Source organism: Hemitrygon akajei, chromosome 7 (assembly GCF_048418815.1).
Source record: "Hemitrygon akajei chromosome 7, sHemAka1.3, whole genome shotgun sequence".
NCBI classification, from domain to species: Eukaryota; Metazoa; Chordata; class Chondrichthyes; order Myliobatiformes; family Dasyatidae; genus Hemitrygon; species Hemitrygon akajei.
In genome coordinates, this window is record NC_133130.1 from 184,338,371 (window position 1) to 184,848,494 (window position 510,124).

General features: G+C 43.0%; 2 protein-coding genes and 1 non-coding gene across 7 annotated transcripts; 2 read left to right on the top strand and 1 right to left on the bottom strand.

Annotated features, from left to right (window-relative positions):
• The first annotated feature begins 41,101 nt into the window (after nucleotides 1–41,101).
• Nucleotides 41,102–357,428, top strand: gpsm1b (G protein signaling modulator 1b). 5 transcript variants are annotated; one of them, XM_073052866.1, is made up of 15 exons: nucleotides 41,102–41,435; nucleotides 58,230–58,314; nucleotides 179,337–179,558; nucleotides 184,297–184,432; nucleotides 193,485–193,627; nucleotides 201,564–201,687; nucleotides 207,296–207,411; nucleotides 226,442–226,597; nucleotides 238,715–238,823; nucleotides 253,109–253,235; nucleotides 314,166–314,236; nucleotides 315,958–316,152; nucleotides 347,446–347,605; nucleotides 351,645–351,853; nucleotides 355,735–357,428. In XM_073052866.1, exons 1-15 carry the CDS (start codon nucleotides 41,429–41,431, stop codon nucleotides 355,915–355,917), a joined length of 2,043 nt encoding a protein of 680 aa, XP_072908967.1. In that variant the 5' UTR covers nucleotides 41,102–41,428; the 3' UTR covers nucleotides 355,918–357,428. The 5 variants fall into 5 exon arrangements, with proteins under 5 accessions (XP_072908967.1, XP_072908965.1, XP_072908969.1 ...); XM_073052864.1 differs by lacking the exons at nucleotides 41,102–41,435; nucleotides 58,230–58,314 and adding an exon at nucleotides 76,721–76,911; XM_073052868.1 differs by lacking the exons at nucleotides 41,102–41,435; nucleotides 58,230–58,314 and adding an exon at nucleotides 76,898–76,990.
• Nucleotides 357,429–479,410: 121,982 nt separating this feature from the next.
• On the bottom strand, nucleotides 479,411–504,563 carry ptges (prostaglandin E synthase). Its single transcript, XM_073052869.1, has 3 exons — nucleotides 504,352–504,563; nucleotides 498,672–498,754; nucleotides 479,411–479,973 (listed from the first exon to the last, which is right to left on the bottom strand). The coding sequence occupies exons 1-3, from the start codon at nucleotides 504,454–504,456 to the stop codon at nucleotides 479,724–479,726; spliced, it is 438 nt and encodes a 145-aa protein (XP_072908970.1). The 5' UTR covers nucleotides 504,457–504,563; the 3' UTR covers nucleotides 479,411–479,723.
• Nucleotides 504,564–505,888: 1,325 nt separating this feature from the next.
• LOC140731285 (U1 spliceosomal RNA) lies at nucleotides 505,889–506,052 on the top strand. The gene has a single exon (XR_012099765.1). It is a non-coding gene; the product is annotated as a U1 spliceosomal RNA (small nuclear RNA).
• The last annotated feature ends 4,072 nt before the right edge of the window (nucleotides 506,053–510,124 follow it).

The following is a 510,124-nucleotide window of genomic DNA, read 5'->3' on the forward strand; positions in this document are numbered from 1 at the left end:
GGCAGCAGGGTCTTGATATGCCTCATGACGAGCCTCTAGAAACACTTCATGATGATGGACGTGAGTGCAACGGGACGGTAGTCATTTAGGCAGGACACTGAAGACTTCTTCGTCACGGGGACGATGGTGGCGGCCTTGAAGCATGTTGGAATGACAGCGCGGCTCAGAGAGATGTTGAAGATGTCAGTGAGAACATCTGCTAGCTGGTCTGCACATCCTCTGAGCACTCTACCAGGGATGTTGTCTGGTCCAGCAGCCTCCCGTGGGTTGACCCTGCACAGGGTTCTTCTCACATCGGCCATGGTGAGACACAGCATGTGGTCATTTGTGGGGGGGGGGGGGGTGGATCTCCTCGCCGCCACGTCATTTTCCACCTCAAAACGGGCATAGAAGTTATTCAGCACATCTGGGAGGGACGCATCACCCACACAGTCAGGTGATGTTGTCCTGTAATTGGTGATGTCCTGGATCCCTTCCACATGCGCCACGTGTCACCACTGTCCAAGAAGTGGCTGTGGATTCACTGGGCGTGTGCACGCTTTGCCCCTCTGATGGCCCGCGACAGTTTGGCCCTTGCTGTTGTTAGGGCTGCCCTGTCGCCTACTCTGAAGGCGGAGTCACGGGTCCTCAGGTGCAGACTGTGGGAGCTTGAGAAGGTGCCTCCATACTTTCACAGTCAAATTGAGCATTGAGAGCAGAGAAGGCATTGAGCTCATCTGGCAGCAAAGCCCTGTTGTCACCTATGTCACCTGATTTCACTTTGTTGGAGGTATTAGCATTCAAGTCCTGCCACAGGCATCGAGCATCCTTCAGTGATTCAAGATTGGTTCAGAATTGCCACTTTGCCCAAGAGATGGCATTCTAGAGATCATACCTGGACCTCTCGCAACTTACCAGACTTGAATGCCACCGATCTATCTCTCAGCAGATAGCAGATCTCATGGTTCATCCAGGACTTCTGGTTGGGGAAGCCTCTGAATAATATTATGAGGACATACTCAACTGTTATAAAGTCTGTGACAACCATGTGTATTGGCTCAGATTCCCTGATGAGTCCTTGAACCCAGTCCACCGACTCAAAGCAACCCCATACCTGCTCCTCTGCCTTCTGCGACCACCTCCTTGTTGTCCTTATCTCTGGAGTCTTGCTATTTAGCCTCTGCCTGTACACAGTTAGGAGCAGGACAGTCAAGTGATCAGATTCCCCCAAAAGTGGTCTGGGCATGGCATGGTCAGGTGCGTTGGAACCTCGTGTGCTGCAGATTATATGCTGATGGTAACTGGGAAAAGATTTCTTCAAACAAGCCTGATTGAAGTCCCCAACTATGACTTGAAATGCGTCAGGGTGGACTGTTTCTTGTTTGGTGACAGTAACATGCAGTATCTCAAGTGCCTGATTACAGCCGGCCAATGGTGGTGCGTTAACTGCAGTCAGGTTCACAGGAGAACTACCTTGGTAAATAGAACAGAAATCCAACAGATTGGTTAGGTAAGGTTTATCCCAAAGCAAACCATAGAACATTATAGCTCAGAAACAGGCCTTTTGGCCCTTCTTGGCTGTGCCAAACCCTTTTTCTGCCTAGTCCCACTGACCTGCACCTAGACCATATCCCTCCATACACCTCTCATCCATGTACCTGTCCAAGTTTTTCTTAAATGTTAAAAGTGAGCCTGCGTTCACCACTTCATCTGGCAGCTCATTCCACACTCCCACCACTCTCTGTGTGAAGAAGCTTCCCCTAATGTTCCCTTTAAACTTTTTCCTTTTCACCCTTAACCCATGTCCTCTGGATTTTTTTCTCCCCTGGCCTCAGTGGAAAAAGCCTGCTTGCATTCACTCTATCTATACCCATCATAATTTTAGAACATAGAATAGTACAGCACATTACAGGCCCTTCGGCCCACAATGTTGTGCCGACCCTCAAACCCTGCCTCCCATATAACCCCCCACCTTAAATTCCTCCATATACTTGTCTAGTAGTCTCTTAAACTTCACTAGTGTGGCTGCCTCCACCACTGACTCAGGCAGTGCATTCCACGCACCAACCACTCTCTGAGTGAAAAACCTTCCTCTAATATCCCCCTTGAACTTCCCTCCCCTTTATTTAAAGCCATGTCCTCTTGTACTGAGCAGTGGTGCCCTAGGGAAGAGGCGCTGGCTGTCCTCTCTGTCTATTCCTCTTAATATCTTGTACACCTCTATCATGACTCCTCTCATCCTCCTTCTCTCCAAAGAGTAAAGCCCTAACTCCCTTAATCTCTGATAATAATCCATACTCTATAAACCAGGCATCATCCTGGTAAATCTCCTCTGTACCCTTTCCAATGCTTCCACATCCTTCCTATACTGAGGTGACCAGAACTGGACACAATACTCCTAAGTGTGGCCTAACCAGAGTTTTATAGAGCTGCATCATTACCCCGCGACTGTTAAACTCTAGCCCTTGACTTATGAAAGCTAACGCTCCATAAACTTGCTTAACTACCCTATCAACCTGTGAGGCAACTTTCAGGAATCTGTGGACATGTACCCCCAGATCCCTCTGCTCCTCCACACTACCAAGTATCCTGCCATTTACTTTGTACTCTGCCTTGGAGTTTGTCCTTCCAAAGTGTACCACCTCACACTTCTCCGGGTTGAACTCCATCTGCCACTGCTCAGCCAACTTCTGCATCCTATCAATGTCTCTCTGCAATCTTTGACAATCCTCTACACTATCTACACCACCAATCTTTGTGTCGTCTGCAAACTTGCCAACCCACCCTTCGACCCCCACATCCAGGTCATTAATAAAAATCACAAAAAGCAGAGGTCCCAGAACAGATCCTTGTGGGACACCACTAGTCACAACCCTCCAATCTGAATGTACTCCCTCCACCACGACCCTCTGCCTTCTGCAGGCAAGCCAATTCTGAATCCACCTGGCCAAACTTCCCTGGATCCCATGCCTTCTAACTTTCTGAATAAGCCTACTGTGTGGAACCTTGTCAAATGCCTTACTAAAATCCATGTAGATCACATCCACTGCACTACCCTCATCTAAATGCCTGGTCACCTCCTCAAAGAACTCTATCAGGCTTGTTAGGCACGATCTGCCCTTCACAAAGCCATGCTGACTGTCCCTGATCAGACCATGATTCTCTAAATGCCCATAGATCCTATCTCTAAGAATCTTTTCCAACAGCTTTCCCACCACAGACGTAAGGCTCACTGGTCTATAATTACCTGGACTATCCCTACTACCTTTTTTGAACAAGGAGACAACATTCGCCTCCCTCCAATCCTCCGGTACCATTCCTGTGGACAACGAGGACATAAAGATCCTAGCCAGATGCTCAGCAATCTCTTCCCTCGCCTCGTGGAGCAGCCTGGGGAACATTCCGTCAGGCCCCGGGGACTTATCCATCCTAATGTATTTTAACAACTCCAACACCTCCTCTCCCTTAATATCAACATGCTCCAGAACATCAACCGCACTCATATTGTCCTCACCATCATCAACTTCCCTCTCATTGGTGAATACTGAAGAGAAGTATTCACTGAGGACCTCTCTCACTTCCACAGCCTCCAGGCACATCTTCCTACTTTTATCTCTAATCGGTCCTACCTTTACTCCTGTCATCCTTTTTTTCTTCACATAATTGAAGAATGCCTTGGGGTTTTCCTTTACCCTACTCACCAAGGCCTTCTCATGACCCCTTCTTGCTCTTCTCAGCCCCTTCTTAAGCTCCTTTCTTGCTACCCTATATTCCTCAATAGACCCATCTGAGCCTTGCTTCCTAAACCTCATGTATGCTGCCTTCTTCCACCTGACTATTTTATACACCTCTATCAAATCTCCCCTCATTCTTCTATGTTCCAGGGAATAAAGTCCTAACCTATTCAACCTTTCTCTGTAACTCAGTTTCTCAAGTCCTGGCAACATCCTTGTAAACCTTCTCTGCACTTTTTCAACCTTATTAATATCCTTCCTGTAATTAGGTGACCAAAACTAATTGTGGAGCACACAATACTCCAAATTTGGCCTCACCATTGTCTTATACAACCTCACCATAACATTCCAACTCTTACACTCAATACTTTGATTTATACAGGCCACTGTGCCAAAAGCTCTCTTTACGACCCTATCAACTTGTGACGCCACTTTTAGGAAATTATGTATCTGTATTCCCAGATCCCTCTGTTCTACTATACTCCTCAGTGTCCTACCATTTACCTTGTATGTTCTACCTTGGTTTGTCCTTCCAAAGTGCAATACCTCACACTTATCTGCATTAAACTCAATCTGCCATTTGTCAGCCCATTTTTCCAGCTGGTTGAAATCCCTCAGCAAGCTTTGAAAACCTTCCTCACTGTCCACTACACCTCCAATCTTTGTATCATCAGCAAATTTGCTGATCCAACTTACCACATTATCATCCATATCATTGATATAGATGACAAATAACAATGGACCCAGCACTGATCCCTGTGGCACACCACTAGTCACAGTCCTCCACTCAAAGAAGCAATCCTCCACTACCACTCTCTGGCTTCTCCCATTGAGCCAATGTCTAATCCAATTTACTACCTCACCATGTATACCTAGTGACTGAATCTCCTTAACTAACCTCCCATGCGGGACCTTGTCAAAGGCCTTACTGAAGTCCATGTTGACAACATCCACTGCCTTCCCTTCATCCACTTTCCTGGTAACCTCCTCGAAAAACTCTAATAGATTTTTTAAACATGACCTACCATGCACCGTGCTAACTTCAGTCTATTTTATCGTTTGCCTCCAAGTCCCCCAAAACCTCATCCTTAATAATGGACTCCAACTTCTTGCCAGTCACTGGAGTTGGGCTAACTGGCCTGTAATTTCCTCTCTCTACCTGGCTCCCTTCTTAAAGAATGGAGTGACATTTACAATTTTCTACTCCCCCAGAATCTATGGATTCTTGAAATATCATTACTAGTGCCTCCACAATCTCTTCAGCTATCTCTTTCAGAACTCTGGGATGTAGCCCATCTAGTCCAGGTGATTTATCTATTGTCACATTTTTCAGCTTCCCAAGCACTTCTCCTTAGCAATAGCAACCAAACAGTTATGAAAGACATTGTATAAAGTATTACTTTATGCTAAGAAATTCCATAATCACACAACACACTGCAGTAACAGATTCAATACTGATCAATAACATTCTGAAGTAATGCCAGATACTATATCAGTTATTGTTATATTACCAAAAGTTGAGTGTAAACAGATCACTTGAGAAGTAACAATGCATGGATTTGAGTAAGTAATTGGAATAAATTAATATCAAATACCATACTGAGCTCTTACAAGGCAATATCATAAATACACAAACAGAAAATTGGATATATTTCCAGCCAAGAATCTGAACTTTGAGTTTGGAATTACAGTCTGCAATTCATCGTCTAAGATAAAATGATTGCGAAAGGTGAAGATCACAGCAAGGCTCTTCGGAGCTTTATTTACAGACCACTGGCTCCTTTCATTTTCCTGGTGTTTTTACTTAAAAAAAAGCATTCCCCTCCAAAAAGGGGCAACACTCACAGACCTTTTGTTTTTTTTTTTGGGGGGGGGAGCGGAATTGTACTCTGGAAGGAACTTTTAAAACAAAGTTATGATTATATGTAAGTGGCGGATCCGGCTATTACTGGCGCCAATTGAGTGGGCAGACCAGATAGACAGAGACTGCAAGGTACATTCGGAATTCTATTGTAAGTTATGCCTCTGTAATTAGAACTTTAAGAAAAACAAAATGCACACAACCGTTAAATGGCAACACCTGGTGCTAGCGAGTAAAAAGATCTTCCACCCACCGCAAATTCAGGGTAACTCCCTCAGTTGAACCCAAGCATTCAGAAATCATTCGTTCACCATTCAACGTTTCCTTTAAAACAAATACAAACTTTAAACTAGTTTAGTAAGCATTAGAACAGACACTTGGTAAAAACAAATCCTGTAGTATATTGTCCCATTAACTGATGATTAAATAAGTGTCCATCAACCGATTGCTGATTTAATCTGCGATGAAATAAAAGTGGGGTAACCTTTTCACGAGGAAAGTAGAAAACTTGAAAGTCAACATCAAAATAACTCAAGATAACATATGGACTGTCTCCTAGTAAAATAAAAGCACTGTGGACTATCTATCCTATCTATTCCTCTCAGTTCATATTCTTCCATCAGGTTGCCCGCTGTTCATCAGGAAGAAGGTAGAGGAGCCTCAGGACTCACACAACTAGGTTCAGGAACAGTTATTACCCTTCAACCATCAGGATCTTGAAAAAAAACGCGTTATGAAAACGAAGTATAATTCTCACCTGTTAATTTCAGGAAGATGAAAAAGAACAATCTGAAATGCGCTTTCAAGTCTCTCAGGTGGGTTCCAATCCAATCTTGTCTCCCTCTTTGCGTTCAGCGGGCAACGCAATAAATGACTGAAGACTTCGTCTCTTGCGGCTGCGTCTGCGCCCGCGCCCGATGCCCCCGTCACTACACCTGCCTCTCGCACTCTGCCAGGACAAACAACACGAGGAAACGCAGTTCGCTGCTTTGCTCGAGGCGCCACAACTGGCGGCAAACTCAATCAACCCCACGTAGCCAAGGAACGGTACTTGTTGATTCACTTCAACAACTAACGAACACAAGCTTCTCTTGTATTTTCTACGATGACATATTCTGCTCCTCCTACTCCCCACTAAACAAATATAAGTTCGCCAAGCTAATCATTTCAATCTTAACACTTCCAAATTAAAACAAAATAAACACGAATCTGGAAGTCAAATTTAACTTTTTTTTCTCATGCATGAAAATATTTCCAGTTAACCTTTTCAATAAATACAGATCTTCGGGATTCGTGTGAACAGAAATGCAATGAGCGACGCTAAGGATAAATTCAGCAAGCTCCGAATTCTTTTCCCCCCAATATTCCCAGTCCATCACTTATCGTTGCAATTGTGTTTTGATGCTGTCATTTTAAATTCTGTCCCCTTATGCCAATAGATTCATTCCATATCCCTCACAGTCTTTTCATCTCTGAGCAGAATTTCCAACCTCAAAGGATTCCTACTTCCACCTGGATGGCCTTCAGGCCAGGATGTATTTGTGTGCTGCATCTGTGACTGATGCAGCACTCTCTCTGTCCATCATTTTCTGATGTGATTGATGCATTGTTCTCACTTGAGCATAGAACAATAGAGCAGAGGAATAAGTCTTTAGGGCCATCATCTCTGGGACAACTATGACACCAACAGAAACTAATCCCATCTGTCTGCATATGGTCTATATCATTCTATTCCCTGCCTGTTTGTGGCGTTAGACAAGAATGTGTTTTCTCCCCTGCTTTATTTAATGTGTACAGTGAAACAATATTACAAAACATAAGAGACATCTTGTGAATCAAGGTTGGCGGTGAAAACATCAATAATTTCAGATATGCGGATGACACTGTGTTAATTGCAAGTACGGAGGAAGAACTACAAAACTTAATTGATATAGTTGTTGAAGAAAGTGCAAAAATGGGTTTATCTATCAATTGCAGAAAGACAGAATGTATGGTGATATCCAAAAAGAAGGAGAATCCTATCTGCAGGCTGAAAATAAACGGGGGAGACATAAAACAAGTACAGAACGTTTGCTACTTAGGAAGCTGGATGACATCAGATGGCCGGTGCGACATGGACATTAAAAGAAGAATAGGGATGGCAAAAGATACCTTTATGAGAATGAAGAATATACTGACCAACACTAAACTAAGCATGACAACCCACCTCAGAGTACTGAAATATTACGTTTATCCAGTTATGTTATATGGCTCAGAATGTTGGACAATATCTAGAAACATGAGGAAACAAATTGAAGCAGCAGAGATGTGGTTTTTGAGGAGGATGCAAAGAATATCATGGATGAAACAAATATCTAATGAGGATGTCATGAACAGAGCAAACACAAAAAGAGAAATAATATGAGATCATGAAAAAGCAATGTAACTTCATTGGACATGTGATTAGAAAAGAGGAGTTAGAATACACGGTAATTATGGGAAAGATTGAAGGGAAGAAAGCAAGAGACAAATGATGATGGAGACAGCAGCCAGAGAACTGGAAATGAACACCAATGAATTGAGCCACTTGACCCGAAACAGGAGTGTGTGAGCCATGGCAGTCAAAGCTCAAACTGGGTGTGGCACCTGATGATGATGATGTTCATGTCAGTCTGGGTGGCTCTAAAATGTTGCTATCATATCTTCTTCTCTCTCCACCTCTGTAGTTCAGGCACTTACAAGGTTTAAAAAAAAACTTGCCTCCTAAAACTCCTTTAAACTTTCCAGCTCTCAACTTAAACCTTGAGTATTTGGCATTTCCACACTCACTATCTATGTCTCTCATCATTCTAAATCCTTCGATCAGGTCGCCCAACACTTTGGAAAAAAGTGACTCCGACACTTTGGAGAGAAGATTCCAAGTTTGTCCAATCTCTTCTTATAGCTAATACACTTCAGTCTAGCAAACACTCTGGTGACTCTCTTCTGCACCCACTCCAAAGCCTACACATCCTTCCTATAGAGTGCTGCATACAGTACTTCAAATGTGGTGCTTTGTATAGCTGTAACATGATTTTTCAATTGTTATACTCAACACCCTGACCAGTGAAGACAAGGATGCCAATACACATTGTTTATCATATTATCAACTTGTGTTGCCATCTTCAGGGAGCCACGGACATTAATCTCAAGATCCCTTAATGTTCAGAATGGTCTCGCCATTTACTTTTTCCTTTCCTCTAGCATTTGACCACCCAAAATACATTACATGTCATAGTCCGGTCCGTGAAATCCGCATTCTGGTTCATGGTCCAGTCCATGCTCCTTATTCCAGTTTTTCCGGTTTTCCCCAGTTTCTGTTGAGGCAGCTGATTCTCATTTGGGCTGGCTTCATAAATAGCTTCAGGATTCAGCCTTTGGCTGTGGGATTGTTCCTGTATTAACCTCCTGCTTGTATCCCTTCCCATCACCTTCCTCCTGGAGCCTCGCCACCACCGCTGTCAAGTTCAACCACTGGAGCAATGTAAGGAACTGTCTTTTGTTGTTTTGAACTGTCTCTGTGTCCTTGCCTTCGCTAGGTAGGTCTGGCTGTCTGCTGCTACCTTGTGTTGGGAATCGTCTCGTTGTATTCTGCATTCTGTGTAATGAGTCCCAGCCCTATGTCTTGTACCTAAGGAGGGGTCCTGGCTCTATGTTCTGTGTAATGAGTCCTGGCCCTATGTCCTGTTTCCAAGGAGGGGTCACAGCTCTGTGTTCCATGTTCCTGTGTCTTCCTCGACCAAGGCTCTGTGTTCCTGTCTCTCCCTCGACCAAGTCAATGCTTCAGGGTCTCATCCAGTCCTAGCCATGTCCAAGAACCTTGTTCTGTCCAAGCCATGGCTTTGTGTTCTCGTCTTGTCCATGTACCTTGCCCAGCCTGGTGCTGGGATTCCCTCGTCCTGTGCTGGGGTTTCCTTGTCCTGTCCAGGAGTCTCACATCCAGTCCTGTTGCCTCTCCTCGTCCTGTAGCCTCGTCATGTCCTCGCCTAGTTCTGGAGTCTGAGTCAAGACCCAGGTTCTGGGTCCTTGTCCAGTCTCTGGCTCAGAGTCCAAGCCCGGGCTCCTAGTTCCCAGTTCCATGTCCTGGTTCCGCTATCCTAGTCAAGTCCTAGTCCAGGCCCGGAATCCTTGTCTTGTCCGGGGCCTGTGTCATGTCCAGCGTCCTTTCTTCCCCACTTTCCTTGCTTCCTTCTCATGCCTAGTCCTGTTCCTGGTACTTCAGTGTCTGTGTCTTGCATTTGGGTCTGTCCCAATGCCCACTGTATGACATCACATCACATTTATCCAAATTTAAATATACAGAAACATAGAATATTACAGCACAGCACAGTACAGATCCTTTGGCCCACAACATTGCGCCAACTTTGAACCTATTCTAAATCAATCTCACCCTTCCCTCCTACACAGCCTTCCATTCTTCCATCATCCATGTGCCTATCCGAGAGTTTTTTAAATGCTCCAAACGTATCTGTCTCCACCACTATCTCTGTCAGGACATTCTATGCACTCACCATGCTCTGCATTTATAAAAAAAAAACTTGTACTTTCTCCCAATTATCTTAAAATTATGCTCCCTCATATTAGCCATTTTCGTCCTGGGAAAATGTCTCTGGCTGTCCACTTTGATCTTGTCATCTTGTACACCTCTACTAACATCTGCTAATTCTTTACCTACATTTCCTATTAGTCTATACCCTGCTGTATACCCTTTAGTAACCTTCCTCATTATGCACAACTCCATCAATTTGAGATCATCTACAAACATAGCAATCAGACCACCTAAGTTTTCATCAAAATCATCAGTATACTGTACGATGAAAAGAAAAGATTTGCAAATTCTCAGACTTGCAATCAGTCTACCATTACCCTCTGTCTTCTGTGACTAATTTTGAATTTTGAATTCAGTTTACCAACTCACTGAGTATCCCAGCCTAGCATGAGGGAGAAAGAAAGAAACTGCTGGAGGGATTTACTGAGCCAGGCAGCATCTGTGGAGGTGAAAGAATGGCTGGTGTTTTAGGCTGACACTCTGCATCAGGACTGAGAATGTAAAGGGAAGAAGAACAATGGTCAGATGGTGCCAGGTGAATTTAAGGATAGTGTGGAAGTAGATTGGAAGCTGGAAATTTAGATCTGGAAACGCAATGGGTGAGAGGTGCTGGAATCTGACTGAAGGAAGGCAGTAAGACATCTAAACATGGACTGACATTTTCCCTCTATTTTGCTGCCTAACCCATCAGGTTCCTCCAATATCAGTGTAGAATTCTCCATATGTTCTGTCTCAGGTGGTGGTGTAACAGAGGACAGCAGGAGTCCTGGAAATGGAGGAAATGTGAGTGAGTGTTCCATGAACTATGGAAGAAGAGAAGGCAGATTTCTGGAAGTAGGATGACATTTCAAATGTCCTGGAACAGAAAACCTTATCTTCAGAACAGACAAGAAGACGGAGAAACCAGCTGGTAGGGGAGGAGCCTTTACAAGAAACCAGGTGGAAGGAGTGTGGTTGAGTTAGTTCAGGAAGCCAGTGGGTTTATAGTAAAAGTCGGTAGATATTTGTCTCCTGAGTACTGAGAGATTCAGAAAAAGGAGAAGCATGTCACAAAATTAACCAGCTGTCTCTTGTGTCTACCATGAGGGAACTTGATCAATGCATTGATCCAAGGGGACAACATCCACAAGTCTACCCTCATTACGTTCTTAAAAAATCTCAATGAAATTTGTGAGATGGGACTGCCCTCACACAAAGCCAAGGAGCTTTATCCAACTCGATGTTTGTCAAGACATCTAACACCTCCTTCTTCTTAATATTGACATGTCCAGGAACATCAGCATATGCAACCATAATCTCATCACCATTCTCCTTGGCGAATATCGATGTGAAGTAGTCATTAAGGACTTTCTCCACCTCCTCCAATACCATGCATAAATTTCCTCCTTTGTCATTGAATGCATCTACCCTATCCCTTGTTACCCTTTTATTCCCAATATAGATGTAAAATATCTTGGGATCATTCTTAATCCTAATTTTCCAAGGATATTTCATGGCTCCTTTCAATCCTTCTCATTTCTTGCTTAAATTCTTTTCTGCTTTGTTTATATTCCTCAAGGACCTTGTCTGATTAGTTTTGTGAAGCTTAAGTTTTCTTCCTTTTCCTTTTAACTAAACTTACAATATCTCTTGTCACCCAAGGTTCCCTCATCTTTCATCTTCAGATGAATATGCTTGTTCCGAACTCTAATCAACTGGCCTTAAGACCATAACCATATAACATATAACATATATAACAATCACAGCACGGAAACAGGCCATTCCGGCCCTCCTAGTCCGTGCCGAACTCTTAACCTCACCTAGTCCCACCTACCCGCACTCAGCCCATAACCCTCCACTCCTTTCCTATCCATATACCTATCCAATTTTACCTTAAATGACACAACTGAACTGGCCTCTACTACTTCTACAGGAAGCTCATTCCACACAGCTATCACTCTCTGAGTAAAGAAATACCCCCTCGTGTTTCCCTTAAACTTTTGCCCCCTAACTCTCAAATCATGTCCTCTCGTTTGAATCTCCCCTACTCTCAATGGAAACAGCCTATTCACGTCAACTCTATCTATCCCTCTCAACATTTTAAATACCTCGATCAAATCCCCCCTCAACCTTCTACGCTCCAATGAATAGAGACCTAACTTGTTCAACCTTTCTCTGTAACTTAAGTGCTGAAACCCAGGTAACATCCTAGTAAATCGTCTCTGCACTCTCTCTAATTTATTGATATCTTTCCTATAATTCGGTGACCAGAACTGTACACAATATTCCAAATTTGGCCTCACCAATGCCTTGTACAATTTTAACATTACATCCCAACTTCTGTACTCAATGCTCTGATTTATAAAGGCCAGCGTTCCAAAAGCCTTCTTCACCACCCTATCTACATGAGACTCCACCTTCAGGGAACTATGCACTGTTATTCCTAGATCTCTCTGTTCCACTGCATTCCTCAATGCCCTACCATTTACCCTGTATGTTCTATTTGGATTATTCCTGCCAAAATGTAGAACCTCACACTTCTCAGCATTAAACTCCATCTGCCAACGTTCAGCCCATTCTTCTAACCGGCATAAATCTCCCTGCAAGCTTTGAAAACCCACCTCATTATCCACAACACCTCCTACCTTAGTATCATCAGCATACTTACTAATCCAATTTACCACCCCATCATCCAGATCATTTATGTATATTACAAACAACATTGGGCCCAAAACAGATCCCTGAGGCACCCCGCTAGTCACCGGCCTCCATCCCGATAAACAATTATCCACCACTACTCTCTGGCATCTCCCATCTAGCCACTGTTGAATCCATTTTATTACTCCAGCATTAATACCTAACGACTGAACCTTCTTAACTAACCTTCCATGTGGAACTTTGTCAAAGGCCTTGCTGAAGTCCATATAGACTACATCCACTGCCTTACCCTCGTCAACATTCCTCGTAACTACTTCAAAAAATTCAATAAGGTTTGTCAAACATGACCTTCCACGCACAAATCCATGCTGGCTACTCCTAATCAGATCCTGTCTATCCAGATAATTATAAATACTATCTCTAAGAATACTTTCCATTAATTTACCCACCACTGATGTCAAACTGACAGGTCTATAATTGCCAGGCTTACTTCTAGAACCCTTTTTAAACAATATGTCTTAAACAATAAGACATAGGATTTGGTCCTATTTGCTCCACCATTTGATCATGGCTAATTTATTACCACTCTCCATCCCATTCTCCTGGCTTCTTTCCATAACTTTTCATGCCCTTACATGAAAGACTTCCAGATGTGAAATTATCTGAAAACATTCCCTCCCAATCTGCTTTCTCCAGTTCCAGCCTAGTCCTCAGTGCTCCTGACATGGCCTTCTCTGCATCAGCTAGACTAAGTACAGGCAGGGCAATTGCTTTGTCAAGCACCTGCGTCCTGCCATAGCCATCTGGAGTTGCCAGTTGCTCGCTCTTTGAGTTCCCCTCGCATTTTCCACACTGACCTGTCTGTACTTGCCAGAGTGAGGCCAAACATAAAGAAAAAGAACAGCACTTGATATTTCCCTTAGGTAGTCTACATGTTGATGGCATGAAAATGGAGTTCTCTAGTTTCGGGTAATCTGCTCCCCATCTGTCCCTTTTCTTCCCCTTCTGATCTCCCCATGTCCTCCTACACAGAACCATCCCACCCCCCCCAATCCCTAACTCCCAATTTATTCCTCCTTGCCTACCTACACCATCTACCTATCACTCATACACTCCTCCCACTGAGTCACCTTTTCCCACTGTTCCCACTCATCACCCACTTCCCTTACTTGGTCCCATGCTCCACCTTACTTTTGTATCAGATTCCATCATCTGAAGCCCTTTGTTACCTCCCAGCCTCTGCTGCTATTTCCACTCTTCCCTCCTCCATGTGCTGATCACCCCTCCTCAAAACAGGATCCATCTATTTCTTACCAGCTCTTGTCCCACCCCTTCCCTTCACTCTTTACACTGACCTTCTGCTCTCTACTCTTTCAGTCCAAATGAAGTGTCTGGACCCAAAAGGCCAACTGTCTCTACTTCCCTCTACATGTACTGCCTGACTTGTTGAGTTCCTCCAACTGTTTGTTTCATGCTCCATTTCCAGAATCTGCAGACTCTTGGATCTTCTGCCTAATACTGTTGTAATTCAGCTGAGGATTAATCGCATTATACGTAAATTTCTGAAAACTTGATGTTCTCAAAATGTTCCTTTGTAACAACTTCAATCACCTGGCCATGCTCATGTCCCAATATCTAATATGCCCCAGTCTCCTTGTTGAATCAAGAAAACATCCTAATCTCCTCTAATCTCCTGGTACTATGGGATCCCAATCAATACTAGGGAAGTTAAAATCACCTACTGCAATAACCCATAAACACAAAAGATTTGCAGATTCTGGAAACATGGAGCAACACAAACAAGATGTCAGCCAATCAAGCAGTACCTAGTGAAGGGAGTAAGCATTTGCCATTTTTACACCTTACAATGACTCGCCTACAGTTTTGTTCCTCTGGCTCTTGCTGGCTATTGGGAGACCTATATTAAAGCCCATTGGCTCTCTGCTTACTTCCTATCCTCTGTAGTCCATTAAATCCACCCCATCAAATACCCTACTGCTCGTAACCACACCAAGCCACATTCACTCATTGCTTCCCACGAAGCTACATTGACTCCTATTCCAGTGGTGTGCCGCACGTAGCAGCTATGGCTGCGTGTGAATTTCTGCACGCTCTGATCCCTCTGCATCACCATAATTTCCTCTGTCTGCACAATCTCATACCTGACAAATATTCCAGCCCAATGTCTCTATTCACAGCTCCTCTGACTCACAATTGGCTGCTATATCTTCTTCCATTTAACCCCATGCTTCGAAGTTCAAAGTTCAAAATTAATTTATTATCAAAGTACATATGTCACATATATAAGATGCGATTTTCTTGCAGGCATACACAGTAAATCCAAGGAAAACAATAGAATCAATGAAAGACCACACTAAACGGGAAGGACAATCAACCAATGTGCAAAAGACGCATAGCAATTCCCTCCCTAAACCTTCCCTTTATTTTACTGTTTTAGGACATCTTATTTGCCTGAATATTCCATTGTCATAAATTCTGACCCCTCTGATTTGCCTCCATTTTCCTTACCCTACTGTCAATGATCATGAGCTAAGATTTTGGAGGCATTGCATAAGTCAGAGTTGCTGAAGGCAGAGATTTTCACTTGCTTCTGTATGAGGTACAGAGGTTTGCACATCTGTCTTTAAAACGAAACTGATTAACAGTTTTATCCTTGCCCCATAAAGTAGCACAGAGGCAAAGGGGCGGAACCGTAGTGTAGCAGTTCACGCAATGTGTCACAGCGACAGTTGTAAGATTGGGGTTCAATTCCCACCACTGTCTGTAAGGAGTTTGTACATTCTCCCTGTGACCAGGTGGGTTTCCTCTGAGTGTTCCAGTTTCTTCCCACATTACAAAGACGTAGAATTAGGGTTAACGAGTTGTGGGTATACTATGTTGGCACTTAAGCATAGCAAAACCGGCAGGGTGCCCCCAGCACATCCTTGGGCTGTGTTGGCATTTCTCTGAATGTTCCGATGTACATGTGACAAATGAAGCTAATCTTCTGAAATAAAAGTTATTGAAGGCAAAGATTCTCACCTGTGGTTTGTACATCTGTCTTTAAAACATAACTGATTCTTTGGTCAATGGGGAAGAAAGTTGTCCATACTTCGTAAGATGCTTCCTCTAAGGTGACCACAACCTTGTCGTGGTTTGGAGTCTTGCATGCCTCAGCTATCCTGAGAGGTATGCTAACTGGAGTCAGGGCTTTATGGCTTGGCTCTTGGCAGGGTCACCCATTCCAAACAGTTCTAAGGGTAGAGGCCAGACCAGTTGTCCACGGGTCCTCCAGGTTTGGGGGTTCAGCTCAGGGCTAGCAAACCTGACTGGTCAAACAAAATGGTTACAGAAACAGCAATGAAGAATCCTTTTACATCTGTGTGTGATGGTATTCCTGAGCCTGCACAGGGACTTGCGTGATGGACAGTAGTGAAGACTGAGAGGAAGCTACTGACATGATGAAGGAGGCCTGAACACCGACAGAGATGGAGGACCTTCACTGCTGCCCTAAATGTCAGCGGTGTAATGAGCAGTAAGTAAGTAAGTCAAAAGATGCTTAAACTAGCAATGGGTGAGAGCCAGTGCATGTCTTATGTCAGGTCCCCAGCAATATTCTTTTGCACATTAGGTCTAAGGCACTGTATATACATTAGATTTTACACCAGACCAATAGGTAAAGATTTGTACAGAAAGATCTTTCCTCCACTGGCTCCATCACAGCACAGCCAACAAATACATCAGAGATCAAGGATTCTGTAGGAAGGGGGTTTGCTTTGAGAGAAACCTTGTAAGTCTGAGATGGTTTGGGAGCAATACCACTTCAGATGAAGTTCAGTGATCATGATCAGCTTACTAAGGTCATGATCATGATCGGGTTAGGGTCTGAAGGAGGATCCAAAGGACATTAGGACAATAAGTGTCGGAAGGGAGCAACCAGTGGGGACTCTATAGCTACCAGAATAATCCCCTCTAAACTGCTCAGAAGCAAACCGTTACATCAGTTGTTAAGATCTGCCTCTGTATGTGTGGGTCTGTGTTGTTTCCAGATGCACAAAGGAATTTTGCGTGAATTACATCAAAACACACATTGTGTTGTTTGATGACATTATATGAGCACAGCTGTCTTCTTCTTTAGCCTGTCGCATGTACGGGGGCATAGTCTGCCAACAGCATCTCGCTAGAGTCCTCTGTCCTGGGCAAGTCGTTCAAGGTGTAGCCCATTGAAGGTCCTTCCTCTCCCAGGGATAAGGTCATTGGAGTTCCTCTCCTATCAGATTCCTTCCTATAAAGCCCTTTACCTTTCCTACCTGCTTGGCTTCACCTATCACCTTATAGCTATCCTCCTCCAACCCCCCACTAACTCCCCCCCCCCCCCCCCCATCCCTTCCAGTCCTGAAGAAAGATCTTGGCCTGGAATGTCGACTGTTTATTCATTTCCATAGATGCTGCTTGACCTGCTGAGTTCCTCCAGCATTTTGTGTGAGTTTCTGTTAGCATTTCTGTTGCACTGGGTTTTTATGGGATGGGGTTGCTATCCGCACACCCAACTCTCCTCCTTTCACAGCAGGTCTGTGGCGGAGTTAAGTACAGATATAACTGCATGTAATCATAACATATACTTGGAGCATCAGAACAAATTTAATATTCTTTAAGAATTGTGCAGGTAAGTTCCTAAGCTGGATTTTGATTAAGTTCCTTGATGTGGTACGCAAAAACATCACTCTGAAATAATTCAAGGCCAACATTTGTCGATCTGAATTCTCCTAAAGGATAATTCTTTAATAAATGGTGTCTTTCAGTGAATATCTACTATCTTTTATCTTTTATTCTGCCTGAGAGCAATCATTATAAACGGAACCAAAACATCACAAATAGCGCATTCTTGGTTATTGTTTTCATTTTGAAATTTTGCTGTAGTGGCAATCAGATTACCGAGAAAGCACAAACTGCAAAGCACTTTAGCAAATGGAACTTTCTAATTCATTGGTTCAGATTGTCTCATTGATTTCTACAGTGTGCATTGTTACCCCATCAATTTTCCCTCATGGTTATGCTGATGGGATAAGACAAAAAGAGGTGGGAGGCTGCTTGTTTGCAGCATAAATGCCAGCACAGAGTAGTTTGATTGAACGGCCTGTCTCGGTGCAATAAATGTTAAACAATTCAATGCAGGAGGAAAGTGGGCTGCTTCCCATCAGTTCCAAATCCCAACCTCCTCGTGTCCAGTTGACATTCATCTCTCAGAGCCTGAGAATGCAGCCCTAATCTATGACCACTGCAGAAACAATGCAAGCACTTCAGGGTGCAGACCCAACCTCCATTCCGTACAAAGGAAGCCCAATTAAAGGCAGAGGAAATTCAAATTTATTTTCAAAGTGCGCACTTGTTACCATGTACAACCCTGAGGTATATTTCCTTGCAGGCATTTACCAGGAAAGTAAAGAAATACAATGGAATTTATGAAAAGCTACACAAAAACAAAGACTGACAAATAACCAATGTGAAAAAGAAGATAAATTGTAGACATAAGTAACTGAATAATGCTGAGAACACAAGTTGCAGAATCATTGAAGGTGAGTCTGTCGGTGATGGAATCAATTTAGAGTTGATGTGAGAAGTTATTCAAGTTTAAGTTTATCATCATCCACCTGTACGTACACACAACCAATAGAAAGTTTGTTCCTCTGGACAACGGTGCACCCACACATCATGTATCACACACAGCACAGAAATCAAAACATTATCCTATAAACATGCCAATAAAATATAATTCAAAATGCATGTAGTAAATTGCAGTAAGGTAAACAGTAAACAGCTTGCTGTCCTAGTGGTGGAGTCCTCGGTGGTGGCAGAGTATTCATCATTCTCACAGCCTGAGGGAAGAAGCTGTTACCCAGTCTGGCAGTCCTAGTCTTGATGCTGCTGTATGTCCTTCCTGATGGTAGTGGGTCGAAGAGATTGTGGGATGGCTGGTAGGGATCCTCAACAATACTTTAGGCCCTTCATGTGAAACACTCTTAGTAAACCACAGTCTGTGCGGATTGGTGACAGCATATCCTCTTCGCTGATGATCACCACTGGTGCACCTCGGTGTGTGCTTAGCCCACTGCTCTATTCTCTATATGCACATAACTGTGTGGCTAGGCATAGCTCAAACACCATCTACAAATTTGCTGACGATACAACCATTGTTGGTAGAATTTCAGGTGGTGATGAGAGGCCATACAGGAGCGAGATATGCCAACTAGTGGAGTGGTGCCACAGCAACAACCTAGCACTCAACGTCAGTGAGATGAAAGAGTTGATTGTGGACTTCAAGCAGGGTAAGACAAAGGAACACATACCAATCCTCATAGAAGGATCAGAAGTAGAGAGTAGCTTCAAGTTCCTGGGTGTCAAGATCTCTGAGGATCTAACCTGGTCCCAGCATGCTGATATAGTCATAAAGAAGGCAAGACAGCGGCTATACCTTATTAGGAGTTTGAAGCGATTTGGCATGTCAACAAATACACTCAAAAACTTCTATAGTTGCAACGTGGAGAGCATTCTGACAGGCTGCATCACTGTCTGGTATGGAGGGGCTACTGCACAGGACCGAAGGTTGTAAATCTAGTGATCTCCATCTTGGGCACTATCCTCCAAACTATCTAGTGGAAGCGGTGTCTCAGAAAGGCAGTGTCCATTATTAACGACCTCCAGCACCCAGGGCATGCCGTTCACTCACTGTTACCATCAAGTAGGAGGTACAGAAGCCTGAAGGCACACACTCAGCGATTCAGGAACAGCTTCTTAAAATAATCTATTAAATATACCTAATTGATTTACTTGTTTATTTATTATGTTTTATTTTATTTTTTTCTCTTTCTCTCTGCTAGATTATGTATTGCATTGAACTGTTGCTGCTAAGTTAACAAATTTCACGTCACATGCCGGTGATAATAAACCTGATTCTGATTCTGATAAATGTCACAAATGGGGGGAGACCACGATGAGCCTCTCAGCGGTTTTACTGCCCTCGACAGGTTCTTATGGTCCAATGCCATGCAGCTTCTGTTTCACACAATGAGGTAGCCAATCAGGACACTCTTGATGGTGCTCCTGTAGAAAGTGTTCGAATGGGGGGTGGTGTGTAGTTGTTGCTTTGCCTTCTTAAATCGTGAGGAGGGGTTGTGGGTCCAGGTTATTCATGCCAGTTCGGGAGCTGAATGGTCCTAGGTTAATACTGTTCCTGATCCAAGTGGTCTGGGACCTAAGTGGTTCTGTACCTTCTGCCTGATGGTCATAGCGAGAAGAGAGCAGGGCCTGGATGGTGGGGTCCCTGATGATGGATACTGCTTTGTAAGTGTACTCAGTGGTGAAGAGGACTTTGCCTGTGATGGACTGGGCTGCATCCACCACTTTCTGTAGACTTCTCTGCTCCTGGGCATTGGTGTTTCCATACCAGGCTGAGGGGCAACCAGGGAGGATAATCACAACTGTACATCTATAGAAGATCGTCAAAGTTTTTGGTGACTTGTTGAATTTACTAAGAAAGTAATTAAAGCAGACAACTGACATTCATTAAAGTACAAAACCTGTTCAGACTGAAGATTTATTTTATTTAGAGATACAGTCCGAAACTTGCCTTACCAGCCCAACAACCCGTGCAGCTCAGTAACTTACCTATTTAATACTAGCTTAGTCACAGGGAAATTTGCATTGACCAAATTAACCTACTAACCAGTATGTCTATGATTGAGGGAGGAAATCAGAGCACCCAGTGGCTTGAGACCTGTGGCCTCTGCAGCTTCCCTTGAGTGTTGAGCTTCTCGGGTTCTTGAGCACCTGTATTTACTAATCACTATCTTTACTAGAGCCATTAAGCCTCTGTGCTTTCAGTTTAATCTTGTCAAGTTAATTGTGACTGGCATGTGTTTCCTGTGTTCTGTAATTAATGAGGACTCATTCAGTGAGGCCCCATGTGCCACCTGGGCACTAAGGGTTCAGACAACAATGGCTCTCATTTAGTGTCATTGTGTTGGGGAGAATGATTTGCCTCATGGTGTCACTCAGACACTCATCTGTTGGTATTCCTATTTCCAACCTCTTGTTTCCGGCTCTTCATGGGGATTCTGCTCTTCCTCCACCTCTGGGTTGAGTCAATAACAGAGAAAGTCTGCCATTCCCCTGCACTTGGGTCCAGTCCTCCAAGAGCACACTGTGACACCCAGATGAAACCCATGCAGTCACAGGAGAAAGTACAAACTCATTACAGACGGCTCTGGAATTGACCTCCAAACTCTGATGTCCCAAGATGTTGCTCGAACCACAATGCTACCATGGTGCCTGTCTTAAACAACATGCATTTATTGTTCAACCAATGTAATAAAAATTGCCAACATGCTCTGCTGCACTCCAGAATCTGCTAGGTATTATGATTTTGATTTGATAAAAGTTGATTTGTAATCAACTATAATCTGGACGACTGTGGAAATTTCATCTGCTTATGTACACAAGCCGAGAGCCTTGCACTGAGATTTCTCCTGGGTATCGAGAGGAAAGGGTTTGGGTATGAGGACTGCTCACAGGTGCACTCCCACATAGTCAAACCACCCTATGTGTTGGCCAAGGAGCAGATATCCCAATATAACCTAAGCAAGGTGCTTTGTAAAGATGTATTTCATTGAGAGGCAGTGAAGTTATTCATCTAATGGTTTTTACACATGTTTTACAGATGAAGAAGTGCTTTTGGAATCATAGAATGTTTTTACTACAGCACCTGGAAGCCTGCTCCAGCATAGCCTCTGCTCATTTGGTTAGGCTCGGGTTAAATCGGAGGTGCTGAGTGGTGCGTCTCGAAGGGCCTGTTCCGCACTATATTTCAATAAATAAAATAAGTATGACATGAAACTGAGTGCAGGCTTCAGTCTTTATGCATCCATTACTCATCTTTAAGTGCTTATAATGCTGCAGTTCATTTGGTAAATGTGCATCTAAAACATTATTAATTTTATACTTCCAGGATTTAGAACTCCCAATTCTGACAGGACCATGATATACATTTCAAAATCAGCATTGTGTGTGGGACCAGAACAACATCGAACTGATGGTGTTCTCCTTGTAGGTAGAGGTTACAGATAATGGAGGTGCTTCTGCTTTTCTTGAAGTCCCCATGCAACAGTATCTGAAAAGCCAGAGAAAGAAATATTTCAATGTGTCGTATATTCATATTGATCAGATGGACTTGAAATATAATGGCATAAATTGTTTGAGTATTTGGCCTCAGCTTAATGTTGAAGACCCACATATTGTGGTTGAGCCCTAAGCCTCCTGACAAGCCATTCGTTTGTATCAAGCCTGAAACAAGGCAGCTAAAGAAAAGTAACAAATACCAGTCTGATATACACTCATATAGTTGTACCTGCCTGGTATGGAGGGGCTACTGCACAGGACTGAAAGGAGCTGCAGAAGCTTGCAAATCTAGTCAGCTCCATCTTGGGCACTATCCTACAAAGTATTCAGGACATCTTTAGGGAGCGGTGTCTCAGAAAGGCAGCTTCCTTTATTAAAGACCTCCAGCACCCAGGGCATGCCCTTTTCTCACTGTTACCATCAGGCAGGTGATACAGAAGCCTGAAGAGAGACACTCAACGATTCAGGAACATCTTCCCCTCTGCCATCCAATTCCTAAATGGACTTTGAAGCTTTGGACACTATCTCACTTTTTAAATGTATAGCATTTCTGTTTTTGCACGTTTTAAAATAATCTATTCAATATACATAATTGAGTTACTTGTTTATTTATTATTATATTTTTATTTATTATTATTTTTTCTCTCTCTGCAAGATTATGTATTGCATTGAACTGCTGCTGCTAAGTTAACAAATTTCACATCATATGTCAGTGATAATAAACCCGATTCTGATTCTGAAATGCTAACACTGAGGAATTTGAAGTTGTTGAGCCTCTCCACCTTTAATCTTCCATTGAGGACTGACTCATGGATCTCTGGTTTTCTCCTCCTGACGTCAAGAATCAGCTCCTTGGTCTTGCTGACATTGAGTGAGAGATTGTTGTGGCATCACTCAGCCGGATTTTCAATCTCCCTCCTGTATGTTGATTCATCACCATCTTTGATTGGGCTAATGACAGTGGTGTTGTCAGCAAACTTAGTTTTGGCATCAGAGCTGTGCTTACCCTCACAGTCAAAAGTATAAAGTGAGTAGAGCAGGGGGCTAAGCTCACATCCTTGTGGTGTACCTGTGCTGATGGTGATTGTGGAGGAGATGTTGTTCCCAATCTGAACTGGCTGGGTCTGCAAGTGAGGAAATCAAGGATCCAGTTGGACAAGGAAGTATTGAGGCCTAGTTCATATGTTTTTGGTGCAGAAAAAACAGTTCTAACTACTCGGACAGTGATAGGCTTCCTTTAAAATTGAGCATGCTGTGGTTAAGTTACGAGACAAGTAGACATGCAGACATGAATTCAAATCCCACCCTGGCAGCTCAAGAGTTCAAACTGAACTATTAAATAAGTCAGGAATAAAAAGAAGGTTTCAGTAAGCATTTCCACAATACTATTGAATGTTTTAAAAACATATCAGGGAAGGAATATCTGCCTTCTAGTCTACAAGTGAACACCAGAACATTACAGGGACGAATAACAAATAGTGGCTTTTCCAGTCGTGCCCACAATCTGTGAATGAATAAGAAAAAATGCATCAAATTGAACAATCATTGAGTATTTTTGTGTTTTAACAGCAGTAGCTAGAAGAGAAAAAAAACAAACCTTAAAGGAATATTATACTTCAGTAGGCTCTTGCCAATGGTGACACCAAGGTTGGTGGAATTGTGCATAGGGTAGAAGGCTGTCATAGTTACAATGGGCTATGGATAGGATGCAGAGCCGGGCTGAGAAGTTGCAGATGGAGGTCTTTCCAGGAAAGTGTGAAATGATACACTTTGCAAAGTTGAACTTGAAGGAAGAGTACAGGGTTCTTAGCAGCATGGAGGAACTGAGGGATAGCTCTCAGTTCTAAGTTTCAGGGAAGTTGCTATGCAATTGATAATAAGGCAGGTGGCTTTCTTTAGTCTGAGGGAATGTGTTCAGGATGTGTGAGGTAATGTTGCAGCTCTAAAAAAAACTCAAGTTAGTCCACTCCTGGAATATTGCATCCAGTTCTGGTCGTTCCATTATAGGAAGGATGTGAAAGTTTTTAAAGAGAGTGCAGAGGAGGTTTGCCAGGATGCTGCATGGATTAGAGAGCACGTCTTATGAGCAAACTAGGGCTATTCTCTTTGGAGTGAAGGAATATTAGAGTTGACTTGGTAAAGGTGAAAAGATGATAAGAAACATAGATAGTGTAGACAACCAACACTTTTTTCCCCCAGGGTGGATATGGACCATACTAGAGGGAATAAGTTAAGGGTAATTGGAGAGAAGTATAGGGGAGATGTCAAAGGTAGCTTTTTTCACTCAGGGAGTGGTGGGTTTATGGAACATAGTGCCAAGGCTAGTGGTAGAAGCAGTTATATTAGGGACATCTGGGAAGCTCTTAGATAGGCATGTGGATGAAAGAAAAATGGAGGGCTATGAGTGAGAGAAGCGTTAGATTGATCTGGGGATAAGTTAAAAGTTTGGCACAACACTGTAAGCCAAAGTACTTGTAGTGTGCTGTAATGTTCTACGGTCAGTGGGTTTGGGAAGAACAGCAATCTACCAAAAGGTCAAGGAAGTCACAATATAAGATTTAAGATGGAGAATTAGATTCAACTGAAGCCTCACAAAAGCTTGATTACCTTTAGGTTAGTTGCCAGCAGCAATTTCCTGCCCAGAATAACAAAACACTTCAGCATCCTTAATACAGTTGACTGTTGTGATGTGCACTGACATTGTTGGAACGCAGGAAAGACTGACTCTGATGTAGAGATGTTGATGGTTTATTCATAAGAATTCCAACAGAACATCAGTGGCTTGGCTGATCGATACCGTGAGATGTAACATTCTCAAAATTATGACCCCATGATTAGCACTAGTCAGGTGTCCACGTAAGTAACACAAGTAACACAGAATCCCTGAGCCTATAAACGTAAACTTAACAAGTTACAAAGAGTGAATCACTCTAGAAAAGACACAAGGAATTCTAAATGATTGACGACTCTCATTAATCAACAATTAACCAATTCAGGAGCTCTAAAAACTTTGGAACTCAATGCTCTGCAGCTCCCCACACAGGCTCTGAAGAGCTCATTAGAGTTGACTGCATTTAGCCTTGGGATGCGGTGAACTTGTACTTCTAGCACTGTAATGAAGCCAAATAGTTGGCAATGATGAAAAGATTTAATCCTTTCGATGCTCATATAGGAGGAATCTAAACAGTAACATTCTTCCAGAGAGCATAAATAGTGAACTTCCACACTATTTTTCTTTCCACTTTTATCAGAAATTTCTCTGGAATGGTCATTTGATCTTCTAACATTCCACAAGCAGGAAGTGGGGGATATTTATCAGAAAAAGATACAGCACATTATTTTGTAGTTAAAACACATTTTATCACAAAATATTTATTGCACTTAACTCAGCAAGTCCCTGTTGGTTCTCTGGGGTCAACAAAATATAAATAATGACCAGTATCTGTTCCATGCCCTTCACAGAATGAAATACCTTGACATTAAACAAAATTTGTCACTTAAGAAGCACTGCAGTTAAACACATGACCAAAAACATGGCAGAGACAGAGAGCCTTTATTGGAAAGGTTTTACAGAAAGAAAATGAGGTCAAAAATGGATAGATATAGATTAGGAATTCAGAGCTTTGGGCTTTGGCAACTGAAGACATGGCAATTACTGAAGGGCTGATTAAATTTGGAAGAGAGAAGGCTGGAGGACTGAAGATATCCCACAAAATTACTGGGTGAAAGTAGATGTCTAATTTTCTGCCTTTTGTTACAGCAGAAGAGGAAGAAACCTAATTAGAAGGATTTAAGTGAAGTGTTCCTTGAAAAATGGGCAGGATTGCGGAGGAGGCAACACATTAATTTACTTTAATGAGGAAATGGAGGTTGGAAATAAGTGGTAGCTTGCAAGGACTAAGGAGCAAAGGATTAGTTTCTAAAAAAAGACTCAAGAATTACTCACCAGGCTAGGGTGGAAATAAGGTCATCACCTCTCAGAGTATTTCCTACTCTCTATATGAAACCTGAAGACTCCATTTGGTTGGTTCTAGTTTCCCGTGTACCTCTGTTCCATGTGCTCCATCTCCAGCGTCCATGCCTTCACCTGCTTAGAATTTTCTTTCAGAACTTTTTTCCCTCACAACCCCTTCCAGTTGCTTTTAACCCATTTTGAAGCTATTGTTTTTGTGACCAAGCTTCTGATGGATCCTCCCTCTGTTCAGTCTCCAAAATTCTTTTTGTTGGCTCATTGTTTATTGTCTTCCTCAAGCCTCTCTCCAATGATTATTTTTGCTCCATTTTTAAACAAATGTAAGACACTGCTGACCCTTGAGCACCCTCTTGTGGTAGTTTGAAAACAACAAAAGTGAAAGGCTGGGTTGTATTCTTCCTCACCGCACACTACCCTCCTAGATCAGTTGACTAACTTTAAAGGCACCAAGAAATTTGGAAGAAGGAGAAAAAAGTCTTCATTTCCTTGAGTGGTACAGTAGTGCAGTGGTTAGCAAAATGCTTTGCAGTAGAGATGACCGGGGTTCAATTCCCACCATTACTTGTAAAAAGTTTGTACATTCTCTCCGTGACCTGCGGGTGCTCCACAATTGGAAACAGATGATAAACATTTTCTGGCCCACAAGTTCTATAATGAGCATCAATATAACGATCAAGATGAGCATCTTACTGAGCATGTTTGAAGAATGATAGATCATCTCTTTATAATGTAGCAAATAATTTCACAATGTTGAATCTTTCTGGTTTGTAACAAAGCAGTGATAGAAAATTGCTTTCAATGATACTCTTCATGTATTGGAAGCATCTAATTTCTTATTATAGTACACAATCCATTTTTGTTCACTCTTTTTAACTCTGCCAGATTTGGAAACAGATCAAGCTGCAAAAAGTTCAAAGTAAAATTTATTATCAGCACCATATACAACCCTGAAATTCTTTTTTCTGCAAGCATACTTTGCAAATCTATAGAATAGTAACTATAATCAGGATCAATGAACAATAAACTGCAAATGCAAACATAAATAAATAGCAATAAAGAGTAAGAAATAACAAGGTAAAGAGTCCTTAAAGAGAGACCATCGGTTGTGGGAACACCAGAAGTAGAATGAGTGTAGTTATCCACCTTTGTTCAAGAGCCTGATGGTTGAGAGATAGTAACTATTCTTGAACCTGGTGGTGTGAGTCCTAAGGCTCTTGTACCTTCTACCTGATGGCAGCAGCGAGAAAAGAGCATGGTCTGGGTGGTGAGGATCTTTGATGATGGATTCTGTTCATTGCTTGGGAGGGCTTTTCCTGAGAAGTACTGGGCAGGTCCTCTGAGATAGTGACCAGGAATTTAATGTTACTGACTCTCTCCACCTCTGATCCTCTGATGATTACTGCCTCATAGATCTCCTGAAGTCTACAATCAGGTCCTTCATCTTATTGACATTGAGTGAGATGTTGTTGTTATTCCACCACTCAGCCACATTTTCAATCTCCCTCCTGTATGCTTATTCATCACCACCTTTGATGAGGGCCAAATCTCTTTTTTTGCTAGAACGATCTAATAGTGTTTTTCATTTTCATAAATATTCATGGGATGTGGGTGTCAGTGATAGACCACATGTTTATTGCCCTTATATTGTTTTTGAGAAGGTGATAGATACTTCTTTGAACAGGCTGCTTTTGTTTTGGTGAAGGTACTCTCAGAGTGCTGTTGGGCAGGGAAACCCACGATTTGAACCATGTAATGAAGCAATAGTGATGTGGCCTGTGATTTATCCCCTTTAAATGGGTTTCCCACGCAGATGTCAGTAATTTCTAAGAAATAGGATAACCTTCACCTTTAACAGAAGAAAAGCAGGTGTTCAACATCATTGACATGGCTTTCCTAAGCATTTCCACCATTGACAAGGTACAAATCAGGAGTGTGATGGAATGCTCTTCAGTCACAGCTTCATAAAACATTATAGGACAGATACAGGCCCTTCTGCCCATCTAGTCCATGCTGAATGGTCATTCTAATCCCATGAGAATTCCATCCTAGTCCCATGAACTCACAGCTGAACTATAGCCCTCCTTACCCCTCTCATCCATGTACTTATCCAAATTTATCTTAAATGATGAAATCAAACCTACATCCACCACTTCTGCTGCAGCTTATTCTATATTTGTACTAACTCTGAATTAAGAAGATCCACCTGAAATATGTCACCATTCACCTTTAACATTTGAACTCATGCTGATTCAGAAATATACAACCCTTTCTCTATTGTTATCATCATCATCATCATTATGTACTGTGTTGTATTGACCTGGGCAATCATGGGCTGTCCATGACCATGATTGTTTTTGGCAAATTTTCTACAGAAGTGGCTTACCATTCCCTTCTTCTGGGCAGTGTCTTTACAAGATAGACAGTCACAGTCATTATCAATACTCTTCAAAGATTGTCTGTCTGGCGTCTCTGGTCGCATAACCAGAACTTGTGATATGTGCCATCTGCTCATAATACTATCCACCACCTGCTCCCATGGTTTCCCGTGACACTGATTGGAGGTCTAAGCAGGTGCTACACATTGCCCAAGGATAACTTGCAGGCTAGCAGAGGGAGGGAGCTCCTTATACCTCCTTTGGTAGAAATGTATCTCCATCCTGCCACTTGTCTTTATTAACACTGGATCTAAATCATAAACTTCCAGCTCCACAGCACTGTGAGAGTACTGTCACCATAGAACATAGAATAGTACAGCACATTCCAGGCCCTTCAGCCCACAATGTTGTGCTGACCCTCAAACCCTGCCTCCCATATAACCCCCCACCTTAAATTCCTCCATATACCTGTCTGGTAGTCTCTTTAACTTCACTAGTGTATCTGCCTCCACCACTGACTCAGGCAGTGCATTCCATGCACCAACCACTCTCTGAGTGAAAAACCTTCCTCAAATATCCCCCTTGAACTTCCCTCCCCTTACCTTAAAGCCACGTCCTCTTGTACTGAGCAGTGGTGCCCTGGAGAAGAGGCGCTGGCTCTCCTCTCTGTCTATTCCTCTTAATATTTTGTACACCTCTATCATGTCTCCTCTCATCCTCCTTCTCTCCAAAGAGTAAAGCCCTAGCTCCCTTAATCTATTATCATAATCCATACTCTCTAAACCAGGCAGCATCCTGGTAAATCTCCTCTGTACCCTTTCCAATGCTTCCACATCCTTCCTATAGTGAGGCGACCAGAACTGGATACAGTACTCCAAGTGTGGCCTAACTAGAGTTTTATAGAACTGCAGCATTACATCGCGTCTCTTAGACTCTATCCCTCGATTTATGAAAGCTAACGCTCCATAAGCTTTCTTAACTAACCTATCTCCCTGTGAGGCAACTTTCAGGGATCTGTGGACATGTACCCCCAAGATCCCTCTGCTCCTCCACACTACGAAGTATCCTGCCATTTACTTTGTACTTTGCCTTGGAGTTTGTCCTTCCAAAGTGTACCACCTCACACTTCTCCGGGTTGAACAACTCCATCTGCCACTTCTCAGCCCACTTCTGCATCTTATCAATGTCTCTCTGCAATCTTCAACAATCCTCTACACTATCGACAACACCACCAACCTTTGTGTCGTCTGCAAACTTGCCAACCCACCCTTCTACCCCCACATCCAGGTCATTAATAAAAATCACAAAAAGTAGAGGTCCCAGAACAGATCCTTGTGGGACACCACTAGTCACAACCCTCCAATCTGAATGTACTCCCTCCACCACGACCCTCTACCTTCTGCAGGCAAGCCAATTCTGAATCCACCTGGCCAAACTTCCCTGAAGTATCACCTAACCATCACCAAAAGTACTGCAATGGTTTCTGAAGACAGCTCACCATGATTTTTTTTCTACAGAGATAAATGCCAGCCTTACCAACACTGCCATCTCCAACAGCACAAACAAAATGCTGAAGAAACTCATGAGGTCAGGCAGCATCTATGGAAATAAAAAAACAGATGACGTTTTGGGCCAGGACCATTCATCAGTATTAAATAATATTCATGTTAAATCAGTCTCTCAACCTAAACACCCACTCCCTCCATAAACATTTAATTAACTCTTTATATTTACCTACATTTGAGTTCTTGCTTGAATAAAACAGAAGCAAACTATGAACTAACCACCCTTTCAGACTTTAAAAGGACAACTATTTGTACTCCTCTTGAATAATCAAATTAAGGGAGTCATTCATTATTCAGCTCCAGTTAGGATATTGTACTGTAGTTTTGGGCCACAGACTGACTGTCAGACTGGGCCACAATTTTGTAAGACCTCTCATCAAGAGAGATTTCATATAAAAACTTTGTCAGATTCTCTTCCTCAAAGGTTTTTCCTTCAATTTTTGTCTTCAGATTTACTTCTCAGAACATTTACTTTGAGTGAATATGAATAAGATTCCATTACTTTATAAGAATTTTTTTTTTAGTATTTTTAACAAATGCTAGAGACTTTTTAAAAATTCATTGAACAGTTCAGAATTTGCAGGATTAATGTGCCTCATATCAACCCAGTTAGATATCAAATACCCATTGGACTTCAAAAATGTTTCTTGCCACAAACCACGAGTACAATGAAGCATCTGAGTTCCCAGTTAATGAAACCAAGGACTAAGGACAAAATAGTGTGAATTAATGTCAAAAAGAGGTAGAGATGGAAAGAAGGATTAATTTTTAAAAAGTGAAAGGAGAAATAAAAGTAAGAATATGTTTCTGAAGTCCTTTCGGAATAATTTATCATCTGTTCCATTTCTCAGTTTGAATGAGTGCAAGAACATAGATCTTGCTTTGAAGTAGATCCATATATTATTAACCTAACTTTTGAAGGAAGCTGGAAGTTAGTTAGTGGTATTTCTAGGACAAATGCAGAAATTTTATTAATATTAATGGAAAATTGATAATGAGCACAGTGTAACACTGTCACAAAGTGGGGACAAGGGTGCTGAGGGAGGACCCAAATGCAGGACACAAAACACTGTTTTGTGGGGTTAACTAAATAGAGTTTATTACTAGTTACAAGGAGAGCCATGATGCAAGGATAGGACAAGGAGAAATCAAGGAGAGCAAAGTGGAAACGGGAATAGGCGTAATGGACAAGGACTCAGGCCCTGGACTAGGCTGGGACTCAGGGTCTGGGCTAGGACTCAGAGCTTGGACTTGATACTTGAACCTCAGAGCTTAAACTTGATACTCAAACACAGGACACAAAACACCGGGACTCCTCCTTTGACGCAGGATATGGAGCCGGGACTCTTCTTATTCATTGGACAGACTCAGACATGGGGCATAAAACACTGAGCCAGGAATCCTCCTTAGACACAGGACGGAGTCGGGACTCTTCTTGACACAGGGTCAGGACCCTTCTAGGGTAGAGGGCCGGGACCCCTTTTAAACACAGGACATGGATACAGAGACCACACAATGATAGATGGCACTATAACTGGGCTCAAGTTTGCGCCAAGCAGCGGTGAGCTCCTGACTCACCCTGGTAGGTTACCCTTGCCGGACCCGCTCTGGCAAGGGAAGGTGGCTTGCTGGCACTTGCTTCGGGAGGAGACTTGGCTTGCTCTGGCAAGAAACTTAGTTGGCTCCGGCTAGATGACTTTGGCTCGCACTAGCTTCAGTGACTTTGTTAACGCTCCATAATGCTCTCACCCTGAACGGCTGAAGCTGGAGACTTATAAACCGCCGGTTTGGTCGAGAGTAAATTGCCTTTAATCACCAAGCCCAAGGGATACAGGAAAACAGGGAATTAAAGGGAAACAAGGAGTCAACGGTCCGGATCGTAACACCAACAAGGTAAATTTAAAGGGAACCCAATCTAGACCATGACAAACACAGCTTTGGGCAATTTGTGCAGATTCCCAACAAGGGCACTTGCAGCAATTTAAAATGGACCAATTTTTACAAATGTGTATTTTAAATGTGGCTTATGTGTTGAGAGGTTCAGTTTTGTTGTTGCTTGCATTAAAAGTAAATGGAGGTAGAGATCCAGAATCATGTTAACAATTGAGCAATATTCAACTAAGTCATAGCATTTGGTCCAAAAATTTACCGAAATGTACCAAATGCTGCTACTTAGTTGAAAATTACTCAACTCTGAAGGGGTATTCAACTCTAAAGTTATAAAAACACCCTTAAACTGAGATGACCATAGTTCTGGATTGCCAATAGCATAGGTTGAATTCCCATTAACTGTGAGGATTAGGTTCACTCCTGTGGGATATTTGTTGAGGTGAGGTGCAGCATCGTGGTGAGAAGGATTGAAAAAAGTGTCAGGACAATAAGGCTAGCTTCCCTGTTGAACACCGGTCAACACTGACGGTGTCTCTGTGGTGGATGTGGTCTTTAAAACTGTGATTTTTACACAGTTTGTTCTTGGTGATTGTTTTATGATCTTCTGGGCAGCAGAAATAGAGGAGTGTCCCACCTTCCCATTAGTTGGAGGTTTCAAACAAGGTTGACAAAGGACACGTAGAGTGGTTGATCCTCCACTCTGCCCAAGTCATACAGAGAACATCATGTTCAGTATAGCTCAAGGCTGACAGGGAGCATCTCTACTTCAGAAAGGCAGAGGTGTCCAGGATCCCAGTGATGATTTCCCATGTAGCAGACAGGAGGAAATGATTCTACCGAACCTAACCTTGCTGTCTTGAAGATGCTCAAAGTCACTGTGCTCCCCAGTAAATCCTCCTGTTTTCAGATGTGGGTGATAAGATTGTGGATTTTTGACCAAAGTTCTTCATTGCTAAATATTTGAACTTCAGTGAGGACACAGTCTTTCAGGAAGCCTTGTTATTTTTTTAATTGAGATATGCCTTTTTCATCTTTTGTTGGTACAGTGTAGTAACGCTGGACAATATAGATTATTGTGGGATAGAGTTGAGGATGTTTACAGCTGAGATCTTAAAAGCGTTCCCTCCACTCACACAGACCACCTTTCTTTCCTCAATAAGTTCACCGCCATTCTTGGCTTTCAGTGGGTTGGAGCCTTGGGTGTTTGGTCTGCAGTTGGTCTAGACACTGCCGAAGAACCCAAATTTCAAAATTCAAAAGTCCAAAGAAAAAATATTATAAAAATACATTTGTATATGTTATCACGTACTACCTTGTGATTCATTTTCTTGCAGGTGTTTACAGGAAAACAGAAATACAATAAAACTTTATAGAAATTATACATAAACAGACAAGGACTGATAAATACCAATGTGCAAAAGAAAACAAACTCTACAAATAAAAATAAGTTACCTCCATCTTGATGGCAATAGCAAGAAGTGGGCATGGCATGGGTGGTCGGAGTCCTTGATGATGGATGCTACTACCTTGTGGCAGTAATCCATGTACTCAATGGTGGGGAGGACTTTTGCCAATTGGAAAATTGGAATTGTTGGAATTGGCCTTATCTATTCCCTCCTTGTCAATCCCATCTTGCCAGGTGGTTGAAATTTTCTCTCCTGATACTGGAATTAAACCAGAGGATTATTTTATCTCCATCAATTAAGTGGACCAGGGTTTTTTCAAGGTCAGAGTAAATGCCCTCCCTAGTCTCACCTGAAGCTTCTAGGTTTCAAGTGCATGGTCTGATGACCATAGATTTTGGTTTAAATTAGAGGGAGCTGAAGAGTTGTAAGGCACACGCTAATTCTACACTGAGAAGCCTGTGAAGCTCATTCCTGATGCTGGAGGTCACTTCATGAGGTGAGGTACCATATTCTTTAAATGTGCCATTTAGTCTCACATGGAGTAGCAATGTTGGTGCCCAGGTCTATGATAGTATTGTGGGCAATTCTTCCGTTGTACATGTTCAGGCCCAAACTCCAAGCCATCCCAGATTGGATTACATTTTGATGGTGGTTTTTTGGGCCAATTGAGTGATCTGGTGCTTTGTTGTCTCTAAGGGGGTTCAGTGGTGTTTGGCGAGGAGAGTGCTGCCTAGAGGCCTGGAAGCCTTGAGACAGGGCCAAGCCTGTGATTGACTCCATTGCTTCTCTCCAATTGAGGTTGATAAGGATGAGAGCGGAGGACAGGCATGTTTTTGGCGCCATCTGTCTGTGTTTGACCAGTGTTCCTCTCCCTCTTGCTAGCTGCTGCCAGAGGAAACTGCAGCAGTCTTGGGATCCATTTTGCAAGGATTAATCAATGAGGCTGAGGAGTCATTTTGGAGGACTTTGATGTTCAGATTGCATGTATTCCTGGATTCTAGTTACTCTTTTTTTCTGTTTGAGTGGTTTGATCAATGTGGACTGGGGTGCTTTGGTGAAGAATGGCCCTACAGTTTGCTAGTGGCATGGCACTGAACTGAAACAAACTGAATACGACTGGTCTCCTGGTTTGATGTTTGATATTCTATGTGTTGTTCACTCACTTTCTGCCACTTGCGCAATTTGTCCTTTTTTTTCACTTATTGGGTGTTTGAAGTTTTCTTGAATGGGTTCCATAGTCTGTTTTGTGGCTGCCTATTGGAGCATGAATCTCAGTTGTATTCTGTATACATACTTTGATAATAAATGTATATTTGAGTCTTTTTGAATCTTCAACTTGTTCACTGAAGCAGAAGCATTACAATCTACATCAACAAGATAAATGTTCTTCACCACCCTCCCACCAGTCCCACATCCAGACTCTGCCATACAGCAATCGTTACCTGACAATAAACGTTCATGGTGTACCACCTATCAGTGAAGGCAGACATTGATGATAAGATTCACCATCGCTTTCAATGTACTAACTTTGGTCTATTGAGGAAAAGGGTTCTTGAAGATCAAGACCTACTTTCAGACATTTCTAACCTCCCTTGCTTCGGCTGTTGCTCCCTCCTGCTTTCAGAAGACCAATATCATCTCGGTACCAAGAAAAACACGATAATATGACTTAACAGCTACCGCCCACTGCTCCAACATCAACTATCAAGTGCTTCGAGACGGTGATCATTGGCACATATCAGCTTCAGCCTTCCAGTCAACTTCGACCCACTGCAATTTGCCTATTGCTAAAACAGGTCTACACTGGATGCCATCTCCCTGGCCCTACACTCTGGCCAGTAAAGACATCTAAATTTATTGACTACAGCTCCATTTTCAATAGTGTAATTCCAAGCAAACTTATCACCAAGCTACAGATTCTGGGAGTCAATGCCTCCCTCTGCAACAGGATCCTTGACTTCCCGACCAATAGACTACAATCAGTACGGAGAGGCAGCAACACCTTCTTCGACAATGGTGCTCCACAAGGTTGCGTCCCCAGCCTCATACTCTACTCCCTATACACTCATGACTGTGTGGCCAGATTCCACACAAGTTTGTGGCACACATAGTGTGCCATAACTCGATCAGTGATGAGTCAGAGTACAGGAAGGAGTTAGAGAGCTTAGTAACAGGTTGCCATGACAAAATCTTTTCCTCAATGTCAACAAAAGAGCTTGTCATTGGCTTCAGCAAGTGGGTGGGGAGGAGATGGTGCACATGCTCCCATCTGCATAACAATATTGAGGTTGAGAGGGTAGCGAGCTTAGATTTCTTCCAGTGAAGAAACATAAGGTTGTGATAAGAGGTGATTTTTAACTTTCCACATTATTGGCTGGGATTCCAACTGCAGAAGGGCTGGATGGGATAGAGTTTGTCCAGGTAAGTTCCCTTCACCAGTACATAAGAGGTCCCTACTGGAGAGGGTGTGATACTAGATCTCCTATTCGGGAATGAGACAGGGCAGGTGACAGGTGGGAAAACACTTTACATTGATTGATCATAATGCTGTTAGTTTCAAGATAATTATGGAGAAGGATAGGTCTGGTCCTCTCGAGCTGAGGTTCTGAATTGGAGAAAGGCCAATTTTAATGACATCAGAAAGGATCTGGCAAGTGTGGATTGGGACAGGTTATTTTCTAGCAAAGGTGTACTCGGTAACTCAAAGACCTACAAAAGTGAAATTTTGAGAGTACAGAGTTTGTATGCAGCTGTCAGAATAAAAGCCAAGGATAAAATGTTTAGGGAACCTTGGTTTTGAGAGATATTGAGGGAAAAAGGAGATGCATAACAGGTATTGGCAGGTAGGAGCAAATGTGGTACTTGAGGAGTTTTAAGAATGCAAGAGAACACTTAAGAAGGAATCAGGAGGGCTAAATGAAGGCACGAGTTTACTCTAGCAGACAAGGTGAAGGAGAATCTGTGGGTTTCTACAGATATGAAGAGCAAAAGGAAAGCAAGGGGCAAAATTGGTTGGCTGTAAAATCAGAGTGGTAATCTATGCATGGAGCCAAAAGAGATGGGGGCGGGAGACATATGTCAGTCGTCTGACACATGGTGTTCACCTTCCCTTGTCTTGTTGAATCTGTGAGAAGGGATAAACATACCGCATTGTATTGCATGTTTCACACTTGTCTATTCTAAGTTAAAGATTAACTCCTGGTCGTCATTTTGCATCCAAAATAATTTAACTATGTTAATGACAGAAAGAGGAATAGCCGAGAAAAAGTGAAAACAAATAAATTGCTTGAGGAACTCAGCAAGTCAGCATACAATCAAGATTTGAATAGCTCAGACTCAGCAGAAAGCAGCTGATTGGGCATTCGAGGTCAGGTGACCAAGCAGTTTGAAAAGCTCAAACAAATAAATAGAGGGTTACCTCAAGTGAAGTGGCCTGTGGAAAGCGGCTAGTGAAGGAGTGGAGATTTGAGGCTATGACTCGAGAGGCTTCGACAAGAAGAGGCTGAGGATGAGCTTCACTCCAAGTGAGGTAAGGCCAGGTAAGTTCGTTTCAAAGGAGAACGTTTAAAAAGTTGAGGCAAGTATTGGGAAGGACGGCGGCTGAGATCAGCCCCGTGGTTTGTTCATTCTGCAGCATGTGGGAAATCAGGGATACTTCCAGTGTCCCTGACGACTATGTGTGCAGGAAGTGTGTGCAACTGCAGCTTCTGGTAGACCGCATTGAGCATCTGGAACTGCGATTGGATTCATACTGGAGCATCCGCGATGCTGAGAAAGTCGTGAATAGCACGTTCAGTGAGTTGGCCACACCACAGGTAAAGGCTACACAGGCAGAAAGAGAAGGGGTGGCCACTAGACAGCGTAGCAGTAGGCAGGCAGTGCAGGAGTCCCCTGAGGTCATCTCCCTCCTAAATAGATATACTGTTTTGGATACTGTTGGGGGAGATGTCTCATCAGGGGAAGGCAGCAGCAGCTGAGTTCATTGCACCATAGGTGGCTCTGCAGCACAGGAGGGAAGGAAAAGGAGTGGGAGAGCTATAGTGATAGTGGATTCGATTGTAAGGGGAATAGATAGGTGTTTCTGCGGCCGCAAACGAGATTCCAGGATGGTACGTTGCCTCCCTGGTGCAAGGGTCAAGGATGTCTCTGAGCGGCTGCAGGACATTCTGGAGTGGGAGGGTGAACAGCCAGTGGTTGTGGTGCACATAGGTACCAACGATATACGTAAAAAACGGGATGAGGTCCTACAAGGTGAATTTAGGGAGTTAGGAGATAAACTAAAAAGTAGGACCACAAAGGTAATAATCTCTGGATTACTACCAATGCCACGTGCTAGTCAGAGTAGAAATAGGAGGATATTTTAGATGAATACGTGGCTTGAAAAATGGTGCAAGGGGGAGGGATTCAAATTTCTGGGGCATTGGAACCAGTTCTGGGGGAGGTGGGACCGGTATAAACAGGACGGTCTGCACCTGGGCTGGACTGGAACCAATGGCCTGGGGGAGCGTTTTCTACTGCTGTTCAGGAGGCTTTAAACTAATGTGGCAGGGGGATGGGAACAAGTGCAGAGAGACAGAGGGGTGTAAAATGAGGGTAGAAGCAAAAAGTAGTAAGGTGAAAAGTAAAAGTGGCAGGCAGGCAAATCCAGGGCAAAAAGCAAAAAGAGCCACTTTTCAACATAATTGTATAAGGGCTAAGAGTGTTGTAAAAACAAGCCTGAAGGCTTTGTGTGTCAATGCGAGGGGCATTCGTAACAAGATGGATGAATTCTATGTGCAGATAGTTACTAATGAATATGATATAGTTGGGATCAGAGAGACATGGCTCCAGGGTGACCAAGGATGGGAGCTCAACATCCAGGGATATTCAATATTCAGGAGGGATAGACAGGAAAGAAAAGGAGGTGGGGTAGCATTGCTGGTTAGAGAAGAGATTAACGCAATAGAAAGGAAGGAAATTAGCCTGGAGGATGTAGAATCGATATGGGTAGAGCTGCATAACACTAAGGGGCAGAAAATGCTGGTGGGAGTTGTGTACAGGCCACCTAACAGTAGTAGTGAGGTTGGGGATGGCATTAAACAGGAAATTAGAAATGCGTGCAATAAAGGAACAGTAGTTATAATGGGTGACTTCAATCTACATGTAGATTGGGTGAACCAAATTGGTAAGGGTGCTGAGGAAGAGGATTTCTTGGAATGTATGCGGGATGGTTTTCTGAACCAACATGTCGAGGAACCAACTAGAGAGCAGGCCATTCTAGATTGGGTATTGAGCAATGAAGAAGGGTTAGTTAGCAATCTTGTCGTGCGAGGCCCTTTGGGTAAGAGTGACCATAATATGGTGGAATTCTTCATTAAGATGGAGAGTGACATAGTTAATTCAGAAACAAAGGTTCTGAACTTAAAGAAGGGTAACTTTGAAGGTATGAGATGTGTATTAGCTAAGATAGACTGGCAAATGATACTTAAAGGGTTAACGATGAATATGCAATGGCAAGCATTTAAAGATCGCATGAATGAACTACAACAATTGTTCATCCCAGTTTGGCAAAAGAATAAACCAGGGAAGGTCGTGCACCCGTGGCTGACAAGGGAAATTAGGGATAGTATCAAGTCCAAAGAAGAAACACATAACTTAGCAAAAAAAAAAGTGGCACACCTGAGGACTGGGAGAAATTCAGAGACCAGCAGAGGAGGACAAAGGGCTTAATTAGGAAAGGGAAAAAAGATTATGAGAGAAAGCTGGCAGGGAACATAAAAACTGACTGCAAAAGCTTTTATAGATACGTGAAAAGAAAAAGATTGGTCAAGACAAATGTAGGTCCTTTACAGTCAGAAACAGGTGAATTGATCATAGGGAACAAAGACATGGCAGACCAATTGAATAACTACTTTGGTTCTGTCTTCACTAAGGAGGACATAAATAACCTTCTGGAAATAGTAAGGGACCGAGGGTCTAGTGAGATGGAGGAACTGAGGGAAATACATGTTAGTAGGGAAGTGGTGTTAGGTAAATTAAAGGCAGATAAATCCCCAGGGCCAGATGGTCTGCATCCCAGAGTGCTTAAGGAAGTAGCCCAAGAAATAGTGGATGCATTAGTGATAATTTTTCAAAACTCCTTAGATTCTGGATTAGTTCCTGAGGATTGGAGGGTGGCTAATGTAACCCCACTTTTTAAAAATGGAGGGAGAGAGAAACCAGGGAATTATAGACCAGTTAGTCTGACATCGGTGGTGGGAAAAATGCTAGAGTTGGTTATCAAAGATGTGATAACAGCACTTTTGGAAAGAGGTGAAATCATCGGAAAAAGTCAGCATGGATTTGTGAAAGGAAAATCATGTCTGACGAATCTTATAGAATTTTTTGAAGATGTAACTAGTAGAGTGGATAGGGGAGAGCCAGTGGATGTGGTATATTTAGATTTTCAAAAGGCTTTTGGCAAGGTCCCACACAGGAGATTAGTGTGCAAACTTAAAGCACATGGTATTGGGGGGTATGGTATTAATGTGGATAGAGAATTGGTTGGCAGACAGGAAGCAAAGAGTGGGAGTAAACGGGACCTTTTCAGAATGGCAGGCAGTGACTAGTGGGGTACTGCAAGGCTCAGTGCTGGGACCCCAGTTGTTTACAATATATATTAATGATTTAGACGAGGGAATTAAATGCAGCATCTCCAAGTTTGCGGATGACACGAAGCTGGGCGGTGGTGTTAGCTGTGAGAAGGATGCTAAGAGGATGCAGGGTGACTTGGATAGGTTAGGTGAGTGGGCAAATTCATGGCAGATGCAATTTAATGTGGATAAATGTGAGGTTATCCACTTTGGTTGCAAGAACAGGAAAACAGATTATTATCTGAATGGTGGCCGATTAGGAAAAGGGGAGATGCAATGAGACCTGGGTGTCATTGTACACCAGTCATTGAAGATGGGCATGCAGGTACAGCAGGCGGTGAAAAAGGCAAATGGTATGTTGGCATTCGTAACAAAAGGATTTGAGTACAGGAGCAGGGAGGTTCTACTGCAGTTGTACAAGGCCTTGGTGAGACCTCACCTAGAATATTGTGTGCAGTTTTGGTCCCCTAATCTGAGGAAAGATATTCTTGCCATAGAGGGAGTGCAGAGAAGGTTCACCAGATTGATTCCTGGGATGGCAGGACTTTCATATGAAGAAAGACTGGATCGACTAGGCTTATACTCACTGGAATTTAGAAGATTGAGGGGGGATCTTATTGAAATGTATAAAATTCTAAAGGGATTGGACAGGCTAGATGCAGGAAGATTGTTTCCGATGTTGGGGAAGTCCAGAACGAGGGGTCACAGTTTAAGGATAAAGGGGAAGCCTTTTAGGATGGAGATGAAGAAAAACTACTTCACACAGAGAGTGGTGAATCTGTGGAATTCTCTGCCACAGGAAACAGTTGAGGCCGGTTCATTGGCTATATTTAAGAGGAAGTTAGATATGGCCCTTGTGGCTAAAGGGATCGGGGGTATGGAGAGAAGGCAGGTACAGGGTTATGAGTTGGATGATCAGCCATGATCATACTGAATGGCGGTGCAGGCTCGAAGGGCCGAACGGCCTACTCCTGCACCTATTTTCTATGTTTGTGTGTGTGTGTTGCTTGAATTTCCAGCATCTGCAGATTTCCTCGTATTTGCAAGTCAGATAACATCTAAGCGAAGGAATAAACAGTCGAAGGGGGCTCGGCCCGAAATATTGCCCTCTATTGATGTTGCCCGACTTGCTGAGTTCCTCCAGCATTTCGTATATGTTGCTCCAAATTTTGTGTCCAAGAACCAGTGAAATCGTTTAGACACCAGGTGGCACGATTGCTCCAGATTAAAAGTTTAATAAAGCAAACCAGAACGAAGTTTAAAATCGACCACCCTTCAGTAAAGCTGTAAATTAAAACAATAGAGAAATAGTTTTTTTTTAAAAAGTTGGCGAGTTGCGGGGCTGGAGTGATCTCCAAAGCCCCTGCCTCCACTCCGCTGCCCGACGGTGCTGCTGTCAATCAAGCCGGGGTCGGGTCCGGTCCGGTCCGGGAGCGAGGGCAGGCGGAGGCGCTGCTGACGGCTCGGGGCTGGGGTACGATGGATGGAGCTGTCCCCTCGGCCACCTCTGCCCGCTTGCTGGACACCAGGCGGAGGCCAGGCTTCGGAATGTGCCGGGAAAGGAGTACAGTATCGTAGTGATTGCTGGCAGACACTCAGCGGAAGAAAAAGTTTGGGCGGAGGGAGGTTTGGAGCTGGAATTACCTGCGGCCGGCCATGCATTGTAAGTAGCAGAATATATCAGAATCTTCTCCATGGCACTGGAGACCCGTACAGGGAACGGCTTCAGTCTTTGCTTTTGTTCTACTTTCGCTGACTTTATTGTTTCAAGAACTTAAGAAATTTTCTGTTTAAAATCCAACTTCTAGTAAAAAAAAGAAGCCTTGTTGCACGTGTTAGATGCCAACGTTACTTTTAATTGTCTGTTTTATTCAGTACACTGTGTGCGTTCACCTCTCCCCTCCCCACTTCATTTTTGGTGCTGAGGCCTGGGATCAGACCTCGGCCCCCAGTAAGAATGCGGGCGGCAGGAAGGGAAGGCAAGACCGGCTGGTCGTTCCGGATTTGTACCCTTTGGTAATGATTGGCTTACGGGAGGTAACTGAGCATGAAAGCATATACCTTTATTCCCCCTTGCCCTGAAGCTAATGTAAGGAAGAAAATTACTGAGAGTTTTATATTTGATCTGTGTTGCTGCCTCTAACTTTCTGATAGTGGAAACTGAGTAATCCTCCGTTAACCTGGAAAGGGAAGTTTACGTTTGAAAGATATAAATTTGCAACAGTGTACCAACAGCGAGCTCTGTCCTGAGACACAAGTCTTGTACAATACTGCATAAACTGGCAGCAAGTTTAATGTTTACATGAAGATAGGACTCTAGGGAATGATTGTTTAGTTATTTTCTCTTTTGGCTTAATGTCAGCTGATTAATGAGTTAGCATTTATTTATTTTTCACACACTTTAGAAACTGGTTGAGTAGACATAAAGCGAGATTATTCTTCGTCTATCTCTTTATCTTTGTTTTCACAGGCTCACTGACATTTGTGTTCAACCAGCATTTTCAGCTACAGCACTCTGCATTCCCAGATAATCAGTGTGTGTGACCCTGCTATTACATTAATCAACTCCAGATTTGCATGGAGATCAGATTGCACAGCAGCAGGATCAATAAGAGATGTAACTCGGGAAAGAAAGGGGTTCTAGTATGCATGAGTTTTGTGGGGGTTGGGGAAGAAGATTAATAGCTCTTTTTTTTTGGTCCATTCATTGTCTGGTCAAAATTATAGATGAAAGTTGAAGATTAAGCAGAAGGCTGTATTGTGATCCTTCCTTTTGAAAAAGGATGTAGTGCTTTCCTGGCATATATGATGAATAAACTCTTCTCGGGTTTCCAGCTGGGTACCGGTATCGATTATAACCGATGTTTCGATGACACTCTTGCCACCTTCTTCAGGGATGATGCCTGGGCATTTCTAGTGCAGTGGTATTTATACCCCCATGGTTCGTCCCTCTTTATTGGTCAGTCCTCATCCAATCATGCTTCTGCTCTTCCCTACTTGGATCAACTTCCAGTTCTTACTTGGAGTGAGACCTTCATTTTTGTTAAAGTTCTTTTCCTCTAGTTTTATTTCAGTGGTTTCCTTTACCAGGCGGTCGGAAAAGCAGTTGGTGCAGCACAGTAGTTTTACGCCAATCCTCAAATAGAGTCAATCCTATGGCCATTGCGAATGCAGTGTTTTGCTACCACCAGGTTCTCCGGGTAACCCAATGGATACACCTCCCATAATTAGAATGGAGAGTGAAGGAGGGGAGAAAAAGGGAATATCTGAGTGTGGCATGGGATAGCAAGTATATCAATCTTTGCATTCCAGTTCCCTTTTGTAAGTTCGTCCAGGTATTGAATGCATTTCTGTTGGTTTCTGGTGAAGAGTGAGCGGAAGGGCTTGTGCAGAACACTCATATCGTGTCATTTGATGGGCAGGACTTATTCTGTGCTGCAGATCATAAAGCTGTCAAACAGTGCATTTCAGGTAAAATTAAAAATCATGTTTCCATTCTCTGTTCTCTTGTTACTGGTCCTCCATCAGGGGATGTAGCTTCTCTTTATACTGTCAAAATACTTTGATTTTTGAGTACCTGTATAACATTATACTTCCTGGCTGAGGAGGCTTCTCTGGTCTCTCACTTCTCAAAGTATCCTAGAAGTTTTTGCCCACCCTTGCCAATGGTTTGACATGCTTCTTAATGTAAAAGTCCAAGATTGGACACCATATTTAAAGTTAGTCCTCGGTTTAATTGTTTGGTATGAAGCTGCAATATCTGCCAAGTTCCTCTTTTAACTGGGTGGGATTGTTATAATTTTCATAAGAAAATCCAAATTACTTTGTGGTAAAAACATGTCCTGAAAAAATGAAGAGTACTTAATTGTTCCATGATTTAAACTAGTCATTGTTAGATAGGAGAGGAATTTTTTTGGTCCCATTTTAATTTTGTGGGTTCTAAAGTAATTGATAGGTCAGGTAAAGGAACTGCAAATGCTTCAAAGAATGAGACAGGAGATGCCTATCAGGACAGTTTGTGAGGCGGTCAGCTCCTTCTGCCGTTTACACAGGTCTCCTGATGTTTGTTCCAATTCAATTTTCAGCTACTATTTGGAGAGACTGAAACTTGGTGCAAATCCTGATTTATAGATCTTGTTTCAAATCAAATGACTCCATTCAAAGGTATTAAAACAAGCTTAATGGAAGTTCTGAGATTCCAGGCTGCGATGCTTCCATGTGAGTTGGAGCATAGAACACTGAAGCAGAACAAGCTCTGCCATAAAATGTTTGCTTAGTTGGAAGTCATCCCACCAAGCTTTGCTGACTGTCAATAAAGCAAAAGAAACAGGATCCGTTTTAGTATCTCTGGCATATGTCGTAAAATTTAACTTTGTGGCATCAGTACATGATAAACAAAAAATCTGAATTACAGTAACAATATGTAAATTAAATAGTTAAATTAAGATAAGTAGTGCAAAAAACAGAAACTTGAAAAAAAGCAGAGAGGTAGAGTTCAATGGTTCAATGTACATTTAGAAACCGGATGGCATAGGGGAAGAAGCTGTTCCTGAATTGCTGATTGTGTGCTTCTGTACCTCCTTCCTGATGGTAATAATGAAAAGAGGGCATGTCCTGGGTGGAGCGGGTCCTTGATGATGGAAGCAGCTTTTCTGAGGCCACGCTCCTTGAAGATGTCTTGGATACTACAGAGCCTAGTACCCGTGATAGAGCTAGTTTTACAGCTTTCTGCAGCTTAATATGATCCTCAAACTCCTATTGAAATATAGCTGCAGTCGTGCCGCCTTTATAGCTGCATCGATAATGTTGGGTCCAGATTAGGTCCTCGGATATATTGACACGCAGGAACTTGAACTTGAAATTGCTCACTGTCTCCACTTCTGATCCCTCTATGAGGATTGATTTGTGTTCCCTCATCTTGCCCTTTCTGAAGTCCACAATCAGCGTTTTGGTCTCACTGACGTTCTGTGCAAGGTTGTTGCTGTGACACCACTCATCTAGTTGGCAGATCTCACTTTTGTATGCCCTCTCATCACCATATGAAATTCTGGAAACAGTGGTTGTATCATCAGCAAATTTATAGATGGCATTTGAGCCACACAGTCATGGGTATAGAGAGAGTGGAGCTGTGGGATAAGGACACATCCCTGAGGTGTGCCAGTGTTGATGGTCAGCAAGGTGGATGTGTTATTATCAATCTGCACAAATTGTGGTCTTCTGGTTAGGAAGTTGAGGATCCAGTTGCAGAGGGAGGTACAGAGGCCCAGGTTCTGGAGCTTTTTGACCAGACTGGAAATCCTGATCCGATAAGGCATGTATGGAGAGGGAAACAAAGTTAACATTTCTGGGTGATTCCTCTGGTGCTCCCCCCCTTCTTTCTCCTGAGGCCTCCCGTCCCATGATCCTTTCCCTTCTCCAGCTCTGTATCACTTTAGCCCATCACCTTTCCAGCTCTTAGCTTCATCCCACCCCCTCCGGTCTTCTCCTATCATTTTGCATTTCCCCCTCCCCCCCCACTTTCAAATCTCTTACTATCTTTCCTTTCAGTTAGTCCTGACGAAGGGTCTTGGCCTGAAATGTCGACAGTACTTCTCCTATAGATGCTGCCTGGCCTGCTGCGTTCCACCAGCATTTTGTGTGTGTTACTTGAATTTCCAGCATCTGCAGATTTCCTCGTGATTTCTGGGTGATGATCCTTTATTGAACCGAGGTGGAAAAGTAGTGTATTTTCATTTGCAGTACAAGGGGAGGGCTGGGGAGAATTAAAGAAATATTTGTGATAATTTGAAGACCGAGAGACAGCTGTACAGAAGTGGGTGGTGAAGACTTAATCACGCTGAATTTGCCTATACAAGGTGAAAGGAGGGAGGGAGGTGAATGAGGCGAGAGGGGGAAAGCAATGCTGGAGCTTGAACATGCAGAACAAAGCAGTGATTGGAGATTTGAACCCCTCAGGACTCTCACCACTGGGTTCAGGAACAGTTATTACCCCTCAACCATCAGGCTGTTGAACCAGAGGGGATAATTTCACTTGCCCCATCATTGAAATGTTCCCACAACCTAAGGATTCACTTTCAAGGACTCCTCACTTCATGTTATTTGTCTGTCTGTCCATCTATCCATCCATCCCTCTTTCATTTATTCTATTATGTTTCTTGGATTTGCCAACTGTGCCCGCAAGAGAACGAATCTTAGGGTTGTATATGGTGATTAATATGCACTTTGGTAATAAATTTACTTTGAACTTTGAAATAAAGGAAATGCTGGTAATATTCAGCAGGTCAGGTTTGCATCTGTTGAATCATGCAGTGTGGAAATAGCATCTAGCCAGCAGGCACCCTTCCATATTAATCCCATTGCCCCGATGCATAAGATTCAGGTGTAAACCTGGACAATTAAATGCTGTTCACGATCAGCTTGAATCACTCTCTTAGGCAATGCAGTCCAGGTACTTGCCCTCTCTAAATGAAGATTCCCCTCATATCCTTTCTGAATTTCTATATGCTTGCACTCAACCTATGTCCTTTCATTTTGTTTACCTCTGATACAGAAAAATTACCTGCAATGATCTGTACCCTTCTTAATCTTGTATATTTCAATCATGTCCCTTCTTAGCCTGCCCTGCTCTGATGATAAAAGGGCTTGCACCTCCAATCTCTGTTCATAATGGAACTGCTGCATCTTGGGCAACATCGTGGTGAATCCTCTCTGCACCCTCTCCCGTGCGCATACCTTGGTGTCCAAAACTGCGCACGCTATTTCTCGTGAGGTCTGACCAAGGTTTTAGAAAATTGAAGCATAACTTTACATATTCTGTATACCTTTCTAGTTATGTTATTCATCTCCATTGTTACTTTCAAAGATCTCTATCACTTTTTTTAATATATAGCTGCACGGCCAGCAGGAAACTTTTACATGGCCTGAAAACCGTGTAAAATAAAAGAAAATTCCAGCTGCATGGTAACAAAGGCTACATGTGTGGGAGCATTTCAGTTACTGTGCAGCCCAGAGGAAACTGTGCTGTGCACACTGAGTCCCTCTATTCCTCAATACACCCTAAGACTGTAGCACTTTTCCTATACGTCCTAGCCTTGTTTGAGCTTCTGAAATGCAGCAACACACATTAGTCTGAACTCCATCTGCCATTTTTAAGTCCAAGACATTGATATCTGAAGCCCAATACTACCCTCCGCACTATCAGCGACTGCACCGATCATTGTGTCCTTCATAAACTTCATGAATTTTGCCTTTTACTTCCACAACAACAAGGGTCTCAATACTCATCCTTGCAGCCAACCACCATGTCACAGTCATCCATTCACAAAACAACCCTTGACCATCACCCTCTGTCTCCAAAGCTGAGCCAGTTTAGGATCCAGTTTCCTAACTTGCCTCAAGTCCAAAGGGCCCCTAACCTTTGAACCAGTCTTCCATACAGGACCTTGCTAATGTCTTTACTGAAGTCCATGTATCTCATACTACCCTATGCTCTTTTCCACCTCTTCAAATAATTCAGTCAAACTGTAAAGGGAAAAGAAAACTGAATATCACAGGTTAATATTTAAAGTCATTTAAAGTAAAATTGGATAGGTATATGGTTAGGAAAGGAATGCAGGGTTATGGGCTGAGTGCGGGCCAGTGGGACTAGGTGAGTGTAAGCGTTGGCACGGACTAGAAGGGCCGAGATGGCCTGTTTCCGTGCTGTAATAGTTATATGGTTATATAATAAGGATCTTTCTCAGCATACATAACAAATCAGCTCTTTTTGGGCTTCTGCCCAGGTATAGGTATCGATTTTAACCGACATTTCGATGACAAACTCTGCAATCTTCATCAGAAATTATGCCTGGGCATGTCTAGTCTGGTATTATTGAGGCATGTCCAGGCGTCGTCCCTGATGAAGTAGGCAGAGATTGTCGTTGAAATGTTGGATAAAAACAATACCTGTCCCCAGCTAGAAGCCTGAGAAGAGTTCTTTTGTCATAAGTTAATGATCTTTTATTGGGAACAGGCCAGTCTGACATAGTTTGGAAAGGTTAACTCAGGCTTGAGCATGGGCGCTAACAACTTTAGTTGAAGGATGAGATGTTAAGTTGTTGGAATGGTGTAGGAGCCCAAGACTGGTAAGTGTGGGTTGGAGAATTAAAGTGATGGACAACTCAAAGCTCTAGATAATTTTTGATGACTGAATGGAGAAGTTCTGTCACCCGTCACGCAGTCTGAATTTGGTTTCTCCTGATTTTTAGATGAAGTCGAGTTGGATGTTTTCAGATATACTCACAACTGTGAGAAGCACGTAATGAGGGTTAATGGGTTGAATTAAAAAACAAAAAATGAGAAGTCTAGAAATTGCAAGGGTAATAAAGACCTACAAATAATCTCAGGAAAATAGAAGAGGCAATCTGTAAGTAAAATTTCTGATAAACAGAGCACAAGGGTGATTTTATTCACCCTGCATTTTAACTCAGAGTCAAAGTAACTTTAATACTTTGTGTAAAAGGTATAAAAGGCAATGGATTTGTAAATTGCATTCATGCCTTTTTTTAAACTGGTTTGTAAAAGAATTGTACGGGAGGGGTAATGTAATTCTGGGTTAAGTTTTGTAGTAATTAGATGTAGGTAGATAATATTTTTTCCTTTGCCTCAGAATCAGGTTTATTGATCATGTTGTATTTGACATGAAATTTGTTGTTTTGCGACAGTGAAGTCAAACATTATTCCTTTTTTTTGCACTTTGTAATTTATAGTAATGAGGTACTGTTCATGGATGGTTCTGAAATCTAACTGATGGTAGAGGGGAAGAACCTCTTCTGAAATCATCAAGTCTTAACAATGATTTAAGATAATCATTAGTTATGTTGAGCAGAGTTTGGGAAGAGGACAATGGTGAAGTAGAGGTTCTAAATTTGCAGTTCAGGTCAGTAAGAGTGCCGTGAGAAGTGAGTTAGCAGAAATGGACTGAAAGCTGTTATTCAATGGTAAATTATTTTCATACTGGGGAGAAACATTTAAGAATTAAACTTGAGGTAAGCAGTTTCCCACACCTACAAAGACGAAGGATATGATTGCAAAATATACTACAACTGCACTGTCTTTGCTGGCATTTGGGGGCAAAATGCTGCCTGTTACCTCATCTTTGAATGTGGCTGTTCAGTTTGTGTTGGGACAAAAGCTGTAATGGGCGTTTGTAGCCAAGTGGTTCTCAGGAAACGGTGCTGAGTATCGGAATGCAGTCAATGCGTGCCTTTCCCACTTGTTGATACCTTCTGTCATTTTGTTGTCTGAACAGTAATTAGATGGCTTGGATTTCCGTGGAGAGGGTGCCTGAGGTAATTTTCCATATTGTAAATCAGTGCCAGTGTAGTTAAAGTTGGATCAGCTTGACTAGTTCAGCCTTGTTCTGAAGCTTAAGTATTTGGAAGGCGTGTTTGCAATGTGGTCTCAACTTTAGCTGTATCTCTTGAACTTAGATGGAATAAATTGAAATAAATTGAATTAGCTGAAGACTGGCTTTATTAATGATGGAGATAATGGGGGAGTTGGGGTGGGAGGATCTGATAAGTCATCCACATTGTACTCCTGGCTGACTGCGGTTGCAGATACTTCAGCTTTGTAGTGTTTATTGGAGGAGGCCTTTCATCTGCTTTCTGCTCCTCACACGTAACCCCGGCTGTCATCACACCACTGGCACTAGAATAACAATAGCATAATTTCCCACAACAGCCTTTTAAAAAGCTTTTGAAGCAAAAATATCAAATTCAAGTAGAAATTTATGCAAATGAATAAGCTTCATAATGAGGAACATGATGTTTCTACTTGTAGTTAACAGCACAGAGTCCATACCAGACCTTTAAGTTAGTTCAAAGATAAATGTTGTTCATAATAAAACATGTACAAAAGAAGAACACAATGCAATGCTCTTTACGTTCTCAGTGTCACTTGTTCTATACATAGTAGTGTTAGCACATTTTTATCTGTACATAACATTCTTGCCACCCACATGGCCCTGATGTGCTGTGCTCTAAATTTTTTTGAGGGGCATTCTGCTGGACTCAGCCCCTCAGTGTTCACTATGGAAGAACCTGCTTTAGTCTTCCATCTAGAATCTCTCTACATCCCTCAGTACGAACTTTGGCAGCCTGGAATATGCTAGTCAGCAACATTCCCCTGTGGACTGCATGGTAGCGTAGCAGTTACCGTAACACTTCACAGCACCAGCAGTCGGTGATCGTGGCTCATTGCCTGCTTGTAAGGCGTTTGTATGTTCCTCCCATGGGTTTCCTCCAGGTACTCTGGTTTCCTCTCACATTCCAAAGACTACAACCCAGATAAATGTGAAGTGGTTCATTTTGGTAGTCAAATTTGAAGACTGAATATGATATTAATGGTAAGACTCTTGGCAGTGTGGAGGATCAGTGAGATCTTGGTTCCTTGTCCATAGGACACTCAAAGCTGCTTCACAGGTTGATTGTGTTGTTAAGAAGGCGTATGGTGTGATGGCCTTAATCAACCATGGGACTGAGTTCAAGAGCTGTGAGGTAACGTTACAGCTATTAAGACCTTAGTTAGACCCCACTTGGAATACTATGTTCAGTTCTGGTCACCTCATTACAGGAAGGATGTGGCTACGATAGAGAGAGTACAGAGGATGTTGCCTGGATTGGAGTGCATGCCTTATGAGAATAGGTTGAGTGAACTCGGCCTTTTCTCCTTGGAGCGACGGAGGATGAGAAGTGACCTGAGAGAGGTGTATAAGATGATGAGAGGCATTGATCGTGTGGATAGTCATAGGCTTTTTTCCAGGGCTGAAATGGCTAACACGAGAGGGTATAGTTTTAACGTGCTTGAAAGTAAGTACAAGGGGGATGTCAGAAGTAAGTTTTTACACAGAGTGGTGGGTGTGTGGAATGCACCGCCAGTGAAGGTGGTAGAGGTGGATACAATAGGGTCTTTTAAGAGACTTAGATAGGTACATAAAGCTTAGAAAAACAGAAGGCTATGTGGTAGGTTAATTCTAGGCAGCTTCTAGAGTAGGTTACATGGTCAGCACAACATTGTGGGCCAAAGGGCCTGTAATGTGTTGTAGATTTCTATGTTAACGGGTTAGTAAGTTGTGGACATGCTATGTTAGTGTCGGCTGCCCCCAGCATGTATTAGGACTGTGGTCGTTGACACAAATGACATGTTTCAATATACGTGTGGCAAATAAAGCTCCTCTCTATCTTTATCATGTTGGATGCTTCCAAACGAGAATGTATGTGTTTTGTCCTTTGTTTCATAGACTTTTTGTGAGGGAAGGTGAGGGATGTTAGTGAAATAGGCTGCAATCACGTGTTGGTCTTGCAACATGTTCTCGAATATGTAGTGTGTATCGTTCTCATCCCTGTTTTCTATATTAGACTTATTATTGCCACATATGTGATCTCTACAAAAAAAACATTCTGCAACAGCTATTTTTGATGCACATGGCCCTGTACAGAGTACGAATGTAGCAAGAACACAGAGCATCAGCAGGAAGTGGTGCATTTTTATTTTGGAATCCTGTGTCAGAAAGCATAGTGAAAAGACAGCTACTTGCACTTCCTAATAGCGAGTTTATTTTATGTAAAGAATCTCCCAGAGCCACTTTGCAAGAAGCGGTAAATGAAAGTAAGATAAATTTCAAATGCTAAGAATCTGACTTAAAAGGGAATGAATGCATCCAGCAGCATCTGTAGAAAGAGAAACAGTAAATGTTTGAGATTGAAGACCTTTTTGCTAGAAGAATCCTGGCTCTGACATGTTAGATTATTTTTTTATGTAGACATTGTCTGATCTTTTAAGTATTTCCAATATTGTCTAATTTCACTTTGGATGTCCATCATTTGCAGTTTCTTGCTTTTCATTGTTAAAAGCATAACTTTGGAGTTGGAGAGCAGAGAGACACTTGCGTGTTCTGGGTTCCAAAAGCTCGAGTTCAAGATTAGAGTTATTATCAAAGTGTGTGTGTGTGTGTGTGTGTGTATGTATATATATATATGTATGTATGTGTTTGTGTGTGTGTGTGTGTATGTGTATATATATATATGTATGTATGTGTTTGTGTGTGTGTGTGTGTATATATAATATAGGATTCTCAGTACCAGTAATAGTGGTGTTAACTGTTCAGGCTAACAAAATTGCTTCTCTGTACTTTATAATGAGATGGCTTCTCTGTAATGTTGTAATGGGATCCTGTGTCTCGTATGTCTGGGTTATGGGTATTGATAAGGGGAAAACTAACCAGTGGAGAATAGTTATGCTGTCTTGTTTGTGTAAGCGGAGCGGGAGTTCGCGGTCTTTTTCGGGAGGAGAGAGAGGAGGATGGACGTGTGTGGAGTGGGCAGTGGTTCCAGAGCAGTGGATACCGGACGTCGGCAGTTCGGACAGTGGCCGTAGGCTTGGAAGGTCGTTGTGAAAAGGAACCAGAGGTGTGAGCTCCAACCTATTAAAATATGTGCACAGACTGATTATTACTTTGGCGCCTTTGGGTTATCTGTTTCTACTAACCTATCACTAAGAAATCACTATAAAGTTGCAATTATTTGCTCGCTTTTGGGTATTGTCTGGTATTTGTATTGTGAGCGTGTACTGGGGGGACATCACACCGTATTTACACAGAAGTATTGCACTACTTGCGGGGCGACAGCAGTTTACTCTACGCGAATGGGGGGGTCCACTGGGGGCACGGAGGCTACATATATGTTACCATATACAGTACTACTTTTAGACAGTTACAGAAAATGAAGAAATACAATAGAATTAGTGAAAAACTATACATTAACAAAGACTGACACACAACCAACGTGCAAAAGAAGATAAACGATACAAAACAATTTAACATTGAGAACATGAGTTGTGAAGAGCCCTTGAAAATTGTTCAGTGTAGTGGTGATTGAAGTTTTCCGCTCTGGTTTAGGAGCCTGATGGTCGTAGGGTAATAACAGGTTTGGAAGTTGGTGGAGTAGGACCTAAGGCTGCTGTATCTCCTTCCCAATGGTAGTAACGTGAAGAGAGCAAGGCCTGCATGGTGGGGGGTCTTGATGATAGATACTACTTCCTTGCGACAGTGCTCCATGTGAATGTAATCTTCCCTGTTCCCGGGCATCGGTGTTTCCATGCCGGAGAGTTGGAACACTTGGAATATGCACCATTAGTAAAGTGTAGAGAACAAAATGGAACCAAAATTTTAAAAACCTGCATATTTTGTATTTTTTTAAAGAAGTTTGGATGTCCTCAAAGCTCAAAGTAAATTATAAAAGTATGTATACACTCACTGGCCACTTTTTTAGGTATGGGTGGAACCCAGTGTCGTCTGCTGCTATAGCCCATCTACTCCAAGGTTTGACATGTTGTGCATTCAGAGATGCTATTCTGCACATCACTGTTGTAACTTGTGGTTATTTGACTTATTGTCACCTTCCTGTCAGCTTGAACTAGTCTGGTCATTCTCCTTTGACCTCTCTCGTACACAAAGCATTTTTGCCCATAGAACGGCTGCTCGCTGGATGTTAATTGTTTTTTGCACCGTTCTCTGTAAACTCTAGAGACTGTTGTGTGTGAAAATCCCAGGGGAACAGCAGTTTCTGAGATACTCAAACCACCCCATCTGGCACCAACAGTCATTCCACAGAAAAAGTCACTTGGGTAACACTTATTTCCCATTCTGATGTTTGGTCTGGAAAATCAATGGAACCACTTGACCATCTCTGCATACTTTTATGCCACTTGATTGGCTGATTAGATATTTGTATTAATGAGCAGATGTAACTTTAAAAAAGTGGCCACTAGGTGTGTATTAGCTGGCCGGTGGTGTAGTGTCATCTGCGCTGGACTCGAGGTGAATGGTCACAGGTTCGAATCCGACCGGCTCCTTGCGTGCTTTCCATCCATGCTGGGTTGAGTGTCGAGCTAGCAACTCGGCCTTGTCAAAACACAGACAAAATGCAAAAGAAATGGCATGGGCCACAAGGTACTGAGAGGAATAACAATGTGTTATCATATACTGACAATTTATGAGCACTTTATCACCAATCAAAGGTAATCAGTTATAATGCGGCAATCATCATTTACACCCAAACACTGGGATAAATACCCAGCTAATTTGTTTATCAAAGAATAATTGATGGAACTTTGTTCTGTAAGTGAAGCATTCCCTGTGCTGCACTGGCATAGCGGCCTAAATTTTACATCGAAACAATAGAGTGCAGCATAAATTCACAGCGCTTTGATTTGGGTGTGATAATGAGTAAGTGTGAGGCATCATCACAGTGAAATCTGGGATCAACATGAGCGTGTTGGTGCTGAGTAAACATAGTGACACTTGGAAATGATGGGAATGTGTGCAGAAATGATGGATGGGAAGGGAAACAGCTGAAATGTAAGAGAAATGTACCTCCAGGTGGCGAGGATATAGAGTTATAATGATTAGCATTTTTTGTCAATGTTCGAAGTACATTTATTATCAAAGTATGTGTACTCTATACAATCTTGTAACTTGTCTCCTTACAGGCAGTGGCAACAAAGAAACCCAATAGAATCCATTAAAAAAAAATTGTCAAACACCCAATGTGCAGAGAGGAAAAAAACAAATTACGCAAATAATCAAAGTGAGCACATAGCATTGAACTGAAGTTTACGAAAGTGAGTCCACAGACACGAAGCCAGGTGTCACTGCAGCCGATTGAGGAGCAGGCCACAGTTCAGTGTAGAGCTGAGTAAAGGTCACGGAGCAGTGAGCTGAACTGGCCCGTCCCTCACCTCCCACCCCGACACCCTGACCTTTTCAATGATCACGTGCATCGAAACACGCAGTGAAATGTGTCATTTGCCTCACATTCTTGAGGATGTAGCGGGGACAGCCTACAAGTGTCACCACACTTCCGTGCCAACACAGCATGCCTACAACCTTCCAAACCCCAGGCCGTATCTCTGGAATTTGTAGGAACCCAGAGCATTTGGAGGAAACCCACAGTCATGGGGAGAACGTACAAACTCGTTACAGACAGTGGTGATCCTCAGTTGCTGATCGCTGGTGCTGTAAATCTTTACGCCAGCTGCTATGTTACTATGCTTGAGCAGTAGTAGAGTTGAAATTAAGCTGAACAATACTGCAGAGAACAGAGAAGATGGGCTTATGAGTTGTTGAGTGCTTAATAGAAATCTTAAATGATAGTGTGTAATTGACAGAATTTGGAAATGTTTGAAGTATGAAATGATACTGAGCATTGAAACCATTGTCACTTTCCATTTGATGCTAAACATGCTGGAATTAAGGAGATTGAGAAGGGATCTGATTGCAACATATAAGATTATTAAGGGATTGGACAAGATAGAGGCAGGAAATATGTTCCAGATGCTGGGAGAGTCCAGTACCAGAGGGCATGGTTTGAGAATAAGGGGTAGGTCATTTCGGACAGAGTTAAGGAAAAATTTCTTCTCCCAGAGAGTTGTAGGGGTCTGGAATGCACTGCCTCGGAAGGCAGTGGAGGCCAATTCTCTGGATGCTTTCAAGAAGGAGCTAGATAGGTATCTTATGGATAGGGGAATCAAGGGATATGGGGACAAGGCAGGAACCGGGTATTGATAGTAGATGATCAGCCATGATCTCAGAATGGCGGTGCAGGCTTGAAGGGCCGAATGGTCTACTTCTGCACCTATTGTATTGTGGTTCATAGTTGATGTATGTTTCTGGAAGAGAAATCCTGTTTCATACATTGGTGTTTTTGAGACTGAAATGAGCAAAACCGATTGGGCAATGAGGTGGTTATGGTATACTTGGGCTTTCAGAAGGCTTTTGATGAGGTGCCATACCAGATTGTTAAACAAATTAAAGCCCATGAGCAAAACCGATTGGGCAATGAGGTGGTTATGGTATACTTGGGCTTTCAGAAGGCTTTTGATGAGGTGCCATACCAGATTGTTAAACAAATTAAAGCCCATGGTTTTGGGGATAAATATGCTTGCATAGACTAATGACAGAAAAAAACGGTCTAAATATAAACTGAATCAGCATTTCTGTAGATAAAGGAATGGTTTATGTTTTGACTCCAGGTCTTGTATCAGGACTGAGTGTGCCGAGCAGGGTTCCCAACCCCTTGCTTAATGGTATTAGTCCGTGGCATAAAAAAAGTTGAGAACCTCTGGTTTAGAGAAAAGAGAACCAGGATATAGAGTGAAAGGAGAGATAGGCTTATGGGTGATAATAGAACTAGATGAGGAAAGGATAATGGTTAGATGAAGCCAGGTGGGAGGGAGAGAGTTTTGACGTAGTCAACCTTCTCACTCTCTTGTGGCAAGATGGACATTGAAAATTATGCACAAGTCTGATATCTCTAACTCGCTCAGCACTCTCACTGTCCCTCCCTCTTAACATATTACACATGACATTGAATGTGGAGTGACTAAGGGTGGTAGTTTACTGAAGATTGATTATTTGGGACCAGCGAGGAAATGATACTGAAAACAGAGTAAAGGGTGGACTTGGGTAAGGGGGCAGAGGAAAGTGAAAGGGAGAAGAATCTGGGAGTGTATTAGTACAGTTAAAGTTTGCAGTCGTTTATGTCTGAAAGGAATTTGGCTTTTGTCCTATAGCATGGACACACAATTTGAAAATACAGGGTTATTCAATCATTTTGGGATATCCGAAGTTGGGGAAAAACATTCTATAAGTGCAAGTCAATAATTTTGTTTCACATTAACTGCACAACTTCTTCAGCACGACAGAGAATATGGCACATTCTTCTCGCTACTACCATTGGGAAGGAGGTACAGGAGCCTTAGATCCCACACCATCAGGTTCAGAGACAGTTATTACCCTATAATCACCAGGCTTCTGATAAAATGGATCTGAAGGATGTTTATATGTACTTTGATAATAAATTTTACTTTGATTTTGTCTTGGCTTTTATAGTACAGTTCTGTGTGTACTGAAATGACAAATTAAAGCATTGCAGCTTCCTTCCCCTGCAGGGCGGCACAATAAAGTAGTGGTTAGCCTAATGCTTACAGCGCTAGTGATCGGGATTCAATTCCCACTGCGGTCTGTAAGAACTTTGTGCGTTCTGCCCTTGTCTGCGAGGGTTTCTTCCAGGTGCTCCAGTTTCTTCCAACGTTCCAAAGACATATGAGTTTGGGTGAGTAACTTGTGGGCATGCTATGTTGATGCACAAAAGCTGATGCAACTCTTGCTGGCTGCTTTCAGCACATTTTTGGACTCTGTTCGCTGTCACAAACAATTCATTTCACTGTCTGTTTTGTTGTACATTTGACAAATAAAGCTTATCTTTATCTTTAAGGAATTAGAAGGAATGTCCCAAGAGTGGGTTTGAAGATCAATGGGGAAATTTCTCAAATGCAAGTGTAGCAGCTATGAGTTTATTAATGGACACCTTGTGAGACAAGCAATAAGTGGATTGCTGTACTGTTTCTACTTTGAACTGTTGGAGTCTGGATGTTTACACGTGTAAATTATTCACTTAGAGAAAAAGGGAACTTGAGTGTGTTGTAAATTTAGTGCTCCAAAGCCATGAACAATGGAAATACACTGGTAATGTGATTACTGACCTGATTGAGGGAAAGCTAGTAGTTAATTTGCACAAAGCAAACTCTTTCAAATTGCTAATGATATTGAACAGCTTCTAGTGAAATTGCTTGGTGAAGGCATGGCAGGGGGAGGGGAAACTTCACCTTCACAACTTTGAAATCATACAATGAACTATTTTGTGTCAATTTGAAATGGTGCCTTTGTTAAACAACTCTTGTGAAAAATGGCATTGCATTTCTCCCACACAACTATGTACTGAATTGTTGCCCTAGATCCCTGTCTGAATCTGGCATCAATCCACTAAGGAAAGAAATCTGACTGAAGAAATGTTTTTCTTATCAGCTCTCTGCCGTTCTTAATTGTCTAGCTCTCCTCAGGAGCCAAAAAACACCAGCATAGTGACATCACTTTTAGCCAGAATGAAGATGGTGATAAACCATCAAGTACATTCAGGGCTCTGCTGTACAGAAAGGGGATATTTTTTAATTTGGAAGTGGGGAGCATCATTTTTTATATATCACTTTGCTAATCTCCACTCATTGCTTGTTGTGGAAGAAATATCAGCTTTCAGTCCTGATGAAGGGTTTCAGCCCAAATCGTTGACTGTTCATTTCCCTCCGTAGATGCTGCCTGACCTGCTGAATTCCTTCAGCACTTCATGTGTGTATGTTGCTCTTAATTATACTTTCAGCCTGTAATTTTTTTTGTCTTCATAGTGACTTCAGAAAAATAGATGGCTAAATAAACAGACAACTATTAAGGCTAACTGCTTATTATGTGTCTAACTATAAGTGTCAACTGCCGCCAACAAATTGATAGATGCTGCTGTTAAACTAGGCGCTTGAGACATACCTTGAACAGTATTTCTTATGAACTCATTTGTTTCCTATGCAGCACGTGCAAATGGGATGGTGATGAATGGATCAGTCCTGGATGCTGGGCTAGCATGTTGGGAGAGTGGGTGGTCACCTCGCAGTCGGTAAGCTTTGACTTCTTGTTGCATCTTTTGTAGAAAATGCACTATGATCCAAGCTGAGAGGGATGACAATCTTTTGTTCCTCTCTGAATTCAAGATAGATTATTTATCTCCACGTCATTTCTTGACTTGGATGTGCATGTGTACCTGGTTTTCACTCAGTGAGTTGTGGTAATCTATAGGATGCAGACTGAATGAGAAGCAGCAGATTGAGTTATACTTCCGGGGGATATATTTAATGACTATCATCCAGTTGCACTCGCATTCACGGTGATGAATTTCTTTGAGAAGTTGGTTATCCTGCCTTAGCAAGGACCTGGACTCACTGCAATTTGCCTATTGCCACAATACATGTGCAGTGGTTGCAATTCCATTGGCTCTTCATGTGGCCTTTGATCACCCGGACAGTACTAATGGTTATGTAAGAATTCTGTTTATTTAGTGTTTAACACAATCATTTCTACAGTCCTGATCAAAGATCTCCAAGACTTGGACCACTGTGCATGCCTCTGCAACTGGATCCTCGACTTCCTCACTGGAAGAGCAGTCTGTAAGAATCGGAAATAATATCTCCACCTTGCCGATAATCAACAGTGGCACTCTTCAGGAATGTGTGCTAAGCCCACGGCTCTACTCTCTCTACATCCTGACAGTGTGGCTAGGTACTTCTCAAATACCCTGTATAAATTTGCTGATGACATAACTGTTGTTGGCAGATTTTCAGATGGTGATGAGAAGGTGTACAGGCATGAGATAGATCAGCTGATTGAGTGGTATCGCAGCAACAACCTTGCACTCAATGTTGGGAAGACCAAAGAGTTGATTGTAGACTTCAGAAAGGGTAGGAAGAGGGAACACACATCAGTACTCATCGAGGGATCTGAAGTGGAAAGGGTGAGCAACTTAAAGTTCCTGGGTGTCAGCATCTTTGAGGAGATATCCTGGGCCCGACATATCGATGCACTTACAAAGAAGGCATGACAGCAGCTATATTTCATTAGGAGTCACCAAAGATGCTTGCAAATTTCTTCAGACGTGCGGTGGAGAGCATTCTAACTGGCTGCATCATTGTCTGGTATCGGGGGAGGGGACATTGCACAGGATCGAAATAAGCTGCAGATAGTTTTAAACTCACTCAGCTTCTTCATGGGCACTAAGCCTCTGTAGTATCGAGGACATCTTCAAGGAGCAATGCTGCAAAAAGGTGGTGTTCATCATTAAGGACCCCCAACACCTAGGACATTTCCTTTTCTCATCAGGAAAAGGAGGTACAAGATCCTGAAGGCACTCACTCAATGATTCAGGAACAGCTTCTTCCCCTCTGCCATCAGATTTCTGAATGGATATTGATGTCATAGACACGGAACAGCTACTTTTTTTCTCTTTCTGATTCAAGATTCAAAGTATATTTATTATCAAAGTATGTATGCAGTTTTCAGTCCTGAGATTTCTCCTCCTCACAGACAGCCACGAAACAAAGAAAACCATGGAACCCGTTCAAAGCAAAACATTAACACCCACTCCCCCCCAGCGTAAATAAAACAAATTACGCTATTAGCAACAAAAAAAAAAATCAATTTTAAAGAAAGACATAATATGAAGCACAAAATTGAAGCAGTCCAGGCTTATTCAGTTCAGCTCAGGGTTGGTTATCTGCAGACCATCCCAATTCACAATCGCCCAAACATAGCAAAAAAAAGAGTGACCAGAATCATGTCATAATATGCACTATTTATTGAATTTAACTTTTTAAATGTATATACAATGTAATTTATTGTTATTATGTATCACAATGTACTGCTGCTGCAATCTGATTCTGATTTGAAGAGAAAAATACAAACCCCATTTCCAGAAAAGTTGGGATATTTTCCAAAATGCAATAAAAACAAAAATCTGTGATATGTTAATTCACGTGAACCTTTATTTAACTGACAAAAGTACAAAGAACAGATTTTCAATAGTTTTACTGACCAACTTAATTGTATTTTGTAAATATACACAAATTTAGAATTTGATGGCTGCAACACACTCAACAAAAGTTGGGACGGAGTTAAAATAAGATTGAAAAGTGCACAGAATATTCAAGTAACACCAGTTTGGAAGACTGCACATTAAGCAGGCTAATTAGTAGCAGGTGAGGTATCATGACTGGGTATAAAAGTAGCGTCCATCAAAGGCTCAGTCTTTGCAAGCAAGGATGGGTTGTAGTTCACCCCTTTGTGCCAAAATTCGTGAGAGAATTGTTAGTCAGTTCAAAAGGAACATTTCTCAATGCAAGATTGCAGAGAATTTAGGTCTTTTAACATCTACAGTACATAATATTGTGAAAAGATTCAGAGAATTCAGAGACATCTCAGTGCGTAAAGGGCAAGGTCGGAAACCACTGTTGAATGTGTGTGTTCTTTGAGCCCTCAGGCAGCACTGCCTAAGAAACCATCATGCTACTGTGACAATTATAGCCACCTGGGCTCGGGAGTACTTCGGAAAACCATTGTCACTTAACACAGTCCGTCGCTGCATCCAGAAATGCAACTTGAAACTGTATTACACAAGGAGGAAGCCATACATCAACTCTATGCAGAAACGCCGGCGAGTTCTCTGGGCCCAAGCTCATCTCAGGTGGACCGAAAGACTGTGGAACCGTGTGCTGTGGTCAGATGAGTCCACATTTCAGCTAGTTTTTGGAAAAAACGGGCGTCGAGTTCTCCGTGCCAAAGATGAAAATGACCATCCTGATTGTAATCAGCGAAAGGTGCAAAAGCCAGCATCTGTGATAGTATGGGGGTGTATCAGTGCCCACGGCATGGGTGAGTTGCATGTATGTGAAGGTACCATTGGCTCTGAGGTGTATATTAGGATTTTAGAGAGACATATGTTGCCATCAAGGCGACTTCTCTTCCCAGGATGTCCATGCTTATTTCAGCAGGACAATTCCAGACCACATTCTGCACGGGCTACAACAGCGTGGCTTTGTAGACACAGAGTGCGTGTGCTTGACTGGCCTGCTGCCAGTCCAGATCTATCTCCTATTGAAAATGTATGGCGCATCATGAAGAGGAGAATCAGACAACGGAGACCACGGACTGTTGAGCAGCTGAAGTCATATATCAAGCGAGAACGGACAAAATTTCCAATTGCAAATCTACTACAATTAGTATCCTCAGTTCCAAAACAATTAAAGAGTGTTATTAAAAGGAAAGGTGATGTAACACAATGGTAAACATGCCTCTGTCCCAACTTTTGCTGAGTGCGTTGCAGCCATCAAATTCTAAATTTGTGTATATTTACAAAATACAATTAAGTTGGTCAGTAAAACTATTGAAAATCTTTTCTTTGTACTTTTGTCAGTTAAATAAAGGTTCACGTGAATTAACATATCACAGATTTTTGTTTTTATTGCATTTTGGAAAATATCCCAACTTTTCTGGAAATGGGGTTTGTATTTGGCTAAGGAAAATAGCCAAGCCAAGGAGGGCAAATTGGATGGTCTCTTTGAAGAGTGTGTAGGGATAATGGAACATGCTGTATTTTTGATTCTGTAATTGCATATTACTTTTCAAAGTTAATTTTATAGCACATATTACAGTAAAACTCTTTTGCCATCACCTGTGAATAGTCCTTTGTTGGTTTCATTATCAAATGATGCATTGTTTCTGGAAAATGTTTTTTTTTGTTCTTGGGATGCTTGTAAGCAATAAACTAAATAGAAATATTAGCATTTTACCAGCATCTTTAATGGCACTGGGTCATTCCGAACTTCCAAACTGGCATTCAGTTTGTTGCCATTCAAATACATTAAGCTGATTAATTAATAAAAATGCCATCATTAAATATTGAGTGTGGAAACAAATGTTTGACCTTCTGTTCCAGTTTGAGACTATTACTAATTTCCATTGGTTTTCTGCAAAGTGCCTAAAATAGATGAGAAGAAGGATGTACTTCTGTAATTTGGAAAACCAGCTGAGGTACAGTGTTCACAGGTTTGGCAGCATTCCAAACTCTCTACTCTCCCAGTCATTCATAGAGTCACAGAATAGTACAGCACAGAAACAGGCCATTTGGCCCATCTAGTCTGTGCCGAAACAGTTTAAACTGCCCACTCCCATCAACCTGCACTGGGACCATAGCCTTCCATACTCCTACCATCTGTGTACTTACTCGAACTTCTCTTGAGCGTTGAAATTGAGCTCGCGTGCACCGCTTGTGCTGGCAGCTTGTTCCACACTCTCACAACCCTCTGAGTGAAGAAATTTTCCCCTCGTCTTCCCCTTAAGCTTCTCACCTTTCACCCATAACCCATGACCTCTGGCTGTAATTCCACCCAACCTCAGTGGAAAAAGCCTGCTTGCATTTACCCCATTTATACCCCACATAATTTTGTATATCTCTATCAAATCTCATCTCAATCTTTGACATTCTAAGGAAAATAGTCATAACCTATTCAATCTTTCCTTATAACTCAGGTCCTCCAGACCTGGTAACATACTTGTAAATTTTGTCTGTACTCTTTCAACTTTGTTTACAATTTTCCTGTAGGTAGGTGACCAAAACTGCACACAATACTCCAAATTAGACTTCATCAACATCTTATACAACTTCAACATAACATCCCATCTCCTGTACTCGGTACTTAGCTTTTGGCACATTGGCCTTCATAAATCATTCTTTACGACTCTATCTACCTGTGACGCTACTTCTACTAAATTATGGACCTGTATCCCAGATCCCTTTGTTCTACCACACTTCTCCGTGCTCTACCATTCACTGTGTAAGACCTAGCCAGGTTGGTCCTACCGAAGTGCAAAACTTCACACTTGTCTGCATTAAATTCCATCTGCTATTTTTTATCAGCCCATTTTTTTTTCCATCTGATCCAGATCCCTCTGCAAGCCATGATAGCCGCCTTCACTGTCCACTGCACCCCCTATCTTGGTGTCATCCACAGATTTGATGATCCAGTTAACCACATTATCATCCAGATTGTTGATACAAATAACAATGGACCCAGCACCGATCCCTCCGTCACACCACAAGTTACAGGCCTGCAGTCTGAGAGGCAACCACCTATAGTCACTCTGGCTTCTCCCACGAAGCCAATGTCTATTCCAGTTTGCTCCCTCATCTTGAATGCCAAGAAACTGAACCTTCCTGACTCATCTCCCATGTGGAAACTTGGCAAATATCTTGCTGAAGTCCATGTAGACAACCTCCACTTCCTTGCCTTCCTCCACTTTATTGGTAACTTCCTCGAAAAACTCTATAAGGTTAGTTAGACATAACCTACCATGCACAAAGCCATGCTGACTGTCCTTAATTTGTCTGTGTCTATCCAAATACTTGTTTATTCAGTCCCTTAGAATACCCACCTCCTAACTTTTCCACAACTAATGTTAGACTCAACTGGCCTATAATTTTCTGGTTTATGTTTAGAGCCTTTTTTAAACAGTGGAACAAAATTGGCTATCCTCCAATCCTCTGGTACCTCCCCTGTTGCTAAGAGTGGTTTAAATACTGCTAGGGCCATGGCAGTTGCTGCTCGCCTCCTGTACAGTCTGAGGGAACACCCTGTCAGGCCCTGGGGATTTATCTGCCCTGATTTGCCTTGGGACAGTAAATATCTCCTTTGTAATCTGTATAGGTCCCATGAATTTGATGCCACTTTGCCTCACTTCTATAGACTCTGTGTGCATCTCCTGAGTAAATAATGGACAAATGATTACCTTTGAAAAGATAGTATGGAGCATCCTTAGTAAATTGAACCAAAAGCTCTTGCTCTGAAGCAACTCAGTCTTTGAATTCTTAGTGCATCATTCATCTTCAGGATGGAGGGTCTCGGCACGAAATGTCGACAGCGCTTCTCCCTGCAGATGCTGCCTGACCTGCTGCGTTCCATCAGCATTTTGTGTGTGTGTGTGTGTGTTGCTTGAATTTCCAGCATCTGCAGATTTCCTCGTGTCTGTCTTTATGATGCCTGCTGAAGCTTTTTTTTGTCAAATAAAGAAGCGCTTTTGCTCTGAAGCAACTCGGTCTTTGAATTCTTCATGCATTATTTATCTTCGTATGAGGTTTCATAATCTTCATCTGTCACCCATAGCCATGTTGCTATTTTGGGGAGCAGGACATGCACACTTTGTTTCAGCAAACAATTGTGATCATAATGATGACTGGTGGCTTCATAGCTAGGGTTCACTTTCTAATTTCTTTTGTACACATAATATATCTTGTCTCCTCAGTGGGAGGCATGACGGATCTCTGATTTTGGAGCAGTTTGCTTCATGTGAAAGTCTTTCAGTTAAAACTGTCACTGCGTTGAAAATATTTTTTCTCATATAATTTGTGAGTCTTCATCTTGCTGCTTTTAAGGCTGTTATAAGGATTTTGAACAAAATCTTGGAGTGATTTCTCTCCATGGTGTAAAAGATCTTTCAGTATAATTCAGTAACTAGGCCTCCTGAGAAAGGTCCGAAGTAATTACTTGCCTTTTGAGTGAAAAGTTTGGGACTTCAGGTGTAAGATGTCTTCCACATACCAACAATTTTAATATGAGAGTCCTGAATATGCCAGCTCTTGCCGAAGTGAATTGCTTTGGGACGGGTAAGGGATGGCAGTTGAGAAGGGAAGAAAAAATTTTCACAGTCAAGATTTTTGATGATTAGGCATTATTTTATTAATGCCAGCCATTCTGGGAATGTGAAGATTTTCCCTGCCTGTTTGCTTTGTTTCCTATTCCCTCCTAAAGAGCAAATTGCATGGAATTTTATAAAAACAATGGCTATTTGGCTTTGCAGTTTCATTCTGGTATTGATACTCATCACAAGATAGGAAGATGTGATTTTTTTAAACTTAATTGAACATGCTGTACATCTGTGCTTATGGCTTCCATCATTTGTGCAATTGATGAGTACATTGAAGACTGAAGGATCTGGAAAACTGGTATAATAGAAGAGGTGACACCAGCATTCCTCAGCTATGATCATGTTGAAAGGCAAGGAAGAAATATTCCCACAACCTATGGTCTCACTTTCAAGGACTCTTTGCCTCGTATTGTTTATCTATTGCTTTATTTTTTTTTCTGTTTGTGCAGTTTATTGTCTTTTTGCATACTGGTTGAGTGCCCAAGTTAGTGCAGTCTTTCAAAGATTCCATTATGGTTATTATTCTGTTATGGATTTTTTGGTTATGCCTGCAAGTAAATCAATCTCAGGGTTATGTATGGTGACATCGTCATGGCTATCCCTTGAGGTTGAGGATGATTGTCTTCATTCCGTTTCCATAGAGCGAGGACACCTGTGCGTGTATTTGTTTAACGTGTACTTGATGTTGCACTCCAGGAAGCACATGATACTTCACAAATCATCCAACTTATTCCAATGGCATGGAAACCATGACGATTGGAGCTGATGGATTTGTTGCAGCCTTCATCTGCCTTCACAGCCGTTGAGTTCGAAATAACATACCGTAGATTCCGGACTACAGAGCGCACCTGATTAAAAGCCGCTGGCTCTAATTTTAGAAAGAAAATCAATTTTTTACTTGTACAGGCCGCACCGGATTTTAGGCCGCACCGGATTTTCGGCCGCAGGTGTCCCACGTTGTAATATGAGATATTTACACAGAAAGATATTACACGTGAGGATTTTTTAACTTTTAATTAAATCCATATGGTAACATAAACAAATACATATTGCAAATGCTTTTTTTCGAACCATGCCTGTAACGCGGCTACTTTTAAATATACGTTGCGTATACTTTTTTACTGAACAACATTCCAATATCTCCTAACGACTGGTAAAAAATATATATACTGCAGCCTACCAGGAAAAGTTATTGATCGCCTTTAACTTAAAAGCAGCGTTCGCTCAGATCTAATGCCGCTCCCCCCCTCCTTCCCGTTTATCGCAAACCGGTATCCCACAAGACGCGGCAAAACCGGGTGTGACGTCATAGCATCCCGCGATGTAGTACAGAAAACAAATATAGTTAAAACACTTCTAACTTTAACTAACAAATGAATTACTAAGCGAAAATATTATAAACTAAATAACTGCCATAAAGGCAGCACAATGCTTTTCTTCGAGTGTTTTCCATGTTGATGAGGGTGAGTACAAATGACTGATTTACAATAATTTAATTGTGAATGTGCGCTTGATTTATCGTACAATTTCATTGGACCTCTGTGAACTACTCATCAATTTTATTGGTCTACTGTTACGAGGCAAAATGTTTTTGGCGGCATGAAAAAAATAATGCATTAGCCGCACCGTATTAAAGGCCGCAGAGTTCAAAGCTGTTCAAAATGTGGGAAAAAAGTAGCGGCTTATAATCCGACATCTACGGTATATGGTGACATATATGTACTTGGATAATAAATTTACTTTGAATTTTTGAACTTTGAGGGTCTTAATAGCTAAACTGCCATCTAAGCCCTGCATTGAATTAAATCCTATTAGCTTATTGGCCCTGAGATTTGGTTTCCACAAGTGGAGACAGCTTAACTTGAACCTACACTATTGAGTACCTTGATAGTTTGTCTTTTTCATTGTCTTGTCAGACACCTTTGTTTCACCTGAGTATCTTTGCCTGCATAACAGTGGAGAATTGTGAAATGCAGATTGTTGGTGAGCAGTTTGTTTTCAATGAATGATCTCCAGAGAAGTTATGATCAGCTGATGCCTCAAACAGGAATAATTATGGGCCATTTCAACTTGTGTTCTACTGCAAGACTGCATTATATACTGAATGTGCAAAGTATTGCAAGGACCACAGTGTAGCTTGAGCTGAGCCAGTATATTTCCAGTCGTTCCATTTTGTTTGGTGTTTGAGGAGATTACAAATTTCTACAGATGTAGAGTGGTGCTTAAAAGTTTGTGAACCCTGTAGAATTTTCTCTATTTCTGCGTAGATATGACCTAATATGTGATCAGATCTTCACGCAAGTCCTAAAACTAAGTAAAGAGAACTCAATTAAATAAATAACACAAAAGCATACTTGTTGATTTATTTATTGAGAAAAAGATCCAATATTACATGTAAAAAAAAAAGTAGGATTTGTGTGAAGGTCTGATCACAGTTTAGGTTATATTTATGCAGAAATAGAGAAAATTCTACAGGGTTCACAAACTTTCTAGCACCATTGTACTGTGGAGAACATTCTGATTGCATTACAGCTTGGTACGGAGTCTCCAATGCAAAGGACCACAAGAGGCTGCAGAGCGTTGGAGACTTGGCCAGCTTTGCCCCTCTCTGCCACTGAAGAAATCTACAAGAGGCGGTGTCTTAAGAAGGTGGCATCCATCACGAAAGACCCTCACCAGTAGGACCATGCCCTCTTCTCATTACTACCTTCGGGGAGGAGAAACAAGAATTTGGAGATCCGCACTCGGGTTCAGAAACGTCTTTTTCTCCTCTGCCATCACATTTCTGAATGGTCCATGACTTGATGAATTCTTACTGTTTCTTTTATTTTTGTAATTTGTAGTAATTTTTATACCTCTTCACTGTACTGCCGCAAAACAACAAATTTCACTTCATATAAGTCAGTGATAATAAATCTGTTTCTGATTCTAGGATATTGCTTCTTTGGTTGGAGTTCAATGTACATGCTGTGTTCGTATAGCTCTGAACCAATGCTGGTGTCTTCTTTGACAATTAACATATTCATATGGCTGGTTTTATCACTTCTGTTGAAGCTTTGAACATTTTTTTAAAAAGTTGTGTTGATTTCTTGGGGATGACCAGTATTTACTGCCAATGCCAGATTGCTCTTGAGAATGTGGTGTGAGCTTCCTCGGAATGCTGTAGTCCTTCCGGTGAAGGGAACTCCACAGTGCTGTTGGATAGGATGTTCTCAGAACTTAATAATAAAGCATCATCAGACTGATGTGTGATTTGAAGGTGAGCCAGCAGGTAGTTTTGCTCCTATTCAACTGCTATCCTGCCTTGGTGGTGTTCGTGTCTTTGAAAGGTGCTGCTGGAGCAGCGTGGGCTAGTAACTGTAGTGCATTTTGTAGATGTGTATACTGTAGCCTTTGTGTGTCAGTGGTGAGTGGATTGTTCGTCTAGCAGGCTGCCTTGTGTATAGTTTTAAGCCTTTTGAAAGTCATTGGAGCTGCACTCATCTGGGCAAGTGGAAAGTTTATCATAATCCTGACTTGTGCCTTGTTGTGGTGGAAAGGCTTTTTGGTATCGGGAGGTAAATCACATAATCTGCTCTAGTCTGGTTGAGTTTCTGGGCAGTTATCTGTTGGAATTCTTTAAAGAAATAATAAGCAGAATAGACAAAGGAGAATCTGTGTACTTGGATTTTCAGAAGGACTTTGATAAGGTCTTGTGCATGAGGCTGCTTAATAAGCTAAGAGTCCATGGTATGACAGGAAAGATTCTACTTGTGGATAAAGCTGATTGGCAGGAGGCAAAGAGTGGGACTAAAGGGAGCCAATTCTGGTTTGCTGCCGGTGACTAGTGTTCCACAGGGGTCTGTGTTGGAGCTGCTTTTTACGTTATATGTTAATGATTTGGATTACAAAATTGATGGCTTTGCGGCCATGTTTGCACATGATATGAGGGCAAGTAGTTTTAAGGAAGGACTTAGATTAGGAGGATGGGCAAAGAAGTGGCAGAAGGAATACAGTGTCAGGAAGCATATGGTCATGGACTTTGGTAGCAGAAATGAATTGGTAGACTATTTTCTAAATGGAGAGAAAATTCAAACATCTGAGGTGCAGGATTCCCTACAGGTGTATTTGCAGGTTGTGTCATTGGTGAGGAAGGCAAATGTGATGTTAACATTCATTTTGAGAGGACTAGAATATAAAAGCAAGGATGTAATGCTGAGGCTTTATAAAGCACTGGTGAGACCTTACTTGGAGTATTATGAGCAGTTTTTGGCCCCTTATCTGAGAAAGGATGTGCTGACGTTGGAAGGATTCAAAGGAGTTCACAAGCGATTCCTGGATTGGAAGGCTTGTCATATGAGGAGTATTTGATGGCTTTGGGCCTACTCACTGGCATTCAGAAGAATGAGGGGTGATATCATCAAAACCTGTTGAAAGGTCTAAATAGAATGGCTGTGAAGAGGATGGTGAGGGAGTCTAAAGAGTAGAGGACACAGCCTCAGAATAGAGGGACGTCCTTTCAAAATAGAGATGAGGAGGAATTTCTTCAGCCAGAGTGAATCTGTGGAATTTGTTGCCACGGGTGGCTGTGGAGGCCAGGTCATTGGATATATTTAAGGCAAAGGAAGATAGATTCTTGACTAGTCAGGGCATGAAAGGGTACAAGGAGAAGGCAGGAGATTAAGGCTGAGAAGGAAAATGGTTCAGCCATGATGAAGTGGCGGAGCAGACTTGATGGGCTAAATGCTCCTATATCTTATGGACTTATGACCCCCTAGGATGTTGGTGATAAGATGGATATTTCTATTTAACGTCACGTGTAGGTGAAACAGTCTTGCTTGTCACTTCTGCGGTGAGAGTCCCTGAATGTTAGTAAGTTCTTGTTAGATAGGGGTGTGGGCTGCTTCACTTGCTGAGGAGTTGTGACTGGAATTAAGTATTGTGCAATCATTAGGGAACATCCACAGTTCAAAGACCAACCTTCCATCACGCGATCAGATGAAGCAACGAAGGGGGGTTGAGTTTAAGATGCTGCCCAAACTGTAGTGTCCAGATACCGGGATGGTTGACCTCCAATAACTATAGTTTTCTTTCTCTGTGCAGCCATTGATCTCCTTGTTAAGTTAATTTTGAGCAGAGATCTTTGATGCCACACTTGTTAAATGCTGTCCTTAACTCAAGAATGGTTGCTTTTGTCTTTGGAATTCATTTTTTAAAACTCTGGAGCCAGGTGATTCTGGTAAACCCCTAACTTGGCATTGATGAGAAAGTTAATGATGAATGAGTGCTGCTTGATAATGCTGCTGATGACACCTGTCAGATTACTGATTGGATTGGATCTGCCTTGTCTTTCTTTGCAAATGGGTCTTACCAGGGCAATGGTTCACCTTGTTACGTAGATGCCAATGCTGTGATTGTATTGCTAGTGGTGCAAGAAGTTGTGAAATGCAGGTCTTCTGTACTGGAGCTGTATGTTTCATTATAAAGTTGCATGGAATTGCATGGGAAGATGGGAAGATATTGAATAATCTGAGTGAAGGTGAGTTCACACTTGTGGTCAACTATTTCATAAATGAATGTTTTCACTTCGAGTCATTCACAAAAGGAGTGGAGTTAGAACTGTTGAATGTTGATGTGTACTTATCATGTATTTTGCCTATTGAAAGCCCTATCCAGTTGAGTCCCAGAGTGCTTCTCCAGGCAAAATAGTCCTCCTACATGCTGTCAAAATAATTGTTTCTACCCCCTCAGATAGAGCTTTCAGACCAACAACACTCATACAGAGTAGTTACTGCCGTCTCACCTGGTATCTGAATTTGCACTTCAGTAGCATTACCCACCACCACAGAGCCTTGGTGCTATCTTATGCACATAAAATGGGTGCTACATTTATCCACTTGCATCCTCTGAAACAATCATCAAAGCAGTAACATTCCTGTGTGAGTTGTGATTTTGCATATGCTTTCACCAACCTTTCACAATATGTTCTCTATATTGCAGTGACAAAATACATAATGGGTGACTATCTAATATATCAGCTCTGTTTATAGATGTGAGCATTCTGTCTTTTTCACTTCACTGCACTTGAAGTCCTTCAGTATCACTGGCCAAGTACTGGTGTTATGTGCATGAACTGAGGGCACTTAGTTCTTTTACTTCTTATCCCTGCAATCCAGTTTGAACATTGATCTCAGTGACATCACCTAGGTAATTAGTAATAATGATTTTCAAGGTTTAGAACTCCCTCAGTTCCTGTGTCGGAATATCGAGCTGTCTGCTGAGACTTTCCGGTAAAATAGGATGGAGAAACATTTTCCTATGATGAGATGATCAGAACAGAGAGACATATTGGAGCAAGGAAATTGAAGATTAAACTGAGCTCTAACCCACATAGCTGTAGATGCTGGAGGTCAATTCGAGCTGATGAGACTGATGTATGAATTTGGTTGGTTGGAGGCATAGAGTAAACACAAAATATATGTAAAGATGTTAATCATCTATAATCTTACTAGATTATGGAGCAGGCTCATGGGGTAGAATAACCAACACCCATTCTTGTCTTGCCATTGCATTCCTCCATTTCTTCAGTTTGCATGTTCTTAACACTTCATTCATAATTGGATTGATGACACAGTATCTTATTTACTGACTTTTTATTAAAAAATTATTTTCATTTAACAAATGGGAGCAAAGTACTACTTGACACATCTCCCAGACATCTTTCTGATTTTCTTAAAATCTCCTTCTTCAAAATGTTGTTACGGGTTTGTACTTTAATTTTGTGTTTCAACTTGACTGCTCTTCCATTGTTGCACATGAGCCTGGTGCTTCCATGTATGAAGTGGATAGATATGTGTGGGTTTGTGTCTGAAAACTTCATAGTTGAGGAAAACAAGGAAATGCCAGGAGAGAGAGGATTGGAAATCTAAACTGGGGATTAGCTGAATGTGAGCAGGGGAAGCTGGTGTGGAACATTAAATGCTAAAATACCAAATGGCATGGTTCTGTGGAGTCCTTTCGAAGTAATTATGTCGGGAGCTTTTTCAACCATTCAATTAGATGATGGATGTTAAGTTCCTTAATTACACATTCCTGGTTTGAGTCCATAACCTTTTACGTTCAAATCCAGATATGCACATAATGCATCAAACATTATTTGTTAATCTGTAGTAGTACACACAATGCTGGAGGAATTCAGTATGCCAGGCAGCATCTATGGAAAAGATAGATACTTTATTGATTCCAAAGGAAATTACAGTGTCACAGTAGCATTAAAATAGCATAGATATAAAAATATTAGAAGATTAGTAAGAAAGAATTTTTTTAAAAAGTTGCTTCAAACAGTCTAACAGGAGGTGGTCATCACTTCCTCGGCCATAAGTTGACTCACTATAGAGCCTAATGTCCAAGGGTAAGAGTGACCTCATATAGCACTCTTTGGAGTAGCACAATTGTCTTAGTCTGTTACTAAAAGTGCTCCTCTGTTCAGCCAAGGTGGCATGCAGAGAGTGAGAAACATTGCCCAGAATTGTCAGGATTTTCCTTGGGGGTCCTTTGTTCTACCTCAACATCCAATGTGTCCAGTTTGACTCCTATAACACAGCTAGCCTTTCTAATCAGCTTGTTGATGCCATTGCCCTAGCACACCACCACATAAAAGATTGTACTAGCGACAACAGACTGGTAGAACATGTTAAGGGGAAGCCTGCATGCTGCAAAGGACCTCCGTCTCCTCAGGAAGAAGAGACAATTCTAGCCCTTGTACACAGCCTCTGGTGCTCCATTCAAATCTGTCATCCAGGTGCACACACCCAGGTACTTGCAGGTCCTCACCACATCCATGTCCTCGCCATCAACAGTAAAGGGAGCAGTGTAGGCTTAGTCTTCCTAAAGTCCATCACTATCTCCTTTGCCTTACTGATGTTGAGCTGTAGATGATTCAGGTTGCACTATTTGACAAAGTCCTCCACCACGGCCCTGTGTTCATCCTTCCGTCCTCCCTTTATACACCCAACTATTGCTGAGTCATCAGAGAATTTCTGCAGGTGTACCTAATGTCCAAGGTATACAGGGTAAACTGGAAGGGAGCCAGTACAGTCCCCTGTGGACCCCCAGTGCTGCTTATAGCCATGTCTGACACACAGCTCTGAGGCCGTGGCCTGCCAATCAGGTAGTCCATTGACCAGGATGCAATGGAAGTGCCAATCTGCATTGAACGGAGCTTCTTTCCCCCAGCAATGAGGGTTGTATGGTATTGAAGGCACTTGAGAAATCAAAAAACATGATCCTCATGTTCAAATGTGAGTAGGCTCTGTTCAGCAGGTAGATGACAGCGTCATTGACTCCAATGTGCTCCTGGTAGGCAAGGATCGAGGGCTGATCTGACCAGGGGTTGGAGGTGGGCCAGGATCAGCTTCTCTAGGGTCCTGATGATGTGTGAGGTTAAGACCACTGGACTGTAGTCATTCAAGACTTCTGGTTGGCCCTTCTTGGGTACTGGGACCACACATGATGTTTTCTACACAGTCCGGACCCATTCCAGACTGAGACTCAGATTGAAAACGCACTTGAGAACTCCACGCAGCTGTTCAGCACGTTGCTTCAGGGCCTTGGGGTTTAGACCATCCGGTCCCAATACTTTGCTGTGTCTGAGTTTCCTCGGAGCCCTTCTCATCTGCTCAGTAATGAAGGCGAGTCCATGATGACTGGGGAGCTGGTGGAAGGTGGGAGCCTGAGCGGGGGGTGGGTAGATGAAAATCGGGATGATAGCAGTGGGTATGTGGAGGTGTGGATGGTAGGTGCAGGGCAAGGAGGGGATGTAGACAATGGTAGCCTGTGTTGCTCTTCCGTGTATAGAACTGGATGGAGAAGGGGAGACATGGTGCTGAGGGAGCATTGGGTGCCTTGGCACTTGGACTGGTGCGTGGGGGGGGGGGTGGTGGTGGGGTGTGAACAGGAGGGCAAATGTCAAACCTTTTGAAGAATTGGTTTAACTCATTAGCCCATTCACGGCTGTATTCAGAAGCTCTAAAGCTAGGCTGTTTGAAGCTGGTGAGGTTCTTCATGCCTCTCCACACCACTTGTGAGCTACTCTGCCCAAGCTTGCTTTCTCCTGTATTCCTCTTTAGCCACCTTGATCTTCTCCTTTTACCTCTCTCTGCACATGTTTCAACTCCTCCCTTGTCTCTAAAGGCTCTCTTTTTGTGGCTGAAAGTCCACAGCTACCTGACAGTGGCATTGCAAGTAGACTGTGTGCGGCAAAGAAGGTAAAAGCCATGGTTGTCCTACATAAAACTTTGCCTAGGCTACATTTGGAGTATTGTGTGCAGTTCCAGTCACTGGAAGGATGTCGAGGCTTTGGAGAAGGTGCAGATGGTTCACCAAGATGTTTTTTGGATCGGAGTGTATGAGCCATAGAGGTTGGACCAACTTCAATTGTTTTCTCTGGAGCATCGGAGGCTAATGAACCTAATGAAAGTATATACAAAACTGAGAGCCATAGATAGGGTAGATAGAGAATCAAGGTACGGTAGGTGTGGGAATCTGGAGCAAAAATGATCTTCTGCAGAAACTTGGCGTGTTGAGTGTTACCTTCCTGAATTGCATCCGGTATTATTTAGCATCAGTTAGTCAAATGTTTGTCTTCATATATAGTATACTATGCATATAAAACACTTAAGAAACATATGTATTCCAATAATTAAACCACTGCGTTGCTTAGTAATAATTGTAGTTTTCATCGGGGCAGGGTCTTTCACTTGCTCCATTATTCTCACTTTATCCGTTATCCTTTAAAATTGTTCCGATCGTTAACCGACTGTAGCCTAACGCTTTTCCAATGACCGATGGCATTTCACCTCTTTCCAATTGCTTTATTATTTCCACTTTATTTTCAATTGCGATCGCTTCCCATCAATGGAACAGAAACACTGCGGGCGGCGGGTCCTGACCTGCGCTGGCTCCCAAGGTCCGCTGGGTCCTAAGGACCACAGCACTGATGCACCACACTGAGACAGGTTAAATGGGACAAGTGGGGACTGTGCTGGGTTTGGGTATTTGATCCTCCACAATATTCCACATGGGAATTTAAACTGGAGGTATGAGTTTTTTTTTACGAGGTCGAGTTGCGAGCTCGACATCAACCCGGCACGGATGGTACGGGAGTCACTGGATCGACATCGACCCGGCATGGGAGCGGTCTGTCACTAAATCAAACTCGGGAACCTCCGTTCTCTGGCCCGGTGCGATTCTGAATGCGCCACCAGCCGACCAGAATGGTGGGGGGGGGGGGGGGGGGGGGGGAAATCAGGGTGAATCTTACTAAGAAAAATTTAAGCCAAATACAAAGTTAAACACACAACACAGTGACAATGGCAACGACTTAAAATGGCTGACGGCGTCGCGATCCGACTTAACATGGCGGACGGCGTTCTCCTTCCTTGCTTCATAAGTACGAGTCGTCCGTAAGTCAGACGTTCGTAACTCGGGGACTGCCTGTAGTCCATTTGGTCTTGGTTCTCTGATCTTTCTTTATATTCCTGTAAATCCTTTCCTTTCACCCAGCTCACTTTTTTGAATACTTCAGTAGAAGCTGCCTCTATGCTACGTGTGGTGTACTTTCTAGCAAAAAAGATTCATTCACCAATCACTTGCGTCCCCTGTTCACTGATTCTTGAGCCAACTGGAACAGTTTCTTTCAATATGCTTTGTCTGGACCCTTAGTGATTTAAAAAAAAATCTCAGGGTGGAGGAGCAACACCTTGTATTCCATCTGGGTACTTTCCAACCTGATGGCATGAATATTGATTTCTCTTGGTAACAAATTCCCCCCGACCCCACCCCACCTTCCTGTATTCTCCACTCTGACCTTTCACTTCTTCTCACCTTTTCACCTTCCTGTCACTTCTCCCTGGGTCCCCTCCTCCTGCGGTTCACTGTTTTCTCCTATCAGATTCTTTTCTCCTGCCCTGGACCTTTCCCAACCACCTGGCTTCACTTAGCACCTTACAGCTAGCCGCCTTCCCCTACCCCCCCCCCCCCCACCCATCTTTTTTTTCTGGTAATTCCCCCTTCCTCAGTTCTGAAGAAGGGTCTCAGCCCGAAACATCAACTCTTTTCCATAGGTGCTGCCTGACCTGCTGAGTTCCTCCAGTATTCTGTGTTGATTTGAAATAGACGACTGAGTCCCCTTGCAGAGTCCTCTGTTCCAATCTATGCACGTAGCTGAAGTTCTTCATCTCTGCAAGTACTTCAGTAAATCTCCTTTTCTGCACTCCCATGGAAGCCTTTCTGCCCTTACTGAAGTGTCGACCAGAACTTTGCACCAACTTCTAGTTCTGACTTGATCCACTGTCTTATAAAGATTTATCACGACTTGCTTGTTCTACTCCACCCTCTAGCCTCTCCTGAAATTTATCAGTGCTATTCTTCATGGCAACAAGTTTCACTTTCTTGGAATGAGATCCTTTACTCCATTTCATACCTGTTAAATGGATTGCCTGAGAACATAAACTCCTGAAGCATCCTGGTGTAGGGTAATTGACTGGAGAGCCTGCAGCTGTTTTGCGCCGACTGGGTTCTGCTTGTTGCTGCCTTTGTTTATGCAGAATGCACATGTTGAGCAACTGAGACTGATAACTAGCTAATTAATGAATTGCGCTCGGGTAACAGAGCTGTCAGTGTTCAAAAGGCTGTCCGTGGGAGGAAAGATCGAACTCTCATTGATCTTTGAAACCAAGAGGCAGGAGGTTGGAGTTTTGCATGAGTGGTCAGTCTTGCACACTGACCTTTTGGAGGGGTCTTTGGTTAGCATGATGTCAGAAGCAGCAGGGTATAGCTCTCCCTGTTTCTGCACCACGTCTCCTGCTCAGTACACGACTGTACAGCCCAAATGCATAAGCAGACGGGTGTGCTCACAGCTGGGGGGAGTTGCCAGAGCTCATTCTGCTGATTTATTCCTGTCACTGCTACATTTGTGTGGTAAAAGGTAGGCAAGTCGATGACTTCATGGCTTTGTTTCCTAGCAATGAGAATCTGAGATTAATAACAAGGGCAATATCTTCCAGGTAAGATCTGGCATCTATTCTCATTGGGATACATCAACATTGCAATCTTCTTGCATGCTTTGCTGTTGGTTCATTTATCTTTTGCTTAATAAATGTGTTTTTATAACTTCCAAATTTTACATGGTTTGAAATAAGCATTGTGGTGTGTACTTAGATTAAAAAAGGCATTAAATTAACTTAATCAGGTTCTTAAAACAAACACCAGTTGAATCCAAATATTTGCTTAATTAGTACACAATGGTCATTATATATCTTTGTAGTTTAATTTCTGGAACGTATTCTAATAGACATTGTCTCTACTCTCTGTGTACCTTGATTCTGTATGCAGGTCTTTCAGACGTGGATGTGCTCAAGCCATTTTTAAGTTCCATTTCTTCACCTTGCAGTCATTTTGTTAAAGCTTGGTAGATGAGAAATATTAATATTCATCACCACACCTCTGGCTCTTGTGCGTAGTCTTGCTCCTTCCATGTTATTTGTGATCTGTTTGAAATAATACATCTCAAACTGTTGCAGATTGAATAGGGCAAGGCGATTGATGTTAATGCTTGTTGGATATAATTGCATTGATGCTTGGGACAAAACACAAGGGAGTTATATAGTTCCAAGCTTTAATAAAAATATAGCATGTCGCCGGCAGTATTGATTCTTCTTGCGATCAATATCTTCCTGTTTTTGTGTTATTGGTCAAATGTCCTCCACTTGCATGCAAGCACATAAAATTAAATAGTGAGAAATGATTATTGAGCAGGATTTTTCTTTTGTTTTCCCTTTCCTTCCAAGAAACAAAAAAAAACCTCTGTACGGATGTAATAAAAGGAAAGAAATTATTCAATTATGTAGCACAAAAGAAATTTGATTTCTGTGGTGCTTTAATTTTAGGATTGCTTTGAGTGTTTTCATAAAATGATGCAAAAGAGTCTGTGAACAATGATACGAAAAGATCTGTAGTTTAAAATCAAATGCTGAACTGCATGACACAGTTGCCTTGTATGAATCATTTCTGGAGTATAACCTGTGTATTCATGTCTTTTGTCTGCTACTTCATGTTGTTTCTTAAAATGAAAAGCACAAACTTAACTAGTAACCCATGCTCTGTAGTGAAATCTTTTTGGAATCCATGTGAAATTCTTGCTCCAGTCTTTGCAGGGATTTGTTTAGGTCTGTAAACGATTTAGTTCTGGTTTGTAGCACATCAAAATGTCCTGAGGCATTTTCATGCACATAATGGAGAAGCATTTGGTTAGGTAGCCAAAACCAGAGTTTAAGACATGGGTTTTGACAAATGTTTTTAAATAAGGAAAGAGAAGTTTTAAGGAGGAAGTTATCAACTTCAGGTTCTAGTTGACTGAAATATTGTTTTCTCTTAATCTAGTGCTGTAGTAAAGCACAATAGTGAATGTTGAAGGAATAGCCTTTAAAATTTTGTTATAGTTTCTAGTACACAGCTGGGAGCAACCAAGGAGGAAAAAAAAATTTTTAATTGGAGATGATGTGTTATTCCCTTTTTCCTTTGAAATCTTTATTGATTAGTTATATGCAACAATAAGACCATATGATCCCCCTCATATCCCAAAGGTGTGCAGTTTGGAAGGTTAATTGCTCATAAAACCACAATTCAAGCAGCAGAATTAGGCCATTCAGCCCATTGAGTCTGCTTTGCCATTCAATCATGGCTGATTTATTATCTCTCTGTCCCATTCTCCTTCCTTCTCCCCATAACCTTTCACACCCTTACTAATCAAGAACCTATTAACCTCTGCTTTAAATATACTCAATAATATCCTCCACTGTCGCCTGCGGCAACAAATTCCACAGATTCATCGCCCTCTGGCTAAAGAAATTCCTCCTCATCTCCGTTCTAAATGGATGTCCCTCTCTTCTGAGGCTGTGTTCTCTGGTCTTAGAGGACCCAGCCTTGGAATAATTGGTTTAATAAAAGGATAATTTCATGCATTCTTATCTGGGCAGGGACTTTGGCGATGAAAGGTCGTGTGATGATAGAGATGTGCTATTTTCACATGCCCAATCATATTGTAATGAAAACCTTGCAGTTTATTAACATGAATTTATTCCATACAATTACCAATGACACTTACAGATTTGAAAGGAACTGGCTTATGCCTGGTTGTTCATAATTTGTCAAGTATAGTTATTTATGGAAACAATAGTAACCCATTCTTCAGAAAGATGTATTAACTTTGAGCAGGGACTCTGATTAAGGGGAGGGGAGCAAATAAAAATATTTGTATGGAAATACGTATAAGTTTTGAGTTATTTTAATTTAGTTGAGTGATTCAGAATACTGTGTTGCAAGTTTTAAACAAGTTATCAATGAGTATACAATGCAGAAAAAAACATTTTTTCCCAAAATCTCCAGAATAATAATGTTTTTCAAATGAACCTCCTCCATCCCCCATTCACAAAAACAAAAGAAGCGGGTGTAGGCCTTTCAGTTCCTTGTGTCTGCTCCAGTGTTCAACAATACATTTGTGCTGTTGCTTACAGTCTCAATGACCTACCTGGGTTTGATCTTGACCTCCAGGGCTGTCTGCGTGCAGTTTGCATGTTCTCCCTGTGGCTGCAATTAAGTGCGGGCAATGGGATTGATTGAGAGCTGGTGTGGATCTGATGGACTGAATGGCTATCTCCTGTGCTGTAAGAAAATATGATCAGTACTTGAAACATTTTTGTGCACTGAATTCGGATCCTTCAATTCACCTTAAAAAAAAAAATAACCTCTGCCTTGAATATCTTCAAGTTTCAGAATTCTGAAGATTCACTACCCACTATATAAAAAAATTTATTTCATCTGTCCTAAATTGGCAGCCCCTAATTTGAAACTCTGACCCCTGGCTGAAGACATCCTGATAGGGTGGGATGAGACTCAATTTCACATCTAGAGTACACTAAGATTTTTGGATGTTTTTCGTGAGATCACATCTTGCACATTGTTCTGAACTTTAAAGTGCATTTGCCAAGTTTGTTTTATCTCTCCTTGTATAACTGGCTCACTATCCAAGGAGTCAAACTAGTAAATCTTCACTGTGCTCCCACTTTCACAAGTAGATCTTTCATTCTATGGAAGGTCCATGTCTCATTTGCAGTGTCAGCCAGATTGTACATCCCAGCCGTCTCTTAATCCAGTACTCTGATCAACCAAAAAAATGCTGGGGGAGCTCAGTGGATCAGGCATCATCTGATGAGCAAAATGTATGGTTGATGTTTCAGGACAGGAAAGAGTGGAGATGGCCAGTGGATAAAGAGGATAGGGAAGGGCTGGAGTAAGTGGTGCCGTGCTATTAGTGGATCCAAAGCATCGAAGGCACATTTCCATCCGCCTATGCTGCCTGACATGCTGAATCCTGCGGAAGGGTCTCTGCCTGAACATTGACTGTACTCTGTTTCCATAGACAGTTCTGCTGAAGGGTCTCAGCCTGAAATGTGGACTGTACTCTTTTCCATAGCTGCTGCCTGGCCTGCTGAGCTCCTCTAGCATTTTGTGTGCGTTGCTTGGATTTTGAGCATCTGCAGATTTTCTCTTATTTGTGAGTTCCTCCAGCATTTTCTTCGTGGCTCCGGATTGCATCATCTGTAGTCTCTTGACTCCTGTAGACAGATCTTCTGGCAGTTAAAGCCCTCGCCTTGTTTTCCTTCCTAATTGCTTGCGTGTTCATTTGGAATGAATCTTACAATGTAAAGAAAAATGTCTCATCCCCATTCTTTTCAATGTGCTGTACTGTTTTAAGACTTGGCCAGCCTGGAGATGATTTCATAACTCCCCTATCAATCACACAGGACATTGCATGCTCTAAGTAATTGGGACTGGCCATACACACAACTTTGTATGTCCTCAATTAGTTGCATTTTCCGGTGAAATTATTCTGCAGTAATGGGAGGTATCTGCTAAACTTTGGTCAAAACATGGGGAGGGTCCTGGAAATTGAAAGCCCAAGTACGCCCCTACCTCTTCCTCATTGACAGTGGTGCCACCATAGACTCTAATTAGAAATTTAAGTTTCAAATGAGTTACAATGTCTGACACAATGTCCTGGAGGGAGGGGGGCGTGTGTGTTGTTTTGGATTTCCAGCATCTGTAGATTTTCTCATGTCTGACACAAGTTCTGCAAGAGTAGTGTGAAGTTGGTGAAGGGTCAACTCTGAATGGAGAACAATGTTGTAAAATTGAGAAAACAACATGTCCCTTCACTACAAGGCAGTTATTACCAAAGCAGATACGTCGGCTGACTTCTTCATGTAGAGCAGCCAACCCTAAATGGGTGTAGTTCCAACCAACTCTTTGCTGATTGTGTAATATGGAGGACAGTGAAGTTGGTGCAATTATGTCTGAATAGTCACATTTCTTAAAAGAAGTAACCACTTTTCTTAAGGTGTCCAACTGAAAACATTACACTCATGATAGTTAAACAGTGACACACAAAATGCTGGTGGAACACAGCAGGCCAGGCAGCATCTATAAGGAGAAGTGCTGTTGACGTTTCGGGCTGAGACCCTTTGTCAGGACTAACTGAAAGGAAAGATAAGAGATTTGAAAGTAGTGGGGGGAGGGGGAAATGCGAAATGATAGGAGAAGACCGGAGGGGGTGAGATGAAGCTAAGAGCTGGAAAGGTGATTGGCGAAAGTGATACAGAGCTGGAGAAGGGAAAGGATCATGGGACGGGAGGCCTTGGTAGAAAGAAAGGGGGAGGGTGGAGCACCAGAGGGAGATGGAGAACAGGCAGAGTGATGGGCAGAGAGAGAAAAAAAAACAAAACAACTAAATATTGTCAGGGATGGGGTAAGAAGGGGAGGAGGGGCATTAACGGAAGTTAGAGAAGTCAATGTTCATGCCATCAGGTTGGAGGCTACCCAGCCGGTATATAAGGTGTTGTTCCTCCAACCTGAGTGTGGCTTCATCTTGATAGTAGAGGAGGCCATGGATAGACATATCAGAATGGGAATGGGACGTGGAATTAAAATGTGTGGCCACTGGAAGATCCTGCTTTCTCTGGCGGACTGAGCGTAGGTGTTCAGCGAAACGGTCTCCCAGTCTGCGTCGGGTCTCACCAATATATAAAAGGCCACACCGGGAGCACCGGACACAGTATACCACACCAGCCGACTCACAGGTGAAGTGTCACCTCATCTGGAACAACTGTCTGGGGCCCTGAATGGTGGTGAAGGAGGAAGTGTAAGGGCAGGTGTAGCACTTGTTCCGCTTACAAGGATAAGTGCCAGGAGGGAGATCGGTGGGAAGGGATGGGGGGACAAGTGGACAAGGGAGTCGCGTAGGGAGTGATCCCTGCGAAAAGCAGAAAGAGGGGAGGAGGGAAAGATGTGCTTGGTAGTGGGATCCCGTTGGAGGTGGCACAAGTTACAGAGAATTATACGTTGGACCCTGGAGGCTGTTGGGGTGGTAGGTGAGGACAAGGGGAACCCTATCCCAAGTGGGGTGGTGGGCGGATGGGGTGAGGGCAGATGTGCGGGAAATGGGCGAGATGCATTTGAGAGCAGAGTTGATGGTGGAAGAAGGGAAGGCCCTTTGTTTAAAAAAGGAAGACATCTCCTTTGTCCTGGAATGAAAAGCCTCATCCTGAGAGCAGATGCGGCGGAGACGGAGGAATTGTGAGAAGGGGATAGTCTTTTTGCAAGAGACAGGGTGGGAAGAGGAATAGCCCAGGTAGCTGTGAGAGTCTAGACTTATAGTAGATATCAGTAGATAAGCCATCTCCAGAGACGGAGACAGAAAGATCAAGAAAGGGGAGGGAGGTGTCAGAAATGGACCAGGTAAATTTGAGGGCAGGGTGAAAGTTGGAGGCAAAGTTAATGAAGTCAACGAGCTCAGCATGCCTGCAGGAGGCAGCACCAATGCAGTTGTCGATGTAGCGAAGGGAAAGAGGGGGACGGATACCGGTATAGACTTGGAATGGACTGTTCCACAAAGCCAACAAAAAGGCAGGCACCCATGGCTACACCCTTGGTTTGGAGGAAGTGGGAGGAGCCAAAGGAGAAATTATTGAGAGTAAGAACTAATTCCGCTAGATGGAAGAGAGTGGTGGTAGAGGGGAATTGGTTAGGTCTGGAATCCAAAAAGAAGCGAAGAGCTTCGAGACCATCTTGGTGGGGGATGGAGGTATATAGGGACTGGACGTCCATGGTGAAAATAAGGCGGTGGGGGCCAGGGAACTTAAAATCATTGAAAAAATTCAAAGCGTGAGAAGTGTCAAGAACATAGGTGGGAAGAGATTGAGCAAGGGGGGATAAAACAGTGTCAAGGTATGCAGAAATGAGTTTGGTGGGGCAGGAGCAAGCTGAGACAATAGGTCTACCTGGACAGGCAGGTTTCTGGATCTTGGGTAGGAGGTAGAAACGGGAAGTGCGGGGTGTGGGAACTGTGAGGTTGGTGGTAGTGGATGGGAGATCCCCAGAGCTGATAAGGTTGCTGATGGTATAGGAGAGAGTGGCCTGGTGCTCCTTAGTGGGGTAATGATCAAGGGGTAAATAAGAGGAGGTATCAGAGAGTTGTCACTGTACCTTGGCCAGGTAGAGGTCAGTACACCAGACAACAACAGCTCCCCCCTTATCAGTGGGTTTTATAGTGAGGTTGGGATTGGTGCGGAGGGAGCGGAGAGCAGAGCGTTCGGAAAGAGTGAGGTTGGAATTGGAACAGGGTGTGGTGAAGTCGATACGGTTGATGTCCCGTCGGCAATTAGCAATAAAGAGATCCAGAGCAGGCAGAAGACCAGAGCGGGGTGTCCATGAAGAGGAGGAGGGTTGAAGACGGGAGAAGGGGTCATCGGTGGGGGTAGGAGAGTTAAACAGTGAGTTTGAATTGCACTGTGTATAAACTTAGGGTAGACATGAGGAAATTTCATTTCTGATTGTTCTTACTCTTGGTGTGAAAATTAGTATTACTTGTTTAAGACTGCATCTGGTCCTAAAGTTCAGTTGATCTTGTTACTGGACTTGATGGTGCTTCCAGGGCTAAAGTGTGCAGAATTCTCAGTGGTTGATAGTTGGCAGTTTCTGACAGAATCGCAGTGGTTGATTGGGTTAGCTAAGTATAACAACTCTTGTACGTTAATGTATATGGGCTAGTGATGGTCATCTAAGTCTGTGGCACATTTAATGGAGTAAACTGTCTGGGGATATTTGACTAAAGTGGTTGTCAAACAAAATGACCAAATAATAAGCTTCGTCTAGAGGATGAGAGGTAATATTGGCCAAGATGACAGAAAGCTCTGCTTTTTTTCTTTGAAAATCCTCGTGGGATTTTTTTTACAACCATCTGAGAGGCAGTTGTAGGTTAGTTTTAGTGTTTCATGTGAAAGAGAAAATATTGATGGCATCCTTTCAGAAGAATTATTGATTCAAATCAATTGTTAACCATAATTGACTATGAGGGAAGGATGTAATCATTTTGGTAAAGTAAGCTTTGTGAAATAGGATTGTCCATACAGCTTGTTTTTGTTCAGTGTATTTGGCTCAAAAAGGCAGTATCCATCATTAAGGACTCCCATCACCCAGGATGTGCCCTCTTCTCATTGTTACCATTAGGAAGGAGGTACAGAAGCCTGAAGGCACAGCACACTCAACGTTTCAGGAACAGCTTTTCTGCTCTTCCATCCAATTTCTGAATGGACATTGAACCCATGAACATTACCTCACTACTTTTTAATTTTGCACTACTTATTTAATTTAACTATTTAATATATGTTTGCTGTAATTTACATTTTTTCTTTTATGTATTGCATTGTACTTCTGCCACAAAGACAGCATATGGCAGTGATGTTAAACCTGATTCTGACTTGTATATCAACTTCTGCTCTGAATTATAAATTCTTTCTCTAGCAGTTGTTAAACTAGTATGTAAATATATATGAATGCCCTTGTTAATGAAAGCTTGGAAAACCAGTTTGGGAAGTGTTTGAAGATAATCTGAGCAAAGCGTATTGTAATTTAGTTATTTGTGCATTGTATTAAACATAAAGCTCAGAGGTTTTGTTGTGTGAAGCAAATGCTCCTTCAATTACATTCTGCAAATGCAACGCATTAACCTTGTGTTTGTTCTGCAATCACAGTATTCTTCTCTGGTCTGTGTTCAGAGCAAGGTTACCATAGTGATGAGATCAGTAGCTGCTACCCCATTACACTGTCAGAATTGGACAGTCAACACAAAACCAAATATTCCCTGGTGACAAATCCACTCAATGGAGAGCATTAATAGAGTGGGCAAGTTGGCTCTTTCAGGAATGGATACCTTTTATTAAACTAGAAAATGTTACAGTCATGGAAAATGCTGGAAATAATCGGCAGGTCAAACAGCATCAGTAAAAAGCAACACAACATACTGGATGAAATCAGCAGGTCAGGCAGCACCTTTGAAACAAGTTGGGCTGTTGACGTTTATGGTCGAGACCCTTCATTTTGACTGCTGGTGCCTCGACCCGGAACACTGACTGATCATTTTCCTCCATAGATGCTGCCTGACCCACTGAATTGCTCCAGATTCCAGCATCTGCATTCTCTCGTGTGTGCATTTTGATAGAATGTAAAACACAGTTTGAGCCAGTTGGTACAACTACTGTAACTGTATGTACTTGTCATCATTGCAGGCTAGAAACTAAAGAGCCACCAATGTTCAGCTTGCTAGCAAACCTGGTCCCTTACTGTGTTGCTGGGATTCGAATGACTTTGCCTTCAGATTAAAGGCATCTCTTCCAGTGGTTCAGGATCTAGAAGTACACAGTGCATCCAGTGATGACTCAGAATAGGAGGTATTGGTCTCCATCTTGTACCATAAAAGCAGTGCTGCACAATGTAGGAAACTAGTTCTAAAGTATAGTATTAGCAATTTTTATTTGTATAATAACTTGAAGTGGCGATTACTGGCAAGATTTATTAGTGTACATTTAACATTTATGAAGGGTGCTGATCCAAAGCATCAACTGCCCATCTCACTCCGTCGATGCTGTCTGACCCGCTGAGGTCCTCCAGGTGTTTTGGGTGTTGTTCCAGATTCCAGCATCTACAGTCTCCTGAGTGTACATATACCATTGACTTTTGTCCTCAGAATCATTCAAGCCTTAATTATCAAGAGTTGAAATTAAGGAGACAGTTTTAATATCAGTCATTGAGAGCATAAGAAATGAGAGAAAGTCTTTTGTCCCTTTTGAATTTGCTCTGCTGTTCAGCAACAGGTCTAGCTGTTCATGATCTTATCACCATTCTCCTGCCCTGTTCCATATCCCCTGATCCCTCAGACAAAAATCTTTTGATCTCTTTTTAAATGTTCAATGACTGAAACCCCGTTTAAAAGTTGTCAAGGATTGACCAGTCTTTGAGTACAAGTTTCTTCTCAGTCAAAGGAGACTTGCCCTGAGTTTTTAGACTCTGTAGCCAGGAAGAACATCATTGTGGTATTTATCCTGCTGAGACCTCTCAGAATTTTGGAGTCACGTTGCATTCTTCTAAAATAATCATTTTTGTCTGTACTACTAAAGTGGATAACCTCACATTAATCTGCTTTGTTATTTACTGTTGACTTGTCTATATCAGTGTGTCCCTATTCCCACTCCGTTTTGTGTAGTCAGCAAACATTTAAGTGTTCATGGCCTCACAACTCAAGAAAGGTATTCCTGCTCTTGATTATTCTCATTATTAATTCATTCTCAATCCATATTGGTAACTTGCCTCCAGTGCATTGAATCCACTGATTTTTCCCCGTGATTCACTCTTGCAAGATATTTCAATAGATTAGTCAAGCATTATTTCTCTTCCATTAATCTTTATTGACTTTGCTCAGTCACTTCACTGTTTTCCAGTTTCAAAGTTCAAAGTAAGTTTATTGCCTAATTGCATATATCACCATGTACAACCCTGAAATTCATTTTCCTGCGGGCATACTCAGCAGATCTGTAGAATAGATCAACTAGCGTGCAGAAGTCAACAAGCTGTGCAAATGCCAATATAAATTTAAAGCAATAAATAATGAGAACATGAATTAACAAGATAAAGAGTCCTTAAAGTGAGATCGTTGGATGTGGGAACATCTCAACGGAGGTCAAGTGAGCATAGTTAACCCCTCTGTTCAAGAGTCTGATCTTGAATCTAGTGGTGTGAGTCCTGAGGCTCTTGTACTTTCTACCTGATGGCAGCAGTGAGAAAAGAGCATGGCCTGGGTGGTGAGGATCTTTGATGATGGATGTTGCTTTCCTATGACAGCTTTCCATAGTGATGTCCTCTGATTGAGAGAGTTTTACACGTGATGTACTGGTCCAAATCTGCTACCTATCTTGATAGTCGCATCCTTGATTATGGAGTCAGAATAAATACTACCATTAAACTTCAGTTTAAATTTAGAGTTGGGAGAAGATCAAACAATCAAAGAGCGAATGTCAGGTAGCACTACCAAATAATATACTTGCAGGTACAAAGCAAAGCGAGGTTTGAGGAGCATTATTGTGGTGTGTGCTCTGGGATAGTGTGAAGTCCATTTGTAGTTGATTTTGGCATAAAAAGAGTTGAGAGCAAACACCAGACCTGTGGGATGCAGTAATGGGTGAGTTCATTAGGTTCCACAGAGCTGCAACATGGAAGTTGGTCATCAGTCTCTGGGCATGGCATTGGTAGTAAGATAAATAGGAGTGCATTTCATTAATGTTGGTGGTGTAATTGGCGCACTGTCCTCTCACAGCAAGTAGAGCGCAGTTGAGCACCAACTCGGTATGTTTAACGCAGTTAGAAGTTTAGCAGAGTTGCCAAGCAACAGATTATGTAGCAGCACCCACGACTGAGTGAGAGGAGGGCAGCTTTGAATCGGACAATATTACCCATTGTGTGAAACCTGGTGAAAGGTCATGGATCTCTAATGTTAGCTCTTTCTTTCTCCCTGTCTCTCTTTCTCTCTCTCCATAAATGCTCTCTGCTCTGCTGAGTTTTTCCAAAATTTTCTACTTTTATTTCAGATTTGCAGCATCAGTTGTATTTTAGTTAAAGATATTATGACTATTAATTGCCCCTGCCATGCAGATGTATGATGGAATCGCGGTAGCATATCAGTTTGTGTGACACTGTTATTGCTTGGGTCATTGGAGTTCGAAATTCAAGACCGGTGTCCTATGTAAGGAATTTGTCTATCCTCCCTGTGAAATGCGTGGGTTTCATCCAGGTGCTTCGGTTTCCTCCCACAGTCCAAAGGTGGACAGGTTAGTATGTTGACTGGTCGTTGTAAATGAAGTTAGGCTAGGGTTAAATTGTGGAGTGCTGGATGGTGCAGCTGGAAGGGCCTGTTCCTCGTAGAATCTCTAAATAAATAAAAGAAATGAAATCCAGGGTTGAGGAAAACTGATGGGAATATGATTAATGTGAGTGGCTGTTTGATGTTGGGAAGGGACTTGGTGCTATGTGATTCGGACTCTGAGCAGAGAGAAGACAAATTGGATCAGGTAAGGTTGGCAAGATTGCAGAACCCTGGTTGATGAGGGATATTGACGTTCTTGGTCAGGGAAATGAAAGAGGCATATGTCGGCATTTCAAGATGGTGCCAGGCTGCGGGTCTCTGTCGAGGTCACAGCTCAGAGTTGGTTGTTAGTCCATAGGGTTGGTTTTTGAGATAGAGAGGTCAGTTAGGAATTGATTTAGGGTTTAGGGACTTGGATGTCAAGGAATTAAAGGAGCCTCCACTCCGCATTCGAAGTTCAGTGACGGACGTTGTCGATGACGATGTCGGACCGGCAGACCAGTGAGGACATGAGTTGGAGTTGTCAATGTATGCCGAGGTCAGTGTCCCATTTGGTTAGGAGGAACATGATCTTGTGACTGCCTAGCACCGTTCCCTCCAGGCTGTGTGGCTGCACAGCAGCTGAATGCTCCTATACACGTAACCTCTGTTGCCCTGCAGCTGGAATTTTATTTTATGTAATGTTAATGTAACTTTGAAGTTGTTAAAGTAATTTTGAATTGATCTAATATAGTTTTATCTATGTTGATATAATTGTGAAATGCACTGATTAACTATGGTATAATAAATCTTCTAAATAAATGTATCGCAACCTTTACTTTGAAACATCTTAGAGGTTACATTCTCAGTGTTTCAACTTGTAACACTTGTTACCATTTGTAACATAAACACAGAATGGAAGTTGGTAGCTCATTGTTAATAAACCTCTGGCCTGTGAACGCCAGCGCCATCTAGTCGAAACATTTTATTTTTGCCATTGTGCTGTCAGTTGTTTTGACTGCTTGATATCATTTATTTGTGTGGTGAGTTGTAGTTTTGTGTTTGTTTGATAGGCATAATGGTTTCTTAAAATAGGAAAAAATTACTTTCCTCTTGTTAGAAAATTGTTTCTGAGAGACAATTAAATGGTGAGAAGTGCTTAAACTTTCCATTGAAGGAAGGAGAGGAGAAAATAAGATAAAAGGATATTGGTTACAGCTGGGGGTGGTAGTGGGGATAAGCTTCCAATGGCATGTGTCTCAAATAGCCTCTGACAACCAAGTCTAGCTCTTGGCCTTCACGTGTGAGTTAGCTAGTAGGCCTGGCAAGACAGTTTCTGTTGACAGGAGAAGGGGCAAAGGCAAGTTTTGGCACCTTAAAAACAATCGCTTCGGGCAGATGGAGCTCATCAGCCATGGTTGGCAGCCTATCTAGGAAAAGGAAAACTTTGATCTCAAACCTTAGCTGCCTTGCGACTACACCCACTTATGGGGTAGACTAGTGGTCGCCAACCCGTCGATCGTGATCGACTGGTTGACCTTTGAGACTTTCCCAGTAGATCCCGGGGGGAAAAAAAAGAAGAAAAATAAATACACAAATACTGTTGAGAGATTGTGTCCGGGTTGTGAGGTTTCAGTTCCGTTCTTTCTGCCCAGTGCACATGCGTGTAGCTCCCCCGCACTACACAGTGTACTTCAGTGGTTCTCAACCATAATGCGAGGAAACAATATGAGTCAGCTGCACCTTTCCTCATCTCCTGTCACGCCCACTGTTGAACTCGAACCCACGCGAGGTGATCGGTCGCCTAAACGCAGTGACACCCTCGCATGGTCGGCGGGAACCGCCGATGCTGCTGGCCCGGAGCGCGGCCGGCGGGAAGTGCCGTTGGTACTGGCCTGGAGCGCGGACAGATGGGTGCTGCCTCTGAACCTGTTTAGCACACTGAATGTTCGTGGGGAACCCGGTGCTAAAATATTCGCAGATGACCTAATTCGGGCTCAGGGTTTCGTAAGTAGCAGAGCAGCTACCTCGCTGAGATCTGCTGAAACAAACTTGTCGGCTGATAGATCCTACAAGGGGGGTGGACGCGGGCCTGTCGCTCTCCTCGCTCGGTTGTTCTCTCTGGACTGAGACCGCCACGGCCCCGGTACGGGGACCTCCGGCTCTGACCTTGTCCTCTAACCCCACCCACGACCAGCCGCACCTGGCCAGGGCATCTGGCGGCGGGTGGGCAGAGGCTGGAGTTCGGGCCGGGAGGCTGAGGCAATGAAGCCCTCAAAACTGCTTTGGTACCCTAATTCCCAGCACCCTGCACTTAAAGACGAACCTGCTGAGTTTTTTCAGCGGAAAAAACGTGAGCAGCGTGGGACAGCAGCTAAGTGCCAAGAGCCACGAAAATTAAATTGCGGAATAGTCTGGACATAAGGAACCTGCTTTGACGCTGTAGTCCCATCGTGTTTAACACCCCCCCGGTTGGCCGGTCCTCAAGAATATTATCAATATTAAACTGGTCCGCAGTGCAAAAAACAGTGGGTACCCCTGGTGTTATGCATTATTTCTACTTCTGGGTTACAGGGTTTTACTTCCGGTCTGTTCTGCCCCAGTGCGCATGCATGTAACTAATCGATCTGGGGTCGATCTTGCCTTTCACTAAGGCCGAAGTAGGGGATCTTGGGCTTAAAGAGGTTGGTGACTACTAGGGTAGACTATGGGAGTAAATGTCAAGGGAAAAATCTGGAGCTGGAGTCCCAAAGCAGTCCTACATTGAGTTCAGCACTGACTAGTAACTCCCAGTGCCAAACTGATCGGTCTTTGCCATTCCTTTGGATTCATCGGCTGTGTGGAGAGGGGGAGCCTGCTGCACGGGCAATAGCTTGCTCTCCATATCAGATTGCCTTGACTTGAGTATCATGGACACAGCTGGGACGCAACATCCATGGTTGACCCTGACCAACAGAGGGCCTCGAGGTGCATATTACAGAAAGGTGCATTTAAAGTGCCGAGCATTTTTAATGTAAAAAATTTCCCATTCAGAGCAATGGTTGGTCTGCACAGCTGTTTTAAAAGAAAATCTCCAAGGAATGCTGCCCTGAAGATTTGTGATCCGTGAGACATGATTTCAGGCTCTGTCATTAGTCCAGAACTGGAGGCTTGGAGTCCAAGTCCTCATTCTTTGTCATCGGTAAGTCCTGGGTTGGTATTGAAGATTGGGGCCTGAAGGTCAATCGGTGGTGCAGAGGTCAAGGTCCGATGGCTGTAGCCCTGAGTCTGTGAATTTCTGCAGCCCTGCTGGGGAAGCTGAAGACATAATGTATGCAAACCCACAAACTCGCTGACGGCCAAAGATACGGTCTGAACTGAGATGAGAAGATTATGCACGTAAGTAGGGAGGAATGATGCTTGTTTTCCTGTCGTAACTTTGCCATTTGGTATGTTATGTTTTGCTGTGTTCTGTTATTCTGCCAACCATGGTGGGCATGCTATGGTCTGGCAGGAATGTGCAGTGACATTTGTGGCCTGGCCCCGGCACATCCTTGTGTGTGTCGTTGTTTATGCAAATGATGCATTTCACTTTGTTTTGATGATGTAGATGAGATAAGTAAATCTGGATGTGAATTGGGTTGAGGCAGCTGTGATCAAATGAATTCCTGAGTATAATGGATGTAATTGAGGGAATTGGGTGGCGGGGTAGAGATGTGTCTCTACAGAAGGAGATGTAAGGTGCTCCTTCCCTCCTCGAGCCTGCAAGCCACCCTTGGGTTAGATGCAGCACCTCTTTACACCACTGATCAAGGTCACGTGAAGCCATGGAGACAGGTGGTGGATGGTCATAGACAATAGGTGCAGAAGTAGACCATTCGGCCCTTCGAGCCTGCACCGCCATTTTGAGATCATGGCTGATCAATTCCTATCAATACCTGGTTCCTGCCTTGTCCCCATATCCCTTGTTTCCCCTATCCATAAGATACCTATCTAGCTCCTTCTTGAAAGCATCCAGAGAATTGGCCTCCACTACCTTCCGAGGCAGTGCATTCCAGACCCCCACAACTCTCTGGGAGAAGAAGTTTTTCCTTAACTCTGTCCTAAATGACCTACCCCTTATTCTCAAACCATGCCCTCTGGTACTGGACTCTCCCAGCATCTGGAACATATTTCCTGCCTCTATCTTGACCAATCCCTTAATAATCTTATATGTTTCAATCAGATCCCCTCTCAATCTCCTCAATTCCAGCGTGTACAAGCCCAGTCTCTCTAACCTCTCTGCGTAAGACAGTCCAGACATCCCCGGAATTAACCTCGTGAATCTACGCTGCACTTCCTCTACAGCCAGGATGTCCTTCCTTAACCCTGGAGACCAAAACTGTACACAATACTCTAGGTGTGGTCTCACCAGGGCCCTGTACAAATGCAAGAGGATTTCCTTGCTCTTGTACTCAATTCCCTTTGTAATAAAGGCCAGCATTCCATTAACCTTCTTCACTGCCTGCTGCACTTGCTCATTCACCTTCAGTGACTGATGAACAAGGACTCTGAGATCTCTTTGTATTACTCCCTTACCCAACTCTATACCGTTCAGATAATAATCTGCCTTCCTGTTCTTACTCCCAAAGTGGATAACCTCACACTTATTCACATTAAACGCCATCTGCCAAATATCTGCCCACTCACCCAGCCTATCCAAGTCACTCTGAATTCTCCTAACATCCTCATCACATGTCACACTGCCACCCAGCTTAGTATCATCAGCAAATTTGCTGATGTTATTTTCTATGCCTTCATCCAAATCGTTAACGTAAATGGTAAACAGCTGTGGTCCCAATACCGAGCCCTGTGGCACCCCACTAGTCACCACCTGCCATTCCGAGAAACACCCATTCACCGTTACCCTTTGCTTTCTATCTACCAACCAGTTTTCTATCCATGTCAATGCCTTCCCCTCGATGCCCTGAGCTTTGATTTTACCCACCAATCTTCTATGTGGGACCTTATCAAATGCCTTCTGAAAATCGTGGTACACTACATCCACTGGATCTCCCCCGTCTAACTTCCTGGGTACATCCTCGAAAAACTCCAACAGATTAGTCAAGCATGATTTACCCTTGGTAAATCCATGCTGGCTCGGCCCAATCCTATCACTGCTATCTAGATATGCCACTATTTCATCCTTAATAATGGACTCTAGCATCTTTCCCACCACCGATGTCAGGCTGACAGGTCGATAGTTCTCTGTTTTCTCCATCCCTCCTTTCTTAAAAAGTGGGATAACATTAACCATTCTCCAATCCTCAGGAATTGATCCTGAATCTAAGGAACATTGGAAAATGATTACCAATGCATCCGCAATTTCCAGGGCCACCTCCTTTAGTACCCTAGGGTGCAGACCATCTGGACCTGGGGATTTGTCAGCCTTCAGTCCCATCAGTCTACTCATCACCGTTTCCTTCTGAATGTCAATCTGTTTCATTTCCTCTGTTACCCTATGTCCTTGGCCCATCCATACATCTGGGAGATTGCTTGTGTTTTCCTTAGTGAAAACAGATCTAAAGTACTCATTAAATTCTTCTGCCATTTCTCTGTTTCCCATAACAATTTCACCCAATTCATTCTTCAAGGGCCCAACATTGTTCTTAACTATCTTCTTTCTCTTCACATACCTAAAAAAGCTTTTGCTATCTTCCTTTATATTCCTGGCTAGCTTGTGTTCGTACCTCATTTTTTCCTCCCTGTATTGTCTTTTTAGTTAAGTTCTGTTGTTCCTTAAAAACTTCCCAATCATCTGTCCTCCCACTCACCTTAACTCTGTCATATTTAATTTTTTTTAATGTTATGCAGTCTCTGACTTCCTTTGTCAACCACTGAGGCCCCTTTCCCCCCTTTGAATCCTTCCTTCTCTGGGGGATGAACTGATTTTGCACCTTGTGCATTATTCCTAAGAATACCTGCCATTGCTGTTCCACTGTCTTTTCTGCTAGGCTATCCGTCCAGTCAACTTTGGCCAGCTCCTCCCTCATGGCTCCATAGTTTCCCCTGTTCATCTGCAACACTGACACCTCCGAGCTGCCCTTATCCTTCTCAAATTGCAGATAAAAGTTTATCATATTGCGATCACTACCTCCTAATGGCTCCTTTACTGCGAGATCGCTTATCAAATCCTGTTCATTACATAACACTAAATCCAGAATAGTCTTGTCCCTGGTCGGCTCTCGTACAAGCTGTTCCAAGAATGCATCCCGTAGGCACTCTACAAACTCCCTATCCTGTGGTCCAGCACCAACCTGATTCTCCCAGTTCACCTGCATGTTGAAATCTCCCATAACTACTGCGACATTACCTTTGCCACATGCCAATGTTAACTCCCTATTCAACTTGCACCCAATATCCATGCTACTGTTTGGTGGCCTGTAGACAACACCCATTTGGGTCCTTTGGCCCTTACTGTTCCTCAGTTCTATCCACACAGACTCTACTTCTCCTGACCCTATGTCCCCCCCTTGCAAAGGACTGAATCTCATTCCTCACCAACAGGGCCACCCCACCCCCTCTGCCCACATTTCTGTCCCTACGATAGCACGTATACCCTTGTACATTCATTTCCCAGGTCTGATCTCCCTGCAGCCATGTCTCCGTTATCCGAACAAAATCATAGTTACCCATTCGCACCTGGGCTTCAAGCTCATCGGCCTTATTCCTGACACTTCGTGCATTCAGATATAGAATTTTTAACCCATTTCTCCTCTCTCTGTTTGAATCGCTGCCTATTGTGCTTAACCCAGCTCCCCGAACTCCCATCGGGCTATATGCCCCTAGAATTTTGTTGTCCTTCCTACATTTACTTATTCTTTCAACACATTTAACTCCATGTTCCGTCAGACCATCCCTCTGTACATGAGTCCTCCTTATCACTTGTTCCACCCCACCTTCCTCTACTACACACTTAATATTCCGGAACTGTGGAGTCCCCACCTGTCCTTTATTCTTCCTCTCGCTATCCTCTCTCACATTCTGGATCCCCGCCCCCTGCAAATTTAGTTTAAACCCCCCCAAGAAGCTCTAGCAAACTTCCCTGCAAGAATGTTAGTACCGCTCCAGTTCAGGTGTAAACCGTCCCTTCGGAACAGATCCCACCTTCCCTGGAACAAGGCCCAATTATCTACAAACCTGAAGCCCTCCCTCCTGCACCATCCTCTCAGCCATGTATTAATCTTTATAATCCTCCTGTTCCTTACCTCACTTGCACGTGGCACAGGTAGCAATCCTGAGATTGTTACCCTGGAGGACCTGCTCTTCAGCTTCGCACCTAACTCCCTGAACTCCCTACGCAGGACCCCCTCACTCATCCTACCCATGTCATTTGTCCCTACATGGACCACAACATCTGGATTCTTGCCCTCCCTCTCGAGAATAACCTGCACCCGATCTGAGATGTCTCGGACCCTGACACCAGGGAAGCAACATACCATCTGAGACTCCCGATCTTCCCCACAAAATCTCCTATCTGCCCCCCTAACTATAGAATCCCATATCACTACCGCTCTCTTCTCTTCCCTCCTCCCCTTCCTAGTCGCGGGTCCAACCTCAGTGTCAGAGACAGGACCACTGCAGCTTGTTCCTGGTAGGTCATCCCCTCCAACAGTATCCAAAGCTGTATACTTATTTTTGATGGGAATGGCCACAGGGGTGCTCTTCTCTCTCTGTCTGCTCCCCCTGCCTCTCTTGACTGTCATCCATTTGCCTACCTCCTGTCTTTTCGGTGTGACTGCCTCCCGATAACTCTTATCTATCTCTGCCTCTGCCTGCCGAATGATCCGTAGTTCATCCAGCTCCTGCTCCAATTCCCTAACTCGGTCTGATAGGAGCTGCAGCTGGATGCACCTATTGCAGGTGTGGTCATCAGGGACAACTGTGTTGACCATGACCTCCCCCATACTGCATATGAGCAGCTCATATGAGCAGCCGGTGCATATCACAAGTCCTGGTTGTGTGAGTGACCACTGCCGCCAGGCAGACAATCTTTGAAGAGTATTGATAATGGATAGGGTCAACCAATTTGGTAAAGACACTACCCCAAAAAAGAAGGCGATGGCACACCACTTCCAGTGGTGAAATTTGCCAGTAATCATGATCATGCAACCATGATCGCCTGTCATAATGACACGTCACATAATGAATGAATGGAGGGAAATCAGGAGGGCAAATTAGGACACCCGGTTCTCGGACAGACACTAGCAAGCTGGAGAGGGTGCAAAAGAGGTTTACAAGGATGCTGCCTGGATCGAGGGTTTGAGTGGTAGCGAGAGGTTGTCCATGCTGGATCTTTATTCCTTGGAGCACAGCAGACTAAGAGATGCATCACAGAAGCATATAAAATAAGGAAAGGTATGGGTAAGGTGGACAGTCATAGTATTTTCCCAGAGTTGGGAAGACCAAAACTGGAGAGCACAAATACTAGAGGGGAGATATTTAAAAGAGTGTGAACTTTTTAGAGGCCACTAAATATCTGGAATGATCTGCCATTGAAATTGGTTAAAGTGGGTAGAGTCACAATTTTTTAAGAGGCATTTGGTTAGGAACATGGAGAGGAGCGGCATGGAGGGTTATGGGTTGAATGTGGGCTAGCAGGGAAGCTGCTGGGTTTGGCATTGGCTAGTCGGATCGAAAGGCCTGGTTTCTATGTTGTATTACTCCGTGACTATTTCATGTGTCTGTATGCCACAAAAAGGCGCTGTTAATACCCAAGTAAGTAACCATAGCAACCTTTTTTCAATCTGGAGGAAGCAATGGAGCCATTGTTTAGCCAGACGGAGAAGGGCAGAAGTGGACAAGGTTGATTGGCAGTTCTTCATCAAGAAACATCCCTCGGTTATTCCTGGTCACTGCTGGAGCAGTACAGAAACTATTAAGTCCATAATCAATGGTCTAGACTGGACCATATGTTCCCTACTATTGTAAGTATATCAGTTTGGCTGAGCTGATTTGCCCTGTGCCAAGATTGACATAATCAGAGCTTGACATAGATAATGCATGTATTTTTAACTTTTAAAACCACGCATAAATCGTTCTTTTAATTTGTGGCTGTTTGTTAATTAATTCTGTTTGAGCTCTTCTGCGTGTCTGCAATGCGGTGCTGCATCATTCCCAGCATCAATATGGTTATGTACAGGTGTACTTGCTTTCATCTGCGATCCATGCTCACGTTTAATTTGGCATCCAACAATTTATCCTCTCCCATGTTCGCATTGCACCCGTTCCATTGGGTTAAGTGAAAACAGCCCAGTTTAATTCTCATGATGCCACAGGATTTTCTGTAGCTATGAAGAGGCAATATTTGGCATCCATCTGGAAATACAATGAGCCACCCAGTGCTCCATATGTTGTGCTATGATGTTCCTAGCCGTCTTTGGTTCTTTAATAGTGAAGTCGGTTTTTTAAAATGTGACTTCCATATTAAAGCAAAAAGGAAGTGGTCTTTGCCATTGACCTTTGGGTGGCACGGCAGCGTAGTGGCTCTGGCACAACATTTCACAGTACAGGAGACCCCGGTTTGAGTCCCGCTGTTGCTTGTAAGGAGGTTGTATGTTCTCCCCGTGACTGTGTGGGTTTCCTCCCACAGTCCAAAGACATATTGGTTAATAAGTCCTTGTAAATTGTCCTGCGATTGTCAGAATTAATAAAAAATAATAATTGGGGAATTGCTGAGCAACATGACTCTTAAAGGCTGAAAGGGCCTACTCTGTGTTGTACCTCAAGAAATCAAGTCTTCGGACACAGAAGCTTTTGCTTTGAATTGTTTGGGAAAGATGTCGCAATAATCACAATATTTTGGAGACAACAAGTGCTTCATTTCTCTGGATAACACTTAGCATTCGCACATGGAGGCTGTAAGCCTTGAGGCAATGATTAACTGTGATCAACTACTAACTCTATGTTCTGTCCCTTGCCACCACCTCCCTTTGACAGGGAAAATGTGGAAACAGATTAGTGATACTGTGTAGTTGATGAATCAGATGTGCAGCCTCATGGTGGTGATATCTGTGTAGTGTTATGTACCCCGTAACTGGGTCACTTACCAGCAAAGATAGAGAGGTCCGTTGAAGTCTGATGGTACTATTTTTAACAGTATTTATTGATAAAAATACACAAAAATATTATCAATGCAAACATACAGATAATATATGTCGTCAATACTAAATCTAAAAGCGCGGGTATAATAATAATCAATAAGAAATAGCTCTATCGTTGTCTAGGGAATAATGTATTGTCCGATGGAAATATAAAAGTCACTCAAGTTCATTCAGGCGGCAGCTTTTGGTTGGAGAGAGAGACGGAGGTTTAGAACTTGCCCGTTTTTCCTTTTTATGCTGTCGATCCTTCGAAATGGCGTCGGTGGTGATCTTTTCCTTAGCTAAGCCGTCTTCCGTGGTAAGGCCTCAATCCCGGGCAACGGGAAAGGACACACCGGCTGTCGCTATTGAACGCTGTCACGGGATTTCTAGCGTTTCTCCTGGTGCGTCTAAAGGGGTTGTTCCCCAGACCCTCCTTTATCCTTACTCACGGGGTCTCAGATATCAATCAGGTTGGGATGATGCAATCCCTCAACCAGCCCACTCGGCTCATTCCCTGAGGGCTTCAATGAATAGTACAGTACTCAATACACAATTCCGTCTCCAAGAGACAATGGCCGTTTTCCGTGGCTTTGTATCGCTGAGGGGCCAGGACACATTCCAAACGTCTTTCTCTCATTTCCTGGGTCTCCTGACCTGAATTAATAGCGATCTTGCGATTCTCAAAAAGGAGGGGGCTACTTTGTACCCTTCGGCCCCTCAAAGTTGGGGCACAGTCGTAACAGTAGTTTAACATCCACTCCTCGCTGCTTGAGGGAGCTTTGCTGTGGTGATTAGTCACATGCACAGCGACGTGTGCATGTGCACAGACTTGCCACACAGCAAATGTGTAGGCTTCTGTCTGAACTCATTACAGTGAACTATTCCAGCCACCAAATTCTTGTACTCTTTTCCTTTCAGGTCAAACAAAACTGTATGTACCAGTTATGTCAAGCTCCTACTTGGAACAGCCCTTGCTCAATTCATTCATGTTTTGTGTTTCATTAACAATTGCAACAACTTGTATATATGCAATGCCACGAACATAAAAATAACTGCAAGGGTTACTATCAAATAAGAATTTGGCAGAATTTCACCCTCATTGATTATTATGTCAGATTAGCTGTGGTGAGAAACCTGAAAGTTTAACTATGTTTGATACATAATTGAAAAAAAAATCCGTGACAATCCTTGCTATTAGAAAAGGTGTGTTAAAAGGGGAATTAAGGGTTACAGGAAAAAGGCAGGTAGGTGGAGATGAGTCCATGGCCAGATCAGCCACGATCTTATTGAATGACGTAGCAGGCTCAATGGGCCAGATGGCCGACTCCTGCTCCTATTTCTTACGTTCTTATATATGAATTGGGGGAGAATGGTTCAAAAAGTAAGTTTAAGGTCAGGGAAATTGGGGATTAGCTTTCACTTTGATGATCTTGGAATAATCAGTTTAGTAATGGAAAGCAAGTTCAAAGGTTGCTGTGGTAACTGGTTAACAGTGCCATTGTGTGTGAATACATTGAATATGGTTGAACCAAATCTGGCCATGATCTTTGGTACCAGAGCATGAAATAAAGATAGATTATGAACAGTAATGGGAAGTTAGGATTTTATTGGAAGATAAAGGGCTTCTGAGGAATGTGATTAGGCATAAAGACTAATGGGCAAAATGCTTGAAAATTCGCATCTTTGAAGTTACTTCAGGGGAAAATTTGTACCAAAGCCAGACTCGGAAAATTAGAGAATGAGAAATAAGAATGGACAGTGAAAAAAGGAAATGGTCAGAGATTTTCTACAATGCTAACAGTTAGAAAGGGCAGGTGAAATAAAGGGATTAAGGGCGTGACCATAAAACTGGGTGGGAGAGTTTTAGTAATGAAGAATTAAGAAGAAAAAGTGCGCTGAAGTGAGAGGAAGAATGTAAAAAGCTGAAAGTCACCAAGGTGAAGAGCTACTCACGATGTTGAGCAGGAAAAGCAGAAAAAGTAATCCAATCTACAAATGTGGCATGAAACTTTTATGGATAGTAAAGAATGACTTTAAATGAAAAGGAAAGACCTGTATTTTAAAATGTCTGCCACAACTTTTTCAGGATGTCTCAAAGCAATTTTCAGGCAATGAATGCCATTTATGTATAATGACAGTGTAAAATGTGCAGCTAGGTGAATAGCGTGCACTATGTTTAGTTTATGTGTTCCTTGTAAGTGTTCTGTACTTGATGTTATGTGCCTTTTCATACTCTTGTCAGTTTTTCATCGCATATGTGCGATGACAATAAACTCGGCCTTGACTTTGATAGCTAGCTCTCTCAAACAGCAACATGGTGTTGTCCTGGCATTGTCTTCATGTAATGGTGATAGAAAACTATTGTGCTGTTCTTTTAAATACTGCCATGAAATCTTTTAAGCTGATTCTAAGAGGGGAGACAGGACTTATTATCCAAATCCTTTTTTTTTACAATAAGATATTATTCAGTAGAATTGTTCAGATTTCAGCATTTCAAGGGGCTATGTTAACAAAGATTTATTTAATACCACTCTCTTATTATTCATGTAAAAATAAGGATGTTTTTGGACATTTTAATTCTGCTCTTTGTGTAGAAACATGGTATGAGGCAAAAGGAACTGAATTCAATTTGAGTCAACAGCTATCAGGAATTTAACAATAATATATCTGTTGCCTTGGTTGAAGGAAAAGAAGTCTGCTCTGAACTTAATGTTGATTTGAATAGTTTGATTTTGTCTTATGTTTTATTGAAAATGGTGGTTTCTCTTCAGTGGGTGTTTTTACAGTCTAATGGGTTATTTTGGATTCCATTGTTTGATGGCTGCCTGTAAGGGACCGAATCTCAAAGTTGTATATAGTATACATACTTTGACAAATATACTTGGAACTGTTGGGCATTCAGTGCAAAATATAATTAGAATCTAATAAACATAATTTATCCATCTTCTAGAAGCTTTACACTTTAAACTTAATTGTAAATTTGGATTAAAATTACTAAAATCTGAAGATAAAAATACATCATTTTCTCTAGTGTTCACATATGTTGTCTTTCAAAGCCTCGGGGAAGCTTGCTGTCATACTTTGCTATCAGGTGTGGGTAAGGGTGCCCGACGAGGATCGCCAGTGAAATAAAGATAGTTGGTAAGCAGCAACAGCATGTTAGTGCAAGAGGTTTTATTTAGTGCCAGATGAAAAAAAAAGAGCAAAAGCTGCCCAAAAATTGTGAAGAAAGAAAAGAAGTATTTACAATAGAGAAATGAAAGCAAACATATATGTTCAAAAATTTACAAATGTACAGAGCTATGTTCCCTATAAGCTGTGCGCGTGTGTGCGCACACATTTCAACCAGCGCACAAAGGAAATTAATGTGCTCACAAAAGGTTAGTTACCTAAGATAATGTAGTGATTAATAATTATACTTATTGAAAATAATCTTTTAGCTAAATATTTCTGTTAACTAGTTAGTCGGTTTTTCAAATATCACAATGCACGTCACTAATTTACATCACCTCACCTTTCATAAACTGTGCCATGTGTGCATTCAGTGCGCACATACTTTTGTCACAGGAAAAAAATTTGCACAACCTAAGATTTTTGCACACCCTGACTACTAAAAATTAGAGGGAACACCAGTACAGAGGCTTTCTCTACAACGCAGTTTGTCTTTAACTTTCCAATATACCTATTCACCAGCTATCCACTTCAACCTCCACATCTCTCAGTAAAGCCAGACTGAGGGTTTAAATCTGCCTCCACCTGGCCTAGAAGGACCAGGAAATTCTACTGTTGGTCGGGGGGTGGGGGGGGGGTGAGAATCACATGACCAGACCGTAATAATCATTTCAGATGAAAAATTGGAACATTTCTGCTGCCATTCTACTGTCTACAAACTGATGTAATGGTGTGAGTGAAAATAAGTGAAACTTTGGAATGCTTGTGTCTAGAATCCTTATTTTTATAAGTTATAAACCAGTAGAGCATGTTAACTGAGTTGATTTTTTTTTTTGATTAGTCAGGCTAGCAATTGTTTTACTGTTGGGGTGTGTAAATGGTGAACTCCCAAGAACTGCAGAATGGGAGGACAAAGTGTATGAACTACTGGGAAAACTAGACCAGGGACAGAACAAGGAGGAGTGACAAACCAGGAAAAGGGGCAAGGTTAGTGGGAGAATTAGATTTGCCAACCTGTTCTGTCACACTTAACATTCAGCGATTTAATTTAAATAAAACAAGGAAATAAATCCTGGACTTCTGAAATCATATCCTGCCCCAATTTTGCAGCTCATTTATTTCTGCTATGAACAATGTCCTCATTACCTTTCATTAGCCTTGACACTAATTTATTTTTGTACAGTCAATCTTCACTAATCCAACTACCTGTAATCCGGTTCCTTCAATAATCTGGCACTGATTTCAAATTTTCCATGCAACTGTAATTTCAAATTTCTCGGATACCGTACCAATCTGCTGTGCATTGTTTTGGTTGCACTAGATCTGTTCACGTGTTGGCGCACTCTTGTAAGCATAGACAGGCGATTACTGCTTGTTTTCCTGCATTTATTAATATCATTTGCGTGAGGTGCGGCCGCCCAGCTCCCATCCGTCTCACCTACCAGCGACAGGGGATGCCTTCGCGCCCGCCTGCCGGCAGTCACACACTACCCTCCAGCATCGCCCGGCCGGCGCTCCATTCTCTTCTGCCTACGACCTCATTTGGCGACCTGCTGAATTTAAGCATATTACTAAGCGGAGGAAAAGAAACTAGCGAGGATTTCCTCAGTAACTGCAAGTGAAGAGGGAAGAGCCCAGCGCCGAATCCCCAGCCGCCTGACGGTTGCGTGAAATGTGGCATGTAGAAGACCTCCTTTCTCCGACTTCTGCTTCTGCTCACCCAGATGTGCTGCCACCAACATCAACAGTTTTTGAAGGAACTGTTGTGCCAGTTTCAGCACCAGTTCATGGTGCTTCACCTATTTTTCAAGATGAAGATGTTGATCCTGATGACTCCACACTTGCAGACATGTAACTTTTTCTGAAGGTATATTAAACGTCTGACTTTAGAAGCAGAAGTGCTCAACTGTTCTGTATGAGTTAATTCCTGTACACTTACCTGTACCCTTTTATTTTATCTGTGCCTGTACAGTATATTACTTTATTAAAATTTCTCTTGCTACTCATTTAATATTTCTGTTTCATTATTATCTAACTTGTACTGATGTACATGATATTTTAAAGATATGATGAGGCGGTTAGCTATTGCTTAATATGATCCTTCTGTAATTTGGCATTTTCACTAATCCGGCACTCCTCAGCTCCCAATGGTGCCGGATTATAGAAGGGCGACCTGTATTCATCTCTCACCACAAACCATCAAGTATAATTTATTTTCACCTCATGGCCTGACTTTGGTCAGTGTGCATTACTTACGTTCCCTTTTCTCAGTCTGCCATTGGTAATGGTAATCTCAATCAGACCAATCTCACGTTTTCTTTCTCCCTCATCTCCCTCTCTTCGCTTTCAGATCTCTCAGAACTGATTTTTAGGTGAAGAACACACACAAAATGCTGGTGGAACACAGCAGGCCAGGCAGCTTCTCCCTGTAGACGCTGCCTGGCCTGCTGTGTTCCACCAGCATTTTGTGTGTGGTGTTTGAATTTCCAGCATCTGCAGATTTCCTCGTGTTTGCTTTTTAGGTGAAGAATGCTTTTTGTCTTTTATTTCTGCCTCTCTCCTTACTGCTTGAGACCATGACACCTGCTGCCTCCAATTGCCACCTTAAAGTGCAAGATAAAAGTTTTGGTGCCTCCGTGTTAAAGTTGCAGTAGTCTGACTATACAGTACTATGCAAAAGTTTAAGGCATGTACATATATCTGGAGTGCTAAGACTTGCACAGTACTGTATTGTCAGTGTGGAGCGGAGAGCAAGTTCGTAACTCTGGGTGGAGCAAATGATGTTGAGCGTGGTGAGAGTGGAGTGCTGTGGTAGGGGTGAGGGACATTTGGCAGAGGAATGCCAGGGGCATGGTAGGGTGTGAGTGCAGGGACACCCAGACCTGAGACACCAGACTCTGTCATTTGATTCCAAATAATTGGTTTATTGACCATTACAGAATGTTTCTGGTGCTTCCTACTCCCTCCCGTCTCCCCAACCATGATTCTTCTCTCCCCGCCCCCTTTCCATTCTCAGTCCAGTATCAGTATCAGGATTTATCATCACTGTCCCCCCTCTACGCCACCGATGTCGTCCAAGGGAAGGGCAAGTGTCGATACAGCTTGGTACTGGTGTCGTCGCAGAGCAATGTGTGGTTAAGTGCCTTGCTCAAGGACACAACATGCTGCCTTTGCTGAGGCTTGAACTAGTGACCTTCAAATCACCAGACGAATGCCTTAACCACTTGGCCACACGCCAACACATTATACATATATAATATGTCCCTATGACTTTTCTACAGTGCTGTACATAAGTACTCACTTCCTGTTTTGAGTTTTAAAATAAAAGACACTTCTTTTGCCACTACATTTTCAGAATTTCTAATAACCTTTTTATCTTTCCTTTGTCCTTTACAACCTGCTCCTTTAACCTAACCTCATTTCTCCAAGTTTAATATTGACTTTTGTAAACCTGAAGCAACATGTGCACTCTGATGCTGCTGTTTTGTACATTTACAAGGGCATTTTTTTTGGGTGTGCTTACATATATTTACCTATAAATTAGCATAATTGAAATCAGAATATTTGGTCATGTTGACACTGTTGCTTTTAGATCTCGCCGTGCAAAGACCAGCATATTTTAAAATTGAAACAGTGACTTCTTGACCAGAGTATTTTGCTAAGGATGAGCTGAGGGTTTGAAACGGGCCATAAATATGCAAGTCTTTTTAACTTGTACTACGTGTGTTGTGTGTGTTGGTGTGTATATATACACATTTATTTATAGTCTGCTAAATAATATTTATGCTCCTTTCGAATGCCAGAAAGCCACATTTTGCCCATTTCAAAAACATTCTAAGCATAAGTGATAAATTATTACTTGGATCACATGACATAATTTGAAAGCATAAATTTGCCAATCAAATCTCAGTAGTGGTTTCTGTGGAGCTACAGCAATAAGCAAAGCAGTTATTTAAAGCAGCATGATACAGGGGAGACGGTATTCTGACTTCAACGTGTAACAGTAAGCCAACGAGACCAGAGACTCAACCTTCAAACATGGTATGGCTTGGCTAACACCTCACCCAGCAGCGTTGTGGAAGCACTATCTTGGAGAGTCTGATAATGTATACCTTTGCTTTCAAAGAAGGTAGGTGTGGATGAAAATAAATACTTTTAAGCAATAAATTGCCGTCTTCTCAAATCTGAGAACCTGCTGCTATCTTCATGAACTGATATGGACCTTGTAGGTCTTGTTTGCTGCTAGATTTGTGCATATAAGCTTGAAATTAAATAAAAGTGCACACACATGCGGGTGTACCTAGCACAAATAGAAAAATAACATAACTTCTTGGTTTAAAAAAAAGATTGGTCAAGAAGTGAATGCAGTCATTTCTTTTTAAACTTTGAGTCCTAGCTGTCCGGTGTAATTGGGAGAAAGTGTATTACTTCAGGAATAGAATGGGTATATAAAAAGAAACTTTAAATTTTCTACAGTTTTATAAAACCATAATTAAGGGTAGTGTAACAGGGTCAAGATCTCCAGATTTTGCATGTCCACTTCATGGATAATTTATTTAAAAAAATATTGTCAAGATTTTATCCAGAGATTTCATTGCCTGCTGTGTCAATTCAAAAATGAATATAAGCCAAGCATTCTCTGATCATCTTCTCAATGTCTGGCCTGTTTTGGAACTTGGTTTTGATGGCAATTTTAGTTATAATCCTTGATTTTAAATGGTATTATATATTGCTTTGAAAAATTAAAGAAATGTCTTTTTTGGTAAGAGCCATTGATGCAAAGATTGCAATTGCAATCTTTGTCAAAGACAACTTCAGATTCGTACTCATCTTATTTATGACGTGTACATCAAAATGCACAGTGAAATGTGTTGGTTGTAAACCAAAGGTGTGCTGGGGGGGAGCAGCCCACAAGTGTCACCTCACATTCTGTCACCAACATAGCATGCCTACAATGCTTGGCAGAATACAACAAAACACCACAACCGGCAACAATAAAAAACACAACAGTAAATTGAGCTGTGTTCTTACACACACACACACACACACACACAAACAGTCCTCCAACCCCAACATGGGCAATCTTTGGCTTCCAGCCTCCAGTGGATTCACAGATATGCAGACATTGGGCTGTGACGTCTCCAATGGACTTAAAGATTCAGGGCTATGGCCATCATGTCTTGACTTGTGGACTTTCAAAAAAAATCTTCAGAGTTCAATCCTCTGTATTAACCCTGGGACTCACCATTGGCGATTAAGAAATAGCATCATCCTTCTACACACTACTTGATCTTTCATTGATCCTATTACAGTTACAATTCTATAGATTTGCTGAGTATGCCCACAGGAAAAAGAATCTCAGATGACATAGATAGTGGTGCTAGAAAGTTTGTGAACCCTTTAGAATTTTCACTATTTCTGCGTAAATGTGATATACAATGTGAACCAACCGATCTTCACTTGTCCTAAAACTAGATAAAGAGAACCTAATTAAATAAATAACACAAAAATATTATAGTTGCTCATTTAATTATTGAGAAAAATGACCCAATATTACATGTATTTGTTGGAAAAAGTATGTGAATCTCGAGGATTATCAGTTCATTTAAAGGGGGAAATTTGAGTCAGGTGTTTCAATCAATTAGATGACATTCAGGTGTGAGTGTGGGAGGCCCTGCCCTACTTAAATAACAAAAATCTGTGTCTTCACTATCAAAGTCTGATCTTCACTGCACAGGTTTTTGAAAATGTACCATGCATTGATCAAAGGAGATTTCTGAGAACCTCAGAAAAAAAATTTGTTGATGCTCACCAGTCTGGAAAAGGATACAAAACCATTTCTAAAGAGCTTGGGCTCCATCAGTCCACAGTCAGGCAGATGGTGTACAAATGGAAGAAATTCAACACCATTGTTACTCTCCCCAGGAGTGGTCGACCACCAAAAATCATTCCAAGAGCAAGGGGTGTAATATTCCAGGAGGTCACAAAGAACCCCTGGGTAACATCTAAGGAGCTACAGGCCTCTCTTGCATTGGCTAATGTCAGTGTTCATGAGTCTTCCATCAGGCATACCCTGTACAACAATGGTGCACATAGCAGGACTGCAAGGAGAAAGACGCTGCTTTCCAACAAGAACATTGCTGCCCATCAAAAGTTTGCTGGAGACCACATGGATGAGCCAGAAGACTACTTGAAGAATGTTCTGTGGACAAATGAGTCTAAAATAGAATTTTTTGACTTAAGTGGGAAGCGTTATGTTTGATGACAGGAAAACTCTGCATCCCGGCATAAGAACCACTGTGAAACATGGTGGTGGTGATGTCATGGCCTGAGCCCGCTTTGCTGCTTCGGGACTAGCATGAGGGAACAATGGATTCTGAATCATACCAGAAAATTCTACAGGAAAATGTCAGGGTATCCATCTGTGAACTGAAGCTCAAGAGAAAGTGGGTCATGCAGCACAACAACGACCCTAAACACACGTTGGTCTACCAAAGAAAGGTTGAAGCTGAAGAAATTTCACATTTTGGAATGGCCGAGTTAAAGTCCTGACCTTAATCCTATAGAAATGTTGTGGAAGGAGCTTGAGCAAACAGGTCATGCAAGGAAGCCCATGTAAGGAGGAATGACCTAAAATTTCTCCAAGCCGATGTGCAGGAGTGATCGGAAATGTGTAGTTGAAGTTATTGCTGTACAAGGGTGTCACACCAGTTACTGACAAATACATGTAATATTGCATATTTTTTCTCAATAAATAAATAATAAAATATCTTTTTTTGTGTTATTTGTTTAATTGGATTTTCTTCATCTTGTTTTAGGATGTGTGAAGATCTGATCACATTTTAGGTCATATTTATGCAGAAATAGAGAAAATTCTAAAAGCGTTCACAAACTTTCTAGCGCCACTGTATGTACTCTGATAGTAACATTTACTTTGAACAAAGGCCCTGAACTCCAGGCCTCAACTTTGACTCTACGATAACCAAAACCTCAAATGCTGTTCTCTCCAATGACTGAGACCCAGAACACTTGGCCTTGAACTCGGTTCTTCACCGAAGTGCATACCTAGGTAGTCACCGTTTATCTTTTATTAAACTAACCTCCAAACATTTTGAAAGCTGTGATTTTTGACAGCCATTTCAAGCAGTAGGTAGATTCCTGGCACAGACAGATTCAGGTGATTGCAGTTCAGATGTGGAAGATCGGTAGGATATTTTAAATTGTGAGACCATTCTACTGAGTAGGAACGTTTAAACAACATACACAAATGCTGGATGAACTCTGGAGGCCAGGGAGCAACTATGGAAAAAAAGTACAGTCGACATTTTGGGTTGGGGCCCTTTGGCAGGATTGGAGGAAGCCACTACTTTCCAAGAGGAATATTGCTGGCTGTCTAATGTTTGCTAGAGACCATGTGGATGAGCCAGAAGGCTAGTGGAAGAATGTTCTGTGGATGAATGAGTTCAAAATAGAACTTTTTGGCTTAAATGGGAGGCATTATGTTTGATGGAAAGCAAACACAGAGTTCCAGCATGAGAACGTCATCCCATCTGGTGGTGCCAGTGTCATGGTCCTGCCGAAGGGTCTCGGCCTGAAACGTCGACTGTACTCTTTTTTTGATGCTGCCTGGCCTGCTGAGTTTCTCCAGCATTTTGTGTCTGTTGCTTGGATTTCCAGCATCTGCAGATTTTCTCTTATTTGTGGTAGGAAAGTTTAAAGTTCACATTGCAATTCACTCATTCAATTCAGAGCCTTGCTTGGGGATTGCCATTGGACTTCAGTGTATATACTGGGGTGGTGGTCCGCTGCTATTCCTTGACCTGCAGCACCAAAGGAGTGAGAATTGACGAGATTTGCATCCATAGTAATTCAAGTGAAGTCAAGTCATTTCGACTATAACTGCTGGCATAGTACACTGTAAAAACGAGGATGTTTTTCAGGACCATGGTGCTACATGAAACAATACAAAAACGACACTGAACTATGTAAAACAACACAAAAACTACATTACACTACAGACCTACCCAGGACTGCATAAAGTGCACAAAATAGTGCAGGCATTACAATAAATAATAATCAAGACAGTAGGCACAGTAGAGGGCAGTAAGTTGGTGTCAGTCCAGACTCTGGGCATTGAGGAGTCTGATGGCTTGGGGGAAGAAACTGTTACATAGTCTGGTCGTGAGGGCCCAAATGCCTCGGTGCCTTTTCCCAGACGGCAGGAGGGAGAAGAGTTTGTATGAGGGGTGTGTGGGGTCCTTCATAATGCTGTTTGCTTTGCGGATGCAGCGTGTGGTTTAAATGTCTGTAATGGCGGGAAGAGAGACCCCGATGATCTTCTCAGCTGACCTCACTATTTGCTGTAGTGTCTTGCAATCTGAGACGGTGCAATTCCCGAACCAGGCAGTGATGCAGCTGCTCAGGATGCTGTCAATACAACCCCTGTAGAATGTGATGAGGATGCGGGGTGGTAGATGGACTTCCCTCAGCCTTCGCAGAAAGTAGAGACGCTTACTATGATGATGAGGTTGTTAATTTCGAGGCAATTGCTTGGCTGCCAATGTCAATTTATGAATAAAGCAATTGTTGCTTGAGCATCTGATGCAATTTCTATTCCTCTGGCCATCACACTTCAGCGTTCGTTTGACATGGCAGCTGCTCGCCACTGTTTTAGTACCTTTTGGAGTCTGTGTCCTCTAATATATTCGTGCAGACTTCAAAATATTTCATCAGTCATTGTATTTTATAGTTCATTACGGCACAGTAAATCTAAATGACAGGCCCCATCAAAGGCATGGTACATAAACAATACGAGGTGTAGATTTATGAATGTGAACTGATTCATCTAACCACTCCGTTCTTCTTGCTCTGTTGATTGAGACTACGTTCTCTGCAGTGTGAGATGTTAATCATTTGATCAAGGAACATTTCTGTTACTTTTCCACACTAGATGCTGCTAGAATTGCTAGATTGCTCGAAGTCCAGAACAACACACACAAAATGCTTGAGGAACCCGGCAGGTCAGGTCACATCTATGGAGGGGAATCAACTTTCGATGTTTTGGGCTGACACCCTTCATTAGAACTGGCAAGGAAGGGGATAAAGCCAGAGCAAGAAGGTGGGAGGGAGGGGAAGAAGAGTGATAGGTCCACTCTCCTATCAGATTCCTCCTCCTTCAGTCCTTTACCTTTTCTACCTATCACCTTACAGCTTCTCACTTCATCCCTCTCTCCCAACCACCCACCTTCCCGCTCACCTGGTTTTACCTATCACCTGCCAGCTTGTACTCCTTCCCCTCCCTCTCACCTTATTTTAGCTTCTTTCCCCCTTCCTTTCCAGGACTGGTGAAGGGTGTCGGCCCGAAACGTTAACTATTTATTCCTCTCCGTAGATGCTGCCTGAGCTGCATTTTGTTTATGTTAATCCTTTTCCAGGCATCTATTAATAATGATTGAATGATAGGCATCTGGTGGGATCATTAAGTGTTCACCTTTGGTAAGGGATGATTTACATTTGGATCAAGAGATGGGCTTTTGCTTTGCCTTCAGTTGACATCATTGCAGAATATAACTTCTGTTGAGACACCACTTCTTCCAGAGGGAAGAATTCCCGTCACTTTTATTTAAAATATGGATATATTTCTAAAGGTGGCGAGTCATTTTGGAAAGTTTCACAATATTATTGAGAAAGGCACTAGTCAGTTAGATTTATGATATTCCCCTTGTCTACTTGGGGAAAATTGCTGTTCTATGTTCTATAGGTGGGAGGGGGTTTTTGATTTGCTTTTAGCATGTTTGGCATAACATTGTGGGCCGAACAGCCTGTTCCTGTGCTGTACTGTTCAATATTCTAAAACAAACCATATGTTATCTGAGTTTTTCTGTTGAAGTCCAAACAATTTGCCTTTTCTAACTTTGTCTTACATGACAAAAAGACTCATTACATGTCTCATCTCAGTGACATTTCCCCAAGTGTTACTAATTCTCAAAAAAAAATCCAATAACATCTGTTTCAACACATTTGCACAAATTAAAATCCTTATTTAGCTTGCTGGTTTGTACTCCATAGTTTCTGAAAGTCGTCCGTGTGTAATTTCTTTAACCTGGGGCAGCCATTGCACATCAGCTGTCATATTGACTTGATGAAGCAAGGTTGAAGTTCAGAGGCAAGAGGGTCAAATCTGCTGTGTGCTCAAGCATTGTTGGGTGCATTTGGATTACCACTGCAGCCTTGCAGTTACTGACTTGCACATGAACATCAATCTGTGTGCACTCGGACACAGGAACCCATGCTCACTGTTTCTGTATTTGTTTTTTGGCCCCCTCTATAGCCATGGACTCATACACACTCCTGATTACACTCTGTTGTCCATCTCCCAATGTCAGCTATTGACCTAGTGCATGTTCAGAATCAGTGTTAATATCACCGTGAAATTTATTGTTATGCAGCAGCTCATTCTTAGCTACTATGACACACCTATCTACATTACTGGGTCTGATTTACTAATTCTTACTTATTCATTTTATTCACTGTTTTATTTGCTTGTTTAGTCCCAGATTTAGATTCACCTGAGAGGAAAATCTTCCTAGTAAGGCAGCACTTTGCCAATGCAGGACTTCCTTAATGTAAGCCCAGATATTTATGCTAAGGTGGTGGTGTCAGCCATCAACCTAATGCTTGTTAGTCACAGAGCTAAGGTGGGTATAATATGCCTTTACACATTGGAGTCAAATCAAGTTTATTGTCATTTCAACCATAGACTGCTGCTACAGTACACAGTAAAAACGAAACAACGTTCCTCTAGAACCAAGGTGCTACATGAAACAACACAAAACTACACTAGACTATGTGAGACAGCAAAAGGCTACATTAGACTACGTAAAACAACATAAAAACTGCACTAGACTACAGACCTGCACAGGACTACATAAAGTGCACAAAACAGTGCAGGGCAGTACAATAATTAATAAACAATTTGATGAGACTAGTGAAGTGAAGCAAGTACACTATTTAAATTCTTGTTGGCACAGTGGAGCAGTTTGTACAGCTGTGGCCTCACGGTGCCAGAGACTGGGGTTCCATCCTGATCTCTGGTGCTGACTGTGTGAAGGTTGCTCATTCTCCACATTACTTCCCACACTGGGTTAGCGGTTAGCACAACTTTATTACTGCTTGGGGTGTTCTGGGGTTCAGAGTTCAATTTCGGCACAGTTCTGTAAGGAGACTCTGTACATCCTCCCTGTTTAATGTGTGGGTTTTCTCCAGGTCCTCCAGTTTTTCCCACGGTCCAAGAACATACCCAGTAAGTTAATTGGTGATTGTAAATTGTCCTGAGATTAGGTTAGGGGTTTATCGAGTTCCTCGAGGGTTTCTGAAGTGACGTGGCTCAAAGGGCTGGCAGAACCTACTCTGTGTTGTATTGCTAAATAAAATAAAAATAAATAAAATCTAAAATTGCAGGTTAATTGGCCACTGTAGATTTCACCCGAGGATGTAGGTGATTGGTAGAATTTGGGGACGTGATGAGGTTGTGCAGAGATTAAAATGTGATTTGTATTGGAAAGTTTATCTAGGTACTTGATGATTGGTATAGATTCAGATGGTCAAGAGACCATTTCTGTGTTCTATAACTCATACTAAGCTTTCATTCAAATCCAGGCAATTGTATGCACCATAATTTTAGGTTTTTAATTTTTTAAATGATCTAGTAATGCCACACAATTAGATTTGAATTTTAAGTGCCTTTTTTTCCCTAAATGATATAAAACAGGAGTCAGAAAGTGTGAAATATTGATGTCACTTCAAGTGTTATCCTGACTTAGTGATGACATTGTGAACTTTGAGTCCCAAAATGTTCGATCAAGGTTCCAGATTGAAACCCATTTGATTTTATTGATCCTTCAATGTAAAGGTTACTACAGCCCAGCACACTCAAATTTCCAAGATCATGTGCTGAGTGTTGGATCGATGCTGGGTGCAAGTACTACAAGGGCCCTATAATGAAGGGTCAAAATAGAGGGCATGTTCAAGTGCCAATAAAAAATCCTATTGACATTCTTTGGGAGAGCATTGAGGTTCTCAGTGTCCTGACTACTGCTTATGCCTCACCAGATGTTTGAATATACTTCTCTTGATTAGTAAGGGTGTCAAAGGTTATAAGACCATAAGACACAGGAACAGAATTAGGCTATTTGGCTTATCAAGTCCACTCCGCCATTTCATCATGGCTGATCCATTTTCTGTCTCATCCCCAATCTCTTGCCTTCCTTCTTCCTTCATGCCCTGATCAATCAAGTTAAGGTGAAAAAGGGGTTGAGAAGGAATAGTCAGCCATGATTGAGTGACAGAGTTGACTTGACGGGCCGAATGGCCTAATTCTGCCCCTGTCTTAGTGGCTTCATCACATGACCCTCAAGCTTACCTATTCAAACAGCCTTGTTCCTTACCACTACCCTCAACTTTCTCCCTAATCCACTTCCAGTTCTTGTATAACTAACAAAAATGTTCAAAGAAACCTCAAAAAATTTTGCTGCCCACATGGTTTTCCTCCCAGGTTACATTTAGCAGTGTCCTGGGGATTAACACTACTACAATAAAAAGACTCTGTGCATTCATCTATCAATGTCCCTAATGATTTTATATCCCTATTAGGTCATTCATAAGTCTCCTGGGAATAGTCTGCCCAACCTCTTCCTAGAACTCAGGCTGTTGAGTCCTAGCAACATTTGACTAGAGTATGTCTGTAAGATATTGGTGCAGATGTGAAAGTGAGTTATTGCTATGGTGCACAAAAAATACAGTGATTGAAGATTTATTTGTGAGCAAGGGGAAACAGTGCCCTTTTGGAGATCTTTGTAGTTGCTAAAGGGAGAGGAACAGCAATCAGGAAATTACAGGCCAGTTAACTTAACATCTGCTTGGAAAATGTTTGTCTATTATTAAACATACTATAGCAAAACATTTAGGAAAAAAAACTCAAGGCAAGTTGGCAAAGTCAATTTAGCTTTATGGAAGGAAAATGAAGTTTGTGTTATTTTTAGAAGTTGGTAAAAAAAAAAGTGCTGTGGATAAGAGGGAAATGGCGAATTGAGGAATGTTACGATTTATTGCGAGGGGAATTTAATACAAAAACAGGAAATAGGGCATTGGTGAGACCCCCATCTGCAGTACTCTAAATATTGTTTTCCTTATTTTAAGGAAGGATATTAATATATCAGAATAAGATTTATTCTCATTGTATAACATGAATTGTTTTTGCAGTAGCAGTACAGTGCAAAGACATAATCTATAATTAAATTATTAGTGCAATAAAGGAATATCAAGATAATGTTCTGGGTCCATGAACCATTCAGAAATCTGATGGAAGAGGAAAAGCATTGTTGAGGGTTGGAAATGGAGAACATTTACTGTGCTAGTGCTTGGAGTGAATGTGTTCTCTTACAAGTAAAGGTTGAACCAGCTGGGCTTGCATCTGTTGCTTTTAGAACAGAGGTTCCCAGGCTGGGGGTCTGTGGACCCCTTGCTTAATTGTATTGGTCCATCGCATAAAGGTTGGAAACCACTTTAGAAGAACAAGAGGTGGTCTGATTGAATCATGAGATCCTGAGGGATCTTGACAGGGTAGGTGTGGAAGGGGTGTTTCCTTTAGTAGGAGAATGTATAACTAGAGGTCACTGTTCAGAAAAACAAAGTTTTGCCTACTTAACATACATGATGCACACTTTTTTTTTCCTCAGAGGGGCATGGGTCTTTTGGAACACACTTTCTCAAGGGGCAATAGATGTAGAATCTTTGACATTTTTCCCAGTAGAAGTAGACAAATTCTTCATCAACGATAGATCATACAATTCCAAGAATTATTAAAGCAATTTGGGCCCTTGGCCAACTGAGTCTGTGCCAACCGACAAATACCCATTTACTTTTATTCTGCACTAAACGTATTTTTATTTTTCCCACATTCCCAGAAGTCTCACAGTTTATACCACCTGTCTGTATACTACAGGCAATTTACCCTGACCAATTTACTAAAACACAAAGCTTGCTAAATGTTGGTCTTTTAAACTTTTAAACTGGTGAACAGATATTTCAATGGCATCAACAGCTGTTTACAAAGACAATTTCATGCAGTAAAAATGTCTCGAAACACTTCATAAGGGCAGAATAAAGCAAGGGAATAAAGCACATGTTCATGAGGAGGTTTTTAAGAAGTGCTTTAAAGAAGGGGAACACAAGAATGAGAAAGGATTAGTGAGAAAGTTCAAAATGACCTCGGTCTTCTTAAAGATACAAAACATTTCAAAGTTCAAAGTAAATTTATTATCTAAGTATGTATATGTCATTATATTCTACCATGAGATTAATTTTCTTGCAGGGATTTGCAGTGTAGAAAAGAAATACAATAGAGTCAATGAGAAACTGCACACAATCAGACTGACAATTAACCAATGTGCAAAAGAAGACAATCTACAAATACAAAAGAAAACAAATAATAAGAATAAATAAGTACATAATACTGAATTACACAAGTTGTAGAGTCCTCAGAAGTTAGTCCATAGGTTGTGCACTCAGTTCAGATTTGAGGTGAGTGATCCTGAACCTGAACCTGGTGATGTGGCATCTGAGGCTTCTGTATCTCTTTCCACATGGCTGCAGCTAGAAGACAGTACGGCGTTCAAAGGTGAGCAAGAGGCAGGAATTGTCAGTGAAGATATTGTGACGGAAGAAGTGGCAGAGGTTACAAAGGCTAGGAATTGAAGGATTTTAAAATAAGGAAATGCTCCAGCAGGGGTTGTGTTTTCTTGCTGAACTTTCCTTTGGTCTTGATTTTTATTTAACAAAAACATACACATTTTCTCCCAGCCCTAGGTAGTTAATGTAAAACTATTTTTTGTGGGTGGACACCACCCAAGGCAAGGGAGAGAGTGTATTTTTATTTTTAAGTTTTGAAACTTGTCAGCAAAAGATAATCCCTGATTTATTTAGTGTTTTTCCCCCCCCTTTTTTTTCTCTCTGCCCATCACTTTGCCTGTTCTCCATCTCCCTCTGGTGCTCCCCTCCCTCTTTCTTTCTCCCTAGGCCTCCCGTCCCATGATCCTTTCCCTTCTCCAGCTCTGTATCACTTTCGCCAATCACCTTTCCACCTCTTAGCTTCATCCCACCCCCTCCGGTCTTCTATCATTTCGCATTTTCCCCTCCCCCCACAACTTTCAAATCTCTTACTATCTTTCTTTTCAGTTAGTCCTGACGAAGGGTCTTGGCCTGAAACGTCGACAGTGCTTCTCCCTATAGATGCTGCCTGACCTGCTGCGTTCCACCAGCATTTTGTGTATGTTGCTTGAATTTCCAGCATCTGCAGATTTCCTTATGTGAGCAATAGATAATTGACTATTTCTGAATAGTTCAGAAATTTTCTATTTGTACCCAGTGTTTTTATGGCAATGAAATTTTGAATTGTAGAACCATAGAACACTACAGCACAGTACAGGCCCTTCAGCCCTCCATGTTGTGCCAACACATATAATCCTTTTAAAAAAAAACACTAAACCCACACTACCCCATAACCTTCTATTTTTCTTTCATCCATGTGCCTGTTCAAGAGGCTCTTAAATACCCCTAATGTTTTAGCCTCCACCACCATCCCTGGCAAGTCATTCCAGGCACTCACAACCCTCTGTGTTTACATACATACATACATACATACATACATACATACATACATACATACATACATACATACATACATACATACATACATACATACATACATACATACATACATACATACATACATACATACATACATACATACATACATACATACATACATACATACATACATACATACATACATACATACATACATACATACATACATACATACATACATACATACATACATACATACATACATACATACATACATACATACATACATACATACATACATACATACATACATACATACATACATACATACATACATACATACATACATACATACATACATACATACATACATACATACATACATACATACATACATACATACATACATACATACATACATACATACATACATACATACATACATACATACCCCCGATGTCTTCCCTAAACTTCCCTCCTTTAATTTTGTACATCTGCCCTCTGGTGTTTGCGATTTCTGTCCTGGGAAACAGGTATTGACTATCCACCCTATCTATGCCTCTCATAATCTTGTAAACCTCTATCAAGTCCCCTCTCATTCTTCTATGCTCCAAAGAGAAAAGTCCCAGCTCTGCTAATCTTGCTTCATATGACTTGTTCTCCAATCCAGGCAACATCCTGGTAAATCTCCTTTGCACCCTCTCCATAGCTTCCACATCCTTCCTATAATGAGGTGATCAGAACTGAACACAATACAGTCTCAGCAGAGATTTGTAGAGTTGCAACATGACCTCTCTCCTCTTGAACTCGATCCCCCTGTTAATGAAGCCTAGCACCCCATAGGCCTTCTTAACTGCCCTATCAACCTGTGCAGCGACCTTAAGGTATGTATGGATTTGAACCCCAAGGTCCCTTTGTTCATCCACACTCTTAAGTAATTGACCATTAATCCTGTACTCAGTCTTCTGGTTTGTCCTTCCAAAATGCATCACCTCACCCTTGTCCAGATTGAACTCCATCTGCCATTTTTCTGCCCAACTCTGCAGCCTGTCCATATCCTCTTGTAACCTTCAACCACTTACAGCTCCATCCACAACTCTTCCAATCTTCGTGTCATCCACAAACTTATTTCTTGTAAACAATGCAAAATGTATAGAATCCCAAGAGATCTTAACAGAGTGGACATGGAAGGGATGCTTGTCCTTGTGGGGGAACCTGGAGCCTCAGGATCACTTATTTTAGAGAAATTATCTATTTTTTCCTGAGGATCATGAATGTTTGCAACTCAAGCACTCATGGAAGTAGAAATTATTTTTAAGATTTGAGGCAGATTCTCAATAAGAAAGGGAGTGAACGGCTACTGGGGGTTGGGAATTCAGAGTTTAAAGTTAATGATAACAAGATCTTGTTGTAACCTCAACTCTCAACAATAATTCAGGTTTGAGGTGCCAATGAGTGTATTCCTGTGAATTTATGCCATTATAACACCCTGAATTTACAAGGTATCCCAAATACAATAAAAATTCCTGTGGGATCCATAATCAAATTAAACTTTTCAGTGAGCTGTAAAAGCACACTAAAGAAGTAGAAAGCTCCTTAAAGTTTAGACCAAGTTCTAAGAAGCCTCAAAGCAGAAGCAGCTTAGGAATGGACTTCCAAAAGATTGGATCCATGGTAATGATGGATGGATAAATAATCTGCACACACAAAAATCTAAGCATCTGAGGTCTGCAAGATTGCAAAGAAAGTGAGGGTGAAATCATGCAGGAACCTAAAATTGAGAAATTTAAAATATCTTTCTGATACTTTTGCAGCTTATAAAATGAGTTCATTGTATTTCTAAATAATTGGAACAAAAGTGTTCCACTTGGATTTGAAACTGATCCTGCAGCTCTGATTTGCGTTCTCCTTTTGTGTAAGGGCTTGTGAAATCAAACAGTTCACAGTAAAGATACACTAGTATAGCACTGGAACTGGAGGCCTTGATTGATGAGGAGAAAATATATAAGCTGGGGCATTTTTCCTGGAGAGTAGTGGACAATAGGGGGAGGGGTTTATAAAGTCATGAGGAGTGGTCACAATCTTTTTCCTAAAGAGGGCAAGTCTAGAACTAGAGGGCATATTTTAAGGTAAGAGGGGGAAGATGTAAAGGAGATTTGAAGAGCAACTTCTTCCACACAGGAAGATGGTAGGTATATGGAGTGAGCTGCCAGAGCAAGTGGTAGAGCGGGATGCAATCACAATGTTTATAAATTGTTTCGACAGGCAGGTGAATAAGAAAGATTTAGAGGGCATGTGGGGAAAAAAAAGCAGGCAAGTTGGGCTACCTCAGCATCCTGGTCAGCGTGGCAATTAGGATTGTGCTGTGCTGTTTGACTATAACAGTAGTTGTCATCTCCAGTGTTTTGCTCAAATGGCAATCCTTGGGGAATATTATGTTTTATCTTAAATACATTGCCATATGTTGGAATTTGTACAGCAGCCAGAACATTCTCTACCTGTGGTAGGGTTATTTGTTAAGATGTGGCAGGAGCCATGACACTAGTAAACAAGGGGAGCTGAATTAAACAATTTTATTTAACTACCATACTAGTGATTAACCTGGAATTACCCTTGTTTAATGCCAATGGCTGTTTTCTGGCTCTTTATAACGGGGGATTTTGTTTCTCATGTTCCTGGTTACTCATTGGAGGGATTTGAGAAGCAGTAAGATGAGCAGACAAAGAATATAATCTATCTTTTTGATGTTTAGTGGACTGTTCAAGTTCAATGACCTGAATTGTTTTGTGTATTTTGCAGTAAGCTCTGAGGTTTCTTAAGATACCAGGTATGAGAGGATGTGGTTTGCAAAATAATTTTTTTAAAAAAGAGAACCTACTTCATACCGTTAAAATGGGAACACTATATGTTAAGTCACAGAATCAAGATTTTTTGGAGAAAAATAATCTTGACCACAGAGTGAACAATCTGATCTGCAATCTTGAGATATTTAACAGAATGAGAATCAAGAACAGAATTGCCAGCTGAGTAGACTCTAGGACTTAGTAACATAGTTGAGGTGTTTATCAGTGAGGTATTTAATGGACAATTAGAGAAATGCATCAAGAAATGATTATTGCAGTTGTGGGTGGCTTAGAATTTTAAAGTTTTTTCTTCCTTGATTGGGTGAAAATTTTAACAGATCAGGGAAAGAATCCAGCTAAAAAAGCCAAAACAAGGACTGTGATGTCTTTTGAACATCCAAACAAGTCTCAAGTAGTGCCAGCACATGTGAGGTCTGTTGCTGGGATGCTTGAATAGCTCCCTTTCTGTCAATGGCATTTACTCTGTGTGTGATTTGGATCATCTCTGGAATTGTGCGTCTTTATCAGTGCTGCTGAAAGTATTATGGTGTTGCTAGAATGCTGTCGGGATCCTTGAATTCCATAGACCTGTATGAAGAAGTGCAAATAATGAGCACAGAAAGCACTATGATGGAGAAGGCTGCTGCTGGCTAGAATTTTCCCATTTCACTAGATCCTCTCCAGGAGAAGCAGAATTAAGAGATGGAAAGCACCCATTCTAGAATTGTTCTACAATCCTCTTAAGCCAGTCAGAAATAGCAAGATTACTTGGGCCAAGTATTGTCCATTTGCCTCTGTCTCAGCTGAGATGTAGCCCATCTCCTCCTCAACTGCTTTTCTTCTACTCCTATGTCTTATGGTTGTGTTAGTTCCCATCACTATTTGAAATCTAGAAATCTGGATGTTCCAAATACATCACATGGTGTAAACTTGTGTCTCTTGCTCCATTTAAAAAAAATCTGACATAAATGGCTTTTAGTTGGTATGTGATGAAATCTTTGGATGAGAAGGTAATGATTGACTTTATGTATGTAGTATGTAGGCCTCCGTTAGTCTCGATAGACCATGGATTTGCACCTTGGGAAGTTTCCAGGGTGCAAGCCTGGGCAAGGTTTTTTTAATGGAAGACTGGCAGTTGCCCAAGCTGCAAGTCTCCCCTTCTCCATGCCACCGATGTTGTCCAAGGGAAGGGCATTAGGACCCATACAGCTTGGCACCGGTGTCATCGCAGAGCAATGTGTGGTTAAGTGACTTGCTCAGGGACGTACACATAGTCTCAGCCAAGGCTCGAACTAGTGACCTTCAGATCACTAGACGAACGCCTTAACCACTTGGCCACGCACCAACACTGACTGACTTTAATTGCTTTGTTAACAATACTATTCCATTTTTTTGGTTAAATTTGTGGTACAGCAGTCATTTTGGATTTCACTAACTTTGTGAACTTGCATTTTAAAGCATGCTTGAGTCAGTTGACGGTATAAAAAATGATATCCAGTGACTTTGAGGTACCGTGTGGACCTTGCTCTCAGTGGAGTAGCATTGCACTGAAACAGTGTTGTCTGAAGCTGGCATGTATGTAGTATATTGGAAATGCGTTGTGATTGCGTGGGTGTGTGTGTGCTACTGAAGGAAAGAAAGCTGCATCTCTCAGGCATCTGGAGGTTTGAGGAACCTCCTGAAAGCTCTGAGGTTGCAAGATGTAAAGTGTTAATAGCAGACTTTATTTGATATGATCACTCTCTTTGAAACACAACATAGATAGTTTTGCAGTAATACGTGCAATCACCTCATTCTGGCATTGAGCTTGAATAAAATAGTGCAAGTATTTGTTCACCAGTTCTATCAACTGATGTTTATACGTTTAGTGGTCGATTTGTTAGGTACAGGAGTGGAACCTGTCATGTCTTCTGCTGCTGTAGCCCATCCACTTCAAGGTTTGACATGTGCGTTTTGAGATGCTCTTCTGCACACCACTGTTATGACGCGTGTTATTTAAGTAACTGTTGCCTTCCTGTCAGCTTGAACCAGTCTGTCCATTCTCTTCTGGCCTTTCTCATTAACAAGGTATTTTCGCCCACAGAACTGCTTACTGGATGCTTTTTACTTTTTGCACCATTCTCTGTAAACTTACTGACTGTAGTTGTGCACGAAAATCCCAGGAAATTAGTAGTTTCTGAGATACTCAAACCACCCAGTTTGGCACCAACGATGATTCCACAAAGTTACTTAGATCACTTCCCCCCCCCCCCCACCCCCCATACACTGATGTTTGGTCTCAATAACAACTAAATCTCTTGACCATGTCTGCATGCTGTTACGTACTGAGTTCCTGCCACATAATTGGCTGATTAGATATTTGCATTAATGAGCTGATGTACCTAATAAAGTGGCCACTGAGTATACTTTGTGTTCACTTTAACATTCACAACAGCAGTGTTAACAACCATGTTACAGTGCATAGCTCTCTTTATAGAGAACATTATTGTAAGAAAGTTATTGTTTCAAATATCAGTATTCTATGGTACCTTAGAAGATGCTGCTGTCCAGAAGGCATAAGATTCTCTGAATTTTAATATTAAAAAATTAACTTATGTCATTATTAAAGGAAATACTTGGCCCATTCAGCATGTCACTGTGTGAATGACGTAGATTGAAATAGAACCATTGATTAAGCAGACTGTTTAGCAGATGGCTCTTTTGAGGTCCCTGTGATATCAATTAAACCTCTGATCTTTTAGTTACAAATAGCATAACATTTGTAATCAGAAAGTCTGGTTGAAACCGCTTGACCAAGTGAATAAACTGGTGTGGTGTTTCTAGTAATCGTGATGAAGATGTTTGATTTAAAGAGAAGTATTGGCTTTATTTGTCACATCGAAACATAGAAACAGTGAAATACATTGTTAGATTTGCATCAAATCCACGAAGATTGTGTCAGGCAGCCCGCAGATAAAGCCATGCTTCCAGTGCTAACCTAGCATATTAACCCTAACCATACATCTTGGGAATGCAGAAGAAACCAGAGCATCTGGAGGTAATCCACACGGTTATGGGGAGAATGTACTAATTCCTTACGGGCAGCCTCGGGAGTTGAACCCCAATCTTAAAGCGTTGCGCTGATTGCTTCGTGACCGTGCCAACCCTGACTGAAGATTTCTCTCTTGTTCAAAGGCAGTGAGCCACACGCATCTGCGATTGCCTGTGGTAAATAATAGGATTTTGTAGTTAATCAGTCTACCAGTTCCTGCTCATTTTATCTCATTCCGTTCGTGCCTCTCATTTCAGGTGAACTTTATTTGCCCTCACCATCTCCCCACCCACAACCCGCTACAGCCTTCTCCAAATCAGCAATGCAGTGGGGCAGTGTCTGACAATGTGCATAAGTGCAATCTTTGGAAAAGGGCGCTTCTTGGAAAATAATGGGCTGAGAGCAATTGCTTATTTTGTTTCATTTGACCTTTCTGGAAACATTTCGCATTGCTCTCTGTGTTTTGAGCTCCCTAACAGTAACCTGGGGGTTAAAGAATAGAAAGCTGATGCTGGCACTTTTCTGAATTACAGAGGATTTCTTTAGCAGTGTTAGCTGTGCAGTGACAGATGTCATTGTGCTTTCTGTAATTTTGGAGCAGTGAATTCTCTCTGTTGGGAACCTCAGACAGCAGTGCTGTTACTGCACAGCTGTGTTATTCCAGGGGATTGTCTGCCTTGCTGCAAATCTCTCATTCCAAGCTGCAAGGACAATAATGTCAATTCTGTGAAGATTACTCCGGATTCGTATTTCAGTCTTGGGAGCTTGCTATTCATTTTTAAAAAAGCAGTCTCATTTTGGACCTGTGAAAACAAGTAGATAGCTTTGTTATTTTTTTGGCAAGGTCTGGATCTTGTTCCTAAACTGGTCTTTTGAGAAATACTATGCCGATACTACATGTAAAGACACAGCCCCTAGGTTTCAACATGGCTGAGATGGCCGTTTGCAGGCTTATTCATTCTGGGTCGAGGCCCCGTGCTGTCTTGCTGCCAGTAGGCCTGGAGTTGTGGTTTTATGTCCAAAAAATTAAAAGCATGCAAAAGAAAAGGTAAGTTGATTTTTACACAATTTAAAGTAACAAAAAAGAAAAAAAAACATGTGGTGTTCTTTTAACCCTCACTGTCCAAAACTCTGTGGTCAGAAATCTTTGTACACGTTGAGAGCTTGTCCAATACTGTCCATTGCTTCAACAAAATAAAACCCATACTCTATTGACAAAAAAAAAATCTCTGTTTCTTTGCCTCTCACCTTCCCAGAGATACGTTCCATTTCAAAATGTAGACAGGACATGTTATTAGACTGTGCTGCCTGGAATTAGAGCGGCCTTTGAGCAAATATACCTGTGTTATTACACTATCCCCTTTGAAAAGTCAGTTCATTGTTGTGGATGACCAATAGATTTTCCTCTGTTCTACATCTTCAGGAAATAAAATCACCACCAAGTATTTATCCTGCAACAGAGAATGTAACCCATAGTTTGAGCCATGACCATCGGAACCACAATCACATGAAAATCACAGCCTAAGCCACATTCCAAGTTAAATGCTGCCAATCCAGGATGGAATGTTTCAATGTGAGATATAGCTGCTTTCATATTTTAAATGAAGCCATAAACTGGAGTTTTTCGACCGCCTCAGGGGAGCTTGCAAAATCTCATGACATTATTTCACAAAACCAGTGAAGTTCTCCCTGAAGGCAAAATTCAGGCTGCCTTCAATGTCAACAACACATGTCAGTTATCTCTGACTTTGCTGTTAGTGGGAACTAAATTAAATTGATCTGGTAAATTGATTTATTATTGTCACACATACCGAAGTACAGAGAGACTTTTGCCTTGCATATTGTTCAGAGAGCTGTTGCCAGGACTACTGCATATCCTACTTCATTTTCTGTGAGGTAGTGAAAGCTGAAATTGGCTGTACCCTAATGAAGGTTCTTGACCTGAAACGTCAAGTGTTTATTCCTCTCCATAGATGCTGCCTGACCTGCTGAGTTCCTCTGGAACTTTGTGCGTATTTCTCAAGATATGTAGAATCTCTTGTTTATGATTATCTGTAAATGATTATAGAAAATATAAATTCAAAATTTGAATTTCAATCAAAGAAAACAAGAGAAGTTTGACGATTTGCTGGAGATTTATTGTTTTTGGTTTTTTTTTGCTTTCCTGGTGTTGACTCCCTGTTACAAATTGGTTCCCTTTTAAGCTTTGTTCCTCATCCCCAAGTAACAGGTTTGCAAACTATGATGCTGCTTTAAGATGTTGGATTTCCTTTTTAAATTTTGTAGTGAAGTGCAATATGTTGCTAATTTAATTCCCTTGTTAAATGGATAAGCAAAATTTCACTGATAAAGATGTAAGATGACATGTTTGATTGCAGTTAATAAATTGTAGAAGAAATGAAAAGGTTGACTATTTTCGAAGTGGAGAGAAAATACAAACAACTGAGGTGCAAAGGGACTCGGGAGTTCTTGTGCAGGATTTCCTAAAGGTTAATTTGCAGGTTGATCTTGTGGTGAGGAAGACAAATGTGATGTATTCATTTCAAGAGGACTAGAATATAAAAGCAAGGATGTAATGTGGAGACTTAATAAAGCACTGGTGAGGCCTCACTTGGAGTATTGTGAGCAGGTTTGGATCCCTTGTCTTAGAAAGGAAGTGCTGAAACTGGAGAGGGTTCAAAGGAGATTCATGAAAATGATTCCATGATTGAATGACTTGTCATATGAAGAGCAATTAATGGCTCTGGGCCTGTATTCACTAGAATTCAGAAGAATGAGGGATGACCTCATTGAAATCTATTAAATGGTGAATGGCTTGATAGAGTGGATGTGAAGAGGATGTTTCCTATGGTGGGAGAGTCTAAGATCAGAGGCAAAGCCTCAGACAAGAGGGGTGTCATTTTAGAGCAGAGATGAGGAAGCATCTCTGATGAATGATGATGAATCTGTGGAATTCTTTGCCACAGACAGCTGTGGAGGCCAAGTCTTTTTGTTTATTTAAGGCAGAGGGTTGCCTGGATCGCTACCTGTACCACATGCCAGTGAGGGTCGAAACCGGATGATTTGGCAGATAAATGCACAGCTGAGAAGCTGGTGCAGGAAGCTTCAGGTTCTTGGATTTTCTGGGGAAGGTATGACCTGTACAAAAGGGACAGATTGCACCTGAACCTAAGGGGGCCAAAATTCTCGCGGGCAGGTTTGTTAGAGCTGTTGGGGAGGGTTTAAACTAATTTGGCAGGGGGATGGGAACCAGAGTGATGGGATTTGGGTTAGAATAGATGGTTAAAAAAATCAATGATAGCATGCAGTCAGACTGACAGGAAGGGTAGGCAAATGACAGTACAAAATTGCAGCCAGCAGGGTTGAGTATCAGTGCATTAAGGGTAGCAAATACAGTACTCAATATTGTATATTAATGCATGAAGTACAAAAAATACGGTGGATGATCTTGTTGCACTTTTACAGATGGTCGGGTCTGATGTTGTGGGCATCGGTGAAGGATGGTTGAAGTCAGGAGCAGAATGTCCAAAGTTACACGTTGTATCAGAAGGATAGGAAGAGAGGCAGAGGGAGTGGCATGGCTCTGCTGGTAAAGAATGGCATCAAATCATTAGGAAGATGTGACATAGGATTGGAAGATGTTGAATCCTTGTGAGTTGAGTTGAGTTGAGAAACTACAAAGGTAAAAGGACCCTGATGGCATTAATATACTGGCATGCCAACAGTAGCTGGGATGTGAACCACAGATTACAACAGGAAATTGAAAAGGAACGTCAAAAGGGCAATGTTATGGTAGTCATGGGAGATTTTAACATGCAGGTAGATTGAGAAAATCAGGTTGGTAATGGATCTCAAGAGAGTGAGTTTGTTGAATGCCTATGAGTTGGCTTTTTAGAGCAGTTGGTTGTTTGAGTCTACTAGGGGATCAACTATAGTGGATTGGGTTCTATGTAATGAACCAGAGGCAATTAGGGAAGTAAAGGAACCCTTAGGTGGCAGTGATCACTATATGATTGATTTCAACTTGAAATATAACCATATAACAATTACAGCATGGAAACAGGCCATCTCGGTCCTTCTAGTCCGTGCCGAACGCTTACTCTCACCTAGTCCCATCGACCTGCACTCAGCCCATAACCCTCCATTCCTTTCCTGTCCATATACCTATCCAATTTTGCTTTAAATGACAATACCGAACCTGCCTCTACCACTTCTACTGGAAGCTCATTCCACCCAGCTACCACTCTCTGAGTAAAGAAATTCCCCCTCATGTTACCCTTAAACTTTTGCCCCTTAAGTCTCAACTCATGTCCTCTTGTTTGAATCTCCCCTACTCTCAATGGAAAAAGCCTATCCACGTCAACTCTGTCTATCCCCCTCAACCTTCTACGCTCCATAGAATAAAGACCTAACTTGTTCAATCTTTCCCTGTAACTTAGGTGCTGAAACTTGGGTAACATTCTAGTAAATCTTCTCTGTACTCTCTCTATTTTGTTGATATCTTTCCTATTATTCGGTGACCAGAACTGTACACATTACTCCAAATTCAGCCTTACCAATGCCTTGTACAATTTTAACATTACATCCCAACTCCTATACTCAATGCTCTGATTTATAAAGGCCAACGTACCAAAAGCTTTCTTCACCACCCTATCCACATGAGAATCCACCTTCAGGGAACTATGCGCCATTATTCCTAGATCACCCTGTTTTACTGCATTCTTCAATGCCCTACCATTTACCATGTATGTCCTATTTGGATTATTCCTACCAAAATGTAGCACCTCACTTAATCAGCATTAAACTCCATCTGCCATCATTCAGCCCACTCTTCTAACTGGCCTAAATCTCTCTGCAAGCTTTGAAAACCTACTTCATTATTCACAATGCCACCTACCTTAGTATCATCTGCATACTTACTAATCCAATTTACCACCCCATCATCCAGATCATTAATGTATATGACAAACAACATTGGACCCAGTACAGATCCCTGAGGCACACCACTAGTCACTGGCCTCCAACCTGACAAACAGTTATCCACCACTACTCTCTGGCATCTCCCATCCAGCCACTGTTGAATCCATTTTACTACTTCAATATTAATACCTAACGATTGAACCTTCCTAACTAACCTTCCGTGTGGAACCTTGTCAAAGGCCTTACTGAAGTCCATATAGACAACATCCACTGCTTTACCCTTGTCAACTTTCCAAGTAACCTCTTCAAAAAATTCAGTAAGATTTGTCAAGCATGACCTTCCACGCACAAATCCACGTTGACTGTTCCTAATCAGACCCTGTCTATCCAGATAATTATATATACCATCTCTAAGAATACTTTCCACTAATTTACCCACCACTGATGTCAAACTGACAGGCCTATAATTGCTAAGTTTACTCTTAGAACACTTTTTAAACAATGGAACCACATGAGCAATACGCCAATCCTCCGGCACCATCCCCGTTTCTAATGACATTTGAAATATTTCTGTCTGAGCCCCTCCTATTTCTACACTAACCCCCCTGAAGGTCCTAGGGAATATCCTGTCAGGACCCGGAGATTAATCCACTTTTATATTCCTTAAAAGCGCCAGTACTTCCTCCCCTTAATTGTCATAGTTTCCATAACTTCCCTACTTGTTTCCCTTACCTTACACAATTCAATATCCTTCTCCTTAGTGAATACCGAGGAAAAGAAATTGTTCAAAATGTCCCCCATCTCTTTCGGCTCCACACATAGCTGTCCACTCTGATTCTCTAAGGGACCAATTTTATCCCTCATTATCCTTTTGCTATTAATATAACTGTAGAAGCCCTTTGGATTTATTTTCACTTTACTTGCCAAAGCAACCTTGTATCTTCTTTTAGCTTTTCTAATTTTTTCTTTAGACTCTTCTTACATTCTTTATATTCCTCGAGCACTTCATTTACTCCATGCTGCCTATATTTATTGTAGATATCTCTCTTTTTCCTAACTAAGTTTCCAATATCCCTTGAAAACCATGGCTCTGTCAAACTTTTAACCTTTCCTTTCAACCTAACAGGAACATAAAGATTCTGTACCCTCAAAATTTCACCTTTAAATGACCTCCATTTCTTTATTACATCCTTTCCATAAAACAAATTGTCCCAGTCCACTCCTTCTAAATCCTTTTGCATCTCCTCAAAGTTAGCCTTTCTCCAATCAAAAATCTCAACCCTGGGTCCAGTCCTAGCCTTCTCCATAATTATATTGAAACTAATGGCATTGTGACCACTGGACCCGAAGTGCTCCCCAATACATACTTCCATCACTTGACCTATTTCATTCCCTAACAGAAGATCCAACAGTGCCCTTTCTCTGGTCGGTACCTTTATGTATTGCTGCAAAAAACTATCCTGCACACATTTTACAAACTCCAAACCATCCATCCCTTTTACAGTATGGGCTTCCCAGTCTACCTGTGGAAAATTAAAATCGTCCACAATTACGACCCTGTGCTTACTACAAATATCTGCTATCTCCTTGCAAATTTGCTCCTTCAATTCTCGCTCCCCATTAGGTGGTCTATAATACACCTCTATAAGTGTTACTACACCTTTCCCATTCCTCAATTCCACCCAAATAGTCTCCCTAGACAAGCCCTCTAATCTATCCTGCCAGAGCACCGCTGTAATATTTTCTCTGACAAGCAACGCAACACCTCCCACTCTTGTCCCTCCGATTCTATCACACCTGAAGCAACGAAATCCAAGAATATTTAGTTGCCAATCACACCCCTCCTGCAACCATTTTTCACTAATAGCTACAACATCATATTTTCAGGTATCAATCCATGCTCTAAGCTCATCCATCTTTCTCCTAGCATTAAAATAAATGCATTTAAGAAATTCTCCACCTCTTCCTCTGTTTATCTCTAACAGTACAAAGAACTTTACTGTCTTTTTCTTCCTTCTCCCATACATCTGTTCTGACACTCTGGTTCCCATCCCCGCTTTTTGATAGGGCAATTTGATAGGGAAAAAGTAAAGTCTGATGTAGCAGTATTTCAGTAAAGGAAATTACAGTGGTATGAGAGAGGAGTTTTCAAGCAATATATATAAAAAGAGATGAGAGTGGATGTAGGACCATTAGAAAATGAGGCCGGAGAAATAATAATGGGGGACAAGGAGATGGCAGATGAACTAAATGAGTATTTTGCATCAGTCATCACTGTGAAAGACACTAGCAATGAGCCAGGTGTTGAAGGGTGTGAGGGAAGAGAATGAGTGTAATTACCAGTGCAAGGGAGAAGGTGCTCGAAAAGCTGAAAGATCTAAAGGCACATAAGTCACCTGGAGCAGATGAACTGCATCCTTGGGTTCTGAAAGTGTTAGCAGTAGAGATTGTGGAGGCATTAGTAGATAGATAGATAGATACTTTATTCATCCCCATGGGGAAATTCAACTTTTTCCAATGTCCCATACACTTGTTGTAGCAAAACTAATTACATACAATACTTAACTCAGTAAAAAATATGATATGCATCTAAATCACTATCTCAAAAAGCATTAGTAATAGCTTTTAAAAAGTTCTTAAGTCCTGGCGGTAGAATTATAAAGCCTAATGGCATTGGGGAGTATTGACCTCTTCATCCTGTCTGAGGAGCATTGCATCGATAGTAACCTGTCGCTGAAACTGCTTCTCTGTCTCTGGATGGTGCTATGTAGAGGATGTTCAGAGTTATCCATAATTGACCGTAGCCTACTCAGCGCCCTTCGCTCAGCTACCGATGTTAAACTCTCCAGTACTTTGCCCACGACAGAGCCCTCCTTCCTTACCAGCTTATTAAGACGTGAGGCGTCCCTCTTCTTAATGCTTCCTCCCCAACACGCCACCACAAAGAAGAGGACGCTCTCCACAACTGACCTATAGAACATCTTCAGCATCTCACTACAGACATTGAATGACGCCAACCTTCTTAGGAAGTACAGTCGACTCTGTGCCTTCCTGCACAAGGCATCTGTGTTGGCAGTCCAGTCTAGCTTCTCGTCTAACTGTACTCCCAGATACTTGTAGGTCTTAACCTGCTCCACACATTCTCCATTAATGATCACTGGCTCCATATGAGGCCTAGATCTCCTAAAGTAATGATCTTTCAAGAATCATTGGACTCTGGCATGGTTCCGCAGGACTGGAAATTGCAAATGTTATTCCACTCTTTAAGAAAGGATGAAGGCAGTAGCAAGGAAATTATAGACCATTTAGCCTGACCTCAGTCAGACGTTGGAAGACATTGGAGTCAATTGTTAGGGATGAGGTTATGGAGTACTTGGTAACACAGGACAAGATGGGGCATGGTTTCCTTAAGGGAAAATATTGCCTGTTGGAATTCTTTGAGTTGACAAGTAGGATAGATAAAGGAAATGCAGTGGATGTTGTATGTTTGAATTTTCAGAAGACCTTTCACAAGGTGTCACACATGAGACTGCTTACCAAGTTAAGAGCCCATGGTATTACAGGAAAGTTATTGGCATGGTTAGAGCATTGGCTGATTCATAGGAGGCAACGAGTGGGAATAAAAGTATACTTTTCTGGTTGGCTGCCACTGACTACTGGTGTTCTGCGGAGGTTGGTGTTGAGTCTGCTTCTTTTTATGCTGTATATCAGTGATTTAGGTGCTGGAATAGAAAGCTTTGTTGCCAAGTTTGCAGATGATGGATACAAAGATTGGTGGAGGGGCAGGTAGTGTTGAGGAAACAGGTAGGCTGCAGAAGGACTTAAACAGATTAGGAGAATGGGCAAGAAAGTGGCAAAAGAAATATAATGTTGAAAAATGCTTGGTCATGTACTTTGGTAGTAGAAATGAATGTACAGGCTATTTTCTAAATGGGGAGAAAATCTAAAAATCTGAGATGCAAAGGGACTTGGGAGTCCTTGTGCAGAACACCCTAAAGGTTAACTTGCAGATTGAGTCGGTGATGAGGAATGCAAATACAATGTTAGCATTCATTTCAAATGGCCGAATTTTGCTCCTATGGCTTATGGTCTTGTGGTCTAGGTTGACAGATTTTTGATTAGTCGGCATGAAGAGATAGGGGGGGAAGACGGGAGATTGGGGCTGATAGGAAAATTGGATCAGCCATGATGAAATGGCAGAGCATACTCAGGCCAAATGGCCTAATTCTGCTCCTATTTTTTTATGGTATTATGACAGAAGCAATAAGAAAAACTAGAAAGCAACATTAACATTAAATTACATTTGATGGCATTATGAAACAGCTGTCCAAAATTCTACGGAAAACTCATCTACTTCGAAGTAATCCCCTTTTAATTAAATATTTCTGCTTGGGTTCCACTAAGACTCCTATAAACATCTCATTGTGTGGTCTTTTAGGTAGTTAAGTTTCAAGTCAATGAGGCTGTGAACTCAAAACTTAAACACTGTTGAACCGAAAATTAAAAATAAACAGTGCAATGCACTCAATTGGTCAGACAGAACACGTGGAGAGAAGCAAAGTTTAATGTTGCACACCAGCAATTTTTGCCAGAACTGTGGAGTATTAAGGAATATTACAGATTATTTAAAAAAATGCCAAAATAAAATAATAAGTAAAGTCTTTGATAGGGTGTAAGGTAGAACAAAGGTAAAGTCAAGTGCACAAGAACACAAATGCAAAGGTGCACTGAGAAACTAATTGTAGAAGCATCACTGGCACATAGTATCTGCTAAACAACTTCTTTTAAAAAGCAGAAGTAATACCAAATAAAGAATATAATCGGAGCAAAGCAAAATCGAAGTCTGTTTGAGTGCAATGTGGTTAAAGTGTTACCAGACTGAGGTAGTGATTAGCATCGTGCAGGGTACTTCAAGAACTGTGCAGTTGAAGGGAACTTGGTCTTGAACTTGGCCTTGTGGGACTTCAGGTTCTGCACCACCTGCCCAGTGGTGGTTGTGAGAGGATAGCCGTGGCCTGGATAGTGGGGGATTTTGAGAGTTGTTGCAGCTCTCTCTGTTCATACTACTGATGATGGGGAGGAATGCACCAATGTTGTATTAGGCAGAGTCCACTGTCTCTGCAGCCTCTTGTACTCCTGTGCATTGAATTGCTGATGCACCCAGTCAATTGATGCTGATGTTTCGCAGCTTCTGGGATCCTTGCTGGATGGCATGGTCTCATAGTGGTTACCGTAAAGCTTTGCAGTGCCGGCGATCAGGGTTCAATTCCCACTGTTGCCTGTAAGGAGTTTGTACGTTCTCCCATGACCACGTGAGTTTCTTCCAGTTCTCTGGTTTCTTCGCACATTCCAAAGATGTACAGGTTAGCAAATTGTGAGCATACTACAGTACTGTGCAAAAGTTGTAGGCACATGCATGTAGCTAGGGTGGCTAAGACTTTTGCACAGTACAGTATATCTATGCCAGAAGCATGGGGACACTTGCAAGTTGCCCTGGCGTATCCTCGGACTGTGGTGGTTTTTGGTGTAAAAAAAATTATGCACTTCACTTTGTTTCAATGGACATGTGCCAAATAAAGCTGATTTTTAAAACAAATCTTTGATTTGTGGATGTCCTTCTGGAGTTTGCATGTTCCATTGGTGCTCCCGTTTCTTCCCTCAACAAAAAGTGCCTGCTCGGCTAAATGTTAATTGTAAACTACCCTTGATGGAGGTATTTAAAATTATGAGGGGGATAGATAGAGTTGATGTGGATAGGCTTTTTCCACCGAGAGTAGGGGAGATTCAAACAAGAGGACATTACCGGTAGTTAAGGGGCAAAAATTTAGGGGTAATACGAGGGGGGAACTTCTTTACTCAGAGAGTGGTAGCTGTGTGGTTTCTCCTGTGTCATAATAATTAAGCGGAATGGAGTGAACTTGCAAGGCAAAAAGAGAATAGTAGTGAGACAAGAAACAAAAATTGTTTTTTATTCCTTGAAGTCCTCCAGTGCTTAGGTGACAGCCCTTGGGAACAAGCTTTTGGGAGACAGACAGGGTGGATTTTCTTGCTGCAGATGACAGTTCTTCACACTTGCTGAAAAATTTCTGCATAGACTCTTAAGAAGGAATACATTATAGGTGATACATTGATGTTCATTTAGTGAATTTTGTCCAAAGACACTCTTGATGGGACTGGTAGCTGTGATCTTTTTAAAACCATAAATAGCAGTTAATACTCATCAATTTTCATCAGAACAAGATATGCTTGGGCTAAATTTGCTAATATCAGCTTTATTATTCAGAATGGTAAAACAAGGTAGAAACTCATTCCCTGGACTTTCTATTCCTGTGGACACTGCATCCCTGCAAACATATTCTACCATGTGGGAACTCGGTCTGTGGTTGCTTTGCTGACTTGTGAACGAGTCCCGATGAAGGCTCTCAGCCTAAACTGTCAACTGTTTCTTCACCGCCGTAGATGCTGCCTGACTTGCTGAGTTCCTCCATACAAATTTTATTTTGTACATGTTGCTGAAGTGATTCAGCACCTGTAGCAACACCTTGTACTCCATTTTCTGTAGCCTCCAACCTGATGGCATGAACATCGTTTTCTCAAACTTCCAGTAATGCCTCCCTCCCCCACTCCCTCACCATTTCCCATCTCCTTTTCCTTCTCTCATGTTGTCTCCATCGCCTCCCTCTTGTGCTCCACCCCCCTTTTTCTTTCACCAATCAACTTCCTAGCTCTTTGCTTCATCCCTTTCCTTCCAAGTTTCACCCATCGCCTGGCATTTCTCTGTCACCTCCCCCCACCTTTCAAATCTACTCAGCTTTTTCTCCCCGGTCCTGCCAAAGGGTTTCAGTCCGAAACGTCGACTGTGCTTTTTTCTGTAGATGCTGCCTGGCCTGCTGAGTTCCTCCAGCATTTTATGTGTGCTCCTGCAGAATCTCTTTGTGTTTCTGACTTGCGAACTATTTTGGTTGCGAACCCTGCCAGTAACCTGGGGGGAGAGAGAACCCACAAATGGGACAGCAAAACAGCCAAGATCTGCTCACAAAATTTGGAGCAGTAATTATGAACTGAACTATTTTTGAGGTTAAAAATGTAAACTCAGGCTTGGCCTTATTTGCTGAATCGAGTGCAGTCACTTAGAAGAGTATTTAGTACATGGCATGATATTCTTTTGATGAATTTTAACCGTTAATTTTGAACCATTCCTTTGAAGTTATCCCGTCACCAATATGCCTCTTCTAAGCAGATCCTGAGGACTGACTGGTGCATCCATTATTTATTTATCTTGTAGAAAAGTTAAATAAATCTATAATCAGTCTGGAGCCAGGGTTTGCAAGTTGCTATGGTGATGTGAATTTCTGTGTGATCTTTAACAAGGTGTAACTTGACAATTTTAGTTTCGATTCAGTCAATTTTCATCCAGTATTAGTTCTTCCACATAAAATTTGTATATTCCTGTTTTGACAGATACTGTACAAGTTTTCCATATATGATGTAAAAGTAAATTTTTTAATACCGAGGAAAAACTTGGAGATTTTTGTTAATCCCCTTACAGCTAAAATCCACTCTTCACACCTGTTGTGTATTTAATATTTGAGTAATACTGTAAATATATTGTTTGATTAAGCATTCTTGTTTGTTTTCATAATTCATTACGGGTTACATGAATTGCATATGTCTTGACACTACCACATGATACGTGTGCACCTCGCTTAAAGTAAACATGAAGTTAGGCTCACATTTAGGACTCTTGTCGTTTTCTTGCAACTAGTTGTATGTTTTGGAGTTACAAAAATATAACTGTGGCGATGAGGTATTTTAAAAACTAATTGGAATGATTACTTGCCTGTTGAAGCGCAGCGAGACATTCAAGTTTGAAAAAAGCAGAGTGAAACAATCGAGTAGAAATAAAACAGCAGCATGTTTTTCTTTTTCTCGGAGCAGCTCGTTTTCTTCGCAAAAGGAAAGATGATCAAGTAAAACAGGAAAGTAGAAAACAGAAGAACTCACTGGTTCATAATCAGTGAATACCGGGTGATGATAATCATTAAAAAAACTGGCTGACACTACTACAACTCGTTTGGCGATCCATCCATGATTTGCATGCCATATCCCCTGTAATAGTCAACTGAAATCGAATTAAGAAAGGTACTGGATGATGACACAACTGTCTCATGAACCGTTGTCCAAAAGAGCTGCTGGTGCTATCGTTTGTGCCTCTGCTTGGAAAGCATATTGGACCAACAAAAGACCTTGCTGCTAAGATGAAGCGTGGGCCAATTACAACAGTGTTTGTAGGCAACGTTATCTGTTAATCAGGCAGTTTCTTGTTAAATGTCACTTGGTTTTAAGCTGGAAGAGAATTCAAAGAGCTTCAGGAAAGTTGCAAGCATTCAGCTTTTTTGAGTATAAAGAACTAGAACCTATTCTGTGTGCATTAAGGTTAGTGAATGAACTTAAAGTGAAAGATAAAAAGCTGAATGTAAAAGTAGATGCAAAGAACAAAGCTCAGTTAGATGAATGGAAGGCCAAAAAAGAAAGGAGACAATGGAGATACAAAAACAGAGGACTCGTCAGATGATGCAACAGGCACAACATCACGCGCAACAACATTGCCAGATGATGTTGTGGATGAGAAAACCAAGAGGAAAGATCAGATCAGAAAGGGAGCAATGGAAGGATTAATAAAAGAATATTGCAGTGAGCAAGGTGTACCTTTTATTTAATGGTCAAATAGCAAAGAGAAGATTTTAAAACTTAGAGAAAATTTGCAGATGCTGGAAGTCCAAGCAACACACATTTTTCTTTTAACAACTTTACATTCTCTGAACACGTTTAGTACACAAGGCTGCCATTTTCATACCCAATATCCACCTCCTACCTTTTGCACGCATGCCTATAACAGAGAAAGTGAGCATCCCAACTAAATGCCTACGTAGCCCAAATAAACAAAACTCAACACCTCCCAAGATTAAGATGCACAAATTAGAAACAGAAAAAGGTGTCCAGTGCTGTCAGAACCACTTCCTGCAATCTGAGTCAACTCCTACAACCACCACCACAGAGGAGGCACCAGAACCTGAAATTATTTTCAGTTACTAGTCTCAGCTGCTAAGCAGAGTGACCTACCTTGTCAGGAAAGACGTCATCCCACAAGAATAAGGGATCCTCTGCAGCAATTAAATCTTCAGGCCTGAATGGGGCAATTTAAAATTTACTATGTTGCAGATGTCTGTATAGTTGTTTATTATATCGTTTACTGTTGAGGTGCATTCTGTACTGAGTTGAAATTGCTAGCCAAGCAGGGAGGCAAGTGTTTGTATTTATTATTTCTGTTTTATTTGATATTGCAAATGTATTTGATTAATTCGTTCTTGTTTTTTAAATTCATTATGGGTTATATGTAAAAATATGTGAATTGCGCAAGTCATCACACTGCCACATGATACTTGTGCACCTTGCTTAAAGTAAGCATTAAGTTAGACTCACATATTGGACTGCTGTCTTGTTCTTGCAATTAGTTGTATGTTTTGGAGTTAAAAGACATAACACCCAAAACTGTCAAACAAATTATCTTAAGCATGGTAACAACACACACAAAATGCTGGTGGAACACAGTAGGCCAGGCAGCATCTATAGGGAGAAGCGCTGTCGATGTTTCGGGCCGAGACCCTTCGTCAGGACCTGAAGGGTCTCGGCCCGAAACATCAACAGCGCTTCTCCCTATAGATGCTGCCTGGCCTGCTGTGTTCCACCAGTATTTTGTGTGTGTTGTTGTTTGAATTTCCAGCATCTGCAGATTTCCTCGTGTTTGCTCTTAAGCATGGTTATTGGTTTATCTAGTGCTTGATGTATTCCATCTGAGATAATCTGTTTCCTTGTCATGAAAGTATAACACCTACTGTGTCACTGCAGCTCCATGCATTGTTAGAGCAGGAGGAGGAAACATGTTTTATCAAGGGTTGAAGATATAAAACAATCTAGAAGAATTGACTGAAATGAGAAACCAATTATAAATCAGAATCAGGTTTAATATCGCCAGCATGTGCCCTAAAATTTGTTACCCCTATGCCAGCGGTGCAAAGAAATCCATGATAAATATAGAGAAAAAACTGAATTACATTAAGTATATATGTGTCTATTAAATGAAGTAAGATGCAGAAAATTGTAAAATGAGTCAGCTACATGAGGAGCTGTGCCTTAGGAAGGCAGCCTCCATCCTTAAGGACACCCACCACCCAGGACATGCCCTCTTTCCATTGCTACCGTCGGGTAGGAGGTACAGGAGCCTGAAGGCACACACTCAGCAATTCAGGACCAGCTTCTTCCCCTCTGCCATCCAATTCCTAAATGGACATTGAACCCATGAACACCACCTCACATTTATTTCTGTTTTTGCATTATTTTGAGTTTACCTGTTTAGTATACTGATATATATACTTTAATTGGTTTATTTTTTCTCTATATTATTGTACTGCTCTATATTGCATTTGTACTGCTGCCACAAAGTTAACAAATTTCATGACTTATGCCGGTGATATTAAACCTGAATTTGATTCTGATTCTTTATAGCTGCATCAATATGTTGCATCCAGGTTAGGTTCTCAGAGATATTGACACCCAGGAAGTTGAAGTACAGAACTTTTTGTTTCTACAATATGTTTTGTGAACTTGTTATGTACCAAAATACCACAGCAGTTCAGGTAGCAGAAGTGTGCTCAGAGATAGATACTTCATTCATTGCAGAGGAACTTGCAGTGTCACAGTAGCATTACAAAGTGCATAGATACACAAATGTTAGAAGAGAAGTTATAAAAATTATAAAAATAAGTTACTTTAAAAATAACTGGGTCACTTACCAGCAAAGATAGAGAGGTCCGTTGAAGTCTGATGGTACTATTTTTAAACATTTTATTTATAAAGGGGCACAAAAGTAAGGTTAATACAAACATTCAGATAATATACGTCGTCAATACTCAATCTAAAGCGCGGGTATAGTAATAATCAACAATAAGAAGTAGCTCTATCGTTTGTCTAGGGGTAAAAATATTGTCCGATGGAAATATCAAAGTCTCTGGAGTTCATGCAGGCTTTTTGCCTTTTGGGGACCGCTGGGTTTCACGTGTTGGAGAGAGAGAGATTTTTGGGTGAGAAAAATAAACTTGCCAGCCTTTTGGACTCAAATCGTTGAATCGGGAACGTGGGTTCCCCGTTGTCAGTTCGAAGTCCTTTTCGGTGTTATCAGCCACTCGTTCCCCAGGCTAGGGGAAACGAACCACACGTGGCTTCCGAATAGCTTCCCGTTATCACGGGAGCGATGAGCGATGGTGTCTCCTTCTGGTGCGTCGCTAGGGTACTGCCTCCTGCAGTCCCCTTTTTATCTTGACTTGCAGAGTTGTAGATGTCAATCAAGGTGGGGTGATACAATCCCCACCCAACATTGCCCGAGGGTGTCTATGTAGCCCTGATAGCTGGCACGTAGTATAGAGTCGCAATCCACAAGGGTGTCTCCAAGAAACAATGGTCAAAATCCGTTGCATTGTCTCTCTGAGGATTCTCTCTCATTTCCTGGGTCCAAGACCCAAATTAATAGCGATCTTGCGATTCTCAGGAAGGAGGGGGCTGGGATCATAACACTACATAAAAATAGTGATAGAGAATACTGTGGCGACCCACTTCCTAGCGCACTCGAACCGGCTCACAAATAGCCAACGCGCAGGCACAAAGGCCAGGTCCGCAACAAAGGGAAAAGCCTGCGGGGGTTTGTGAGTACGTGTCCCTTAGAGCATCCGCGCCCGGGGAGGGCGGGATGAGGGAGGCTTTAAAGCAAGGCTGTGAAGTTCGAATAAAATCATCTTTAATTGCAGTTTACCGACTCCGTGTTGTTATTTTAGCGCTGCATGTAGCACACCGCTACAATTGGTGACCCCGACGGTCCAAACGATTTTTGGACCGGAGATGACCGACGCCGCATCTGTTCATGCGGTTTCATTGAAACTGCCAAGCTTCTGGACGCTGCGACCTCACCTATGGTTCCAGCAAGCAGAAGCCCAATTCCACGTTCGGCAGATAACCTCAGAGGACACACGTTACTACTATGTGGTGAGCTCCCTCGACCAGGACACAGCGGCCCAGGTTGCGGAGTTCGTACAGTCTCCCCCGGCGGACGGCAAGTACACGGAATTCAAAGCCCTGCTCCTAAGGACTTTCGGACTCTCACGGCGCGAGTGGGCTGCCCGTTTACTGCCCCTGGATGATTTGGGAGACAGACCTCCATCGGCTTTAATGAATGAGATGTTGTCTCTGGCCGGCGGACACAAACCCTGCCTCATGTTTGAGCAGGCATTCCTGGAGCAGCTGCCCAAGGACATACGCCTGCTGCTGTCCGACGCGGATTTCAGCGATCCCCGGAAGGTGGCAACCCGGGCGGACTTGCTGTGGAACGCCAAGAAGGTGAGTGGAGCGTCCATCGCACAGATCAACGGGCCACGCTCCCAGCAGCAAACCAGTCCAGGCCCGGCCGCGGAGCCCACTAGCCCCAGAGGCAGGGGTGGGGAGCCCAACGAACACTGGTGTTTCTACCACCAGCGGTGGGGCGCAGAAGCCCGCCATTGTCGCCCGCCCTGCCAGTTCCCGGGAAACGCCAGGGCCAGCCGCCACTGATGGCTACGGCAGCTGGCCATTGGGTTAGCCTCCTGTATGTGTGGGACAAGAGGTCGGGACGCCGTTTTTTGGTCGACACCGGTGCCAAGATCAGCGTCTTACCTCCGACGAGTTATGACACCCGCAACCGGGCACCGGGTCCCCCCCCTGAGGGCTGTGAACGGCAGCACGGTAAGGACCTACGGCAACCGTATGGTGCAGCTACAGTTCGGCTCCAGCCGGTTCACGTGGGACTTCACACTGGCCGCCGTAGCCCAACCGCTTCTGGGCGCGGATTTTTTGCGGGCTCACGGCCTACTGGTCGACCTGCCGAGGCAGAGGCTGGTCCACACCGAGACCTTTCAGACGTTCTCCCTAGGAGAAGCCCAGTTGCCAGCCCCACACCTCGGCTCCATCACGCTGTCCGACAACGACTTCACCAGAGTCCTGGCGGATTTCCCATCGGTTCTGGCACCGCAGTTCACGGCAGCCATGCCCCGAAACGGCATACAACACCACATCCCGACCCAGGGACCACCCCTCCACGCCCGGCGGCTTCCCCCAGACAAGCTCCGACTGGTGAAGGAGGAGTTCAAGAGGATGGAGGAATTGGGGATCATCCGGCGGTCCGACAGCCCATGGGCCTCCCCCCTGCCCATGGTGCCCAAAGCGACAGGGGGCTGGAGACCGTGCGGCGACTACCGCAGGCTGAATGAGGCTACTACACCGGACTGCTACCCTGTGCCGCACATTCAGGACTTTGCAGCAAACCTGCACGGCGCACGGATCTTCTCCAAGGTAGACCTCGTCTGAGGATACCATCAAATCCCGATGCGTCCGGACGACGTCCTCAAAACGGCTCTCATCACCCCGTTCGGCCTTTTCGAGTTCCTCCGTATGCCGTTCAGCCTGAAGAATGCCGCACAGACGTTCCAGCGGTTGATGGACGCAGTGGGACGTGACCTGGACTTCGCATTCATCTATTTGGACGACATCCTCATAGCCAGCAGCAGTCGTCAGGAGCATCTGTCCCACCTCCATCAACTCTACGCCTGACTGAGTGAATACGGTCTAACAATCAACCTGGCCAAATGCCAGTTCGGGCTCGACACCATTGACTTCCTGGGCCACAGGATTACTAAAGACGGGGCAACCCCTCTGCCCACTAAGGTAGATGCGGTCCGCCATTTCCCCCGACCCACCACACTCAAAGGCCTTCAGGAGTTCGTAGGTATGGTCAATTTCTACCACCGCTTCCTCCCTTCAGCTGCCCGAATCATGCACCCCTGTTCGCCCTGCTGTCGGGTCCGGGCAAGGACATTGCCTGGGACGAGGAGTCTGCCGCCGCTTTCATTCAAACGAAGGATGCCTTGGTGAACACCGCGATGCTAGTGCACCCCAGAATGGACGTCCCTACCGCCCTCACAGTGGACACATTTAACACGGCAGTCGGTGGGGTGCTGGAACAACTCATCGAGGGTCGCTGGCAACCCCTGGCGTTTTTCAGCAAACACCTGCGGCCACCCGAGCTCAAATACAGTGCTTTCGACCGGGAACTGTTGGCGCTATACATGGCAATCCGGCATTTCAGGTACTTCCTAGAAGGTAGGCCCTTCACCGCGTTCACGGACCACAAGCCGCTTACCTTTACGTTCACGAAGGTGTCCGATCCCTGGTCATCCTGCCAGCAGCGCCATCTGTCCTACATCTCTGAATACACGATGGATGTCCGGCACGTCTCGGGTAAGGACAATGTCGTGGCGGACGCGCTCTCTCACCCTAACATTCATGCCCTTTCCCAAGGGGTAGACTTTGAGGCGCTGGCAGAGGCGCAGCTGGCAGACGAGGAGATCCCGAGTTACAGAACCGCAGTCTCCGGCTTGCAGCTCCAGGACCTCCCCGTAGGCCCAGGTGAGAGGACCCTACTCTGTAACGTCGCCACCGGCCAGTCCCGTCCCGTCGTCCCGGCAAACTGGCGGCACTGTGTTTTCGACTCCATTCATAACTTAGCGCACCCCTCCATCAGGACAACTGTCCGGCTGGTAGCCAACCGGTTCGTTTGGCACGGACTCCGCAAGCAGGTCAGTGAATGGGCCAGAACGTGCATGCACTGCCAGACGGCCAAGGTGCAGCGGCACACCAAAGCTCTGCCGCAGCAGTTCCACCCCACCCACCGGCGTTTTGACCACATTCACGTGGATATCGTGGGCCCCCTGCCAGTGTCGCATGGAGCACGGCACCTCTTGACTATCGTGGACCGGTTCACAAGATGGCCAGAGGCGATCCCGCTCACCGACACCACCTCCGAATCTTGTGCCCGGGCACTGATTGCCACCTGGGTGTCCCGCTTTGGTGTACCGGCCCACATTACCTCCGACAGAGGCGCCCAGTTCACCTCCAGCCTGTGGTCAGCTATGGCCAGCCTTTTGGGGACACAGCTGCACCACACCACTGCCTACCACCCACAGTCGAACGAACTAGTGGAGCGTTTCCACCGTCACCTAAAGTCGGCTCTCATGGCCTGCCTGTGAGGAGCTAACTGGGTGGACGAGCTTCCCTGGGTCCTACTCGGCATCCGCACGGCGCCCAAAGACGATCTACACGCTTCGTCGGCCGAGTTGGTGTACGGCGCACTCCTGGTCGTCCCCGGGTAGTTCATACCAGCCCCAAGGGGGCAAGAGGAAGAACCCGCAGCAGTCCTGGGCAGACTACGCGAGAGGCTCGGTGCCCTGGCCTTCATACCCACTTCGCAGCATGGGCAGCACCCGACCTGCGTACCCAAAGACCTGCAGAACTGTAAGTTTGTGTTTGTACGAAGGGGTGGGCATCGGCCACCGCTGCAACGGCCCTACGAGGGGCCATTTACGGTGCTCAGGAACAACGGGTCCACGTTCGTGCTGGACGTTGGGGGGAGAGAGGAGGTTTTCATGGTGGACCGACTCAGACCGGCCCATGTGGACCTGGTGCAACCGGTCGAGTTTCTGGCACCGTGGTGCAGAGGCCGACCTCCCAAACAGGGTCCGGCCCAGACTGTGGACATTGGGAGGTGTATCGCTGGTTCTGGGGGGGGGGGTTATGTGGTGACCCACTTCCTAGCGCACTCGAACCGGCTCACAAGTAGCCAGCGCGCAGGCACAAAGGCCAGGTCCACAACAAAGGGAAAAAGCCTGCGGGGGTTTGTGTGTACGTGTCCCTTAGAGCATCCGCGCCCGGGGAGGGCGGGATGAGGGAGGCTTTAAAGCAAGGCTGTGAAGTTCGAATAAAATCATCTTTAATTGCAGTTTACCGACTTTTAAAAGCTATTATTAATGCTTTTTGAGATAGTGATTTAGATGCATATCATATTTTTTACTGAGTTAAGTATTGTATGTAATTAGTTTTGCTACAACAAGTGTATGGGACATTGGAAAAAAGTTGAATTTCCCCATGGGGATGAATAAAGTATCTATCTATCTATCTATCTATTTTAGCGATGCGTGTAGCACACCGCTACAATACAAAAAATTGTTCTAATGAGGTTAATGCAAAGAGAAAAATGAAATAAACACAAACTGCAGAGACCACAGATTTTTGTGTTCAGTATCACTGATTTCAACGGTAGTATTTAGCAGTGGTGCAAGGGCCCATACCTGTTGTGCTTCTCTGTGAAGCTCTTGAAGTGGCTGCATTCAGTGTGTACCCAGCACTTAGTCCTGTACCCTTTTGTATATTTCAGCTTGCAACTTTGGGTCATGTGCAGCACTTGCTGTGCTGTCCATGCTAGAGAGCTTCCTTCAGCTGTTTGCATCTGTTTTGGTGTATGTCCCTGGGAACAACCCGCACTGTACAGTTCCTGCATTGTTGCCACTTTTCAGGAGGAATTTTAACAAATGCCCCTGCATCTCCTCCTGGACCATTTTGGCAGGGATGTGTTCGAGAAGATGAACAAAGGTCTTATTTCCAGTACATTGTGGAGTGTGCCCAATAATACATTTATATAAGCACTAGCTGACAGGAAGGATCTTTCTCATTACAACCTAATCAAGCTTTGAAAGCTTCCTTTGTGGGTCCTTAATGATGTCATGAGCAGAGCAGTGAATAAAATGTTCAAAGTAAATTTTATTATAAGAGTACATGTATGTCACCATGTACAACACTGACATTCTTTTACCTGTAGGCATATTCAGCAAATCTATAGAATAGTAACTATAACAAGATCGATAAGTTCAAGTAGAGCATAGAAGACAACAAACTGCAAATATAAACAAATAACAATAAATGACAGCATTGAAGTAACAAGATAAAGTCCTTAAAGTGAGATCATTGGTTGTGGGAACATCTCAGTAGAAGAGTGTAGTTATTCCCTTTTATTCAGGACCCTGATGGTTGAGGGATAGTAACTGTTCTTGAAGCTGGTGGTGCGAATCCTGAGGCTCTTGTACCTTCTACTTGATGGTAGCAGTGAGAAAAGAGCATGGCCTGGGTGGTGAGATTCTTGATGGATGCTGCTTTTCTATGGCAATGTTTCACGTAGATATGCTCAAGAGTCGGATGGGCTTTACCTGTGATGTACCAGGCCGTGATGCGGCTATAGACAATAGACAGTAGGTGCAGGAGTAGGCCATTCGGCCCTTCTAGCCTGCACCACCATTCACTGTGATCATGGCTGATCATACACAATCAGTACCCCGTTCCTGCCCTCCCCCCATATCTCTTGACCCCGCTATCTATAAGAGCTCTATCTAACTCTGTCTTGAATGCATCCAGAGACTTGGCCTCCACTGCCTTCTGGGGCAGAGCATTCCACATATCCACCACTCTCTGGGTGAAAAAGTTTTTCCGCATCTCTGTTCTAAATGGCCTTCCCCTTATTCTTAAACTGTGGCCTCTAGTTCTGGACTCACTCATCAGCGGGAACATGCTTCCTGTCTCCAGTGTGTCCAATCCCTTAATAATCTTATATGTTTCAATCGGATCCCCTCTCATCCTTCTAAATTCCGGTGTATACAAGCCCAGTCACTCCAATCTTTCAACATATGACAGTCCCGCCATTCCGGGAATTAACCTTGTGAACCTACGCTGCACTCCCTCAATAGCAAGAATGTCCTTCCTCAAATTTGGAGACCAAAACTGCACACAATACTCCAGGTGGGGTCTCACCAGGGCCCTGTACAGCTGCAGAAGGACCTCTTTACTCCTATACTCAATTCCTCTTGTTATAAAGGCCAGCATGCCATTAGCTTTCTTCACTGCCTGCTGTACCTGCATGTTTGCTTTCATTGACTGATGTACAAGAACACCTAGATCTCGTTGTACTTCCCCTTTTCCTAACTTGACTCCACTTAGATAGTAATCTGCCTTCCTGTTCTTGCCACCAAAGTGGAAAACCTCACATTTTTTGAGGAGGTTACAAGGAAAGTGGATGAAGGGAAGGCAGTGGATGTTGTCTGCATGGACTTCAGTAAGGCCTTTGACAAGGTCCCGCATGGGAGGTTAGTTAGGAAGATTCACTCGCTAGGTATACATGGTGAGGTAGTAAATTGGATTAGACATTGGCTCAATGGGAGGAGTCAGAGAGTGGTAGTGGAGGATTGCTTCTGAGTGGAGGCCTGTAGCGAGTGGTGTGCCACAGGGATCAGTGCTGGGTCCATTGTTATTTGTCATCTATATCAATGATCTGGATGATATTGTGGTAAATTGGATCAGCAAATTTGCTGATGATACAAAGATTGGAGGTATAGTGGACAATGAGGAAGGTTTTCAAAACTTGCAGAGGGATTTAGACCAGCTGGAAAAATGAGCTGAAAAATGGCAGATGGAGTTTAATACAGACAAGTGTGAGGTATTGCACTTTGGAAGGAAAAAACAAGGTAGAACATACAAGGTAAATGGTAGGGCACTGAGGAGTGCAGTAGAGCAGAGGGATCTGGGAGTACAGAAAATGGCGTCACAAGTAGATAGGGTCGTAAAGAGAGCTTTTGGTACATTGGCCTTTATAAATCAAAGTATTGAGTGTAAGAGTTGGAATGTTATGGTGAGGTTGTATAAGGCATTGATGAAGCTGAATTTGGAGTATTGTGTGCAGTTTTGGTCACTGAATTACAGGAAAGTTATTAATAAGGTTGAAAGAGTGCAGAGAAGGTTTACAAGCATGTTGCCCGGACTTGAGAAACTGAGTTACAGAGGAAGGTTGAATAGTTTCGGACTTTATTCCCTGGAGCGTAGAAGAATGAGGGGAGATTTGATAGAGGTATATAAAATTATGATGGGTATAGATAGAGTGAATGCAAGCAGGCTTTTTCCACTGAGGCTAGGGGAGAAAAAAAACAGAGGACATTGGTTAAGGGTGAAGGGGGAAAAGTTTAAAGGGAACATTGGGGGGGCTTCTTCACACAGAGAGTGGTGTGAGTGTGGACTGAGCTGCCAGATGAAGTGGTAAATGTGGGCTCACTTTTAACATTCAAGAAAAACTTGGACAGGTACATGGATGTGAGGGGTATGGAGGGATAAGGTCCAGGTGCAGGTCAGTTGGACTAGGCAGAAAAATGGTTTGGCACAGCCAAGAAGGTAATGTTCTATGGTTCTAAAAGTATTCTGCTGGATGTAATCAATGGGATGCAGACTTGTCCAACTGAGAGGAATATTTTGAAGTAGACTAGCCAGTATCCCTTCTGCTGTTTCTCCACAGTCTACTTGTACAATATGTAGAATCAATTCACCCAAACTGCAGTCTTAGACTTTGAGTTTGATTTTGATAATCTGCTTTATTTCTTTTAATGTGTTCATAACATCTCTGAACTCAAAGGTCAAAGTAAATTTATGATCAAAGTATGTATATGTCACCATATACTACCTTGAGATTCGTTTTCCTGCAGACATTCACAGTAGAACAGGGAAATCCAGTGGAACCAATGAAAAACTACCAATGTGCAAAAGAAAATGAGCTGCAAATAAAAGAATAAATAAGTTAATAAATAATACTGAAAACATGAGTCCTTAGAAGTGAATTCAAAGGCAACACGAGTGAATCTGCAGATGCTGGAAATAAATAAAAACACAAAATGCTGGCAGACCTGAGCAGGCCAGACAGCATCTATGGGAGGAGGTAGTGATGACGTTTCGGGCCGAAACCCTTCATCAGGAGTGAAGTAACGTGGGATGGTTGAGGGGGGATAAGAAGTGAGGGGAGGGATAAAGTAGAGAGCTGGGAAGTGATAGGCTGGAGGGAAATGGGCTAGGGGGAAGGTGGAGAATTATGGGAAATAAAAGAGAGAGAAAGGACTGGGGGGAGATTATAGTGAGGGGGGAAAAAGAGAGAGAAAGAGAACCAGACTAAAATAATAGGGATGGGGGTAAGGGGGGGCAGGGGTATCAATGGAGGTCTGTGAGTTGGATGTTCATGCCGGCAGGTAGGAGGCTACCTAGGCGGGAGATAAGGTATTGCTCCATCGACCTGCGTGTGGCCTCATCTTGATGGTAGAGGAGGCCATGGACAGACATGTCGGAGTGGGAGTGGTCTGTGGAATTGAAGTGTGTGGCCACAGGGAGATTCCGCCACTGCTGGAGGACTGAGCGCCGGTGTTCGGCGAAAAGGTCTCCCAGTCTGCGGCGGGTCTCCCCAATGTATAAATGGCCACATCGGGAGCACCGGATACAGTATATCACCCCAGTTGACTCGCAGGTGAAGTGGTGCTTAGAAGTCCTTAGAAGTGAGTCCAGAGGTTGTAGAATCTGTTCAGAGTTGGGGTGAGTGAAGTTATTCCTACTGGTTCAAGAGCCTGATGGTTGAGGGGGTGCTATGGTAGTGTTGCAGATAATGCAACACTATTTCAGCTTGGGCCATTCCGGTGCCATCTGCAGTGAGTCTGTACATCCTGCCTGTGGGATGTGTGGCATTTCCCCAGGTACTCTGGTTTCCTCCCACAGTCCAAAAGGCGTGCTGGGTATGTTAATTGGTCATTGTAAATTGCCCTATGATCAGGTTAGGGTTAATCTGGTTTGTCAACGGTTTGCTTTGGTGGCATAGCTCGAAGGGCTGGAAGAGCCTCCTCTGTGCTGTATTGCTGAATAAATAACTGCTCTTGAACTTGACGATATGAGACCTGAGGCTCTTGTACTTCCTTCCCAATGGCAGCAGCAAGAAGAGATTGTGGCCTGGATAGATGGATGCCGTTTTCTTGTGACAGTGCTCCTTGTAGATGTGCTTAATGGTGCTGAGGGCTTTGCCTGTGATGCACTGGGTTGTGTCCTTCCCATCCTAGGCCATGATGTAACCAGACAGGATACTCTCAAAATTTTAGATGACATGCCGAATCTGAGCAAACTTATGAAAAGTAGATTTGCTGTTGTGCCTTTGTTGTGATGCCTCTAGCTTGCTGGTCCCAGGATAGATTCCCAGATATGATAATGCCAAGGAATTTCATCTTCTGATCTTCTCTGCAGGATTGATCTCCTTTCAAAATGCAGAAGTAATTAACATTTCTGCCATTTGATTCTTGAAGCTCATGTTTTATTTTACTTCATGTGTAATTTCAAAAAATTATCTTCTGTTGTCTGTTGAATATTTCATCGCTTTGCTTTGTTCCTTGATAGTTTCTTAGTTTTCATTTACATTGCAAATTATTTTCTTGCTTTTCCCTGATCTCTTTGTTTGCATGCCTTTTTACCATAAAGCTGATATTCAGTAAATCAAATGTTGAGAAACCACATTTGCAGGATAAGCCCATAAGCTTGTCCCATGTTTGTTTTTTTAACCTCTTACTTAAATGCTGTTTGAGGTGATGTCTGTTTCATTGTTGTTTTGTTTTCCAATATCTGTTCGTCATTTCCTTTATTTCCGTACCACAATGTTTCAAGTTCAAAGAATTAACTTGAATTTTGCACAGTATAATCACTTCTTATGGCACAACCATTCATTTTGCATTGAGCCACTTTGTCTCACTCCAGCACCCAAAATCCATAGAACCATAGAACACTACAGCACAGTACAGGCCCTTCAGCCCTCCATGTTCTGCTGACCCATATAATCCTTAAAAAAAAAAGTACTAAACCCCAAAACCCTCCATTTTTCTTTCACCCATGTGCCTGACCAAGAGGCTCTTAAATACCCCTGATGTTTTAGCCTCCACCACCATCCCTGGCAAGTCATTTCAGGCACTCACAACCCTCTGTGTGTGTTTTTTAAAAAAAAACAAAAAAAAACACCACAAACTTATGTAACACTTACCCAACAGGCTGGTATATGTCTAGGGGAAAAGGAGATCCAGCCACTCACCAACCCCACCTCCCGTACACGCAGGTGCTGTGAGAATCAAGTTTATGCCGCGTGTACACACACAATATCAAACTCTCACCAAATACCGTTATGGAATACACTTTAAAGGTTTTACTAAAACTAAAAGAGTACAATGCAATACAGTATATATGAAGGAAAAGAAAATAAAGTAAAAGGCGCCAACTTATCAAAGTTCAGTCAGTTTAGTGCACATCGTTGGAGCTCAACCATCGAACCATTCGACCCCTTGTCACTTTCCTCCGACCTCCACGTCCTCGCACCTGGGACCACCCCGGTGGTTGACCGAGCAGTGCAGCGCACGTCCACCTTCCTCGGCGACTCCTTCCCGCCTCCCCTGAAAAGACCGCAAACCCCCCCCCCCCCCAAGCTCCCAGCCTCACAAGACAAAATAACATTCCCCATTGGTTAACAAATGAATACAATCCCCATATCAGCAAGTTCAAAGCTAAACAACTGCGAGAGAAAACACCTATGAAACATAAAAGCATTCCTACTCAAGCAAACCAAAGAAGCCATTTTGATTAACATACACAGTACATTGTACATTCTCCCCCCACCAGCAAATGTCATTCCCCAAGGCTTCTTGCAACACACAAAACCCAACCCAGGTGCAGAAAGCAGCGACATAACTACCCAGAGCAGTAGAAATCACACTCGGTTCTCCTGGCACCACATATGTCAACCGCTCCGGGGGGCGCCTACTCCTCTGAGATCTCCGTACCCCTTCTGCCGACCCTTCCGCCTCACTGAACTCCCCCCTCACCTGAGAACCCTCTGGCTCATGTTTGGGTTCCACCCTCTCTCCCCCCAATGCTGGCTGCCTCTCCATCTGACCATCAACACCTTCCCTCCTCTCACCCAACTCAGTAGGGGAAGGGCCAGGAGCCTCCTCTTCTGGTATTGAAACACCAGTGAATGGGAACAGGGGCCACTCATCTGAGTCGTCATCTTCCGAATCGGTCTCCATTCCCGGGTTAAGGACCCGTCTCGTCTCTTCAGCAGCGGGCTCTTCCCTCGCAGAGTTCTTGTACTAGGCACAACCTCCCACTCTGGCTCCTTGTCCACCCGCACCACTTGACCCAGGGGCAGCAGGTGATTCCGATGGAGTACCTTGATAGGCCCGTTCCCATCCTCAGGTTTCACCCGGTAAACTGGTAGATTCGGCATCTGGCTCTCTATTACATAGGGGCTGGCCGCCCATCGATCTGCCAACTTGTGCTTACCAGGGAGTCCCAAATTCTGTAAAAGGACCCGGTCGCCCGGCAATAATTGGGCAAACTTCACCTTTTGATCATATCTCATCTTATTTCTCTGATTTTGTTTGGTAGCCGCCACCTCGGCCAACTCGTACGCCCTCTGTAACTCCCTCTTCATATCGGACACATACTTTAGATAGGGCTTCCGGGGTAATTCACCCACTTCAGCCCCAAAACAAGTCAATGGGCAACCTCGCTTCCCGCCCGAACATCAGATAATAAGGTGAGTACCCTGTAGCATCATTGCGAGTACAATTGTAACAGTGAACCAATTGTCCAATATGACGACTCCACTTATTTTTCTGCTCAATCTCCAGCGTCCCAAGCATATCCAACAGGGTCCTGTTGAACCTCTCTGGCTGAGGATCTCCCTGTGGGTGATAAGGGGTAGTCCTGGATTTCTCAACCTCAAGCATAGTCAGTAATTCATGGATAAGGCGGCTCTCAAAGTCCCGCTCCTGATCACTATGGATCCGCCTGGGAAGGCCATAATGAACAAAATACTTCTCCCATAACACCTTCGCCACTGTCGTCGCCTTCTGATCCTTAGTGGGAAATGCCTGAGCGTAGCGAGTGTAATGATCGGTGATGACTAAGACATTCGCGGTGTTGCTGGTGTCAGGCTCAATCGACAGGAAATCCATACATACCAGGTCCAGAGGTCCCGCACTCTGCAAGTGCGACAGTGGAGCCGCCGACGCTGGCAGGGTCTTCCTCCGGATGCAACGACTGCATTTCCTACAGTATTCTTCGACCTCTCTCCTCATCCGGGGCCAGTAGAACCGGTCTTTGAGTAAGACATAGGTATTTTCCACCCCCAAGTGTCCGGAATCATCATACAAGGCCTGAAGTACAGTCTGCCGATACTTCTCAGGCATGACCAGCTGCCAACGCCGGGGTTGGTCCAGAGGCGCCGTTACCCGGTACAAGATTTGGTTCTTTAACTTTAACCGAGGCCACTCCTTCAATAACAGAGGCACCGATGGGTGTTTTGCCTTCTCAGCCAATGCCACATCCCCCTACTCTACCACTCTCCACACAGTGCCAAGACCCGGGTCAATTTGCTGAGCAGCTGCCACTTCCCCCGGACTCAGTTCCGGCAACGGTTTAGTCCGCAGTGCGGTCAGGTCACAGTAAGCTAGGGGTATGGCGTCGTCAAAAACCCCCAAATGGTCCACGGCTTGCTCCAGCCTTCCTCTTCCCTCGGCCTTCACGGTGATAGCAAACTGACACATAGCCTTCACTCCAGGGGCAGGGACACTTTCCCACTCCTCGTTCTTCTCCTGTTCCCCCGGCTCCCGACGTGACAAAGCATCCGCATCGACATTCTTGCTTCCTGGGTGGTACCTCAGGCTGAAATCATATACCGACAAGGCCGCCAGCCACCAATGTCCTGTGGCATCCAGCTTAGCCGAAGTCAAAATATAAGTGAGAAGATTGTTATCCGTTCTCTCCTCAAACTTGGCTCCGTACAGGTAATCGTTCAACTTGTCCACCACCGCCCACTTCAGCGCCAGGAACTCCAACTTGTGAGTGGGATAGTTTCTCTCAGATGGCGACAAGCTTCGGCTGACAAATGCTACCGGTCTTAATGCTTTGCCATGCTCCTGGTACAGAACAGCCCCGAGACCCTCTCGACTGGCATCCGTGTGCAGCACATATGGCTTCTGGGGATCGGCAAAAGCTAACACCGGGGCCTGGGTCAGTGCCCTTTTCAAAGATCGGAATGCCTCTTCACATCGATTATCCCATCTCGAGCCAAAAGGTTCCGCCGGGTTCCAGTATCCTCCAGCGTCTTGCCTCCGGTCCCCCTTCCTTTTCTTTCCCACTGGGAGATAGCCACACAACAGCTGAGTCAACGGGTGACACATCCTGGCGTATCCTTTCACGAATCGGCGGTAATACCCACAGAACCCCAAAAATGAGCGCAGAGCGCTCACGTTCTGGAGTCTCGGCCAGGTGGTCACGGCCTCTATCTTGGCTGGATCAGTAACCACTCCCTCTTGCGAAATGATATGGCCAACGTAGCTAACCGACGACTTGCAGAACTGGCATTTGTCCAGGGAAAGCCTCAGCCCTTCCTCCTTAAGCTGGCTTAATACCTTTAACAGCTGCTCTTCATGTTCCTCCAAAGTCGATCGAAACACTATCAAATCGTCTAGGTACACCAGCACCTCCAACAGATTCATATCCCTCACAGTCCTCTCCATGAGCCTCTGGAAGGTGGCTGGGGCCCCCGATATGACTTGGGGCATTCGTTCGAACTGGAAGAACCCCAGCGGGCAGATAAAGGCCGTCTTCTCTTTATCGCCCTCACTCATCGGGATCTGGTAATATCCACTCCTCAAGTCCAGCACACTGAACCACTTCGCTCCACTCAGGCAGGCCAGCGCGTCCTCGACCCTCGGGACAGTATACTGATCAGGGACAGTTCGCTGATTCAAAGTCCTGTAGTCAACACACATGCGCACCCTCCCATTCTTCTTCCGTGCCACCACTATTGGGGACGCATAAGGACTTCGAGACTCAGCTATGATTCCGGCTTCCTTCAACTTGCACAAGTGCTGCTGCACATCCTCAACATCTACTGGGGCCAGCCGCCGGGATCTCTCTCGGAACGGGGTGTCTTCCGTCACCCGGATGGTGTGGCGAGTGCTTTTGGAGCAGCCCACGTCAAACTTGCCCTGAGAAAAAACAGCTTCCATCTTCAGCATCTTCTCCTTCAGCCTGCGTTTCCACTCTGGCGACACAGGGGAATCCCCGAAGTTAAAGGCTTCAGCGGTCAGCTCCCTTCCATGCTCCAGTCCCTCCCCGTTAGGGGTCCTCACTGGTGCGCTAGACATTACCGTCACTGGGAACAGATGTGCCAGCGGCATTCCCCTCTTAAAGGTGATTTCTCTTGCTGTAGTGTTCCTGACACTTACGGCTATACGCCTCGCATGTACCACCCCTGGTCTCTGCACTTCGGGCCTCACCAGTACCCCCGCCGGAAATCGTGTCTCCCCTTCAAGATCGTCCGGGGCGTCTACTAACAGGGCTTCGCCCGTCAGCACTCCTGGGAATCTGGGGGTCCCCATCACGAGTGCTACCTCCCCTGGTCGGATCACCTTGGGCCTTGCCTGCGTACACCACACCGTCCCTCCTTTACACTCCAGGTCCAGCCCTTGGGGGGGGGGGGGGGGGAACCCCTTCTTTGAATACCACTCGAAACACTGGATGCACCGAGAGGGTCTCCAGAAAGTGTTCCCCACCTTTCTCCTTACAAGCTCCCAGGAGCCATCGCACAACGGGGGAGTTAGTCCCCACCAGGAGGGCAGCACCACCGGTTTCCATCGGGTCTGGACATACCAACACCAACGTCTCAATAGCTTCGGACACTCCCACATCGCCCTCCGAGAACTCCAATCTCACCGATAGGTACCCATCATATGGGTAGTCACCCTCGCTCACACCCCAAATCTGCAGGGCGTCAAATGGGGTTACGGGCAAATGCTTTAGATATTTGTTGTAGAAAGACCGATACAATAAGGTCACCTGTGATCCCGTATCAAGAACGGCTTTTGCGTAAACTCCCTCTATCCGTAGATACACACGGGCACGGGGTCCTGCTAGCCCATCCGGAATAGAGGCGTGGGCACCCAGTGGTCCCCTGGCTGATCTCTGGGAATGTGTTCCTCCAGAGGCTCCAGTCCGTTCCCTCACTGAGCCTCTCCTAAGTTTCCCGACACCTCTCCCTTCTTAGTCGCAGGGGGGCTTGCCCTCCGCGGGACTCCTTGTCTCTCACAATCCCACCGCAAATGTCCCTCCTCTCCACAGCTATAGCACACCCTTGGCTGCCAACAGTCCTGCCTGAAATGCCCCTCTTTCCCACAGTTAAAGCACACGCCGCCCACCCTGCCCCTCCTCTCCCAGGACGGTCCCCACTCCCAACCCACTGCACGGGCCGCCCCCGGGACTGAGTACCTTCCCTGTTCTTCCCCTCCGGGGGGGGGGGGGGAGTCCCTACTCCCCTGGGGGTTTTCAGTCCTCCACCCAGCCACTGAGGTGAGGATCGCTCCCGGTGGCCCAAGCCCCTTTTCCGCCCCAACGCTCTCTTCCTCCCGCACCTCTCTGATCAGTTGCCTGAAGGATGGAGGGGGGGGCCTTTCCTATAAGCCTGCCTAATAGTCCACGCCACCTTGTCCTCCTCCAGAGAGCCACTGAATATCTGACTCATCCTCACTCTAGCCACGTCAGGCGCCTTCACTACCCCCCAGTGCCGCAACCCTGTAAGCATCCCCTCCATCCGAAATATGTACTTGGAGAGCTTTTCCCCTCTCCGTTGTTCTAGGCGTTGGAACTCTGCTAAAAGCAGCCAGGGTTCCCCTGATAACCCAAATGCTCCCTCCAAAACTTCTATGCATTCCTCCACTAAAACCCCAGACTTTTCAGCTTTCAACTCCTGGACTGTTTTGGCTGCTAAACCCCTCAAACTTCCCATCAATCGCTGCCTCTCCTCCTTCTCCGAGCCTGGCCACTCCTCTAACATCAAAGATGTATGCTCGATCCAGGCCTCCCCGTCCGGAGTAGGCTTGGCTCCGGAGAACACCCCCAGCTTCAGCCGTGGCCTCTCGGCCACACTATCCACCAGGGAGTTGTGCGGCTGCCAGCTCCGAGGCTTCCACCCTACCTGGGGGGCGGGGCCTAGTCACGTCTCCCTCCTCCGACCTCCCTTTACTAGTGACGGGCACTTCTCTGGGGGCCACCCCTAGCTCTAGCTCCTCCTCCGGTGTCTCGTCATCCTCATCCTCAATGATGTCAGCACTCGTACAAACCAACACCCAACTAGACTCTACCTCTTTACCACACCACCTAGCTACCAATTCTACCTGCCCAATACCTTTTACCAAACTTAACCCCCGCACTAACGCGTCTCCCAAAACTCGAAAATCCACTCCATTCTCTACACAGGTATACTGCACCGGTACGTCTTCCAACTCGCACCAGCTAACAGTCTTATCTCTGTCCATCTCCGCACTGCTGCCTGCGCGATTCCACAGCCCCTGACAATCCAATCCCGGACGAGCCCCCACAAATGTAACACTTACCCAACAGGCTGGTATATGTTTAGGGGAAAAGGAGATCCAGCCACTCACCAATCCCACCTCCCATACACGCAGGTGCTGTGAGAATCAAGTTTATGCCGCACGTACACACACAATATCAAACTCACACCAGATACCGTTATGGAATACACTTTAAAGATTTTACTAAAACTAAAAGAGCACTATGCAATACAATATATATGAAGGAAAAGAAAATAAAGTAAAAGGCGCCAATTTATCAAAGTTCAGTCAGTTTAGTGCACATCGTTGGAGCTTAACCATCGAACCATTTGACCCCTCGTCACTTTCCTCCAACTTCCACGTCCTCGCACCTGGGACCACCCCCAGTGGTCAACCGAGCAGTGCAGTGCATGTCCAACTTCCTCGGTGACTCCTTCCCACCTCCCCTGAAAAGACCGCGAAACCCCCAAGCTCCCAGCCTCACAAGACAAAATAACATTCCCCATTGGTTAAAAAATGAATACAATCCCCATATCAGCAAGTCCAAAGCTAAACAACTGCGAGAGAAAACACTTATGAAACATAAAAGCATTCCTACTCTAGCAAACCAAAGAAGCCATTTTGATTAACATACACAGTACATTGTACACTTAGGATGTCTCCCCTAAACTTCCCTCCCTTAATTTTGTACGTATGCCCTCTGGTGTTTGCTATTGGTGTCCTGGGAAGCAGGTACTGACTATCCACCCTATCTATGCCTCTCATAATCTTGTAGACCTCTATCAAGTCCCCTCTCATTCTTCTACGCTCCAAAGAGAAAAGTCCCAGCTCTGCTAATCTTGCTTCATATGACTTGTTCTCCAAACCAGGCAACATCCTGGTAAATCTCCTCTGCACCCTCTCCATAACTTCCACATCCTTCCTATAATGAGGTGACCAGAATTGAACACAATACTCTAAGTGTGGTCTCACCAGAGATTTGTAGAGTTGCAACATGACCTCTCTACTCTTGAACTCAGTCCCCCTGTTAATGAAGCCTAGCATCCCATAGGCCTTCTTAACTACCCTATCAACCTGTGTAGCGACCTTGAGGGATGTATGGATTTGAACCCCAAGGTCCCTTTGTTCATCCACACTCTTAAGTAATTGACCATTAATCCTGTACTCAGTCTTCTGGTTTGTCCTTCCAAAATGCATCACCTCACACTTGTCCGGATTGAACTCCATCTACCATTTTTCTGCCCAACTCTGCAGCCTGTCCATATCCTCTTGTAAACTTCGTCAACCTACAGCTCCATCCACAACTCCTCCAATCTCCGTGTCATCCGCAAACTTACTCACCTATCCTTCCGCTTCTACATCCAGGTCATTTATAAAAATCACAAATAGCAGGGTTCCCAGAACAGATCCCTGCGGCACTCCACTAGTTACCGACCTCCAGGCAGAATACTTTCATTCCACAACTGCCCTCTGCTTTCTTCCTTTAAGCCACTTTTTTATCCAAACAGCCAAGGTTCCACTTATCCCATGCCTCATGACTTTCTGGATGAGTCTCTCATGAGGGACCTTGCCAACTGCCTTGCTAAAGTCCACGTTGACCACATCCACTGCCCTACCCTCATCAGTTTCTTTTGTTACCTCTTCAAAAAACTCGATCAGGCTCTATCAGGCTCGTGAGGCACGATCTTCCCCTCATAAAGCCATGTTGACTATCCATGAGTAGACTGTACTTCTCCAAATGCTCGTAGATCCTATCCTTAAAAATCCTTTCCAGTAGTTAGCAGACCACCGATGTAAGACCCACTTGTCTATAGTTCCCAGGTTTCTCCCTATTACCGTTTTTAAACAAGGGAACAACATTTGCATTCACCAGTACTCCGGCACTTCCCCTGCAGCCAAAGAGGATTCAAAGATCATAGCTAATGCTCCTGCGATCTTTTCTCTCAATTCCCACAACAACCTGGGGTGTATCATATCCGGCCCTGGGGATTTATCAATCTTAATGTTTTTAAGAAGATCCAGCACTACTCCTTCCTTAATCTCCACATTGTCCAGCACACAGGCCGGCTCTACTTCAACCTCATCCTGATCAAGATCCTTTTCACTTGTGAATACTGAAGCAAAGTATTCATTTAGGACCTCCCCAACCTCCTCTGCTTCCAGGCACATGTTGCCCTCTTTATCCTTTAGCGGTCCCACCTTCGTTCTCGTCATCCTCCTATTCTTCACATACGCATAGAACACCTTGGGGTTCTCCTTAATCCTACATGCCAAGGCTTTCTCATGCCCCCTTCGAGCTCTCCTAAGTCCTTTCTTTAGCTCCTTCCTAGCTACCCTATATTTCTCATGAGCCCCTCCTACTTCCTGCTTCTTATATCTAACATATGCTTCCTTTTTCCTCTTGATGAGTTGCCTCACATGTTTCGTCAGCCACGGTTCCCTTTTCCTACCATTTTTTCCTTGCCTCAGTGGGGCAAACCGATCATGAACCCAGCTCAAGTGGTCCCTAAACTTCTCCCACATTACTTCTGTGCTTTTCCTTTTGAACACCTGTTTCCAATTTACTCTCGCCAGTTCCTGCTTCCACCCTTCAAAGTTAGCCCTTCCCCAGTTAAGCACTTTACTATTTCATCTGATTTTATCCCTTTCCACAGCTATGCTGAAGCTAAGGGAGTTGTGGTCACTTTCACCAAAATGCTCCCCCACCAAGAGGTCTGTCACCTGACCAGGTTCATTACCCAGAACTAGATCCAGTATAGCCTCTCCTCTCGTTGGCTGGTCCTCATAATGTGTCAGGAATCTTTCTTGAACACACCTGACAAATTCAACCCCTTCTATCCCCCTTGCACTCAGGAGGTGCCAGTCAATATGAGGGAAGTTGAAATCATCCATAACTACTACCCTGTATTTCCTGCACCATTCTAAAATCTGCCTGCTTATCTGCTCCTTGGTGTCCCGAGGGCTATTTTGGGGCCTATAGACTACTCCCAGCACAGTGATTGATCCCTTCCTATTTCTGACTTCCACCCAGACCAACTCCGTGGACACTGTCTCTTCAGCGTCCTCCCTTTCTATAGCCGTGATACTATCCCTGACCAGCAATGCCACTCCCCCACCCCCCTTTCTACCTCCTATCCTATTCCTTTTAAAACACCTGAACCCCGGGACCTGCATCGTCCAATCCTGCCCTTCCTCCAACCAAGTTTCAGTAACGGCCACAACATCGTAGTTCCACGTACTAATCCATGCTCTAAATTCATCCTCCTTGTTCCTAATACTCTTAGCATTAAAATAGACACATTTCAACCCCTTTAACTGGCTACAATTGTCCCCTGCATGTCCTTCCTCATCAACTCAGAACTCTTAGCATCATGCCCTTGTCCTTCTACCTTAATCCCTGCACTCACATTCTAATTCCCACCCCCTTGCCAAACTAGTTTAAACCCTCCCCAACAGCTCTATCAAACCTGCCCACCAGGATATTGGTCCCCCTGGGATTCAAGTGCAACCCGTCCTTTTTGTACAGGTCACACCCGCCCCAAAAGAGGTCCCAATGATCCAGAAATCTGAATCCCTGCCCCCTGCTCCATTCCCTCAGCCACACATTTATCCTCCACCTCATTCTATTCCCATTCTCACTGTTGCGTGGCACAGGCAGTAATCCCGAGATTTCTACCTTTGCGGTCCTGCTTTTCAACTTCCTTCCTAACTCCCTGTAGTCTTCTTTCAGGACCTCTTCCCTTTTCCTACCTATGTCATTGGTACCAATATATACCACGACCTCTGGCTGTTCTCCTTCCCACCGCAGGATATCTTGGACGCGATCACGGACCCTGGCACCTGGGAGGCAAACTACCATCAGAGTTTCTTTCCTGCGTCTGCAGAATCTCCTGTCTGACCCCCTGACTATAGAGTCCCCTATCACAACTGCCTTCCTCTTCCTTTCCCTACCCTTCTGAGCCACAGGGCCAGATTCTGTGCCAGAGGCACGGCCACTGTCGCTTCCCCCAGGTAGGCTGTCCCCCCTCAACAGTACTCAAACAGGAGCACTTATTGTCAAGGGGCACAGCCACAGCGGTACTCTCTAGTACCTGACTCTTCCCCTTCCCCCTCCTGACTGTGACCCATTTCTCTGTCCCCCATGGCCCCGGAGTGACCATCTGTCAGTAACTCCTCTCTAACACCTCCTCACTCTCCCTGACCAGACGAAGGTCATTGAGTTGCATCTCCTGTTCCCTAACACAGTCCCTTAGGAGTTGCATCTCGATGCACTGGGTGCAGATGTGGCCGTCCGGGACGCCGGGAGACTCCAGGACCTCCCACATCTGACACCGACCACAGAAAACCGGCCTCACACACATACTACTTCCTTTTGCAATCAACCACTGCATCACCTCGTCCTGTTACCGCCGAAGCCTGTTGAGCCAAAGCCCTTTCACTCTGCTGCCTCTCACTACGCTAACATAACATGTTAGTTATTGTTCAAAATCTACAAACGCTGGACAGGAGTCAAATGCGGGAAATGTAAACTGCAGCTGATGGTGCTGGGAATACTCGGATAATGCAGCACCTGTGAAGAAGTTGAATCAGGTTTAATATCACTAGCATATGTCGTGAAATTTGTTAACAGAATGGCTGCAGTATAATGAAATCCATGATAAATGCAGAGGGAAAAAGACTGATATATATTAAATAGTTAAGTTAAAACAAGTAATGCAAAAAAGCAGAAATAAAAAAAGTAGGTAATGTTCATAGGTTTAGTGTCAATTCAGAAATTGAATAGCAGAGGGGAAGAAGCTGTTCCTGAATCTGAAAATGAAGCTGTTCCTGCCTTCAGGCTCGTGTACTTTAAAGGCTGATTTATACTTGTGCGTCGTGTACCCTGCGCCCTACCTGCACTGTACCCTACATCGTAGGGTGACGTGCACCTCTCCAGAAAAGTTACTCACTCACGCGTTGCGGCGATGCAGACCGCAACAACTGTGATTGGTCCGCTTGGTAGCATCGCATTTCCTCCTACACATTTCCGGTTGCTTCTTCTCTGCCATGTCTGTAGCTGTGCGTACACCAATAGGAAATAGATTAACCAAATCGTAAAATCTATATGCCGACATGTGAAAATGTTTGAAATGCATTTCCTTGTCTATATCTGTCCCAAAGAAACTCAACACAGTGGCATAGAAACCCCACCGCCAACTAGCGTTTGGGCGCACACCAATGCATGCTCGCTACGGCGTAGAGTGACGCAGAAGTGAAAATTAGGGCTGCGGCATAGCCCGTATGCACAACTATAAATCAGCCTTAATAATGAGAAGAGGGCATGTCCTGGGTGGTGGGGATCCTTAATGATGGACGCTGCTGCTCCTTGAAGTCTTGGATATTACAGAGACTAGTACCCACGATGGGGCTGACTAATTTTACAAGTTTCTTCAACTTTCTTTCTCCCCCAGCGCCCCCCCTCCCCAATTACAGAATTGCTCTGCTTTATAGTGGATGAGTTATAGCTGCATCAGAATTGATACTCCTCCATTTCCCCATTTGGTCTTCTATCTTTAGCTGCCAACACTATTCCAATGCAGCCAAAGGTATTGGACTGAAAAGTATTTGTTTTTGCCGCTAATTTCCATCCTGCTTGTTTTGTACATATGATCCATATCTGACTTTCCCCTATGTCTTCACTACTTTCACCTTGACCACATCATTTTCCACCCTGCTTCCATTCTCTGTTGTTCCTATTCTGATGACTGGGACTTTCCATCCCAGTGTGTATTTAGACTTTTTTCCTTTACTCTGGTTTCCTCTCGACCAAAGTTGACAGGGCTCTAATGTGTGTTGGCATATCTGCTCTCAGCCCCTCCTTTGAGCCAGAGCACAGCTGTGTTTCCTTTTTACCCCACTATCCTCATAATCATTGTGCAATTTCCTATAAGTTACACTACTATCAACTGAATTCAACACCAGACTCATCTTCTCCCCTCTCCTCTTTCAAAAGTCTGTTCTCTCCACGACTTCTTGGTTCACTGTTCCCTCTCTATTAATCACTGGCATTCTTGTAGCTTTTCCCATGAAAAGATGGGAGGGAAACACCTATCCTTTTACTGAATCTCTTTCTACCATCCCGAGATTGAGGCAGTTTTTTCAGGTGAGCAATAATTTGCTTGCTTGTCTTTCATTGTCGAAGACTGCAATGAATGTTCATGGTGCAAACTCCTCTCTACAGGAAAAACCAAAAGCTGATTGAGTGACCACTTTGTAAAATACTCTATTTAATCTACAAGAGGGAGCCTGATCTTCCAGCAGCCTGTCACTTCATTTCTCCATCCCTCTCCCACTCTGACCTTACTCTCTGTAATTTCCTCTACTGCTGAACTAAAGCCCAACCTAAGTTTGAGGAACAGTCATCACCTTCCCTCAGCATGTGAATTTATTGATTTCAGCAATTCAAGGTAACCGGTCTTTCCTATTTTTTTTCCTGAACTAGGCAGTTCCCAAGTAACGTTATCCAATGTGAATTTAGTTTTTTTTCTTTCTCAGCAGATTGATCATCTCTCTAGCATAAGACACAGGAGCAGAGTTCAGCCAATTGAATCCACTCCACCATTTCATCATGGCCGATCCTGGATCCCATTCAACTCCATACACCTGCCCTCTTACCATATCCCTTGATGGCCCAACCAATCAGGAATCTATCAACTTATGCTTTAAATATACCCAAGGGCTTGGCTTCCACCGCAGTCTGTGGCAGAGCATTCCACAGATTCACCACTCATTCGATTTTTAAAAAAAAATCCTCCGTACTTCTGTTCTAATAGGTCACCCCACAATTTTGAGGCTGAGCCTTCTAGTTTTGGACACCCCCACCAGAGTGAACATCTTCTCCATGTCCACTTTATCTAGTCCTTTCAACACTTGGTAGGTTTCAGTGAGATCCCCACACATTCTTCTAAATTCCAGTGAGTACATGCCCAAACCTGCTAAACACTGCTCATATGTTCACCCCTTTATTCCCGGAACCATCCTCATGAATCTCCTCTGGACTTCTCCAATGACAACAGATCCTTTCTGTGATAAGAGGCCCAAAACTGTTAACAGTGCTCCAAGTGCGGCCTGACTAGTGTCTTATAAAGGCTCAGCATTATCTCCTTGCTTTTATATTTTATTCCCCTTGAAATAAATGCCAACACCGAATTTGCCTCTTTACCACACTCAACCTGTGAACTAACCTTCTGGGAGTCTTGTACAAGGACTCCTAATTCCCTCTGCACCTCTGATATTTGAATTTTCTCCACATTTAGATAATAGTCTGCACTATTGTTCCTTGTACCAAAATGCATTATCGTACATTTCCCCACACAGATACTGCTGGACCCATTGAGTTCCTGCATCAGTTTATGTTTTGTTCTAGATGACACTATGTACAACCTCTTAGTATTTGTATATTGCTATGTTTACATTGGTAATTTGTTGCACACCTGGATATGCCTCCCAAGTTCAATCCTCCATGATAATTACAGGACACGAGGAACTTCTAACAAGAGTAGATGAATCTAGCAGCAATGCAATCTTAGCATGAAATTCCATTCTGAATGTTCATGATGACATCTTTATATTCACTGATATGATTCACACATATATCTTTACGTAACTATCCCACGGTGTCTATTTCCAAGCCTGTCATCTGACAGTAGACAATAGGTGCAGAAGTAGACCATTTGGCCCTTCCAGCCTGCACCGCCATTCTGAGATCATGGCTGATCATCTACTATCAATACCTGGTTCCTGCCTTGTCCCCATATCCCTTGATTCCCCTATCCATAAGATACCTATCTAGCTCCTTCTTGAAAGCATCCAGAGAATTGGCCTCCACTGCCTTCCGAGGCAGTGCATTCCACACCCCCACAACTCTCTGGGAGAAGAAGTTTTTCCTTAACTCTGTCCTAAATGACCTACACCTTATTCTCAAACCATGCCCTCTGGTACTGGACTCTCCCAGCATCTGGAACATATTTCCTGCCTCTATCTTGTCCAATCCCTTAATAATCTTATATGTTGCAATCAGATCCCTTCTCAGTCTCCTTAATTCCAGCGTGTACAAGCCCAGTCTCTCTACGTAAGACAGTCTGGACATCCCAGGAATTAACCTCGTGAATCTACGCTGCACTTCCTCTACAGCCAGGATGTCCTTCCTTAACCCTGGAGACCAAAACTGTACACAGTACTCCAGGTGTGGTCTCACCAGGGCCCTGTACAAATGCAAAAGGATCTCCTTGCTCTTGTACTCAATTCCCTTTGTAATAAAGGCCAACATTCCATTAGACTTCTTCACTGCCTGCTGCACTTGCTCATTCACCTTCAGTGACTGATGAACAAAGGACTCCTAGATCTCTTTGTATTTCTCCCTTACCTAACTCTACACTGCTCAGATAATAATCTGCCTTCCTGTTCTTACTCCCAAAGTGGATAACCTCACACTTATTCACATTAAACGTCATCTGCCAAGTATCTGCCCACTCACTCAGTCTATCCAAGTCACCCTGAATTCTCCTAACATCCTCATCACATGTCACACTGCCACCCAGCTTAGTATCATCAGCAAACTTGCTGATGTTATTCTCAATGCCTTCATCTAAATCATTGATGTAAATCGTAAACAGCTGTGGTCCTAATACCGAGCCCTGTGGCACCCCACTAGTCACCACCTGCCATTCCGAGAAACACCCATTCACCGTTACCCTTTGCTTTCTATCTGCCAACCAGTTTTCTATCCATGTCAATATCTCCCCCCCCCAATGCCATGAGCTCTGATTTTACCCACCAATCTCCTATGTGGGACTTTATCAAATGCCTTCTGAAAATCGAGGTACACTACATCCACTGGATCTCCCTTGTCTAACTTCCTGGTTACAACCTTGAAAAACTCCAATAGATTAGTCAAGCATGATTTGCCCTTGGTAAATCCATGCTGGCTCGGCCCAATCCTATCACTGCTATCTAGATATGCCACTATTTCATCCTTAATAATGGACTCTAGCATCTTTCCCACCACCGATGTCAGGCTGACAGGTCGATAGTTCTCTGTTTTCTCCCTCCCTCCTTTCTTAAAAAGTGGGATAACATTAGCCATTCTCCAATCCTCAGGAACTGATCCTGAATCTAAGGAACATTGGAAAATGATTACCAATGCATCCGCAATTTCCAGGGCCACCTCCTTTAGTACCCTAGGATGCAGACCATCTGGACCTGGGGATATGTCAGCCTTCAGTCCCATCAGTCTACTCATCACCGTTTCCTTCTGAATGTCAATCTGTTTCATTTCCTCTGTTACCCTATGTCCTTGGCCCATTCATACATCTGGGAGATTGCTTGTGTCTTCCCTAGTGAAGACAGATCTAACATACTTATTAAATTCTTCTGCCATTTCTCTGTTTCCCATAACAATTTCACCCAATTCATTCAAGGGCCCAACATTGTTCTTAACTACCGGTATCTTCTTTCTCTTCACATACCTAAAAAAGCTTTTGCTATCCTCCTTTATATTCCTGGCTAGCTTGCATTCGTACCTCATTTTTTCTCCCCGTATTGCCTTTTTAGTTAAGTTCTGTTGTTCCTTAAAAATTTCCCAATCATCTGTCCTCCCACTCACCTTAGCTCTGTCATACTTCCTTTTTTTTAATGCTGTGCAATCTCTGACTTCCTTTGTCAACCACTGTGGCCCCTTTCCCCCCTTTGAATCCTTCCTTCTCCGGGAGATGAACTGATTTTGCACCTTGTGCATTATTCCCAAGAATACCTGCCATTGCTGTTCCACTGTCTTTTCTGCTAGGATATCCGTCCAGTTAACTTTGGCCAGCTCTTCCCTCATGGCTCCATAGATTCCCCTATTCAACTGCAACACTGACACCTCCGATCTGCCCTTATCCTTCTCAAATTGCAGATAAAAACTTATCATATTATGAAAACTTAAAATTATAAAAACTTATCATATTATCATCTGATGAATAAAGTTCCTACATCGGAAACAAATGCATCTGGATCTGCTTCTGGGCCAGTGAAATAATAATTTTTATATACTTAAGTTAAACTACTTAAATATTTTCTTCTGTTTTGCAATTTATAACTTTCCTGGATCTATCTTACTCTATTTGCAATTTTATGCATTCAGTCTAGCCATTCAATTAGATGTCCAAAGCTCTAGAGTTCCCTCTGAGAACTTCTCCTTTTGTAAATGAGAAAATCTGCAGATGCTGGAAATCCAAGCGACACACAAAATGCTGGAGGAACTCTGCAGGTGGGCAGCATCTGTGGAAAAGAGTAAACAGTCAACATTGGGAGCTGGGGACCCTTCGGGACTGGAGAAAAAAAGGAGGTTAAAGTAAGAAGGTGGGCAGAATGGAGGGGAGGAAGAAGTACAAGGTAGTAGGTGATAGGTGAAACTGGGAAGGGGGTAATGAAAAGAGCAGGAAAGTTGATTGGTGGAAGAGATAAAGGGCTGGAGAAGGGTTGTGTGTGTTCCTCCTATTGTAATACATGCTAATACCCACCTCTTTAATTGAGTGATTGCTTGCCTGTCCTAATATCTCAACAGTGCTTGGTGTGAAGCTGTATTGAAACAGTTTTATGAAAGTCTTGGGACATTTCACATTGTTAAAGTAGTTTTCATTGATGCCTGGGTTGTTGCAACTCTACTTATGGTGTTGAGTGTCTCTCTAAGTTGAGACATGATAAAAAGCCACCACTTCAGACAACTTATTGTGCAAGTGGTATCTGTTACCGACAGTAAGTAACTATTTACATCAAAGTACTGTAGTGTTACTGCTTTTGCAAAGTCATGTATGTTCTTCAGAAGTAACTGTCTAGTCCAGGCATTGTAGAATATTGTCCTGCTTTTGAGCACCAAATGCAAGAGCCAAACATGGGTCAAGGACATACACTCAATGGTCACTTTATTGGGTAGCTCCTGTACCTAATAAAGTGGTTACTGAGTATATGTTGGTAGTCTTCTGCTGTTGTAGCCCATCACTTCAAGATTCTATGTTGTGCTTTCAGAGGTGCACATCTGCACACCACTGTTGTAATGTAATGTGTGGTTAATTGAGTTACTGTCACCTTCCTGTCAAGTTTGACCCAGTCTGGCTATTCTTCTCTGACCTTTCTCATTAATAAGGTGTTTTTGCCCACAGAATTACCACTCTCTGGATTTTTTTTTAATTTTTGTTTTTTGCACCATTCTCTGTAAACTGTAGAGATTGCTTTGTGTGAAAATCCCAGGAGTTTCTGAAATATTCTAACAACCTCGTTTGGTACCAACAACCATTCCACTGTCAACGTTATTTAGATCACATTTCTTCCCCATTCTGACATTTGGTCTGATCAACAACTGAACCTCTTGACCATGTCTGCATGCTTTTAAGCACTGAACTCCTACCACATGATTGGCTGATTAGATATTTGCATTAATGAGCAGGTTGTCGGATGTACTTAATAAAGTGGCCACTGAGTGTATGTCATGCATTGAGAGTTAATCCATTTTTGTGGAGCTTGGTTGTAGTTTTGATGCATTAACAGTTTCATGCAAAGCCGTTAATAGTCACATTTGCTCTGAGAATGCTCTTTTCTATTTTGTGCATATGTATTCTAGCATTATGTAAAGGAAATACAGGTTGAGTGAACGCAGTTTGCAAATTTGGTTTCTCAGTATATTGGGCAAGGTCTGCTTCGCTGGTGTTTTGTGTTCAGTAACAAATACAATAAATCAAACAACAGAAAATCAATATCTGACTCTGCTTTTGATCATCAAACAACCTATGAAATATCTGAGTAATTTTAAAAATAAAACTCCACTATATAAGCAGATGAATTCTTCCATAATGACACTGCGAGATTACTATGGAAACGCATGGTGGTGGTGTGTGGTATGCTTGCATAAGCCTAAGGGTTTTATTTTGGGAGTTTTTTTTCCCAATTCAGTTGTAGATTTAAAGCGCACAAAACCACACTCTGCCTGTGTGAACCCACTGTGCAGTTAAACCGGTTTCAGTGTTCGTGTGAGTACTTGTTACATTTATGATATGTCATTCAGAATAGTTGTGATTTCTTTTGTAAGTAAATGTATATTTCTGAGGGAATATGTGTTGTACCAAATGGTCAGAGGACCAAGGATTGTTAGCGATTTTAGTATCTTCTGGAGGGTGTATTGAACAATAGAGTTGTAGAAATCACAGCCTATTGTTGTGTTCAGTTTATCATGCCTAATCCTACTTTTCAGCTCTTGTTCCATCGGATGCTGTGTTAGAGTGAATGAGCACTTTGTGTTCTTATACCTTTTCTGGCTGAAAGCTCCAACTCATTTTTCACTTTCATCCTCCTATGGACTACTTCAAATCTGTCCTCACTACCTATTGCTTTCTCTGCAATATATGCACTGCAGTAATTGCTGACACTGCAGTTAAATCTCCCTTCAGCTCTTGGGTCCAAAGGCAACAGGCTCAGCTTTGTCCAAATTTTCCCTCCTGAAATTCTCCAGACCTGACAGTGCACCTGTACGTCACCAGTGCACCTTCTCTAATGGTTTTTGTGATGACCAGAGCACTACATGATGATCTAGCTGTGGCCTAAGTAATTTTATCTTTGGAACTTTTATATTCCCTGCCTAAATGAAGGAATGCAACCGTAACTGTCTTGTACTCTCTTGAGGGATTTGGCCTCTCTTGAGGGAGCTGGCCAAAGTTGATTGGAAGGGAAGACTAGCAGAGATGACAACAGAATAGCAATGGCTGGAGTTTTTAGAGGCATTTCAGAAGGCGCTGATTGGATGCATCCCAACGATGAAGTGTTCTAAAGGGAGGATGAGACAACTATGGGTAAACGGGAAGTCAAAGACAACATAAAATTCAAAGAGAGGGTATATAATGCAGCAAAAATTTGTGGGAAGTTAGAACACAGTATTGGGAAGCTTTTAAAAACCAACAGAACCAAAAAAAAACATCTGGAGAGAAGAGTTTAAGTTCAAAGTGAATGTATTATCAAAGTGTATGTATGTCACCTTATACAACCCTGAGTTTCTTTTTCTTGTGGCCATCCTCTATAAATCCATAATAGTATAATAACCACTATAGAATAAATGAAAGACCACACCAACTTGGGTGTTCAACCAGTGTGCAAAAGACAACAAACTGCAAACACAAAAAGAACGACATAATAATAAATAAACAATACAGTGGCATGCAAAAGTTTGGGCACCCCGGTCAAAATTTTACTGTGAATAGCTAAGCGAGTAAAAGATGACCTGATTTCCAAAAGGCATAAAGTTAAAGATGACAGATTTCTTTAATATTTTAAGCAAGATTACTTTTTTAGTTCCATCTTTTACAGTTTCAAAATAACAAAAAAGGAAAAGGGCCTGAAGCAAAAGTTTGGGCACCTTGCATGGTCAGTACTTGGTAACACCCCCTTTGGCAAGTATCACAGGTTAAAAGCACTTAATGTAGCCAGCTAAGAGTCTTTCAGTTCTTGTTTGGGGGATTTTTGCCCATTCTTTGCAAAAGGCTTCTAGTTCTGTAAGATTCTTGGGTCATTTTGCATGCACCTCTTTTGCGGTCTATCCACAGATTTTCGATGATGTTTAGGTCGGGGGTCTGTGAGAGCCATGGCAAAACCTTCAGCTTGCACCTCTTGATGTATTCCATTGTGGATTTTGAGGTGTGTTTAGGATCATTATCCTGTTGTAGAAGCCATCCTCTTTTCATCTTCAGCTTTTTTTTATATAGACGATGTGATGTTTGCTTCCAGAATTTGCTGGTATTTAATTGAATTCCTTCTTACCTCTACCAGTGATATGTTCCCCGTGCCACTGGCTGCAACACAAGCCCAAAGTATAATCGATCTGCTCCCGTGCTTAACAGTTGGAGAGGTGTTCTTTTCATGAAATTCTGCACCCTTTTTTCTCCAAACATACCTTTGCTCATTGTGGCCAAAAAGTTCTATTTTAACTTCTTCAGTCCACAGGACTTGTTTCCAAAATGCATTAGGCTTGTTTAGATGTTCCTTTGCAAACTTCTGATGCTGAATTTTGTGGTGAGGAAGCAGGAAAGATTTTCCTCTGATGATTCTTCCATGAAGGTCATATTTGTGCAGGTGTCACTGCATAGTAGAACAGTGCACCACCACTCTAGAGTCTGATAAATCTTCCTGAAGGTCTTTTGCAGTCAAACGGGGGTTTTGATTTGCCTTTCTAGCAATCCTATGAGCAGTTCTCTCAGAAAGTTTTCTTGGTCTTCCAGACCTCAACTTGACCTCCACCATTCCTGTTAACAGCCATTTCTTAATTACATCACAAACTGAGGAAACAGCTACCTGAAAACACTTTGCTATCTACTTATAGCCTTCTCCTGCTTTGTGGGCATCATTTATTTTATTTTTCAGATTATTACTAGGCAGCTGCTTAGAGGAGCCCATGGCTAATGGTTGTTGAGATAGGTTTGAGGAGTCAGGGTATTTATAAAGCTTTGAAATTTGCATCACCTGGCCTTTCCTAACGATGACTGTGAACAAGCCATCGCCCTAACAAGCTGTTTAAGGTCTGAGACCTTGGTAAAAGTTATCTGAGAGCTCAAATCTCTTGGGGTGCCCGAACTTTGGCATGGTGCTCCTTTCCTTTTTTTCACTCTAAAATTGTACAAAACAAAAATAATACACTAATCTTGCTTAAAATGTTGAAAAGAATGTTTCATCTTTAACTTTGACTTTTTGAGATCAGTTCATCTTCTACTCACTTAAATATTCACAGTAACAGAAATTTTGACCAGGTGTGCCCAATCTTTTGCGTGCCACTGTAAGTATTGAGAACGTGAGATAAAGAATCCTAGAAAGTGAATCAAAGTTGTGGAAATACAACATTTCCTGAACTATGTGGTAGTGTGAGTCATGAGGCTGCTGTACCACCTTCCTGATGGCATCAATGAGAAGTGAGCATATCCTGGCTGGTAGGAGTCTCTGATGATGAATGTTGCTTTCATACAACAGTGTTTCATATAGATGTGCTCATTGGTGGGGAGGCTTTCCCTGTGATGGACTGAGCCATATCTGCTACTTTTTGTAGGATTTTCTGTTCAAAGGCATTGATGTTTCCACGAAATAACACTGAAGATTTTAAAGTTGCTGACCCTGTCCACCTCTGATGCATGGATGAGGCTGGGTTGTGGACCTCTGGTTTCCTCCTCCTGAAGTCAGCTCCTTGGTCTTGCTGACGTTGAGTAAGAGGTTGTTGTTATGGCACTACCTAACCAGATTTTCACTCTCTCTCCTATATGCTGATTTGTCACCACCTTTGATTCTGCCTGTGATTATGGTGCCATCAGCAAGCCTAAATATGGCATTGGAGTTGTGCTTAGACACACAGTCAGACCTGTAAAGGAAATAGAGCAGGGTGCTAAACACACAGCCTTGTGGTGCTCCTGTGCTGATGGAGATCTTGAAGGAGACTTCGTTGCCTATCCGAACTGATTAGGATCTGCAAGTGAGGAAATCAAGGATCCAATTGCGCAAGGAGGTATTGAGGCCAACGTCTTGGAGCTTATTGGTTAATTTTAAGGGGATGATGTAGGCATATAGTTGATAAAGAGCATCCCGATGTAGGCATCTTTGCTGTCCAGATGTACCAGGGTTGAGTGAAGAGCCAATGCGATAGGATCTGCTGTGGGCCTGTTGCTCCGGCAAGCAAATTCAAGCCAGGCAGAAATTGACCTGTTTCATCTCCTGCTTCTCAAAGCACTTCATCACAGTGGAAGTTAAGTCCTACTGTATGATAGTCATTGAGGCAGGTGCCACTTTCTTCTTGGGCACTGGTTTAATTGAAGCCTGCTTGAAGCACGTGGGTACCTCAGATTGGCAAATCGAGAGGTTAAAGATCTCAGTGAACTCTCCAACCGTTGATATGCACAGATTTTTAGTACATGCCCGAATATCCTGACTAGGCTGGATGCTTTTTGTGTACAAGATGAAATATGAAGGTAAGCCAACAGTATGCCAGAAATTCGACTGTCGGGGCAGAAAGTTCAAAGTACCTTTATTATCAAAGTGTGTATACTATATACAACAGGCAGCCAGAAAACACAGAAACACGAAAGAACCCATTTAAAAAAAAGACCATTGAACACCCAGTGTGCAGTTGAACAACCAGAGAAAAAAGTATCTTTCATTGTCCTTGTGACTGAATTCAGCTCAAACTTCTCAGCTTGTAAGAGCACCCTATTGAGACAAGATGTCTTTCTTCATGGAATCTCTGTCTATCACCTCACCAATGTTCTCATCTGTAAATCCGTTGCTTATAACTGCAACATTTAAGCCTGCTGCTTATCCTAGCTTTTCGTGATATATATCAGTACCAAATGCTGAATCAGAGGAGCTGCACTGCAAACAACCTTTCAATCACAAAAGCATAACCATCTGTTTCATGTCTCTTAGCAAAATTTGGATTTGTACATTTGTTTTCATCCCACGTTATTTTTTATTTTTCTGACCAATCTATCTGTTTTGACTTAATCTGGCAAAGGTCCATATAAACAACATGAAATGCAGAGACTTAATGATGTGCATCCTTTTTGGCAGAATGGCTTGATTGGCTTCTGAGAGCATATGCTTTAATTCTGCCCCTATGTCGTATGTTCTTCTGGTCTCTCAAATTACTTCGTAGTGCTTTTGCCTGAATTCCACCTGGCACCTCTTAAGTATGAAGAAACAAATTATATGAACAGCTGAGTACCTGTTCAGATTGTCACCAACCAGTAGCAAGCCAATAAGGATTTGTTTGTTTAAGCTGCAAGGAATTATTATCTAATATAATCTTAACTGTTTGAATGCTTGAAATCGTTTTTAGTGTTTATCAGTTATGGGAATTTGCTAACCGTCTTGATCCATATCTAAATATCATATCATACTTTGGTACTAAAATGACAAGTGCTTTATAAATTAAGTTAAATCTCAGTTATTAAAAGAATTTCAATATACATCTGAATTTTGTTTTCCACATTAATTTCCTTTTTTTTCTTTTGAACTCAAAGATGCTCTTTATCAGCCAAGTTTACAGAATGTTTTCCTGATAGGATGACTCATCATCCTGTAGTACCTGCACCCGACCAGAGATTTGAGTGATGTTAAATTGGTGGGGATAAGATTGGTCAAAAAGGTAAATTCCCAGGGATCCAAGCAAATGTGGAAGTGTGGCCAAGAGACATCAAACAAATTGATTGAAAGGGTTTGAATGGAATTCTAGGAATGGAGCCTGATGGGATTGGATCAGGCAAATACAAAATTACAGAGGTAATCAAGTTGGTTATCTTTCACTCTACAGTCTTATCTCCTCTCATATTTGCCTTTGAAAGCGACCAGACGCTATCATCATTGCTAGATATCTGACAATCATTTATCCTTTAAATTATGGTCAGAAATTGATTGCAACTGCTTAATCTCACCAGTGTATAGAATAGTTGGCATGCATTCTACAATGTGTTGTATTATATATACTTGTGAATTTTTTTGTTAAGAATGTGGAATGAATGAAGGAACTTAAAAATAGGGGCAGAATCTGAAATTAAGAGCCTTTAAGGTAAGGCATTTAAAAGCAATAAGAAACTTCTGTTGGATAGGGCTGTAGAATTGCTATTTTTCCTGTAGTTTAACTTCCCTTTGCTTGATTGTATTTTTATATAATGATCTGTATACATGTAACTGCTCAGTGAATTTTCCAGTAATTGAAATATAGCTGCTTCTGTGATGTTTAGAAACTTCCAAGTTTTTTGTAGCAAGTGTCATACCCCTTGAATCTAGTTATTTTATAGGTTAATTGTTATCACTGGAATGTTATCTTTTTAGTTGGAGTCTTTTTTTGTAGAGGACAACCATTGAGTGTTTTGCTCTTGGCCCTTCTTTGTTCTTGTAGCACTTAATAAAAAGGCCATAAGCAACAAGTTTTATACCTCATTCATGACTTCAGACACATGGTTTGCATAAGTACCAGGATCCACGCTCCCTACCCAAAGAGTGGTTAGTGAGTTAATTGTCCTCTGCAGTGGTGGAGATAATTGATTGAATTGAGAAGGGTGAAGTCTCAGGGTACTTGGAGGCAGATGGTAAAATAGGCTGTCATCAGCATGGTTTCCTCAAGGAAAATCTTGCCTGACAAATCTGTTGGAATTCTTAGAAGAAATAACAAGCAGGATAGACAAAGGAGAATTGGTTGATGTTGTGTGCTTTGATTTTCAAAAGGCCTTTGACATGAGGCTGTTCAGCTAGCTACAAGTCATGGTATTACAGGAAAGATTCTCTCATTGCTAAAGCAGTGGCTGATGGGTAGAGCAAAGATTGGGAATGAATGGAGCTTTTTCTGGTTGGCACCCGTGACTGGTGGTGTTCCACAGGAGTCTGTGTTGGGACAGATTTTTTTTTACATAATATATCAGTGATTTGGATGATGAAATTGATGGTTTTGTTGCAAAATTTACCTATGATATGAAGATAGATGGAGGGGCAGGTAGTTTTGAGGAGTAGAGAGGCTACAGAAGGAATTGAAGACAGATCAGCAGAATGGGCAAAGAAATGGTAGGTGGACCATAGTGTTTAGAAGTGTACAGTCATGCTCTTTGGTGGAAGAAATGGAAGGGTTGACTGTTTTCTAACTGGAAAGAAAATACAAAGAAGAACTGAGGCACAAAGGGTCATCTTGAGTAATTGTGCAGGATTCCCGAAAAATTAATGTGCAGGTTGATTCTATGGTGAGGAAGGCAAATGTGATGTTCGCATTCATTTCAAGAGGACTAGAATAGAAAGCAAGGATGTAATGCTAAGACTTTATAAAGCACTGGTGAGGCCGCACTTGAAGTATTGTGAGCAGTTTTGGGCCCCTTGTCTTAGAAAGGATGTGCTGAAACTGGAGAGGGTTCAAAGAAGGTTCACAAAAATGATTCCAGGGTTGAATGGCTTGTCACATGAAGAGCGTTTGATGGCTCTGGGCCTATAATCAAGAATGAAGTGTGACATCATTGAAACCTATCGAATGGTGAAAGAGTGGATGTGGAGAGGATGTTCCCTATGATTGGAGAGTCTTAAGACCACGGGATGCAGCCTCAGAATAGAGGGTTGTCCTTTTAAAACGGAGATGAGGAGGAATTCCTTTATCCAGAGAGTGGTGAATTTGTGGAATTCGTTGCTACAGACGGCTATGGAGGCCAAGACATATATTTACGACTGAGGTTGATAGATTCTTGATTGGTCAAGGCATGAAGGGACATGGGCAGAAGGCAGGAGATTGGGACTGGGAGGAAAATTGGATCAGCCATGATGAAATTGCTGAGCAAACTTGACATACCAGATGATCTAATTTTGTTCCTTTATCTTATGGTTTTATGAATTGGGAGTTGACAAGAACATGGGGAGAATAAAGTTGAATGAGTGGAAGATTGGTGATGGCACAAGATGGCCAGCACAGACTTGATGGGCTAAAGGGCCTACTTCCATTCTCTGATTAAAGGTGGTGTTATGCTATAAGGAGAAATTAAAGATGCTTTTAAGAGGAAATCTTGGTAAGATCATGATTGAGAAAGGAATAGAAATGTCTCTTGATGTGGTTTTATATGTATGGCAAATGGCTCACAAAGAACATAAACACCAATGAGTGTGTTTAGGCTATGTAGCAGGTTTCTGTGCTCTCAGTTTTATGCAACGAAGTTATCCCATCATTAAAGCATATGCATTATTTTACTTGAGGCTGCAGTATTCCCCTGAAACTACATAACATACCAAGAGCCATTATAAATTTTACCAGTTTTATTTTGATGTGCTAGCCAGATTGATAATCAAGCATACGTGACAAGTAACAGGTGTTAACATAATAGTGTTCAATGATACAGCAAGGGCATAACCTTCAGACTAAGATTACTTAATGATTACTGTGTAGATCTCTGAGAGCAGTGAGAGCCAGCTGCTTCGTGTACCGTAGATTCATGAAAACAGTTGCATTTTGTCTACCAATTCCTAGAAACTAATCAACACACACAAAATGCTGGAGGAACTCAGCAGGCCAGGCAGCTCCTATGGAAAAGAGTGCAGTCGGCATTTTGGGCCAAAACCTTTCTGCAGGACACGAATCATTCTGTTTGTGGTGTGATTTTTCTTCCCCTCTTCCTTGCTGTTTCCATCATCATAGTTTTGGATTCTAACCACAATGTAGAAACTTGACAATGCAGTACACGGTGTCACAAAAGATAGAATTTCTGGACATTTTTGAACTATTGATGAGAGTCATGCCAGTTTGCTGAGCACAAGTTCGTGGGATGTTGGGAAGGAAAGGTGAGAGGTGTGTATAGTCAGCGTATAGATTTCAGCTCTGCTTTCTGATTAAGGCATGTTGTTCCTACCCTGCTCATCATCATCATGTTACAAAATCCATCCACGATTTCTTGAGATTTTTGTCATCTTTCTTATGTAGATATTATGTTAGTTCAGCTGTTGGATGATTTTGCAACAGTTAACACTCATTTAGGAGGTGAAAAGTCCTGAGTTCAATTTTTTTTCATACCCATCTTTAAGTCTTGAGCGTAAGGTTCTAGGATAATGTTTCAGTAGTGGGGGAAGTGTCTCTGCAATCTCGTACAAGTCACTCAGTCATGATCCGTGTGCTGTAAGTGTTGCAAATAAAACGGCAGTTAGCTCTCCTCTTGTCCCACGATGAGGCCACTTGCGGTGGAGGAGCAACACCTTCTATTCCGTCTGGGTAACCTCCAACCCGACGCCGTGAACATTGATTTCTCCTACCCAGAAACAAATTTCCCACCCCCTCTTCTATTCCCCACTCTGACCTTTTACCTCTTCTCACTTGCCTATTACTTCCCCATGGGGTCCCTCCTCCTTTCCTCTCTCCTATGGTCCACCACTCTTCTGTCCTAACAGATTCCTTCTTCTCCAGCCCGTGACCTTTCCCACTCACCTGGATTCACCTATCTCCTACCACCCCCCCACATCTTTTTATTCTGGCATATTATATATTATGTATATATACTAACTCCTCTTCAAAGCTTTCCTTCTTTATGTTGACAGATGTGATTATTTTATCTGTCTTCATGCTGAGATTTAGAAATGCTTCTCTGATGAGTGAATTGAAATGAAAGATTGAGGATTTTTTCTCCGCCCATTTCCTTTGTCATGAAAATAAGGCACTTCAGGAATAGCTTTGGATCCTGCTGAAAAGCTCTCAAATCAAGTTCTCTGATGCCTATTTAAAGTAATTGTGAGTAACAGGGAGGCTCTGTAGTTAAGTGTCATTTTAGGGTCAAGTACAACACCACAATCATGAAAATTTAAATTGGGTTTTGGAACATATTTAAAATGGGACTATTTCTGGTTGGCCAATGTATAATTCTCCGTAACTTCTGCCACCTCCAATGGGATCCCACTACCAAGCATATCTTTCCCTCCCCCCTCCCTTTCTGCTTTCTACAGGGATCGCTCCCTACGCGACTCCCTTGACCATTCTTCCCCCCATCCCTTCCCACTGATCTCCCTCCTGGCACTTATCCTTGCAAGCGGAACAAGTGCTACACCTGCCCTTACACTTCCTCCCTCACCACCATTCAGGGCCCCAGACAGTCCTTCCAGGTGAGGCGACACTTCACCTGTGAGTCGGCTGGTGTGGTATACTGCGTCTGGTGCTCCCAGTGTGGCCTTTAATATATTGGTGAGACCCGACGCAGACTGGGAGACCGTTTCGCTGAACACCTACGCTCTGTCTGCCAGAGAAAGCAGGATCTCCCAGTGGCCACACATTTTAATTCCACGTCCCATTGCCATTCTGATATGTCTCCATGGCCTCCTCTACTGTCAAGATGAAGCCACATTCAGGTTGGAGGAACAACACCTTATATAAACCTGATGGCATGAACATTGACTTCTCTAACTTCAGTTAATGCCCCTCTTCCCCTTCTTACCCCATCCCTGATATATTTAGCTTTTCCCCCCTCCTTTTCTTCCCTCTCTTTCTGCCCATCACTCTGCCTGTCCTCATCTCCCTCCGGTGCTCTCCCCTCCCCCTTTCTTTCTCCCTAGGCCTCCCGTCCCATGATCCTTTCCCTTCTCTAGCTCTGTATCCCTTTTGCCAATCACCTTTCCAGCTCTTAGCTTCATCCCACCCCCTCCAGTCCTCTCTTATCATTTTGCATTTTCCCCTCCCTCTCCTACTTTCAAATCTCTTACTATCTTTCCTTTCAGTTAGTCCTGAGGAAGGGTCTTGGCCCGATACATTGACAACACTTCTCCCTATAGATGCTGTCTGACCTGCTGCGTTCCACCAGCATTTTGTGTGTGTTGCTATTTCTTGTTATTCTTCCTTGGTGACTGAGGATCACCTCCCTAAGCTGCTTCATTTCCTCAAAAACAAGATGTTTGAAGCTTCTGGGCACCTGTTCTAATATCTTGTAATGTGGAATATTGTTCTACAATACTCCTGATTTTTATTTTGTAGTTATCTTGTTACAGGTATTCTATAAATACAAACTATTACTTTGCAATAATGATGTAGGTTACAAAGTAGACAGTGGAGTTTTGAATGAGTTCAAATAGATGGATAAGGAGAACATTGCAACAGATCAGGGGTTCCCAGTCTTCTTTATGCCGTGGACCAATATCATTAAGCAAGGGTTCCGTGGACCCCAATTGGGAACCCCTGCAATAGACAAAGCTGGAAAGGTGTGTGAAAGGCAAACACGAGGAGATCTGCAGATGCTGGAAATTCAAGCAACACACACAAAATGCTGGTGGAACGCAGCAGGCCAGGCAGCATATATAGGGAGAAGCGCTGTCAACGTTTCGGGCCGAGACCCTTCGTCAGGACTAACTGAAAGGAAAAATAGTAAGAGATTTGAAAGTAGGAGGGGGAGGGGAAATGTGAAATGATAGGAGAAAGAGTGTGTGAAAGAGTGTCTGAGCTGAGGCAGGGCTAAGGGTAGGCCATTGTCATAGCAGTGGAAGTGGGTGGCCACATCACAAGAAGTTTCTGTGTTTGGAATGTGTATTAGGATTAGGTGGAACATAACAGCAATGACTAATATGATTAAGCTTTGGATAATGACCTCAGAGAGGAATGATGCAATTACTGTACATTAACAAGGAGAGCAATGATGTATAATTAATTTTACACATCTTTTTGTAATGACAGGATGGAGGCTTCATGCCTTGAGCTTGCCCTGGAAGGGGAACGACTGTGCAAAGCCGGAGATTTCAAGGCTGGAGTGGCCTTCTTTGAAGCTGCTGTGCAGGTCGGAACAGAGGACTTGAAGACTTTGAGCGCCATCTACAGTCAGCTGGGTAATGCCTACTTTTACCTGAAGGAATATTCAAAGGCTCTGGAATACCACAAGCATGATCTAACCCTAGCCAGGTGAGTTGGGTGAAACTAGCACAAATAAAACATAATAAACAACCTGAAGTGCAGAGAATTCATTCACCAGCCTGCTTGGTTAAGGGCGAGATTAAGAGCAATGTAATGTGAGGGGAAATAAACCAAAAGCACCAATGTGCGCCTAATATTTGCTGTAAGCAGAATTTGCCAAACTCATTATGATATATACATGGTGTATACCCAATTATTTGAAAGTCTTTGGTTTCTGTTTATTTAACGGAACACTCCACACCTGTTTACTTACTGCAAGATTTAGGATTGGATTTATCATAGTAACACTACTGATGTTGTGATTAGCGTGTTAGATTAAATGACAGTATTCATATGATAAATATCTCTTGGAATGTTTTTAGCACGGAGAGATGTTAAGACAATTTTGAGAAGATGCAAACAGATTTTTTGTTGTGATATAACTGTATTAACTCATTTAGTAAGAAGCTCCAAGATAAAAACTGACTGTAAAAGCTTTTATAGATATGTGAAAAGAAAAAGATTGGTCAAGACAAATGTAGGTCCTTTACAGTCAGAAACAGGTGAATTGATCATAGGGAACAAAGACATGGCAGACCAATTGAATAACTACTTTGGTTCTGTTTTCACTAAGGAGGACATAAATAACCTTCTGGAAATAGCAAGGGACCGAGGGTCTAGTGAGATGGAGGAACTGAGGGAAATACATGTTAGTAGGGAAGTGGTGTTAGGTAAATTAAAGGCAGATAAATCCCCAGGGCCAGATGGTCTGCATCCCAGAGTGCTTAAGGAAGTAGCCCAAGAAATAGTGGATGCATTAGTGATAATTTTTCAAAACTCCTTAGATTCTGGATTAGTTCCTGAGGATTGGAGGGTGGCTAATGTAACCCCATTTTTTAAAAATGGAGGGAGAGAGAAACCAGAGAATTATAGACTGGTTAGTCTGACATCGGTGGTGGTGAAAATGCTAGAGTTGGTTATCAAAGATGTGATAACAGCACTTTTGGAAAGAGGTGAAATCATCGGACAAAGTCAGCATGGATTTGTGAAAGGAAAATCATGTCTGACGAATCTTATAGAATTTTTTGAAGATGTAACTAGTAGAGTGGATGGGGAGAGCCAGTGGATGTGGTATATTTAGATTTTCAAAAGGCTTTTGACAAGGTCCCACACAGGAGATTAGTGTGCAAACTTAAAGCACACAGTATTGGGGGTATGGTATTGATGTGGATAGAGAATTGGTTGGCAGACAGGAAGCAAAGAGTGGGAGTAAACAGGACCTTTTCAGAATGGCAGGCAGTGACTAGTGGGGTACCGCAAGGCTCAGTGCTGGGACCCCAGTTGTTTACAATATATATTAATGATTTAGACGAGGGAATTAAATGCAGCATCTCCAAGTTTGTGGATGACACGAAGCTGGGCGGCGGTGTTAGCTGTGAGGAGAATGCTAAGAGGATGCAGGGTGACTTGGATAGGTTAGGTGAGTGGGCAAATTCATGGCAGATGCAATTTAATGTGGATAAATGTGAGGTTATCCACTTTGGTTGCAAGAACAGGAAAACAGATTATTATCTGAATAGTGGCTGATTAGGAAAAGGGGAGGTGCAACGAGACCTGGGTGTCATTGTACACCAGTCATTGAAGGTGGGCATACAGGTACAGCAGGCGGTGAAAAAGGCAAATGGTATGTTGGCATTCATAGCAAAAGGATTTGAGTACAGGAGCAGGGAGGTTCTACTGCAGTTGTACAAGGCCTTGGTGAGACCGCACCTAGAGTATTGTGTGCAGTTTTGGTCCCCTAATCTGAGGAAATACATTCTTGCCATAGAGGGAGTGCAGAGAAGGTTCACCAGATTGATTCCTGGGATGGCAGGACTTTCATATGAATAAAGACTGGATCGACTAGGCTTATACTCACTGGAATTTAGAAGATTGAGGGGGGATCTTATTGAAACGTTTAAAATTCTAAAGGGATTGGACAGGCTAGATACAGGAAGATTGTTTCCAATGTTGGGGAAGTCCAGAACGAGGGGTCACAGTTTAAGGACAAAAGGAGAAGCCTTTTAGGACCGAGATGAGGAAAAACTTCTTCACACAGAGAGTGGTGAATCTTTGGAATTCTCTGCCACAGGAAGCAGTTGAGGCTGGTTCATTGGCTATATTTAAGAGGAAGTTAGATATGGTCCTTGTGGCTAAAGGGATCAGGGGGTATGGAGAGAAAGCAGGTACAGGGTTCTGAGTTGGATGATCAGCCATGATCATACTGAATGGCGTTGCAGGCTCGAAGGGCCTAATGGCCTACTCCTGCACCTATTTTCTATGTTTCTATGTTTCTCATCCTCTTGGAAAAATCTGGAAGAATTATATTTCATTGACAGCTCAAATTAACCTGCCCTTGAAAAGCACGAAAGTTACTCCATACTGAACTTGGTAATTATCATGAAACATTTATAAACGATCACTTCAAAAGTAAATTATTGACAGTGGCAAATAGCTTGCATGGTTTAAAGAGACAAGTCAAGGTCACTGAAATTTTGAACAGATTTAAATACATGAAGCTTTCTACTGTTTAAACAGTGGGCCTGCAGAGACTGTACCCTGAGCTTTTCACTTGGCTGGGATCATTCGGGAACCCCTTGTTGTTCACTTCCTCTCTGTTCTCAAATTCCACTGAGGTCAGAGTGCAAAGGCTTGAGTGTGGTGGTGGAATGACCGGTTTTCGTTGAGTGCTTTACTGACCACATGTTCTGTGAAACTTCCATCTCAGAGTTTGAGTGAATTCTACCTAATTCAATGCTGAAAACATAGTCCTGATAGCTTGAGGCAGGGTGACTGAGGAAAATCAATATAAAGTAAATGATACTTATAAACATTATGCAAGAATAGGCATGTGTCCAAATCTGTAAAAGTAACAAGCTGAATGATGTGAAGGCCTGGGGAGGGTACAAGCAAAATTTGGTCAAGTGGTTCCAGTATTGATATTGGAGATAGAGAGATAGAAGCAGGGATTATTGCTGGAGCGGAGAAAGGTAAGAAGAGATTTCAATATCATGAATGGTTTAGATAGAGTAAAGTGAAGTATCTTCCAGTGACCGGTGAGCCATCTGTTTCAGGACAGAAGAATCAGAGGTGAGGTAAAGAAGTATTTTTTTTGGAATTCACAGCCTGAGGAAGTAGTGAAATCCAATTCATTCAGAGCCTTCAACATCAAAATTAGTCTAGTTTGAAGGGAAAAAAAATTGCATGACTGGAATAGGCTGGCTTCCTGTACCTGTACAGAGCTCATTAACTTTATCAACTTTGCCTCCAACTTCCACCCTGCCCTCAAATTTACCTGGTCCATTTCAGATACCTCTCTCTCCTTTCTTGATGTCTCTGTCTCTGGAGACAGCTTATTTACTGATTTATTTTATAAATCCACTAAATATCACAGCTACCTGAGCAGGAACTCTTCCTGCCCTGTTACTTGGAAAAATAACATCCCCTTCTCTCAATTCCTCCATCTCTGTCGCATCTGCTCTCGGGATGAGACTTTTCATTCTAGAACTAAGGAGATATCCTCCTCCGTCAAAGAAAGGGCTTCCCTTCCTGAAGAATCAACGCTGCCCTCGCCTGTATCTCTTCCATTTCTCACACGTCTGCTCTCACCCCATCCTCCCACCACCCTATCAGGGATAGGGTTCCTCTTGTCCTCACCTACCACCTCACCAGCCTCTGTGTCCAGTACATAATTCTCCACAAATTTTGCCATCTGCAATGGGATCCCACCACCACCAAGTACCTTTATCCCTGCTCACCCAGTGGCCACCCATTTTAATTCTGCTTCCCATTCCCATTCTGTCATATCAGGCCGTGGCCTCCTCTACTGTCACGATGAGGCCACACTCGGGTTGTTGGAGCAACACCTTATATTCCATCTGGATAGCCTCCAACCTGAAGGCATGAACATCGATTTCTCGAACTTCCAGTAATGACACCCACCCTTCCCGCCCACTTCACTATTCCCCATTCCCATTTCCCTTTCTCACCATATCTCCTTACCTGCCCAGCACCTCCCTCTGGTGCTCTTCCCCCTTCTCTTTCTTCCATGGCCTTCTGTGCTCTATCAGATTCCCCTTCCCCAGCCCTTTCTCTCTTTCACCAATCGACTTCTCAGCTCTTTACTTCACCCCTCTTCCTCTTCCTGTTTCACCTATCACTTTTCTACCTTGTATTGCTTCTTCCTCTCCCGCTACATTCTTACTCTGACTCCTCTCATCTTATTTTTCTCCAGTCCTGATGAAGGATCTTGATCGGAAGATTGTTTAATCTTTTCCATCCATAGATGCTGCCCGGACTGCTGAGTTCCTCCAGCATTTTGTGTGTGTTGCTTGGCTAAATGGATTGCTTTTTGAAAAGAGTGCATGTGGATGTTTTGGGGACAAGTTGATGAAGCTGTATCTGAGGTGATAGGATCTCCCAATTTATTGAATATTTCAAAACTACATAAAATGATCATTTCAGTAGAATAGAGCTTGCTGTTTCTGTGATTTTCCGGTCTTGCTACAGATTCATAGGAAGCTCTGGCGCAATATTTTTAAGCTGTCATTTTCATGGCACCATGCCCTGGTTCAATAGTCTACTGAGAATCCAGTTGGTAGATCCTTGTATAGAGTACTAATAAGTGGCATTTTGCATTTTTTAAAAAAAGCTCAATTTGTCTGAGTTCCATTTGCACAGTAATGATAAATTGATCTGTCTTTCAAAGAACCATTGGGGATCGGATTGGTGAAGCAAAAGCGAGTGGTAACCTTGGAAATACATTGAAGATTCTTGGCAACTTTGATGAAGCTATTGCTTGTTGTCAGAGGCACTTGGACATCTCGAGAGAACAGAATGATAAGGTAATGTTCTTTTCCTAATCGAGCATTCGATTCATGGGCTGACTGATTTAATTATCAAGACGGTCCTTGATATTTGTCTAATTGTTTACTAAAGCATGGAGTAGCATGTTGCCATGGCTACGTCACTCCCTGTTACATCCACTTAATGTCATTTGTCTGCATCATCAGTATTCCCAAAAATAAAACTAAATTTTGGCCTATTTTTTTTTCCATCCCCAATGGCAGAGTTAACATTTCCCTACTGAAGACGAAGATGCCCCATATTGCATCTTAATATAAGCCTGTTGCTTAAAACATCTCTGCAATGCAATTACTGTACAAAGCAGAAGTGGGTCATTCAATCTTTAAAGCCATTTCCAATCAGGAGGCTGATGTGCATTGTAAATGTACATCGTGTGTAAGAGATGACCAAGTACAATTCTTGTTTTGAATGCATCCAGTACTTTCAGTCTGAACTTTTAAACCCAACTCTGGAGGCCACTACTGTCATAACATTATAAACCTGGCAATGTTGCACTTCCTTGTACCTCAAAATGTTTTGGAATTAGTAACATCCAGTTGGGAGTCTTTATTCCAGCTGGATGCATAAACTGCATATTTGCAAATTTAAACTGGAGCAGGTCTAATTTCTTTTAAAAAAAAAAAAGTTTTCCTCAGCCATTTGATGCGATTTATTCAGAACTGTCAGCAAAAAAAAGTAAAGCAATGAAATGCCTAAACATTTTTCTTTTCAAATAACAGTAAGTCAAAAAGTTAAAGATAACCTTCCCCTACATTTGCACAGTATTAAAAACATATGAACCGTGGCACAATCAAAGGAAGTTAGAGGAAACTAGGGAATAAACGATCAGGACCGTGACAACTCTCGGACAAGAGCCATGACTTCAGGATTGATGGACGTCCATTTAGAACCGCGATGCGGAGAAATTATTTTAGTCAGGGTGGTAATTCTGTGAAATTTGTTGCTACGAGCGGCTATGGAGGCCAATTCATTGGGTGCATTTAAGACAGAGATAGATAGGTTCTTGATTAGCCTGGACATCAAAGGGTATGGGGTGAAAACAGGGGAGTGGGGATGACTGGAAGAATTGGATCAGCCCATGATTGAATGGCAGAGCAGACTCGATGGGCCGAGTGGCCTACTTCTGCTCCTATATCTTATGGTCTTATCTTATAGGTGGATAAAATGGAAGGAGAATCAAGGACAACTAACACTTTTCTTTGAAAAAGACCATGTGAATAATTCGTGTAGCTTCTGTAGAGGATGTCCTGTGTGTAGCTATGGTGATAGTTATTTATTCTCTTCATTATCACCTTCATTATGTTTGGCATTTATAACCTGCTACTGGTATCAAAAGGGTAACTTCAGGCATCGTTGATGAGGGGAGGAGAAAATCCACTGTAGCAATGCAGAACACAACTGATGGCATTTTACTCTTTGCATGATGTGCTGTTGGCTGTGGGGATAGCCTCTGCAGCTTGTTCATCTTTCACATTTACTCTACCAAGACAAATAAAAATACCGAGTACAGGATGAGCACATGGCATTTAATTAAATTCAGTTATTTTATAATAGTCATGCTTTTAAGTAGTTTCAGAGTCATTCCTACATGCACAAGGCCATGCATGCTCTTTCGAACCATCTCTGTAGTCAGTTGCATTCTGTGTTATATTTTTATTATTGATTTTGAGGTACAGTGCAGAATCGGCCTTTCTGGCCCTTCGAGATGCACCATCCAACAATCTCCCAATTTTAATCCTAGCCTAATCACCAGACAATTTACAATGGCCAATTAACCTATCAACCGGTATGTATTTGGACTGTGGGAGGGCAAACCCACGTGGTCATGGGGAGAACGTACAAACTTCTTACAGGCAGTGGCGGGAATTGAACCCAGGTATCTGGCACTGTAAAGCGTTGTGCTAACCGCTACGCCACCATGCCACCCCTAGAATACAAGTGACAAACAACAGCAAAGCAAGTCCAGTTCCTCATTCCCACCCATGCATATACCATCTTCTGACCCTAGGACAGGCGGTCTTCTTCGGCCTCTGTCCAGTGGAGTCTGGCTCACACTGCCTTGACTTCCCCAGCGCACTCAGAGACTTGCACACATGTACAGTACCTATCCAAACTTCTCTTAGATATCACAGTTGAGCTCAAATCTACCATTTCTGCTGGCAGCTCGTTCCACACTTGCACATCCCTCTGAGTGAAGAAGTTTCCCCTCAGATTCCTTTTAAGTATTTCACCTTTCACCCTAAACCTCTGACAACTTGTTTTAGCCTTACTCAACCTGAGGGTAAATATTCACCCTATCTTCTTATTACTTGAAGTTGAGCAGGGAAAGTCATCTGTTTCCTGATCAATATTTAACCTCACCAATCATCACTGAAACTTACTGTCAGACTAATTTAGTGTCAGAGAAATGTATACAATATACATCCTGAAACGCTTTTCCTTCACAAACATCCACATAAACAGAGAAGTGCCCCAAAGAATGAACGGCAGATAAATGTAAGATCCCCAAAGTACCCCCCCAGCTCCCTTCCCTCCCACACATAAGCAGCAGCAAGCAACAATCCCCCCTCCCCCCACTGGCAATAAAAAGCACACGTTGGCACCACCACCAAGCGCTCAGGCGTGAGCAAAGCAATAGCAAAGACACAGACTTGCAGTTACCCCAAAGGCTTCGTGTTACACCCAGTATTTGACATACCACAGGTTTTCTCTCTCTCATGAATAGGGAGAAAAAGGTGTCTCCATTTTCCTAGTGAGTTGGGAGACATAAGCAACTCGCTGGTTTACAATGTTAAAAGTTTGTTACGACACTTTTTTTCGAGCTCTGTGCCTGAAGATTGTCAGGTTCTCGGGTCTTTGGGTCCACAGCAGATATCCCAACTCCCATGACGACAAATGGGTCTCCTGCCGTGACACCGACCCTCGATCCACCTGTCTCCAGAGCCCCAAGATCTTAGGCTTCTGAATTCAAGCTGGACTCTCAGGCCGAACCCTTGGCGTGCCGAACATCGGCCAGCCTTGAAACCCTGAGATCGGGTGTCATTCCCGCAAAGAACCGAAGTCAGCATGTAACTCCAGGTCAGGGTCTTCAAAAGAACCCTGAAAGGGAAAAATAAAAATATTAAAGATGGAAATAGAGCTGTTTCCGAAGATGCAAGCAAAGGAGTCGCCGTTTAGCGCTATCTTAACTTTGCTTTTTAGGGAGGTTGTTGTGATCTCATCTTTCAAAGCAATATTACAACCATGACAATATTGCACAAGCACTGACTTGAATGTAAAGTGACTTAAAACATATTCAAGTTATGAACGGCACTTTAAATTTTATTTTTCTGCAGAATCACGGAGACAACAGTATAAATGTCCTAATTTTTGCTATCTTTCCCATTGCGTGCTAATTTAGAAACTGATATCTACTTGTGTTGTATTTCCATTTAGTGACATTACTGTCTAATTCAATTGGTCTTTATAGTTCCAAGTCCATTATAGTTTGAGAGATTACACAGAATCAGTTGTACAACTCTTAACAATTAAAGGATTGTACAGTCTTATTTTGATTCAGTGGGTGGGAGAGAGACAACCCCTTCTTTGGCGACTTGCAGAAGTGTTCATTCAGAACCTTAGAAACCATATTTGTTATCTCTGTAGGATGAGCACCAGCAGACAGATGATCTCAGAATATTCTGAGTTTAATTTCAATCTGATAAGTTGCCATGTGTAATTATAATTTATTGCATCAGTTAGCAGACCACTGCTAGAAGTCTTTCATTGTTTAAAAAGCAACATTTGCAGTTTTCTGGTCAGAAGAAATAATGGAATTCAGCAATTCAAAAACATTTGAAATAATTTCTAGTTAAATAATGCGTTAGATTTCTCTATAATTATTAATCATTCAAGATAATTCACCACACAGTACCTGATAAGGGAAGATTTGTTTCAAGTGTCATGCTCTTGAAACATTAATTAACAGCATTTTATGATACAGTGAGGAATACATGGATTTCGACAGGTTTGTTCTAAGAAAAGAAGAAAAGTTTTAGGATGAGTTCCAGAAATTAAAGATGAAGCTGTTAAACCTTTGGAGCAGTTTTATAGAGATGTGTAGATGAAGTGGGAGATATGCTGCATTCAAGGCCAATTTTTGGGACTCAACAGTTGGAAGGAAAATAAAACTAAAAGACGTTGATTAAAATAGATACGGAAGCTTTGGAGGCATCAACACTTCGTTACATTGCAAGCAGGAAATGTCAAGGGAGTGAAAGAAGTGTTAGTAATAGACAAGAATTGGCCCAGCCAAGAGAGAATAATCAAAGGTTCGCTTGAGTAAGGTTAAGCAAGTGACAAGGAAAAATGATGACTCAGGTTGTATGTTGGATTAAAAATGGCAGTGGCTTGGGCTTTCCCAGTGGTCATCTAGAGGAAGTGGCTGCTTACTCATTGTTGAGTGGTGTGCAGATTGTAATTAGGTTGCGGGAAGACATGAGGTAGACAAAAATATTAACAAACTAAATTTGGAAGTTAATGATATCCCTTTGGCAAAAAAACAGGAAGGATCAAGATCTGATCGTATATGAAAATATAAGAATCACAGAGCTATAGATCGTGGAGAAAGGCCCTTTGGCTCTATTTGTTCATGCCAATCCAGTTGCCTAACTGAGGTAGTCCCATTTATCTGCATGTGGTCCATATCTTTCTAAACATTTCCCGTGCAAAGCTGTTTTATGTAGATCTTCCTCAGCTGTCTGTTGCGAAGTTCTTACCCAAGCTTTGATTTTTCATCAGACTTTGCTATTACAGCATTAGTCTGGCCTCCAATGTTACAAAGCTCCAAACATTACCCAGTGATGGTATCGGAACTCAGAGCAAGTTCTGTGAATTCTACACTCCTACATTGATTCCCAAAATAACTTCATTTTGAAGTCAATTTGATAATAATTTAATAACTAACTTCTAAATTATTAAATTTTAATGTTAAAATGGTGCACCCCACCTCTGAACATCCTCCATCTGTACTGTCCCGTGAAATTTCTGTGTTCTTCTGGAGCTGGCCTGTGCACGCCTTTGTAGCTTGTCTGTTTTGACAATGCACTTGTCCAAGCCTACCAAGATGGCTATTTAACATAATCCCATCTGCCCACTTTAGGCCCATGTCACTCTAAACCAGGGATTCCAACCTGGGGTCCACAGACCTTTTGCTTAATGGTATTGGTCCTTGGCATAAAACACTTTGGGAAACCCTGCCCTAACCCTTTCTTATCCATGTACATAGTCCTAGTACCTTTTAAATATTGTTAATGTACCTGCCTCAACCACTTCCTTTGGCAGTTCATTCTGTTGACTTGCCACTCAAGAGGTTGTCCCTCAAGTTACTTTTAAAACTTACCCCCTCTCAAACCTGTGCCCTCCATGTTTTGATTCCTTTTCCCTGGAAAAAGGGCAGTGCATTCACTTTATCGATGTCCCTCATGATTTTAAATACTTCAGTAGCACAGACCAAAAATTCTAGAACTGCTTCTCCATGTCTCTGATTTTCACCTTATGAAAGGGTTTCATCTTAAAGCTTTTCAGATCTAATATTTCTATCTAAAACTGTTCAATTAAATTTCCCACAATAGAGGTATGATTTAAATCTAAATGGTTGTGAATTGAGAGTTCTGATGAAGTAGCTCCACGTCATCTCACTCAGATTGTTCTACCTCCTTTATTTTTTGCATCATGAGTAGAATCTATCCTTCTCTGGTCTGTGCTTTACGATGTGTCCTTCTCTGACTAGCTTTTGATCTTGCCTCAAAGATACTATCTGCCTAAGTAACGATAAATAAAAGTTAAACATTTTAAATTTGTAAAATATACTTGGTTTTCACTGTTTAGGCAAGTAAAGTGTTTTGGTTACCCGGAGAGAACCAAGTACATTGATACATGTGTACAGAAAGCAGGAATTCCAGGGATCTCCAGGTGTTTGGAGCATACAAACATGATATGGCACCAGATCCAAACAGAAATCTCAATGTTATCTTCCTGGACCTCGCCAATGCATTCGGCTCAATTCCCCATGCACTCCTCTGGGAAGCATTTGACTTCTTCCAGCTACCAGAGCCCCTCACAACGCTGGCGAAATTGTACTTTCAAGACCTGCAGTTGTGCTTCACAACAGCAGATTTTACCACAATATGGCAGAGACTGAAAGTAGGCATTATGGCAGGTTGCCCTTTGTCGCCCCTGGTCTTCACAGTGGTCATGGAGGTCGTTATGATGACTTCAGGATGGGTGGTAGCCGGTGAAAGAGTAAGTGGGGGATTTTGTCTTCCCCCATTAAGGTGTACATGGGTGATATAACAACACTGACCACCACTGCAGTATGCACCAAGCAACTACTTGGAAAGCTGCAGGAAAACATCACGTGGGCCAGAATGAAAATCAAACCCAGTAAGTCACAAAGCACCTCCATAGTCAAGGGAATGCTGAAAGATATGAAGTTCTTCATCTGTGATGACCCAATTCCAACAGTGTCTGAACAGCCTGTCAAGAGCCTGGTAGATGGTACAATGCCAGCCTCACAGACAAAGAGCAGGTGTGGCAACTAAATAAAGCAACACGTTGCCAATGACCTGGATAACATCAACAAGACCATGCTGCCTGGAAAACAGAAGCTCTGGTGCCTACAGTTTGAACTCCTACCCCAGTGATGTGGCCACTCACTGTCTATGAGGTCCCACTAACAACCGTGAAGAAGCTTGAGTGAACCATCACGTTGTTTGTAAAGAAGTGACTCAGTGTTCCCAGGTGTATCAGTAACATCAGTCTCTATGGTAAAGGAATCCATGAACTACCTTTCACTGGCCTTACACAGGAATTCAAGTGTTCCAAGATGCATCTACAGATGACATTGAAAGACTCTCAGGACAAGACCATCAGTAACACTGCACGGACCTTATCAACTGGGTGGAAATGGACCACAGTTGATGCGGTGCAGCAAGCAGCAGCAGCCCTTAGGCACAGAAACATTATGGGGTAAGTCCAACAGGGCGGCAAGTGGACCCCTGACACAAGGCCACGATTCCAGACCGAAGGAAGATGGTTGTCGAGGAAATGTGGCGACAAGAAGAGTCAGACAGAAGTGCAAAGGCTGTCTCCCTGGCTAAGCAGGGGCACTGCATGCAGTGGGAAAGCATTGAGAGCAGGAAAATCAGCTGGAAAGGTATATGGGAAGACAGACTTGGCTTTCTCATCAGAACTACGTAGGTGTATAAGATGATGGGAGCCATTGATTTGTGGATAGTTAGAGGCTTTTTCCCAGGGTTGAAATGGCTAGCACAAAGAGGGCACAGTTTTAAGGTGCTTGAAAGTGTAAGTTTTCTACTCAGAGAGCGGAGAGTACGTGGAATGGGCTGCCAGCGATGGTGGTGGAGGCGGATACGATAGGGTCTTTTAAGAGTCTCCTGGATAGGTACATGGAGCTTAGAAAAATAGAGGGCTATGGTTAACCCTAGGTAATTTCTAAAGTAAGTACATGTTCAGTGCAGCATTGTGGGCCGAAAGACCTGTATTGTGCTGTAATTTTTCTATGTTTCTATGTCTATGATGTGGTTCCCTCACAAAAAGACCTCCACTAGTGGTTCAGTGAGCACCCAACTTGTTCCCTGTACCTGATTCCCTCAAGCTTATCCTGGCAAGCTGCAAAACCAACCTCACGCAAGGCAAATACACGTGGCGTCACAACCAGGTTTTAAAGAGTCTGGCAGCGGCAATCGAGACCAAGAGAGTAGCAACAAACTGCTTGTCCCCTAGAACGACTAACGCTGTGACACCAACAGCATTCGTCTGGGAAGGAAGGAAAAGACCAACTAATCTCCCTCCTAAGCCTGAAACAGGACAGATGAACATGGCCTGTGACTGGAAAATGCTGATGGATGTCAATAAACAACTTGCCTTTCCACTGGAAATTGCTACCACCAACCTTAGGCCAGACTTGGTTCTCTGGACCAATTCATTACAGATCATCTGCATTGTGAAACTCGCACTCCTGTGGGAGGATTTAGTGGCTGAAGCATTTGAGCACAAGAGGCTACACTATACAGATCTAGCAGCTGAAGCTTAGTGACGAGGCTGGAAAACCAAAGTTTGTCCTAAGTAAGTGTGTTGCAAGGGATTTATAGCCACATCCACCTTCAGATTGCTGAAGGGGAGCCAGGGATCCATGGTCAGACTCTACGGTAAACCATCAGAGGCAGCGGCATGAAGCAGTCACTGAAAAGACCTCTTTTGGGCTTCGAGAGTGGGAAGACACAACAAGGGGTGACTTTGGGACTCCAGAAATCATCATTCGGCCCTCCAGAGATGTAGTGGGCTACCCCTTAAAACATTGCGGAAGGAGGGTGCCCATTTGAAAACCCTTGTGTGTTAACCCTGAGCCACAACCAACGTCAAGGCAGTCTCGAGCAAGTGCTCAGGACCCATTGGCACAAGGGATATTAACATGTCTTTTTTGATTTTTTTTTAATGTCTTGAAGGTGTTCCTGGAAGGTATTTATGACTACCCCTTTGGAAGTAGTTCAGTAATAAAACAAAACATCTCTCTCTCTCGCTCTCTCCCTCTCTCTCTCCCTCCCTCCCCTCCCTCCCTCCCCTCCCTCTCCCCCTCCCTCTCTCTCTCCCTCCCTCCCCTCCCTCTCCCCCTCTCTCTCCCTCCCTCCCCTCCCTCTCCCCCTCCCTCTCCCCCTCCCTCTCCCCCTCCCTCTCCCCCTCCCTCTCCCCCTCCCTCTCCCCCTCCCTCTCCCCCTCCCTCTCCCCCTCCCTCTCTCCCCTCCCTCTCTCCCCTCCCTCTCTCCCCTCCCTCTCTCCCCTCCCTCTCCCCCTCCCTCTCCCCCCTCTTTCTCTCTCTCCCCCTCTCCCTCTCCATTTGACACTACAATCTGTTCTTTTGCCTGCAGCCATAACTGGAAATATGTTTCTTCCTTCTGTAAACTTTTTTTTACTTTTTTTTTAAAGAAAGGGTTCTCAACCAATATTTTCTCTTTTCTCTCCATTTCCCAGGTCAGTGAAGCACGAGCACAGTACAATATTGGAAATATTTTTCACGCCAAAGGGAAGCAGCTGTCCTGGCTCGCTGCCCAGGAATCTGGAGACCTACCCAGTGAAGTGAAGGAAACTTTAGAGAAGGCCACCGAATACTATGAGTGAGTAATGCAATTTGCAAATTAAGTCCTTGAGAAGAATTAGCAGGAATTGAGACTGTTGTCCAAAATGTGTTCTGACTACACATGTAGCATGTGCAGCATTTTACTGCACTCCTCACTTTAAAGGTCCTTCATGGATTGTTGTGCTTTACCCTGTTTATGTAAAAGTATCTTAGTTATATTGGCAATGCAATAAATGCATTCATTGCAGATGTCATTATACATCATCTACCTATGCACAGTTCAGTGAAGTGAGCCCCAACAGTTTGTCACTTCAAGTAAACTGGGTAAAGTAAATTGTCCCAAAAGCATACCAGGATGCTCCTCTCCTCGGAATCCAGCACCAGTTCTCACCCCCTTCACTATCTCAATACATTACAAATCTATGGAATGTCAAACAGAAGAGGTTCTGCAGCTGCTGGAAATCCAGAGGAACACACACAAAATGCTGGGGGAACTCAGTAGGTCAGGCAGTTTCAATGGTGATGAATAAAGAGTTGATGCTCCGGGCCAAGACACTTCATCAGAACTGGAAAGGAAGGGGTAACTTCCCTCTCAGGCTTCACCTACCTTCCTCTTCACCTGGCTTCACCTATCATCTTCCAGCCTGAACACTTCCCCCTTTCTTCACCTTCTTATCTTGGTTTCTTCCCCCTTCCTTTCCAGTCCAGATGAAAGGTCTCAACCCGAAATATTGACTTATTATTTCTCTCAATAGATGCTGCCTGACTTGCTGAGTTCCTCCAGCCCCTTGCATGTATTTCTATGAAATCTATGTTTCCTTTACTATCACTCAGCTATTCCCAAGGTTGACCCAGAATGCATGCAAGTTGACCTAAGAGCCTTTCATGGGGAATTAAGTGGAAAAACATGTTGATTTGAGACACCCACTTCAGCTGGCACACCATAATCCATGTTTCAGGATCCATATTTGCTTCAAGTTCTGATTGCTTGTCATACCTTTACCCACTGAGTTACATCTCTCTCTGTTCAGTGAATTTAAAAATTCTCCTGAGTTTTCAGTTCCACCATAACCACATCCTGCTCCACCTCTTTATTCTTCTCCAGTTGTGGAAGCCCTTTGTCACATCTGTACTCCTGACGTTCTAGCTTCGCCTTTATCCCTATTTTGAATTGCTTCACCTTTGGCAGTGCCTTCAGCCAGCAGTGCCTGCAACTCAGGAATTCTCTCCTCTCTTTGCTACAGGTTTTGGTCGGCTGTTTTGAATGCCTCTTTCAGTAACATGGTGCCAAATTTTCTTGTATATATCTCTCATGAATACTTTGGGAAGCTTCAGTATGTTCAAACATCTTTTCCATAGATGCTGCCTGGCCTGTTGAGTTCCTCCAGCATTTTTTGTTTGTTTGTTTGTGTGTGTGTGTGTGGTTTTTATTTTATTTTAGACTGATGTTTGGAAGCATGTGGAAACAGTCAAAATTTTAGACTTCAATAGAATAATGAGCTATATTTTAGAAAACAGATTATTCAGACAGGCATTTTGTGCAACTGCACTTCAGAAGAATTCACTTAACATCTTGCTGTAATTAGTCATCCCAAGGCTATGGAGGCATTTGAAGGCATTTGCTTTTTCTCATGTCTCTCACAGCTCCAAACTCACTTATTACTCGCATTCATTTTCTTTCACCCTCTTGTTGCTGGGTGATAATTGTCAATTCCGAGAACTGAAGGAATGCCAGAGCATGCCAGTGAATCGGGACATAGAATTTCTTTCTCGCTTTGTCAGGGTTAACACAAAGCTACAAGACAAAAAGTTGCAAGGGAAAACATTAACAGCTAGAGAAAACAATTGGATAAACTGCTGCTCCAAGAACCTATTCAAATATCACCAGGCACATTTAGAAATATATATTTGTGTAAAATTTTACCATAAGGAAAGAAAAATCAGGACCAACTCTACAAGGTGATAACTAAATCGTAGCATTTGAGAATTTACTTCATGAGCTTTTGGCTTTTTCCAATGGCCCTATAGAATTGAGAGAGGAGGCTACACAGGTTGGGGCAAAATATTTAAAAAGTGATGTACATTGGCTTTTGTTTTTATCCAGCGGTCCAGTCAAATTGTGAGTCAATATTAAGGTCAAATAAAAATAAGATAGGGACAAGTGGTGCAGCCATTAAGCGAGTGGACCAGTGTTAGAGTGGGGAGGCTTTGGCTAAACTGACTTGGACGGGAACAGGCTTGGGTGAGGTAAGTGTCTTCTTCATTCTTCATCTGTTACTGCATAATTAGTGCTGTGAGATTAGCTCCAGGGGCTGTGTTGTATTCTTTGTGTGAGATGTGGAAATTCTGAGAGATCTCCAGCCTCCCAGATAACCACATCTGCACCAGATGTACTGACCTGCATCTCCTCTGAGAATGTGTTAAAGAATTGGAGCTGCAGCTTGATGACCCTCACCTCATATGGGAAACTGAGGATGCGATAGATAGGAGCTACTGGGAGGCAGTCGCTCCTAAGTTGCAAGAGACAGGTACCTGGTTGACTGTCAGGAGAGGAAAATAAAAGAAGTCGCCAGTGCAGAGTACCCCTGTGGCCACTCTCCTCAACAATAAGTAGACCGTTTTGGATACTGTTAAGTGGATGACCTACCGGGAGAAGTCACATTGACCGGATCTCCAACACTGATTCTGGCTCTGTGACCCAGAACGGAAAGGGAGAGAAGAGGACTACAGTAGTGCTGGGGGATTCCATGGTTAGAGGAGTGGATACAAGACTCTGTGGATGTGAAAGAAAAACCTGTGTGGTATTTTGTTCTAGGTGCTAGGGTCAGGGATGTCTTGGATTGGGTCCACTGCATTCTCAAGGTGGAGGTTGAGCAGCCAGAAGTCTTGGTACAAATTGGTACCAATGGCGCAGGTAGGAAAATGGAGAAGGTCCTGAAGAGAGAATTTAGGGTGTTGGGTAGAAAGCTGAAAAGCAGGACCTTCAGGGTAGTGATCTCTGGATTGCTGCCTGTGCCACATAACAGTAAGGGTAAGAATGTGGCAGATGAATGCGTTTCTGAGGAACTGGTGCAGGGGGCAGGGCTTGAGATTTCTGGTTCATTGGGATCTCTTCTGGGGAAGGTATGACCTGTACGAAAGGGACCGCTTACACCTGAACCCAAGGGGGACCAATACCCTTGCGGGCACATTTTCTGGAACTGTTGGAGAGTGTTTAAAATAGTTTGGCAGAGGGATGGGAACCAGGGGGATGGGGCAGTTGGTGTACAAGTAGATTCTGTGTGCAATTTTTGGATACCAACTGTCAGGAAGGATAAGTAGATGTTAGGGCAAAATTACAGTCAGTAGGATGAGTTGCAGTGTAACATGGGAACAAAATTTTAAAAAAAAGGTGTTGCATTTGAATGCACACAGTATACAGAATGCGGCAGATGATCTTGTAGTGCAGTTAGATATTCGTAGTTATGGTGGTGTGGGCTGAAAAGTAAGATCATAGTTGGGAGTTTAACACCCAAGGTGTGTCGAAAGCACAGGCAGCTAAGCAGGGGCTGGAGTTGCTGTGTCGGTAAAAAAATGAAATCAATTCCTTAGAAAGAGGTGGTATAGGATCAGAGAATTTCACAGATTCACCACTCTCTGTAGAATCCTTGTGGGTAGAGTTAAGAAACTGCAAGGATGAAAAGACCCTGATGAGAGTCATATACAGGCCTCCAAACAGTAGCCAGGATGCTGGCTACAAATTACAATGGGAGATAAAAAAGGCATGACAAAAGGGCAATGTTATGATAATCCAGTGAATTGGGAAAATCAGATTGGTGCTGAACATAAGAAATAGGAGCAGGAGTAGGCCATCCGGCCCATCGAGCCTGCCCTGCTATTCAATAAGATCATGGCTGATCGGTCCGTAAACTCAGCTCCATCTACCTGCCTTTTCCCCATAACCCTTAATTCTCTTACTATGTAAAAAGCTATCTAACTGTCTCTTAAATATATTTAGTGAGGAAGCCTCAACTGCTTCCCTGGGCAGAGAATTCCACAGATTCACCACTCTCTGGGGAAAAGCAGTTTCTCCTCATCTCCATCTTAAATCTTCTCCCCAGAATCTTGAGGCAGTATCCCCTCATTCTAGTCTCACCCACCAATGGAAACAACTTTCCTGCTTCTATCTTAACTATCCCTTTCAAAATTTTGTATGTTTCTATAATATCCCCTCTCATTCTTCTGAACTGCAGAGAGTACAGTCCCAGGCGACTCAATCTCTCCTCATAGGTTAACCCCTTCATCCCTGGAATCAGCCTGGTGAACCTCCTCTGCACTGCCTCCAAAGCCAGTATATCCTTCCTCAAGTATGGAGACCAGAACTACACACAGTACTCCAGGTGCGGCCTCACCAGTATCCTGTACAGTTACAGCATGTCCTCCCTGCTCTTGAATTCAATCCCTCTAGCAATGAAGGCCAACATTCCGTTTGCCTTCTTAATAACCTGTTGAACCTGCAAGCTAACTTTTTGCAATTCATGAACAAGCACTCCCAAATCCCGCTGCACAACAGCATGCTGCAATCTTTCACCATTTAAAAAATAATCTGCTCTTCTATTATTCCTTCCAAAGTGAATGATCTCACATTTACCAACATTGTATTCCATCTGCCAGACCTTGGCCCACTCACTTAACCTATCTATATCCCTCTGCAGACTCTCCACATCCTCTGTACAATTTACTTTTTCACTAAGTTTAGTGTCATCAGCAAATTTTGCTACGCTACACTCAGTCCCTTCTTCGAAATCATCCCCAGAGAGAGAATTTGTGGAATGCCGATGAGATGGCAGCTTTTCATTGAGCCTGCTAGGTGGGCTATTTGGGATTGGGTGTTATGGAATGAACTGGATTTGATTAGGGAACCCAAGGTAAAGGTGCCTTTAGGAGGCAGTGATTGTAATACGATAGACTTCATTTTCCAATGCGAGAGGGAGAAGTTAAAGTCAGATGTATCAGTATTACAGTAAAGTAAAGTAGAGTAAAGGGAATTACAGAGGCATGAGAGTGGAGCTGGCAAAGTTGATTGGAAGGGTACACTGGCAGGGATGATGGCAGAACAGCAACGGCTGGACTTTCTGGGGGCAACTTGGAAAGTGCAGGATAGATCCCAAAGAAGAAGTATTCTGAGGGAGGGTGAGGCAACTGTGGCCAACAGGGGAAGTCAAAAACAACATAAAAGCAAAGGAGTGGGCATATAATATAGCCAGAACTAGTGAGAAGATAGAGAATTGAGAAGCTTTTAAAAACCAAGAAAAGGCAACTAAAAAGCCTTAAGGAGGAAAAAGATGACACATGAAGGTAGCTTAGCCAAGAATATAAAAAAAGCATACAGAAAGTTTTTTTTCAAATATATGAAGAGTAAAAGAGAGGTGAAAGTGGATATTGGACTGCAATGGTTGCAATGGGGAACAAGGAAATGGCAGACAAACATAATCAATATTTTGCATCTGTCTTCACATCAGTATGCCAGAAGTTCAAGTGTCATGGGGCAGAAGTGAGTGCAATTGTTATTACTAGGGAGAAGCTGCTTGGGAAGCTGAAAGGTCTGAAGGTAGGTAAGTCACCTTGACCATATGGACTGCACCCCAGGGTTCTGAAAGAGGTGACTAGGGAGATTGTGGAGGCATTAGTAATGATCGTTAAAGAATCACTAGATTCTATTATAGTTCCGAAGGACTGGAAAATTGCAAATGTTGCTCTACTCCTCAAGAAGGAAGGGAGGCCGGTTAGCCAGAGCTCAGTGGTTGGAAAGATGTTGGAGTTGATTGTGAAGGATGAGGTCTCAGGGTACTTGGAGGCACATGGTAATATAGGCCAAAGTCAACATGGTTTCCGCAAGGGAAAATCTTGCCTGACAAATCTGTTGAAATTCGTTGAGGAAGTAACAAGCAGTGTAGACAAAGGAGAATTGATGGATTTTCAGAAGGCTTTTGACAAGGTGCCACACATGAGGTTGCTTAATAAGATAAGAGCCCATTGCATTACAGGAAAGATGCTTTTCATGGTATTACATGGATAGAGGATTGGCTGATTGGCTGGAGGCTAAGAGTTGGAATAAAGGGAGCTTTTTGTATTTGGCTGCCAGTGACTAGTGGTGTTTTGCAAGAGTCAGTGTTGGGTCCGCTTCGTTTCATGTTGTACGTCAGTGATTTGGATGCCAGAGTTGATGGCTTTGTAGCCAAGTCTGCAGATTATATGAAAATAGGTTGAAAGGCAAGTAGTGTTGAGGAAGCAGAGGGGCTGCAGAAGGAATTAGATGGATTAGGAGAATGGCAAAAGAGGTGTCAGGAATGCAGTCAGGAAATGTATGATCATGCACTTTGGTAGAAGGAACAAAAGCAGAAACTATTTTACAAATGGACAGAAAATTCAAAAATCTGAGGTGCTAAATGACTTGGAAGTCCTCGTACAGGATTCCCTAAAGGTTAATTTGCAGTTTGAGTCAGTGGTGAGGAAGACAAATACAATGTTTGTATTCATTTCAAGAGGACTAGAAGGTAAGAGCAGGGATGTAATGATGAGGCTTTATAAGGCACTGGTGAGGTCTCACTTGGGGTATTGTGAGCAGTTTTTATCCAAGAAAGGATGTGCAGACATTGGAAATGATTCAGAGAAGGTTCACAAGAATGATTCTTGAGAAAGAAGGGTTATTGCGTGAGGAGCGTTTGATGGCTTTGGGCTTGTACTTGCTGGAATTTAGAGGAATGGTGGGTGGGACCCCAATGAAACTTATTGAATAGTGGAAGGCCTGGATGGAGTGGATGTGGAGAGGATGTTTCCTATAGTGGGGGAGTCTTGAAACCAGAGGGCACAGACTCAGAATAGAGGGATGTCCATTTAGAAGAGAGATGAAGAGGAATTTCTTTCGCCAGAGGGTGGTAAATCTGTTGAATTCATTGTCACAGGTGGCTGTGCAGTCCAAGTAATTGGGCATATCAAAGGCAAAGGTTGATAGGTTCTTGATTACTCAGGTTGTGAAAGGTTACTGGGAGAAGACAGGAGAATGGGGTTGGTCCAGCCATGATGAAAAGGTGGAGCAGAATCATTGGGTTGAATGGCCTAATTCTGCTGCTGTCTCTTATGTTCCATATTTTGATCCGTTACAAAGCGAGGAGGAAGCCAACATGTTGCTTTTTGTAAAGATTGCTTCTTCATTTTTCTTTGTCTCACACTATTTGCTTTTCCCATTTTTTCTTTTTTGTTTCCTTTTTTAGTTTTTTCCCCTCATCTTCTTATCAGTCTCCTCCTTGCACATATCCACTTATGACTCCATTTCCTTTTGATATTTTTAAGAAATTACAGCAGGTGTTGGCCATTCAATAAGTTCCGTTTTTTTTAGATCTTCATTTCCCTTGATTTCCTTGGTGCTGTATTTTATTTCACTTCCTGCTATCCCATCTTTCGCTTACTTTCTTTCCTGGACTCTGGCCATAGGATGTCAGATTGGACCATCACCATCAATGATTGATCATCAAACAAATCACATCAGTAGTTATCTCATCCTAGGTTCTACAGTGATGAAACGAGACGTGTTCACCAAGTACCCATGCAATCTGAGTACTGTTGCCTGCCAATTAATAAAATTCAAAGTTAATTCTCAAAGACGTGTAATCTCTTAATTAAATCAGATTGAACTTTAATTTGATTGGATAGTTTATTTTTGCTGGTGTGGATTTTGTGTAGCCCTAGTCATGAGCCTTAAAGTTATTCAATATAAAACAAAACTAATACCCCTGGAATCAATCCGAAGGCCATAATCTAGATTTGGACAATAATTATTATCCATTTAAGGTTCATATTGGAGTTTTTAAGTCCCAAATGTATTGGTCTTTTTTGACCATGAATGTCATTTTGTGCTCGTTTTGAATAGGAAGGATTCTTCAGTTTCACTTTAGGTTTACAATGTTTTTGATTCTTTTTCTTGTCTCGTTTAGGATGAATCTTAAAATTGTCAAAGAATTAGGTGATCGAGCAGCTCAAGGCCGAGCCTATGGTAACCTCGGCAACACACATTACCTGTTAGGAAATTATCATGATGCCATCAAGTTTCACAAAGAGGTAAAAGACCTATCATCACATTTCACAGTAATGATTTGAAATAAGATACTGATGTGAAATTGTTGAATGTTTAAATTTGCACACCAACTTTAAATCATATTCAAAGGATGATTTCAGTAGCAAGAATTTTTTGTACACCACCATCTAATTATCTAAGCCTAATAGCCACTGTCTTGTGGTGCTCTGTTAGTGTGTCACCCACTGGGGAACCGGAAGGAGCCTAATACTTGTTTTTGTCAGAGTGCCTATCAGCATCTCTGTGCCACTGTTTACTGGTATATGTCAGATAATCAGCTGGAGCAGGGATGAAACTCGGGGAAAACCGTTGAGGCAAAGTATTGATTTAAATGCAAGCAATTACTTTAACGGTGAATAAAATTAATTTATGCAGCAGAATTTAGATAAGCATCATTTTCAACAAGAAGTCTGAATCTATTTTCAAGATGTCTCTAAGAACCGTATGCAGAAAACTTGTTGATGTTTGTAATGACCAGCATCATGGGATTAATAAACTGTCCTAGTTAATAGATAGGTGAAGCTGGTTAGATGGTTGACTTGGCACATGAGATGAATGATGAAGGTTATCAAGTATAATTTTTCCACTGTGCTGAGAACTGACTTGTTCCGTAGACAGCAACTTGAGCCTCTGACCAGCTCAAGAAATGTTTATTGTATAGTCTTAGTAGTTAGAGCCCATGATCACCCACCGTCAGGTGCAGTGGCTGGGGCACATGATAAGGATGCCCCCATGTCGGCTACCCAGCAAGAGTGTTATACGACCAGCTACATCATGGTCGACGGTCAGCTGGAGGGCCGAAGAAACGCTATAAGGATCAGATGAAGAATGCTTTAAGGAAATGCAAGATCAGACCTGAGGACCTGGAGGATGTTGCTGCCGACCGTAACACTTGGCGACAGCTGTGTAGTGACGGGGTTCGTATTCTGGAGATGGAAAGAACAACCAGAAAACAGCAGAAGAGAGCCAGGAGAAATGCAGCCATGGTTGCCACCTCTATCACCACTACCACATATACATGTGCCATCTGCAATAGAGCTTGTGGGTCCAGGATAGGACTGTATAGTCATCAAAGATCTCACTGTTAGAGTGGACGTCGTCATCAGATTCCAATGGACAACCGAAGAAGAAGCAGTAGTTAGAATGCTGCAGATAAAAGAGATGCAATTATGTCTGTATATTTGGATTAGTTTCAGATGGTGAATGCACTACGAGCCATTTATGTCTACAAAGTGCACAAATATTAACACAGACAGACAAGACATACTTTATTGATCCCGAGGGAAATTGGGTTTCGTTACAGCCACGACAACCAAGAATAGTGTAGAAATATAGCAATATAAAACCATAAATAATAATAAGTTAATCATGCCAAGGGAAATAAGTCCAGGACCAGCCTATTGGCTCAGGGTGTCTTGACACTCCGAGGGAGGAGTTGTAAAGTTTGATGGCCACAGGCAGGAATGACTTCCTATGACGCTCAGTGTTACATCTCGGTGGAATGAGTCTCTGGCTGAATATACTCCTGTGCCTAACCAGTACATTATGGAGTGGATGGGAGTCATTGTCCAAGATGGCATGCAACTTGGACAGCATCCTCTTTTCAGACACCACAATCAGAGAGTCCAGTTCCACCCCCACATCACTGGCCTTAACAAATGAGTTTGTTGATTCTGTTGGTGTCTGCTACCCTCAGCCTGTTGCCCCAGCACAAAACAGCAAACATGATAGCACTGGTCACCATAGCCTCGTGGAACATCCTCAGCATCGTCCGGCAGATGTTAAAGGACCTCAGTCTCCTCAGGAAATAGAGACGGCTCTGACCCTTCTTGTAGACAGCCTCAGTGTTCTTTGACCAGTCCAGTTTATTGTCCATTCGTATCCCCAGGTATTTGTAATCCTCCACCATGTCCACACTGATCCCTTGGATGGAAACAGGGGTCACTCGTGCCTTAGCCCTCCTCAGGTCCACCACCAGCTCCTTAGTCTTTTTCACATTAAGCTGCAGAAGATTCTGCTCGCACCATGTGTCAAAAATTTCCCACCGTAGCCCTTTAATAGACTTTAATTATAATTGCCATGTGATTGATTTATTTTGCATCTCTCAGGCGGTTACAGTGGAAATGGAAGCTTAAGCTCAAGAGTAATACACTCCCTTGTGGGGTACCAGTGTTCAGCATAATCATGGTGGAGATGTTGTTGCCTATCCTTACTGACAGCTGTCTGTTCCTCAAGAAGTCAAAGGCCTATTTGCAGAAGAGAGTGTTGAATTCTAGGTCTAGTTGTTTCGAGATTAGTCTGTTTGGACTCGTGGTACTGAAGCTCGAGGTGATGTGAGTAATCGAGTTGATTCAGCAATGAACTGAAATTGGAAATAGAAACAAAAAGACAAAATGCTGGCAGAACTCAGCAGGCCAGACAGCATCTATGGGAGGAGGTAGTGGCGACGTTTGCCGAAACGTCGTCACTACCTCCTCCCATAGATGCTGTCTGGCCTGCTGAGTTCTGCCAGCATTTTGTCTTTTTATTTATTTCCAGCATCTGCAGATTCACTCGTGTTGCCTTGGAAATAGAAACGCTTGGCATCGTAACAGAAAGTCGATTTAAATTTGGTACCTTTAGCTGTGTCCCAGCTGTTGGCTATGAAAGGTGATGTTGATAGTCATATGGGGAAGCTGGAATTGGTTTCCTCAGAACAAGGAGGTATTACATACTATATGAAATTTTGATGGAGCAAATAAAGAAAAAATATTTTATTTGCCATGTGGATTGGAAACATAAAGCTTAAAATAATTAGAAAATGAAGATGATGACCTGGGAAGAATGCTTCTTCAGAGAATTAAAAGGATCTCAGAACGATCATCCAAAAGGGGAGTGTAGTCAATTTTCAAAGAATCTTAAAAATAGGCTATTGCACTCATGCTTGTGACCATCCCGTAGGTATTTGAGAAACCGAAGCGGAAATGGTGGGGTAAAATCAATGAAACTCTTTGAAGTTGGCCAAGTTGTGATGATGAGGATGGTTTTAAGCTACAGGCTGGTATTGATCAGTTAGTTAGATGGGCAGATCATATACTTTGGGAGGCCGAATAATGATAGGACACGAACATTACATGGGATGACTTCACTAGTATTGTGGAATATAAGGACTATGGTGTACAAGCCCAGGAATTCCTGGAGGTGGCAGCACATGTAGTTTAAGTCGTGAAGAAGGCATACAGGATACTTGCCTTGGTGGAACATAGAACAAGGAGGTTATGTGCAACTTTGAGTTGGAGTTCCATGTAAAGTTTGGGTTCCTGTATGATAAAGACATGGAGAAAGTGCAGAGAATATGTACAGTGCATGCTGTTGTCTGAAGTGGAGCTGTTTGGTTGTTAGGCAAGAATGGACAGACTGGGCTTATTTAACATGGAGAAGGCTGAGGGGGAACCTGATAGAACAAGTTAAAGAAGGTCTGCATTTCTAGAAAAGCCACCTGTAACCTGAACTCTTGATAGAAATTGGCACCATTTTCTTCTTTCACATTTCTTATTTATTCAATAATTTTGATGTCAAATTACATAAGAGTGCATTTTTTAAAAAATCTCATTGCGGTTTGTGAATTCCATAAGGGCGAGTTGCTGTTAGTTGAACTGAAATACAGTTATTCTACATACACGGTTATGAGAAATGGTAGATATAAAGAACTCTATCTTTGGAGTGGTGTTTAAAACTGAAAGACTAGGTTTGTGTCCCTCTAGATAATTATCTTTGTTGTCTATTTGGGTGATGCTTCCCAGATTATATAAATTCTTCGAAGAAATCTTCTCAGGTTTTCTGCTTGATCTTTTGCCTTACTTATAAGGTACAGTAGGAGGGTTAGAGGAGATTGGAAAAAGATTTTTTTTTCACCCAAAGGATTAACTGGAATCTGGAATGCACTGTCTGAATAGATGTGGAGTCAGGTACTCAATTGACACTTCCCATATATCTAAAGGTGCGCTTGAATTGCCAGACTTAGAAGGCTGTGGACCAAGTGCTGGAAAACGGGATTTGTATAGGTGAATACTTGATTACAGGTGTGGACATGGTGATTGGTGACCTCTTCTCACTTCTGTTTCCTAGCTGTGAGGAGGTGTTGAGCTGTGCATTTCATATTGGGATTAGAAAATGGTAACCTGCTGTTTTTATTGGCTTACCTCCATTATGTCCTGTCTAAGTTTAGAGAAAATAAGAAGTCGGACATTTGATACATCCTTTAAATTTGAAGAAACTTGGTGACCTTTTATTCAACATTTTCATATGGTTTGATTTATTGCTCTTCCAGTTACTTTCTCGAAACTTTGGATTTGCTCAGAAAGTTTCTCTTTTTTCTTGCTTTTACTCTCAGTGTGGGCTGCCCAGTCCCTTTATTTTTCTCTTTTTCTTTTTTTTTAGTGGATTTTTTAATGTATATAAAAATTATAAAAGTTTCTTTATCTTTTTTCTTCTTTTCATGGAATGATAAGAGGAGAATTGATTATCTTATTTTTTTATTATATACTGTTAGATTAATACTATGTATGATCCTGATAATATTTATTTTACCTTTTATATGAATTGTTATCAATATAGATATTTGAGATAATTCTCCTCTTGTTTATATATATATGTACTTTTTTAATTAATAAAAAGATTGATAAAGAAAGAAGAAAGAAAATAGTGGGAACTTTCTTCGTCCCATCTCTTCACGGCTTTGCTCCATGCACACTTATGTTACAAAACGATTAGATGTATAGATTAAATTGTCAAAATGAAATCTTCCTGCTTTGATGGTGACCACATAATTAATCAAGGGAATATCGAACATTTCATTTGGCAGCAAGATTTGAATGAAAATTGGCTAAATTTGTAACATGCCATTATTTGGGGGAGGTCTTAAAGGCTTCATTAAGATTATACAGTGGCATATCAACATGGGAAGGGACATATAAGAGAACATGTGCCATGTGCTAATAATGACAAGCAAATGCCTAAGATAAATGTTTCCATTTATGTTAAATATTTCCATTTAAGGTAAATGTTTCCATAAGAGACTACAAATGCTGGAATCTGGAGCAAAAGACTCAGTCTATAACAGGGGTTTCCAACCTGGGGTCCAAGGACCCCTTGGTTAATGCTAAGGCTCCATGGCAAATGCTGCTTGGATTTCCAGTGCCTGCAGATTTTCTCATGTTCATACAGCAGTTTGATTTTTGCCTAAAATATATAGCTGTACATTTGTTCATATTTTATTTTTCTCAAGTATTTGTAAAGAGTGTCATATTTCAAAAACCTGTTGAAAGCCACTATTTACAGCAGTGTCTACAGAGGCACTAATTGTCTGAATCTAGTGTGATTGTTGCAAACCATCATCTGTAGGGGGCACTGGTGTCAAATAAGTCAACAAAATTATCTGTTGTTCTTAAAATGTTAGCCACAGATGCAAAGGAGGGCACTGGTTTATGTCCCTCAATAAAAAGAAGCTGAAAAGGATGAAGGTTACTTGTCTACCTGGGAAGCTGTGAATTTTGAAATGATTTTCCCGTGAAGTTCCAGATAATCAGTCAATATGATTCAATTTTATTTCAGCGTCTTTCAATCGCAAAAGAATTTGGAGATAAAGCGGCTGAGAGAAGGGCCTACAGCAACCTGGGAAATGCACATATATTTCTGGGAAGATTTGATGTGGCTGCTGAATATTACAAGTAAGTTTTTGTTCATAAAGAAAGGAGACATTTCTTCAAACCATTTCCACCATTTAGTATCAAAAGATGAGCTTCATTCTCATCTCAGCTTTCCAGCATTATCCCCATGTTCTCAGATTTCCTTAAGAGTCAACAAATCTGTTGTGAACAACTACATCATGTGCAATTTCTCCTGGGAGTGATTGCCAAGGATGGTAACCTTATGCATTGCCTTGATATATTTTAATACAAAATTAAATGAGAGGACTGAATAGTACAGTAATTCTAAAAATTAAAGTGGAAGATTGGTGAATGGATCGTTGACTAAGTAGGTTTCATCATAAGCAAAATGTGTATGTAGTTAGGTTTCTGTACTAATATCTTTCTGCAGGAAAGATGTCAAAAAGATCGAAAGAGTGCAGAATAAATTTACAAAGGACCTGAGTTCAATGGGAAGTTTGAATAGATTTGGACTTTTCCCCCTTCAGCATAGTAGAAGGAGAGGAGATCTGATAGAGGTATACAAACTTATGAGGGGTATAGATAGGGTAAATGCAAGCAGGCGTTTTTCCATTGAGATTGGTGAGACTAGAACTAGAGATCATGGATAATGGCTTCAAGAGGAACATAGGTGGTGAAAGTGTTGATCAAGCTGCCTGTGGAAGTGGTGGATGGGAGTTCAATTTCAACATTTAACTGAAATTTCTATAGGTACATGGATGGGAAAAGTATGGGAAGCTATGTGACTAAACGTAATAGTTGTTTGGCATAGACTAGATGGGACGAAGGTCGTATTTCTGTGCTGTAATGTCCTATGGACTTTATGATAGTGTCATGCAACTGTCATTTGTGTTTATTAATCTTGTGTAATCCAATGAGTTTTCCGGTTGAGAAGCTAGATCTGGCAGCAAATTTGGACTAAATATTGGACTAACATGCTCTCTCATTCTGCCATTCTCGTTTCGTGTTGCGCTGCTAACATTACTTTGTAAGGATATTTCAGACTTTGCTGCTCCCTTTTTTTTTAATAAAATTTTTTAAATTGAATTTTTCAAATGGTTACAGAAGGAAAAAAAGTATTATCAACCCTTCCCCCCTCCCCTTAACCCCTCCCCCCTAACATATCCCTGTAAAAAGAGAAAAAGAAAAGAAAGAAAGAATGCCTGGATATCAGAAGATCCCCACAATGCTCCATGAAGGTCACAATAGCTTTAGTATATATATATATTTCTTTCCCCAAATAACCAATAATTTTATCTTCGGAGCACCTATATATTTAATTCTATCTTTTGTAAATAAGGGCGCCAAATTTTCAGAAATATTTCGTATTTATCTCTTAAATTATAAGTAATTTTTTCAAATGGAATGCAGCTAAAAGCTATATCTATTTTCATTTTCTTAATGTATGTTAAAATTCTTTTTCTTTTCACTGGTCCATTAAGCCCATTAACATTAAAACTTTAAAAATTCAGTAAATTAGTCATTATTTTTAACAGGGTTACTCCAGTCTATAGTAATACCTAACTTTTCAACTTTTGTAGTACCTTGGGGAATCTTTTTAAAATTCTCCATGTTGCTATGTGTGTCTCCCCCCCCCCCCTCCCCCCAATTGTCCAGGCAAAGAAAGAAAGATTAAAGAAAAATAGATTATAAAGAAAAAAAATAACAAAATACCCTCCTACTAATGTTGTGAATAAAGAAAAAACACAACATTACCCCCCCCTCCATTGTGCGGGTCATGGCAATCGCCATGATTACACACGTGAATCCCGTAGCAATCGATCCGAAGTTCCCCCCAGCTCCCCGTAACATAAAAAAGTATATATAAGAGAAGAAAAAATAATATCACTACTCTCAATTAATATTTCTCAAATTTTTACCTTTCTCCCCCTGTATCATATAATTAAGAATATATTTAAATATTCTTCTGTCCTTAAACATCCATCAACTCCATTCACTGTCCCTGTCTTCATCTTTAATCCGTTTTACTTTTCAATCTTTGGCTGTGGTTAGCGAATATTTGGGAGTTCTTGTGCAAATTCTTCCGCATCCCGATAATCAGTAAAAGATCTTTTTCCGTCATCCAAAAAAATTATCAGGGTTGCCGGGTGGTACAATATAAATTTATAACCCTTTTCCCATAAAACTTTTTTCGCTGGGTTAAATTCCTTCTTTCTCTTCAAAAGGTCATAACTTATATCAGGATAAAAAAGAACTGTTTTCCCTTCTATCATCAATGGCCCGTTTCTCTTTCTGGCACGTTGGTCAGCCGCCTTCAGGATCTTTTCTTTATCTTGATATCTTAAGCATTTTATCAAGATTGATCATGGGTTTTGATCAACTTGAGGTCTTGATCTTAAGGCTCTGTGAGCCCTTTCAATTTCAATTAACTGGGTTCTTCTTCCATTTCCAAAATTTCCGGAATCCATTTTTGAAAAAAATGTATTGGATCCTCTCCCTCTATACCTTCTTTAAGTCCAACAATCTTAGTATTATTTCGTCTGTTAAAATTTTCAAGTACATCCACTTTTTCCAACAACCGTTTTCTTTCTGATGTCCAGGCAGAAATATTATCTTCCATTTTATTTACTCTATCAATGGTGTCTCTCGTTATTTCTTCCAGGTTTTAAATTTTCTTGTCCATTTTGTCCTGTCTTTTCATCATTTTATCAAACATAATCTTCATATTTTTAATATCTTTTTTTATTACTTTTAATGCTTTTAGTTCATACATTATTTGCACCAAAGATTTTTTTATGTCTCCAGTATCACCTCCAACCTCTTCCTGTTGCTCTTCTTTGTTTGTCTCTTCATCTTCGTCTGATTTATCCAGAGAATCTGATTCCACCTCATATTCACTTTCACTTTCAGTTCCGATCATAGCTGGGAATTGTAGTTTGGGTTGCTCGTGTTTGCGCATGCCCCTTCCTTCACGCATGCGCAATTCCTGTTGCTCTTTTTTTTGGAAATGGTTGATGTTGCCACAGTTTCCTGTTCTGTATCGCCGGAGGTAAAATGCACTTGAGCCTGAGGCTCTTTCGTGGCTGCCGGCCTTGATTCTTTTCCAACTTGTGTTGTCTTCAAAGTAGTAGTTTTCTTCTGCTTCTGTTTAGGAGACATATCTTAAGACAATCCTGAGTAGTTTATAAGTAATTTTTAAAAAGTATTTACTAACTTTTCTTCACTTAAACATTATTTTACTGGTTTTTTACGGGAGAGCTGGATTTCCACGTCTCGATCCTACGTCATCACGTGACATCCCCGCTGCTCCCTTTAATACAATAAATAATCAAAAGTACATTTGCATTGAATGGGTTGTTTATGTAAGTGTCTCTTTCAATATCTCCCTCCCTTGTGCAGCTTAGAGAACTGGACTGATTTTAGTCATTGAAATAATAAATGGGATGACCAAATTTCTTAAAAATGTTAGTGTCAAGCTATAAAACTGCTCTTTAGCTGAAGGACATAATTTTTCCATTAGACAAAGCAGTTTGGTTGTTAACCTCATGATAATGATAAGTAGGACATTAAATAGGCTCCTGCTTGTGTGCTGTACAAGACTGGGATGGCCATTGTTGGACTCTGAGTCACATCTTAGTTTTGTGCCACAGGCTTAGAATTAAAATTCATACAAATTTTTAGAACTTGGTAGAGAAGGGATTCACCTCTGTCCTCTTCATTTCCATTAAACAAATTCTTTGTATTAACGCATAAATGTGCTCAAAGAAGATAAGTGATACTTTGTCCAGTATGAAACTGAACCAAAATTGCAAGTTTGTGCTTAGCTTATCCAATTAGTTTAGTTCCCCTGCTCCTTCCCCCAAGAAATCCAATCATCTTTTCCCTCTTTTTAAAAACCTATACCCACTTCTATTTCAAAAAGTACTTAACCATCTTCTGCTGACTTTTATAAGGTAGCATTTTCCAGATGTCACCAGTCTCAGCTGTGCAGTTAACTTCAGTCCTTACAAGCAAAGAAGAGGAACATCACTCAGGAGTTTGAATATCCTTTGAGACTGTACATTTCAGCTGCCAGGTGAAGAACAGTACCTACGTCAAGCTGCTGTTTACAGCTCAGCATTTGAAATAATCAAGCCTTCAGTTCTACTCAACAAGCTCCAAAGCCTGAACCTTGGTACTACACATCCTTCTGCAACTAGATCCTTGACTACCTTCTCATCAGGAGACCTCATTCAGTGCAGATTGGAAATAACATCACCTCTTTGCTGACAATCAACACCAGCACGCCTCAAGGATTTGTGCCTAGCCCATTGCTCTACACTACCGTAAACCCATGACTGTGGCTAGGCACTGCTCAAATGGCATGTATAATTTTGCCAATGACACATCCATTTTTGGCCAAATTTCAGATTGGTGATGAGGAGGTGTACAGGAGCGAGATAGATCAGCTGGTTGAGTGGTGTTTTAGCAACAATTTTACACTCAAAGTTAGTAAGACCAAGAAGTTGATTGTAAACTTCTGAAAGGTAAAGTTGAGTGAACACAGAGCCATTCTCATTGAGGGATCAGTAGTGGAAAGGATGAGCAGTTTTAAGTTCTTGGATGTCAGCATCTCTAAAGATCTGTCCTAGGCCTACCATATTGATGCGATTACAATGAAGGTGTGACTGTGGGTGTATTACGTTTGAGGAGAATTGGTATGTCATCAAAGACTCTTGCAAACTTCTGTAGATTTACCGTGGAAAGTATTCTGACTGGTTGTATCACTGTCTGGTATGGAGAGGCCACTGCACAGGATCTAGAAAAGCTTCAGTAAGTTGTAAACTCAGCCAGTTCCATCGTGGGTACTAGCCTCCCCAGAATCAAGGACAGCTTCAAAAGGTGATGCCTCAAGAAAGTGAGATCCATCAGTAAGAACCCCCATCACCCAGGACGTACTTTCTTCTCACTGCTACTATCAAGGAGGTACAGGAACCTGAAGAGAGATGGTCAACATTTCAGGAACAGCTTCCCCTCTGCCATCAGATTTCTAAACAGTCAACCCATGAACACAACCTCACTATTTTACCTCACTTTTTGCAATACTTACTTATTGTAATTTATATATTTTTTAATGTATTGCGAGGTTCTGCTGCCACAAAGCATCAAATTTCACGACATATGCCAGTGATATTAAACCTGATTCTAAGTAGTCTAGGTTTACCACATTCAATGCTTTGTGGTGGAGTAATTCATCCAAAAGCCAGCATTGACGCATAATTAATCAAATGGCTACTTTCTTGCAATGATTCAGCATCGTTTAACGTCCTTTCCAGTACTCGAGTATAATGGAAAATGAAATAGTTGTTGATCCGGATCCAATGCAGTTTGAGAGATTCTTGATGGTTTTGAAGAATGAGAGGGTTGAAAGAAACAACAAAAGAAATGTTAATGTCAAGCTTATTGTCATATGCTCAGGTATATGTTTGCATAGGTGCAATGAAAAATTTACTTGCAGTAGCATCACAAGCACAGCATCATATAAACAACATTCACAAGAAGGAAAAAGCAAATTATGGACAATTTTCACAAGAACAAGCGTAAAAGAACATAAGAAAACAAGTTCATTTTAGTGCAAAGTGTAGGATTCTGAGGGAGTTTTTTCGACATTTTGTGGTTGTTTCATCTGGGAAAGAAATGCCTAAAACTAAAAGGGCATGGCCTTAAAATGAAAGTTCAGCCACTGAAGACAGAGATGAGGAGTGGAGTGTAATTTCTTTACTTCATTGGCTAAATCTTTGGTATCCATTAACACTCAGAGATTCTGAATTAGAGCAACACGTCACCAGCAGATGTAATCTCATTGGCTCTTCACACCAATGTGGAACATCTGGTCAACAAAGATGCATACATCAAAATGCACTTTAAGGATTATAGCTCAGCATTTAATACCATCATCCCCTCAAAACTGATCAGTAAACTTCAAGACCTGTGCCTCAATACCCCCTTGTGTAATAGGATCCTGGATTTCCTCAATTGCAAGCCTTAGTCAATTCAGATTGGCAAAAACATCTCCACAATCACCATCAACACTGGTGCACCACAGGGCTGTGTGCTTAGCCCCTGCTCTACTCACTTTACACCTATGACTGTGTGTGGCTAAGCACCACTGTTGTGATGATGAATCAGCATACAGGATGGAGACTGAAAATCTGGCTGAGTGGTGTCATAACAACAACATCTCGCCCTATGTCAGCAGAACCAAGGAACTGATTGTTGACTTCAGGTGAGGGAAATCAGAGGTTCATGAGCCAATTCTCATTGGAGGATCAGAGGTGGAGAGGGTCAGTAACTAAATTCCTGGGTGTCACTATCTCGGAGGACCTGCCCTGGATCCATCATATAAAAGTAATTGCAAAGAAAGTATGAATGCGCCTCTTCTTCCTTAGAAAGCTGCAAAGATTCGGCATGACATCAAAAACCGTGGCAAACTTCTATGGATGTGTATTGGATATTATCAGTCAAGATGGTGCCTGCGTAAAACTCTCCTTCAAAGGTTTCAAAGGTACAATTTAGTGTCAGAGAAATGTATACAACATACATCCTGAAATGCTTTTTCTTCGCAACCATCCACAAAAACAGAGGAGTGCCCCAAGAGTGAACACCAGTTAAATGTTAGAACCCCAAAGCCTCCCCCCCCCCCCCCCCAACTCCCCACCGGCAAAAATAAAGTGCTTCCACTACCAGCACTCAAGCGTGAGCAAAGCAATAGCAAAGACACAGACTTGCAGTTACCCCAAAGACTACATTGTTCACCCGATAATTCGACATGCTGCAGGCTCTCTCTGTCCTAATAAGGGAGAAAGAGGTGACCATTTTTGAACGAGCAGGGAGACATAAAAAACTCGCTGGTTTACGATGTTAAAAGTCTGTTACGTCACTTTTTCTGAGCTCTGTGCCTGGAGATCGCAAGGATCCCGGGTCCCCAGGCACATAGCAGATGTTTCGACTCCCCCAACGACACATGGGTCTTCTGTGGTGACACCGAGCCTTGATCCATCCGTCTCCAGTTCTTTGAGATCCCAGGCTTCTGAATCCATGCTGAAATCTTAGGCCAAGCATTTGGCATGCCGAAAAGCGGCCGATTGTGGAACCCCGAGAGCGGGTCCCATTCCCACAAAGCACCGTAGTCAGTGTGTAACTCCAGGTCAGGGTCTTCAGAAGAACCCTGAAAGGGAAAAATAGAGATATTAAAGATGGAAATAGAACTGTTTTCGAAGATGCAAGCAAAGGGGTCGCCATTGGGCGCCATAACTACTTAGCTCTGCCTCCTCAACATCTCCTGGATAGAACATGAAACCATATATTTCACTTTGGTTTTAATGTCTTATACATTTGCTTTTTATCTTGGATGTGATTCTGGAACTGTTGGTGTCTATGATTTGATGTTTGAAGATTGGGTGTTCCAACGCTGTGCAGTCTCTAAGAGGACTCAGGAGGAAGAGGCAACACCCATGAAATTCATGGTAAAAAGGCTGCGGGACGAGGAAGCAAGCTGTTAGACTCCATTTTGCCGATTAAAGTAACGAGGGAGATTGAAACATCGAGGCAAATGCAGAAGCTGGGAGATTGTTTGGATGTTTCAGCGCTCTGCAGTCTCCAAGAGGATTCCAGGAGACAGAGACAGCGTGTACTAACTTTATAGCAAGAAGACTGTGGGACAGCTGTGGGGTGCAAGCTGTTGTTAGACTCCATTTTGCCGATTAAAGGCGTGTGTGGAGGGTGAGCGCCGACTGTTTGTATTTTAATCACTCTGCTGCCGGAGATGGGAAAGGTCTGCCACTGGGCCTGGAGAGTGTTCCCCAGGTTTTTCTGCATTTTGGATGTTGACTTGGACTGTAGACTTCTTTTTAGTCTTATAGTTTTTTTATATTCTGTGTTTTTCGCCCAATCTTTTTTTGTGTGTGTGGGGAGGAGGGATTTAGGGATTAATATGCTTATTCCATTTTATTCATTTTTGGTGTGGGAGGAGGAATTTGAGGGTCGATATGCCTATTCTGTTTTTTATTTGCTATTTTTTTGTGTGGATGGTGGGATTTTGGGATTGATGTTTGTGCTGCCTTTCTTTTCTTACTTGGTTTCATGGCTACCCAGAGAAGAAGAATTTCAAGTGTGTGCTCTGATAATAAATGAACCTTTGAACCTTTTGAAAGTGTACTGACTGGCTGCATTATGGCCTGGTACGGGAACACCAATGCCTTTGATAGATAGATAGATAGATACTTTATTCATCCCCATGGGGAAATTCAACTTTTTTCCAATGTCCCATACACTTGTTGTCGCAAAACTAATTACATACAATACTTAACTCAGTAAGAAAATATGATATGCATCTAAATCACTATCTCAAAAAGCATTAATAATAGCTTTAAAAAAGTTCTTAAGTCCTGGCGGTAGAATTGTAAAGCCTAATGGCATTGGGGAGTATTGACCTCTTCATCCTGTCTGAGGAGCATTGCATCGATAGTAACCTGTCGCTGAAACTGCTTCTCTGTCTCTGGATGGTGCTATGTAGAGGATGTTCAGAGTTTTCCATAATTGACCGTAGCCTACTCAGCGCCCTTCGCTCAGCTACCGATGTTAAACTCTCCAGTACTTTGCCCACGACAGAGCCCGCCTTCCTTACCAGCTTATTAAGACGTGAGGCGTCCCTCTTCTTAATGCTTCCTCCCCAACGCGCCACCACAAAGAAGAGGGCGCTCTCCACAACTGACCTATAGAACATCTTCAGCATCTCACTACAGACATTGAATGACGCCAACCTTCTTAGGAAGTACAGTCGACTCTGTGCCTTCCTGCACAAGGCATCTGTGTTGGCAGTCCAGTCTAGCTTCTCGTCTAACTGTACTCCCAGATACTTGTAGGTCTTAACCTGCTCCACACATTCTCCATTAATGATCACTGGCTCCATATGAGGCCTAGATCTCCTAAAGTCCACCACCATCTCCTTGGTCTTGGTGATATTGAGACGCAGGTAGTTTGAGTTGCACCATATCACAAAGTCCTGTATCAGTTTCCTATACTCCTCCTCCTGTCCATTCCTGACACACCCCACTATGGCCGTGTCATCAGCGAACTTCTGCACATGGCAGGACTCTGAGTTATATTGGAAGTCTGATGTGTACAGGGTGAACAGGACCGGAGAGAGTACGGTTCCCTGCGGCGCTCCTGTGCTGCTGACCACCGTGTCAGACCTACAGTCTCCCAACTGCACATACTGAGGTCTATCTGTCAAGTAGTCCACTATCCAATCCACCATGTGAGAGTCTACTCCCATCTCCGTTAGTTTGTGCCTTAAGATCTTGGGCTGGATGGCTGAATGGAAAATCCTACAAAAGGTAATGATTTCGGCCCAATACATCACAGGTAAAGCCCTCCCAATCATTATGAACATCTACATGAAACACTGTCGTAGGAAAGCAGCGTTCATCAGCAAAGATCCTCACTACTCAGGCCACGCTCTTTTCTCGCTGCTGTCATGAGGCAAAAGGTACAAATGTCTCAGAACTCGGACCACCAGGTTCAAGAACAGTTCAAGAACCCCATAATCATCAGGCTCTTGAACAAAGAGGATAATTACACTCACCTATTGAGATGTTCCCACAACCAGTGATCTCACTTTAAGGACTCTTTGTCTTGTTACTTCATGCTCTCATTATTTATTGCTATTTATTTATATTTGCAGTTGCAAGGTTGTTGTCTTCTATGTTCTTGATCCTGTTTACAGTTACTATTCTATAGATTTGCTGAGTATGCCCGCAGGAAAAAGAATCTCAAGATTTTATGTAGTGAAATGTATGTACTCTGTTAATAAATTTTACTTTGAACTTTCGAATCATCAAGTATATTCAAGACCAGGGGTTTCCAACCTTTTTCATGCATTGCATCCATACTATTAACTGAGGGGTCCATGGAGTCCAGGTTGAGAACTCTTGTTAAAGACTGAGATAAATGGTTGGATTGCAGGGGATTTCAAGGTTCTGAGAAATGAGATGGAAAGCTCTTCAGGACAACAATTAGCCCTGTCATGGTTGTAATGAATAGTTGTGTCACAGTTGGCCTAGTTATTGTATTATGTATCTGTCAGTAGAGTACCAACTGTTCTCCCCAGGGGCAAGAAACCTTCAAGCATAATTCTAGGACAGGGGTTCTCAACCTTTTTTATGCCATGGACCAACACCATTAAGCAAGCAGTCCGTGACTCCAGGTTAGGATCCCCTGTTCTGGAATCTTCAAGAATTAAAGGTTTATATTTGTAATTGGTGGCAGATAATGTGATGAAACGTCTCTGAACAAACACGCCAACCCTAATCACACCAGTGTGACTGATTTGTATGTGTTGTTTCAGTGGATGAGTTCGCCAAATAAAAAGTCAAATTAGAAAGGCTCAGGTCAATTTTTTCCTCTGGAAAATCTTTGCATTACTGAAATGAATTGCAGAAGTGCATCTTCATTTAACATTATTCAGCTGGATTGAATATTAAGGGGAATCAATATCGAAATCTAAAAGCAGTGTTGTAAAATTCAGCAGCACTTCGACATTTGGGGTTTTCCCTAATAACTTGCTACACAAAAATAACCAGCTGTCAAATATTGCAGGATATATTGTTAAAGTTGCCCACACGAGGGCCATGTGCTGACTGAAAGAGTTATCCACTTAATCTCATGCATCTACATTTTCCCTGTGAAAATATCTTCCTGGCAAGCATTTAACCAGTTCACTTTTGAAATTTGCTTTTAAATCTGCTTTCACAATCTTTACAAGTGGTACTTTGCAGATAGTAACAACCTCTTTAAAATAGAAATTCTGTTTAATCTCACCTCTGGCTGTTTGGAAGTTGCCAAATGCTGAAGGAAGTTGTATGTTATATATGGAGAATTCCTGGCTATGTAGTGTCTCAGTCACATTACTGTTAATTTTGTTTACAGTTAAATGATGTTAAAAATGCCATACACCTGTTCTCTATCTGCTTTGTATTCTGTGTTGTATTTTATGGAAACTAGTCACGAGTGGGGGCATGATAAAATTGAAGGGAATAAGTAATTATGCAGTTTGTGGCTGGGGACCACCGGATGTCATATCTTTTGTTGACCACTCAATTATGCTGAATTTTGCTTAGTTTCATTGTTTCAGGGTTGTATATTTGCTAACTGCTAATAAATAATCAAATACATATCTTCGACTTTGGAGAAATCATTGGAGCTGAGAGCGTGTCATATAAGTATAACAAATCTGTGGGGCTCCCTAGCAGAGACAATTGGTTTGGTTAGAATTGGCTGCTATAGGTTGGATGATTGAACTTGCAATTCCGAAGGAGCGATGCATGGATTTGTCAGTGAGGATGAACTTGCAATTCTGAAGAAGTACAAATTTGTCAGAGAGGAAATATCCTTGAGAAATGAGCACACAGAAGGACACAGATGCCTTGTGCAGGAAGGCACAGAGTCGACTGTACTTCCTTAGAAGGTTGGCGTCATTCAATGTCTGTAGTGAGATGCTGAAGATGTTCTATAGGTCAGTTGTGGAGAGCGCCCTCTTCTTTGTGGTGGCGTGTTGGGGAGGAAGCATTAAGAAGAGGGACGCCTCACGTCTTAATAAGCTGGTAAGGAAGGCGGGCTCTGTCGTGGGCAAAGTACTGGAGAGTTTAACATCGGTAGCTGAGCGAAGGGCGCTGAGTAGGCTACGGTCAATTATGGAAAACCCTGAACATCCTCTACATAGCACCATCCAGAGACAGAGAAGCAGTTTCAGCGACAGGTTGCTATCGATGCAATGCTCCTCAGACAGGATGAAGAGGTCAATACTCCCCAATGCCATTAGGCTTTACAATTCAACCGCCAGGAGTAAGATATGTTAAAGTGCCGGGGTTGTTTGTATTTAATGTATTTAAGTAAACTACTTAAGAACTTTTTAAAAGCTATTATTAATGCTTTTTGAGAGAGTGATTTAGATGCATATCATATTTTTACTGAGTTAAGTATTGTATGTAATTAGTTTTGCTACAACAAGTGTATGGGACATTGGAAAAAATGTTGAATTTCCCCATGGGGATGAATAAAGTATCTATCTATCTAAACATTTCTATGGTATGTGTCACAACTTCTTGGTGTTATTGCTCATTACCGGCGCTTTGGCACCGGAGATGAGCAGTAACTGTGTAGGAAATGTGACAACTAATTAACACTGGCGTGAGGATGATAAAGACGAAATAATCATTTGTATTGATTGTTGGGAGTGTGGGTGGCACTGACCAAGACCCAGGAAGTACATCCCAGCTCTTCTTTAAAGTTGCCCCAACAGTTCTGTCTTCTTCATCTGGAAGATGGGAAGAAGCCTTGATTTAGCAGGTCCTTGGGAACTGGTACTTGTATCCATCCAACGTTCTTCAGAGGTTTATTAGGAATGCTGGGTTAGATGATCTACTTAAATAGTTCAGTGGATATTGAATCATTAAAGGAAGTCTTAAAGAAGAAATGCAAATCCATGATGTTCTGTCAATGTTAGAAGTGACTGCCTCTCCAGTTTTACAGCAGTGCCATTCTGCTGGATTTGGAGTTTACCTTTAAATTACACAGGAACAGTTTACAGCAGTGAACTAATTTGTAATTATGCAAAACTACATCCTTGGCGAAAAAGCGTTCTTCATTTACACAAGAGATTCTGCAGGTGCTGGAAAAATTGCAGCGTAGCCTTAAAAATACATCTTGAAATTGTGGGCTGCAAAGGAACATTTGACTGGCACTGTAATTTACTAGTTATGAGCAAGCTTGATTTACTGGAAATTACTTTAATGCTTTCCCTAAAAATGAAAGCATGTTTATTAAGGCATATTATCTTCTACTGCTTTTTAAGTTTGAGTGTTTGATTTCTGGACATATAGACCCACCCCCCCCCCCCCCCACCAAGAATCTACCTCTTTAAATCCGAAGATTGCGGAGTTCTCTTTCTAGGTTTTGGTTCCCAATTCTCATCCCAATCCCCATTTCCTAATCCCACTGGTCTAATTTCAGATGTGGCTTGTTCCTACTCATTCTTCATTTGCTGTCAAAGGAGCTGATTCCATGATCTAGATATAAGAATCTTGTCATCTCTCTTTAAATCCAGATCTTTGCAGTTAATATATTTATGAAATTTTATGGAAAGGAACTTTTTGGTTTTGTTTTAACCATAAAATTACACTGTTAACTTTATTTTGAACTCTGGTGCTGTGCATAATTATGAAAGCAGACAGAGTCAATAATTTGCTTATTAAATAAAATTTAAAGAAAATATACTCTGTTAAGGAACAGTAAATAGAGTTTATACTCTCAAGCAGGATAGATGAATCTTGAGTTTTGCTTGAGTAGTGTCAACGTTATGAAAGGATATGATAGTGTAAGTTGTGATGATCATCAGTTAATCAGTTGAAAGCAACTTCATTAGCTCGAGTGTGGAAACGGCATGGAACATGCCCCAAGGAGCAGTTGAATGAGATAACAGAAGCATTCAAGAGGGAAGCTGATGTGCTCATCAGGGAGAAAAGAGCAGAAGGATATAGATATATTAATGCAATTCTGATGCAGACAGAACAAAAGAGTAAACTACTTAAAGCTGGAGAATTTGAGTTAAACCCTGAAGTCTGCAATGTGCCCAGACAATAGACAATAGGTGCAGAAGTAGACCATTCGGCCCTTCGAGCCTGCACCGCCATTCTGAGATCATGGCTAATCATCTACTATCAATACCCGGTTCCTATCTTATCCCCATATCCCTTGATTCCCCTATCCATAAGATACCTATCTAGCTCCTTCTTGAAAGCCAAATGAGATGTTGCTCTTCAGGATTGGGCCTTATCTGCAAGAACCCATGGACAGCTGAAAGTGTCAGTGAGATAGAGAATTAAAGTGCTGGACAATCAGAGGCTCAGGGTCTCTCCTCCTGTAAGAATCCAGATTCTCCAGAGAGCCGTCTCTAATCTACGTTTGATTTTTCTGGTATACGTTGTGAGCACCAAGTGCGGCACCCTAGATTAGAAAAGTGCATGTAAATCGCTGCCTCACTCGGACTGAGTCCCTAGATGATAGTGAGAGAAGAGATGAAAGGACAAGTGTTGCATGTGCCATAAGGGTGGGAATGGTTGGTGGAACAGAAGGATTGACCAGGAGGTTATGAAGGGACCGAGCCCATGAAATGTTGAAGGGGCAGAAGAATATGTGTTGTGTGGTGGAATCTTACTGGAGCAGGTGGATAATCAGTTGAATGCAAACGCTGGCAGAGTTGAAGGTAAGAACCAGGGAACTGTTGGTTTTGGAGAGGGGCTGACCAGAGATTGAGGAAATAGGTAAGTTGCAATCAAGTCTGTGTTTTATGGTAGAGGTTAAGCTATGATTCAGAAGAAGGTCATTTCATCAGAACCTGTACAGCAAGTTTCATTGTCAGAGCAAATACAACAGTAACAGTTGAACTGGGGGAATGGAATGGAGTACTTACAGGAGACGAGGTGGGAGGAATATGGTCAATAGCTGTTTGTGCGATATCTCAGGAGATAAGGCAGAACGACGCAGATGAGTTGGAGATGTACTGTGTGGAGATGAGACATCCACATGAGAGGCAAACGTTAAAGGTGAAGAAATTGATCTACGAACACTTAATAATGTCTGTATTTGAGTTGTAACATAGGAGATCTATTTTAACAAATGCTTAGAGAGAGGGGTCTGAGCAAATTGGTACCTCATCTGAATGTTGTGTGCTGGTATAAAGAATGATATGTCAACACATTATTTCTGTTCAATACCAGTTCCTTCTGCTTAAAACTGCCTTATATTTGTAACCATTGGAAATTCAATACAAACAGTGAATTGTTTTGAGCTCCCAGGAGTAATATGGTTGTGGAACAGATTTAATAAAGTGAGTGAGTGTGCCTGACTGTTTTTTAATTTGAAATTGAATTTCAGTAAATCTACCAAAAAAAACACATTCAGGATTGATTTACCCAGCAACAGTGGATGATGGGATGTTAGGTAATTTGGCTTTTGAATCAGAATCAGGTTTATTATCATTAACATATGGGGTGAAATTTGTTCTTTTGTGGCAGCAGTACCATGCAATGCATAAAAATGGCTATAACTTACAACGTGCAATTAAAATAAATAAATAGTGCAAAAAGAGAGCAAAATAATGAGATAGTGTTCATGCATTGAGATATTGTAAATCGGCTGGTTGAGTGGTGTCACAACAACAACCTTGCACTCAGTATCAGTAAGACCAAAGAATTGATTGTGGGCTTCAGGAAGGGGAAGTCAAGGGAACACACACCAGTCCTCATCAGGGGATCAGCAGTAGAAAGGGGTGACCAGGTTCAAGTTCCTGGATGTCAACTTCTCTGAGTATTTATCTGGGCCCAGCATATTGATGCAGTTACAAAGAAGACATGACATTGGCTATATTTCATTAGGAGTCTGAGGAGAATTGGTATGCCACCAAATGGTATGCTTGCAAATTCTACAGATGTACCATGGAGAGCATTCTAACTGATTGCATCACCATTTGTGGTATGGAGAGGCCACTGCACAGGATCATAAAAAGTTGCAGAAAGCTTGTAAACACAGTCAGCAGCATCATGGGCACTAGCCTCCCCAGGACATGCCCTCTTCTCATCGATGCAATCAAGAGGGAGCCTGAAGACACACTCTCATCATTTCAGGAACAGCTTCTTCCCCTCTGCCTTCAGATTTCTGAATGGACAATGAACCCATGAACACTACCTCAGTATTTTCTCTCTCTTTTTGCACTAGTTCAATTTAATATTTATTTATTTATTTATTTACATAATGTACAGAATAATAAAAAAAGTACTATATGTATTCCTAAAATGCTGAGTGTGTCTTTTCAGAGTCCTGTACCACCTCCCTAACAGTAGCAATGAGAAGATGATGGATGCAGCTTCTTAGGGCACCTCCTTTGGACGATGTCCTTTAATGGAGGGAGGGAGCTGAGTCCGCAGCTTTTTTCTATCTTGTGCATTGGCACCACCATACCAGACAGTGATGCACCCAACCAGAACGCTCGCCACGGTGTATCTGTAGAACTTTGCTTGAGTCTTTGGTGACCTACCAAATCCCCTTAAACTCCTAATGAAGTATAGCTGCTGGCATGCCTCCTTCATGTGTTTGGGCCGAGGATAGATCCTCTGAGATTCTGATACCCAAGAACTTAAAGCTTGATTGAAACATATAAGATTGATAAGATTATTAAGGGATTGGACACGGTAGAGGCAGGAAACATGTTAGCGATGTTGGGGGAGTCCAGAACCAGAGGCCACAATTTAAGAATAAGGGGTAGGCCGTTTAGAACGGAGTTGAGGAAAAACTTTTTCACCCAGAGAGTGGTGGATCTATGGAACGCTCTGCCTAAGAAGGCAGTGGAGGCCAATTCTCTGGATGCTTTAAAGAAAGAGTTAGATAGAACTCTTAAAGATAGCGGAGTCAAGGGATATGGGTAGAAGGCAGGAACGGGGTACTGATTGTGGATGATCAGCCATGATCACATTGAATGGCGGTGCTGGCTCGAAGGGCCGAATGGCCTACTCCTGCTCCTATTGCCTATTGCTCAACTTCTCCACCATTAACCTCTTGATGAAGACTGATGTGTGTTCCTGACTTCCCCTTCTTGAAGTCCATAATCAGTTCCTTGGTGTTACTGATGTTGAGTGTAAGGTTGTTGAAATAGCCAGTAAATCTATCTCACTATATTTTTATTCAGAGATACAATGCTGAATAGGTCCTTCCAGCCCTTTGAGCTCCACTGCCTAGCAACCCTGACAACCATGGTTTAACCCAAATCCAATCACAGGAGAATTTACAATGACCAATGAACCCACTCTTTGGACTGTGAGCACCAGTGAAAACCCATGCATTCTACAGGGAGGACGTACAGAGGACACCAAGATTGAACTCTGACAAAGGGGTGTAAAAACTCTTGTACACATTGTCTAAGATTCTGTCAACAGTAATTGTGTCAGTGCTGAATTTGTAGATAGCGTTTGAACTGTGTCCTGCCACACAGTCACGAGTGTAGAGAGAGTACAACAGTGGGCTAAGCTTGGGCCTTGAGTTGCGCCTGTGCAGGTTGTCAGCAAAGAAGAGATGTTATTATTGATCCAAGCTGTGGTCTCTTGATGAGGAAGTCCAATTCTAGAGCGAGGTACGGAGGCCCAGATTTTGAAGCTTGTTGATTAGTACTGAGGGGGATGATGGTGTTGAACACTGAGCTGTAATCAATAAACAGCAGCCTTGCATAGCTATTGCTATTGTCCAGATGATCCAAGACCGATTGGAGAGCCAGTGAGAGCACATTCACTGTAGACCTATTGTGGCAGGAGCAGGTCTTTGCTCAGGCAGGGGTTAATTCTAGCCATGACCAACCTCTGAAAGCAGTTTAACATAGTACTTGTAAGTGCTGCTGGATAATAATTGTCGAGGCAGCTCGTCCTTCTCTTCTTGGGCGCCAGAATGATTGATGCCCTTTTATAGCAAGTGAGAACCTCCACCTGCAGCAGAGAGTGGTTGAACTTAATTCTTGTGTTTATGTTTTGCCGTCATTCACTGGTTGATCAGAAACTGGTTATTTCTGTGAAGGAGCCTCAGAAATTCTCACAAACCTTAGTTAAGCGCTTTGAATAATTGCTTTTTGGTGGGAAATCTCTGCTCAGTGAAAGGATCGTAAGCTTGATAGTATCGAGACTTATTTCTATATACTTTAAAATATTTGTGTTTTCTGAGGCAGAATAAATTTGTAACCCCAGATTCCTTTGCCTCACAATTGGTACTCTGCTGTTACTTGTTATTTATTGGGATACAGCGCGGAATAAGCCCTAACGGCCCTTTGACCCTCGCCACCCAGCAATCCTGCGATATAATACTAGCCTAATCACTTGACAATCTACAATGACCTATTGACTGTCTTTGAACTTTTGGAGGAAGCTGGAGCACCTGGAGGAAAGCCACGTGGTGATGGGGAGAACGTACAAACTCCTTACAGACAGCAGCGGGAATTGAACCCGGGTCGCCTGTACTGCAAAACCATTATGCAAACCACCATCCTACTGAGTCGTCCAATCTCTTTAGGCTCTGACATGTGATATTCTCCCTCCAAGCCTCTTAACTTCACTGGCTAGAAAAGTGGGGGGAACTCCCTTGGTCCATTTCAAATTTGTGGCAAGAATTCCTTTATACTCATTTGCAAGGACGGACAGACGGTATCTATTTAATTTCATACCCTTGCTGAACTGTCATTTATTTTAAGATGTGTTTGAACTGTCACAGAGGTTTGCCATGGTTAGTGAAAGGCTTAAGTCATATCCAAAATACAAGCCAGCCGGTGGCGTGTATGAAGGCTCATTTACTCTCCTCCTATCCCTGCTCCCTTTCCTCCCCTCCTTTCTCTTCCCCTGTGCACATGTCCCACTCCCAGCCACTTCTTACCTCTTGTTCTTTATTGCACATTATAGAAATCAATTTATTTCAAACTTGCAGAAATCTTCCTGTGGGAGTCAGAACTGCTTATGCTGGATAACATGCCAGTAGTTAGCCAAGCTTGCTGATTCTGCGTACGTGATAGCTTTAAACATTCAGCAGTGAAGAGAAAGAGTAAATGAACCTGGAACGCACTTATAAATGATCAGGCAAAAGCCTGCTCCAGAGCACTGTACAACCATATAAAATTACCAGTGCTGTGAAGCTCATCAAGTAGTTTAGCCACAGCAATCTGCACCTAGCAAAATTGTGGTCGTGGCCAAGTTATCTGCCTTTGGATGTACTGGCAGAGAACAGGGCACAGCATCCTTTCTAATTCAGAAGGTGGGTTACTACATTTTATTCCTTCCACTAAAGATCAATAGAAGTCTAATAAAGTAACATCTGGAGAGTTGTAAACATTTTTATGATCCTGTTAGGGTATCAGATTTTTTAAAAGCTCTTTCAATAATGCTTGCTTTCTGATTTTAGTGCATTTCCTTATAAGGAATCAATTTGATCAAGTTTGTCAAGGGATTTTGTGCTTTTATTTCCACAGAAAAACTCTTCATATTTCGAGGCAGCTAAAGGACCAGGCTGTGGAAGCTCAAGCTTGTTACAGCCTGGGCAACACATATACTCTGCTGGAAGATTATGAGAAAGCTATTGACTACCACCTTAAACATCTTTCCATTGCCCAGGAACTAAATGACAGGTAGAAGCTGCTTTATGTCTTTGTTTCAATTCCTGTATCTGTTAACTGGTGTTAGCATTTACTTGATTTACTGATGGCATTTGTTTAATTTACTCTTGCATTGTTACAGAGATCAGCTCTTACTTTTTGCCTTCCTGTGTTTGACAGCAATAATCTCTTACTGATCATATTAAGTTCATCCGAAGGTCAGCTTCCTGATGATTATATAGGAAGCAACTAACATTGATTTGTTCATCTCTAGTGTGGGCTACAGTACATTAATAATTTGGTACAATGGAAACAGCTAATGTACATGGGTATAACTTTGATCTATAATTTGTTAAAGCTGGCTAGTGGCATAGTGGCATCTGCACCAGACTTCAAAGCAAGCGGTCCTGGGTTTGATTCCGGCCGGCTCCCTGCACACTTTCCATCCATTCTGTGTTGAGCATCGAGCTAGCAATTCAGCCTCATAAAGACAGACAGGTGCTAAAGAAACAGCAAGATTGGTACACCACAAGGTGCAGAGAGGAACAACAACAATAATTCTTTAAGAGCTCCATCAATTTTCCATATTTCATGTCTGAATCTGTTGTCTACCAATTAAAGGTTGAAAGGTCCAATTTAATGTCAGAGAAATGTATACAATATACATCCTGAAATGCTTTTTTTTTCACAAACATCCACGAAAACAGAGAAATGCCCCAAAGAATGAACAACAGTTAAACGTGAGAACCCCAAAGTACCCCCCCAGCTCCCCCCTCCCACGCGTAAGCGGCAGCAAGGCAACAATCCCCCCTCCCCCTCAACAAAAAAAGCACACCCACTACCGAACCCAAGCGTGAGCTGGCGATAGCAAAGACACAACTTGCAGTTACCCCAAAGACTATCACATTTCATCCGCCATTCAACAAGCTACTCGTTCTCTCTCTCCCAAAAAGAGAGAGGGATGTGTCTCCCATTTTCACAGCGAGCGGGAGACATAACAACAATCCATTGGTTTACGGTTAAAAAGTCAGTTTCATCGCTTTTTACGAGCTCTGTGCCTGAAGATGGCATAGATCTTGGGTTCTTGGGCCCACAGCGAAAGATTTTCTGGCCTCCCTGATGACACTCGAGTCTCCTGCCGTGACATCGATCCTCGATCTGCCCGTCTCCAGAGCCCCGAAATTCTCAGGCTTCCAAATACGAGCCGGACTCTCAGGCTGAACCCATGACATGCCGAACAACAACGGCCAGTTCTGAAACCCCGAAAACGGGTCCCATTCCCACAAAGCACCGTAGTCAGCGTGTAACTCCATGTCAAGGTCTTCAAAAGAACCCTGAAAGGGAAAAATAAAGATATTAAAGATGGAAATAGAGCTGTGTCCGAAGATGCAAGCAAAGGAGTCGCCGTTTAGTGCTATCTTAATTAATAGAAATTAATTGTAATATCTTGCCAACTGCTCCTCAGCTGTTGCATTATGTTACCATTCCTATGACAAAACCCAGAGAAAATAATCGTTGGTCAGCTTTTCCATTGATCCTACATATCTAAAGCTTTGGTGACTAAATAAGTTTTCAGAGAGGTAAGCAGAATGTGGATCTGAGACTGTGTTCTTAATGACATTGCTATTGGGGTAATATCATTGTTATTGGTGTTACCAGTAGGAATACAAGTTGTATGCATTTGGATTATACTGTATAAGTTTAACATGTTTCTCTGCTATCTAATCAAAGTTCTATTATAATTTTGGTTGTATTTACTTTGCTCAATATAGAAGAGCAATTCCTTCCAGTGAATGGAGTTCTAAACATATCACTGTTTTGGAGGTAAATCTGGAAGCTTGATTTTCATTCTATGGAATAGTGAAAATTGGGAGTTCTTCCTCAAATTGTTGTAAATAATGAGTTGATCAAAGTTTTTTTGATACGTTGTATCTTTGTTCAGGGAAAATGTAAAGGAATATCAAGCAAAAGTAATTAAAAGCATTTGATGTGCACAATAATTATGTAAACAAATAGTTGAATAGGCAGGAGGAGTTAAGGAATCATCTCCTGTTTGTGAATTCAGGTGGAATGTTTTCCATGGTTCCTTTTGGCATTTGCACATGTTTGTTTCAGGAGAGTTGGATTGGTGCCTGCTGAGATCAAACATAACAGAATAACCTGCAGGAATGACAGCTACCCAGAAGAGGTGTTGAAGAAGCAGACAGTTACTATTTTATCACATGTCAGTGAGAGCCCCCACTTCTATTAAAGGAATGGAGACAGTTCAAACTTCAGTTGGCCTTTTGATGTTATGTAACTGAAATCAACTTAAAATAATCAGAAATTAGTACCTGGTATTAGAAATTTTAAAAGAATATTATTAGAAATTAGTAACATAATGTTGTGACATGTGAGACCATTATATATTAGTCTATACATCACAAAGTTTTATGTTTTAAAATCTTCCCCTTCAATGTATACAGAAGAAACAATGGCTGTAATGTAATATTTTTATTTTAAACTGCAGACATTTAATTATAGATTGAATTAATTGTTAGGAAATGTTAAACTAGAAAATATTAACATGTTAACTGCTTAGGATCTCCTTTCTTACTGAACTGGAGTTATGTTGCAACACAGCCATATTGCATGGTTTGTAAATAACGTTTCAGGATGCAGACACTGATTAGAACTGAATGAAAATGATAATTTAGATAATTAGTATATTCAAAACTTAACTATTGTTCCCTCTTAAGTCTGTTGAAATGAATTTTTCAAATAGCCTGGAAATTACTTCATCCATTCTCTGACTTTCATTCCAATAACATGAGCAATATGCTTTTGCTGTTGTCAAATATTGTAATGGCACATAGCACATCCCTGTTTATTTTGAAGTGCTGACTGTTAATGGAGCCTTGGTTAAGATTTATTCTTAAGCTTTTTCTGTTGTTTATGAGCACTGGAAACTTGTTAGTATGGAACATGTGCCAGTCAATTTAATTTTATCACAGCCAAGTAAATTTACTAGTGCTGCTATGAGACAAAGACCACTATTCCATCAAAGTTCAAAGTAAATTTATATTAAAGTGCATATATGTAACCATATACAACTCTGAAATTCCTTTTCTTTTTATGGGCATACTCAATAAATCCATCAGATGATGACTGTAAATGATCAATAAAAGACCACACTAATTTTGGCATTCAACCGGTGTGCAAAAGATAATAAACTGGACAAATAAAGAAAGAAAAAATTAATAAATTATTTATATATATAAATTTAAAAAACATGAGATGAACAATCTTTGAAAGTGAGTCCATAGATTGTAGGGGCATTTCAATGATGGGGCGAGTGTAGCTATCCCCTTTGATTCAAAAGCCTGATGTTTGAGGGGTAATAACTTGTTGAACTTGGTGGTGTGGGTCCTGAGGCTCCTGTACCACCACCTTGATGGCAGCAGCAGGAAGAGAGCATGGCCTCGGCGGTAGGGGTCCCTGATGGTGGATGCTGTATTGGATTGGAATAAGTTTTATGGCAAGCTACAGGGATTTTTTTTTGTAGGTACAATGGAATTTTATAACTCTTTTAATTCTAAGAACAATGAATTCATCAAACAATTAAAATATAATGAACTGTCATTTGTTATTTTTAAAACCAAGGCAATCACTTACTCCCTGAAGAATTAAACGCAGCCTGCTTTTTTTTTTGCTGCTTGATATGGAGTGTGACGGGTTCTAAGGCTTGTTTTGTTTAGAAATACATAAATGTACAAGGTTAAATTCTCCTAAGTGTATCATATGTGGCAGACAAAAGAGATTTTCAAAGTTTGATACCTTGTCCATGTTGAGGGCTTCGTTGACCATGGTTATTGCTTCCTCACTGTCTGGATTTGCAAGCCAGGGCTGTGCAATATGGAGAGCAAGCTGTTGCTCATGTAGCAAGCACCCCCTCTCCACACAGCTGATAAACCCAAAGGAATGGCAGAGACCGAAACAGTTTGACACCAGCAGTGAGCAGGAGTTGCCAGTCAGCATTGAACTCAATGTGGGACTGCCCTAGGCACTCCAGCTCCAGATTTTTCCCCCGGTGTTTACTCCCAAAGACTTCCCCATGAGTGGGTATAGCCACAAGGCAGCAGAGGTTTGAGGTCAGCGTTTTCCTTCTCCGAGGTGAGTTGCCAATCACGGAAGCAACTAGTTTCCCGCCTTTGCCCTTTTTCCTGTCAGTAGAAACTGTTCTGCTGGGCTCGGTAGCTGAGCCACATGTGAAGGCCAGGAGCTGGACTTAGTTGTCAGAGGCTATTTGAAGCACACAGCATTGGGAACATTTAATAGGTATTGGGAGCTTATCCCCAGCTATCACAACCTTAAGAAACTATATCTTGTCTGTACTCTTCACTTTAGATAAGAGCAGATGTGGCTGTCAGTTGGAGGGAAAAATCTTCCTCTCAACACTGAGTATAGAAGAATAGCATCTGCACTCAGTTTGGACCTTTCTGTAGTGAAGTTTGACCTCTCAAAGTAAACCCAAGCATGTATTCTTCTTTATTCCTGTAACTTGCTTACCTGATTTTTCTGACTTGAAGTTTGGTTGTTCAGAGTTGCTTGTTAACCTTTTCAAGTAACCTTCATCCATTTCTTAATTATTTTTCCTCCTATGGACAGTCTAGCTTATAGTTCTACATGTTTTTACACAATCCAGTAAATTGTGGTACAGGTAGTCTCTAACCATGTTAACTGAAAACTAGATTCAAAGATATAGTGTAGGTTGTTTAATACTCTGAACATTATACTTGGTCCAGTATCATCTGGCATTTGGTTTGTAAGCAAATCATCATGATCTCAATTGAATGATAATTCAGGTAAGGAATGTAGTCTGTTACTGTCAACTGTTTTAGTGAGGTTGAGTTTGAGGAAAAGTAGAAGCTTTTTACAGTTTTTTTTAGTCTTTGTACATTGTTTTTGATAAGCACCCTAAAACGTTGAACGTTGTTGCACTTCATAATTCACAAAGATGTCTAAAGACATCAGCTTGTACAGTGGTCTCTGATCAACTTATCTGTAAATAAAGCTCTTCTGCGAGAGTGAAACTAATATCTGGAGTTCAGTCTCACAGCAAGCAAGTGCACTCTGAAAATATATCAACCTTAAAATGTTTGGATGTTTGGTCAAGCCTCAACACAGTGATGGCCAAAACTAGATGCTGGTGGTTGGCATTAAGCAGGAATAGAGACCTAATGGGGCAGCAAAGTAGTTTTCTTTAATGGAACGGCACATACATATCACTGGGATAAAACTTTCAGTAGTAATTATTAATGAAAGCCTTTCTGACTTTTTATCATCGTTGAATGAGAAAATTTCACTCCTCAGCACATTCTGTTTCAAGTAAATTTTTTGCCCACACTCAAGTTTTCCCTCGAGTGATATCGTCAGACTATTTCAGCCAGCTTTGGCAAGGATAATTGATTCACCTGTCTTAATCCTGCGGAACTAGGTGCACACACTTTGAATAAATATAAAGTAGTGATAAGCATTGGGAAGAAAATCTCTTTAAAAATTCACACTGCCACTTCTTGTTGCCAGGAGGGCTCCGTGATTAATAACGTTGACAAAGAAAATAGTACATATCAGTAATCTTTCTGCAAACTATTGTGGAATATCATTTTCTAGCTAATACAGTGACCATGATACAAACAGATGGGTCTTTACGTAAAGATTTTGCTGGCATTCTTGGAGGAAGATATTACCATACAAGCTAGATGCACCTTTTGTGATTTCAGTTTCATGAGGGTGAATAAAGGTTTCAAATGTACATTTAATGTCAGGAATATATACAATATACATCCTGAACTCGGCCCATTGATTCTGCTCTGCCATTCAATCATGGGCTGATCCAGTTCTTCCAGTCATCCCCACTCCCCTGCCTTCTCTCCATACCCTTTGATGCTCTGGCTAATCAAGAACCTATCTATCTCTGTGTTAAGTGCACCCAATGACTTGGCCTCCACAGCTGCTCGTGGCAACAAATTCCACAGATTTACCACCCTCCAACTAAAGTAACTTCTCTGCATCTCTGTTCCAAATGGACGTCACTCACTCCTGAAGTTGTGCCCACTTGTCCAAGACTCCCCTGTCATGGGAAATAACTTCGCCATATCAAATCTGTTCAAGCCTTTTAATATATGGAATGTTTCTATGAGATCCCCCTCATTCTCCTGAACTACAGGGAAAATAACCCAAGAGCTGCCAGACGTTCCTCATACAATAACCCTTTCATTCCTGGAATCATTCTCGTGAATCTTCTCTGAACCCTCTACAATGTCAGTATATCCTTTCTAAAACAAGGAGCCCAAAACTGCACACAATACTCTTGAGTGTGGTCTCACGAGTGCCTTATAGAGCCTCAACATCACATCCCTTCTCTTATATTCTGTACCTCCAGAAATGAATGCCAACATTGCATTCGCCTTCTTCACTACCAACTCAGCCTGGGGGCTAACCTTTAGGGTATCTTGCTTAAGGACTTCCAAGTCCTTTTGCATCTCTGCATTTTGAATTCTCTCCCCATCTAAATAATAGTCTGCCCTTTTATTTCTTCCACCAAAGTGCATGACTATATACTTTCCAACATTGTAGTTCATTTGCTGCTACTTCGTCTATTCCCCTAAACTACCTCTCTGCAGGCTCTCTGTTTCCTCAACACAACCCAGTCCTCCACCTATCTTTGTATCATCGGCAAATTTAGCCTCAAATCCATTAATCCCATAGTCAAAATCAATGACGTACTTAAAAAGCAGCAGTCCCAACACCAACCCCTATGGAATTTCACTGGTAACCGGCAGCCAGCCAGAATAGGATCCCTTTATTCCCACTCTCTGTTTTCTGCCGATAAGCCAATGCTCCACCCAGGCTAGTAACTAACTCCCTTTTAATTCCATGGGCTCTTATCTTGCTAAGCAGCCTCATGTGTGGCACCTTGTCAAAGGCCTTCTGAAAATCCAAGTACAGCACTTCACTGCATCTCCTTTGTCTACTCTGCTAGTAATTTCCTCAAAAAATTGCAGTATGTTAGTCAGGCAGGATTTTCCTTCCTTTCCTTTCCTGTCATGTGCCTCCAGATATTCTGTAATCTCATCCCTAACAGTCTGTTCCAAAACTTCCCAAACTGATGTCAGGCTAACAGGTCTATAGTTTACTTTCTGCTGCCTCCCACCCTTCTTAAATAGCAGATTAACATTTGCAATTTTCCAGTAATCCTGTACAATGCCAGAATCGATCGATTCTTGAAAGATCATTGTTAATGGCTCCGCAATATCTCCAGCTACTTCCTTCAGAACCTGAGGGTGCATTCCATCAGGTCCAGGAGATTTATCCACATTCAGACTATTAAGCTTCCTGAGAACCTTCTCACTTGTAATTTTCACTGCACATACTTCACTTCCCTGACACTCTTGAATGTCTGGTAAACTGCAGACGTCTTCCACTGTGAAGACTGATGCAAAATACGCATTCAGTTCCTCTGCCATCTCTGCGTTTCTCATTATAATATCTCTAGCGTCATTTTCTATTGGTCCTATATCTACCCTCAACTCTCTTTTACCCTTTATACACTTAAAAGAGCTTTTAGAATCTTCTTTGATATTAGTTGCCAGCTTCCTTTCATAATTCATCTTTTCTTCCTAATGACCTTCTTAGTTTCCTTCTGTAAGTTTTTAAAAGATTCCCAATCCCTTATCTTCCCACTAGCTTTGGCCTTGTATGCCCTCTGTTTTGCTTTTACTTTGGCTCTGACTTCACTTGTCAGCCATGGTAGTGTCCTTCTTCCATTTGAAAATTTCTTTCTATTTGGAATATATCTGTCTTGCACTTCCCTCATTTTCACAGAAGCTCCAGCCATTGCTGCTCTGCTGCCCTTCCTGTTAGTTTCCCTTTCTAGTCAACCTTGGTCAGTTCCCCTCTCATGCCATTGTAATTTCCTTTATTCCACTGAAATACTGACACATTGGAATTTAGTTTCTTCTTCTCAAATTTCAAAGCAAACTCGATCATATTGTGATCACTGTTCCCTATGGGTTCCTAGCCTTGAGCTCTCTTATCACCTCCAGATCATTGCACAGCCAATCCCCTAATGGGCTCAACAACAAGCTGTTCTAAAAAACCATCCTTTCTACATTCTCTCTCTTGAGGTCCAGTACTGGCCTGGTTTTCCCAATCCACTTTCATGTTAAAATCCCCAATGATTATCATGACATTGCCCTTCTGACAGGCCTTTTCTATCTCCTGCTGTAATTTGTAATCCACATCCCATTTTTTCTTTGCAGCCATGCATGAAAGCAGAGGAATGCCCCCAAAGAAGGAATAACAGTTAAATGTTAGAACCCCAAAGTCTCCCTCAGCTCTCCACCCTCCTGCACATAAGCAGCAGCAAACAACGGTCCCCCTTCCCCCACCGGCACCCACCACTGAGCACTCAAATGTACAGCAAGCAACAGTAACGACACAGCCTTGCAGTACACCAAAGACTGCTCATTCATCTGGTGTACAACCTACCACAGGTGCGTGCTCCCTCTCCCCTCCCCCTCCCAACCCCTTTCACCCACTCCTCTCCCCCTTCCCCCTCCCCTCTCTCCCCCTAATAGGGGAGAAAGAAGTGTCTCCATTACACAGCGAGAGGGGAGACATAACAAACAACTCGCTGGTTTATGATGATAAAAGTCCGTTGCATCACTTTTTCTGAGCGATGTGCCCAAAGATCTCAGGTTCCTGGGCACACAGCCTTAGATCTTCCTTGTCCCATGACACACTGGCCTCCTGCCTGGACACCGACCTCTGATACTCCCCGTCTCCAGAGCCACGAAATCTCGAACCTCTGAAGGTGAACAAAGATATTAGGCTGCACCCTTGGCATGCCAAATAACAGCCAGTCATGGAGCCCCAAGAGTGGTTCCCATCCCCACAAAGAACTGTAGTCAGCGTGTAACTCCAGGTCAGGGTCCTCAAAAGAACCCTGAAAGGGAAAAATAAAGATATCGAAGATGGAAATAGAGCTATTTCCGAAGATGCAAGCAAAGGAGTCACCGTTAGGCGCCATTGTCTCCTCCTAAGGTCCTCCTCTAATCTGAAAAAACAATTTTACTTGAACCTTCCTGACACAACAAAAAAGTAGTGGCATTGTTGTCAAAGCAATGTTAACTTAGGAAAAAAACAATTGAAAGTGGGCTGTGTAGGCTATGACCGTTGTTTTTCCATAACCCTCAAGTGGTCTATTCCTGTATGGTTGTCCTCAAATTACATATAACCATATAACAATTACAGCACGGAAACAGGCCATCTCAGCCCTTCTAGTCCGTGCCGAACGCTTAATCTCACCTAATCCCACTGACCCGCACTCAGCCCATAACCCTCCATTCCTTTCCTGTCCATATACCTATCCCATTTTGCTTTAAATGACAAGTTGTAGAAGTTGCCTCTACAACTTCTACTGGAAGCTCATTCCACACAGCTACCACTGTCTGAGTAAAGAAATTCCCCCTCATGTTACCCTTAAACTTTTGCCCCCTAAGTCTCAACTCATGTCCTCTTGTTTGAATCTCCCCTACTCTCAATGGAAAAAGCCTGTCCACGTCAACTCAATCCCCCTCATAATTTTAAGTACCTCTATCAAGTCTCCCCTCAACCTTCTACGCTCCAAAGAATAAAGACCTAACTTGTTCAATCTTTCCCTGTAACTTAGGTGCTAAAACCCAGGTAACATTCTAGTAAGTCATTTCTGTACTCTCTCTATTTTGTTGACATCTTTCCTATAAGTCGGCGACCAGAACTGTACACAATATTCCAAATTCAGCCTTACCAATGCCTTGTACAATTTTAACATTACATCCCAACTCCTATACTCAGTGCTCTGATTTATAAAGGCCAACATACCAAAAGCTTTCTTCACCACCCTATCCACATGAGATTCCACCTTCAGGGAACTATGCACCATTATTCCTAGAACACTGTGTTCTACTGCATTCTTCAGTGCCCTACCATTTACCATGTATGTCCTATTTGGATTATTCCTACCAAAATGTAGAACCTCACACTTATCAGCATTAAACTCCATCTGCCATCGTTCAGCCCACTCTTCTAACTGGCCTAAATCTCTCTGCAAACCTTGAAAACCTACTTCATTATCCACAATGCCCACCTACCTTAGTATCATCTGCATACTTACTAATCCAATTTACCACCCCATCATCCAGATCATTAATGTATATGACAAACAACATTGGACCCAGTACAGATCCCTGAGGCACACCACCAGTCACCGGCCTCCAACCTGACAAACATTTATCCACCACTACTCTCTGGCATCTCCTATCCAGCCACTGTTGAATCCATTCTACTACTTCAATATTAATACCTAACGATTGAATCTTCCTAACTAACCTTCCGTGCGGAACCTTGTCAAAGGCCTTACTGAAGTCCATATAGACTACATCCACTGCTTTACCCTCATCAACTTTCCTCGTGTAACCTCTTCAATAAATTCAATAAGATTTGTCAAACATGACCTTCCACGCACAAATCCATGTTGACTGTTCCTAATCAGACCCTGTCTATCCAGATAATTATATTTACCATCTCTAAGAATACTTTCCATTAATTTACCCACCACTGACATCAAACTGACAGGCCTATAATTGCTACGTTTACGTTTAGAACCCTTTTTAAACAATGGAACCACATGAGCAATATGCCAATCCTCCGGCACCATACCCATTTCTAATGACATTTGAAATATTTCTGTCAGAGCCCCTGCTATTTCTACACTAACCCCCCTGAAGGTCCTAGGGAATATCCTGTCAGGACCCGGAGATTAATCCACTTTTATATTCCTTAAAAGCGCCAGTACTTCCTCCTCTTTAATCGTCATAGTTTCCATAACTTCCCTATTCATTTCCCTTACCTTACACAATTCAATATCCTTCTCCTTAGTGAATACCGAAGAAAAGAAATTGTTCAAAATCTCCCCCATCTCTTTCAGCTCCACACATAGCTGTCCACTCTGATTCTCTAAGGGACCGATTTTATCCCTCACTATCCTTTTGCTATTAATATAACTGTAGAAACCCTTTGGATTTATTTTCACCTTACTTGCCAAAGCAACCTCGTATCTTCTTTTAGCTTTTCTAATTTCTTTCTTAAGATTCTTTTTACATTCTTTATATTCCTCGAGCACCTCATTTACTCCATGCTGCCTATATTTATTGTAGATATCTCTCTTTTTCCTAACCAAGTTTCCAATATCCCTTGAAAACCATGGCTCTCTCAAACTTTTAACCTTTCTTTTCAACCTAACAGGAACATACAGATTCTGTACCCTCAAAATTTCACCTTTAAATGGCCGCCATTTCTCTATTACATCCTTCTACATAACTGAAGAAAGTGTTACAGATTTTCTCTTTGTCACCCATACCTTCCACCTCCTGTTTGCACAGTAAGTCGGACAAAGCTGTAGGATACCGATTCTGCTGTAGCTCAAAAAACTCTAAACAAATGCTGTTACTAGGCTTGACTTTCCTGAGGCTCACACACAATAATCTATGCAACATTTGATGTATTCTTTCATTTTGAACTCTGTCAGATTTTTCTTATGCTCAAGGCCAAACATTAAGGCAAAGCTTGTCATGTGAATCTGGTCTGTAATAAAACGTATCATGGAGCAGTTAAATGGGCCCTATGTTTTTATTTATCTTCTCATATTCACCGGTGGTATAATTTTCTCTGTGCAGAAAAGGATAGAAACCACTTAAACATGAGGAGATCTGCAGACACTGGAAGTTCAAGCAACACACACAAAATGCTGGTGGAACGTAGCAGGCCAGGACTGGCGAAGGGTCTCTGCCTGAAATGTCAACTGTACTTCTTCCTATAGATGCTGCCTGGCCTGCTGCGTTCCACCAGAAACCACTTAAAAAGCTTTGCAATTGCATGTTATGCTAGAAAAGGAATTCTAAAGCCAAACACTTAATATTTCATTATTGTATAGTAAAACTGAGAGATCAGAAATATTTTCTATTGGATTTGAGATTTGATAAGAGAAGTATTCTAATCTCATCCAAAGTTGTACAATAGGGTACAAGAAAATGTGCTATCAGGTGTTCTTTTTGGCTTTTTGAACAGAGTTGGAGAAGGCAGAGCATGCTGGAGTCTAGGAAATGCCTACGTATCCCTTGGGAGCCATGAGCAAGGACTACATTTTGCAACAAGACACCTAGAAATCTCCAGAGAGGTAAGAAACTGTCAGACTCACATCATGAAATCTTACAGAATTGGAGGCTGCTCTTGTGCCCACTTTCCTGCACCTGATCCTTTGTAAGATCTGTCTGATTTAGTCCTTCACTACAACTATTTTCTCGAGTTTTAGCATTCCATTGAAGTGCTTAACCTTGTGATGTGTCCACCATCCCTTCAGGTAATATAATACAGATTGCAGTTATGCATTTTAGAAAAGCTCTGATCATTTCCTCCTGCTCATTTGTTATTTACCTCAAATATTCAGTCCGAATAACTGGCCCTTCTGCTGTTAGATACATTAATGCCTCTGCCTCTCTCTTATACTGAGATATTATTAGCACTATCACCTGATCTGAACTCCATGGGTCAGGCAGCAGCTATGGAAAGGAATAGACTGTCGACGTTTCGAGCTGAGGCCCTTCTTCGGGTCTGAGAAGGCGCCAGAGTATAAAGGTGGGGGTAGGGGCAGGCCAGCAGGAAGGTGAGAGGTGAAGCCAGATGGTTGGTGAAGGTCAAGGGCTGGAGAAAAAGAAATCTGATAGGAGTGGAGAGTGGATCATAGAGAAAAGGGAAGGAGGAGACGACTCGTGAGAGGAGGTAAAATGGTCAGAGTGGGGAATAGAGGAAGGTGGAGGTTGGGGTAGAATTTATTTTCTGGAAGGAGAAATCAATATTTATTTCTTCAGGTTGGAGCTTACCCAGACAGAATACAAGGTGTTGCTCCTCTACCGTGAGGGTGGTCTCATCTTGGTCATGAAGCAACATGTCGGAACAGGAATGGGAATGCAATTAAAATATTTGGCCACCATAAAGTTCCTCTTTTGGCGGATGGTGCGGAGGTACTCGATGAAGCGATCCACCAATTCACGACAGGTCTCCCCAATGTAGAAGAGGCTGCACTGGGAGGACTGGACACAATAGACAACCCCAGCAGATATCCGGGTGAAGTGTTGCCTCACCTGGTAGGACTGTCTTGGGCCCTGAAGGGAGGTGGTATATGGGCAGGTGCAACACTTAGGCTGCTTGCAGGGATAAGCGCCAGGAGCGAGATTAGTGGGGATGATGACAGGAGAGTTGGGAGGGAGGGATCCCTGCAGAAAGCAGAGGGGGAGGTAAAGATATGTACATTTAGTGGTAGGAAATTCAGAAAGCGTGTTAGTTTCTTTTCCAACAAATAACACCTCTGATAAAGCAAAGTTCCCAAATTACTGTACCACAATGTTCTACCAAGTATAATCACACTGAACTGGGGCTTTCTTTTTCTCTTGTGATGGAAAGGCTTCAAGCAGATTAACACTAAAGGTTTAGTTCATTGCAGTGTGGAAATAGATTAAATTAACATGTCACAAGCAACTTCGCTATTGGACACACACCAATATGCTTAAAGTCAGAACCACTCTGCGACAGATGCTAAAGCACCTGGCCCTGACACACCTTACATCAGAATGCTGTTTAAGGACTTCAGTCTGGCGTTCAACACTATTGTCCCACAGATCTTGGTGAACCAACTCCTGTTCCTTGATCTAAATACATCACTGCAAAACTGGGTGTTGGACTTCCTTACCAACAAAACTTGGATTGTCAGGCTACACAACCGCTCCACCTACGAGTCATCCTCAATATCCAGGGCTGTGTGCTGAGCCCATTGCTGAACACTCTGCTCACAAATGACTGCACGGCTAAATTCCCGAGTACTCACGTTGACAACTTCACAATGACTCGACAGTGGTGGGGCTTATTGCCAACAACGATGAGACAGCCTACAGAGAGGAGGTGGAAGAGTTCAAGGCCTGGTGCCAGGCAAATACCTTCTTCCTCACTGTCAACAAGACAGAGCAGGTGTTTACCAACTTTGGGAGAACTCGCATCACTTATACCCCTTTTTACATAACTGGCACAGTAGTGGAAACTGAGCAATTTCAAACATGTAGGAAATTATAGGAAAGATGTCAACAAAATAGAGTGCAGAGAAGATTTACTAGAATGTTACCTGAGTTTCAGCACCTAAGTTACAGGGAAAGATTGAACAAGTTAAGTCTTTATTCTTTGGAGCGTAGAAGGTTGAGGGGGGACTTGATAGAGGTATTTAAAATTATGAGGGGGATAGATAGAGTTGACGTGGACAGGCTTTTTCCATTGAGAGTAGGGGAGATTCAAACAAGAGGCCATGAGTTGAGACTTAGGGGGCAAAAGTTTAAGGGTAACATGAGGGGGAATTTCTTTAGTGGTAGCTGTGTGGAATGAGCTTCCAGTAGAAGTGGTAGAGGCAGGTTCGTTATTGTCATTTAAAGCAAAATTGGATAGGTACATGGACAGGAAAGGAATGGAGGGTTATGGGCTGAGTGCAGGTCAGTGGGATTAGGTGAGAGTAAGCATTTGGCATGGACTAGAATGGCCGAGATGGCCTGTTTCCATGCTATAATTGTTATATGGTTATATGTGGAAATGCACACCTCGCCCAACCTCTCATAGTCCTAGAACACATTCTACATGTTCAGGAAAGCTCATTAATGCCTCTTCTTTCTGAGGAGACTGAAGAGAGCATTATGCACATCTATACAGGTAGTCCCCGAGTTACGAACGTCCGACTTATGGACAACTCGTAGTTACGAACCGAGGAAGGAGAAGGCCGTCCGCCATTTTAAGTCGGATCACGATGCTGTCCACCATTTTAAGTCGTTGCCGTTGACACTGTGTTGAGTGTTTAACTTTGTATTTGGCTTAAATTTTTCTTAGTAAGATTCACCCTGACCCCCCCCTCCCTCCCCCCCCCCGGTTCCAGTCGGCTGGTGGTGCAGTGAGATCAGCGCCGGGCTGGAGATTGGAGTTTCCCGAGTTCGATCCAGTGACAGACCGCTCCCGTGCTGGGTTGATGTTTATCCAGTGACTCCCGTACCATCTGTGCTGGGTTGATGTCGAGCTCACAACTCGACCTCGTAAAAAAAAAACACTGCCACCTCCAGTTTAAATTCCCACGTGGAATATTATGGATGATCAAATACCCAAACTCAGTACAGCCCCCACTTGTCCCATTTAGCCTGTCTCAATCCGGTGCTCCTTAGGACCCAGCGGACCTCGAGAGCCGGCAAAGCTCGGGAGCTGCCGCCCGCAGCGTTTCTGTTCCATTGACGGGAAGTGATCGCGATTCAAAATAAAGTGGAAATAATAAAGTGTTTGGAAAGAGGTGAAACGCCATCAGTCATTGGAAAAGCGTTAGGCTACAGTTGGTCAACAATCGGAACAATTTTAAAGGATAACGGATAAAGTGAGAATAATGGAGCATGTGAAAGGTGCTGCTTCGATTAAAGCTACAATTATTACTAAGCAACGCAGTGGTTTGATTATTGGAATACATATGTTTCTTAAGTGTTTTATATGCATAGAAAGGTAAAATATATACTATATACTAAGACAAACGTTTGACTAACTGATGCTAAATAATACCAGATGTATTTGTTCCAACTTCCGTACAAATCCGACTTAAAAACGGACTCAGGAACGGAACTCGTATGTAACCCAGGGACTGCCTGTACTCAAGTCATTCTACAGATGTGCAGTGGAGAGCATCCTAACAAGATGCAACATTGTACACTATGAAAACTGCACTGTGGCACACAGGAGGCTCTTACAACGGGTAGCTAAAACTCCCCAGCCCATCACCAGCACCGGCCTACCCGCCATCAAGGATATATTTACAGAAAGGTGTTGGAAAAAGGGCCAGCGACATCAGGGAGGAGGCAACGTAGCATCCATGCCAGAATCACCAGACTCAAAATCAGCAACTTTCACCAAGCAGAAAGGATGATCAACATCTTCACCCACTAACCCACCCCTCCACATCCCCAACCACCATTACTTTAACATTTCCTGTCAATCACATTGTGTATAAACACTCCTGTACTGAGTGTCACTTTATGGACATACAATCAATCTTTGAACATAGATAAGCTATTTTACATAATTATTGTGTTTTTTAAATATTATTGTGTCTTTATCTTATTGTGTTAATTTGTGCTGCATCAGATCCAGAGTAACAACTATTTCATTCTCCTTTACGCTTGTGTATTGAAAATGACATTAAACAATCGTGAATCTTGAACAACCTTTGCATTGTGCCATTCAAATCAGCTGCATGCTAACCAAAATAAAATAAATGATTTTAGACAAAGGTGGTAAAGCAGTGGGTATATCTAAAGTTCTGAATATTGTGTATGAGAAACAAAAATAATGGATGAATAGCAAAAGACCTGTCCAATTTGGTTAGCAGATTGTATGTCGATTTGATCAGAACACACTTAAAGTTTCCTGAGATAACCTCAGGGCAGCTTTAGTACTTTCATGAATCTGAGACTGGTGTTAAGCAAGACTGTATTATTGCCCCAAAAGTTTTTCCATAGCTCCAACAAGCCGCCAGCTGTATGCAGTTAGTCCGCAGGGCAGATGGGAACCTGACCATTGTTGCTTCCAGTTAGCACCAAGGTCACTTCAGTTGTAGAAGTCAAGCTGCATTAACACTGCCTGCACGCTTATGGATGCTGAGTTTCAAGTCACCTTTGGCTCGTTTACCAAAGTAAACTGCATTAAAGGAGGGACCTGACACTCAACATCTGCAAAACAGGCATTCTGTACCAACTTGCCCCATTGTATGGCACTGTCTTCTGACAATGATGGCCCACAGTGAGACCCTGGGAAATACTGACCACTTCTCATATTTCGAGAGCCAGCACTCAGTAAAGACAGATGTCAATAATAACATTCTTCCATGTGCTGTCACAGTTTCTCGGTCTCAATGGGGGCAAGTGCGTTTGAAGGTCCAGGCTTCAAACTCAATACAATGCTTATGGTTTACCAAGCAGCACTGGTCAGATTCTGAGTCATGGATTATGCACAGGTATCTCAGCACAAAAGAGAGACCAGCACTGCACAGAATCCTCCAATCTACTGGCAGGACAAGCAAACCAAAGTTGGCATTCTCTCCAAGGCCAATATCCCAAGCATTATTGCTCACAGTCTACCCTGTTGAACAGAACATTAATGTGTTAATTGTCCATGTCCTTCCCATGCCCAATGACAGATGGCTGAATGAAACACCTCATTTCAAGCCCTCTTGTAGTAAGAGGTTACCAGGTAGACAAAGGAAAAGACTGAAGGATGTTCAGAAAGCCTTTTGAAAGAGTGCAGCATCTTCACTGATGCCTGGGAATACCTGGTCCCACATTACATTCAGGTTGGCATTGAGAGCTACAAATGCTTAAAGTGAGAGTACTGTATATCCCTGCGCAAACAGCAGATGGATCGTGGTCGTGTTGAAAAATGTAAGCAGCATTTGTTCTCCATGTAATCAGCATTTCATATGTTTAAATTAGTAACTCAAAACTCGAATCCTGTGGGTTATATAATTGTTCTGCTATTAGCGGTAACATTTTAATTAGTCACGGTAATTACATCTAAATTGCATATGCAGAATTGGGCTAATTAGAAACTGACTAAGTTGTTGAAGAGATGAGTCCTTTGAAATACTGAAGGCCTAATTGTTATAAGCCATAACTAGGCCTCCGTATCTGCGGAGCTTATTTTAGCTGTGTGCTGCAGGTTAATTGCAATTGTGACTTTATCTGTCAAAACAAAAAGTTCTCCTTCAAAAGTTTACAATTCCGGTAGATAAGGTTCTGGGGAGCCACAGTTGCGAATGACAGAACTCACTTTATCAGAAATTGGGCAGTATATATTCTGTTCTCAATCAACTTCTTCAGCAGTCATGCATTCAGATTAGATCACCGTTGTGCTAGAAACTGCTAATGGTTAACATAATTATATTACAAAACAAACTATATTTGTATTCATCTAATACTGATTTATACAGTACATGAACAGCTTTTAGTTTCTGTTGTATCGTTGCGCCCTCCAAAACAATGTTAAAAATCATACTGTACTTGATTTCATCAAAGGTACCTGCATATGGCATCAGTGCATCTTTACTGTATACATGTTCCTAAATCTAAAGGTAGCTTATTGGTGAGAAATGTTGAATTTGTTTACTACTAACTAAAAGAGTTTATCATGAAGTCTGTCCAAATTTCTAACTTCAGAACAGTTTCCAAAGTTATACTTGGCCAAAAATGGTGCTTCACTTGAAGGAGAATGGCGCAGCTTGGTTGCTTAAGCTAATATTCTTTTGAACAACAAGTAAAAAGTGTGGGTTCTTCAGGTGTCAGTATGTCCTTGAAAGATCCTGCGGCAAAGCATCATTACCCATGATTGTGCAGATCATTCTGTTGCAAGTTCTCCGTTTCATTTATGGTATTAATTTAAAACCAAATTAACATCATTTACATAGCATCTGTAATATGTCAAATAAAACCTTACCAAATGTATAGATATTTGATAATATGGTTATTGGAATTGGGTTTGAAAAACCTAAATAATTTCTGAATCCATTGTGTGTTGAACCTTATTCATTTATTTAGCAACACAACATGGTAGTGGGCCCTCCGAGCCTACACCATCCACTTACACCCATGTGACCAATTAACCTACGAACCCGTACATCTTTGGAATGTGGGAGGAAACCATGTGGAGAATGTTCAAACACCTTTCTGACAATGGCTATGCTACTGCGTCATTCTTATTGACTGATGAGGGCTTGTTTTTGAGTGGAGTCAGCAAGTTCATATTAACTTGTAGCTTCTTCTGCTCTAGTTTTGCTAAATAAATGTCCTGGTCATTGTGTTGTTAAAGATGCGTGTTAATGAAAGGAAATCATCATTCTGATTAAATAAGTGCTGGTAAAAAAGTAATATTGTGTTTGTATCACTGTTCTATTAATGGGAGAGGGCTGATAGATTCTGAGCATTTCTGGTAAAGTCCTGCATTGCCCACCCTTAGTTAAAAGTGAAGGTGTTGAAACTAAAATTTAAATCATATCATTTATTTTCTCGTGTGATCTTCCACAAGAAGGCTCACACAATAAAATGTCAGCCTCCCGTTTCCCTTGTGTCTTCTCTCTCCAGCCCTTTTGTCAACTCTAACATTTCCTGACTTTGTACTGCCAAAGAACAAAGAAAAGCTAAAGCAAAACAAGTCATTATTAAGTAATGAGATTTGGTTATGTCTGTATTACACAGCTTGAGTGCAATCCCAAGGGAACAGTGAACTGCAAGGACCATTTGGCTGTATACCTAAGCCTGATGAATCCACTTCAAAAAAAAATGTTATCTTAAACTATAAAATATTTAGTTCTAAGCATTTGTTGTGTACAGAAATACGCTACTTAATCCCTTATTTGATTAAATTAATGCCTCAGTGCAATATATTTGTAATTTTACCAATAGGCCACGTTTATGAATTTGATGAAATAGACAAAATTGAGGACCATTTGCCTTGCCTCTGCAAAGTTCTTGATTACATTATGTTGGGAGATAATCTGCCAAGCAGAGAAAATGATTGAGTTAGTAAATGAGTACTTAAGTTTTTATTAAAGAAGGAAAAAACTACTGCTGGAGACTCAGCAATGGAGGTATGGTTGAAATACTGGATGGCCTAAGAAACGAGGAAGACTAGCTATACTGAAAGAGGAGAGAACTTCAGAGCCCCTGACTGTAATCTTCCAAACACCTATGTTTACAAAGATTAGTTGAGAATTAGTTGTGGTGCTTCCAGCCTGGTCCAGAATTTCCCAAGATGATAGCTAATCATCTACCACAGCTCCATTTTCCTTTGTATATCCCATGTTGCCTGATTTCCCAAGGTGCTACCTAAGGGTGAGCACTGAGGATTCCCTGTTCAAAAATAGAATAGTGCTCAACTCAACGAATGCAAACCAATCAGTACAGCTTGTGATAGACACAGGAGATTCTACATTTTATGGAAATCCTGAGTAACACACAAAATGCTCAATGAATTTTGTGTCTCTATTCCTCATCTTTGGAGAGGGCAAAACAGTCGATGTTCCGGGCTGAGACCATTCATCAGGCCTTTATAAGGGTATAGCATGTGTGCTGGAGAAAGAAACATAAGGACACAATTAATAGACATTTAAACATGGGTGCACTGATTGGGGGGGAAACAGTAAAAACAGAAAAAACAGGGAACAGTTAAAACAGGAAAAAAAAATTACTTAAACACAATTTGCCTTTATTTTAAATGAAATAACAGAACAGGTTGATGTGGAGTTTATGAACTTTCAAAAGGCACTTGATAAAGTATGACATAATTGACTTTTTATCAAAACTGAAGTCCATGGAATGAAAGAGGCTGCATTGAGATGGATAGGAAAATGTCTAAGTGCTAGGAAACAGGAATAGTTAAAGATTGGAGCAAAAATCATCCCAGATGAAGGGTCTTGACCTGAAAGGTCAATTATCCATTTCCCTCCACAGAAGCTGCCTCACTGGCCAAGTTCCTAGGCAGTTCAGTTTTTTGCTCCGGTTCCAGCATCTGCAGTCTCTTGTGTCTGCAGCAGTGAAATTTTGTTTCTGAGTTTCCAGCTAAATGTACTCTGGAGTTCACTGCAAGTCTGCTGTAGGACCTCTGCCTTTAACGTATATTAAGGACAGGATATACTTTCCAAATTTTCAGACGACACAAAACTTTTAAGTTTAGTAAATTGCAGAGGAGCTAGTACTAGACTAAAAGAAGATAAAGGGAGATTTGGTTGCACTTTGTGACAAATGTAATTTGATGAAGAAAAAAAGTGTTCCATTTAGGTTGGAAGAAAGGAGAAGCAGAATTATCTGGAGGATATAATTTTCAAAGCAAAAGTAGAATAAAAACAGCTGGTGATATATGTATAAAGTTCGTTGAAAGTGGCAAGGCAGATGGTGAAAGCAGTTTTAAAAAAAGGTTTGGGATAATGGCCTTTGTAAATGTCATGTTCAACATATATAAATTATTGTGTCAGCCATATCTGAAGTATTGTACCCATCTCTGAGCATCTCACCTCAGTAAAAAGAGACACAAAGGTGCAAAAGGAATTTACTGGAATTATTCCAGGGAAGAAGGGTCGAGGTTGTTGCCTTGGAACAGGAAGTTGACCAGTTATCCAATTAGAAATATTTATATATTTTTTATTCAAAAAGCAGTTAGAATTGGAATGTAGTAGGGGCATTCAACAGTGCTTGAGGACCTTGTTCAGGCTGACTGTGGTGCCTTTGCCATTTGCCTGTGTCCTTCTGCTCTTTTCCTACCCAAGTACTTGTCAAAATACCTTTTTAAAAGTATGCAGACATGGTCGAGAAGTTCAGTTGTTCAGACCGAACATCAGAATAGGGAAGAAAGGTGATCTAAATGACTTTGACGGTGGAATAACTGTTGGTGCCAGATGGGGTGGTTTGAGTATCTCAGAAACTGCTGATCTCTTGGGATTTTCACACACAGCAGTCTCTAGAGTTTACAGAGAATGGTGCAAAAATTTAAAACTAACATCCACTGTGCAGCAGTTCTGTGGGTAAAAATGCCTTGTTAATGAGAGAGATCGGAGGAGGATGGTTCAAGCTGACAGAGAGGCAGTAATAACTCAACTATCCACACGTCACAACAGCGATTTGTAAGATAGCTTCTCTGAATGCACAACATGTCAAACCTTGAAGTGGATAGGTTACAGCAACAGCAGCAAACCACACCGGGTTCTAAGAGGTACCTAATTAAGTGGCCAGTGATTGTATTGTATGTGTCATTGTATAGCAAAGACAGGTGAGGGGTGGAACTTCAAGCGGACTGGAACAAGGATAATTATAGGTGACTCAGTAGGCCAGAAGTACTGTTTTATTGCAGTGTGACTGTGATTCTATAAGAATAGTTCAAAGTAAGATCATGTTCAGCTAGAGAAACAAGGTGGGCTGTGTGGGGGGATGGTTGTGGTTGAGCTTCTGCACAATGGAGAACTGAAGGGCCCTCAATTCATCTTAGTTTGAGGAATAGAGAATTGGTTGCCCTTGGTGAAAATGAGCTGATTGTCACCTGGGAAGTGGAAAATGTGGCAGAAGGAGTCAGCCCATATGGATGTGTGAGGTTAAAGCAGGAAGAGATGCATTCTGTAGGACAGGAACAAGTTAGAAGAATTGGTCCAACAAGAACAGTCTTGCTTGTGGTTGTTGGAGAGGAGGGAGAAGTGGGGTTCCATTGTGAGGTCTGTGGCTCTGGAGTGAAGATCTTGTCAGGAATTTAGATCAGTAATATGTTTATTGTTGGGGTCATGGTGCAATAGAAGGAATGGTGTGGTGTGTGAGACCTTTGGTCTCTGTGAGGTAGGGTCCAGTTTGTCTCACTGCAGTAACAGTTTGTTGAAGATTGTGATGTTGATCGTAGTGGAGTGCTGCAAGTTCAGTGTTGGGAGGTTAGTTAAACTGCAAGGGGAGTGGAAGTATTAAGACAAGTCAGAATTGTGTCACTGGTTAGCACGGAATAAATACAGAGAGGGTAAGCGAGTGCAGTTGGATCAGGAATTACAGAGATTGGAGTCATGGTCCAGATTCTGAGATCAAAGAAAATGGCACCAAGGCAAAGGCAGCAGAAGACTCAATGTTAGGACTGTTGTTTGTCTTTTCCTTCTTACTCTAAGTCATGTCATGAAACCTCAAACTTTCAACTGATTTCCTTCACTCCTTTATGGAAGTGAGGCCTGTATCTTTAGCTGCCTCAAAGAAAAGCTCTGTAATTTTTTCCTCGGACCTTTCTCAAAACAGGCAACCACACTCATCACAGTTGTTCAGCATAATGCAAATTTGCCCTTAGAGAATTCATAAATCAGTACCCATAAAATTCAGACATTGAATAAACGGACATAAAAATACCACATAACAGAGCTTATGTGGAAAAAAATAAACAATTTCTTTTTCAACTCTCATTTCTAGATGCCTGCTCAGATGATGTGACTTCAAGTTATGGAAAATTATGATACAGACTTATTTTCTAGGACTGATCACCCCCTTCCCAAATAAGGCATTGTAACCTGTATTTGAAGAGCAAACACGAAGAAATCTGCAGATGCTGGAAATTCAAACAACAACACACACAAAATGCTGGTAGAATACAGCAGGCCAGGCAGCATCTATAGGGAGAAGCGCTGTCAACGCTCGGCCCGAAACGTCGACAGTGCTTCTCCCTATAGATGCTGCCTGGCCTGCTGCGTTCTACCAGCATTTTGTGTGTGTTGTTGTAACCTGTATTTGTCTTAGTTCCTTTGTAGTAACAGCTACCTCATTCATGGTATTTTCTCCTGCTGCTTAGTATCAAATTTTGTTTGATAAGAGTCCAGTATTATAGGATGCTTTTATAATTGTATAAATTTTAAGCTGTTATTTCTAAGGATCAAGAGCAAAGTTCCGATGCTGTTTGAATACTACAGAATTGTAAAGTATTGGAAGTTAAGTTGGAAATTGGCAGTATTTATTATTCTTCTATATTGGAAGGAAATGGTACATTATTGTGGTAAGGAGTTTCAAAATGTAAATGTCTAGGAATCTAATATATGTAAAACAAACAACAACACACACAAAATGCTGGTGGAACACAGCAGACCAGGCAGCATCTATAGGGGTAAGCGCTGTCGACATTTCGGGCCGAGACCCTTCATCAGGACTAACCGAAAGGAAAGATAGTAAGAGATTTGAAAGTAGTGGGGGTAGGGGGAAATGCAAAATAGTAGGAGAAGACCGGAGGGGGTGGGATGAAGCTAAAAGCTGGAAAGGTGATTGGCAAAAGGGATACAGAGCTAGAGAAGGGAAAGGATCATGGGATGGGAGGCCTCAGGAGAAAGGGGCGGGGGGGAGTACCAGAGAGAGATGGAGAACAGGCAAACAACTAAATATGTCAGGGATGCGGTAAGAAGGGGAGGAGGGGCATTAATGGAAGTTAGAGAAGTCAATGTTCATACCATCAGGTTGGAGGCTATCCAGCCGGTATATAAGGTGTTGTTCCTTCAACCTGAGTTTGGATTCATTTTGACAATAGAGGAGGCCATGGATAGACATATCAGAATGGGAATGGGACGTGAAATTAAAATGTGTGGCCATTGGGAGATTCTGCTTTTTCTGGTGGACCGAGCGTAGGTGTTCAGCGAAACGGTCTCCCAGTCTGCATCGGGTCTCACCAATATATTAAAGGCCACACCGGGAGCACCGGATGCAGTATACCACACCAGCCGACTCACAGGTGAAATGTCGCCTCACCTGGAAGGACTGTCTGGGGCCCTGAATGGTGGTGAGGGAGGAAGTGTAAGGGCAGGTGTCGCACTTGTTCCGTTTACAAGGATAAGTGCCAGGAGGGAGATAGGTGGGAAGGGATGAGGCTTTTCATTCCAGGATGAAGGAGATGTCTTCCTTTTTTAAACAAAGGGGCTTCCCTTCATCCACCATCAACTCTGCTCTTAAACGCATCTCTCTCATTTCCCGCACATCTGCCCTCACCCCATCCACCCCACTCGGGATAGGGTTCCCCTTGTCCTTGCCTACCACCCCACCAGCCTCCAGGTCCAACGTATAATTCTCCGTAACTTCTGCCACCTCCAACGGGATCCCACTACCAAACACATTTTTCCCTCCCCCCCTTTCTGTTTTTCGCAGGGATCGCTCCCTACGCGATTCCCTTGTCCTCTCGTCCCCCCCATCCCTTCCCACCGATCTCCCTCCTGGCAGTTATCCTTGTAAACGGAACAAGTACTACACCTGCCCTTACACTTCCTCCTTCACCACCATTCAGGGCCCCAGACAGTCCTTCCAGATAAGGCGACACTTCACCTGTGAGTCGGCTGGTGTGGTATACTGCATCCGGTGCTCCCGGTGTGGCCTTTTATATATTGGTGAGACCCGATGCAGACTGGGAGACCGTTTCGCTGAACACCGACACTCTGTCCGCCAGAGAAAGCAGGATCTCCCAGTGGCCACACATTTCAATTCCACGTCCCATTCCCATTCTGATATGTCTATCTATGGCCTCCTCTACTGTCAAAATGAATCCAAACTCAGGTTGGAGGAACAACACCTTATATAACGGCTGGGTAGCCTCCAACCTGATGGCATGAACATTGACTTCTCTAACTTCCGTTAATGCCCCTCCGCCCCTTCTTACCCCATCCCTGACATATTTAGTTGTTTGCCTGTTCTCCATCTCCCTCTGGTGCTCCCCCCCCCCTTTCTTTCTCCCGAGGCCTCCCGTCCCATGATCCTTTCCCTTCTCCAGCTCTGTATCACTTTCGCCAATCACCTTTCCAGCTCTTAGCTTCACCCCACCCCCTCCGGTCTTCTCCTATCATTTTGCATTTTCCTCTCCCCCCACAACTTTCAAATCTCTTACTATCTTTCCTTTCGGCTAGTCCTGACGAAGGGTCTCAGCCCGAAACGTCGACAGTGCTTCTCCCTATAAATGCTGCCTGGCCTGCTGTGTTCCACCAGCATTTTGTGTGTGTTGTCATTTGAATTTCCAGCATCTGCAGATTTCCTGGTGTTTGATATGTAAAACAAGTTGTGTTTTTGGTTCAAAACAGCAAAAGAAGACAATAAGTATAAACATGGGCAAAATTGTCATGGGAAAAAGAAACCACAGTGATTATATCTTACAGTTGTAAGTGCTCATCTGAGTATAATTTCTGACTTTTGCTAATCGGTGTTCTTTCACACTTCTCTGTCAATGCTTGAATGAGCATTATGTAAATCCAAACCTTTCCATTTACTATTACTCTTCAGCAGTTTTAGGGTTAATATTTTAAAACCAACAGGATTTTGTGTTCAGGTACCCAAGTAATGTTCAAAAGCAAACAACTTCCCAGAAGCTGAATCTGATGCCAATAACAGCAGCTGCTTTTAAACGCAGTAGTTTAAGGATTTGTGCAAGTCTTTAAATGTTCCATTCTACACAGTATAATATCAACATTTAAATGTTCCTTTAGCATATGAATATATTTCATTAGCAGGACCAGTTTTTGCTTTGGCCTAAGTATAATGTGAAGGAAATGAAGGCTCGTCTGCTATGCAGTCATACGGATTGATGGGCCATTAAACAATAATAAACAGGAGGTGGTCTGGAATGCGCAAAGATAACTCAATTAAACATCAATGTACAGTGCAGCTTCTGAATTTTGACTGTTTTCTGTTGCATCAATTGCATCAGACCGGGCACAAATTTCCTGTTTTCCTTTGCTTTCAACTTGTGAACTCCTGCCCCACCTCATAGTTGCCACCTCTAGACAGCCCCCCATCCCAAAATCCTCAAACTACATGGCAACATAAGCGCGGAGGTAACCTCCTGTGTAGTGTGAGTTTTCAGCCTTGGAATGTCTTCTTGCAGATCGGCGATCGAAGTGGTGAACTTACAGCCAGTTTGAATGTGGCACAACTGCAGTCGGTGCTCGGCATGAGCTCAGCTCAACAGAGTAGGCAGTCGACTCCTTACCTCGCCGATTATGAAGCACAAGGTAGGTGGATCCTTTTTATTCCCCAAAAAATCAAATATAATGTGAAGGATAAACTCATTTTCCTACAAGTCATGTAATTGGTGGAAAGCAGAATAGATTTACAGTGTGTAACGATAACATTCTGTAACTTAATTGCATCCCACACAACATAATTATTTGTGGTCTTAAGTTGTCTTTAAGATCTTTCGCTGTTTGTAAAAAGGTTTTGATTGCCCGAGTTGTGTCCTGTTGACATAAGCTGTTGGTTTTGTGGGTGTGACTCTGGAATTTGTATGTTTCTTTCCATATTTTTAATCCATTTCCTTCTATAATGTATTAGTACAAATTTTGGAAAGGTCAGTAAATAAGTAATAAGCTAAATCCAGGCTGGGTCAGCTGGTGATCACGAAGCAATCTGTTTCCCTCTGTAATTAAATGTGAGTTGCATTTGTGTTCTATTTTGGTTTTTAAATGTGAATTAATTTCTTGTCTTTTTACTGGTATTTAAAGTCATATTTAAAACATTCCAACTTGCATCTTCCATACTGAAGTTATAGACAATAGGTGCAGAAGTAGACCATTCGGCCCTTCGAGCCTGCAACAGTGTTGTAGTTCAGTGTTCGAGTTGTAACAGTGTTGTCAGTCTTGCTGTATTTACTTGTCAGTTTACAGGGCAGCATTCAGGAGCATTTTTATCCAATAAACATAATGAAGACTATGTTACGCAGCAAGTAATCTCATATTTTAATCCTTAAGTGAAATTTAAGAGCTATTTTTACCGTGAGTTGCATTTGAATCTTATCTCACCTTTCCCGGATTACAAATAAATGTGGGTTGCTTCTTGGCTGCATTTAAGAAGACACTAAATAAGTAAATGTGAAGAGTCAAAGGACATTTTAAATATAAACCAAACAATCTGAAAGCACACGCACAGTCAGGCAGCGTTTGTGAAAGAGGTATATTTATTGCAGATTGATCAGATGAATGTGTTGAAAAAGAAATTTAAGTGGGTCTCATGTGGATTATAAACCCAGGAATAGAGCATTTAGCCCAATCGGTCTCTCCAGTGCTAAAGATTCAATGTAAACATTGCAGTTGAGCTCCCAGTCTAGGAGCATGCGCCAGCTTTGTGCCTCTTTGGAATGAGGAGGTAAAGTCTGAGACTCTGCACAAATGTTTTGGTTGACGTTACTGATGCTTGAATTACAGGAAATAAAACTGCACAGAGGGACATTCATCCCTTTGAGTCAGTGCCTGCTCTTTGCAGAGAACACCACACAATCTCTTGCTCTTTCACCACAACGTTACAACTTTTAAAAAAGCTTTAAAATATTTATGCCGTTCCCTTTTAATAACCACAACTAAATCTGCATTTAGCACACTTTTAAACAGTGCATTCAAGATCATAACTACTGCTATTTATTCTTAAAAAGGTTTACACTCCCCAGTCTTTTGTAATAATTTTCAGTCCCTGTCCTGTGGCCCTTTAATTCCTACGCCATCAAAACTGTTTCTCGTTAATGGTAGAGGAGTAGTTAGCACAATGCTTTACAGTACAGGAAACCCAGATTCAACTCCAGCTACTGCCTGTAAAGAGTTTGTACACTCTCCCCGTGACCATGTGCTCCAGTTCCCTTCCACAGTCCAGAGAAGTACCGGCTGGTAGGTTAATTGGTGAATATAATTTGTCCCGTGATTAGGGTAGGGTTAAATCGGGGTTTGCTGGATAGCACAATTCGAAGGGCCTATTGAGTGCTGTGTCTCAATAAGTATTTACCCAAAGGGAACCTGTTGAAGATTTATACCGTACCTCCTCTCAGTCTTATTGATTATATTGCAAGCATTTCAACCATCACTGAGCATGCTGTTGTGAGCATTCCATAATGGGCTTCTGCTAAAATAGTTTAAATTTCACACTCAGGAACTAAGTGGGAGGGAGAGGATTTTGCAAGTCGTGTCGAGTGTCCGGTTTAATAACTGTGCCTGGGAATTGGGTAGAACAAATTTGAGTCGTGTACCTGGAGCTAAATTGGAAACAATTTAGTTTCTGAGCGGAAGGATAATAGGATCATGTTGTTCCCCAGGCACTTGGGCACTTCCCCCATTTCTATACTGGTTTGATGGTATAGCTGTTGACAGAAGAACTGCATTTTGGCTGGGGTTCAGTCAAGTCCTGGTCTGCTGCTAGAAGTGGATCTGAAGGATCGCAGAGGACAGTTCGTAAGGGTGTTAGAAGGGCTGAACATCTTGAGTTATCAGGAGAGACTGGATAGGCTGGGGCTGTTTTTCTTAGAGCATCGGAGGCTGAAGGGTGACCTTATGGTTCAAAAAAAAAACAAGAAGGGGGCAGGTACAGTACTGTGCAAAAGTCTTAGGTGCTTCATATATAGCTAGGGTGCCTGTGACTTTTGCACAGTACTGTATTTGTCAACGTGGAGCAGAGAACATTTTGTATATCTGCTAAGAGCAAAGGATGTTGGGAATAGCAAGAGAGGTGACAGAGAAGGAGTGCGAGGGGCAGGGATGGGTGGTGAGGGTGCAGACACACCCAGCACTGAGACACCAGGCAAAGTCAGTTGATTCCAAACAATTGGTTTATTGATCATTGCAGAATGTCTTACTGGTGCTTCCCACTCCCTCCCTTCTCCCTTTCCTAACCATGATTCCCCTCTGCCTGTCCCCTTCCCATTCTCAGTCCACAATAGAGAACCATATCAGAATCAGGCTTATCATCACTGACATATGGCATGAATTTTGTTAGTTTTGTAGCAGCAGTATTGTGTGATACATAAAATTACTACAGTACTCTGCAAAGGACTTAGGTACCCTAGCTATTTAAATGCCCTTAAGACTTTTGCACAGCACTGTAGATAGATAGATAGATAGATAGATAGATACTTTATTCATCCCCATGGGGAAATTCAACATTTTTTCCAATGTCCCATACACTTGTTGTAGCAAAACTAATTACATACAATACTTAACTCAGTAAAAAATATGATATGCATCTCTCAAAAAGCATTAATAATAGCTTTTAAAAAGATCTTTTAAAAAGATCAGTCTTTTACCCAGGGTAGGGGAGTCTAAAGCTAGAGGGCATAGAAGTTAAAGGTGAGAGGGGGAAGAATTTGAGGGACAACCTTCTTACATGGGGAGGGGGGAGGGTGGATGGTGGCTGCCAGAGGAAGTGGTAGTAGCAGGTAAAAATGCAATTTTTAAAGGATATTTAAACAGGTATGTGGATATAAAAGGTTAGAGGGCTATGGGGCAAAACACAGTCAATTGGCTCTAACTCAGGTAGGCATCTTGAGTCAGGATGGGCAAGTTGTGCTGAAGGCTCTAACACTGATAAAAGTGCAAGGGTGTTTCTCTCAGCTGTCCTTTCAAATATTAATGACTCAGCCAACATGACTGTAAAATGAGCAGACTTGCTGTGGTTCCATTGCTCATTTGTGGCAGCTTGCTCATGCATCCTATCATAAACAAGATAAAAACTACAGATGCAGGAAATCCAAAGCAACACACACAAAATGCTGGAGGATGTCAGCAGGCCAAACAGCATCTATGGAAAAGAGTACAGTCGATGTTTCAGGCCAAGACCCTTTGGCCAAAGGGTATCAGCCCAAAACGGCGAATGTACTCTTTTCCTTAGATGCTGCCTGGCCTGCTGACTTTCTCCAGTGTTTTGTGTGTCATGCATTCTCTAATTTTCATTTCCTGTGAAGTCCTGAGCTCCTGATTGCTCTGCAGCAACTTAGTCGAATAGACTGAGGGAAGGGGTGGGACAGGGCAAGTTAAGTTTTCTGGGTTAAGTGGGGATGGTGGTGGAATTGAGGCCACAAAATTGGCAAGGCACACAATGAGTAGAAATGGTCCATATTCTGTACAGGACTAGAAACCCTCTTATGTCCTACAAAACTCCTTTGACCAGAGTTTTTCTGAGTCCTTTTGGATTTGTTTGCTTAATAAACTTGTAGCATTACATTTGGATGATTTTCTGATTAGTTGGCTTGTTTTCAAATACATACAGTAACAACAATCAAAGACACATGTGAGTGCAGAAGGGTAGTCTTCTCCAAAGGATATTGTAACAACTATTAAATCCAGGGCAGATGTTGCAAGAGCATTACTAGTGTTCCTGTTCGGCTGTTATAAATTTAATTGAAAATTATATCTGCTGCAGTATCTTCAGACTGGATTATTTCATTATTGTGTATCTGCAAGGTTTTCATAATAGACTTTATTTCCACTTTGAAAATTTTGTGAGTTTTGTTTGATATTCAGAGATAACTGCACGAAAGTCACAGTGTTAAATGAAGTGAGAATGGTTCTTGTCACCCTTGGAACAGATAGGAAAATAGTTTTGGGGAAAGAATCTTTTCCCATTTGACAATGTTGTTGTCAGCATCAACAAAGAAGAATATTGTTCCCATTCATGAAGAAGTCTGCAGATTTTCTGTCCACACCAGGAGGACGATGTGCACAGGAGGGGCTAAATTTCTCCATGCCCCTGCCTCCATTGAGGCTCTAGATTTGAAGTTGTCACACTGACACTGACAGAACTTAAGCTGAAAGAAATTTGATAATCCTGTAGAGGTGGGCCCTTGTTTAAAGTAAGGAATGATTGAAATTAACTGGAATTTTATCGCAGGTTGTATGACACGTAAGTTTGAATGAGTAGCTAGTTTCCTTTCTGTTTTGAGGCTTTCCTCTATATAGTAAAATGGAAGGTGGTGTACACACACAGGATGCTAGAATTTATAATTCTCCGATAGCTTTCTTCCTGTTAAGTCCCAGGAAGTGCTATTTTATGACTTCACATGTCTTGGATCTTGAGGAACAGAATGCTTTTTCTCTCCAGCTAAGAAACATCATTACATCTACCTGATACACACAAATAAGGTTTGTAAGGTATTTTCCATCCTTGGTCACTTTTGTCTCCAGCATTCAACCGATTGTCTTAATTCTTCTTGTTTTTTGTGCCAAATTTGCCTCTGTCTTTCAGAACTGTATGTAAAGATTACCAAGTATAAACGTTGAGAATGTGGAGAACAGGAAGATAATTGAAATTCTTTGACAGAAAGCATTAAGTTTATTATTGGTGTATTATAGATGTGAAATAAATCTGTTGTGGTCGATCCTGCAGGCTGTTAGTTGTAACAAGGCCACTCAGATGTTCTTCAATGTTCATAACTTGCTGTTCTCCTTCCAGTGTTATAGATTGGGAAGATGGTAACTGTTTGCTCAGATTTCACAATTAGTCATGACAGCAAGGCTGCTGCTGTTTACCATTACTACTCTGTCGAGCAAAGAGCAGCTTTTGCCCATGTGCAGCTGAATGTTGAAGTCCTAAAGTTGCTGTTAGTGATGAAGCACATATTCACAAGCTGTGTTAGCAGGTTCCTCCATATCAGTGAAGCAGAAGTCAGTGTGAATTGATGTGAGCCTTTATAAGATATCTGGAAAATCTTATCCTGAGCAACATCATTTAAGTTTTAATGATGTATGATCCCAGAATTAGCACTTGCAAACAATTTAGCCTTAAATACTAATTTTTGTATGTGTGTTGTATCTTCCTTCCTGGATCTTGCAGATCTTGTGAATTTTGTAAAGTTTATTTATGATATTTCAACTTTCATTTTAATTTTATTATAATTTTGAAAAATATTATCAAAGGATGTTGGACGTTCTCAAAAATGTGTTCAGCTGGCAAATTCACAGGTTCTGGGCACAAAGGAACCCACAGACCCTGTGACATCAGTAGGCATCAGAAACACCAGGTTCAGGAACAGTTATTATCTTAAACCCATCAGGCTCCTGAACCGGTGTGGATAATTTCAGTTACACTACTCTAAACTACGTAACTCTATGAGCTACAGACTCGCTTTCAGTCGTGTTCCCTGTTTTATTTTTATTTGCACAATTTGTCGACTTTTACGCATTGTTTGTTTGTCAGTCTTTGTTTATGTATAGATTTTTGCAAATTTCCGTTGTATTCTTTTCCTGTAGGTGCTTGCAAGAAAATGAATCTCAAAGTAGTATATGGTGATGTGTGTGTACTTTGGTAATAAAATTATTTTGAATTTTGAACTCACTGCAAATTTGAGCAGTTGACTTCAGCCCCACCTCCGTCTTGGATGCCAGCTGTCAATTCATCACTTTCTCTGAACATTGAGACTATTGACACATTGAAGCCTAATGAACATTGAGTGGTGCTTCCAACTCCACACTCATTTCACAAAGATAGTATGCTTTCACCTCATCAGTCCGCTCCTCTGACTTTGATTCAGCCTGTCTCCTACTAAAATGAGACCATTCATTGTTTTTTGCTAGACATTTCATCAACTTCATTTATAAACCCACTGTAAGTTTCCTAGTTTACATCAAGTTTCATTGCAGGTGATCCGTCTACTTGCTAAGCAACTTCTCCTAGTTTTTACCAGTATTGTTAAAATGTACCGTTTGCCATTATCTCCATATCTCTAAGCTCTAAAGTCCTCCGACTTGAATGGTAACTTGATTTCTGTTTGTAGTTGTTCACCTGTGGACAACATCTAAGAATCAGTTCTCCATCTGTGACATTGGTTTAGCTTGTTTGCTATCTCCCCTTTTACTTTTTGTTTCTTCTGGGAGTGGAAGACTTGCTCAGCCTGACCTGTTGGGCATGTCATCCTACTCTTGCAGTTTTTTGTCTGTTTGTCTGTCTGTTGACAGTACTCCCATTCACTCATTGACCAGATGACCTTGTTTACTGCTTATCTCCATGGTTGACCCAGTTTTATCCTGTTAGAGATATCCCCCCCCCCTTCCCTGCAGAGACTAGCCTCCCAGCAGTTCAACCTGCAACATTTTTCTCCGTTGCAATTCTGGTGAAGGTTCTTTGACTTGAAACTGTCAGTCTGTAAACACAAGAAATCCAGAGTGACACATACGGAATAGCTCAGCAGGTCAGGCAACATCTATGGAAAGGAATAAACATTTGAGATTTTGGGCCGATTCCTGATGAAGGGTCTCAACCCGAACCATTGGCTGTTTATCCCTTTCCTTAGAAATGAGCTCCTCCAGTATTTTGTATGTGTTATCTTAAGTCTGTTCTTCTTCACACAAATGTGGTCTAACAGGAATATTTCTAGCAAGTTTCTGTTTTTGTTAAAGGCTTCCAGCATCTTTCTTTTATTTTGTTCATTCTGTGATCCTCCAACTGACTTTTTATGGAGTCACATAAAAAGAGGATTCACATACAGTGGCTACTGTTCTTTCAGCAATCAAAGCCATAAAATCTGGAAATCTCTCCCCATCCCTCTTTGACTCTGCCTCTTTCTTCTTGAAATCTTCCTCTGATGAAGTATTTGGTCACCTGACCTCTTTAGCTTCATCGAACAACATTGAATGCTGTAGCATCTCAGCCAATATACCACAGCAAATACCTAATACATATAACTGTATAGGGTGAATCCTTCATTTGATAATTGGCTTGATTGAAATTAAGCATTTCTTGTACTATATTTTTTAACATATTATTCAAAAACAATTGAATTCTTATCAAGAAGACTGATCACAGACTTCATTTTTTTTGCTCTATTTTGAAATAAATGTAAAGAATGAAAATACATGTAAGTACAATATAAAGTGATATGCTGGCATTATCAAATAGGTGGTTGTATATTCAATTCTTGAAGTTATTTCCATCGTGGAGCATTTTACATTGTGCTTCACTTTATGCAGATTGTGTTTACCTACTAAATGAGTATTCTGGGGATTTAATAACATACAATGTTCAGGAAATTCCCATAAACAGGATTACTGACAAGAAGGATGTGAACCTAGGTTCATCTTTAATAATTGAGCATTAACCTGATCAATATTATCATCAGCAATAAGAATAACCCTGTTTCAGAACTTCAGGCTATACTGTTATGCACAGTTTATATAGTTTTTTAAAAAAAGGAAGATGTGGACCATCTTAGATGGAACTATGTGATTGTTTTAGCTGATGTAGTAGTTGGACAGCAGATGTATACAGGGGAACCAATTTCTAAGCATTTGGTTAAAAATATTGTCATGATGTCTTAAATTGGAACTATTATGTGTTGTCTCTTAACCCTGCACTGGAAGTGACAATAATCCATCTTTGACATGGAAAATGTTTTACTAAGAATTGACACCAGGCCTCACGAGAAGATATTAGGTGGCACAGAGCTCGGTCATATAGGCCTAAGGAAGTGTTTGGAAGGGGGAGGTTTCTGTCATCACCTGAGTCCCAGCTAACTTGTGACTCCACAGCTGCAATAAGACAACTTTTCGGAAACATGAAAAGTTTCCTGTGAGTTATAAGTAACTACATAAGTAAAGAATGGGCAACGACAGGGAGGGAACTGTGCACTAAATTTCAAACTAAAAATCGAGACACTGCTTGACAATAAACATTGCAATTCAGGGAACATGAAGCTGATGTGTGAGAGTTGAGATACAAGTAGGAAGAATTTTGGATAAACTTATGGAGGCTGAGAGGCCAGACAGGGCTAGGCAATTTTACAGGCACACACACAAAATGTTGGAGGAACTCAGCAGGTCAGACAACTTCTATGGAAAGGAAGAACCAATCAATTTTATTGGGAGCATCGGATACAGTAGAAGACTCCAACAGATTTGCAAGTGAAGTATTGCCTCACCTGGAAGGACTGTTTGGGGCCCTTGAATAGAGGTAAGGGATAGAATAAATGACAAGTGTAGCACGTGTTCTGCATACCAAGGGTAAGTGCAAAGAGGGAGATGAGTGAGGAGGGACAAATGGACAATTGTATCACAGTGGGGGGGGGGGGGGGGGAGTTCCAGCTAAAATTTATTATCTGAGTATATACATGTCACCACATACAACCCCTGAGATTCTTTTTCCTGCAGGCATACTTAACAAATCTATGGAACATTAACTATAAACAGGATCATTGAGCAATAAACTGTATAATTGCAAAACTAAATAAATAGCAATAAATATGGAGTATGAAATAACAAGATACAGTCCTTAAAGTGAGACCATCATTTGTGGGATTACCAGAAATAGAATGAGTATATTTATCCCCTTTTGTTCAAGAGCCTGTTGGTTGAGGGGTAGTAACTGTTCTTGAACCTGGTGGTGCGAGTCCTGAGGCACCTGTACCTTCTACCTGATGGCAGCAGTGAGAAAAGAGCATGGACTGAGTAGTGAGGATCTTTGATGATGGATACTGCTTTTCTGCAACATTTCATATTGATGTGCTCAATGGTTGGGAGGGGTTTATCCGTGATGTACTGGGCCGAATCCACTACCTTTTGCAGGATTTTCCACTCAGAGACATTAACATTCCCATACTAGGCTGTAATGCAGCCAGTTAGCACACTTATATAGTAGTTTGCCAAGATTTTGATGCCATGCTGAATCTCCACAGACATTTGAAGAAGTAGAGGCGTTGTCATGTTTTCTTTGCAATTATATTTATATGATGGGTCCAGGACAGGTCCTCTGAGATAGTGACACCCAGGAATTTAAGGTTACTGACCCTCTCTACCTATGATCCTCCAGAGATCATGGATCTCTGGTTTCCTTCTTCTAAGATCTACAATTAGCTCCTTGGTCATTGATACTGAGTGAGAGGTTGTTATTATTACACCACTCAGCCAAATTTTCAATCTCCCTCCTGTATGCTGGTTCATCACCACCTTGGATATGACCCACAACAGTGGTGTCATCAAACTTGTATATGGTATTGGAGCTTTACTTAGCCACACAGTTATAGGTCCAACATGGGACTAAGCTCACATCCCTGTGGTGCTCCTATGCTGATGGAGATTGTGGAAGAGATGTTTTTGCCAATCCAAACTAACTGGGGTCTGCAAGTGAGGAAATTCAGGATCCAATTGCACAAGGGGGTAAGGAGGCCCAGATCTTGGAGTTTACTGATTAGTTTTGAGGGGATGATGGTATTAATTGTTGAGCTGTAATTGAGAAAAAGCATCCTGATGTATGCATCCTTGCTGTCCAGATGTTCCAGAGTGGTGTGAAGAGCCAATGAGATGGCATCTGCTGTGGGCCTGTTGCTTTGGTAGGCAAATTGGAGCAGATCCAAGTTGCCACTTACACTGGAGCTGATATGCTCTCAAAATACTTAATCATTGTTGATGTAAGTGCCTCTGAGTGATAGACATTGAGACAGGTCACCATGCTGCTTGTGCATGGTATGATTGAAGCCTGCGTGAAGTAGATGGGTATCACACACTGCTGGAGCGAGAGGTTGAAGATATCCGTGAACACACCAGCCAGTTGGTTAGCACAGGTCTTCAGTACTCGCCCAGATACTCTGTCCAAACCGGATGCTTTCCTTGGCCCTTGAAGGCAGCCCATACGTCATCTTCAGAGCTGAGACCTAAATATCATCGGGAGACATGGGGGTGTGCGGTGGTTCCTCCCTGTTCTGATAGTCAAAGTGAGCATAGAAGGCATTGAGCTCATTCGGAAACAAAGCTCTGCTGTCCCCCGTGTTGTAAGATTTAACTTTGTAGGAGGTTATGGCATTCAAACCCTGTCGCAGCCTTCAAGCATCCCTTGTTGATTCCAGTCATAGGCTCTCCTTGTCGTAGTGTAGCAATGGTCAGGTGTGTTGGGACCTCTAGTGCAACAGGTTTTGTGCTGGTAATAATTGATTAAAGGTTAAAATTGGTTAAAGTCACCAATTATAATTTGAAATGTGTTGGGATGGGCTATTTCTTGCTTGTTGACAACATTCGGCAGTGCTGTGAGTGTTGGCTTTTAATCGACTGCTGATGGTGTATGCGGTCAGGATCGTGGATGAGGCACCTGAAGCTGGTCTACGTTTAATCATCAGGGGAACAAGAAGCTGACATAACCCCAATGCCAGTGCGCCAACTAGAATTGACAAAGAACCACATGCTGCCACCTTTTTCCTTACCAGAGTTTGCAGTTCGATCCATTCTGAAAGTCGTAAAACCTTCCTGTCAGATAAATCTGTTGGGTATATTCGCAGTTAACCAAGTTTCAGTGCAACTAACAATTGAGATCTGCCTCGATACAGCAGCCTTGCCCCAAGATTGTCAACCTTGTTTTCCAGCGACTGCACATTTGCCAACAAGATGCTCAGTAGAGGAGGCCTCGTCCCTCTGCACTTCAGCCTGGTTTGAATTCCGCCTCTCTTGCTGTATTTTCCATCTTGACGCTGACTCTTAAAGGCACCGCGCTTAACTGCTCCGAATTTAACCATTGATCATAAGGTCTGAAGATCATTGATGTAATTTTGTAGTCCGCTGTTAAGAGGAAATTTGCATGCTGCAGATTGTGCCGAAAGTATTTTAAAGAAGTATATTTAAGAGGAAAAGTGATACAATTTTCTGCAACCCGCAGAGAGTCACCGATATTCGCCGGGGCCATCTTGAACATCATGGTGGAAGTTGCAGAGAATGATGCTCTGGATGCAGAGGCTCATTTTGTGACGAGGAACTCCATCCCTGTAAAGGCAGCAAGGAGATGTCTAGGAAATGGAGAAGATGTAGATGAGGGCAGCATCAGTGGTGGAAAAAGGGAAACATCTCTGATGTTCTGGAATGGAAAGCCTCATCCTGGGAACAGATGTGGCAGAGATGAAGGAACTGAGAAAAGGGAATGGCATTTTTACAGGTGACGGGAGTATAGTCAAGGTAGCTGTGAGAGTTGGTAGGTTTATAAATGATATTGATAGACAGATTGTCTCCAGAGATGAACACAGAGAAATCAAGAAAAGGGAGAGAGGTGTCAGAAAAGAACCAAGTGATTTTATGGGCAGGGTCGAAGTTGGAGTAAAAGTTGATGAAATTGACAAAGTTTTGTGCTACCTATTTTTCCTTTGCCTAAATGTCCTTTATCAGTTTTTGCAAAAGAGCTTCTGTGCCTCTCAAAGTAGAATCATTAAAGAAATATTGGTAGAATTTCACAAAAACATCCAGTCACAAATGAAGAAGCTAAGACTGAACTTAAGTGTCACTGATTATTCAAATGAGTGTGATTGGTTGAAAATGTCTAAAAATCATTGCAGTTACCTCGTTGACCAGTCCTTCAGCAACGATAAGGAGGGCAAAGTGAGAGGGTATATATTGATCTTCAGAAAGGGTAAATTAATATCTGTGGAATGTTTCTAAATCTTTTATTCATTTTTTATTTTTCCCATTATCCTGACTAGTTAATTTCATAGTTATTTTAGATTGTGCAGAGTCAGACCCAGGAGTAATAATATTGGTCTGTTGAGAGACCTAGACGCAGCAGGAATACAATATGAATTTTAATGTGCTAAATAGGCTAATTGTTATCCCTGAGCAACCCAATCTTAAAATGTATGCTTCTGGTTCTTCAGGGGCTTAGCCTATTTTAGAGAGTGTCCTATGTACCCTCTGATGGAAGCTGAGTTGAAGGTCCAAAGACTTGTCAAAGAGAATGTATTGTCTTTTGAAACTTCTCCGTTTTTTTTACCAGTTAATACTTTCTTCGTGAGTGAGTTAACATGCTGTAAAATTGTTCTTTGTCTGCACCAACATAGCGTATCCACTAAAGACTAATCTTTACGACAAACCTGTGAAATTGGTGTTGTTTTTTAATTAATAGTGCTGGTTTATTAACAGGTACCAAGATACCGTGAAAAGCTTTAGTTTTGCATGCCATCAAGACAGATCTTGTTTCACGTAATTATACTGAGACGGTAAAAAGAAAACAGAATTGAGAATATGGTAAATCCGAGAAAACCTGCAGATGCTGGAAATCCAAATCACCACACACAAAATGCTGGTGGAACTCAGCTGGTCAGGCAGCATCTGTGGAAATAAAAAAACGTTCGATGTTTCAGGCTGAGACCCTTATTCAGGACTCTTGAAGAAGAGTCTCAACCTGAAACATCAACTGTTTATCACTTTCCATTGATGCTGCCCAGCTGGCTGAGTTCCTCCAGCATTTTGTGTGTGCTTCTTGAGAATATGGTGTTAAAGTTACAGAGTGCAACCCAGGAAAGTAAAAAAAAATGCAACGGTCACAATGAGGCAGATTGAGAGATCAAGTTCCTTCCTTGAGAAGTCTGTTCAAGAGTCAGATAACAGCCAATGAAAGAGGGAGAAGAAAGAATGACTAGGGTGGGAGGTGTCCTTGATTATGTTAGCTACTTTGCAGAGCTGGCGGGATGTGGACGGGGTCGGTGAAGGAGTGGTTGCTTTACATGATGACTGTATTCGCAACTCTCCTCAATTTTTCTTGTGATTTTTGGTGGAGTAGTTGCCAGACCAACCTGTGTGCAACTGTAAAACTTAGTAAGAGTAATTGGAGATATGCCAAATTTCCATAGCCTTCTGAGGAAGTAGAGGTGTTGGTGAGCTTTCTTGACCGGATGTCAACATGGTTGGATCATGACAGGCTACAGTGCTAATAAAGTATTCAGCCCCCAACCCTTTGTTCACATAAATGGGTATTACAACCAGGGATTTTGATCAATTTAACTGAGAATTTTTATTTGTAAATCACATGCTCCTTTTTTTCACATTAGAGCCCCCTAAGAACTGGGGAAATTAAAAATGCAAAAACTGAAATGTCAGCAGTTCAGAAGTATTCATCTCCCTTTGCTCGGAACTTAGTTGAACCACCTCTCGTAGCTAGAACTGCCAGTACTCGTTTTGGATAAGTCTCTATTAGCTTTTCACAATGTGATAGAATAAGATTTGCCCGTTTCTCCTTGCAAAATTACTCAAGCTGTGTTATGTTAGTCAGGGAGTGGCAGTGGACAGCAGTCTTGAGGTCTTGCTAGGAATGTTCAATCACGTTAAGGTCAGGACCCTGACTGGGCCACTCAAGGACATCAGTTTTCTTCATTTGAAGCCATACCACGGTTGCTCTGGCAGTGTGCTTTAGGTCATTGTCCTGTTGAAAGATGAATTTACTCCCCAGTTTAAGTTTTATGGTAGAGGCAAGCAGGTTTTTATCCAGGATCTCTCTGTATTTAGCAGCATTCATTTTCCCATCAATCCTGACCAGATTTCCAGATCTTTATGCTGAAAAGAATCCCCATAGTATGATACTACCTCCACCATACTTTACAGTAGGGATGGTGTTACCAGGCTGATTCACAGTTTATTAGATTTACACCAGATGTTCCGCTTAGTGTTGAGGCTAAAATATTCCACTTTACTCTCATCCGACCACAAGACCTTCTTCTGCATCTTTACAGTATCTTCTAAGTGATGCTTTGCAAAGACTTTACAGGCAAGGATAGCTTTTTTTTTTAGCAATAAACGTGGCGTCAATCAATACTGCACATCAGACTTGTTGTACAGTAAAAATCAAGTCAATTTTGTTTCATGAAATCAGCATTATTATTCAGTTGTTTACATGATTTCAGATGCTGGAAGATTCAATCTGTCTTCCTTATGTTATTCATTCTTTGGACAGTATAATTCCTTGGTCGCACCTGCTCAACTTGTTCCTAGGTTTAATGGGTCATAAAATCCTACGTGAGGCACAAGCAGTCAATTTAATCCCAGTTGATTCTTGAACTGGGTGCAAACAGTTAGAATTTTTGAAAGCTGCAGAGAATTGAGAAAATCAAAAGTCTTATCAGTGTCACAGTGGGATTCCTTGTATTCCATCTTCCTAACTTTTTTTTTGTTAAACATAGTATCACCTAGAAGTTTTTCCTTTTGTACTAATGTCAAGATGAGAGTTTGATTCAGATTTCCTGTTGGTAGTTAAAATATTAAATAGAATGAATGTAGAAAATAAATTTAGTTGGACTAAAAGTACTGATTGTCTCAGGCTGTTTTGGATTTTGTCTTTGTTAATGGTTTGGGCTAATTGGCATACAGCAAACACATTGGATATGTCCATTTGATGTGTACCATCAAACGACTTGCATTTTCACTATACCTATAACAGCTTCAGGAAGTTTCAAAGTGTGGCAAGCTGAAAACAAAAACTCATTGAGAATAAGAAGCATTTAAAAATATTGTGCAGAGGATCGTCACAGTTGCAGTGGAAAAAAAAACACAAAAAAAAATTCAGCTTGAAGCAAAATAACCAAAGTTTATTCAAAGTATAGACATTCGATAAATGGATGGGCCAGAGTATAATATATACTATTTCTGACCAGTGTATGATTTGCTTTAATCTCAACTTTCACAACTTTTCACATTATTTAAGTGATTCTAAGACATTGAAGTTATGCGGATGGTACCCGCTCAGCGTTGAAGAGAAACCCTGCAATAGGGAGGCCATATCTGATTAAGTAAGCCTTTAAATCCTTTGGTTGGCAGGTGGTAGCTTTTGTTGTTCATTGTTAGTGCTTTTCTTCCAACGACATTCCTTCATCTTCGGAGTTTCATTGATCAAATTCATTGATTTTTCTCCGTTTTTTATTTTGCATCAGTTTTATTAGATTATTCAGAAAGTCTGACCTCTTTGTTGAAATTAATCACTTGGTTGTTCTTGATTCCTGGGTACAGGCATTAGTTTGGCCATGTTGTGCAATGAAGTAGTTGCTTTGATTTTGGAACAGACTGATATCTGCATCATGCACACAATGCTGGAGGAACTCAGCAGGCTAGGCAGCATCTATGGAAAAGAGTGCAGTCGACGTTTTGGGCCAAGACCCTCCCTCAGCCCGAAACGTCAACTGTACTCTTTCCCATAGATGCTGCCTGGCATGCTGAGTTTCTCCAGCATATTTTGTGTGTATTGCTTGGATTTCTAGCATCTGCAGATTTTCTCTTGTTTGTGATTGTACTGATATCTGCATGTTCACTTCTATCCCTTTTCAATTGGTCTACTTTCCGTTTATTTCCAGCACCCTTACAGGAGCTGTGTGGCAATATGCATGGGAGTTTGTGTCTCTTGTGCATATTGCGTGCGTGCGTGCGTGTGTGTGAGTGAGATCACACAATTGTATTCAGGTCACCGTCGTTCTTAACCTATTTCTACTAACATATTAGAAATGGATATTGTGTGTAGGCTGAAGGCGGAATTTTTTAGCATCTCCTGGCAAAAGGCAACTTACTTCAAAAAGTTGTCATTATTAAGTATAATGTTCCCAGAAGTAAATGAGACACAAGCAGATGTGTTGCTTTAGCTGGGCAGAAGGAAAAAGGCTTTCCTTTGGTGCACTACCCAGGAACTGATGTCATGATGTCAGAAAACAATCACACAAAGTATGTGGAAATCTGGGACTCAAGCTGCTGAGGATCATGATCGTCTTAATATATCAAAACTAAGGCTGTTATTTTTGTATGAGATATTTTTGAAGATTAGGAAACAAACCAGATGTACTGATTTGAGATATAGATCAACCATATCTAATGGACATGGACTGACATAAGGGATATTGAATGCCACTTCCTGTTACTAACAATGATCCAAGAATCACTTACCATGGCAATTTGGCATAAAGATGTTGGAAGCCTTCAAGAAGCGTTTCTGAGTAACTGAGCCGTACGTGGCACAAATTGATCTTGTGACAGTAAGGCCTGTGCTTCGTCACTTATTTGTGGGGGAGAAACTTCGGCTATTGCTCATGCTCAGGAAAAACTCCCTGCTGAAAGTTTGTTTGTTCATTAGTTTAGAGGTGCACTGCTGTACAGGCCATTCTGGCCCAACGAGCCGCACTGCACATCAACCTGCCTATTTAGCCCCAGCCTAATCACAGGCCAACTTACAATGACCAATTAACCTCCTAACCATTACATCTTTGGAATGTGGGAGGAAGCTGGAGTATCGTCACAGAAACATGTTGAGAATAAATTGTGACCATCTCTGGATGGAAAAACCAGAGGTGCAAATATTTAACACTTTCATGATCACAGAACCTTGCAGATTCCGGCGAGCCAATAACGTACTTGGGAGCTAGGGCAGAGACTATGGGCATAGAAATAGAACTACCAGGTTTCCCACCTCCAGAGAATTAAATGCTGAAGTAATACTCAAATGAAGCCACTGCTATGATTGGGAGCCAATTTGATCACTCTGGGTTTCAATAAACAATAAATTGATAGTGGTAAGAGTATTTTATTGATATCCATTGAGAGATAAATATTTGCCAGGACTCTGGGTGAACTCCTCTGCACTTTGTTACATAATGCCTTGGGACCTTCCTCAACTTGAAACGTGGCAAGCTGCTGCAGATCCTTTGGTGTAAAACATATCTTAGCTTTAAATAAATTCAGGAATTTAGCCTGGAAAATAGCAGACAGCAAAGAATTCCGAACAATTCTCAACTAGCTGAATAATTCTTCTTCCTCTCAGTTCTAAATGGTCAGCCTTTTATCATCCTCTAGATTAGACATTTGAGTCCAAGAAAACAGTTCATCAACTTTTACCATGTCAGTCACTCTGAGTGTGTTATATTTCAATGAGTCTATATCTCATCCTTCAGTGTTCCAGTGAGTATAGATACAACCTAATCAATCTTCACTAGATTGATTTCTGAGGTGGGAAGGAATCCCATCTCAGAATTCAATCTCATGAATTTCCACTGTATCATCTCAGATGTGATCTCATGAAAGTCTTGAACAATTGCAACAAAACCTAATTTTGCATTCCACCTTTACCACAATACATGCCAACATATCATTTCCCTATTTGCTTGTTGTAGTTGTATACTCAGTTGGTGTTTTTCATACCAACACCACAAGATCCCTCTGTGCGCCAATAATTATAGATTTCTCAATGTTTAAAATATGTTCTGTTTACCGAATTTTCAAGGGTACGGCTCTCCCTCAGCACTGTTAACCTTATCTGTGTACTCAGATACCTGAAGCAGGAATTGAACCTGTGACCTTCTGACTAACATGTCCATTGGCCTACAACCTACATGGACACTGTTTATCTGCCCTAGCACTTGATGCTGGAATTCATTATTGTGGCTTACATATAATGACTTGAGCTCCATAACAGAGGAAGATGCATTTCTGTCAACATTGTAGCCGGGGGAGGAGGATAAAGAGCCAAGGAAAAGAAGAGATGTTTTGACTCATAACTAGGTCCATAACTTGCATTTTGTACTTGTAAGTTTTTATAGTTTCAGAGAGGTGTGCACACAGGTAGTCTGAAGCCTACATTAATCTGATTCCACAATAATCAGGTATAAATATGTGTTTTTGTTTATGTAAAGAATCAATTGTCAGTTCTTTTAGAGGTACTCTTCTCTAGATTGAATCTGCTTTTATGAAAAGAATATAGCAAGGAAGTCCAAAACAGAAACGATCTATGATGTAGGACTAAATCCATTCTTACTGGCCTGATAAAATATTGATGGCTTTCAAAGGTCATTGGCCTAATAGGTTATCTTTGTAGATCAGGGAGCTGAAGCAGTGTGGCTACATGATTACAGTGGAATGCAACATTGAAGTCAATGCATGCATCAGGGCTATCAGCAGCTTCAGGTTAATACATGAAATTGCTATCGAACCCTTTCATGGTAGTCAACTAATTTATGCTGCTCTTTGTATTTTAATTGAAGCATGTTATTTTGTGCATCTTTAAACGTGTTTTCCAGATCATCTTCGTGGAGGCACTTCAATGCTTAACAGGAATTAACATGGCAATGCACAAGGCAGAGAAAAAAGAAAAACCTTAGATTGTTAGAGAAAAAAGCAAATTCAAATCCCTCTGTACATATAAGTCACAGTTTGCAAGTGTGTAGAACCTTAATTAATTTGTCTCAAGTAATTTCAATAGGCTGTTAACAAACGTGGACAAGCTGTATTGAGAGAGAATGAAAACAGATATAAAAAGCTTTAAGATCTGAAAGTTTAAGAGATGTGGAGAAGTTTAGGGAGTGATTACTAGACTCTACAGACCAGGCATTTGGGGGCATGGCTATTGTCATTGTAATTTTAAATAATAGAAATCTATAGAAGGCCAAATTAATGAAGGAAGGAAGGATCTTTGAAAGGTATAAGGCTGGTGGTAGTTACAGAGGTGTGAAATTATGAGTAGGTTATCTTGCCTCACCTAATAGACAGATTCTAAAAACCTCAACCTCAGCAGTTTTGTAATAGATTGTAACTGTTGTGCCAGAAGTGCTTTGGAAGGTGTGTACTTTTGTTTATTCCTGCTGTCACCTTCTAAATAAAACTTTCCAGGTCCAGCTACTTGCTGGAACCAAACCATATTCACAGATTCATTGACACAAAAGAAGGCCATTCACACTTTGGAAGAGAAATTGTGCATTGTCTCATATTATTGTCTTGTAATAGAGACTCATTCCACCGAGATGTAACACTGAGCATCATGGGAAATAATTCCTACCTGTGGCCATCAAACTTTACAACTCCTCCCTCAGAGTGTTAGACACCCTGAGCCAATAGGCTGGTCCTGGACTTATTTCCACTTGGCATGATTAACTTATTATTAATTATTTATGGTTTTATATTGCTATATTTCTACACTATTCTTGGTTGGCGCGGCTGTAACGAAACCCGATTTCCCTCGGGATCAATAAAGTATGTCTGTCTCTCTGTATCATTTCTGTATATAACTATGCTGTTTCCACACCCTCAAGTATCTGGACCACCTTATTCAAAAAATATGGAATTCATTTCCACTATTCTTCCAGATAGAATATTTCATGTGCCAGATTCTGGGGCGGGGGCAGGGTGGCAGGGGACATCTTTTCATCTTCCCTAGAGTTTTACCAATTATTTTGAACCTCTGGCATCTTGTTTTGCCACACAGGCCAGGGGAAATTATTTGTCTCTATTGACTTTATCATAACCTCTCGCCACCTGAAAATGTTGTATTTTAGAATTGAATTGCCTCAGGATACACAAATGGTGTTTTATGATATCATATTATTTAATTAGATCCTGCACGCTTGAACCAGAGTGAGATGCAAGTTGACAAATGCAGAGGAAATAAGTTTGAAAAAATTTGGGTAGGTTTTTTGTTTTCGGTAAAATTAGTCCAAATTTAGCATCTGTTTCTAATTCTACTGTTAAGTGCATTCCTCATTTCTTTTCAGGCTATTGCAACTTCATCCATAGTAATAGTGTGCTTTGGAATACTGTATTGCTTGAGATTTAAAGCATTTCAGAAATACTTAGCAGATTAATGTCACTCGACATGTCCTCAGTCTGCGGTTGTGCAAATTCCTGTGTCAAATTAACTTTCTCTGCTGCTGTCCATCATCCTGTGCATTTCAAATCTCTTGGAAGTTGTTTTCCAGAAGCCCTTACATGTGCTCACATATTATGAGGATGTTGCAAAATAAAGTTACACAAGTCTAAGTTGGCAAAATGTTAGGCATTTGGCAAAATGTCTTCACCCACAGGGAGGTTTGAGTGTGCGCACTCTGCCACAAGGAACTGCTAAGGTAAAAGACATGGAGTTAGATGTAGGCTGGGAGGAGGTTTGTTTGAAGGTAGTGCTAAGTGACTTGTTCCTGTGATATACCTTCCATGTAATTCCATAAATAAACTGTTCTTATTGAACAGAGTGGTAAAATGTAAAATGTAAAATGTACAATATAACTCAGAGTCCTGCCATGTGCAGAAGTTCGCTGATGACACGGCCATAGTGGGGTGTGTCAGGAATGGACAGGAGGAGGAGTATAGGAAACTGATACAGGACTTTGTGATATGGTGCAACTCAAACTACCTGCGTCTCAATATCACCAAGACCAAGGAGATGGTGGTGGACTTTAGGAGATCTAGGCCCCATATGGAGCCAGTGATCATTAATGGAGAACGTGTGGAGCAGGTTAAGACCTACAAGTATCTGGGAGTACAGTTAGACGAGAAGCTTGACTGGACTGCCAACACAGATGCCTTGTGCAGGAAGGCACAGAGTCGAATGTACTTCCTAAGAAGGTTGGCGTCATTCAATGTCTGTAGTGAGATGCTGAAGATGTTCTATAGGTCAGTTGTGGAGAGCGCCCTCTTCTTTGTGGTGGCGTGTTGGGGAGGAAGCATTAAGAAGAGGGACGCCTCACGTCTTAATAAGCTGGTAAGGAAGGCGGGCTCTGTCGTGGGCAAAGTACTGGAGAGTTTAACATCGGTAGCTGAGCGAAGGGCGCTGAGTAGGCTACGGTCAATTATGGATAACTCTGAACATCCTCTACATAGCACCATCCAGAGACAGAGAAGCAGTTTCAGTGACAGGTTACTATCGATGCAATGCTCCTCAGACAGGATGAAGAGGTCAATACTCCCCAATGCCATTAGGCTTTACAATTCTACCGCCAGGACTTAAGAACTTTTTAAAAGCTATTATTAATGCTTTTTGAGACGGTGATTTAGATGCATATCATATTTTTTTACTGAGTTAAGTATTGTATGTAATTAGTTTTGCTACAACAAGTGTATGGGACATTGGAAAAAAAGTTGAATTTCCCCATGGGGATGAGTAAAGTATCTATCTATCTATCTATCTATCTATCTATCTATCTAATGAAACGAGCAGTGACCCTTCCACTTCTCCCTGTTAAAAATGAGCATATCTGCTGTGAGGAAATGCAACACCTGGTACGTGGGCAGAGCTCTGTGCACTTTTGAATCTTGAGATCACGTGGCATCCTTTCCCTTTGCACCCATAATATTTTTTTTAATAGATACCTTAAGCTGTCAGAGGCTTTGCTGTGGACAGGGAGTTAAATCAAATCTGCCGTCTTGAGCGGATACTAAAATTTCCATTTTGAAGACGGATAAGGGTATTCTTCCTGAAATTACTTCATTGCTGTGGTAACTTGCTGTGTGCAAGCTGGCTGCAATGTTTTCTAAAATAGAACACTTCAGAACTGCTGCTGGTTGTGTTGAGGTCATGAAAGAAATTATACAAATTCAATTCAGTCTCTTTCAGGGGAAGACTTTACAAAATAGAATTGTCAGACTTGTGGGAATTGTTTGTTGCTTGTACTGAAAGAAACAGTAACATGAAGGGAATACAGCTCTCTATGGATTTAATTAATGTAGTGAAATGTAAATCTAACATGGGTAATGTTCAGTGGCAGGAGAGGATTCTGCTGATTAGTCCTGTTGATTTTCAGAGTTCAAAAGTTTGAAGTAAATTTATTATCAAAGTACGTATATGTCACCTGATATTTATTTTCTTGCAGGTATACTCAGTAAGTCCATAATAGAATCAATGAAAGACCATGCCAAATTGGGTGTACAAGTAGTGTGTAAAAGTCAATGAACTGTGCAAATAAAAAAAGAAAGGAATAATAGATAGATAGATAAATAAATAAGCAAGCAAACAATAAATATCAAGAACATGAGATGAAGAACCCATAGGTTGTGGGAACATTTCAATCAGGGGTCAATTGAAGTTGAGTGAAGTTATCCCCTCTAGTTCAAGAGCCTGATGGTTGAAGGGTAATAACTGTTCCAGAATTTGGTGGTGTGAGTCCTGAAGCTCATGTACCATGACCTGGGTGGTAGGGGTCTGTGATGATGGATGCTGCCTTCCTGTAAAAACGATTCGTGTAGATGTTCTCAATGGTGGGGATGAGCTCTGTTCAGCCGCATGTGCAATAAACTTAGATTACTGTGTTTTAACTTACTGATTGGTCTATTATTTTAGACGGTTTAAACTTGAACTTGAAAGTGGTGCTCTGATTTAAGTAATTGATCATTTAGTCACAGTGCTTCAGAAAACAATGTGCAAATCAGTCATTTTCATTTTAGCAAGTTACTGAATAACTTGCCTGAATGTAGACAGCTTACTAAAGTTCACCAAGGTTGATGGTAGAATTGCTGTTTTCACTGATGTCTCTGATGGATTGAAAGGTTCTAGTAAGAATTAGAAAAAAAATAACCCGATGAGTAGGGTGTAGAATGCATCGGTGATTGATCACACTGTGTCAGAATATCAACATGTCTGTTGTACACCTGTCTCCCCACCTGGTAGGTTCCAAGTCAGATTATCAGAGGTCAGTTTTATGTGCGCACTCATGATCACCACTTTAGCTGCCAGCAGTCAACCTGGAGGCAGTCTCTTGATAATGTAAGGACTCCGTTCCTGAGAACTGTCCATAAACCGATTTCCCAGCAAGTCAGTAACATCTGTTTTCTGCAACTACCTATATTGTACAATTCTATATATACTTACTGTAAACCTTACATTTAATTGAAATATCACTCTAATGCCAGCCTTAATTCAAGCAGTGGAATATATACTACATCCTGTCATAAATGAATACCATGAAAAATATTATTATTATCAGCTTGAAAGATGTAGCAAGATCTGCAATATTTTAAAAAGAAGGTGCTCTATAACGTAATACTTTTTCCTAAACAGAAGAAGATTGAAATTAGCATCAGTTTCTGTTCTCTTATGTGTCAATTGAGAAAAGGAACACTCCAAAGTATTTTGTTGTGGGAGTTTATATTCAGAGTAAGTAACAGTTTGCATTTATCTATCTTTATTGACCTTGAAGTATTGTGCAGAAAGATGTAGTAAATAAACTACAAAGAAAATGCTATTTGTAATATCAGGAAGTAAATGGATTAATTTGTGCAGAGTTTTGTGAGACAAGCCACTGCAAATATATTTTGCTGTAAAACACTTTGGGTCATTCTGCAGTCCTGCAATGCGTTTTTTCTCTTTCGATTAAGAAGGTTGTTTTCCTCACCCTATTACAAATTTTGCAAGGGCTTCAGCATAAATGTCCTACAGATTATCAAGGTATTTCTACTCTGCTGTCAGATATCACCTCACACAATGATTGTTCCATGCATTTCACCTTTAATTGAAAATTTCCAACAGGCGCAATAAAAAGCAGGGAACTTGTGTACTTTTGTGTGTAAATGTTGAGCATGTATTGAATGTAACAGCGCATCTGCAGGCATTGCTTAATATACTGGTTTGCCAATATAATTTAAATTCCATTTTGAAGAAAATTGGTTTCAGATACCTTAATGTGGTATACTGACATCTCAGCAGATAAACAGCTTAAATATTTTCCACACCTATCGGTTGTAGTAAATGTAAGTTGAAATGTACAAATTGAAAAAAGTGAAATGCATTTTGATACTTATGAACAACTTCCAGTGTGGTCTCTAACTGGCTGCCAAATCAATTACTTCTTAGAAACATCGCACTAGTCCAGAAGAAAGGGTAACTCTTGAGATAAATCAGTAGAGAGTTTGAATACAAGTTTAGTTTATGACCTTGCAAAGGTTGTATTAAAGTGAGGAACAACTCAAAAGTTATAAGAAAAGAATTGTGTTTACATTAAATTACACTTTTGTAGGTAGCAGACTGACTTAAAGTGTTTTCAAACAATTAAGTTTACCATAAAGAACAGCACCTCATCTTTCACCCAGTTATGTTGCCTTCCAGTCTCAATATTGACTTCTGTAACCTCAGCTGGTTCACATTCCCTGTCTGATTCAGGACGGCCATATCTGTTGACAGCCATATCCATCAGTGGTAAAGGCCCAACTTTTCTCTCTCCATTCGCACATCTCAGCCTGGTGGCCATGTCCTATTTATTGCACTTCTGTGTTCCTTTGTGCTCTTACTGTCTAATTACTCTAATTTCATAGCTTTTTGCTCTTTGCAACTGCTCCCATTAACCGATCAACTTGCTGGCCTCTACAGCTTATCCTCATATTGATCAGAGATAGTCCGTTTGTCCAGTCCATCATTTCCACACCTTCCCTGTAATTTAAACCAATTGCGCCTTTGATTAAAGATCTTCGACCTGCCACGTCAACTATTTCTCCTTCCATAGATACCAATGGGCCTGCTGTTTCAAGCTGCTTCCATTTTTATTTTAGATTTATAATACCTGCATTTTATTTTTCACCGAACAGCATCATTGCATTTCGTAATGTTCAGTGTTTTAAAAATGCTACAGATTTCTACAACAGAAGCCCTAAGTAAACACCTATCCATGAGTCTGCGGTGAAACGTCAGTGAAATCAAAGGCCTACTTTATTTTTAAAACAGGATGTTGTATTTCATTCAGTCCTTTCTGCATTCAAGTCGTATTTCAAGCCAATCTGCTTACCACAAGCAGCGCCTGAATTTTAGTCATCAAGGCAAACTCTCTAGGGCAGTAATATAGGCAGAACAATGATAAGTCTGTCACTGTTAAGATCACTGGAAGTACAAGAGATTTTGAACCTACATAGCTTCGGAATCCTTTTTAATTCAGTACCTTCATTTATTATTGAAGCATTGTTCCTGAGAGAAAGAAATTTGATGCTGTTGCTTTGTTCTTGTTTAAATCACATACCTACCCAGTCACTTTGTTGCGACAAGAACCAGTATTGCCCCGCTGCAGATATAATCTGTAAATCAGATGAAAGGGTGATGTTTAGTTGAGCACTTTAAGTATTGAAAGTGAGATTGATGCAATAAAATCTTGCACTGAAGGTAGCTTGTGTAACAGATGGAATTGCAGCTAAGGCATATTGTGAGATATGTAATGGATCACTGAGTGTAATGTGTAAAACAATCACCCCTTTTCAAAGCCCGATGACCTGAATAATGACAACATCCATGGTGAAAGATGCATGTGTTTTATCACTATTTGTAACATCACTAATGTTGTCATAACTCCTAACACATAAATTGTGGTATCAGTCATTGTTCAGTTGATATCACTGAATTAGAAGGCTTGTTAGTTTAAATTCTGTATAAACTATCAGTCAGTAACTTGGAGGGCTGTATCGTCATTTGGTCACAGTTAAACTGAAGTCTTATTCACCTCATAGGTGGCTTTGGAAGATCCCACAATCCCACTTAAAATGCACCGAAGTTCCTATCCCTCAACCAATATCACTATAACAGATGTCTGGACATTAGCTCATTGCTGCTTTGGGAGATTGTTGTGTGCATACAGGTTGCTTCACTTCCTGTGTTGACTCCAATTTAAAGGTATTTGGCTGTAGATTGATGTGTTACGAACAGAAAAGCTGTCGCAATTGTTCCTTTGCAAATGGACCAACAAAACCAAAAGTTTTGGAATTATCTTAACCAAGTTTTCCAGCGTATCACACCTATCCTATAAGAAGAAAACAGCTCTCGTAATGATGTTTGCATGTCAGGAGAGATTTTAGCCCTGATAACATTATAGAGCTTAATAAGTTTCCTCTTGACTTATACCTATTAATCAAAAACAGCTCATAGTGTTTTTTTTATCTAGTTCTTCGGCCTTACGTTCATTTTGACAAGCATGAACACTTTTAAAAATAAAACTCAGTGTCAAGTGTGATGTTACAAATGTTCAGCAAATCAGCCAACACTTGAGTAAGTGGAAACAGAGCAGAGAGGGTTTTTTTTTAACAGATGCTGTCCGAATATCTGAGTGTTGGCAGCATTTCTGTTTTATCTCAGTACACTGACTGTTGGCTTTATTTCTTGTATTGCTTAATGCTTACTAAAGAGTTTGAGTTTAATTGTATCAGGCATGGTTCACAAAGTCATGGTGTTAACCTGGAGTACCGTAGAGCAGGACTTGAACACATTCCGACCCTCCAGTGTAGTGCTGAGAGAAAGCTGCATTAAAGATTCAGTTAAACCATTTTAAAGAGATGGAAAGTTCTCTTAAAATTTGGGAACACATTTGAAACTATTCTATCTGCTGAACTGGTCAAAGTGTCATGTGAAAGAGGAAGGACGATGACCAAGGGATCATTGTCAACGATGACTGCTCCTTGTCATGAGAATTGTTCTGTAGTTCAGTGTCTTTGAACAGTTGAACCCTTGCTTGAAGTGTGTAAGATGCAGAATTTGAAGTGCTTGTTGGAACACATCCACATTCACAGTATGCATTCCAGACCAGTGATTGTTATGTACATGTTTCCTTTAGTTTGATGTGAATGACATTGTACTGCAATATTAATGAAGTGGTCAAAAGAGGTTTTCAGAACAGCAGGAATTTGGCAAACTGGATTTCATCCACAACACTTTTAACATCTTTCTTCATTTTTGATCAAACCCATTCCCAGAATAAATTCTTTGTGCCATTCTTGCCAATGGCTAAGATGCAAATAAGCGGCGGTTGCTGTTCATCCATCAGAGATTTGGATAAGGTCAGGTTTAATTGCCATTCTACCATACACATATATACAGCTAAACAAAATATCATTACTCCGAGGCCAAAATGCAAAACACGAAACATACAGTCACACACAGCACATAGTTACAATCCAGCACATACAGTCACAAATAATAGCATAATGAAAGTCCCAGGAAGACTGATGGTACATGAGATGTTGTCCTGGAGCCATGTTTCTGTAAGAATAAGCAGGCAGCAGTTCCTCATCTCACAGACAAACACAGTCCAGCTCATCTTCCAGGGCTAAGTGCAGAATGTGCAAATTTATCCAAGGACTGTTTGATACTTCAGTAGTATACCAAACACTCGAGACAGGGCTACCTCTCATGTAAAATAAGCATTCAACCACAGCGGATTCTTTGAATGAATTATGATGCTTTTACAGCCTAGGGAATTAATTAATTCTTGAAACTTAATTTGCTGAGGAAGTTGGCAAATTTTGATTTAAACATCAAGTACTAGAAGTAGATAAAATTGGAAGTTGTCAATGTACATTGTGAAATCCCACATTGCAAAATGTCACATTCCAGTGTAAAAATGCTGTGGGGAAAATAGTATCAAACATCATAGGATTAAGAGAGCATTCCAACTGTAACTTGTGAAATTAATGAATGTCTTTCCTTGAATGGCAAGTGAAGAGAGAGTTCGGAAATAATGTGGCTTTGTAGATTGTATCATTTATTATTAATTATTCAGTTGTATGATAATCCTATCTCACCTTGACCAGAGATATGCATGGAGACCTAACCAGGGCGGCTAGGTGTTCGGAAAATCAGGATAAATCCACTGAGAGATGTGAAGGGAAGTGTAATGCAGGTATTCAAAATTAAACGGTTTTGATATATTTAATAAAGAGAAATGGATTCCACTGGCAAGAGGGTAATTACCAGAAGAAAAGACTTCGGGGCATAAAAGCTAGAGAGATGACATTTTAGATACATTGACTGATGATTCTAAATGCATTGCCTAAAAGGACGGTAGAAATAGATTAATTCATAATTTTAAAACAGAGAATTAGACATTTGCTGCACAGAGTACAAAAAAACTGGGTTTTAATTAGGTAATTATTTTAGGGAGCTGTCACAGCCACAATGAACAGAAGGTCTCTTTTGAAATGTGTGCTCAGGAATTCTTTTTTGATCTGTGCTTTTATCAATGATCATTACAAAGATGGGTGAAAGAGACACAACTTGAAGCCCATTTGCTGTTCATCCACCTTTTAGAGAAACTGCTTTATGTCCCTCATCATGACCACATGGTGCAGACGGAGAGAATGTTTTGATCACTTCAAAACAAAATCAGCTTTCAAAGAGTGGAAGTGAAAATGTTGGGAACACTCATTAGGTCAGGCAATATTTATGAAAGGAGAGAAATTTGTTAAAATGTCAGGGAAAAGTGGGGAAGAAACAAGTTTTAAATTGTAGAGAGATGGATGGGATAACGGGAATAACTCTGACAAGGTGAGGCCAGGATTTCCTTGGTAGTAAGATGTTGATGATTAGTTAATAGGTTAGTGAGGGAGAATATAAACAAAGGAATCAAAAGGCTGTGAAATGCAGAGCTATGGGAAATGTCATCCAGGTTAGGCAGTGCAGGCGGAGAACTAAATATTGAGTCAATATTACAGATAGATGATCAGCAGCAAACAGGGAAAGTAAGTTACCCAAAATAAAAACAGAAGATGTCGGAAACACTGAGAAAGTTGGGCAGCACCCGAGGAAAGAGAAACAAGAGTTAACATTTAGGTTGAAAGCTATTGGTTCTGATGATCAGTCTTGAACCTGAAACATTAACTCTGAAATTCTATCTCGCCGTGTCTGTAAGTGGTGTCTGATAAGCTGTGTGATCCCAGCATTTGAAGTTTTTATTTCAGATTTTCAGTATCAGCAGTTTCTGTTTTTCAAAATGAATTGATGGAGGTTGTTGGGTTTGGTATTTACTTTGAAAGGTTGCGGTATTCTCATATGAAAGAGGTTTTTTTTCCCCCCACAAGCTTATGTTCAAAGACTCAAGTTTGGCATTTGTGTGTTTCAGCATGTTGCCTTTACAATCATGAGGAATATGAGTAAAGCCCTTTTCAATAAAAAAAATTCTGAAGCACAGTTTTAAAAAAACTCTTTTGTTTCCTATCAGCCCTGAGGCATAGTCATACATCAGTTTAACAAAACCAGGAATTAATAGGTTACAGGAATGAGGAATTTTTTTTGGCTATTTTTGCTTAATTTCACAGTATAGCCACGGATATCATTCTCTTGAACTCTATAATTTAATGTTATTATCTTACATTGTAATTTTAAACTGGCAGTTTTGGGCAAAAATCTGTTTTTTCTTCCTTTGCCCTTTCCTGCTTTTGACTCTGATGTTCTTACGAACTCAGGGAAGAAAATGATAGGCCAAAAGTGGCTGAATGATATTGTGAAGTCGAAGTGAAAATGTTACTTGCAGACCTCATCCATTTCAACTGGATAGTGGACTGCAATTGGGAGCAATCAAGCAGTAGGAACTTTTCCAGTCTTGAAAAACTGTTTTGTTTGTTCAGTTGGATCATAGTTGCCTTATTTTCACATCCCTTATTATTTTGCCCAACAGAACCAAAATCCATGGCTTCAGCCTTCATTATGAGGGATGCTCCAGAATTCAAATATGAGATTTTAAAAAACTTGCTGATTTCCTCCCTCAACCACCTCCTCCTAATTTTAAGGTTAAATCTCCTTACAGTGAACTCCCCAGGAGGCTTTGGGTTATACCCCATTTCCCTTGTCAAATCTGTTGATTGTTCTAATAATCAATTAAATCAACTGTTCAATCTAAATTCAGCAGAATACGAGCCTTGTCTTTGTCATGTCTTTGTAATTTATTGTCTTTTTGAGCAGTTAGTTTGGTAAACTTGTAATCCACCTTCTCCAGGAAATAATGTGTTCTTTATCAAGTTACGTTAAGGTATGATGAGTAAGTGTCTGGCAATCAAAAACAAGTCCAAAGTATTCTGCTCTCAGCTTTTGGGGCGTAAATCCCAAATTATTGCTGTCATCCAGGCTGAGATCTTAGTGGAGCAGCAACAGTCTGCTGGAGGGAACCCGGCGTGTTGCACAATTCCTTTCCTTCCCCAGATGTTGCTTGGCCTGCTGAATTCCTCCAGCCGATTGTTTACTACTCTTAATTCTAGTATCTGCAATCTCTTGTGTCCTCTGAGATCTTTGTGGGTCCTCTCATACCTTCATGACTCTGTTACATCAATTCTGATATCCTTTATCACTAAATCTGGTGGTTGTGTGTTAGTATGTTGAACTTTAGCAGATAAAAACAGGTTGCTGTCATACATTATTGCTTGTGGGACTTCAAATTTGGGAAATTTCTCTTTGCAGTCACCCATAAAACAATAACTAGTGGAGATACTGCAGAGAAATTAGTAAAAACAAATAGAAATTTCTCTGTATAAATGACAATTTCATTCACTTGATGCACTGTCATACAGTCTGTCAGGCTGCATAAGTTGTCACCCTATATTTGGTTTTCAGTAATTTGTTTCTGAATTGATTTCCTTGTGTAGCAGTCATTGCAAGCTGTTTTGAACAAATATGTCATGGGGTAGAGAGTGTGTCTGTGCATGTATGATTTACTGAGGGATCACATTAACATGTTATGAACAGGAGGTGGAGCTTTGAGCATTTATGGAAGTTACTGAAAGGTGGTATGGACTTCTTGAGCTCATTTGCTGAAAAGGTGAATATGAAGGATGGACCGCAGTGAATTTCAGAAGGTTATGCGAATCTGTCAACGTTGGTGACTGGAGCAGATTGCTTGTGTTGCCTGTGAAACTGGCTTGGAGCAAATAGGTTTGTGTCTTATTTTTATAAAAGCACTTGTTCACTGCAGTGTTTAAATATCTTTGCATTCATCTTGGGTCATAACTGACCCTCAGATTTGTAATAATTCAATATAGATGGGGACAAAAGGCTGATATTCCTTATTGAAGTTGAGTTTGAACATTCAAGGAGAATAGCAAAAGAAGCTGGATTAGGTCTGCATGTTCTTTCACACTGTTAGGGTGAGGTTTTAATAGAAGCAGAGAGTTCTATGTATGTTCCTGTGCTGATTACCAAGAGGCCGAGCGCAAGTATGAATTTTAATTTGAAGTTACTCTGCATCTTTACAGAGAATGTTATTGTTCTCGGGGCTCTTGATTTAATTGTTTTAACTCCATTTCAAGGTCTGGGTGCATTTTGGTCTGTCAAAACAAACTCTGCATTTGCAGACATTGATGGGCAGCAGTTGGCGTTATGCTATTACAGCAGCAACGACTGGAAGATCGGGCTTTGGTTCTTGCTGCTGTCCGTAAGGAGTTTGTATGCGGGTTTCCTCAGGGTGTTCCGGTTTCCTCCCACTTTCCAAAAAGATGTATGGGTTACAGTAGTAAGTTGTGAGCATGCTATGTTGCCCGTTGGAAGCTCAGCAATGCACGCAGGCTGCCCCTAGCACATTGCAAGCAATGCATTTCACTGTATATCACTGCAGTTCCTGGTTGCTCCTCTTCCTGCTGCTTTCCTGCTATTTTGGGCGACTTTGAATCGATGCGGCCTGCAGATAATGAACCCTAAGCTGAACTGAACATGGACTCTTTAGACTCTGTGTTTTATCTTGTGTTTTCGCTTGTTATTTCTCGTTGCTGTTTGCATGATCTTTTTTGCGCATGGGGGAGTTGATGTTCTTGTTGTCATGCATGATTTGATTTTCTTTGCGTGGGGGAGTTTGATATTCTTGCTGCCATTTGCACAATTTGTTTTTTTGCACATGGTGGGGGTTGATGTGTTTCTTTGAAAGGTTTTTCATGGTGTTTTTGTTTCATGGCTGTCTGTGAAGAAGTCAAATCTCAGGGTTGTATCCTGTATAAATACTGTGATAATAAATGTATTTTGAATCTTTTGAGTATTTTTATGTTTTGATGTACATGTGACAAATTGAGCTTTATTAATATTCAAAGAGAACAAGTTAAAGTTGATATGGTTATAGTTGAATAACAAAATGGCAAAAAGTCACTCATGATGAGGATTCTGTTTCTAAAAGTGACTGCTTGACATATAAAAGGAGGAAGATGCAAAGCCTTTTACTTACAGTATTGTGCAGACATTTATGATGACTTGAGGTGTTTACCTGGATGCTTGTGGTCTGCAGCGGAATATTTGCAGGTGTAAAATGTTGGCATGCAGTAATACGGGAGTAAACTTCTCCTCATGACCTTACAATAAAAGATTAAACTGTTGTACACTGATATGTGTCGTCGTTCAGAGATTTGCTGCCCATGTATGTTTCGCAGGTTGATTTTAAAATTGAATGAAAATTCACAGTTTGCGTAATTTCCTGACTTTCCCATGAACTTGTTCCAGCACACTGCAAACTCCCACTCTTTACCAAAATAAACGGATACAGTGTTTGCTAGAAATATGTTAACTTGGGTCTACAGTTCTTTTAATTATTTATCATAGAAATTTAATCTTTAGAGTAAATAGCCATTGATAGCATACAGAAGGCAAATTTTAAACTTGCTGTGTATATGTGCCTGTTTTTTAAGAGTGTTTAATGTAGTTGCAGTCCTTGGCACTGAACATAAATACTGAACTTTAAAACAGAACCGGAAGAAAATGCTTTCAAGAGTGCATTATCAAATCAATGGCTAATTTTCTTCTTGTACGATGTCACTTAATCAATAGCTTGCCTACATTCAAAGCTATGAAATCATGCAACAGGGGATTTTTTACCCATTATTTTAGCATTGAGACAAAACTTGAACCGTCAGCAGTTGCACTCAGCTTGAGGCTGAATTCTGTTCAGTCTGAATTTAAATGATTCCTGAAAATTCCATGTTTATTCCACCTTTTCACTTTTTACAGGGAAACTACTGATTGAGATCATAGAGGATATCAATTTTAGCAAGAATAGAGGCAAAGTCCCATAAACTGTTATTTTATATTGCATGCTTTGATGCTGATTCAGATCAGTTCTGTCATTTGAATCCTGACATTTTTATGGACTTGAGAATTTTTATGTTAGTTGTCCAAGCAGGAACACTGATTATGTGAAGGAGGGGTGGGGGAATCCACTGTCAATAATGTAAAAATAGATTTTCTTATTGGCATGACAAGGATAAATGGAATCTTCTGAGCTGGGGTGCTGAACCTTGCAGATTGAGGCTGGGTATGTGAATGCCTAAGCTACTCTTATAGAAAGCTAAACTCATTGCTGAAGAGTCTTGGCCTGAAACGTCAACTGTTTATTTATTTCCATTGATGCTGCCTGACCTGCTGAGTTCCTCCAGCATTTTGTGGGCTTTGCTTTGGATTTCCCAGCATCTGCAGACTTTCTTGGGTTTTAACCTGTGTAATGTCCCTTAAAAAAAGACATCTGTGGGGATGTGCAGAGAAATGTCATTGATTCGCCAGCTTCTTGAAAATGCTGCTACCAAATGATGGGCTGAATAGCCTTGCACTAAGTTGCATAATTCTTGAACTCTTATTTACTTAAAATTGTACCACGGGATCTTTTGTATCACTTAGTAAAATAGGCAGGGTGTCAGTTACATAAATGACACTTCTAACAATATGGCACTTCTTGCCTGTCACCATACACTGAAATACAATACAAAACTTCTGTATGAATCTGTGAAATGCAAATTATAGGTATTCACCTTTCTGATAATCACAACATATCAAATCTTTGATGCATGATGGATGGCTTTAACAGATTTGGAGGAAAAGCTGAAACATTTCGACAGGCTGGCCTGCTTGATTATGTAAATCCTTTTGTTCAGATTTGCTTAGGTACAGTTGCTTCTCTGCTTGATATTTGAACCCAGTGACAGCTGCAGCATAGCAGGGAAAGGCCAGAACATAGAGTCATGGAAGACCATGGCACAGAAACAGGCCCTTCAGTTCATCCAGTCCATGCTGAACCATTTAAACTACCTAACCATCGACCTGCACTTAGACCATAGCCCTCCACACCCCTCCTAGCCAAACTTCTCTTAAAAGTTGAAATCGAATTTGCATCCGGCACTTGCCCTGGCACTTCATTCCATACCTGCCGCTCTCTGAGTGAAGAAGCTTTCCCCTCATGTTCCCCTTAAACATCTCACCTTTTACCCTTCACCCATGACCTCTGGGTGTAGTCTCACCAAACCTCAGTTTAAAAAAAAGCTTGCTTGTGGTTACCCTATCCATACCTTTCATAATTTTGTATACCTCTATCAAATCTCCCCTCAATATTCTATTTTCAAGGGAATAAAGTTCTAACCTATTCAATCTTTCCTTATTACTCGGGTCCTCCAGACCCAGCAACATCCTTATAAATTTTCTCTGTTCCCGTTCAATCTTACTTACATTTTTCCTCTAGTTAGGTGATGAAACCTTTGAACCTTTGAAACCTTTGAAGCTCTTCTCACAGAAGGTGGTTTTCACAGCCAATCATGCAAGTTTGAGGGCACGTACCAGATCCAGCACCTCCATCATGATGGAAATGCCAGCACAGCTGATAAGCTCTCTGCAATTGTATACTTGGTCTATACTGAGCATCATTCCAGAGCAACCTTGTTCAAGATTTCTTGTAATCATTGTGGATTTCATTTCATATACTGTGTTTTTTTTTCTTGGAATTAAAGACTCCACATGAAGAAATTGTCAAGCAAATAAAACAGCCTGCTATTTTTTTTAAAGACCAGGGTTTCCCTCCATCAACTATTGACGCTACCCTCACCCTCATCTCCATTTCCTGGACAACCGCACTCACCATATCTTCCCACCACCTTAATAGAGTCCAGGGTGGAGGAGCAACACCTTATATTCTGTCTGGGTAGCTTCCAACCTGATGGCATGAACATCAATTTCTCCTTCCAGTAAACAAATCCAACCCTCCTCCCCCAATTCCCCACTCTGACCTTTTACTTCTTCTCACCTATTACTCCCCCCGTCGACCGTGTCCTTCCCTTTCTCCTATGATACACAATCCTCTCCTATCAGTCTTTCTGCTCCAGCACTTGACCTTTCCCACCCATCAGGCTTCACCTATCAATTCCAGCTAGCCTCCCTCCCCTCTCCCTATCTTTTCATTCTGGCAACTTCCCCCTTCCCTCTCAGTCCTGAAGAAGGGTCTCAGCCCAAAACATCGACTGTTTGTTCTTTTCTGTAGATGCTGCCCGACCTGCTAACTTCCTCCAGCATTTCTAGATCATTTCTTACTGAAGAAAAATATATGATTCATATTTTAGACAAAACTGGTTCTTGCAAGCACCAATAAAAACCTATTGTTGTAGAGTTAATTAGTGTTCGCTGTGGTAGTACTCTTCATCTGCGTGTTGCAAAATCTTTTGTTCATCAATGATAACCATAAGGTCTCAATTTATGACGTTAACTGAAAGGTGATGCTTCTTAGAGTGCAGCACTTAACACTATGGGAAATGCCAGTCTAGCTTATGTGTTCATGCCTTGACTTGAACTCACGGCCATCTGATTTGGAGGCGATTAGTAGAACTCTGTGAAAAGGCATTCAGTTTCCTATGTAAAGACACAGGAGACGGCAGATGTCAGAAATTGCAACCAAAAGCAGGGAGGAACTCAGATTGGTCAAACAGCATCTGTGGAGGGGAAAGAATGGTCAGCATTTCAGGCCAGGACCGAATCAGGATCTGATATAAATTGTGGCCTGAAATAGCAACCGTTCCTTGCCCTCCACAGATACTGCCTGATGAAATGGGTTCTTCCAGCAGCTTGTTTGTGCTGTCTCCTGTGTATCTGCTTTGTAGTGGAGACAGAGATGTTCAAAGGGACAAAACAAGATTTGATCATTAGTAATGGCAAATGTGAAAATACCATTTGAAAGCACTGACTTTATGCATTCTGCTTATAATACAGAGTACAGTTAAGTCATTGTATTTATTATATAGCAAAGCTTTTAATGAAAAGGCCAAATACGGAGCAGTTTTAAATAGCTTTGAAGTAGTTATTTCAGCGTGAGTGCACTGATTTACACTTTTCTCTGTGGGTGAAATTACAGGGTCCATAGAGCGAGGGATATTTGGGATTGAAAGTATTTATCATGCAGTGCCAGTGTGCCCCACAACATCGGGCCCTTGTGTTCTTTCCTTATGGCGTCGAGCTGAATTTCATGAATGCCTAGTGATGCAGTAAGCGTCGCAGTCACGACTTTTGTCAGTCATAGCATTGCTGTGGCAAAACTGCCCATTTGCTTTCAATGAGTTGCACTAAATCCTCTTCTAATCAGTGTTAGCTATCCCTTCCATAAAGAATGGTTCACAATACCAAGTACCCTTCACTAGGGGACTGCTGTGTTCTGCCAAGCAGCACACTTTATCTGCCTTGAAGTTGTTACTTAAATCCAGATTTTTTGCTTTTACTCCTTGCCATTCCACTCCCATGCTCCCTCTTTCAATATTTAAGCTCTTTTTCAATCTTACACTGAAACTTTCAGCCTCCTATTTCTGTCTCGCACTCTTTTGTTCTTTCTGTCTTTGGTTCAGGCTCTCACTCAGACTTGATCATTATCTGGCACTCTTGCTTGGCTTCCTCCCTCACTCCCCGCCTCACCTTCTTTTATGTGCTCTCTCTTTTTTTCCTCTTTTGCACTCCTTCTTAGAACAAGAACTTAGAACACTATAGCAAACTACAGGCCCTTTGGCCCACAATGTTCCCAACCAATATCAACCTACTCTACAATCAATTGACTCCTTCATGGCATGTAACCTTTCATTTTTCATATATCCACCTGCCTTTTAAATGTCCCTGTTCTATTAGCTTCTACTACCATCCCCAGTATTGTGCTCCAGGCACCAACCACTCTGTGTAAAAACCTATATCTGACATCTCCCCAAAGCTCACTCAAGCTTTCCTCATAAAGACCATAAGGCATAGGAGCAGAATTAAGCCATTCGACCCATCGTCTGCTCCACAATCAATCATTGCTGATTTATTATCCTTCTTAAGCCCATTCTCCTGCCTTTTCCTCGTAGACTTTGGTGCCCTTACTAATCAAGCACCTATCAACTTTTCCTTCAAATATACCTAATGACATCCTCTAGGATCATCTGTGGCAATGAATTCCAGAGATTCACCACTCTCTGGATAAAGTAAAATATATTTTCTGATTCTGGTAAATCTCCTCGGCACCCTTTCAAATGCTTCCACGTCCTTCCTATAGTGAGGTGACCAGAATTGAGTACGATACTCTAGGTGTGGACAAAACAGAACTTTAATGAGCTGCAATATTACCACATGGCTCTTGAAGTAAATCTAGTGCTCTCATTTTCCCTCTCTCCCCTCCTGTAGCATTGTCTTTAAATATTCTTTCACTCTGTTACACTCTAACACTCATTCTTGCCCGCTCTCTTTTCCCTGCCCACTTCTGCCAGTCCCAGCACTTGTGCTGTCTGTGTGCAGTGTTATCTGACATCTCTATCATCATACTCTTTAACATGTTGTCCTATACTTCTTTTCCCCATTTGTACTGACTACTTGCATTCTCTACTTTTCTAAGAGCATATTGTGGTGCTGTAGTGGTGAGCTACACGCAGCGCTGCAATAACGACACGGAGTCGGTGAGCTGCAGTTACAAAAGAGGTTTATTCAAACTTTGGGGCCTCGCTTTAAAGCCTTCCTGATCCCACCCTCCCCGGGTGGGAATGCTGTAGGGGGCGCGTATTCACAGTCCCGTCCCGCGCGCAGGCTTCTCCCCTTGCTGGTGAAGCAGACTTGGCACCCTCTTTGGGACCTGCCTCATGCCGGCGCGTGCTGCTTTGTGAGCGGGTTCGGGTGTACTGGGAAGTGGGTCACCACATAACCCCCCCCCCAGAACCGGCGATACACACCCCCCCCTCCCCCCAATGTCCACAATGTCGGACTCTGTTTGGGAGGTCTACCTCTGCGCCGCGGTGCCGGAATCTCGACCGGCTGCACCAAGTCCACATGGGCCGGTTTGAGTCGGTCAACAGTGAAAACCTCCTCTTTCCCCCCAATGTCCAGCACAAATGTGGACCCGTTGTTTCTGATCACCGTAAACGGCCCCTCGTAGGGCCGCTGTAGCGGTGCCAGAACCGATGGGAAATCCACCAGGACTCTGGTGAAGTCGTTGTCGGACAGCATGATGGAGTTTAGGTGTGGGGCCGGCAACTGGGCTTCACCCAGGGAGAATGTTTGAAAGGTCTCGGCGTGGACCAGTCTCTTCCTGGGCAGGTCGACCAGTAGGCTGTGAGCTCGCAAAAAATCCGCTCCTAGGAGCAGTTGGGCTACGGCGGCCAGTGTGAAGTCCCACGTGAACTGCCTGGAGCCGAACTGTAGCCGCACCGTACGGGTGCCGTAGGTCCTTACTGTGCTGCCGTTCGCAGCCCTCGGGGTGGGACCCGGTTCTCTGTTGCGGGTGTTGTAACTCGTCGGAGGTAAGACGCTGATCTCGGCTCCGGTGTCAACCAAAAAGCGTCATCCCGACTGCTTGTCCCAGACATACAGGAGGTTATCCCGATGGCCAGCCGCCACAGCCATCAGCGGCGGCTGGCCCTGGTGTTTCCTGGGAACTTGCAGGGCGGGCTACAGCGCCCCACTGCTGGTGGTAGAAGCACCATTGTTCGTTGGTCTCCTCACCCCTGTCTCTGGGGTTAGTGGGCTCTGCGGCCGGGCCTGGTCTTGTCTGCTGCTGGGAGCGTGGCCTGGTGATCTGTGTTGACGGACGCCCCACTCTCCTTCTTGGCTTTCCACAGCACGTCCACCCGGGCTACCACCTTCCAGGGGTCGCTGAAATCCGCGTCGGACAGCAGCAGGCGTATGTCCTCGGGCAGCCACTCCAGGAATGCCTGCTCAAACATGAGGCAGGGCTTGTGACCTCCGGCCAGGGACAGCATCTCGTTCATCAAAGCCGACGGTGGCCTGTCCCCCAAACCATCCAAGCGCAGTAAGCGGGCAGCTCACTCGCACCGTGAGAGTCCGAAAGTCCTTATGAGCAAGGCTTTGAATTCTGTGTATTTGCCATCCGCTGGGGGCGATTGTATGAACTCCTCAACCTGGGCGGCTGTCTCCTGGTCGAGGGAGCTCACCACGTAGTAGTAACGTGTGGCATCCGAGGTTATCTGCCAAATGTGGAATTGGGCTTCTGTTTGCTGGAACCATAGGTGAGGTCGCAGCATCCAGAAGCTTGGCAGTTTTAACAAAACTGAATGAACAGTTGCAGCATCGTTCATCTCCAGTCCAACTATCATTTGGGCCATCGGGGTCACCAATTGTAGTGGTGTGCTACACGCAGCGCTGCAATAATGACACGGAGTCAGTGAGCTGCAGTTACAAAAGAGGTTTATTCAGACTTCACGGCCTCGCTTTAAAGCCTTCCTGATCCTGCCTTCCCCGGGCGGGAATGCTGTAGGGGGTGTGTATTCACAGTCCCGTCCCACGCACGGGCTTTTCCCCTTGCTGGTGAAGCAGACTTGGCGCCCTGTTTGGGACTGGCCTCAATGCCAGCACGTGCCGCTTTGTGAGCCGGTTCGAGTGCACTGGGAAGTGGGTTGCCACAGTGCCGCCATTATTTGTAAGCTTTCTTTCACTGGAAGTGATTATGTACTCACAAATCCAAAGTCTTTTTCACCTCATTTCAATGTGACATGTTGCTGTGTGGCAGAATTGGTTTCCATCGCACTCTAGTTCTGCTGGAATTTTGATTGCTTATTGTGATGCTCTGAGGACAGGTGGATTCTGTGGAAATTTAGAAGCCTAGACAGTTCACCGCATAAAGCTATCCATCAATTTTGTCCAGCTGGGATTCATAGGGTCTTCAGGCTGCAATCAGACTACTGACAGGCAAGGTAGCATAGCGATTACTGCATCACTTTATAGCGCCAGCATTCAGCAATTGGGGTTTGATTTCCACTGCTGTCTGTAAGGAGTTCACATATTCTACTTGTGTGAGTTTTCTCTGGGTTCTCCAGTTTCCTTCCACGTTCCAAAGCTGTACAGTTAGGATTAGGGTTAGTAAGTTGTGTACATGCTATGTTACTGCTGGAAGCATGGTGCCACCAGCCAGCTGCCCAGCACAATCCTTGGTGATTTGATTTCATGCAAGCATCACATTTCACTGTATGTTTCGATGTATACGTGACTCTCATTCCAAATGGTCTTCACCAGTCTTTGTATTCCCTCAGAACCTCCATGGATGCACAGTAGCATAAGTACTGCTATGTATTGGTAACTTTCCCAGGTACCATCCAAATGTACTCAAAAAACTGGCAACTGTTTTCATCTCTTGCACTTTGTTTTAGACTCCTTGCAGGCAAGCCATTAAAACTGCAACTCATTCTATGGATTATGGAATTATGCCAAAGAGAGATATTCTGATCTGCAGCTTGAAGATGACTGTCTGAGGTTGTGGATGGCCTCTTTGTAGGGATCCCTATTCCAGCAATATAATTCACTCAACCTTTGTTCAGTAGTCTGTTTGAGGTTGGGTCTCAACTACATACGTCCTCATGGGGATTTATAAGCAACACACACAAAATACTGGTGGAACGCAGCAGGCCAGGCAGCACCTACAGGAAGAAGTACAGTCGATGTTTCGGGCTGGGAGCCTTCGTCAGGACTAACTGAAAGAAGAGATAGTAAGAGGTTTGAGAGGGGGAGGGGGAGATCCAAAATGATAGGAGAAGACAGGAGGGGGTGAGATGAAGCTAACAGCTGGAAAGTTGATTGGCAAAAGGGATACAGTGCTGGAGAAGGGAGAGGATCATGGGATGGGAGGCCTAGGGAGAGAGAAAGGGGGATGGGAGCCCCAGAGGAAGATAGAGAGCAGACAAGGAATGATTATGAGAGGGACAGAGAGAGAAAAAAGAGAGGGGAAGGGGGGGGGAATAAATAAATAAGGGATAGGTTAAGAAGAGGAGGAGGGACATTAACGGAAGTTAGAGAAATCAGTGTTTATGCTGTCAGGTTGGAGGCTACCCAGTCGGAATATAAGGTGTTGTTCCTCCAACCTGAGTGTGGCTTCTTGACAGTAGAGGGAGGCCATGGATTGACATATCAGAATGGGACATGGAATTAAAATGTGTGGCCACTGGGAGATCCTGCTTTCTGTGGCGGACAGAGCATAGGTGTACAGCGAAACGGTCTCCCAGTCTGCGTCGGGTCTCACCAATATATATAGAAGGCCACACTGGGAGCACTGGACGTAGTATATCACACCAGCCGACTCACAGGTGAAGTGTCGCCTCACCTGGAAGGACTGTCTGGGGCCCTGAGTGGTGGTGAGGGAGGAAGTGTAAGGGCAAGTATAGCACTTATTCTGCTTACAAGGATAAGTGCCAGGTGGGAGATCGGTGGGAAAGGATGGGGGAGGATGAATGGACAAGGGAGTCGCGTAGGGAGCGATCCCTGCGAAAAGTAACCTGATGGCATGAACATTGATTTCTCTAACTTCCATTAATGCCCCTCCTCCCCTTCTTACCCCATCCCTTATTTATTTATTTATCCCCCCCCCCTCTTTTTTTTCTCTTTCTGTCCCTCTCAGAATCACTCCTTGCCTATTCTCCATCTCTCTCTGGTGCTCCCCTCCCCTTTTCTTTCTCTCTAGGCCTCCCATCCCATGATCCTTTCCCTTCTTCAGCTCTGTATCCCTTTTGCCTATCAACTTTCCAGCTCTTAGCTTCATCCCTCCCCCTCCTGTCTTCTCCTATCATTTCGGATCTCCCCCTCCCCCTCTCACTTTCAAATCTCTTACTATCTCTTCTTTCAGTTAGTCCTGACGAAGGATCTCAGCCCGAAACATCGACAGTACTTCTTCCTAAAAATGCTGCCTGGCCTGCTGCTTTCCACCAGTGTTTTGTGTGTGTTGCTTGAATTTCCAGCATCTCATCTGCAGATTTCCTCATGTTTGGGGATTTATAAACTAGGTTTGCTCAGCACTCCTGCATGGACAGGCTTCCCTCTGGCTCATCTTGTAAATACGTAAGAACTCCATCAACTACCATGTAAAATGCACAATTTCAAGTTATAGGAATCTCTTCATCGTAAACCCACTTTAAAATCCTCTGCACCCAGTTTCCATGAATTATTTTCGTTATAAATTTCTATGTCCATATTTATAATTGAAGTGCTCCAGGAAAGATTGTCACAATGCAATTTCAGCCTCCACCGTCACGGAAGGGTGAAATTCCTGTGTAGCAATCTTACAGAGATTACGCCCAATATTAATGAGGCTGTAAGAAGTAAATGAATGAGCTGAATAAATGTCTAAATTGGGAACTAAATTATGTTTGCATCACTTTGCCCATTTGTTTTTTCTCCTTTCAAGACCTTGTCAGATCTCAACTCCATGTAGTGGCTTTGCAGGGAAGCTGTGTAGGTGCTGGGGAGGAAAATGAGAGAATGTTTTATTTTTTTCTCTTCCCACCAGCATATACATCCACATTCACAGATGTTGTTATTGACTTCCATCTTTTGTAAATTTCAGTAAATCAGAAACTTCTGAAACAGCCCAGTCACCTTCATAGTGCTGCTTATCTAAATGCTCCCCTTCACTGTGCCTACTTTAATTAAGTAATCTTATCCGATGAAGTGACCCTGCTTCATTCATCTGGCAATTTGTCTCTGGTGGGATCTCATGTAAAACATATTATACATTTATTTATTGAGTTAATGTCCTACCATTGAAACCCCCTTTTCATCCTACCCCACTTCAACACTTTTACTTCCTCTTCAAAATTAATTTTTAAAGAAAGGTTCACTGTGAATGCCAAATTATTCAGGATATGCACAATGTTAAGGAGCATTGCAAGAAGTGGTACAGTTGTCTTCCCCCACCCCATACTGATTTTTTTTAATGAAATAGGGAACAGTTCATAGCAGTGAAAATGTTTGAACGTGCAAGGTCTTAGACTTGGATTGTTTTCTCTGGAGCATCGGGGACTGAGGGGAGACCAGAAGGTTTATTAAAATTACCAGAAAGTTTAGGCACCATGGTAGCGTAATGATTAGCGGAAACACTGTTACAGCTTGGGACGTCAGAGTTCGGTTCCGGCGTCATCTGTAAAGAGTCTGTATGTCTCCCCTTGCAATGCATGGGTTTTCCCTAGACGCTTCAGCTTGCTCCCGCAGTCCAAAGATGTACCAGCTAGGTTAATTGGTCATTGTAAATTGCCCTGTGATAGGTTAGCGTTAAGTCAGAGTTGTCGCGGGTTGCTGGGGCAACATGGCTCAAAGGGCAAGAAGGGCCTATTCCACACTGTATTAATAATTTTGAGAGGCACAGAAGAAGTCTCACTCCCAAGGGTGTAAGTGTCAAATATGAGAAAGCATTGGTTTGCAGTAAAAACAGGGAAGTTCGAAAGGCAAACACAAGAAAATCTGCAGATGCTGGGAGGTTTGAAGGGTTTTATTTTCCACAGAAGCTGATGTATTTGAATTCTTGCAAATGCAGCTGAAGTCTGTGCTTTTGACTTTTAAATGAGGGCTAAAGTTAACATTTCAGCATTTCACCCCCCTTCCCCTACACGTGACCAGTCCCTCCCCCTCACCACCACTTACCAAGCCCCCCACTCTCTTCATTGTTGTTGCTCTTTCATTCCTGTCAACAGTGGCTTTATTGGTAGCACACTCACTTCTGTGTCAGAGGTTATAGATTGAAATTTACCCAAGCACTAAAATCCCGGTTGACCTTCCATTGCCGTGTTGAGGGTACAGTGGCCTGAGTCAAGGCCCTGTCTTACCAATAAATTCGACATAACTGATGCTTTGCCATTAGTTTGGTGATGAGCCTGCAAGTTATCCCTTACTAAGAGATGCCCTTTGCTCAATATGATGTCATTATATAGTGATAGACCATGGCTCTTTTGTACACGTACGTAGTGTTCTCAGTGAATTCTGCAAAACAAGTGATTATCTGTATAGTTTCACGTCACTTTTTGTGGGTGGCTGCAATGTGCCAATCAGCTGCCGTGCTGTCTATATTGCAAGTTCAAAAGGTGGCTTCTTACATCTAAGTCACTCTGAAACATCTTGGAAAGGAACCTTTTATAACTTTCTCAGTTGGCTTGCATCTTCAGGTAAAACCCTTTTCTTTATGTTCAATTCTGGACACCTCAGTAGAAATTTACCAGGATGCTGTCATGGATTGGAGCTTAGGAGGATGAGAGGTGACTTGATAGAGGCGTACAAGATCATAGGAGAGGCAAAGGTTGAGTGGGTAGCCAGAGACTTTTTCCTGAGGCGTAATTATATTGAGCTATTGGGCCGTACTGATCAGACCAGAAAGACCCAAACAATTCAAGTGTCCCAGAGATTATATATATATATATATATATATATATATACCCCTCGCTCTGTTTCTCCCTCTCCATTTATTTCTCTATCTCTATCTATATATATAGATATATTTTGATATATATCTGTATCTCTCTCTCTGTCTCTGTCCCTCTCTGTCCCCCTCTATCTATCTATATCTATATAAGTACGGTAAACTCTGAATCTTTATATTCTATTGTGTTCCCACGCTCCATCTGCTCTCATTTCATCGTATTTATTTTGGTTTATTCAGATTTGATCTCAAGAACAGACCCATTAACTGATTGATCAGATAACTCGTTTGCAGTTAATCTCCATGGCAACTCAGGCGTCACCTTATCAGAGATATCCACCTTGACCTATCCAACTCCCTTTACACCTTAAAACTGACTGACTTTCTCTCTTTCCTTGTTCTGAACTCCAGCCTAGGGTCTGAAACAGTAGTTAGCCCTGTTTCCCTTTCCACAAACAATGCAAGCAAGAATACTTCTCCATTAGGAGCAGCGAGGGCAGGGAATTAATTACAGCCTTCGATGTGGAGAATGGTAATTGAGTCATTTTGAAATTTATTAGAGCTACTACTATCTGAGAAATATAAGTTTTTTGAGTTTGACCCTGAAGGAATATAAAAACAAAAACTGTATTCAGCAGGCTCCAGAGGTTTTCCGTTCGCTGGCCTCTACATTGTACCAGCGCCAACGTGCATACACAGAGACGCACAGTGCCTGATATCAGTTCTTCTGCTGTTTACGTGTCAGATTTGTTTGCTGACTGCCGGCACGATTCAGTGACTCAGATTTTGCAGTCTCTGATATGATTGGAAGAGAGCCTGCAAAGGCCAGCTCATACCCATCCGTCCTTGTGTTTGAATTGTTTGAACTGGCAGAATACACTTTTCACAGTTGCCCCAATGACTCTAAGTACACAAACTTGCAAAATTTCCAAATAGCAGTCTCAGTCTCCCATCAAGCATTTGAACTGAATTCTGAGATTTGGTACATCTTTAGTCTTGGATATTCATTTAGAACCAGATGTCAAATATGATATCTCTACAAACCACTCAAGTAAGCTGAAGTTGGGTACTGAAGAAGAGTCTCGGCCCAAAACGTCGACTGTTCACTGATTTCCATAGATGCTGCTTGACCTGCTGAGTTCCTCCTGCATCGTGAGTGTGTGGCTTTGGATTTCTAGCATCTTCAGAGCTTCTCGTGTTTATAAAGTGATTCAGATTTTAAAAACCATTTAACCATATAACAATTACAGCACAGAAACAGGCCATCTCGGCCCTTCTAGTCCGTGCCGAACGCTTACTCTCACCTCGTCCCACTGACCCGCACTCAGCCCATAACCAACCATTCCTTTCCTGTCCATATACCTATCCAATTTTACTTTAAATTACAATACTAAACCTGCCTCTACCACTTCTACTGGAAGCTCGTTCCACACAGCTACCACTCTCTGAGTAAAGAAATTCCCCCTCATGTTACTCTTAAACTTTTGTCCCCTAACTCTCAACTCATGTCCTCTTGTTTGAATCTCCCCTACTCTCAATGGAAAAAGCCTATCCACGTCAACTCTATCTATCCCCCTCATAATTTTAAATACCTCTATCAAGACCCCCCTCAACCTTCTACGCTCCAAAGAATAAAGACCTAACTTGTTCAACCTTTCCCTGTATCTTAGGTGCTGAAACCCAGGTAACATTCTAGCAAATCTTCTCTGTACTCTCTCTATTTTGTTGACATCTTTCCTATAATTTGGTGACCAGAACTGTACACAATACTCCAAATTTGGTCTTGCCAATGCCTTGTACAATTTTAACATTACATCCCAACTCCTATACTCAATGCTCTGATTTATAAAGGCCAACATACCAAAAGCTTTCTTCACCACCCTATCCACATGAGATTCCACCTGCAGAGAACTATGCACCATTATTCCTAGATCACTTTGTTCTACTGCATTCTTCAACGCCCTACCATTTACCATGTATGTCCTATTTGGATTATTCCTACCAAAATGTAGCACCTCACACTTATCAGCATTAAACTCCATCTGCCATTGTTCAGCCCACTCTTCTAACTGGCCTAAATCTCTCTGCAAACTTTGAAAACCTACTTCATTATCCACAACGCCACCTACCTTAGTATCATCTGCATACTTACTAATCCAATTTACCACCCCATCATCCAGATCATTATTGTATATGACAAACAACATTGGACCCAGTACAGATCCCTGAGGCACACCACTAGTCACCGGCCTCCAACCTGACAAACAGTTATCCACCACTACTCTCTGGCATCTCCCATCCAGCCACAATGAATCCATTTTACTACCTCAATATTAATACCTAACGAATGAACCTTCCGTGCGGAACCTGGTCAAAGGCCTTTACTGAAGTCCATATAGACAACATCCACTGTTTTACCCTCGTCAACTTTCCTCGTAACCTCTTCAAAAAATTCAATAAGATTTGTCAAACATGACCTTCCAAGCACAAATCCATGTTGACTGTTCCTAATCAGACCCAGTCTATCCAGATAATTATATATACCATCTCTAAGAATACTTTCCATTAATTTACCCACCACTGACGTCAAACTGACAGGCCTATAATTGCTACGTTTACTCTTAGAACCCTTTTTAAACAATGGAACCACATGAGCAATACGCCAATCCTCCTGCACCATCCCCGTTTCTAATAACATTTGAAATATTTCTGTCAGAGCCCCTGCTATTTCTACACTAACCTCCCTCAAAGTCCTAGGGAATATCCTGTCAGGACCCGGAGATTTATCCACTTTTATTTCCTTAAAAGCACCAGTACTTCCTCCTCTTTAATCGTCATAGTTTCCATAACTTCCCTACTTGTTTCCCTTACCTTACACAATTCAATATCCTTCTCCTTAGTGAATACCGAAGAAAAGAAATTGTTCAAAATCTCCCCCATCCCTTTCGGCTCCACACATAGCTGTCCACTCTGATTCTCTAAGGGACCAATTTTATCCCTCCTTTTGCTATTTGTATAACGGCAGAAACCCTTTGGATTTATTTTCACCTTACTTGCCAAAGCAACCTCATATCATCTTTTAGCTTTTCTAATTTCTTTCTTAAGATTCTTCTTACGTTCTTTATATTCCTCAAGCACCTCATTTACTCCATGCTGCCTATATTTATTTTGGATCTCTCTCTTTTTCCTAACCAAGTTTCCAATGTCCCTTGAAAACCATGGCTCTCTCAAACTTTTAACCTTTCCTTTCAACCTAACAGGAGCATAAAGGTTCTGTACCCTCAAAATTTCACCTTTAAATGACCTCCATTTCTCTATTACATCCTTCCCATAAAACAAATTGTCCCAATCCACTCCTTCTAAATCCTTTCGCATCTCCTCAAAGTTAGCCTTTCTCCAATCAAAAATCTCAACCCTGGGTCCAGTCCTATCCTTCTCCATAATTATATTGAAACTAATGACATTGTGATCACTGGACCCGAAGTGCTCCTGAACACATACCCCTGTCACCTGACCTATTTCATTCCCTAACAGAAGATCCAACACTGCCCCTTCTCTAGTTGGTACCTCTATGTATTGCTACAAAAAACTACCCTGCACACATTTTACAAACTCCAAACCATCCATCCCTTTTACAGTATGGGCTTCCCAGTCTATGTGTGGAAAATTAAAATCTCCCACAATCACAACCCTGTGCTTACTACAAATATCTGCTATCTCCTTGCAAATTTGCTCCTCCAATTCTCGCTCCCCATTAGGTGGTCTATAATACACCCCTATAAGTGTTACTACTGTTACGAACCCCGTAACTGGGTGTCTTACCAGCAAAGATAGAAGTGTCCGTTGGAGTCTGGTGTTACTATTTTCAACAATATTTATTAGCAAAAATATACAAAATAATATCAATGTGAATATACAGAGAATATACGTTAGCAATACTAAGCTTAAAATTGCAGGTATAATAATAATCACTAATGAAACAAGCTCTATCGTTGTCTAGGGGATAATGAATTGTCAGATGGAAATATAAAGTTCAGTTCATGCAGGCTGCGGTAGTTGTTGGTCGCGGTGTTTCAATTGTTGGAGAGAGAGAGAGAACGTGCGAACAGTAATAGCTATTATCTTGCCAACCTTCCTTTACGATTTTGATCCGTCGATGCGTTGTTGTTGTGGCCATTCACGTATGACCCCTCCGTCCTTTAGCTAGACCATTCTTCCGTGGTGGAGTCGTCACCCAGGCAAGGGTGGACACACACACAAGCCCCCACCGGTGTCGCTACAAAACACTGTGAGTTAAAATTTACCGACCCTTCGTTCGGTCTCCGATCTCCCACCCTGTCTCGTGGGGGTTCTGATGCTCACTAGCGTTTCTCCTGGTGCGTCTGAGGGGTGTTACCCCAGACCCCACTTTTATCCCCACTCACGGGGTCTCAGGTGTCATTCAGGTTGGGATGATGTAACCCATCAAACCAGCCCACTCTGGTTGCCCCCTGAGGGGTTTCAATGAATAGAACAGTACCAAGTAAACAATCCTTCTCCAAAAGACAATAGCAGTAAATCAATGGCTTTTGTCAGTAGGAGACATTCCACTTTGTGTATCTCTGAGTTGTCTCTCTCTCATTAACTTTCATGAGCTGTTACCAATAACAACTGCCCTGGCAGCTTTCCTGTGTCTCTCTCACTTCCTTGATAACAGCATCGGAATAGTAGCGAATTGCGATTCTCCAAAAGGGGGGGCATGGGTGACTCTGCACCCTTCTGCCCATCAGAGTTGTTCATCCTTCGTAACACTACACCTTTCCCATTCCTCAATTCCACCCAAATAGTCTCCCTAGAAGAGCCCTCTAATCTATCCTTCCAGAGCACCGCTGTAATATTTTCTCTGACAAGCAACGCAACACCTCCCCCTCTTGTCCCTGCGATTCTATCACACCTGAAGCAACGAAATTCAGGAATATTTAGTTGCCAATCACACTCCTCCTGCAACCATGTTTCACTAATAGCTACAACATCATATTTCCAGATATCAATCCATGCTCTAAGCTCATCCACCTTTCTTACAATGCTCCTAGTATTAAAATAAATGCATTTAAGAAATTCTCCACCTCCTCTCTGTTTATCTCTAACAGTACAAAGAACTTTACTGTCTTCCTTTTCTTCCTTCTCCCATACATCTGTTCCTACACTCTGGTTCCCCTTCCCCCTCATATCTAGTTTAAATCCACTGGAGCCTCTCTAGCAAACCTACCTGCAAGAATACTTGTCCCCCTCCAGTTCAGATGTAAACACAAAGTACACTGCAGATGCTGTGGTCAAATCAAGACGTACAAAAAAGCTGGATGAACTCAGCAGGTCGGGCAGCATCCGTTGAAAGAAGCAGTCAACGTTTCGGGTCGGGACCCTTCGTCAGAACTAAAGAAGGAGGGGGCAGGGGCCCTATAAAGAAGGTGGGGGGAGAGTGGAAAACCAATCAGAGGAAAGATCAAGGGGTGGGGGAGGGGAAACTGGGAGGGGATAGGCAGGGGAGGTGAAGAAGGAATCTAAGGGGAAAGCACTATGGATAGTAGAAGAAGGCAGAGTCATGAGAGGAGCTCAGATGTAAACTGTCCTGCCGGAACAGGTCCCACCTTCCCTGGAAAACTGCCCAATTATCTATAAATCTGAAGCCCTCCGTCTGCACCATGTCTTCAGCCACGTGTTGATCTGCACTATCTTACTATTTCTAAACCCACCTGCATGTGGCACTGGTAGCAATCCTGAGATTGCTACCCTGGAGGTCCTGTCCTTTAATTTGGCACCTAGCTCCCTAAACTCATCTTTTAGGACCTCCTCACTCTTCCTACCCACGTCATTGGTCCCTACATGAACCACGACATCCGGCTGCTCACCCTCCCTCTTGAGAATACTGAGAACTCGATCCGAGATATCGTGGACCCTGGCACCAGGGAGGCAACAGACCATCCGGGATTCTCGATCTCTTCCACAGAACCTCCTATCTGTCCCCCTAACTATCGAATCCCCTATCACTACTGCTCTCCTCTTTTCTCTCCTTCCCTTCTGAGCTTTTCACTCTGCCTCAGTCCACTCCGACAATGGCCGCTGTATATGGCGGTCTTCCTTTTTAAACCTTTGGCGTGCTATGTCATGTACCTGCGCAGTCTAGTCTTTTTGCCGCAATCAGTTAAAAAAAAACAGCTTCTCTCCAAGCTTCTTTTACCTCTTCCCTCTCCGCCTCTTGCTTCGATTTAAAACCTTCCCTTTCTTCCCCTTATTTGACTTAAAGAATGCCATTATGAATGGAATCTCTGATATTGTAACAGGGTAGGTAATATACTTGTTTGCCACATTCATTCCTTCCAACCTGGACCTGAGCCACCATTAACTCAGACAACCTGCTCACTGGCCTTTGCCAGTAGAACTGTGTTGATCTGTCTTCTCAAAATAAAAAATACATCTCTCTCTAGTTTCCCAACTTCTGGGTCAAAGTTCCTTGGTTGCTTCAACTGAACATACAGCAAATGCATGGGTACCCCATCAATGACATATGTCACTCTTTGTTGCATACCCTATCAATGTGGACACTGGATCAATGAGGTAAGATTCTGGAGTAGTTTCATTGCACAGATTGCAGCAGATAAGGAAGACAATAACATATTAACATCTCAGCAGTCGCTAGGAATGTGTAATAAATATAGATTTTGGCAGCAGTGACAACATCCTGAAAATGGGAAAACAAAAAGAAAATCCCATGGTTAAAAAGTATAATGTGAATTGCAGCTTGTAATACATGTTGCAATTGCTCTCCCATTTATCTCTTTCAGCTAAGAGCTCCTGAAAATCTTTCTGCTCCTCCAATTGTGGCATGTTCTGTTCTTCCAGCTGTCCTTCCAATTGCCTTGACCCTGGTCTCTGAAATTTAGTGCCTCTCTTTTCCATCAACGTCGACTCAGGCCTGAGAGGCCAGTGTCAGGCATTTTCATGTGAGCCTGACTGTGTAGCGCACCACTCCTCACACAGACATTTTGCAGTACTTTTCTTTATTTTACGAGGTCGAGTTGCGAGCTCAACACTCAACCCGGCATGGATGGAAATCGTACTCAGGAACAGCCCGACTGGATTCGAACCCAGGGACCTCCGTTCCAGAGTCCAGCGCTGATGTCACTGCACCACCAGCCAACCATTTTACAATGGTGTTTAAAATCTAACCCTTTGCTTTTGGCCACCTTTACTAATATCTCCATTGAGGGCTCAGCTTCACATTTCATTTGCTAACTTCCCCATGAAGCACTTTGCTATGTTCAAGGCACTATTTAGACGCAATGTGTGTACAGATTATGTTTTTTTCTGTTTAGTCTTCGCATTTCCCTTGTATCTGCCTTGATTGTGAATAGTCAGGGCAACTTGGTTCAATTACAGGTGGTCCCCAAGTTACGAACGTCCAACTTACGAACTCATACTTACGAACCGAGGAAGGAGAACGCCGTCCACCATTTTAAGTCGGATCGCGACACCGTCTGCTATTTTAAGTCGGATCACAACGCTGTCCATCATTTTAAGTCGTTGCCGTTGACACTGTGTTGAGTGTTTAACTTTGTATTTGGCTTAAATTTTTCTTAGTAAGAGTCACCCTGAACCCACCTGCTCTCCCCCCCCCCCCCCCCCCCGCCTTGTTCCGGTCGGCTGGTGGCGCAGTGAGATCAGCGCCAGGCTGGAGATTGGAGCTTCCCAAGTTCGATCCAGTGATAGACTGTTCCCGTCCAGGGTTGATGTCGATCTAGTGACTCCGTACCATCCATGCTGGGTTGATGTTGAGCTCGCAACTGGACCTCGTTAAAAAAAACACTGCCACCTCCAGTTTAAATTCCCACGTGGAATATTGTGGATGATCAAATACCCAAACCCAGCACAGCCCCCACTTGTCCCATTTAGCCTGTCTCAATCCGGTGGTCTTTAGGACCCAGCGGACCTCGAGAGCCGGCAAAGCTCGGGAGCCACTGCCGGCAGTGTTTCTGTTCCATTGACGGGAAGCAATCGCGATTGAAAATAAAGTGGAAATAATAAAGCGTTTGGAAAGAGGTGAAACGCCATCGGTCATTGGAAAAGCGTTAGGCTACAGTTGGTCAACAATCAGACCAATTTTAAAGGATAACGGATAAAGTGAGAATAATGGAGCATGTGAAAGGTGCTTTCCCAATGAAAGCTACAATTATTACTGAGCAACGCAGTAGTTTAATTATTGGAATACATATGTTTCTTAAGTGTTTTATATGCATGGAAAGATAAAATATATACTATATACTAAAACAAACGTTTGACTAACTGATGCTAAATAATACCGGATGTACTTGTTCCGACTTCCGTACAAATCCGACTTAAAGACAGACTCAGGAACGGAACTTGTATGTAACCCGGGGACTGCCTGTAGTAAAATTTGAGATGCCTTCCAGAAAACAGATTTGAGTATTTTCAAATGAACTTCAATAAATAGAAAAAGCAAAGAAGCTGGGACCTGTTCAGACGGGACAGGTTGCACCTGACCTGGAGGGGGACTAACATCCTTGTGGGAAGGTTTGCTAGTGTTGCTCCGGGGGGGTTTAAACTAGATTTGCAGGGGGAGGGGAACCAGAGTGTTAGAGCAGATAGTGAGGTGGAGGAGGATAAAGGTCATGCAAGCGCTGCAAGTATAGTGCGTGGAGAAAAGCCAGATCTACCATATAGAGAGGCTTTGAGGTGTTACGTACCCTGTAACTGGGTGTCTTACCAGCAAAGATAGAAGTGTCCGTTGGAGTCTGGTGGTACTATTTTCAACAGTGTTTATTAGTAAAAATATACAAAACAGTATCAATGCAAATATACAGATAATAGACGTTAACAATCCTAAACCTAAAAGTGTGGGTATAATAATAATCAATAATAAACAAGCTCTGTCGTTATCTAGGGGATAATGAATTGTCACATGGAAATATAAAGTTCATTTCAGTTCATGCAGGCTGAGGTAGTTGTTGGTCGATGTGTTGTAATTGTTGGAGAGAGAGAGAGAGAGCGAACGAACAGTTAACAGCTATTGTCTTGCCAACCTTCCTTTACGATCTTGATCCGTCGATGTATGACCCCTCCGTCCTTTAGCTAGACCATTCTTCCGTGGTGGACTCATCACCCAGGCAAAGGTGGACACACACACAAGCCCCCACCGGCCTCGCTATAAACACTGAGTTAAAATTTACCGATCCTTCGTTCGGTCTCCGTTGCCCCACACTTTCTTGTGGGTGTCTGATGCTCACTAGCGTGTCTCCTGGTGCGTCTGAGGGGTGTCACCCCAGACCTCACTTTTATCCCCACTCACGGGGTCTCAAGTGTCAATCAGTTTTGAATGACTTAGCCCATCAAACCAGCCCACTCCGGATGTACACCGAGGAATTTCAATGAACAGAATAGTACCGTAAACAATCCTTCTCCAAAAGACAATAACAGTAAATCAATGGCTCCTCTCCTCTCTTATCAGTAGCAGATGTTCCAACTTGTTTACCTCTTATCTGTGTCTCTCTCATTCTCTCTCATGAGCTGTTATCAGTAACAGCTGTCCTGGCATGTTTTCTTTTGTCTCTCTTACTTCCTTGTTAGCAGCATTGAAATAGTAACGGTTTGCAATTCTCCAAAAGGGGGGGGGGGCATGGGCAACTCTGCACCCTTCTGCCCATCAGAGTTGTTCATCCTTCGTAACAGAGGAAAGAGAAGCAGAATAAAGGGTGTAAAGGTAGTAAGGTAGAAGGGCTAAAGTGTGTGTACTTCAATGCAAGAAGCATCAGGAACAAAGGTGATGAACTGAGAGCTTGGATACATACATGGAATTATGATTGTAACGTTCTCGCTCGGGTGTGAAGTAACGCCGAGGTAAACGTCGAGATAAACCAGAATCAATGCAAACGAGACCGCAGTAAGATTAACCATTTACTGTTCACTCTTCACATTAACGCATGGTGAAAACTGTTGAAAAACAATACAGGATTGGTACAGTGTTTGTTCCCTTCTAAATATCACATTTACATTGTGAATACTTGCAAAGGTAAAACTACAATAACTACATTACATTAAAGTGCAGCATACAGTCAGAATCTAACTGCTCCATTGGCTGCTTTAGATACACTTCAATACAAACTATCCCGACTCTTTAACTGACGAAAAGGTAAACCTTACCGACCGTCGTTACTTTTAACAGAATCGGCGTTAACATTCTAACTCAAAATACCGATTATCTAATGACTTACAGCGTTGCTTTCACTGCGTCTTTGGTGCATAGAGAGACCCTAGTCAGCGTTATGGTGGCACATGTGAGTGACCCCCACCCTTGCGTGAATCTCAAACCGGTAATTCCCCACAAGACGCGGCGAACCCGGATGTGACGTCATCGCAGCCGCGATGTATTACAGACAAATCAATTGATTTAAACAATCCTAACTTTAACTAAAAAAATGCTAACAAATTACTACGCGAAAATATTATAAACTAAATAACTGCCATAAAGGCAGCACAATGATGTACTGGCCATTACGGAGATTTGGCTGGCACCAGGGCAGGAATGGATTCTCAATATTCCTGGATTTCAGTGCTTTAAAAGGGATAGAGAGTGGGGGGAAGGGGAGGAGGGGTGGCATTACTAGTCAGGGATACTATTACAGCTGCAGAAAGGGTGGGTAATGTAGCAGGATCCTCTTCTGAGTCAGTATGGATAGAAGTCAGGAACAGGAAGGGAGCAGTTACTCTATTGGGAGTATTCTATAGGCCCCCTGGTAGGAGCAGAGATACTGAGGAGCAGATTGGGAGGCAGATTTTGGAAAGGTGCAAAAATAACAGGGTTGTTATCATGGGTGACTTTAACTTCCCTAATATCGATTGGCACCTGATTAGTTCCAATGGTTTAGACGGGGCAGAGTTGTTAAGTGTGTCCAGGACAGGTTCCTGTCACAGTATGTTGACAGGCTGACTGGGGGAATGCCATACTAGATCTAGTATTAGACAGGAAAATTTCTAATTGAGGAAGGGCAAATTGTGAGGCTATAAGGCCAGAACTTGCGGGTGTGAATTGGGATGATGTTTTTGCAGGGAAATGTACTATGGACATGTGGTTGATGTTTAGGGATCTCTTGCAGGATGTTAGGGATAAATTTGTCCCAGTGAATAAGATAAAGAATGGTAGGGTGAAGGAGCTATGGGTGGCAAGTGAGGTGGAGAATCTAGGCAGATGGAAGAAGGCAGCATACATGAGGTTTAGGAAGCAAGAATCAGATGAGTCTCTTGAGGAATATAGGGCAGCAAGAAAGGAGCTTAAGAACGGGGCATGAGAAGGCCTTGGCGAGTAAGGTAAAGGAAAACCCCAAGGCATTCTTCAATTATGTGAAGAACAAAAGGATGACAGGAGAGAAGGTAGGACCAATTAGAGATAAAAGTAGGAAGATGTGCCTGGAGACTGTGGAAGTGAGCGAGGTCCTCAATGAATACTCCTCTTTGGTATTCACCAATGAGAGGGAACTTGATGACGGTGAGGACACTATGAGTGAGGTTGATGTTCTGGAGCATGTTAATATTAAGGGAGAGGAGGTGTTGGAGTTGTTAAAATACATTAGGACGGATAAGTCCCCGGTGCCTGACAGAATATTCCTCAGGCTGCTCCACGAGGCGAGGGAAGAGATTGCTGAGCCTCTGGCTAGGATCTTTATGTCCTCGTTGTCCACGGGAATGGTACCAGAGTATTGGAGGGAGGCGAATGTAGTCCCCTTGTTCAAAAAAGGTAGTAGGGATAGTCCGGGTAATTATAGACCAGTGAGCCTTATGTCTATGGTGGGAAAACTGTTGGAAAAGATTCTTAGAGATAGGATCTATGGGCATTTAGAGAATCATGGTCTGATCAGGGACAGTCAGCATGGCTTTGTGAAGGGCAGATCGTGTCTCACAAGCCTGATAGAGTTCTTTGAGGAGGTGACCAGGCATATAGGTGATGGTAGTGCAGTGGATGTGATCTACATGGATTTTAGTAAGGCATTTGACAAGGTTCCACACGGTAGGCTTATTCAGAAAGTCAGAAGGCATGGGATCCAGGAAAGTTTGGCCAGGTGGATTCAGAATTGGCTTGCCTGCAGAAGGCAGAGGGTCGTGGTGGAGGGAGTGCATTCGGATTGGAGGTTGTGAATAGTGTTGTCCCACAAGGATAGGTTCTGGGACCTCTACTTTTCATGATTTTTATTAACGACCTGGGTGTGGATGTAGAAGGGTGGATTGGCAAGTTTGCAGATGACACAAAGGTTGGTGGTGTTGTAGATAGTGTAGAGGATTGTTGAAGATTGCAGAGAGACATTGATAGGATGCAGAAGTGGACTGAGAAGTGGCAGATGGAGTTCAACCCGGAGAAGTGTGAGGTGGTACACTTTGGAAGGACAAACTCCAAGGCAGAGTACAAAGTAAATAGCAGGATACTTGGTAGTGTGGAGGAGCAGAGAGATCTGGGGGTACATGTCCACAGATCCCTGAAAGCTGCCTCACGGGTAGATAGGGTAGTTAAGAAAGCTTATGGGGTGTTAGCTTTCATAAGTCGAGGGATAGAGTTTAAGAGTCACGGGGTAATGATGCAGCTCTATAAAACTCTGGCTAGGCCACACTTGGAGTACTGTGTCCAGTTCTGGTTGCCTCAGTATAGGAAGGATGTGGAAGCATTGGAAAGGGTACAGTGGAGATTTACCAGGATGCTGCCTGGTTTAGAGAGTATGGATTATGATCAGAGATTAAGGGAGCTGGGGCTTTACTCTCTGGAGAGAAGGAGGATGAGAGGAGACATGATAGAGATATACAAGATATTAAAAGGAATAGATAGAGTGGACAGCCAGTACCTCTTCCCCAGGGCACCACTGCTCAGTACAAGAGGACATGGCTTTAAGGTAAGGGTTGGAAAGTTCAAGGGGGATATTTGAGGAAGGTTTTTTACTCATAGTGGTTGGTGCGTGGAATGCACTGCCTGAGTCAGTGGTGGAGGCAGATACACTAGTGAAGTTTAAGAGACTACTAGACAGGTATATGGAGGAATTTAAGGTGGGGGGGGGTTATATAGGAGGCAGGGTTTAAGGGTCGGCACAACATTGTGGGCCGAAGGACCTGTAATGTGCTATATCGTTCTGTAAGTAGATGTGGATGTCAGCCAACTGTGAAGAATGTATTCACCAGTGTGAGAGCAAAGATTGAAGATTAGCTTTAACATCAAAACTTAACACTGAAATATGTCATTTGTGGCAATGAACAACACGATCCAAGGAGGGGCAGCCTGCAAGTGTCGCTGTGCTTCCAGCGGCAAAATAGTGTGCCTCAACCTACTAACCCCTATGTCTCTGCAATGTGGGAGGAAACAGGGGAAGCTGAGGGAACCCATGTGGTCACCTGGAGAATGTACAGACTCCTTACAGACAGCAGGAATTGAACACGATCATTGATGCTGCAACATGTTACACTAGCCACTAGCAAGACATTAAATGTAAAGGAAAGAACAACATATTTAAGAAAATCAGATTAAAATCAGGAACAACAGATTATTTAGCCTGCCATCAGTAGGATGAAAACTGCCTAAATCGTGTTAAGAAAGTGGTATTGCGCAGTAGAAAAATAATATTAGGATCAGGCAGAGTCGGGACACATTCATGTTTGACAATCTGGTATGTTTCGAGGATGTGTTTGACAAGGTTGGTGCAGCAACGGGTGTGGCATGTTTGGGTCTTCAGAAGGCCTTCAATAAGGTGCTGCACAGTGTTTATTGAATAAAATTAGAGCAGATGCATTGCATTTGAAGGCTCATCCTGGCCTGGATTAAGGACAGAGAACAAAGAAGAGGAAAAAAACGAGTTTTTTTTGTTCTGGAAGTTATTATTAGGGTTAGTTGTCCTACGTCATCATGATCTTATCAGTGATTTAGATGAGGGGGATGAAGTATCAGTGTTCACGCTGAAGTTACAAAGCTGGGTGACGGTGTGGGTTGTGCGAAGGAGGCAGGAAAGTATTAGGGATAAGCTGCTAGGCGACAACGAACCCGTATAACGTAAAAAGTGTGAGGCCATTCACATTAGCTAACTTTACAAGTAGCTATCGATAAGCTTCTCAGCAAAGTGTCAAAGTCATGAATGATTGCAGAAATCGGATATTTGTTACTCAGTCATACTTGAGTCTATATTTGCTTTTGGAGGGAATGCATGTTGTGAAAGAAGACTATGTCTAGAATGAAGAGCAGCTGCATATTTTATCAATGTTTATTGAAAAGTGGTCAACAGTGATCTTGCTGAATGGTGGATCAAGCACAGGAGCCTTTTGTTCCTGATCCTATTTGGTCCATTTCTTACCTTCAGCCCACTAAGTCCACACTGACCATCAAGTTCCCATTTACACTCATTCTCCACCAATCCCATTTTATCCCAGTCCCCGTATTCCAATCATCTCCCTCCAGATTCTACCACACAACTACACACTGGGGGCAATATATAGTGGCCAATTACCTAGCAACTCATACAGTCCTGTGCAAAAACCTTAGGCACATATAATACAGGCTGGGATGGTTAAGACTTTTGCACAATACTGTATTTGTCGTTGTGGAACAAAGAGTGAGTTTCTAATCTAGTGGAAACAAAGGATGGTGGGAGTGGTGAGGGTGGAGTGCCATGGGGGTGGGGGCAGGAAGCAGAGGAGGAGTTGCAGGGGTTAGGGGTGGTGAGGGTGCAGACACATCTAGCCCTGAGACACCAGGCAAGGTCACTTGATTCCAAACAATTGATTTATTGATCATTATAGAACGTCTGGTGCTTCCCGCTCCCTCCCTTCTCCCTTACCTTTTTCCTAACCATGATTCCCCTCTCCCTGCCCCCTTCCGACTCTCAATCCACAATAGAGACCTGTATCAGAATCAGGTTTATCACCACTCATATCGTGATTTTTTTTTAACATAAATTTACTACAGTACTGTGAAAATGTTTTAGGCACCCTAGCAATATACGTGTGCCTAAGGCTTTCACACTATACTGTATGTCTTCTGAATATGGGAGACCTAATGGGAATGTCATGGGGAGTACGTGCAAACTCAACACAGGCAGTGGTGGAGATCAGCACTGAATCTGTGAGACACCAGCATAATTGCCATGTGGATATGTTGTAGAGATTATCTGGAGCACCTAGAGATTGAACATTATGTGAAGTTGTGCAGGGCTGCAGCATGTGCTCAGCAGGTTAAGCTATGCTTATGACAAAAACTGATCCAGACGGATAACAGAGTGGAAATGGCCAGTTCAATACATACGGAGAAAGCAAGTTACAGCACACCCCCACGTGTCGGAGGAGTTGTGTTCCTAGAAAACTGTCCTTATTGCAATTTTCCATTACATGAATCCTTGACAAACATTGACAAGATCTGTCATTTCTTTTGCATTATTTTTGTTTATTTAGTTATTTTTTCTCCCATGATTTCTGTAAGAGTGATACTTTAATCCATCACTAAGAACATTTTAGAAGTTTGTGAGTTACGTAATGGTGAATTTCCATTATCCAAACTGCAAAAATGCAGGGATACACTGTACTTGATGTAGATTTCAATATTGAATCCATATTGGTTACAATGTGCCCAGGCGGAAGATGGAGTGCTGTTCCACAAGTTCTCATTGGGTCTCATTAAATGAATACATATTGTGAAAGAGGACAGAAAACTTAAAGTTACAAAAGATATACAATTTCCAAATATGTTATATTTTCCATATCATATAGGCAGGATCTGGACATTGAGTTGGAAACCTTTCTCAAATTTTTGGGCCCATGTTGCCTGGTTTTACAAGTGCCTTTTGTTGGATCCTGGATCAGAAAGTTTACAGATTTCAAGAATTCTGTTCAACTTTTCCCACAGTGCTGCTTTGGAATCTTGATGTGTGCACATTGGCTGCCTGTATTGGATTTCAAAAGTTGTCTGTAAAATTCTCTGTAAAGTCTTAAAGTCATGGGTGCTGATTCATAAGAGCAAGATAATATTTCCTGCCCCCCATTGTTTTTTGAGAAAAACCTAACACAAAATAGATAAGCAACATATATTACACAGACCTACCCGGCAAAAAGAGGGCTATCCCATCCAAGACCCAACATGGGATTCCCTTACTAGATTGAAAGAAGGGGTGACTAAGGAACAGCAACATTGGCATGAGTGCTCACTGTGGAATGATACTGGTAGGTGAAACAAATTTTCTGGTCAATGAATAGTGAATTAAAATCCCAAAGTCCGAGCAGATTGACTGAGAAAGAAGATTTCTGAAAGCCTTTGAGATGTAGGAAGAACCTACTGTTGCCACCAAAGATTGGGAAGATAGTTCAAAGTACAATAAGTGTAGATGAACAAACAAATTGACATTGTCATTTTTATTCGGTGAGCACCGTTGTTCGGTTCTCAGGCATTAGTCAAATATAGTTAATTACACACCAGTTTGATTAGGTTACATTGTAATAGGTTATTGCTTTCAATGACTACGTGTAATTTTAATCCATCTAATATTGGTTTGATGTTTTTATCCTTTAGGAGCAAGGCCAAGGACAGTGGCCCAGTATAGCATGGAGAACGTGAATGTGGCCAAGTTTTCACCAGATAAGGTGAGGTGATTTATTTTAATCAAGAGTCATTAGAAGTATGCTTAGCAAAAGAAATTTCTGATTTTAGTTGACTGTTTATTCCTCTCCATAAGATTCTGCCTGTCCTGCTGAGATCGTCCAGCATTTTGTGTGTTGCTGTGCATCTGAAGAATCTCCTGTGATTCTGATCTTGGTCCCCTTTTGAAGAAAAGACATGAGAGTGAGAACAAGCATTAAGTTGGTGTAAGAGGGAATGTGACCAACGTGGTAGCATGACCAGATGATTTAAAAATGTGTTATGCACAGAGGAAGGAAAATTTTTCATAATCTTTCTTCATAGTAAAGAAAGATGGGTTCTCCCATACATAATATTATGATTTGTGAAGGTGATGGAAGTCATTCTGATTTGAAGAATCACACACAAAATGCTGGAGAAACTCAACAAAGCCAGGCAGCATCTATGAAAAAAAAGTACAGTTGACACTTCAGGCCAAGACCCTTCAGCAGGACTGGAGAGAAAAAGATGAGCAGATTTAAAAGATGGGGGGAGAGGAGGGAAAAACTCAAGGTGATTGGTGAAACTGGGAGGGGGAGGGATGAGCTAAATAACTAGGAAGAGATACAGGGCTGGAGAAGTGGGAGTTTGCTAGATGAGGACAGAAGGCCATGGAAGAAAGAAAAGGGGGGAGACCAGAGAGAGGCGACGGGCAGGCAAGGAGATAGGGTGAGAGAGGGAAGAAGGGGATGGGGACTGGTGAAGAAAGGAGTGGGGGGGCATTACCGGAAGTTCAATAAATCGATGTTGTTGCCATTAGGTTGAAGGCTACCCAGATGGAATATAAGGTGGTGTTCCTCCAACCTAAGTATGGCCAAAGTAGAGGAGGCCATGATTTGGCATATCGGAATGGGAAGTGGAATTAAAATGGGTGGCCACTGAGTGATCCCGTTTCTTCTGGCGGACAGAGCGTAGGTGCTTGGCAAAACAGGCTCCCAGTCTACATCGGGTATTTGAACTCTCCCTGATTTGAAGTATGCTTTGATTGGATATTTGCTGACAAATGGAATATTTTATTACTGCGTTTCAAAGCAAATCACTTCAATTAGACCAAACAAGATTTCAAGGTGTCACGAGAGGCTCAAAATATTATATGTAGGCCTATGCACTGAAGACTGTAAATTGAAATGTCACCAAAAGACAAAATTGGGATCTGTTTGTGGTTAGTCACTGACCTAGTGATCTCCGTTTACAGATTGGGAAGAACTTACACACTTCAGAATATCAGTTGAAAGAATTTTACATGTGCAAAATGCCTTTTTTAATTTCCTGGAACTGCAGTATTGGTCTTTGAGGATCAAATGCCAATGCCATTTCCTGTAGAGGTGTTGAAGTCTAGCTCCACTTGTTCCATATATACCATTTGAAGGAATCAGCAAAACAATGCAAATGCATTGGAAATTTTAAACTCACGCAAGTCAGGCCTGTACTTTCTACAGTCTTTCCCTCTGTTTCAAGATTCTGTTCTGGATCCCATCTTCAAGAACCTATGCCCTTAGTTCAAAATTGTGGGATTTCATTGCTTTTGGAAGGTTCTTTGAGATGAAATATTTACTGACTAATGCAGATCTTTTGGGGGAAATCTCATTATTACACTCCAAGTTATTTTTATTTTTAAACTCCTGCCCCTGTTTATCTCTGTACAGTAGTACATAATCTTCTGTTGATCTGATTTACAATTTTTAAGGACCAAAATGGCGAAATAGCTGGTGAGTACCACTCCATCGACCTCGAGAGCACAGTTAAAACACCCCAGACTGGGCAGCTAAGGAATAGAAGGTACCAGGAGAGTCAATCAAGCACAGAAGGTAAAGCACAAGGAACCAATACGCTGTTGCCTTTGGTGGACACCAGTGATGTCAGAGTTCACGTGGCCCCAATGGTAGGTTTCCAGACATTTGAATTTCTCATGTCAACGTTAATTGTGTATAGTATGTGTGCCTTTTGTGGTAGCAATGTCAAATGTGCATTGTAGATTGTGTTATCACTGCTGCCTTGCTGAACATCTTAAGCATGCTACGTGCATAGAGTAGCATGGCAATGGGCACTTTTATATACTCATCCATTTTACACTATAACTTAGATCAGAAGACATAGAAGCAGAATTAGGCCACTTAGGCCATCGGGTCTACTCCACAGTTTAATCTGATAGCTCAATAAAAGCATGCCCCATGATTAACATTTGAAAATTACAGTACTGTGCAAATATATTTAGCTAGAGTGCCCAAGTCTTTTGCACAGTACTATAGTAATTTTATGCAATGCACCATACTGCTATTGCAAAAAAAAGTTATGGTATATGCGAGTGTTGATAAACCTGATTCTGATATGGGTCTTTATTGTGGACTGAGAGTGGGAAGGGGGCAGGGAGCAGGGAATTATGGTTCGGCAGAGGAGGCAGGAGAGGGGAGGGAGCAGGAAGCACCAAAGAGACATTTTGTAATGACCAATAAGCCAGTTGTTTGGAATCAAATGACCTTGCCTGGTGTCTCAGGGCTGGGTGTGTGACTGCCTCAGTGCCACCTCCTGCCCCCGGCACTCCTTCTCTGCCACCTGTCCCACACCCCTACCACAGTGCTCCACCCTCACCATTCCCGACAGCCTTTGTTCCCAGAGATTTACAAACACTCTGTCTGCACCATGTTAACAAGTACAACTTGTAAAAGTCTTAGGCAGCCTAGCTATATATACCTGCTCTCACTATTACTGCTGACATTTTTACAGTAATTTGATAAAAAAAAGTACAAGTGTAACAACATGAATTTCAGTCATAAAGAGAAGGAAGTATTTCCTTTGATTTTATGATGTCTGAAGGTAATTGAAGTAATAAAAATAAGACTACAAAAAGTGCCAGTTTTAAAATCTGTGAGAAGGATAGATTGCTACAGGGTATACAGGCATGCAGGTCGAGTGGGCAGAGGCAATCTACAATTTACAAATTACAGGGGCAGTTTAGGAACTGCTTCTTTCGCTCTGCCATTAGATTTCTGACTGGACAGTGAAGCGAGCCATGAACATTACCTCACTGTTTTTGCTCTCTTTTTCCACTGCTTAATTAATTTTATATATTTGTCATGGCAGATGAAGTTTTAATGCAGAGAAAAGGATACCTTCTAGCAGGAAAAGTAGGAAATTGCTACAGCATGAAGAATATTGTTCAAAATGTAGCAAAAGCTAGAGGCCTTTAGGAGCACATGCACACAAATCATTGAAAACTGCAGGGAATGTTGAGAAGGCAGTTACTGAGGCATTCATCAGTGTTAAGGTCCTGCCTCAACAGTTCACTTCTATTGCCACATTAGAGAAAGAATGTTAGAAAGGCCCCCTGAAAAGACTGAGGTGAATAGTTAGGATGTATAAAATGGGGCGGTCTGGACAAAAGGTCATAGTTATAAAACAGAGAATGTGCAGCTTCTGGTTTCTGGAATGCACTGCCTGCAGACGTGATGGAGGAGGGTCTGTTGTTATATTCAGGAGGAAACTGAATAAATCTCTACTGAATAAAAGTTTACAGATCACTGAAGATAGGAGCAGAGAGGGTAGAACCGATGACTTAGTTGGTTAGGTGCTGGTGTGGGGTGAATGACAATTTCCTGTGCTCTAACCATTTATGAGAGCAGCTTTTTTCTCCTCCGCATTCAAATTTCTGAACAGTCCATGAACACTACTTCATTATTCCTTTTATTCTGCACTATATATGTTGTAATTCATAGTTTTTATATCTATTACTGTACTAGTGCCACAAAACAACAAATTTCACATCATAGAAGTGAATGGTAATAAACCTGATTCTCATTCAATAAAAGTTGTTTTGAAGACATATAAATCTGGATAACAAATATAACGAGATTGAAATTTAATAGTGGAAGCCTATGCAACCATTAAGTTATTTAAAAGCTCTGTACAGATTTTATACAAGATTTTTTTTAATGATTTGGCCCTACTTGTCCATTAGATTCTATTTTGAGCTATCTTTTATTGATTAAACTTTGTTGATCACTAAACAAGTCTCTGAAAAGAGTATTTTACCGAGAACACGTGAAATGAAAGAAGTCAGCTGCATTAAATTTCATCTCTATCCTGTCCCTTAATGACTTGGTGCATTAATGATTGAAGGAGTGAGATTCTGTAAAGTTTCCAAGTTTGGCAATGATATGAAGGAGGTGGGAAGGACATTTGTGATGAGGACATCATGATTCTGTAAAGGGATATAGATAGTGTGATTGGGCAAAAACCTGAAAAATGATGTTTAACATGGAGAAATGTGTCATCACACTCTTTAGTAAGGAGATTCAAGAGGTAGTTTATTAACTGAATGGAGAGAGATTGAAATTCAGAAGAATCTAGGTGTTCATGAATCGCAAAAAGTTAGTAGACTTGTCCAAGGAGACACGTAACATATTGGCCTTTATTGTGGTAGGGTTGGAATTTGATAATGGGAGGTTTAATCACAGTTGTCTAGGTATTGGTGAGGTTACACCTGAATACGATCCACAGTTTTGATTCCCTTACCTGAAGCAAAAGCTGCAGTGACATTGGAGGCAATACAAAGGAGATTCACCAGGCTGTCTTGGGATGAGAAGGCTGTCCTTTCAGAAGAGTTCAAAATTCAAGATACATTTATTATCAAAGTATGCATACTATATACAACCTTGAGATTTGTCTCCTTACAGGCAGCCACAAAACAAAGAAACCCAATAGAACCCATTAAAAAAAGATCCAATGTGCAGAAAAGAAAGCAAAGCGTGCAAACGATAAAAGTAAATAAATAATATTCAGAACTGAGCTACAGAATAAAGGATCAGTTGCTTACAGTTGAGGAGTCTAAAATTTTCTTTCGGTGTAGAGAATCTCAGGAATTCTCTGTTCTCAAGGGTAATGGAGGCCTGATTGCTAGATACGTTTAAGGAGGAAATAGATTTGAAAGAGCGAGGAATTGAGGATGATTGGGAACTGGCAGAGAAGAAGAGTGAAAACTAACATCGATCAGCCTTGATCTCATATTGAATGGCAGGTTCAGGAGGTCTGCCTCTACACCTGTTTTTTTTTCCTTCTTGTGTCCTTATATACTCCCATTGACCTCCCCCTTACTCCACCTCCATTATTATTATCCACCCATTGAGCTTCAGTCACCAGCCCTCACTCTTCCCGCAGCCTCTCCTATCCTCTCCCTCTCTAAATTCATCCCCTTTTCTCCCCTTGACATACCTTCCTCCTCCTCCTCCTGCTTTCCTCCTCTTCGACCCCATCTTCCACCACCACTGCCTTCCACCATTCTTTTACTCTAGCTCTACGCTGTCACCTTTCCTTGCTCACTCTGCCTGCACTGTGTCCTCCACCATTGCGAAATTCCCCTTCTCCGACCTCATAATCCAAGATTCCGCCCCCTCACTGACATAATTCTGCAACAAGCTGACACAAATGGAGAGAGGGAGCAATTTCAAATTCCTGGGTGTCAAGATCTCTGAGTATCTAACTTGTGGCTATAAAGAAGGCAAGACAGTGGCTATATTTCATTCGGCATTTGAGGAGATTTGGTTTGTAACACTTGAAGACTTCTACAGTTGTACCGTAGAGAGCATTCTGACAGGCTGCATTACTATCTGGTATGGGGGTGGTGGGCTACTGCATAGGATCAAAAGAAGCTACAGAGAATTGTAAAATTAGTCAGCTCCATCTTGGGTACTAGCCTCCGTAGTATCTGGGACATCTTCAAGGAGCAGTGCCTCAGAAGGTGGCGCCCATCACCCAGGGCATGCCCTCTTCTCAGAAGGAGGTACAGGAGCCTGAAGGCACACATTCAGTGATTCAAGAACAGCTTCCTCCTCTCTGCCATCCGATTCCTAAATGGACATTCAACCCATGAACACTACCTTACTTTTTAATATTATTTATATTTTTTCACTTTTTTTAGCTATTTATTATATAAATATATATTTACTGTAACTGATTTGCTTTTTTTTCCCATGTTATCATGCATTGTACATCTGCTACTAAGTTAACAAATTTCACAACATATGCCGGTGATATTAAACCTGATTCTGATTACACCAGTGAGAGTTTTACATGATTTGACAATGATAATGATACCAAAATATGGTAGCTGGATTTTCTGAGTTAACTCATCATTGCATTAATCCCTAGTAAGTTAAGTGTCCAAAATGGATGGGACAAAGATACTTAGACAAATACTTCATAATTTTACAAAAAGACACATGGAGGATGTTCATTTTATGTAAACAGTGGGACTTTTATCCAGCAAGATATATCCCCTTTCGTATAAAACCATCTGAGTGACTAAGAGCAATGTGATTGACGGGAAAACTGGTTGAAAAATGGTCATTACCCTTTTAGAACCCTGCAATGAAAGATGGAATGGGTATGACTACAGTGTTTGTGAATCTACTGCCTGGGAGGTTGCTGGAAGCGGGTTTATTAAGAACTCTTGAAAGGAAATTAGTTAAATACTTGGACAATGTCAAAGCAATGGGGAAAGAGCAAGGAGCATGGAACTATTAAAGGTAGCTTTTACAAAGTGCTGGCACGGTCACAATTATGCCTTAATGCCTATATCCAATATGTTAAATAAGTAATTAACATTTTAGTTAGAAATGTTAATTGTTCATTGTCTGGAATATTACATTAATTGACTAACATTTTTAATGCCCATGCATTTCAAAATACCTTGTTCCGTTTTGCTTGTCTACCTTAGAGACCCTTCTTTCATCATCATCTTCCTCCTGCAGGCACTAACTCCCTAGAGCTGTAACATTATCGAGCTATTCAGCAAATATTTAGCATCTCGCCAAGATAAATGCTGGAGGCTAAGGCTTAGCACATTCGGAAATAACTGCTTGCACCAGGCAACAGCCGTTGGCCACGTATGGCAGAAACAAATATTTGTACTGTAGACCTAGAAGCTTGGATATAAATTTGAAGCAATCTTGATGTTTTGGGGCATTTCTTGTACACGATAATTCAGTTAAATTCTGAGGTCAGTAATAGTGAGGGTGCTCAGATTGACATGTCAATACAAAGGGGTGGATTTAAAGAACTATTAGAGAAGTAAACTTAATTCAGCTATTTGAAATGTTTTTTTTAAATGCAACCCAAAAGGTGATGTGGAAATTCAAACAACTAGAAAATCAGACATGATGCTTCAAATTGCAGTCTGCTCAAATGGTTTCCTAACTTGACATCTATTTAGCGGGTTTCACATCTATTCCTTATTTACAGAACAACTATGAACAAATACAATTCCACAATCAATCCAGTAGATGGAAAAAATATTTTCAGGACTTTTCACTGAATTGACATTTGTGTAAAGTGGCCAGAGAGAGTTGAGTGGTAAAACTCCATCGGAAGTTGTAAAAATGTTTGAGATTCCAGCTTGAAATAGTCTGAGCTCTGTTTTGGACTCTTTGTGGTCCCTCATGGTTCAAGAAAGTGATAGGTTGTGAAATGTTTGTTGTTTTCACCAGCCAACACTAATTTGACAAGCAATACTGATTCTTAGGTTAACAAAGCCAGGCCCAATTTTAACTGCTGCCATTTCAGTAAAAATCCTATTTCAATGAAGATCAGTATACTACTGAGCTTTTAAACAAATCTACAAGTGATGTGTCCCAGGTTTCTTCTGTGTACAAAAATGAAAAAGAAACATTATTAGTCCAGGCATTAATTCAAAGGTGTTATTCAGAGTACACACATTCTCTTCATGATCTCGTGTGGATAAATCAGTATATTAAAATGCACTGGGGAAACTTAGACAGGGAGCATTTAAGTCAGTTCATTAGAGGTCAATACATCTGCAGGAAAGGAAAATGTTTAGTTTTCTGCTATATAGGTTTAATTCAGGGGCAATCATTAATGTAAATGAGGAGGGAAGCTCACTTTACAAAGCAAGCAGCATGAATTTACACACTAGGGCAGTCTGATGCAATTTCCCTTGTCCTGTCTGAAGTGACAATGATGTTGAAAGTGACGTGTTCAATTTTACAGTATATTGTACTGTAGGTGCTGGTAAGAGAGGCTGACATTATTCTTTGCATTCTGTATTGTGTAGCTTTATTTGTAAATAGTGAACTCTGAATTGTGTAGGATCTAATTCCATTAGTGAGCACATGGTACACATCAGTCCTGTTTGTAGAGCAGCTGGCTTTTTGCCTTTGCTAGTCATTATTGTCTCTTTCTTAGGCAGCCCCTCAGGATCACAGATGATGTTCGTCCACTTGGAACCAGTGTGTCCTGAGGTTAACAGTGATGTTAAACACGACGTAGGAAACACAAACTCGTCCACCCCTCATGTACTCAGTAATGTCCCAAGTACTCCTTCACTTTGAGTAGTCATGCCCCAGAAATTCCTAAAAGTCTGTGAGGATATTTGTTCAAAGAGATATTGAGCACATCCTTGGATCATTTCCTCTGTTAATTGGGTAATAAAGTTGTATCATAGGCTTTCTGAAAGTCTAAGTTAAAAAGTTTGACAAACTTGTTAGACCTTTTATAAATCCATGTTGGATTTTGCACAGTTCTATTAGTGTTTGCTGCTATTACTTTCTGAATAATAGATTCTAATAGGCTCTATAGTACTGATTACAAACCAGCTGGTTTGTAGATACCTGTTCTCACTCTGTCTTTTTTAAATGCATCTATTTCTTACATTTGCTATCTTCCAGTCTGTGAAAACCATTCAAGGATCTGTGGAAGCCAGACAATGACAACCAGTGCATCCACTATCTCCATTGCCACTTCCTTTAAAATCTGAAGATGTAGAGACTTATGCAAACAGCTTAGTACATTACGAAAACCAGCCTCCTCTCCATGGACTCTGTCATAAGGTGCAAAGATTTATGCAAACAGCTTAGCACATTATGAAAACCAGCCTCCACACCATGGACTCTGTCCTAAAATGCAGGTGATTAGGTCATGGGGATTTCAGGCCCATTAATTTCTCTGTACGAGTTTAGATTCACAACATGTTTCTGGAACAGAAGGAACCTTATTTTGTTTCTGGTCATGCACTGTCTAGGAATACTTGATGCAAACACTTCATATCAAAAGACAGAACATTCTCACACTGACCAGTGATACTTTCAATCACTGTGAAGCACTTTGAAATCTCCAAGGTTTTGAAAAGCTTAGGTTGTTTGCTAAGGGATGCAGTAAAAGCTTTTAGACTCTGATCACCGGGACGGAAACAAGCTAATGCATGGTTAGGGTTGGGGTTACACAAGCTGTACTTTTTGTCATAGGTTTTCCGTAGAATGAATTATACAGGAATCTAAAAGCTTTGTCTGTAGTGAGTTATTTTCATTTTGCCTTATGGGAAAGGAGAGTAAAACAAAAATGTGTGTATCGATTGCAGGTGAGATTATCTTGTCTTCATAAATCTAGTTCAATGTGTTTGTGTTCTGCAGCTTAACACTCTAGCATGAGAACAAATTTGTCCTTCAATTATTTCAGGGTGACTTTGTAGGAAGGATCATAGAACACCTATAACATATTCATTCATTGTGTGCTGTGCTGTGTGACGTAGGCAATTGTGGTCTTTAACCATGAATGCTCTTGGCAAACTTTTGTACAGCAAATGTTTAACGCTAGGAATTGATTACACACGGTAACTATGAATGAAATGTTTCAGTGTTGGAGGGAAGTGAACCTTGTCAATTGCAATGTAATAGGTATCTGTAAGGTTGTTAGAGAGGACAGGTTAACAATAGATATCTGGCAACCATTACCTGGCAGAGGATGATTGTCAAACTGGTCATGAGATATACGTTCAAACTGATCCCACAGAGGAAAAGATAATGTGTTTATTCAATTAATCACTATTAATAATAAACCATAAATTATTGCACAGAGTTACAGTGTGAGCAATCCATGCTGAAACATCTCAGTTCGAACGATGCGGACCTGTCTGAGCTCAGAAAGGAGAAATTTTATTTTTCCGGAGCTCAGCTTTCTCCCACTCGTGGGAACTATGATGGCTTGGGAGAAGTTTATACTTTGAGGACTATTTGCAGAAAACTGAAATATTGTGAATATTTTCACAAGTCAGGATTTTGGGGTGCTTAATCATGGATGCCTATTACGATAATGAAGATGGATAATTTGAAAAGGATTTAGACAGAATTTTAAAAGGAATATAAATAGGGTATGAGGAAGCAAAGTGAAATTAGGATTAGAGTCTGTACTTTCAGTTCCTGAGCTGGAATTTTGTTGAATGGCCTTCAACTATGTGGCCTTTTATCATGATTCTATGAATTAAAAACCTCATGATTGGATTGGCATCATATCTTGCTCTTTAGAACATAATCACACCTAAGAGCTTGTTCATTCCTCACTTTAGGCTCATTCCATTTACGTTTTTGTGAAGATAGCATTAACTTAGCAAAACTCAACTGTTTAACTGGATTATTTTAAATCCCTATGATTTAGATAGTCCAAACAGATATAAATTTGTCTAGCATCTGCCTAAGGGAGAATCATTGCACTTTGTTGGAGCGGTACCTGAACATTGGGGAATTCAAGAAGTGCGCTCATGTATAGATTATTGCATTCTCTAGAATTAATTATTTCAGTTACTGGTGCCTTGAACTCATTAAATTATTGACAACTGAGGTTGTGTCCAGATATGTATTTTAGTAAGTGCAGTACTTTTGTTGTGTAGTTTAGTATTGCTGGTGCCAGCACTTTGATTAGGCAGTGTACCAGGACACATTCAATGACAGCAATAAAAATCTCATCCTCTCAAACAGAATCTAGAGCAGCAGTTTGCAACCTAGGGCCCATGGACCCCTCGGTTAATGGTACTGGGTCCAAGTCATGAAAGAGGTTAGATAGATAGATAGATACTTTATTCATCCCCATGGGGAAATTCAAGGGTTGCGAACCCTTGATCTAGAATAAAGGATGCCTTTGTTATCTGTGGAAGTCTCAATCTTGCAAATTGCTCAGAAATATATAAAGTTGAAAGTTGAAGAGTCATGGTATTATGTATTAATCCATGGTGGAAATTTTCCACACTGTTAATTTTTGATTGGTGCTATAGAAATACTTTTAACTCATGCATTTTTTCTGTAACAGAAACAAAGTTCCTGAATGGTTATTATCTGCTCCATTAATTTGATACAAATCTCCCTTTTTATGTTGAGAAATGTTGCTTTATTTTTCTGTAATACCGGAATGGCTTTGGCCAAAAGAGCCAAAAGCACTTACACTCCCCATGTGCATGCAAGAGCAGGCACATTAGCCATTGTGAAAATTCATGCTTTTGTTCCACAGTATGTTGGACTCAACCAGATTATATTCTGAACTAATTATGGTAAACTACTGAAAATTCTCACTTTCCTGTCTCGCTGTCCTGACAAAGGGTCTTGGCCCAAAACGTCAACAGTGCTTCTTCCTATAGATGCTGCCTGGCTTGCTGCGTTCCACCAGCATTTTGTGTGTGTTGCTTGAATTTCCAGCATCTGCAGATTTCCTTGTGTTTACTGAAGATTCTAGTGGAGCCTGTAGCCTTCTTAGGAAATTCAGTTTCTTTAATTTGTAGCTTACCCAGAACTAAAAAGAAACTGCTGCAGAAATTATTAATATGGAATTGGTCAACAATTATGTTGTAAGTCCTGTTGGGTTTCAGCAGCGTTACTGTCCAGTTCTCCCCTAAACCTACAGTACTCTAGAACTTGTCTCTTGGTTCATTTGACGTTCTACTCCAGGAGTCATTAAGAGCGCTATAAAGTTTGATGGGTAGGAGGGTTTTGCTGTCCATATCATCTTTCCCAATTGAAAGGATTAAGGCTGATTTACACTTGTGTGTACGGGCTATGCCGTAGTCCTGATTTTCCCTGCTGTGTTGGCTCTACGCTGTAGCGAGCATGTATTGGTATGCGCCAAAACGCTAGTTTCTATGCCACTGTGTTGAGTTTCTTCGTGAGAGACATGGACGAGGAAATGCATTTCAAACATTTTCGCATGTCGGCAGGTAGATTTGACGATTTGGTTCATCTATTTCGTATTGGTGTACAGACATGGGCGAGAAGAAGCAACCGGAAATGCGATGCTAACAAGCAGACCAATCACAGTTGTTGCGGTCTGTGTTGCCGCAACACGTGAGTTACTTTTTTTGGGGAGGTGCATGTCACCCTACGGTGCAGGGTACGGTGTAGGGTATGCAGTACCTACGGCATAGATGCGACATACAAGTATAAATCAGCCTTTAGTGAGCCTTTGTTTGGATCCATTGAGGTAAAGATCCTCAGATTGTTGTTTGATTCTGGAATTTCATAATATCTTCCAATGTCAGACTCCGGGACAGCAATGTTATTCCTGAGTTAATTTTGTCCTGATGATATAGCAAGTTAAGAGTATCCTTGATAGGTTGCTGCTCTTTGAATCAGCTTCATGAACCAGAATCGCTGAGTGTTTTGGTCATGACCCAGTGAGAAGATGACAGGTGCTGTTTGCTGTTAGGCGGATTTGAGAAAGGACAGTGTTGCACATGACCTGTACACGTTCACCTCACCTCTCTTGCCTGGATCCCATCGACACTGAAACTTAAGCTACCAGAAACCGTATCTCCAAAAGTCAGCAATGTCAAGAGATCAAGGAGAAGAAACGCAAGGGAGCAATTTGGAGACCTTATTAATACCTAATGAAAAAGTTGGCCCTACCTATCTGGATTATCCTAATAACCAACCCCCCCCCCAACCAACTTATAATAAATATAATTTAAAAGGGCTCTTTAGTTTGCTACATAGAACTCTTTTAAAATTCACAATTGAATTTGAGCTAATTTTGTACCTCATTTGCTCACCTCACTGTTCTCTGCTTTCCAAAATCAGTCACTCATTAAAGATATTTGTTTAATTTATATTTTAATTATAGCCTTGTCAAATAACCTCTAATAGTTCATCATCAAAAGAACCATTTTTTTTGTCATTTGCATCTATCTACTCTTGTATCCAAATTGTATTTCAGGCAGCTGCCATTGAACTTCAAAGTAAATTTATTATCAAAGACATATGTCTTTATATATACAGCCTTGCGATTCATTTACTTGGGGCATTCATAATAAATACAAAGAAACACAATAGAATCATTGAAAAACTGCACACAACAAAGATGGACAACCAATGTGCATCTGAATAATAAATATTCAGAACATGAGTTGTAGAGTCCTTGAAAGTGAGTCCATAGGTTGTGGGATCAGTTCAGTGATGGGATGAGTGAAGTTATCCACACTGGTTCAAGATCCTGATGGTTGTAGGTTAAAAACTGTTCCTGAACCTGTTGGTGTGGGACTTGAGGCTCCTATAGTACCTCCTTTGTGATGACAGCAGTGAAAAGAGAGCATGGCCTGGATACTGTGGGGTGTTTGATGATGGATGCTGCTTTCTTGCGACAGCACTCCTTGTAAATTGGCTTAATGGTGGGGAGGGCATTACCTGTGAAGAACTCGGCTGTATTCATCTTTTGTAGCTTTTCTGGTCAAGGGCATTAGTGTTTCCATATCGGGCTGTGATGCAACCAATCAGTATACTCTCCACTACATATCCATAGAAATTTCTCAAAGTTTTATGTGACATGCAGAATTTTTGCGAACTTGTAAGTAGAGGCACTGCCATGCATTTTTCGAAATGGCACTTATATGCTGGATCCAGGACAGACCCTTTGAAGTGATAACACTAAGCAATTCAAAGTTGCTGACCCTCTCCACCTCTAATTCCCCTGATGAGGGCGGGCTCATGGACCTCTAGTTTCATCCTCCTGAAGTCAATAATCAGTTCCTTGGTCTTGCTGACATTGAGTGAGAGGTTGTTGTAGCATCTTTTAGCCAGATTTTCAATCTCCCTCCTATGTGGCGATTCATCACCACCTTTGATTTGGCCAACAAGAGTACTATCATCAGAAAACTTAAATATAGCATTGGAGCTATACTTAGCCACACAGTCATAAGTATAAAGTTAGTAGAACAGGAGGCTTGTGGTGCACCTGTGATGATGGTTATTGTGGAGATGCTGTTGTCAATCCAAACTGACTAGGGTCTGCAAGTGAGGAAATAGAGGATGTATTGAGGCCTAAGGCTTGAGCTGATTGATTAGTTTTGAGGGGATGATAGTGTTGAATGCAGAGCATCCTGATTTATGCATCTTTGCTGTCCAAATATTCCAGGGTTGAGGGAAGAGCCATTGAAGTGACTTGTTGTGACAGTAGGTAAATTGGAGCTGGTTCCATTCACTCATCAGCAGGAGATGATATGTGTTGTCACCAACCTCTCAAAGCACTTGATGACAGTGGATGCAAGTGCTACTGTCTGATAGTAATTGAGGCAGGTTACCAAGTTGTTCTTGGGTAGTAGTATAATTGAAGCCTAATTGAAGCATTGAGTACCTCAGACTGCGGTCACAAGAGGTTAAAGATCTCAGTGAACACTCCAGCCAGTTGATCAGCACAGTTCCACCGAACTCAGCCAGGTACCCCATCTAGGGCAAATGCTTTCCATGGGTTCACCCTCCTGAAGGATGTTTTCACACCTGCCTCAGAGACTGAAATCACAGGGTCATTGGGGCCCATGAGATATTGTGAAAGTGCCTTCATGTTTTGTCGGTCAAGCAAGCAGTGAAGGCATTGAGCTCATATAGATAGATAGATAGATACTTTATTCATCCCCATGGGGAAATTCAACTTTTTTTCCAATGTCCCATACACTTGTTGTAGCAAAACTAATTACATACAATACTTAACTCAGTAAAAAATATGATATGCATCTAAATCACTATCTCAAAAAGCATTAATAATAGCTTTTAAAAAGTTCTTAAGTCCTGGCGGTAGAATTGTAAAGCCTAATGGCATTGGGGAGTATTGACCTCTTCATCCTGTCTGAGGAGCATTGCATCGATAGTAACCTGTCGCTGAAACTGCTTCTCTGTCTCTGGATGGTGCTATGTAGAGGATGTTCAGAGTTATCCATAATTGACCGTAGCCTACTCAGCGCCCTTCGCTCAGCTACCAATTTTAAACCCTCCAGTACTTTGCCCACGACAGAGCCCGCCTTCCTTACCAGCTTATTAAGACGTGAGGCGTCCCTCTTCTTAATGCTTCCTCCCCAACGCGCCACCACAAAGAAGAGGGCGCTCTCCACAACTGACCTATAGAACATCTTCAGCATCTCACTACAGACATTGAATGACGCCAACCTTCTTAGGAAGTACAGTCGACTCTGTGCCTTCCTGCACAAGGCATCTGTGTTGGCAGTCCAGTCTAGCTTCTCGTCTAACTGTACTCCCAGATACTTGTAGGTCTTAACCTGCTCCACACATTCTCCATTAATGATCACTGGCTCCATATGAGGCCTAGATCTCCTGAAGTCCACCACCATCTCCTTGGGCTTGGTGATATTGAGACGCAGGTAGTTTGAGTTGCACCATATCACAAAGTCCTGTATCAGTTTCCTATACTCCTCCTCCTGTCCATTCCTGACACACCCCACTATGGCCGTGTCATCAGCGAACTTCTGCACATGGCAGGACTCCGAGTTATATTGGAAGTCTGATGTGTACAGGGTGAACAGGACCGGAGAGAGTACATATACAGGTTTCCCCTGCTATTCGAAGGTAGAGTGTTCCGATGAAACAGTTCGTAAGCCGGAATGTCGTAGAGTGAAGAAACAATTATCATTTATTTATATGGGAAAAATTTGTGAGCGTTCGCAGACCCAAAAAGAACATACCAAATCATGCCAAATAAAACCTAAAATAACAGTAACATATAGTAAAAGCAGGAATGATCTGATAAATACACAGCCTATATGATGTAGGAATACTTTTCCACAATTATTGCAGCACTGTCCACCGCAGCAAAAACCTCACCGAAGCGCTCTCGGCAGCAATCACGGCAAAAACACGCGGTGCAAGCTCTCCCGGCAGGAACACGCGGCGCGGGGGCTCCCGGCAGAAACACTCGGCGCAGGGGCTCCCGGCAGAAACACTCGGCGCGAGGGGCTCCCGGCAGGAACACTCGGCGCAGGGACTCCCGGCAGGAACACTCGGCGCAGGGGCTCCCGGCAGAAACACTCGGCGCGAGGGGCTCCCGGCAGGAACACTCGGCGCAGGGACTCCCGGCAGGAACACTCGGCGCAGGGGCTCCCGGCAGGAACACTCGGCGCAGGGGCTCCCGGCAGGAACACTCGGCGCGAGGGGCTCCCGGCAGGAACACTCGGCGCAGGGGCTCCCGGCAGAAACAGTCGGCGCAGGGGCTCCCGGCAGAAACACGCGGCGCGAGGGCTCCCGGCAGGAACACGCGGCGCGGGGGCTCCCGGCAGGAACACTCGGCGCAGGGGCTCCCGGCAGGAACACTCGGCGCAGGGGCTCCCGGCAGGAACACTCGGCGCGGGGGCTCCCGGCAGAAACACTCGGCGCGGGGGCTCCCGGCAGAAACACTCGGCGCAGGGGCTCCCGGCAGAAACACGCGGCGCGAGGGCTCCCGGCAGGAACACGCGGCGCAGGGGCTCCCGGCAGGAACACTCGGCGCGGGGGCTCCCGGCAGGAACACTCGGCGCGGGGGCTCCCGGCAGGAACACTCGGCGCGGGGGCTCCCGGCAGAAACACTCGGCGCGGGGGCTCCCGGCAGGAACACTCGGCGCGGGGGCTCCCGGCAGAAACACTCGGCGCAGGGGCTCCCGGCAGAAACACTCGGCGCAGGGGCTCCCGGCAGGAACACTCGGCGGAGGGGCTCCCGGCAGGATCACTCGGCGCAAGGGCTCCCGGCAGGAACACTCGGCGCGGGGGCTCCCGGCAGGAACACTCGGCGCGAGGGCTCCCGGCAGGATCACGCGGCGCAGGGGCTCCCGGCAGGATCACTCGGCGCAGGGGCTCCCGGCAGGAACACTCGGCACAGGGGCTCCCGGCAGGAACACTCGGCGCGGGGGCTCCCGGCAGAAACACTCGGCGCAGGGGCTCCCGGCAGAAACACTCGGCGCGAGGGGCTCCCGGCAGGAACACTCGGCGCAGGGACTCCCGGCAGGAACACTCGGCGCAGGGGCTCCCGGCAGAAACACTCGGCGCGAGGGCTCCCGGCAGAAACACTCGGCGCAGGGACTCCCGGCAGGAACACTCGGCGCAGGGGCTCCCGGCAGGAACACTCGGCGCAGGGGCTCCCGGCAGGAACACTCGGCGCGAGGGGCTCCCGGCAGGATCACTCGGCGCAGGGGCTCCCGGCAGAAACACTCGGCGCGAGGGCTCCCGGCAGAAACACTCGGCGCGGGGGCTCCCGGCAGAAACACTCGGCGCGGGGGCTCCCGGCAGGAACACTCGGCGCGGGGGCTCCCGGCAGAAACACTCGGCGCGGGGGCTCCCGGCAGGAACACTCGGCGCGGGGGCTCCCGGCAGAAACACTCGGCGCAAGGGCTCCCGGCAGAAACACTCGGCGCAGGGGCTCCCGGCAGGAACACTCGGCGGAGGGGCTCCCGGCAGGATCACTCGGCGCAAGGGCTCCCGGCAGGAACACTCGGCGCGGGGGCTCCCGGCAGGATCACGCGGCGCAGGGGCTCCCGGCAGGATCACTCGGCGCAGGGGCTCCCGGCAGGAACACTCGGCGGAGGGGCTCCCGGCAGGATCACTCGGCGCAAGGGCTCCCGGCAGGAACACTCGGCGCAGGGGCTCCCGGCAGGAACACTCGGCGCAGGGGCTCCCGGCAGGAACACTCGGCGGAGGGGCTCCCGGCAGGATCACGCGGCGCAGGGGCTCCCGGCAGGATCACTCGGCGCAGGGGCTCCCGGCAGGAACACTCGGCGGAGGGGCTCCCGGCAGGATCACTCGGCGCAAGGGCTCCCGGCAGGAACACTCGGCGCGAGGGCTCCCGGCAGGATCACGCGGCGCAGGGGCTCCCGGCAGGATCACTCGGCGCAGGGGCTCCCGGCAGGAACACTCGGCGCAGGGGCTCCCGGCAGAAACACTCGGCGCGAGGGGCTCCCGGCAGGAACACTCGGCGCGGGGGCTCCCGGCAGGAACACTCGGCGCGGGGGCTCCCGGCAGGAACACTCGGCGCGGGGGCTCCCGGCAGAAACACTCGGCGCAGGGGCTCCCGGCAGAAACACTCGGCGCGAGGGGCTCCCGGCAGGAACACTCGGCGCAGGGACTCCCGGCAGAAACACTCGGCGCGGGGGCTCCCGGCAGGAACACTCGGCGCGGGGGCTCCCGGCAGGAACACTCGGCGCGGGGGCTCCCGGCAGGAACACTCGGCGCAGGGGGCTCCCGGCAGAAACACTCGGCGCAGGGGCTCCCGGCAGGAACACTCGGCGCAGGGGCTCCCGGCAGAGACACTCGGCGCAGGGGCTCCCGGCAGGAACACTCGGCGCAGGGGCTCCCGGCAGGAACACTCGGCGCAGGGGCTCCCGGCAGAAACACTCGGCGCAGGGGCTCCCGGCAGGAACACTCGGGGCGAGGGCTCCCGGCAGAAACACGCGGGGCGAGGGCTCCCGGCAGGAACACTCGGCGCAGGGGCTCCCGGCAGAAACACTCGGCGCGGGGGCTCCCGGCAGAAACACTCGGCGCGAGGGCTCCCGGCAGAAACACTCGGCGCGGGGGCTCCCGGCAGGGACACTCGGCGCGGGGGCTCCCGGCAGAGACACTCGGCGCAGGGGCTCCCGGCAGGAACACTCGGCGCAGGGGCTCCCGGCAGGAACACTCGGCGCAGGGGCTCCCGGCAGAAACACTCGGCGCAGGGGCTCCCGGCAGGAACACGCGGGGCGAGGGCTCCCGGCAGGAACACTCGGCGCGGGGGCTCCCGGCAGGAACACTCGGCGCGAGGGCTCCCGGCAGGGACACTCGGCGCGGGGGCTCCCGGCAGAGACACTCGGCGCAGGGGCTCCCGGCAGAAACACTCGGCGCAGGGGCTCCCGGCAGGAACACTCGGCGCAGGGGCTCCCGGCAGAAACACTCGGCGCAGGGGCTCCCGGCAGAAACACTCGGCGCGAGGGCTCCCGGCAGAAACACTCGGCGCGGGGGCTCCCGGCAGAAACACTCGGCGCAGGGGCTCCCGGCAGGAACACTCGGCGCGGGGGCTCCCGGCAGAGACACTCGGCGCAGGGGCTCCCGGCAGGAACACTCGGCGCAGGGGCTCCCGGCAGGAACACTCGGCGCAGGGGCTCCCGGCAGAAACACTCGGCGCAGGGGCTCCCGGCAGGAACACGCGGGGCGAGGGCTCCCGGCAGAAACACGCGGGGCGAGGGCTCCCGGCAGGAACACGCGGCGCGGGGGCTCCCGGCAGAAACACTCGGCGCGGGGGCTCCCGGCAGGAACACTCGGCGCGGGGGCTCCCGGCAGAGACACTCGGCGCGGGGGCTCCCGGCAGAGACACTCGGCGCGGGGGCTCCCGGCAGGAACACTCGGCGCGGGGGCTCCCGGCAGGAACACTCGGCGCGGGGGCTCCCGGCAGGAACACTCGGCGCGGGGGCTCCCGGCAGGAACACTCGGCGCGGGGGCTCCCGGCAGGAACACTCGGCGCGGGGGCTCCCGGCAGGAACACTCGGCGCGGGGGCTCCCGGCAGGAACACTCGGCGCGAGGGCTCCCGGCAGGGACACTCGGCGCGGGGGCTCCCGGCAGAGACACTCGGCGCAGGGGCTCCCGGCAGAAACACTCGGCGCAGGGGCTCCCGGCAGGAACACTCGGCGCAGGGGCTCCCGGCAGGAACACTCGGCGCAGGGGCTCCCGGCAGAAACACTCGGCGCAGGGGCTCCCGGCAGGGACACTCGGCGCAGGGGCTCCCGGCAGGAACACTCGGCGCGAGGGCTCCCGGCAGAAACACTCGGCGCAGGGGCTCCCGGCAGAAACACTCGGCGCGGGGGCTCCCGGCAGGATCACTCGGCGCGGGGGCTCCCGGCAGAAACACTCGGCGCGGGGGCTCCCGGCAGAAACACTCGGCGCAGGGGCTCCCGGCAGGAACACTCGGCGCAGGGGCTCCCGGCAGAAACACTCGGCGCGGGGGCTCCCGGCAGGAACACTCGTCGCGGGGGCTCCCGGCAGGAACACTCGGCGCGGGGGAGCCCGGCAGGAACACTCGGCGCAGGGGCTCCCGGCAGGAACACTCGGCGCAGGGGCTCCCGGCAGAAACACTCGGCGCAGGGGGCTCCCGGCAGGATCACGCGGCGCGGGGGCTCCCGGCAGAAACACTCGGCGCAGGGGCTCCCGGCAGGAACACTCGGCGCAGGGGGCTCCCGGCAGGAACACTCGGCGCGGGGGCTCCCGGCAGGATCACGCGGCGCAGGGGCTCCCGGCAGGAACACTCGGCGCGGGGGCTCCCGGCAGGATCACTCGGCGCGGGGGCTCCCGGCAGGAACACTCGGCGCGGGGGCTCCCGGCAGGATCACTCGGCGCAGGGGCTCCCGGCAGGAACACTCGGCGCAGGGGCTCCCGGCAGAAACACGCGGGGCGAGGGCTCCCGGCAGGAACACTCGGTGCAGGGGCTCCCGGCAGAAACACTCGGCGCAGGGGCTCCCGGCAGGAACACTCGGGGCGAGGGCTCCCGGCAGGAACACTCGGCGCGGGGGCTCCCGGCAGAAACACTCGGCGCGGGGGCTCCCGGCAGAAACACTCGGCGCGGGGGCTCCCGGCAGAAACACTCGGCGCGGGGGCTCCCGGCAGGAACACTCGGCGCGAGGGCTCCCGGCAGAAACACTCGGCGCGGGGGCTCCCGGCAGAAACACTCGGCGCGGGGGCTCCCGGCAGGAACACTCGGCGCGGGGGCTCCCGGCAGGAACACTCGGCGCAGGGGCTCCCGGCAGGAACACTCGGGGCGAGGGCTCCCGGCAGGAACACTCGGCGCAGGGGCTCCCGGCAGAAACACTCGGCGCAGGGGCTCCCGGCAGAAACACGCGGGGCGAGGGCTCCCGGCAGAAACACGCGGGGCGAGGGCTCCCGGCAGAAACACTCTTTCCAGTAACCTTTAAGCTATGAAGCTACCAAATAACACATAAACATACACAGACTATATAAAGTAGAAATAATGTATGCCCAGTGTAGTTTCACTTACTGGAATCGGGAAGACAGTGAGCACACTGATGATGGTGTGTTAGGCTGAGTCGTCGGAGGCTGGGCTGGTGGGAGGTAGAGGAGACTGGGGTGTCATCTCATTGTCGTCTGTTTTCATCAGGGCAGGCAGGTCACCTTCTTCTATGTCTGCCTGCCTCGATGTCGAAGGTCGAGTTTCGTCATCTGCTGTGGCTAATGTGGAAGGCTTGAAAAATGACAGTATGCTTGACTGCTTAGCCTCGTGCATTTTTCTATCATACAGTTCTTTCTAAGCACTCAAACCATCCTGCAAATATGCCCTAAATCTACGTACCCTTTCAAAATTAAAGTCATACTTTCTGCAATCATTGCAGCGTTGTCAATTGCAGCGAAAATCTCACACAATTGCTTCCTGTTCAGTTCCTGGATGACTTCACTTTTGGGCCGTTCGCTTTTGCATTTGGCTTCAGTTGTTATCCTTTCCTCTTCATCAGCTCTTCATCTCTCAGTTCTTGGTCATGGGATGCCAAAACCTCTTCAACATCATCTTCGTCAACTTCCACAAACCTTTAGCCAAACTCACTATATCCTAACTTTGTTCATCACGATCGAAAAGCTTAATTATGTCTAGTTTTATGCTGAGTGTAACACCCTTGCACGTTCTTTTAGGTTTTTCCGATGCCTCAGAACTCATCTTGCTAACGGATGCACAAAATAAATCGACATAAATCACAGATGCTCACAGGCACGTGTTTAAGCAATGCAGGCTGGAATGCAATTCCGGGGGAGGAGCTTGGCTACTCGGGGCGCACGCTGCCTTTTCTTGTAACAGTGAAAACACCTTCTGTTAGCTAAAACAGGTAACTAATGTAGGTCTTTCATAACAGCGAGTTGACGTAAAGCGAACGTTTGAAAAACGGGAGGACACCTGTATATCACCTGGTTTTACTTCATTGGTAATGACATCACTGAAGCCTTGCCTCAGCTATTGAGCTTCGTTCTGTGATTTAAGTTTGGTCCAGGGTTCCCACTTCACATGTGAGGTGGCTTTCCAGAGGTCATAACTGTACCTCTTGAATTTTACTTGGTCAACAGATTGGAAAAGATCTCCAAGTCAATCACTAGACTGCCACTGATCTGGCCTACAGAAGATTGCAAATCTCTTGGTTCATCCAGGGCTTCTAGTTGGTGAAGACCCTGACACACTCTTGCACAAATGACTTTTTAAAAGTCTGTACAACTTTGTTCAGATCCTCTGATGATTAAGTACATAACTACAGACACTCTTCTTCAGGATGGATCATAACTCTTTATTGATGTGCTCACAGTGTCCCTGCAGGTCAGGATTCTCACCAATGCCGATGGCAAATTGCAGCCCTGAAGATGTTTTTAACTGAACCTCGTTGACTTCAGCATTGGCAGGAAAACTGTTTTGTGATATATCTGTGTGCCCCATGCAGGAGAGGGTTAATGGAGATGCTGAACCTTACAAAGATGGTTACAGACTCACTCATACAGAATACAAATAAGCTTTTTAGCCCTCTGCAACTATGCCGACCATGAAGAGCCTATCTATGCTAATCTCATTCACCATTACATTAAATGTGTACTTGTAAAGGAAAGAGCACATTGGGGAGTCGTTTTAATTGCTAGTTCTGAGAAGCAGTCGGGAATATTGAAGTGAGAAGAGCCTCCTGTGTTGCATTATACTTTTTCTGTTTGTTCAGAGGAATTGTGCAAGGCAGGCAAGGCCACCATTTACTACCTGCCCTAATTGCTCTTGAACTGAAGGGCTTGCTGGGTCTTTCAGAAAGTAGTTAAGACTCAAGTCTATAACTGTGGGTCTGGATAAAAAACAGATTGTGCAATGATGGCAGATTTCTTAATGATGTTTAGTGAACCATCTGGGCCTGTGTGACAATCTGGTAGCTTTATAGTCAGCATGCTAGTGCTGGCTTTTTTTTATTCCAGATTTGTTTAATTAACTGAAATTACGTTCCCCAGCTGCTGGGAAAGGATTCAGACTTGTGCCTTGAGATCATTATGTGAATCACTGACTACCAGGCTCCTGTTCCCAAATCTGAAATAAGAGGCAACAGGCTGTAAAAGCACTTTAGATAGGTCATCTGATAGAGTGACTGATTAATTGTTTGGGTGCCCCTAAAGAATTCATCCTTAAAGTAAGCCTCAGGATGGAGGAGCAACATCTAGGTAGCCTCCAACCTGATGGCATGAATATCGATTGCTCCTTCTGATTAAAAAAAAATCCCTCCCCTTCTCTTCTTCTGTTCCCCACAGTGGCTTGTTACCTGTTCTCACCTGCCTATCACCTCCCCTTGGGTCCCCTCCTCCTTCCCTTTCCCCTATGTTCCTCTCTCCTCTCCTATCAGATTCCTTCCTCTCCAGCCCTCTACCTTTCCTATCCCCCTAGCTTCACCTACCACCTTCTAACTATCCTCCTTCCCCTCTTCCTTACTTTCGAGTTCTGATGAAGGGTCTCAGCCCAAAATGTTGGCTGTTAATTCCCCTCCATAGACGCTGCCTAATTTAAGTTCCTCCAGCATTGTGTGTTTGTGTGTTGCTTTGTCTTTTTATTTTCAAACATTGATTAAATCAACTTATGCCTTTGCAATCTTAGTAACTTTAAAATAATTTGTCTGTACCATTGCAAGTTTTGCAATAAGTACTGTACCCTACAGACAATGCAGGCCTATAATGTAGTTGTTCTGGTCCTATTATAACATCATCAATATTAAGCTGTTTTGAGACAAAGTGTTCTCTCAAAGATGGATTTTCTGTCAGCATCAATAATGGAAAGTTTGTTTTGGCTTACCAAGAAGTTCGGAGTTTCCTTAACTCTGAGATTAAGATGGTTCCTCTTGTGATTGTACCATGTGAAAGCTTGGTTAAGAGGATTTCCCAGTAGGATCTTATCTGCTCTTTTTCCATGTGTGTGCTGTGTGCAGTGACCTGCAGTAGGGCCTGCCAAGCAGCTGCCCAATTTATCCTGACATAGGATCTCAGCCCAAAACGTCGACAGTTCTTCTCCCTATAGATACTGCTTGGCCTGCTGCGTTCCACCAGCATTTTGGGTGTGTTGCTTGAATTCCCAGCATCTGCAGATTTCCTCGTGTTTGCCCAATTTATTAGCAGGCTTTTTCCATGGGATTCAAAATATAAAATGTTTTTGTTACACTATAAATTATAACCAACTAAAATGTGAAATTTAAGTGATTTGGGATCACACATGAAAATAGAAAAGAAACATGTTTTAAAACTACTTTCAACTAAAAGGTAAATAATTTCATATGAATTTGAAGAGACAGGAGGGAAAAACCTTTGTACGCACTGAGTCTTCAAGGAGGGCGGTTGGTGGAGCCAGATGCATTTGTGATGTCCAAAAATAAAGCACCTAGAAATAAAAATACTTGCAGGACAATAGGGTAGGGGTAGAAAAGCATGTTTGCAGGGGTGTCAAACTCATTTTAGGTCACGGGCCGGATTGAGCAAAATGCAGCTTCATGCGGGCCGGATCAGTCGGACGCGTGCGAACGCAGCTTTCGTTGCCTCCGTTTTTTCAGCCTGCTCTCATGTGTCTCAGTCTCTGCTATAACTACAAAGTGTTTCACTTTACAAATTCTGTTTCTTATGAAGAAGACTGCCGAATAAACACTAAAAACCCTGAAAACCTGGTACCTGAATAAACTCAGCATTAGCCATATCATACGCCATAGGCGCTTCGATTACTGGGGCCAGCTTTAATAGTAATTAGATATTATCTCACGGGCCAAAGATAATTCCACCGCGGGCCGGATTTGGCCCGCGGGCCTTGAGTTTGACATATATGCTGTATAGAGTTGGCACAAAGTCAGTGGACCGAATGCTCATAACCTGTGTTGCAACATCTCTATGATTGTATTCTTTGACTCTCACCAACTCTGATGAGTTACATTTTAGTTCAATCTGTTTATTATTAACCATGCATACCATGAACCTGGTCCTCTATGGAATCTCACATTTGACTACTGCAGATTTCACACAGCACATCTCCCTGTCCCAACTCACTTACAGTTAAACCCCTTAAACTAGAAAGTGTCCAAAAAAATTGTAAAATTATCTTGTAGTCTCGTTGGAATTTTCAGTTGTCATATATCTGTAATTTGTAGGGTAATTTCTAGATTTCTTCGTGTGGAAAAGAAACGTGTTGTTATCTGCTTTCAGCCAAATAGAAAATCATTTTAGTTGAACTGGAAGTCGCATAAGGAAATACTTATGTACACACTGACTCCAGAGGGAGCAAAGTTAGTGGGAGCTTTGTTTATCTTTACTCTTAACTAGTCTGGTATAATTTTCAAATTATGTACTTAGAAACAGTCTTCCATTTCAAAGTTGTATTTAATGTATAATTTGACAATAAGATCCTCAGTGCTTTAGGCAGAGTCATTAATATGTTCAAGTTTCAAGCTTAGTTACTATTCAACCATACATGAATATAGCCAAACAAATCAGCGTTCCTCTGGGACCAAAGTGCAAAACACATTACCAACAGCACACTGCACATAGCGCATAGCACAAATAACGCATACGGTTTTCAGGGAATAAAACAATAGACAATAGGTGCAGAAGTAGACCATTCAGCCCTTCGAGCCTGCACCGCCATTTTGAGATCATGGCTGATCAACTACTATCAATACCCGGTTCCTGCCTTGTCCCCATATCCCTTGATTCCCCTATCCATAAGATACCTATCTAGCTCCTTCTTGAAAGCATCCAGAGAATTGGCCTCCACTACCTTCCGAGGCAGTGCATTCCACACCCCCACAACTGTCTGGGAGAAGAAGTTTTTCCTTAACTCTATCCTAAATTACCTACCCCTTATTCTCAAACCATGCCCTCTGGTACTGGACTCTCCCAGCATCTGGAACATATTCTGGAACATCTGGAAGATCTTGTCCAATCCCTTAATAATCTTATATGTTGCAATCAGATCCCCTCTCAATCTCCTTAATTCCAGCATGTACAAGCCCAGTCTCTCTAACATCTCTGCGTAAGACAGTCCAGACATCCCAGGAATTAACCTCGTGAATCTACGCTGCACTTCCTCTACAGCCAGGATGTCCTTCCTTAACCCTGGAGACCAAAACTGTACACAATACTCCAGGTGTGGTCTCAACCAGGGCTCTGTACAAATGCAAGAGGATTTCCTTGCTCTTGTACTCCATTCCCTTTGTAATAAAGGCCAACATTCCTTTAGCCTTCTTCACTGCCTGCTGCACTTGCTCATTCACCTTCAGTGACTGATGAACAAGGACTCCTAGATCTTTGTATTTCTCCCTTACCTAACTCTACACCGTTCAGATAATAATCTGCCTTCCTGTTCTTACTCCCAAAGTGGATAACCTCACACTTATTCACATTAAACGTCATCTGCCAAGTATCTGCCCACTCACCCAGCCTATCCAAGTCACCCTGAATTCTCCTAACATCCTCATCACATGTCACACTGCCACCCAGTTTAGTATCATCAGCAGATTTGCTGATGTTATTTTCAATGCCTTCATCCAAATCGTTGACGTAAATTGTAAACAGCTGTGGTCCCAATACCGAGCCCTGTGGCACCCCACTAGTCACCACCTGCCATTCCGAGAAACACCCATTCACCGCTACCCTTTGCTTTCTATCTGCCAACCAGTTTTCTATCCATGTCAATGTCTTCCCCCCGATGCCCTGAGCTTTGATTTTACCCACCAATCTCCTATGTGGGACCTTATCAAATGCCTTCTGAAAATCGAGGTACACTACATCCACTGGAACTCCCCCGTCTAACTTCCTGGTTACATCCTCGAAAAACTCCAACAGATTAGTCAAGCATGATTTACCCTTGGTAAATGCTGGCTCGGCCCAATCCTATCACTGCTATCTAGATATGCCACTATTTCATCTTTAATAATGGACTCCAGCATCTTCCCCACCACCGATGTCAGGCTGACAGGTCGATAGTTCTCTGTTTTCTCCCTCCCTCCTTTCTTAAAAAGTGGGATAACATTAGCCATTCTCCAATCCTCAGGAACTGATCCTGAATCTAAGGAACATTGGAAAATGATTACCAATGGATCCGCAATTTCCAGGGCCACCTCCTTTAGTACCCTAGGATGCAGACCATCTGGACCTGGGGATTTGTCAGCCTTCAGTCCCATCAGTCTTCTCATCACCGTTTCCTTCCTAATGTCAATCCCTCTGTTCATTTCCTCTGTTACCCTATGTCCTTGGCCCATCCATACATCTGGGAGATTGCTTGTGTTTTCCTTAGTGAAAACAGATCTAAAGTACTCATTAAATTCTTCTGCCATTTCTCTGTTTCCCATAACAATTTCACCCAATTCATTCTTCAAGGGCCCAACATTGTTCTTAACTATCTTCTTTCTCTTCACATACCTAAAAAAGCTTTTGCTATCTTCCTTTATATTCCTGGCTAGCTTGCATTCGTACCTCATTTTTTCCTCCCCGTATTGTCTTTTTAGTTAAGTTCTGTTGTTCCTTAAAAACTTCCCAATCATCTGTCCTTCCTTTGTCAACCACTGTGGCCCCTTTCCCCCCTTTGAATCCTTCCTTCTCTGGGGATGAACTGATTTTGCACCTTGTGCATTATTCCCAAGAATACCTGCCATTGCTGTTCCACTGTCTTTTCTGCTAGGCTATCCGTCCAGTCAACCTTGGCCAGCTCCTCCCTCATGGCTCCATAGTTTCCCCTGTTCATCTGCAACACTGACACCTCCGAGCTGCCCTTATCCTTCTCAAATTGCAGATAAAAACTCATCATATTATGATCACTACCTCCTAATGGCTCCTTTACTGCAAGATCGCTTATCAAATCCTGTTCATTACATAACACTAAATCCAGAATAGTCTTGTCCCTGGTCGGCTCTCGTACAAGCTGTTCCAAGAATGCATCCCGTAGGCACTCTACAAACTCCCTATCCTGTGGTCCAGCACCAACCTGATTCTCCCAGTTCACCTGCATGTTGAAATCTCCCATAACTACTGCGACATTACCTTTGCCACATGCCAATGTTAACTCCCTATTCAACTTGCACCCAATATCCATGCTACTGTTTGGTGGCCTGTAGACAACACCCATTTGGGTCCTTTGGCCCTTACTGTTCCTCAGTTCTATCCACACAGACTCTACTTCTCCTGACCCTATGTCCCCCCCTTGCAAAGGACTGAATCTCATTCCTCACCAACAGGGCCACCCCACCCCCTCTGCCCACATTTCTGTCCCTACGATAGCACGTATACCCTTGTACATTCATTTCCCAGGTCTGATCTCCCTGCAGCCATGTCTCCGTTATCCCAACAACATCATAGTTACCCATTCGCACCTGGGCTTCAAGCTCATCCGCCTTATTTCTGACACCGTGCATTCAGATATAGAATTTTTAGCCCATTTCTCCTCTCTCTGTTTGAATCGCTGCCTATTGTGCTTAACCCAGCTCCCCGAACTCCCATCGGGCTATACGCCCCTAGAATTTTGTTGTCCTTCCTAAATTTACTTATTCTTGCTGCACATTTAACTCCATGTTCCGTCAGACCATCCCTCTATACATGTGTCCTCCTTATCACTTGTTCCGCCTCACCTTTCTCTACTACACACTTAATATTCCGGAACCGTGTAGTCCCCACCTGTCCTTTATTCTTCCTCTCGCTATCCTCTCTCACATTCTGGATCCCCACCCCCTGCAAATTTAGTTTAAACCCCCCCCAAGAAGCACTAGCAAACTTCCCTGCAAGAATGTTAGTACCGCTCCAGTTCAGGTGTAAACCGTCCCTTCAGAACAGATCCCACCTTCCCTGGAACAAAGCCCAATTATCTACAAACCTGAAGCCCTCCCTCCTGCACCATCCTCTCAGCCACGTATTAATCTTTATAATCTTTCTGTTCCTTGCCTCACTCGCACGTGGCACAGGTAGCAATCCTGAGATTGTTACCCTGGAGGTCCTGCTCTTCAGCTTTGCACCTAACTCCCTGAACTCCCTACGCAGGACCCCCTCACTCATCCTACCCACGTCATTGGTCCCTACATGGAGCACAACATCTGGATTCTTGCCCTCCCTCTCGAGAATAACCTGCACCCAATCTGAGATGTCACAGTCACCAAAAAAAAAGCAGCCCAAGTTCCAGAGTTGTCTTGGTCCAGCTTTGTCTTCCACCAAGTGAACGCTGGAGGACAGTACCAAACAAACATAGGAAGTGTTCTGCTTAATAGATTTGGATATTATGCAAGCTGCCATAAACTTATGATCAATTGTGTGCTACTGTAGAGTAAATTGGGACTGTTATTGCAAAAGGTGTGCATTTCTCTAATGCTTTTTACAACTTTGGGATGTCCCAAAGCACATAATAAGTACTGTTGAAGTGTGGTCACTGTTGCAATATATAAAATGCAACATGCAAGTAATTTACCTGTAATTTGCATCCACTGTAATGAAGTGCTTTGAGAGGTTGGTTATGAGACATGTCAACTCCTATCTGAGGAGCGACTTGGATGTGCTCCAATTTGCCTACCACCACAATAGGGTAACAGCAGATGCTATTTAATTGGCTCTTCACTCAACCCTGGAACATCTAGACAGTGAAGATGTAAACCTCAGTATACTCTTCATTGACTACAGCTTGGCATTCAATGCTAACATCCCCTCAAAACTATCAATAAGCTCCAAGACCTAGGCCTCAATAACTCCCTCTGCAACTGGATCCTTGATTTCCTCATCTGCAGACCCCACTCTGTTTGGATTGGTAACAGCACCTCCCACAATCACCATTAGCACACGTGCACCACAAGGCTGTGTGCTTAGGCCGTGCTGTTTACTTATGACCGTGAGGCTAAGCGCAGCTCCAGTGCCATATTTAAGTTTGCTGACAACACCACTGTCTTTGACCGAATCAAAAGTGGTGATGAGTCAGCGCACAGGAGGGAGATTGAAAATCTGACTGAGTGCTGCCACAACAACAACCTTTCACTCAGTGTCAGCAAGAACAAGGATTATTGACTACAGGAGGAGGAAAGCAGAGGTCCATGATCCATTCCTTATCGGGGATAAAAGGTGGAGAGGATCAGGAACTTTAAATTCCTTGGTGTTATTATTTCAGCGGATCTGTCCTGGGTTCAGCATGTAAGAGCCATTACAAAGAAAGCATGGCATACCTCTACATTTTTAGAAGTTTGTGAAGATTCTGCATGTCATCTAAACTTTGACAAACTTCCTATAGATATGTGGTGGAGAGTATATTGGCTGGTTGCATCACGGCCCAGTCCATCAGAGGTGAAGCCCCCCTCACCATTGAGCATATCTACAAGGAGTGCCTTTTCAGGAAAGGAGCATCCATCAGCGCGTGGCCAAGTGGTTAAGGCGTTGGTCTAGTGATCTGAAGGTTGCTAGTTCGAGCCTCAGCTAAGGCAGCATGTTGTGTCCTTGAGCAAGGCACTTAACCACACATTGCTCTGCAATGACACCAGATCGGTCCTGATGCCCTTCCCTTGGACAACATCGGTGGCATGGAGAGGGGAGACTTGCAGCATGGGCAACTACCGGTCTCCCATACAACCCTGCCCAGGCCTGCACCCTGGAAACTTTCCAAGGAGCAAATCCATGGTCCGTTAGTCTTGAGACTAATGGATGCCTATTAGGTCTGGGGACTGTGAGGGCCATGGCAAAACCTTCAGCTTGCACCTCTTGAGGTAGTCCATTGTGGATTTGTTGGCGCATGGCCAAGTAGCTAAGGCATTGGTCTAGTGATCTGAAGGTTGTTAGTTCGAGCCTCGGCTAAAGACTGATTTATACTTGTGTGTACGGGCTATGCCACAGCCTATGCCGTAGCCCTGATTTTCACTTCTGCATCGCTCTACGCCGTAGCGAGTATGCGTTGGTGTGCACCAAAACGCTAGTTGGCGGTGGGGTTTCTATGCCACTGTGTTGAGTTTCTTCGTGAGAAACATGGACGAGGAAATGCATTTCAAACATTTTCACATGTCGGCAGGTAGATTTGATGATTTGGTTCATCTATTTTGTATCGGTGTACGCACAGCCTACAAACATGGCAGAAAAGAAGCAACCGGAAATGCGTAGGAGGAAATGCGATGCTACTCAGCGGACCAATCACAGTTGTTGCAGTCTGCGTCGTCACAGTGCGTGAGTAACTTTTCTGGAGAGGTGCACGTCACCCTACGGCGTAGGGTACGCAACACCTATGGTGTAGATGCAACGCACAAGTATAAATCAGCCTTAAGGCAGTGTGTTGTGTCCTTGAGCAAGGCACACATTGCTCTATGACAACACCAGTGCCAAGCTGTATTGGCCCTTGCCCTTCCCTTGACCTTAGAGGCGTTCCGAGACCATTGGGCTCCGCGGGATGTAAATACCATCATTGATAGAGATGGGAACATTTTGGTTTAATGTGTATTGTCTATTTGTAGTGAAGTAATAGTGTTAGTCACTGTTTTGTATATATTGTATAGCACCGATATTTGTAGTAAACGAATTTTGTATTTAAAAAAAACACGCCCAAGCAATGCTTTCTTCTTGCTGCTGTCATCATGAAGGGGGTACAGGAGCCTCAGGACCCATCTCACTAGGTTTAGGAACAGTTATTACCCCTTAGCCATCAACCGTCAGGCTCTTGAACCGGAGAGGATAACTTAACTCAAATTCAATTAGCCCATCATTGAGCTGTTCCCGCAACCTATAGACTCATTTTCAAGGACACTTCAGTTCATGTACTTGATACTTATTTATTCTTACTATTTTTTAAAAATTTATTTTTGTGTTTGCATGGTTTGTTGTCTTTTGCACATTGGGTCTTTGTCCATCATGTGTGATTTTTCATTGATTCTATTGTGTATCTTTGTATTTGCTCTGAATGCCGGCAAGAAAGTGAATCCGAAGGTTGTATATGGTGACATATATGTACTTTGATAATAAATTTACTTTGAACGTATTATATGTGGAGCTCCCAAAAGCAATAGCAAAGTAATGTGCCATACTGGTGTAGGTTAAGAGATAACCATAAACCAACTTTGCCAGAATGTTGAGCTTGGTTACTGAAAAGCCAGACTTGAGGTAAGCTCACTTTTCCAGAGGTGGGAATTGTAAATCGATAGGTTCCACCTATGAATACCTTTTCAATCAATAGCTCGGATGAATTAGTGACTTCCTTCCATATCCATTCGATGGGGCTAATGTTAGTTTCTGCTCCACCTTGTCCATTCTATACATTGTATGTTGCTACCAGTGACTTGTGCAGATCAAAAAACAAGTATCTTTCAACTAAGAATGCTTTGACTACTCTCAGTTTATAATAGAAATGTTGACTCTAAATCAATATATACCAGTGACTATAATTTGCACTTGGATGTCTGAAATTTTTACTTTATCATTGTCATAGAGTAAAATACATTACGTTATCAAGTCCGTCAGGCACTAACTTTGGAGAGGAAAGCAGGTAGCTGCCTCAATGTAAATGTCTTCATCTTGGTAGACAGCTACATTGGATTTTTCACCTATTTACACCCTTCATATATCCTCCAATTCGCTCTGTGGATGTGGTCAACATTTCAAGTTGGCTCCCTTTCATCATAACAGTTTGTGTCGTTAAACTCTTCTCGGGCTTCCAGCCTGTCCAGGTATCAATTGTAACTGGCCTTTCAATGACAAGCTGCCATCTTCTTCATTCATCCTGATGAAGATGGCAGAGTTTGTCACCAAAGCATCGGCTGCAATTGATACGTGTACCCAGCTGGAAGCCCGAGAAAAGTTTATCTGTCATATACACCGGGAAAGCTGCTGATCCTTTTTCAGTGTATCTTTCATCGTACCATGACAGGATTTGAATAACTGAACTGTTCGTGTCAGAACAGTCATTTTGTCTACGTGCATGTGCATACAAGGCTGAGTTAGGGAATATTTAATATGCTCCTTTTTCTCCCCCCTTGCTGCCCATTAGTGGATTTGTATGAATAATGTGTAAATAAAACAGTTCAAGTTTAATTAGTTAAAACAACAACTGAAAGGGATATGTTAACGTTGATAAGATTAGCATTCTGTTGCCTAAAATATTAAATCAGTGTTAAGTTCACAACATTCTTTTATTGTCATCTGAATTGTGTAGAGGGTAAACCGGGATCCTTCAGATGAAGAATGTTTCTTCGATTTACTAAGTCGCTTCCAAAGTAATCGTATGGATGACCAGCGATGTACGTTTGAAGAGCAACAGAATGGCATGACAGGGAGTGCATCTACCCCAGTGTCTCCTCTGCAGGATAGAATATGTGAGTACAAGATGGTATTGTATATGCTGTACTGCTTTGTTGAGTACCTTCGCTCTGTTCGCCACAATAGGAGGGATTTCCCAGTGGACACCCATTTTAATTCTACTTGTCATTCCCATTCCAACATGTCAGTCCGTTGCTAGTTAATTAGGTGCACAGTGGAGAGCATCCTCGACTGCCTCAAGAAGGGCACTCTCAGGTTAGAGCATCAAACCATCTGGTTTGTCTCCAGCCTGATGGTATGAACATCAATTTTTCTAACTTCTGGAAATTTTTGCCACTCCCCCTTTCTTTCCTTTTTCCTTTCCCTACTCTGGCTCCCATTTTACCCCTTCTTTTCATCTGCCCTTCAGAGCCCCTCCTTCCCTTTACCCCATAATCCACTCTTTTCTCCTATCAGATTTCTTCTTCTTAAATCCTTTGCCTCCCGGCTTCCTACTTCATCCCTCCTACCCCACCCATCCACCTTCTCCCTCAGCTGGCTTTAGCTATCGCTTGCCAGCTTGTACTTGCAAGGACTGATGAGAGGATCTTTAGGGATCTCTCTTCCATCCACCTGAGTTCTTTATCAGGAGAACTGCATATGCAGGGCCCTTTAGCGTTATCAATGATTCCTCCCATCCATTCAACAATCTCTCTGACCTCCTACCATCAGACAGGAGGTACAGTAGCATTAGGACAAGGACTGTCAGGATGGAAATCAGCTTCTTCCCCCAGACCATGAGACTCCTGAACTCCCTGTTACCACCCAGGTCTGATTGCGTATGAAGTGCCAGTAGTATTATGCTGTTTACTTTTTGACTTGTGTCAAAAATATAACTTTATTATGTGTTAATTTATATGTAGTAATATTATCTGTGTTGTGTGTGACTTACATGTTATGCATACAGTGTTGTGCACCTTGGTCCAGAGGAATGTTGTTTAATTTGGTGGTGTATATGTATACGGTTGAATGAAAATAAACTTGAACTTCTTCCCCTCCCCCGTTCAGTCCTGATGAAGGATCTCAGCACAAAATGTTGACTGTTCATTCCTCTCCATAGATGCTGTCTGACCTGCTGAGTTTCTCCAGTGTTTTGTATATCTGATTTGTATTTGCACATCTCCATCTGTTGGACAGGAGTGGTGGAGTCGATTTCTTCTCCCTGTCCCTCTAGTCTTCAGCATTTTTTTTAACTAGATTTTGTCTGGATCCTTCTGCTGCAACTTTGTAACCGGCCACTGCAGAGTCCTAATTAAACAAGGTCCTTTCAGAGGAAAAGTTGACTCAAGTTGATTTGAGAAATAGTTGAATCAGGTCTGCCAGGAATGTGTTTTTATTGAAATTGACCAAGACTGTTGAAGCCCCAATGTCAAAGCATGAGTCTGGACATAGTTATTGGGCAATCTGTTCAGCACAGCTCATGCAAGAAATGAATGCAGGCTAATAGGAGTACAGGAGTGTCTTTTATATCTAGCTCTAGCAGAACGCTCTTCAACGGTACTGGGCAGGGAACACTGTCAGCATTTGAAGAGTGCAATGCAGCATCTTGTCTAACTGTGTGGCAAGCTCTTGGCTGCATTTCCAGTACTGTCATACAGCAACCTTGCTATCAGAAACCAGAAGTTAGAATGATGATCCATGCAGGGAAAGGCAGTGTGAACACAGTTAGCAGGTGAATATGGAATTTGTCAATAATGCATCGCCATTTTAACCATTGTATAGATGAAATACCAATGGGAAATGGTTACTTCTCGGTCATCACGGGCTGCTTGGTAAATATTTGAAATGCTAAGCACAGTGCAGCTCTCCATTTTATAGAGAGGAAAGGGAGGCACTAAGAAATACGTAGGACATGTTCCCAAGGATGATACTCCCTGGTGAATCAGATCTTCCAGTAATGACTGGGGGTTTAGAGAAGTGAAGGCTGGGAGCTTACCTTAAAGGCTACTTTAAAATTCTGAGGAGGATTGTTTGGCCCAAAGTAGAGATAATGTTCCCACTTGTGTAGAGTCCAGAACTCGGAATAAGAAATGTGTGACTTGCTATTTGGTCCCTTAAGGAACTCAACTGATATTTTTAAACCAAGCGTAATTAAATTAGCAAAGCTGGATAAAGATATGAGGGGCAGAAGTTAAATACAGTGGATGGTAGAATTCTGAAATAAACTGGAAAGGCAGCATTTCTAGACGGAGAAGCTGATACAAGATATCAGGAGATGGACTTTCGTTGTTTTACAGTTAATGGCAAAGAAGGAAATAGAAACATACATAGGTAGAAGGGAAAGTATTCATGGCACAAACAACAGCACAAATCATTTAGGATAAAAGGCCTATTTCTGGGGTGTAAATTTTGAATAGGTTTTCTCAGCTCCACATTAAATAAGGACAAATCAAGTAATGTACATAATGGCAATTCTACATGTGTCATTAGGAACTCCCAGTACTTTTAGTCTGGTCAACTCTGAAACTAATTATTAGTCCAATACACCAACAAATGAAAGTCAAATTCTAGCCGTGCCTTACAAAGTTAAAGCTCCACATAAACTTAATGGATAATTTCTATGATATACAAGTACTGCTTAACAAGGGACTAATTTTGCACTTTTCAGAGAATGTGTGTAGGTTGATAGAGGATTTCCACTTAGATGTTTAATTCTTAGAGGTAGTGTGCACATCTCCCAGTGGCCTGTTACAGCAGGTTCTGCTCAGAGGCATTGGTGTACATTCTTTGCCCATTCCTTCTGCACCCATTACTGAAAGGACAAAACTGCCAATATTTGTAGATGGTAAGGAGGAATTAACTAATGATGTTTATGGTTAAGGTTCAGGCTTTTGATAAGGTTTATAGGAGAGTTGGCAGACAGCATTGTAGTTAAGTCATAAGCACAAGAGATTCTGGAGATGCTGGAAATCTAGAGCATCACACAAAATGTTGAAGGAACTCAGCCTCAGAGAGCCAGGCAGCATCTATGAAAAGGAATAAACATTCAGTGTTTCTGATGAAGAGTCTCGGCCCAAAATGTCAACTGTTTAATTCTCTGCATAGTTGCTGACTGACCTGCTGAGATCCTCCAGCATTTTGTCTGTGATATTGTAGTTAAGTTCTTGGAAAGGTCCAGAGACCTAAATTCAAATCCTGCCAGGGCCGCAGAGTAATTCTGAATTTGAGGTAATTAAATAAATATGGAATTTTAAAAAAGGTAAGCTGGACTCAGTGAGCAAAAGGCAGCTGGTTCAAAGATGTCTTTCATGGAAGGAATTCTTTTGTTCTTACCTGATATGATCTATATGTGACCTTAGACCAGGGGTTCCACAGAACCCTTGCTTAATGGTATTAGTCCATAGCATAAAAAAGGCTGGGAGCCCCTACCCTAGACCCACCAGAATGGTTGACTCCTAACTGCCCCCTTAGTTCAGGGGTAAATGGGATGGTCAATGAACAACTGCACAAACCTTGAACAAATAAACTTTAAAAATAACTAAATCTTGGCCCAATTACATCGTTGGTTCTTGGTCACGATTGATAAACCTCTGGATATTAAAGGATACAGGTTTGATGCAGAAAAGTGGCACAGAGGGAGAAGATTGGCCTTGATCTTGCCCCATGTTGGAGTAGGTATGCGGACCTGAATAGAGGTCTACCTCTTCTAGTTCTTAGGTAAGATTACCACAGAATAAAGAAATAAAAGGCAGTATTTATATATTATTGACTATAGGAGGAGGAAGCAGAATAGGGTAAAGCAAACCACTTTACAGCCAATTGTGCACTTCAGAAGTGTAGGTATGTTGCAGTGTGTATAATGTTGTAGCTAATTTCAGTATTGCAAGTTGCCACGAGTAGTCACAGAAATGACATAAATAAAATGTCAATTGTTTATTCCCTCTTTAGATGCTGCCTGACTTGCTGAGTTCACCCAGCATTTTGTGTGTGTTGCCCAAGATTTCAGGCAGATCTGCAGAATCTCTTGTATTTAAGATACTTTACTGTTATTTTTCTCTCTGCTAATGGTTGTTCATTTCCTTCGCTTGTTTTCCACCCCTACCACTTTCTTTACAGCTCAAGCATCTCCGCAGACAGAGGAATTCTTTGACTTGATAGCGAGCTCTCAGAGTCGAAGGTTGGATGATCAGCGAGCCAATGTGGGCAGCCTGCCCGGACTAAGGATCACGCACAACAACAGCCAGGTGGTGATGGGGCATCTGCGGCCTGAAGGAGACTCCCAGGAGCCCGGAGATGAGTTCTTCAACATGCTAATGAAATGCCAGGTGGGAACGGTGAGGGGTTTGACTCACTTCAGGACTGAGAAAAATCCCAGGTTTTATAAGTAACGTTTCACCTGTACAATTAGCTTCAAATTGAAGCCAGTGAGATTGCAGAGGAACAGACAGCGTTAAATAGAAGATTGGCTGATGGACAAAAAAAAAGTGGTCCAGCACATAATTCTCCACAACTTCTGCTAGCTTCAGCCAGATCCTACCAGTAAACATACCCTCCATCCCCCCACTCTCTGCTTTCTCCAGGGATCATTCGCTCCATGATTCCCTTGTCCACTCGTCCCTCCCCACTGATCCTCCTCCTGGCACTTATCCCTGCAAGTGGACTAAATGCTACAACTGCCCTTACACTTCCTCCCTCACCACAATTCAGGACCCGAAACAGTCTTTGAGGTGAGGCAACACTTCATCTGCAGATCTGTTTGGGATTGTCTACTGTATCTAGTGATCAACGTAGATTGGGGGACTGCTTTGACGAGCACCTTTGTTCCATCTGCAAGAGGGAGGGTTTCCTGGTGCCCAACCACTTTAATTTCCACCCCATTCCAACACGGCAGTCCATGACCTCTCCTGCCATGACGAGGCCACCCTCAGGTTAGAGGAGAACACCTCGTGTTCCATCTGGGAAGCCTCCATCCTGACCACATGAACATCAATTTCAACAGCTTTTTCCCCTATTCCTATTCCCTGCTTTTCCATTTCCCATTCTGGCTGCCCTCTTATACCCTTCTCCTCACCTGCCTATATTGTGTTCCTTCTCTCCTTTCTCCCGTAGTCCATTCTCCTTTCCTATCATATTCCTCCTTCATTCATTTACTTTTACCACCTATCCTCAACCACCTGCCTTCCCCCTCATCTGGCCTCGCCTATCACCTTCCAGCTTGTACTCCTATCCCTCCCCCTACTACCTTTTTATTCTGGCTTCTACATCCCTGCACCCACCTTCATTTTCAGTCCTATTGAAGGTTCTCAGCCCGAAACATCGACTCTTTATTCCTCTCCATAGATGCTGCCTGACCTGCTGAGTTCCTCCAGCATTTTGTGTGTGTTGCTCTGCTTTTCAAGCATCTGCAGAATCTCTTGTGTTTATGTTATTCACTACCAGATTGGTGAAATTTGGCAGACACATGACTAATTAAATTCTACAGGGAAGTGTGAAATATTTTGATAGGCAAAATGGGAAAAGACAATATGAAGTAAATGGTACAATTTTAAACAGATGTGAGAATGGTACACATTCCTTTGGTAGGGAAAGTTGAGGAGAGTTTGTGATCCTTTAATCAGTAACAGAGGATGAAAGTCAAGGTAGTCAAGCTGAATTTCGGTAGAACATTGGCTAAGCCCGAGATGGAGTACGGTAAAATGACGATCATTTGTAATCTGCTGGTGTCAGCCGTGTTCCCTTTCCATCCCTTTCCCATACTCCCTTTAAACTTGCTCATTAGAAAATTTATTATCATAGTGTGTAATGTGCTAATAAAAAGGAGGCCAAAGGTTAAGGGGAGAAGGCAGGAGAATGGGGTTGAGAGGGAAAATAAATCAGCCATGATCTAATGGCAGAGCAGACTCGATGAGCCGTGACCTAATTTTGCTCCTATGTCCCCTGGCCTTATTAATAAAACAATGAATTATAAGTGTTTTGGAGGATTAATAGAAAGGCCATCCAGAAGTCCATAAAACCTGCCTGCTTAACCTCACCATTCCCAGCTGATTACAGTTTTAAAGATTTCTATTCAGTTCTGTGCAGCACACATTTCAGGTTTGATATCAAAGCCTTTGAGAAGTGGTGGGAGAGAAGGCTTGAGTTATAGGGAAAATATTCAAGAGACTACGGCTGAAATTCTTGGAATAGAGAAATCTAAAACTATATTAAAATTATTCAAAAACATGAATTGTTTCGGTGAATGAGATGAACAGTGTACTATATATAAAAAAAGTCAAGGGCACAGATTGAAATGACTTGAGGAAACATTTGACTTTTTAAGTTGCTGTGATATTTTTCCTGAGTGCATGCACATTCCAGAGGGATTCACAAGGAATAACGGGAGGGGAAGATGTATGGAACTATAGGAGAAAGACAGGGACCTCAGAATATTTGCGTAGTTCAGTCAAAAGTATGATGTGATGAAGTGCAGTCAAGATGATGCAAGTCCAAATCTCACCACGACATTTGAATTTGGTTTAAAGTTAAACCCAGTAAATAAAACACAAGTATCTGTAATGTTCGGAAAGCTGGTGGAATGTTATTAGAAACCGAACAGATTCACTAATATGAGGAAATCTGGCATATTGGACAGTCTCATTTAATGGTCAGTCCTAACTTCTCTATAGCGGCCAAACAAGCTGCTTCCCTTATCAAAAAACATGATGGAATGGCTCATATACACCAGCTTGGTCAATAATTTTTAAACTAACACACACAAAACACTGGAGGAACTCAGTAGATCAAGCAGCATCTATAGAAAAGAATAAATAGTCGACATTTCGGGCCAAGGCCCTTCATCAGAACAGAGAAGGAAGGGGGAAGGATGCCAGAATGAAAAGGTGGTGGGGGAGGGGAGGAGGCTAGCTGGAAGCTGATAGGTGGGTGGGGAAAGGTCAAGGGCTGGAGAAGAAGGAATCTAATAGGAGAGGAGAGTGGACCATAGAAGAAAGGGAAGGAGGTGGGGATCCAGATGGAAGTTATAGGCAGGTGAGAAGAAGTAAAAGGTCAGAGTGGGGAATAGTGGAGGTGGGGGGGAATATGTTCACCAGAAGGAGAAATTGATACTAACGCCATCAAGTTGGATAAATCTTAAAGCTGTACATTATTAGTTGTAGATTTTCATCACGATCAACCTATAATTGATATATTGTAAGCAACTCCGACTAAGGGTCACTTTAATTCACCCTCTGACTTTTCATTCAGACTGATCAGGAGTAGAAACTGCGATTTAATTCTTGCCCTTCACCTCATCTGGCCAGCACAGAAATGATGTAGGTGTGTAAGTTTCCATTGAGAAGAAGGGGAGCTTCAAACAAGAGGGCATGATTTGAGAGTTAGGGGGCAAAAGTTTAAGGGTAACATGAGGGGGAATTTCTTTACTCTGAGAGTGGTAGCTATGTGGAATGAGCTTCCAGTAGAAGTGGTAGAGGCAGGTTCGGTATTGTCATTTAAAGTAAAATTGGATAGGTATATGGACAGGAAAGGAATGGAGGGTTATGGGCTGAGTGCAGGCCAGTGGGACTAGGTGAGAGTAAGTGTCGGCACGGACTAGAAGGGCCGAGATGGCCTGTTTCCGTGCTGTAATTGTTATATGTTATATAGTTATATGAATGTGGAAACAAATTTCTTCACCTAATGCTTCCCATCCCTGAACCTTCTCATCAATTTAAGGATTTATTCCTTAGTTGCAACCCCATTTCTTACTGCTTGTGAAATTTGTTGTTTTGAGCAAATGCCTTTAATGTTAATTTACTGTTTGGTAACTTGTGACAGTGGCAGAGATTCCTCATTGTGCTGTACACCTTGAACTTTGTTTTGGATGTACAGGTTGAATACATGAGCATCTCTATAGGATACAATAAAAAGATCAGGGATGGCATCAGAATTTAAAACTGAGAGTAGCTGTTGTCAAGCTTGTAAATGGCATTAAGCTATAAATCAACCTTGAGCTAACAAAATTATGTGTATGAGTCTGAGTGATCTATATTGTTTCTGTGCCTCTTACATAAAGTTCTCCCTCCACCTGAAAAGATACCTTCATCACATCCTCTCCTTGAATGTCCACATCAGTGTGGCATCCTCTCCAATTGAAACTGCTTTAAAATTACTCCTTTGTTTTAAAATGCATTAGCGTCTGATGAATCAAACAGTTTATTCTCTGCTGTAGTCATCCAGGATTGACGACCAGAGATGTGCTCCGCCCAGCCCAGCACCACGAGGACCCACCGTCCCTGACGAGGACTTTTTCAGCCTGATCCAGAGGGTGCAGGCCAAGCGGATGGACGAGCAGCGAGTTGACCTTCCGTCAAACCGTGAAGGGCTGGATCAGAGCAGGCCGGGCTCCTGCTGAGCAGCGTGCCACCGACAGACTTGTGAACAAGCTGGACTTGCTGTGTGGATCAACGCCCCTGCCAACACTACAAGGGAGCCTCGGCCAAAAGCTATCCACACTACCCCTGTGAGATCAGCACATGCTTCTAGACGACTGCTTTAAACCCATCATAATTAATGAACCAAAATCTGAACAATTATGCTTTATTTCAAATGGTACAAGAATTATCTGTGGGAGGTGGAAAGATACCAGCACAGCATTAGCTTATTTTGTACGTGACGGCGTTGAATGAATGTAAAACTGCTGGTACTGTAGAACATGTGGGTCTGTTGTCACATACAGATATCCACAGAATGTGTGCAGGAAAAAGTACATGCACACCACACATCACATTTCATTCACTTTACGTGTGCAGACACATCTCATGCATTCACACACATATTATGGATATAATGTGAAAAACCCAATCCACATGGACCCTAGACACACTTAGAGATTAATTAACTTCTTTGCTTGGAATTTTCAAACTAGAACATTGGATAAACAGATTGTTTTCTCTTATTGAACGAGTTGCTATTAATTTCTCTTTTGAAGTTAGAGTGACTCAGATCACAAAGAGATCGTCGGTGTATGGGTTTTTGATACTTCACTGAAACCCTGAAGCCACTGTGCTTCTAAATTATAGTAATTGCTTCATACACTTTTTTTAAAAAAAAAATTATGTTCTATGATTAATCTAAGTGCCAGAGTGGCGCTTGGACTTGCCCAACAAGTGAAATAAAGTGCATCCCCAGCACTAAAGGAGCTGGCCAACATTTCAGTTTTACATGACCGTTATGGGTGTTTTCTGGGCACACTGCAGCAGCTGACTGGTCTCAGAAGTAATTCACTAGCTGTGAAATGCTTTGTGGCATCCTGAGGTGGTGGAAAGTGGAAAAGAAATGCAAGCGCTTTAAATCTGTTCTTTCTACAGATTTTGTCCATGCTGTCTGGAGGAGGATTTCCCACTGTGTTAATGCAGTCTAGTGACAACCTGCCGCAGGCTTTGTCATTGAAGTGCAGCAAGCGACTGGGATGCCTCCTTGGGGAACCAATTTTTCACCTACATTTTTTTGTAGTATATTTGCATTTCTAATCCATTTAACCACAAAACAAGAACATGCCAAGGCCTAATATATGCTGGACCTGGAGAGCATGCCAGCAGAAATACAGTAATCCTTTGTACTGACCTAGAAACAATTAAATTCTGGGTTTAATTTATGAATAAAAAAAAGCTCTTTGTCACCCTTGGGGATATGTAAATGCTATTTCATGTTGTAACAGCTGCTGTATGTTTAACATTTGAGCCTTTCTGGTACAATTTCTCCCCCACCCACCCCTCAGACACTGCCAGTAAGTAATATGTTTCTCTTAGATTTCATACTCAACTTCTGTAAATATAATGGGCTCATTTTACTTAAAAGATGCAGTTTCGGTCAATTTACAGTGTATTAAATTTTACACAAGCTTGTAATAAAACTACAAACATATATCAGTTGTTTTGTTTGATCCAGATCACAGAGATCAGTGTTGAACAAAAGTTTCCAGTGATGTGGTTTCTGTACCCATTTTGCCCCCTCCCCTTCCTTTGCTACACCATATGGCAGACAGGGAGAGCAATGGCCAGACCTACTACAGTACACAAAGCCTGGACTGACTAGATCTACACTCTACTGAGAGCATAGGAGGGACAAAACTTGAGGGCAGAGCACTGTCCTCAGTAAGGGCCTCAGCTTTGTCCCCCTTCACCCACACCTCAGCGAGTTCCGCGTACGCCGTGACGCTGAACTCTTCCGCCGGCTCCATCTCCAAACTTACTTCTTTGACCAGAACTCTCCTACCCCCACCGATGACCCCTTCTCCCATCTTCAGCCCTCCTCCTCTTCATGGACACCCCACTCTGGTCTTCTGCCTGCTCTGGATCTCTTTATTGCTAATTGCCAACAGGACATCAACCGTCTTGACTTCACCACACCCTGTTCCAATTCCAACCTCACTCCTTCCGAACGCTCTGCTCTCCGCTCCCTTCGCACCAATCCCAACCTCACTATAAAACCCGCTGATGGGGGGGGGAGCTGTTGTTGTCTGGCATACTGACCTCTACCTGGCCAAGGTATGACGACAACTCTCTGATACCTCCTCTTATTTACCCCTTGATCATTACCCCACTAAGGAGCACCAGGCCACTCTCTCCTATACCATCACCAACCTTATCAGCTCTGGGGATCTCCCATCCACTGTCACCAACCTCACAGTTCCCACACCCCACACTTCCCGATTCTACCTCCTACCCAAGATCCACAAACCTGCCTGTCCAGGTAGACCTATTGTCTCAGCTTGCTCCTGCCCCATTAAACTCATTTCTGCATACCTTGACACTGTTTTATCCCCCCTTGTTCAATCTCTTCCCACCTATGTTCGTGACACTTCTCACGCTTTGAGTTTTTTCAATGATTTTAAGTTCCCTGGCCCCCATCGCCTTATTTTCACCATGGACGTCCAGTCCCTATATACCTCCATCCCCCACCAGGACAGTCTCAAAGCTCTTTGCTTTTTGGATTCCAGACCTAACCAATTCCCCTCTACCACCACTCTCCTCCGTCTAGCGGAATTAGTTCTTACTCTCAATAATTTCTCCTTTGGCTCCTCCCACTTCTTCCAAACCAAGGGTGTAGCCATAGGCATCCGCATGGGTCCCAGTTATGCCTGCCTTTTTGTTGGCTTTGTGGAACAGTCCATGTTCCAAGTCTATAGGGGTATCCGTCCCCCTCTTTTCCTTCACTACATCGACGACTGCATTGGTGCTGCCTCTTGCACACATGCTCAGCTCGTTGACTTCATTGACTTTGCCTCCAACTTTCACCCTGCCCTCAAATTTACCTGGTCCATTTCCGACACCTCCCTCCCCTTTCTTGATCTTTCTGTCTCCATCTCTGGAGACGGCTTATTACTGATGTCTACTATAAGCCTACAGACTCTCACAGCTACCTGGACTATTCCTCTTCCCACCCTGTCTCTTGCAAAAATGCTATCCCCTTCTCACAATTCCTCCGTCTCCGCCGCATCTGCTCTCAAGATGAGGCTTTTCATTCCAGGACAAAGGAGATGTCTTCCTCTTTTAAACAAAGGGGCTTCCCTTCTTCCACCATCAACTCTGCTCTCAAACGCATCTCTCCCATTTCCCGCACATCTGCCCTCACCCCATCCGCCCACCACCCCACTCGGGATAGGATTCCCCTTGTCCTCACCTACCAGCCTCCAGGTCCAATGTATAATTCTCCATAATTTCCTCCAACTCCAATGGGATCTCACTACCAAGCACATCTTTCCCTCCCCCCCGCCCCCCCCCCACTTTCTGCTTTCTATAGGGATCGCTCCCTACGCGACTCCCTTGTCCACTCGTCCCCCCCCCCCCATCCCTTCCCACCAATCTCCCTCCTGGCACTTATCCTTGTAAGTGGAACAAGTGCTACACCTGCCCTTACACTTCCTCCCTCACAACCATTCAGGGCCCCAGACAGTCCTTCCAGGTGAGGGAACACTTCACCTGTGAGTCGGCTGGTGTGGTATACTGCGTCCGGTGCTCCCGGTGTGGCCTTTTATATATTGGTGAGACCCAACGCAGACTGGGAGACTGTTTCACTGAGCACCTACGCTCTGTCCACCAGAGAAAGCAGGATCTCCCAGTGGCCACACATTTTAATTCCACATCCCATTCCCATTCTGATATGTCTATCCATGGCCTCCTCTACTGTCAAGATGAAGCCACACTCAGGTTGGAGGAACAACACCTTATATACCGGCTGGGTAGCCTCCAACCTGATGGCATGAACATTGACTTCTCTAACTTCCGTTAATGCCCCTCCTTCCCTTCATACCCCATCCCTGACATATTTAGTTGTTTGGTTTTTTTTCTCTCACTCTCTCTGCCCATCACTCTGCCTGTTCTCCATCTCCCTCTGATGCTCCCCTCCCCCTTTCTTTCTCCCTAGGCCTCCCGTCCCATGATCCTTTCCCTTCTCCAGCTCTGTATCACTTTCGCCAATCACCTTTCCAGCTCTTAGCTTCACCCCACCCCCTCCGGTCTTCTCCTATCATTTCACATTCTCCCCTCCCCCTCCTACTTTCAAATCTCTTAGTATTTTTAGTCCTGACGAAGGGTCTCGGCCCGAAACATCGACAGCGCTTCTCCTTATAGATGCTGCCTGGCCTGCTGTGTTCCACCAGCATTTTGTGTGTGTTACTTGAGGGCAGAGGTGAGTTTTAATAGGGAAAGAGGTTTAAGACACCAAGCAAAGTTAATTTTAAAAGATACAGAACAGACCATTCTTGTTCAGTTCTGTGATGCCATAGTACAGTAAGTATACATGGTGGGTATTTTTCTCAATCTCTCATTGGCTGAGAGATTTAACTGAGGAGACATTATTAGAGCAAGAAATGAACACTGAAGATGATTAAATCTAATCTAAATTAATTTATCTAGCTCTAGTTGTTTTATGGTAGCTATACATAATAAAACTATAAATTACTGTAAGTGTACATAACAAAGACAATTAAATAAGTATTCCCTAGAGAGGAAATACTCAGGAAATATTCATGGGTTCATAGTCAATTCAGAAATCTGACGCTGGAGAGGAGAAAGCTGTTCCTGAAACATTGAGTTGTGTCTTTAGGCTCCTGTAGCGCTCTGATGGTAGCAATGACAAGAAGGCATGTCCTGGGGTGTGGAGGGGTCCTTAATAATGGATGTCACCTTTTTGAGGCATCATCTTTTGATGGTGTCCTGGATGCTGGGGAAGCTAGTGCCCATGATGGAGCTGGCATAGTTTACAACTTTCTATAGCTTTTTCTAAACCAGACGGGTGAGGAAACCAGCTAGAACTCACTCCACAGTTCATCTGTAGAAATTTGTGAGAGTTTTTGCTGACATATGAATTCTTTTCAAACTCCTAAGAAATATAGCCACTATACTGTGCTTTCTTTGTAATTGCATCAATATGTTGGGCCCAGGATAGATCCTCAGAAATGCTGACACCAAGGAACTTGAAACTTCTCATGCCTCTGTAGACCTATTGTGATGATAGCAAATTACAGCTGGTCCAGATCCTTGCTTAGGTAGAAGTTGGTCCTGGCTATGAGTAACCTCTCAAAGCACTTCATCACAGTAGATGTGAGTGCCACTGGGCAAAAATCATTGAGGCAGCTCGCCCTGTTCTTCTTGGCCACTAATATGATTGTCACCCCTTTGAAGCAGGTGGGAACTTCCACCTGCAGCAGTGAGAGATTAAAGATGTCGAATACACCCGTCAGCTGGTTGGCACAGGTTTTCAGAACCCTACCAGGTACACCCTGACGCCCTGTGAGATACCTCTTGAAAGATGTTCTGACATCGGCCTCCAAGACAGATCAGTCACTAGATGCTGCTGCAATTTGTATAGGTGTAATTTTATTCTCTCTTTTAAAGTGTGCATAAAAGGCATTGGGCTCATCTGCAAGTGAACCATCATGATTTATGATTTTAGGTTTAAGTTTGTAGGAAATTATCCTGCCAGAGCTGACATGCATCCAATTCCATTTCTAACCTCAATCAGAATTGTTTTTTCACCCTTAAGTCTCCTGTAGGTCATGCACTTCTTGCATATTTCTCGTTCACTGCTTTTGAATGCCACAGATCTAGCTCTCAATGGATTACAGGTCTCCTGGTTCATCCACATCTTTTGGTTTGGTTATGTCTGATATGTTCTCGAAGGCACACACTCATCCTCAACATGTTCCGCAACACTGGCCGCCCCTCCTACCTTCATATCGTCTGCAAACCTGGCTACAAATTCCATCATCCAAATCACTGACATATAAAGTGAAAAGAAGCATTTTCCCAACACCGACCCCTGCAGAACACGATAAGCCAAGTATATACCAATGTAAGAAGCATTCAGAAGAGATTCTGTAAACTAATTCCTGGGATTTAAAAAAAGTTATTACAAGCAGTTTAAAGAAGTTTGTATACTTTTTAAACATCTCCAGAAATCTCATCTCCACAACCCTTTGGAGTAGGGAATTCTAAGATTTACCACTCTCAGAAGAAATTCCTTTGTACCTCAGTTTTGAAAACAGAAGGTTGTATGACAGGGTAGACATAGAAATGTTGCGCCAGTTAAAAAAAAGTCTCAATCAAAGGGATAAGACATCATTCAAAACTGAGATGCATCGGAACTTCCTGAAAGGTGGTGAATCCCTGAAATTCTTGACCCCACAGGGGTTGTGGAATCTAGATTACTGGAATTGTTTAAAATGTAGATTTTATTTGAAAGATCAGTGAACCAAGAGTTGCGGGGTGTGGGGCAGAGCAGTCATGATAATGGGGAGATCAGACCAGATAGCCTGCTCCTGTTTCTATTGTGAAAGCACACGCAACTGTTAAAGACACTGGTTTGCATCTGCTTTCTCAAGTGGACATAGTGCCTTGGGATTTTTTTTCTCCCCAAAAGCAAGGCCCCCCCCCCCCCAATAGTTAAACAAAGCATGAGATTTCCAGCAGTTACACTCAGCTGTTCCGGCAACATTCGTGGAAAGAGAAACAGCTAATAGAATTCCTTTTGACCTGGCTACCTCTCTCCCTCGCCTGCAATGTAAACCAATGCTTTCTTGATCTTCAATGTTCTCCCTAGTGTCTCAACCAATAATATACCTCAACCAACACCATAGATTACTCAGTCATTACAAGTCAAGTCAAGTCGCTTTTTATTGTCATTTCGACCGTAAACTGCTGGCACAGTAACAACGAAACAACGTTCCTCCAGGACGCACTGCTGTTTGCAAATCTGCTGTATACAAATTGATTTTTGTATCCAATGTTAAAGGTGTTACTCCTCTAAAATATTTCTCTTGACTTCGAGCATGCTGAGATCGTGAAAGTTGTTAAATGCACATTGTAAACTTTAAGAAACTTATCGGTAATTACAGCAGAGTTTAAAATAGCCTAGTATTTGTATGCAAACGAGTCCGGATGAATGTCACCTTGTGCTGGAAAAAGATCCTATGTAATCCCAAGCTGAGGCAGTCAAATTACTGAGTCGTTTATACCAATGATGTTTAACTGCTCAAAAACCAAATGAGGAGGAAGACGCATTTTGTTTACATTATAATTATAAGCACGGAAGAATCACAATATCGCAACAAGTCACCTATCATTACAGCACAGTTTCATGGTTACAGGATTGGCTACGGTAGCAGTCCTGATGTCTTTCCCAGTTTTTTCTAAGAATCTCTGACCAGAGATGTTAACTCTCTCTCTCTTTCCACAGATGTTGGCCGACCTGTTGAACATTTCCAACACGTTATTTCTATCAAATCCCTAGATAGATTGGCCAGTCCTTCACATCCCGCTGCAGCAGTCCGGGTCTGGTCTTGTCTACATTCCCGCTCTCGTTCACCCCAACATGGCTGGCAGTGTGCTGAACTAACAGCACCCTGTGTTTGAATTCCTACCACTTTAAAACCCAGGCTTTTGGTCTCCCGTCTAAACGAGGCCGACTTGTATTTGGCGAATTTTGAGCAATGGGATGGTTTTCAAGGTACAAGTTGGACGAGTGAGCATATCTTATGAAGAATGGTTGAGTGAGCTAGGACTTTTCTCTTTGGAGTGAAGAAAGATAAAAAAAGATGACTTGATACAGATGTACAAGATAAGAAGCTTAGATTAAGTGGACAGCCAGTGCCATTTTCCCAAGGCAGAAAAGGCTAATATGAGGGGGAATAATTTTAAGATGATTTAAGGAAAGTATGGGGGGGGTGGGGTGGAGGCTGTCGGACATAGGTTTTTTTTACACCAAGTGTGGGACACACTGTTCAGGTAGTGGTAAAGGCAGATAAATTAGAGAGATTTAAAAGCCTGAGGCAAATGGAGGATGATGTGGGAACAAAGCGTTAGATTGATGTTGGAGTAGGTTAAAGGGTCAGCACAATATTGTGCGCCGAGGGGCCTGAACTGTGTGTTCTTCATCTCTTCTGTCATCTGCAAGTTATTCAACCCCACCTGACTGGGTAATTAACTTCCAATTACTTCAAACCAAGCACAAAATTGTTACAAATACACAGTCAACCATAATTTTTTTATATATACACTGTGGTCAGTGCAGGCATGGGAGTCTGGAAATTACTTTCTCTGTAGAGGCTAAAGATAAGCCACAGCCCACAATTCATGGTTCCAGGAAGGTTGAACTGTGCTAATATTTGCCGTCAAATCCCGGCTGTATCCAGCTGCAAAGCTGATTTTCCTTTACTTCCCTCTGAGTACAGCAATCATGCGGCTGTGGGTCACTCTGAAACTGACTTCTCAGAGTGCTGTTGCCCCCCCCCCCCCCTTCACACTGCAGCGTCTGTGCCTGTGGATTCAAGTTGGCTTCACGCATTGACAAAAACCCATGATTACATAGCAAGTTCCAACAAGTTTTGGCCTAGCACTGTAATAGAGGTATTTGTGCTTCTCTCACTAATCAACAACTCCTTTTATTCCTTCCTCCATCGACCTCTGCAATGACTATCTCAGTGGTTCCCAAACATTTCTAGGTTACCTTGGGTCCCAGACCACATCACCAATCAACTCTTTACTTCACCTCTTCCCTTCTGGCTTCACCAATCACTTCATGTTTCTCCCCCTCCCCCCCTTTTAAATCTACTCTTCATCTTTTTTTCTCCAGTTCTGCTGAAGGGTCTTAGACAATAGACAATAGGTGCAGAAGTAGACCATTTGGCCCTTCAAGCCTGCACCACCATTTTGAGATCATGGCTGATCATCTACTATCAATACCCGGTTCCTGCCTTGTCCCCATATCCCTTGATTCCCCTATCCATAAGATACCTATCTAGCTCCTTCTTGAAAGCATCCAGAGAATTGGCCTCCACTACCTTCCGAGGCAGTGCATTCCAGGCCCCCTCAACTCTCTGGGAGAAGAAGTTTTTCCTTAACTCTGTCCTAAATGACCTACCCCTTATTCTCAAACCATGCCCTCTGGTACTGGACTCTCCCAGCATCTGGAACATATTTCCTGCCTCTATCTTGTCCAATCCCTTAATAATCTTATATGTTGCAATCAGATCCCCTCTCAATCTCCTTAATTACAGCGTGTACAAGCCCAGTCTCTCTAACCTCTCTGCGTAAGACAGTCCAGACATCCCAGGAATTAACCTCGTGAATCTATGCTGCACTTCCTCTACAGCCAGGATGTCCTTCCTTAACCCTGGAGACCAAAACTGTACACAATACTCCAGGTGTGGTCTCACCAGGGCTCTGTACAAATGCAAGAGGATTTCCTTGCTCTTGTACTCCATTCCCTTTGTAATAAAGGCCAACATTCCATTAGCCTTCTTCACTGCCTGCTGCACTTGCTCATTCACCTTCAGTGACTGATGAACAAGGACTCCGAGATCTCTTTGTATTTCTCCCTTACCCAACTCTACACTGTTCAGATAATAATCTGCCTTCCTGTTCTTACTCCCAAAGTGGATAACCTCACACTTATTCACATTAAACGTCATCTGCCAAGTATCTGCCCACTCACCCAGCCTATCCAAGTCACCCTGAATTCTCCTAACATCCTCATCACATGTCACACTGCCACCCAGCTTAGTATCATCAGCAAATTTGCTGATGTTATTTTCTATGCCTTCATCCATATCATTAACATAAATGGTAAACAGCTGTGGTCCCTATACCGAGCCCTCTGGCACCCCACTAGTCACCACCTGCCATTCCGAGAAACACCCATTCACCGCTACCCTTTGCTTTCTATCTGCCAACCAGTTTTCTATCCATGTCAATGTCTTCCCCCCGATGCCCTGAGCTTTGATTTTACCCACCAATCTTCTATGTGGGACCTTATCAAATGCCTTCTGAAAATCGAGGTACACTACATCCACTGGATCTCCCCCGTCTAACTTCCTGGGTACATCCTCGAAAAACTCCAACAGATTAGTCAAGCATGATTTACCCTTGGTAAATCCATGCTGGCTCAGCCCAATCCTATCACTACTATCTAGATATGCCACTATTTCATCCTTAATAATGGACTCTAGCATCTTTCCCACCACCGATGTCAGGCTGACAGGTCGATAGTTCTCTGTTTTCTCCCTCCCTCCTTTCTTAAAAAGTGGGATAACATTAACATTAGCCATTCTCCAATCCTCAGGGACTGATCCTGAATCTAAGAAACATTGGAAAATGATTACCAATGCATCCACAATTTCCAGGGCCACCTCCTTTAGTACCCTAGGGTGCAGACCATCTGGACCTGGGGATTTGTCAGCCTTCAGTCCCATCAGTCTTCTCATCACCGTTTCCTTCCGAATGTCAATCTGTTTCATTTCCTCTGTTACCCTATGTCCTTGGCCCATCCATACATCTGGGAGATTGCTTGTGTCTTCCTTAGTGAAAACAGATCTAAAGTACTCATTAAATTCTTCTGCCATTTCTCTGTTTCCCATAACAATTTCACCCAATTCATTCTTCAAGGGCCCAACGTTGTTCTTAACTATCTTCTTTCTCTTCACATACCTAAAAAGGCTTTTGCTATCTTCCTTTATATTCCTGGCTAGCTTGCGTTTGTACCTCATTTTTTCTCTCCGTATTGTCTTTTTAGTTAAGTTCTGTTGTTCCTTAAACACTTCCCAATCATCTGTCCTCCCACTCACCTTAGCTCTGTCATATTTCCTTTTTTTTTAATGCTATGCAATCTCTGACTTCCTTTGTCAACTACTGTGGCCCCTTTCCCCTCTTTGAATCCTTCCTTCTCTGGGGGATGAACTGATTTTGCACCTTGTGCATTATTCCCAAGAATACCTGCCATTGCTGTTCCACTGTCTTTTCTGCTAGGCTATCCGTCCAGTCAACTTTGGCCAGCTCCTCCCTCATGGCTCCATAGTTTCCCCTGTTCATCTGCAACACTGACACCTCCGAGCTGCCCTTATCCTTCTCAAATTGCAGATAAAAGCTTATCATATTGTGATCACTACCTCCTAATGGCTCCTTTACTGCGAGATCGCTTATCAAATCCTGTTCATTACATAACACTAAATCCAGAATAGTCTTGTCCCTGGTCGGCTCTCGTACAAGCTGTTCCAAGAATGCATCCCGTAGGCACTCTACAAACTCCCTATCCTGTGGTCCAGCACCAACCTGATTCTCCCAGTTCACCTGCATGTTGAAATCCCCCATAACTACTGCGACATTACCTTTGCCACATGCCAATGTTAATTCCCTATTCAACTTGCACCCAATATCCATGCTACTGTTTGGTGGCCTGTAGACAACACCCATTTGGGTCCTTTGGCCCTTACTGTTCCTCAGTTCTATCCACACAGACTCTACTTCTCCTGACCCTATGTCCCCCCTTGCAAAGGACTGAATCTCATTCCTCACCAACAGGGCCACCCCACCCCCTCTGCCCACATTTCTGTCCCTACGATAGCACGTATACCCTTGTACATTCATTTCCCAGGTCTGATCTCCCAGCAGCCATGTCTCCGATATCCCAACAACATCATAGTTACCCATTCGCACCTGGGCTTCAAGCTCATCCGCCTTATTCCTGACACTTCGTGCATTCAGATATAGAATTTTTAACCCATTTCTCCTCTCTCTGTTTGAATCGCTGCCTATTGTGCTTAACCCAGCTCCCCAAACTCCCATTGGGCTATACGCCCCTAGAATTTTGTTGTCCTTCCTAAATTTACTTATTCTTTCTGCACATTTAACTCCATGTTCCGTCAGACCATCCCTCTGTACACGAGTCCTCCTTATCACTTGTTCCGCCCCACCTTCCTCTACTACACACTTAATATTCCGGAACTGTGGAGTCCCCACCTGTCCTTTATTCTTCCTCTCGCTATCCTCTCTCACATTCTGGATCCCCGCCCCCTGCAAATTTAGTTTAAACCCCCCCAAGAAGCACTAACAAACTTCTCTGCAAGAATGTTAGTACCGCTCCAGTTCAGGTGTAAACCGTCCTTTCGGAACAGATCCCACCTTCCCTGGAACAAGGCCCAATTATCTACAAACCTGAAGCCCTCCCTCCTGCACCATCCTCTCAGCCACGTATTAATCATTATAATCCTTCTGTTCCTTGCCTCACTCGCACGTGGCACAGGTAGCAATCCTGAGATTGTTACCCTGGAGGTCCTGCTCTTCAGCTTTGCACCTAACTCCCTGAACTCCCTACACAGGACCCCCTCACTCATCCTACCCATGTCGTCGGTCCCTACATGGACCACAACATCTGGATTCTTGCCCTCCCTCTCGAGAATAACCTGCACCCGATCTGAGATGTCTCAGACCCCGGCACCAGGGAAGCAACATACCATCCGAGACTCCCGATCTTCCCCACAAAATCTCCTATCCGCCCCTCTGACTATAGAATCCCCTATCAATACCGCTCTCTTCTCTTCCCTCCTCCCCTTCCTAGTCAAGGGTCCAACCTCAGTGCCAGAGACAGGACCACTGCAGCTTGTTCCTGGTAGGTCATCCCCTCTAACAGTATCCAAAACGGTATACTTATTTTTGATGGGAACGGCCACAGGGGTGCTCTTCTCTCTCTGTCTGTTCCCCCTGCCTCTCTTGACTGTCACCCATTTGCCTACCTCCTGTCTTTTTGGTGTGACTACCTCCCGATAACTCTTATCTATCTCTGCCTCTGCCTCCCGAATGATCCGTAGTTCATCCAGCTCCTGCTCCAATTCCCTAACTCGGTCTGATAGGAGCTGCAGCTGGATGCACCTATTGCAGGTGTGGTCATCAGGAACAACTGCGTTGACCCTGACCTCCCACATACTGCATACGGAGCACACCACTGCTCTAACTGTCTCCCCCATTACCTGGATCCCAGATTAGTCAGAATAAATGAAAAGCAGGCTTCTTGTCGAAGTCCTCTTGCGCCAAAGCCCGCTGAGCCAAAGCCCAGCACTCTGCTCCTGCACACTCCGCTGCCCGCTCCTGAAAGTGGGTCGCCTTTTAAAGCCCGCGCTCGCTGCTGAACCCAAACGTCAACTTTTCCATGGATGCTGCCTGGCCTGCTGTGTTCCTCCAGCATTTTGTCTGTGTTACATCAGTTTTCTCAAATAGATTACCAGTTGAAACTCTCCAGTATTAACTACAGTTGTATTAAATGTGCCAGGCATCAATGCTGGGAGCAAGTAAGGAGACTGAGTCGACAAACAGACCTGCAATGATTTGATTTTAGATTAGGAATCAAATTAATTTCAAAAGATTTTTTGGCAGGCTTTTTTTTTACAAATTTCAGTGTAGTTAGGGAGTGGGCAGTTATTTTCTGCGCTCCTGCCATGGTGGTGTGCTGATTAGGGAATAAGGTTACTCTCTGGGTCATCTCTTCTCACCAATGAGATTAAGCACTGTATTCCCCCAGAAGGTACAAGAAGGATGAGTGTGGAAGGATTTCCTCATTCTCCGTGAAGCAGTTGCCAAGACTTTGGAAATGTCTAGATGAGGAAAAAGTGGCACAGCAACGGGCAAAATTCAGATCAAGGCAAGTCTCGCTCATCGTCTACCAGAGTGCAGCTCCTGATGGGCTGTGTTCAACAAAAGAGTGATGGTTTGCGTGCTTCATACAACATTTCATCGCTCATTGCTAAATCTGGAACAATTGGAGTAGAAATGCAGACTGAGTACAGTTTTGTATAAGTCACCAGACCAAATAACTAAAATGATTCCCGTCAGCAGCAATTGTCTTCTCAGACTAATAGATGAACTATCTGAGAATGTGGAAGACATGTTGTCCTAAACATGTGGCCCAACAAAATTTGCTCTGCAGTTGAATGAGTCAATTTAATGCCAGGCAATGATCTTTTTGCTTCTTGGTTATGTTCACTTCATAAAAGATGAAAGCATAGTTCAAGAGTTATTATTTACAAGGAGACTAGAAATAGATACGAAGGGAGAGTCAATTTTTTGGGACGCTGAGCAATTTTTCAAGAGAAGGACATTCCATTCACCAACAGTCTTGCTTGTGCAACAGATGGGGCACCATCAATGACAGAACCATTTTAATTCCATTTCCCATTCCCATTCCGATATGTCTATCCATGGCCTCCTCTACTGTTGTGATGAGATCACACTCAGGTTGGATAACAACACCTTATACTCCATCTGGGTAGCCTCCAACCTGATGGCATGAACATTAATTTCTTGAACTTCTGGTAATGGCCCACCCCCACCCTTCACCATTCCCCATCCCCTTTTCCCTCTCTCACCTCACCTCATCTGCTTGCTTTCCCATCATCTTCCTCTGGTTCTCCTCTCCCCTTTTCTTTCATCCATGGCCTTCTGTCCTTTCCTATTAGATTCTGCCTTCTCCACCCCTGCATCTCTTTCACCAATCACTCCTCCCCCTCCCATTTCACCTATCACATTGTGTTTCTTTCTCACCTCCCTTTGCCTTTTAACTCTACTCCTCATCTTTTTTTCTCTAGTCCTGCTGAAGGGTCTTGGCCCAAAACATCAGCAGGACTCTTTTCCGTAGATGCTGCCTGGCCTGCTGAGTTCCTCCAGCATTTTGCGTGTGTTGCTTGGATGTCCAGCATCTACAGATATTCTCTTGTTTGGGAACAAAACCGACTCTCAGGTTCTGCCTGAAAGACCGTCATTGAGTAAAGTTTAATTTGGTTCTAGTATAAATCCATATTCTGGTACACCTGTCTACAGCTTTGGTCTGCTTCTGCCATTTTCAGCATGGATTAACGACTGTGGTCATTCACCTATTGTTTAGGTCCAATCTCAAACACTGTGATCATTAGAGGTGAAAAGTTATAATATCATTATAGCTCAGGCAAAGCCTGACTCTGTGCCTGCAGGTATAAGATGATGAGAGGCATTGATCGTGTAGATAGGCAGAGGCTTTTTCCCAGGGTTGTAATGGCTAACATGAGAGGGCACTTAAGGTGCTTGGAAGTAGGTACAGAGATGTCGGGTAAGCTGTTTTTACGCAGAGGGTAGTGAGTGCGTGGAATGGGCTGCTGGCAACATTGGTGGAGGCAGATACGATAGGGTCTCCTGGACAGGTACCTGGAGCTCAGAAAAATAGAGAGCTATGGGTAACCCTAAGCAATTTCTAAGGTAAGGGCATGTTCGGCACAGCTTTGTGGGCCGAAGGGCCTATATGGTGCTGTAGGTTTTCTATGTTTCTATGTTTTTCTATGTATATACTATGTAGGGCAGTGATAGCTCGGTTGGTCTGTGGGCTCGGAAAATGTAGTCACGTCCATTGGGAAAGGCAGATTCTGAACCATACCCTAATTCACATGAATTGTGTCACTGTGATTAGAGTATGGGAATCATAGTTGCCAGCACTCTAATACAGTAGTGAATGGCAATAATGCGTGGACCAGAAATAACACGATTTCTTCAGTCCGGATTTCTCATTATATGACAAATACAGAATTGTCTCATTCATTTTCACAACTATAATGCACTTCAAGCACTGATATTATGTTGAAGTTGTATAAGGCATTGATGACGCCTAATTTGGAGTACTGTGTGCAGTTCATGCCACTCAGCTACAAGAAACATGTCAGTAAGATTGAAAGAGTGCAGCGAAAATTCACAAAGACGTTGCCAGAACTTGAGGACCTGAGTTATGGGGAAAGAAGATTTGATAGAAGTATACAAAATAACAAGGGGTATAGATGGAGTAAACGCAGATAGGCTTTTTCCACTGAGGTTGATTGAGACTAGAACTAGAGGTCAGAGGTTAAGGACGAAGGGAACATGGAAACTTCTTCACTCAGAAGGTTGTGAGAACGGAACGAGCTGACACTGGAAGTGATAGATGCGGTTTTGATTGCAGCATTTAATGTATGCGGATGGAAAGGGTATGGAGGGCTATGGTCCAAGTACATGTCCATGGGACTAGGTGGAATGATGGGTCAGCATGGACTAGATGGGCTGAAGGACCTGCTTCTGTGCTGGGGTGCTTTATGACTCCATGATGTCCCTACAACTACAACCTCCTTCCGCCCTCAAAAATCGTATCACCATCATTCACACAAAATATCCATCAGCCTTTACCTCTTCCACTCTCTAACCAACAAACTAAGGGGAATGGGCCAGCTGGGAGGGCACTAATGCATTTTAAGCACTTTTTGGGTATATTCATAAATCTAGGGGGAATTCAAGTCCATGAATGGTTTCTTCAAAGACTGTGTGCAGGACAAAACACAAACACAAACTGGTACATTTTCACTGTCCTTCAGAGCTGGCCCACTCCCAGCTCAATGAACTGCTCCAGCAAGCCACAGACCGTCGAGAAACAAACTGCAAAAAAAACCTGAAAACACAGCCTTGTTATTAATCAGATCCCAAGACCCACAGAGGAAATAAAAATATAAAATCCTGACAGCGCTGAGCAGGTTAGACAGTGCTTGCAGAGAACAAAACAAGAGCGTATGTCCTGTCTATGATGTCAAGGTAAGTTTTGATTCAGGATCAGCAAAACCTCACATTGGCGCTCTGATTGCACCAGGACCACAGAGCACAACACTAATGTGCTAATTACAATATCAGATTAGCCATCTTCACATATAACAAAACGTATCACCAAATTTCAGGCTCTTTCTCTCACATTTTCCATATCTGTAAGCTCTGCTTTATATAAAAAAAGGTCATAGTAAATTTATTATCAAAGTACATATATGTCACCATATACAACCCTGCAGTTTGTTTTCATTAGGCCATTCGCAGTAGATAAGAAGAAACACAATGGAATCAATGGAAAACTCACATAAACAACCAATGTGCATTAGAAGATAAATTGTAATCACAAATGTACAACAAATAACAATAATAAATAAATGTACAATAGTTACATCAGAGGTTCCCAACTCGGGGTCTACTGCCCCCTCAGCTTATAGCATAAAAAGTTGGGAACCTCTGAATTACTTCAATGTTGATGCTGCTTGTAAAAAAAAGCCAAGTCTGGTATATCTTTTATCTCCAGGAGGAAGAGTACTTGGCTGCATAAGGACATGCACTGAAATAATCTCAAAAGATGGCACATAGATCCTAAGTCAGAATAAGCCTTCTGCAGTACTGAGTGTTGTTGAACGTTTATGTGTTTGGGAGTTGTCCAGTGAGGCAGCCCTGGGTCAGAGCCATCCGTCACTAAGGTTCCCACATTAGGACCTCAGGGTTAATTGGTGGAGGTGTTGAAAGGAGTTGAGTGGACAAAGTAGAGCCACTTGGACTGGTGAACGTGTGGTGATGAATCAGTCTGTATCCACTCACATCTACACTCTGAATTTGGAGCACAGACAAGAGCCGTACCAGAGTTATCTGGTGATGAATAGGAAAATCAGCCTACTGCCTCACTACCATTCAGGGCCCCAGACAGTCCTTCCAGGTGAGGCGACATCTCACCTGTGAGTCTGCTGAGGTCATTTACTGTAGCCGGTGCTCCCAGTGTGGCCTCCTGTATATCGGTGAGACCCGGTGTAGATTGGGAGACTGCTTCGCCAAGCACCTCTGCTCCCTCCACCAGACAAAACGGGATCTCCTGGAATCCACCCATTTCAATTCTACAGCCCATTCCAACTAGTCAGTCCATGGCCTCCTCTACTGCCACGAAGTGGCCACACTCAGGTTAGAGGAACAACACCTAATATTCCATCAGTGTAGCCTCTTACCCGATGGCATGACCATCAATTTCTCAAACTTCCAGTAATTGCCCCTCCCCACTTCACCATTCCCCATTCCCATTTCCCTTTCTCACCTTTTCTCCTCACCTGCCCATGACCTCCCTCTGGTGCTCCTCCCCCTTCCCTTTCTTTCATGGTCTTCTATCCTCCCCTACCAGGTTCCCCCTTCTCCAGCCCTATATCTCTTTCACCAATCAAATTCTCAGTTCTTTACTTCACCCCGCTCCCTCTCCCGGCTTCACCAATCACCTGCCACCTCGTACTTCTTCCTCCCCTCCCTCCACCTTCTTGTTCTGACTTCTCATATTTTTTCCAGTCCTGATGAAAAGTCACAGCCCAAAACGTCGACTGTTTGCTCTTCTCCATAGGTGATGCCTGGCCTGCTGAGTTCCTCCAGCATTTTGAGTGTGTTACAATGAAAATCAGTCTGTATCCACCCTCCGTATTTAGAGCAGAGACGTGGGCTGTGCCAGAGTAATGTCTTTTGCATGAGAGCAAAGGTTTTACTGGCGACTGAGGCAATAAGCAATGAGGCAGAGCAGATTGATAGCAGGAAGCCCGGTAAGCAGGTGGAATTGGGAGGAGCCTTCTCCATGTGTGGACAGTGATTGAAGATGAAGGTGACAGAAGGATAAATTACCAAAAGATAGATATTGGCAGAAAAATGTTGAGAACTTTAAAAAAACATACAACTAACAGAAATTGAATAAATACTTCAAAGGTAGCATTTCCAGCGCTAGAGGGAAAGGATGGGTTTTATAAAGAGCCACAGTGCATCAAATGGCCTCTCATTCAATGAATATTCAACCATCAGATGCAAGGGCTGAAACTCAAGGTCTTTTACATTTATGGGAACTTGTGCACACCACAGAAACAGAGCTTCTGAATACCTCAGTTCAAACTCACACTGTCTCTTTGTACCCACTTATTCAATGGGCCACTGTATACAAAGCTGAAGCATAGATCTACACTTAAATAACTTCTGCAGACTCATAGAAACCATTGAAAGTTGTGGCCTGTCTCCTCCCCCAGCCCAGTCAATGCCCGGGCAGATCCCAGTACCACTCTTCAGTTTACCCTGCTTCATACTCTTACTGAGACTCCAGACAACCAGTACTTTGCAACTCTTGTGCACCATTTACTCAATTTTATCTAGGGTGGGAAACAAAGTTGTAATGTGAATCCCCATAATATACCCCCAGAGACAAACACTCACATACCCGGGTGGGTTCTAGCCCATAAAAGCTGAGACTAAACCCCCGCGTCCACCCAAATGATCATAATTCTCTGAGCTCAGATTAGGCATTGAAATCGTCTCCTTTATCTGTGACTCAGCACACATAACAAAAAAAAAGCACAATTAACTCCATAATCTCTCCTGTGTGTGTGTGTGTGTGTGTGAGGGGAGAAACGTGACTTTAAAAGCTGCAGCAATTCGTCAGAAACCTGGAGCATACACTCTCCAACCATGAAACATTCACCACTTCCATCCTCCCTTTTGCTGGAAATGTCAGGCACAAGTTTCCCTTTTACTAAACAAACCTCCTTTCTTCCCCTCACTGGACACAGGAGCACTGACACTCAGTTATCACTGGTGTGGTCTCAGTATCTCTTGAAGAATGCTAACCACTGACTACAGCAAGTTTTGAAATGAACCAGAATTTTAAGGAAAGGGAAGCTTAATGAGCCAAATCATTTATGCTGTCAATTCAGTGCTAAGGAATGGCATCCAATGCACAGGACTTCAGTTTTCCCACTTTTTTGGCATCTGTTTATAAAAATAAATATTTAGAAAAAAATACCTAGCTTTAACAGTTTTCCTGCTGTATCTTGCTCAAGGTGATATTTTGAAGGCTGCAGGATTTACATCAATATAACGAATCCCAGGATATTATCCAGAGTTCTTGGACAGTTATGTTTGAGGGAAGGGTTAGATAGATCTTAGAGTAGGTTAAAAGGCCAGCACAACATTGTGGGCCGAAGGGCCTGTACTGTGCTGTACCATCCTGTGTTCTTCCAGTGACCTGACCAACATTTGCTCCTCAATCAACATAGAATCTGAAGTTAGTCACCTCACAGCAAAGGAGCTTGACAGAAAAGTGTGAAAATGGGAGAATGACAGGGGGTAGTTGTGAATGGAAGGGGAATGGAAGATGAAATCAATAGTAAAAACAGTGGGAAGTGGTATGGAAAATGTATTTTACTCAATATGTAAGATGTGGGAGCATATTCAAAGGTTCACTCTACTGCATGATTCAATATTTAAGTTACAAAGATTGCCTCACTGAGGTTGTGTGAGGGACTTCGAGATATTCTGATATTTTATGGAGGAATGTGACCAGGTGTGGGTCAAGGAGCAGTTCCTCAACTCAGAAACCTAGGGTGGAACAGAGCGACTCTGGCAAAGGCAAGTTATTGTTATCAGATTCAAGCACTACTATGCCGATGACTGAGAGTGAAGTGGCTGAGGGAAGGAATTTGAGAGCCAGCAGCTCGCAGGCAGAATTCCAGAATTAACCCCAAGCTCTCCAATGGTCGTTGTCCACCACAGGCGTTGCACCCTAGCTGTCCATGTGAGATGCAAGCCAGTATGCAAACCAGGCCAGTATGACATGGAGCTGTTGCCCGCGTTCGTGCAGCGGGATTCCCCTCTCCACACAGCCGATGAATCCAAAGCAACAGCAGAGACCAATACAGTTTGGCACCGGCAGTACTGCGGGAGTTGCCAGTCAGTGTTGAACTCAACGTAGGACTGGTTTAGGGACTCCCACCCTGGAGTTTTCTTTGAGGTTTACTCCCAAACCGTCCCCATGAATGGGTACAGCCGCAATGCAGCACAGGTTTGAGATCAGAGTTTTCCTTCTCCTAGATGAGCTGCCAACCACGGCTGATGAGCCCCATCTGCCCAAAGCAACTAGTTTAAGCACCGGTATCTCAGTTTTGCCTTCTGCTGTCCATAGGAATACTTCTGCCAGGCTTAATAGCTGAGTCATACCTGAAGGTCAGGAGCTGGGCTTGGTTGTCAGAGGCTAATTGAGATAGGAGGGGTGTGATTGGCAACTAAATATTCCTGGATTTCGTTGCTTCAGGTGTAATAGAATCGGAGGGACAAGAGGGGGAGGTGTTGCGTTGCTTGTCAGAAAATATTACAGCGGTGCTCTGGCAGGATAGATTAGAGGGGTCGTCTAGGGAAGCTACTTGGGTGGAATTGAGGAATGGGAAAGGTGTAGTAACACTTATAGGGGTGTATTATAGACCACCTAATGGGGAGCAAGAACTGGAGGAGCAAATTTGCAAGGAGATAGCAGATATTTGTAGTAAGCACAGGGTTGTGATTGTGGAAGATTTTAATTTTCCACACATAGACTGGGAAGCCCATACTGTAAAAGGGATGAATGGTTTGGAGTTTGTAAAATGTGTGCAGGATAGTTTTTTCCAGCAATACATAGAGGTACCGACTAGAGAAGGGGTAGTGTTGGATCTTCTGTTAGGGAATGAAATAGGCCAGGTGACGGAGGTATGTGTTGGGGAGCACTTCGGGTCCAGTGATCACAATGCCATTAGTTTCAATATAATTATGGAGGATAGGACTGGACCCAGAGTTGAGATTTTTGATTGGAGAAAGGCTAACTTTGAGGAGATGAGAAAGGATTTAGAAGGAGTGGATTGGGACAATTTGTTTTATGGGAAGGATGTAATAGAGAAATGGAGGTCATTTAAAGGTGAAATTGTGAGGGTACAGAATCTTTATGTTCCTGTTAGGTTGAAAGGAAAGGTTAAAAGTTTGAGAGAGCCATGGTTTTCAAGGGATATTGGAAACTTGGTTAGGAAAGAGAGAGAGATCTACAATAAATATAGGCAGTATGGAGTAAATGAGGTGCTTGAGGAATATAAAGAACATAAGAAGAATCTTAAGAAAGAAATTAGAAAAGCTAAAAGATGATATGAGGTTGCTTTAAATCCCTTTAAATCCAAAGGGTTTCTACAGTTCTATTAATAACAAAAGGATAATGAGGGATAAAATTGGTCCCTTAGAGAATCAGAGTGGACAGCTATGTGTGGAGCCGAAACAGACGGGGGAGATTATGAACAATTTCTTTTCTTCGGTATTCACTAAGGAGAAGGATATTGAATTGTATAAGGTAAGGGAAACAAGTAGGGAAGTTATAGAAACTATGACGATTAAAGAGGAAGAAGTAGTACTGGTGCTTTTAAGGAATATAAAAGTGGATAAATCTCCGGGTTCTGACAGGATATTCCCTAGGACCTTGAGGGAAGTTAGTGTGGAAATAGCAGGGGCTCTGACAGAAATATTTCAAATGTCATTAGAAACGAGGATGGTGCTGGAGGATTGGCTTATTGCTCATGTGGTTCCATTGTTTAAAAAGGGTTCTAAGAGTAAATGTAGCAATTATAGGCCTGTCAGTTTGACATCAGTGGTGGGTAAATTAATGGAAAGTATTCTTAGAGATTGTATATATAATTATCTGGATAGACAGGGTCTGATTAGAAACAGTCAACATGGATTTGCGCATGGAAGGTCATGTTTGACAAATCTTATTGAATTTTTTGAAGAGGTTACGAGGAAAGTTGACGAGAGTAAAGCAGTGGATGCAGTCTATATGGACTTCAGTAAGGCCTTTGACAAGGTTCCGCACAGAAGGTTAGTTAGGAAGGTTCAATCGTTAGGCATTAATATTGAAGCAGTAAAATGGATTCAACAGTGGCTGGATGGGAGATGCCAGAGAGTAGTGGTGGATAACTGTTTGTCAGGTTGGAGGCCGGTGACTAGTGGTGTGCCTCAGGGATCTGTACTGGGTCCAATGTTATTTGTCATATACATTAATGATCTGGATGACGGGGTGGTAAATTGGATTAGTAAGTATGCAGATGATACTAAGGTAGGTGGTGTTGTGGATAATGAAGTAGGTTTTCAAAGTTTGCAGAGAGATTTAGGCCAGTTAGAAGAGTGGGCTGAATGATGGCAGATGGAGTTTAATGCTGACAAGTGTGAGGTGCTACATTTTGGTAGGAATAATCCAAATAGGACATACATGGTAAATGGTAGGGCATTGAAGAATACAGTAGAACAGAGTGATCTAGGAATAATGGTGCATAGTTCCCTGAAGGTGGAATCTCATGTGGCTAGGGTAGTGAAGAAAGCTTTTGGTATGTTGGCCTTTATAAATCAGAGCATTGAGTATAGGAGTTGGGATGTAATGTTAAAATTGTACAAGGCATTGGAAAGGCTGAATTTGGAGTATTGTGTACAGTTCTGGTCACCGAATTATAGGAAAGATGTCAACAAAATAGAGAGTACAGAGAAGATTTGCTAGAATGTTACCTGGGTTTCAGCACCTAAGTTACAGGGAAAGGTTGAACAAGTCAGGTCTTTATTCTTTGGAGCGTAGAAGGTTGAGGGAGGACTTGATAAAGGTATTTAAAATTATGAGGGGGATAGAGTTGACGTGGATAGGCTTTTTCCATTGAGAGTAGGGAGATTCAAACAAGAGGACACGAGTTGAGAGTTAGGGGGCAAAAGTTTAAGGGTAACTCAAGGGGGAATTTCTTTATTCAGAGAGTGGTAGCTGTGTGGAACAAACTTCCAGTAGAAGTGGTAGAGGCAGGTTTGGTATTGTCATTTAAAGTAAAATTGGATAGGTATATGGACAGGAAAGGAATGGAGGGTTATGGGCTGAGTGCAGGTCAGTGGGATTTGGTGAGAGTAAGCGTTCAGCATGAACTAGAAGGGCCGAGATGGCCTGTTTCTGTGCTGTAATTGTTATATGGTTTATATGCCTTTGGGAGCATTTAAAAGGTAGTGTGAACTTATCCCCACTACCATCTCCGGCCACAACAGCCTTAAGGGAGTGAGTGGAACTCATCGATTCTTCTGAGCTTCCTTGGACCTGCCCTGCTGCTCTTTTGGTCAGTTTGTAGTTCCTACCACCCTGGGAGGTGTCAGTCCATTTAAACTTGCGCACTACACGTGGCTTACAAAACTGGGGAGAAAAAAGTTCAATTTTGAATAAATTGAGAATAAACTTTCAGTAAATTTTGGAATTTACATGTTTACTGAACATGAAATATTCCAGCATGCTACAGGCCCTTTGGCCCATAATGTTGTGCCAGCCTTTTAACCTTCTCTAAAATCAATGTAACCCTTCCTTCCTACATAGCCTTCCGTTTGTCTGTGACCCATGTACCCAAGATCTTCCTAAATGCCCTTAATGTATCTGCCTCTAGCATAAAAATGGACAAAGACCAACACGTATGCTGTCAGTCAACCCACCTCGTGCTCATCAAATACAGCCCAGCACTTGTCTTCTGCCAGCAGAGTTCATGGCAATGCTTGTGAGAAAGTAAAACTCCCAGCAGAACATTCAGCCTTACAGATACCAAATCTAGTGTTACAGAATATTCAATTCTGGTTCCATATCTCTCTCTTGCTTCATCATTTTGCTTTTATGCCCACTTCACACTTCTCCCATACTCCCTCCTCTGATCCTACCCTACTGTCTCTATTCCCCTAATCTCTGCATTCCTGAACACACCTTTTGCAAATACCTCATACTTACTCTCAGTGTGATCCACATCCTCCCAGTCTTAAAGCATACATAATAAAGTTAGCAACACCACACACCAGAGCAGACAAGGGCAAGCTTGCTAGATTCGTTATCTCAACTTTATCCAAGTATCCCGTTACAGGCCAGGAGGCTCCAGCAGCCTCCTGACACATGGTGATGCTGGGAGGCTGCCACTGTCACTCAGTCTGACATCAGGCACGAGCTTCGCTGAAGAGCCCAGCCCTTTCAGGGGCACATCTACTGTGAAGTGAGTCATGTCGTCTGAGCTGGAAAATCATGGAAACGAGCCATGGCTTCCTGCTCTGCCTAGTTACCAAACTTCACCTCTCCCTGAGTCTACCAGCTGCAGGAGCCATTCTGTTTTCTGCACTGGCTCTCCATGGCCGGGATTAATAGATACAATAATGTTCTTTAAACGATGCAATAAACATTCAAGATTGTTTTAATCTGGAAATAACTCCAGTACACAAGTGTAAAGAACAAAATCATTACTCCCGATTTGATGCAACACAAATAAACAGTAAGGAAATCAATAAATATAAATACATAAGATAGCATGTATAAACAAGACAAAATCTGCAGATGCTGGAAATCCAAGCAACACACACAAAATGCTGGAGGAACTCAGCAGGCCAGGCAGCATCTATAGAAAAGAGTAGTCGACTTTTCAGGCCGAGACCATTCAGCAGGACTGACAGCATATATACATATACTGCGTGTTTCTCCATAGAGTGACACCAGGCACAGGACTGTCTGTACATAAGCTGACTGACAAGAAATGATAATAGAGGAGTGGTGGTGGGGGTTGTGGAGGAGTGGGTTAGTGGACAGAGGTGTTGATCAGCCTTACTGCTTGGGGAAAGTAACTGTTTGAGTCTGGTGTTCCTGGCATGGTTGCTATGTAGCCTCCTCCCTGACCGGACTGGGACAAACAGTTCATGAGCAGGATATAAGGGTAGATGTAAAGGAGTGTATGGAAATCGATATTACCAACCTCAGTCATTTAAATTAAATACTTGGCAAGTTCGACTGGAGCAGGTGACCTTGGACTATAGTCCCCAAAGCTCCAGCACTGGGTTTTCACAATCCAGAGGCGAGGCTAATAAAGCGAACAATGGGGATTGATTACTGCGATTAGTCAACAATTCCACTACCCTCCTATGTCTTTTACAACTCCCAAGTTGGTTGGAGGTAAATGTGAAAAATTTGGTATTTTAACATCTTGGTTGTTTGTACCATTTATCAGCCTATATTTTGACAAAGAGCAGAAGTTCTCCACGATGCCCCAGCTGATATTTGCCCCCCTTAGCTGAACACCAGCACAGAACACCTGACCATTATCAGAATGCTAGTCGTACACTAAGGGCACTTGGCCACAAGGGAATTTGAGATGGAATGATCAATGTCGATAACTACATTGATTGGCCTGATCTCAAATAATGAGGCAGCCTACAGAGAAGAATTCATCACCCTGACACAGTGGTGTCAATTAATCAACCTCTCCCTCAATGTTGCTAAAACAAAGGAGCTGGTTGTGGACTACAGGAGGAATGGAGACAGACTAGCCCCTATTGACGTCAATGGATCTAGGGTTGAGAGAGTGAACAGCTTTAAATTCCTCGGTAAACACATCACCGAGGAATAGTCTGTACATACAGGCTGTGTGGTGACAGAAGCACAACAGCACCTCATTCATCTCAGATGGTTGAAGGAGTTTGGTACAAGTCCCCACATCCTAAGGACTTTCTACAGGGACACAATTGAGAGCATCCCGACTTCCTTCATAAGGTGAGGTCCTTCATAATGCTTTGCGGATGCAGCGTGCAGTGTAAATGTCTGTAATGGCAGGAAGAGAGACCCCCCATGATCTTTTCAGCTCACCTCACCTAATGCTGCTGTGACACAGACATGGCAGGAAAACAAACCCAAGTGCAGGACTCCAACACAGAGGCAGGATCTCCATAGCAAGTGTAGAATCAGGACCAGGCTGAGTGAGGACCAGGGAGACTTGGTTTACAGAGAGATACGGGGTTGATGGTTGAGGCCTTGGAGCAAGGTGTGTGTGTGTGTGTGTGTCTCTCTCTCCCTTCTCTCTCCACCTTCTCTCTCCCCCCCTCTTCCCCTCCCCCCTCCTCCCCCCTCTTCCCCTTCCCCCCTCCTCCCCCCTCTCCCCTCCTCTCCTCTCCTCTCCTCTCCCCCCTCTCCCCCTTCCCCCTCCCCCTCCCCTTCCCCCCTCCTCCCCCCTCCCCCCCTCTCCCCTCCCTCTCCCCCCTCTCCCCCCTCCCCCTCTCTCCCCCCCCTCTCCCCCCTCTCTCCCCCCTCTCTCCCCCTCCCTCTCCCCCCTCCCTCTCTCCCCCCCTCTCCCCCCTCCTCTCTCCCCCCCTCTCTCCCCCTCCCCCCTCCCTCTCCCTCCCCTCCCCCCTCCCTCTCCCTCCTCCCTCTCCCTCTCCCCCCCTCTCCCCCTCCCCCCCCTCCCTCTCCCCCCTCTCTCCCCCCTCTCTCCCCCCCTCTCCCCCTCCCCCTCCCCCTCCCCCTCCCCCCCTCCCTCTCCCCCTCTCCCCCCCCCCTCTCCCCTCCCCCCCCTCTCCCCTCCCCCCTCCCCCTCTCCCCCCTCCTCTCCCTCCTCTCCCTCTCTCCCCCCTCCCCCCTCTCCCTCCTCTCCCCCCTCCCCCCTCCTCTCCCCCCCTCCCCCCTCCTCTCCCCCCCTCCCCCCTCCTCTCCCCCCCTCTCCCTCCTCTCCCTCTCCCCCCCTCCCCCCCTCTCCCTCTCCCCCCCTCCCCCCCTCTCCCTCTCCCCCCCTCCCCCCCTCTCCCTCTCCCCCCCTCCCCCCCCTCTCCCTCTCCCCCCCTCCCCCCCTCTCCCTCTCCCCCCCTCCCCCCCTCTCCCTCTCCCTCTCCCCCCCTCTCCCTCTCCCCCCCTCCCCCCCTCTCCCTCTCCCTCCCTCCCCCCCTCTCCCTCTCCCTCCCTCCCCCCCTCTCCCTCTCCCTCTCCCCCCAAACAATCTGGCAAGGGCTGACCGGAGCTGTTGGAGTCTGATCCTCTAGTGGCTAATGGAAACCAAGTGCTGGTGATTGAGAGGAATTAGGAAAGATTGGGAATCGAGTGTGGGGATTAAGGACCAATTAGGGAGGAAAGGGAAAAGGTCGGAAATGCCAGCCAGAACCATGACAGCTGCAGGGTCTTGTGATCCGAGATGGTGCAATTTCTGAACCAGTGATGCAGCTGCCTGGGGACCCGAGTCACCCCAACCACAAACTGTTCCAGCTGCTGCCATCTGGGAAATGGTATCACAGCCTAAAAGCCAGAAGCAACAGGCTCCAGGACAGCTTCTTCCACCAGGCCATCAGACTGATTAATTCATGCTGACACAATTGCATTTCTATGCTATATTGACTGTTGTGTTGTACATATGATTTATTACAAATTACCATAAATTGTGCATTGCACATTTAGATGGAGATTCTCAGTCCTTGTGTATGTGAAGGATGTAAGTAATAAAGTCAATTCAATTCAATTGAATTCACGAGTTGTGGAAGATGCCTTTGAGATACAATCTCTAGCTGTGGACTGGCCCAGCTGCTGACTCTCAGCTCCAGACAATGGTGCCAAAGCTGATCTGCAGTGTGGTATCTGTGACTGCCTGGTGCTCTGCCTTCCTCTCGAGGACAGTTGGGTTGGTGCATTAACTGACTGCTATATTGCGTAGGCAAGTGATAGATACTTGGAGGGGAGGGGGGTGTATATATATCTAGGGTGCCTAGGACTTTTGTACTGTATTTGTCAACATGGAGCAGAGAGCGACTTTGTAAATCTGGTTGGGAGCAAAGGATATTGGCGAGGGTGGGGTTGTGTGGGACAGGTGGCTGAGCAGTGCCAGGGATGGGGGTGGTATGGGTGAAGACACATCCAGTCCTGAGACACCAGACAAGGTCATTTGATTCCAAACAATTGGTTTATTGATCATTACAGAATGACTCTCTGATGCTTCCTGATACCCTCTCCTCTCTTTTCCCCTTAACCCAACCATGATGCCCCTCTCCCTGCTCCCTTCCCACTCTCAGTGCAAAATAGAGACCCATATCAGAAGGAAGAGAAAATCTGCAGATGCTGGAGGAATTACCCACATCAAACTCAGGTTTATCATCACTTACATATATCATAAAATTTGTTTTTTTTGTGTGGTGGCAGTACAGCGCAATACATAAAATTACTACAGTACTGTGCAACAGTCTTCGGTGGCCTTTTCATTCTGAGACTTCTGACTCGAGAGTCGGCAGCAAACTCTTGTACAATTGAGAGAAAGAGAGAGAGCAATCACCCGACTACAGAGACCTCCATTCATACATCCACCGCAGCAAAATCCTGATGTTCTTTCTCCCACGATGCCTCAGTCGGCAACACCGGCCTGGAATCGGTCATCCACAGGGCCGCGCAGGGTAGACGCCATCTTCCAAGCCGCTCCTGGAGAACGTAGGAGAAGTTGGCCAACAAGCTCCAGGAAAGGGAACTCATCCACTGTAAAAAAAAACGCAGTTTGAGTGCTACTTGCAGATCAGGACTTCGATAGAACCCCAACCACTCACAAGGGAAAACCAGAGACATTCAAGAGAGGAATTTAAGCTGTTTCCGCAGATGAGCTTAAAGAGGCAGCCACCTGGTGCCATCTCAACTCCGCAATTTCATGTTCTTGTTACTTATTGCTATTTATTTATATTTGCATTGGCACAGTTTGATGTTGTCTATGCTCTAATTGTTCTTTCATTGATCCTGTTTATAGTCACTATTCTATAGAGTTACTGAGTATGCCCACAGGAAAAAGAATCTCAGGGTTGTATGTGGTGACAATAAATTTTACTTTGAACTTTGAACTATGGCATGTACTCCCCTCTAACATGACCTCCACCCCAGGCCGCCTGGTCTTTGCCATGTTCTTTCACTCCCCTGAGAGGATACAAGCACAGGGTATCTGTTTTGTTTGGTAAACGTTTGGTCAAATGGCAGATTTCTGATCAACAAGCATCTGACTGTATGGTAACCGATGAGCAAATGATTTCAGAGCACAGCGCACCTGCAGGATAGGATTTCCTTGCTGCAGGAGACATCCAAGTACTTCCTCAGTGGTTCCACAATCCTGAGGAAATAAAATTCAAAGGACCCAGGGATTAAAGAACCTTAAAGAGCACAATCAGAGCTCTCCCCTGGCATCACTCGCTGGCACTTAAGAATACACAATGACAATTAAGATGCAACTAAAATACAATTAAGAATATCACATGACATTGATAGGAGCATAATCAAGCAAAACTGACTCAAGTAAAGGAGGTATTAGATAGATGAATAAACATTTAACATTGTGACAAGGACAAGAGGCAGAGGTGCATTTTAGAGAGAAGTCTAGAGGTTATGGATCTGAAAATCTGGCCCAAATGAGGTTGTGCAAGGAAGGTGGGGAGAAACAAGGGGCCAGAATTGGACGTGTGGAGAGAGCCAATGGGTAAAGGACATTAGGGTAGTACACGGCTTATGAACACAAGATGGAGACTTTACTTTAGATTAAGGCGAACAGGGCAGTTGGTGAATGGGACTTAGTGAAGGTTAGGCTGTAGGCAGCAGAGTTTATGGATAATGGATGAGAAGGCAGCCAGCAGAATAGTGAATCCACGCTGTTCTGTGGCACAATTATCCCAGATGACCACAACAATGAATTGACAAACAATACGCAGGATGCCCATTATCGAATAGAGGGGGATTAAACCAGCCAGTGTTTAATGGCGTGCACTCAGAAACAATTGCTAGTGTAATTAGTGCTCAGCTGTTTAATATTCTATCGGTAACCTTAACCCATTTGAAGAAGTGCCCAGGTTATGAGAGGTAAGGGACTGTGAGAAGAACACTATTAGTCTACTGATCCGACTTGGACACACTGCTCACCCTCACCTTCTCAAAGACAGAGATTCACATTTCCAAGTCGCTCATGGAGAGCAGAAAAACATAGATGTGGTCAATTTGGAATGAAGTCATTTCCTGCTCTGTTCTTCTCTCTCATTGGATGCTGGCTACATCCTACTGCCCTGCAATTCACACCTTTTCTCAGTTTCAAACTGCTCCCATTAACTCACTGACAAGATGACCACTACTGTTTTTCTTTCAGCAACCCTGATTCCACCCAATCAGAAATACTCCCTCTCCCCTCCCATCCACTCCTCTCCTTCTCTGAAACTTAAAGGTGAACACTACAGCCCAGAAGCTGGCTCTTTGAGCCATCTAGTCCATGCTGGCCTGCTTTTCTGCCTAGTTTCATTACCCAGACCCAAACCTCCATACCTTTCTATTCCATGTTCTCATCCAAACTGCTCTTAAATGTTACAATTGATCCCGCATCGACCACTCCCGCTGGCAGCTTATTCCACACTTGCACTACCCTCTGGGTGAATTTGTCCCCTCAAATTCCCCATAAATATTTCACCTTTCACCCTAACCCTATGACATCTAGCTCTAGTCTTGCCCAACATGAGGGGAATAGCCTACATACATTCACCATACCTAAACCTCTATAAGATCTCCCTTCATTCTCCGGCACTGCGGGGAATGAAGTCCAAACCTATTCAAACTTCCCCTGTAACTCAGGTCCTCACGTCCTGTCAACATCAGGACCTAAGGACTTGAGTCCTAAGACAGGATCTTCACACATTAGCCACATTTCTCTTCTCACGGACACGTTCTGACCTGCTGTGTACTTCGTGTTTTCTGGTTTGTGATTTCAAATTCTTCATCTAATTCTCCATATCTCCTTCACAGGTGTAATGCCACTGAGCATTACTATCTCCCTTACAACCTCTCTAACAGAACAGTGTAACCTTTGTTTGTGGAAAATGTCGCAGGAGGTTAAGGCTACCAGTGCAAGCTGCACCCCAGTGTTGATGCTGAAATGCAGAGTGATACTAATGGGATGCTGCATTACCCTAATGATCCGATATGACATCAAGGCTCCTGAAAGTGGCCCTCCACCAGTGACTTGGGTAATATTTAACCTTCATCTCACATCGAAGAAACTATTCTGTCTTTGCTGCTGTTTGCGACAGCTCCTCAAAACCTTATTTCCAATATCACCTCAGTGCCTGCAATATACTTTGGAATGTCCTGTAGATGTACACAGCACTGTATAAATGCAAGTTCCCCCTTTTATTTAATCTAAACACAAAGACTCTTCTCCAGTCTTGGAGATTATGCCAGCACAAAACAGAGGTGTTATTTGGCATCTCCAATACTTACTAAGATGATACTAAGATAGGTGGCATTGTGGATAATGAAATAGGTTTTCAAAGTTTGCAGAGAGATTTAGGCCAGTTAGAAGAGTGGGCTGAACGATGGCAGATGGAGTTTAATGCTGATAAGTGTGAGGTGCTACATTTTGGTAGGAATAATCAAAATAGGACATACATAGTAAATGGTAGGGCATTGAAGAATACAGTAGAACAGAGTGATCTAGGAATAATGGTGCATAGTTCCCTGAAGGTGGAATCTCATGTGGATAGGGTGGTGAAGAAAGCTTTTGGTACGTTGGCCTTTATAAATCAGAGCATTGAGTATAGGAGTTGGGATGTAATGTTAAAATTGTACAAGGCATTGATAAGGCCAAATTTGGAGTATTGTGTACAGTTCTGGTCACCGAATTATAGGAAAGATGTCAACAAAATAGAGAGAGTACAGAGAAGATTTACTGGAATGTTACCTGGGTTTCAGCACCTAAGTTACAGAGAAAGGTTGAACAAGTTAAGTCTTTATTCTTTGGAGCATAGAAGGTTGAGGGGCGACTTGATAGAGGTATTTAAAATTATGAGGGGGATAGATAGAGTTGATGTGGATAGGCTTTTTCCATTGAGAGTAGGGGAGATTCAAACAAGGGGCCATGAGTTGAGAGTCAGGGGGAAAGAGTTTAGAGGTAACACGAGGGGGAACTTCTTTACTCAGAGAGTGGTAGCTGTGTGGAACGAGCTTCCAGTAGAAGTGGTAGAGGCAGGTTTGGTATTGTCATTTAAAGCAAAATTGGATAGGTATATGGACAGGAAAGGAATGGAGGGTTATGGGCTGAGTACAGGTCGGTGGGACTAGGTGAGAGTAAGCGTTCAGCAAGGACTAGAAGGGCCGAGATGGCCTGCTTCCGTGCTGTAATTGTTATATGGTTATATGGTTACAATGAAAGCACAGAAATTTTAACCCCAAACACCAGGGCATGAACACTTGCCCCTGCAAAATACACTGTTGCCCCTTTCTGTTGCTGTATAAAGGAGCCTGCATTGTCTCCAGTCCTCCAAGAGGACCACAATCTTGTCACAATCTTGCATTCCTCTATAACCCGGAGAGCTATGTTGGCTGGAATCAGGGCCTTGTGCTTTGACTCTTGGTGGGGTCACCCATGCCAAAAAGGTAGAGTGGTCCAGCGGTCCTCCAGATCAGGGGTTCAACTCCGGGCTACAAACCCTGACTGGTTAAACAAAACCAGCAATGAAGAATCCTCTACATTTGAGTACAATGGTATTCCTGAGTCTGCACGTGGGACTTGCCTGGCTAACAGAAGTGAAAACTGAGAGGAGGCTACTGACATAAAGAAGGAACCCTGAACACTGCCAGAGATGGAGGAGCTTCACTATTGCCCTAAATGCTGGCAGTGTAATTGGCAGTAAGGAAATAATTGTTTCCGGTGGCTATGGAAGCCAGTGATTCACTGCTGTCTTACTTTTGACACAGTTGTTCTTAAAACCATTAGGTGACAACATGGTCCCCTTTCCTCAGATGTGCACATCAGTTGTTCTGTTAACATTCATTGTTTATCTTTTGAATGTGTTTCCCTGGGCCAGCAGATGCTAAAGCCAGATGTAAAACACACTAAAGGCTGATTTATACTTCTGTGTTGTAGTCTACGCCGTAGCCTTCGTAAGTGGCCTGCGCCGTTGTGAGCATTTATCCTTGTGCGTTGGTGTGTCTGTGTCACTCTGCAATTCACCACCAAAACGCTAGTTGGCGGTAGGGTTTCTAATGGTGACTGAGTGCATCATGTTGGAGTTGTAGCTAATAAATATTGAACAAGGGTTCACTTTTATTGAAATTACTGCAATGCAGAAAAGAGAGAAGACGTCGGAAAAGATGGTATGTACGACCATTGAATGGATTGAGGCAGAAGGAGGGTGAATTTTCTGTGCTTGTCCAGCCACTGAGAGACATGGATGAGGAAATGCATTTCAAATATTTTCAGATGTCGGCAGGTAGATTTGACGATTTGGTTCATCGTCTCCAACCATTTGTTTTGCGTCAGTATACACAGTATGCCTATAGACAGGAGGAGATGCGATGCTACTAAGCAGACCAATCACAGTAGTTGTGGTCTGCATCGCCGTGATGTGCAGTTACATTTTTAAAGAGGTGCGCGTCAGGCTATGGCGTAGGGTACAGTGTAGGTTATGCGGTTATGCAGAAGTTATTTGACGCAGAAGTATAAATCGGCCTTTAGGGAACTGTTACTGTACCACAGCATTTTCTGTGACCTTGAGTGGGCCGCTGGTTTGAGTCGCTGCACTCAGAGGGGCACTGGCTCCTGAGGCTCTCGGAGATATTATTGAAATTCTGAGATTTATAGATTGGACTGTAGTTCAGACTCACTGTGGTTCATATCGGCCTTTTCCAGTTCCATGTTTTTTTTGTGTTCTCGCCCATTCTTTTTTGTTGCCGACGGGCGAACTGGGGGCTTGGGTGATCTGTTAGTTTTTGTGCGAGGCAGGTGTGGGGGGTGTTTGGGGTTTGTGAGTTTTTGTGTTTTCTTGTGCGGGGGTGTGATTGATGTTTTTATTTCAACTACTTCTATGGTTTTCTGTATTCTATGACTATCTGCAGAAGATGAATCTCAGAGTTATATGCTGCATACATACTCTGATAATGAAATGAACCTTTGAAATTAATTTTTGGTACACACTCAGAAAAGACAGCTGTGACAAAAGCCTGGCACTGCCAAGAGAGCTGGCATCAGTACAGTATCTACCACAATCTCAAGGCACCTTACAGCACTTTGGAGCCAGTGAATCACTCACAGTGTAGTCAGGTGGCAGCTCACAGCACTGTTGCACAAACAATGTGATACTGATTATATTAAGTTGGAGAATTCATGCCAGTTTGGACGGCTAGGAGAACTTGCTTGGTTTTCCTCACGTAGTGGTGTGACATCACACATGGTCACCGGGGAAGGCAGCTCCAATTATCTTGCCCGGTTCCAGTCTAGGTCTTGTGGTGTAGGACTCACCAACATGATCTCAAATACAAGAAGAATAGCAGAGGCATCTTTAAGTTAAAAATAAGTCATTTTTAAAAATCCAGCCTTAATCCCTCTCAAAGTCACTTGAATTGCAGACTATGGCTGATTCTGTCATGTTGTAGAGTCATAAAAAAGTACAGCACAGAAACAGGCCCTTCAGCCCATCTAGTCTGTGCTTACTCCGATCAACCGGCACTGGGAATTTCTGGTAAGATGGTGGCGCGTTTGGACACAGCAGCCTCTCGGGGGCCAAGCAAAGGTGTTTTTTTTTCTTTGTTAAATGTGGTTTTTATGATCGCAAGACAATGCTGGACTCCAAAGACTTTGGGTACTGCAGGTCTATTCCATCAGTGAGCTGCTCGATGATCGGAGTAGCTGAACTGGGAGTCAGCAGAGGCGGCTGGTGCGTCGGAAGAGCTGGACTTGATTCGGAGGAGCTGGCCTGGGAGCAGATGTGCTGCTGCCTGCTTGAGATCAGAGTTCATGTACAAAGCAGCATGCAACGTAACTGTGGATGATTGTCCTGGACGTTTCTCTTGCGATTGCAAGACCCTGTTGGACATTGATAATATAAGAAGCCACAAGCCTGTTTCCCTTGTTTGGTGGTATGACAAGCGCAGAGAAGCTGCGTAGCAAAAGGACTACGTTTGCCTGCTGCTGCAGTCCAGGAGAGGAGGTGCTGGAGGTGGTGTAGCGTGGTGTCTGTTCTCAATTGGAGGTTGGCCTCTCCCATCAGTGCTGCCCTCTAGTGTTCAATTGGTGGAATGACAGGCTAGGTTGCAGTGGCTGTGCACTGCATCATCACATTGAGGGTCCTGTCACTCAGGGTCTTGGGCTACATATGTTTTTTTTTGTGTGACAATGTTTTTTTGCCTGCTATTTTGAATGTGCTGTGTATGTTTTGCACCTTGGTTCCAGAGGAACACTGATCTGTTTGGCTGTATTCATGTATGGTTGAATGATAATTAAACCTTGATTTGATTTGATTTGGCCAAACCCCTCCATACCCTTAGCATCCATGTACCTATCCAAACTTCTCTTAAACACTGAAATCGAGCTCACATGTGCTACTTGCACTGGGAGCTCATTCCACACTCTCACGACCCTCTGAATGAAGAAATTTCCCCTTATGCTCCCCTTAAACTTTTCACCTTTCACCCTTAACCCATGCCCTCTAGTTGCAGTCTCACCCAGCCTCAGTGGAAAAAGCCTGCTTACAGGTTATACCCCTCATAATATTGTATACCACTGTCAAGCTCTCCTCAATCTTCTACATTCTAGGGAATAAAGTCCCAACCTATTCAATCTTTCCTTTTAACTCAGGTTCTCCAGATCCAGCAACGTCCATGTAAATTTTCTCTGTACTCTTTCAATATTATTTACATCTTTCCTGTAGGTAGGTGACCAAAACTGCAGACAATATTCCAAATTAGCCCTCACCAATGTCTAATACAAACCAACATAAGATCCTATCTACCATACTCAGTACTTTGATTTATGAAGGGCAATGTGTCAAAAATTTTCTTTATGACCCTTTCTACCTATGACAACACTTTCAATGTATTATGGACCAATATCCCAGATCCTTTTGTTCTACAGCACTCCCCAGTGCTCTACCCACCCTGGTTGGTTCTACCGAAGTACAACACCTAGCACTTGTCTGCAATAAATTCCATCTGCCATTTTACCGCCCATTTTTCCAGCTGGTCCAGATCTCACTGTGAGCCATAATAAGTCTTCCCCACCCCAAATCTCGGTGTCATCCACAAATTGTAGTAAACACAAGGTGTGATTGTGGAAGATTTTAATTTTCCACACATAGATTGGGAAGCTCATTCTGTAAAAGGGCTGGATGGTTTAGAGTTTGTGAAATGTGTGCAGGATAGTTTTTTGCAACAATACATAGAAGTACCGACTAGAGATGGGGCAGTGTTGGATCTCCTGTTAGGGAATGCGATAGGTCAGCTGACAGATGTATGTGTTGGGGAGCACTTCGGGTCCAGTGATCACAATAGCATTAGCTTCAATATAATTATGGAGAAGGACAGGACTGGACCTAGAGTTGAGATTTTTGATTGGAGAAAGGCTAACTTTGAGGAGATGCGCAGGGATTTAGAGTGAGTGGATTGGGTCAAGTTGTTTTATGGGAAGGATGTAATAGAGAAATGAAGGTCATTTAAGGGTGAAATTATGAGGGTACAGAATCTTTATGTTCCTGTTCGGTTGAAAGGAAAGGTTAGAGGTTTGAAAGCGCCATGGTTTTCAAGGGATATTAGAAACTTGGTTCGAAAAAAGAGGGATGTCTACAATAGATATAGGCAGCATGGAGTAAAGGAATTGCTCGAGGAATATAAAGAATGTAAAAGGAAAATTAAGAAAGCGATTAGAAAAGCTAAAAGAAGTTACGAGTTTGGTTTGGCAAATAAGGTGGAAGTAAATCCGAAAGGCTTCTACAGTTATATTAAAAGCAAGAGGATAGTGAGGGATAAAATTGGTCCCTTAGAGAATCAGGGTGGTCAGCTATGTGTGGAGCCGAGGGAGATGGGAGAGATTTTGAACGATTTCTTTTCTTCGGTATTCACTAAGGAGAAGGATATTGAATGGTGTAAGGTGTGGGAAACAAGTAAGGAAGTTATGGAACCTATGACAATTAAAGAGGTGGAAGTACTGGCGCTTTTAAGAAATTTAAAAGTGGATAAATCTCCGGGTCTTGACCGGATATTCCCCAGGACCTTGAGGGAAGTTTGTGTAGAGATAGCAGGAGCTCTGACGGAGATCTTTCAGATGTCATTAGAAACGGGGAGTGTGCCGGAGGATTGGCGTATTGCTCATGTGGTTCCATTGTTTAAAAAGGGTTCTAGAAGTAAGCCTGGCAATTATAGACCTGTCAGTTTGACATCAGTGGTGGGTAAATTAATGGAAAGTATTCTTAGAGATAGTATTTATAATTATCTGGATAGACAGGATCTGATTAGGAGTAGCCAGCATGGATTTGTGCGTGGAAGGTCATGTTTGACAAACCTTATTGAATTTTTTGAAGTAGTTACGAGGAATGTTGACGAGGGTAAGGCAGTGGATGTAGTCTATATGGACTTCAGCAAGGCCTTTGACAAAGTTCCACATGGAAGGTTAGTTAAGAAGGTTCAGTCGTTAGGTATTAATGCTGGAGTAATATAATGGATTCAACAGTGGCTAGATGGGAGATGCCAGAGAGTAGTGGTGGATAATTGTTTATCGGGATGGAGGCCGGTGACTAGCGGGGTGCCTCAGGGATCTGTTTTGGGCCCAATGTTGTTTGTAATATACATAAATGATCTGGATGATGGGGTGGTAAATTGGATTAGTAAGTATGCTGATGATACTAAGGTAGGAGGTGTTGTGGATAATGAGGTGGGTTTTCAAAGCTTGCAGGGAGATTTATGCCGGTTAGAAGAATGGGCTGAACGTTGGCAGATGGAGTTTAATGCTGAGAAGTGTGAGGTTCTACATTTTGGCAGGAATAATCCAAATAGAACATACAGGGTAAATGGTAGGGCATTGAGGAATGCAGTGGAACAGAGAGATCTAGGAATAACAGTGCATAGTTCCCTGAAGGTGGAGTCTCATGTAGATAGGGTGGTGAAGAAGGCTTTTGGAACGCTGGCCTTTATAAATCAGAGCATTGAGTACAGAAGTTGGGATGTAATGTTAAAATTGTACAAGGCATTGGTGAGGCCAAATTTGGAATATTGTGTACAGTTCTGGTCACCGAATTATAGGAAAGATATCAATAAATTAGAGAGAGTGCAGAGACGATTTACTAGGATGTTACCTGGGTTTCAGCACTTAAGTTACAGAGAAAGGTTGAACAAGTTAGGTCTCTATTCATTGGAGCGTAGAAGGTTGAGGGGGGATTTGATCGAGGTATTTAAAATGTTGAGAGGGATAGATAAGAGTTGACGTGAATAGGCTGTTTCCATTGAGAGTAGGGGAGATTCAAACCAGAGGACATGATTTGAGAGTTAGGGGGCAAAAGTTTAAGGGAAACACGAGGGGGTATTTCTTTACTCAGAGAGTGATAGCTGTGTGGAATGAGCTTCTTGTAGAAGTAGTAGAGGCCAGTTCAGTTGTGTCATTTAAGGTAAAATTGGATAGGTATATGGACAGGAAAGGAGTGGAGGGTTATGGGCTGAGTGTGGGTAGGTGGGACTAGGTGAGATTAAGAGTTCGGCACGGACTAGGAGGGCCGGAATGGCCTGTTTCCATGCTGTGATTGTTATATGGTTAAAATGCTGGAGGGACTCAGCAGGCCAGGCAGCATCTATGGAAAAGAGTGCAGTCGACGTTTTGGGCCGAGACCTTTCGACAGGACTGGAAGCCTGGACGTAGACAAATTCATCACAAAATGTAACTTTAGAATAGACTTATTTATCAGGGTGTTACTACAGCTTTAAGGCATGAATTTGGTTGGCTTATATTCCTCCAATTTTGGAAGTTTTTTTTGTTTTAAATGATTAAGGGATTGACTAGGTTACATACAGTCTCACCACTTCCTCCGTGAAAAGGTCTCGAGAAAACAACTTGAAAATGAGATGTTGGCTTTTCAGGAGGGAAATCAGGAAGGACATTTCAAGACACAGGTAAGCAAAAATGTGGAACTTCCTCCCCTCGAAGGTGTTACAGATGCTGAGATCAAATCGAAGTTTTCAAGACAATGAATAATAATGGAGGAACAGAGGGAAGAACTCCACACCCAAAAGAATAACTCCATAATAGATTAACACACACCAAAGCTGCAGGTCATTGTCGCTGCAACAGTTGGACGCTGCCACTTTACAAGGCAAAAAACTGTACACGTGGCTCCCTCCTGTGGCTCCCATAGGTACTACAACGCAATGCAATCCGCTCTTTGGCGATTCTGCAGTTGCTGGAGATCTTCAAAGTTTAAAGTAAATTTATTATCAAAGTACATATATGTCACCATATGCTACCTTGAGATTCGTTTGCTTGCAGGCATTTACAAGAAAATAAAGAAATACAATAAAATCTATGAAAAGTTATAAATAACAAGGACTGACAACCAATATGCAAAAGAAGACAAATTGTACCAATAATAAAAAGATAAATAAATAGTACTGAGCTGTAGAATCTTTGAAAGTGACTCTATAGGTTGTGGAGTCAGTTCAGAGTTGAGATAAGTGAAGTTATCCATGCTGGTTCAGGAGCCTAATGATTGAAGGATAATGAAGGAGATGGTGGTGGACTTTAGGAGATCTAGGCCTCATATGGAGCCAGTGATCATTAATGGAGAATGTGTGGAGCAGGTTAAGACCTACAAGTATCTGGGAGTACAGTTAGACGAGAAGCTAGACTGGACTGCCAACACAGATGCCTTGTGCAGGAAGGCACAGAGTCGACTGTACTTCCTAAGAAGGTTGGCGTCATTCAATGTCTGTAGTGAGATGCTGAAGATGTTCTATAGGTCAGTTGTGGAGAGCGCCCTCTTCTTTGTGGTGGCGTGTTGGGGAGGAAGCATTAAGAAGAGGGACACCTCATGTCTTAATAAGCTGGTAAGGAAGGCGGGCTCTGTCGTGGGCAAAGTACTCGAGAGTTTAACATTGGTAGCTGAGTGAAGGGCGCTGAGTAGGCTACGGTCAATTATGGATAACTCTGAACATCCTCTACATAGCACCATCCAGAGACAGAGAAGCAGTTTCAGCGACAGGTTACTATCGATGCAATGCTCCTCAGACAGGATGAAGAGGTCAATACTCCCCAATGCCATTAGGCTTTACAATTCTACCGCCAGGACTTAAGAACTTTTTAAAAGCTATTATTAATGCTTTTTGAGATAGTGATTTAGATGCATATCATATTTTTTACTGAGTTAAGTATTGTATGTAATTAGTTTTGCTACAACAAGTGTATGGGACATTGGAAAAAAAATTGAATTTCCCCATGGGGATGAATAAAGTATCTATCTATCTATCTATCTGTGTGGGACCATCTTGAGCAGCACACAAAATCAGAATACCGGAAGAACTCAGCAAGTCAGGCAGCATCCATGGCGGGAAGTGACTTGTTGATACTCTGGGCCGAGACCCATGCGTTGCAACATTCTGCTCGATTCAGACTTCCCGTGATAGGAAATCCAGAAATCACCGTGGGCAATATAGAACATAGAACATAGAATAGTACAGCACATTACAGGCCCTTCGGCCCACAATGTTGTGCCGACCCTCAAACCCTGCCTCCCATATAACCCCCACCTTAAATTCCTCCATATACCTGTCTAGTAGTCTCTTAAACTTCACTAGTGTATCTGCCTCCACCACTGATTCAGGCAGTGCATTCCACACACCAACCACTCTCTGAGTGAAAAACCTTCCTCTAATATCCCCCTTGAACTTCCCTCCCCTTACCTTAAAGCCATGTCCTCTTGTACTGAGCAGTGGTGCCCTGGGGAAGAGGCGCTGGCTGTCCACTCTGTCTATTCCTCTTAATATCTTATACACCTCTATCATGTCTCCTCTCATCCTCCTTCTCTCCAAAGAGTAAAGCCCTAGCTCCCTTAATCTATTATCATAATCCATACTCTCTAAACCAGGCAGCATCCTGGTAAATCTCCTCTGTACCCTTTCCAATGCTTCCACATCCTTCCTATACTGGGGCGACCAGAACTGGACACAGTACTCCAAGTGTGGTCTAACTAGAGTTTTATAGAGCTGCATCATTACATCGTGTCTCTTAAACTCTATCCCTTGACTTATGAAAGCTAACACCCCATAAGCTTTCTTAATTACCCTATCTACCTGTGAGGCAACTTTCAGGGATCTGTGGACACGTACCCCCAAATCCCTCTGCTCCTCCACACTACCAAGTATCCTGCCATTTACTTTGTACTCTGCCTTGGAGTTTGTCCTTCCAAAGTGTACCACCTCATATTTCTCCGGGTTGAACTCCATCTGCCACTTCTCAGCCCACTTCTGCATCCTATCAATGTCTCTCTGCAATCTTCAACAATCCTCTACACTATCTACAACACCACCAACCTTTGTGTCATCTGAAAACTTGCCAACCCACCCTTCTACCCCCACATCCAGATCGTTAATAAAAATCATGAAAAGTAGAGGTCCCAGAAACTATCCTTGTGGGACACCACTAGTCACAACCCTCCAATCCGAATGCACTCCTTCCACCATGACCCTCTGCCTTCTGCAGGCAAGCCAATTCTGAATCCACCTGGCCAAACTTCCCTGGATCCCATGCCTTCTCACTTTCTGAATAAGCCTACCATGTGGAACCTTGTCAAATGCCTTACTAAAATCCAAGTAGATCACATCCACTGCACTACCATCACCTATATGCCTGGTCACCTCCTCAAAGAACTCTATCAGGCTTGTTAGGCACGATCTGCCCTTCACAAAGACATGCTGACTGTCCCTGATCAGACCATGATTCTCTAATGCCCATAGATCCTATCTCTTAGAATCTTTTTCAACAGCTTTCCCACCACAGACATAAGGCTCACTGGTCTATAATTACCTGGACTATCCCTACTACCTTTTTTGAACAAGGGGACTACATTCGCCTCCCTCTAATCCTCTGGTACCATTCCCATGGACAACGAGGACATAAAGATTTTAGCCAGAGGTTCAACAATCTCTTCCCTCGCCTCATGGAGCAGCCTGGGGAATTTTCCGTCAGGCCCCGGGAAATTATCTGTCCTCATGTATTTTAACAACTCCAACACCTCCTCTCCCTTAATATCAACATGCTCCAGAACATCAACCTCAGTCATATTCTCCTCACCATCATCAAGTTCCCTCTCAGTGGTGAATACCGAAGAGAAGTATTCATTGAGGACCTCGCTCACTTCCACAGCCTCCAGGCACATCTTCCCACTTTTATCTCTAATCAGTCCTACCTTCACTCCTGTCATCCTTTTGTTCTTCACATAATTGTAGAATGCCTTGGGGTTTTCCTTTACCCTATTAGCCAAGGCCTTCTCATGCCCCCTTCTTGCTCTTCTCAGCTCCTTCTTAAGCTCCTTTCTTGCTACCCTATATTCCTCAATAGACCCATCTGATCCTTGCTTCCTAAACCTCATGTATGCTGCCTTCTTCCACCTGACTAGATTTTCCACTTCACTTGTCACCCATGGTTCCTTCACCCTACCATTCTTTATCTTCCTCACCGGGACAAATTTATCCCTAACATCCTGCAAGAGATCCTTAAACATTGACCACATGTCCATAGTATATTTCCCTGCAAAAACATCATCCCAATTCACACCCGCAAGTTCTAGCCTTATAGCCTCATAATTTGCCCTTCCCCAATTAAAAATTTTCCTGTCCTCTGATTCTATCCTTTTCCATAATAATGCTGAAGGTCAGGGAGCGGTGATCACTGTCCCCCAGATGCTCACACACTGACAGATCTGTGACCTGACCCGGTTCGTTACCTAATACTAGATCTAGTATGGCATTCCCCCTAGTCAGCCTGTCAACATACTGTGACAGGAATCCATCCTGGACACACTTAACCATATATGTCAAACTCAAGGCCCACGGGCCAAATCCGGCCCGCGGTGGAATTATCTTTGGCCCGCGAGATAATATCTAATTACTATTAAAGCTGGCCCCAGTAATCGAAGCGCCTATGGCGTATGATATGGCTACTGCTGAGTTTATTCAGGTACCAGGTTTTCAGGGTTTTTAGTGTTTATTCGGCAGTCTTGCTCGGCAGTCTTCTTCATAAGAAATGGAATTTGTAAACTGAAACACTTTGTAGTTATAGCAGAGACAGACACATGGGAGCAGGCTGAAAAAACAGAGGCAACGAAAGCTGCGTTCGCACGCGTCGGACTGATCCGGCCCGCATGAAGCTGCATTTTGCTCAATCCGGCCCGTGACCTAAAATGAGTCTGATACCCCTGCACTTAACAAACTCTGCCCCATCTAAACCCTTGGAACTAATCAAGTGCCAATCAATATTAGGGAAGTTAAAGTCACCCATGATAACAACCCTGTTATTTTTGCACCTTTCCAAAATCTGCCTCCCAATCTGCTCCTCAGTATCTCTGCTACTACCAGGAGGCCTATAGAATACCCCCAGTAGAGTAACTGCTCCCTTCCTGTTCCTGACTTCCACCCATACTGACTCAAAAGAGGGTCCTGATACATTACCCACCCTTTCTGCAGCTGTAATAGGATCCCTGACCAGTAATGCCACCCCTCCTCCCCTTTCCCCCCTCTCTATCCCTTTTAAAGCACTGAAATCCAGAAATATTGAGAATCCATTCCTGCCCTGGTGCCAGCCAAGTCTCCGTAATGGCCACTACATCATAATTCCATGTATGTATCCAAGTTCTCAGTTCATCACCTTTGTTCCTGATGCTTATTGCATTGAAGTACACACAATTTAGTCCTTCTACCTTACTACCTTTACACCCTTTATTCTGCTTCTCTTTCCTCAAAGCCTCTCTATATGTTAGATCTGGCTTTACTCCATGCATTTCTTTCACTGCTCTATCGCTCTGGGTCCCATCCCCCTCACAAATTAGTTTAAACCCTCCCGAACCATGCTAGCAAACCTACCTAAAAGGATATTGCTCCCCCTCGAGTTCAGGTGCAACCCATCCAATCTGTACAGGTCCCACCTTCCCCAGAAGAGATCCCAATGGTCCAAAAATCTAAAACCCTGCCCCCTTGATTAACTCCTCAGCCACGCATTCAACTGCCATCTCCTCCAACTCTTACCATCACTATCACGTAGTACTGGCAGCAATCCTGAGAACGCCACCCTTGAGGTCCTGTTCTTCGGCCTTCTGCCTAGTTCCCGAAACTCACACTTCAGGACCTCATCCCTCTTCCTGCCTATGTCATTGGTACCAACATGTATCACGACTTCTGGTTGCTTTCCTTCTCGTACCAGGATCTCATGCACCCAGTCAGAGACATTACGGACCCAGGCACCCGGGAGGCAACAAACCATGCGGGTTTCCTTCTCATGTCTACAAAATCTCCTGTCTGCTCCCTTGAGTATAGAGTCTCCAATGACGACAGCTCTCCTCTTCTCCGTCCCATCCTTCTGCACCACAGGGTCAGACTCAGTGCCAGAGGCCCTACCACCGTGGCTCACACCTGGTCGGGCGTCCTCACCAACAGCATCCAGGACAGTAAACTTATTATTCAGGGGAATGGCTACAGCGATGCTCTGCACTACCTGTCTACTCTCCTTCGCTTTCGCACCTCGGACTGTCACCCAACGACCTGCTTCCGGTAGTCTAGGTGTGACTACCTCCCTGTAGCTCTCATCTATGACTGCCTCATTCTCCCTTATGAGTCGAAGGTCATCCAGCAGCTGCTCCAGATTCCTCACACAGTCTTCCAGATCGCCCAGCCACAAACACTTCTGGCAGATGTGACTCTGCGGGAGAGGGGAGTTCTCCCAAGACTGCCACATCTCACAGGAGAAGCACATCACTGTCTCAGGAGGCATTGTAAAGACTAACTGGGAACAAGTTCGTCCTCCGCCTCTTTTCGTTGAAGCCTCTCGAGTTAAAGCCTCAAATCTCCACTCCTACACTGGCCCACTCACTCACTGGCCACTTTCCACAGGCCGCTCCGCTTGAGGTAGCCCTCTATTTATTTGTTTGAGCTTTTCAAACTACTTGGTCACCTGACCTCAATTGCCCAATCAGCTGCTTTCTGCTGAGTCTGAGCTACTCAAATCTTGATTGTCTAATCAACATCTAATAGCAGCAGAACCTTTTTCCTGCATCTGTGCCAGGAGTTCAGCAGAAATAGTTATCTGTTTTTAATAAATTAGCTAATCGCTGCAGGATAAGGAGCATCATTTGTAATTGTGTCAGATAGTGTCCTGAGTGATTCTGGCCCAGAGAGAAGAAACTTGATGTTATTGGTGGCAGAACCAGACGTCCTGGGTCAACAATGTCCTGCTACAAGTGCAAGTCGAAGGGTCTTCATTGCCTGAAGAGAACTCCAGGACAACCAGACTTCAAAAGATAGGAAAAGAACTTGGACAATAATTTAAACAGTCCTACTTAAAAGAATATGGAGTAGAGACCAATCTTTGACTTTACTATCTGTCACAGATCCAATTAGATATTTGATTCTGTTGATTTCACTCTTACCAGTAGGTAAAATAAAATCCCAATTCAAATAAATATTCATGGTTATATCTAGATTAATAGCTTTTAAATTATCTTTACAGACACCAGTGTTTCCTGTAAACTTTTCTTTGGGGCTTATTTCTCATCAGTGCTCAGCCGACTGAGGCAGTAGGAAAAATAATCACATCCAAAAGTCTGGCAGTCATTCAGTTACCTTGCCCCAGGTTGGAAGGGAGGAGCGACAATCTGACTGGACCCCCGACCTTTGCAGCAAATCACCCCGTGAAAACATATCTCCAGGTACAACTGATCTCTGTAACATTCCCACCATCATTAGAGGTACCTGATACTGACTGTAGCTCTGCTGTTGATGCTAAACGACTTGAACTTGCTTCTCTCAGCACTTCAGTTTGTTGCCACTGGTCCTGCAGCTGAAGCTGGTTGAAAGGAGGCAATGTGTGCAGTTTTGGTACAGCAGGCGGTGAAAAAGGCAAATGGTATGTTGGCATTCATAGCAAGAGGATTCGAGTACAGGAGCAGAGAGGTTCTACTGCAGTTGTACAAGGCCTTGGTGAGACCGCACATAGAATATTGTGTGCAGTTTTGGTCCCCTAATCTGAGGAAAGACATTCTTGCCATAGAGGGAGTACAAAGAAGGTTCACCAGATTGATTTCTGGGATGGCAGGACTTTCATATGAAGAAAGACTGGATTGACTAGGCTTATACTCGCTGGAATTTAGAAGATTGAGGGGGGATCTTATTGAAACAAATAAAATTCTAAAGGGATTGGACAGGCTAGATGCAGGAAGATTGTTTCCAATGTTGGGGAAGTCCAGAACAAGGGGTCACAGTTTAAGGATAAAGGGGAAGCCTTTTTGGACCGAGATGAAGAAAAACTTATTCACACAGAGAGTGGTGAATCTGTGGAATTCTCTGCCACAGGAAACAGTTGAGGCCAGTTCACTGGCTATATTTAAGAGGAAGTTAGATATGGCCCTTGTGGCTAAAGGGATCGGGGGTATGGAGAGAAAGCAGGTACAGGGTTCTGAGTTGGATGATCAGTCATGATCATACTGAATGGCGGTGCAGGCTCGAAGGGCCGAATGGCCTACTCCTGCACCTATTTTCTATGTTTTTATACCATGACAGATTAGGAAGGGAAATTTGAGGCATAGCTTTGTACAAATGTGCCCAGAGCACTTTGTTACAGGCAACAATCCAGTATGAACGCTCAGTCAGTCAGTTAATGCACAAGTCACAAGGAACAGAATGGGTTCCCGTTTTCCACTGTTACGTACTCGTGACATGTGACAGCGGTACCCTTGTCACGTGACTGGGGTTGAAGTTATACTGGACTTGAGGTAATGGTCTTGTGATGGTGGAGTGACGTCATTTTCCCGCCAGTAGAGATCATGTGACAGTTTTTTTTTACAGGGTATAAAAGGAAGACCCCACCCTGTGGGGAGAGGCAGTTCATGGCTGGATTTGCCAAGCTGACTTCATGCCACCGCGTGATTTAATGTGATGACGCAGTTTAGTTGAAAAATGAAGTTTTATCTAATGCCTAAAGTTTAAAAGGTCATTGCCAGCAGTTTCTTTACTGTGGAGAGTGAAGATAAAAGTTCGGGAGTTAAAGATCGAGGAGAATCGAATTTCAACAGTGGAATGGTTTCGACCTTGTGTGATCCTCATTCGGAAGGATTTCGTTGACTATTCTTGTGTTAATCCCTGGGATGACCAGAAAGGATTTGAGAATAGTGTGGAAGGAAAGGTCAGTGCCTTTAAATCGTTATGTTTCATAAAATTCTTCGTGGGAAGAGTTCGACGCCGGGGATTGAAGGAGAATGACGTGGAAGAGAATTTAAATCGCCTTAAAAAGTCTCTCCTTTTAAATGGACTGAGCATTTTGAACTTTTGGCAACATCGCTTTAAGAACTGTTTTTGCTGCATCGCTTTAAGAACTGTTTAAGCTGCCGCACAGCAGCTGATTTCCGGTTACATTAGTGTTTGTTTACTTTTGGGGGGGTTTGTTTTCAGTGTTTAATAAACATGTTATTTGTTATAAAAACCCTTGCCTAACTCACATATATTTATTGTTGCCTGAATACGTAACACCACGGACAATTCCCAGATGATGAACTACATTGCTGGAAAAGTAATATTGTCAATTCGGGAAACTACATTTATTTTCCATGCAGGAAGGAGTGCATGAAGCCCAAACACACACCTTCCTGCTTAAGGAAGAAGACTGAAGACTTAATGTCTTTTGCACATTGGCTGTTTCCGTCCTGGAGATTCCTTCAGGCACTGGTGACCCTTTCTTTATGTATAGTTTGTCATCAATTCTATTACATTTTTAAAAATTTTCCAGTGAATACCTACAAGAAAATGAATCTCTACATATACATGGCGACACATCCATACTTTGATAATAAATTTACTTTGAACTTTATGATGTCCCTTACTCCAGTCTTGTGTCAGGACGCACACTCAATGGTTTAGAAATGTTTCTTCCCGTCCGACATCATATTGTGAAAGGTTGATGAACCCCAACCGATAAATACTGCCTCATTAATTTCTTACTGTGATTCAGAGATGCTCTTCCGCACACCACTGTTGCAATGTGAGGTTATTTGAGTTACTGACGCCTCCTTGTCAGCTTGAACCAGTTTGGCCATTCTCCTCTGCTCTCTCTCATTAACAAGGCATTTTCACCCACACGACTGCCATTCACTGGATTTTTTTTTGTTTTCCGCATCATTCTCTGTAATTTCTAGAGATTGCCATGAATGAAAATCTCAGGAGATCAGCAGTTTCTTAGATACTCAAACCACCCCATCTGGCACCAACAATCATTCAACAGTCAAGGTCACTTGGATCACAGCATACAGTTTCAGGAAGTGTATGGTTGTGCATTTTCGTAGAAGGAATAAAATCATAGACTATTTTCCAAACAGGGAGGTAAATTCAAAAATCCAAGGTGTAATCCAAGGATCTGGGAATCCTTGTTTAGGATTCCCTAAAGTTTAGCTTGCAGATTGAATCGGTGACGAGGAAGGCTAATGCAAGGCTAGCATTCATTTCGAGAGGAGTAGAATATAAAAGCAAAGATATAATATTGAAGCTTTATAAGGAACTGGTGAGGCCCCTCTTGGAGTATTGTGAGCAGTTTTGGTCCTCTTTTTTAAGAAAAGATGTGCTGACAGTGGAGAGGGTTCAGAGGAGATTCACGAGAATGATTCTGGGAATTAAAAGGTTATCATGATTAAAGTGATTAAAGGCTTTGGACCTGTACTTGCTGAAATTTAGAAGAATGAGGAGGGATCTCATTGAAACCTATTGGATATTGAAAGGCCTAGAGAGAGTGAATGTGAAGAGGATGTTTTCTTTGGTGTTAGAATCTAGGAAAAGAGGGCACAGTCTCAAAATAGAGGGACGTCCATTCAGAACAGAGATGAGAAGGAAGTTCTTTAGCCAGAGGGTGGTGAATCTGTGGAATTCGTTGCCACAGGTTCTGTGGAGGCCAAGTCACTGGGTGCATCTAAGATGGAGGTTGATAGGTTCTTGATCTGTCAGGGTGGGAAAGGTTACAGGGAGAAGGCAGGAGAATGGGGTTGAGATGGAAATGGATCAGCCATGATGAAATGGTGGAGCAGACCCAATGGGCCAAATGCCTATTTCTTCCCCATTCTGATGTTTGGTCTGATCAGCTACTGAAACTCTTGACCATGTCTGCATGCTTTTATGCATTGAGTTGCTGCCACATGATTGGCTGATTAGATCTTTACATTAATGAGCAGGTGTACCTAATGAAGTGGCCACACTGTATGTTTCTTACTGTAACTTCGGTTAAGTATTGCACTGTACTGCTAGTGCAGAACCATACGTTTCACAACATATTGTAGTGACATTAAACCTGATTCTGATTCTGGATTGAAGAGCAAGAGAGGATTAAGGAGAAACATAGACCATAGAAATCTAAAGCACGTTACAGGCTCTTCAGTCCACATTATTGTGTTGACCATATAACCTAGTCTAGAAACTGCCCAGAATTACCCTACTGCATAGCCCTCTATTGTTCTAAGCTCCATGTACCTATCTAAGAGTCTCTTAAAAGGCCCTATTGTATCTCGGCCTCTACCACCTCTGCTGGCAGTGTATTCAACGCACTCACCTTCTTCTTCTTGGAAGTCCATTGAGAATAATAATGACATCAATGACGCCTCTGATGAGAGCAAAGATCGAAGTGGGAAGCGCAGATGCGCCCGCAGGTCGGGCATGTTACATCCATTGAAGGGTTGGGTGATCGCCCCTTCCGGTCCTGGTACTTTTGATCGAGATCCTTCACCCGCTGCTCTTTGAATGTGCTGGTGCCTTTGTAGACTGCCAGGTGCCAGGCGTTGCGGTCTTTTGTGAAGGCCTCCCAACCAGTCACAGGGATATTGCATGCCTTCAAGGACACTTTCACACAGTCTTTATAGTGCCTTGTGGGGCCTCCCTGCTTTCTGGTGCCATGTGCCAGCTCGGAAAAGAATACCATCTTTGGGAGGCAGTTGTCTTCCATCCGGACCACATGTCCAACCCACCGAAGTTGAGCTTTCATGATCCGTGTCTCTGTGCTAGAACTTGTAGCAGTTCTGTGGTGGGGCTCTGTCTTGCCACGAGATGCCCAGGATCTTGTGAAGGCATCAGAGGTGGAACTGGTCAAGCATCTTAATGTACCTGTGGTATGGGGGTCCATGTTCCACAGCCATGCAGCAGAGAAGTCAGGATGACTGCTCTGTAGACTGCCATCTTGTTCTTCAGCCGGATAGAGGTGTTTAAGATGATGAGAGGCATTGATCATGTGGATAGTCAGAGGCTTTTTTCCAGGGCTGAAACGATTGCCACAAGAGGACACAGGTTTAAGGTGCTGGGGAATAGGTACGGAGGAGATGTCAGGGGTAAGTTTTTTTAAAAAACGCAGAGAGTGGTGAGTGTGTGGAATGGGCTGTTGGCAACGGTGGTGGAGGCGGATACGATAGGGCCTTTTAAGAGACTTTTGGATAGGTACATGGAGCTTAGAAAAATAGAGGGCTATGGGTAAGGTAAGTAACTTCTAAGGTAGGGACATGTTTGACACAACTTTGTGGGCTGTAGGTGTCTAGTTTCTATGTTTACAGGGAACCTGAGGAAGTACTTTTTTACTCAGATTGTGGCATGAGTGTGGAATGCAACGCCAGCGAAAGGGCTGGATACGGGTTCAATTTCGACATTTAAAATGCATTTGCATAGGTACATGGATTGTATGGTTCAAGTGTGGGTCAACTGGATTTTGTGGACAAAACCAAAAAGAGTGAGAACAGGACTGAAGGTGTTGTATCTGAATGCATGCAGTATACAGAATAAGGTAGGTGAACTTGCAGAACAGTTGCAAATTCGCAGGTATGATGTTGTAGGCATCACAGAATCATGGCTGAAAGCAGATTGCAGCTGGGAACTTAATGTCCAAGGATACACATTGTATTGAAAGGACAGGCAGGAAGGCAGAGGGGGCGGCATTGCTCTGCTGGTAGAAAATGAAATCAAATCATAAGAAAGAGGTGACAGGGGGTCGGAAGCTGTTGAATCATTGTGGATAAAGCTAAGGAACTGCAAGGGTAAAAAGACCCTGATGGGAATTGTATACAAAACCTCAAGTAGTAGTAAGGATGTGGCCTACTAGTTCCAACAGGAGATAGAAGATGCACGCCAAAAAGGCAATGTTACAATAGTTTTGGGGGATTTCAATATGCAGGTAGTTTGGGAAAATTAGGTTGGTGCTGGATTACAGGATAGGGAATTTCTAGAGTGCTTACGAAATGGCTTTTTAGAGCAGCTCGTGGTTGAGCTACTAGAGGATCAGCTATTCTGAATTGGATGTTGTGCAATGAACCAGAATTGATTAGAGAGCTTTGGTAGTTTTGAGGAAGTAGAGAGGCTACAGAAGGACTTGAAGACAGATTAGCTGAATGGGCAAAGAAACGGCAGATGGACATTGTGTTGGGAAGTGTACGGTCATGCACTTTGATAGAAGAAATGAAAGGGTTGACTATTTTCTAAATGAAGAGAAAATACAAAGGACTGAGGTGCAAAGGGACTTGGGAGTCCTTGTGCAGGATTCCCTAAGGGTTAATCTGCAGGTTGAGTCTGTGCTGATGGAGGCAAATACAACGTAAGCATTCATTTCAAGAGGACTAGAATATAAAAGCAAGTGTGTAATTTTGAAACTTTATAAAGCACTGGCGAGGTCTCACTTAGAGTATTGTGATTAGGTTTGAGCCCTTTATCTGATGTGCTGAAACTGGAGAGGGTTCAAAGGAGGTTCACGAAGATGATTCCAGAATTGTATGGCTTGTCATATGAAGAGTGTTTGATGGCTCCGGATCTGTATTCATTAGAATTCAGAAGAATGAGGGCTGACCTCAGTGAAACCTATTGAAAAGTGAAAAGCCTTGATAGAGAGGATGTGGAGAGGATGTTTCCTATGGTGGGAGAGTCTAGGACCAGAGGACACAGCCTCAGAATAGAGGGGTGTGCCTTTAGAACAGAGATGAGGAGGAATTTCTTTTATCAGAGAGTGGTGAATCTGTGGAATTCTTCGCCACAGGCAGCTGAGGAGGCCAAGTATTTATGTGTATTTAAGGTGGAGGTTGATAGATTCTTGATTGGTCAGGGCATTAAAGGATATGGGAAGAAGGCAGGAGACTGGGGCGAGAGGAAAATTGGATCAGCCATGATGAAATGGGGGAGCAGTCTCGATGGGTCAAATGGCCTCATCCTGCTCCTATATCTTATAGTGTTATGGATTAGGTAAATAGTTCGACATGGACTAGTTGGGCCGGGGACCTATTTCTGTGCTGCACTGCTCTATGCCTGTCTACAAAATAGCCTCAATGGAATACAACTGAGAGCCATAAGGAACTTTATACTGCAGAAATTCAGCAAGGTCCTACTCCACCTCTTATTCCAAAAGTTTCTTAAAATGTCCCTAATGTATCTTTTATGAGTTAAAAGATGTTCTGGCAAAACCTATAGGTGTGTTGCTACAAAACTGCTCTCAGCTTTAGCATTTGGTTTCCATGACTAACCCAAATACGACTGGTCTTTCAACTACACACAGCCTCTTGAGGAAATCAGTCATGAAGCCCTCAACGTGATCCCAATCAGGGATTAAAAAAATGACAAGAAGAAAAGTTTGAAGTTCTATAACATCATATACAACCCATTTTCTTGGGCATTCTCAATAAATCTGTAGAATAATAACCATAACAGAATCAATGAAAGACAGCCCAACTAGGGCATTCAACCAGAATGCAGAAGACAGCCAACTGTGCAAATACAAACAAAAGAAATAATAATAATAATAAATAAATAGCATGAACATGAGATAAAGAGTCCTTGAAAGTGAGTTGATTAGTTGTGGGAATATTTCAATGATGGGGCGAGTGAAGTTGAGTAAAGTTTTCCCCTCTGGTTCAAGAGCCTGATGGTTGAAGGTTAATAACTGTTCCTGAATCTGGTGGTGTGAGTCTGAAAGCTCCTTTACCTTCTTTCCAATGACAGTTGTGAGAAGAGAGCTTGTCCTAGGTGGTGAGCGTCCCTGATGATGGATTCTGCTTTCCTGCGATAGTGTTTCAAGTAGATGTGCTCAATGGTCAGAAGGGCTTTACCCTGGATGGACTGGGCTGTGGGATTTTCCGTTCAAGACCATTGGGGTTTCCAAACCAGGCTGTGCTTAGGCAGTCAATATTCTCTCCACCACACATCTATAGAAGTTTGTCAAAGTTTTAGATGTCACACTGAATCTTCGCAAATTCCTAAGGGAATTGAGGTTACTGTCAATCAAAGAAACTCAGGACCCCAGTTCCATACTGACCTGTCTTCAGCCTCACACACCGCTTCACCAAAGCAAATGAAAATTCAAGGTATAACCTCGGCAGCCTTCTGAGTTTAACAGTTCCAAAAACAGTAATTCCAGTCCCTGTATTTCCTAGTTCCAATTTCCCTTGCAGTAATTTCCAATTATTTACCTCCATTTCCCTGGACACATCAGCTATTCTTCATTAATAATTTAAATACTCTTATTCCCTGCACTATCATTTGATGACACGAGCAGCTACAGATGTCAGAATGTGGAGCAAAAAATTCAAATGATCAAACTGCTGGAAGAACACAGCAGGTCAGACAGGATCTGTGGAGGGGGCATTTTTTATTTCTTCTTTATTTAGAGATACAGCAAGGTGACTGGCCCTTCCGGCCCAATGAGCCCACGCCATCCAGTTACACCCGAGTGACTAATTAACCTTCTAAACCACGCTTCCTTGGAAGGTGGAAACTGGAGCACAGGGAGAGAACCCCCACGGTAATGGAAGATTGTACAAAGTCCTTGCCGGCAGTGGTGGGAATCGAACCCAGGTCGGTGGTGCTGTAATTGTGTTATACTAACTACACTGTCGTGTTACCACCAAAGAGAAGGATTGACAATCCTACCCAGCCCCCACCACTGCTCAATCCATCAGTCTCCTCTGACAGTTTGTTTTTGCGGCTCTGTCCCCGGTCCCTCTTGTCCTCCACCACATCACAGACCCTTGTGTTCCCTCTGGCCATCCCTGCTTCCCTTACATTTTAAAATTTCTTTTGCACGTCCTCCCTGGTCACAAATGGCTACTCGTGGGCATTCCACACATGCGGCCAAGCGTTTGGGGGACTAGCAGGAATGGTGGGGATGGATTTCGCAGCAGCTGCCAGGTAGGAATAGGCTCTCTCTCCATGAACCTCTCCACCCCACTAAACTAAACAGCCAGGGGCTGGGCTGAGCCAAGCAGAGCTGTATTGAGCTGATTCACTCACTCAGTGTGCTGGCTGGTGGCCGCTCTTCCCACACCTGCTGCCTCTGCTGCCGCTTCTACGATTCTCTCCCACACAGTCTTCGAGCATTTCCAACTTGCAAACACCTCATGTTACAAAAAACACAGTTCTCAGGAATAGGACCCTTTCACAACCCAGCATATCTCTGTATCTCTAAACTTCAATCTAACTGGGAAATGTTTTCAACCCAAAACTTTAAATTTATTTCTCTGCCCATGGAAACTGCCTGACCTGCTTAGAATTTCCAGCCTTCTGTGTTTTAATTCAGGTTTCCATTATCTTTGACTTCTTTTCTCCAAAATACAAAACAGGCAGCTGCCAAAATGTAAGGAAATACAAACCCTAATCCCAAACCTTAAATTGAAGATCAATCATATCCCCAAATGTAATCCCAAACCCCAAACTCTAATGCCAATCCAATCACAGACTGTATTCCTATCCCCAGTTCAAAGTCAGTCACCCATTTAGACACTGCCTGTTTGTGCCCATGCCTGTCCAAGCCTTGGAGGCAGGCGGACTTCTTCTGTTGCTTCTTCTCCTCCCCCACTTGTTTTTCATCATTCCTGTGGCCTCCTCACCCCTTCTCTTCCCCTCAAGATCTACACATTGCATCCCACTGGTTCCCCTGTGTTACATTTTGTAACTCCAGAAACTAATCAAAAGAAAAATTCAGGAGCTGGGGATATGTTTTGTCTACATAGATTTTTTCTTTTAGTAAGGAGCACATATATGATGTAGTGGCATAATGATGTAAGCCATTTATGTACTTATATATAACCCATAATGAATCATGTAAATAAAGAATGCTTCAATAAACAATACTTTCACAATATTCCTCAAATATTATTGAAATATTAAATACACAACACTCCTCTCTGCTTAGCTATAAACTCCAACTCAATATAGAATGCATCTCAACTCAAATATGTAAAGTTTAACTTTCTAGTCAATATAGATATATTGCTCTCTAGTCAATATATATAGTATACTACATAATGCAACCACTATATACAGACATCCATGGCATAGTAAATTTTAAATTGTCCCATTCAGGCCTAAAGATTTAATTGCTGTGGAGGATTTCATACTCTTGTGGGATAATGTCTTTCTCGATAAGGGGAATCGCTCTGCTTGGCAAGAGACTTGCGGCTGTGATACAATCTCAGGTATTGGACCTACTCCTAGCCGATTGTAGGAGTTGACTCTAAGTCTCAGGAAATGGTTCTGATAGCGGTAGCCAATTTTTTTCTCTAAAAGTTGACTCTGCTTTGCTCAACCAATCGATGTGTCATCTCCAGCTGACATCAGACACAATCTCCACCGTGTAGGAGAGTGGTCCAGTTTGGTCCTTAATCTTTCCAAGCACCCACTTTTGGTCACCTCTGTAGTCCCTCAACAGGACTGCTTGTCCGGGAGTGAAACAATGAACATTCGTGTTTGAGGAGTCCTCAATTTGTCTCAGCTGTTTACCTGCGTACTGCTTCTGAGATTGGGTTTGAAAAGATCAAAGTGTGAGTGAAGGGACGATATCTGGTGAGTTGCTGGTTGTGGAGTGTGCTGCATTGTAGTATGCAAGGAGAAAATTCCCCAGCTTCTGATTCAGTGATACTGTAGTGTGTTCGATTGACAATGCTCGCAGTGCATCCTTTCCTCCAGACCATTTGTAGCTGGGTGGTGTGGTGCAGATGTAGTATGTCTTATTCCATTCATTTTCAGGAATGACTAGAACTGTTCTGCAACAAACTGTGATCCGTTGTCACTGACTAAGTGTTCTGGAATACTACGCCTTGAACAATATGCGAGGCTGTGGTGAAGGCTATTGGGAACACCTCAAGCCACTTTGTAGCTGCATCCACTGCTAGCACGAAATTTGTGCTCATGAATAGTCCAGCAAAATTCACATGAATCCTCTGCAAGGGCAATGCAGGCCATTCCCAGGGATAGAGAGGCACTTCTCTTGGCATCTCCTGAACATGTTGGCATCCCATACGGTGCATGGCAAGCTGCTCGAGCTGTCCATCTGTCCCAGGCCACCAGAAAAAGTTTCAAGCCAACGCTTTCATTTTGACCATGCCACTTCAGCTCTCAACGTGGATGGTACAACAACTCTCAATCCCCACATAAGGCAACCTCCATCAAGGGCAAGTTCATCCCAGTGTTGGTAAAAATTACTGCTGCATATTCCAGCCATGTAGACCCAAGACAGAGTGGGATCTTTTCTGATTTCCCTTTGGATCATCTCTGCCATAATAGGGACACTTTTAATTTTCATTAGGGAGAATACATCAAGAGGAGTGTCCACTTTTGCCAATTTTTCAGGTATTTCCTTTTCCAAGGGTAAAGAGACAATCCATCCTCATTTCTTTGATTAGTTGTCCTCTTGAATCTAATCTTGTAATTGTGTCCTCTAGGAAACAGAGCCCATCTCTGCATTCATGCTGTTGTTGTTAGTGGAACACCCTTCTGTGGATTGAAAATGGACACCAGTGGTTGATGGTCAGTAATGAGGATAAACTCTCCCGGACAGGTACATGTTGAAACATTATACACACCAAACCAGACTCAGGGCCTCTCTGTCAATCTGTGCATATTTTTTCTCTGCAGTGGTAGGGAATGTGATGCAAAGGCTATGGGGCGTTCACTTCCATCACTCATTACATGTGACATGACTTCACCTACACCATAGGTAAGCTTTACTGAATGATGTGTGAGTACAGTGTCTGACACCACCATTTCTGTTACCATTTGGAAAGCCACCTCATGCTGCTTAGTTAGTTGCTCTCCATGTCCTGTGGCACATCAGGTGACAACCTTGCCACATCTTTAGCATTTGTCTGTGTTTGTTTTGAGTTTTGCAATGCCATCTTTGAGCACTGATGTGGCATCATCCAGTACCTTTCTTAATTCACTTTTGGTTGACTCCATTACAGGGGACGTAGCATTCAAATAGTGGAAGTACCTCCAATCAAAGTTGTCTCAGCCAATTACAGCCCACAGTGCCAGCCCTCCTGTTTTTACCACATACAAGCCCAACATAGCTTGTCGGTTGTTGCATTTCACTGTTACAAATGTCATTCCCACAGGAGTTATCTTTTCTCCAGTATTAGTTCTTAGTTGGGTATCTGTGGGCTTCAGTTCAGTATCTTTGAAATGCCATTCAAACTCATTCAAACTTGACTGAAACAGCTGAGCCAGTGTCCAATTCTATTTTAGTTAATTTGCCACTCACTTTTAGAGTAAGCCATACTACATCTCCTGTTAATTTCACATTGTAAATCTGTGTCACTCTCATCATTATCAAATTTTTCATCAACAGCTTGCAGATTAGTGCTCTTTTGAAAATGCAACTTGGTTTTATATTTTTTTTCTTTTCCTTGTGCAGTGCATTTATTTTTGGCTGCCCAACATGCTTCTTTGTAAAGTATATGTTCTACTTTATTGCATTTTCTTTAAGATTCACCTTTAAACCTGCATTGGTCTCTGTATGTAAACTTCTACCACAATGGTAACATGATTTGTTCAGCCTGATAATCCTCTGTCTAGATGCTGCAATTTTTTTCACACTAACTTTCATTCTTGACTGCAACTCAAACGTGCCTCTGCCTGTTTCCATTGATACAGCTATTTCAACTGCTCTTTTAAACGTGAGCTGTGCTTCAGTTATGAGCTGTTTTCAATTCTTTCTTTTAAGATGCCACAAACTAAACAATCACTCATTGAGCTCATCACTGACTGACAACACTCAGACAATTTCTTCAATTCAGCCATGTAAGCTGAAATGGACTCCCCTTCTTTTTGATTCTACTTATGAAACCTAAATTGTTCTGCAATCATCAATGGTTTCAGTTCTAAATGTTCCTACATCATATTCACAATAGCAGCAAACCTCATTTTGGCTAGTTTGGTTAGAAGAGTTAATCTTCTAAGCAAACTACATGCTTTTTCACCCATTGCACTCAGCAACACTGACAGTCATCTTCCATCAGCTATTTCATTTGCTTCAAAATATTGCTCAATTTGTTCAGTATAGATCATCCAGTTATCTGTTGTGCAATCTAGCACGTCTATCTTTCTGAAGTAGCCAGCTATTCTGTTTTTTAAATATTTAATATTATCACCCAGTATTCACTGTTTATGGACCTGTGGCAGTATGCATTACTTGTTAATTTCATCCATTTTCTGCTTTTTTTTTAATTCCGAAGAAAAATGTGCTGCACTGCAACATGTGGGTAGTTGTCTTAAATTTGTTTTAAAACTTTCTTGTTGCCACTGTTAAGTTTTTCCTCAATGAAAATCATCTATTTACACTTACATCCACAGTGATAAAGTGTTTTGAGAGGCTGGTGATGAAACATACTAACTCCTACCAGAAAAGTGGCTAGGATCCACTCCAATTTGCCTACTGGAACAAAGGTCCACAGCAGATGCCATCTCATTGGCTCTTCACACAATGCTGGAACATCTGGACAGCAAAAATACATAAATCCAGATGCTTTTTATCAACTACAGCCCAGCATTCAATACCATCATCCCCTGAATACTAATCAGTAAGGTTCAAAACCAAGGCTTCAATGTCTCCTTGTGCAATTGGATCTTTGATTTCCTCACTTGTCAACAAACCAGGTATTGATCTCCATCAGCACAGGTGCATCACAAGGATGCGTGCTTAGAATCTGCTCGACTCACTTCACACTTATGACCACGTGGCTAAGCACAGCTCCAATGCCATATTCAAGTTTGCTGATGACACTACTGTTGTTGGCCAAATCAAAGGTGGTGATGAAACAGTGTCTAAGAAGGAGATTGAAAATCTGGCTGAGTGGTACCATAACAACAATCTCTTACTCAATGTCAGTAAGACCAAGGAGCTGATAATTGACTTCAGAAGGAGGAAACCAGAGGTCCATAAGCCAGTCCTCATTTGAGGATCAGAGGTGGAGAGGGTCAGCAAGATTAAATTCCTTGGTGTTATTATTCCAGAGGACTTGCCCTGGGGTCAGCAAAAAAGTTCAATTATGAAGAATACACTGCAGCACCTCTACTTCCTTAGGAGTTTGTAAAGATTTGGCACGGCATCTAAAACTCTGACAAACTTCTATAGATGCATAGTGGAGAGTATACTGACTGGCTGCAGCATAACTTGGTATGGAAACACCAATGTCCTTCAATAGAATATCCTACAAAAAGCAGTGGAGACAGCCCAGTCAATCAAGGGTAAAGTCCTCCCCACCATTGAGCATATCTACATGTAGTGTTGTTGCAAGAAAGCAGCATCCATCATCAGAGACCCCCACCACCCAGAACATGCTTTTGTCTCACTGCTGCTATCAGGAGGAAGCCATAGGAGTCTCAGGACTCACACCGCCAGATTCAGGAACCATTATTACCCCTCAACCACCAGGCTCCTGAACCAGCAGGGGCAAGTTCACTCAACTTCATTTGACCCATCATTGAAATGCTTCCAAAACCTATAGGCTCACTTTCAAGGACTCTTCATCTCAAGTTCTTGACATTTATTGCTTATTTATTTATTATTATTTCTTTCTTCTTGTATTTGCACAGTTTGTTGTCTTTTGCACACTGTTGAATGCCCAAGTTAGTGCGGTCTTTCATGGATTCCATTATGGTTATTATTCTAATACGGATTTATTGAGTATGTCCACAAGACAATGAATGCCAGGGTTGTATATGGTATCATACAAGTACTTTGATAATAAATTTACTTTGAACTTTAACTCCAGAAATGAATTGAAAGAAAAACACAGGAGCCAGGATACATTTTGTCTATTTTTTTTCCAATTTTAGTAAGGCACTCACATTTGGTGTGTTGGCAAAGTGATGTATGCCATTCATGAACTTCTTACACATTACCCATAATGAATTGTGTAAACAAAGAATTCTTAATCTAACAATATATTTACAATATTACTGAAATATTACATACACTAAACCAGCAGCCTTCCCTTTCTCTCATGGTCTTCTGTCTTCCCCTGTCAGATTCCTTCTTCTTCAGTTCTTTACCTCCTTCACCTATCACCAAGTCCTCACATCACTCTCTTTCATGACCCCCTCCTCTTCACCCAACTTCCCCCTCAACTGGTCTCACTGATCACCTGCTAACTTGGGTTCTTCTCCTTCCCCCACCTTCTCATTGTGGTTTCTGCCCCCTTCTTTCCCAGTCCTGGTGAAGGGCCTGACTGGTCATTTTCCACCATCGATGCTGCCTGACCTGCTGAGTTCCTCCAGCATTTTGAGTGTGAATGGAGGCAAATGGACACTCATGCAGGAGACCGAGCAATTCAGAGCCTGCTCCAACTCTCCATCCTGCAACAACACTGGAGCAGAACCATCATGGCTGTAAACTCGGTCCCCTCTCTCTCCCAAACAACCTACCTAGTGACAGGCAGGACGAAGCCCCGTCCCCACTAGAATAAATAAATGCTATGATTACTTACAATTCTTCACTCTTTCTTTTATCTTTTAACTCCTTTCTGAGCAATTTCTTAGTTTTCAGACTTTTCTTTATCCAGTAGCCAAAATAGATGCAAAGGCAAAAGAATTGGGTTAACACTGTCCTGAGGTGCTTTCACAGCAGTCACATTGCAATGCTCCCGCGAATAATTTTACCGTATGCGTTCTTTCAACTGTGCCACACTGATGCTGGTGCGACCATTTTTTGATCAAGGCAAAAGTTATTAGCAGATGGGAACTTGGAGAACAGTCAGGCGGACAACTTGTTATCATTACATTATTTGTTTAACCACAAAGCAAATTTTCATGCTTCTGCTGGAAGCCAGTAACACTAAGTTCAAGGTGAGAGAGCTCCAAGAGTCAATTGTTTTGGAATTGCTCACCTGTGTGGAATGTTTTTCCTATTACATTATTGGCAGTTTGCATGATCAAAGACCTGAAAAATCAATGCAGCTTCTCCATGTACTGATACTCTGTGACGCACCATTTTCTGTTCTTATTTCAGATCTCCAGGAGCTACAGTACTTCTGCTTATGCATTACCTGCATTCTTTCTTCCCAGCAGGCCTTAATGAATAGAAATGCCCTCCCAATCTCCCTTTCCTTCTTTAAGTTTCTGGCCACAATTCATAAAGATTGCTTCCATGGCATCACTTCTTGCGAGGCTCTGCACTGGCAAAGCCCATCGGAATATTTGAATATTATAATTTGATTATCAGAATTTTACAACTGCTATTTATTATTGAAACAGACCAATCAATCCGCAATTTTACAGCTATCGAGTTCTGTCCGTGAAAATCACCCAGAAAATTTTCACTCACCATCTTGAAGCACACTATTTAACATTCTTCTCCTGAAGCAACATATAATTGTTTTTAAATGGCATGACAGATTCCACTTACCTCAGATTCATATGTCTCCGATGTCAGTAATACCACAAGCATACATTTGTACCTCTTTCCCAGAAGGTTTATAATTCCTTTGCTGATGATATTTTGCCAGTGGTATTAAGTGGGCATTAGTAAATGAAGGAAAGAGATCACACATACAAGCCAGGACGACATTTGCTGTTATTGCCCTCCTCAGACATGCTGTGAAGTAATTTCAATGGTTGTTCCAATGCATGTGTAGATTATAATTAAAAGGACTAGAATTTACATCGTGCATTTCCACGGAAGTGTCTTCAAAGCACAGGACTGCAAGAGGCTGAGAGCTTCGTGGACTCAGCCAATTCCCTCACAGGCACAACCCTCCCCACCAACTGGGACATCTCCAAGAGACAGTGTCTGAAGAAGGCGGCATCCACTATTAACGACTCTCACTATCCAAACTATGCCCTCTGCGTTTCTACCATCTGGGAGGAGGGGCAGGTGGAGCTTGAAGACCCACACTCAATGTTTTAAGAACAGTTTCTTCCCCTCTACTTACCATATTTCTGAATGGTTCATGAAGCAATAAACACTACCTCATTATTCATCTTTTGCGGTATTTATTTATTTTGTAATTTATAGTAATTTTTATGTCTTGCATTATACTGCTGCTGCAAAACAAAATAATTTATGACATGTCAGTGATGATAAACCTGATTCAGTGTGGATTCTGAGAATTATAAATCTGACCATCCTTTGGTGAAAGGTGTTTTTTTTTAAATTCCCTTTTTGGATCTTATTATAATTATCTTAAATCTGTTTCCTCAGATTGTTGTTTTTCTAATTAATATAAATTATAAACGTGCTGGTTGGGCTGAGACCACCAGAAGACATTACCCACTTAGCTGAAGATTGATTGAGGTTCTTTGGTTAACCACCAGATGGAGAAGCTGACTCCAAAAATAATCACATACAGCGACTGCTTCATAAAGAAGTTCCATTTCCATAAACTGGAATGTATTAAAGGGGGAACAATGAATTTCAGCATGTTCTTGCTTCTCCAATTCATGTCCACCTCCACCTCAGATGCAAGTCTGAATACATCAACTCATCTCCCATAATCAAACTACAACTGTTCACTGCTTTAAATTGTTCCTTCTTGTCCTTATTAACCCAACACATCCAGCCACAACAACCTCCTCTAACAGTTCTCCTCCATTGTCTCTTGTCCACCTGGACAACTTCATGAATTCCAAAGTTAGCTAACAGGCTCTGATTTATCATTTGCCTTGTTGGAAGCCTATAGTAAGAGAAGGCTATGTGACATTAAACTGGGGACTGAATGATATCTCTACATACCCCAACCCACTCAACTCTCTGTACCACCGGCTCTTCCTTATCTTTGGCAACCACAGCTGATTTAACCTATCCCTTGTGTAGTATCACAGGAGACTAAATGGACAGGGGAAAAATGTGTCATATGTTATTTATGCCTCGAATCAGTGCACCTTGATTTGGGTTTTTTCTTGGTTGGTTTGCTATTGATAGTGTTGTGTACTCCAGTGAGTCTGAGGAAAAGGGAGAAGTTATCCTTGGAAGATCAGTGTAGTGTGTAGGATGGGATTAAATTTCTTAAGCCAGATGATGGTGGATTTGTGGAATTTGTTGCCACGTGCAGCTGTGGAGGCCAGGTCATTGAGTGTATTTAAGGCAGAGATTGATAGGTTTTTGATTGGACACGACATCAAAGGTTACGGGGGGAAGGACAGAAATTGGGGTTGAGGAGAAGGAAAAAAAGGATCAGCCCTGATTGAATGGCGGAGCAGACTCGATGGGTCAAATGGCCAAATTCTGATCCTCTGTCTTATGGTCTTGTTTATATTGACTCTTAACTGGAGTCTGCTCCAGCTGGCAATTTTTTTCCACTAAACTTAAGCACTGGTTTTTGACTTTCTACCTTCACGCAAGTATTTTCAAGATCGATAATCTTATTTTGTTTTTGGACATTTGAACCACAAAAACCACATTGTATTACTGATAGTGGGATAATTCAATAGTTCCACTTAATATCAGAAAATGTATTCAATCTACAAACTGAAATTCTTACTCTCCACAGACATCCTCGAAACAGAAGAAAAACCTCCAAATAATGAATGACAGAAAAAAGATGAAAGAATTGGAACAGGAACTGTCAGAGAACTGAAAAATAACAAAGCAGTTGATAGTACGGTTATGTAGTGTGACATAGATGGAAATTGCAATCTATTCTATGTTTATTCCACAATTTATGAAGAAAAACAATAATTCATCTAATTAAATCCTGATGAAGAGTCTCGGCCTTAAATGTTGACTGTTTACTCTTTTCCATAGACGCTGCCTGACCTACTGGAATGTATTAAAGGGGGAACAATGAATTTTAGTATTTTGTGTGTGTTACTCTGGATTTCCAGCATTGGTAGGTTTTTTTGTTTGTGATTGATTTAATTGTTATGAGTGATGAACAGACCTGATGGTCAATGGGGTGCAGAGTTAACCATTCCCAACCCCCCTCCTGAGAACTACGAACTATTGCTGTTGCTATGCTGCTCATGAGAGAGAGAGAGATGAAACACAGGCAAGAACATCTGCTACAGATAAGAGGGGGAGAGAGACTGTTGATTTACTGTATTATGACTCTTCCTGGATTATTTACCTTCCACTACAAGGACTTTACTTTGCTCGTTAACATTCCTCAGGAGATAGCAGGAGTGGCCTGATTTGATGGACACAGTCATTCAGCGTTGATGGATATCTGAGACCCCGTGAGTGGGGATAAAAGACAGGTCTGGCGAGACACCCTTCAGACACACCAGTGGACACTGACTGAGTGTTGGGAACCCACAGAAAGGTGGGGGCTTCGGAGACCGAACCAGGAGATCGGTCAGTAAAGCTCACAGTGTTACAGCAGGGCTGGTGGGGACTTGTGTGTGTGTCCACTCATGCCAGAGTGACGAGTCCACCACAGAAGAACGGTCTAGCTGAAGGACAGAGGGGTCATAACTGAATTACCACAACGATACGACGGATTAAGAAAGCAACGGAAGGTTTTCCTGCTGTAGCTGTTACCTCTCGCTCGCTCTCTCTCTCTCCAACGATTTCAATACAACAACTATAACCACCTCAGCATTTATGAACTGAACTCTATACTTTCCTATGACAATTCATTTACCCCTAGACATCAATAGAGCTTGTTTATTATTGATTATTATAATTCCCACACTTTTAGGTTTATTACTGCTAACTTGTTGTATATGTATATTTGCATTTTTGATATTGTATTGTGCAGTTTACTAATAAACACCTTTAGTTTGGTACCACCAGACTCCAACGGATTCTTCTTTCTCTGCTGGTCAGACACCCAGTTACGGGGTACTTAACATAATTAACTCATATTCTGACTCGTACTACAAAAAACAGAGACAAATGAATCACTAAAAAAAAGCTAACACATTAATGAACTCAGTAATTAAAGGATGAACTTTCTAAATAAATAATGCTACTTTCTCTTCTGATGCACAGGATAGAATGATTTTGCAGGCATATATTTAACTTAATAACCTTGAACTGTTTCTACAGATGCAGAGGCACAGAGGTGGTTGACCTTAAACAACATCTTCATTTCAGGGACCATAAATGCTGGTATTGTTAGTGGCATTCACATCCTATGAACAAATCAATAAGCGAAAATCTACATCCATCAAGCTGCAAGTAAGTTCTTTGATTCAGACAACTGAAGCCATTAATATCTTGCAAAGATCAGGCTAAGTCAAGTTCACAAGCAAATTAAGCTGCAGGTACAATAAAAACCTACTTGCAGCAGTATTACAGGTGCATAGATTCAGGCAACAAACAGAACATTAATCATGTATAAATTATAGAAGACACTAAAGCAGAAAAAACTATGCAAAACAACATATTAATGCAAAAAAAAAACAATCAGGTTGCAAAGTATTGTGTGAGATTTTAAAATGCCAGCAGCTTCTTCCCCTCTGATTTCTGAATGGACATTGAACACTCTCTCACTACTTTTTTATTTCTACTTTTAGCACTACTTATTGAATGTAACTATTTAATATTTATATACTTACTGTAATTCACTTTTTTCTATTATTATGTATTGCATTGTACTGCTGTCGCAAATGGACAATAAATTTCACAACACACGACATAAAACTGATTCTGATTCTGAGATTAAGACTTTTCTGAACAGAGGAAACAGAGTAATCCTGCACAGATGCAGTTTGAGCAGCTTCTTTATATGCACGAGATTCTGCAAATGCTGGAAATCCTGAGCAATACAGACAAAATGCTGAAGGAATTTGGCAGGTCAGGCAACATCTGTGGAGGTCAACATTTCAGAACAAGATCCTTATCAGGACTGGAAAGGAAGGGGGGAGCAGCCAGAATAAGAAGGTGGGGAGAAGGGAATGAGAACAAGCTGGCAGACGATAGGTGAGACCAGTTCAGGGAGGTGGTGGGTGGGTGGGTGGGGAAGGGGAGATGAAGTAAGAAGCTAGGAGTGATAGGTGGAAAAGTAAAGATTCAAAGTATATGTATTAAGTATGTATTATACAACCCTGCTATTCGTCTTTCCACAGATAGCCACGAAACAAAGAAATACTACGGAACCCCTTCAAGAAAACAAATACTTAACGTGCAAAAAAAAGAACAAATCACGCAGATGGTTAAAAAAAACAAGAAAAAAAATCAGTCTATAAAACATCAAACCACATTGAAACAGTCAAGGAATGTTCAATTTAGTTAATTTCAATTCAATTTAACACTGAGTCGTTCACAGACCGCAGAGCCACTCTGCCCTGATCAAAATTGTACGAAGGAGAGAAATAATCAGAAACCACAGACACATGTAACATGAACTGTAAAGTCCAACTCACACATGGTATCAATTAAACTTTGTCTGAGACCCACGACTCCAGCCTGGTGATGGGAAGGTGAAGAGAAGAAGGGAAGGGGTGAAAGGGTAACCAGAATGGGGAATGGAAGAAGAGAGGAGGGAAAGGGGAGAAATCACCAGGCCAGAGAAATCGATGCTCATGCAGGTATCTGTGGTGATATCACGTGCAATGATGTGTAAGAACGTGATTGGAGAGAGTTCAGAGCATGCGCAGAAATGAGAGAATGATTGAGAAGCTTGTGTGTTAAACATGGTTGCTATTTGCTGTTAAATAAAAGTTTTAATTCTTCCAGAATATGTTTTTTCCTGAGTAACCCATGGTACAAAGAACACAACATGGTGTCAGAAGTTGGTCTGGAAGAATAATATGTTTTGCTAACACGGGAGAAGCGAAGATAATCGGGAAAAAAGAGTGCGAACTTCTTTGTTGTTTGCTAACAGCTTTAAAAATGGAAGTTTTGCAACCCCCATCAATGCTTCAGCTGACTGGAAACGTGGCTGAAAACTGGAAGATTCAAACAGCATTTTGAAATTTATTTATCGGGTATTGGAGCAGAAAATAAAACAGAAAAAGCAAAAGCAGTGATCCTACTCCACGTGATTGAGGATGATGCAATTGAGGTATATAACCATTTTACTTTTGAGAATAGAGATAATTTAAATCTAAAAGTGATAATTGACAAATTTGAAGCATTTTGTATACCGAAGCGTAATGTGACGTATGAGTGATGCAAATTTTATGCTTGTAAGTAGAGAGCTGGTCAAACGATTGATCAATCTGTTATGGAGTTGAGAAACTGCAGTTAAACATGCAAGTTTGCAGAACTGACAGACTCTCTCATTAAAGACAGAATTGGTTGTGGCGTTTTGGATAATGGTCTGAGAGAAAGACTCTTAAGAGAACCAGGTGTAAATTTGAGAAAAGCTTTGATTCTCTGCAAAGCTTCTGCGTCTGTAAAGTCGCAGGCAAAAGAGCTTTTTATTGAGAACTACAGCATACACGCTGTGAATAACTGTGAACATGTTAGAAAAAATAATGAAATGGCAACGAAACTGACAGAGAACATGATGTCATCTGAAAGAAAAAATCTTTGTGACCGCTGTGGGCGGAAGTACTGACCTAAAATGCATCCAATGTATTGGAAAGTGTGCAACAACTGTGGTAAGAGTAATCATTTTTCATGCTGTTACAGAAGTAGAAAGGAAATAAAACATGCAAATACAGTGCTTGAAAATGAACATGAGGAGTTTTATATCAATGTGCTTTGTGAAAATAAGTATGACTGGACTTTGCAAGTGAACCAAAACAATATTCTGTTTAAATTGGATACTGGAGCGCAAGTAAATATTCTTGCAGAGTCTGAGTTTAATGCATTAAAGGCAAGACCAAAGTTACATCAGACAAATATTAAAGTGACTGGGTATTCAGGTGCAGACATTCCAGTTAAAGGAACATACGTGGCAAAAGTATCACATAAAAATATTGTGCACACGCTTTCATTTGTGGTCGTGTCAAAGAAGGTACAGTCAATAATGGGTATATCTGCCTGTGAGAGACTGAATTTGGTGAAAAGAGACTTAGTCCTGGACAGTGACACAGAGTCAGAATACAGTGACTTGATGAAAGAGTATGAGGACTTGTTCAAAGGGCTTGGTTGTCTTCCAGGAGAGCACATGATTAAAATTGACACAACAGTGCCACCCATAGTACGTCCATGTAGAAAAGTGCCTTTTGCATTACGTCATCAACTGAAAACAGAGCTAAAGCGACAGAACGTTGCATTACAGTCAGCAGAAGGTGACGTAACTCGACTGCAGGTCCAGCTCATGGAGGCAAATGTTGATGTGGAGAATATAAAAGCAGTAGCTGCAGTGTCTGAGACGACCAAACAGGAGGCAATTGATGATATGAAAAAGCAACGGCAGGAGGAGGTTGCTTCAATGCAAGCGATAATGAAAGAGACACTGAGAGAACATGAGATTCAGTTTCATCACCGTCTAGAGCAAGAACGCTTACCGTGGGCACAGTGTAAGGAAGCAGTGGAACGTGAGTTGACTGATCTAAGGAGACGTTTGTCTGAAGGACAAGGAGATGAAGTAAGGATGCAAGACAAAATGAACACATGGACACAGAAAGCTACAGTACTTGAGGAAGTACAACCCAGATCATACATGGTCCAAACAGAAGAAGAAGCAGTGTTAAGAAGTAATCGCAAAGATCTCAAGAAAGAGCCAACTTCAGAGTTTCCATTAACTGATGCAGACCAGACAAAACATGGAAATAACAATGCAACACAAGAACTGTGTGAACCACTTAGAAGGTCTACTCGTGTTTGTAAACCCCTACAGAGACTGATAGAGACATGTTTAATTATGCATTTGCTTTGGTTAATGTTGCTAATTTTTCTTTTTAAGAGAAGGAAGATGTGGTGATATTACATGTAATGACGTGTAAGAACGTGATTGGAGAGAGTTCAGAGCATGCGCAGAAATGAGAGAATGATTGAGAAGCTTGTGTGTTAAACATGGTTGCTGATTGCTTTTAAATAAAAGTTTTAATTCTTCCAGAATATGGTTTGTTCTTAGTAACCCATGGTACCTACAAAGAACACAACAGTATCTAGAAAATAATTGGGCAATGATGATATCACTGCAAAAAGCACAAAGAGGTTAGCTGTGTCCCCTGATTCTGCTGGTGCAGACAAGTAGAAAGGAGGAGAAGCCACATAGTCTCTTCTGTCCATGGGCAGAGCAACAAATGAAGTATTGACATCAGTTTGTTATTGCCACTTGCATTGAGGTACGGTGAAAAAAAAATTCTTTGCATGCCACCCCGGTGATCGAGTCATATGAAAGTACATCATGTTAGCAGAAAGAAATCAGAAAGCAAAATGTGCCACTACAGAGAAAGTGCAGCACAGGTAAATGCAAGGGCAACATTGAGGAAGATTGAGAGGTCAAGAATTCACCTTTAGAAGATAAGAGGTACATTCAGGAATCTGTTAACAGCAGGATAGAACCTGTCTTTGAATCTGGTGGTACATACTTTCAGCAGGCAGAGCACTTGCTAAACCAAACAATCCAGGTAGGATGCTTTCTACTGTGCATCTATAAACATTGGTAAGCATTACTGGGGACCAGCCAAATTACCTTAGTATTAGGCATGTAAACAATTTATCAGGAACTTTGTACTTAGGACTTACAGTACGTGTGCAATGTACTGTAAAAAAAAGAATGCAATGATCTCTGTCAAATTATAAAGACCTCTCCATTGCTCTTCAATTACTGACTGATGTCTCACTACCCACACCCTCAGTAGTTATGAGATTGTCCTCCCTGTTTTCCTTCCTACTGAACCAGGGTGGATAACGTCACTAACCTCAACACTGAACTAACTCCACAACCTACAAACTCACTTTAAAGGACTCTACAACTCATGTTCTCGGTATTATTTACTTAATTATTTTTATTATTTGCATGACTTGCCTTACTTTGCATATTGTTTGTTTGTTAGTCTTTGTTATTTAGATTTTCATAAATTCTACAGTATTTACTTTTCATTAAATGCCTCCAAGAAAATGAATCTCGAGGTAAAACATGTTGACATATACACTGTATTCCAGTTAATTAAGACACGTCAGAACCAGTACATTTGTCCAATTAAATGGTTGCCTCTATTAGCCTACGTTTCATGGAAATAGTTAAAAAAGTATAAAAAAAGACAAACTACAATTTAACTGAGTAACAAATTATATATCTAAATGAAATACAGAACAAATTAGAAAACTACCAATACTACTACAGTACTATAAAACTCTGTAAGTTCTAATAGTTATCGGAGGGATAAATCCAGTGTATGTGGCCGTGTTATTTTGATTGGCTGTAAATGACCAAAACCAGTGCAGACACCTCACGTTGATAATGGACAGCCTTCACACTATGATTTTGACAATTTCATCTTCAAAACCTTTGCTTTCATTGTAACATTCAAAATGATTGTCAATACTTCCAAATTCTTCATAGTTCCTAACTTGTTGAAGAAGTGAAATAATTTCATTTTCACGCCCAGGCATTTCTAACATCTCCAAGCCTGAATGCTTGAAACTGCAGTGAGCAAAACTGTTCCGAATTGTCTCACAGCTTATTTCTCGCCAATTACTGTACCAGAGACAAACTTCACTGCTTTTTGAACAGAAACACACACAACTGATGCTATTTAAAAACACTTTGCTTTAAGCACAGCGTCGTGTCTAGTAGCCACATGTGTGCACACGACTGATGCTGGTTAGAAACTGTTTGGCTACAGTTTCCTATCCTAATTAAGCTCCATAGTGGAAGCTAAGGAAGGGAATCTCAGCTATTTTTGAAATTAGTTTCTGTTCTTTAAGAGCTTTCCCAAATAAGTGGCAACTCTATTTAACCAATAGCCCAATTATTTGAATCCACTGTACATTCTTTGATAATTTACTTTCAACTTTGAACCTGCTACAATGTCCACACCAGGTTTCAAACATGCATCCCTATTACAGTGAGTTAGAATGTTTAATTTGAGAAAGTATATGAACAGAAAAGATATAGAGCATGGGTTCCCAACCTGTTTTATACCTTGGACCCCTTCCAATTACTGAGGGGTCCATGAACCCCAGGTTGGGAACCTCTGGTTTAGAGGGATATGGACCGAATGCAGGCAAATTGGACTGGCTTGGAGAACCATCTGAATCAGCATGGGCAAGATGGGCTGTCAGGCCTGTTTCCACACTGTATAATAGAACATAAAACATAGAAATCTACAGCGCATTGCAGGCCCTTTGGCCCACAATATTGTGCTGACCATGTAACCTACTCTGGAGACTGCCTAGAATTATCCTACCACTAAGCTCCGTGTACCTACCTAAGAGTCCCTTAAAATACCTTATTGTGTCCACCTCCACCACCGTCACTGGCAGCCCATTCCACGCACTCAGCACTCTCTGTGTGAAAAACTTACCCCTGACATGTCCTCTGTACCCACTTCCAAACACCTTAAAACTATCTCCCATCGTGTTAGCCATTTCAGCCCTGGGAAAAAACCACTGGCTATCCACATGATCAATGCCTCTCATCATCTTTTTCACCTCTATCAGGTCACCTTTCATTATCTGTCACTCCAAGAACAAAAGGCCGAGTTCATGCAACCTATTCTCATAAGGCATGCTCCCCAATCCAGGCAATGTCCTTGTAAATCTCCTCTGCTCTCTTTCTGTGGTATCCACATCCTTCCTATAGTGAGGTGACCAGAAGTGAACATCATACTCCAAGTGAGGTCTGACCAAGGTCTTAAAAAGCTGTGACATTACCTCATAGCTTTTAAACTCAATCCTACAATGTTATGACTCTATGTCATTGATCATGTGGTCATGTTCTGTGGTCGTGACAGAGACTCCTGGATGGTTTGTTGCCTCCCGGGTGCCAGGGTCAGGGATGACTCTGATCATGTGCACAGTATTCTGAGATGGGAGGGTGATCAGCCAGATGTCATGGTACACACCGGTACCAATGACATAGGTAGAAAGAGTCAGGAGGTCCTGAAGAGTAAGTACAGAGAGCTTGGTAGGAAGTTGAAAAACAGGACCTCGAGGGTAGTAATCTCCAGATTGCTGTCTGTGCCATGTGCCAGTGAGGGTAAGAGTAGGATGCTCTGGCAGATGAACATGTGGCTGAGAAACTGGTGTAGGGGGCAGGGTTTCAGATTTCTAGATCATTGGGACCTCTTCTGGGGCAGGTGGGACCTGTATAAGGGAGATGGGTTGCACCTGAACTACAAGGGGACCAATGTACTTGCAGGGAGGTTTGCTAGTGTTATTGAGGAGGGTTTAAACTAGATATGCAGGGGGATGGGAACCAGAGTGCCAGAGTAGATAGTGGAATGGGGGTAAAAATAAATGATGTTAGTAATTAATGCAAAGTCACAAATAGTAAGGTTGTGTGTGGTCGTAATAATCTTCTGAGGTGAGTATATTGAGGCGAGGAGTATTGTGGGAAAGACAGACGAGCTGAGGGCCTGGATTGACACATGGAATTATGACATCATAGCCATTACTGAAACTTGGCTACAGGAGGGGCAGGACTGGCAGCTCAATGTTCCAGGGTTCTGATGTTTCAGACATGATAGAGGCAGAGGGATGAAGGGTGGGGGGGGGGTGGGGTGGCTTTGCTAGTCAGGGAAAATATTACAGCAGTGCTTCGGCAGGACAGATTAGAGGGCTTGTCTACTGAGGCCATATGGGTGGAGCTGAGAAACAGGAAAGGTATGACCACTTTAATAGGGTTGTATTATAGACCACCCAATAGTCAGCGAGAATTGGAGGAGCAAATCTGCAGAGAGATAACAGACAACTGCAGGATACAGAAAGTTGTGATTGTAGGGGATTTTAATTTTCCACAGATTGATTGGGACTCCCATACTGTTAAAGGTCTAGATGGGTTAGAGTTTGTGAAATGTGTTCAGGAAAGTTTTCTAAATCAATATATAGATGTACCAGCGAGTGAGGATGCAATATTAGATCTTCTATTAGGAAATAAGTTAGGGCAGGTGACGGAAGTGTGTGTAGGGGAACACTTTGGTTCCAGAGATCATAACATCATTAGTTTCAACTTGATCATGGATAAAGATAGATCTGGTCCTCGGGTTGAAGTACTAAACTGGAAACAGGCCAAATTTGAAGAAATGAGAAAGGATCTAAAAAACATAGATTGGGACAGGTTGTTCTCTGGCAAGGATGTGATTGGTAAGTGGGAGGCCTTAAAAGGAGAAATTTTGAGAGTGCAGAGTTTGTATGTTCCTGTCGGGGTTAAAGGCAAGATGAATAAGAATAAGGAACCTTGGTTCTCGAGGGATATTGGAACTCTGATAAAGAAGAAGAGAGAGATGTATAACATGTATAGGCAACAGGGAGAAAATAAGATGCTTGAAGAGTATAAAAAGAGTAAGAAAATACTTAAGAAAGAAATCAGGAAAGCTAAAAGAAGACATGAGGTTGCTTTGGCAGTCAGGGTGAATGATAATCCTAAGAGCTTCTACAGGTATGTTAAGAGCAAAAGGATAGTAAGGGATAAAATTGGTCCTCTTGAAGATCAGAGTGGTCGGCTATGTATGGAACCAAAAGAAATGGGAGAGATATTAAATGGGTTTTTTGCATCTGTATTTACTAAGGAAACTGGAATGGAGTCTATGGAAACAAGGCAAACAAGTAGGGAGGTCATGGAACTTATACAGATTAAAGAGGAGGTGGTGCTTGCTGTCTTGAGGCAAATCAGAGTAGACTAGTGTTGAAATTGCAGGGGCCCTGGCAGAAATAATTAAAATGTCGATATCCACGAGTCAGGTGCCAGAGGATTGGAGGATAGCTCATGTAGTTCCGTTGTTTAAAAAAGGCTCAAAAAGTAAGCCGGGAAATTATAGGCCAGTAAATTTGACATTGGTAGTAGGTAAATTATTGGAAGGAATACTAAGAGATAGGATCTACAAGTATTTGGATAGACAGGGACTTATTAGAAAAAGTCAGCATGGCTTTGAGCGTGGTAGGTCATGTTTAACCAATCTATTAGAGTTTTTCAAGGAAGTTACCAGGAAAGTGGATGAAGGGAAGGCAGTGGACGTTGTATACATGGATTTCAGTAAGGCCTTTGACAAGGTCCCGCAGGGGAGGTTAGTTAGGAAGATTCAGTCGCTAGGTATGCATGGAGAGGTAGTAAATTGGATTAGACATTGGCTCAATGGAAGAAGCCAGAGAGTGGTAGTGGAGGATTGCTACTCTGAGTGGAGGCCTGTGACTAGTGGTGTGCTACAGGGATCAGTGCTGGGTCCATTGTTATTTGTCATCTATATCAATGATCTGGATGATAATGTGGCAAATTGGATCAGCAAATTTGCTGATGATACAAAGATTGGAGGTGCAGTGGACAGTGAGGAAGGTTTTCAAAGCTTGCAGAGGGATTTGGACAAGTTGGAGAAATGGGCTGAAAAATGGCAGATGGAGTTTAATGCGGACAAGTGTGAGGTATTGCACTTCGGAAGGTCAAACCAAGGTAGAACATACAAGGTAAATGGTAGGACACTGAGGAGTGCAGTAGAACAGAGGGATCTGGGAGTACAGATACATAATTCCCTAAAAGAGGCATCACAGGTGGATAGGGTCATAAAGAGAGCTTTTGGTACATTGGCCTTTATAAATCAAAGTATTGAGTATAAGTCAATTGTCTCTGCTTGCTCCTGCCCCACTTAACTCATTTCTGCCTATCTCGACTCTGTTTTATCTCCCCTTGTTCAATCCCTTCCCACCTATGTCCGTGATACTTCCCATGCTTTACATCTCTTCAAAGATTTCAAGTTCCCTGGACCCCACCGCCACATTTTCACCATGGACGTCCAGTCCCTATATACCTCTATCCCCCACCAGGAAGGTCTCCAAGCTCTCCGTCTCTTCCTGGATTCCAGACCCAGCCAGTCATCTTCTACCACCACTCTTCTCCGCCTCGCAGAATTAGTCCTCACCCTTAACAATTTCTCCTTTGGCTCCTCCCACTTCCTCCAAACTAAAGATGTAGCCATGGGCACCCACATGGATCCTGGCTATGCCTGCCTTTTTGTCGGCCATGTGGAGCAATCTATGTTCCAAGCCTACACCGGTATCTGTCCTCCTCTTTTCTTGCGTTATATCGACGACTGCATCGGTGCTGCTTCCTGCACACATGCTGAGCTCGTCAACTTCATTAACTTCGCCTCCATCTTTCACCCCACCCTCAAATTCACCTGGTCTATTTCCGACACCTCCCTCCCCTTTCTAGATCTTTCTGTTTCTATCTCTGGAGACAGCCTATCCACCGACATCTACTACAAACCTACTAACTCCCACAGCTACCTAGACTATTCCTCCTCCTGCCCTGTCTCCTGCAAAAATGTTATCCCTTTCTCTCAATTCCTTTGCCTCTGCCGCATCTGCTCTCAGGATGAGGCCTTTCATTCTAGGACAAAGGAGATGTCTTCCTTTTTTAAAGAAAGGGGCTTCCCTTCGTCCACTATCAACTCTGCCCTCCATCGCATCTCCCGTATTTCACGCACCTCTGCCCTCACACTATCTCCCCGCCAGCCCACCAGGGATAGAGTCCCCCTGGTCCTCACCTATCACCCTACCAGCCTACAGATCCAACGCATAATCCTCCGTAACTTCTGCCACCTCCTACGTGATCCCACCACCAACCACATCTTCCCCTCCCTCCCACTCTCGGCTTTCTGCAGGGATCGCTCCCTACGCGACTCCCTTGTCCATTCATCCCCCCCATCCCTCCCCACGGACCTCCCTCCAGGCACTCATCCCTGCAAACAGAAGAAGTGCTACACCTGCCCACACACTTCTTCCCTCACCACCATCCCAGGCCCCAGACAGTCCTTTCAGGTGAGGCACCACTTCACCTGCGAGTCAACTGGGGTGATATACTGTATCCGGTGCTCCCGATGTGGCCATTTATACATTGGGGAGACCCGCTGCAGACTGGGAGACCGTTTCACTGAACACCGGCGCTCAGTCCTCCAGCAGTGGAGGGATCTCCCTGTGGCCACACACTTCAATTCCACAGACCACTCCCACTCCGACATGTCTGTCCATGGCCTCCTCTACTGTCAAGATGAGGCCACACGCAGGTCGATGGAGCAATACCTTATCTCCCGCCTAGGTAGCCTTCTTCCTGCCGGCATGAACATCCAACTCACTGACTTCCGTTGATACCCCTGCCCCCCACCCTTACCCCCATCCCTATCTGTTATTTTAGTCTGGTTCTCTTTCTCACTCTTTTCCCCCCTCACTATAATCTCTCCCCCCCCAGCCCTACCTTTCTTTCTCTTTTATTTCCCATAATTCTCCACCTTCCCCTAGCCCATTTCCCTCCAGCCTATCACTTCCCAGCTCTCTACTTTATCCCTCCCCCCACTTCTTATCCCCCCTTGACCATCCCATGTTACCTCACTCCTGATGAAGGGTTTCGGCCTGAAACATCGTTATTACCTCCTCCCATAGATGCTGTCTGGCCTGCTGAGTTCTGCCAGCATTTTGTGTGTTTTTTATTGAGTATTAGAGTTGGAATGTAATGGTGAGGTTGTATAAGACATTGGTGAGACTGAATTTGGAGTATTGTGTGCAGTTTTGGTCACCTAATTACAGGAAGGATATTAATAAGGTTAAAAGAGTGCAGAGAAGGTTTACAAGGATGTTACCAGGACTTGAGAAACTGAGTTACAGAGAAAGGTTGAATAGGTTAGGACTTTATTCCCTGGAGCGTAGGAGAATGAGGGGAGATTTGATAGAGGTGTATAAAATTATGATGGGTATAGATAGAGTGAATGCAAGCAGGCTTTTTCCACTGAGGCTAGGGGAGAAAAAAAACCAGAGGTCATGGGTTAAGGGTGAAGGGGGAAAAGTTTAAAGGGAACATTAGGGAGGGCTTCTTCACGCAGGGAGTGGTGGGAGTGTGGAATGAGCTGCCAGATGAAGTGGTGACTGCAGACTCACTTTTGACATTTAAGAAAAACTTGGACAGGTACATGGATGAGAGGGGCTTGGAGGGATATGGCTCGGGTGCAGGTCAGTGGGACTAGGCAGAAAATGGTTCAGCACAGCCAAGAAGGGCCAAAAGGCCTGTTTCTGTGCTGTAATCTTCTATGGTTCTATGTGTTTTAAGCAAACTTTTGAAAACCATGAACTACTTTAGTTATAGGAATCATAAGATGTAGAGTGTTTTTGAACAGATGTTGGTGTGATGGTGTCAATATCTATCTCAGTCTGGTGTTCAATCTTAAATCCATGTAGCTTCCTGAGGGAGTGGAGCTAATCTTCAGACCTAACGGGAAACTGTTCAGTCAATAACCCTCCAGGCCAGAGGTTATTCAAACCTCTATAGTCATGTTGCAGTACACGTGTTTGTGCACGTTCAGAGTCTGAGCTCTGAGCCATCGTCGAATCATTCTCCGAAGTACACAAGTGTTCAGGCCTTACACTTAACATTCACCAGAAAAAGGCTCTCCAATGACCTGTCCCTATTTCACCACACTGCCCTCTGAAAATAAAAATTCCTGAAACACTCAGATGATTTGCCACATTTTAGGAGAGAACACGCAGCAAAGGCAGATGTTGATGATGACATTTCACACTTCCTGCAGCCTCTGACTGACTGTGAAAACGGGAGGTTGAATATCAAGATCTCAGAGCTGATATGAAGTTCAGAATCAGAATCAGGTTTATTATCACCGGCATGTAACGTGAAATTTGTTAACTTAGCAGCAGCAGTTCAATGCAACACATAATCTAGCAGAGAGAGAGAGAAAAAATAAAAATAAATAAAATAAAACATAATAATAAATAAACAATTACATATATTGAATGGATTATTAAAAAATGTGCAAAAACCAAAATACTGTATATTAAAAAAAGTGAGGTCGTGTCCAAATCTTCAAAGTCCATTCAGGAATCAGCTGGCAGAGGGGAAGAATCACTGAGTGTATGCCTTCAGGCTTCTGTACCTCCTATCTGATGGTAACAGTGAGAAAAGGGCATGCCCTGGGTGCTGGACGTCTTTAATAATGGATGCTGCCTTTCTGAGACACCGCTCCCTAAAGATGTCCTGGGTACTTTTGTCAGCCAGTGCCCAAGATGGAGCTGATTAGATTTACAACCTTCTGCAGCTTCTTTCGGTCCTGTGTAGTAGCCCCTCCATACCCAACGGTGATGCAGTCTGTCAGAATGCTCTCTACGATACAAATATAGAAGTTTTTGAGTGTATTTGTTGACATGCCAAATCTCTTCAAACTCCTAATAAAATGGTTTACCCAGCATCAAGAAGCTACGGCCACCTGCATGCTTCTGAGAACGGAAGTGTAAGAAAATACCACCAACAGTGTTTCCGTAACACCCTCCAAATTCACTGTCGGACAAGCAAACTAAGTCAGCTCTCTCTCCCAGACCAACATTCCTATCACTGCAACACATACAAACTGCAGGAGGAACTCAGCAGGCCAGGCAGCATCTATGGAAAGGAGTACAGTCGACATCTTGGGCCAAGATCCTACAACAGGACTACTACTTGGAGTTAAGATTGAGTCTTGCTGAAGGGTCTTGGACTGATTGTCCATAGATGCTGCCTGATCTCATGAGCTCCTCTAGCATGTTGTGTGTGTTGCTTGGTGATGCACCATCAATAACTCTCGGAAAACGTGAATCAAGGTAGGCTTTTATTGGCTGGAAGAAAGCACAAGCAGCAAGAGACCACCACACAACATCCTGGAGACTGAGGGAGGTGCAGTCAGCAGGGGGGTGTGTCCAGACAGGTATATGTAGTTCACCACATTCACCCCCGCTTTGTTTTAAAAGAGAGTCCCCATGGGGCGAAGTTTCTTACAAGTATATTTACAGGTTAAGTCTATCAGGTGGTCGAATCTGTCGCTGCGATCTACATAGCACCGGCTGTGATTGCACCCGAGACGGTGGTTGTGCTGGTTCCGGCCTAACTGGAGGTGTCAGCCCACTAGGCGTCAGTGATCCCTCATGCGTGTGCGAGGCACCCGGTATGGGAGTGTCATGAGGAGTCTGTGTAGGGCTTGGTGTGCGCGGTGTCAGGTGGGTATACACCTCGGTGGGTACAGGGTTCATAGTTACTGTGGAGTGTTCAGGGTAGTGGTCTGCTGCTCCTGCGGGCGCCAGGTCGCGGACGGAGACCGTGTCCTCCCGCCCATCAGGTAAGACCACGTAGGCATACTGGGGGTTTGCATGTAGTAGGTGAACCCTCTCGACCAGTGGGGAGTATTTATTGCTCCTCGCATGTTTCCGGAGCAGCACTGGCCCTGAGGACGTCAGCCAAGCCGGTAGGGTGGTCCCAGTGGCAGACTTCCTGGGAAAAGAAAAGAGGCGCTCATGAGGGGTGGCATTGGTGGACGTACATAACAGGGAGCGGATGGAGTGGAGTGCCTCGGGGAGGACCTCCTGCCATCGAGAGACCGGCAACCCCTTTGACTTAAGGGCTAAAAGTGTGGCCTTCCACACAGTGACATTCTCCCTCTCCACCTGTCCATTTCCCCGGGGATTATAACTCGTGGTCCTACTAGTAGCAATGCCCCCAGCCAGCAGGTACTGGCGCAGCTCGTCACTCATAAAGGACGACCCTCTATCACTGTGGATATAGCAGGGATATCCGAACAGAGAGAAGAGCTGGCGCAGGGCTTTTATGACAGATGTGGCAGTGGTGTTGGGGCAGGGGATGGCAAAGGGGAACCGCGAGTACTCGTCGATAATGTTGAGAAAGTAGACATTGCGGTCGGTGGAGGGAAGGGGGCCCTTAAACTCAACACTCAGTTGCTCAAAGGGGCGGGTGGCCTTGATAAGTTGCGCCTTTTCAGGACGGTAGAAGTGCAGTTTGCACTCAGCGCAGACGTGGCAGTCCCTGGTCATCGTCCTGATGTCCTCAAGGGAGTACGGCAGGTTCCGGGCTTTCATGAAATGGTAAAATCGGGTGACCCCCGGGTGGCAAAGATCTGCATGGAGGGCGTATAGCTGGTCGAGCTGCGCGCTGGCACACGCTCCCTGGGATAGGGCATCAGGGGGCTCATTGAGCCTTCCAGTCCCGGTACAGGATATCATAGTTGTAGGTGGAGAGTTCTATTCTCCACCGCAAAATTTTATCATTTTTGATTTTGTCCCACTGTCGGTTGCTGATCATGAACGCAACTGAGCGCTGGTCGGTCAGCAAGGTGAACCTTTTGCCGGCGAGATAGTGCTTCCAGTGCCTAATAGCTTCCACTATGGCCTGGGCTTCTTTCTCCACCGCGGAGTGCCGAATTTCAGGGCCTTGAAGGGTACGAGAAAAGAATGCTACTGGCCTGCCTGCCTGATTGAGGGTAGCAGCAAGCGCAAAATCAGAGGCGTCACTCCCTACTTGGAAGGGAATGGTCTCGTCCACCGCATGCATCGTTGCTTTGGCAATGTCCCCTTTAATGCGGCTGAAGGCCACGCAGGTCTCGGCAGAGAGGGGAAAAGTGGTAGACTTGACCAGGGGGCGAGCCTTGTCTGCGTAATGGGGGACCCATTGGGCGTAATAGGAAAAGAAGCCCAGGCACCGTCTGAGGGCTCTGAGGGTGGTGGGAAGAGGGAGCTCCAACAGGGGGCACATACGGTCGGGATCAGGGCCAATGACCCCGTTCTCCACGACATACCCAAGGATAGTGGGTCGGGTTGTTCCGAACACACACTTGTCCCTGTTATAGGTAAGGTTCAGAACTTTGGCTACTTGGAAAAATCGTTGGAGGTTGGTGTTGTGATCCTGCCAGTCGTGACCACAGATGGTGATGTTATCCAGATAGGGAAATGTGGCCTTCATTTGGCACTGGTCCACCATCCGGTCCATTTCCCTCTGGAAGACAGAGACAACATTCGTGACACCGAATGGGACGCACAGGAAGTGATAGAGCCTGCCGCCCGCCTCGAAAGTGGTGTAGGGGCAGTCCTCCAGGCGGATGGGGAGCTGGTGATAAGCGGATTTCAGATCTATGGTCGAGTACACCTTGTACTGAGCTATCTGGTTGACCATATCCGCGATGCGGGGTAAGGGGTACGCGTCAAGCTGCGAGAACCTATTGATGGTCTGGCTATAGTCCACGACCATCCTATTTTTCTGCTTGGTCCGAACAACAACCACCCGGGCCCTCCAAGGACTTGTGCTTGGCTCAATGATCCCCTCCCTGAGCAGCCGCTGCACCTCTGACTTAATGAAGGCCCTGTCCCCCGCGCTGTACCTCCTGCTTTTAGTTACCACAGGTTTACAGTCGGGGGTCAGGTTGGCGAACAGCAGTGGGGGAGGGATCTTGAGGGTGGAGAGGCTGCAAGTGGTGTCCGTAGCGCGGCTGATGGCATGGTGTTGGGTGGGATGTGTGGTTCGGTGTGTGTGTGTGGTCAGTAGTGGGGTATGTGATGAAGTCCCACAGAACTGAGGATTCCTGACAGTGAGTGGTGGGAGGGGCCCGTCATATGCCATAGTCACACTTTTTAGGTGGCTCTGGAAGTCCAGCCCCAATAGCACAGGCGCACACAGTTGAGGCATGACCAGTAGCGCAAAGTCCCGATATTCTGTGCCCTGCACCACCAATGTCGCTACACACCCCCCCAGATGTCTGTGGAATACGACCCAGAAGCCATGGTGACCCTCGGGCTTACCGGCCGTGTCACGAGTCCGCAGCGTTGCACTGTCTTTTATTGGCTGGAAGAAAGCACCGTCAGCAGCAAGAGACCACCACACAGCATCCTGGAGACTGAGGGAGGAGCAGTGCCTCCAATCACCTTTATACAGGGGTCAGTGGGAGGAGCCACAGGAGCAGTCAGCGGGGGGGGGGGGGGGGCATGTCCAGACCGGTATATGTAGTTCACCACACTTGGATTTCCACTATCTGCAGATTTCCTCTTCTTTGTGCTTGGACTCCTGGTTATTCTGTGTTGGTTACACAGGATACACCATGTCATCCATATACATGACACATGATTCTCAACGCACACACCATGCTGGTGTTATCAGCCAAACAGAGGAAAAGATCTGACAATGTTCTCAATCTAAATCCCCAGTGGCTCCTGGAAGTCTCTAGCTCTGACCTTTAAAACTGGAAAAATATTTGAGAACTTTAACCCTAGCCTTGACCCCCAGGAGCGCCCACAGGCCCTGAGTGAAACGGTGGAAGGAGAGCACCGCCTCACAAGTAAAGCTAATGCATATCTTAGCTACCTAACTTTCAGCTATCACCTGCTTCTTCTGTAGAAGATCTGCTGTTCCCAGGTTGGGCTCAGAACGTACAAACCCAAAGTGGCCTCATTCTAGTGGAACTATCTAGAAAGAGGAAGTGTTTGGAACATTATCTCTGAAGTGACCCATCTCCCCACACCCCACACTTCCTTTGGTAGATTAAACCACCCATCATCAAATTGTTGGCTTTGTAAGATTAAGTGTAAGTGATAACCATCACACCTCAAAACCCCTTTTGACCAGGTGTAGTCTCGTTTAACAGGGAAGGTGTGGAATCCTATCTCACCACTGGCAGGAACCACTCTTTATACAAAGGTGATAGATGTCAATCATCTCATCTCCAGCTCTTCATTGCAAGAGTTAACCCTGGGCAGAGATTTTGACCCATTCATCTTTATCTAATCCATCAATAGACTTCCTTCCACCAGAAGATCAGAAGAAATGATGAACTTGCAACGTTTCATTTCATTGACAACTCCCCAAATAATGCAGCAGACCATGCCTGTGTACAGCTAAACCAGGACAACATTCAGCCCTGAGTTGATAAATACCAATTAAAAATTTACATTTCTTTCAAGAAGAAAAGAATATTTACATCCATTAAATGCCAGGAAATGACTGCAGTAATAGACCGCTTAATCAACTTCCCTTAGCACTCAATGTCATTAGATTTACCAACCCCAACCAACATTTTGCTGGCAGTCAGCATTAACTAGAAAATCAAATGGATCAACTACATGAATTCTGTGGCTCTCAGAATGCGGTGGTTACTCTGGAGAAGTTGACTTACCCCATCCTCTGCATGGGCATTCCGACCACCATAGGAGACAAGGATGATGAAGTATTCTCCACTTAATTGGATGTATGCGGCTTCAAAACAACTCAGAGGCCAAGGGCATTCAAGTCTAGGTTAGTGGACCAACATAAATATAAAATGTGCTGGGAACACCCAGCTGGTCAAGCAGTACATGTGGAAAGAGAAACAGAGCTAATGTTTCGAGTAGGAGACCTTTTCCCAAAACTGAGAAAGAGAGAAAACAAGTTAGTTTTCAAAAGTAATGCAGCGGGGGGAAGGGGAGAGAAAAGGGAAAAACTCTTGACAGAAAGATGAGAGTGGGAACAGGATGGTGAACTGTAGAGGAAGGCAACATGAAACTCTGGGTCACTCTTGTAGATGGAAAACAGGTGCACCACATCATGATCACCCAATGCATGTTTAGTTTCTCCAGTGTAGATGAGGCAATATTGTGATCTCTGACAGAAGTATATAGTACCCCTGAACTACTGAGTCCAGCATTTTCTGTTTAATTTCAGATTTCCTTGATTTTCGTTTGACAGATTGGCACCCCATCCACTGGACTAAGCATTCCTTCCCTCCACAGGTCCAATACAATGTAATATCTATACAATGTATAAGATCATAAGACATAAGAGCAGAATAAAGTTCATTCAACTTATCAAGGCTGCTCCACCATTCAATCATGGCTAATTTATTTTCCCTCCCAACCCCATTCTCCTGCCTTTTCCCCATAACCTTTGACACTCTTACTAATCAAGAACCTATCAACCTCCATTTTAATTACACCCAATGCCCCCACAGAGATCTATGGCAATGACTTCCACAGATTCAGCACCCTCTAAAGAGATGTAGCAACTCCTCCACATATCATAATCCTCTAGAAAAGAACGAGGCACTTCAGACCATAAGTACTTGCAAATCCCCTTCCAGATTACCCACCACCCAGACTTGGACATATACGGCCAACTCCTCATCATAAGTGAAGCAAAACCCTAAAAATCATTATTGTAGCATTGACCAGGTTGGCCTGGTTCAAAAAGGCAGCTCACACCTACCTTCTCAAGCAGCAATGCCCATAGCCCAGTGTGGTAAACTATGTATACCTGTCTGGACACACCCCCCCCCCACTGACTGCTCCTGTGGCTCCTCCCACAGACCCCTGTATAAAGGCAACTGGGGGCACTGCTCCTCCCTCAGTCTTCAACATGGCTGAGTTCCCTTTTTCGCTGTTAATAAAAACCTATCATTCACTTCCAGTCTCCTAGAGTTATTGATGGTGCATCAATTTTATTAACAGCGATTTTAAAACATGGAATGAATTTTACGACCCGACAGATTGGATATTGACCCTCAATCCCAGGAAGCTGGCGACGCTTTAAAACTCTGGCTAGCATGCTTCGAATCATACCTGGAGGAGATTCAAGTGACCGAGCCTGTCACGATGCACAGAGTTCTCCTCTCCAGGGTCAGTCCACAGGTCTACTCCCTGATCAGGGACCAAACGAGCTACCAGGGCACGATGGACGCCCTCAAAAGACAGTACCTGCGGCCGGTGAACACCGTCTGCACAAGACATCGCTTAGCGACACAGCGGCAGCGGGCAGGAGAGTCGAGTGCTGACTTTGTCCGGGCCCTACAGACACTCATGCGGGCCTGCGACTGTGGTGGGCTGACGGCGGAACAGCATGCGGAGCTCCTAATAAGAGACGCCTTCGTCACGGGGATCAGGTCAGTGTACGTGTGCCAGCGGCTGCTGGAACACGCCGATCTTACCTGCTGGATTACGGCAATCGGGCTGGCTGACACGCTGGAGGCCGCTCTGCACAACGCGGCGCTCTCCAGGTGCGCGATGTCCCGCCGGCCTCGTGGACGCTGCAGACACCGCAACCCGCCGGTGAATCAACCATGGCTGCTGCCAGTCGCGAGTCGACAAAGTGTTACTTCTGCGGACTTGAGAAGCACCCCCAAAAACACTGCCCAGCCCGAGAAGCTACCTGCTCCAGCTGTGGAAAAAAGGGCCACTTCACCAAGGCCTGTAAGTCCAAACTGCGAGCGGGGTCGAGCAGTGCAGCGTGCGAAACATGGGGGTCTCCATCTTGCCTGCCCGCCACATGCAAGGCATGGGGGCGGCCATCTTGGTCAGCGCCACCTCGCATCGCCTACGACCCACGAGTGCTTACCGGGCACCCCACCGCACCGGACCAAGACAGCGATTCAACTCTGGGCTCCGTGACCATTGACCAAAGCGCTCCACACCAGCTCGCAAGGTCAATGATGGACATCCTGGTGGAGGGGCGCAGGGCTAGCTGCCTGTTAGACACGGGCAACACTGAGAGTTTTATTCACCCGGACACAGTGCAACGCTGCGGACTCGTGACACGGCCGGTAAGCCAGAGGGTCACCATGGCTTCTGGGTTGCATTCCACAGACATCCGGGGGGGGTTGTGTAGCAACATTAGTGGTGCAGGGTGTGGTAGACTATGTATACCTGTCTGGACACGCCCCTCTGCTGACTGCTCCTGTGGCTCCTCCCACAGACCCCTGTATAAAGGCGATTGGAGGCATTGTGCCTCCCTCAGTCTCCAGGATGTAGTGGTCTCGTTTGCTGCTAATTAAAGCCTATCGTTCGCCTCCCGTCTCCGAGAGTTATTGATGGTGCATCAATTTTATTAGCAGCAATTTTAAAACATGGAGAGCATTTTACAACCCGACAGATTGGATATTGACCCTCAATCTCCGGAAGCCGGTATCGCTTTTGAATTCTGGCTTGCATGCTTCCAATCGTACCTGGAAGAGCTTCGTGTGACCGAGCCTGCAACGATGCACAAAATTCTCCTCTCCAGGATCAGTCCGCGAGTCTACCCCTTGATCAGGGACCTGCCGACCTACCAAGGGGCACTGGATGCCCTCAAAAGACAATACCTGCAGCCAGTGAACACCGTTTACGCAGGAATATCGGGACTTTACATTACTGGTCAGGCCACAACTGTGTGCCCCTGTACTATTGGGGCTCGACTTCCAGAGCCACCTGAAAAGCGTGACAATGGAGTATGACGGGCCCCTCCCACCAATCCCCAGTTCTGTGGGAATTCGTCACATACCCCGCTACTGACCACACACACACACACATACACCGACCCGCACATCCCACCCAACACCATGCCATCAGCCGCGCCACGGACACCATTTGCAGCCTCTTCACCCTCAAGATCCCTCCCCCACTGCTGTTTGCCAACCTGACCCCCAACTGTAAACCTGTGGTAACTAAAAGCAGGAGGTACAGCGCGGGGGACAGGGCCTTCATTCAGTCAGAGGTGCAGCAGCTGCTCAGGGAGGGGATCATTGAGCCAAGCACAAGTCCTTGGAGGGCCTAGGTGGTCGTTGTTTGGACCGGGCAGAAAAATAGGATGGTTGTGGACTATAGCCAGACCATCAATAGATTCATGCAGCTTGACGCGTACCCCCTACCCCGCATCGCGGATATGGTCAATCAGATAGCTCAGTACAAGGTGTACTCGACAATAGATCTGAAATCCGCTTATCACCAGCTCCCCATCTGCCCAGAGGACCGCCCCTACACCGCCTTCGAGACGGGCGGCAGGCTCTATCACTTCCTGCGCGTCCCCTTCGGTGTCACAAATGGTGTCTCTGTTTACCAGAGGGAAATGGACCAGATGGTGGACCAGTGCCAACTGAAGGCCACGTTCCCATATCTGGATAACATCACCATCTGCCATCACAACTGGCAGAATCACGACACCAACCTCCAACAATTTTTCCAAGCGGCCAAAGCTTTTAACCTTACCTATAACAGGGACAAGTGGGTGTTCGGAACCACCCGACTTGCTATCCTTGGGTATGTCATGGAAAACGGAGTCATTGGCCCTGACCCTGACCGTATACGTCCCCTGTTGGAACTCCCTCTTCCCAACACCCTCAGAGCCCTCAAAAGGTGTCTGGGCTTCTTTTCCTATTACGCCCAATGGGTCCCTCACTACGCAGACAAGGCCCGCCCTCTGGTCAAGTCCACCACATTTCCCCTCTCATCCGAGGCCCGCGTGGCCTTCAGCCGCATTAAAGGGGACATTGCCAAAGCAGCAATGCATGCGGTGGACGAGACCATTCCCTTCCAAGTAGAGAGTGACGCCTCCGACTTTGCGCTGGCAAAGTCTACCCTCAATCAGGCAGGAAGGCCGGTAGCATTCTTTTCTCGTACCCTTCAAGGCCCTGAAATTCGGCACTCCGCGGTGGAGAAAGAAGCCCAGGCCATAGTGGAAGCTATTAGGCACTATCTCACCGGCAAAAAGTTTACCTTGCTGACCGACCAGTGCTCAGTTGTGTTCATGTTCAGCAACCAACAGTGGGGCAAAATCAAAAATGATAAAATTTTGAGGTGGAGAATCAAACTCTCCACCTACAACTATGACATCCTGTACCAGCCTGGAAGGCTCAATGAGCCCCCTGATGCCCTATCCTGGGGAACATGTGCCAGCGCGCAGCTCGACCAGCTATACACCCTCCATGCAAATCTTTGCCACCCGGGGGTCACCTGATTTTACCATTTCGTGAAAGCCCGGAACCTGCCGTACTCCCTTGAGGACATCAAGACGATGACCAGGGACTGCCACGTCTGCGCTGAGTGCAAACTGCACTTCTACCGTCCTGAAAAGGCGCAACTTATCAAGGCCACCCGCCCCTTTGAGCGACTGAGTGTTGACTTTAAGGGCCCCCTTCCCTCCACCGACTGCAATGTCTACTTTCGCAACATAATCAACGAGTACTCGCGATTCCCCTTTGCCATCCCCTGCTCCGATACCACTGCCACATCCGTCATAAAAGCCCTGCGCCAGCTCTTCTCTCCGTTCGGATATCCCTGCTATATCCACAGTGATAGAGGGTCCTCCTTTATGAGTGACGAGCTGTGCCAGTACCTGCTGGCTAGGAATATTGCTACTAGTAGGACCACGAGTTATAATCCCCGTGGGAATGGACAGGTGGAGAGGGAGAATGCCACAGTGTGGAAGGCCACACTTTTAGCCCTTAAGTCAAAGGGGTTGCCGTCTCTCGATGGCAGGAGGTCCTCCCCGAGGCACTCCACTCCATCCACTCCCTGTTATGTACGTCCACCAATGCCACCCCTCATGAGCACCTCTTTTCTTTTCCCAGGAAGTCTGTCACTGGGACCACCCTACCGGCTTGGCTGACGTCCTCAGGGCCAGTGCTGCTCCGGAAACATGCGAGGAGCAATAAATACTCCCCACTGGTCGAGAGGGTTCACCTACTACATGCAAACCCCCAGTATGCCTACGTGGTCTTACCTGATGGGCGGGAGGACACGGTCTCCATCCGCGACCTGGCGCCTGCAGGAGCACCAGACCACTACCCTGAACACTCCACGGTAACTATGAACCCTGTACCCACCGAGGTGTATACCCACCTGACACCGTGCACACCAAGCCCTACACAGACTCCTCACGACACTCCCATACCGGGCACCTCGCACACGCATGAGGGATCACTGACGCCTAACGGGCTGGCACCTCCAGTCAGGCCGGAGCCAGCACAACCACCGTCACTGGTGCAATCACCACCAGTGCTACGTAGATCACAGCGACGGACTCGGCCACCTGATAGACTTGACCTGTAAATATACTTGACAGAAACTTCGCCCCGTGGGGACTCTCTTTTAAAACAAAGGAGGGGTGTATGTGGTAAACTATGTATACCTGTCTGAACACACCCCTCTGCTGACTGCTCCTGTGGCTCCTCCCACAGACCCCTGGATAAAGGCAACTGGGGGCACTGCTCCTCCCTCAGTCTTCAACATGGTCGAGTTCCCTTTTTCGCTGTTAATAAAAGTCTATCATTCACTTTCAGTCTCCTAGAGTTATTGATGGTGCATCACCCAAGAATGCATAGAGGAAGTTCACAGAGTAAACAGATTTGGAATAAATAGGTCCTTTTCAGGCTGGAGGGATGTAACCAGTGGAGTACCCAGGGGATCCACTCTTGACTCTCAATTGTTTATTCTTTACATTAATGATCTGGAGGATGAAGCAGACTCCTGGGGTCCAGTGAGTCATCATCCGGAATGGCAGCCTAACATAATAGCTCCTCCGGAAAAAACACTTCTTTTTAATCCACCAAATACAAGATCCCTTGAAAAGATCTGAACTGGTAAGGGGAGGCAAGAATGGGGAAAAGGAATGGACATTAAAAAAAAGCATCACTGTGCAGTCTGTGGACGAGGGGGTTGCGATGAGCAGCTCTCCTACACGAGCGCGTGGTAGCCAGGCTGATGCTGGGCTTCATTCAGGTGAAACGGCAAATTTAGTAAAAATTCTGCAAGAGATACGGGAATTCCAAAAAGACATAAAACAGCAACTAAATGATATCAAGTCAGAGCTCACCAACATTAATCATAAAATAGCGGTGGCAGAGACACAAATTGAAAAGGTGGAAGATTGCATTCAAAACATGAAACGGATGCTAAGTAAGATGATAAAAGTGTTAAATCAACAAGAAAATAAACTACTCGACCAAGAAAGAAGGTCACGATGGAAGAATATGAGGATATATAATGTTCCCGAAGGAGTGGAGGGGTTGTCTGTGGTGGAGTTTGTAGAAAAGTTGCTACAGGTCACGCTGGAGATTCTCCTGACTACAGAACTTGACACTGAGAGAGCACACCATGTGATGCACCATCAATAACTCTCGGAGACGTGAGGCGAGATATAGGCTTTTATTCGCTGGAAGAGAGCAATCAGCAGCAAGAGATCACCATACAACATCCTGGAGACTGAGGGAGGAGCCGTGCCTCCAATCGCCTTTATACAGGGGTCTGTGGGAGGAGCCACAGGAGCAGTCAGCGGGGGGGCGTGTCCAGACGGGTATATGTAGTTCACCACACCATCCGCTTGTCCCGAGGCCCTTTGGAGACAAGGAAGATAAGCCTTGGTCAATAGTAATCAGATTCCTTCGGTACAAAACCAAAGCAGAGATTCTGCGCAAGACCTAGGGAAAGAAGTAGGTATTTTTGAACGGGAAATTAGTATATTTTGATCAAGATTACCCCCCCCCCCCCCAGCGGTCCTGCAGAAACGTAAGGAATATTCTGAAGCGAAGCGAGTATTAAAGCAAAGAAAGTTTAGTTTCCAGACTCCGTACCTTGCTAAACTGCGAGTGTTTTATGAAGACGGGACACGGCTGTATCAAACAGTTGAAGGGGTGACTGCAGACATGAAGGATAGAGGGTTGTCCATCAGCGCAATCAAACCGAGGGAAAGCCTGGCTGAGCAGCTATCCTACTCTGCTTGGGAAATAGAGAATCGAGAAAGCAGGGGACAGGAGGAGGGCGAGAGAAGAATATTAGGAAGAGACTGTGAGTTTTCAGAAGACAGACCTCAGCCCCTCCAGAAGAGCCATAAGGTCTGACTAATTTCAAAAGTGTTGATAAGCTAAACAGAAGCAAAATTAGACTGCACTATACTCATCTCAAGAAGTACATACTACAAGGTGGATTTTATATTACTCAATTATTTTATTTTTTATTCATTCATTCATTCACTCCTTTTTCCCCACCTAAATGGGAATATATACATGGGAGGAATACACAGGGAAGTCTTTTCTGTGTAATGGACATAGATTTTTTCACTTACTTTTATGGGTACTGCAGTGGGGGCCCTCAACACACGGGTAGGAGGGGCTAACTCCCACGGCTAGACGTTTCCTCTAGCTCAACCCAGGGTCATCTACTAGAGACCTCAGCCTTGGAATCACACTTTCGTTTCTTTTTTTTCATTCGCATTTCTTGGTTCTTATTTGTTCAGGGAGTAGATCGATTAAGTTCTATTCTACTAATTTTAATGATATACTGACAGATAAATACACATGACTAAGGACAAAGTAAAATTCATTTCTTTTAATGTCAATGGGCTGTTAAATGCAATCAAACGCAGTAAAATTCTATCAAAAATGAAGAAAGAACAAGCTCATGTAGTATATTTACAGGAAACTCACTTAAGCGATAATGAGCATGGAAAACTAAAGAGAATGGGCTTCACTCATTTATTTTTCTCCTCATATAAATCAGGACATAGGAGAGGAGTTGCTATTTTCATCTCAAGCAAACTAAATTTTGAAAAAGTATTCAAAATGTGAGATAAGGAGGGCAGATATATTCTGGTAAAGGGGAATATAGATGGAAATTCAGTTACTCTATTGAATATAAACACACCCCCAGGAAGTGACGTTAGCTTCTTCCAGAAAATTACTAATATTATGGTATGGAAACAGGTCTCTTGATATGTGGGGGAGACTTAAATTTACAATTACAACCAAAGTTAGACTCTTCCAATAGAAAAAAACCTATGAAACAAAGTCATTACATAAGAAGGTTAACACTCTTTTTGAGGATGTTGGTCTAATTGATATATGGAGGGACCTTTTCCCCGACAGAAGGGATTACACTCATTATTCTGCCCCCCATTCTGTATATATAAGAATAGACTATTTCATAACATATTTTGGCACAGCCAAGAAGGGCCAAAAGGCCTATTACTGTGCTGTAATGTTCTATGGTTCTAACATTTGGAAAAGATAAAGACAAAATAAACACCTGTGGAATTGGGACAATAAATGTAAGTGACCATGCACCTATGCATTTATCTGTTGATTTTGACCTACAACCGAACAATACTATTTGGAAACTAAATTCAAGTCTACTCAAGTCTACTATTTTAAGGAACCAATTAAAAAAGAAATTGGTCTTTACTTAGAATTCAAAGATAATGGAGAGGTTTCACCTCCCATTCTATGGGATACTCTGAAGGCTGTCTTAAGAGGGAAAATTATAGCGATATCTTCATATAAAAAAAGAATAAGGAATAAAACATTAGAGGAACTACAAAATAAGCTAAAGGAACTAGAAAAAAACACAAATTGAGTTTTATACAGGATACATTAAAGGAAATTTTAAAAATTAGGAATGAAATTAATAATTTGACTACACAAGAAATCAGGAAAAATTTAATATTTCTGAAACAGAGACACTATGAAATTGGATCTAAATCTATGAAAATACTGGCATGCAAACTGAAAAAAAAGATGGCAGAAAATACAATTCATAGAATTAGGGATCCAAGAACAAAAGTGATAAAAAATAAGCTAAGTGAAATTCAAGAAGCTTTTGATATGTTTTACAAAACTCTATATTCCAAAGTTCCAGGGGGAAGCATAACCCAAATTGACACCTTCCTGAATGCTCTAGAGTTACCCACTTCAAGCGAAGAACAAAATAGAATGATGACTACTGACATAACTGAAGCTGAACTAAAAACTGAAATTAGTAGGCTTAAATTAAGCAAGTCACCAGGATCAGATGGGTATACGGCAGAGTGGTATAAAGAATTTAAAAATGTGTTAATTCCTGTTTTACTCCCCACATTGAACTGGGCTCTAAAAAAGGTGCAAATGCCACCCAGCTGGAAGGAGGCAATAATCTCAGCTATACCGAAAGAAGGCAAGGATAAAGGGAATGTGGGTCATTTAGACCAATATCTGTTTTTAATGTGGGTTATAGAATATTTACCTCCATCATGGACAAACAATTAGAAGAGTTTCTACTCACACTGATACATAATGATCAGACAGGCTTTATACAACAACACCAAACACAAGACGATATACGAAGAACACTTCACGTTATGGATTATGTACAAAAAAATAAAATTGAAGCAACAGTGATTAGCATGGACACTGAAAAGGCATTCGATTTGGTTAATTGGAATTTTCTTTACAGAGTTTTACATAGATTTGGTTTACATGACACAATTATTAAAACTGTACAGGCACTGTATGACAATCCTACTGCTAGGACTAAAATCAATGGATATTCATCAATTGTCACCAGTCTAATTCCTGGTATGAGAGGACAGTCTAATGAGGAGAGGTTGGATGGCCTGGGCTTGTATTCCTTGGAGTTTAGAAGCATGAGGGGTAAATTTATTCAACCTTTGAGATCCTTAGGGGGGTTAACAGGGTCCATGTTGAATGTTTTTGCTAGAAGTAGAGTCACAAACAAGGGAACAGAGTTGCACTAACAAAAGAAGATCTGCAGATGCTGGAAATCCGAGCACACACACAAAATGCTGGAGGAACTCAGTTGCCTGGCCTGCTGAGTTCCTCCAACATTTTGTGTGTGTTGAACAGAGTTACACTATAAGGGGCCGGCCATTTTAAATCAAGGTCCATAAAAATTTCTTTCCTAAGGTGATACTGAATCTTTTCCCCTGAGGGTCATAGAAGCCAGATCATTTGATATGCTTAAGGTTGAGAAAGATGAATATTTGAAAGATTAAGGAATTGAGGGCTATGGGCTACCGGCACAGAAGAGGAGCTGAGCCCAGTGCAGGTCTCGCATGATCAGACTGAATGGTACAAGTTCACCCTGGTCTGGTTTTCTCGTGTTTTTGAAAACAAAAGGCTTTCAATTTGTAATATGAAAGGCTGACACTAGCTTTGGGAATGGACATGGCTCTGCTTGCCTTTCCTGTAATTATAGTAAAAATATATTTCCTGTCATAAAAACACATTGTGTTACACAATGAGTAACTGGCTATTTGTATAAAACTGTTTCTCAAGGTCTCTGTGCCAGTGATTCTTTAGACACATGATGATGGATATCCTATTGGTACATCATTCACAGATATAGCAATGCACTGGACAACAATGGATAATCAATGTAGCGTAAAGTAGGGCAGCAATGAGAGAAGCAAAATCCCCAGTCCGAGTTTTTCAGATCTTCGCATTTCAATTGATCAAATTTTCTTACTTACACCAGGGCACAGAACATAGAATATTACAACACAGACCAGGCCCTTCTGCCCGAGGTGTTGTACCAACCTTTTAGCCTACTCTCAATCAATCTAACCCTTCCCTCCTACATAGGCTGGTATTTTTCCATGATCCATGTGCCTATCTAATAGCTTCTTAAATCCCCTTAATATATCTGCCTCGACCCCCACCCCTGGCAGAGCATTCCATGTACCTACCATTCCCTGTGAACTTCCTTCACTCTGACATCTCCAATCACCTTAAGATTATGCCTCCTTGTATTAGCCATTGCCGCACTGGGGAAAAGGCACTAGTTGTCCATTCTGTCTATGATTCTTCTCATCTTGGAGCAGTAGTACTGTGATCACTCAAATCGAGTGTGATGTTCTCCCAAGGTGTTATTCCTTTAATGGAGAACGCCTGTGTGTGACTTTGTTTAACATCGGGTGGCTGATGCACAGGCAGCCACCACACAGTCCTTAGTAGATCGGTGCCAGAGTCTAATGGCATGGCATTCAAGTCAACTACAGACCCTTCACTGCTACAACCTTCCTCCACCTTCACTGCCATTGCAGTGTGTCCTCCTCACCTTCCACCATTTCCACTATTGAGTCTTGGTTGGATTGCTTTCTGCCTGGATCTTCCCCCTTGATCTTACCACCATGTGTGACCCTACCAGGAGCTAGGCTCCAGAAGACATTACTATTGTCATCTCAGGAACTCACAAGCTCTATACCACATCAAGGTGGTGAACCAGAGAGAAGTATAATCTTATATACCTCTATCAAGGCACCTCTCACCCGCCTTCGTTCCAAAGAGAAAAGCCCCAGCTCGGGCAACATGTCTTCATAGGACATTCCCTCTAATCCAGGCAGCATCCTGGGCAGAATGGTGGTGTACTGGTGGGCACAAAGCTTTACAGCACCAGCGATACAGGTTCAATTCCAGCCACTGTCTGTAAGGAGTTTGAATGTTTTCCTTGTGTCTGCTTGGGTTTCCTCTGGGTGCTCTGGTTTACTCCCACAGTCCAAAGACGTACCAGTTGGTAGGTTAATTGTCCATTGTAAATCATTCAGATCGGGGGTTTCTGAGTGACACAGCTCAAAACACGGGAAGGTCATACTCCAAGCTGTAGCTCAATAAATAAATAAATAAATTTCCTCTGCACCCTAAGGTTTCCACATCTTTCTTATAATGAGGGAACTGGAACTGAACATAATATTTCAAGTATGGTCTAAAAAGGGTTATATAGGGCCATGCTATTACCTTTGGCTCTTGAAATCTATTCCCCGAATCATCTTGCCTCCAGGAGCTGTTGTCGACTCTGGTGGGGTGTATCCCTGCAGGTCTGATCTGACATCTCCACTGCATTTGATTCACATTCATCCCAGGGATTTAAAAGAAGCTAGATAAATCATTTCAGAGTCTCTAAGTAACGCCTTCCTCTGATGTGAGAAGAGTTCCCCCAGATTGGAAAAGTGCACAACTTTCTGTTGCTGAAGAAAACTGCAGGGGTGAAACCAGGAATTTATTGTTGAGTTTGCAGGGCCTTGAAGGTGGTTCCTTATAGTGTCATTGGGTGGAGCTCACCATCTTCCTGGCTTTATTCCAACAGATGGCCCCCACTACCGGTGATCCACACGAGCTCGGGAGATCACATTGTGTGCAGTTTTGGGTTTCTTATTTTAGAAAGGATAAACTGACATTGCAGAGGGTTCAGAGAAGATTCACAAGAATGATTCCAGGAATTAAAGGGTTACCATATGAGGAACGTCTGGCAGCTTTTGGGCTGTATTCCCTGGAGTTCAGGAGAATGAGGGCGGATCTCATAAGAACATTCCAAGTGTTAAAAGGTCTGAACAGATTAGATATGGCAAAGTTATTTCTCATGGTAGGTAGGGGATTCTAGGATAAGAGGCACGACTTCAGGATTGAAGGACGACCTTTTAGAACTGAGATGTGGAGAAATTACTCTAGTCAGAGGGTGGTAAATCCGTGGAATTTGTTGCCACAAGCGGCTGTGGAGGCCAAGTCATTGGGTGTACTTAAGGCAGAGATAGATAGGTTCTTGATTAGCCAGGGCATCAAAGGGTATGGAGAGAAGGCAGGGGAGTGGGGATGCCTGGAAGAATTGGATCAGCCCATGATTGAATGGCAGAGCAGACTCGATGGGCCAAATGGCCTACCTCTGCTCCTATATCTTATGGTCTTATGGTCTTAAGCTGAGACTCTTCATTGAACCTGGACTGTTAAAATACGCATAACTTGAAAACCTGAAATAAAATCAGAAAATGCAGGAGATAATCAAACACAAATTTGATGTTTTTTTAAATTTAGAGATATAGCACAAGAACAGGCCCTCCTGGACCTATTAGTCCAAGCTGTCCAATTATACCTACTAACCTGTACTTATTTGGAATGTGGGAGGAAACCTGAGCACGCAGAGGAAACCCATGTGGTCATGGGGAGACCGTACAAGTTCCTTATAGACAATCACAGGAATTGAACTCAGGTCACTGGCACTGTAATAACATGACTCTAACCACTACGCTACCATGCAAAAGAAACAGCGTCTCAGGTTGCAGACCCTTCAAAAGAGCTGGTCCAGGTCTGAGAAAGGATCATCAACCGGAGATGTTAACTTTGGTTTTCCCTCCACAAATGCTGACTGATTTGACGAGAATCTTCAGCGTTTTCAAGGAATTATCTCAAGGAAGCCATTGAAATAACAAAGACAAAGATGTCACTCTGAGTAAGAATTTGAATTCGATTGTAAACAAGGTGGGACAGCAGAAACCTTTTTGGGTGATGACTAACCAATCTGGAGGGATGAACGACAGGGGTATAAATACCCAGGCAGCATCCTTAATGAAGACAGCAGAGTTTGTCTTTGAAACATCGATTAAAATCAATGCCTGTAAAAACATAGAAACATAGAAAACCTACAGCACAGTTCAGGCCTTTTGACCCAGAAACAGTGCCAAACATGTCCTTACGATAGAAATTATGTAGGCTTACGCATACTGTAGCCCTCTATTTTTCTGATCTCCATGTTCTTGTTGAGGAGTCTCTTAAAAGACCCTATCATATCCGTCTCCACCACTGTCGTTGGCAACCCATTCCACACACTCACCACTCTCTGTGTAAAAAACTTACCCCTGACATCTCCTCTGTACCTACTTCCAAGCACCTTAAAACTGTGCCCTCTCACGTTAGCCATTTCAGCCCTGGGAAGAAGCCTCTGACTATCTACACCAGGGGTGTCAAACTCATTTTAGGTCACAGGCCGGATTGAGCAAAATGCAGCTTCATGCGGGCCGGATCATTGCGAACGCAGCTTTCGTTGCCTCCGTTTTTTCAGCCTGCTCTCATGTGTCTCAGTCTCTGCTATAACTACAAAGTGTTTCACTTTACAAATTCTGTTTCTTATGAAGAAGACTGCCAAGCAAGACTGCCGAATAAACACTAAAAACCCTGAAAACCTGGTACCTGAATAAACTCAGCATTAGCCATATCATACGCCATAGGCGCTTCGATTACTGGGGCCAGCTTTAATAGTAATTAGATATTATCTCGCGGGCCAAAGATAATTCCACCGCGGGCCGGATTTGGCCCGCGGGCCTTGAGTTTGACATATATGATCTACACGATCAATGTCTCTCATCATCTTATACCTCCATCAGGTCACCTCTCATCCTCTGTTGCTCCAAGGAGAAAAGGCCGAGTTCACTCAACCTATTCTCATAAGGCATGCTCCCCAATCCAGGCAACATCCTTGTAAATCTCCTCTGCACCCTTTCTATGGCTTCCACATCCTTCCTGTAGTGAGGCAACCTGAAATGAGCACAGTACTCCGTGGGGTCCTATATATTTCTAACATTATCTCTCGGCTCCTAAACTCAATCCCCCGATTGATGAAGGTCATATGCTTTCTTAATCACAGAGTCAACCTGTGTAGCAGCTTTGAGTGTCCTATGGACTCAGACCCCAAGATCCCTCTGATCCTCCACACTTCCAAGAGTCGTACTATTAATACTATATTCTGCTATCATATTTGACCTACCAAAATGAACCACCTCACACATATCTGGGTTGAACTCCATCTGCCACTTCTCAGCCCAGTTTTGCATCCTATCAATGTCCCGCTGTAACCTCTGACAGCCCTCCACACTAACCACAATACCCCCAACCTTTGTGTCATCAGCAAATTTACTAACCCATCCCTCCACTTCCTCGTCCAGGTCATTTATAAAAATCATGAAGAGTAAGGGTCCCAGAACAGATCCCTGAGGCATACCACTGGTCACCAACCTCCATGCAGAAAATGACCCGTCTACAACCACTCTTTGCCTTCTGTGGGCAAGCCAATTCAGGGTTCCCAAAGCAATGTCCCCTTGGATCCCATGCCTCCTTATTTTCTCAATATGCCTTGCATGGGGTACCTTATCAAATGCCTTGCTGAAATCCATAAACACTACATCTACTGCTCTACCCTCATCAATGTGTTTAGTCACATCCTCAAAAAATTCAATCAGGCTCACAAGGCATGACCTACCTTTGACAAAGCCATGCTGACTATTCCTTATCATACTATGCCTCTCCAAATGTTCATAAATCCTGCCTCTCAGGATCTTTTTCATCAACTTACCAACCACTTAAGTAAGACTCACTGGTCTATAATTTCCTGGGCTATCTCTACTCCCTTTCTTGAATAAGGGAACAACATCCTCAACCCTCCAATCCTCTGGAAACTCTCCCATCCTCATTGAAGATGCATCATCACCAGAGGCTCAGCAATCTCCTCCCTCACCTCCCACAGTAGACTGGGGTACATCTTGTCCAGTCCTGATGACTTATACAACTTGATGCTTTCCAAAAGCTCCAGAACATCCTCTTTCTTAATATCTATATGCTCACGCTTTTCAGTCTGCTGCAAGTCATCCCTACAATCGCCAAAATCCTTTTCCGTAGTGAATACTGAAGCAAAGTATTCATTAAGTACCTCTGCTATCTTCTCCAGTTCCATAGTGTGGAACTTTGTGTGGGACATAGTGTGGGATTTTTCCTCTGTCACACTTGCTTGGTCCTATGCTTTCACGTCTTATCGTCTTGCTCTTCACATGCTTGTAGAATGTCTTGGGGTGGGGGGGGTGGTTTCCGTAATCCTGTCCGCCAAGGCTTTCATATGGCCTATTCTGGCTCTCCCAATTTCATTCTTAAGCTCCTTCCTGCTTGCCTTATAATCTTCAAGATCACTATCATTACCTAGTTTTTTGAACCTCTTGTAAGCTTTTCTTCTTGACTAGGTTTACAACAGCCTTTGTACACCACAGTTCCTGTACCCTACCATCCTTTCCCTGTCTCACTGGAACGTACCTATGCAGAACGCCACTCAAATATCAAGTCAAGTCAAGTCAACTTTTATTGTAATTTCGACCATAACTGCTGGTACAGTGCATAGTAAAAATGAGACAACATTTTTCAGGACCATGGTGTTACATGACACAGTACAAAAAACTAGACTGAACTACGTAATTAAAAAAAACACAGAGAAAGCTACACTAGACTACAGACCTACACTGAACTGCATAAAGTGCACAAAAACAGTGCAGGCATTACAATAAATAATAAACAGGACAGTAAGGCAAGGTGTCAGTTCAGGCTTCGGGTATTGAGGAGTCTGATAGCTTGGGGGAAGAAACTGTTACATAGTCTGGTCGTGAGAGCCTGAATGCTTCGGAGCCTTTTCCCAGATGGCAGGAGGGAGAAGAGTTTGTATGAGGGGTGCATGGGGTCCTTCATAATGCTGTTTCCTTTGCAGATGCAGCATGTAGTGTAAATGTCTGTGATGGCAGGAAGAGAGACCCCGATGATCTTCTCAGCTGACCTCACTATCTGCTGCAGGGCCTTGCGATCCGAGATGGTGCAATTTCCAAACCAGGCAGTGATGCAGCTGCTCAGGATGCTCTCAATACAACCCGTGTAGAATGTGATGAGGATGGGGGGGTGGGAGATGGACTTTCTTCAGCCTTCGCAAAAAGTAGAGACGCTGCTGGGCTTTCTTTGCTATGGAGCTGGTGTTGAGGAACCAGGTCAGATTCTCCGTCAGGTGAACACCAAGAAATTTGGTGCTCTTTACGATCTCTACCGAGGATCCGTCGATGTTCAGTGGGGACTGGTCGCTCCGTGCCCTCCTGAAGTCAACAACCATCTCTTTTGTTTCTGATCCCCTGAACATTTGCCACATTTCTGCTGTACATTTCCCTGAGAACATCTGTTCCCAATTTATGCTTCCAAGTTCCTGACTGATAACCTCATATTTACCCTTACTCCAATTAAATGCATTCCTAACTTGTCTATTCCTATCCCTCTCCAATGCTATGGTAAAGGAGATAGAATTGTGATCACTATCTCCAAAATGCTCTCCCACTGAGAGATCTCACAACGGACTAGGTTCATTTCCGAATACCAGATCAAGTATAGCCTCTCCTCTTGTAGGCTTATCTTCAATCTTTGTAGATATTGTGTCAGAAAATCTTTCTGAGCACACCTAACAAACCCCATGCCATTTAAACCCCTTGCTCTAGGGAGATGCCAATCAATATTTGGGAAATTAAAATCCTCCACCATGACAACCCTGTTATTATTTCACCTTTCCAGAATCTGTCTCCCTATTTGCTCCTTGATGTACCTGTTACTATTGGGTGGCCTATAAATAACACCCAGTGGAGTTATTGACCCCTTCCTGTTTCTAACTTCCACCCACAGAGACTCCTTAGACAATCCCTCCATGACTTCCTCCTTTTCTCCAACTGCCTCTTCCTCTGTCTCTTCAGTTCAGTTCCCACCCCCTAGCAATTCTAGTTTAAACTCTCCCCAATAGCTGTAGCAAACCTCCCCACCAGGATATTGGTCCCCCTCAGATTCAAGTGCAACCTGTCTTTTTTGTACAGGTCACACCTGCCCCAAAAGAGGACCCAATGATCCAGAAATCTGAATCCATGTCCCCCGCTCCAATCCCTCAGCCACACATTTATCCTCCACTTCATTCTATTCCTATACTCACTGTCACGTGGCACAGGCAGTAATCCCGAGATTACTACCTTTGAGGTCCTGCTTCTCAACTTCCTTCCTGCAGTCTGTTTTCAGGACCTCCTCCCATTTCCTACCTATGCCATTGGTACCAATATGTACCACGACCTCTGGCTGTTCACCTTCCCACTTCAGGATATCGTGGACATGATCAGAAACATCCCGGACCCTGGCACCTGGGAAGCAAACTACCATCTGAGTTTCTTTCCTGCGTCCACAGAATTGCCTGTCTGACCCCCTAACTATAGCCTCGAGAAGCTCGAGAAGAGTTTATTCATCTTAAACACAGGGAAAGCACTAGATACTTTTACAGCATTTTCTGTTTTACCTCTGTTTAATGCCAGAAGGCACTGACTGAGTGGACCTGGAATCTGCAAGGTATCTGGCTCAGTGTGCCATTTGGGTTGTGAGGGGAGCATTGAATCCTCTATGGGGGGGGGGAGATATATTGCATTTTAAACTAAAATGTGCACCCATGTAGTGCTCTGAGGGAGAAATTCATTGTGCTAGTATTAAAGTGACAACACATATTAAGGACAAGAGTTCACAGTGGAAGTGTTCCTATTACTTGATAAGTTTTCAAAAATAGAATAACTGGAATCTTCCAACTTAATGTTATTTCATTTAATTTATTTTTTTATTTAGAGATAAAACACAGGAACAGGCCCTTCCGGCCAAATAAGCCACGTTGCCCAATTACACCCATATGAACAATTAAACTACTAACCCTTCAAGAAGGATTTATGGGGAAGTACTTATTAAAATGTGATTTCTGTTGACAGATTATTCATCCCAAAAATCTGAAGTCTAGTTTTAAAAAACAGAATGTAAAATACTTACTCAAGAAAGTCAGCAGAAGGGACACACAAAATGCTGGAGGAACTCAGCAGGCTAGGCAGCATCTATGGAAAAGGGTACTGTCGCCGTTTTGGGCCAAGACCCTTTGTCAGTTTGATACTTGCACTGTCAAGATGTGCAGGGACCAGCCAGCCAATCTCCACGCTCACCGATGACGGTGCTGGGTGCAGGAATCAACACTGACCCAGGTTGCCGAACATCATTGTGAATCTTTCTGGCTGGCAGGGATTTGCATGCAGACTAGGACAATAAAGGCTTGTGAACAGCCACTTGGGAGATTCCGCTTATTAACCATGATAGTCTCTGCAAACCTTTCTGCTGGTTATTAGCTAAACCAGCACATTGCAAAAATCATCGAACTGCACTCTAACAAGGGTTTATTGGTGGTAATAGTAGTAGTTGAGGCAGGTAGAATAACGACTTTTACAGATACAGCATATAGGAAAGGTTCTGAAAGGTATGTGTCAAACAGAAGAAGTGGGACCAGCCTGTACAGACAAGTCAGAATCAGAATCAGATTTAATACTGTATATCATGAAATTGTTGCTTTGAGGCAGCATTACATTGCATTAGGTAAAATATACTATGAAGTACAATAAAAATATATATTATAAATGCATATGTGGGGTATTAGACACATAGTTACTGTATTTACAGTATATATAGCAAAAAGAGTGCAAAAATAACATTCAAGGATTTATGGACTAATTTGGTAATCTGATGGTGGAGGGGAAGAAGCTGTTCCTAAAATGCTGAGTATGCCTCTTCAGGCTCCTGTACCTCCTCCTTGATGGTAGTAATGGGAAGCGGACATGTCATGGGTAAAGTTTGCTGCCTTTTTGAAGCACGCCTTTTAAAATTGTTCTCACTGATGGGCGAGGCTGGTGCCCCATGATGGAGATGGCTGCATTTACACCCTTCTGCAGGTTATTCTGATCCTCGGCATTGGCCCCTCCACACTAGGTAGTGATGCAACGGTTAGAATGGAGGGGCAGGAAATGCTGAGGAAACAGGTAGGATGCAGAAGGACTTAGACAAATTAAGAGAACGGGCAAGAAATTGGCAAATGAAATACAATGTTGGAAAATGCATAGTCACACACTTTAGTAGTAGAAATAAATGTGCGGACTATTTTCTAAATGGGAAGAAAATACAAAAATCTGAGATGCAATGGACTTGGGAGTCCTTGTAGAGAATGCCCTAAAGGTTAACTTGCAGATTGAGTCAGTGGTGAGGAAGGCAAATGCCATGTTAGCATTCATTTCAAGTGGACTAGAATACAAGAGCAAGGATGTGATGCTGAGGCTTTATAAGGGACTGGTGAGGCCTCACCTTGAGTATTTTGAACAGTTTTGGGCCACTCATCATAGAAAAGATGTGCTAGCATTGGAGAGGGTCCAGAGGAGGTTCACAAGGATGATTCCAGAAATGAAAAGATTATCATATGAGGAATGTTTGATGGCTCTGCATCTGTACTTGCTGGAATTCAGAAGGATGAGGGAGGATCCCATTGAAACTTTTCAAATGTTGAAAGGCCTAGACAGAGTAGATGTGGAAAGGATGTTTTCTTCAGCCAGAGGATGGTGAATTTGTGGAATTTGTTGCCACATGCAGCTGTGGAGGCCAGGCCATTGGGTGTACTTAAGGCAGAGATTGATTAGTTCTTAATTGGGCATGGCATCAAAGGTTACAGGGAGAAGGCCGGGAACTGGGGTTGAGGAGGAGAAGAAAAAAGGATCAGCCGTGGTCGAATGGCAGAGCGGTCTTGATGGGCTAGATAAACTAATTCTACTCCTGTCCCTTGTGGTCTCTCCACCATACATCTGCAGAAATTTGCTAGAGTCTTTAGACCAAATTTGCTAGAACTTGTTCAGACCAGTTGAGCTAAATGGACTGTTGTGTAATGCTGACTTTTCTAAGAATATAATTAGGGGCTGGAGATATGCCAGAGTTTCCTTTTAAAACCATTCCATTCTTTTACTATCATGCTGTGAATATAATCTTAAATCCCATGCATTTGCCTTCCATACTGTATGCTATTAATATTGACCTCCATTGTTTTTAATGAGGTGCGGCAAATTTAACTGTTGGTCCAGGTTATCTTCTCATAACATTTTGGCCCTCCCCAGGCACCATTTAATAATTTGAAAATCAAATTAAGTGCAGATGCTGGAATAAGAAATAAAAACTGAAAATGCTGGAAACATTCAGCAGGTCAGTCACAATCAGTAGAAAAACGATTTATTGTTTCAAGCCAAAGATGCTTTAGGCTGTAGTGACTCTAAACAAAGCTGTTATCTTTCACAAAAATAGATTTTTTGGTTCATGTTTGAATGACTTTGTTTTTGGGAGACTCTAGAAAAGCACAAATATACACATTCATATTGCATAAGGGTTTTTTAAGTGTTATCGTGCTCACATGCCAGTACTAAAAATTATTTTTGAGGAATTAAGCCTCTTTATACTTTGCAAAACCAAGAAATGGATGTACAAGGGATTGGACAGCTAGCTTTGATCCAATTGGATGACCCTCAAGGAAATGAGAGTCAAGGAAAAGTACAACAAAAAAACAGGCCCTTTGGCCCATCAAGTCCATGCTGAACCATTTAAACTGCCTACTCTCATTGACCTGCACTGCGACCATAGCCTCCCTTACCCCTACCATCTATGTATTTTACCTGTCCAAACTTCTCTTAAATGTTGAAATTATGCCCGCATGCACCACTTGTGCTGGCAGCTCATTCCACACTCTCACGAACCTCTGAGTGAAGAAGTTTCCCCTCATGTTCCCCTTAAACTTTTCACACTTCACCCTTAACCTGTGACCTCTGGTTGCAGTCCCACCCAACTTCAGTGGAAAAAGACAACTTGCATTTACCCTATCTATACCCTCATAATTTTGTATACCTCTATCAAATCTCCTCTCAAACTTCCACATTCCAAGGAATAAAGTTCTAACTTATTCAACCTGTCCTTATAACTCAGATCATCCAGATCTGGCAACAACCTTGTAAATTTTCTCTGTACTTTTTCAAACTTAAGTGCATCTTTCCTGTAGGTAGGTGACCAAAATGCTAGACATTTGGTCCATTTTCCATCTCCTCCATTCCAAGAACTGAAGGCAATTTGAGGAAGGAAATCGTAAAATTTTCTGCATTCTAAGTAGTTTTGTTCACCTTTTGTTGAAACTGTGGGCAGGATAACGGTTAGCGCCATCACTTCATAGTGCCTGCAACCACCATTCCGGGTTTGATTTCCGCCGTTGTCTGTATGTTCTCCCTATGACGGCATAGGTTTCCTCTAGGTGCTCTAGTTTTCTCCCACATCCCAAAGGATGTACATTTAGGGTTAGGGCGAGTAAGTTGTGCGCACACGGTGTTGGCGGTTGAAGTGCAAACTGCCTCCTGCGTAATCCTTGATGATTTGATCTGATTCAGATGGTGCATTTCAGTGTACATTTCAATGTGGCAAATTAAGCTAATTTTATAATCTTATAATCTTTACTTCTCAGTAAACCAGAGATAGAAAGCCCAGCAGAGATAGTCCTGGGTTTCATCTCCAGGCACCACAGTCATCACTATAATGAAATACAACTCAATAGCATTAAGCTATGCCAGAATGTGGCAAGCTGAAGTGAGTGTGATTATAAGCAGGGACCTGTGTACTTGGCTGCAGAATTCACAGTGATGCCAGTGATCCTGAGCTCATAGAAAGGTGCCCTGGAGCATTCATGCAGTCAGAGATGCCAGACATTTAACGTCAAAAATGAACTGAGGAAGCTACACTGGCCCTAAGACTAACTAAGGTTTAGCTTTTCTGATTGGAAGTCCATGACTAACGGTGCACCACAGGAAACCTCATTGTTTGTGGAACATAGTAATGACCTGGATGTGAATGGGGAGTAACAATCAACAAGTTTGTGAAAATATGGAAGTTGCTGGTGGTGTTGATAGCAAGGAAGGTTGTCCAAGACTACAGCAGGAGAGACCGGCAGTGCTTTGGCAGATGAAGTTTACTCCTGACATGTGCGGTGTGAGGCATTTTGAGGAGTAGAACCTATACAGTAAATGATAGGTCGCTGAAGCATGTTAACAGAGGGACCTTAGGTCTCAAGTCCATTTTCCCTGAAATGGGTAACATAGGTGGGTGGGGCTGAAGGCATACTTGTCTTCACAAAGTATAAGGAATAAAGTAGATGAGCTTGAGGCTCAGTTGGAAATTGGCAAGTACGATGTTGTGGGAATAACTGAGACATGGCTTCAAGCGGACAGTGCCTGGGAAATGAATATTCAAGGATATACATCTTATTGAAAGGACAGACTGACTGGCAGAGGGGGTGGGGTGGCTCTGTTGGTGAGGAATGATATTCAGTCCCTTGCGAGGGGGGACATAGAAACAGGGGATCTAGAGTCAGTATGGATAGAACTGAGAAATTCTAAGGGTAGAAAGAACCTAATGGGAGTTATCTACAGGTCCCCAAAGAGCAGTCTGGATGTAGGGTGTAAGTTGAATGAAGAGTTAAAATTGGCATGTCGCAAAGGTAATGATACAGTTGTCATGGGGGATTTCAACATGCAGGTAGACTGGGAGAATCAGGATGGTACTGGACCCCAAGAAAGGGAGTTTGTGGAGCTCCTCCAAGATGGATTCTTAGAACAGCTTGTACTGGAGCCTACCAGGGAGAAGGCAATTCTAGATTCAGTGTTGTGCAATGAACCGGATTTGATCAGGGACCTCGAGGTAAAGGAACCATTAGGAGGTAGTGACCATAATATAATATGTTTTAACCCACAATTTGAGAAGGAGAAGGGAAAATCGGATGTGTCAGTATTACAGTTGAACAAAGGGAACTATGGAGCTATGAGGGTGGAGCTGGCCAAAGTTCAATGGAACAATACCCTAGCAGGGAAGACAGTGGAACAACAATGGCAGGTATTTCTGGGAATAATGCAGAAGGTGCAGGATCAGTTCATTCCAAAGAGGAAGAAAGATCCTAAGGGGAGTAAGGGGTGGCCGTGGCTGACAAGGGAAGTAAAGGGCAGTATAAAAATAAAAGAGAAGTATAACATAGCAAAGATGAGCGGGAAACTGGAGGACTGGGAAGCTTTTAAAGAGCAACAGAAGATAACAAAAAAGGCAATACGCCAAGAAGAAATGAGGTACGGAGGTAAACTAGCCAAGAATATAAAAGGAGGATAGTAAAAGCTTCCTTAGGTATGTGAATAGCAAAAAAATAGTTAAGACCAAAATTGGGCCATTGAAGACAGAAATGGGTGAATTTATTATGGGGAACAAGGAAATGGCAGATGAGTTGAACAGGTACTTTGGATCTGTCTTCACTAGGGAAGACTCAAACAATCTCCCAGATGTAATAGTGGCCAAAGGAACTAGGGTAAAGGATGAACTGAAGGAAATTTATATTAGGCAAGAAACAGTGTTGGATAGACTGTTGAGTCTGAAGGCTGATAAGTCCCCGGGACCTGATGGTCTGCATCCCAGGGTACTTAAAGAGGTGGCTCTAGAAATCGTGGATGCATTGGTAATCATTTTCCAATGTTCTACAGATTCAGGAACAGTTCCTGCTGATTGGAGGGTGGCTAATGTTGTCCCACTTTTCAAGAAAGGAGGGAGAGAGAAAACAGGGAATTATAGACCGGTTAGCCTGACGTCAGTGGTGGGAAAGATGCTGGAGTCAAGTATAAAAGAGGAAATTACAACACATTTGGATAGCAGTAGAAGGATCAGTCCGAGTCAGCATGGATTTATGAAGGGAAAATCATGCTTGACTAATCTTCTGGAGTTTTTTGAGGATGTAACTATGAAAATGGACAAGGGAGAGCCAGTGGATGTAGTGTACCTGGACTTCCAGAAAGCTTTTGATAAAGTCCCACATAGGAGATTAGTGGGCAAAATTAGGACACATGGAATTGGGGGCAGAGTACTGACATGGATTAAAAATTGGCTGGCTGACAGGAAACAAAGAGTAGCGATTAACGGGTCCCTTTCGGAATGGTAGGCTGTGACCAGTGGGGTACCGCAAGGTTCGGTGCTGGGACTGCAGCTGTTTACAATATACATTAATGATTTAGATGAAGGGATTAAAAGTAACATTAGCAAATTTGCCGATGATACAAAGCTGGGTGGCAGTGTGAGATGTCAGGAGGATGTTATGAGAATGCAGGGTGACTTGGACAGGTTGGGTGAGTGGGCAAATGTATGGCAGATGCAGTTTAATGTGGATAAATGTGAGGTTATCCACTTTGGTGGCAAGAACAGGAAGGCAGATTACTATCTAAATGGAGTCAAGTTAGGAAAAGGGGAAGTACAACAAGATCTAGGTGTTCTTGTACATCAGTCAATGAAAGCAAGCATGCAGGTACAGCAGGTAGTGAAGAAAGCTAATGGCATGCTGGCCTTTATAACAAGAGGAATTGAGTATAGGAGTAAAGAGGTCCTTCTGCAGCTGTACAGGGCCCTGGTGAGACCCCACCTGGAGTATTGTGTGCAGTTTTGGTCTCCAAATTTGAGGAAGGACATTCTTGCTATTGAGGGAGTGCAGCGTAGGCTCACAAGGTTAATTCCTGGAATGGCGGAACTGTCATATGTTGATAGATTGGAGCGACTGGGCTTGTATACACTGGAATTTAGAAGGATGAGAGGGGATCTGATTGAAACATATAAGATTATTAAGGGATTGGACACACTGGAGGCAGGAAGCATGTTCCCGCTGATGGGTAAGTCCAGAACTAGAGGCCACAGTTTAAAAATAAGGGGTAGGCCATTTAGAACAGAGATGCGGAAAAACGTTTTCACCCAGAGAGTGGTGGATATGTGGAATGCTCTGCCCCAGAAGGCAGTGGAGGCCAAGTCTCTGGATGCATTCAAGACAGAGTTAGATAGAGCTCTTATAGATAGTGGGGTCAAGGGATATGGGGAGAGGGCAGGAATGGGGTACTGATTGTGTATGATCAGCCATGATCACAGTGAATGGCGGTGCTGGCTAGAAGGGCCGAATGGCCTACTCCTGCACCTACTGTCTATTGTCTTCATAGGTTAGGGCTTAGAACAGGACTACAGAGTCACAGAACAGTACAGCATAGAAACACGCACATCGGCCTATCTAGTCTGTGCAAATTTGTTTCTACTGAGTCTCATCTAGCCTTCCTAGATTTCCTATTGGACTGCAGACAGGTGGTAAGGATGGGCTCCCCCACCTCTTTCCCTCTGACCCTCAACTCAGGTGCCCCCCAGGCTGGTGTCCCGAGTCCCCTCCTCTAGTCCCTTTACACCCACGACTGTGCTGCCACACACAGCTCCAATCTGCTGATCGAATTCGCAGATGACACGACATTATTTCTAGCGGTGACGAGACATCTTACAGAGGGGAGGCTGACACTCTGACACAGTGGTGCCAGGAAAACAACCTCTCCCTCAATGTCCAAAACACAAAAGAGCTGATCGTGGATTACAGGAGGAACAGAGACAGGCTCGGCCCTATCAACGTCAATGGGTCTGCATTTGAAAGGGTGAGTAGTTTCAAGTTCCTCGGTGTACATACTGTATCACTGATGATCTCACCTGGACTGTACACACCGGCTGCATGGGGAAAAAATGCACAGCAGTGTCTCTTGCACCTCAGGCGACTGAAGAAGTTCAGCTTGAGCCCCCAAAACCTCAAGATCTTCCCTGTTGTCCATTACGCCACAAATCTTGTTGTCAGTCACAAATCTGAGATCCAATTTGCCACATTATTATCTAAATCACTGTCGTAGATTATAAACAACAAAGCTAATCCCTGTGGCACCACTCATCACAGGCCTCCAGTCAAGAGATAAGCATCTACGGCCACTCTGTCTTCTCCTGCTATGCTGATATGAATCTCTGGATATTTTATTGCAATTTTACTGAACATTGGTTTAGGCAACACCCAGAGGACCACAGTATGTGCTTTTCTCACTGCCACCCTATTGGACCAATATGGTTATACTGGAGAGGGAATGCAGAAGGATGTTGACTGGATTGGAGGACTTCAGTAATGGGGAAAAGACTGGAGATATTCAGCTTGCTTTTTCCTGGAACAAAGGAGGCTCAGAGGTGACATAGGTGTACAGAATTGTAAAAGCCAGATAGTTGAAGTCTCTTTCCCATTTTAAAGGCATCCACAATGAGAGGGCATTGGTTTAAGGTGAGAGGAAGGAGTGAAGGTTTTTTTTAAAAAAACAAAGTGATTGACATTTAGAATTCACTGCCAGAGGAAATGGTGAACTTAGATACAATCATTACATTTAAGAGACATTAAAGCAGATACTTAAAAAAGGAAGACAGAGAATGATTCTGGCCTAAGGAGGGTAAGTGGGACAAGTGTAGATGGACAGAATGGCTGTTGTGTACCTGAAGGGTCTGCTTCTATGCCATATGCCTCTGTTCTTCCATGATTTATCATTCCACAGTTACATGGTTACAAAATCATCATTACTCTAGTCCCTGTCTGTACAGATTCTGTATTGTTCATATTCAATTACAAAATTAATCTAAAGATTGCAAAGGAGAAATGACTTTTTTTTTGTAAACGGAGTGATGATTGACTTTGGAATGAATAAAAGGTTCAGCAATTCCTGTCAAGGCTTTGCCTTTCTATTCCATTTTCCCAGCCACTTTGCTCATAATTCATTTCTGGTCAAAGCGCTTCACAGCGATGTTGTTGGTCTTTGTCTTACCAGGAACAATAATAACACCATCGGAAAGCTATAGCACATCCATTAAACACATCTGCATGATAAATAAACTCTGTGCAGAGATACATCAATATTTCATAAATTCTTGAAAAAATGACGTTAAAAGGATCATTTGCACCAGTAGCTGCCACATTCAGCTGGAAAAGACTGTGGGAGCAGACTTAAACATAACATTTTTAAAAGTATTTATAGACTTATCCACAAATCTTGTCTGAACAGTCAATAAACCCACAGATGTCACCTCACTATTCCACATTTGCACTATTCATTATTGTAACAATAGTATTTTTTAAATGACTGCTGCTACAAAACAACAAATTTTATGATCTGATAACACATCTGATTCTTAAATAAAAAGCAAGAGCATGGTCTAAATATAAGAGAGTGGAAATAATGATTCGATTGAATGGCTGGCACAGGCACAGTGTTCAAGAGTCTCCTCCTATACCCAAGTTTCTTTTGCAAGCCAGCCGCTCCCAAACCCATGAATAAACAGAATCAAGTTCAAGGCTTTTCCTGCACTCACATTCAGTTGGATGCAGGTTGTACTTAATCTATGAGCACTTGTCACTGTCTGGCAGTATGCTAGGAAAGATTGCTAGTTATGATCGATGAGAGAAATAATGAGGTGGTGTAACCTTGAGACTGGTGCTGGGATGATTGGATGGGGAAGATTTCAACACATTCAGGATTAACTGAAAAAGGCATTTGGCAAGATATATAAGACAAGGGAAATATTGGGGCCATTTTCTGTTAGAATAGGGTGCTTAAAGCACAATCTGTTTGAAAAAATAAAGCTTCAGGTATCAAAAGGATTTCCAAGTGTTGAATCTTAATCCTTTTGAAAGCCAGTTCAGTAACTGCCTGCCAGCGTCACATACATCTGGAGCTGGTGACAAGGACTGCAGCACCACCTTGCTTTTCGTCAAGGCAGTGATCTTTTGTGTGTGTGCTCGAGAGGTAGGTAGGGTTAATGTCCGATCCAAGATCAGCATTTCTGACACTGCGCTGGATCAGCATCAGTGCTGAAGAATCACAGTAACACTTCGTAAGAGGAGCCATCTGCAGCCGCTAACCAAAAGTAATTGTATAAAAACCTTTCCTCTCTTTAAAAGAAATTTATCAATGTAATCATTAGAAAAATAGGATAACATTCCTTTCCCAGTTCACCTTTTGCTGGTTGGTTATTTTAAAAGATTCCATTCATTCTGTGCCATCTTCTTCTGGATTACATTAGCTGATGGTGATTTGTTTGACATCAAAGGCATATGGGAACTCCTCCAAATGAGTTCAGAATGGATTCTTAAAAATGTACTCTTTTCTGCTGTACACGGTTTTGGTGCAGTCAATCATTAGAGAGTAAGTTAGTACTTGCCGGCAAAGGCCTGTAAAATGTCTCCTTTCTAAAGCATGTGGCCATCTGTAATGAGAGCCGATTATTGAGATAGTTCAACAGCCTAGCTTCAATGAAGTTTCATTCCCATGAAATGCCAACATCCTTTTTAAATCTCCCCATTACTCCAACCTTATAAACATCCTCCTTTTACCTCTCCACACTCTCCACACCTCACATCCCAAAGACCAGACTTTATGCTCCTCCTTTTCCCTGAGGAGTGCCAGTGAATTTGACTGAGTTCCCAGGAACTCTTTCTAATCTGCTTGGCTCATTGACTATTTCTGCGGCGTACCATAAGCCAGATCTTCTTTGAGGTGTCTAGGCAAGTTTGGTGTCAATGCAGCCTACAAACTGCAATGTTTTGCGTAATTGCATGGATTTCATCCATAGTTTAAAAAAATTGCAATCTGCACATCACATTCTGTTGGTGAAGCAAACACCAAGGAAAGTCATTTAGTTTGCTGTAGTGGGTCAAGAGACCACAACATTCTCACAATTTCGCAAGCCACAAGCCTTATCTTAGATATCTAACACATTGGCTGCTATAATGATGTTGATACAAGATTATAAAACATAGGAGCAGAACCAGGGCATTTGACTCACTGAGTCTGCACCACCATTCCATCATTGCTGATTTATCATCTCTCTCAGTCCTATTCTCCTGCTTTCTGCCTTTGACTCCATTACTAATTAAGAACCTATCAATCTTCACTTTAAATATAACCAAATATGGCTTCCATGGCCATCTGGGGCAATGAGTTCCACAGACTTACCATCTTCTGCGTAAAGAACTTCCTCCTCCTCTATGTTCTGAAGGGATAAACTTCTATCCTGAGGTTGTGCCCTCTGGAGCTAGACTCCCCCACTATGGAAACATCTTCCTCATCTCCACTCTGACTAGGTGTTTCAATATTTGGTAGGTGTCAATGCAATCCGCCCCCTGCCCCCCATTCTAGTCCTCCTGAAATGAATGCTAACATTGCATTTGGCTTCCTTACCACTTGACTCAACCTGCAAGTTAACCTTTAGGGAATCCTGCCCAAGGACTCCCAAGTCCTTTTGCACCTCTGATTTCTGAATTTATTCCCCCATTTAGAAAAGAGGCTACACCTTTATACCTTCTACCTAAGTACATGACCATACAGAAAGTTGTAAAATTAGTTAGCTCCACCATGGGCTCTGTCCTCTGTGGTATCCAAGACATCTTCAAGGAGCGGTGTCTCAGAAAGGCAGCATCCATTGTTAAGGATCTCCATCATCCAGAGTATGCCCTCTTCTCACTATTACCATCAGGTAGGAGGTACAGAAGCCTGAAGGCTCACACTCAGTGATTCAGGAACAGCTTCTTCCCCTCTGCCATCTGATTTCTAAATGGACATTGAACCCATGAACACTACCTCACTTTTAAAAAATTATTTGTTTTTGCACTATTTTTAGTTTAACTATTCAACATAAATATACACTTACGGCAATTCATTCACTTTTTAAAATATTTATCATGTATTGCATTGTACTGCTGCTGCTAAGTTAACAAGTTTCAGGAGATAAGTCAGTGATAGTAAACTGGATTCTGATTTGTTACACTATATTTCATCTGCCACTTCTTTGCCCAGTCTCCTAATCTGCCTGTGTCCTTCTGCAGATTCCCTGCTTCCTCAACACGACCCACCCCCTCCACCTATCATTGGCGATCTTGCCCACAAGCCATCAATTCCATCAGCCAAATCTTTGCCATATTACGCAAGAAGAAGTGATCCCAAAACCGAGCTCTGCAGAACACCACTAGTCACTGGCAGCCAACCAGAGAAAACAATGGTAGATTACTCCTCTGAGACAACCTTAGGATTAAATAAATTAAAATAAATTTAACACTAAATAAAGTCATATATTAGAGGCTATTTTCCCTTTCTAGATGGTATTAATTTCCAGGATTTATATTTAATTGCACATTTTCAGTTGTTTTTAAATGGCTATGCATTGAAATGCATGAACCATTTTACACACCATCACAGAGGGCCTGCTGCTTTCAAAAGGCAAGAAATACGCCCTATTTTCATTTGAGGGTTGCAATTCTTGTGCAGGTTTCTGACACCTTACGGCATCGTTCATCACATAACCTGCTCTCACAATTCAGTACCTCGCTGTGGGCAGTTGGAAAAGAAAACTAGTTGAAACTTCAGTTACAGCAAAAGGTTTCATTCTCCTGCTCTCAGTTGTTTCGCAACTAATAAATAAATGGATGGCTTCATGTAGAAAGGCACAGGTTAATCAGGGACAGTTAGCGTGCACCTGTGAAGGGAAAGTGATCACTAATCTGATTCAGATTATTTTGAAAGAAGAAAGGCGGCAGTGCTTTGGATGTAGTTTATGTGGCTCTGCATTGGATCTTACATAAGCATTTAATAAATATTGGATCAAAGGGAGAATGAAGAATTGGATCCAAAATTGGCTCAGCTGCAGAAAGCAAATAATTTATGCATGTTGTAGTGACTAGAAGGCATTTCTTGGTGGGTTACACAGGGTTAACATAATCGTCCTGGCTTCCTAGCAATTTATGTATGATTTAAATTTTAATATAGCATGCATGATAAATAAGTTACCACAGAAAGTTTGAGCAAGCTTGGGCTTTTCTCTTTGGAGCAAAGGTGGATGAGAGGAGACTCGACAGATGTATAAGAGGCATTGATAGAGTGGACAGCCAGCACCTTTTCCCCAGGGTGGCAATGGCCAATACGAGAGGACATACTTTTAAGGTGACTGGGAGAAAGTATAGGGTGGGATGTAAGGGGAAAGTTTTTTTTTGCTGAGTGGTAGTTGTGTGGAAAGTACTACTGGCGGAAGCAGCACTTAGTGTCTCTTAGACTGAAGTGGGCAGGAATGTTTCGATTGATCTTAAGAGCAGGTTAAAATGTTGGCGCAACATCATGGGTCAAAGGGCTGCACTGTTCTATGTTTTAAACATGCAGATGATAGTGTCATCCACTGGTCTAATGTTTGTAGCTGGAGAGGTTAAAACTGCAGAAAGACATAGATGGTCTAGTCAGTTGAGCAGCATAGTGGCAAACAGAACTTAATCCAGGGAAGGGGTGAAATTAGAGAAAATAATTTACAGTAACTGTTGCTGAGAGAACGAAAAGGACTTTGCTCACAGATTAAATACAAATGTAACAATGCAGAATAATATAACAGTTAAAATGTATACAGGATGTTTTGCTTTGATGGGTACAATACAGGGAACTTATGCTAGGGGGCAGGGATTTATGGATTACTGAGATCTCTTCTGGGAAGGTACAAGCTATAAAAAAGGGATGGATTACTTCTGAACCCAAGGGGGTCCAATATACTTGGGGTAGGTTCAGTAGAGTTGTATGGGAGGCTTTAAACTAATTTAGCAAGCGAATAGGAACTGGAGTAATAGTGCTGAGGATGAGGTAGTTGGTTTCCAAATAAAGGCATTGTGTACTCAGACTGAGCAATAAGAAACTGATAAAAGGGTAAAATTGCAGTCAACAGAATGAGTTGCAATGTAGAAGGCACACAAAATCGATAAGTGTGTATACAGGACTAAAGATGTTATAGTTGAATATGTGCAGTATACGGAATTATGGTCGATGAACTTGTAGCAGTTACAGATTGGCATATATGATGTTGTAGGCATCACTGAATCATGGCTGAAAGAAGATTATAACTTCCAAAGATGAAGTCGAAAGAACAGGCAGGAAGACAGAAGGGGTTGTCTGGCTCTGTTGGTAAAAAATGAGATCAAATCATTAGAACGAGGTGGCATAGGGTCATAAGGTGTTGAATCATTGTGGATAGAGCTAAGGAACTACAAGGGTAAGAAGACCCTGATGGGAGTTGTATACAGGCCCCCAAACAATAGTAAGGATGTGGTCTACAAATTACAATGGGAGATAGAAAATGTATGCCAAAAAGGCAATGTTACAATAGCCATGGGGAGATTTCAATATGCAGGTAGATTGGGAAAATTAGGAAAATTTGGATCCCGAAAAGGGGAACATCTAGAAAACCTATGAGATGGCTATTTAGAGCAACTCGTGGTTAAGGCCACTATGGGATCAGCTATTCTGGAATGGATGTTGTGCAATGAACTGGAATTGATTAGAGAGCTTAAGGTGAAAGAACCCTTACGGGGAAAGTGATCATCATATGAGCAAATTTGCCCTGAAGTTTGAGAAGCAGGAGCTAAATTCAGATGTTTCAGTATTACAGTGGAGTAAAGAGAATTAGAGGCATGAGAGAGTAGTTCGCCAAAATTGGAAAAGAACACTCCAGAAGGAACAGTATATATACATCTCAAAGACAAAGATGTATTCTAAAGGCAAGATGACACAACCATGGCTAATAAGAGAAGTCAAAGCCAACATAAAACCCAAAGAGAGGGATACAGTATAATAGAGCAAAAACTAGTGGGAAGTTAGAGGACTGGGAAGCTTTTAAAAACCATCAGAAGGCAACTAAAAAAGTAATTAAGGAAAAGATGGAATACGAAAGTAAACTAGTCGATAATATTAAAGAAGATACCAGAAGTTTCTTCAGATACAGGAAGCATAACAGAGAAGCGAGAGTGAATATCAGACTGCTGGAAAATGATGCTGGAGAGGTAGTAATGTGGGACGAGTAAATGGCAGACAAACTGAATAAGTATTTTGTATTTAGCTTCACTGTGGAGACGCTAACAGTATGGTGGAAGTTTAAGAGTGTCTGGGTCAGAAATATGTGAAGTTGCCTTTACTAGGGAGAAGGTTCTTGGGAAACTGAAAGGTCTGAAGGTAGATAAGTCACCTGGACCAGATGGTGTACACCCCAGGGTTTTCAAAGAGCTGGCTGAAGAGATTGTGGAGGCATTAGTAATAATCTTCTAAGAATCACTAGATTCCGGATGACTGGAAAATTGCAAATGTCACTCCACTCTTCAAGGGAGAGAGGCAGAAGAAAGGAAACTAAAACTAGTTAGTCTGACCTCAGTGGTTGGGAAGATGTTGAAGTCAATTGCTAAGGATGTGTATAAGAAATAATATTAAATCATTAGAAAGAGATGACATAGGATTGGAAGGTGTAGAGACTCTATGGGTTGAGTTAATAAATGGCAAAGTTCAAAGGACCCTAATGGCAGTTGTAGACAGGCTTCCAAACAGCAGCCGGGATGGGGATTACAAATTATAGCAGGAGATAAAAAAGGTCTGTCAGAAAGGCAATGTCTTGATAATTGTTGGGGATTTTAATTTGAAAGTGGATTGGGAAAACCAGGTCAGTACTGGACCTCAAGAGAGAGAATTTGTAGAATGTCTAAGGGATGGCTTTTTAGAACAGCTTGTTGTTGAGCCCACTAGGGAATCGGCTGTGCTGGATTGGGTGTTGTGCAATGATCCGGAGGTGATAAGAGAGCTTAAGGTTAGGGAACCCTTAGGGAACAGTGATCACAATATGATCGAGTTCACTTTGAAATTTGAGAGGGAAAAAAATAAAATCCAATGTGTCGGTATTTCAGTGGAATAAAGGAAATTACAATGGTATGAGAGGGGAACTGACCGAAGTTGACTAGAAAGGGACATTTGCAGGAAGGACAGCAGAGCAGTAATGGCTAGAGTTTCTGCAAAAAATGAGGGAAGTGCAAGACAGATATTCCAAATAAGAAGAAATTTTCAAAGGGAAGAAGGACACTGTCGTGGCTGACAAGTGAAGTCAGAGCCAAAAGTAAAAGCAAAAGAGAGGGCATACAAGGAAGCCAGAACTAGTAGGAAGACAGAAAATTGGGAAGCTTTTAAAAACTTGCAGAAGGAAACTAAAAAGGTCATTAGGAAGAAAAAGATGAATTTTGAAAGGAAGCTGGTGATTAATATCAAAGAAGATACCAAAAGCTTTTTTAAGTATATAAAGGGTAATAAAGAGTCAAGGGTAGATATAGGACCCATACTAAATGACACTGGAGATATTGTAATGAGAGATGCAGAGATGGTAGTGGAACTGAATGCGTATTTTGCATCAGTCTTCACAGTAGATGTCTGCAGTATACCGGACATTCAAGAGTGTTAAGGAAGTGAAGTTTGTGCAGTGGAAATTTTGAGTGAGAAGGTACTCAGTAAGTTTAATGGTTTGAGTGTGGATAAATCTCCTGGACCTGATGGAATGCACCCATGGATTCTGAAGGAAGTAGCTGGAGAGATTGTGGAGGCAATAAGGATGATCTTCCAAGAATCGAGAGATTCTGGCATTGTACCAGATGACTGGAAAATTGCAAATGCTACTCCACTATTTAAGAAGGATGGGAGGCAGTAGAAAGGAAACTATAGACCTGTTATCCTGACATCAGTGGTTGGGAAGTTGTTGGAATCGATCATTAGAGATGAGATTACGGAGTACCGGGAGACACATGACAAGATAGGCCTTCAGAAGGCATTTGACAAGATGCCGCACATGAGGCTGCTTAGCAAGGTAAGAGCCCATGGAATTACAGGGAAGTTACTAGCATGGGTGGAGCATTGGCTGGTTGGCAGAAAACAGAGAGTGGGAACAAAGGGATCCTATTCTGGCTGGCTGCCGGTTACCAGTGGAGTTCCACAGGGGTTGGTATTGGGACCGCTGCTTTTTACAATGTATGTCAATGATTTGGACTATGGAACTAATGGATTTGTGGCTAAATTTGCCGATGATACAAAGATAGGTGGAGGACTGGGCAGTGTTGAGGAAACAGAGAGCCTGCAGAGAGACTTAAATAGTTTAGGGGAATGGGCAAAGAAGTGGCAAATGAAATACAATGTTGGAAAGTGTATGGCCATGCACTTTGGTGGAAGAAATAAACGGGCAGACTATTATTTAGATGGGGACAGAATTCAAAATACAGAGATGCAAAGGGACTTGGGAGTTTTTGTGCAAGATATCTAAAGGTTAACCTCCAAGGTGAGTTGGTTGGGAAGAAGGCAAATGCAATGTAAGAATATAAGAGCAGGGATGTGATGCTGATGCTCTATAAGTCACTCACAAGACCACATTTGAGTTTTGGGCTCCTTATTTTAGAAATTATATACTGACATTGGAGAGGGTTCAGAGAAGATTCATGAGAATGATTCCAGGAATGAAAGGGTTACTGTATGACGAGCACCTGGCAGTTCTTGGGCTGTATTCCCTGGAGTTCAGGAGAAAGAGGGGGGATCTCATAGAAACGTTCCAAATGTTAAAAGGCCTGAACAGATTAGATATGGCAAAAGTTATTTCCCATGGTAGGGGAGTCTAGGACAAGAGGGCCCGACTTCAGGATTGAAGGATGTCCTTTTAGAACTGAGATGTGGAGAAATTACTTTAGTCAGAGGGTGGTAAATCTGTGGAATTTGTTGCCACGAGCAGCTGTGAAGGCCAAGTCATAGGTTGCATTTAAGGCAGAGATAGGTTCTTGATTAGCCAGGGCATCAAAGGGTATGGGGTGAAGGCAGGGGAGTGGGGGTCACTGGAAGAATTGGATCAGTCCATGATTGAATGGCAGAGCACTCGATGGGCCAAATGGCCTACTTCTGCTCTTATATCTTATGGTCTTATGTGGTTTCGGAGCACTTGGAGGCACATGATAAAAGAGGCCGCAGTTAGCATGGTTTCCTCAAGGAAAAATCTTGCCTGACAAATCTGTTGGAATTCTTTCAAGAAATCACAATGCTGGTGACTAGTGGTGTTCCACAAGGGTTTGTGTTAGGACCACTTCTTTTTACATTACACGCTGATGATGAAATTGATGGCTTTGTTGCAAGGTTTGCAGACAAAATGAAGATAGGTGGAGGGTAGGCAGTTTTGAGGAAGTAGAGGGGCTACTGAAGGACCTAGACAGATTAGGAGAATGGGTAAAGAGGTGGCAGATGGAATATGGTGTCAGGACGTGTACGGTCATGCACTTTGGTAGAAGAAATGAAAAGCATAGACTATTTTCTAAGTGGAGATAAAATTCAAAAATCTGAGGTGCAAAGGGACTCGGAAGACCTTGTGCAGTATTCCCTAAAGGTCAATTTAGGGAATTGCGTCATTGGTGAGGAAGGTAAACGTGATGTTAGCATTCATTTCAAGAGGTCTAGAATATAAAGGCAAAAATGTAATATTGAGACTTTATAAAGCACTGGTGAGTCCTCACTTGAAGTATTGTGAGCAGGTTTGGGCCCCTTATCTTTGAAAGGATATGCTGACACTGGAGTTGAATCAAAAGAGGTTCATGAAAATTATTCCAGGATTGAAAGGTTTGTCATATGAAGAGCATTTGATGGCTCTGTGCCTGTATTCACTAGAGTTCAGAAGAATGGAGAGGGGGCAGTTACCTAAATGAAACCTAGCGAATGTCGAAAGGCCTTGATGGAGTGGTTGTGGACAGAATGTGGGAGAACGGAACAGTGGGAGAGTCTAGGACCAGAAGACACAGCCTCGGAATAGAGGAATGTTGTTTGGGACAGAGAGAAGGAGGAATTTCTTTAGCCAGAGAGTGGTTGCCACAGGCAGCTGTAGAGGTCAAGTTTTTAATATGTATTTAAGCAGAGGTTGAAAGAGTTTTGATTGCTCTGAGCATGAAGGGACATGGGGAGAAATCAGGAGATTGGGGCCTAGAGGAAAGATGGATCAGCCATGGTGAAATCATGGAGCAGACTCAATGAGCCAAACAGCTTAATTCTGCTCCTGTATCTTGAGGTCTTATGGACTAAAAAGAGGAAATACAGTCATCTAATTTTGTACAGATAATATTTACACCTCATTGCAAGGAAATATAATTGAATTGGAGAGGGTGCAATGTGACTTACAAGGATTGATCCTGAAATGGGAACATTCTAGCAGTGAACAAAGGTCAGCTCAGCTGAAGTTATTTTCTCTGGAAATCAGGGATACTGAGCAGAGACAATTGCAGTGTTAGAGGGGTTTGCATACAGTAGAATAAAATTATTTCTACTCAGGTAAACAAGTGAAGAGTAAAAAGGTTAGTGAAAATATGGAGTAACACATACAAAATGCTGGAGGAACTCAGCAGGTCAGGCGGCATCTATGGAGAGAAATAAAAAGAGTTCACATTTCTGGTTGAGACCCTTCATCAGGAATAAATGTCTCAGCTTGAAACATTGACTCTTTATTCCTCTCCATAGATGCTGCCCGACCTGCTGAGTTCCTCTAGCATTTTGTGTGTGTTATGTTGGATTTCCAGGCGTCTGCAGAATGTCTTGTGTTGGTGAAAGTACAGATTGGTCCTGACAATCAGCAATGGGGAAATTACAACTGGGAACAAAATGGTAGAACGTGAAAATATATTTTAGCTCTCTTCACAAAGATGTACACAAACAGCCTCCAGAATTGTTACAAAACTAATTGTCTAGAGATAGAGAGGAACATAAGGATATCGGTATTAATGTGGAAAATAATACAAGGAGCAGTGCCTCACAAAGGCAGAGTCCATTATTAAGGATCATAACCACCCAGGACATGGCCTCTTCCCTTTACCATCAGGAAAGAGGTACAGTAACCTGATGGCACACACTCAGAAACAGCTTCTTCCCCTCTGCTATCTGGTTTCTAAATGCGCATTGAACACATGAAGTGAGGCACTGCCTCACTTTTTTTGCTGTTTTTGCACTATTTTTAATTTAACTATTTAACATACATATAAACTTAATGTAATTGATTGATTTATTTATTATTTTTCCCTATATTATCATGTATTACATTGCACTGATGCTGCTAAGTTAACTTATTTTACGAAATATGTTGGTGATATTAATTAAGGTAATTAATGGAGTTAATGATTGATGGGTCCCCTTAGCCTGATAATCAATATCGCAAAACACTAAGACAAGTGGTCATCTTTCAAACCTCTCTAGTCACCGGAGCAGAGCTAGACCAAGACGTCATAAATGTAATCTATTATTTAAAACAGAAGGGGGGGGGGGGGGGGGCGGAAGAAAGGAATGTATAGACACAAGAGATTTTTCAAATGCAGGAAATACAGAGCAACGCACAAAGTACTGGAGGAGCTCAGCAGATCATACAGCAGTTATGAAGGGGAATTAACAGCCAACGTTTTGGGCTGTGACCCTTCATCAGAACTGGTCTGGTCCGAAAAATCGACTGTTGATTCCTCTCGATAGATGCTGCCTGACTGTTGGGTTCCTGCAGCAGTCTGGGTGCCACAAAGGAATGTGTAGGCCAGTTACCCTCATATCAGTAATGGTACAATTCACAGAATGTATAGCATACAGAACCTGAACTCCTTACTCTTCGCAGACATCCATGAAACAGAAAAAACCCCCCAAAGAATGGCAGAAAATGTTAGAACTCCAAAGCTCCCCCACCCTCCCACGCACAAGCAGCAGGTAAAACAACAACCTTCCCCCTCCTCTTCCCCGCACTTGCTCCAGCAGAAGCATTGAACCCCTCCGCACCACCATGCAAGCCAGAATGTTGGAGGATATTGTGCAACATCTAACAACAGAAAAATCTAATAACAATAGAATAAACATCTGTTGCTGGACATTTCAGCTAAGTCCCAAAGGATAATGTTCCACACTTTAATATCAAAATTAAAATTACCTCACTAATGTGGTATGGAAATGGAGAAATAAGTAAAGAACAGAATTTCAACAGAAAACCTACAGACGAAGAATTATTATTAGCCGTAACTTTTCTCAACTGGAAGTTAGTAGATCAGATTGGTGACCGTAGCACTTCGGGAGCTCACAGTTCTTATTTTCTTCCATTCAAGCCCACGTCTGCACCATCAGGATAAGGACTCTGTGCATTTCTCTCTTTCTCCCCCTATCAAAGTAATTGTTACCCCCGCAATGCTGCTGCCTGATTTGCAGACACTTGCAGCCTGCGTTTCCTGCCTTTGTTTCATACGTCCCACCCCTGCTGCACTGAGACACAAGATAAACACTATTCAACCTTGAGGAAAAGTACCCCTCTCAGTCCAGAGAGCAATGTGTCAGGAGGGTATGCTGGCATCATTCCACCTGCAACTTGGACGTTATGCACAGGTTCGAATGGATGGCCACCAATCAATTACTTATTGGAAGAAAACAAACTTTAAATAGTTTGCAAATGATACAGGTAAATATTTTACTTTTGTAGCAGTTGTTGGCAATCTCGCAGATAAACATGGTCAAGTAAAGCAGTACTTCATTTTAACATCTTTGCATATATACTGAAGCAAAACTTTGCAGCATAACTGCTCCCAAGTCTATAAAGTGCAAGCAGCATCATAATCATATGTTTTTCCAGTCTTGGTTCCAATCGATCTCTAGCAATAATATGCCCAATGGTACTGTCTTCAGGTTGGGTCAACCAATGGCCTGCAATGTCTTTAGGCTGGGTTTACCAATGGGCTGCAATGTCTTTAGGCTGGGTCTACCAATGTGCCACGATGTTGACAAGGATCTGCAGAGCAATGGATACGCAGGGAATCTGTCCAATGGTATAAGCTAGTGAACGGGTTGGAGCTTTCAAAGCACACAGGTAGGCAATGCTATGGACCACACGAGCCATGAAGAAGATCAGAAAATGGATGTGGGCAACATAGAGGTTGGGCTCCATCAGCGAGTAGACAGCACCAAGGAACAAGAAAGGGAAGATGTTTTCCATATCATTGCGATGCGTTCTGTTGGAGAAGGAAAATAAAATTAATTGCTATTCATTCAATGCACCAGAAAATGGCTGGCTTCATTAAAAAAAAATTACCTTTAGAATTTTTCTGTTTTTGGGATATTTCATACTCTGAGGCCTTTCATTATTAGACAATGAACAGAGTCAGGTAAAATCAATCCAGAAACAAGGTTTATTCAACATTTTCAGATTTGAAACCAATTCCCTCATTTTCTAGGAGAGCATGTGCTGGAAGTTTTGCCCTTTACATCTCTTATTGACCAGAAATTCCCAGCAACGGAGTACATGAAACCCATTGCTATGGGAGCTCAGTGGTGAGGGTTCCTACAAATCTTACAGGGTCTGTGAGGCTTTAATAATCAAACATCGAACAGTATGGTTCAGGAACAGACCCTTCAGCCCACAATGTGCAGAGCTAATTATCTTAGCAATCAAATGCCCAAGTAAATAAAATCCCTGCTGCTGACACAATGTCTATATCCTTCCATTTCCTGCACATTCATGTGCAGAAAAGTCTCTTGAGCACCTGTATCGTAATGCTTCCACCATCCCATAAAGTGCAGTCAAAGCTCCCACCCATCCGTTCATTATGTGCTGGGTTGTATGATGTAAGCAACCGTGGTCTTTCCAGGACCATGACTGTTCTTGGCAACTTTTTCTACAGAAGTGACTTGCCACTGCCTCTCTGGGCAGTGTCTTTACAAGATAGGTGACCCCAGGTATTATCGATACTCTTCAGAGATTGTCTGCCTGGCGTCAGTGGTCGCATAACCAGGACTTGTGATATGCACCATACAACCATCCACCTTCTGCTCCCTTGGCTTCACAAGACCCTGATCGGGGGGCTAAGCAGGTGCTACACCTTGCCCAAGGGTGACCTGCAGGCTAGCGGAAGGGAAGAGCACCTTACACCTCCTTTGATAGGGATCTATCTCTACCCCACTACCCTAAAGCACCCACAATTTTTATTAAAAAAAACTAGCCCCACACATTTGAATGTACCCCCCCCATCTTAAATACATGCCCTGTGGTATTAAACATTTCAAACATGGAAAAAAAGATATTCTGTCTATTTATGCTTCGGTTAATCTTATAAATCTCCATCAGATATCCCCTCAGCTTCTGTCACTCCAGAGAAAACATCCAAGTTTGTCCAACCTCTCCTTAGAGCACATGCTGCCTAGTTCAGACAACATCCTGACTCTTGAACTTGGTTCCTTAACTAAAAAAGGCATGCATGCCTTCTTCACAATCCTATCTCGGTAGCTACAAGAGGTTATTTAGCTTGAAAGTTCACGAAAAAAATAATAAATACAAGTATTTTTAACACACTGGTTGTCCCAGGCATGGGATTTCCACCAGACCTCTGGAATCCCCAATTCCTTTCAGCAGTTCTGAAGGCATCAAAGTTCAAAATAAGTCTATTATCACCATGTACAACTGAGATTCACTTTCTTGCAGGCGTACTTAGTAAATCCGATAACCATAATAGAATCAATGGAAAACCGCATCAGTGTGTAAAATTCAACAAACTGTGCAAACACAAAAGAAAAGAGAGAAATAATAAACAAACAAACAGATAGATAGATAAATAAATAAATATCAAGAATACGAGGTGAAGAGTCCTTGAAAGTAAGTACATGGATTATGGAAAAAAATTCAGTGTTGGGGTGAGTGAAGTTATATGAAGTTATCCCCTCTGATTCAAGAGTCTGTTGGTTGAGGAGAAATAACTGTTCCTGAACCTGGTGGTGTAGGACCTAAGGCTCCTGTACCTTCTTCCTGATTGCAGTAGTGAGATGAGAGCATGAAGTAGGTATTGGGCGTCCCCGATGACGGATACTGCTTTCCTGTGACAATACTCTGTGTAGATGTGCTCGATGGTGGGGAGAGCTTGACCAGTGATGGACTGGGCTATATGCACTACTTTCTGTAGGATTTTCCATTCAAAGGCATCACAACCAGTCAATAGACTCTCCACCACAAATTTATACAAGTTTGTCAAAGTTTTAGATGTCATGTTGAATCTTCTATGGAAGTAGAGATGCTGCTGTGCTTTCTTTGTAGTTTAACTTATGGACTGGACCCAGGACAGGTCCTCTGGAATGATAATACTGAAGAATTTAAGTTGCTGACCCTCTCCACCTCTGATACCCTGACGAGGCCTGGTTATCAGACAGTCGCAGAATGCACTACCATGTGATAACAAGAATGGCTTCCAGTCAAAATGTTGGGAAACCTCTGGTCCACACATTCCAATTTCCCATTACTTCCCTAATTCCCATTTTCTGTCATCTGTCCTTGTTACAATATCCACACATTCATGCCTAGAGGGAAGTGGCCTGGATTGTTATCCAAGATCTCTAAGCAAGCGCCTGGCTAAAAGAACAAATTAACCCTACAGCGTAAAGCTATTTAGATGCATAATGTGGCCTGACAAAAGCTGAACATGTCTGAATGCCCAGTACAGACATTCCATTTGATTAATGATTACTTCTACGACCTGAGTTTCCTTCATGTTTAACAAGGCAGGAAGATACAGTATTCATTTGGCAGCATCTAAATTGTATCGGTCACACCCATAGTTAAGAAAAGTATTTGATTTCTGGGTATGTGACAACCAACTCCAACCACTCCCAAATTAATGTCTTCCCTACACTTATTATCTTTACCTTTTATTCTGACCTCCACCTGACCCTCACGCACCTGGACAAAAAAGACACATACATTCGAATGCTGTTCATAGACTTCAGTTCAGCATTCAACACAATCATTCCTCAGCATCTGATTGGAAAGCTGAGCCTACTGGGCCTGAACACCCCCCTCTGCAACTGGATCCTAGACTTCCTGACTGGGAGACCTCAGTCAGTCCGGATCGGGAACAGCATCTCCAACACCATCACTCTGAGCACGGGGGCCCCCCAGGGCTGTGTGCTCAGTTCACTGCTGTTCACTCTGCTGACCCACGACCGTGCAGCAATACACAGCTCAAATCACATCAAGTTTGCTGATGACATGACCGTGGTGGGTCTCATCAGCAAGAACGACGAGTCAGCTTACAGAGAGGAGGTGCAGCGGTTAATGGGACTGATGCAAAGCCAACAACCTGTCTCTGAATGTGAACAAAACAAAAGAGCTGGTTGTTGACTTCAAGAGGGCACAGAGCGACCACTCACCACTGAACATCGAAGGCTCCTCCATTGAGATCGTTACGAGCACCAAATTTCTTGGTGTTCACCTGGCGGAGAATCTCACCGGTCCCTCAACACCAGCTTCATAGCCAAGAAAGTCCAGCAGCAACTCTACTTTCAGCAAAGGCTGAGAAAAATCCATCTCCCACCCCCCATCCTCACAACATTCTTCAGAGGATGTATTGAGAGCATCCTGTGCAGCTGCATCACTGCCTGGTTTGGAAATTGCACCATCTTGGATCGCAAGACCCTGCAGTGGATAGTGAGGTCAGGTGAGAAGATCATCGGGGTCTCTCTTCCTGCTATTACAGACATTTACACTACACACTGCCCCTGCAAAGCTAACAGCATTATGAAGGACCCCACGCACCCTCATACAAACTCTTCTCCCTCCTGCCATCTGGGAAAAGGTACCGAAGCATTCAGGCTCTCACAGCCAGACTGTGCAACAGTTTCTTCCCCCAAGCTATCAGACTCCTCAATACACAGAGTCTAGACTGTCATCTACATCATTTATTACATTGAAATTTGTCCTCTACTGTGCCTATTGTCTTGTTTATTATTTATTTATTAATTAATTATTGTACTGCCCTGCACTATTTTGAGCACTTTATGTAGTCCTGTGTAGGTCTGTAGTCTAGTGCAGTTTTTATGTTGTTTTTCATAGTCTAGTGTAGCCTTGAGTTGTCTCACATAGTCTAGTGTAGTTTTGTGTTATTTCATGTAGCACCAGGGTCCTGGAGGAACATTGTTTCATTTTTACTGTGTACTGTATCAGCAGTTTATGGTCAAAATGACAATAAAAAGCGACTTGACTTGACAGACGCATACAAGCTTTTGTTCAAAATTTTGTTTTTTTAAGGCCTCCCATTTTCCAAGTACACCTTTGCCAGTAAACAGCCTGTCCCAATCCACACTTGCCAGATCATTTCTGATACCATCAAAATTGGCCTCCAATTTAGAACCTCAACCCACGGGCAAACCTGTCTTTTTGAATATTTACTCGAAACTAATGGCATTGTGGTCACTGGACGCAAAGTGTTCCATTACAAGCTTCAGTCACCTGCTCGGTCTCATTTCCTAAACGCAAATCCAGTATCGCACACACTTCCATTGTGACTTCGATAAACTAATGAAGGAAACTTTCTAGAACATATTTGACAAACTCTATCCCACCTTGTCCTTTAGCAGCATGGGATTCCCAGTCAATATGTGGAAAGTTAAAATCGCCTACTATAACAACTTCATATTTCTTGCAACAGTCTGTGATCTCTTTACAAATTTGTCCCTCTAAATCCCTAGGACTGTTGGATGGTCTGTAATATAGCCCGATTAACATGTTCATACCTTTCTTATTTCTCAGTTCCAACCATTTCACCTCACAAGTCAAGTTCTTCAGTCTGTCGTAACAGAGCACTACTGTGACATTTTTCCTAATAATGCCACCTCTCCTCCTTTAATCCCTCCTGCTCTGTCATGTCTAAAACAACAGAACCCTGGGGTACTGAGCTGCCAGTCCTGTCCCTCCTGCAACTCACTAATGGCTACAATATCACTTGCATTGAAATACTTCTTTACCACGATACTTCCTGCGCACACAGCACAGGACACTAGCCACACCATGCTCAACCTTTTGATTCCTGACATTGTCTGAGGTCTTACCAACATCTGCCTCCTCAACTTCTCCACTAACTGTTCTAGCACTTTGGTCCCCCCCACCCCCGCAACTCTAGTTTAAACCTCATCGTGCAGCAATAACAAACTTTCCCACCTGCTGAGTCAAATTGCTTCTGAACTCTTTAATCCTATCATTGAGCAAATCGATACCCCTACTTACCAAGGGTAATAGATTCTCATTGAAGCATCAGTTTTGTATACCACATTGAAACTGAAACCACCACAGCCTAAGAAAGGGGTGATGAACTTTCTGTTTAAAATAAGTGTGTGTCTTAATTGGCAATCATCTTCTAAAAAATTCTCGTGTGCTATGGTAATTTTCAGCAGATATTATCACCGATTAGTAAATTAGTAGCAATAATTATGGACGTTAATGAAAGTCCTGTTGCTAATTGACTTATAATCACTGATTTAATATGAATTAAAAAAATAACTGAGGCAGTTTGAAATAAATGAAGCAGTTTAGAAAGCCTCCTCAAAAATTAACAATCTTTTTAAATGGCAATTTCAAAATTGTCATTCTTAATAGTATTGTTGCTATACCTCAAATACAACACAAAAAATGCGAATGTGAAGTTATAAGATTTGGAGCATATTCACAATAGATCGAGGAAAGGAAAATAAACATACTTTACTCCCAGTGACACTTTTGCTGCTGCATGAATGATGTCAAGTATTTTCCATCCAGCTTGTATTGGTTGTTTTGAGAGCTATGTATGAAGTATTGCTTTCCTCAATAAATCTACTCCTATAATTCAACTTGACCAGGTTCATCATTGAGAACAATGGATGTTCATGAAGGCACTAATCTACATACCATATTTACCATTATTATTGGTATTATTACTGGATATTACTGAATATCCAATGCTCACGAACAAATGACAGAAAAAAAGTATTAGCAGAATGAAGCCAATGCCTCTGTCCCAACTGTTTACTATCCAAACACCCTGACCCAGATCAACAAGGAATTCAAAATCCATCATTCAACATCACTTGTTCTCACAGCATCTACCTGGTGCCAAGATGCTTCCTATGAAAACATTTCACTTCTCCAGGGTTGTAAAAAAAAATCACTTGCTGCTTCACTTGACAGTAATGATATCATAATGTATCCTTTTATTACAGATGGGGTTTAAATAATTAAGTGGTAATCCTATATGGTATGTGACAACAATTTTTTTTACCAGCCCTGGAGGCAATATTTCATAGTTCCTGCCCAGGTAACATCCTCCTAAATTCATTCCACAACCTCTGTAATGCTTTCACCATTCTTCCAGCAGTAAGATGAGCTAAATTGTATATGAAACCTCAAGCTATGGTCCTGTTAACTTTTACTTATACCCATTATGACAATGGTGCTCCTGTATTCAATGCAGAGTCCACTAAACAAGTATAAGTCCATTTATGATGAAGATTCCCTTTTTTTTAAGATTAGCTTTATTTGTCCATGTACACTGAAACATACAGTAAAATACATCATTTATATCAACGACCATCACAGACCAAGGATGTGCTGGGTGTCAGCCCACAAGAGTCACCAATCTTCCAGTGCCAACAAAGCATGCCTACAACTCACTAACCTAGACATCTTTGGAATTTGGGAAGAAACTGGAGCCCGTGGGGGAAAACTTGGGCAGTCACGGGGGTGAACATACAAACAGCAGTGGGAATTGAACGCCCATCTCTGGTGCTGTAAAGCATTACACTAATCTCTCCACTACCAGGCAGCCCTTCAGTGTACATGCCTTATCTATCAGCCAGCCACTCAGGGACTGGCATTCATTCACTTCCTACAATCCTGCTTTTCATTGTCTATTTCTTGATAACATTTGCTCTCAACTACGTTCCCTCACACCTCTCCATATTGGACTGCCTCATCCATGCTCGGTGAGATCTTCCTGTTGCCAAAACTTTTCTTTTCCCCTTGTAATCAACACTCCTAAAGTTCTTAGTTGTGGCCTGTACACTTCAGTTTATACAGAATTCCATGGGGAATTCTGTCGGGATTGATGCCTGCAGGTGAGAACCTTGAACTGGGGAGCAAACTCAAAGAGTTAACGGTTGCCCAATGGCAGAGATGAAAAGAATTTTTTCTGGAGTGGAGAGTTTATGGAATTCTTTACCTCAGAGAGCTGTGAGGAGACAAGTATACTTGGGATAGATATTCAGATTCAGTTTATTGTCATTTAGAAACCACAAATGCAATGCAATTAAAAAATGAGACAACGTTCCTCCAGAATGATATCACAAAAGCATATGACAAGAGTTTTGTCATATTTTGTCAAGAGTTAGAACAGGAAAGCGGAGGTCAACAAAACAGGCTTGTGGAAGCCAAGGGTCCTTCTCCAACTCTTCCTCCTCTTCTTCCAAAAGCTCCCTATCCACTGTTGCCAAAGTTACAATTTGTCAAAACAGTTTTATTTTCAGAAGCTTTGGGAGTTTAAAGGTTCAGAAAGCTAATGTAAATTTGCAAATAATTTCCTGTTCCCACCCTCTCAGCTTTCACCAGAGCATCAACAAGAGGAAAACGTTAGATATGGCCCTTGTGGCTAAAGGGATCAGGGGGTATGGAGAGAAAGCAGGTACAGGGTTCTGAGTTGGATGATCAGCCATGATCATACTGAATGGCGGTGCAGGCTCGAAGGGCCGAATAGCCTATTCCTGCACCTATTTTCTATGTTTCTAAAAAGAGGTAAGCAGCATGACCCTCTGACAAAGGATTGTAGACAGATGCTGCTTAACACACCAAGTTCATCCAGCAGATTGTTGCATCAGATTCCAGCTTCTGCTGTCTTGTGTCCCCAACTAGGACATAGGTCACAGAACAGATTGCTTAGCCTGCAATGTTGTGCCAAACCAAGTTAATGACACTCACCCCTGTAGTCTGCTTATGGTCTATATCCCTCAATTCTCTGCATATGCAAGGAAAACAAAAGTCTGTAATGTTGTGGTGTTATAAAGCACTGGTGAGGTCTCACTTGGGGGGTTATGAGCACCTTTCTTGTGCTGACATTGGAAGGGGTTCAAAGGACGTTCACAAAAGTCATTCCAGATTGAAAGGCTTGTCATATGAAGAGCGTTTGATGGCTCTGGGCCTGTATTCACTGGAATTCAGAAGAATGAGGGGTGACCTCATTGAATCCTATCGAATGTTCAAAGGCCTCGATAGAGTAGGTATGGAGAGGATGTTTCCTATGGTGGGCGAGTCTAAGACCAGAGAGCTCAGCCTCAAAATAGAGGGGCGACCTTTTAGACAACAAATTTCTTTAGCCAGAGAGTGGTGAGTCTGTGGAATTCATTGCTGTGGCAGCTCTGGAGGCCAAATCATAGGGTATATAAAAGGCAGAGGTTGATAGATTCTTGATTAGTCAGGGCATGAAAGGATATGGGGAGAAGGCAGGAGTCTGGGGCCGAGAGGGAAAATGGATCAGCCGTGATGAAACAGTGAGCAGACTTCATGGACCAAATGACCTAATTCAGCTCCTATATCTTATGGTCTTAGGCATGTGCCCAAGATCCTCTTGAACACCTCTATCATATGTGCCTTCGTCAGCACCCTAGCAGTGCATCCCAGATAGCCATCTCTAAAAAAAAACACTTGCCCCATGCATCCACTTTGAACTTCCCGTCCCTCACCTTAAATAAATGTCCTCTAGTTTGAGATAGTTCAACTTCAGGAAAAAGATATTGGCTATATACTTTAACCATGCCATTCATAATTTTAGGAACTTCTGTCAGGTCATCACTCAGTCTCTGCCACTCCAAACAACAGCCCTGGTTTGTCCAACCTCTACTTATACCACATGCCCTCTAATCCAGTCAGCATCTTGGTGAATCTCTACTACGCCCTTCCAAAAGTTCTCCTATAATTGGGAGACTAGAATTGAAGGTGCATCCTAACCAGTGTTATATGAAGCTACAGCTTAACTTCCTCACTCTTGACTCAGTGTCTCAACTAATAAACACAAGCACGCCATATACCTTCTTCACCATCTTATTGACTTGTGTGGCCATTTTCAGGGACCCAATGACTTCGACCCCAAGGTCCCTCCGTATGTTAACACTGATACATTTGATCTCCCAAAGGGTCCAGATGAAGTTCATGAGAATGATCCCAGGAATGAAAGAGTTAACTTGTAAAGAGTGTTTGAGGGCTCTGTACTCACTGGAGTTTAGAAGGGGGTGGGGGGTAGGAATCTCATTGAAACTCATCAAATATTGAAAAGCCTAGATAAGTGGATGTGGAGAGGATGTTTCCTATCACGAGGGAGTCTAGCACCAGAGGGCACAACCGCTGGATGGAAGTTTATCTCTGTGGTAACTTCTACTTTACAAAAAGACCACTTGACAACTTGATGGCCAAAAGAGCATCTTTATCTGGGACGGCAAATGATATTTACAATACAGAGGCTTCCAGGTACCTCGTGCGGCATGGGTGGAGGAACTATATACAATGCATACTGGGAGTAAAAAGAGCGGAAGTAAAGACCCCGCCAACCCCGGATCCTGCCTCTTGCTACCAACAGCTTCTTGATTAGTATTAACTTACTTTTAATAATACTCACATTACAACAATCCCTTTAGAACAGAGGAGGAATTTCTTTAGGCAGAGGGTGGTGAAACTGTAGAATTCATCACCACAGATGGCAGTGGAGGCCAAATCATTGGGTATACTTAAAGTGGAGATTGATGGCCTTACTAATCAAGAACCTATCAAAGGTTTACAGGGAGAAGGCTGGAGAATGAAGTTTGAGAGGGATACTGATAGGAGCAGACTCAACAGACCGAATGGCCTAATTACACCCATGTCTTATGGATACAGTGGAACACCTCACACTTGACCAGATTAAACTTGATCTGTCATTTCTCCACTCACATCTGCAATTGATCCATATCCCACTGTCCCCTTTGGCAACCTTCTACACGTCAAACTTTATATCGCCAGCAACATTTACACATTTCACAAGCAGAATACCACTAATCACAGAGCAGTTCACTCTTGTTTACATTTCAAACCTTCATAGTTTATTAACTTCAGTCAATGCATTGTGCCAGAAAATACAATGCAAATTACTTGTAGGAACGGAAGTGATAAAGGGCAGGAAAAAAGAATGTTCCCTCAACTGTTCGGGAAATGTGCTGCAAGTCAGTTAATTCTTTAGTAAAGCAATACTTTATTTGCTGAAGGACCAGGGTATATTTCTGCAAAGGGTGAATGGAAAAGCAAAGAAGTTATTTTCAAGCCATGGATTGACTGTGTACCAAGTGCTGTGAATTGTTCCAGTCTCCATGCAAACAAGGTATCACAGTTCACAGCCATGTAACCAGAACCAAAAAAAAAATCACGTCTGTTAAATAAATTTGGACAGACCAAGCTTTCTACTCTAGAATAGCATTCCCAATAGACGGTTCCACATTCCAAAGGCCAGAAATACACTCTCAGCAATTATGCACTGCTAACTCAAAGACAAAAATCAGATTTTGGTATAGCCGACCCTCCAGTCAGCTACTTCCCACCAACTACCCTTTTCATCCCAAGTAACAGGGACCACTCTTCACCATCCCAGAAAATGAGAAAACAATTTCAACTGGGATTCTTACAATCCAGAGTGGGGACAACGAATTGTGGGCTCTTACCCCTACAGATGGAATAGACAGACAGACAGACATACTTTATTGATCCTGAGGGAAATTGGGTTTCGTTACAGCCGCACCAACCAAGAATAGTGAAGAAATATAGCAATATAAAACCATAAATAATTAAATAATAAGTTAATCATGCCAATACACTTGCTAAAAGTTTTTAAGAGTTCAAAATACTCATTGGCTCATTTTTCTGTTCTCAATACAATCTTCTTTCTAATTCTTCCTCTATCTATATAACACCCCATTTGCTTTGCAATCAGTCTTTCATTATCCTTGAACCTTATTAACAGAGGAACGTGTCACGTGTCATAAAAACAACTACAGGTTGAGCACCCCTTATCCAAAATTCCAAAATCCAAAAACAGCTGAAATCCAATTTTTTTTTCTGAGTGCTGACACAATTCTCAAATGGAAAATTAAACAATATGCTGGGAAGATACCCAGGCGATGTGCAGATCTTTACATCGCAGACAGTAATGAGAAGTGACCTCACAAATGTAATGAACAAAAGATAATGAAAAATAGGAACACACTGTGGAAAGTGAAAAAATGAAGATCTCAACCATGTATCATCAGCATCGGAGTGAACACATGTCGCTTAACAGTGTGCTAATTGTGTTACAAGCAAAGATCTATCAAGACGAGCTGAAAGTTGAAGGTAGTTGTTAATATTCAGCAGGGTGGTTGCAGAAATTTAAGAAAAGGCACAGCATTATCTTTTTAAAGCGTCTGCTGATCATGAAAATGTAGCACCAGAACAAGTGTGCGATGCTGATCGCTTTTGCACCTTACAAAATTACACTGCTGATGAAAATCTAACACCAGAACAAGTCTGCAATGCTGATTTTTTTAATATACCTTACATAAACCTAAAACAAAAGTAAAATACAAACACAGTGCACTGTAACCTTTTAATCATAACACAGCATAGTAGGGAGAGACTGAAAGCCTGCTATTGCTCATTGCTGTTGCTGATTCAGCTATTCTCTCGATGCTGCTGTGCTTCTTTTGTTACCTTCTACATATTATATTTTCATTATACTAATGAAAAATTGGCTTTGCTTCCAGATGACCTCTATGCTCGCTTTGACCATCAAAGCCTGGAGAAACCATCACGGACCCCCACAGCCCCCGAAGACCCCATCATTTCAGTCTCTGAAGCTGACGCGAGAGCATCCTTCAGGAGGCTGAACCCACGGAAAGCATCCGGCCCAGATGGGGCACCTGGCCAAGTATTAAAAACCTGTGCTGATTAACTGGCTGGAGTGTTCACCAATATCATTAACCTCCCGCTTTGGCAGTCTGAGATACCCACCCGCTTCAAGTAGGCTTCACCTATACTAATGCCTAGAAAGAACATGGCCACCTGCCCCAGTGACTATCATCCAGTAGCAACAACAGTACATCCATGGTGATGAAGTGTTTTGAGAGGTTGGTGATGAAACTTAAATTCCTGCCCAAGAGGTGACTTAGATCCCCTCCAATGTGCCTACCGGAGCAACAGGTCCTCAGCAGATGTCATTTCATTGGCTGTTCACTCAACCCTGGAACATCTGGAGAGCAAAGATGCATACATCAGGATGCTCTTCATTGACTATAGCTTGGCATTCAATACTCTCATCCCCTCAAAATTAATCGATAAGCTTCAAGACCTTGGCCTCAATACCTCCTTGTGCAATTAGATACTCAATTTCCTCAGATGCAGATCCCAGTCAGTTCGGGTTGACAACAACGTCTCCTACACAATCTCTATCTGCACAGGTGGATCTCAAGGATGTGTGCTTACTGCCCCTGCCCTACTCACTTTATACTTATGACTGTGAGGCTAAGCATAGCTCCATATTTAATGTTTGTTGATGACATCACAGATGTTGGCTGAAACAAAAGTGCTCTCAATTGTGCCCCTGTAAAGTTCTTAGGATTTGGGGGCCCATACCAAACTTCTTCAACTGTCTGCGGTGAAAGAGGCGCTGTTGTGCCTTTTTCACCACAGATCCGTGCCTACTTCATTAGAAGTTTGTGAAAATTCGGCAAGATATCTAAAACTTTGACGTACTTCTATAGATGTGCAGTGGGGAGTATATTGACTAGCTGTGTCACAGCCTGGTTTGGAAACACCAATGACCTTGAACGGAAAATCCTACAAAAAGTAATGGATATGGCTCAGTCCAAAATGGGAAAAGCTCTCCCAAAACATTGAGCACATTTACACAGAGTGTTGTCGCAGGAAACCATCATCATCATCATCCATCATCAGGAAACCCCCACGACCCAGGTCATGTTCTTTTATCACTGCTGCCATCGGGAAGGTGGTACAAGAGCCTCAGGACCCACACCACCAGGTTCAGGAACAGTTAATACCCCTCAACCATCAGGCTCTGAAACAGAGGGGTAACTACACTCATCTTCTCTTGCCTATCACTGAACTGCTCCAGTAAGCTATGGACTCATTTTCAAGGACTCTTCACCTCATATTCTTTATATCTATTGCTTATTTATTCACTGTTACTATTTCTTTTTTTAATCTCTTTTGCATTTGCGCAGTTTGTTGTCTATTGCACGCTGGTTATCTGCTCTATTGGGTATGGCCTTTCATTGATTCTATTATGATTATTGGATTTACTGAGTATGCCTGCAAAAAACAAATCTCAGGGTTGTATATGGTGACATAAGAACTTGCATAATAAATTTACTTTGAACTTTTCAACAGATCCCTGCACTTACCCAACAGAAAAGTTGGCTTTGAATTTCTGTTGGACCTCACCGCAATAGCCAAATGTTTGTTGCCATCTCAGTTTTGTGTTAAAGTAGCTAAAGAACTGCAGCCATAAGCAGTTCTTCCCCAACATCGCCTAATCCTATTGCTCTGCTGTAATTCAGCATTGAGACATAGAGAGAGAGTTAGTAATATTTATTCGGTAATGTGAGTCACAGCTTTAATGGCTTGAAACTGAGTCAAATGGGGTCAGGAGTGGACTCAGTAAACGGAAATATCATAAATCATTTTGCCACGAAGAAAAGTCTCAATCTTAAAGGCACTTCACCTCTAGAGGAATAAAGCTGAGAAACGTCATTCACCTTCACTAAGCTCATAACTCAGTAATGCAACTGGAATTCCACATCCAGGATGGAATTAAAACATTTTGTAAATTATTATCTTGCACATTTAACTCATACAATGTTGAATGAATTTCTACCTCAGAGACTGGTTAACTTGCTGATAACCTTGGTTAGAGCATATTTGAAGCATTGTGTAATCTTGCTTCCATGTTGCAAAAAATGAATGTAGAGATGCTGAAAAAGGTGCAAAGATCTTCAAAATACCGGACGCAAGTGGCTATAATTATCAAGGAAAACCAAAAAGGCCGAGACCCATCTCTTGAAAGAAATGGGTGGAGGGATTACATGACAGTCTCCATAAGTCTTAAATGATTTCATTGGACGGGACTAGGGAAGTGCTGGAGTTGAACATAACGGACTAACTATTAAGCTAAAAAAAAAATCCAATAAAAAAACTTGAGAGACTGGTTAGAGTGAGAAACTTGGACTAATTCTCTTTATAGCTTGCACATAAAGTAATTGTTTTAAGAAAAAGTGATATATTGCAGAACACCACAGAAAGAGCTGAATGTTGAAGAGTGCAGAAAGAGGAATGCTGGGAACAGAAGCAATTGCATTCAACAAGTGGGTGAAAAGGGTCTGGTGTTGTTGCTTCTGCTGGCACGGGGGGTGGGGGAGGGCACTTCTGCTGCTTGTGCAATGAGAGAAAGGGGGAAGGGGGCCTCAGGGCTTTGATGTATCTATCGTTCATTCTATGGGGTTTTTTTTTGTTTCATGGATATCTGTGAAGAGTAAGAGTTTCAGGCTGTATACATTCCCTGATACTGAATTGAACCATTTGACTATCATGTAATTCAAAAATGGATGTTTAGATAATACAGAAGGCATCTTGGAAATACTGGGGAGAGCTTTTCTTCAGTGCTAGCACCTTAAAGCTATTCTCCCTGTCCATAAGGTCCAAATCAGGAGTGTGATGAAACATTTTTTATTTGTCTGGTTAACATTAAGCTCACCACCACCTAAGTCAAAGCAACTGCTTAAATGGTTTCATTTTCATCCTAAACATATATTCCAACGATACTAATATGCCAGTGGTCCAGTGGTGTCATCTACAAACTGCAAATATTTGCTTGGGCTGCTCCATAACTCTCAAATTAATGACCTCATGGTGAGTGCACCATACCTCTCAAAATGGTGACCCCAACAGCTGGGAAAGAGTAGGGCATCAGACACATGACGTGCTCAGTATTGGATGATTGCTGTTTAAGTCATACAACATCACAAATCACAAAATAATACAGCACAAGAAAAGCCTTCCATCGTAACACATCTGTGCTGATCAAGTTGCCCACCCAAGCTAGTTTCATTTCCCCACGTTTTGCCCATATCCCTCTAGACCTTTTTAATCTATGCACTTATCAAAAATGCTGTCACCTTATCCACACCTTCTGGCAACTTGCTCCATATATGCTGGTCCCTGTGCACAAAGTTTCCCCTCTGATCCATTTTAACTATTTCCCCTCTCACCTTAAACCCAAATGCTCTTTGCCAGTTCTATTCTGGGAAAAATACTATGTGCATTCACCCTTTCTCTGTCCCTCATTATTTTATATACCTCTGTAATATCACCCTTTATTCTTCAATGAAGTACGTCCCAGCCTGTTCAGTCTCCCTTCATAAGTCAGCCCTCATGTCCCAGCAATAGCTGAGAAATATTCTCTACACCTTTTCCAGCTTAATGGCATCTAATCTACAAGATGGTGACCAAAACTGAACACAATATTCCTCAGTACAGCTTTACCAACATCTTATACAAATGCAACAACATCCCAAATCCTATATGCAATGCACCATCTGATGAAGACTAGAGTGCCAAAAGCCTTCTACACCATCCTGTCTACTCGGTACACCACTGTCAGGGAGCCATGCACTTGATTCCCTTGGTTTCTCTGTTCTACAACACTCCCCAGACTTCACTGTTCGTTGTCAAAGTCCTACCCTCATTTGTCTTCCCAAAATGCAACAACTTGCCATTCCATAAAACACAGGAACACAATTAGGCCAGTTGGCCCATGGATTCTGCACCACCATTCCAACATGGCTGATTGATTATTCCTCTCAACCTCATTCCCCCACCTCCTTCACGCAATCTGTGCTAATTCTACAGATTCACCACCCTCCGGCTAGAGAAATTCCACCCCGCCTCTATTCTAAAGGGAAGTCCTCCTAGTCCTCAACTAACCCTCCCCCCCCCAACACCCTCTCCATGTTTACTCTATCTAGGCCTTTAAATATTGGATAGGTTTCAATGACATCCTCCACCCTCATTCTTAGCCCACTTACCGAGCTGATCAAGATCCCTCTGTGATTCCTGCTAGCCATCTTTAGTCAGTGACACCATCCATCACTGATTAGATCAATGAGAGTTTCAGTGTCACTGAAGACGTCAAAAAACGCACACTTTGAAATCTTTGAAAGTTGAAGAAATTAAAGGGGTTAAAGAGTAATTTCAATGTTGCTGACACACCAGAGGATGTGGTGTTAATTATACACTGTTTTCTGAACATGAGACATTGTTCTCGAAATTGCTAGACCAAGGTTTAAATAAAGAACAGCCTGATGAGACAATGTCCTAACGCAGAAGTAAATGGAAACCGTCCGTGCTAAGCAGGTTCTTAGAATGATGATTTGCTAAATGATCAATTACCTTATAAGTACCTTATGTTACTGTTGCTGGGCAAGTAAAGAAGAAATTGCACAATTACTTAACAAGTGTACGCAACTACATGTGTATAAAAGAGCCATGCTTGTACAAGTAATTGGAGATCCCTATGCAGACTCCAAGAGAGTGCTGAAGGAAGGTTCTCCCTAGTACTGAGCTACTAATAAAAAAAGCTGTTGCTTTATCTTCCATAGTACTGTGTGTTCTTGCATTGGGTAATGGGTAATAATTAGAAGTAAGGTTTAACAAAGTCACCTTGTGTGATCCACCAAGGTCTAAACATACTCCTAAGACAATCCAGCCTCTGCCTCTGATGTGCAATTATAATCAAATAATATGGGGGAGGGGAATGAATCAGAAATGTATGTTAATTATGGCAGCTTTATCAAAGGGGCAAATTGAGGTATACAAAAGGATATTGCTTAAATGAGAATCAAATAATTACTTTGTGAAAATATAAACAAAAGGAAGAAAAAGAGCAGACACACACAATATGCTGGTGGAATGCAGCAGGCCAGGCAGCATCTATAGGGAGAAGCGCTGTCGACATTTCGGGCCGAGACCCTTCGTCAGGACTAACTGAAAGGAAAGATAGTAAGAGATTTGAAAGTAGGAGGGGGAGGGGAAAATGCAAAATGATAGAAGACCAGAGGGGATGGGGTGAAGCTGAGAGCCAGAAAAGTGATTGGCAAAAGGGATACAGAGCTAGAGAAGGGAAAGGATCATGGGATGGGAGGCCTAGGGAAAGGGGGAGGGGAGCACCAGAGGGAGATGGAGAACAGGTAGAGTGATGGGCAGAGAGAGGGAGAAAAAAAAGGGAGGGGGAGAAAAACTAATTATATCAGGGATGGGGTAAGAAGGGGAGGAGGGGCATTAGCGGAAGTTAGAGAAGTCAATGTTCATGCCATCAGGTTAGAGGCTACCTAGCTGGTACATAAGGTGTTGTTCCTCCAACCTGAGTATGGCTTCATCTTGACAGTAGAGGCGGCCATAGATAGACATATCAGAAGAGCAGACAATTGGGATTTGAGCTGAAAACCCTTATTGCAGCTTATATAACAGGCTGAAAGTCTCATTCCAATTACTACACTTTAAAGCCAGTTGAAAGATGTTTCCCTCTATTCTGGACTTTGACAAGTAGGAAGATCATCTAACTATTTTGATCTCCCTAATTCCAACACTCACTAATGTCAAATTTGGCTTGGTTCATTTCTAGGAGACTAATACCCTCTGGGAACTATGATGGAAACCATTTAAATTAGGTTTAACAATTAACATTTGGAGTGTATAATTGATGTGTGATGTAACTTTAAATCAAATACACACTCAGTGGTCACTTTATTGAGTACTCCTGCAGGAAGACCTTCTCATTAAGGCAAATATCTAATCAACCAATCATGTGGCAGCAAGTCAATACATGCAGACACGGTCAAGACGTTCAGTTGTTGTTCAGACCAAAGATCAGAATGGGGAAGAAATGTGATCTAAGTGACTTTGACCGTGGAATGATTGTTGGTGCCAGGTGGGTGGTTTGAATGTCTCAGAAACCACTGACCTCCTGGAATTTTCACATTCTAGAGTTATGCAGCGAATGATGCAAGAACAAAACATAAAACATCCAGTGAGAAGCAGTTCTGTGGATGAAAAGCCTTGTTAAAGAGAGAGGTTAGAGGAGAATGGCCAGGCTGGTTCAAGTTGACAGGAAAGCAACAGTACGCAGAAGAGCATCTCTGAACACACAACACGTTGAACCTTGAAGTGGATAGGCTACAGTAACAGAAAACTGTGAACATATACCCAGTGGCCACTTTATTAGGTAGAGGAGGTACTTAGTAAAGTGGCCACTGAGTGTATGTGCAGAAAAGTATTTTGAAAGTACATTCCAGACTTATCACTAGAGCCATTCCGATAAAATAAAGATTTACTGCCAAGTATGACAATACTTTAGCCGAGTTTTACATTTAGGTGGAATGTACAAGAAAAATAATTGCACTATTCTTCCTTCACAATAATTTTCCATTAATTAGTACACAGATGAAGAATTATGTGATGGACAAATAAAAGACTTGTTATTTCCCCTCCCAATCTGTCCTGGATCTAAAAGCTTCCCGTGTAATGTGAATAAGAGCCAAGAGCAATACAAGGGGTTTCTTTCCTGCTCCTTGAGTTGTGAACTGGAATGTAATTCCTGGGATGGCAGTGGAGACAGATTTAGACTTTGCTTTCAAAAGATAGAGGGGTTAATAAACAGAGGGAGAAAACTGTAGGACTATGGGGGAAAAAAGCAGGTCCAGATGAACATTGCCAGCTTATATTTAAAAAAAAGAGAATTAATCTTTCCAGCCCCAGCGGCTTTTGTGATGCATTCTATAATTCAGCTTTGGGAAACCATACCTTCGGGCCCGTTCAACATCAGGATCAGTTCGATGAAAATCCAAACCGCCATGTCTCAGTGCATCTTCTGGGTTGGCAAAGGCCTGGGGAGAGGCGTGGAGGTTAACATTGGTGAGTGACTTTGTGGTTAAAACTGAGAACGAAATAAGAAATCATTGTTTCAACATGATTTCTGGCACGTTGTTTCACAGTAGGGAGATTGTAATTGTAGACAATCCACACTGCCCAGATCTAAGCGCTTGTAATGTATCCACAAGGGCGCTGAGTAGGCTACGGTCAATTATGGATAACTCTGAACATCCTCTACATAGCACCATCCAGAGACAGAGAAGCAGTTTCAGCGACAGGTTACTATCGATGCAATGCTCCTCAGACAGGATGAAGAGGTCAATACTCCCCAATGCCATTAGGCTTTACAATTCTACCGCCAGGACTTAAGAACTTTTTAAAAGCTATTATTAATGCTTTTTGAGATAGTGATTTAGATGCATATCATATTTTTTTACTGAGTTAAGTATTGTATGTAATTAGTTTTGCTACAACAAGTGTATGGGACATTGGAAAAAAAGTTGAATTTCCCCATGGGGATGAATAAAGTATCTATCTATCTATCTACATCAACAGCCCACTTCATTATCACTTTCACTAGAAAGTCTGCAGACGCTGGAAATCCACAGCAACACATAGAAAATGCTGGAGGACCTCAGCAGGCCAGACAGCATCTATGGAAATGAATAAACTGTTGATGTTTCAGCCACTGCCACATATCCTTCCTGGGACCTTGTCTTCAACTATCACCTTCGAGCTATCCTCCTTCCTCTATCCCCCACCTTTTAACTCTGGCACTCTCCCTTCCTTTCCAGTCCTGAAGAAGGGTCTTGGACTGTTTGACTAGTTATTTATTGATGTACAGTATGGAGTAGGTCCATTTGGCCCTTCAAGCTGAGCTGCCCCGCAATCCCCTAATTTAATCCTAGCCTAATCACGGGACTGTTTACAATCACCAATTAACTTACCAGCTGATACATCTTTGGACTGTGGGAGGAAGCCCACACGGTCATGGGCGGAACGTACCAACTCCTTGCAGGCAGCAGTGGGAATTGAACCTGGGTCGCTGCTAAAGCATTCTGCTAACCGTGCCACCTGAGCCATAGATGCTGCCTGACCTGCTGAGTTCCTCCAGCATCGTGTGTGTGTCATCATCACTTTTCTGCTCTGTAGTTCCAGATTCAACTGCAGCCAGTGACTTGAGAGGCAGCATTTTTGCCTATTGAAATTACGGGGGCAAAAATCCATCAGACGGGATCACTCAATCAGGCTGTAAGATCAAGGAATAATACTCCAATCAGGCAGGTACTCAGCCAGCAGACTATTGAAAAACTCAGCCAATATGCTATTTCAGTGTTGCCCGGAGCATGTCTAATGAGGAGCAAGCGCTTTTATCTTTGGAGTGAAGGAGGATCAGAGATGACGATAGAGCTGTACAAGATGATAAAAGGCTTAGATTGAGTGGTCAGCCAGAGATGTATTCTGAGCTGGAAGTGGCTAATACTTTTTAAACTCAAGAAAATCTGCAGTTGCTGGAAATCCAAAGCACCACACACAAAATGCTGGAGGAACTCAGCAGGTCAGGCAGCATCTATGGAAAAGAGTAAACAGTCAAGGTTTTGGGCCGAGACCCTTCTTCAGGACTGAGAGGGAAGGGGGAGGGAGATGCCTGAATTAAGCAGTTGGGGGGGTGGGGGGGGGAAGAGAGGGGAAGGAGCCTGACTGGAAGGTGGTGGATAAAGCCAGGTGGGTGGGAAAGGCCAAGGGAAGGAAGGAATTTGATAGGAGAGGAGAGTGGACAATAGGAGAAAGGAAAGGAGGAGGGGACCCAGGGGAAGTAACAGGTAGGTGAGGAGGAGGAAAAGTCAAAGTGAGGAATGGGGGGGGGGGGGGGGGTGAAATTATTTGTTCACCGGAAGATTAAATCGATACTCATGCCATCAGGCTGGAGGGTACATAGACAGAATACAAGGTGTTTCTCTTCCACCCTGAGCATAGGCTCCTCTTGGCAGAGGAGGCATGGATCAACACGTCGGAACAGGAATGGGGATTGAAATGATTGGCCATCATGAAGTCCCACTTGTGGCAGATGTTGCAGGGGTACTCCACGAAGAGGTGTCTCATTTTACAATGGGTCTCAGCAACGTAGCACCAGGAGCGCCAGATACAGTAGGTAATAATCATTTTAAGATGATTTGAAGAAGGCATGGGGGAGGGGTGTGGTTGTCAGAGGTAATCTTAATTCCCCAAGCAGAGAGTGGTGGGTGCATGAAATGCCCTGCCAGGGGTGGTGGTGGAGGCAGATACATTAGGGGCATTTAATAAACTCTTAGATAGGCACATGGATGGCAGAAACATAGTTATATCGGAGGAAAGTGTTAACTTGATCTTGGAGTAGGTTAAAAGGTCAGCACAATATCATGGGCTGAAGGGCCTGTACTGTAATGTTCTATGATCTAAGAGAAAACTATCTGGACCAATCAAATTAGGCCATTCAGTCTCTCAAGCCTACTCCATTATCTATAGTTAATCTGATGGCAACCTCAATTCTGCATTTGTCTTTCCCTTATAACTTTGTACCTTTGCTTACAGAGTATCTATCGACCTCTGCCTTAAAAACATTCACAAACTTTGCTTACAGTGCCCTTGAAGGAAGAGGAGTTCTAAAAATCCCCAGTCTCAGAAAGCATTGTCTCGGCTGGTTTAAATGGCCTTATGTATAAAACAGTGATCAAGTTTTGAACTTTCTCACAAAGGAAACATCCTCATTTATCCACCTTATCAAAGTTCAAAGTATATACACTGTATACAATCTTGAGATACGTCTCCTTACAGACAACCACAAAACAAAGAAACCCAATAGAACCCATTAAAGTAAAAAAAAGACCATGAAGAACCTTTGGGATCTTGCCAGTTTCAACCAAATCCTTTCTTACTCTTTAAAACTCCAGCAAATAAAGGTTTAGATCGGGGATGCCAACTTTTTAAAGACATGGACCCCTACCATTAACCGAGGGGTCAGTGGACCCCAGGTTGGTAACCACTGGGACAGTTCATCGCTCTTCACAAAACAGCCCACCCTTTCCAGGTAATCATCCAGTAATTTAGGGAGCGACCTTCCCTGCACTGACATCTTTCCCTAACCTAGACTGATAATGCAGACCTGATCACACCTGATGTTATCCTAAACTAAAATATAATCTCCATCCTATTGTATTCAATTAATTTATTCTATCCAGGCCTACATTACCACCGCACCATGATCTTTTATTTTCTGCAATCACATGAATGCAGCATCTTCTCAAAAACCCTTTGAGAAAATCCAAGTTTAAACTCCAGCTCACCCACACAATGTTACTCTAAGAACCTAAATAACATTTCAGTTAATCATAATTAATTCCATGTGTCTCCCATATTACTCTTCTTCAGAAATTTATCTAACTTAATCTCAAGAAGTGACGTCTGATTTTTCAGTTTTTCCATATTTCCACAATCCTATCCTGTAGAGTCATAAAGCGCCTGCAGCCCACAACTGGGTCTATGCCAAGCATCAAGTAGTCATTTAAATTCATCGTTCTTTTCTCTCCCTGCCTTCCAATGCCCCAACTAACACCCAGATTCTAACACTTTTCTACAGGAGGGGAAATTTACTGTAAGGGATAATTGTCCAGCTCACTGTTCATTGAGATGTGAAAGGGCACAGGAACAACTGGATTTGTTAAGTCAGCAGCATTATTTAATATACTACTGCACAGTCCTACTAGACTCCAACGTGTAATAAAAAAATTTCTTGCTCCAACAGCAAACCTTAAATGCTTCTTACTTAACCTCTCAATTTTCTGACCTCTTCCCATTGAACCCAGCTCTACACCCTCCCAAGAACCACATTCCTTCATATCTGACCACTCTGGTGTCACCAGTTCTAGCACTGACAGCCGCTCCTTCATTTGCCCTGACCTCAGTTTGGAACTTACCCTTTAAACCTCTTCTGTTAGCTCCCTACCCTTCATCAAACCTCCTCAGTGGCAAACCTATCCCAGAGTCTCATTCTTCAGCTGAATGTGACATCATTTTTTAACTTTGAAGAATTGTGCTTTACCACTTTATACTTAAAAACACTACATTATGTAACTTGACAAGGTGCAGCTTTTCCATCTGGTCTTTGAGCCAGTCCCATTATTCTAGATTCTTACAACCACTAAACCTATTAAAAACAACTTGGCAGTTTCAAAGAAATGTGCGCTGGCTGAATTCTGTGCTTTGTACCATTGTATGAGGCAAAGCAGAGAAGAAAACCATCTAGTCATGATTATTTGTGCCTCTTCTAATCTGCATGAATAAAAACACATACCACACCTGAACAGCAGGTGAATCTGTGGAATTCATTGGAACAGATTGCTGTAGAAATCAAGAAATTTGATATACTGAAAGCGAAGGTTGATAGGTTATTGATTAGTTAAAGGTTACAGAGGTAAGGCAGGAGATGCGTTAAATCAGCGACGATGGAATGGCAGAACAGACACAATGGGCTGAGTGGTCTAATTCTGCTCCTATGTCTTAATGGTCTACACTGTAATATCAAAGTATATAGTGTGACAGTTGAGAGTTTTTGTCTTCCCCAGAGATGTTGGTACGAATAAATAGGCGAATGATAAATTGAACTGCTCTCTGCTTCTGTGGCCCCTTTTGGTTTATAAAAGCATCAAAAACAGCCATAATGAATGACTGGTGTTGTGATACACATCAACATAAATTGTATTTATTGGCAAAGTAGATTCAGGAAAAGAATGCTTCTTGCCGTCCAAATTTCTTCTGCATTTTTCACTGTTGCTTTTTAAGTCGTGTATGGAACCACTAAAAAAGTGTCCCGAGACAAATAAGGATTAAACTTAATGGTCTGCGGTGAAAGCCCATTTATGGTCAGGGACAGAGTGAAGCGGGTAACTTAAAGGATCTGTGGCCAAAAGTTTACACGGGTAAAACTAAAAATTACATGGCTAACTTTCAACCCTACCCCCCCCCCACCCCACCCCAAGTCCAGTAAAACGTGATTATATATAGTCAGTGCCCTCATTAACCAGTAAATAGGCATTTACTTCTAAGTTTACTTTGGCAGAGATCCCTTTTCAAATCTGTAACTTTTCCCCCCACATATAGGGCCGTGATTAAGAGCGTGAACATATCTGACTCAACAAACCTAATGTCTCCAGCAGTAAAGTCCATTTTCATCTTTGCTACCAGATTTCTGGGCGCCAATGTGCGGCAACACTTTCCTGTGTGCTCTATTGGAGCGCATAGGAAAGTGTGGCCAGAAACGGGGATCTCCCTGGGTTCTTTACTACGAGGCACATCGACTCGTTCCTGCTAAGTACGGACAGTCTCCTCACATTTACCCATATTGGTGCACGAAACTTATTAAATGGAAATAATCAATTAAATCAAAATAATCAGGTGGAGGCACTGAAACAAACTTATCGAAGTTTAAAATGTTTATTCTATTTCGGCAGTACATAACATTATGCTACAAACACATCGACACCTATTACGTTTTTTAAAAAAAAGACAGCACTCCTGGTCGAAAGGCGGGCAAGTTAGGTGTTCTCTCCAACATGTCTAATGTCACAATTCTCACCTTCCGGCGGAGACGCAATTGCCCGGTGATGACAGCCACAGAATACATCTTCAAGATGAGAAGGGTGCCGTAGAAGGAAAACCACGAGAACACAGCACGGTCCATATCTTCGCCAGAGACTGAGCAACACCCAGTGTGCACGGAGGTGAACCCACAGCTGCTCACGCCCACAACCTAGACCTGCGCACTTGCCGTTAGCATCGCTTCGTTAACAGCGACGAAAATTCCGTTGAACTGGGAGGCTGACGGGTTTAAGCTCCACCTCTCCGACTCTGCGAAACCCCCGTACGGGCCCTGCAGTGCTGCCGAGTGTTGGGCTTTGTCCGGGGAAGTTCATCCTGGCGCAACCAACTTGTTGCTCCAGATCCCAACTTCTGTGCCGCTGGTTTCTCCAAGTAGGTGGAGGAACATAGTGGTCAGGTAGCTTCGGTGGAGGGAAATGGACAGGTCGAGACCCTTCATCTAGACTCAAGCTAGTGTTCTGATCAATAATAATAAACTGGATTCAAACTATTCCTGGTTATAAGAAAAGACAGAGATCTAAGGGTTTTCTCTCTGGAGCTAAGGAGCACAAGAGGTGTAAACACAAAGTACACTGCAGATGCTGTGGTCAGATCAAGACGTACAAACAAGCTGGATGAACTCAACAGGTCGGGCAGCATCCGTTGAAAGAAGCAGTCAATGTTTCGGGTGGAGACCCTTCGTCAGGACTAAAGAAGGAGGGGGCAGGGGCCCTATAAAGAAGGTGGGGGGAGGGTGGAAAACCAATCAGAGGAAAGATCAAGGGGTGGGGGAGGGGAAGCAGGGAGGAGATAGGCAGGAGAGGGGAAGAAGGAATCTAAGGGGAAAGTACCAAGGGGCAGGAGACTACCATGAGGCCAAACTTCGGTTGGAGGAACAACATCTCATATACCGTCTGGGTAGTCTCCAGCCCGAACATCGAATTCTCCAACTTCCGGTAATTCCCTCCCTCTCCCTTCCCCCATCCCACCTTCACTCTGTCTCCTCTTCTAGCTGCCTATCACCTCTCATGACTCTGCCTTCTTCTACTACCCATAGAGCTTTCCCCTTAGATTCCTTCTTCCCCTCTCCTGCCTATCCCCACCCTGCTTCCCCTCCACTCCTTGATCTTTCCTCTGATTGGTTTTCCACCCTCCCCCCCCCCCCCTTTAGTCCTGACGAAGGGTCTCGACCCGGAATGTTGACTGCTCCTTTTGACAGAGGTGTATCAGGTCATAAGAAGTATAGATAGTGACTTTTTCCAGGGTGGTAGTGCTAATACCAGAGGACATCCTTTAAACATGAGTGTAGGAAAGTTTAGGGGAGATGTTACTTACCTGGCAGGATGATGCACCTATCAATAACTCCAAAAGACTGGAAGTAGAGTAAATACTGAAAGGCTTTAATTAGCAGTAAAACAGAGCACGTCCATGCCCTGGACTGTGGGGGGAGCAGTGACACGGTCACCTTTATCCAGGGGTCTGTGGGAGGAGCCACAGGAGCAGTCAGCAGAGGGGCGTGTCTGGACAGATGTACATAGTTTACCACACAGGGGAGAGACTGTAATCATTAAGGTGGTTCTCCCAGGACGAGGCTATCCCATTGCACTTCGGGTGTGCTGACGCCTGCGATGTCCCCAAATGCGGGATATTTGACTGCAAAATTTGTGGTAATAGGGGACTGTGTTAGCACTAAATTTTGGAGCAGATAGGGAAACAGATCCTGGAAAGGTGTAATAATAACAGAGTTGTCGTGATGGGAGATTTTAATTTCCCAAATATTGATTGGCATCCCCCTAGAGCAAGTGGTTTAGATGGGGTAGAGTTTGTTAGGTGTGTTCAGGAAGATTTCTTGACACAATATGTAGATAAGCCTACAAAAGGAGAGGCTGTACTTGATTTGGTATAGGGAGATGAACCTGGTCAGGTCTCAGATCTCTCAGTGGGAGAGCATTTTGGAGATAGTGATCATAATTCTATCTCCTTCACAATAGCGTTGGAGAGAAATAGGAACACACAAGTTAGAAAAGTGTTTAATTGGAGTAAGGGGAATTATGAGGTTATCAGGCAGGAAATTAGAGGTTTAAATTGGAAACAGATGTTCTCAGGGAAAAGTACAGAAGAAATGTGGCAAATATTCAGGGGATATTTGTGTAGCGTTCTGTATAGGTACGTTCCAATGAGACAGGGAAGTTATGGTAGGGGACAGGAACCGTGGTGTACAAAGGCTGTAATAAATCTAGTCAAGAAGAAAAGAAAAGATTACAAAAGGTTCAGAGAGCTAGGTAATGTTTGAGATCTAGAAGATTATAAGGCTACTAGGAAGGAACTTAAGAAGGAAATTAAAGAGAGCCAGAAGGGGCCATGAGAAGGTATTGGCAGGCAGAATTAAGGAAAACCCCAAGGCATTTTACAAGTATGTGAAGAGCAAGAGGATAAGACATGAAAGAATAGGACCTATCAAGTGTGACAGTGGGAAAGTGTGTATGGAACTGGAGGAAATAGCAGAGGTACTTAATGAATAATTTACTTCAGTATTTACTATGGAAAAGGATCTTAGTGATTATAGTGATGACTTGCAGCAGACTGAAAAGCTTGAGCATGTAGATATTAAGAAAGAGGATGTGCTAGAGTTTTTGGAAAGCATCAAGTTGGATAAGTTGCCGGGACTAGACGAAATGTACCCCAGGCTACTGTGGGAGGCGAGGGAGCAGATTGCTGAGCCTCTGGCAATGATCTTTGCATCATCAATGGGGACGGGAGAGGTTCCGGAGGATTGGAGAGTTGCGGATGTTGTTCCTTTATTCAAGAAAGGGAGTAAAGATAGCCCAGGAAATTATAGACCAGTGAGTCTTACCTCAGTGGTTGGTAAGTTGATGTAGAAGATCCTGAGAGGCAGGATTTATGAACATTTAGTGAGGTATAATATGATTAGGAGTAGTCAGCATGGCTTTGTAAAGGGCAGGTTGTGCCTTACGAGCCTGATTGAATTTTTTGAGGATGTAGGTAAACACATTGATGAAGGAAGAGCAGTAGATGTAGTGTATATGGATTTCTGCAAGGCATTTGATAAGGTACCCTATGTAAGGCTTACTGAGAAAGTAAGGAGGCATGGGATCCAAGGGGACATTGCTTTGTGGATCCAGAACTGGCTTGCCCACATAAGGCAAAGACTGGTTGTAGAGGGGTCATATTCTGCATGGAGGCCAGTCACCAGTGGAGTGCCTTGGGGATCTGTTCTAGGACCCTTACTCTTAGTGATTTTTATAAATGAACTGGATGAGGAAGTGGAGGAAAGGGTTAGTAAGTTTGCTGATGACACAAAGGTTGGAGGTGTTGTGGATAGTGTGGAGGGCTGTCAGTGGTTACAGTGGGATATTGATAGGACGCAAAACTGGGCTGAGAAGTGGCAGATGGAGTTCAACCCAGATAAGTGTGAAGTGATTCATTTTGGTAGGTCAAATATGATGGCAGAATATAGTATTAATGGTAAGACTCTTGGCAGTGTGGAGGATCAGAGGGATCTTGGGGTCCGAGTCCATAGGATGCTCAAAGCAGCTGCGCAAGTTAACTCTGTGGTTAAGAAGGCATATGGTGTATTGGCCTTCATCAATCATTGAACTGAATTTAGGAGCCGAGAGGTAATGTTGCAGCTCTATAGGACCCTGGTCAGACCCCACTTGGAGTACTGTGCTCAGTTCTGATCGCCTCACTACAGGAAGGATGTGGAAGCCATAGAAAGGGTGCAGAGGAGATTTACAAGGATGTTGCCTGGATTGGGGAGCATGCCTTATGAAAATAGATAGAGTGAACTCAACCTTTTCTCCTTGGAGTGACGGAGGATGAGAGGTGACCTGATAGAGGTGTATAAGATGATGAGAAGCATTGATTGTGTGGATTGTCAGAGGATTTTTTTCCCAGAGCTGAAATGGTTGCCACAAGAGGACACAGGTTTAAGGTGCTGGGGAGTAGATACAGAGAAGATGTCAGGGGTTAAGTTTTTTTACTCAGAGAATGGTGAGTGCGTGGAATGGGCTGCCAGCAACGGTGGTGGAGGTGGATACGATAGGGTCTTTTAAGAGGCTTTTAGATAGGTACATGGAGCTTAGTAAAATAGTGGGCTATAGGTAAGCCTAGTAATTTCTATAGGTAGGAACATGTTCGGCACAACTTTGTGGGCTGAACTTTGTATTGTGCTATAGGTTTTCTATGTTAGAAGTAGTTTTTACTCTCTGTATTCACAGTTTTTACTGTAAAGCACTGCCAGGATGGTGGTTGAGGTTGATACATTCGGGACACTTTAGCAACATAGGCAACATAGATGGAGGGTTATGGGATGTGTAGGAGGGAAAGGTTAGGCTGTTTGCGAAGTAGGACCATGGTGTGACATTGTGGGCTAGAAGGTCTTTACTGTGCTGTACTGTTCTATGTTTCTGCCAGAAACTTGTAAACTCAGTCAGCTTCATCACGGGCACTAGCCTCCATCCAGGACATCTTCAAGGAGTGATGCCTCAAAAAGGCAGCATCCATCAAAAGGATCCACATCACCTAGGACGTACCTTGTTCTCATTGCTATTATCTATCATCAGGGAGGAAGCACAGGAGTCTGAAGGCACACACTCAATAATTCAGAAACAGCTTTTTCCCCTCTACCATCAGGTTTCTGAATGGACATTGAACCCATGAACACTACCTCACTATTCTTCTCTCTTTCTACTACATATTTAACTTTTTATAATATATAAATTGGGGAACTGCCTCACCCCATCGAAACCTGCAAAGCTGCGGGCAGTGGCAAGGAAACGTCCCTTTCACTGCCCCATCACCAGGAGATGTATCAGGGCTAAGGGAGCAAAACATCAATGAGTGGTGGTCCCTGGCTGATGACCCCACAGCTGACCTAAGGGTGCTGTTGGAGATGCGGCAGGCAGCAATGTCAAGCAGGAAACCACTTCCTGTACATCTCATATATATATATGAGATGTACAGGAAGTTGTATATATATATAGATACACAGTGGCATGCAAAAGTTTGGGCACCCCGGTCAAAATTTCTGTTACCGTGAATAGTTAAGTGAGTGGAAGATGAACTGATCTCCAAAAGTCATAAAGTTAAAGATGAAACATTCTTTTCAACATTTTAAGCAAGATTAGTATATTATTTTTGTCTTGTACAACTTTAGAGTGTAAAAAAGGATAGGAGCACCATGCAAAAGTTTGGGCACCCCAAGATATTTGAGCTCTCAGATAACTTTTACCAAGGTCTCAGACCTTAATTAGCTTTTTACAGCTATGGCTTGTTCACAATCATCGTTAGGAAAGGCCAGGTGATGCAAATTTCAAAGCTTTATAAATACCCTGACTCCTCAAACCTTGTCCCAACAATCAGCAGCCATGGGCTCCTCTAAGCAGCTGCCTAGCACTCTGAAAATTAAAATATATGATGCCCACAAAGCAGGAGAAGGCTGTAAGAAGATAGCAAAGCATTTTCAGGTAGCCGTTTCCTCAGTTCGTAATGCAATTAAGAAATGGCAGTTAACAGGAACGGTGGAGGTCAAGTTGAGGTCTGGAAGACCAAGAAAACTTTCTGAGAGAACTGCTTGTAGGATTGCTAGAAAGGCAAATTAAAACCGTCATTTGACTGCAAAAGACCTTCAGGAAGATTTAGCAGACTCTGGAGTGGAGGTGCACTGTTCTACTGTGCAGCGACACCTGCACAAATATGACCTTCATGGAAGAGTCATCAGAAGAAAACCTTTCCTGCGTCCTCACCAC

What these genes read in the sequence shown, in the direction of transcription:
- gpsm1b (XM_073052864.1), top strand. Translation starts at nt 76,736, where the DNA reads ATGATGTCAGAAGCAGCAGGGTATAGCTCTCCCTGTTTCTGCACCACG. An exon ending in AAGGCCACCGAATACTATGA is followed by an intron (nt 193,628 to 201,563) that starts GTGAGTAATGCA and finishes TGTCTCGTTTAG; the next exon opens with GATGAATCTTAAAATTGTCA. An exon ending in ACATGCTAATGAAATGCCAG is followed by an intron (nt 351,854 to 355,734) that starts GTGGGAACGGTG and finishes TCTCTGCTGTAG; the next exon opens with TCATCCAGGATTGACGACCA.
- ptges (XM_073052869.1), bottom strand. Translation starts at nt 504,456, where the DNA reads ATGGACCGTGCTGTGTTCTCGTGGTTTTCCTTCTACGGCACCCTTCTC. An exon ending in AATTGCGTCTCCGCCGGAAG is followed by an intron (nt 498,755 to 504,351) that starts GTGAGAATTGTG and finishes GCCTCTCCCCAG; the next exon opens with GCCTTTGCCAACCCAGAAGA. An exon ending in GATGTTGAACGGGCCCGAAG is followed by an intron (nt 479,974 to 498,671) that starts GTATGGTTTCCC and finishes CTTCTCCAACAG; the next exon opens with AACGCATCGCAATGATATGG.